This window comes from Sciurus vulgaris (assembly GCF_902686455.1).
Source record: "Sciurus vulgaris genome assembly, chromosome: 2".
Taxonomy (NCBI): Eukaryota; Metazoa; Chordata; class Mammalia; order Rodentia; family Sciuridae; genus Sciurus; species Sciurus vulgaris.
The window spans coordinates 14,193,488-14,701,701 of NC_136462.1; the positions used below are offsets into that span (position 1 = coordinate 14,193,488).

General features: G+C 47.7%; 5 protein-coding genes, 1 long non-coding RNA gene and 1 pseudogene across 29 annotated transcripts; 4 read left to right on the forward strand and 3 right to left on the reverse strand.

The window, feature by feature from the left end:
- Window positions 1-1,778: 1,778 nt before the first annotated feature.
- CATSPERB (cation channel sperm associated auxiliary subunit beta) lies at window positions 1,779-115,323 on the forward strand. The gene is given in 31 exon segments (XM_079127649.1): window positions 1,779-2,310; window positions 7,263-7,331; window positions 10,139-10,217; window positions 13,871-13,959; window positions 16,958-17,098; window positions 21,758-21,818; window positions 32,554-32,649; window positions 44,622-44,771; window positions 49,831-49,926; window positions 50,064-50,182; window positions 51,469-51,501; window positions 56,650-56,716; window positions 57,048-57,094; window positions 57,504-57,515; window positions 57,517-57,657; window positions 58,953-59,114; window positions 69,995-70,139; window positions 81,043-81,197; window positions 85,884-86,038; window positions 91,269-91,351; window positions 91,354-91,392; window positions 91,395-91,457; window positions 97,569-97,901; window positions 101,171-101,310; window positions 104,105-104,302; window positions 106,998-107,108; window positions 110,898-111,008; window positions 112,299-112,434; window positions 113,831-113,931; window positions 114,679-114,753; window positions 115,046-115,323. Coding segments are annotated over 29 exon segments (3,327 nt in total). The 5' UTR covers window positions 1,779-2,310; window positions 7,263-7,331; the 3' UTR covers window positions 115,235-115,323.
- Window positions 65,350-68,095, reverse strand: LOC306654262 (RNA-binding protein 39-like; annotated as a pseudogene). Its single transcript, XR_013766978.1, has 2 exons — window positions 67,917-68,095; window positions 65,350-66,922 (listed from the first exon to the last, which is right to left on the reverse strand). The product of XR_013766978.1 is annotated as an RNA-binding protein 39-like (transcript).
- A 33,378-nt stretch (window positions 115,324-148,701) lies between the features above and the next one.
- Window positions 148,702-191,690, forward strand: PPP4R3A (protein phosphatase 4 regulatory subunit 3A). Of its 2 annotated transcripts, none has more exons than XM_079127625.1 (15): window positions 148,702-149,755; window positions 164,767-164,822; window positions 168,755-168,853; window positions 173,049-173,666; window positions 176,374-176,451; window positions 176,535-176,651; window positions 177,230-177,385; window positions 179,774-179,905; window positions 180,009-180,111; window positions 181,032-181,190; window positions 186,407-186,576; window positions 187,700-187,842; window positions 188,559-188,749; window positions 189,195-189,421; window positions 190,963-191,690. In XM_079127625.1, exons 1-15 carry the CDS (start codon window positions 149,614-149,616, stop codon window positions 191,071-191,073), a joined length of 2,502 nt encoding a protein of 833 aa, XP_078983751.1. In that variant the 5' UTR covers window positions 148,702-149,613; the 3' UTR covers window positions 191,074-191,690. The 2 variants fall into 2 exon arrangements, with proteins under 2 accessions (XP_078983751.1, XP_078983752.1); XM_079127626.1 differs by having other exon boundaries at window positions 148,704-149,755; window positions 177,230-177,346.
- On the reverse strand, window positions 151,489-156,655 carry LOC306654275. Its single transcript, XR_013761918.1, has 2 exons — window positions 153,913-156,655; window positions 151,489-153,530 (listed from the first exon to the last, which is right to left on the reverse strand). It is a non-coding gene; the product is annotated as an uncharacterized lncRNA (long non-coding RNA).
- Window positions 191,691-207,239: 15,549 nt separating the features above from the next.
- Window positions 207,240-360,496, forward strand: CCDC88C (coiled-coil domain containing 88C). 10 transcript variants are annotated; one of them, XM_079129536.1, is made up of 21 exons: window positions 277,535-277,638; window positions 316,764-316,910; window positions 317,450-317,594; window positions 320,351-320,535; window positions 324,128-324,265; window positions 325,236-326,306; window positions 328,789-328,916; window positions 329,574-329,715; window positions 330,475-330,660; window positions 331,693-331,854; window positions 332,747-333,024; window positions 336,347-336,490; window positions 337,941-338,127; window positions 340,748-340,893; window positions 343,056-343,145; window positions 344,422-344,660; window positions 349,761-349,949; window positions 351,333-351,401; window positions 354,241-354,309; window positions 355,423-355,715; window positions 359,165-360,496. In XM_079129536.1, the coding sequence occupies exons 2-21, from the start codon at window positions 316,806-316,808 to the stop codon at window positions 360,161-360,163; spliced, it is 4,965 nt and encodes a 1,654-aa protein (XP_078985662.1). In that variant the 5' UTR covers window positions 277,535-277,638; window positions 316,764-316,805; the 3' UTR covers window positions 360,164-360,496. The 10 variants fall into 10 exon arrangements, 6 of the variants coding, with proteins under 6 accessions (XP_078985666.1, XP_078985662.1, XP_078985661.1 ...); XM_079129535.1 differs by lacking the exon at window positions 277,535-277,638 and adding an exon at window positions 312,325-314,206; XM_079129538.1 differs by lacking the exons at window positions 277,535-277,638; window positions 349,761-349,949; window positions 351,333-351,401; ... (1 more) ...; window positions 355,423-355,715; window positions 359,165-360,496 and adding exons at window positions 312,325-314,206; window positions 347,755-348,139.
- A 12,374-nt stretch (window positions 360,497-372,870) lies between these two features.
- Window positions 372,871-390,939, forward strand: GPR68 (G protein-coupled receptor 68). 8 transcript variants are annotated; one of them, XM_079128974.1, is made up of 3 exons: window positions 372,871-373,141; window positions 386,558-386,648; window positions 389,361-390,939. In XM_079128974.1, exon 3 carries the CDS (start codon window positions 389,460-389,462, stop codon window positions 390,585-390,587), a length of 1,128 nt encoding a protein of 375 aa, XP_078985100.1. In that variant the 5' UTR covers window positions 372,871-373,141; window positions 386,558-386,648; window positions 389,361-389,459; the 3' UTR covers window positions 390,588-390,939. The 8 variants fall into 8 exon arrangements, 7 of the variants coding, with proteins under 7 accessions (XP_078985100.1, XP_078985099.1, XP_078985104.1 ...); XR_013762133.1 differs by lacking the exons at window positions 372,871-373,141; window positions 389,361-390,939 and adding exons at window positions 383,963-386,029; window positions 386,964-387,036; XM_079128972.1 differs by lacking the exon at window positions 372,871-373,141 and adding an exon at window positions 383,972-386,029.
- Window positions 388,732-434,193, reverse strand: DGLUCY (D-glutamate cyclase). Of its 6 annotated transcripts, none has more exons than XM_079128969.1 (13): window positions 434,067-434,193; window positions 430,581-430,779; window positions 427,927-428,077; window positions 426,700-426,822; window positions 423,992-424,195; window positions 419,215-419,475; window positions 414,191-414,290; window positions 411,568-411,716; window positions 408,081-408,200; window positions 404,056-404,207; window positions 395,244-397,862; window positions 395,065-395,139; window positions 388,732-388,907 (listed from the first exon to the last, which is right to left on the reverse strand). In XM_079128969.1, the coding sequence occupies exons 1-11, from the start codon at window positions 434,099-434,101 to the stop codon at window positions 397,713-397,715; spliced, it is 1,644 nt and encodes a 547-aa protein (XP_078985095.1). In that variant the 5' UTR covers window positions 434,102-434,193; the 3' UTR covers window positions 388,732-388,907; window positions 395,065-395,139; window positions 395,244-397,712. The 6 variants fall into 6 exon arrangements, with proteins under 6 accessions (XP_078985095.1, XP_078985093.1, XP_078985096.1 ...); XM_079128967.1 differs by lacking the exon at window positions 388,732-388,907 and adding an exon at window positions 389,667-389,789; XM_079128970.1 differs by lacking the exon at window positions 388,732-388,907 and having other exon boundaries at window positions 391,078-395,139; window positions 395,244-395,323; window positions 397,594-397,862.
- Window positions 434,194-508,214: the final 74,021 nt, after the last annotated feature.

Genomic DNA, 508,214 nt, shown 5'->3' on the forward strand with positions numbered 1-508,214 from the left:
GGAGAGAGTACAGGCAGCACCTGACTTACACTGGTTTCACTTAAGATTTTTCAACTTTATAATGGTGTAAAAATGATATACATTCCATAGAAACTGTACTTTGAATTCTGAATTTTGCTCTTTTTCCAGGCTAGTGATAGACCCTGTGATACCCTTGCATTGCTTCAACCATGAAGATAAATAACTGGATACTCCACACTGTACTGTGCTTACTCTTGTTGGGTTACATGCTTGCCACTTGGCTCTAGAAAAGCAGGGAACCTTGATTAGAAGATCCACCAGAATATAGGGGATGGAAAGGGCCCTAAAATAAAACACACGTCAGTGGTGGAAATGATGTTGAGCAGCCGAAATGCAACATGTGTTCATTATACTTTACTTGGGTAGAAGTGTCTTTATTTTGCTTTCATACTGGATCTTGTTTGGTTTGTTATAGAATTCTACACAGAAAGTAGCTTTTTTTTTTTCTTTTTTCTTTAGAACCCTGAAAGCATTGCTTCATCTTCTACCCTTATTCTGCATTTATTGCGGATTCATGCTGGTCAGGGCCTCAGCCTCACGCGTGCTAGGCCCACACTCTACCTCTGAGCTACATCCCCAGACCTTTTTATTTTATTTTGAGATAGGATCTCACTAAGTTCCACACATTGGCCTGGAACTTGGGATCCTCCTGCCTCAGCCTTCCAAGTAGCTGGTATTTCAGGTGTGCACCACCACACCCAGCTCTCTGCAAGTTTTTAAGAAGCTTTAGTCTTGGTATGAAATTTCTTAAGGTGTGACCAAGTATGAACATTTTCCACTTTTTATGTTGTCATTCTATGAATCTTTTTCATCTGTATATATGGGTTTTTCTTTTGCTCTAGGAAGATGCTGGGTATTCTTTGTCTGTTGTCTATATTACTTTTTCTCCAATACTTTCTTCTCTTTCTTTATTTCATTTTGTTCTCATGATGGTTTTCATTCTTCTCCTCTATGCCCCTTATGTTCTTGGTCAAAACTATTTTCCCTTGGGCACCTTGAAATTTAAGCTTTCATTCTGAAATTATGTTGTGTTTTTTTCTATTTTCTGAGCTTAGTCAACTCTTATTTCACATCTTCCTGTTTTTTTTTTTTTTTTCTATTTCTATTGTGAGTTATTTTGAATTTTTTATTCAAGGTGAATTTTTAATGTGCAAATTCTTATTTTAACATATTTAATTCAGGTTGAAGTCATAATTTTTTCTCTGCTTCATGGATTTTGGAGTGTGTGTGTGTGTGTGTGAAGAATATTTTCATCTACTGACATTTTGATTCCCATTTCCTGTCTTTTAATAGCTTTATATGATGTTGCCTGCCATTTCAAAGTGTTCATTTTCAAATGTCTTTGGCATTTTCGTTTTTCTGCTTGTTTGGTTTTTCATGTTTGTTTTGGTTTTGTTTTACTTCTAAGCCTATAGGTGAAGGACAGAATTTAACTTGGATCTGGGTCTCTTAACTCAAAAGCATCCTATTTCATTGTTACAGCGAAGTTCAATTTTTAAGTAGATGGAATATTTGGAGGTTGGGTTGGTAATTTTCCAACTTTATGGTTCTTTATTGTTTCTATAAATCCTTTAATTTCCACTGTTGGCTTTCTTTGTTTTCTCTTCACCATCAGACATCTGAGAGGCTCTTCCTTTTTGAAGGCAGCAACCTCCTCTTTAGAATGGGCCTCCTGAACTGGTGGTGCTCTGATCTCCAGATGGCAGCCCCATTCTCTGTGTTTCCCCTGTCCAGTCCTGCTGGAAAGGACTTTGTATCCCATCACAGTTGTACTCCAGTTGTCCTCTGCTCTTCTCCACACAGTCTCTACCTGCCTTCTCTCTGCTACTGGGGACTCTGGAGTTGGTCCTTTGGTTTTATTTATTTAATTTTTGGTCCTTCAGTTTTAGATGCTTATGCTTTTTTCCTACTTTTATGTAAATTTAAATTGTTAGTAATCTCTATCTTCCAGTTATGCTATGGGTTAAGTTACTTTTTAGAATATATGGAGGAATTCAGTTTTAGGTAGCCACCATTTGTTTCCCATACGGTTTTATGTGTTTATTAAAGAAAAAAAAAAAAAAAAAAGACTATCCTAACTTCCAAAATCATGGCTTCTTATGCTATTTCCCAGAAAAAGGAATCGAAATTACATACAGAAATAACCAAGTCCATGTCTGGTGCAGGAAGTGTATAAAGTGAGCCTGGAGTATCTTGTTCTGCAGGAAAGAAGGAAGCTATGGAAACTGCAGGGGCCTGTCAAAGGGACAGGAGAGCCTGCAGGAGAGGAATAAGCCTGTCAAAATTCAGGTGCTTTGAGCATTGAAAAAGATAATAACTGTAATGACAGAAACACATGGATGATGCACTGAAATGTATGCATTTATACTGATAATAAAAGCTGAACCTTATTGTTTGCTTTTATGAAGAAGGTAGGGAACCAATTCTTTATTTTCAAAATTGGTAAATGAAGGAAAAGAATTAAATATTTCTTTTGTTTTTCCTGAAGTTTCACACCTCTGGGTAACCAAATTATTGATGAAGGAAATTGTTTCTTCTAGAAATAATCCTGCTAACAAATGACAAAATATCACCATCTTGCAACCTCTGATGAATTTAAGCCATCTAGATCATAAGTGATGGCTACTACATCATGAAACGATAGCCACCCAAATATGTGCATGCTGACAGAAGTACCCAACACCAAAAAGGTAAGCCTGAATCTGATCAAGCTTCTAAATCTACTTAACAATTTATAGACCAAATGTAACAGACTTATGGTATAAAAAGATGCAATCAGCAAAATCCAAACTGCAGTCAACAAAATCCAGACTGTGAGAAACACATTAGCACTAACTGCTTCTTTGACAGATCAGTTGCAAGGGGAAAAAGAAGAGAGAAGAATGATCAAAGGGTGGAAAAAGAGTTACTCACATTTTTAAAACTTCAGGGATACACACAGATGCCACAGAACTTTTTGGTCAACAGCAAACCACATATATGACCATGCTCTCATAAGATTATAATGGAGCTGAAAAATTCCTCTGGCCTAAGAATGTCACAGGTGTCATAATGTTGTAACAACATATTTGTATGTTTGTGATGATGCTGGTGTAAACAAACCTGCCAGTCATATAAAAGTATAATGCATGCAATAATGTATAGTACTTAATACTTAATGATGATGGATGACTATCTTAATGGTTTATGAATTTACTACACTATAATTTTTATCATTCTATTAGTGTGCTTCTTCAACTTATAAAAGAAACTTGATTATGGTTAATCATGAAACAGTATGCTGTATTATACTGGCAGTGACCCCATACATCTCATTTTTACCACATATCTCAATGACATCTATACCATCCAGTTTTGTGTACATGTACTCTATAATGTTTGCACAATGATGAAATCACCTAAGGACACATTTCCAGAACATTTGTATTGTTCAGTGACGCATGAATGTATATCAACCAATGGCAAAATATGGGCCTTATTGGATTCTGATTCTTATTTTCTGATAAAACTAGAAAAGATATTAAGAATGAAGTAGCTGAGGAAAAGTAAACAGTTGCCAGGCAGAAATCCAGGAATCCTTAGTATTTGCAGGCATGAAATGTAATTGCGGTTTTCTTTCATTTTTATAAAGTCATTTTCTCTTAGAAATGCAGACTGAAATATATGCAGAGGTCTAGGATATCTTCAAAATAATCCTGGAGAAGAATGATTGGGTGGAATATAGAGGAAGCAAGACTAAAGATCTGAAGAAAGTGTACAGTTCTCTCTACTTTTTTCAATATTTGAAACATCCCATAATAAAAAGTTTTGTTTTTCTTAAACTGGGAATGATGTTAATCTGGAATGATTAAAGTACCCTTATTATTTTATTCTTTAAATTTTTGAGTCTTTAGAAATTGTAACATAAAAAGGATGAGAAAAATATATCTCTGGATAGGGACAAACTTTGAAATCATAAAGCAACAGAAATAACCAGAAAGGAAGATACTTGGGGTCGGGGATGTAGCTCAGTTGTACAGCCCTTGCCAAGCATGTGCAAGGCCCTCAGTTTTATCCTCCACACCAAAAAAGAAAAGAAAGAAGGAAAAATACTTAATAAATTTGATGACATCAGATGGGAATTTTTGTATCTCCGAAACCATTATAAAACAATCTAGCTAAATGACAAATTGGGTTAAATATTTACAATAAATATGACAAGAGCTATTTCACAAGCAAAACACCAAATTTTCAGTAGAAAATGGTCAGAAACATGTCTAGGTAATTTGCAGGAAAAAAATAGGTCAACAGACATATTTTTAAATGTTTAATATTGAGTAAAGTGAAGTACTTTATGTATCAAATTATTAGAGTATATGCTTCATTGCTGGATTTCTGGAAAGCAATTTGCCAATATGTATCACAAGTCTTAAACATGTTCATATCCTAAAGAAATGTTTTTAAATGCAGGGAGAGATTTTTGCTCAGGATCACTTGTTACCATATTATCCATAATTTGAAAACAGCAGAATATCTTATGTTTAAATTGTATACAGTTACTTTAGATGTGTAACTATGGAAACTTTTGAAAAAATACTTGAGTTACATGAGAAAATGACCAAAATAACAATGACTGAAAGAATTATGTGATGCTATAAATCGAATGCTCCCACATGGAATACATAAGTGCATAGGGAACAGACACAAGAAATGTGTCAAGATGTTACTGACACCAGAGACTCAATGACACTGCTCCATGCTCCATAACTATTTGGAGTTAAATTGGTAGAAATTAGGTTTTATTCAAAGTCAGCTTTGAAGGAAGCTAGAAGAAACATTTTGTTTCAAAAATTTCTCTCTGTGAGGGAATACGAGTTGATAGGGGCAAGGGAAACTTAGAAGAGGCAACGTGGGACAGAAGTCAGGAAGTGTCCATATGCAGATTCAGGTAGCCTGTGTTAGAGAGGCCAGGATAGGGCCTCTCCCCCTTGACTCTCAGCATGAGGAAATTGCTCTCAATTTTAAAGGGTAACCCAACTTCAGTCTGTTTCATTATCAGTTATTAGAAGTGGTTGATGATTTATGTATAATTAATTTGTCTATACTTGTATATTTTTCAAGTTTTGGATAATGAGAACTTTTACAGTCAGGACAAAATTATTTTTTTATTTTTTATTTTTATAGACTGCATTTTGAGTCATTATACACAAATGGGGTACAACTTTTCATTTCTATGGTTGTACACAATGTAGATTCACTCCATTTGTGTAATTATACATTTACATAGGATAATGATGCCTGTCTCAGTCTACCATCTTTTATACCCCCACCCCCTTCCCCCTCTCATTTTCCTCTCCATAATCCAAAGTTCCTCCATTCTGCTCTTACCCCTCCACCCCCAACCCCCATGATGTATCATCATCTACTTGTCAGAGAAAACATTCGGCCTTTGGTTTTATTGGTTTGGCTTATTTCACTTAGCATGATACTCTCCAATTCCATCCATTTACCTGCAGATGCCATAATTTTATTCTTCTGTATGGCGGAATAATATTCCATTGTGTATATATACACCACAGTTTTTTTTATCCATTCACCTATTGAAGGGCATTTAGGTTGGTTCCACAATCTAGCTATTGTGAATTGAGCTGCTATAAACATTAATGTGGCAGAACAAAATTATTTTAAAAAGAAATAGTCATTCTTCTTTCAGTCAAACCCTCTTTTTGTCCCCGAACCTCCTGACTAGATTCCCAAAGCCTGATGTGTTTGTCGAAGGGACGAAGGGACGGCTTCATTCATCTCTTATTCACTGTTACAGATAAATTACCTACTGTGGGAGACCCTGGGTGCTCATTCACATCAAAGTGTAATTCATCAGTAATAGCCTGAAACCAGATCCTTTCCTCTTAGAAGGGAGGAAACATCCTGTCAGGGCAAACCAGAAAGGACAAACAAATGAAAGGTTGCTGGGCAAAACAGCCCAACGCCACCTGCTTCCTAGTTTTCTTTAGGTCCATCGATCTGCCTTCAGCCTTGCTGAGATGGTTCTATTCTGACAGGGCGTAGGGAGATGGCTACACTGTATTGCCATAGTGATGGACTTGCTGCCATGCAAACCCTTTATCACCTTCTCTAGCAGAAAACAGTCAAGAAAAGACAGTCCAAGTTTCCAGGAACAGAGCCTTTATTAGGAGAGGGATTTTGTTGTCTTCTGCACATTATTATCAGGTTCAGGAGGAACTTTCTGTAGGTCAAGATCACCAGAAAAGGGTTGGGCATGTAGTTCAGTGTAGAGCACTTGCCTAGTGTGTTTGAGGCCCTGGGTCTATCCCCAGTGCCAGGGGGCAGGGGGTTGGGTGGGAGAGGACCAGCAGAAAAGGTGACAAAGTACTTCTTACACAGGCTCTTGCAAGAGTACATTAAACCCAGACAGCTGTTACCTTTGGTGGCATGAGTGTGATGGCAGCTCATGTGGCCACGTGAAGGGACTTCTGATGTAGATCATGGGTATAAAACAGACTTTTAAGATCATTTTTATCAAGATGGTTTGTCAACCTCTATGACTATTCATGACTAGTCCAGGCACTTAGGAAGTAAAAAAACTTCCATCTCAGCACTCTGTCATGGGCAGCCCGAGTGGGTACAGCATATACACCCACATAAAGGATACCCACACAACCAGGAATAAGGAGGGCACCCTGGCCTCTCATTGGTCTTACTGTTTCCCATGCCGCCACAGGTCTTCCCTGTCTTTGTGATGGATGTATTTACATGTGTCATTTACCTGTCAGTAAGTCATCTCTCCCTCTCTCTCCTGCTCTCTCTCCCTCTTTGAAGTCCCACTTTTCCTTCAAGATTCAGTATGAAGCTCTCTGTGGCGGGTTGCCCTCTTTTAAGTCTCTTATGTGTGGTTGGCACCGCCGTTCTGCTGTTATGTGTCCCCCAGGCACTTGATAATCACCCAGTGGTTGAAATATCCTGTAGATAACCACATGTCAGTTTCTGAGCCTTCTCAGGTGGATGTTATATCAGAGATAATAGGTTTGGAAAAACTCCACTTCCCATATATTGTTAAACAAAATCACCTTTGACACTCTGGAGGAGCCAGTGAGTTGGATATTCTAACTGCCTTTCTTTTAGATTTTCTAAGCATGCTTTTGTACTTGATAGCTTCTGATTGGCTGTTACCAGAGTAAAGTGGACTGTTAAACTGGTCAACTGTGAAAACTTAACTTTTGATATTGCATTTTCTTTCTCAGTCTACACAGAAGAAAACTTGAGCAAAATATAAAAACAAAAAAGGCCACTACTTGGACATCCCATTAGAGGTAATTATAGTAATAAATATTAAAATAAGAACCCTATAATATAGGTTTACACGGGAATGTGATGAGGATTAAGAAGTTGCTGCAGCATATAAAGGTATGAATTCAGAGGTGATATTCATCAGGTTATCCTGTGTAAATGAACTGTAAAGAGATTTTCATCAATTCTCATACCACCACTATGAAGTGGCTATTATACCCATTTTACCCAATAGGAAGTGAATTCAAAGACATAACTTACTAAAGATCAGACATTTCAATGGATAGAACTCATCTCAGGCTAAAGTCTGTGTGCTTTCCTAACCATGAGGTGACTATTGAAAGAACGTAGTACCAAGTTGTGAAAATGTATAATGTTGAAGGAAAAACGAGAAGACCGAGACTGATAAATGTACAGAGCAGATTAATGTTAGACAAATTTAGCAGCTTTTGTGATAGGTTAAATTTAATCATATACTCAGTATCTTTTAGTTTTTAAATATTTATTTTGTGGCAAGTTTGTATGCTGACTCCATCTCTTGAATCCAGAAATTTTGCTTCTCAGCCCATCTCTGTCACTAGCTACTGATGAACTTTGATTGTGTTTACTTAACCTGCCACAGAGCAACCCTAAAATGCATTCCATCTCTAAATTAAAAGTATAAATAAATACAGGCTTACTCCTATAATAAAGGCATATTGAGCTAATAGCTCAGCCACAGAGAGCCCAGAGCTCACTTCTGCTCTCTTTCCCTTGAATTAACTCTCAGATTTCCTTCTCTTTATGAAATTTGAGTCTTTCAAAGTAAGATTTCAGACCTTTGATCAAAGGCAGAACCACCATATCCAACCAAATGAAATTTAGAGATCCTATATGTAGTTGAGAAAACAGAAATAGAGCAATTTTGATGATAACTTAATAATACACCATTCAAACTAGAAACCTGGAGCATAATACATTTTAGTCAAAGGGATGAGAAAAATTCACAAGTTCTAATAATGGTGATGTATCATTCAAATTTGAATGTTTGGGGAGGTAATGCGAGGTTTTTCTGGTAAGGGCACATTATTTTCAAAGTTTGACTCTGATAAGATCTTCATTTAATGTTCATTCTTACACCAAAAATGTAATTGAGCATAATACCATGCTGATAGAGTTTTAATGTACTGTTTCTGCTTCCATTATGGTGACAAGTGTTTTCTCAGATGACTGAAAAGTACACTTTTAAAAAAGTTGTCAGTTGACAATGTGGTAAGGGTGATAAGTTCAAAAATCTGATGTCTGAGCTTTCTGTCATCAATTAAATGTATTTAGTCAAGCAAGACAATTTTGAAGGAGGGAAAAAAACAATAAGATTTACTTTATTCATCTGTTATCAGGAACTGCACAGGGTCTGAAGTTTCACTATACTTTAAGCTGGCAAGTTAGTCTGTGCCTGTTTTCTTGGATGCTGGCAAAAGACAAAAGACTCCTCAGTCAAAGACTCTAGGTGCAGTGGCACGTGCCTGTAATCCCAATGACCCCAAATCCTAAATTCAAATCCAGTCTAGTGAGTAACCTACTGAGACCCTAAGCAAATTAGCAAGGCTCTGTCTCAAAATAAAAAATAAAAAGGACTGGGGATGTGGCTTAGGGTTAAGCACCCCTGGGTTCAACTTCTGGTACCAAAAAATAAAGAAGATTTAAAAAAAAAAAAAAAAAACTTTATTACTCATAGCAAGAGCAGTAGCCAATATCAGCCTGAAGCTCATTCCAGATCCCCAGCCCTCCTAACTCCCATAGAGGTAAGTGATATCCGACATGGATGCTGTGTCATTTATGGTAGCTAAGGCTACCATAACAAGATCATATACTAGGTGGCTTAAACAACAGAAATATTGTTTTTCACAGTTACAGATGTTAAAAGTCTGAGATCAAGGTGTTGGCACGGTTGGTTTCTTCTAAGGGCCAGGATGGAAGGTTCTATTCCATGCCTCTCTCCTTGGCTTGATCTTCTCCCTGTCTTTGCTTCTTCTTCCCTCTGTGTCTACATCCAAATGTCCTTTTCTTATAGGGACACCAGTCACATTAGATTAGAGGTTCCCCTAAGGACCTCATTTCAACTTAATCACCTCTTTAAAGACTTTGTTTCCAAACGTGATCACATTCTGAGACGCTAGAGGTGAGGACTTCAACATAGGAATTTTGAGGGTGAAGGATCAGCCCACAGTAGAAGCTCACATGTGTGGTGAGGTGCACTGCAGGAAAGGAACACTGGCATTAGGAGAGTCACCATGGAGACAGCCTGCTGTGGTCCAGGGGTGCCGCACCCCACCCCTCAAGTCTGTTTGCTGCAAATATAACCCTGAGGAAAGACTTGGATAAAGAGCAGTCAGGGCCTTGAATTCTTAGTATACTCAGCAAGATTGTACAGTGATACTTGGGACCATGTGGACTGTCTCTCCCAAAAGCAACATAGTCTATTAAGTGACAGCTGCTTCATTCCAGTTATCTACATAGAAGAAGAACCTGGGCCATAGCTCTTTTTCTAGTTTGCAGTATCTTTAATACCAGTTAGGGGATAAATTTAGAGTTCAGTTAACTGTTAAACTGTCTGTTGTTTTGTTTTGTCTGAAGTCCTGAGGGTCCAACCCAGGAGCTGGGTACATGGTAGACAAGTTCTCTACCACCACACTACACTCCAGGCTCTGCTTGCTGTTGTCACATTGCGGGAAATATTTTTAACTTGAGGAGATTATTTCTTTACTACTTTGGAGTTCTTTATTTCAAAAAGAACTCAAAAATATTTTCAGAGGAACTGAATGAAAAATAATTATTATTTTTCCAACAGATGGAATTGTCCTTTATATATGTTATAATTTTACTTCTGAACATATTTGAATTTTCATCAGGAACAGTATACAATAAAGGTAAGTGACAGAGTCTATTATTCTCTCTCTCTCCTCCTGAGAAGTTCTCATTTATATCCCTTCCCTATTTGTTATTAAAATGTTTTTTTCTTTTAGTATTCTTCTTTATTTGATCTTCCAGTCATTTCCAGGCATTATCTATTTTACTGTGGTCTAGATGTTTCTGATGACATCATTGTGAATCTATTGTTTCTAAGTTGTGTATCTGAAGACTCTTTTCTTACTATAGTATTTCATCATTTATAAGTCACAGGATATTTAACATTTAAAGAGAATTTTATATGTGTGAAATTTTAGCTACTCAAACAGATAATTTAAAATTCTTTCGTCCATGAATGGTTGTAGGTAATATGAATTGCACACTGAGTTATCGGGCTAATAGATTGATATTGAGGAGAAGTTTTTCTGAAGGTAATACACAGATTGACTTAATTAACAGGACTTTTATGGCAGAAAAACTTTTTAAAGGATCAAGAAGAAATAAGATAAATCTACTTTAATTTGTACAATTTTTTAAATCCTGCAACATTCTGTAATAGGTCCTGGAACATCAGAGATGCTCCATCAGCAATTGTTGACTAAATGGGTGGCTAGAAGGATTTAGATTTTCTCCTGTTCACAGATGTGATGCACAACTGGATCAGTTCTGGGATACCCCAGTTTGAATTCCCATATTGTGCTAGAGAATATGCCCCATACAGGGATGTGATCCAGGAGGGAAGAGCCACAGAGAGACCTAGGAGACTTCTGAGAAGGAAGTGGTCACTCCCAGGCATGGGAAGGGGGGTCAAAGAAGACTGTGTGCAAAAGAGGAAGATCTATTTAGGTCCTTAAAATGGGTATTATTTGGATATAAACCTATGGGGAAGAGTATTCTACAAAGACATCAGAGTATGAGATAAACAATATTATAGAGGTAGGAAATCACAGAATATGTGGAAGGAGCAATAAATAGTTCAGTTTGACTAGAAAGAGGGATAGAAGTAAACTATTCTGGGAAGAAGATAAGGGGCTGGCACACATCATAGAGGTGCTTGACACCAGGTTAAGGAATCAGGGCTTTAATCTACAATCATTGTGAAGCCATTTAAGATGACTGGGTGTGGCCGGGTGCAGTGGCACCTGCCTGTGATTCCAGTGGTGCAGGAGGCTCAGGGAGGAGGATCACAAGTTCAAAGCCAGCTAAGCAAAAGCAAGGCACTAAGCAACTCATTGAGACCCTGTCTCCAAATAAAATATAAATTAGGGCCGGGGATGTGGCTCAGAGGTCCAGTGCCCCTGAGTTCAATCCCTGGTACCCCCTACACCGCCCAGAAAAAGATTACTGGGTAAGAGAGTGGCATATCATAGCTGTAGTCTAGATTAATATGGCAGCATAGGAGAGGAAAGACTTTCTCTACCCTGTAAGGTTTTGTGGCTGGGACCTATGAATTGAACTAGCAAAAGACAGATTAACAGGAGAAAAAGCACCCAAATTTGGTGTTAATCTTCTTTACATGGTATGGAGAGCTTCATAGAAAGAACCTACAGAGTGATTATACCCAGGAGCCTAGATACAAGTTCAACAAAGAGCAATAAATTAGGGAGTTGGACAAGACAAAGGAAAAAAAAAGGTTTGGGCTGGGGTGGTAAATTGTGGGAAGTTACTGGGAAATATAGGGGGAAATAATAGAAGATAATGATTTTTGTTGAGTTTGTTTACATAGACTCATCTCAGTGTCAGCTGTCCATCTCTGGTGATAGGAAAGGGGAAGGGAGCATTTCTCCTGGAAAATTTATGTACTGCTTTTAGGTAGAAAGTAGGGCTCACTATGCTTTTGTACCTGTTTCTCAATTATCTTCAGCCTGAAATAATCAATATGCCAAAATGGTGTATTTTGGAGGAAGGCATGTTCTGATCCTCTGCAGCAGCATTATGTAAAATGGATTGGTGGAGAGAGAGATGGAAGGCATTTTGCTGCTTCTGGCTTTAATTTGGTTGCTATAAATTTAACTGTGAATAGAGCAATGAATTGATTTCTTCAAATTTGTCCCAGAGTGGTTTGCTTATTCTATACAGAGCGGATACCCCTCAGTGATTGCACTTAAATGGTTTCCTTTAGAGTCCTGATTCATGTCATGTCACTTCACTGACACATCTCTCCTTTAGAAGCTCACACAATATGATTATTTCTTGCATTTCATTATTAAAACAGAATCTAGCAAACTTTATAATCTGAGAATTCTAGGCAAAGGGATCCATACAGCAAAGGTACAGAATTTGGGAATTGCTTCTTTCTCTCACCACCATCTCTCCTATGGTTTTCCTACCTCCTCCTTTACCACCCAGACTCAAAGGAGCCTTTTGATCCAACCACACAATTCACAAAATAATACGAAAGTACAGAGGAACAGTTGGTTAGTTTCACTGAGACAAGTGTTGGAGAAACCTCTGTTTGCACCAGATCTTAAAATGAGTTCAAATTTGAGGCAGAGACTGGATGTGGAGAGAACCCCAGGAGCATTTAAGAGGGACTCAAGGATAGGTTTTTGTACAGGAGAGTCGGAAAAGGGGCTTGGCTGTTGAGAGATTGTCCAGCAGAATAGAGGGTGACCCTTAGAGGCAGAAGTGCCTTGCTTCCAGTCTGACTTGCTATTGTTAGAGAGGTGAGCTTTGAAATCATCCTTCAAGTTCCCCTTTGCCAAAGAGGAGACAGTGAAATGTAGGGGCAAATACAGATGCTACAAGAATTGAGGGAATGTTGTACATGACAAGTAACCCTGGTGGCTGGCTCAAAGTATGTAACTCAAAGAGTTTGGTTTCCTTCTGCCTATCTTCTGTCCACATAGGAGTTTATACATTAGGTAATAGAGAATTCGTGAAGATTTTAAATCAAAGGAGTGATTTAGATTATAGAAATCAAATTATAGCTTTAAAAAATGGGTCCGGTAGCACTGTCAAGGATGGGCAAAGCGGAGGAATGTATGAGCTGAAAGCATTTTGAAACTGTTTAACATTATAACCCCCAGATGAACTTTAAGCCATATTTGTGACACTGTGTCACAAGTGGCCAATAGGAAACATTCGCGGATCTTTTGTACCAATCAATTGTGGTTGTGTGAAACTCCCAACTAACCATTTCTTTCTCACCAAATTCTCTGTCCTCTCCGCCAAATTATCTCTTGTCCTTTTTCTAAGCAGGAGTCTGAGTTTGTGTCCCATACTGCGGGGCTACATCTTAATTTTTTAGTGTATCTGTTAAGGCATCTTTCCCGACTCAAGGGAAGGAGAAGGATCCTCCACCCAACCTTCATGTGGTCGTTCTCTGTCACAGCACGCTGTCTCTCCAGGCTCCAGTTCCTGACCCTTTCATATCCTCACCAAGGATAAGGAGCCAAAGAGTTAAGAACTAGCTTTTGTCTGCCTCCAAAAATTTTCCACCATGGTATAGCTTGTGACATCTTCTATCTTAGCATTTCAGCCAAACCTTCCACTTTAGTGCCCTGATCTGATATCTTTGGGAAAAAAAAAAAAAAAAAAGGTGGAAGAATTGAGTTTATATAAAGTAAATTTATAATTCTTATTAAGAAAAATAATAAGCTTGAAAAATATTACACTTTTCATGGAAATTCCTCTGTGACCTAAAATGCGTGTTTTTTTTTCTTTTACTTAGGTGATAAAGAGAGACGCTTTGCTTGTTCCAGCCAAGGATACCCCAAAGAGAATGAAATAATCAAGTTGTTTCTTTCCTTAGAAAACTTGGTAAAGTCCACTAATAGCCTGTATTACAACCCTTCGCATCCCTTTTAAGTCCATGTGTAAAACCAATAGCACTACTCTTTTCAAATGCCCTCTGCTTGAGAAACAGAAATTCTATATAAATGTTGCAATCCTTTAAATTCCATGTCCACTTGGATCAGGTAAAATTTTCACTCAGCCATTGGGCATCCTGGGTGGTTTTGCTTGGTGGTGGTGGTTGTTATTTTTAAAAAATGCTCTCCCTTCTCTTCTTAATTTAATTTTATTTTAAGATCAGCTATAACAATCTTCATTTTTTATGGAGCTGATTTATTCTTTTGAAGTTTGACAAATGTAGCCTGTTAGAGAAAGAAAATTTCCTCACATGACCCTGAAAAAGAGTCTTTTTCTTGTATAACAAATACCACATTGCAGTTGTCATTCTGGGTAAGGGAAAAGATGATCCTTTGACTCAAATAATGGGGACTTAAAAAAAAAAACACACACACAACAAAACAAAATAAAATAATATTAAGAAAGCCATGCAGCCAAGAAATACTAACAGAAACAAATTAATTAAAAAGTGCATGGATTGTCTAAAAATGTATGATAAATACAATAAAGATGAAGAAAAGTGTTCTATAAACACAAATACATTTATCCCCTAAGTCTGCTTTGAATTAGACAACAGTTCCTTCTTGACATGCCAAATTTATATTTTTTATACTTAAGACTCTTGTGAAGTGCCTTTCTTATTTGTGATTATATATTATGGAAAAGGTCTGAGCATTAGAGGAAGACAGATTCACAAAGCTGGGTTGGAATCCTGGGCCTACCACCTATGGTCTGTGTGCCCTGGGACAGGTTACCTAACCCTTCTGGCCTTTTTTTTTTTTTCCTGACAGCTGTCTTTTTTCTTAAAAAGGGAAATACAACATACTTTATGAATAGTTGTGCATAGTAGTTCTACTAATGGCATTATTAGAAATGATAGCTAACATTTATAAAGTGTTTATATGTATCAGACACTCTTCAAAGTGTTTAATGTTCATTATGAAATTGGTCTTTATCTTCCTTGAGGTAAGAAATGCTACCATCCCTTGCCCGGTGACGGTGTTAAAAAAAAAAAAAATCACACTTACCTCCAAACTCCTGCCCTCCCCAGCTCTCTTCCCTACTTCCTTCTGATAATTAGTTCCTAATTTCACTTCTCTTTTTCACTGCATCCATGCAGTTTGTCTCCTTGCTAATATCCTTTAAAATGTGAGTTCCATGATAACAGGAATTTTCGTAGTTTGGGCTTTGTTGTGTTGTTTTGTTTTGTTTCACTTCTATAGTCCCAGGACCAACAACACTGCCCTCATAGTAAGGGCTTAGTAGATGATTTTGGAATAAATAGGTTCCCCATTCTTTAGATTGGGAAACTGAAATTCAAATAGGGAACTTGCCTAGAGTGCTCTCAACTGCTAGGGGGCTGAGAGATAAAGCTCTTAGTGTCTGTCTCATGTACATTTTTGGTAAAATCCACCATTCATAATTGCTACATTTTCACATTCCCTTATAAAACTGGGAAATAGTCAATAAAAATGCTATAAGACGAGCTTTGCTTTATATATTTGCTTCCTCTTTAATTTTGATGCAAAATAACTTTAATAAAACCATAATTACTACAGTGATGGCAAAACCAGCCCTGGTTGTAAAGTGAAATTTTAAGAACAGTATAGTGGAAACTTGGTACCTGCGGAAAGCGTTAGTTCCCCTCTTCTTTTGTCAGCCTTCCTTCAATAGGTCTACTTGACCATAGGCCCCTACCTTTTGGATTGTAAATAACTAATCCTAGGAGTCTGACTACTCCCCTCTGGGTATAAACACCCCAATATGAGGCTCCAGAAAAAAATAAGGCTTTTATGTTGGCCAAGTGCAGTGGTTGCACACACACCTGAAATCCCAGCAACTTGGGAGGCTGAGGCAGGAGGATTGCAAGTTCAAAGCCAGCCTTGGCAACTTCACAGGTCCTAACCAACTTAGTGAGACCCTGTCTCAAAATACAAAATAAAAAGGACTGGGGAGGTAGTTCAGTGGTAGAGTGTCCCTGGGTTCAATCCCCAGTACCAAAAAGGTAAAAGTAAAAACAAGGCTTTAGCTAACTGATATTTGGGTTACATTTGTTGGACAAATAGAGAGAGAGAGAGAGAGAGGAGAAAGAGGAGAGAGAGAGGAGAGAGAGGAGAGAGAGGAGAGAGAGAGAGAGAGAGAGAGAGAGAGAAGAAAGAAAGAGAAAGAAAGAAAGAAGAAAGAGAGAGGAGAGAGAAAAGAAGAGAGAGGAGAGAGAGAAAGAAAAGAGAGAGAAAGAAAAGAAAGAGAGAGAGAGAAAGAAGAGGGAGGGAGGGAGGAAAAGGGAGGGGACGGGAGGGGAGGGGAGGAGGGAAAACAGGCTAGACGCTTTATGGGAGTGGCCATGAGAAGAGCCCATTGTCCCCTCTGGCCACTCTACTTTCTGTAAACACGGGACAACCACCACCAGACCCCCGCGCATGTCGCATGGGGCCTTCTATCACGTAGCCTAGACATTCTTGGCACAAGATAACCTGGAAAATGCCTGTGGAGAAACTGTTTATGGGACTCGGAATCTGGAGTGTGAGCACCCCTGTGCCGGCCAGGGTTGCTCCCTTTCTTGCGAGGATCCCCTTTTCCGCCACACTACATGTGAGCACATGCAGTTTTGATTTTATGTTTATTAAATGTAAAAATTTTCTTACCATTTTTATGACAGAAAAGATTATAGTAAGGATGAATTGACACTTTATGGCACATACTAAGATTACTGAATTCTAAAAATAATTTTTTAAAATACATGTTTAAAAATTTATTTTTCAGCTAAAAATGAGAACTACTAAACATAGAAATCTTTAGTAGCCTTTACTTTTCACAGATTTCTCCTCACTTTTAAATTGATGTAATGTGTTTCTCTCCATCAGATTGTCATTACTGTTTGTTTGTTTGTTTGTTTGTTTCCCTAAAGATAATCCAGTGTTTCTTCCAAGCTGAAAATGAGATTATTTCAAGGGAAATGCTGAGTATATTCACATCAGGAGGACTTGCTCCCAGCTTGGGAATCAGAAATAGTACCTACCACGGCATCTTCCACTTCAATTTAACTTTGGTAATTATGTTTTATTTTTATTTTATTCTGTGCTTTATATTTTTGCTTTAGTGATAAACATTTACAGAAATTAGAAGAAAAATACTTTTTTTTTTTTTTTTTTTACTATTTACCTACATATTTTCATTTATTTTGCTCTTCCTTTTCTGTGGATACAAATTGCTGTCTGATATCATTTTCCTTCAGCTTGAAGAACTTCTTTTAGAATTTTTACAGTATAGACCTACTGACAATGAACTCATGCTCTGGGGTTTTTTACCCCATGAAAATGTCTTTATTTTACCTTCATTTTAGAAACAACTTTATTGAGATAGAATTCACATGCCATACAATTCACCTAAAGTATATAATTAATTGGTTTTTAGAATAATAATAGAGTTGTACAACCACTGTCCCTACACAATCCCAAAACATTTTCATCTCCAAAAAGACAACTCAGTCACCAGCAGTCCCTCCCCATTCTCCCTCCTCTCCCCAGGACTAAGAAATCACTGTTCTACTTTGTCTGTATAGATAAGCTTATTCTGAACATTTCATGCAAATGAAATTGCCACAACCAGCGACCAGTGTGACCTAACTCTTGAGTCCAGTGAGGGGCGAAGGGGGATTGGAAAATAAAGATTCATAAACGCAGATTTTGAAGATTTAGCCGGGATCGGGTGGAGCTCTGCTCTCTGATGGAGATGCAGATCTAAAGAGTTAGGCCAGCAATCTTAATTCACATATGTCTCATTATCAGGTTAAAGACTATGCAACCATTATTCTTCGTATTCAGGAAAGTTACAGAAACTAGGACATCTACATAGCTTTTCCACAGTTGCAATCCACAGTTCCAAAGTGCAGTGTTAGGAGCTTTGTGCAGCTCTCAGGAAAGTCCATTGTTTAAAGTTACTGTAAGGCGGGCAGAAACAGGAGAAGCACAGCTGGTGACACATCGTGGTTATCTAGCATAAGAATTCCTTCCTTCCCGGGAGCTGTGTGCCTGAGGTCAAGGTCAGAGCTGGTAGGACTCTCGCACAGAGCTTCCTCATGCAGGGCTATGCCACAGCAGCTGAGCATCCTGTGCCCTTGCATGGAAACATTCCCAGGCACTGGGCCTGCCACAGCCATGAGATCATCAGAGACACCCAATCTCAGTCACTAGTCTCCCATCCTCTGTCACTGCTCTCCACATGAAATGTACTATGTAGTGCTTGTGACTGCATCTTTCAGTTTGCATAATGTGTTTGCGGTCTGTGTATGTTGAGGCATATATCAGTACTTCATTCTTTTTTTATGGGCTAGTGATATTTTATTGTATAGATACCACATTTTATCTATCCACTTAACAGTTGATGAACTTCAGGTTGCTTCTGGTTTGGAGTTATTGTGAATAATGCTGCTGTGAACATTCATGTGTAAGTTTCTGTGAGGAAATACATTTTCATTTCTCTTGGATCCAGAAGTACGAATGGAATTGCTGAGTCATATGGTAACTTTGTACTTAACTTTTTTGAGAAACTGCTAAATTATTTCCAAATTACTGTTTTACATTTCTACTTCTGCTTATTAGGGTTCCAACTCTTCCACATGCTTACCAACTTGTTATAACTTGTCTTTTTTGTTATAGCCATCCTAGTAAGTGTAAAGTGCTATCTCATGGTTTTGATTTGTATTTCCCTAATGACTACTGATGTTGTGTATCATTTCATATGCTTATTAACCATTTGAGTATCTTCTGAGAGGAAGTAGCTACTCATATTCTTTGCCCATATTTAATTGGGTTATCATCTTTTTATTGTTGGGTTGCAAATGTTCTTTGTATATAGATACAGGACCCTCATCAGACAAGATTTACAAATATTTTCTTTCAACCCATGGATTGTCTTTTTTTTTTTCTTTTTTCATGGATTGTCTTTTGATACATGAAAATTTCTTTCCTTTTCTCTTTTTATCAAATCTATTGTATCTGCTTTTTCTATTGTTGCTTAGGTATTTTGAGTCATAGGTAGAAAAACATTGTCTGATTCAAGGTCCTAAAGATTTACCCCTATATTTTCTTCTAGGAGTTTTATAGTCGTAAGTTTTAGCTTTGGGTCTTTAATTCATTTTGAGTCATTTTGTATACAGTGTGAGGAAGGAGTCTGTGTTCATTCTCTTGCATGTAGATGTCTAGCTTTCCTAGCTCTATTTGTTAAAAAAGGCTTTTATAGAGCTGGGTTTGTGGCTCAGTTGTAGAACACTTGCCTGGCATGTGCGAGGCACTGGGTTTAATTCTGGGCACCACATATAAATAAATAAAATAGAGGTCTATAAACAACTAAAAATCTTTTTTAAAAGGCTACTATATTTTCCCATTGAATTGTTTTGGCAACTTTGTTGAAAATCAGTTGGCCAAAAATAAGGAAATTTATTTAGGGATTCTCAATTCTGTTGCATTGATCTATATGACTATCTATGCTAGTACTATGCTGTCTTGTTATTGTCGCTTTGTATTGAGTTTTGAAATCAGGAAGCATGAGTTCTCTGATTTTGTCCTTCTTTTTCAAGATTGTTTTTGCTAGTCTGGGTCTCCTTTGAGTTTCCATATGAACTTTAGGATAAACTTGTCAATTTCTACAAAATAGCCTGCCAGGATCCTAAAAGAGATTGCATTTAATCTGTAGATAAATTAATAACATTATCTTCCAAAACATGAACATAGGATCTTTTTCCATTTGTATCTTATTTCTTTCAACAATATTTTATAATTGTGGAGTATATGTTTTATACCTCTATCCAATTTACTCCTAGTAGTTCATTCTTTTTGTATATTTATCTTGTATTTTGCAATCTTATTGAACTTATTTTGAGTTCAAATTGATTTTTAGTGGTCACCTGAATTTTTGGAGCATAGTTTTGTCATATATACAACTTTGGTTGGCCTTACTTTTCTTTCAACATTCTGAATGTCATTTTAATGCTGCCTGACATATTGTTTCTGAATGAGAAATTATCCGTTGATTTTATTATAGTCTCTGGTTCTAATGTATCATTTTTCTCCGGACACCTTTAAGATTTTCTCTTTTTATTTACCCAGCTGGGGCTCTCTTTGTTCTGATATTCTTGGATTTCAAGTTTACAAAATTTCAAAATCTTCCAACCCTTATTTCTCCAAAAGACATCTCTGTCCTTTTCCATCCTTCTTCCTGCTAGGACTTCAGTTAAGTACATTTTCAAACACATGCTGTTGTCCCACAAGTCTCCAAAACTGTTTATTTCTTTACTCATTTCCCTCTCTTCCTTTTTCAAATTTTAACTGATATTTTAGACATAAATATCATAGCTATTAATGGAGTTGTATATGCCATGATGAATTTCAAATACATGTATGTATTATGTAATGTTTAGATCAGATTAAACATGCTATCTCCTCAAACATTTATGATTTCCTTATAGTGAAGACATTAAGAATCATTTTCTTTAACTTTTGGAAATATACAGTACATTACTGTTATCTGTAGTGACCCTACTGTGTCCCTTTTTAAAAATATTGGGTAGTTTCAATTGCTGTATCACCAAGTTCATTTATTCTTTCCTTTTCCACTTCCAGTCTGCTATTGAATCTGTTTAGTAAATATTTTATATTGGTTATGTTTTTAATTTATTTTTATTTTTATTTGTTCTGATTACTTATACATGACAGCAAAATGCATTTCAATTCATTGTATGCAAAAGAGCACAAATTTTTATTTCTCTGGTTGTACATGATATAGAGTCATACCATTCATGAAATCATACATATACCTAGGGTAATGATATTCATCTCATTCCACCATCTTTCGCACCCCCACACCCTCTTCCCTCCTCTCACTCCCTTCTGCCCAATCCAAAGTTCCTCCAGTCTTCCCTTGCTCCTGCCTCAACCTCCATTATAAACATCCACATATCAGAGAAAACATTTGGCCTTCAGTTTGGGGCGATTGGCTTATTTTACTTAGCATGATGTTCTCCAATTCCAAACGTTTACCTGTAAATGCCCTAATATTCCATTGTGTGTATATGCCACAATTTCTTTATCCATTCATTTATTTTTTTAACCTTATTTTTCCATTTGATTTTATGTACATATATTTTTACTTCTGTGTTACAATTCTCTATCCATCCATCATGAAAATAACATTTTCCTCTTAAATTTCCAAATGCTCTGTAACCCTATCTCTGTCTGCTTTATCAAGACAATATGCTTCAACTTTGTCAGTGCTCTATGATATTCCAATATGTGACTATATTATCATATATGACATTAATTTCCAATCTTAAAACAACAATGATGTAAAAATATTCTTGAATGCATGTGATTTCACTCATGTGTGAACATAATGTAGGAAAATTTCCTACAGGAAATTGATAAAGAGTATATGTATTTGGATGTTTTTCCTTAATTTTCTTTTTAAAAAATGGTGTAGACCAGGCATAGTAGTAAGTGATGGTAGTCCCATCTGGAAGTGGGAGGAACTGAGGCAGGAGGACTTCAAGTTCAAGGCCAGCCTTAGCAATTTAGTGAGACCCTGTCTAACTAAAAAAAGGGCTGGGGTAGAGCACCCCTGTGTTTTATTTCCAGTAACCCCCCAAAAAGGTAGAATATGCCAAAATACGTTTTATTATTAACATTGTAAAATATTGTCTTCTTCATTTAAGTTCAGTGATCGGGTTTTCTGGCTAATTGATATTCCCAGAGAAAACATCACAGAAAATAAAGGTAAGAGTGATCTGAATTAATTCTTTTACTCATGGATTTGGGTTACCAAAGTAAGCAAATAAAAACACTTGATTTTTTTTATTAAAAATATTAATTATCCTATGTAGTAACTGCCCCATTAGCATGTGGGACATTCTAAAAATTCCCTTTTATCTAAAATTCAAATTTAACTGTGCTTCTGTATTTTATGTGGCAATCTTATTATAGGTTGATTGTTCCAACGTATATAACATTTATATTAGTGATAAAGTAAACTCATTTTCTAGAAGTTAGAAATTATAATATTGGGAAATTCTGAGCTTTAATAATTTTATCAAAATTAAAACAATCTGGGGCTGGGGTTGTAGCTCAGTAGTAGAGCTCTTGCCTAGCATATGTGAGGCACCACATAAAAATCAGCACCACATAAAAATAAATAAATAAAATAGAGGTATTGAGTATCTATAACTAAAAAATTAAGTCAATCTTAAAATATTATAGGTTATAATATATAATGTATTGTTTTATTATGTAATCTACTAGTAAGCATTATGTAAGAGTGTGACATTATATACTACTATATATACCTAGAAGGAAAGAATAAGAAAGTCAAATTCTGAGAGTTAGGAATATTGAACACTAGTGGACTAAGTTAGTAGAACTTTCGGCATAAGACATATTCCTAGAGGTTAAAAATGGTGGAAGGTTTATTGTTTTAGTATAGTAGATACAAGAAGTATAAACTGACTGAACTTCATGTAAGGAAAAAAGAAGGAATTTATTTTAGTCATAGAACCCAAAGACCAAACTGCCATCACTAAATGATCAACAGAGGGAAGGGAACAGAGGGAGGGAGAGGGAAGAGTAAGGAGAGGCGCTGGGGTCTGAATTAGAACTAGATAGTTTTATAATTACATCAAAATGGATTCTATGGTCATGTATAACTAAAAATAACCAATACAAAGCAAAAATAAATAAGTAATTTGAAGCCACACTATTGGAAGGAAATAAGAAATGGAAAATCATCAAGCACTCAGGGAATACTTTTGCCCTGTCTCTCTTATATATTTTTTCTGTAAATCTACATGTTATTTCTTTGCAGACTGGCTTTCTAAAGCTAACTCACTGCTCTTCAATTTTTATATATTTTTTCCTAGAGACCAGCCCAATTCTAAATTCTCAGGAGAATACATTCTGTTGGTTCACTGTTCTTCTAGTTTCTACTTGTGTGCCAATTAAATATGGGAGGCCAGTCCCTGGGGTATGGGAGTAGACTGCTGTCATGGTTTGGCTATGAGGTATCCCCAGAAGCTCCTGTGTGGATGTTTGGAGGTGAGATGATGGGCCTGTGAGAGCTGTAACCTAATTAGTTTGTCCTGGTCTGAATCTGTAGATAGGTGAGGCACGGCTGGAGGAGGGGCTGCTGAGGGTGTACCCTGGGAAGATGCACCTGCCCTGTGGCTTGCTCCCCACCACACACACACACACACACACACACACACACACACACACACACTGCTCCTCCACCACATTCTTCTACCATGATGTGCTGCCTCACGTTGGGCCCAGAGCAAAGGAGTTGGCCCACCATGGACTAAACCTCTGAACCACAAGCCAAAATGAACTTTTCTTCCTCTAAGTTGTTCTTGTCGGGTATTTTGATCACAGTGGTGGTAACTGAACTAACACAACTGTGCCCTACACAATGAAGGTGAGGGAAGATGAGAGTACAGCAGAGAAGATAGAAAAGAGTCTATCGATAAGGAAGTGTTAAGGATAAAGTCCACAGCAGAAGCTCAATGCTGCTAAATTCCGATATGGATCTTATCACTATCTTTACTCTTTATTCATCTCATTTTTTAAAAACTAATTGCATTATTGAACTTTCTATGATTTTGTAACAAGACATTCACATTGAAAATTGTACCTTTTTTAAAGATGTAGTAGTTCTCAGTATAAAGAGAGAATTATTCTAAGTGCTTGGCACTTAGAATATCGACATTGACAGTTAAAGCAGTGGAGATCACATGTTCGTTTTACTTCTGTGGTTTATTTACAAACTTTGACTTCAAAATGCAGTGATTCTAAAGCCACTCAGACAAAAACAGAGGTGATCTGAGAATATAAGAATTTGTAGAAAAAGACCAAATAAACTGCACATGGCAGTGCATGCCTGTAACCCTAGCCACTTCAGATCTGGAAGCAGGAAGACTATAAGTTTAGAGATCAGCCTCAGCAACTTAGAAAGACACCGACCAATCCAAAAATCATAAAAAGTCCGTGTATAGGTCAGGAGAACAGCATTTGCCTGGCATATGCAAGGCCCTGGGTTGGAGCCCCAGAACTGAAAACAAAAAAACTGATGGGAGTGGGGAGAAAAGATCAAACACGTCTGCCCTTGCCTCTCCTGACACAACTCCCTGAACTGAGTTTTTTTTTTTTTTTTAATGTTTCTGCTAGTAATATAGGAAGGGCAGAGGGCGAGGTGCCTATAATAATGTACAAAAAGTCTGAAAAAAATGCTTAGAGGAAAGAAGACCATATGTGCTCTCATTGTTCTTCTGTAATCGTGCCTTATTTACCACTGTGCCTTGAATTTTGAGTATTGTCTACTGATACTCCTCAGTTCACGAGGGGTTTACATACAGATAAACCCATTGTAAACTGAAAATGCACTTAATTTACCTAAGCTACTGAGCATCATCTCCGGGCAACTCAGCTGTTCCCTTCATGATACATAGCTGATTGGGATGTGCAGGCAGCATCAAAAGAGAGGACACTAGCCCAGACACTAGTTCCATCACCTGATAAAATTACTCCACAAGGAAGATGATAGGTTGATTACAGGTGAAGTGATTTTATTGCATGAAGAAACTGTCCTATATCCTGATGGTAGTGATTACATACTTGTATGCATTTATGAAAATCAGTCTTCCAGGTCCCAGCAACTACCCAACAGTTTTCTGTTCTTATTGTTGTGCTTATTCCAAGGTCATAAAAATGGAATGATAGAATATATAATCTTTGAGTCTTGTTTCTTTCACTTGGCATAATTCACTGGAGATTCATGTATGTTGTAGTTTCTTTCATTTTCTTACTAGGTAGTATTCCATTATATGGATGCACCATAGTTAATTTTGTTGACAGGTATTAGGTTTTCCCAGTTTGGGGAATTTATAAATAAAGTTGCTATAAGCAGTCTCATGCAGGTTTTGTGTGAACATGAATATAACATTTTATTTTTTTAGTTGCTTGCCTCCACAAGAGCACTGAGTATATATAAAAGCATGTGTATGTTCATATATATGTATGTATGCATTTATTTATGTGAGGACATGTGCATATTTACATATTTTTGAAAATTTTAGCCACTCAAATAGGAGTGTACTAGAACTTGTGATTTTAATTTGTATTTCTCTATTAACTAATGACATTGGTCTCTTTTTTTAAATGTATGCTTATTTGCCATTTGGTGAAGTATCTGTTCAAATTTTTTGGAAGTTCATGATATTTTTTGGATACAAGTCTGTTATCAGATACGTGATTCACAAGTATTTTCTCCCAGTCTCTGAATCTGTCTTTTCATTTCTTAAGAATGTCTTTTGAAGAACAGGGTTCTTAATTTTAATGAAGCTTAATTTATCAGATTTTTATTTTATGGCTTGTACTTTTGGCATCACAGCTAAGAAATTCTTACCTAACCCACATTCACCAAGATGTTCCCCTTTACTTGCTTCCAAAAGTTTACAGTTCTAGATTCTGTACGTAGGCCTATGACTCATTTTGAGTAAATTTTTGTAAGTTTATGGACTAACATTAAGTTTTTGGAATATAGATAACCAATATTCTAGCACCTCTGTTGTAAAAACTAGTTTGTTTCCATTGAATTGCTATTTCCTGGCTGCCTCTTCACTAATATCAAGCTCCCTTTGTTATTTTTAGCCTCCTAATAGGTCTTCTAAGTAATGTTAGTCTTTTGCCTTTGATGTTTTTCAAAATTATTTGTTGTTATAGTTATTTTGCCTTTGTATGTGAATTTTAGAATCACCTTGTTTAGTTCTACAAAAAAAATCTGGCTGTGATTTTTTAAAATTTGGATTTCATCAAATCAACAGATTAGGGAGAATTGTTGTATTAACAGCATTAGCTCTTCCAACCCACAGATACAGTATGTCTCTCCATTTGTTTACAAATGTTCTTCTTAAATGTGCCCTTAGTCTCAGCCTCAGCCTTGGCCCATAGGTACAGCTACTACAGCAGTTCTCAGGATAAAGCCACTGGTGATGGCTTCTCCAATCCCTACCCATTCTTTTATTTTAACCCATCTGTGCTTTTATATTTAAAGTAGATTTCATCTGGGCAAGGTGGCGCACATCTGTAATCCCAGCAACTTGGGAAGCTGAGGCAGGAGGATTGCAAGCTCAAAGCCAGCCTCAGCAAATTAGTGTACCCTAAGCAACTTAGCTAGACCCTGTCTCAAAATAAAATATAAAAAGGGTTGAGGATGTGACTCAGTGCTTGAGTGACCCTGAGTTCAATCCCTGGTTCCCCTCCCCCCCAAAAAAGTAGATTTCCTTATACACAGCATTTAGTTTAGTCTTTTTATTTATTTATTTATTTTGATTCATTGTACACAAATGGAATACAACTGTTGTTTCTCTGGTCGTATATGAAGTAGAGTCACAGCATTTGTGTAATCATACATATACATAGGGTAATGATGTTTGTCTCATTCTGTTATTTTTCCTTCCCCTCACCCCCTCCCCACCCCTCGTTTTCCTCTATCCAATTCATCCTTCCTCCATTCTTGCCTCCTCCCACTCCCCATTATGTATCATCATCCACTTATCAGAGAGATCATTCAGCCTTTGTTTTTTTGGGATTGGCTTATCTCACTTAGCAAGATATTTTCCAACTGCATCCATTTGCCTGCAAATGCCATAATTTTATTCTTATTTATAGCTAAGTAATATTCCATTGTGTATATATACCACAGTTTCTTCATCTATTCATCAATTAAGGGGCATCTAGGTTGGTTCCACAATCTAGCTATTGTGAATTGAGCACCTATGAACATTGATGTGGCTGCATCACTGTAGTATGCTGATTTTAAGTCCTTTGGGTATAGGCCAAGGAGTAGGATAGCTGGGTCAAATGGTGGTTCCATTCCAAGTTTTCTAAGAATCTCCACACCACTTTCCAGAGTGGCTGCACTAATTTGCAACCCCACCAGCAATGTATGAGTGTACCTTTTTCCCCACATTCTCACCAACACCTATTGTTGCTTGTATTCTTGATAATCGCCATTCTAATTGGGGTGAGATGGAATCTTAGTGTAGTTTTGATTTGCATTTCTCTTATTACTAGAGATGTTGAACATTTTTTCATATATCTGTTGATTGCTTGTAGATCTTCTTCTGTGAAGCATTTGCTCGTTTCCTTCGTCCATTTGTTGATTGGGTTATCTGTATTCTTGGTGTAAAGTTTTTTGAGTTCTTTATAGATTCTGGAGATTAGTGCTCTATCTGAAGTGTGTGGCAAAGATTTTCTCCCACTCTGAAGAGTTGTGAAGAGAACTCTCTTCACATTGTTGTTTCTTTTTCTGAGAGAAAACTTTTTAGTTTGAATCTATCCCAATTATTGATTCAAATTTTTATTTCTTGTGCTTTGGGAGTCAAGTTAAGGAAGTCTGGTCCTAAGTCAACATGATGAAGATTTGGGCCTACTTTTTCTTCTATTAGGTGCAGGGTCTCCGGTCTAATTCCAAGGTCCTTGATCCATTTTGAGTTGAATTTTGTGCAGGGGGAGATATAGGGGTTTAGTTTCATTTTGCTGCATATGGATTTCCAGTTTTCCCAGCACCATTTGTTGAAGAGGCTATCTTTTCTCCATTGTATGTTTTTGGCACCTTTGTCTAGTATGAGAAAATTGTATTTATGTGGGTTTGTCTCTGTGTCCTCTATTCTGTACCATTGATCTGTCTATTTTGGTGCCAATTCCATGCTGTTTTTGTTACTATTGCTCTGTATTATAGTTGAATGTCTGGTATTTTGATACCCCCTGCCTCACTCTTCCTGCTAAGGATTGCTTTAGCTATTCTGGGTCTCTTATTTCTTCCAAATGAATTTCACAATTGCTTGCTCTATTTCTGTGAGGTACATCATTGGGATTTTAATTGGAATTGCATTGAATTTGTATAGCACTTTTGGTAGTATGGCCATTTTGACAATATTAATTCTGCCTATCCCAGAACATGGGACTTCTTTCCATCTTGTAAGGTTTTCTTTAATGTCTTTCTTTAGTGTTCTGTAGTTCTCATTGTAGAGGTCTTTCACCTCTTTTGTTAGATTGATTCCCAAGTATTCCATTTTTGTTGAGGCTATTGTGAATGGGGTAGTTGTCCTAATTTCTCTTTAAGTGGATTTGTCACTTAGGAATAAAAATGCATTAGATCTATGAGCAATGATTTTATATCCTGCTACATTACTAAATTCATGAGTTCTAGATGTTTTCTGGTAGAATTTTTCGGCTCTTCTAAATATAGAATCATGTCATTGACAAATAAGGATAGTTTGAGTTATTTTCCTGTTTGTATCTCTTTAATTTCTTTGGTCTGTCTAATTGCCCTGGCTAGAGTTTCAAGGACGATGTTGAATAGAAGTAGTGAAAGAGGGCATCCCTGCCTTGTTCCAGCTTTTAGGCGGAATGCTTTCAGTTTTTCTCCATTTAGAATGATGTTGGCCATGGGCTTAGCATAGATAGCCTTTACAATGTTAAGAAATGTTCCTACTATTCCTACCTTTTCTAGTGTTTTGAGCATGAAGGGGTGCTGTATTTTATCAAATGCTTTTTCTGTGTCTATTGAAATAATCATGTGATTCTTAACTTTAAGTCTGTTAATGTGGTGAATTACATTTATTGATTTCTGGATGTTGAACCAACCTTGCATCCCTGGGATGAAACCCTCTTGATCATGGTGCACTATCTTTTTAATATGTTTTTGTAAGTGATTTGCTAAATTTTTATTAAGAATTTTTGCATCTATGTTCACTAGGGATATTGGTCTGAAATTTTCTTTCCTTGATGTGTCTTTGGTTTTGGTATCAGGGCCATAAAATGAATTTGGAAGGGTCCCCTCCTCTTCTATTTCATGGAATACTTTGAGGAGTATTGGAACGAGTTGTTCTTTGAAGGTCTTTTAGAAGTCGGCTGAGAATCCATCTGGTCCTAGACTTTTCTTTGTTGGTAGGTTTTTGATGACTTCTTCTATTTTGTTGCTTGAAATTGATCTATTTAAATTGTGTATGTCCTCCTGGTTCAGTTTGGGTGGGTCATATGACTAGAAATCTGTTGATGTCTCTGAGATTTTCTATTTTGTTGGAGTACAGATTTTCAAAATGGCTTCTAATTATGTTTTGTATTTCAATAGTGTCTGTAGTGATATTTCCTTTTTCATTCCAAATTTTAGTAATTTGAGTTTTAGCTCTCCTTCTTTTTGTTAGCGTGGCTAAGGGTTTATCAATTTTGTTTATTTTTTCAAAGAACCAACTTTTTATTTTGTCAATTCTTTCGATTATTTCTTTTGTTTTAATTTCATTGATTTCAGCTCTGGTTTTAATTATTTCCTGTCTTCTACTACTTTTGGTGTTGATCTGTTCTTCTTTTCTAGAGCTTTGAGCTGTAATGTTAGGTCATTTATTTGTTGACTTTTCCTTCTTTTACTGAATGCGCTCCATTCAATGAATTTTCCTCTTAGTACTGCTTTCATAGTGTCCCAGAGATTTTGTTCAATTATTAGCTACAGCTTAGCCAATAGGTTTGCAATGAGGACCACAATTTCTAATGGTGGACAAAGAGGATGGGGAGGGGTGTAGAATATAACAGTAATGAGATAAGAAGTGTGTTTATAGAGGTACTATGACACAGGAGTAGTGAAAGCAGAATTAAAAGAAATTGGTTGTTAGCATGAGGAAAGGGAGAAAGAGTCTCCAAGGAGACAGATATATATGAGGAAAATGGAGAGGGTGAGAAAATATTAATAAAAGAAAAGAAAAGTAGGTTGGAATGGACCCACCATTTGACCCAGCTATCCCACTCCTCAGTTTATACCCAAAAGACTTAAAATCAGCCTACTATAGTGATACAGCCACATCAATGTTCATAGTTGCCCAATTCACAATAGCTATATTGTGGAACTAACCGAGATGCCCTTCTATTGATGAATGGATAAAGAAACTGTGGTATATATACACAATGGAATATTACTCAGTCATAAAAAAGAATAAAATTATGGCATTTGTTGGTAAATGGATGAAGCTGGAAAATATCATGCTAAGTGAAATAGGTCGAGCCCAAAAAGCCAAATGCTGAATGTTTTCTCTGATAAGTGAATGATGATACAAAATGAGGGGGGGTTGGTGGGGGGAGAAAAGAATGAAGGAAATTTGGATGGTGTAGAGGAAAATAGGATGAGAGCGGGTGGGGGTAGGGAAGATAGTAGAATGAAACAGACAATATTACCCTATGTATATGTATGATTACATGAATGGTATGAATCTACATTGTGTAAAAAAAAAAAAAGTAGGAATAGTAGTAGGTATATTCGGAATAATTATAATGTTACTACTAATTTTAAAAATCTACAATAAAACTATACAGTACTGTTCAAACCTCCTAGTCTTTAGAAGTCTGATGCCTGGGAGGAACTTGATAATGCAGTAACCCAAGAAGGGTTCTGCCCCTCTAAAGATGGTGGCCTCCAGTGGGGTATAATCCCTACTAGTGGGCAGAGGTGCCCCCACGTGTTAACAGGTGGTCAGCTGCAGCATGGGCACTAGACTGAGGGCTGGGCCTGGCTGGGCTTGGTTCTCTGGGCAGAGCCTCCCTGGTGCAGGAGTATTGCGCAGTGGTGCTGGGCTGGGCCTGGGTCTCTGCAGGAGTATTGCGCAGTGGTGCTGGGCTGGGCCTGGGTCTCTGCAGGGTATTGCGCAGTGGTGCTGGGCTGGGCCTGGGTCTCTGCATGAGTATTGCGCAGTGGTGCTGGGCTGGGCCTGGGTCTCTGCTAGTTTAGTCTTTATTTTTATATCTAATCTGGAAATCTAACTAATTGATATTTTAGACCATTTACATTTAATGTAATTGTTGACACATGAATAAAAACAGAAAAAAGGGGAAAAAATAAAACAGAAGAGATGAAACAAATAGAAAACAACCTGTAAGATGGTAGATTTCAATTCATGTGAATTACTTTATATGATTATATTTTATCTCTACTATTGGCTTATTACTTATACCTTTAATTTTTTTTCATATTTGCTCTAGGGTTTGTTACATACATTTTAATTAATCATCAACCACTTTATTGAGATGTAATTCACATATCATATATGGCCCCAGCCCAAATTACACATCTTTGACCAACATTTTCCCATCTTTCCCTACCCTCTAACCACCCTAGTTTCGGATAACCACTATTCTATTCTGTACTTCTATGAGATCACCTCCTTTAGATTCCACATATGAGTAGATCATGCAGAATTTGTTTTTCTGTGCCTGGCTTATTTCACTTAACATAATGTTCTCCAGGCTTTTGCATGTTGCACAAATGACAAGATTTCATTTGTTCTACCTGAAGAATATTCTGTTGTGTACATGTGCCACATTTTCTTTTCTTTCATTCACTGATGGACATTTAGGTTGATTCTATCCTGGTTATTGTGAATAGTGCTGCAATAAACATGGGAATGTAGATGTCTCAACATACCAATTTTGTTTCCTTTGGACATACACCCAGTAGTGGGATTTCTGGACCATATAGTAGTTCTATTTTTAATATTTTGAGAAACTTCCATCCTGTTTTCTATAAAGCTATATTGATTTACATTCCCATAAGAGTATTTAAGTTTTCCCATTCCTCCACATTCTTGCCAACACTTGCTATCTTTTGTCTTTTTGTTAATTGCCATTCTAACAGGTGTGAGGTGATTTCTCGTTGTGATTTTGATTTGCATTTCTCTGATAACTAGTGCTATTGGTCATCTTTTCATACCTTCCATCCATTTGTATGTCTTTTTTTGAGAAATGTCTGTTCAGTTTCTTTGCCCATTTTTAAAATGGGTTGTTTTCTTACTTTTTAATCATAATCCTTGTATCCCTAGAATGAATCCCACTTGAAATGGTGAATGATCTTTATGATGCGCTTTTGGATTTAGTTTTCTAGTATTTTGTTGAGGATTTTTACATTGGTGTTCATCAAGGATGTTAGCCTGAAGTTTTCTCTTTTTGTTGTATCCTTCTGTGGTTTTGAGATAAGAGAAAGCTGGCCTTGTAGAATGAGTTTTGAAGCATTTTCTTCTCTTAAATTTTTTTTAGAAGAGCTACTATTAGTTCTTCCTTAAATGTTTGGTAGAGTTCAGTCACAAAGCTGTCAGGACATGGACTTTTTTCTCTGATGGCTACTTTTAAGTAATATGCCACTTCACAAGAAGGTCATAATTTGTTTACCAAGCTACAACAACTCTAGGAAAAAACTTATGATTGAAAATATTAGTAACAGATTCGTTGCTGTGATGGTAAGATCACTGCATAATCCTTTTTCATTATTTCATCAGCAAAATGTTTGTAGGAAAAATTGGGAAACTTGACAAATACAAAGTGGTTGGAAGAGGAAAAGTCATCATTATTTGTAATGTTCATATATCCTTAAATTTCATCAACATGACATAACAGTAGTTGAATTTTGTCTTTTTATTTTCAGATATCGCAGCTGTAGAAGAATGGTTAGTAAGGATAACTTTACATAAAGGATTAAATATTTATGCTACTGAGGGAACCTTACTGGATAGTGTTCGAGGTAAGTGCCAACTGATAAAAGTAGAATGGAATTTACATATTCCTTCAGCCAACTTTGTTATCTACTATATGCCAGACTCTGCTAGGTTCTAGATGATTATGACCCTTGAGGGGCTCACAACCTGATAGGGCAGAAAAACAAACGAATGTGTATGGGTACCTGTTTATTAACAGATCTGCGTAGAGTGCTTTATAAATGTGGAAATACAGGGCTGGGGTGTGGCTCGTGGTAGAGCACTTGCCTAGGATATGTGAGGCTCTGGGTTTGATTCTCACCACCACATATAAATAAAATAAAGGTCCACTGACAACTAAAAGACATACTAAAAAATAAACAAATATGGAAATGCATCTTTTACCGTAGCCATCTCAGAGGTCACTTTAAAGAATGGCTCTTAAAGTCAGCCTTGACATCTTAGGTGTCACTTGTTGCATCATGGTCTTCTTTGGGAAGGTCACTGGTTAAAAAAATCTTGCTCAGTCTTAGTAAGAATAGTTGGTTTTATTAATTAAAAATAGTTGTTTCAAGCTCATGAACACTGAGTGATATAACTTAATAGGCTTTTCTTTTTCAGTTGTCGGATAGGAAATTGATAGCCCAATTTTTGAATCACCTGTACCACGGTAGCATAAGTTTTAAAAGAAAAATTCAGTCCTGCATCTTGTCTTTCCCCACCTTTTTTGCTTTTATTATTTTAGTCCCAATTTGATATGATGCCATGAAGACTGAAGAGTTAAAATAACTAAACATTATGTTTTATGCAAAGAGTCACCTGGGGACTTTTAAAAAAAAGATGTCTCAACTCTGTCATACACAAATTAAAATTTGCTGTCTATAGATAGAGTCAAGCATCTGTGGTTTTAGGAAATCCTCCAACATTATTCTGATGTACAGTGAGGACTGAAAATGATCCTAGAAGAATATGAGTTGCATAGGTGCCCAAGAAGTACCTACAGGCCTCCTTACTATAGAATTATTTGTAACAAGAAAAAAAAAAAAAGAACAGAAGCCACCTAAATGCCCATAAATGAGGGAAAAAAAAACAATACATGTTGGAATATTCTGTTAAAATTATATATAGACCCATAAATATCATCCAGTACTAAACTCAAAAGCATTGAGTGAAAATCAAGTTGCATAATAGAGCAGGAGAATATTTATCAAAAACGGAAAACAAAGCCATGCTAGATAGTCTTCATGCACATGTATATATCGAATAAAACATAAACACATGGATCAGGAATATATACAGTAATTCTGTACGCATTTGGGGATAACTTGAGAGTGGGACTGTGGAGCAGACAGAGATGTCTTCAGTCTTATCTGTATTGTTTTATTTCTTTAACCAAATGAAATCATCTAGGACTGGGGGTGCAACTTAGTGGTAGAGCATGTGTCTAGCATGTTCAAAGCCATGGGATTGATCCCAGCAGCCCCCCTACACACAGACAGGAATTAAAATATCTGGAACAATAATGGCAAAATGTTTTACTTTTTCAGTTTTCTTTCCCACAATTTCCAAAATTAAAAAAATAGTGAGCCAATTAATTATTCAATAGTAATTATAATCCTGGCTTCAGGGCTCTGATACTTGGCTATCTCATACTACTTTTAGGTATTAAATACCAATCTAAAATTATTTCAATTTAAAAGAAATCATCGGAACAAATGTAAAATAAAACAATTATTCTACTGCCATGTATAACTAATTAGAAAAAATTTAAAAAGTAAATTTCTATCATAAAAAAATTATTTCAATTTAGAAAGAAAAATCTGAAATCCGAATCACTTACATATCGAGATTCACTGCATTAACATTTTAACTCATATTTGTTTTGAATGTACAGAAGTACTATGGCATCAAAAAATTCACAAATTAGATCTTAACAGATTAGATCTTAATAGATTCGAGATGCAGAAATGAGATTGATTTGCGTAAGGATTTAAAGTCCAGTGTTGCAGAAGCCCGGAAACTAAGAAAGTGGTCAGTGCCTGATGAGTTTGGAGACTGGCCAGGATCACAGTAAAAAGTGTGGACTTTGTTCTAATTGCAGCGAAAAGCCGTTAGAATGAGTTAAGCAGGGAAGTGATACAACCTGACTTGTGCCTTAGGAAGGTTTCTTTGGCTCACTGTGTCGAAAGTTGACTCTTGAGGAAGAGAGGCAAGAACAGGACAAAGGCAAGGTTAGCATCTGTTGGAACAAGCCACTCAGGAGGTGGTCAGGGAGCATGGGCCTTGTAGGAGCAGCGCAGACGGAGAGGCGTGAAAGCCCTCGGATACGCTCTGGAAGCAGAGCCGAATGGCTTCCTGGCAGGCAGTGCGAGAAGCATGATGAACCCTCCATTTCCTGCTGAGCCAACGAGCAGAGGACGGTATCATTTACTGAATTGGTGAAGACATGGGGACACACTCGGAAGTAGGATCAAGGGGAAAGGCAGGGTAAGGTTAGAAATCTTTACTCACTCTTAAACACGAAAGGGATGTTGAGGGGCTGGGGTTGTGGCTCAGTGGTGGAGAGCTTGCCCAGCATGTGTGAGGCCCTGGGTTCGATCCTCAACACTGTACATAAACAAACAAACAATCAAATAAATAAAGGTACTGTGTCCATCTACAACTAAAAAAATATTTTTAAAAAGAGACATTAAAATTCTTGTGTCTATGGCTTCATATTTAATGCAAACCCCAAACCATTCATCTTGCTTCCTGTCTTCTGTACTCACACTGCTCTGAATCTCTATCCCCTGTGACCTTCACATAGATCACTTTTCTGTCTCTTCTTTAGTTTCTCAGCGGCAGTCAAAACTTTCAATCACTCCCTGGTTCTTATATTGCTTAAAATACAGTATCTGACCTTAAAGAGTTTGTTTGTAAGTACAGAAGCATTGTCAACTAAGCCCAGTCTTGTTCCAGATGTGAGCTTAAACCTCTCGGTCCTCTTAAGATTTGGGTGTGAATGACCTGAAAACATGCCCTGCTACACCCCAAATGCCAGCTGCCTTAGCCTAATTTCTTTGAATTCCTGAGTGCCTTACTACTGAGTGAGTTAACTTATACTTCATGTTTCTTTCCCTTTTCTGATGTACCTGAGCTACACACTAAGTCAACCTAGATGGAAACCTAGCTTTGCTTCTTGCTTTGCACAAAGTGAAAAAATACCTCACAGTCTTTGAGTTTGCAGCAGATTTTGTTTAAAATTTGGGCAGACAGAGATTTACACTATAGAATATAAACAGCTAAAGAATTAATTATTAGATGTCTCTGTTCTTCAAAGTCCTTTGACTATTTTTGAAACTCAAACAGCAGTATTCTTTCAAGTTGCCTCGGCTTACTTTCTGTATGCTCTTTTCTCATTTTTTTCTTTCTCAGAAGTAAAAACTCTTTTCTTCTGTAAATTTCTTCCTTATTTTTTTACTTAATCTAAATATTTATTTTTTAATTTGTTCTAATTAATTATACATGACATTAGAATGCATTTTGACACATCATACATAAATGAAGTTTAACTTCTCTTGTGTCTGGTTGAACATGATGTATAGCTAGCTACACAGGTCATGTAATCATATATGCACATAGGGTAATAATGTCTGATTCATTCTACCATCCTTCCTATCCCCGTAATCTCTCTCCTCCCTTTGCTCCTTCTGTCTAATTCAAAGTACTTCTATTTTTCCCTAGCCCCACCCCACTATCAAGAATTAGCATCTACATATCAGAGAAAACATTCTGCCTTTGGGGCATTGGTTTATTTCACTTAGCATGAAATTTTCCAGCTCCATTCATTTACTGGCAAATGCCATCATCTCATTCTTTAGGGCTGAGTAATATTCCATTGTGTATATATACCACATTTTATTTATCCATTCATCTGTTGAAGGGCACCTAGATTGTTTCCATGGTTTAGCTATTGTGAATTGAACTGCTATAAACATTGATGTGACTGTGTCACTGTAGTATGCTGATTTTAAGTCCCTGGGGTATAAACTGAGGAGTGGGATTGCTGGGTCAAATGGTGGTTCCATTCCAAGTTTTCTGAGGAATCTCCATACTGCTTTCCACAATGATTGCACCAATCTGCAGTCCCACCAACAACGGAAGAGTGTACCTTTATCCCTACATACTTTCCAACATTTATTGTTGCTTGTATTCTTGATAATTGCCGTTCTGACTTGGGTGAGATGAAATCTTAGAGTAGTTGTGATGCATTTCTCTAATTGCTAGAGATGTTGAACATTTTTTCATATATTTGTTAATCAATTATATTTCTTCTTTTGTGAAGTGTCTGTTCAGTTCCTTTGCCCATTTATTGATTGGGTTATTTGGAGGGTTTTTTGGTGTTAAGATTTTTGGGTTCTTTATATATCCTGGAGATTAATGCTCTATCTGAGGTGCATGTGATAAAGATTTTCTCCCATTCTGTAGACTCTTTCTTCACATTCTTGATTGTTTCCTTTACTGTGAAGAAGCTTTTTAGTTTAATACTGTCCCATTTATTGAATCTTGTTTTGACTTCTTATGCTTTAGGAGTCTTAATGAGGAATTCAGTTCCTAAACTGACATGAAGGAGAGTTGGACCTACTTTTTCTTCTAGTAGGTACAGGGTCTCTGGTATAATGCCTAGGTCCTTGATCCACTTTGAATTAAGTTTTGTGCAGAGGGAGAGATGGGAATCTAATTTTATTTTGCTTCATATGGATTTACAGTTTCCCAGCATCATTTGTTGAAGAGGCTATCTTTTCTCCAATGTATTTTTTGGTACCTTTGTCTAGTATGAGATAATTGTATTTGTGTGGGTTTGTCTTTGTGTCTTCTATTCTGTACCATTGGTCTACGTCTCTGTTTTGGTGCAATGCCAGGCCATTTTTGTTACTGTGACTCTGTAGTATAGTTTAACGTCTGGTATTGTGATGCCTCCTGCTTCACTCTTCTTGCTGAGAATTGCTTTGGTTATTCTGGGTCTCTTATTTTTCCAAATGAATTTCATGATTGCTTTTTCTAATTCTATGAAGAATGTCATTGGGATTTTAATAGGGATTGCATTAAATCTGTACAACACTTTTGGTAGTATGGCCATTTTGTTGTTGTTGTTACTGGGGAATGTACCCAGGGATCCTTAACCACTGAGCCCCAGTCCCAGTCCTTTTTATATTTTATTTAGAGACAGGGTCTCGCTGAGTTGCTTAGAGCCTCACTAAGTTGCTGAGACAAACTTCGAACTCAAAACCCTCCTTCCTCAGCCTCCTGAGTCGTTAGGATTACAGGCGTGCACCACTGCACCCAACAAGTAGGATGGCCATTTTGACAATATTCTGCCTATCCAAGGACATGGGATATCTTTCCATCTTCTAAGGTCTTCCTCAATTTCTTCCTTTAGAGTTCTGTAGTTTTCATTGTAGAGGTCTTTCACCTCTTTTGTTAGATTGATTCCTAAGTATTTTATTTTTTGAGGCTATTATGAATGGGGTAGTTGTCCTAATTTCTTTTTCAGTGGATTCATCACTGATGTATGGGAATGTGTTTGATTTATTGGTATTGATTTTATATCCTGCTTCTTTGCTGAATTCATTTGTTAGTTCTAGAAGTTTTCTGGTGGAATTTCTTGGAACTTCTAAATATAGAATCAGGTCATCGGCAAATAATGATTGTTTGAGTTCTTCTTTTCCTATTCATATCCCTTTAATTTCTTTCCTCTAATTGCTCTGGCTAGAGTTTCAAGGACAATGTTGAATAGAAGTAGTGAAAGAGGGCATCTTTGTCTTATTCCAGTTTTTAGAGGGAATGCTTTCAATTTTTCTCCATTTAGAATGATGTTGGCCTTGGGTATAGCATAGATAGCTTTTACAATGCTGAGGTCTGCTCCTACTGTCCCTAGTATTTCTAGTGTTTTGAACAAGAAGAGGTGCTGTATTTTATCAAATGCTTTTTCTGCATCTATTGAGATCATCATATGATTCTTGTCTTTAAGTCTATTGATGTGATGTATTACATTTATTGATTTCCATATGTTGAACCAACCTTACATCCCTAGGATGAACCCCACTTGATCATAGTGCACTATCTTTTTAATATGTTTTGGTATGTGACTCACCAGAATTTTATTGAGAATTTTTGCATCTATGTTCATGAGGGATATTAATGTGAAGTTTTCTTTCCTTGATGTGTCTTTGTCTGGTTTTGGTATTAGGGTGATACTAGTTTTATAGAATGAGTTTGAAAGTGTGCCCTCCTTTTCTATTTCATGGAATAGTTTGAGGAGTATTGGTGTTAATTCTTCTTTGAAGGTCTTGTAGAACTCGGCTGAGAATCCCTCTGGTCCTGGGCTTTTCTTGTTTGGTAGGCTTTTGATGGCTTCTTCTATTTCATTGCTTAAAATTGATCTGTTTAAATTGTCCTGATTCAGTTTGGGTAGGTTTATGTCTCTAGAACTTTGTCACTATCTTTAAAATTTTCTCTCTTATTGGAGTACAAATTTTCAATATAGTTTCTGATTATCTTCTGTATTTCAATAGTGTCCATTGTGTTATTTACTTTCTCATCACAAATTTTAGTAATTTGGGTTTTCTCTCTCTCTATTAGCATGGGTAAGGGTTTATCAATTTTATTTGTTTTTTCAAAGAACCAGCTTTTTGTTTTGTCAATTGTTTGAATTTTTTTTGTTTCAATTTCCTTGATTTCAGCTCTGATTTTAATTATTTCCTGTCTTCTGCTGCTTTTGGTGTTGATTTTTTTCTTCTTTTTCTAGGACTTTAAGATGTAATGTTAAGTCTTTTATTTGTTGATGTTCTATACTTTTAATGAATGAGCTCAATGCAGTGAACTTTCCTCTACGCACTGCCTTCATAGTGTCCCAGAGATTTTGACATGTTGTATCAGTGTTCTCATTTACCTCTAAGTATTTTTATTTCCTCCCTTATTTCTTCGTTTATCCAGTCATCATTCAGTAGCATGGTATTTAGTCTGCACATGTTAGAAAAGCTTCTATTTTTATTTTATTGTTGACTTCTAATTTTATTCCATTATGATCTGATAGAATGCAGGTTATTGTCTCTATTTTTTGTATTTGCTAAGAGTTGCTTTGTGCTATAAGATATGGCGTATTTTAGGGATGGATTGCGTGCTGCTGAGAAAAAATGTATTTGCTTGTTGGATGAAATATTCTATGTATGTCTGTTAAGTCTAAATTATTGATTATATTATTTAACTCTGTAGTTTCTTTGTTTAGTCTTTGTTTGGAGGATCTATCCAGTAGCAAGAGCGTAGTATGTAAAAGTCAGCCAGTATTATTGTGCTTTGGTCTGTTTGATTCTTGAAATTGAGAAGGGTTTGTTTGATGTAGATAGTTGCTTCATTATGTGGGGCATAAATCTTTACAATTGATATGTCTTGCTGATGTATAATTCCCTTAAGCAGTATGAAATGTCCTTCTTTGTCCCTTCTGATTAACTTTGGCTTGAAGTCCACTTTTTCTGATATGAGATGGAAACCCCTGTTTTTTTACAAGATACATGTGAGTAGTATGTTTTTTCCCATTCTTTTACCTTCAGTCTGTGGATGTCTTTGCCTATGAGGTGTGTCTTTTGGAGATAGCACATTGTCGGCTCTTGTTTTTTTAATCCTGTCAGCCACTGTATGTCTTTTGATTGATGAGTTCAGATTGTTAACATTCAGAGTTATTATTGAGACATGTTTTGTATTCCTGATCATTTTGGTTTATTTCTGATTTTTAATTTGACTTAGTTTCTCTTTTGATTGACTATTCCTTTGGTGTAGTTCCTCCCTTTACTGGTTTTCACTTTTTTTTTTTTTTTTCATTTCATTCTCATAGATTATTTTTTTTTTATAATGTTCTGTAGTGCAGGCTTTCTAGTTGTGAATTCTTTTAACTTTTATCATGAAAGGGTTTTTTTCAATTTTGTTGATAATGTTCTTTAGTGCTAGCTTTCTAGTTGTGAATTCTTTTAACTTTTATCATGAAAAGTTTTTATTTCATCTTCAAATCTGAAGCTTAATTTTGCTGGATATAAAATTCTTGGTTGGCATCCATTTTCTTTCAGAGCTTGGTATATGTTGTTCTAGGACCTCCTCACTGAGGAGTTGAATCTGAGTTGAGAAATCAGTTGAGATCAGAATTAGTTTCCCCCTATATATAATCTGATATTTTTCTCCCACAGTCTTTAAAATTCTATCCTTATTCTGTATGCTAGGCATTTTCATTATAATGTGCTGTTATGGTTTGGATGTGAATTGTCCCCCAAAAGCTCACATGAGACAATGTAGGAAGGTTCAGAGGAGAAATGATTGGGTTGTAAGAATCTTAACCCAATCAGTGAGTTAATCCTTGATGGGATTAATTGAAGTGGTAGAGTGTGACTGGAGGAGGTTGGAATTGGTGTGACTTTGGGTATATATTTTGTATCTGGAGAGTGGAGCCTCTCTTTATGCTTCCTGATGATGCGAGCTACTTCCCTCTGCCATGATGCTGTGCCTGGCCTCCAGCCCCAAGGAATGGAGCTGGCCTTCTATGACTAAGACCTCTGAAACTGTGAGCCCACAAATAAACCTTTCTTCCTCTATAATTGTGCTGCTCAGATCATTTAGCGAAGCAGTGAAAAAGTTGACTGAAACATGTACATTTGGGGTCCTGTAAGCCTCTTCTATTTGATTTTCCATTTCATTCTTTAGGTTTGGGGAATTTTCTGATATTATTTTATTGAAAAGATTTTACATTCATTTGGTTTGTATCTCCATGCCTTCAGCTGTCCGGATAAATCTTAAATTTGGTCTTTTCATGTTATCCCATTCTTGGAAGTTCTGTTCACAGTTTCTTACCATCTTCTCTATGTAGTCAACTTTATTTTGATGATTATATATTTTTGCCTTCATTGCCTGAGGTTCTGTCTTCCAAGCAGTCTAGTCTGTCGGTGATGCTTTCCATTGAATTTTTAATTTGGTTTATTGATTCCTTCATTTCAAGGATTTCTGCTTGATTTTTTTCAGAATCTCTATCTCTTTATTGAAGTGATCTTTCCCCTCCTGAAATTTATCTCTGATTTCACTACTCACATCGTCCTTTAAGTTGTGTATCAGTTTAACTATGTATGTTCTAAACTCCTTTGTTGACATTCTTCTACTATGTTGTCAATGAATTCTATTATTGGAGCATCTTGGTTTGTTTGGGGTGCTTTGTTCCCTTGTTTTTTCATGTTGTCTGTATGTCTTCTCATCTAGAAGTGTGGATCTGCAGCAGTACAGTTTCTACCCTTTAGACTTAGAGTGTCCCTGAAGGTTTCCAGTACCTCATCTTTAAGAGGGATAACAATATTAATAGCAGGCAATACAAACAATATTTAGCCTTAACCTATATAGCTCCTATTAAGATGCCTACAGTTTTATCACAATAAACAAAAAATGATGTGTTCAATTATTATCTACAATATAAACAGTAAGTTTAAAAAAGGGTTTACACTTTTACATGGTGGACAAAGAGAGAACAGAAGTGGTGTAGAATGTGATGTTTATGAGGAAGGAGGTGAGAAGACAGAAGTAAAAAAATTATAGGAAGAGTAAAAGAGGAATAACAGAGGTTGGTTATTAGCAGGAGAAAAGAGAAAGAAAATCCAGGGAAACAGATAAATGAGAGGATAGATAGATAAATAGATAGATAGATATTAAAAGTAAAGGAATACACAACAAAACTGTAATGTACTATTCTTACATCCCAGTCTTCAATAAACTGATGCATGAAAAATACTTGGTTTTAAAAATGGTAGAGCTATGGGTGTGGGGAGGAGCTTGATGGAAAAGTGAACAATTGTTTCCACTGGAGTTCAAGAGTTTCTCAGCGTCCCTTCCAGCCAGTAGGTGGGGTTGTCTGGAGTTTGTGATAGCTCCACCTTCAGGATGGTGGGAGAGTTAGTCCTGGAGGCTGAACTCCTGGAGGCCAGGTATAGGCCAAGGGCACTCAATTTCGTTTCTGTGTGCCAGTTGGTCTGGAGATTTTATATCAGTGTGCCTCCGTGGCACAGCAATTATCAGTCCATGTTGGAAGACGGCACTCCAGGAATCTCCTTCAGGTTTCACTCATGTGTAGCCTGTTCTGAGCTCCTTATATTGCCTGTAGACCCCACAATTCCTGATCTCTGATTTAGTCTCCAAACTCCAGCTCTCCTGTCCCAGCGCTTTCAAATTCTCTCCCAGACGGTCCTGAGGGTTGGGCACAGGGACCTGTGCAATGGTCATGGAGAGCTGTTCTGTGTTCCCCCAGGTGAAATGCTCCCAGTTTTTTACTTTCCACTGGATTGCTAGGCTCAGACAGACCAACGAAGACTTAGCTGCAAACTCATGGATCTGGGTTTCAGATTCCTTTCCTCAATGTTTTCAGATGATTTTTTTCAGGAAGATAAGTCCTTCTGTTGTTTTGTTGATGGTGATGAGACTCAATCAGGGTTGAGTTCCATTTCCTCAGATGTGAAGATTGAACACCCAAAAAATGCTGAGGCAAGCATAGAGAGCAAGTTTTATTTAAAGGATAGAACAGAGAGAGACTTCTCCGCAGAGAAAGGGGCCCAGCGCTGGGTGTCCAAGGCAGTGGGAGTGCCCTGCCCCTTTAATACATTCTAGTTCCTTTGTTCTCATGCCCTCCTTCTCCCTTTATCTTGCCTAGTGACTAGTGACCAAAAGGTGGGAAAGAAGGCTTCCAGGGGTGCCTCTCCGTGTCTGCCCAAAGTGCAGGAAAGGAGCCACCCAGGAGGTGCCTCATTAACAACTCCTATAACTCCCTGCAGGGAGGAGCAATTCCCTGGAGGCAGGTAGCCTTGGCAACAGATCAGAGGGGTTGGGAGGGCTTTGGAGACATTCACATTTGATTTCCTTTCCTTTCCAATGAGCCTGCATCTTCCTGATCTGACCCAATCATTTGTTACCTATATTGACTATCTTTTTGTCCCCCAGCCTCAAGTTTTATGCATGATAATTTGACTTTAGCTCCAACCTGTTGCATATCCATGAATAAGTTTTAAAATGTGTAAAGCCTTGTCTGATTAAGTTCTTCCAAAAGAATCGTGACCTACCCTACTCTGGTGAAGAAGAGTGCCATTTCATTCTTCTAGTTCCACTGACGTTCAAGGCTCTCCTGGAGCATGAGGGATGGGGGGAGTTACTGTTGGGGTTCATGGAAGGCTTCACAGAGAGGGTGATATCCAAAAAGAGACTGGAAAAATGAGAGAAAAATAAATATACAAAGGTCCATGACCTATAATCTATCCAGCAAAACTTAAAGGTGAGAATCTAAATACTCCAGGTCTTGGAAGTCCTTGTGGGTCATGTGAAAGACCTTCTTTGCCACTTGTTTTGCTATTCAGACCATGCCGGGTTGAAGAAGTCTCACTGCTAATTGGTTTTTCCTGTTAGTCCACTCCTAACTTTTCTATTTTCCAGAAACCCTTCTAAGTCTCTTGGTTACTAATGACAATTTCCCTTGTTTTCCACTACTACTCTGAATTTATTCTAATTTTTATTTATCTACTGCTGTTTGATGGAATTGGGGAAGATAAGGAAAGGTAGATGTGGACTCTTGAGGCAGAAGCTATTCTCTAAATTATAACCATGCATATCCTGTGTTGGAGTGATTCCATTCCTAGGCATAGATCCTATTATGTTTTTTATCCAAATATGGCCCGAGTAAAGTCTCCCCTCCCATATATTCTTCAGTAATGTGATCTTGTGAGGCTCACGCCAAGAGAATTAGAATTCATTCCTTCTACTCTGGAAAATAAAAACAGACCTACTTTCAACCAATGAAGAGTGAGATCCAACTGTACCCATTTTTTTAACTATAGAATAGTTCCTTTATAGTTTGTCTAAAACTTTTAAAGGAAAGTAGCAAGGTACTGCCACAGTTTAAACACCTAAATTTTATTTCCACAGAACCTATTCTCTTTTAAAAATTTTTATTTTATTTATTTATTTTTCTTAGAACCTATTCTTCAGTGGATTCTTGGAAGGGCGATGATACAAAATGAGATCAGTACATTGTTTCCACATGTGACAGATGTCAAAGTGACAAAGTGCCCCTGTGCCAATGATGTAGCTTTAATTGGCTTCATTTTGAACACAACATATAATGGTAAGTTTACAATTTTATTGAATGTTGGAAGGAAGTAGTGGTTGCATTTGTTAAAGATGTTGTTTAACTGGCAGTAAAACTAAATGTATAGGTGAACTGGAGTGAAAATGTTTTCTAAAAACACTCATGAATTTACCCTTTGCCACTCTACCTTAGCTAATTACAAGTATGACATAGTGTGGATATTTTTTCTCAGGATTTTTTACCATGTCAATAGTGGCTTAAGTATCTCTCCTAATTTAATTTATGCTCTGCCCTCTACTAGTATGTTACTTCTTCACAAAGATTATGCATTGTTTTTAATCTGCTTGATATTTCTTCCATATGAAAGTAGCTATTATTGTTCCTAAGGTATCACATTATTTTATTTTTTATGTGTATATTTTTTCGCTGCTACTATAATATCTAATAGCATGTGCACAGGGAAAAATAACCTTTTCTTCTTTATTCTCCTTTACAACATTTGAGACACCAATCATATAGACTTTCCACACCAAGCATTTCTTCAGTTCCTTGCTGACATCAAGTGGATGGCCTATGATTTAATTCACTTCTGGCTTTGGTTACCTGGCATTAGCACAGACCCCCCACAGGTTGGAGTCCTAGCCCCATCAGGTTACCTCCCACTTTCAGTGCCAGGTTGTAACCTGTACTTCTAACCAGCTACTTCTAACCAACCCTATCAGAGGGTTTCCATGACCCCTTCCTGATTGATAATTGCTAGAACAGCTCACAGAACTCAGAGGAACATTCTCACATATTTACGAGTTTCTTATAAAGGACATTAAAAGGGATACAGATAAAGAGTTGGATAAAGAGGTACATAGAGCAAATTCAGAAAGGTCCCAAACACAGCAAGTTCCATCCTCATGAAGTTACTTATGCTGCCTCCCCTGTACCTGGATATATTTATCAATCCAGAAGTTCTCCAAAACCTCTACCTTAGAGATTTTTATGGAGGCTCCATCACATTGGCTAGATCCGTCATGAACTCGGTCTCCAACTTCTCTTGTCTTCCTGGAAGAGGGCTACGGGGCTCAAAGTTTCACGCTTGTCATGGTTCAGTTCTGATGACCAGCCCATCAAGAGTCACCTCTTCAAAACAAAAGATGCTTCTGTCACACAGGAAATTCCAAGACTCTTAGGAGCTCTGGGTATGAAGACTAAATATTATTTCATAATATCACATTATCATTACACATTTTGACTATTAACAGCATTACTCTAGTTGTTTTTCCTCAATCATTGCTTACCTACTAGTTAGTACTCAGTTCAAATTAATATAAAAGGCAAATAAGAAACAAACATTAAAAACTAAGAAATGTTTATTACTCAGGTAATAAATATATCTACATAAAAGCAAAAAAGTAAACAATCTGAACAAATATGAGAGAGCTATCAGGTTATAAGATCTAATAACAATATGTAAAAACCAACCCCCAAAGACTAATTCAAAACTATAATTTTATCTTTTTTTTTTCCTTTTTCTCAGTGCCAAGGATTATACCTAGGGCCTCATGTGTGCTGGGCAACATGGTGTACCACTGAGCTACATCCCCAGTCCTGAGGTTATAATTATGAAAACCCTGTTTATAAGGCAAGAAATCCCAAACAATACCTAGGAATTAAAAAAAAAAAAAAAGTTGCAAGACCTGTTGTATAGATATTATGAAACCTGAGAGAGTCCATAAAAAAGCAAAATAAAATAATTCACGTTCATCAGTAGGAACTTAGAGTATTGTAAGATGTTAATTGTTTCCAAATATGTCAATCAATTCAATACAGTTTGAAGAAAAATTATGGCATTATTTTTTGTTTTGTTTTATTCCATTTGGCAAAGGGTACATTTCCCCTCTTTTTTTTTTTCTTTTTTGGCATGAAAATTAACAAATCAATTCCAGAATTCACTTGAAAGAGTAATATACCATGAATAGCAAATATAATCTTAGAAAATAATAAAAGAACAAAAACTTGCCCTACCATGACTTTATAATAAAGCAATAGACTAAAACAGTGTGCATTGGTTTGGAATAGACACAGCCTTGACTTCCTAATAGTCTACAGTCTGTTAATTTTCTCCAGTTTTGAATGCCTGCTTCTGCTGAAATAGTTGGTCATAAGTCATGTGTCCATCCCCTCTCTGCTGTCCCTCTACCAGGCTATGACAGCCCCGATGTAAACAGCCTGTTTTTCCTCTTTGGCTTCATGGACACCCGGCTAGATCTCCTTCTCCTTCTCTTTATTCAAACACCAATACCTGCCTGCCTTCCATGAGCCACAGTAGAGCAGCCTTTCTCCATTCCTCAAGCTCCATCCTAGCATTCAGACAAAAGTCATGGAGGAGGGAAGGGGCAGCTTAATGGCTGGGATCCACATTCACAGACCACCTCAGACTTTCAGCAAAGAATTGATTTCAGCGACCTGTTTGTTAGATGAAGCCCCCTTTCCCCCAACTGACTGCCACTGTCCAGGGGCAGAAACAGAAGCTGCCACAGTGTTGGGTTGCCACTGCCTTAACCAGCATTTCCTTTGCAAGACTCTTGTTCATCCTCCCAGCCTTCATTTCACACGAGGTTAATGGTGAGAAGAGTAATTCAGTGGCCCCATGTGCTCCATTTTGAACCCACAATCCTCCTCTAGGACACTCATGACATATCCCATCAGGTCTCCTCTCAGGTAGCACCTCCCTGTCATTGGTCCACCTTGATTTCTGTCGCTGTTTTCAGTACCTTCACGATCCAGGTGGATAACCACGTTATGGGTTACCCAGTTCCAAGGCCTCCTCTCCTTCAGTGACCTTGCCTTCCTCTCACTTCTCTGGCCATAGGCCTGACCTCATAATCTCTAATAGTGTCATTATCTCCAAATCTCCACTACAAGACTCTCACACTCTGTACTGCCCTCTAGTCTACCTTTTCCAGAATTCATATTCCAGCATTCCTTTGATCTCATTGGGACTTTGAGCCATTGTTACTACCACTTTTTTCACCATCCAGCATCCTTATTTTCCTCTTCTCTCACCAGGATCTCCAGGTTCCATCCTTGTAAATACTCTGTAGCTCTCTCACCCTTCTCTTTCTTCCTTGTGTGATCCCAACTCTAGTTAAGGCCACCTGTGCTCCTGGAAGAGCAGGAGCACATTGTTCCTAGAAAATAATTGCTCACTAATCTCATTTTAGAATTCCACAGACTGGTCTCCCTTTAAATTCATGATGGTAGATCTCAATAGGGCACGTGGCACTGCCTTGACACCCTGTCCCTCCTCCCTATCATATTTATTTTCCCACTCTGCAGTATGACCTTGGCCTATCTCTTCCTACTCCTCACACACTCAACATCACCTTCTTGCCCTCTCACTCTCAGCTGTCTAATACTTCACAGAGAAAATAAAGATTTATCACAAGGAGCCTGCCAGCCTGCGCTCCCACTCACTCATGCTTGTATCCATTGTCTCAGCTGCCATCAGAGACCAGCCCTCACCCCTGCTGTCCTGAATCCTATTCCTTCCCACCATCTGAAGAACTTTACTCCTGCATCTGCCTACACTCCTCCTTTCCCTCCTGGTCCATCATGGTCTCCCTCCTCTTTGATCTTATCCATCCACACACCATCAAGCCCCAGTGTCCCCATCTTAAACAAGCCTTCATTCATCTCACTTTACTCCCATTCTCCATTTCTCTGTTCTTCAAAGCAAATTTTATGGAAAGATTTTATCATAAATGGTGCTGCTCTTTTCACTTCACATTTTATCTTCGTTCTACTGCAAATCAGACTTTTTTCCTACAACTCTATCCAAACAGTTCTTCTCGAGATCACCCACAATCTCCACATTGCCCAATTCCAACAGTCCATTCTTTATCCTTATTCTACTTTCCCTCCCATAACTTTAAGGCAGTTGACAACTCTCTCCTCAAAATACTTTCTCCTCTTAACTTTCTTGGCACCACCTTCAGTTGCTTTTATTGCAGCTCATTGGTCACTCCTTAGTTTTCTAGGCTGACTCCTTTTTGATGTGACCTCTCAATGTTGATGAACCTGGGTCTTTGTCCTTGACTCTTCTTCCTTCTGTGGCCACATTTTCTCTCTGGAAGACTCAATCCAGTCTCTTGCAGTAATTCCATCTGAAGGCTGATGAATCCCAAATCTATATTGCTGGTGCTGACTGCTCCTCTAAGACCAGACACCTCCTCTGTTCAATTGTCAATTTTACATTTCCTCTTGATGTCTAATAGACATCTCAAACACAACAAGTCTAACCCAGAACTATCTTTACTCATCACCTTCTAAAATTTGTTCCAGTATTCCTTATCCCAATTAGCATTCAGTTAGTCAAACTAAAATGTGGGACACCTTGACTGTTCTTACACTCACAACATCCAGAACGATGCTGCCTCCATGGTCTGTCCCCAGTGTGACCACTTCTCTCCTCTGTTAAAATCCTATGTCAACTCAACAGTGTCTGCTAGAATAACCCAGTCTCTTAAGTGGTCTCCCTGTTTCTGTTCCTGCCCCAGTACAACCAAAGTGCTTAAACTTGGAGCTTATACACCATTTTCACAAAGAAAATGGGGGTGGGGTTTCAAGGGACAGTAAGTTGTGAAGAAGTAGCTAGGAAATATCAGAAAACTCATGGAGGGTAGGGCTTTTAGGTAATGTCTGTTTATGCAAACTTGTCTTGGTGTTAAGTGGCATATTTTGGCGTGGAGTATTATGATCCCTTCAATATGAACAAAATACTTAATAATTAGCTACAGCTTGGGAGATATTTTTAGGATAAAACAATACATTAAGAGGGCTTAAGGACAGAACATTCCCAGAGGTAACTATTCTAGGAGTCAATGAGATGGTTGGCTAAAATTCTGCAGTGTAACCTGCAGTTAATTCATCTTTCCAGTGCTTGGGGAAATGAGATTCAAACTGCAGAGAGGAGAGTTGAGGTAGGGCAGGAGACTGGACTGGAACATGGCTAGATTCAGCTCCTGCCCTGGAAGTCTAGCACCATAGAAGTAACTAGTTCTGTAAAGTTGTTGAGTTTTAATTTTCTTTTCTTTCATCATAGGTGTTTTCATCGGCCTAACCTTTTCCGGATTTTGGGATTATGGTTCTACTGTGTGGTATGACCTGACAGATAGCATCTATGTCTCGCTTCATGAAGGTAATTCCTCTAACTGCGTTTATCTTCAGTCTTTCACTTACCTTAACACTTGATCAGTATTTATGAAATGTCTTTGCTTTGCAAAAGAGCTCACTTTTTTCTTGCTTTTTAACCCACTATATGTTTTCTTCCTTTAGAACATTCAGGGCTTTCATTGATAGATATGGTTTTAACAAATCATATTTTAGTTATCCTCACATCTCTGGGTCTTTTTGTAAGTGAAGATCTTCGCTATCCTTCAGGTCAAATCTTAAAGGTATGTAAATCACTTTGTAACTAATCATTAACCTTAAATATCTTCTGAGACAATAAAAGAAATATTTGGCATTTGAGTTATGTGTGGTATATCTTAGAATTAAAATGCTTTTTCCTTTAAAAAATGTAAAAACATAATACGGCAACTCTTGGCTTTGCCTTACAATATTGAATATATAATTGGAAATGGTGCCAGTTTTATTGATGTATGTTTATAATAAGTTTTAAATATATACATATAGAAAAGATATTATGTACCTATTTATTTGCAGCTGTATGTTATGATTTGGATGTGAGGTACCCCCCAATGCAAGAAGGTTGAGAGGTGAAATGATTGGGTTATGAAAGTCTTAACCCAATTAGTGAATTAATCCCCTGATGGGGATTAACTGAGTGGTAACTGAAATGTGGTAGAGTATGGCTGGAGGAGGTGGGTCCCTGGAGGTGTGTCTTTGGGGTATATATTTGGTGAGCTAAGCTTAGGCTCTCTCTGCTTCCTGATCATCATGTAAGCTGCCTTCCTCTGCCACACTCTTCTGCCATGATGTTTTACCTCACCTCAAGTCCCAAGGAATGGAACCAGCTGTCTGTGGACTGAGACCTCTGAAACTGTGAACCCCCTAATAAACTTTTCCTCCTCTAATTGTTCTTTTCAGGCCTTTTAGTCACAGCAGCAAAAAAACTGACTAAAACATTGTATTAGTTTCCAAAATACTATAAAGTAATTGGTAAAGCTAAATATAGTTTTAAAAGTAACATAAATTGGGCTGGGGGGATAGCTCAGTTGGTAGAGTGCTTGCCTTGCAAGCCCAAGACCCTGGGTTTGATCATCCCCAGCACCGTAAAAAAAAAAAAAAAAAAAAAAAAAAGGAATATAAATTAAAAGCAGGGGGAGAAAAGATAAGAGAAGGAAAATAAAAGCAACTGCTTGAGAAGCAAATATTTCTTATACCTGGTAGGTATACCTTGCCTGCTCGAGGCCCCAGGTTCAATCCTGTGGGTAGGGGAGCAGTTATAATCTTCATCTCAAATCCTTTCTGGAATTTCATTAAGGTGTAAGTAAATTAATAAAATGATCAAACAAAGCAAAGACTAAAGGGAAAATCTTCAGGATATTATATAAACTATGTCAGAGGCAGGTTTAGTGTTTGACCATCCTAACTGCTAGAATAAATAAATAAATATATATATATATATAAATTTCCTTTGGTGTACTTTAAATTACTGTTTTGTCATAACTCTGATATGCAAACAAAAGTTAAAATTTCTTTTTTTTTCTTCTTCCAGCTTATAAGGGCAGACTTCTGTGGTTTTGAAAGGGTAAGCTTAACATTTCTAAGGGTTAGTTTACTTGGTGACTGAAGAGATGAGATGCAAAACAACAATTCCCATTCTAGATCATTCTAGATCATTCACCATAATGGTGATTAGTTTGAACTTTAAATATGTACCTTTCAGCAACCCCTAGGCAGTTCCGTTTCAGAGGCCAGCCTCATCCCTGCTCCTGTGCTCTGTACTGCCTTTCTGTTTTTATTCAGCTGTCCTGTGTATTCTCCACAAAGACAGTCGGGGCTAGAATTTGGATAATACTGTACTCCCCAGTCTACCTACCATGGTGTCCGTCTGGGTCCACCTGAAGAAAGGAGTGCTTTTTAAAGTTTGCTCCAAAATGCCATATAATCTAGCCACCTTTCTGCTTCTGGCCTGTTGGGGGATTTTGTTCCATCTGTCATTTCCCTTCTCTGTTAAAAGTTCTGTACTTCACCTAGATCATTCCAGTTGACACATATGCATGCATCAGTGTGAAAATCATAATCAAAATTATGAGTATTCCTAGCCTTAATCATGTGCTTCCCCATTCTGTCCTGTGTGCACATGTGAACATGTGCACTTATACCCTCGCTCATACTGCTAGGAGGAAGGAGCATTTATTTCCCAGGAAGCAATTAGAACCAACTTATTGCCATACAAATAGAATGGAAAGTGGAACAGAGGACTGAGAAAACCAGATAGGCAAAACTGATTACATTTGAAAGAACAGAGGGAAGTACAGTCAACCCTCCTATCTGCAGGTTCACATCTACATATTCAGTCAGCTATAAGTTTAAAATATTAGGGGTGGGAATTGCATCTGTATTGAACAAGTAGACTCTTTTTCTTGTCATTATTCCATAAACAATATAGTATAACTATTTACATAACATTCACATAGCATTAAGTAATCTAGAGATAATTTAGAGTAGACAGGAAGATATGCATATGTTAGTTATATAGAAATACTATGCCATTTTATGTAAGGGTCTTATGTGTTTTCTGTCTGTGTAAGTCAAAATGGAGTAGTAGACAAGGATTCTTGAAACAGATGTCTTAGTCAGTTTGGGCAGCTGTAACAAAAATACCATAGAGGATGGCTTATAAAGAACAGAGATTCAATGAGGGTCATTTCCTGGTCTGTCTTCTTGCTGTAGCCTCCCATGGCAGAGTTGCAAGGCGATATGGCTCTGGGTTCTCTTCCGTAAGGGCACTAATCACATGTATCTAACCATCCTTAGAGCAGATAAGGGGACCTTAGTCTCAACCACCTAATCACCTCCCAAAGGCTTCACTGCCAAATGCTGTCACACTAGAGATTAATTTGAACGTATGAATTGGGGAGGAAGGAAAAAAAACATTCAGTCTATAGAAAGAAATGTCATATTGCAAGGGAAATGAGAATTCTTGATGTCTAAAAATTATTTTAATAGATGTTACATTCATATAATTAAAAACCAAAAAAGTTATCTAAAGATATATACTGAGAAGTCTCCCTCCTGCCTCTCTGTATATTCACCCTGCATTCCCTGCCCTTACAAGTAAATGTTTCATATCTTTTTAGTGTTCTTAATGTAAATTCAAATAATTATGCATATATTTCTCTTAGTTTCTTATACTATATATTAAGCAGACTACAGACAAATTGCTTTTTTATTTATTAATATAGCACAGGAAAAAATCCATATTGGTACATAAAAAATGACCTCTTTTCTTTCTTTTTCTTCTCTTTCTTTTGTTTTCCTTGTTTCTTTTTTGTAGCTATAAGTATTCCAACTTACTAGATTTATTTAACCTGTCTCCTGTTAGTGAAGAAGGCTTGTGTAATTTCACACTGCTTTGCTGGTACAATGTGCCATTAATAGTTTTGTTCCTAGCAGTTTATGTTCTAGAACTAGAACTGGCAGATCAAGGCAGAAATACTTATGAAATATTTTTTAAATTTTTAGATTGCCATTGATAGAGGTTTTACCGTTTGCAAGAATTTTATAATAAATCCTATTGAAACAAAATATCTCAACAAATCTGTGTCAGTAGTGGTAGTGATTAAGAGGAGGGAAATTCAAATGTTCTGAAAGAAGGGAGGTGCTGGGGCTAGGGAGGGAGGAAGGGGAGAATGTGAAATTATTCTTAAAGGTATAGGAATTTGCCTTTGAATAAGACCTTTTGTGTAAAGATTGAATGAAGGGGGAGAGATGTTAGGCAAGGGATATCTGAGGCTGTTTAGGCAGTAGTTGAGGAATTCAGATTGGTGATTTCTTCATTCAATATATATTCTTTGATCACTTACTATAATCTATCCTTGTTCAAACATGTGGGACTTCACAGTGACTAAGGCAAAGTCCTTGTTCTTATGTAGTTTAGCATTCTACTGAGGGATCTAGACCATAAACTAGTACACAAACAAATATATAATGTGATTTTCGATAATTGGAAGTGCTGAAACTAAAGCAGAGTAGGAGAAACAGACACTCAAGGGACGACAATCTTCTGTTTAAAAGAGGGGAATTAAACCAGGTGCAGTGACACATGCCTGTAAACCCAGGGCTCAGGAGGCTGAGGAAGAAGGATCATGAGTTCAAAGCCAGCCTCAGCAACAACGAGATGCTAAGCAACTCAGTGAGACCCTGTCTCTAAGTAAAATACAAAACAAGTTTGGGGTTGTGGCTCAGTGGTCGTGTGCCCTGAGTTCAATCCCTGGTACCCCCCAAAAAAGAGGGGGAATTAGAGCCGCTTTCCATGGAGGTGAACTTCAGCAGCAGCTTGAATGACTTCAAGGAATAACTGACGCAGCTCATCCATACCCAGGTGTAAAGTCCTAAACTGGGAAGTTGGCGTGAGGCAAAGTCTGTTACTTATCTACCAAAACATGTTTTAAGTGGAACTAGCATGGACTTTGGGCCACTTCTTTAAGGATGAAATTCCAAGTCCTGTGAGACAGATCCTCCATGATCAGAGCCTTCCTGCCTGGGCCTGCTCACCTCCTGGAGCCATGTCTCCCTCCATGGCCAGCTACTTGCCTTCCCTAAATGTGCCACACTTCTCACACATCACATCTCTTGCAGGACATGTATTTTCTTCTTAGCATGCACTCCCTCTCACTCTTTCTGTTTTAGAAAATTTCTCCTCATTCTCCAGGAATCCCTGGCTGGCCACCAGGCAGCCCCTCCTGTGCACCTGGAGAGCTCTCAGCACTAATTCCTATTGTTTGACTCCCTGTTTTGTCTGAGGAGACACCTGACTAATACCAACATTTTAGGCTCCAGGTCAAGGGCTATCCTGTTACTACTGTATCCTAATCAGTAGCCACACTGCCTTGTACATGGACAGTTTCAATAAATATTTGTTGAATCCATGAGTGAAAAAGTGATAGACTGAATTTGAATTTTGGGCTAACTTATTAGCCATGTAGCATGTAATTTTTTGAACAAGTTATATAACTCTGCATCTCAATTTCTTTGTTGTAAAATAGGCATAGGCATAACAATATCTATCTCTTAGAAGTAAGGAAGTTAAATAACATTACATATGAAAAACCTTAGCATAGTACATAGTACAATGTAGCTGCTTTTTAAAATAAAATAGCCCACTATAGTAACCATTTTACTATCTATATGTATTCCATAACATCATTTTGTAAGACTCAAGAACAAATAATAAAATTTGTTTTTTTTTTTAAAGTAGTTGGATTCTGGGGCTCTGGAGATAGCTGAGTTGGTAGAGTGCTTGCCTTGCAAGCACGAGGCCCTGGGTTCAATCCCCAGCACACACAAAAAAAAAGTAGTTGGATTCTATTCCTATGCAGATAGCCACGAACTTTTTGAGGATAAATGATAGAAACCGAACTAAAACTAATTTTATCAAAGGGGAGGAAGTTATTGACTCATGTAATATGGAGTTTAAGGGATGAAGCTGGCTTCCAGACATGACTGGATTCACTGCCTACCAGATAACTGGAGGACTCTGTCCTTTCAACTTATGGTTCTGCTTTCCCTTATATTAGCCATGAGGTTTGCAGATACCAAGTTAGCAATCCCAACAGGAATAAAGTCATTCTAGCATCTTAAGGCTTATTTTCATGATTCACATGACTCAGATTATATGTTCATTCCTAACCAATCCCATGACTCTAGGTCAGACCTGGCTCATGAGTTCATCTTTGGAATGAGGTCAGCCTGATCTGAACAGAGTTATTCCTAAGGTTAATCACAGGACTGTTACCAGTTTGATTCCACGTTTAAAAAAAAAAAATCCCAGAAGAATCTAAAGAGGCAGAAGAGGAATATTTCAAGACCCAATAAAGATTTTCTATTAAGTGCCTAGATATTGTAATGATAATTACTATATCCTGTAAGCAGGATATATATATATATCCTTGAATGGCAGTAGAAAATCAAATAAATTGTTGTCTGTTCCATCTTGTAAGCCCTTTTTTGATTGTTTCTTAGCATTTTTTTATTGAGGCATATTTCACATACCATAAACTTGATCCTTTTAAATTGTATAATTCCATCTTGTGTTATATATTCAGAGTTGTCTAACCATCACCACAATTTTAAAACGTTTAAGACTTTTATGCACAGATGATATAGATGTTATTACTGTCTATAAAAGTGTAAGAAAGCCTCCCAATGTCTCAACAATAATTTCAAAGTCAGAATCTTCCTGTAACAAAATCATCTGAAATTGCATATAATAGCCAGTGCATATAGTCTCACTTTCTTTGACGAGTCTCTCATGACCAATTTGCAATACCTTTTTGTTGCTGCTACTTGCTGCCCTTAGGCATCTGTGAAGGCTCCTTAAGCCCAGCTGCAGCTAATGAGGAATAAAAGATAAACCCTTTATGAAAGACTAAGGACATCTGCTAACTTCAGAAAGATGGGTCACAGACATTAGCATCTTCAATAACGTATACTAAGTCATACAGTTTCTCTTCTTTGTGTTCCTTTTGGTTGTATTGTTCAAAACCTGCATTCTAGCTTCTCATCCTCATTCTACAATCTTTTATTTTATTCGCATGTGGTTTTCCTCTCTATCTGCTTCCCACCCCTGAACTACCAAACCTTGGAATTTTTTGGAAGTTTTTTTTTTTCTGTTTTATAGCTTAAGTCTACATATTACCTAAATGATGTTTTCATGTATCTATTTATGTAGGTTGATTACATCAAAGGAAAATTATGGTATAATGAAAGATGTTTTGCAAACAAAGAACATTTTGAAGGTAAATTTTAGTTAACTATATATTAACAGGTTTTATCAATGTAGATGATACATAGAGATTAAAAATGGTATACATCAAAATAAAATAAAATGTATACATAAATTTGGTGTATACCCATTAATGGCCTGAAGCAGAGGGAAAAAAAACTAATTTAAATTTGAGACAATAAGCACAACTGCATAAGTGTAAGAAAACTGAGTATATATTAATGAGTATATATTAATTGATAACACACCTATTATTTTTGTGAAGACTGTTTCATTAACACTAACCCTTCTAGTTCTAGAAATACTGGTGCTATTTGTAATTTCTTTACCTTTGTATTTTACAGTTGATTATGTTACTATCACCTTTGACAGAAACAGGACTCTAAGTGAGGTATGATATTAAATAGTTTAAAAGGTAAGAATTTTTGTTATGCATGACTTACTTCATGGGTAGTTATTAGTCCAAAAAGAAGTGGAATTCTACATGGTGAAAGGCTTAGGAATCACTCTGCACTCCCAGTGGTGTGCCTGCCTAGCTTTAACAGCAGGTAGCTAACCGTGTTAAATCTAGACCTACACAGTGATTCTAGACAAATAATCTGTACCAGAAAGAGATGCTTTGCAGAGTTTCCTGGACTCATCTCCCTTGGAAGAGAGGCATAAACTTTGAAGATTCACACATTGGATTTGTGGTCAGTTAGGACAAAACAAAGGGTTCACTAGTTTGTTTTACTATGATGACCAAATAGGACTTGCATTAACTTTTCCCTTCTCTTTTTTTTCCCTTCTCTTTTTTATAGTCGAACTCTTGTTTTTTTTAGTAGCGAACCATTTTCCCGATGGCTTCCTTGCTTACCTGATGAAAATAAAGTAGAGAGTGATTTGTCCTCACGTGTGATAACATTTCTCGTGGACCAGGAGCACAATACTGGAATCTACCTCTTATTTGACAAGGTAGGTTTTATGGGCCAGGTGATTGCTCTCGACACTCCCACAATGCAAATTTACCTTATCAAATGCTATCTCCAAATTCTTGTTATCTTTAGTCATAGAACATGATAGAATTGGCTACAGCCAAACTATTTACAATAAATAATATAGTGGGACACTAGAGATTTGTCACCTCTAGTTGTTCCATTTGATGACAATGGAAACCATGATGCTAATGGCAGAATAATGGTTCTCTGCTAGTCCTCCAGGAAAATGTAAGCTGATATGTTTTTCCATATAAATTTAAGTTTCCATGAAGTGGTTAATTGAGATGTGCAAACAATGGGACCCATTGCCACACATCTGTGCTTTCTATTCCAAAGGTCCTTAATCCTTATGAGATTAACAGGAGGAAAAAAAAAACCATTAACTTACACATACATTTTGAAAATATGTAAGAGAAACTCAGTGATGAGTAATTCCAAGGGTGGTTAGAATTGGAGGATGATATCTTAACAGGTGAAGGTGAGTAGAAAAATAACACCCCAAAATATGCTACTTTGATATCAAGATAATTTTAAGCTGAATGATTTTAAGATTCAACTGATACATTTGGGGAAAACAAATGACTTTTTTTTGACAAATAAATTGATTTTCAGGAGAATAAACAGAAGAAGGTTAGATAATGTTTGTTCATCTAGGTATCTCCCTCAGGGCTACCACACCACCCAGGAGAAAGGATTCAGGGTAGGTTTTATTTTCATTCTCTTTTCTGGGAGTAGATCTGCTCTGAAGATAAATTTGAGAGTCATTTTCCAGAAGTTACTGCTTGTAGTCAGAAAAGGAAACTCCGAGAAAGCTTTTTTTACTGCATTAGTTGAATTCTAAAAGTCTCTTCAGTTTGAAATTATTCCAAAGTGGTATTTTGGGGTGTCATTGTCTGATCCCCTCAAGATTGTGATCTGATAAAGTTGGGCTATGACCCAGGCACCCACACTTTTGGCATGAGAATTACAAGCACCATCACTGGATTCTGTCTGCCGAGTTCAGTAGAAATACTATACACTCTCTGTGCCCTTGATTATAGAACTTTGAACAAATTATTTTGCCTCCTAAACTTAATTGCAACATCTGTAAACGGGGCATGGAGGGGAGTTGAGTAAAGAAATATCAGTGTTCGCTAATCCTCCCAGTTCTATGCTGTGTTGAGAGGTATGACCCTATCTTACTCAAAATCTAAGAAACAGACCTAAAATTTGCAATGTGGACTAGTAATAATGATCAAATTCTTACAAATTCCTGATGTTTTATTTATTTAGCTCAACAAAACTACCATTGCCTCCGTGAATGTCCTAACCGGCAATAAGCACCCAAATTCCAAACCAAAGTTCCCACCTTTCCTGTTTCCTTCCTCGTTTTCTTCTCCTGTTGGAATGGTATTTCATCCACGAAGCCACTTTTTGTATGCCTATGGTAATCAGGTATGTGCACGTGACATTCCATCCTCTGGTAGAGGGGTCAGTTGTGTATTACTCTATGCTGAGTGGTTGTACCTGAGGTCACTCCTGATCGGGGAGGTGGGAGGGAAAGGAAAGAGGATGGATTGTTCCATCCCCAGTCAAAGCAAAAAAAAGGCTAAAAAGCGTCATAGGTAGATCAAGTTTCTTCTGAATTTTTGCAGTTATAATACATTTCTTCCCAACTCTTTGGCCATTAACTAACTAAAAGTCTATTTATATCTGGTGTTTCCAGCATTTGACATGGACCTTTTTCATTGGACTCTGTCTAGGCATGAGTTTCTGACTCTGATGTTCTTTAAGCTCCTGAGAGCATGTTGCATCTTCAGGCCTCCCATCAGTTAGTTTTGCACTAATAACTTGAAAACTTGGTGAAGGCGCCTTTAGAACACCTGTGGGGCATCAGGCAGTTTAAAAGTAAGGAATACAGTCACGTTAAGTAAAAGTCAGAACCAAGAAAACGCGGCAGTGGCAACAACGGATTTCATCTCTTTCTTTCTTTTTTTTTTTTTTTTAATCTTAATGAATTTTGTGAAGTTTATTTGGGGGGAGTTTTTTGTGATTTTATTTTTTATTTGTTCTTTTTAGTTATACATGACAGTAGAATATACTTTGGCAGTTTATACAAACATGGAGTGCAGCTTATTCTAATTAGCATCCCAGTTCAAAGTTGGTTTCTTAGTGAAGTTTCTCAAACATCCTGTGGAAATGAAAATTATGATGACTGCAGTTTGGTCAAGAGAGAGAAGCAAGTTTCTCTGTGACTCAGGAACTGCATTTGAAGGTCGCAGTTACACCTCACAGACACAAATTCCTCAGTCTTTAACTTCCAAATATAAACTGCTGTTTAAATAGAATGTGAGTTTGGAGGCAAGTAGGTCTCTAAAACAAAATCTAAGGCAATGCGTTCGTGGGGCAGCTCAGAAGCATGCTGGCATGCCACATGGTGGGCTCACGTCTCTAGTCTATAACTCAGTGTTCACCCCGGATTTTTACCAACAGTTCAGGTATTGGCAAAGTACAAGATCAGTAGGAGTCTTATCAGTTACGTACAGGGCTTTGAAAATGATGTACAAGAGCCAGATTACGGTATAGGAGAGAACCATGGATATGGAACCTATCTATTGAAACGTACCAAAAGATTTTTTAGTATAGCAGGTAAACCCCCTTTAATTATGACCTTTCGGATGCTGTCATGGTCTCTGGCAGACGATTTTAAATATAAGCACCTAACAAAGTCCTGAGGAATTCTTTGTTGACATGGAAAATGGCTTTTTCAGTAGAGTGATGCTTGTGATTGCTCATGGCCATCGGGGCGTACACATGAAAGTTCACACTCTAGTAAGGGTGTAAATCGTCCACTTCTTTTATGCCGATGTGGTTACTATTAGTTAAAGAATGGAGTCACTCTGAGGTTCAGGGAGGTAGACAGCCTACTGGAAAGAGAATGACAGGACAAGAATCAGACACAGTGATACAAACCAACCCTTGACAAAGTTTTGCTAAACAGTGAAGTTGTGAAATGGGGCAATGTTTTAAAGAGAACAGGGAGTTTGAGAGAATAAGTTTTTAAAAAATGTATAGGAATAGGGAGGATCATCCTTTAAAAATGGTGGTTCAGTGCTGAGGAGAGGGACAATGTGCCCAGAGTTTTTAGCATGTCACTTGCTGTGGGAAACAGAGGATCAGGAGGAGCACAGATATCTTTGGTTTCAAGTTCAAGTGAGCCCTAACCCTGCTATCACTGAGACCCAACAAGCCAGAGAAATACGCCTGCATGGTGTCCATAGCAGTTGGGCTTGTGTTTGCCTGCATCCTGTGGGGGTTCTCTTAATCATGATCAACAAGTATAGTTTGATGGGTCTAGCGTTGGAATGACGAATCCCTGGCTATCACCAGTGGTGAAGGGGACTCAGCAGCCTTCTGCACCATAGCAACCATAGCATCACCACACCCTGATCCCTGGATCCCGGGCCCAACACAATGGTCTTTTGGCATGACCTGCATTCCAATTATAAGAACCCCTAGTTTTTAGAGACTCAACAACCACAAGCCAGACATACATTTCAGAGAAATCATGTTTAATCCAATAAGCCTTCATAGATATTGCAAGACTCTTAACCATGTCATCTATGTTGAGGATGTGAATGTTTATTTCAGCAAAGTATGTCATGGCTTTTAAAAACTCCTTTTAAGCCTTCCAGTTTGAATGTCACCTTAGTAGGCTGGGCTCTCTGTGTGGTTGAAAGCTCTAGGCATTGTTCTTTGGATCCAGGAATGCAAAATAGAAACTGCAGGAGCCCCTAGTGCCCCTACACACTGTAAAGCCACTGAGATGGGCTGATGGGAAAACCCCCATCAGCCACTGGCAGGGTTCCTGTCCTCCAATCTCTCTTTCTCTCTCTCTCTCTCTCTCTCTCTCTCTCTCTCTCTCTCTCTCTCTCTCTCTCTCTTCTCTCTCTTTTGTTCTCTCTCTCTCTCTCTCTCTCTCTCTTTCTCTCTTTCTTTCTTTTTTTCCCAGCCTATGAGGCAGCTCCTACCACCATCTTTAGAGCCAATAAAGAGAATTTTAAAACTATGTGCCAGGGACCATCTTTTTAACACAACTAGCTATTCTCTTGCATTACTAAAACAACCCAATGCCACAGGAAAGCCTGATACAGTCCAGCTGTGCTGCCCCTCACTTTCCCCCTTGGAAGTATGGGGTCTCCCTGGTTCTTCAACATACTGTCCTCTTAGAACCTCATTACCCTGTAATCCAATGGAGAAGCGTCACAGACAGCACCTAAGCAAAAGTAGAGATAGCACAGTAAGAAGAGGGGGAGCCAGCCCCAAGTGTTGGCAACGGCTTGGGTCTTAGAGGGAACAATGGAAACCAATCTCTTTTTTGTTTGTTTTTGGAGGAGAAAAATCACATCCTTTTTATGGGCACACTTACCTCCTCCTTCCTCTTCTCTCTGAAATGGCTCACAGTGAGTGTGACAGTAGAAAATTCCTTGGAAAGGGTGTTTCTCCAGGCTCCTCTTTGGCCCCTAGAGCAGCAGTTCTAACAAACTTTGTCTGTAGGAGGTCTTGCCTATTAACTGGCCATCCTATTAGGACTACAAGGGACCAAGGGAATCAGGGGATAAAATCCTTTCTGTTAGTCCATTGTTATAGTTTAGAAATGAGGTGTCCCCAAAAAGCTCCTGTTAATGCAGGAATGTTCAGAAGTAAATGATTGGACTGTGAAAGCTGTAACATAATCAGTCCAACCTAGTCTCAGTGACTGGGGATGACAGTAGGCAGGAGGGGCGTGGCTGGAGGAAATGGGCCCCTGGGGATGTGCCCAGGAAGGGTGCATCTTCCTGTGCGCCCTTCCCCTGCTGCTTCCTTGCCACAAGGGAAGCCACTTCCCATCACTGCACCTTGCACCATGATGTGCTGCCCCACGTTAGACCCAGAGCAGTGAGCCCCAAATAAACTTTCCCTCCTGTAAGTTGTTCTTGTCAGTATTTTGGTCACAGTGATGAAAAGCATCCATGATCCTGGGATTGCTCTTTTTTCCCACTTCCACTTATTCTTGACTCAGAGAACTTTTAGAACCCAGTGGAATCACCATTTCAAGAACAAGATGAGCTAAAGGAGAAGTGAAGTAAAAATTGGCCTCGTCCAGCCCCTGTCTTGGTGCCAGAGGACGTGTCACCTGTTCTCTGGTCAATCTCTGTGTTTATTTTGCTCATTAACTCTTGCCTAACTCCAGAGCCACCATCTCCCAGTAAGGGCAGGTGCTTACCCTATGTTTAATTTGATTTGCTGAGGAGATCAGAAAGGATGACTGTCCTTGCTTGATAGGAAAGGTACATTTGTGGGGCCTGAGACTCCCCCAGATATGCTTACACATTGGCTGAGTGGACTTCTGGCTTGGTCCAGCTCTTCCTATACCCACTGGGGTCCCCAATGCATGAAAGCAGGTTAGGTTGTCACTTGATGGCGATGAGCAAGGAACAGGGAGCAACCCATGGAGAGTACTTGGAAAAATATAGTAGTTTACATAGCCCAAGTTTTGGGGAGAGTGTTGTACAGCAATAGAAAAGAGATTCTATGTCTTTGGCAAATTTACCTGGAAGTTAAGAATCTTACTTAGGAGTTTATTCCCTGTGAAGGATCTTCATGTCAGGTCCATGTCAGGTGCCCAGCCTAATTCTGTAGATGCCCCACGGAGTTTAAACACTTTAAGCTTTCCAAGTTCTTGCCCAGTGTCCAGGGTTGCCTCCCCAGCACCAGGTTCCAGAGTTTCACCTGGGGTTGCAGGTTTTCTCCAGGGCCTCACGGTTTGCTTATGTAGCCCCTTCCAACTCCTCTCTTCTGGTCCCCATTGCTCCATGTCAGGTTCTTCCCCATCATGCCTGCTGGCCCCTTAGGTACAGGGCCTTCTTCCAAGTGTAGCTTTAGGGAGTAAGCTTGAGGATGATGTTCTTTAATTATGGTAAACCGTTACCTCATTTCCAGCCTCCCAGACTCTATCCATTCCCACATCTTTCACTCTGCCATTTTCCTCACCTTGTGCCATGACAGTGTGGTATTGTGCTTCCAGAGGGAATTATGGGAGCTTTCGGTATATAGTTTCTTATAAACATTTTATTGTCTAATGAAATGCTATGTGCTGATGGGAATCCTTCAGCAGAGGGGAAAATCAGCTAGGGAGAGAGAAAAGGAGAGGCAGAATTGTTGGAGTGATGATTTTAAATACATAAGACAAAGTGGTGTCCGTGCACTAGAAGAAAACCTTGCCTCAGGTGGTAGTTCAGACATTATTCTACCATAACAGGAAGGAGAGTTTGGGGGCTCACAAGCTGGTAGGTGGGTAACATATTGTAATATTCAGAAGGTTGTAGGAACATATTTTCTATTTACTCAACAAAAATCAAAATTATTTTAGAGTGAAGATGGAGGAGGAATATTGAGAATTTGGAAAAGAAAACAATAAAATATCACAGAAAAAAATGGTAATGAATTGACTAAGGGAACGCAGTGTGATTGCTTGTACCTTTTACTCATTAATTTAAAATATGACCACTTCAGCATTACTGATATTCTTCTCCATGGTCAATTATGGGGGTACACACATAGTGGAGAAAACATGGAGTTGTATTTAATCATGATTGAACTTTATCAAGAAATTAAGAAGTAAAAGGGAGTATATAAGGGAATAAAATAAGCAAAGAAAAAAGAAAGTAAAGGCATGAATTTTGGAAAGTAGTGACTAAAACTTTCTTTGAAAAAGATATGATTGTTTACATAGAAAACCTAAAAGATACATACAAATTACTAGAACAAACAAAAGAGTTAAGCACTATGGAAACAAAATTCATTTGATTTCTACACACGACCAACAAATCTGAAAATATCATTTTCTTTTTTTTTTTTTTCCTTTATAAGAGAATTTTATTTGAGTGGTTCTTACAAAGATTGTTGCAATATGAAAGTCATTTGTTTGATAGAAATATCAAGCTGTCTTGTCAAACACACTGAAGTAACCCAAAAATATATTTCAGAGCTCACAGAGCTTAAAAAGAGCAAAGATTATATGCAACCAGACAAAACCTATTTCTGCATTTCCTATTTCTTGCTGAGACTTCTTTGCCTTACCAGACTCTTAACTAAACATCTTCAGGAAATGCAGTGATCCTTTTTTTTGGAATCTTAAGACACACCAGAACACATAATATTTACAAAGAAACTTTTACAGATACATTAATTGAAAAGTTACCATCAAGAAATATAATTTTGAAATCTCCCTTTCTTGCCAAATGATCAAAATGCAAGATGAGATGCTAGCCAAACAGCCCTTTACCTGGCTTGAATTCCCATACACTAAATGTGTATTCCAGAAACCTCTGCTAAACCATGAGTCAAATATCAACATTAGTGAAATGTGAAATGTAACCTGTGTAAAAAGTTAGGCTTCTGAAACATTAAAAACATCATTACATACCTGTCTGCCTTTGTACAGAAAGCACATTTGTTCCCCTAGAGCTATTCCTATAGATCCTTAATATAATTTTCTACATGAACATTTTAAAAGGCAGAACGAGAACAGCTTTGTATACAGTGGGATTTGCTAGTTAGGGAGAATGAGCACACTGCATTCCTGTTAACATTTTTATTTTTTCAAGGTAACAGGAATTGTATACAAATGACAGTAGACTCTTGCCTCTTTATTTTTATCTAAATAAAAGATAACTCAAGATGAATTCTCAAGAAAAAAAAAAAAAAAGCTATGTACATAAGGGACTATATCTTCCTTCATCGTCTACTTGGAACCAGTAGTTGTGTTGCTGTCATAGAATCAGGGAAGAGGTTGTGGTAAGTTGGAAGAGGTACATAGGCTGCTGTTATCATTTTACCAGCAAACCACCTGCCATGCAATGCATTGACGGCAGCAATAGCTGCAGCAATTGACGGGCACTTCACATACACATTGCCCTGAGCGGAATTCTTGTCAACATAAATATGGATGACTCCACCATGTTTATTACATTCTTCAATCACATCATCCTTAATCTCTGTATCCCATCCAACTTCTTCTTCTGTTTGAGGGTTAAACCTGTTAGAAAGTTGGAAACACTGTGTTGCAAGTGGTTGAACAGAGGCAGCTGCAGCTAAAGCTGAAGCTTCAGTCTGTTGGGAAAGTCGTGTTTGCAAATCTGCCACAGCACCAAATGCCAAAGAGCCACTCATTTGTAAAGCCTGCTGGGCTGCTGGTGGAATCTGCAAACCTGTACCCTCAGCAAGTCTTGCCATTAATTGGAGACGACCAGTAGTTCCCAGGTCAATTCCAGTCCTTTCCAGTTCGTCACCGTCCAAAAATGAACTAGCACTGGACGCATCAGTACGTTCAGTAACATGACCAACTTTCATTGGCCTTCCTGCTAGTTCAAATCCATTAAGTTGTTCCAAAGCCTTTTTGGCACATTCTGAGTCAGAAAATGTAATAAATCCATAACCCTTAGAACGACCTGTTTCACTATCCATCATAAGCTGGATACTTTCAATTCTTCCAAAAGGCTCAAAAATCCCCCGAAGCATATCTTCAGTTATGTTAAAGTGTAATGAGCCCACATAAAGTCTCATAGGTCCTGCACTTCCCTTTTGTAAATTGTTTGCCATTGCTGCAGCTCAATTTTTTTCTGCCTGTGATGCCTGTACTATGATCGGCACTCCTAAAACTCGCTGGCCAGTTAATCCTATTGCTAGAGGCACTGAGCTAACGTCAACAAACTCCACATAAGCAATTCCTTTGGAACGTCTTGAATTTCTATCAGAGATCATCCTCACATCTTGAACCTTTCCTACTGTGGAGAAAAACTCTTCCAAATCTCTTGGTCGAATTCTTGCTGCCAACTGCATGCAGAAAACTGTTCTTGCATCTCTTTCTTCAGGAGTTAGATTATCAATAGGTTCCCTCACAGGGCTCTTGTCTTTTCTGAATGGACTTTTGCTTCGGGAACGTCGCCTGCTTAATTTGATGCTATGAGGCAACCCAGTCTTTCCTCGGATGGCACTGTTAAATTTTGGTCCGGAGTAGGGACTTCTGTAGCGTCCTCGGAATCTTCGATCTCGACTTCTTGAGCGGCTTTGTCTCCTTTCTTTGCTTCTACTTCGCTTCTGTTCCCGACTTTTGCTCTTTTTCCTTTCTCTATCTCTACTTCGCTTTCGTTCCTTACTTTTGCTTCGTTTTCGTTCATGACTGCGACTTCTGCTCTTGCTTTTTTTCCTCCTTCTGGAATCTTGAAACCCACACTCCAATCACAAGGAGATGTAGAGCTTTCCAAGGAGGCAGAAACTTTGTCTAAAATTTCAAGATAATCCACCTGACTGTCAGAAATGTATATGCTAGGCAGCACATGACAGAAAATTCGGCTACACTTATTATTTATATAGAAGTCAAAGCAATGCCCAGAAGGGCAACAGATAACATTCCATTTTGCCTCAAAAACCTGACACTATCTCTCACAAAATTCTGTGAGATAGTTAAAACCAAAAGTAAAAGTGTGTGTGTGTGTGTGTGTGTGTGTGTATACACAAAATTCAAATTAGGGGACAAGGTAAAAGCCATTTTATCCCCCACAAAGAAAAGAACATTAATAAAGTTTTTGCTCTCCTCACAGATGGCCTGTAGCAGAGAGGTAAGTCAACCTCCGTATTTACCTCTCACAGACCCCAAAACATTTTGCCAGAAGAAAAGACTTAAAAAATCAGAGGGCTAATTTGAATTAACTTAAGGCCTTCCTAGGACTTTTTGTAAATGAGTTCCCGCCCACATCTGAAGGCAACCCCAGACAGGTAAAAAGACAGCAATGTACTAAGACATTCACAAAAGAACAATCTTCTACATACAAGCCCAGACAAAAACTTAAGGTTATAAGAAACCAGTATACTTCTCTGTAACAAATTCCAGCTTCAAAGAACATGTATTAAGTTAACTAAATAACGTATCAAAATCCATTCTAATAGTCAAATCCTGTTACAACTTAAAATGGGACTTTCCAAAGTCTTTAGTGGCAGTGGAATTTTGTACTGAACATCATTGAAGTAAATGGTCCACTGGTCTGGGCCTTTGGACTTTTTGGTTATATGGCCTCTGCTGTAAAGGTGTTTTGCTATAACTGGATTTGACCTCTTCCATGTAAGAAGATCTGAATTTTAAATGCAGAGTATTCTAACAAAGCTGTTGTGAGGATGACTGAGGTAGTTATGAAGCACTTTGAGCTTTTTTGCTACGTTCTTCATGGCCGTTAGCACTGCTCAACTTGTTCTCATCCTTCTTGTAAGGAGCCTCAAGCATTGCTTCAATATCAATATCGTCTGCCATTTTCTCTAAACGCGCGGGCTTTGGGGCGCCTGTAGTACTTGTCCCGAGTCCGCTGCGCTGCTACTGCTGCTGCTGCTGCTGCTGCTGCTGCTGCTACTGTTCGAAAATATCATTTTCAAGATACTATTTACATTAGCAAAGACAAAACACAGGACTGGGTTTGTAACTCAGTGGTAGGTAGAGTGCAATATGATGTCATTTTCAGCTATTTATTTGGGAAAGCTCATTCTGATGATACCACATATTTAAGAGAATGTGGATCCACCCGAACTCTTATTTACTACAGGTGGGAGAATAAATTTCAACTATTTTGCAAAGCAATATGATGTTATTATCCTGTAAGTTCGAACATAAATATTCTTATGCACTACTGGTAGGAACATAAACTAGTTCAGCAAAATTGAGAATCATTTTGTTAGTATATATTAAAATTATAGAAATATGTCTAGCATCTGACTCATCAACTCAATTTTTTAGTATTGATCTATATATATAAAAGACAATACAAGGAGGCAAATAAATGAACGTCCACTGCAATATTGTTTATAACAGTGAAAATTTTGGCCCAACCTTTAGATGTATACAGTATATCTGCAAATTGGATACTAGTCATAGTATGGAAGACGACAGAGGTCTACATGGACTAACAAAATTAGATCTATCATCAAGTGGCAAATGTAACTTCTAGAATATCAGGCATAGACACAGCAAACCACTTTCAACAAATTATTCAAAACACCCTCTCCCACGCACTCCTCCCCACTACCCTGCTCACTAGTGAAGTGCAGGGTCCAAAGAGTGGGAAATGGAAGCCCACATATCACGTTTAGGATTGTGGACTGTGCTGCACCAGCAAGATGCACCAAATCCTGAAAGATAGGAGTGTGTGCATTTGTAATGTTCAGACCCACTCAGCATGCAGGATACCTTGTGCTCAAGTTGAAAGGTGAACTGCATCCAGGTACTCCTTCCCCCGCCATCATAAAATGAAATCAGGACTGTACACTTCTACTGCTATACACATAGCTATGTGAATGACCTCATAGAATTTCCAAATTGGTAACAGAGGCAGCTCTGAAAAGGGAGAGAGGAGACCAATGTCATATATGTTAGAGGAGACCAAGAGGTAAAAGGAGAACTATTTGTGTGGTGGTCTAAGAGAGTTCAGCCACATTATAAAGTTTTAAATTCAAAACAAGTCCACCTTTGGTCATAGCTTGTTACTAAAATTAATGTTAAAAAAGAGATTCAAACACCAGAAATCTTCACTTGAATGAAACTTAGGCTATTAAAAGAGGTAGTAAGGGGCTGGGATTGTGGCTCAGTGGTAGACTGCTTGCCTAGCATGTGTGAGGCACTGGGCTTGATTTTCAGCACCACATATAAATAAATAAAAAATAAAGGTCCATCAACAACTTTTTAAAAATCCATTAAAAAAAAGTAGCAAGCAGGTTTCATCCTATACACAACCTGATTTATCCTCAAACTACTCATCCCTAAGGATTAGGAAATAGAAACTCTAGAGGATACAGTGGAATTAGAGATTTGGGGATCTTCTTGGGCCCCAGGATCTACTCCTTTAAATAACAAGAGGCTCTTCCACACAAAATATAGTTGCATATGTATTTGTCAAGTACCGAGAACCTGAACTTTCATTTCAATATGGGATAAACGCCTTCCCCATAGCTGAACACACCCAGCATCTATCCTTTTATGAACAAAGGAATTCCATGTGGGAAATGATGGGAGTAACTAGTTCTTTCACATGTCCACCATCCACGCTGTGCAGACCTGAGACTGCCACAGACTCTGTCACAGACTCTAGGGTGAAAACAGGTAGACCAATGGGTAAGGAGTCTGTACACTCGTGCATGTGCCTGTGGACAGCTGGGGGCCTGGGGAAAATCACAGGGCTTGCTTACCTAGCGAGATCCGGCGTACACAATGACAGCTCTTTGCTGAGGTTACTATGTCTTTGTTCCCACAGGTGTGGCTTTCAGTGGATGGTGGCAACACTTTTGAGTTATTAGCTGACTTTCATAATGATATCGCAAAGAACTCTTACCACAGTTATTATACTTCAGATATTACTTTTGCTTGCCAAAGTGGAAAAGTTTACTTGACAAAAGCAGGTGAGAAATTTGCTTCTATTGGAGTAAGCACTGCGTGTGGGCCAGAGATTAAAAGACACATGCAAATCATGCTTTATTAGTCAACGAATCCTAAACTCTCAACCCTGCTAGCATGTTAGATTCGGAGGACCTGAAGGGGTTGGATCCTGTGAGCAGCTCTGAAGAAGAGGAGTGCAGGGTCAGCATGCAGTGTACTCATTTGCATTTTCCCAAAAGTTAAATAACAATAGATGCCACTTACCAAGCCACAATTGTGCTCAGCAAGCTGCAGCAGTATCTCATTTATATTCACAACAACCTCACCAAACTAGGTAATGTTGGCTTACTTTTTGCTGCTTAAATGGATAACTAACATCAAGAAGGTTAAGAGATGGAGTTCTGTGAAAGACATTTTGCAATCTGTCTTCTCAATTTGATAATCTTGTGATTTCCCTGATTAAGTCTACATACCTCCTCTCAGTTTGCTTACACAATGAAAGAAAGAGCTAATATTAATTGACCTAACAATTACCCACTCCTTTTCAACTAAGTAGAATTTTGCTATCCAGTCCAGGAGTCTAGAACAATAATGGGACATGGTTCTCAATTTTATTTCTGTAGCTCTGTGACCTACATTCCCATTTTATTTTGTCATTCTGTTATTGAATCTTCTTTGAGATTTTGGATTGAATTTATTAATTTATTGAAGTAATTTATTAAAGTTCTTTATGGACGATATAGAGGAGATTTTACCTCCTACCTTGGGATATGCTTCATCTCAACTAAATTCTTTGTATCTTTTACATGCTGTGAGTTCTTTCCCTCCCTTCTTCCCCTCCCCTATTCTATCACCTCCTTTTTATCCCTTTTCTTCGCTCAGCTGTTCTGTCCCTCCTCCTCTCCTTCTCTTCTTTTCGTCTAGTTCAGAACTGAAGTGGACAGCGCTGCTCAGGTCTTCCATTTGCTCTGACCTCATGCAGGTGAACTACTCTTCAGACCCTTTTGCTTCACCTCCTTTGGGTAGGACCTGCACTCATTTCCTCAATTCAGTACGGTGCGGGGTCTCTACTCCGGCCTCAGATTGGAAATTGGAGGTCCTAAGAAATTTTTCTCCTAGCAAACTCTCAGTTACAGTCAAAAAGTACATGCTCCCCACTGTTTTTATAAAACCAATGGCTGTCATTGTGATCAAGTACAGTAGCCCTGTTGATCACCTCAAGCGTGGCTGTTAGGGTTTCAATATTAAATGTCCCATAAAAGCTCCTGTATTAAAGGCTTTGTCCCCCAGTTTATGGTGCTATTGGGAGGTGATGGAAGCTTTAGGAAGTGGGCCTAAGTGGAGGACATGGCTCATTGGGGGCCTATTGGGATCCAAGGGCATATTGAGATCCCTGTCCCTTCTCTTCCATTCATATTCATGCATTCATTCTCTCTCTCTCTCTCTCTCTCTCTCTCTCTCTCTCTCTCTCTCTCCCCCCCCTTCCCGCTTTCAACTTTCCTCCACCATTCACTTCCTGCCATAATGTTCAGTATTATCATACCACAGGCCCAAAACAGAGCCAAGTGACATGGACTAAAATCTCTGCTTCCTTTAAGTTGATTGATCTCAGGTATTTTGTCATAGCAGTGGAAAACTAACAAAGTTGTCCTCCACAGACACTCTACCCAATACTCCCACCAGTAAAATCTGCATTATTGTGAAGCCCTTGCTTGCTGTGGATTACTGGTAAGATGATATCTACAGGCACAAGAGGTCATCTGTGCATTCATTAATTATGTGAGCAACTCAGTTCCAGAATCCCATTTCTATATTCTATTTCCTAGAAACATTTCTGAATATATATATACACACACATATATAATACATGTATATGAAATATACATGTATTATATATATTATTAATACACACACACACACACACACACACACACACACACACACACACTCTATCAATTTTGGACCAGGCAGGAAATACACTTTCACTCAATTATTTTATTTGAAGAATCTTTTGGAAGAGAAATCATTTGAAAATGGGGAGAGAGAATTAATGGAGCTAACAATGATATTATCACTGAAAGAAAACATTAATCCCTTTACTTAAAGGAGTGAGATGATAGATAGAGAGGGAGGGAGGCAGACAGACTGACTAACTGACCTAAGCCCCACCAAATCTGAAATGGAAGAGGATCAACATTTTAAGAAGCAAAAATTTTAGGAAGCTCACAGTCACTGCTGGACTGTATCACTAAACCAAGGAGAAAGAGGGAAAAATGACCTCATCTTCGCTCTCCTCCATTCTTATCTCCTGCTAGTCCTACCATTCACCAAACCCAGTCATGAGAATGGATCTGGAGGAATGAGCGAAGAGAAAATAAACATCACGTCTTGAAATCAAAATCAGTTTAGCAAGGTTACTTTGAAAACTTTGAAAGTAATTAACATGTAAGAAAACTAAGTTGACAATATGTTATAAACTATTTCAGTTTATAAATATAAACCATAGAAGCATAGTCAGATATAGAATAAGTAAACATTCTAAACAATCTAACGTGAAAAATGTAGATGCTGAAGATTATGGAACTGCAGATCTAGAAATTTCCAGTGATAAATGGAAACATTGGCTGTGTTTTCATCTACAGTTTCTGGCACATTGTAGTCATCTGATATGAATGGATGGAAGAATGAATACTAAAAATAGGAAAAGGAAATCAGAATCAATAACAAGACATTGATTTTTTCAAACTGAAAGCACACCAACAATACAAGCAAAAACACTTTTATGTATTATTTGAAACAGAAAGTGTAGATTGTGTTAGTCAGCTTTGGTTACTATAACAAATACCTGAGATCATTAGCTAAAGAAAACAAAAGGTTGCCTCAGAGTTTTTGAGGTTTCAGACCATGATTGGCTGTTGCTTCTGAGCCTGTGGTGAGTCAGCATATGAGAGTGGCCACACATGGCATAATTGCATGACCAGGTTGCAAAATAGAGGGGGGGGAGGGGGAGGTCCCAGGATCCCCTTCAAGACCATGGCCCACAATGACCTTCAGACCTCCCACTAGGCCCCACCTCTCTTTTTGTTGTTGTTCTTTTTAGACATCCATGACAGTAAAGTGTACTTTGACATATTATACATAGATGCAGTATAACTCATTCTAATTAGGATCCCATTCTTGTGATTGTGCATGATGTGGAATTGCACTTGTCATGTATTCATATATGAACATAGGAAGTTATGTCTGATTCATTCTACTGTTTTTCCTATTCTCCCTACTCCCTTCCCTTCATTCCCCTTTATCTAATACAATGAACTTCTCCTTTGTTGTGGGTTAGTATCCGCATATCAGAGAGAACATTTGACCTTTGGTTTTTTTGGGCTTGGCCTATTTCACTTAGCATGATATTCTGCAGTTCATACATTTACTGGCAAATGCCATAACTCCATTCTTTTTCATGGCTGAGTAATATTCCATTGTATATATTTACCACATTTTCTTTATCCATTCATCTGTTGTAGGGCACCTAGGCTGGTTCCATAACTTGGCTATTGTGAACTGAGCTCCTATAAACATTGATGTGGCTGCATCACTATAGTATGTTGATTTTAAGTCCTTTGGGTATAAACTGAAGACTAGGATAACTGTGTCAAATGGTGGTTCCATTCCAAGTTTTCTAGGAATCTCCATTCTGCTTTCCATAGTAGTTGCACCAATTTGCAGTCCCACCAGCAGTGCATGAGTGTACCTTTTTCCTCACATCCTCACCAATATTTATCATTGCTCGTATTTTTTATAATTGCCATTCTGACTGGAGTGAGATAAAATCTCAGTGTAGTTTGAATTTGCATTTCTCTAATTGCTCAAGATGTTGAACATTTTTTCATACATTCATTGACCATTTGTATTTCTTCTGTGAAGTGCTTTTTCAGTTCCTTTGCCCATTTATAGATTGGGCTATTTGGTTTCTTTTGGTGTTAAGATTTTTGAGTTCTTTGTATATCCTGGAGATTAATGCTCTAACTGAGGTGCAGGTGGCAAAGATTTTCTCCCATTCTATAGGCTCTCTGTTGTCGTTCTTGATTGTTTCCTTTGCTGTGAAGAAGCTTTTTAGTTTGATACCATCCCATTTATTGATTCTTGATTTTACTACTTGTGCTTTAGGAGTCTTATTGAGGAGTTGGTTCCTAAGCCGACATGAGGGAGAGCTGGGCTGGCTTTTTCTTCTAGTAGGTACAGGGTCTCTGCTGTAATGCCCAGGTCCTTGATCCACGTCGAGTTTTGTGCAGGGGGAGAGATAGGGGTTCAATTTCATTCTACTGCATATGGATTTCCCATTGTCACAGCACCATTTATTGAAGAGGCTATGTTTTCTCCAATGTATGTTTGTGGTGCCTTTGTCCAGAATGAGATAACTATATTTATATGGGTATGTCTCTGTGTCTTCCATTCCATTGGTCTTCATGTCTATTTTTATGCCAATACCATGCTCCTTTTTTACTATAGCTTAGTATAATTTAAGGTCTGAGACTGTGATGGCTTCTGCCTCCCTTTTCTCACTAAGGATTGCTTTGGCTGTTCTGGCAGACCCCACCTCTTAAAAGGTTCCACTACCTTCCAATAGCACCATAGATTGGGCCCAAGTCTTTAATGCATGGCATGATACTTTAGGGGACATTCCAGATCAAAACCATAGCATAGGTCAATTTAAAAGGAACAAAACCAAGCCAACCTTGAATTCTGCTGCAACAATGAATACCAAATATTCTCTTATAGAATCTTGGAAGAAAAATAGTATTGCCTAAGAATTTAGAACCAACACATTATTCATATGCAAAGCCAACAGAATTAGGTTGTAAACACTCTATTTCTATCAAATTTAAAACTCCATAGATTGTAAATTGCTCTGTGTCCAATTAACAGAAAGAAAAGTCTTCTGGTTAATCTTTAGCACAGGGCCTGGGATATAGCTCAGTTGGTAGAGTGCTTGCCTTACAAGCACAAGGCCCTGGGTTCAATCCCCAGTAGTGCAAAAAAGAAAAAAAAAAATGTTTAGCACAATATTTTCAGAGTCCTAAGTGATGCAGAATTGCTCTGGCATTGTTTCCCCTGACCCTTGTTTGGTATAAGGCAATCATTTTGTGTGTGTCTAGGTAGTAAAACATAATGCAATTTTCTTCTACTTGTCGGTTTCTTCCTTTAGCAGATCCTGTAAAGTAGTTGCTGGTTATTCTATAAGAAAATGTGCAATTGTGGTAGTTCCTTCGGTAATATTGGCTTTATTCATAAATAAGTGCCTTACTGCTTTGTTTTCTTCTCTTGCTACACCCACAATAACTGTTCCAATGCCAAATTATAATGTAATATTTTTCAAAGACATTTTAAATAGCAGTAAACTCAGTATGCACCAATGATTCAAGAAACTCAGAGATGACAGTATAAACAATTGGGACAAAGTCAGCCAGCCCTACAGATCTGTGGGTTCTGCATTTGTGGTTTCAACCAACTGAGGATCAGAAATATTTGGAAAAATTTCACATCTGTACTGAACAAGTACAGATTTTTTTCTTGTCATTATTCCCTAAACAACACAATTATAATAAATACTTACATAGCATTTACATTGTATTAAGTATTATAAGTCATCTAAAGATTACTTAAAGTATACATGAGGATATACATAGGTTATATGCAGATATTTGCCATTTTATATAACAGACTTGAGCATCTTTCTCTCTGGGTTATCTGATGGGTTCCTGGAACCAGTACCGTGCAGATACCAATGGACCACCATGGTATGAGTGCCACCTGGTGGACAGTGGTTATTAAGATACATCAATTCTAGGATGTCTCAATTGCCTAGATCTTAAAACATGAAATGAGGGTAATAATAGATGCAATGTGGCATTTTGAACCTAATCAATTATATTAGCAAAGTTTTACTATAGGAAAGTCCACTGGACAGTATGAAAAAGCCCTGATAATGTATGTTTTGAGGAAACAATTATGAGTATTAGTACTGCAAGAAATAAAAATGTGAATTCTCAAAATCTCACAATCAAATAATCAAGAACTTGAAAGATTAGAAATGAAACAAAAGGTTAAAGCCAAAACTCCCAGATTTTGACATCCCTAGAAGGCAGTCCAAAATACTATTTTCTTATCCACGTATAAATAAAACATGGAATTAGGAATTTTTTTGAATCCTTTATTATGATCATCAATAGATTTTTAATGTATTTACATTTAAATTTTCAAATAATTTCAGTTTTAAATTTTAAAAATAAAAATGTATTATATACACTTAAAAAGCAAAGGGGAACAGAATAACCCATGTAGAATAGATGTGAAAAAGAGGAAAGAAAAGAAAGCAGGGATGTTACAAAGTGTAAACCAGTAACCCCGAGGGAGCCGGTCTGTCCCCTGATTGAGGAGCGTTCATTGAGGGCCTCCCGCACCTCAGCACTCCTCTGCTGGGCAGGGAGGTCGCAGCCCCTTTCTCATGGAGGTTACCTGCGTACTGACCAGGGGAGACTGACAATTAACAAATTCGCAAAAAAATGTAAGACAGATGTTACAGGAGAAAAACAGGACCCGCCGGGAGGTGCTGAGCTGTGGGGCGTGGGGCTTGGGGCGTGCTGTGGCCACACTGCCTTTATAATAAAGCAGTGTGAACGGGCCTGAAGGACAGAAGGGAGCCAGCCCTGCCTATCTCCAAGGATAATCTGTATTTCTCCATTAAAGGCAGTCTTGCTTTGATTTTAAAATCGCAAAATATGTTGCCAAGAGAGAAAAACCTGAAAGCAAAAAAATGGCAAAAAGGAATAAACATCGAGGCTTGATAAAACATGCCAATTAAATTGGGAAGAAAAACATAACTAGTAATGTTAGCATTCACACAAAGCAACATTTATAGACCAAAAATATTGAATAAACTTAGTACTTCTTTGTGTGATAAAATATCAATGGTAAAAATACATCATCATTGAATCAATGTACTAAAATAACATGATACAAGCTTGAACTGTAAGGAATACCAGAAAATTAAATGAAGTGCTATCATAGAAGAAATCTTAAATTAATAATGGCCAATCTTTAATACCTGAAGGTCAAGGTGAGAGTATAAGGGAACATTCCATGTAGAAGAATTAAGAGGTACTACTGAAATAGATGGAGCATGCTGGGGGCTCAGCTCAGCAGCAGAGCACTTGGAGGGCACACACAAGGCCCTGAGTTTGCTCCCCAGCACCACAAAATAAAAAAAAAAAAAAGAGAGAGAGAGAGAGAAAGGGGGGAAATAACTATGTGATACAGGCGGCGTGTCACAGCCGGGTATGTATGTTTCTCAGAGACCACCCACTGACAGTAAGACCACAAGGTCATCCGAAACCGGTCTTCCATTTTGAGTCAAGCCAACGAATTTCACTGTGCCATGAGAAGATCATTAGCCTGATAACATATGTGTTTTAGAAAGATAATGTGGAGGGCTGGGGAGATAGCTCAGTTGGTAAAGTGCTTGTCTTGCAAGCATGAGGTCCTGGGTTCAATCCCCAGCCCCACACACACAAAAAAAAAGGGATAACCGAGGAAAATGTGAGGTTTTAGGCACAATAATGTGTTTAGGGTCTGTTTTGAAAGTTTAAGAGAAATGATGAGGATCTGCCTTCGGGAAGTGGCCCTGGGTGAGGCGAGAACAGCGGCCAACGGAAGGAAACCATAGAAATGAGCTTCGGATGCGGCGAGGTCAAGAGACAGACACGAAGCAACTGGGTGAGGTTCCCACACCACAGTGTCCTGATCTTGCTGCTGAGAATAATTAAAATAGATAAATTATTTTAAAGTAAATATCTGAATATAAAATAGCAAAGTCTCAGAGAGGTAGACAAGGCACTCGAATGCCAAATTCTTTTTTCTCTGAAGGAACTGACAAATTTCTGCAAACTCGGGTTTCCAATTGATCGGACGGTGAAGGATTATGGCCCAGAGTCGACTCAAGGTGGTGAGAATAATAGATGGCCTCACTGGGCCAGGACGCTGACAGCCTCTACTCAGAATAAGGATCTAAAAGCACGCTCACGTGCCTCCCCAAGAGATCCAGCAAGGTTGTCCTGTTGCTAAGCAGGTAGGGGAAAAGGAAGGAAAACGCCCGCGTGAGAAGTTGTCACCTTCGGAAGGTCTCTGTAAGACCTGAGGCCACAGATTGCATGGTTAGGGTGCTCCAGCAAAAGCTGAGGTTTTTGTTTCTGCCACCACCCCAAGCGCCTGGGCAAAGCAGCCCAAGTCCTCACGGGGGAGACATCACTTAACCTCCACGGTTTTGTCAAAGATAGCGACCAGTAGAGACAGCCAAAAGCAACCACTATGAAAGGAAACACTACCACGAGTGACACAGGACAGAAAAATAGAAAAAACAGGCAAAAAAATACTGCTGGTATTATTAGAGGTTTTTAAAAGATGTAGTTACTATGTCTCACAAAATAAAAGGCAATGCGAGAACATCTGCACAGAATAGAAAACTATAAAAAGTGGTCTACTAACTTAAAAATGTGAAATGCATCATTTGGTAATGAAAAATACAATTCCAAAGCCAAATCATGAATTAATAATTTTAACAACTTTTAGAACATTGATGCCAAAATCCTGAAGAAACTGTTAACCAATGAAACTCAGCAATATATAAAAATAATTTTACATAATGACCTTGATCAACTCAATAGATGCAGAAAAATATTTGATGAAACTTAAAATTTGATTTAAATGATCGATTTTAATTATTTATGATAATTAAACCAAAATATGGGGCCGCTGTTGTAGCTCAGTGGTAGAGCACTTGCCTAGCATGTGTGACATACTGGGTTTGATCCTTAGCACCACATGAAAATTAATAAATAAAATCAAAGTATTTTGTCCCTCTATGACTAAAAAAATTAAAAACAAAACCAAAATATGTTGGCAGCCCAAAAATAGAAAGAAAATAACTTCTTCATTAAGAGTATCTGGCGGGGAGGGGAGAACATAGCAATTATATAATCAGATTTCATTGAAACACATGAAAAACTTTTAGCTTATAATCAGCAACTAAATAAGGAACGATTCTGCCACCACTTACATCCATCATTGTTCTGGAGGGACAGATTAACCTGGAAAGTTGAGGACAATATATAAAAAGTATAAGATTGGAGAGGAAGAAACAAAGCTGCCCATGTGACAGACACATTTGTGGTCATCAATAACCTGAAGCTAGTCTGGCTGGTCCAGAGGAAGCAGCCCAGAAAATCCTAGAAGATAAGGCCAGAGGGGTCACCAGAATCCAGATCGCGGTGGCCCTTGGAGGGCATTGTAAAGACGTTAGCTTTTCCTCAGAGAGAGACCGAAGCCTTTGGGAGTTTTGATTAGGAAAGTAGTTGAAGTGCTAGCATTTTTTAAGTGATATTTTAGTTGCCTTTTTGAGAATAATCTGAAGGGTGCTACCGGCAGAATCGTGGAGACCAGTTAGGAGGAACAAGAGAGATGGTGGGGGCTGATTCAGGGCGATTGACGACAGTAGCCATGGTGGGAAGTGTTTGGGTTCTACATACAGATGGTCCTTGATTTATGATGGTTCCAGTTATACTTTTTCAACTTTACAGATTGTGAGAAAGTGGTGCGCATTCAGTAGTACCCATTCTTTGGAATTTGAATTTTGATCTTTTCCTGGCCTAGCAATACTCAGTAGGAAGTACTCTACTGCAATATTAGGCAACTGCCAGGAGCCACCACTTGCAGTCAGCCTGGAGATTACACGAGGAAGCAACTAATACTCTACAGTGTTCTCTGGGGCTACGCTAGGATGGTCGGAAGCTTTGGTGTATAAAATGCATTTTTTACTTACGGTATTTTCAACTTATGATGGGTTTCTTTCCTGAGAAAGCAATTGTCTATATAAGGCTATAGTCAATAGATTTGCTCATATATTAGATATGTGCAGGGTCTGAGAGAAAGAGAAGAATTCAAAATAACGCCAAGGTTTTTGGATTGATGGACAGTAATAATGCAGTTGCAGAAGGAAACCTGAGGATGGAGGAGGCTGAGGATGGGGGAGGTTTGTGTGAGGATTAGGAATTCTGTTTGGAATGAGTTCAGTTTAAGATGCCCAACCAGTATTGATCTGGAGCTCTTGGTAAGCAGTTAGATATTAGCAGCCTGGACTTAAGAGAACTAGATGTAAGACATATTTGAGGAATCATCCTCATGAAGAAGGATTTAAAAAGTCCTAAAACTAGGTATCATCCCCAAGATGACATCTTCCTAGTCTAAGAAGAAATCTAGGAATGAGTCCTGGGGTGCTCCAGAGTTGAAGAGTCGGGGACATGAAAAGGAGCCAGTAGGACCCCAGTCAAGAATGGTGTGCAGAAATCAGCCTTTCTCAGCGGAGGTGTAAACTTTTATTCTAGCTCCACCCAGGAAAAGGACTGTCTTCCTCTAGACCAGTGTCTCTTTGGCTAAGTGAATGCTGCTTACAACCAGGTTTCTGACATGGTGCCTCAGGAATGAGAGAAGCCCGCAACACCCAGTTGGGTCTACATGACGACCCGTGGTGTCTATCGATAATCCCCGCTGCCATACTGAGGGTTGGTTTCTCACCACTTCTACCTGCTCAGGAATCTGATTTGCTGGTTTCAGGAAGAGAGACCAGGACAGGGGGAACTAAACTCCTTTTCTCTAGGTTCCTTAATTAAACATCCCCTTCTCGGTGAACAGCTTCTACAGTGACATGGAGCTGAGAAAAAGACTTTCTGGGACCTAACACAGACTAACAAACTTAAGCATCTCAGAGTCCTACAACACCCCTTAATCTAAGTGAAGAAGTTTTTACTAGGTCTGATATTAATATTTTTCTAGATGTATTATATCAATATCAAGAGACTTCTGTTTGTTTCCTACCAGGATTAAGAGTTTATAGTGAAATTGGAAGCATTGACAATAAAATCTCCGCATTATACTATGATCACTTGGGATTCATACATAAACTGACTCCAGATCACTTTGAAGATGGTGGGGTATTTGCAGGCTTTGGAAATTCTAGAAGTATTTTTGGACTGGTGAGTGATATAATGTATTGAAATGGTTTGTCTTATTTTAAGAATAGATTTCACATTCTATACACAGCATAGTGGGAAAGTGGGGACATATTTTCCTTAGGACAAACTCTTATAAATGTACTTTGCTCTTTTTAACTAAAGGAAAAACCTTCATATCCCCACAGAACATCTCCAAACCTCCTCCAAGTCCCACACAGGGCTTTAATAGCTTTGGCTCCACCCAAGATACCTGCATGCAATTGTCTTCACAGCAGAAAACACCAGATCTTCTAAACTAGATTGGTTATTCTCAAACCAGGCCCATGTGAGGTTGATTCTCCACCTCTCGAGGTTATATTTGAGGAAACAAATTCTGGCTTGTCTCTCTTCTTCCATATTAACCCCTTGTCCTCTAGTTTATATTCCTAATGCCAACAAAGAAAGGCACTTGTATCCTCTCTACAGATTGCATGATGTAAAGATTTTTAAAATAACTCTAATGTGTAATGTGCTATCTGGGAAAGTACATACTCCGAAGTACTCGTCATTGGGCACACTGTTATAAAAATGTCCTTCTAGCCTCTCTATGTCTCTCTCAGTAGATGCTTAAAATTCACTCATCAGTATGTCAGCAAAGAATCAAACATTTTTGACAGGTTTAATAAAAACTGCCCTTTGGCTCAAAGGGAATAAAACAAAGAACAAATCTAGTTTTAATAGATTATTCCAGCCAGGCGTGGTGGTGCACACCTGTAATCCCAGAAGCTTGGGAGGTTGAGGCAGGAGGAATGTGAATTCAAAGCTGGCCTCAGCAAAAGTGAGGCCCCAAGCAACTCAGTGAGCCCTGTCTCTAAATAAAATACAAAATAGGGCTGGGAATGTGGCTCAGTGGTCCAGTGCCCCTGAGTTCCATCCTGGGTACCAAAAAAAAAAGATTATTTCAATTACCAGCAAAGACTAAGGATGAAAGGATAGTGTTCTTACATCCCCGTCTAAGATATGCATCAAAGTGAAGGAGGATGCTGCTTGGTAAGAGTGACATGCCACCACATGCCTCCATGCACACTTGCCTGAGTTGGGGTGTAGATTCTGCATTTTTACAAAGTGAAGAATGTAACAAGAGGGGAGAACTAACCAAAAGAGCAGTTTCTTCAATGTTTTACTGACTTCACGATTTTTCAGAAAGTGGTTTAGCTCCTATATATATAAAAGTTTAAATTATTAAAATGAAAAATCTATAAGGATTTTTATATTCAGGATAAGTTTGAGGAACTTATATTTAACAACATCACCCCTGTCTCTGCACAAATTATGCATGTGTACTGGAAAAAAAACAATTACTAGCTCTTACTATTATAAGCTCCCCTTTTTCCCTATTTTTACTGTTGCATTATAATTATATGTAATGGTGGGATTTGTTGTTACATATTTGTACACAATCTCCTGTGAATCTTGTTCCAGACTTAGCTGGATCTGCATAGGGTCTAGATTCTCCACTTTGAGTAAGGGTGCACAGTCTCCTGCACCACTGTGGAACTTCTCCAGTCTTCTTTTTCTTATTAGAATTTCATAGTTATACTTAGTAGTTGGGTTCATCCATCAGTTCATGATCCCCCCCCCTTTTCCCTCCTCTCTTCTGTCCTCCCCACTCCTCTGTTCTCCTTCCTCTACTTCACTAGACTTCCTTTTGTTGTCTATTTGTTTATATTTGATTGGTTCTTTTTACTTACATACAGGCAAAACTCCCTGTGGTATATTTATATATGCACATAACATGATTTTTAAACAAATCGTTCTGCATTGCCTCCCCTTTCCCATCCCTACATGCTGCCTCTTGATCTCCTTCTTCTATGTTACTGATCTTCCCTATATCTTTATTATATCCTATCCTTCCCTCCCCCTTTCCTTTATTTTATTCTAGCTTCCACATATGATAGAAGAAAACACAGAGATATAAGCTAAAGGCGTTAAGAACATTTTCAATGAGATAATTACAGAAAACTTCTCCCATATTAGAAATGAGATAGACTGGAGACATACAGGATCCCAAATAGACATATTCAAATGAGAAGCTCTCTAAGACATATCATAATCAAAATGCCTAACATAAAATAAGGAAAGAATATTAAAAGCTATAAGAGAGAAACATCAGGTCACATTTAGAGACAAACCACTTCTGATGTCTCAATCCAGACCTTAAAAATCAAGGACGATCTCAAATGAGATATTCCAAGTTCTAAAAGAAAACAACTCCCAGCCAAGGTTACTGTACCCAGCAAAGATCAGTTTCAAATTCAAAGGGAAAATAAAAACTTTGCATGATAAGAATAAACTAAAAGAATAAAGAACTAAAAGAATAAATAACTAAAAGAATAAACTAAAAGCACCAAGCCAGGACTCCAGAGGTTACTCAAGGATGAACCACACACAGAGGAACTAAAAAACAAATCCCAAAGCTCCCCAACAGAAGAGGATCAATAGAAGAGTAATCCATTAAATGAGAATCAAAACTGAATTAAATATAGCAAAAAATCAAAATGGCATGAAACCCCAAGCTCCTGTCCACACTAACACTGAATGTTAGTGGTTTCAACTCCCCAATTAAAAGACATAGATTAGCAGAATGGATCAAAAAACAAGATCCAACTATATGCTGTTCATAAGAGACTCATTCTGACAGGTGAAGACACACCCACAGGCTGATGGTAAAAGGATGAAAAAATATTCTATACATACATGCCCTGAAAGCAAGCAAGAATAGTTATTCTCATATCTGAAAAAGCAGACATCAAGCAAAAATTAATCAGAAGAGACAAAGAAGACCACTACATCCTAGTAAAGGGAACAGTCCAATAAGATGTAATGATAGTAAACCTTTATGCCCCAAATGACAGCATACCCAATTACATTTTAAAAAATCCATGACATTAAATCTCAGACAGCCCCAACATAATAATATGGGGTGATTTCAACACACCCATATCACCAATAGACAGGTCATCAAAACATAAAATCAATAAAGATATCTCCAAACTAAATAATACTATAAATCAAATGGGCCTAACAGACATCTGTAGAATATTTCACCCCAAAACAGCTGAATTTACCTTCTTATCAGCAGTGCATGCAACTTTTTCCAAAATAGACCATATTTTAGGTCACAAAACAAAAGACAAAAAATACAAAAAAAAATAGCAAATACAAAAAAATTGATACAATCTCTTGAATCCTAGAAGATCACAATGGAATGAAACTAGAACTCAACAGCAAGAAAAATAATATAAAATACTTAAACACATGGAGTTAAATAGTACTTTCTTAAATGAAGAATGAATCAAAGAAGAAATAAAAGTAAAAAATCAAGAAATTCTTAGAAATGAAAGAAAAGAAATACAATATATCAAAATCTCTGGGACAGTATGAAAGCAGTTCTAAAAGGAAAATTTATAGCACTGACTGCCTGTATTAAAAACTAATGCCCCCATTTTAATTATGAAGAAAGTGAGGCACAGAGAGGATACATAAGTACCCCGAATTGCACAGCTGATTAGTTATTGGAATTGGATTTCTATGCCAGGCAACTGGCTGTCTTCATGTCCTTTTAGCCACTCTATTTCTCACTCTCTCTCCTTCTTGGTGGGTCCTCAAAATTCAGAAACTGGGCCAGGCACAATGGTGCATGCCTGCAATCCCAGCAGCTTGAAAGGCTGAGGCAGGAGGATCAAGAGTTCAAAGCCAGCCTCAGCAAAAATGAGGCTCTAAGCAACTCAGTGAGACCCTGTCTCTAAATAAAATACAAAATAGGGCTGGGAATGTGGCTCAGTGGTCCAGTGCCGCTGAGTTCCATCCTGGGTACCAAATATATATATATATACTTCAGAAACTGAGGAAAAAGTATAACATAAAATAAATCTTGGAGATGCTGTCTGGGAGGCGTGCCCCCAAACAGTCTGTACTATCTACCACCCACTCCTTGTCTCCTAGCAACAAGGACAACTCTAACATCATCTTTGAGGCTGGTACCCATGTCTCCTCTCACCCCAAAAAGTTCTCAAGCTAAAGAAGGATGTGTTGAAAAGAAGAACTGCAGGGCAGAAAAGTAGTGTGTTTGGTGACTGCCAGGAGAATCTGTGACTGAGAGCTAGCAAGCAGGGGAGATGCCCTCCTCATCCAGAGTCAGGAGTCATGCAGTCTCTGGCATGATGCTGGGGATGTAGCTCAGTGGTAAAACACTTGCTTAGCATGTATGAGGCCCTAGGTTCAATCCCCAGCACCACAAATAAAAACTTGCTACAGAGTCTCTGGCATGAGACTGGGAGCAGCAGCCTTCTAGGGAAGAGAGGCACTTCACAGATCCTTTCCTAAATAAAACCCCAAATTGAAATTCTAAAACCCGCATCTCCTGACTCCTCACACACCCAATGAAAAACACATGTCTGTGTTCCCCTCCACTACAACACTTTGCAAAGGGCACAGGAATCTTAAACTGTGTCTTAGTCATAGGAATTCCTTTTCCTCCTCAAGAGAAAAATACATGTTCCCTTACACATACCTGGATGTCTAAACAGATCACATTGGAATATTACTCCAACTGATGAGTAAAACAATATCGTTTTGATGTAAAGTGGAAACAAATGTTATTTGAATTTTGTCATCACTGAAGTATAAAATAGTCAAAGTGCAATATTTTCTTTTCTCCAATTCCAGCCTCCTGATATGGGATTTGAGACCGCGCTGGCACCACAGTTTCTCACCATCAGTGACGTGATCTTTTTTGCCTATGTACCTCTGAATGAACCTCAGGAAACTATATACACCAAGAAATTCAGTAGTATTCACTATGGAAAAGTGATACACTCCGGGTACCTCACATTTATTTAGATCAGTTATTAGACTCTAAATTTTGAGGCTACTTTCTTTGAGTAATTTTCTTGGTCCAACAGAATAAGTTTTTCTTGATATGCTACAAGGCCAAATACATTGATATACTCCAGGTTATCTTGCATGATTCCCTTGTTTTAGAAACAATCCCATTTACATCAGCACCATTAAGCTTAGCTACATAAATGTGTGTTCCTTGAGTATCAAAAATGCCCTGGATACTTCTCCACAGGGTGCACTTCCATGACAATTGGGTTATGTCCTGTGCACATCTACCGTGATGGAGGCTGACTTTCATAAAACATTACATGATAGGTTATACAGAATTCTTAGGAATTCCTACTTCTAAATTATTGTCAAGAGTCAGTGACTTTTTTTTTGGTGGGGGGGCTTTAAGTTTATTTATTTATTTATTTTTACTGATGACAGAATTTTTATCTGCAAAATAAAAAGTATTAACAATAAAATAAATCTGTTGTTGTGTACCATATAATCAATGGAGAATGACCAATTGCAACAAAAGCATTCCAACAGTCTTCTCTCTGAGCCTGACAGCAGGACTGTTCAACCTGTTCCCCAGAAATATTTCATCATCGAACTTATCATTTACCCAATTTTCCACTGACATTCATGTCAGGTGTTTTTTTTTTTTTTTTTTAACAGTATGAATAATTAATTTAAATATAAATGAACTAGATATTGTAATTAAAAGGTATAAATATTCAACATGTGTAAAAAGCAAGCAATAACTATATGCTCTATACCTATACCACACATTAAATATCAATACATCAACAGGTTAAAAGCAAAAGATGGAGAAAATAAGCATGAGAAATCTGAAGTAGAGATATTAATATAAAATTTCAAGAAAAAGTATTTTCAGAGATAAAGGGGAACATTTCATAGTCATAATAGGATAACTTCTTCAAGAAACTATAACAATTCTAAATGTGTATGTACCTAATCACAAAATTTCAAAATACATGAAGTAAAAATTAATAAAATTGAAAAGACAAATCCACAATCATATTTGAAGATTTTAAGGCCCCCCACATTGCTGGGAGGAGTAATGATATAGAAGGCTTAACAACATTAACAGCCACCTGGACCTGTTTGTTATTTATAGAGAACTATGCCCAAAAATGACAAGTAGAAAATTAATAAGGATAGACTACATTCTGCCATAAAATAAGCCTTGAGAAATTTAAAAATATTGAAATCATACAGACTGTATTTCCTGCACAATTCATTAGAAATCAGTCACCTTAAGATATGTAGAACCCCACCCCCACATCTCAGTTACTTCAAAATTAAAAAGCACACTTGTAAATATCTCACAGGTCAAAGAAGAAAGCACTAGAAAACTAAATAAAAAGTCCTTTGAACTAAGTGATAATAAATGCTTAAAACATCAGAATCTCTTGGATGAAACAGTACTCTGATGAACACTTATAACTTAAAGTACTTGTATCAGAAAGAAGTTAGATTAGCAATCAAAATATTTTCAAATTAGGTAGTAGGAAGGAAAAAATAAGGGTATGGGCAGAAATATATGAAATAGAAAAGAAATAATACAGTTAAAGTTGATAAAAATCTAATAAAGAAAAAAAGCAAGAACACAAAAATTAATATCAATGCAAAGGGAGCTATCAAAACAACCCTACAGGTGCTAAAAATATATTAAGGTACTATTACAATAGTATGCCCAACATATATGATAGCTTACATAACATGGTCTGTTTTATAGATGGATCTGTGTGCTACTGAGAAGAAAGTTTATTCAGTCTTTGATGGATGAAATATTCTGTATATGTCTGTTAAGTCTAAATTAGCAATTGTATATTTTAGTTCTATATCTTTATTTAGTTTTTGTTTGGAGGATCTAGCCAATGGTGAGAGAGGTGTGTTAAAGTCATCCAGTATTATTGTGTTTTGGTCTGTTTGATTCTTGAAATTGAGAAGGGTTTGTTTGATAAATGTAGATGCTCCATTGTTCGGGGGCATAAATACTTAGGATTGTTATGTCTTGTTGGTGTGTGATTCTCTTGAGCAGTATGAAATGGCCTTCTTTGTCCCTTCTGATTAACTTTGGCTTGAAGTCCACTTTATGTGATATCAAGATAGAAACCCCTGCTTGTTTATGAGATCCATGTGAATGACATGTTTTTTCCCTTCCTTTTACCTGCAGTCTGTGGTTGTCTTTTCCTATGGGGTCTCTTGGAGACACCATATTATTGGGTCCTGTTTTTTAATCCAATCTGCTAGTCTATGTTTTGACTGATGAGTTTAGGCCATTTCCATTGTATATTATTATTGAGAAATTATTTTTATTCCCTGTCATTTTGTCTTATTTCTGGTTTTTAATTTGACATAGTTTCTCTTTTATTCTCCTAGTGTAGTTCTTACACTTACTATAAAACCCAGACTCCTTCTGTAACGGGGGTTGGGGGTGGGCGGGGGGAACCACCTCCATACCCAGAAAATGGGCCCTCCCATGCCTGACAGATGGACTTCGCTGCAGAATAAAGGAAAGCTTGCTGATCCCAGGTTTGCTTCCCGTCTCCTGCCTCTGTCATTTGTGGGCCATGAGCTTACCGGGTCTATGGACAGAATGTTATGGTTTGGATGTGAGGTGTCCCCCAAAAGATCACGTGTGAGACAATGCCAGAAGGTTCAAAGGAGAAATGATTGGGTTGTGAGAGTCTTCATGCAATAAGTGAGTTAATCCCCTGGAAGGCATTAATTGAATGGTAACTGAAGTGGTGGGGGCTGGAAGAGGTGGGAATTGGGGCGTGGCTCTGGGTATGTTTTGTATCTGGAGCGTGGAGACGCGCTCTCTCTGATTCCTGATCTCATTGTGAGCTGCTTCCCTCTGCCACACTCTTCCATCGCTCTTTGCCTCACCTCAAACCCCAGGGAAAGGAGCAGGCTCTTCTGTGGACCAAGACCTCTGGGACCGTGAGCCCCCAATATACCTTTCCTCCTCCCTCTACCCTTGTTCTGATCTGATGCTCTGGTCACAGCAGCGAAATAGCTAAGACGGTGTATAATCGCTTTAATGTGCTGGTGAATTTAATCTCTGAATATTTTCGAGGTTTTTACATCCGTGTTCCTCAGGGGTATTGATCAATAGTTTTTTATTGTGTCCTTGTCACGTTTTGGTAGCAGGGTAATAATGTTGGCTTCACAGAATGAGTCTGGAAAGGTTTCCTCCCTTTGAATTTTGTGAAATAGTTTGAGAAGCCTTGGTGTTAGTCCTTTAAAAGTTTGGTAAAATTTGGTAATAAAGCCATCTTGGTCTCAAGTTTTTCTTTCTTGGGAGGCTTTTAATCATTGATTTAATTTCATTACTTGTTATTAGTCTGTTTAAGCCTTTTTTATCCTCTTGGTTCAATCTTGGTAAGTCGTATGTATCCAGAAATTTGTTCATTTCTTCTAAATTTTCCAATTTTTTGGCTTATAGGTTTTCAAAATACTCCCTAATGGTCTTTTGAATTTCTGTGGCATTGATTTTAATTCCTCCTTTTACATTTATTTATTTGGAGTTTCTCCCAGAGGCACAGAGAAAAATCCACATAATAAACCTTACTGAAATAATTCATGTCTTCCATTAGTTTCCCCATTTATTTACCTTCCCATTGTTGGCTGATTCTAAAAATTTCAACCCTTTTTCCTTTTTAAAAAGAAGGTTTTTTTTTTGGGGGGGGGGGGGTTGGTTTGGTGTTTTTTTTGTTTGTTTGTTTTGTTTTTTTAATAAATAAAATACCAGGCTACAGGTATCTCTGTCCTTTCCTTACCTACTTCCTCTACAACTTCCCTAGTGATTAAGAAGGAAGATGGGTCTGGCAAAACCCTTTCCACAGATTTTTCTCTCCACTCCTTGCCTGCCTCTTTATTATTTCCAGGCTCATTTTAAGGTTGCATTTAAAATACTTCCCTCACAAAAGCTTCATATATTTGACAATATTTGTATTCAGTCTAACCCCTTTTTGCCAGGAACAAACCCTCATTTGAAAGAAAATATAATGAACTCTAATGACATATAATTTTTAAAGTCTTCCAAATTAATTTCATATATATAAAAGGATATATCTGAAAACTAATATATATGAAAATTGAAATCATGGTATATATGAAAATGAATATATATGTAAAAATTGAAATCATGAGTGTTAACACTTTGATGAATTGTCTGTCAGTTAAATTATCTATCAATCAGTCCCCCAGGCATTTTAACATTTTTCACTTTGCTCATTTCGTTTGAATATTACGATATGACCATTTTCCTCATGTAATTAAAAACTGTAAACATCATTTTCATAATTGCATTTTCTCTAAGTAAAGCATGTAGTATCACTTACTTAATTTCCTTATTGTTAGTATTTCCTGTTTCTAAATTTTACCGGAACACTATGATGAATGTCTTTGTATAGGAAGTTTTCCCCTCTCTTCAACTATTTCCTTAGGTTGAATCCATGTTAGTAGACAAGTGGAAAGGCAGGGTGGGGTAATATTAGTGCGCAGTTCATAATGTTGGATTGCTTCTATAGTAGTGTTTGAATATTCAGTAGCGATTGAGTTCTCACCACTACGAAACTCTGCCATTAAAAATACTTGTTGGAAATAAAATAATATTTTAGAAATAAAAAATCCTCATTGATTGGGAGTGTGACTCAATGGTAGAGTGCTTGCTTAGTATATATAAGGCCCTGGGTTTGATCCCCAACGCTGCAAAAATAAATAAATAAACAAACAAAAATTAAAATCTTTGATAATTTTAGAGATGGAAAATCATATCCCATTGTCGTAGATGCCAAAAAACGAATGAGTTTTTATTGGTGGTGGTTCTGGGGTTGTTGTTGTTGTTGTTGTTGTTTGGTACTGAGGATTGAACCCAGGGCTTTGTGCTTGCCTAGCATGCTGCTCCCACTGCTCTATATCCCCAGCCTTCTTTATTTTATTTGGAGACAGCTTCTCACTGAATTGCCCAGGCTGGCCTCAAACTTGTAATCCTCCTGCCTCCCAAGTATTTGTAATTACAGAAATGTACCATCTAACAACTAATGAGTTCAAACAAATGTTAATCGAATGTTTATTTGTTAGCCAAGGGTGGTATATTTTATTTGTAAATTAAATAGAATAAATTAAATTATGCTTGTTTAAGCCACCATGATATCCAAATTACTTAATGTTTCTTTTTTTCTTTTTTAGTAAAACTGGAAAAGCTTACATAAAACAGATAATGCAACATGAGATTCCCAAAGGATTTATGTCCTCAGTTATTGCAGAAACAATAAACCCTTTGGATTAGAAGATGAAAAAGAAAGCTCTTGTTTGTCAGTTCTCTTTCCATTGAAAAAACTACGAGTTTTGCATATAAACTTACTCTTGACTTACAAAGTAAGTATAAAAAATATAATACATCTCTAATGGTTAGAAAAAAATGAAAAAAAAATCTTTCAAATTTTCAAATTCAAATTTTAGTCTAACAACCTACCAAAGTTCACATACACTTAGGTTCCTAAAGTATTGTTTGTTCCTAATATAATAAACCTACATATAGCTTCATTAATATTTATCAATAATAGTGCCTATTTTTTAATCCCCTGAGGTTATTTTGTCATAAACAGAGCCTAGAAAAAGTGAGAGAAGATAGGAATTATATGTCAATTTAAAATGTGAAAAAATTAAGAAAATAAGTTTATGTAGTTTTTTCCTACATAATAAATAATTTTAACCACTTTTAAAGAATATTTCTCTTTCAAAGGATTATATGATATATACATAGCAAAAGTTAGTATTGCTCATTATAAGGATTTGGGTTTTACTCTAAACAAATGCAAAATCATTGGAGACTTCTATTAAGCTGTTGGTTAAGTCTGACTGGAATGGTTCAAGAAGTTATAGAAAGGAACAGACCTGAAGCCAGCATACAAAGGTGACTCTTTCAGGGAGTTGTCCTACAAAGGCAAGGGGAGAGGTGATGTGGCCTTTCGAAGGAATGTTGGAAAGGATTTGGGCTTTGTTTAAATGGAAGACAGAGTGCATGCATAATAAAGGTAATTAATTATGAGGCTCTCTTAGGACTCTTTTTACTTTTCGAGAGTGAGGAGAGTCTTGCTGATGTGTTTCTTGACCTATCAAAGGCATGCCCTAATAATGGGGTCTTCTTGAAAGAGCTTTGCTGGGCTTTATTAGTGTCTTCTCTGATGGATTTCTTCAATTGTTTCTTCTTTGTATTTTTTTTTTAATGGGATCTTTTCCCCTTTCCATTTCTTAGATGATAGTGTTCCTTAAAGTTCTGCCCTATGACTTCTTTTCTTCTAAATCCTCATGCTGTCCCTGAACAACCAATTATTCATCCATTCAACAAATTGACCACTTTCTGTAGTAGGCACACAGTGAAGTACTGGGGGAACACTGACTATATTACCATTCTCTTTAGAATCACAGTTATAAACCTCTTAGCAATTCCACAGTAAAGGAACCAGCGTTCTTTGTTGAAATTTCTCATTTACCTTATTTCTTTAAGGTTTAGAGCTCTGATCTTTTCTTTTGGGGATTTCAAACGGAATTCCAGGGCTTAGACTCAAGAATGTTACAAGGAGGGGGTTCTCATTCGTCATGGCCACAGAGAATAAATACATTTTCACAAAAATGTAGTACATAAATGGGTAAAATTACAAAAAAAAAAAAAAAAAATCACTGAAACGTAAGTTCCTCTCCTTTGCAGGGTAGAGAATTTTTTGGCTAGTTTTTTCTGTTTCGTGTTATCTGGACTTGGAAGATTATGCTAAATTTTATGGGACAAACCCTGGGAACAAGGAGAAATATTCAGATATGATCATTTGTTACTAAATGATTGACTATCATGGAAATTAATGACATCTCCGTTGCCGAAGGAGATAGGCACATGTCCTAATAAGAATACCAATGCCATCGTGAAGGCTCCTTCACGATCGTCCAACCCCAGTTACCACCCAGAACTGTCACCTTCCAATGCCATCCCATCAGGAGTAAGGATTTCAACATTCCATCCATAACACTTCCTAACAATGTTCTGTACAATATCTTGACTATTCTTAAACATCTTGGCTGTTCTTAGACGTTTGTCTTGTATTTCTGTTTTTAGTAGTGGTTTTTCTCAAGTTCATCAACAAAGAAAGCCAAACCTGTTTGTGAATTTAGCGTAATTTAAAAAAACACTACAGCTATTCGGGAAGCTTCTATTACAGTGATGTTCTGTCTTCTTTTAAGCACATCTGTCATCTTCCCAATTTCTTCATTATACTTAGATGTCTTCAGTGTATACTTTTTCTATTTTAATAAATTTGTATCCTTTATTAGACATATTTTAGACCTTGAAAAACTCTATCTTACTAGTCTATGTTAGCTTGTAAAGAATTACTTTCAACAACTTGTTGCTAGCAATTTAAAATGTACATTAAGTTTGCATTCTGGAAACTTAATTTCAAGTATTACATATGCAGATAATAGGGAAACAGTCACAGTCAACTGAGATACTGTAAAGGAAACATCCACTTAATGATGTGAGAAATAGAAAGTCCAGTGGTCCATTTTCAAAATACAGTATTTAGCTTTAAATATAAAATCACTTGGATAAAAGAAAGGCAGCTGGATGGGACAGCAGAATGAAAAGTTGCAAGCAGGCAACCCCAGAGTTGACAAACAGGCAGTCAATCCAAGGGGACTTTCCAGCCACAGGAACAAAGAGAGGTGGGGAGAACTAAAGGTACATTTCTTTAAATAACCCAATATGAGACAGTAAAACCTAGGCAGAGTTTAGGAAGACTGTGCACCCCACAGTACTCAGCCAATGAGGAACTGGGAGAGAGACCTTGCACCCTAGGGGATAAAATACTGGTTGTACCCAGTCTGTGTGTCCCTGACCACCAGGCACCCAATCTTGCAAGACTGTCATTAAAGTAAAGCCTCTCTTTTTGTGGTACCTAGCATCTCTTAGTCCATTCTTTGGGCTTGGATAGGTGATGGAGTTTCTCACAATGACAACCCAGACTTGGAAAAAGCCTGCCCACAACATCTCACAGTTGAAATGATTCCTGAAGACTACTTTATTCCAATTCTCTGCAGATGGAGCCAGTATTGTGGATTATAAGTCAATTTCCGTGCTTTACTTCATAGCTTTATGGCCTGCGTGTACATCCCTGTGTTAATAATATTCTGGGTTTATGTTGTTAAATGAAAATGGTATCATTCTGAATTAATATTGTTTCATTTTGTTGTTATAGATCCTCTAGTGAATGGTATTTATTCACTCTTTTATTTAGTAGACCTTAATTTTCAGAGAAGTTTTAGGTTTACAGAAAAATTGAGTAGGCGGTACACGATTTGAAGAAATTTAATTTTCATTGGCTGTATTTGTACCCCTTTTCCTCAACTCAGTTTCCCTTTTTTTTTTTTTTTTTTTTTTTTTTTTTTTGCAGTAATGGGGATTGAACCCAGGGCCTTGTGCTTGCAAGGCAAGCACTCTACCAACTGAGCTATCTCCCCAGTCCCAGTTTCCACAAAAACCTCTAGTATTTGTGTAGTATATTTGTTACAATTCATAAGCCAGTACATTACACTTGATGATGATAATCAATGAAGCCGTACATTATTAGTAACTAAAGTCCTTAGTTTGCACTACCGTTCACTCTTTTGTACAGTGTAGTTGTGTGGTTTTGACAAATACCTGTATCCTGTATCTACCATGACAGTATCACACAGAAGAATTTTGCTGTCCCAAAACCCTCTGTGCTTTATCTATTCATCACTCCTCCCCTTTATCTATTCCATTTCTTCCTCTAAAATCCTGGAACCCATAGAATTCTTCGAATCTCTATAGTTTACCTTTTCCAGAATGTTGTTTACTTGGAATCATATTGTACAAGGCCATTTCAGATTAGCTTGTTTCATGAGTAAAGTTCCATGGTATGGATATACTGCAGTCTACCCATTCAGCTTTAGAAAGGCACATCTTGCTTCTAGTTTAAGGCAGTTCTGAATAAGTCTACCAGAAATGTCCTTGTGAAGAGTTTTGTGTGGACATCTGTCCACAACTCATCTGGAGAAAAGCTTAGCAGTGTGATTGCTGAATCTTATGACTTATCTTTTTTTTTTTTTAATTGTTGATGGACCTTTACTTTATTCATTTATCTATATGTGGTGCTGAGAATCAAACCCAGTGCCTCACACATGCTAGGCAAGTTCTTTACCACTGAGCTACAACCCCAGGCTTTATGGCTTATCTTTGTAGAATATTGCAAACTGTCTTCCAAAATGACTATTCTATTTTCCATTCATGCCAAGAATGAATGCTTCTCATTTTCATCAGCATTTGGTAGTATCTGTGTCTTTGGTTTTAGCTGCTCTGCTAGGTTTATAGTGATGCATTGATATTGTTTGAATTTGCATATCCCTAAAGGCATAGCATGCCAAGTATCTTGTCATATGCCTTTTTGCTATCAGTATATCCAGGTGAGATGTCTTTCCAGATATTTTCCCCATTTTTAAATTGGTTGTTTATTTTCTTAATGAGTGTGAAGAGTTCTTTATATATTTTAGATACCAGTCTATTATTAAAGGTTTCCAATATTTTGTCCCCATCTGTGCCTTGTCTTTGCCTTCAATTAATAGTGTCTTTCATAAAACAGAAACCTAATTCCTAATTCCAATAAAGTTCAATTTATCAATTTTCTCATTCATAGACCCTGCTTTTGGTTTTGTATCTACAACCTTATTGCCAAACCCAAAGTCATCTAGACTTTCTCCTATGTTATCCTTTTTTATGTTGATGGACCTTTATTTTACTCATTTATTTAGGTGTGGTGCTAACCCAGTGTGGATCGAACCCAGTGCCTCACACATGCTAGGCAAGTGCTCTACCACTGAGCCATAACCCCAGCCCCATTGTTGCTCCTATTCTTGATAATTCCATTCTGACTGGAGTGAGATGAAATCTTAGAGTAGTTTTGATTTGCATTTCTCTAATTGCTAGAGATGTTGAACAATTTTTCATATATTTGTTGATCAATTGTATATCTTCTTCTGTGAAGAGTCTGTTCAGTTTCCTTATTTGATTTTTTGATTGGGTTATATTTTTGTGTGTGTATTTTGAGTTCTTTATATATCCTGGAGATTAATGCTCTATCCAAGGTGCATGTGGTGAAGATTTTCTCCCATTCTGTAGGTTCTCTCTTCGCATTATTATTTCCTTTGCTGTGAAGAAGCTTTTTAGTTTGATACCATCCCATTTATTGATTCTTGCTTTTACTTCTTAAGCTTTGGGAGTCTTGTTCAGGAAGTCAGATCCTAGGCCAACATGGTGAACGACATTCTTCATAAAACTAGGATAAGCAATCATGAAATCCATTTGAAAAATAAGAGACCCAGAATAGCAAAGCAATCCTTAATAAGAAGAGTGAATCAGGAGGCATCACAATATCAGACTTTAAACTATACTACAGAGCCACAGTAACAAAAATGGCATGGTATTGCCACTGAAACAGACATGTAGACCAATGGAACAGAATAGAAGACACAGAGACAAACTCACATAAATACAGTTTTCTCATACTAGGCAAAGGTGCCAAAAACATTCACTGGAGGAAAGATAGCCTATTCAACAAATGGTGCTGGGAAAATTGGAAATCCACAGTAATGAAATGAAATTAAACCTCTATCTCTCACCCTGCACAAAACTCAACTCAAAGTGGATCAAAGATTTAGGCAGTAGAACACAGACCCTGCACCTAATAGAAGAAGAAGTAGGCCCAAATCTCCTTTAATTTTTGAATTCAAAATTTGTAGGTTTTTGTCATTTAGATTTTGTCAGTTTGATATGTTTTTTCTTTCTTTTTTTCTTGATGCTACATAAGTAAAGATGCATTTTTAATTTTAAGTCCTGTTTATTGCAGGCATATCAGAATTGATTAGCTTATATATTAAGCTCATACTCCTCAAGTTTGCTACAATCTCATAAATTCCAGATTTTTGTTGGTTCTTTGGGATCTTCTACATAGGCTATCATGTAATCTGTGAATAAAATCTGTTTTATTGCTGGGGATATAATTCAGTGGTAGAGTGCCTGCTTATGGTACCTGTAGTCCCAGATACTTAGAAAACTGAGATAGAAGAATTACTACAGCCCTGGATTTCATGCCTGGGCAATATAGCAAGAACTTGTCAGGAAAAAGAGAGAGAAAAAGAGGAGGAATCAATTTTATTTAGTTCTACATTTTATTTTTCCTGCTGTGAGTCTATAGAGTTATTTCATAGTAAACATTAAGGAGTAGCTTTGTGTGTATCAAATTCATGATAAACTTTCTATAACATATATTTGAATTATAACCTGAAATCTGGTAAACATTCTCTTCTGTTAAGATCATAGTTTAAAACTCAAATGGTGTACTTGTTAGATAAGTCCACCAATTTGCTTGCTTAACGTTACCTGTTTGCTGGTACATCAAATCATTTCTGTTTTATCTCCAGCTGCTGATTCCTCATTTAAAACTTCAGATATAGAAAAGACTGTCGTGATTCCTGGTTACAGCAGCTTCCTGATCACAGAAATTTTGGATAATAAGAATGCTCTGGCTCTTGCTACCATGCCTGAAAATGTCCCCTTTAATATGGTCTTTTCAAAAGACTCTTGGTTCTTATACAACTTTGGGTCTGTGCATGGAAGAAAATGGGCTATATTTTTAAAGCCATGTAATTACTGGGTTCAACAACCTGATGATTCACTATCCCTCAACATTGTGAAGTACATCGATCTGGGAAACTCTCAGGTTTTCAAAATTAAGGTCATACCTAATTCAAAATGTAAGTTGTTATTGTTGTTGGAGGGGGGATCAAAAGGAGTTGTTGTTGTTGTTGTTCCTTGAAATACTCTTCTTTTTCACAAAAATATTCTGAGCCAGGCACAGTGGGACACGCCTGTAATCCCAGCAGCTGGGGAGGCTGAGGCAAGAAGATCACAGTTCAAAACCAGCCTTAGCAAATTAGTGAGGCCCTAACCAACTCAGTGAGACCCTGTTTCTAAATAAAATACAAAAATGGGCTGGGGATGTAACTCAGTGGTTGAGTGCCCCTGAGTTCAAACCCCAGTACCAAAAAAATAAATAAGTAAATATTCTGATGTTTACTTTAACTTTGGTTTCTCCCTCCACCCCCAACCCTAGTACTGGGAATGGAACCCAGGGACCCTCTTCCACAAAGCTATATCCCCAGCGCTTTTTATTTTTTATTTAGAGATAGGGCTCACTGAATTTCTGAGGCTAACCTCAAACTTGGCATTGTCCTGCTTCAGCCTCCTGAGTTGCTGGGATTACAGGTATGTACCACCACACTTGACTCTGCTATTATTGTTATGAACAGAATGCCAGCCATTATGGAATTCAAAGTTGCAGACACCATGGTGCAGGCCTGTGATCCCAGCTACATGGGAGACTGAGGCAGGAGGATCACAAGCGTGAGGCCAGCCTGGGAAACTCTCTTTCAAAATAAAATTTTAAAAAGCCTTTTGATGTAGCTCAGTGGTAAAGTACCCCTGAGTTCAATCCCCAGTACTGCAAAAAATAAATAGATAAATAAAGCTTCTAATTATCAGGCACTCATGGTGGGCAAGACTCTGTATTAGATGATTGTTTAGACATTACTTAATTTAATTTCTATAATGGCCCTAAAAATCTAGATTGCAATCCTCATGTTAAAAATGAAAATTAAATTAAATGACCATCCCAAGTTTACACCGGATTGTAGTTTAGATTTTTTTTGCTGCCCTCTGAAATGAAAATCTTTGTAATCACTTTGGTTTTGTTATATTCATTTTAGGTATTTAATTTAAACCAAAAATAGCTTTTACTGAGAATTCTATACTTTTCCTCATTTAACTATGTTAAACCAAAACTCTTGAGACTGAAAAATCTCTGAAAAAAAAAAAACAAGGTCTATTATGCCATTATAGATGCTAACCAGAGAAGGACCAAGTCCTGAGATATCTTCCCACAACCATGAGCAGCAGGGCTGAGTAGGAGTTGTAAAAATGTTGGCTGGACCTAAGAGTCAGTAACTCTTTTAAAATTGAAAAAAAAATTAGAAAAAGAAAGTATAAATGATTTATATTGGCTGTAGCTAAGAGGGGTGGAATAACTCAAAGTGCGGAAAGGTTTTGTGATAGATGGCCAATCCATAAGAAGTGCTTGCTACTTGAAGTTAATTGTCTCCTTCATTGGTTGATGTTAATAGTCTAGAAATTTTATATGTAACCAGGTGGCACAGTGTATGGTTTATCTTTTTTTGTTTGTTTGTTTTTTGGGGGGTTGTACCAGGGATTGAACTCAGGGGCACTTGACCACTGAGCCACTTCCCCAGCCCTATTTTTGCATTTTATTTAGAGACAGGTTCTCACTGAGTTGCTTAGCACCTTGCTTTTGCTGAGGCTGGCTTTGAACTCGAGATCCTCCTGCCTCAGCCTCCCAAGCTGCTGGGATTACAGGTGTGCGCCACCATTTGTTGGTTTTGGGCTAACTTCTTTGTCTTCTGCCTTCCACCTTCTGCCTGTGTAATTAAATTAGGACACCTCAATTTTGCTATCAAGTAATACTAAACTTATTAAGGATTGCTAAACAAAAATGATAGGAAGCCATTGTTTGACACTAAGCTCCTGCAGTGCACCCCAACAGACAAAACTAAAAATCAAAATAGCATCATTCATGCTAAAATGTTACCAGACCAAAACTAAGTTATTTGACTTTCCCAGAAATCAGGAAGATGAAAGATAGTCAGATTTCCCCAAAATAGAGCAGTGGCCTCATTTTGCCTATTTCTAAGCAATAACCTAGCCCAAGCTATTCAAAGTGTGGTCCCTGGACAAGCCACGTGAATGTTATGTGGGCCCTTGTTAGAAATGCAGAATCTCAGACCTCACGCCTGACCTAGTTAATCCACACTTAATCCAAATCCCCCGTTAAAGATTAGGAAGCACTTATTACCATATTTCTTTGGTTTGAGGGAAACAGCTTCTGATAGGGACCATCAGCAAATGATTTATTACTCCTCAACTCTAGTTTACTGATAAATAAAGATGACAGTTAGACCATATTGTATGTCAAATATCTTTTTCCAATAAAGTTCTTAGTCTGGCAAGGTTGCCAATGGGTGACCTATAGGCAGAAAGTGGTCTGATGACATACAGTACTTTGCTTGAAATGCCTAAGAGTTTTCTCTTGGCCACAATTGACTGGCAGCCCCTTAAACTGAGTATCTATTCTCTAGTTTTTCTGCAAAATTAACCAATTCAGTGTAACCGTAACCAAATACATTAGTTTTGCCTCTTGGTGAGTACAAAGCCAATATGCAGAATCAGCAACTGTGAGTGAAAAAGGTTTATTACTTGCAGCAAGTAGGGAGAGCACCGGGATAATTCCCAAAGCACTACCTCCCCAGACAAAGAAAGCAAGGGACTCTAATTGGGGAAACTTTTGTACATTTTTCTATAGGAAAGATTCATCATCACATGTGGAAGCTGTCATATTCCTGAGCATGCTCAGTTCAAGATCATACATCACATGTCCAAAAATGGCAGACAGAAATGCCCCTGGGCAGAGAATTTAGTATTGTAATGAGCAAAGTTTACTCTTGTGAGTCAGAGTGTATCTACAGTTTTGGCTGGTTCCCTGTAAGGGTCTCCATAGGACCTTATCTCAGACAAAAACCCAACTTGGAAGGAAGATTAACAGTCATTCAAAGGGGCACAGCTCCTCCACTACCCCACAAGCATAGGTGATAGTCCTTAAAAGTACCTACCTACCAACTAACATAGCCCATATTATCCAAGTGACCAGTACGTATATTTGAGAACCTGACGGGAATGATGAGTAGAGGAGAGTGACATTTCTTGAATAAAATATTTATGAAGAAAACATTTTTCTAAGAATTATTAAAGTTACCTGTATATAAATTGCTAACTATATTTGCTACCTTTCATAGAAGTTTCTGTAGATGTTCCGAATTCTTGATTAACCAGTCATTATTAAATTGTGTTTACAATTTTTATTATGTGCTATTCACTGTTGACATTGTTTCCATAGATTTTCAAATAATTGACTACCCACTAGTGGAAGTAATAGTTGGAAACCCAATGTTATTGGAAGTTAATGTGGAAGGTTTCTTCGATGATACTCATAGTTATCTAGTGGAAATTTCTGTAGCTAGCAGATCTTTGCGTCAAGTAAGATTTTTTTTAATTACAAAAATCAAGTAAGATTCTTTTTAATTACAAAAAGGTCTAAATTATAGAAAATTTAGAATGTAAGCTAAGAAAGAGATTTTAAAAGTACACTGAACCTGCCTATCGAGGATGATTGTAATTTTTTCTTTTCTTTTTTTTTTTTTTTTTTAAGGTGGGGGTCTCATATGTTGCCCAGGCGGAGCTCAAGCTTAGGATCCTCTAGCCTCAGTATCCCAAGTAGCTGGGATCACAGGCACATGCCACCATGCCAAGCTTGACTAAGCACTTCTTACATGTAGAGTATTGAAAAGGGCAAAGTAGAGTTTCAAAACAGAGGTTAACAGTGTGATCTCTGGGGAAGACAACCTAGGTTAGGTCTCACTCTGGTGCTATGTGACCTTGGAAAAGTTACTTTAGAATGGCTGTTTTCTCATCTCTAAAATGGAATAATAGTAATTTTACCTATTTCATGTTTTGAGAATTAAATGTGATAATACGTGTAGGGCATCTAAAACAATGTCTGACCTGGAGTGTAGCTCCATGGTAGAGTGCTGACTCAGCATACACGAGATCCTGGGGTCCATTCCCAGCACTGTAAAAATAAATACAATAAATCAATAAGTGTTGGGGTCGTGGCTCAGTGGTAGAGAACTTGCCTAGCACATATGAGGTACTGGGTTCGATCCTCAGCACCAAAACAAGTAAATAAAATAAAGGTATTCTATTCATCCACAACTAAAAATATTTAATAAATAAATAAGTAACAATGTCTGGAACCTAGAAAATGCTCAGTCAGTATTAATTTACAATATCTTCTAATTATTTCCATAAAAGTGTATATATATGCTTTTTGAAATGTGCTCATTTCACTTAACCATATGTTTTCATCATTTCAAAACCAATAAATCTTTTTTTTTTTCAATAAATCTTTTTCTACATATTCTAAAACTTTTTCTCAGAAAAGTTTTCAGAAATAGACAAAAGTAGATCTTCTGTGTACCCATTACCCAGATAAAACAATAGTCAAGATTGTGCTACTTTTATCATTGCTATTTAAATTTGTATTTATATTCTGATACATATATTTTGTGGACAAGAAGGGACTGCTGATCGAGCCCACAGATGCTTGACCACTGAGTCACATCCCCAGCCCTTTTGGGGGACAGGATTTTGCTAAGATGCTTAGGGCCTTACAAAACTACTGAGGCTAGCTTTGAACTTGCAATTCTCTTGCTTCAGCCCCCTGAGCTGCTGGGATTACAGGTGTGTGCCACTGTGCCTGGCCTGATTTATTTTTAAAGGAACTGCCAACATCATGTCATTTCACATCACATACTTCCCTTCTCTCACATAACACACTGCCACATCATCACTAAATTTTTAAAACTAATATTTGGGTATTATATAAAACCCAGTTTACAATCATATTTCCCCAATTCCCCCCCCCAAAAAATATTTACAGTTGGTTGGTTTGAACTGAAATACAAATAAGATTCACAAATTATATAGTTGTTTTATCTCTTTAGTTTTAATCAAGGACCCGTACAGTCCATTTCTTCCCCTGACATCTAATTGTAGAAACTGTGTCAATTGTACTATGGAATGTCCAACATTCTGTATTTTTCTGTTTATTTCCTTGTATCTTACTTAACTTGTGTCTTTTTAAAAAAATAGTTGTCAATGGACCTTTTATTTTATTTATTTATATGTGGTGCTAAGAATGGAACCCAGGGCCTCACACATGCTAGGCAAGCACTCTAACCACTGAGCCACAACCCCAGCCCTTAGCTTGTGTCTTTAACCCCCTGTATTTTCTTTTATATTGGAACTCTGCTTAAATTCAGGCACAATGTGTTTGGTAAAAGTATGTAAAAAATATATCATTTGTAGTGACTACTGTGTCTGAACCAGAGAAGAAACTACACCTCCAGAGTCTCCAACATCACTACAGTAGTTACTAGTATTTCTACATTTTTTTAAAGTTCCAAAAATACTTAAAGTTTTCAAATAGTCTTTATTATACTTTATTAACAATTTAATTTTGATCAAGGTTCAAATATGTTTACTGTGCCTTAATTCCTACCAAAAACCTGTCTTTATGAAATATAATAATTGCTAAGTGGATAATTTTTTTCCAAAGAATAGATCAACTGAAGTTATTTTATTCATATTATCAAAGCAAATATTAAGGTGCCCATCAGTGAATGAGGGAAGCCTTATGGATCTGAGTTTGATGTAAGTCCTTCTTGATCCTTGGTCATTTCCAAATATGTTCCAAAACCAATGAGCTTGGAATATATTTCTTCATGTAAAAGAATATGTTTTCTGATATGATTTAGTCTAAAACAGATTATCATGGTCAAATTTATATCATTATATTATCATTCTTTTCCTATTTATTTTCTTTTTTCTATATTCTTTACTTGGTTACTATACTAGTCTGAGAGCGTTGCCACAACAAAATAATTGAGACTGGGTAACTTAAAAAGCAGAAATTTACTTTTTGCACAGTCCATTATCAGGCTGTTGGCATGTTCTGAGGCTCAATGACGACTGTCTTCTTATGACTTCACATGGCTGCCCCTAGTTCTGTGTGCTATGTCTCAATATCACCAGTTATATTGAATTAGGGCATGCCCAAATAACTTTGTTTTACCTCAATTACCTCTTTAAAGGCCCTATCTCAAAATACAATCATATCCTGAAGTACTAGAGGATTGGGGGATTTTGCATAGACACGATTCAACCCATAACAGTCACTTTAAATAAACTTCATCTGTTTGAATATTTTCAGGGCTCAACTTCACTAGCATTGATTGTCTGGGCAGCACCAACGGAGTGCTTTGTTACAACAATGGTGCCAACATTGAAGAGTAGCTGTAGCTATCTCAGATCTATGCATCATATTTCTAGCATATATATCCCATTGGAAGACTGGATTAGAGGAGTTCACAAAGACAGTCAGGGTTTTAATATGATCAAAACTTTGCCGGTAAGAATCTAAGTATATTGGGGACTGGGGATATAGTTCAGTAGTAAAGCACTTGCTTAGCATGAGCAAGGCCCTGGGTTTGGTCCCCAGCACCACCATTTAGTTAGTGACCAAAATAACCAAAAATAACAACTTAAAGGAGGAAAAGTTTATTTTGGCTTATGGTTTCAGAAGTTCAGACCATGGTCAGCTGGCTCCATTACTCTGGGCCTAAGGTAAGACAAAACATCAGGGCTGAAGGGCAGGATGGAGGAAAATCATTCAGCTCATGGCTCATGGTAACCAGGAAACAGAGAGAAAGAGGGAAGAATCAGATACAAAATGTAAAATTCTCAAGCCACATCCCCAGTGACCTACCTCCTCTATCTGCCTTCAGTTACCACCCAGTAAAGTAGTAATTTCAAATTTGTAATCCAGCAAATAGATTAATACACTGATTAAGTTATAGTTTTAATAGTCTAATCATTTCAATTCCTGTATTAACATAGGAGTTTGGGGAATAGCCCATCCAAACCACAACATTCCACCTCTGGGCCCCCAAAACTCATGTCCATTTATAGTGCAAAATGCATTTAGTTCATTTTCAAGAGTCCTCATAGTCTTAACAGCTCCAGTTGTGCCCCAAAGTCTAAGTCCAAAGTCTCATCTGAGGCTCAAGGCAAATTTTTGACTGAGCCCCTGTAAAGATCAAAAGCATGTGGCATAGAGTGATATATAATGGTACAGAGTAAGCATGCCCATTGCAAAAGGAAGAGATACGGGACATAGAAAAAAGTGATGGGACCAAAGCAAGACCAAAATCCACCTGGGCAAACAAGTCCTGTAGTTCCATGTTCCAGTACTCAGCACATATAATGGTAAGATGTGATCTTCAAAGTGCTTGTCTCCATTCCTGTGATCTTGCCAATTGCAGTCCACATGGCCTTTCTCTTAGGCTGACTCTGGCCACAACCAGCATCTGTCCTCAGCAGATGTTCCATGTTGTTGGCATCTCTTAATCCAGAGAGTCTCCATTCCATCTTCAGCTTCCTTCTCATAGCTTCATGCGTTGACCTTTTTTGTGCTGCCTGCAGGGATTCTGACCCTGCTACACTTTGCCTGGCCTCCCAGGCCTTTCTCTGAAATCTCAGTGTAAGCCTCCATTACCCCTTAATTCCAGCATCCCGCATCCATGCAGAACTAGCACCATGTGAATGATGCTGAGATGTGAAGTCAGCTGAAGCTGTAGCTTGGCCCCCTTGGACCACGGCTGCAGTGACTTCTGGATGCCTGGACAACTGGACACAATGAAACGAATCCTGAGGAAACTGCTTTCCAGGCAACCAGGGTGGCTTCAAGGTCTCTTAAACAAGTTTTCACTTCTACATCCTTGAGCTACAGTGGGTGTGGTTTTGCTAATTCCTGAGATGCCCTCAGGACATCTTTCCTTTTTCACTGCAAATAACTTAACTTCTCTTTATTGATTACAATCTTTTCAGCAACTTCCTTGGCCCCAATTTTACATGTGCTTCTTCTCTGACCAAACTGAAAGTTTTTCAGATCTTGCCTCTCTGCTCTCGCCTTCCAGTTCTCACAACAAACCTAGCTAAAACCTGCCAGCAGCACTCATGCCACTGCCTGAATACCTTTAAATTTACCCTCACAGAAAGTCTCAGGACATGGGCAAAATGTAAACAATTTATTTGCCAGAATGTAACATGAATGTCTCTAGTCCAATTCCCAATAAAGTCCCCATGCCCCTTTGAAAACTCATGAGCACAGTCTTTACTGTCCACATTTCTAACCACCTTCTGTTCTTCTGAGCTCCCACCAGAATTGCCCATTAAGTTCTGCTTACAACATTCTATGGCTTCTCCAGCCCATACCTCCAACTCTTCCAAACTCCTCCCACAAGCCAAAGGCTTCTGAATAACATGGTCAGGTTACTCATAGCAATGACCCCACTTCTCAGTACCAATTTCTGTGCTAGTCAGTTTTTCATCAGTGTGACCAAAGAGAACAACTTAGAGAAGGAAAAGTTTATTTTGGCTCATGGTTTCAGAGGTTCAGCCCATGATCAACTAACTCCATAGCTCTGGGCCTGAGACAAGGCAGAACATCATGGCAGAAGGACATAGTAGAGGAAATTCACTCAGCTCATGGCAGCCAGGAAGCAGAAAGAGAAGGAGGAACCAGGGACAAAAATATGTAATCCTCAAACCACAACTTTTGCCCTGCCCTTAAATTGACTTATCCTAAGTTAATGTATCTGACTGGACCCATTTCAGTGTAATAATTTTAACTCTTGCCTTGTCAGAATCTGGGACTCTTTTTTAAATAAAAATTTACTAAATTACTACTTAAAATTTTCTTTGGGACAACAGTAAATAACTAAACTTGAAGAATTATTTACTGACAAAAATCACTAAATCTTTTTTATAAAAATCCTTAACCATCATTACACTGACTTTATAGCAACTATTTTAGATACTGAAAGTATTTTTCACTTACAAGTTCCAAATAATATTACCATAGGTTGGGGTGGTTGAAATTCCAGCAAATGACTGTTAGGAGTGTTGGGGGATGGGAAATTTACTTTAATGCCTGGAGCTAAAAATGAAATACTTGAATTGATTACTTTTCTATAAAGTAAAGATATTTTCAGACTTAGTAACTAAAAATAAATTTTACATTTTCTTTGTCTAATCACTTATAGGCAAACTACAGGCCTCCATCTAATATGGGAATTGCCATTCCACTCACAGATAATTTTTATAATGCAGATCCTAGCAAACCTATACCAAGAAATCTATTTCGCAAGTCCAAGGTAAACATTTTTTTTATAAACAGACTAGTAGAGTACTTATTTGTATTCAAGGAATCATTCAGCAAAATTACAGATGAACCCAGCTGTGTAGATTAAATGAAAAGATTATTATTATCATTATTACTACTACTACTACTATCACCACTACTGTAACCCCTGTTCTCCTCCCACTGCTTTATCCCCTCTTCCTTAATTGCCACTCTCAAATACAGAGTTGGAGCCAAGAAATCCAAATGAACTCTTGACCTCTCCCTGGCTCCTAGTCAGATTTCAAAGATGATCCATGAGGCAAGAGACCTCAGACCCACATCGAGTCTCCAGCCCTGTGAAAGTAATGGTGTCCAAAAGGAAAGAAGATGGTTTGCTTCAATACAGGCACATTTAAACTACTGCTAAGATTCTGTCTAGAAAATAACCACCAACAGCACCTTGCTTCCTTGGAGAGAGAATAAGCCAAGTAGCAAGAATAGAGGGAGCCATCAGGTCCAGAGCAAAAGGACATTATGGGGTAACATCTTGAGGACACCTCATAGATGCTCATGCAGTCTTCAGAAAATGCACCCACCTTCATATATACATATCTGCTTGAACTCACACAGAGACATAGGCATTTCTGTGGTTCAAAAGTCTCCACTGTCTTCCCATCTCAGTCAGAGGGAAAACTGCATTCTTACAATGGTTTAAAGCCCTCCTGGTTTGGCCCTGGCATTACACCTGACCTGATGTTCAGCAATCTGCTCCAGCCACACTGTCCTCTTTGCTGTTTCTCAAGTATGCCAGACATGTTTCACCTCAGGGCCTTTGCAGTTTCAGGAAATCCCTCCATCTGGAATGACCTTTTCCACATATCACAGGGCTCAATCACTGCCTTCTTCAGATTTTTCTTAAATGTCACTATCATAGTGAGGCTTTCCCTGCCTACACACTATTTGGAATCATAATCCCCACTGTCCCCTTCCCCCTCCTCTTCCTAAAGTAAAATACTTTATGTATTTTACTCATTTATTTATTATATTTCAGGTCCCATAAGAAGGTAGACTCATAAGGCAAGCTTTTGAGCTGTTTTTTACTGTATCCCCAGTACCCAGAAGAGTGTCAGATAAGTTAATAATACACATTTATATGGTATATCAATCAGCTTTTCATCACTATGAGAAGATACCTGAGACAATCAACTTATAAGGAGCAAAGATCTATTTTGGCTCATGGTTTCAGAGATTTCAGTCCCTGGTCCCTTGGCCCTTTTGCTTTGGACCTGTGGTGAGGCAGAATGTCGTAGTAGGAGCACATGGGAGCAAAGCTGCTCGTGTCATAGTGGCTGGGAAGCCAAGACAGAGAGAGTGTGTAGGGGACCAATATTCCCCTGCAGGGCAGCCATCCAACAACCTAACTTCCTTCATTAGGCTGCATCTCTGAAAGATTCCATCTGGAGGTTCCACCATCTAGGCCCCCTTGGCTGTGACCAAGCCTTCAACATGTGACCTTTGGGGGACATTTAAGATGTAAACTACAGAGCTGGGGGTGTAGATCACTGGTAGAGTGCTTGCCTAGCATGTGCCAGGCCCTGGGTTCCATCCCTAGTACTACTAAAGAAATAAATAAGTAAAAGCCATATATCAGCATATTAATACACACACACACACACACACACACACACAGAGTTAACATACTTATTATCAAATCTTGGATTTAAGGGTAAGAAATTTTGCTCCAGGTAGTGAGCAACTATGATACTGAGTTCTTCCTCAATTCCATTTTCTACCAAACGCAAACCCTGTTTGTCTGTAGAACCACCTGTGTTGGAACGTGACTCTACTATTTTTACATGGAAATCCTTAGATTTCTGGAGTTTCCCCCCCAGAATTCCCTTGGGAGCTAAATAGGAAATGTACCTAATTTATGCCTAAGTAAATAAGAGGGGTTTTTTAAATGCACGATGTATGCATCCAACAAATGTTACTTTCAGCATTCCCAGTGCCGTCGGGCACTAACCACACATTCTCTAAGGATACCACACTGAGCAAGATAAGCCAGATATCTTCCTGGCTTTTAGCCTGACAGAGAATAGGTATGAAACAAAAAGCTGTACAAATGAAATACTGTCACCTAGTGCAGAGTTTCTGAACAGTGTGGCCCTGTATAACCCAAAGCAGAATTCGGCAGAAATATTTTTATAATGTAGTTTTCTCGACCTCACCTCATGCTACTGAATCAGAAACTATGGTGTGAGGTCCTGAAATCTGCCTCCTAAAACATTTCTGCAGTTTCAGACAGACCAACAGGAGAGCCAGACCCGTGACAAGCAGTGTGGCTGTGGGCCAGGATTCGCGAGTCTAGGAGATCACCCACAAGGAAAGGCATCCCGGTGGAGACCAGCAGATGAGCTGGGGGCTGACCAGCAAGGGGAGGAGGAGGTGGTGGCATATAAAGGGGGAAGTGCAGATCAGGAATATTCCAGGCAGAGCGAGCACTGTGCACAAAGGGTGGAGACAGGAGAAGGGCTCAGGGACTTTGAAAAACTCAGGGAAAACCATTCAGCCTGCAGCATAATGAGCAAGAGAGAGAACAACAGGCCCTAAAGCTGCCAGGCCTCCAAGGCCAACCAGGGGATTTTGAATTTGATCCTAAAAGAGATGAAGAGCCCAAGAGTTTTAAGCAAGAGGGTGATGCTATGTTCGTGTTTTTAAAAATACCATTGTTCCAGGGCCGGGGATGTAGTTCCGTGTTTGAGCACACGCTTAGCATGTACAGGGCCCTTGGTTCAATCCTCAACACACCCCAAAATAAATATATGATTTTACCAGTTTTATAATACATATGTGTACTTATGTATATATTCTCCATGAAACATCAGTAAACATTTTCAAATGGAATGTATCTGTTAGATGTATCGATATGGGTAATAAATAAATGGATGATAGGAAGATACATGCAGGATAGAGGAGAGAGATTCTATTAAGAGGACGGAACATTTTTTTTTTTTTTTTTTTTTTTTGGTACTGGGGATCGAACACAGGGCCTTGTGCTTGCGAGGCGAGCACTGTACCAACTGAGCTATATCCCCAGCCCCAAGAGAACATTTGAGGAACATTTGAGGAAATTTTCAAGCAGAGTCAGACTCTCGAGAAATACAACGGGTAGAGATCACAAGCATAGTGCCTTTAAGGCTGTTTTGGGGCTGTTTTGGTGCCTCAGAGCAGGGAGTTTGATGGTCCTGATATGCCACGCTCCATATGACACAGAATTTACAGATCCTGGGCAACTGCACTGAGCTCAACTGACAAATTAACATTCAAGGAGATAAAGAAAATTCAGAAATGAACAGGGTGAGCTTGGTGATGTACGCCCATAATCCCAGCTGCGCAGGAGGCTGAGGCAGGAGGATTTCAAGTTCGAGGCCAGCCTTAGCAACTTAACAAGAGGCTATCTCAAAACCAAACAAAATAAAGGACTGGGGATGTAGCTTAGTGGTAGAGCACACCTGGTTCAATCCCCAGTACCACAAAAATAAATAAATAAAATTTTAAAATGTTATACTTTTCTTTCATTCATTCATTCATTCACTCATTGTGGTGCTATGGATCAAACCCAAGGCCTTGCACATGCTAGGCAAACACTCTACCACTGAGCCATATCCGTAGTCCCTCTTATTTTATTATTAATGGATTCCTTGTAATTTCTCAGGAATTTTATTCATTCGAGGAGTAAATATTTATTGAAAATTTACTCGGTTCACAGAAATTCTGCAACACAAAAAAGTAAGTCAACCTGTGTTGCTTCTGTTCACAGGAAACTGGTAAATACAAACAGTGTGCTCGTGTTTCTACTCGAGAGGAATGTAATTGTACATGGGATCAGAAGTTTTCACATGCTGTCGCTTTCTCGGATTGCAAAGAAAAAGTAAGAAAGTTTTTAATCACCTAAAGACAGAGTACTTTCATATTAATAAGATTTGGAAATGCGTCTTTTGGTTAAACATGAAAACTCAAGACATAGAGATAATGTCTTTTATGACATGGGACTAAATATAATACAAAATTTAAAAGATTTGGTTAAATGTACCTAAACTCATCTGTAAAATAAAATAAAAATGTCTGCACTGCCCTGTCTGTTTCATGGGATACACACACACACACACACACACACACACATACACACACACACCCACACACACACACACACATACTCTATGAAAACGATTTGTTACCTATAAAACACTATACCAGATGACAGTGAATAATGATTCATTCAAAAAATTTTGAGGCCCTAATATATATCAGATACTTGCATATAGAAGTCCAAGTACTTCTAAACAAGGAGCTCAGTCTGGTGGTATGTACATTGGTTAAGAGATGGGTTCTGTGTCAAATAATATTTCATTCTGTTAGTACTAAAGCATCCAAAAGCATATCAAATTAATGTTGGTGTTTGCATTAGCAGTCACATGTGCAGTTGGTTTAATTTTTAAGCAGATCCATTTCAAAGGCCTTGTAAGACATCATAGAGATTATGAATTTTATATAGACGATATAACTATTAGACATGATAAGATATGTAGTCAGAGAGACTGTTTATGAAGTGATTTCATATGTATAATATGGGATTGGACATTCAGTAAAAACATTATGAGGGCTGTTATTGTATACCACTTGCTGAACTAAAATAATATTTCTTGAGTATTATCTCCTGAACTCTGCTTTAAGCCTTCTTTGCGATTTATCTCAATTAGAGTTGCAGAGAACCAGGCAACTTGCTGAAGATCAAACTGTTAACAGGCGTTGGAGATGGATTTGGATGCTGAATCCACAGCCTGAGTTATGAACTGGCAGGGGTGGAGGGGGCGGTGGAAGGAGAAGGAGAATGCTTGGGACCCAATTCTTGCAGAGCCTCATGGGACATGGTTTAGCCAAAAAAAAAAAAAAAAGTTTGAATGACATCATAGTAAATGTCTGTGAAAATGACCGGTAGAAACTTATGAATCTCATTACTGCCATGTTTGCATATTGCCTTGGGGGTTCACATGGATTCCGTACTGACATTTTTCATGCCTGGAAAGGCAGAAACCCTAAAAAGCACATTTCATTTAGAATAACCAAACTATTGGCAATGTACCTATTCATTTTTGACCAGGAAATTAAATGACTATTGAATTTTCCAAATTTACAATCATTCTTGGAATTTGCATTTTAGGTTCCTCGTTTCAAATTTCCAGTTACACAATATCCAATTACCTTGGACATTTTCAGTGAAAATGAACATACCCCAGTGAAATCTCCATATTTGGTTACTGTGACTGAAGTGAACTTGAGGAAAAACTGGAAACTCAGTAGGGTTTGCTGTCTTCTATGATTATTGTATCTTATAAGTTATGTTATTATTATTGCTTTACAAAGATCAGTGGTCTACAAAGAGGTGGCCAGAGTTGTTTGGAAAAGGATTTCAATCCTTTGGCATGTTGCAGTTTGCTTCTATTGTCCCCCACTTAAGTCCTCATCATGTTCAGTGACATGGATTCTATGGCATAAAAGCATTTTTGAAGAATTTCAACTTCCAAAACATTGAGAGTCATTACGGAGATTAGTAACAACCATGACTGAACATGCTGATCTAGTGTCTCACCTCTTATTCAGTGAGGCAAAGGAGATATAAAGGGTGTTGCCAGATTATCTATGGACTCTGTCTTCTAATCATAAGAGTAAATTTTTTTAGAGATTGGGTGGTAGAGGCTGGGGATACGGCTCAGAGGCAGAGTGCTTACCTAGCACAAGAAGGGCCCTGGTTTTGATCACCAACACCTAAACCAAACCACAACAACTACAAAAAATTATGAAAAAAGAATAATAGAAAAGATGCAAAAATATTTTTAAATACAAAAAAGGAAATTTACCCGGATTCAAATTTACCTTGAATCTACAGCTTTTTGTGGCATATTTTGTGTTTGTATGAGTACTTTGGAGGAAAGATTAACTAACCAGATAGAATCGACCAAATATAAATTGTAATGTCATTAATGTCCTACTAAACATACAACATTTGGTTTTCAGTGAGTCCTGCTTCACCCAATACATATGCATTTTTTAAATTAAAAATATCAAATATTTTGCTTTAATTAATATCCCCATTTTCTATGGTGTGTTGGAGTCCTGATTGTTCAATATTGAAGCATTTTACAAGCCAATTGTTCAAATATTGGTAGCATGAGTACCGCCATGGTGAGAGTATTCACACCATGGAAATCGGCTCCTGCTCAATCAGAGTGTATTTTCCCTTGAGATCCCGCATATCATTATACCACTACTATCTAACCCTACACTATCTAAAGAGAATGACAAGAATAGCTGACCACTTCCTTTGGAAAAGACTCAAGTGATCCTTTTATGAAACTTCACTGCCACCCTATTGAAAATCATTCACCAACCACTCAGGAGGTCCCAAGATGATCTCACTGTCAAAAACACAAAGAATGTTCAGATAAAGATCAGTCATGAATCAAAAGATGGGAGGAAAGGTCAGTCTGCGGTAAGGTGGTCAGAGAAACTTGTCCTTCTCAAGGGTGCCAAGGTCCCCTAAAGCTATCTTCTACAAAGTCAGCAGATCTAAAAAGATATAACTGAATCATGTCATGGAGTGGACGCTTTCACTATACCTTAATATATGTAACATATTTTACACAAATTGAGAAAATGATATGTGCACTTCAAATATATTTCTTGTATTTTTAGAACACTCTGTACCAGAAAATGTTAAAAAACTTAAAAATCATTTAGAAACAATCCTCCATACTTCAGTGTATAATCCATCAGGTCTCAACTTAAGTATAAAGGTAAGTTGACAGCATTTTTGTTTTCACTGTGCTGAGTTTAAAAGAAACATGTATCTAAAGATTGATTTTAGTCTCCAAGTATAGGTATCTGGGAACAGTTGCCAACTTTAAACTATATGGAGAGGGCTGGGGGTGTGGCTCAGTGGTAGAGCATACACAGGACTCTGGTTTCAGTCCCCAGTACCTACAAATAAAGTATATGGACAGTGTTTCCTTTTCCTCCATTTCCCTTGATGTTATTATTTCCTAAGGGTTCTTAAAGTTGCATTTAACATTAACTTACTATTTTTTAAGCTGATGGACAAGATGGATTATCTAAAGTGGAACAGAAATGATATTTCCAAAATTTAGAAAGAAATGGGTTGAGTGCTTTCTTTTCGGGAGACACCCAGGCATATATCTTCTAGTTCCAGCTACCCGTAAGAATGGGTGGTGTTGATACAACCCTCAAGCTCTGTAAGATCAATTAGGGGTATACCAAAACTTCAAATTTTGAGGGTTAGTCCAAAGTACTCATCTAAACCAAGGTAGATTTTGGTTTTGTTTCGTTTTAAAAAGAAATATGCCAGTTATTAAATTTCTGTATTTCCATCCCTCCTTTTATTTTGATACATGATAACCGTGTGTCCTCGGGAAGGGGATTGGAACCCTTCCATGCAACGCTGCAGAGAAAGCCACCTCGATGTATTCTTACTTAAAGGAGCACACATGTTGGTGCCACTAATGATCAGACCTTTTTTCCCACAGGGTTCTGAGCTTTTTCACTTTAGAGTGACCGTGGTTCCAGGGGTCACTTTTTGTAACTTAGTTGAAGAATTTCAGGTATAGTGAATGTACGAGGTACCAAAGGGGGTGATGGCTGGGGAAGGGACATGAAGAGTATCAATCTAAGGGTCACGAAAGAGAAAATATGGGCAGAATTCGTGTGATGGTCCAGGCTGGGCGACGGGGGCTCCTGGAGGAGAGAGGGGGTGTGGAGGTTTGGTGGAGGTCGGACGTCTGCATAACTCTGGACAAAATTTTGATAAGTGATTAATCGCGGGAAGCATGCAGTGTTCAGTATTTTGCATGACTAAATTCAGAAAGCTTAATGCCCTTGCTCTTTCTGTTGCAGATTTATGTTGATGAAGTACCATTGCCATTTCCAGGACACACGCTCATTGCTGTGGCAGCAGCTGTGGTGCTGGGGGGGTTGATTTTTACTGCATTTATGTTTCAACTGCGTAACATCCACCCATGGAGGGCATTCCGAAGATGGATCCAAAGAAATACCCTCAACCTATCCAATACCAATGTCCCTTAACTGGCTCACAGGTGAAAGTCTGAATGACAAACTCACGATAATCCTAAACCCACTTTATTTTCTAGTGTCACTAAAGGAGCCCTAGAACAATATATTGGAACATCGAATAGGCAAACTAGATAAAATACTAAAGAATCACCATTATAATTCGCATTGTTGTCCATAGGTTTTCCATTCCATTTTCTTGTAAATACATATTTCAGTGCTTCTAGAGAAGATGCTCCTTGATGCTTTTTGAAAAATATAAAGTGACAACCAACCTAGTGCAGAATGGTTTTTCTGTATTTTTTAGCATTATTGGCTGAGCTATTCTGTGTAGTCAGAACTCGAGCCCTGCTGACTCCTATGGGAACAGGACCAGATGAGGCAGACAGTGATGGAGGTCCATCAGACACTGTGCCCTCAGAGCCTGCTGGGAGTGAGAGGAAGCCATCTGAGTTTCTGCAAAACTCAAAGAGATGGAAATGTGACCCTGTCCAGGAGTGCGGGAAGAACCTGGTGTCTGGGCGAGGTATTAGTTTAGAAATCTACATATGGCATATAGGACCCAAAAAAATCTCTCTCTGTGGGCTCTCGGTATACCTGTTTCCAAGGAGCCAGAGGATGACTGATACTCAGGGACCTGAGAGGCACACTCTCCTGGGAAAGCTCTCCTGAGACACTAAGAGAAGGAAAGAACGGGGCTGGCACATACAGAGGGTTACATGTGGGGACAGTGTTGAGGGGTTTAGTTGGAGGTGAAGGAGGAACAGAGGAAGCATAAGGGGTCCAAGATCAGAGACATTTTCTTATTTTATAGTCTTCTCTGACCAAGAAAAATAAGCTGATTATTGATGAGGAGAGATCCAAGGGCCCCAAGATTCTAGGGCCTCTACCCACTGGACAAATCTAAGGAGATCTTAAATACCCCAAAAGAACAAAGGCAACTCTCCCAAAGGAGTTCTAAATTTCCTTTAGTGAAAGCCTGCCATTTTTACAGTAACTGAACTTCTGCTGAAGTCACAAAGCACATAACCCGCAGAGGTTCCTGAAGGGAATCGGGAAGCAGATTGAGAATTTCGCGTAGGGCGAGGTTAAACCAAAGCCAGCAACGAAAAACCAAAAGGGCGTTCACACCAACCGTCAAAATCAAACACTCATCAAAATTAAAATCAACATCAGCGCACAGACATCAGGGGCTGGACTCACCCTGGGATCCTGGCTTTCTGTCAGGGAAGGAGCAGAAGAGGCTCAGGAAGCCTCAGCTCCTGGACAGACACGGGCGGGAGAGAGCTCTATTCTGCGGTCCTCCCTGCACCCCGCCACCCGTGCTCGCCGTGCCTCCGCCATCAGATGGTGGCGGCGCCATCTGGCCTTACTTTTTGTGGAGTTCTGTCATTCCCCTTGCTAGCAATCCTGCTTACTTTGGGCAATTTCCTTCTCAGTGTTTTGTTAGAACCACCCTACCACAGGGTACGGACCATCCCTGGGGGTCTTCCTAAGATCCTAATCAATGAGCTTAGCTTATTCTCCATTATCCAATTTTAGGTTCTGGTCCCCATGACTAAGTAACCTTAGAATGTAATCCCATCGCTACTCTCTTGGCTTCTGCCAGTATATGCCGACATACTCATTGCAGAACATGTATCTGATAAAGAACTTATATCCAAAATGTGTTCAGCAAAGTAGCAGGATAGAAAATTAAAACCCATAAATCAATTGCATTCCGCTATATCAGAGATGAATCAACTGAAAGAAAACTTAGGAAAACTATCCCATTCACAATAGCCTCAAAAAAATAAAATATTGGGGAATCCATCTAACAAAAGAGGTGAAAGACCTCTACAATGAAAACTACAGATCTCTAAAGAAAGAAATTGAAGACCTTAGAAGAAGGAAAGATCTCCATGTTCTTGGACAGGCAGAATTAATAGTGTCAAAACAATCATTAAATCTACCAAATTGCATAGATTTAATGCAATTCCTATTGGGTTCTGATGATGTTCTTTATAGAAAAAGAAAAAGCAGTCATGAAATTCATGGTAAAAATAAGAGGCCCAGAATAGCCAAAGCAATCCTCAGGGAGAAAAGTGAAGGAGGAGGCATCACAATACCAGACCTCAAATTATACTATAGAGCTATAGTAACAAAAATGGTATGGTATTGGCACCAAAACAGACATGAAGACCAATGATACATAATAGAAACACAGAGACAACCCACATAAAAACAGTTATCTCATAGACAAAGGCACCATAAACATACATTGGAGAAAAGATAGCCTCTTCAACAAGAGGTGATGGGAAAACTGGAAATCCATATGTAACACAATGAAATTAGACACCTATCTCTTCCCCTGCACAAAATTCAACTCAAGGTGGATCAAGGACCTAGGCATTAGACCAGAGACCCTATGCTACTAGGAGAAAAAGTAGGTCCAAGTCCCCATCATATCATTTAAAGAACCGACTTCCTCAACAAGACTCCTAAAGCACGAGAAGTAAAATCGGAATTAATAAATGGGATGGTCCCAAACTAAAAAGCTTCTTCACAGCAAAGGAAATAATCAAGAACATCAAGAGAGAGCCTACAGAATGGGAGAAAATTTTTGCCACCTAGACCATTAATCTCCAGAATATACAAGGAACTCAAAAAACTTAACACTAAAAAAAAAAAACCAATCAATAAATGGGCAAAAGAACTGAACAGACACTTCACAGAAGAAGAAATACGATCAGTCAAGAAATATATAAAAAAATATATTCAACATCAATAGCAATTAGAGGAATGCAAATTAAAATTACCCTGAGATTTCATCTTGCTCCAGTCAGAATGGCAGTTATCAAGAATACAAATAGCAATAAATGTTGGCAAGGATGTGGGGGGAAAGGTAAACTCATACACTGCTGGTGAGACTGGGAATTGGTGCAACCATTATGGAAAGCAGTATGGAGATTCTTAGACAACTTGGAATGGAATCACCATTTGACCCAGTTATTCCATCCTCGGTTTAGACCCAGAGGACTTAAAATCAGCATACTGTAGTGACATGGCCACATCAATGTTTGTAAGAGCTCAATTCACAATAGCCAAGCTATGGAACCAACCTAGGTGCCCTACAACGAATGAGTGGATCAAGAAAATGTGGTACACATACACCATGGAATATTACTGCGCCATAAAGAAGAATGAAATTATGGCATTTGCCAGTAAATGGATGAAAGTGGAGACTATCATGCTAAGCAAAATAAGCCAATCCCAAAAAACAGATGTCAGCAGATGGGCTCACAATAGATGGGGCGGGCAGTGGAGAGTGGAGGTTCACCTGAAGATTGGGCAGGGGGCGTGGGGGGAAAGAAGGGAGGATTTAAATGGGAAAGATAGTGGAATGAATCAGACATAACTTTCCTATGTTCATATATAAATACACAATGAGTGTAACTCCACATCATGTACAACCACAAAAATGGGAAGCTACACTCTATATATGTATGATCTGTCAAAAAATATTCTACTTGAAAGGAACAAGGCGGTAGCCATTTCTGCCCCCTTCCTACCCCCCATTTCTCAATCTACATTGTTAACTTCCCCGTTAATCATTGGTCCAATTAGCCCATGGGCTTCCCCTACTTAAGGGTAGTTCCCCTGCTGCTAGAGCTTTCTCTCTCTTTTGTCCTTAAGGGCAGACACTCTTTGTCTGCTGATTAAAATCTCTTGGGTGAGTCCCACCCCCAGACTGGTTTTCTGGGTGCTTTCACTACCGTCATGTATAACTAAAAAGAACAAATAAAAATGTTCTAAAAAAAGAAAAGTAGGGCTGGGGTTGTGGCTCAGTGGTAGAGCACTTGTCTGGCATGCGTGAGTCACTGGGTTCGATTCTCAGCACCACATATAAATAAACAAAATAAAGGTCCATCGACAACTAAAAATTAAAAAAAAAAAAAAAAGATTCAAGTGTATCTCATACTTTTTAAGTTCAGCAATCAAATTTCAAATTTAGGTGACTTGGAGAGAATCCTAAGCAATGGAGTCAAATTTGTAACATAATGATCCTCAGATTTTAGTATGTTAGAAGGAAGAGATTTGTTGTCTTGTTTTTGTTAGTTATAGTCACTAAATCCTAATGTGTGACCTTGGTTAAGTCACTTTATGTGGGGGGATCTTCCATTTCCCACTAACAAGGAGTAGTTGTAGTTTCTATGCTATTCTAAAGTCTATCAAGGAAATTAAAGTAGAAAGTCATTTTAACAGTAAAAAAAAATATATATATATATATATATATCCAGAAAATCTGTTTTTAAAAATTCTCAAAAATCCATAATAAGAAAATAAACAATCCAGTTTTCAACCAGGCAAATGATTTGAACACAGATGTCAATGAGAAGAGAGAAGCATGGTGCTACAGTTTGGGTCTTGATTGGCAATGCCAGACACAAAGGTCCGTGTGTTGTGTTGAAGGCTTTGTCCCCAGGGGAACTATTCAGAAATGACAGCACCTTTAAGAGACAGTGCCCAGTGGTGGGTCCTTAGGTCCCTGAGGACCTGTCTTTGAAGGGGACTGTGGGAACTTGGCCCCTGCCTCTCGCTGCCTCCTGGACACAAAGGGAGCAGGATTGCCCGGGAACATGCACCCTGCAGTGACCACCCAGCGCCATGCCCACCAGAGGCCTATGCCCAGTCATGGACTGGAACCCCTAAAACCGTGAGCCAAATTAATCTTTTCTCCTTATAAGTTAATCACCTTAAGTATTTCGTTATAGCAACAGAATACTGACAAACATGGCAAATAAACAAAAGACAACCAGTCTATGGAGAACAGCTCAGTGACTGGCAAGAGGCTGGGGAGGGTCAGGGGGTGGGGTGGCTTTGTGAGTGGGAAAGGGGTTACCAAGGGCAGGAGGAAATTCGGGGAGCGATGGGTATTTCCGTCCTCTTTACTCTGGTGACATTTTACTGGTGTAGGCACTTGTGAAAATACGGAATTCAGCATTCTATCTATGCACAGTTTGTTATATTTCAGTGAAACTTCCATAAAACTCTAAGAAACACATGAAAGGCGATGTAATGATGGATACTAGTAAGATCATAAAAAATGGAAGAGACTTCCGTGTATAAGTTGGTGGAAAAAACAAATGTTAAAAGTGCATGCTTTCTTGACAAATTTTAAATTATTGAAATGAACCTAAGAAGAAATAGGACCTTTGGGGGCTGGGGTTGTGGCTCAGTGGTAGAGCGCTTGCCTAGCATGTGTGAGGCACTGGGTTTGATCCTCAGCACCACACATAAAACTAAATAAAATTCAAAAAGAAAAAAGCTGAACTTCTTTAAAAACAATGGTCTTAAAAAGAAGAAAAGGAGGAGGAGGAAGAAGAAATAGGACCTTGGAATAAGTCAATTATCATAAAAGAGATTGGAAAGAGTGTTAAATACCATGGAAATAAGACTGGACACAGGAGTTGACAGCTGAAATTTGCTTACTTTCTAAGGAATAAATAATTTCAAGGTTAATTAATGCTAATATATCTTAGGAAAAGGTAGAAACCTTTTCACCATTTTTTTTATAAAGCCAATATAACTTTAATAACAAAATTGAGCCGTTTCACTTTTGAAAATAGATACAAAAATTCCAAATAAAAGATTAGTGGCCGATTGCTCACTGTCAGGCGTCTATCATCCACCATTTGCCTGCCTCTCGCCTGTCCATCGCCTGCCTTACACCTATCCATCACCCAGCACATGAGGTTCACCTCCCCATCATCTGACAACAGTCAGCAAACTGATCGCCAACCGCCAGTGGAGCACCAGCTGCCTGCTGTTGCCTGGACAGTACTGTGACAGTACCTGCAGGTTTGATTACACGTGGCTCACACCATTTTGAGACAACAGCCAGGCCCTGTAGGACCCCTGGCCGGACTGACTGAGCCCCGTCTCTAGGATCCCTCAGCCCGACCGATCACTCCCTGCCTCTGGGGCCCTCACATCAACTGACTGCTCCCTGCCACCAGGACCCCCAGACCAACTGACTGCGCCCTATCACCGGGACCCCAGACAGATTGATTGCACCTGGCCTCCAGGATCCCACAACCACACCAAACACACCAGACTTCCAGGACCCCTGCCAGATCGGCCACATCCTGTCTCCAGGACCTCCAGCTGACCATGTCCACCCCTGAGCTGCAGCTCCCCATTTGCCAACACATTTGGAAGCCAGAGCAGCCATCTTGGATAATCCTGAAAGCCGGAGCTCCTATCTTTGGGTGGGGCAAATCCCAACCTGAGACGCCTGCTGGTGTCTTGAAGCTCATTGTCCAGTACCTCTCATGCATCAGGCTACTGAACACTGGGAGGTTTCATTAGTATATGACTGTTATACTGTAGATTTTCTTTTTTCTCCTTTTTAAAAAATTTAAGTTTTTATTTATTTTTCTTGCTTTCTTTTCCTTTTGTTTACCTGTTCCCTCAGAGTCTCTTTCTCCCTTTTTTGCATGCTAATATCCAATTACTTTTGATTACACTCTCGCCCTTTCTATTTTCTAAAACTTCTATATATTCTTTTCTTATCCCATTAACAGCCACATTCTACATCCCTCTGCATCCTCTTTGTCCTCCATTAGAAACTGCAGACCTTATTGCAAACCTGTTTGTTTTACCGAAGATAATATTTGATCTCATTCTATTTACTATGACAATTTTGTTATTGTCCCCATAGGGACTATTTGGTCTAGGATTGCATAGTGTCTGATTTGGGCACTGCTAATATTTATCTCCCCTTAAAGAAAGGGTTTTGGAAACCTATAGGGCCACTATAAGCCTATAGGGGGAAATCTGCAATACCCCAGATCTGCACTACTAGAGGGGAAGATACATGAACAACATGAAAAAACAAGGGAAGAAAATGATCCAAACAAATCTAGATTCTATATTAATAGAATCCAATGACAGTATGTTAGAAGAGATGTCAGAAAAGGACTTCAGATTATACATGATTAAGATGATTCGCAAAGCAAAGGATGAGATAAGAGAGCAAATGCAGGCAATGAATGATAATACCAATAGGCTGAAAGAGCACCTGCAGGAAGCAAAAAAAAAAAAAAAAAAAAAAGAACAGAAATCCTTGAAATGAAGGAAACAATAAACCAAATAAAAAACTCAATGGAAAGCATCACCAACAGACTAGACCACTTGGAAGACAGAACCTCAGACAATGAAGTCAAAATATTTAATCTTGAAAATAAAGTTGCCCAAACAGAGAAGATGGTAAGAAATCATGAACAGAATCTCCAAGAACTATGGGACATCATGAAAAGACCAAATTTAAGAATTATTGGGATTGAGGAAGGCACAGAGAAACAAACCAAAGGAATGAACAACCTATTCAATGAAATAATATCAGAAAATTTCCCAAACCTGAAGAATGAAATGGAAAATCAAATACAAGAGGCTTACAGAACACCAAATGCACAGAATTACAACAGATCCACACCAAGGTACATTATAATGAAAATGCCTAACATTCAAAATAAAGATAGGATTTTGAAGGCCGCGAGAGAAAAGCATCAGATTACATATAGGGGGAGACCAATACAGATAGCAACCGGCTTCTCAACCCAGACTCTAAAAGCTAGAAGGGCCTGGACCAACATATTTCAAGCTCTGAAAGAACATGGTTGGCAACCAAGAATCCTATACCCAGCAAAACTAACCTTCAGATTTGAAGATGAAATAAAATCCTTCCATAATAAACAAAAGTTAAAAGAATTTACAAATAGAAAGCCTGCACTACAGAATGTTCTCAACAAAATATTCCAAATAAAAGATTAGTAACTAGAATCAAGCAGTGCAAAAAAAAACAAAAAATGAATAATGCAACATGATCAAGTAGTATATTCTAGGAATTTGAGACTCATTCAACATCAGGAAGCCCATCAACATATTTCATTACGGATGCATCAACAAAAGAAACACATTAGATGATCATATCATTTAGGAAGCACTAGATAAGATTTGATGGCTATTCCTTTTACAAATAGGAATATTTATTCTAAAATCAGAAGCAAAAACATTTTTTTTTTCCCTATGCTGGGGTTTAACCAGGGCCTCACACATACTAGGCCAGTGCTCTACCACTGTAGCCCACAAATGACATCTTTAAATGGTAGAACACTAAAGTCACTGGAAGAGCACCAAAACTCTCTGCCCAGCATCCCTTTAGGACGAGAGAACGTGGCACATGGGAACTCTGTCTTTCACAGGGTGTTCTCAGGCCCTAGAGCACTGCCTAATTCTCATTAAGCAATATTTCCCCCATAACCGAAACTCTCAGTATTGCCTGCTTCTGTTGTAATATACAATATTATTTGGGAAATGATAATAAGAACAGTGAAACAAGAAACAAGGTCACTTATTATACTGGAAAAGCAAAGATAAAAACTATCTATTTGCTGTTGATATTATTTTATACCCTGGAAGTCCAAAATAGTCTAACAAGAAAAATTCATTGGAATTAATAAACTTCATAAGGTGATGTAAATTCAATGCACATAATCCTCCTGTTTTTAATAATAATTTCCTAGAAAAAATAGTGAATATTGTTCTCATTCATAATAGCAACACAGTCTCAAATGTAATAATGTTCTGCTTAACAACAGGGCTGTGTTCTGAGAAATGCATCCTTAGAGGATTTCCTCTGGGCAAACCACATGGGCTGTGCATCCATGAACCTGGATAAGAGAACCTGCTACACAGCCAGGTTGCGTGGTATGGCCTATGACTCCTGGCTGTAAAACCTGTTCAGCATGTTTCTGTGCTGAACACCAGAGGCCATTATAACACAATGATAAGCATTTCTGTACGTAAACATATGTAAACAGAGAAAAGGACAGTAAAAATGAGGTATAAAAGATGAAAACAAAATGGTACACCTAGGTAGGGCACTTACCATGAATGGAGCTCACAGGTCTAGAAGTTGCTCTGGGTGAGTTAGGGAATGTGAAGGCCGAGGACGTTACTGTTCACAATTGTAGACTTTATAAACACTGGGTCTTTAGGTTCCACAAGTTCATTCTAAATTTGTTCTTTCTTCAATAATAAGTAAACTTTGGCTTACTAAAGATTTTCCTCTTTATAAACTTTGTATTCTTTTAACTTTTTGATTTTTTTGTTATAATACTTAGCTTAAAATAAACACATCATAAGTGATAGAAATTTTCAGCTCCCTTATAATCTTATGGGACTTAGAAATCAATGTAACAAGACTAGGGCCAGGGTTGTAACTTAGAGGTAGAAAGTTTGCCTAGCATGCTAAGGCTCCCAGTTTAACCCCCAGGACTTCCATGGGGCCAAGGTGGCGGAGAGGTATAGGACCTACAAACCCACATAAAAGAAACTACAGAAACTTTTCAAGAGTCATAAGATTTGAACAAACAGAAAGATACATCATTTTTTTGCCTGGGAAAACAAAATATAAAAATGTCAATTCTCCAGCACAAATATTAGATTTTTAATCAAAATCTGCAAAGGGTTTAGGGCCTGAATTATTTTGCTTTGTTGTGAATCTTGATTTCTGGAATGGAGATCATCTTCAAGTTTTTGTTGAAGAACAGACGCCTGTCATAGTGGTGTGTACATCTAGTCCCAACTGCTCCAGACTCTGGAGGTTGAGGCAGGAGGATCATTTGAGCCCAGGAGAATGAGGCCAGCCTGGACCATCATAGCAAGACCATGTCTCAAAAATAAGTAAGTCCATTGTAATCAATTGAATGTAATGTAAAGATAAACAAATTGATTGGTGAAATGGACTTGTCTGAAATATAAATATCATAGGATTCATGTCGACAAAGGCATTTTTTTCGGACAGGTGAGAAGTAGTAGATTATTAATGGTGTTAACACATCTGGCTCGTCCTTTGGAAGTTAATAAAACTGAATTTCTATCTTAGCACCATATAGAAAAATTAATTTTATATTGATTAAAAACATAAGCATTTCTAGGAAAATATAAAATACCACATATCTAATCTAAGGGTAGGACAGATTATTAAAAAAAAAAAAAAAAAAGTTAAGAACATCCTTTAAGTGATGAACATTAGGACTCTAAAGAAAATCATTTGGGGGAAAAATACCATAATCAAAATCTCTACATATAAATCCAGGCAGAGTGATACACACCTGTAAACCCAACTACTCCAGAGGCTGAGGCAGGAGGAGGAAAAAAGCTGGAGGCCAGCCTGGGCAACTTAGCAGGACCCTGTCTCAATATAAATAGGGCCGGGAATATAGTTCAGTGAATAAGGCCTGGGTGAGACCCCCCCAAAAAAGTATGTAATAATAAATTTGGAAAAACATGTTCAAATCAGAGCAAAGAGCTCTAATGTAGAGCTAGAGGTATAGTTCAGTGGTGGAGCATTTGCCTAAGCAAGCTCAAGGTCCTAGTTTGGATCACCTGCACTGCAAACAACACAAAACAAAACACCAATATCTCTAACATACGAAGAACTAGTATATTTCAACAAAAAGATTAGATAGCCCAATGGAAAACTGGGTTGTTCTCAGTTAAGCAGATTTGAATTAAAGCAAGCAAACTGCTCATATTCACTGGTAGAGAAATGCAAAGTAAAATAACGATTTAAGGTGACCCTTTTACTAGAAGGTAAAAATAAGAAGATATTTAATGTCTATTCCTTATAAGTCTGTTGATAAGAATAATTACTGCAGATAGATATGTCAGCTATAAGAGCCTTTTCTGAAAATAATTTAGCAATAGCCATCAACCTTTTCTGGATATATGTGCTATGAAGTTTATTATAGCATTGTTTGAACCAGCAAAAATAAAACAATTACACCACGAATGTTTAGCAATAGGAAAATAGTTGAAAAAAAATCATGGTGTACCCCCCAACTATGAAATATGACACAAACATTGGAAAGATGAATCAGAAGATAACCTGTTCACTTGGATGAATTTCCATGCGTTATTGTTGAATAAGAAAAGTAAGAGAGGAGGGTTTAATACGATTCTAGTTTTTAAAAGCAATGTATGCATACATGTATATGTTTAATTTTTATATGGCTAAGTAAGCACAGGAACAGAGGGAATCGTACAAACAAAACTGTCCACATAAATTAGCCTGGGAGGTAGAAGTGGAGGAGGCTGTAGTAGAGGAGACCAAGGAGAAAGAGGAGGGAAAGCAACCAAAGAGAAAAGAGAAAAAACTACATTAAAAAAGCAAGTTATTTTTGTAAATTTGTGTGTTTTTGCCATTTTATAGTCATCCACCCCTCATTGTTTGTTGATTCTGTATTTGCAAATTCGCCTATTCACTAAAATGTGTTTGTCATCCCAAAATGGATACTTGGCAGTGGTTTTCTGGTAGTTCTGGGACATACGCGCCTCAGAGTGAAGCTTTGAGTTGGCCGCTGCGCATGTTCCCAGCAAGGTGAACCAGGGCGCCGCGCCGCTCTCTCGCTTCGGCTCTCATACTGAGAAAACACGTCCTTCTCGTGGCCGACTGAGTGTCCTGGTGTTTGCGTGGCTGTGTTTTTCTTGGTGATTTCACCATTTAAAATGATCCCCAGCATAGTGCCAAAGTGCTATGACACGCCATGATGTGCCTTAGGGGAAAGTCATGTGTTAAATAAGCTTCATTCAATCATAACTTACATAGTACTGTTGACCAAGAGTTCATCGTTAATGGATTAACAATACATATTAAATGAGGTGACTTTAAACAGAAACACACAAAAGGTTATGTATCTATCAGTTTACAAAAAATAATTTGACCCGAAAATTATTTCTCCTCGGAGAATGAATCAATACTTACTCAGCGTTTACAGTGATTTTATAAAATAGGACTAATAAACATGATGAGGAAACTATTTAGAGCACAGTTTTTAAAAGATGAGCTGAGAAATTATTGTTTCCATGCTGAAATGCTTGAGCATTATTCACATTCTTACAGGTATTTAGTTCACAGTAGTATTACTAAATCTTCTTTTGTTTTTTTTTCCCCAGCTTTATTGAATTATAAATTTTAAACAAAACTTTATATTAAAGATATACAATGTGCTGATTAGATCTATGTATATTTTGTGAAATGATTACCACAATCAAGTTAGTTAATATATCTATCACCTCACCTAGTTGACAAGGTTAACTACTACTAAAATCTCCCTATTTTTTCTAAAAGTTGACTAATTTATTTGAATTTTATACCCATACAATGATGATCTCATTTTCAACAGCTGCTTCTTGTATTTTTTTTTAATGCTTTGATGTATTATCGATACTTTGAAAACATTGGGGGAGGAGGGGAAATGGGACTCCTTGTAATATTTCTGAGTTGGAAAAGAAGACCAGGGGCACTGGTCACAAAGTCAAATGCCTGAGGCCCAGGAATTATTATTTAACTCAGCTATGGGATCTGGAGCCCCCTGCTGGAAGCAATTGTCATTGTAGCTGACAGTGAATGTTGAGGTACAGTGTACGCCAGACAAGGTAGGGCTGCCAATTTACTGCCTCTATTGTCAATTTTGCCAATAAGTGTAACGTTGACTTTTTAAAAAAAAATTTATCTCACCAGGTGATGCTAATAGTTGTTCATGGTTCCCCAGAAGCTGCTGGTGTGTCTCACGCATCCTTTTTCCAGGGCTTATTGGAAATCCAAATGTGCCTGAAGTAAAAAAAATAAATTTTTAAAAATTACTGAGTGATACCAACAGTCACAGTAGAAGCAACAGCTACCAACAGTCATAGTAGAAGCAACAGCTGCTAGTAAATTCTACCATCATGAAACATGCCTGCGTGGGTCAAAAACAAAATCATTTTTAGAAAGAAATCATGTTTAGAAAGAAAAATTGACCTTGATACAGATTTTAGACTACATTGGTTTAATTCTTCATTTTAGGGAAATTTTCCAATGTTTTTAGCAAAAAAAAAAAAATAAGCAAATTAAACAAAAACATGGATAAATGGGTGAATTAATAGAAGAATTAAGAAATTTCAAAGTAATATAGATTATCCAAACCTATAGCAATTTCCATCTCTTATTTTTTCTTTCTATATATACATGACAGTACAGTGTATTTTGACATATGATACATAGAATAAGGGTAACTTGTTCCATTTAGGATCCCATTATTGTGGTTGTACATGATGTGGTGTTACATTTGTTGTATATTCATATATAAGGATAGGAAAGATATGCCCAGTTCATTCTACTGTCTTTTCTATTCCCATTCCCTCTCCCTTCCCCTCATTCCCCTTTGTCTAGTCCAATAAACCTCTAATCTTCCCCTCCCTTGTTGTGGATTAGCATCCACATATCAGAGAAAGCATTCCACCTTTGGCTTTGGGGACTGACTTATTTCACTTAGCATGATAGTCTCCAGTTGCATCCATTTACTGGAAAATGCCATAATTTCATTCCTTGTGTGGCTGAGTAATATTCCGTCGTGTGTATATGCCACATCTTCTTTATCCAGTCATCTGTGGTAGGGCACCTAGTTTGGTTCCATAGCTTGGCCATTGTGAATTGAGTTGCTATAAACATTGAAGTGGCTGTGTCACTATAATATGCTGATTTAAGTCCTTTGTGTATAAATCAAGGAGTGGGATAAGTGGGTCAAATGCTGGTTCCATAATTTTTATCTTTTTTAAGTCTGCTGAATTTTTGGAACCTACAGGGAAAAATTCAAACTCTACTCCAAAGGCACCTACAGCTCACCTGTGTCATAACCAGTAGGAAGGCACTTACGGATTCCTCTGAGAACAGGCAGACACCCAGGGCCTGCAGGGCCATACATCAATAATGGAGCAAAACGAGTGGAAGGTGACAGGCAGGGTAAACAGTGCAAACCGGGGCAATTCCCACTGCACATCAGCCGCTCTTGTTCTTTGCAGTGGGACTGGATTTCTCAGTATCTCTAGGAAAGTAAAACATCCTGATTTTTATTTAAAGTTTCCCAGGTTTTAAACTAAGCATGCAAGGTGAACTGGATTTGATCCTCAGGTTGGTGGTTTGCCAATCTGATCAGAAGATAAATTTTTTGTTTCTTCTGGTAAGACACCTAAAAAGTTAAGCATGCAGAAATCAGAAGTATGTTGATTAAATTTCAAATGATAGTGGTCTAAAGGTGCGTCGGATCTTAACTCTGCTCATAATTCTTCCTTCTCTTCTGGAAATTTAATGATATACTCTATTTCAATTTCAAATGTCTTTTTTAAATACAGGTCTCTGTCAAGCCTTCTCACAGATAGTTTATCAAACGAGCTAACCCTCTTTAAATGTGGCTCATATGCTGCCCCCCCCCCCCCCCTTGGTGGTCCTAGGAATGAACTCAGGGGCCAGCTACCACTGAGCTACATCCCCAGCCTATTTTTTATTTTTCAAGACAGGGTCTCACTAGTTGCCCAGGCTGGGCTCGAACTTGCGATCCTCCGGCGTCAACCATCCGAATCGTATATTTAATGTTTTAAAACTCAAGAAGGAATGCCATTTTTGAAAGTCCAAGTGACTGAGTTCCTGACTTTTAAAAAAAAAGGTACTAAATTTCTGGGTCGAAGCTGGAGCAGGGTGTGGTATGAGGATGACTATTACGGTGGGAAACATCCCCACCTCCCGGCTCACGTAGGAAGTGCAACAGGAAACGGTGCAGACACATTCAAGTTCAAGGATCCTTTTGAAAGGAGTATTAACTTGGAACTTCATTCAGTAGGGAAACTTTTAACTAACTGAGCAAATAAAGGTTCTGAAATTAGAGCCGGATGGTGTGGTTCACGCCTGCAATCCCAGTAACTCCGGAGACTGAGGCTGGAGGATCGCGAGTTCAAAGCCAGCCTTAGCAATTGAGCGAGGCTCTAAGCAGTTTAGCGAGACCCAGTCTCTAAATAAAATAGTAAAAAGGGCTGGGGATGTGGCTCAGTGCTTAATCACCTCTGGGTTCAAATTAACAATTTTTTTAAAAAAATTAAAAGGGCTGAAAGCAAAGCACGGTGGGTGGCGCACTCCTGTAATCCCAGCGACTCAGGAGACTGAGGCAGAAGATTGGCCAACTTCAGACCAGCCGCAACAATTTAGCGAGGTCCTAAGCAATTTAGCAAGACCCTGCCTCAAAAAGGACTGGTGACGGTGGGAACTGAGTGGCAGAGCGCCCCTGGGTTCAATCCTGAGACTAGGCACTGATAGGTGAGTCACTCCAGCAATCGGTAAGAGTCCTCCATGTGCTTCAAATGGCTTAACCAATTACCCCAGCAACGGTCCTTTGGTGGTTGCTAACATTTCAGAGATAATGTGCCAGTTTCCATGCAGGTTTACTTATTATTTAATGGAAGATATAGTGCACATATAATCACTATTTTGTTTGGTAATGCATGTGAGAGTAGAATATATCAGAATTTTAAAAACAGACAATGAGAAAGGAAATGGAAGAATTGAAAAGAAAAGAAAAAAGTAGCTTAGTGGTAGAGCACTTGCCTAGCATGCACAAGGTTGGATCCCTAGCAGCAAAGGAAGGAAGGAAGGAAGGAAGAGTAACTTGAAACACTTTACAATTTGGTCTAGAGCAGCCACCACCATACCATGCAGATGATTAATGTGTGAATTTTTTAAAACTATGTTCCATTAGTTGCCACTCTGTTACCAAGTCAGTAATTATACCCTTTCCCATAGGGAAGACCTGAATTGGGAGGGAAAAAAGGTAATTAATAGGTGTAAATGGGTAACTTTAAATGTACTAAAAATGGGTGGGGTTTTAAGTAGGCAGACCACACATGTATTATCAATAGGATAGTTTGGTCAAATTAATATCAGATAAAATTGACTTTAATATAAAAAGCGATATCAGAGATAATGAGAAACATTACAATTCCAGGAAGTGTAATTGATGGGTCACATTTAGCTCTAGTTGTTTTCCACCAATATCTGAGTGGTTATATGCTGCATCCTCCAGCATTTTGTGTTGTCTATGCTTTTTATTTTTAGCCATTGTTAGGTGCATAATGATATCTCATTGTGGGTTTAATCTGTATTTTCCTAATGGCTAATGATGCTGACCACCTTTTCATACAAATATTTACCATCTGTATATCCTCTTTGGTGAAATGTCTCTTTATGTCTTTGACCATTTTCTAACTGAATTTTCTGTTTTTTCACTGTTGAATTTTGAGCATTCTTTCATATTCTAGGAAAAACTCCTTTGTCAACTTGTGGTTTCCAAACATTCTTTAGCGTGTAGCTTATCCTTTCATTCTATTAACAGGATCTGCCACAGAGGAACTTTTTAATTTTGATGAGGTCCAGTTTATCTGTTTTTCCTCTTATGGATTATGCTGTTAGTGTCAAGTTCAAAAATGCTCGAAATAGGGCTGGGGTTATGGCTCAGTGATAGAGCACTTGTCTAGCATGTGTGAGGCACTGGGTTTTATCCTCAGCACCACATAAAAGTAAATAAAATAAAGGTATTGTGTCCATCTACAACTAAAGAATATTTTTTTAAATGCTAGAAATAAGTGCACTGGCCATTATTTCTCTTCTAGTTTATCTTGAGAGTCTGAATATTTCTTAGCAGGTCAAATGCTCTACTTATCCCATTAGTTCCCTCATCTTAGATCATAGGGGCTGTCTCATGCTTCCCCTATCTCTGCCAGGCTTTCTGGTGGCCCAGGGGAAAGCCACACTTTGCTCCACATCCTAAGCTCTGTGCACTAAAAGCCAGGAAAACCAAAGTGGCCATTTGGACTGTGCCAATTCCCATCAATACGAGCAAAGTCTAAAACCTGGTGAGTGGGGAACAAGATGATTTGCGGAGATGCTACGGCACACCTGCAACTAGCGAGAGGAGGGAGCAGGAGGAGCCACCGTCTTCAGGGCGTGTCGGGGAAGACCTGGTGCACTGGCCCTTACCCTTGCCAGAAAACTCCACTCCAAGGCCAGATTTAGTGTTTTCCTCTCTCTGGGTTGACAGGGTCCTTTCCCTGATTCCTCTGCTTGGCTTCTGCTCTCGCCTAGAGCTCTGGGCACTCTTGCTCAGCTCTGGCGTTTCTTCATCGCCTCCCCGGATGAGACTTGGCTGAGAACCTGCCTCTTGGACCAGGAACTCTCCTTTCCCACACCAATCTAGCAAGACCCTGCTCTCAACTTGACTCAGCCCTGCGCACAGCCTGAGAAAATAATGCTGACCTTTAGCTGCTGCTCAGAGCAAGCATGGCGTTCCCATTTTGTCAGGAATTGGAAGAAGGTCCTGTACTCATTCTTGGTCATCTTCCCCCTTCATTTTTCCTTTGATCCTACTTCAAATAGAAATAATATCATAAGTAGAAGTTAAGTTCAACTGAATGTAAATTTCAAAGCCACTTATGTGTTTTTTTTTAAAGAAAAAGCAGCCACAGCTTTTCAGTCCAACAAAATACATGTGCAATTCCCATGAGATTGGTGTAAGATCCAATTGCTATTTGCCAAATCAAATTTTATAACCAGAGATTTAGACCATACTACCATCACTGTATCTATTCAGAAAAGAATTTTATAAGACATAAAAACAAACAAATACAGGAAGTTTTTTGTTTTGTTTTCAGTATAAGTGATTCAAATATCCATTCCAACCTTGGAAAATGTACTAACTCCCTCTTTGAGACTGGAATTAATTACCCAAGCAAAAATACGTTCTGGTCACTACAGCTATGTAATAAATTACCTCTAAACTTCATGATCTAAAGCAGGTATTTTATTTATCCAAATGTTATGGTCAAGAATTAGGAAAGGGTTCAGCTTGGCAGACTCATCTGAGGTCTCCCAGGCAGTTGCGGTCACGTGTCAGCTGCACGCTGTCCTCTGCAGGCCTAGCTGGGCTTTAAGACTCTCTAAGATGAAACAGTCACATGGCCGACAGTTGTAACTGACTGTTGGCTGGGAGCTCAGCCAGGGCTCCACCAGGACAGCCACATGTAGCCCTCCTAGCGGGGCACTGAACTCACACGGCAGCTGGTTTCCCCACAGAGAGCCTTCCTAGAGAACCAGGCAGGAGTTGCCTGCTTCTTCAGACGTAGGTTCTGATGTCACCTAAGTGTGATGCTATGCGCTGTACAAATGCTGGGTACAAACACGTCACTGAGTCCAGCCCAGACTTTAGAAAAAGGGGGCAGAGATTTCATTTTTGAAGTGAGTAATGTCAGAGAATTTGAGAACAGCTTTTTAAATCGCCTGAGATGTTTACCCATAACTAGGAAAGAGATGGCATGTGCAACCAATAATACAAGATAAATTTCAGAGAAGCGAGGTAGGGTATAGATAGAAAGAACCAGTTCATCTCACTTCTTAACAGACCCCAGGAAGGAACGGTCTGGTATGGGAGATAACTGGACTTCCTACAGAATGTCCTACTTTGCTGTCTCTGAGGCGGTCTATTTGCCCACACTGGGGGGTGAGTCACTGGCAGCCCTATACCACACCCTTCTAACTGTGCCATTCAGGAGTTAAGAATATTTCTCACCCAGTGTTTTGGTCAACTTTTGGCTGCTATGACGAAAAGACTTAACACAAACAGCATAGAGGAGAAAAAGTTTATTTTGGTTCATGGTTCCAAAAGTTCAGTACATGGCTGGCCAACTCCAGATCTCTGAGCCCTAAATGGAAGGGCATTTAGGGAAAGCAGCTAGGGACATGGAAACCAGGAATCAGAGAAAAAGCTCAGCTCACCAGGGACAAAATATAAGCTCCAAGACATCAGTGACCTACTTCCTCCAGCCATACCCTATCTGCCTACAGTTACTGCCCAGCTAATATATATCAGTGAATTCATCCACTGATTAAGTTACAGCTATCTTAATCTAATCATTTCACCTCTGAACATTCTTGCATTGTCTCACACATGAGCTTTTGGGGAACACCTTATATCTAAACCAAAACTCCTAGTGAAAATCTGGAAAATATATTTGATTGGCCTGGTTTGTCTCAAGTACTGTCTCAAACACTGTGGCCAGAGGTTGTGATGGGCTAACAGATCTGACTCCATGAGAATGTTCTAGGCCAGACTCTAAGGGAAATGACTAAATAGACTCCATTTTGCTCTGAGACTCCATGTTATGTAGGAAATAAGCTTCTCCCATGGGAACACCCCGCCTCTGTGCCCATCATCAGTTACTTGGTGTGACATGTTTAATAATATACAATGGCAACTCCTATGTAGTAAAGAATTGCTCTCTTTTGATTCCTATTGCTCCTAAACAATGTACCATGTGAACAGTAATTGTGTGGATGTTAGCAACCATTCTTTAGTTTGAATATAGGTAAAGGTCATTTTGACCCACTTCCCCCTCTGTCGATGATCTCATGATGTTAATATGTAATTTCGAATCCTAGCAACAGACACTTATGATTAATGTGATTTTTGGTATAAGAACCCCTACAACCCTGTGGTCGGGGCTGTCTTCCAATAGCCATTTTTTGGGGCATTGTGTGAGACAGTCAGCTGGCCGGCTTAATAAAGACTCTCAAATTTGGACTTCCCAGTGGTGATCGATCTGGTCTTAAATTGTGCCCCATAACAAGGTTAAGGTACAAGATTTTGGCATCATTTAAAAATAACCATATTCTTCTCAAATACAAAATTAGAAAGACTATTTGGAATGACAAAACCCAAGACACAAACATTTGATTTGATTTTAAAATAGCTAAATAAAATTTTTCAACACTTTCCTATTCATCATCTTTTTATGTTGCCAAATTTGAGTATTAGACAGAAATCAAAATTCTTAAGGAAAAGAAATTATTCTTCTCATTTTATAGAAGAGTTCCAGCAAAGATTTGGCAAAGCAGGTAAGGGAGTCCTTGAGCCCATGTCAGCTTAAAAAGGAAATCATGTCTCCAGGAACTTGTCTGCCTTAGTGTCCTGCTGCCCAGACCCCAGCAGGGAGCAGTCGTGGAAGGAAGGCATGCACAAGCACATGACTAACTTCAGAGCCTGGCAGCTTTGTTGTGTGTGTGCGTGCGTGTGTGTGTGGCGGGGGGGGACACTGAGGATCGAACCCAGGGGTGCTCTACCACGGAGCCACATCCCCAGTCCTTTTTATTTTTTATTTTGAGAAAAGATCTCACTGAGTTGCCCAGACTGGCCTCGAACTTGGGATCCTCCTATCTCGGTCTCCCAAGTAACTGAAATAACAGGCGTGTGCCACCATGCCCAGCAGTCTTTCAGCTTTCTTGGTGAATTACATCCCAAGGAAGGGTTCTGCAAGGCATGTTCTCACAATCACCATATCTGCCAGCACATGAGTAATGTACAGAGTTAGAGCTACTCAAACAACTAGCAAGAAGCAGCAGAAAAGGACTGATCATTTGGAAGTGCATAGCCCTGAGTGACATGCCCTCCACTGAGAAGCCATGTGTATGTTGCAGTTCCCCATGGGTAATTCCCGTGCTTGCCCCATCCTTCTGTCCCAGCCTTCGGAATCCCATCCTTTTCAATTGAATCTTGGGGCCCCTAAGAAGGTTTCCCCCTTCCTAGGCAGGCAATTGGCAGACTCTTTTAGGCAGAATCTGATTATAAAGGAAAGAGGCTTTAACAATGCTAACTCACTGGGTTTCTCAACAAATGGGCCCAGCCAGATCACTCTATGGGGCGTCCCCAGCTGACAGATTCAACCATTCACAGAGTTTCCAAACAGCGTTTCAGTCCCATTCTGAAGCCTGAGCGAACAGCCAGGGATCACAGACAGTTGAGAGAAGCCCATAACATGTAAAACAAAGCAACTAGGAGGCAACACGGTCTAGTCTTGGGAAAGACAATGCCTAAAAACCTATCAATATCCTCAGAGATAGAAGATGTGGCACCCATGAAACAAAAATGGAATACTTTCAGAAGCAACACTCAGAGAACAGAAGAGAGGGCTTGTTGAATAAAAGCCCAACAAAACTGAAAAAATGCAATTGTGGGTAGGAAAGAAAAGTTGAGAATACCCCCTGAAGGCAGAAAAGATAGAGCAGCCACTCCCCCGCCCCCTGGGTCGGGAGTCGGTGCCTGTCCCATGCGAGGCCCTGCCAGAGGCCCCAAACGGGAAACCCATTTAGTTTTCCAGGACTCCCTTATGAAGCCTTGCCTACTGTCCATTTTGAACTCTCAGGAAAGCTGAATCCAGACATGACCCAGACTATAACTGTCTGCGTGCCCTCTGGCTGTTATAGCAAAGTAACACGTATGCTGGAAGGCTTAAACAGCGAACATTTATTGCTCAGTTACAGAGGTTGGGAAGTCCAAGATCAAGGTGCTGGTGCATCTGGTGTCTGGTGAGGATTCACCTCCTGGTTGGTGGATGATTGCGTTCTTGTGTCCTCAGATGATGGAGGACAGAACAGAGGGGGGACACAATTTTCCTCTTTAATATTTTTAGTTGTAGATGGACACAATACCTTTAGTTTGTTTTTTTTCTGTTTTTTAACATGGTGCTGGGGAATCAAACCCAGTGCCTCACGCATTCTAGATAAGCGCTCTACCACTGAGCCAAAGCCCCAGCCCAATCCTTCTCCCTTGTAAAGGCACTATTGCAATATTGTAGGCTTCACGCTCATGACCTAATTACCTCCTGAGACTCCATGTCCACATCCCAACAGATTGGCATTACAGTTTCAGCATATGATACTGGGGAGACACAGACATTAAGTCCCTAGCAACGACTAAGTCACTTTTAATAGCAGCACTGGCTTCTTTCTTTACACAGCTAACTTTGTGATTGCCATTTAATTTTCAAATATAAATAGCAAATTATTTAGAAATTCATACTTTGGAGGTAAAAAGAAGAGCAAAGAAATAAAAATTCTCCTGAGGAAGATAGAGGAATGAGCCTCAGGGTATTTCTAAGATACTTGTAGATACCATTTCAGATGGCAATTCACAGTTGCTCATTTTATTGATATTATTTATTATTCAATGAACTGTACAATAGGTTGGTATGCTTTGTTTATGTATGGCATATTTCATAATTTAAAACTTTAGACTTTAGTCTCATCTGATAAACTTATCTCTTGTACCTTGGATGTCAAGAGGCTTAAGGATAGAAATAACAAAACATGGAAAAATGCAGTCTGAACCCAGAACTTCGCTCTTTGACCCACTAATGAACTCTGGTACTGCAAACACTCCCGAACAGAAGGAGCTGACTGTACTGCACCTAGATAAAAAGACAAATGATTGCTTCATGTTCCCTTAATTAAAACTGATTTCTTTTTTTAAATTTTTTAGATCACACACATTCCTACCAAATCATCTCCTGTGATCCCTTTCCCTGTCTCTTCCTGTTCTGTCTGTTCTGTGACCTAGAAAGCTCATCTTCCATGAGGCCTCACCACCTTGATGTCTAGTGTCAATTCCTCCTTTTTTTTTTTTTTTTTTTTTTTTTTGGTGTTGGGGGTTGAACCCAGGAGCACTTTACTACTGAGCCACATCTCCAGTTCTTTTAACTTTTTATTTTGAGACAAAGCCTCGCTAAGGTGCTGGATTGACCTGGAATTTGCAATCCTCCTGCCTCAGCCTCCCGAGTCATTGTGATGACAGGTGTGCACCACTGTGCCCAGCAATTTCTCTTGATGTACATCTAGAATAGCTTTTTACCACCCCTTCTCTATCCAAACCTCTGCCCTGGTTCCTCCAACAATCTCTACTTGGCTATTTCACAATCTCCAAACAGGTCTTCCAGATGCCAGTCTTTATCTTCTCCAATCCACCATTAGTATTGCCACCAGGATTCAACTTCTAAAATTTAGAATTTACTGTTGTGATAACATATGTAAAATAAATTAACCTTTTTAATCATATCTTGGATGTATAGTGGACTTTATTTTTATTTTTCCCACATTTTTTATTGTTGCATTATAGTTGTACATACTGATGGGATTTGTTGTTACACAATCATACATACACATAATATACAATGTAACCACATAATTTGGCCAGTATCATTCCCCAGTATGTTTTTATTTTTACTGCAGACTTTTAAAATAAATTTGTGGTGTATGCTCAAGGTGTTCAATAGTTACCATGGTGAAAAAAGGAACATGTCCTTTATCTCACATAGCTACCCATTTCCCCCTCGCTGCAACAGCAGCATAAAGTACTCATTTAGGGAAAATCCTGAACACAATACATGATCGTTAGTTGTTGTTCTCATGCTGTAGCTTAGATCTTTCGAGGTGCGCATCCCACATACATTTTAATCATTTTAAGTGGCATTAAGTACGTTTACATTGTGATGATGTCACCACCCTTCACCTCCAGAACTTTTTCCTCATCACAAACTAAAATTCTGCACTTGTTACAACAGTAACTCCTCAACCCTCCTGCCCCGGCCTCCAGGTGACCACTGTACTGGTTTTTGCTTCTGTGAATGTGACTCTGCTAGATACCTCAAGGAAGTGCAGTCGTACAATACAGGTCCTTTGGTGTCTGGTTTTTATATTTAGCATAATGTAGCTTGTTTCAGAATTTTATTCCTTCTTAAGGCTGAATAATATTCAGCTGTGTGCGCGCGTGTGCGTGTGCGTGCGCGTACGTGTGTAAATATTCCAGTGTGTACAATAGTTTGTTTATCCATTCCTCTGTCCACGAACCTTCGGTTGTTTTCCCTTTTGGCGATTGTGAATATGCTCCTATGAACATGGAGGTACAAACAGCTGTTTAAGTCCTTGGTTTCAATTCATTTGGGGATATACCTAGGAGAAGCTTTGCTGGATCATACGACAGTCCTATGCTTTATATATTTCAAGAACTGTCACTCTGTTGTCCATGCTGGCTGAACGATTTTGATGTTTCTCCTGGCACTGTACAGGGATTCAGAATTTTCCAGACCCTGGCAAACACAGTGGTATCTCACTGGGATTTGATCTGAGTTTCCCAAAAGATTAGTAATGTTGAGCATCTTTTCATGTCACTGTTGACTATTGGTACATCTTCTTTAGAGATATCTATTTGAGTTCTTTGTCTATTTTTATATTGGTTTGCTTGGTTTTTTTTTTTTTGTTATTGAGCTAAATTTTTTTTAGCTGATATATTCTCTTCCTAGATGTGTGATTTGCAAAGATTTCCTTCCACCCTCTGGGTTGCCTTTTCACTCTATTAATAGCATGCCTTGATGAATGAAAGTTTTTAATTTTAATGAAGTCTAATATATCTTTTTCATCATTGTCTATACTTTTTGTGTTGTATCCAAGAAATTCTTGCCAAGTTCAATGTCATGAAGCATTTCCCTGTTTTATAGAGTTATAGAGCTTTAGCTCTTGCATTTAGGTATTTTGATCAATTTTGAGTTAAGTTTTGTTAATGGTATAACATAAAGGTCTAATTTCATTATTTTTTGCATGTGGACATTCAGTTTCCCTAGCACTATTTGTTACAAAGACTGCCCTATCTCATACTGAATGGTCGGACACGATTGTTAAAACTTACTTGATCCTAAGTGTGAGGTTTATTTCTAGGATCTTTGTTCCACTCCATTGGTCCAGATGTCTCTGTTCCTGCCAGCACCACCCTGTTTTGATTACTGTTGCTTTGTAATAAGTTTTGAAATAAGGATCTGGGACTTCTCTAGCTTTGCTTTTTTCGACGCTTATCATGACTGTTTGAAATCCCTGGAGTTCCCATATAAGTTTAAGAAGAGTTTTTAAATTTCTGATTAAAAATAAAAACAGGATTAGGATTCCTATAGGAATTGCATTGACTCTGTAGATTCATTTGGGTAGTACAGGTGGAAAGTTCCTAATCAGAAAATCTGAAGTTCAAAATGCTCCAAAATCCAAAACATTTTGACCACCAACATGATGCTGCAGGAGGAATATTCTACATCTGACCTCCTACGATGTGTCACAGTCAAAATGCAGGTGCACTAAAAGTACTCTATAAAATTTCCTTTAATTTATGTGTATAAGCGTACATAAAACATAAACGAATTTTGCATTTAGACTTGATATCTTAGATACCTAAGATATCTCATTATGTATATGCAAACATTCCAGAAAAATCCAGAAAACATTTCTGTTCCCAAGCATTTCAGATAAGGGTTATTCAAACAGCATTGCCACCTTAACAATATTAAGTCTTCCAATCCCAGAATACATGTGTCTTTGCGTTTATGTTTACCTTATTTTCTTTCAACAGCATTTTATAGTTTTCAGAATGCAAGTCTTTCTGTTCCTTGGTTAAGTTTATTTCTAAGTATTTGATTCCTTTTGAACAATTGTGAATGGATATCTTTTCTTAAAGTATAGATTTCTATTGTGCCCATTTTTCTGCCCAGAAAGCTTATATGTCTCTCCATTCACTTTCAGAAAAATACCCACATATTTCAGAATAGAATTTCAGGTTTTTACAATCTGGCTCCAAACTCCGTTTTCTGCATAATTTCCTGCTTTTTCTCAGTTTGCACTCCCCAGCCATGCTGATCCGCTCACGGTTTCCTAAGTTTCCATACATGTTCATATCTCCTTGGTGGTTTTTTTCCTCCTGCAACCTCAAATGCTCCACACCCATTCTTCGACATCACACCCTTCGGGTGTCACTCCAATGCTGCCTCTTCCACAAAACTCTTCTCTGATCCCTCCACTCACTGTTTTTATCACAACCTCTGGTGGCATATGACTTTTAAAATCTATTCTTGCTAGAGCTGATCTAAGATAAATTACTAAGTCACCACCTCGACAAAAACAGTTCAGCATTCAGTTCAGATTAACACTAACCAAACTCCAGGCAACGTACTTGACATGGAGGTGCAAGAGAATATAAGAACATACTGCCTTGGAGAAGCATGGCAAGCTAGCAGCAGAAGCAGACGTGGAAACACCCCCCAGTGCACAGGTGGTGGTTTAGGTATTGAAGTGTGCAGATGTGAGGGTGCATGCCAGTAACCCCAGAGCCGGGGGGCCTGGGCAATTTAGGGAGGCCCCTTATTATTATTTTTTTTTTTTTCAATAAAAAGGGCTGAGTTCAAAAACAACAACAACAACAAAAAGGATGGAAAGGGCACAAGGAACAGGCATGTCGTGGCAGAGGGAAGGATGAACATTGTCTAGGATGAGAGCTGCCAGGGAAAGCCCAACAGCGTAGGTGATGCCTGTGCAGGAGCTTCCAGAAAACAAGATGAATAGAACATTCTAGACAAAGCCACAAGACTTGGAGACATAAAACTGGTGGTCGTGAAACAAGAAGCAGTCAATTCCTCGGTGTACAAAATCCAAAATCAGGAAGGGAGATGATTCAGGGCCTAGTAGAATCTGTGGAGGAGCTTCTAGCATAGGCTGTATACTGCTATATCGAAGGATGCATGCTTCAAAAATACATAATTCTGAGTGCAGAGCATTCCCTGGATTGAAGAGGAGGCACTTAAGTAAATATTAACCAAATATTTAAGCTAGCCATCTGCTTCTCTTAATGCATATCATAGTAAAATGATGATTTTCAATTGTGCTCATATTATTAGTCACCATAAATGGCTATTTCTAAGTTAAGATGATCATATTAATCATGACAGTTGAACGTGAAGAAAGCTGTTGCTTAGTGAACAAAAAATTAAACGTCACAGACTTTTTCTCCTTTTGTTATAGATCTATGTCAACGAAGAACCAACCGGGTCCCCAACACCCATGCTTATCACTCCTGCAGCAGCTGTTCTTTGAGGAGGGCTTTTGTTTGTCACATTTATGATGAAAATGAAGATTGGGGCTGGGGTTGTGCCTCGGTGGTAGAGCACTTGCCTAGCATGTGTGAGGCACTGGGTTCGAATCTCGGCACCACATATAAATAAATGAAAATAAAGGTCCATCAACAACTAACAAATATTTTTTTTTCCCCATCCCGCTGTGCTGGGGATTGGATCCCCCGTCCTTCTGCATGTGAGGCAAGTACCTTACCCTACGAGATGGGCTATATCGTCAGCACTAATAAATATTTTTTTTTAAAAAAGAAAGAAAATGAATGATAAACACACATATGAAAGATTTTCAAGAGAAAGGCAAACTATTTTCCTCTTTCTTCTAAGAATTTTAAAATGAAAACCTGCACGATGAATAGACCATAGTCTTTCCACTTAGGCTGTTCACTCCTTGGAAGTCTCTTAAATAATGTCCGAGTGTGCTACCCAAATGCTAGCCTTATGCAGCATCTTCTTAGTTCAACTTGTTCTTTCTGAATATATTTGTCATGTGTTTTGCTTGTTGTTAACACAGAAAGAGTTGCTCGTCAGCACTTTTGTGAGCTAGACTTACTGTTTCAAGAAATGAGTTGTGGGTGGCCATCAATTCTGAGCTGGGTCCGTTTGTTGCTGTTCTAGCTTTTATCTAAAATTGTCTTCATTTTCTGATTTGCTCATGACAGTGTTAAGAGAGGGATGAGAGGACTGGGGTGGTGGCTCAGTGGAAGAACGCTTGCCTAGCATGTGTGAGGCACTGGGTTCGATTCTTAGCACTGCATGTAGATAAATAAATTAAACAAAGGACCAAACAAATAAAAAAAGCTAACAAAAATATAAAAGGGAGGGGGGGGGATAAGAGAAGCTGTAACATTAGCCAAGCCTCTCCTTTGACCAAAACTTTATCCTGCTCCTCTGAGCCACCTACTTGACTCTGTCCAAATGGGCTTTTCTCCTTGCCCTCACTGAGGCCATTTTAAGATTCTAAGCAAGGACCCTGCTAAGTTAGTTTATCAAGTCTCCTACCCTGGATGTCTGACCACCTTAGTATCTTAGCACTCTGGCCTGCCTTCAGCAAGAATCCTTCAAAATCAGTTTAGACAGAACCCTTTCCTTGATGTCTTCTCAAAAATTGTCCATCTCCTGACCCCCACCCACTCCTTGGTCTAAGTCCCAGCTTGTCCTTAGTGGAGTCGCAGTTGAGTCCAGTTTCTCCTCCGGCTGAAGTCTCCATTGCAGTGGTCCCTACACCTATCACCATGGCTCCTTGGATAAAACCTGCCTTACCACTGATGAGAAAAAAAAAAACAACTCCGTGATGGCCCAAGTTTAATCACAGGACCAGGGTTGGAGTGGAGTTGACATTAATCAGCTAACAGCTTTGAGCCAAATCAACAAAAGCCTATTTCATATTTCTGGATGATATTTTGAAACCTTGACCTAAACTTTCTGGACTTGCCCAACTGATCCAGAAGCAGCATGTGCTTCTTAGAGACAGTCCTCCTCTCCCGAACTCCACACTTTGCACGGCATGTCACTCTTACCTATAGCCAAGGTAGGTTCAATGTCCACCCTCTACGCTTTCCTGCCCCAAACTTCCATTATAAAATACTCTTGGGAGCTGAGAGCGTAGTTCCATGGAAGAGTGATTGCCGAGCATACCCAGGGCCCTGGGTTCAAGCCCCAGAACCACAAAACAAAACGAAACACACGAATCTTAGCTCTAGGTCTACCAGACCTATTTTCGACTGCTGTCTAGCCTGGCTGCTGGCTGCCATGGAAACCTATACCAGGACTTAGTCCTTTCTTTTTCTGACTAGCCTGTCTAATGATTCAACAAACCCTTTTATTTTAGAGAACTCTTGTTCTAAAGAGTTTTGGTTTAACACCATCTTTAACAAATAGCATAATTGATTTTTCTTTAATAATTCTATCACAAATACTACATGACATTAAATATTTGCATAACATGAAAATTGAACAAAAACATGATTCCTGGAATGCTCTTTCTGCTGAATACTTTTTCCGTTATCTTCCCCTCTTTATGTGTTTCTTGCTGCTTTGTAATAAGATGTTTGAGAGCGCCGTGAAATGTTCTTGTGGTGGCATCTGCCTTGTGGAGAAAATTGAGGGGCTTTTATTGTTCTAACCCTCATCGTTGCACACAATGGAATTTGAAAGCTGGAAATGTCTTTAAAAATCATCTTGTTAAGATTAGAAAACTGGGACTGGGGCCGTGGCACAGTGGTGGAGTGCTTGAGGCACAGGGTTCAATTCTCAGCACCGCATATAAACAAAAATAAAGTCCATCAACAACAACAACAAAAAAAATTAGAAAACTGAGACCCAAAGAAGTCAAAGGTCTCATCCTGGACACCAGCCGAGTGGCTTAAAGGAGAACTTGGCTCTTCTCACATACACAGAGCCGCCCTCACCTTCACTGTCAAATACCCCGGTCATTGGTGCAGAAGGCACATTCTGGAGCAAGACGGCCCACAACTTAGTGCCCTGTCCCTATTCTTCCCAGGGTTTTGGTTTAACAGTCACTACCACATAACGATGAAAGCAGAGAGGACAAGGCAGGTGTTATAGGGCAGGTACGAATACCACCCAATAAACAGGCGTTGGTACATATTTTATAAGTTGGTGTTAACTTGTAGGTCAAAGTACAAAGGCACAGTGGAAAAACACTACTGCATGGAAGGAATCACTACCTCAATCCCTAACATGCCCTACAAGTTATCATTTCTATCTTCCAGAAGAGGAAACTAAGGCACAGAGAGGTGAGGAAACTTGCAAATGTCACACAGCTACTAAGAAGCAGGACTAGAGTCACTATCCAACACTCACACCCTTGATCACTATTGGCCCAGGAGAAGAGAGGTCTCTGGAGGAGGGTCCTGAGAAGTTCTCAGAAAGGGATCTCAAGACCAGCAAGGTCTTTACTTGCATGATGCCAGAGATGTAGACAGGTGTATTTAGGAAAGCAGGTACACATTCAAGAGAGAATGTGGGCCATCTCAAGGGAGAGCACGCTTGAGGGATTTGCAGCCATTCCTTTAAAGGAAACTTGGTGAGGGGTGGGTAAGAGAAGGCATATAGGAAGGACATGCATCTGGTGATCTCAAAACAGTTTACAGTGGTCTGGTCATTCTTGAGATCCTTAGGCTGACATGGTCTGCATTGCCAGATTAGTAGATAATGCTGGAAATTACAGGTTTCTCAAATATCATCTCTCTCTTTGCTTCATCTATATATTGGTGGACTCATTTATGGGAGTGAATTTATGGGTAAGATTTACAGATTTTCCGGGATGAGGAGTGATGGACCTGAGAGACTGGCTTAGGGGGTGACAGGCCTAGGAAAGTATGCTGACCTTCTGAGTTAAAATTGTACCTCCTTGTCCTTCTTTGTATCCTCTATTTCTTCTGTCCTATCTCACTCTGCCAATGCATCTCGACTTCCATTAATTTGCAACTCTCGTCATTGAATTCCACTGGGAATTTCCTTCACTCTGTCACCATTAATGCATGGCATATGATTGAGAATAAGTTAAAGTAGTTATTATTGTAATTGTTACAGTGAGGCTGTGGTACCCAGTTATTCAATTAAATATTAATCTAACTGTGGGGGTATTTGTAGCAATGCAATCAGCTGATAAAAAGGAAATAATCCTTGATAATCTGGATAAGGTCTCATCTAATCAGTTAGACCTGAGAAACTTAACTCTTCCCCTAAGGAAGAAGCAGTTTCTGTCTGTGGACTGTGGACTCTCACGTCAGCTCTTCCCCAAGAGTGTGCAGCCCTCTGGGGACCCTGCCCTATATAATTCAGATTTTCCTCCCCAGACCCCACTATTACATAAATTCCTTGAGGTGTGTGTGTGTGTGTGTGTAGATGTATCCTGCTAGTCATTTCTTGGTGGAACTCTGACTGATGCAAGGCTATTTAAGATTGTGCTTAAAATTTATTTATAACTGGTGTGGTGGCACACACCTGTAATCACAGTGACTTGGGAAGCTGAAGCAGGAGGATCACAATTTGAGGCCAGCCTCAGTAATTTAGGGAGGCCCTAAGCAATTTAGTGAGACCATGTCTCAAAAATAAAAAATAAAAAAGGCTGAGGACGTAGCTCAGTGGTAAAAACTCCATTGCGTTCAATCCTCAGCACCAAAATATTAAATTAAAATTCATTTAAGTTGGGCATGGAGGTGCCCATCTATTATCCCAGCTACTCAAGAGGCTGAGGCAGGTGGACTGCAAGTTCAAGGACTTAGCAGGAACCTGTCTCAAAAAAAATTTTATTTTTAAAGCTGGAGGGTGTAGTGGTAAAACACTTGCCTAACATGCAGAGGCCCTGAGTTCAATTCTTAGGAGGAAAAAAAAGCTCATTTAAATCTAATCCTAAGCATTATTTATAACATAACATACGATTTTTAACCTTGTCCTATTTAATAAGTAATCCACACTGTTTATGTTGCCAAATACTTGGTCCTTGTCCCTGATGCCAATCCAATAAAGAGAACAGTTTTGAGAAAAAGGAAAAAGAAGGCTTATTGCTTTGCTAGAAAAGGATAAACATAAGGGACTTCTTTTGTCCCAGAGGCTGTGATTCTGCCAAAAGAGGTGATTCAAAAGCTACATTCTGTTGGAGTTGTAATTCACTTGTGAATTTGGGAGACAGTTATTTCTGAGGTCTTCTGGTGCCATCCCCCAAATCTGGATTACTTTGTTCCTATGGTTAGGGTTAGGTGTGTGTGTTCAAGGACAGATAAATCTGCCTAAAATGGGGAAGAAAGGTAATCCTGTTTCCCCTGGGATTAGGGAGGGGGAGAGATTAGGGAGGAGCAGAGAGGAAGAAAAAGAAACATACCATTTTAAAACTAATTTGCAGTGGCAGAGCAAGGGCTATATTCAAACTATAAAGTGGACCACTGTTACATTTAATTTTACCCTAAATGATTGTACGACAAATTATTTCATGTTTATTTTGGACATCAGTTCAAACTGTCCCTCTGAAGGTTCAGAAACTCAGTCCTCCACTAAAATCAATGGACAATAGAAAAACAGGAGAAAAGCCATTGCAAGTTTATTAACATTGCGAAAGGACAAAATTACAATTGAAATATCTTAATTGATTTTCCATTCTAAAATCAAGCAACACTTAATTCTATAAAACAGAATAAATGGGCTGGGGTTGTGGCTCAGTGGTAGTGCTCTCCTAGCATGTGTGAGGCCCTGGGTTCGATCCTCAGCACCTCATAAACATAAAATAAAGGTATTGTGTTTACTTACAACTAAAACAAAAAACAAAAACAAACAAAATTAAAAACCAGAATAAATGTTCCAAGAACTAAGAAGAGATTGGTTTTACAAACAAAGGCTAAAGAAAGCAGAAACAAAGACCAAATATTGAATTGCTCATTTCCAACTTTCCTTATAAAGCAGGGACAGCGAGCCAGAACAAGAGAAAATTAACTATTGGTTAACATTGGGTTACTTCAGGTCACTTCTTTTTGTGTAAGAGTTTAAAGCAGAAGGAGCTTCATTAATCATGTGGATGGAAACTATCCTCTATGGGAAGTTTGGCTATTGTCTCTGGCTTATCCTGGTCTCTTATCTCCTGGTGACTTGGACCTTTGTTTGATTTTTAGTTCCATTTTTGAGTATTAATCCATGAGCTTAGTCCAAAACAATAGCCTACAACTTCTATTTAACATGCAACATATTTGCATGTTTTGTATTTCATACAGAATATGAAACTTGGAAGAAGAGCAGATGGTTGGGGTTTGAATACCCTCTTGATATGAAGTCAGGGAAATGGAGAGTGTAGGCAATTTGGAATAATAAATGATTTTAGGTGAGAAGAATGGGCCCAGAAGACAAATTAGTTTGTCAACGGTTTCTTTTGGAATTTGAATGAGTCGTTTTGACAATGCCTACGGAGGTGTGGTTTCATCCCCCTCTTCTTTCCTGCGATATTGGAGTGGGGTGGGGGTGAAGCAAATGGCGTTTGTGGGAACAGAATTCAGGCAGAAGAGGGACTATCAGTGTAGCCTCTTCCAGCATCTGCCGATGTCCAAGGCCCTTTAACTTAAATAATCAGCGTACCATGGTACCACATTCGGGGGCGACTTTCCCCGGACTTCGCCACGCCCAGCTAAAGGACTGAGTTTGCTTTTCAGGAAAAAAATGAACTACTTTTGTTTTCATAATTTTCCAGTTTTGTTGACAAGTGTTGAGTTTCGGACTTGTCTCTGCAGTTGTGGGGGATGAAGGCCCCAACGCTGAGAATTACTTACCCTGATTATTACGGTACCAATTGGGGCCTTCGAGGTCTTTTTGCAACAAGGAGGGCTAGGAAACATCAGTTCTAATAACGGATAGAGGAACGCAGGCAGCAGCTGCACTGCACTGAGCTTTTAGAACTGGCCCTCGCGGCTCAGTCCCAGGTCCAGAAAACGAAAGCCGTCACAAGTTTCTAGGCTCGCCACGCCAGTGCGCGCTGCACGGCACCTCCCCAGGCCTGCGCGAACCTCGCTGCACAAGTCTGACCTATCCCGGAAGCTCATCGCGTCCATCCTAAAGGAGACCGCTGGCGGCTCGGGACCCCGCGCTCCGGGCAGGTCCCGAGTGCCGAATCCCGCCCACGGCGGCCGGAGAACATTGTCCGAGGCGCGCACACCGCGCACGGAAGCCCCAGGCCCAAGCTACCCGCGCCCGCCGGGCAGGGGCAGAGGTGGCGTGCGGCCTCCAAGCCCGTACGCCGGCCAACGCGCCGAGGCCCGAGGCGGATTCCACGCCCCTTCCGAACCCCGGAGCGGAGCTGATGACGAACACAGGGCGCGACGGACGCACACGCCGCCCTGCGCACACACGACGGTGCGTGCAGGGAAACGCGAGGGAGTCCCGGGCCGTCACCGGCGCGACCAGCGTCCCGCCTCCTCCGCTCCCGGCGCTCCCGCCACCTCGGCAACTCCGCGTCCGCCTTCCGCCTCCGTGCGAAGCCTCCGCCGCAGCGAGGCTGCTGGCCTCGCTCCTGTCTCTTTAAATGGTGGGGCCGACTGGCGGCCCCTGCAGCTGCTGCCTGGGTGGCCCCGCGCGCCGCTTTTGAGGGGCGAGCCAAGATGGCGGCGGCTTTGGCTCGGTGAGGAAGACGGAAGAGGCGGTGGCAGTGAAGAAGGGAAAGCGACTTTCAGCAGCCAGGGGCGCTGCGGCGGCCGGGGGCGTTCGGAGTCTCTCGGGCGGTGTTAGCAGTTGCAGCAAGAGCAGGCGCCCGTCGGCTTCGGACATTTGAAGCAGGGGGAGCGGAGTGGGGCTACTGGGCGCGGAGGCAAGGCCAGGTACAAGGAAGGAAAAAATGGCGGCGGCGGCGGCCTGAGGAGGCGGTGGCGGCGCGGGAAGCGGCTTGGCTGAGATCATGGCGGAGGCGGGAGCCGGGCAGTGACCGGAGCCCCGCGTTCCTACCGCGGCGGGGCGGGAGGCTCCGCAGCCCCGCGTGCCCCTCTCGGGGCTGCCGTGCGGCCGGGCCTGGACAATAGCGCCGCGGAGCCGGAGGCGAGAGAAGTCGGCGGCCCAGAGCTCGGGCCCGGGAACTGGCCATGCGGGCGGCGGCGAGGCCCCGCGGCGGTCACCGGCAGCAGTGAGGCCCGGGAGTCCTCCGCTTGCGGGCGCCCGCCTCTCCCGGACCCCGTTCCTGGGCGACTGTGGCCGGGCTCCCGCCCCGGCCTCCGGTCGGCACGATGACCGACACCCGGCGGCGGGTGAAGGTTTACACGCTCAACGAGGACCGGCAGTGGGACGACCGGGGCACCGGGCATGTGTCGTCCGGCTACGTGGAGCGGCTGAAGGGCATGTCCCTGCTTGTCAGGGCCGAGAGCGACGGTGAGTGCAGCCTCTCGCGGCGGGATCCTCGCCACCCCACGGCGCGGGGCCACCTCCCTGGTGGTTGGGTGCAGTGGCGCTCGCCCCGCGAGAACCGAGGGGCGGTGTACCGGGGGCTCCGCGGAGCGCGCGCGAGGTGTCTGCTCTCTCCCAGTGCCTGGTGGCTTTTAGGGTTCGAGGACAGCCAAGTACTTTGAGTTGTGCGGCCCGTGAGCGTGGAGAGGTCGGGGACCTGGGATCGGAGGCCGAGCGCACTCTTCTTTTGCACTAGAGTGACCTTGAGAAAGGCACTGATGAGTCCGGCCAGCCTTAGTTCACCCATCTGTAAAGCAGGCGGGCAACTTTGGTTTGAGCAAAGAAAGTTCTTAGCTGCCGCACGCTTTGAGGAACATTTCCCTGAGTGCGTGTCTCTTTCGTTTTCTTTTGTAACATTTCGACTGCATCTTTCTGATCCTGTTGCTGAGTGGCCACACTGATTCGTGGGTCTGGTAACTCCACGCTTAGCCAACAAAATGGTGTTTTGCTTTGTGAGGATAGGTTTGTGTTCACCAGCGTTGTCTGTCTTTTTTGTTGGAATGCAGGATTTTTTTTTTCTTTCTTAATGTGTGTAAGGTTCCTGCAATCTTGGAATCATCTTATTGCGAGCTTTTTTGGTTGCTCGAATGTGTGTTCATGATTTGATTTGGTTAACAGGTGGGGAGAAGTTGATAGCTACTTCTAAAACCTTTTGAATCTGCACTAGGTCCTTGTTGCAGGTACTTTGAAACAACCCTCAAGGTCCAAAGAACAAGTAGTTCGAAAATAACAGGGTTTCGCATTTTAAAAGACTTAACTCCCTTTTAGAGTTAAGAGATGGTCACTAACCTCAATGGCATTCTGTGAATTTCATGTTAAAGGAAATGTTCACAATTGGGTAAAACTAACTTCAGATTTTTTTTCTTCCAAATGTGAAAGTAGTTATTGTCCATCTCCACCTGTCTTGTTACATTAGTCTATGATTTTATTGTAGCTAATTATATCAGTTTATTATGATTGTAGTTCTGTATCTGAATTAGTTACAAATTATTTGAAGAAATTTCTTCGTTGGATTTACCCAGAACTTTTAATTTCATAAAAAAACTAGAGTCTTCTGTTATAGAAGAGCCTAGGATCATTGGTATTTGATCAAATTTGAGAAAGGTAATTTGGGTTATATGACTCACGGTTTATCTTTTATAGAGTTATTTAAAATAACTTAAAACCTGGGAAAATTTATTTCCTTTTAGGGGCATTTAAAGTTTTTAATGTAATGGATATACTTTTCAGAGAACTGACTTATTTTTTGCCTCCTTAGAATACAACTTGAATGTCAGAAGTTACTCTGCCTCTACATCTGTGTACAGGTGGAAAACTTTTTACATAGTTGAAGTATGGGCTTTTAGGTTTGGTTAGCTTTTTTGGAGTGGTGGGGGGTACTGGGAAAAGAGCCCGGTGCCTGGAGTGGGGTAGGGGCTCTGCTACTGCACCACACCTCCAGCACCCAGTTAGCTACCTTTGAGATGAAAGTATGTATATTTTAGACCAATTTTTTGAAATTTCATGTTAGAGTTTATGTATATAGCTTCACATCATGTGTCTTATTTGGTTCTTGAAAAGAGGCCTTTAAAGGTATTTATGAGCATTAGAATAATGTCATAGTACTTATTACAGGGAACCGAACTCTACTAATAAGACATTATAAAGAACTGGTAGGGTTTTTTTTTTTTCTCCCCATTTGTTTTTACTACTTAGAAAATAACTTGTAATTCCTTCCATTTGGAAGTTTGGGGGTTCTGCAGTAAAGCAGGTTGAATGGCTAACACAAAGTATCTTTAATTTTTATCTCATAGGAAAAGAAAGCTGAACTTGCAATTTTTTTTTTCTCCCATTTACTGGGAATTGAACCCAGGGGCACTCTACCACTGATTTACATCCCTAGTCCTTTTAATTTTTATTTTGAAACAGGGTCTGGCTTAGTTGCTGAAGCTGGCCTCAAATTGCAGCTCTCCTGCCTCAGCCTCCCAAGTTGCTGGGATTCCAGCCTAGGGCCAACATGCCAGGACACACTCTCCCCACCCTTTTTTTTGTTGTTGTTTTGTTTTTTCCCCTTCCAAGACAGGGTTTCACAAGTTGCCAAGCCTGGCCTCCAACACATGATCCTCCTGAGTCACTGGGATTGCAGACATGCGCCACTGCACCCAGCTACTCTTGTATATTTGTGGATTTAGAAAAGTTCCGGGATACTTGTGAAGTAATCTTTAGCTTGATGATTAACTTTTGTTTTCCTAACATGAAAATTTCAAGCAGTTATAATAATAGTGAAATTTGATCCAGTGCCCACTATGTGCCTGGTATTCTTTAAGCAGTTTACTTGTATTGACTTAATTACATAATTCATAAGCAATTCTTAAAACAATTCTTATGTAGGTACTATAATTAGTCATATTTTGCAGATAGGAAAGCTGAGGCTCAGAGATGGTAAGTAATTTACTTAACCGAATTGGTGCAAGGTCAACATTCAGTTTAGGGGTGATGGTCTAAATTTGAGTGAGAAATCTAGCCTATGGTGGAAGTCAGTTTCATTAACTACAGTAAATTTAAAGCATTTGATGTTTTTTTCTTGATCTCAAGGTTTATTTCAAAGGAAATGAAAATAACTTTTAGTCCAAACATTCAAAGTTATAGTTTATTTTATTTATTTATTTATTTAGCGGTACTGGGGATTGAACCCAGGGCCTTGTGCTTGCGAGGCAAACATTCTACCAACTGAGCTATATCCCCAGCCCATAATTTAATATTTTTGAGCTACATCTGAAAGTTAACTGTGTTAATTGCTAGTTTGGGTCACCCATTATCATGTGCTTCCCCTGTCCTCCACTAGAGGATATGTGATAATTTTTTTTATTGTGATAAACAAAATGGGAGTATTTCTGATTTTCCATAAATGAGTCATTTACACAATAGAAACTTAAAATTATTGAGTTTTTCCATGCTTGGGCTAGACCTACTAATTGTATTTTAAAATTTTTTTTTATTTGTAAGTGGACACAATGCCTTTATTTTGTTTATTTATATTTATGTAGTGCTGAGGATCGAACCCAGTGCCTCACACGTGCTAGGCAAGTGCTCAACTTCTGAGCTACAACCCCAGCCCCTACTAATTTTAAGAGTTTTTTTTTTTTTCTGAATTTTTTTTACAAAATACACATCAAAGGGATTGACTATTTCCCACAATTCTGTAGGTTTTTAGTCTGTTTCTCTAAACACAGTAAATGTTTAAGCTGGGAGTGGCGGCACATGCCTGTAATCACGGTGACTTGGGAGGCTGAGGGGAAGAGGTTCAAAAGTTTGAGGCCAGACTGAGCAATTTAACATGACCCTGTCTCAAAATAAAAAGTGAAAACAAACAACAGGTTGGGGATGTGACTCAGTGCCCCTGAGTTTAATCTGGGGAATAAACCACCATATAAACAAATAAATGTTTTATTCCTAGCAGGTTTTTTTTGGGGGGGGGGTGTTGGTACTGGGGATTATACCCAGGGTCTTGCTAAATTGCAGAGTTGCGGAGGCTGACCTTCAACTTATGATCCTCCTGCCTCAGCCTCCTGAGTTGCTGGAATTTCAGACCTGCACCACCATGCCCACCTGAAGGATATCTTTGTGTATGAGTGGTGCTCGGGGTTGAATCCACAGCCTAGCACATGCTAAGCAGGCACTCTAACAATGGGCAATGATTCCCCCAACTCCTTAAGGTTGTCTTTTTTTTGGGGGGGAGTGCTTGGGATCGAACCCAGGGCCTTGTGCTTACAAGGCAAGCACTCTAACGACTGAGCTATCTCCCCAGCCCCGGATGTCTTTTGACATAAAATCACATCCGTGCTTTTTATTCTGGATTACCCGCTTAAAATCAAGAAAAATCCTTTTTAATTTGTTGTGATTTTTGAGATAAGGTATTGCTTTTTTGCCTAGGCCAAGTGAGCCTCCCACCTCTGTCTCCAAGTAACTGTGACTACAGGCACATGCCACCATGCCCAACTTTGAGAACAGTGTTTCATATTTGATTTTTACCTTAAGTTTTGTAAACTGTTAAAATTTCAAAATAATTTTGTCTGTGATCTGACTTGCCTCAATAGTTAAACAGATTAAATTCTCACTGTTCCAGACAAGAAGAAAGTGAGACATGGGGGAAATAGTCAAAGTAGAAATGCTTGCTAACGATAAAACTAGAAGCCTGTGCTGCTGTCTCTTGATAGAAAGTTACAGAACTCTATCTTGATTGTAGGTGGGTCTGCCTCTACCCCTAAGAACAGGAGGTCACAAAACCTTTGATGGAGAAGTCTTTATTTTTTGCTGCTATGGTGAGAGAAATGAACAGGTAGCATCAGCATGTTTTATTGCTGTTCTTCTGAGTAAGGGCAGTACAGTATCTTGCATACAGTAAGCATTCCAAATGTATACTTAGTTACTAAGAAGAGCTGGGTGTCACTACTGGGGAAGGAAGGTATTTCACTTTGAAATGATTACTTAAACATTTTTTCCTTGTGTACATCAGCTTTATTGATTGTCCTCAGATAACCAAAACATTACTTTTCTGTTGCTTGTGACTGATGGGGTTTGTGTTGTGGCAGCTTAATCCAGAGGCTCTGCTACTGAACTACATCCCCAGCTCTTTTTGCCTTATTTTGAATCAGGACCTCACTAAGTTGTTGAGACTGGCCTCAAATTGGGGTCCTCCTGCCTCAGCCTCCTGAGTCCCTGGGTTAAAGGCATGTACCACCACGCCCAGCCTCTTCAGTTTTTAAATGCCATTATGTAAATTATGAGCCAAAAAATAAAAAAGGGAGCTTGTAACATAGAGCAGAACCAAAATAGGTTTAAAGCATACATTAGTCTCCAACCCAGATGATAGTTTTAGGTTCTGTTTTTTGTTTGTTTTTTGTTTCTTTTTGCATTGCTGGAAATGGAACTCAGAGTCCTGCAAATACTAGGCAAGCTCTCTACTACTGAGCTATCCGCCACCCCAATAACTCTTTTTTGATGGCTAGTACTTTCTTCCCACTATTGAAGCATAGTACCTAATCCTTGCCCTTTGCTTTGTCTATCGATGAGGTCAGTATTCTGGAGAAATTGACAGGTTGAACTGCTTACTTAGGAGTGACAGTTGGAGTTATTTGTTGGAATCCTTCAGTATTTATCCAAATTAAAACTAATGCCAGGACCAAAGTTTTTCAACCCCAGATACTCCCAGACTACCTGAATCTGATTCACTATTGATTGAGAACCATAAAAATTGTAGGCATTTTCTATACCAACTCATTTTTCTAGTGAAAGGATGTCAGATCTATACAAATGAGTTTTCCAGCTAAATAAAACTGCATACTGGAAATTTTTAAATGTCAACAATTTTTATGAAATGTTTACTAAATAAATTATTTTTCTAAACAGTATAATGAACCTATGTTGATTATCTTTCACTTGTAATATGTTTCTGGATCACTATTATTAGCGCTCATTTTTCTGCTGTACAACAGTTTAGTGATAGTATATGCGCTGAAACTCCCAAATATTGAGGACTGGTTATTACTAGATAGTGGGATAGTTGCTTCAGTATAAATTTTCAGTTAATACTCATTATAACACTCTGAGGTGGGTATCATTATTACTAACCATAAATCTTGCCATATTGATTCTTTGAATAGTTTACTTTAGTGGTCTGTTTTTCTACACTCAACCCAAAATTCAGATTATTTATTTATTCTGTTTATGAGATTGAACCCACGGATTTACCACTGAGCTTTGTCCCCTGTCTGTCCGTCTTTTCTCCCTTCCCATCCTCTCCCCTTCCTTCCCTTTTCCCAGGATCTAAGTAGCTTAGGGCCTCAGTAAGTTGCTGAGGCTGCCCTCGAACTTGTCTCCTCCTGTCTCCAATCTCATGAGTAGTGGGATTATAGGTATGCACCACCATGCCCAGCTAGATTTTTTTTTTTTTTTTTAATGTAAAGTCTTTCCATTGTAAAATAGTTGCTGTGGCCACTACTTTTGAATTCTCTGAGACTTTGTAAATTATACCTTACTGTGCACTACAAGCTACCAATCCACAGAAGTGTTTTGTTTTACTGGTGGTTGGCAACAGGTTACAGGAAAGGCCCTCACATTTCATTTTATAGAACCAAGATGTTATGAAGCAGGGGGGGACATTTTTAGACCTAATTATTGATACTCATAGTTGTACAGTTTGTTTTAGTATCACTTTTTCTTGCTAACAGTATAATACACCTCCTACCTGCAGTTGTCTTAGTAACATTCTGAGTATATAGACCTCCATTATCAGTATATTTTGGGCATTTGTTTAAGTCAGGATATACAGATTTGTCTCATTTAAAAGAAGCATATGCTGGGTGCAGTGGTGCACACCTTTTCTCCTAGCTACTTAGTTGACTGAGGCAGAAGGATCACAAGTTCAAGACCATTGTGGGCAATTTTTTGACAGCCTGACTCAAAAAAAAAAAAAAAAAAAAAAAAAAGTTAAAAGGACTGAGGATATAGTTCAGTGGTGGAGCATTTGCCTATCACGTGCAAGCTCTGGGTTAAATCCCCAGTGTCCCCCCAAAAAGTGGGGGGAGGTAGCATAGTATTCCACATGTATTTAACTCATGTAGTACCCTGTTGATAGTATTTCTCAAATTTTTCCCCGTAGGGTGCATTTATACTTTTAAATTCAGGATCCCCAGACGCTCTTTCATTTAGGTTGTATCTATTGATACCAGCCATTTAGAAATTAAACCTGAGACTTCACTGGAAACATTAATTTACTTAAACAGTTTTTTTTTTAATATTACATTTTGAAAAATAGTATTTTTAAAGAAAAATAATTTTCTAAAACAATTTAGTGAGTTTTTTTTTTTTTTTTTTTTTTTGCAAATCTCCTTGACATGTGGATGAATTTTTTAAAAAAACCAATGTTCTTATCTGCTTCGGCATTTCATATATTCTGTAGGCTTTGTGAGAGAATTGAGTGAAAAAGGCAAATAACCTTTTAGTGCCATTATGACTTTCCAGACCCCACCTAGTGTCTCCAGATCAGGCTTTGAGAACTGATGGTATAGAGAATTTGGTTTTTTTGCCGTTACAGCCGGTGCTAATGAAATCTATTTATCTTCTTTGGTGCCTATTTGAAGGTGTAGGGTAATTGTTTAGAAGACTTGTTGGAAGTGTGTTTGGCAGGTAAATAAAATGTCTAAAGATTGTGCTAATTTTCAGTCATGGAAATAGTGAATGTGAATTAAGGACACCTGCCTGATCATTTTCTTGAGTTTGCTTTATCTCTCTTTCCTTCCTGATCTTTCTCCGGTCTTGGTATTTGAGTTTGTGTGTTGGTTTTCGTAGTGCTAGAGATTGAATCCAACGATGTTCTACCACTGGCTACATTCCCAGCCCCACCCATGCCTTCCTCCTGTCCCCTAAATTTAGAGACAGGGTCCCACTAAGTTGTCAAGGCTGGCCTCAAACTTGTAATCCTCCTGTCCCAGCCTCCTGAGTCATCAAGATTGTAGATTTACACCACCATGCCTGGCAGTATTGGAATTTCTGTAGAGGAATCTTTCTCTGGTCTTTGTGACTCTCAGATGTGTAGGAGGAGTGGAGGTTGTTTGTGTGTGTTGGGGGGGTGTCTCTTGGGAGATGGGGCATGAACTTCCTTGGAGATAATAGATGTGTTTCACGAATTAGTTGGGTGGGGAACGCGGCAGGTCTTGATTGTGTTCAGTTATTAAGTTACTTCGGGCATACCCCTTATCAGAAGCATCCATTTGCTGCTCTTGGTGAGAACCTTCTGTTTTCTACTAAGGGTCATACTGCTGATTTTCCCCCTATTGGAGTGGTAAATACCTCTGACCTAAAGTTGAACTCTGTATTCCCGTCCATAGCCATACTACTAGGATAGAATTACTGTTCCTAGTATTGTAGCTATAATAATTGATAGGAAAAAAAAAAAAAAAAAACTTAAGGGAGGAAGGATTGTTAATACATAGTAAAACTTTTTCAGTTCATTAGAGAGGTGTTCGTAACTTGACCCTATAGGGACTAGTAGATGGCAGAGGAATACCTACTAGATTGACTCTGAATAAAACCAGTAATGTGTCTTAATAGCTGACTTAGCTCCCAAATTGAAAGACTGTTTTCCTTGCTTCCCCCTCCTTATCTCTTAGAGCAGGTATGGTATTGGAAACAAAACTGGACTTCCTGAAATGTCTTAGCCCAAAGCTATGTAAGATGGCCGAAATGGGTTTCATGAGAGGTATTTTCCTCTAACATCCTGAATTATCCAGAAAAAAACATTAACACTGCCAGAAGTTTCTTGTATACTCTTGTGTTAGCCAGGACTTTGGGAGGGAACTTGTAATGTTTTCCTTTCTAATTATGTGAACTCTGTGTCACTACTGAGAAAGTTTTTTGAAGAAAATGAAAAAAGGACCTGGTACTTAAAATAATTCTAATGGGGATTAGGTAGCTGACAATGTCATCCCATTGCTGGGGTTTTGCTTTTAGTAGCTGTAAAGTCAGGTGTGTGTTTCTTTTCTCTTTTTTCCTTTCAGATTTATTACTAGTGCTTCAAATTACAACATTTTGTAATGAGCAGTGACAGGTCTTTGGGTGTTCTTTAAATACAGTGCCAGTCTTTTCTGGTAAATATTGATTTGTACCCAGAAAAAAATAACCAAATATAACATAGTTTTAGTGATACACCATCAATGTAATTTACCCAAATTGTAAATGTAGCAGTTGTTAAAATCAACTTGTTTCACTATTTAATAAATCGTCTTAACCGTCTTTTGTCTACAAACTTTCCCACAGTATAAAAAGACTCTTTAAAAGCTGCATGACAACTTTTTGAACTACAAAGATCATGTTGGAAAAATGAGGAATTATTTTTCTAGTTTGGATTTATGTTTTTTAAATGTGTCATTCATATATAAATATGTTGAGAAGTGGAGAAAAAGAAGCTTCCTGTTGATGGATTTACCATGTCCGAAAATATAAATTATAAAGGATATATTACAAATAAGAGTCTTTTCAGCAAAATGAATAGATGAGCAATTATTGCATCAATTATTGTACCAATGGGAGAGGTCCTCTTGAAGAAAGCATTTTCATAGAATCTTCTGTAAAGGATAATTAGCCACCTCTAATGATTCATCTTTTACTAAATATCGTAAAAGTCCCTGTGCTTTTCTATAAGCTCTACATGTGTTCTTATGTAGGTATCCAGTGTTCAGGTGTTCAACATTGACTCTTCCATCTATCATTCTTAAATCTCCTTGGAAGTCTCCCAGCACAATTATGTTGCTATCATCTAATATTCTCTCTCTCTCTCTCTCTCTTTTTTCCCCGGTGCTGGGGATCGAACCCAGGGCCTTGTGCAATGCAAGGCAAGCACTCTACCAACTGAGCTATCTCCCCAGCCCTTGACTAAAATATTCTATATTCTTCAAGGTACCACCATGTTTGTTAAATGCTTAGATTATTTCTATTAATCCTTCGAGTACCCCACTTTCATCAAAGTCTATGAAGTTGGCTATCACTTTGACATTTGGATGGTAAATACCTGCTTGACTATAACTTCCTCTGGTACATCACTGGTACCAGCTGAAAATATGAACACAGGGATGCCGTGTTGGAACTTGTCAAATAAATTCTCATCCTTCCTTGACTGTAACTTCAGGTTCTGCCACAACTTCTTTTCTTTTTCTTTTTATTCTGAGACAGGGTCTCACTAAGTTGCTTAGGCTGGTCTCAAACTTGAGATCCTCCTGCCTTGGCCTCCCAAGTAGCTGAGAGATGGCTATTAGCATGTTCCACAGCACCCAACTCTGCCACCATTTGTTTACCTTTTGGTAAAAGTTGCTCAGCAAGCCGAACCAAAGGATTTAGTGTGCCATTCTCCCATGTCAGGGCACCTATCTTCTACAGTAAGAACAGGAACGTCAGTAGCATTGTGTTTTTTCTTTAGTTGTAATTGTTTCAACATTAATCTGTAGCTTTCTGAGAATTGTCAACAATACTGTGACATATTGGACATCTTTCCCTTTGTAGGAAAATCTACGTAGTCGTAACAAAGTATCTTTCATCTGAAGTTTGGTAGTTCCTCATTTGATAAGACTTTAGAAAATTTCTTCCACTTTTGTAGGGTTCTTGGTGTAAAATAAACTTTTTGGTGTAAAATGAACTTTTTGGGAATGCTGACATCATTTTCATACATGTAATAAGACTCTAGAGTCATTTCTTAAGTTTTGCAATCTTTATCTCAGTGGTCTTGGGCCTCTTTGGGGTGAATTTTGGCACCACACGTGCCAATGCTCCAATTCCCAAATGTCCTTACCAAGGTTATTCCATCCCTGGACAGGATCCTGGCATCTTCCGACTGGAATACAAGAGGTCATCCATGGTGGCTGTAAACTTTACAAGTGCAGAGAAGCCCGTGGTGCCCTGCCCCATGCATGCATTTCTTGAAAGCACAGCTCAAGATGATAACTCCACTCCTCTGTGCCATGTGTTGTTGACCTTTTATCTTAAACCTTAAAACTTTTAAAAGTACGCCAAAAGGTTTGCAAATTATGTGTTCAACATGATGAACGTGCCCAAAATAACCAACACACGTGAAATAACAGAACATAACCAGCATTCTAGAATCCTGCTTCCTCAGTTTTTAAAAGTTTTTATGTACTTAATAATTTAAACATTCAAAGTTTATGGTTCTTTTTTGTTGTTTTTGTATATCCATTAGTTTGTGTGCATCACTGTAATCTAATTTTAGAGCATTTTCTCCCCTCTAGAAGAAATCATGTTCCCATTAGCCATCATTTTCATTTCCCTTTAGCCCTAAACAACCACTAATCTCTCTTCTATCTGTATGAATTTACCTATTCTGGACATTTCATATAAACACATTCATAGAATTTGTGATCTTTTGTGACGCTTCTTTCAGTTAGCATGTTTTCAATGTTCATTTAAGGTGTGTCAGAATTTCATGACTTTGTATAGTTAGCTGAGAGCTATTTCATTGGGTGGACGTAACACATTTTATTTTTCCACTTATTTTCAGTTGATGGACATTTGAATTGCTTCCACTATTTACTATTATAAAAAATTCTGCTATATACATTGTATGTTTTTGTGTGGGCGTGTTCTTGAGTGTATAATTAGGAGTGGAGTAGCAGGGTAACTGATAAACTTTTTTGGTTTGGGGAAGGAGTGCTAGGGATTGAATCCATGGTATGGTCCTCATGATCTAGCACTCTGAACACATGTTCTACCACTGAATTGCACCCCCAATCCCTCTACATAACTTTTTGAGGAGCTACCTAATCGCTTCATTTTATCTTCCAGCAAGTATGAGCATTCTAATTTCTTTACATTGTTGTGAAAGCTTGTTACTATCTTTTCTTCCGTTATAGAGTCCCAGTGAGGTTGAAATGGTACCTCATTTGTGGTTTTGATTTGTGTTTTCTTAATGCCTGTGCTATTGACCATCTTTTCGTATGCTTTTTGATTTTCCTTTTTTGGAGAAATATCTATCCAAGTGCATTTTTTGTTTTATCTTTATTATTGAATTTGAAGAATTCATATGTATTCCGGATGTGAATGCTTTATCAGATAATGATTTCCAAATATTTTTTCCCATTCTCTGCATTGGCTTTTCGCTTGATGGCATTGTTTGCAGTGTGAACAATTAAAAGTTTTACATTCTAGTGATGTACAATTTATCATCATTTATCAGTGGATGTCCAAATTTTTCTTTTGTATACGTGTAATTTTGTGTAGTTTTAATACTTATAAAGAGGCATTTACTCACTCAGTTTGCTTCTATGCCATTGAGCCTCTTCTGTCTTCTAAAATAAAATTTTATAAAATAACCTAGTTCTTTTATGCACTGTATTTTTACTTATGTGGTTTTCTAGAGATGGATTGTTTTGGGGGATGTGAGGTTTTACTATAATACTTTTTTTTAAGAAAGTTATGTTTAAAGTATAATTGCATGTGTTCCCTGACTAATCTTTGAAAAGTTTGTTTGATCTGCAAGTCCCTAGTATGATTTTTGTTTGTTTGTTTATTTGTTTGTGGTACTGAGGATTGAACCCAGGCGCACTTTATTACTGATCTACATCCCCAGTCCTTTTTATTTATTTATTTTTTGAGATAGGGTCTTGCTAAGTTACCCATCTGGCATTGAACTTGGACAGCCTCCTCCCTCAGCCTACCAGGTAGCTGGGATTACACACTTGACTATGGTTGATTATAATGGATAACAGTACAACGTAGTTTTTGTTTTAATAGTTCAAACAATACTTCACAAAGGTAGTGGAAGGCTTTTAGTTTTGTGTTTTCTTTTGTGGTGTGTGGTGCTGGGGATTGAACCCAGGGCCTCTTATAGGCTAATAAGTGTGTGTTTTATTTACCACTGACTTATACCCTCACCCTGTACACGTTCTGTTAATTTACCTCCTGCTTTTTCATGTTATGGATGTTATCATAGCACAGTTGTTAAATCATCACAAAGCTAAAAACCTGATTATTGTATGTAAAGAGAATTGTAAAAGCAATCGAAATTTTGTTGTAATTAATCTGGCAAAATTTGGAAAAGGGCATATTAAACGTTTCCTAAAATGTAGAAATTCTTGTCTGAACTTTAGTAAGCCAAAAATAGTTGTGGGGCAGGAGCAGAAGAAGAAAAAAATTTTTAAGTAAGGGGAACTTTGAGGGTACCTGTGGGGGGGAAATTACTTAGAACATTCAGTTATCTTAAGTACAGACAGGATAAGACAGATTTGGGGTTAATCAGGTCACCTGTGCCAGACTCTGTGGGAGGAATTGTGGAAAGTGGGAAGATGTTTATGTGCACAGGACACTCACAAATTGAGTCATCGCAATTTGGTAAATGCTGGTGTTTTATTGTTCTCAGTATCTAACAGCACTGTTCTGAACAATTCTGAACAATTAGTGAATAGTAGTTCGCTGATAGGCAGCATTATAAAATTAATAAGTTAGTTTTAGCCTAAAGGCAAGGTAAGTTTGGAAATGTTAAGGCAACTGACTCTTCTCAATTATCTAGCTGCTATTTGGAGTGGGTAAAGCAGCTGTAATATGAGAAGAAACAAAAGCACTGTACGAGACAGCTGCAGAGGAAGCTGCTGCTGCTTAAGCATTTTGGGCCAGAACTTGTCTTCAGGTTGTGTGTCCCGAGTAGAACTGGTTGATGAGAAAGAAGGTAGGTATAATTCATGTCTCAAAATTTGCTCTTTCTCAGAAAGTGTGGTTATTTTCTAGATATTATGAGCCTTCCACTGCCAGGGTAAAAAGAGAAATGTGTGAATTAGCTTATTGTGAGGAATTAAATTGATTATTTGAAGATGGAGAAGTATGGCAGTTCCTTGTTGTTGTTTCTTTTTGTTGTTTTGTTTTTGTTAGTCCTTTATTAAGAAAAAGAAATATTGAGTTAGGTTCAGTGGTGCACATCTGTACTCCCAGCTACTTGGGAAGCTGAGGCAGGAGGATTGCAAGTTCCAGGCCAGCCTCAGCAACTTAGCCAGACCCTGTCTCAAAATTAAAAATAACAAGGGCTGGGGATATACCCCGGTGGTGGAGCATCCTTGGGTTTGATCCCCAGTACCATTAAAAAGAATAGAAAAGAATAGTAATATTCGTCAGATGTGGTAGCACATGCCTGTAATCCCAGCTATTTGGGAGACTGATGCAGGAGGCTGGTTTGAGCCTGTGAGTTCCAGACCATCCTGGGCAACATAGTGAGGCCCTGTATCCCAAAAAAAAAGAGAGGAAAAAAAAAAAAAAGAATAAAAAATGAGTTGGGTGCAGTGGCATACACCTACCTGTACAGTGACTCAGGAGGCTGAGGCAGGAGGATTGCGAGTTCAAAGCCAGTCTCAGCAAAAGCGAGGTGCCAGGCAACTCAGTGAGACCCTGTCTCTACATAAAATACAAAATAGGTGTGGGGATGTGGCCCAGTGGTTGTGTGCCCTGAGTTTAATCCTCGGTACCCACCCCCCAATAATAATTTTTAAAAAATGAAAGAAACATGAGACTTTCTAAAGGTGATATATAATTTGGGTATAACCTTGGGTAGTGGCTTATGTTTTATGTTGTCAAATTTTGCAAATTAATTCTTATTTCATTCTTAGTATGAGGTCATGGATCAGATGCTGTTACAGTCTTTATTTGCATATTTTAACGTGTTTCTCCAAATCACACAGTATGTCACAGACTTACACCCAGACCAACTGAAAAGAGCTCAAAGGCTCAAAACATAAAGCAATGATAAGGAGATGGAAATGTTATTGATTTTATCAATAAACATTGTATGCACACATTGTAATATCACACTATATTCCATAAATATGTACAGTTATTATCAAAAAATTTAAGTTGACAATAGGAAAGCTAACTGCCTGATTTGATCATGTACATTATATGCATATATGGAATTATTACACTGCCCCATAAATGTGTACAATTGTTAGAATAATAATTTAGAAAATTAATTTTATTAAAAATAAGCCTAGATCATTTGACTTTGTGCAGTTTTCTGTACCCTTGTGCTGCATATAAATTTTTAGATTTTTATTACCATCCAGTTTGCTCTTCAGATTGTCATATCTGTCTTGTTAAAAGTAAGCATATGGGAGCTGAGAGTGTAGTTCAGTGGTGGAACACCTGTCTGCCATGAACAAGGCCCTGGACTCAGTCCCCAGCACTGCAAAACAAAAAAACAAAGTAAGCATGTATAAAATACATTTCTTAAGTTACAAGTTATTATGTTTACACTTACATTGCTTTAAATTTTTTTCTTTAACTGAAGTTGTGTGTAAATTGCATCTGATGTTCAAAAAAGAAATATGTATATAAGGGAATATAATTTTGCTGTTTTGCAATAACATAATGGAATGTCTTGTTTTGTTTTGTTTTGTTTTTCTTTTTCATAGGTTCTCTGCTTTTAGAGTCCAAAATAAATCCTAATACTGCATACCAGAAACAACAGGTAAAATTTGAAGATGTTGTGTTTTATCTTGTATATTATCCTCTCAGTTTGGTGATAAAATAAAAATTTACTGTTTTCTTACAATAAGAAACTCAGCAGTTTACAGCACATTTTGCCAGTCTAGTTATAAAATTTCTGCCAATTTCTTTAGTGTTCAAAGCAGTTTTTTTTCAATGCTGGAGATTGAACCCAGGGCCTCTGTAGGCTGAAGCATATGCTCACTACTGCGCTATACCCCCAACCACACTTAATTTTAAAATTTATTTTGAAAAACTTGTCTTAAGATGAATTCATGTTCCTGATATCCTAGCAACTGAGTCTTGATTCTCTGAAGTTAAAACTAAAGTTATAGTTTCCATGTTTTTACCCGAAGAAAAAGGTGACCACTGACTTGACAAACCAGCTACTAACAACTAAATGGTGAAGATTCCTTCTTATGATGTTGTAGATACTTGTGCAGATGGACACTAGTATCTCCCTATAGAGCAGCACTGTGTAGATAGCCTCAGGAGGGCCTTAGAGTGTTGATACCATTTTGACAGTTAACTTCTGTTGAGTACATCTTTATGCCCTTCTAAAGTGTAAGCAGTGTCTGAAAGTAAATATTTTACACTGTCATCAAATGATGTTTATTCTGCATACACACTTACAATATACTGGATGCTTTTACAAAACTAGTGAAATCAAACTGTTCCTTTGCTGCCTTGAAGGTGCAGAGAGAAAATAATTAAGTTGGAGCATGGAGGTGCATGCTTGTAATCCTGTCTTAGCGATTTGGTAGGGTGAGACAAAGAGGATCTCAAGTTTGAATCCAGCCTCAGCAATTAGCGAGGTCCTTAGCAATCTATTGAGATTTCTGTCTCAAAATAAAAAGCACTGGGGATATATCTCAGTGATAAAGTGCCCCTGGGTTAAATCCCCAGTACCAGTAATAACAATAATTACTTTAGAAGAATGTTAACAGCCTGTTAATAAGTAAAATGTTTTGCTTCATCATTGACCATTAAAATACTACTAGAAGGGGGATTGAGCACAGTGGCACATGCTGGTAATCCCAGTGGCTTGGGAGGCTGAGGCAGGAGTATCTTGAGTTCAGAGCCAGCCCCAAAAAAAAAGCATGGTGCTAAATAGCAACTCAATGAGACCCTGTCTCTACATGAAATAGAAAAATAGGGCTGGGGATGTGACTCAGTGATTAAGTGTCCCTGAGTTCAATCCCTGGTTAACACACACACATCCCACAAAAACAAAATACTACTAGAAGGAAGTTAGTTTTATTTTGTCTATTAGATAGGCCTAAAAATTGTTACTTGCTAGACATCAAGGTAGTAGATAGAAAAACTGATAATTAACTCATAAATTTATTGAGTGGTGATTTATTTCCTCAGCAAACATTGGTATAATAGAAAACATATTGATAGTTTGCTGATCTATTAACATTTTGTTGTATTTACTGTTCTTAAAATGTTTAGGTTTAATTGAAATAGCTGAAGGCTGAATATTGGACTTTAAGGTTCCATAATTCATGGATTTCGAGGAATTTATCAGTTTAAGAGTAAAAGTACATTTACAAAATAGGAAAGATATAACCTCTTGAGAATGAGTGTCTCACTCAGCCTGTAGGTTGTTTGGTAAATAAAATGAACATTCAGCTCTTCAAGGAAACCTAAGAGAACTAAAAAATAAAATTTTTTTTAATTTTAATTTTTATTTTTTGGTATTAAACCCTGGAGTGCTTAACCACTGAGCCACAACCCTGGCCTTTTTTATTTATTATTTTGAGACAGGGTCTCTCTAAGTTGCTTGGGCCTCAGCCTCCTGAGTTGCTGCTGGGATTATAGGCTTGTGCCACCGTGTCCAGCTCAGAACTATTTCTAAGTTGTTAAAACCTACTAAATTTGACAAGTGGATAATTATGAACATAGAACATGTGTCTGTCTCCACCATGATTTTAAGCATCAGTCTCTAAATGATTCTGAATATGTTATAACAAAGCAGTTATATTCAGTTATACTAGTCTGTCTTAATACTAATACGATACTGGGTTTAACCTTATTCTAATGGCCCTTATTGAACTGATATGTATAAATATTAACCAGAATTTTGGGAGCCATCTGCTTTGGGCAAGTTGTCTCCCCATTGCCCAAATAATTGTTTCTTACCAACATTATTCCCACCACCAAGAAATGATACCTAATTTTACCATGAATTTTCATAACAGTTATGTGTTATTTTACTTTAAAATGAGGAAATTGAAGTCAGATCACCCACTAGGTATGTGGGGATATTAGAATTTATACCTTGATCTCTTTGCCTCTTAAAACTTCTTAGTATTTTCATCCCATAGTATTTTTGAAGGAAAGTACCAGTTTTAATTTTATTTTACATGGAGCCTTATACATAAGTGCTCAATAAATATGCTGGACAGATAACCTTGTCAATTATTTAGGCTACCAGGATTACAGATTAACTACAGATTCTTTATAGTAATGATTAGCATTGATTGTTAAATGAGTGGGAGTTATTTCCACTGGGTTATTTCCAGATGTGCACAGACTGTGCACCCTGTCAAACTGAAAATTCCTCTCCAGGCAGTTGTCATAGATTTGTAAATTTTTTTTGATACTAGGGTTTGAACCCAGGGGCACTTTACTGCTAGTCTATCCCCCAGTCCTTTTTATTTTGTTTGCTAAGTGCCCAGGCTGGCCTTGAACTTGTGATCCTCCTGCCTCAGCCTCCCAAGTTCCTAGGATTACGGGCTTGTGCCGTGGCACTTGCCAGATTTAATATTTTTCTTTATATTATACTCAGATACATCTAACTCATATTCACATTCTCCTCTTTTGAGCATTTGAAAAAAATGCTTATTGACAGTCCCTCCAGAGCTTGAAGATCGCTATTACATATCTTTTTAGGTTTCTTTATTTTAAAATGACTCTCCTTAGTGCCGCTGTTTCTTAAATGAGGTGATTCATAAACCTCTCTTCATGAAATGACCCTTTTAAAAAATGGCGATTGCTAATATATTTATTTACTACTGATAAACTTGAAAGAATATCTTAAACTATATATATTTTTTTATTATACCATGCATATGGTAGAGTATAGATGTTTTGCACTATGGGGAATATAAGATGGTCTCAGTATTATACATGCAGTGTCTTGCTGCGATTATATTGAAGCCTCTTGAACTGTTTATTATATTCTCTATTAAAAAAAATTCTCAGCTGGTCATAGTGGCATGTGCCTGTAGTCACTCCCAGCTACTTGGGATGCTGAGGCAGTAGGATTGCTTAGGCCTAGAAGTCAACACCACATAGTAAAACCCTGTCTCAAAATAAAGTGGTCCAAGAATAGAAGCTAAGGTGTGGTAGGTTCTGTCAGCGTGCTGCTTCGTGAACCCTAGCACTTTTGTGAAATTTTAAAAATACTGTTCAGATAAATGCTCACATATTACAAATGTAGGCTGTTTATTTCAAGGCCTTTATGGACCTCACATGCCCCAGGTAAAGAACACTTGTTGAGGGAAAAGAAAAGTTGTTTTGTTTATTAATCCCAGTCTTCTGACATGCCTCTAGTAATAGTATATTCAGGCTTACTCTTTGGCCATTTTAGTGAGAGCATAAAACGTGACTTAAAGTGCAAGGACAATATTAGTGAAATGATTTATTTGTATGTTTTTACTAGTACAAAATTATGTACTCATTTTAAATTCATATATTGGTCAAACTTTGTTCTTAGATAACATCTTTTTTAGATTTGGTAAAAATGAAGCATAAAAGACATTGATAATGTATTGGTAATTACCAGTGTTGCAAAAAGTAAAAATGAGTGATGTTCTGAATTCCTGTTGCTTTGTTCATTTGCCTTTTACTTTGTAATAATGTGTGTTAATCATTCAGACTCTTTTTTTCCCCCCCGCTAATCCAAAGGATACTCTGATTGTGTGGTCTGAAGCAGAAAATTATGACTTGGCACTTAGCTTTCAAGAAAAAGCTGGATGTGATGAAATTTGGGAGAAAATATGTCAGGTAATTTTAAAAATAGAAAATCACTATGCTTTTTTAAAAGGTTTTTTTTTTTTTTTAATAAATTTCAAATAGTTCTTTTAAATCTCTGTGAAAAGCTTGGTTTAAAGGAAGGTGTAATTTATTGACACCATACTACCCTGACCAGACTTTAGCTGAACTTAAGTTTTATATCTTACTGCCTTCTTGAGAACTCCTTTGAGTGTTCACTAGCACCTCCAACTTGATAATCCAAAATCAAGCACAATCTTCTCACCTAGATCTTTTTATCTGCCTGTCCCCCTCCTCTCAGTAAATGCCATGTAGTTGTGGAAACAGACTCATGGGACCTCTCATTCTTCCCTCAGCCCCAGCGTCCATTCTGTTCCTTATAATCAGCCTTGGATCCGTTCACTTTTCTTCCTTTTCTGCACTATTAGGCTACCATCATTTCTTCCCTGGTTTATTAGTTTCATCTTGACTGATCTTCCCACATTCACTTTACAACTAGAATGATCTTTTTTAAAAAATACAAGTGTGATCATGACACACTGTTCTTTTTTCTTTTTTCTTCTAATGTGCTCAAGTGACTCAACCACTGGTTCTTGTTCATTTGCTCATTTCCTCCTAGAAAGGTTTTCTCTACCTCCACATTTATTTCATCTGGAGAATAATCATCAGGTTTTTTCTTTCTTTCTTTCTCTCTCTCTTTCTTTTTTTTTTCCCCCCCTTTTTTAAATTGAGTCTCAAAAATGTGGCCCTCAGCAGCAGCAGGAGTATGACCTAGAAACCGTGATCCCCAGGCCAGACCTACTACATCAGAAGCTAGGGTATTATGATGTTGTATTAACAAGCGCTGTAGGTCAGTGTGTAAAGGGCAAGGCAGTAAATATTTTAAACTTTATAGGCTATAAGCAACTTAGTGAGACCCTGTCTCAAAATAAAAACTGACTAGAGATGTACAGTGTTTTAGCACCCTTGGGTTCACTCTCTGGTATCCAGAAAAAGCCATGGAGGCTGAGATTGTGGCTCAGCGGTAGAGCACTTGCCTCACATGAGTGAGGCACTGGGTTGGATTCTCAGCACTGCATATAAACAAATAAAATAAAAGATCCATCAATAACTAAAAATAAATAGCCATAAATTGCAGGCAAATGGAGAATTTGGCTAGTTTTGTCAACCCTCCTTTAGGTGATTCTGGTACACCCTGAAGTTTGAGAGCCACTAATAGAAATTATTAGCTTTAATAGAAATTACAGTGCCCTTGAGGCACAGTTTTTTCTTAACTTTTTCTTACGTTGTACATTTTATTTATTCAGATAGTAGTGGGTCTGGCCTGGAGATTATGGTTTCTAGGTCATACTCCTGCTGCTGATGAGGAACACATTTTTGAGACTCAATTAAAAAAAAAAAAAAAAACTGACGATTATTCTCCAGATGAAATAAATGTGAAGGTAGAGAAAACCTTTCTAGGAGGAAATGCACAAATGAGTCTGTAAGGAGAACCAGTGGGTTGAGTCACTTGAGCACATTAAAAAAAAAAAAAAAAGCTGAGTATTGAACTGAGCTGCGTTTTTTTAAAATCGATTAACCTGCCTATTGATGCTGTCCTTTTCCTTCTCTAGAATGTGAAGGACTCAATTTATATCCAAATGCCTTCTTTCTTTTTTCCTTTTCCTTTCCTTTGTTCTGTGGTACTGGGGATTTTTTTCTATTGAGCCAATATGTAAATCAAACCCGGCCTCATTCTGTAACTGTCGTGCCTGACTCTCTTTTAATATTGTTTGATCTTTACCTTTTCTTAGTCTTTTTTTTTTCTATCTGGTTGTCGGCGAACCTTTATTTTATTTATTTACTTATTTATTTATATGCAGTGCTGAGAATTGAGCCCAATGCCTCACACATGGCAGGCAAGTGCTTTACCACTGAGCCAGAGCCCTAGCCCCCGTCTTTTTTTTGTTTTGAGGTGCAGTCTCAGTTTTTTCACTTGGTACACAGGTGAATATTTGTGTTCTTTCTCTGCAGTAACTTACCTAAGAACCACTGTGTGTTTTATGTTGTTCTCACCTGGTCTTTCCCTCTTTTATTATATATAATTGATCTTCAAAGTGTTGTTTCTCAATTACCCTTGTTTTTTGATTCGGTTTTGGTCCTAGAGATTGAACCCAGGGACTCTCTGCCACTGAGCTATGCCCCCAGCCCTTTTTATTATTATTATTTTTTTATTTTGGGGCCTTGAACTTATGATCCTCCTGCCTCAGTTGGCCGAGGCACTGAGACTACAGGTGTGTGCCATTGTTCTCAGCTCTCAGTCACTTTTTTAAATGAATTCTGTCTGTATTCATTAATCATTTTCTGGATCCTGGCTCATTCCAGGGAAGACATTATATTTTCCCTGTGTTTATTTCTTGACCCTATTCATCACTCCTTTTTTGTATATCAAAATAGCTAAAAATCTTCCGTATTTTCATTTACCCTCCTAGTTAATAATTACCAGGTCTAAACTCAAGAAGTCTTTCTCATTATTCTTGTCCCTTTTAGATTGGTTTATTAATTAGAATCTATCAGCTGGGCACAGTGGTGTAAGCCTGCGTTCCCAGCAACTAAAGAGACTGAGGCAGAAGTATTGCAAGTTCAAGGACAGCCTGGGCAAGAACTGGAGATATAGTTTAGCCGCAAAGTGTCCCTGGGTTCAATCCCCAGTACAACCCAAAACAAACGAAAGAACAAACATTTTTCTGTGGGTAAATCATAGCTTTGGTACTAGAACCTAAAACTATAGCTTGAAACTGCCAGATATAAACCATGAATGTGTCTGGCCTCCTTTCATTGGTGCTGCCTACGGAGTTAAAAGTCCAAACCATATCACCTTGCATGTGTTTCAAGACAAATATTTCAGGTCTTCCTCCCTTCAGGTATCCATCAACAGGTACCTCTTAACCATGCTGAGCAATTTAAATTTGGCTATTTCATAAAAGCCTACATTTTATCTGTTTTATAAATAAAACTTTCACAGTAACTTAAAGTTGGGATTTATAGCAGCTTTTAGGATTCTGGGGGGTTAGAAAGGCCACAGGTTTGATTCCTTAACTTTCAGCAGATATTCTTGGGGGATAGCTCTGCTACTTCAGGTTGGGCTTACTTTATATGTGGCTTCATTTCTGTGTAGGTGTACTTGTAGCCTACTCAGCTTTTCCTACTCATGTCTTTGGGCTACCATCTAGCATTTGTAGGGATTATTGACCTACTTTGGTCCAAAGCCAGTTTGTTCACACTCTTTGACCCTTTCCTAGGATCAATGGACGTGTTTTCCTTGTTGCTTTACAGTTATATACTTTTACTATGATCACAGCACTCTGTATGATATTTGATATTGAAAATAATATTGAAAAGCCTGGCCGTTCTAGGAATGTTTCTGAGACCTGGTCTTTTGGAAAATATATTATAAATGGAAGATCATGAATAGGTGTTTTGGCATTGGGCCTCTGTGTTGTGGGTCTCCAAGAGATTCTTGGGCAGTCTTGGTTGGTTTAGCCTATCCTAGAAAACTACTCTTGTCTATAGATCTTGTACTTTAAGAGAAAGTTCATTTTATCTCTGAACTTTGAATAAACTTGTTTAAAATTAAAAGTATATGTTATTTGAAGAAATGTGTTTCAGTTGGTGTTTTCATTGCTGTGACCCAAACACCAAACCAGAACAACTTAGAGGAAGTATCAAAGGTCTCAGCCCATGGTTGGTAGACTCCAGTGGGCCCAAAGTGAGGCAGCACATCATGGGGGAAGGATGTGAAAGAAGGAATCTGCTTCCCTCAGGGCATTCAGGAATCAAAGGAGGGATGGGAATCAGAGGAAGGAGAGAGATGCATCCTTCCAGGGAACCTTCCCCCAGTGATCCACCTCCTCTAGCCATGACCCGCTTATCCACAGCTACCACCAGCTAAGCCATTCAGACTAGGATGGACTGATCATGTCACAGCTCTCATAATCTAATCATTTCACCTCTGAATATTTCTGCATTGATCGCTTACTGGGATACCCCATATCCAAATCATAATAGCAGCTTAGAAAAAGCAGGCAGTTGTGTCAAGTTTGAAATAAGATTCTAAAACTTGAAAATTATTTTTATGGTTTTCTTATAATATCTCTGTATTTGTTGAAGGATATTGTTTAGGTTTGCTGGTTTATGTTTTGTCAGCTACACAAATTCTTCTTCATAGGTTCAAGGAAAGGACCCTTCAGTGGACATCACTCAGGACCTTGTAGATGAATCTGAAGAGGAGCGATTTGATGATATGTCATCGCCAGGTTTAGAATTGCCATCTTGTGAATTAAGTCGCCTCGAGGAAATTGCAGAACTTGTGGCATCATCTTTACCTTCCCCCCTCCGCCGTGAGAAACTTGCACTAGCACTGGAAAATGAGGGTTATATTAAGAAGCTCTTAGAGCTTTTTCATGTATGTGAGGATTTGGAAAATATTGAAGGACTGCACCACTTGTATGAAATTATCAAAGGCATCTTCCTCTTGAATCGAACTGCTCTTTTTGAGGTTATGTTCTCTGAGGAATGTATAATGGACGTCATTGGATGTTTAGAATATGACCCTGCTCTATCACAACCACGTAAACACAGGGAATTTCTAACCAAAACAGCCAAATTTAAAGAAGTGATTCCCATATCAGATCCTGAGCTGAAACAAAAAATTCATCAGACATACAGAGTTCAGTATATACAAGATATGGTTCTCCCTACCCCTTCGGTCTTTGAAGAAAATATGTTATCAACACTTCACTCCTTTATCTTTTTCAATAAGGTAGAAATTGTTGGTATGTTACAGGTAAGTTAGATAATTTTCCTCCTACTTAAAGGTACCTGCTTGATTAATACCATTTAAACTCATAGTTGCCTTAAGCAAAAATTAATTCGCTCTTTTTAAAGCCTTAAATTGAGTTTGATTTTGTTAAAGTCTAAAGGTAAGTATTTTGATGATACTGTAAGAGATTTTGGTAAATAATAATACTCTTGAGACCAGAGGTGGTGGGTTGGGTACGGAAGGTAAGTGATAAAGTAGTCTAGCTTGGGCTAGGGGTTTAGCTCAGTGGTAGGTTGCTTGCTTAGCATGCCTGAGGCTGTGAGTTTACATCACCCCTATTTCCCACCCCCCATCAATAAAGGGTGGGGGGGACCTAGTTTGAAGAAATTACAAGGGAGCTGGCCTTACTGGCACATGCCTGTCATCCCAGCTACTCTGGAGGCTGAGGGCAGTTGAGCATTCCTAATCTAAAGTTAAAAATCTGAAATGCTCCTAAGTTTAAAACTTTTGACATGTCAGCATCAAAAAGTTTTGAATTTCAGATTTTCAGATTAGGGGTGCTCAAGCTGCAACTGTTTTCCTAGAACTAGAAATAATTCCATTTCATATTGACCAGTTTAATGTGTTTTCCATTGATTTCAGACGTGAACATATAATGTGGACAGTACAATCTGTTAAGTATAATAGTAATCCTCTGTGGAGAGTATTGTAGTAGATAACAATGGAGTTAGGATTCTGGTACCAGTTTCCATTTTACATTTGTTCTTTGATGAGGTGCTAGTTTTTGCTGGCTAGCAGAACCACATTCTCTATTTCAATTTTGGCTCCTGATTTCTGCAGATAATCCTGAGTTCTATTCATCTTTTTGTGTGTTTCTGTTTTTGTTTTGAAGGGATCTGTCACTTCTCTATGTTCTTGGTCTTCATATGGGTAAAATACTAGTTTTAATCATTAAGTGCAAATAATTTCAAGTTGTTAAGTCTTTGCTTCCCTACAATATGCAGTATTCTCTAAAACACTGGCTGCCAATGTTACTGATCTGTTTTTCTTAATGCTAGGCCCTTGTTTCCAAACACAGGACCCAGTGCATGCTAGGCAAGCACTGTGCCACTGAACTACACCCTTAGCTCAGGCAAGAGCTTTCTTTTCCTTTTCCTTTTCCTTTTCCTTTTCCTTTTCCTTTTCCTTTCCTATACCAGGATTTAAACCCAGGAGTACTTAGACACATCCTGAGCCTTTTTGTTTTAATTGAGATAGTCTCACTAAGTTGCTTAGAACCTTGCTAAGTCACTGAGGCTGGCTTTGAATTTGCAGTCCTGCCTCAACCTCCCAAGCCACGGGGATTGTAGGCACACACTTCTGCTCCTGGCACAAGAGCATGTTTGAGGAGCAGTTTGAAGCAGGTACCTGCCACCCTTTTGTGAGCACACACAGTCACACCTCTTCTTATGATTGACTATTTCCTCTTGTACAGTTAGTCATTCTTGTACTATTTGGGGTGTGTTTTGAAATTAGATGCCATTTCGCAACAAACATGGCCCAAAAAAACACATAATGAGGCCATGAACTGTTTGTATTTTTTTTTTTTTTTTTTTTTTTAGAAAAAATAAAAGTAGGAATGACCAACTAGTGTAGTGTATAAGCATGTTTTCTGAGTACCTACAGTAGTGAATATGAAGCTTCTAATGTAATAGGAAGTTGCATGTGTGTGTGTGTGTAAGTGTGTTTAGACTTAGGCATATGTAGGGCTGGAGAGTTATTGAGTTATATGTAGGATTAAAATGTTTTTTCTAAATCTTGATGAAAAATAGTGCACAGGAAAATTTGATAGTTCACCAGGGAGGCTCTAGGACCTTATTAATTGATTAGACTTGGGTAATCTTTGTTTCAGTTATAAAATGACATAAGGTAACATCCAAAGTTCTTTGCAAGTTCTATACTTCTCTAACTTAGTTACCTAGATAAATATCCTTTGTTGGGTATCCTTTGAGTCCTTTTTAAAGTAATTTAACATATATTAAATTACTATGTGTATGTAATGCATACTTTTGAATATTAGATATTTGTTTAAAAGCTCTGAATTTAGCTTTTTAAATACTGAATCACTTTCTGTATCTATAAAACCTCAAGAAAGCTTTTATCTTCATCCTCATTTGAGAGGTTGTGGAACCTTAACTTCTAAGGTCAGTTAGTAAGAACCTATATAAATGAGGGGTTAGCAGACTGTGGCCATGCTTTGTATTTTGTAAACAGAGTTTTATTGGAACACAGCTTTTCTCATTCATTTACATATTGTCTTACTGTTTCTGTACTACAACAGAATTGTTGGTGTAAAAACTTAGGAGACTGAGCAGCCTGGATTACTTAGTGAGACCCCGCCTCAAAATTTTAAAAGCTGGAGAGCTGGGGATGTAACTCAGTGTTGGGTACCCCTGTGTTCAGTCCCCAGTGGGGGAATAGGAGAGAATGTCCACAGAGCCTAAAGTAGATATTCTCTGACCCTTAAATAGATTTAGGGAACAGAGCCTTGCCAAAATATAAGAATAATCTTTCTGATAAGAACCTCCAATTTATCTTTCTAACAATTTGTTTTTTCTTCCTTACTTTTGAAGAACAGTATTGCTTTTACCAGTTATTAAAATATGTATCTTCCATATATCTTACAGCATACTGAAATTTTTGTATACTCTTATTATCTCTAATAAAATTAATTTTTTCTCTTATTTCACAGGAAGATGAAAAATTTCTGACAGATTTGTTTGCACAACTAACAGATGAAGCAACAGATGAGGAAAAAAGACAGGAATTGGTAAGAAATTAGATATTAAGAAAGGCATAAAATAGAACAACAAACCTTTTTTTATATTCACTTACCCTTTGTCCTGATTTCAGGTTAACTTTTTAAAAGAATTTTGTGCGTTTTCCCAAACGCTACAACCTCAAAACAGAGATGCTTTTTTCAAGACTTTGTCAAACATGGGCATATTACCAGCTTTAGAAGTCATCCTCGTAAGTTTGTTTCTCCTCATTTTAAATGACCATTATATTTTTAAACCACAAAAGCCATGTTATGTAACACACAAGTATTTTAGTATAGCCAGTGTTAGAGGCTTGAGCTATGTAGCTCAGTGATAGAATGCCTACCTAATATGAGTGAGGCCCTGGGTTCTATCAGTCCTGGAGGGAAAAGTGTACGTGTGCATGCGCTTGCACACACACACACACACACACACATAGATGTTCCAGTATTTAATATTAGCTGCATATTACATAAAGAAATAAATTCTAGTACTGAAATTCTTACACTGTATTGAAAGAAAGCTCATGTAAAGTCATTTTCCATAGCTTTAGTAATGATTTCTTAACTTTGCTGTCACTAGGTGAAATGTTGAAATGGGCAAATACGAGTGGGTGATTTAGAAGGTATGATTTATCCATAGAACAAGAGGTTTTAGTGCAACAGAATTTGACCTTTTTTTTTTATTGCACTGTTTTGTTATAATTTGTTTTGTTAGGTTTTAGACACTTACATAATGATAAGTTCCATGTTTTTATAATTTTAGTAGAATAAGTTTTTTTCTCTGTAGGGCATGGATGATACACAGGTGCGAAGTGCTGCTACTGATATATTCTCATACTTGGTTGAATATAATCCATCCATGGTACGAGAGTTTGTCATGCAGGAGGCACAACAGAATGATGATGTAAGTAAGAAGTTAACAGAGCAAAAAATAACCAGCAAGGTAAATATTATTTACGCTAATAGTAAGTATTTGTACATTAGGAGGCTATAGCTGTGTTTATTACCATTTTTACAAGTTAAATTATTGCTCTTTGGGGGGGAAGTATAGTTGTAATATCAGATGGCTTTATTCTTTCCCTAAATTAGCTCCTATCCTAGTTTATAAATTTATTGTCTTTCAACCATTTGTTTGTTAGTTTAAGTTTCTTTAAAATTTTTGGACATTGAGTTTTTTTTTTTTTTTTTTTTTTTTTAATTCTGAAGTTAACTTCTATATTATTTTATTTAAATTGTTTAATCACTTAATTATTTTTCTATAGGAAGAATTATGAGTAACCCCTAGGAAACATTGACTGCTAGGGGTAGATTCTGAGAATCATTAAGAACAGACAAAACACAGTCCCTTGAAAAGTATTTAGGGATGGGCTGGGATTGTGGCTCAGTGGTAGAACAATTGCCTTGCATGTGTGAGGCACTGGGTTCGATTCTCAGCACTGCATATTGATAAATAAAGGTTCATCAAAAACTAATGAAAATATTTTTTTAAAAAAAGTATTAAGGGAACTAATTTTTTACTGCCTAATCAAACAACAAGCTGTATCTTGTTCAGACACTCACACAAACTAGGATTTGTGAAAAATTACAGTAAATAACCACCAATTTTAAAATAGCTGAGAGAGAATATTCTAGTAATTTGAAGGGCATTTACAGATTTTATGGTTCACTATGTTTATGGCTCCCAAACATAAATGTGGGAGCCATAAATGTGTGTGCTCTTTTTGATTTTCAGATAACTGGTGATTCTGATATTTCCTCCTTACCCCCTAAAATTTTGTAGATAGCTCTTTCCTTAAGAAAAGACTAAGCTGAACTGAGTGTGGTAGCACACACCTTGGGAGACTGAGGCAGGAGGATCCCAAGTTCAAGGCCAGCCTCAGCAATTTAGCAAGACCCTAAGCAGCTTAGTGAAATAATAAAAATAATAAAAACAAAAAGCACCTTGGGTTTGGTCCCTGGTACCAGAAAAAAAGAATAGACTAAGCTGGTCTGTCCTCCTTGCCTTCTTGAAGGAGGGAAGAAGATGCCATCCCCTTAAAAAATAAATCTCTGCATAATTCTAGCCTGTTGTGTTTCTTGAAATATGAGAAGATAGCCCTTGTTACCATTTGGAAAGAGCCTGCTTAATGTGTATAGTGTCAAAATGAAGTGGAATGCCTAGTAACATCTATATTTAAGGTTTATTTTTAAATTGTACCAGGGTAGGTACAGAAAAGTGCCAGTTTGAAGTATTGAATGTTAAGTCTCATTTTTCTTTATGAAATAGTCCTGAGAACGAGTATGTCTGTATAATTAAAAATGGGGGCTCTTCTTGTTGACCATGTAACCTGCCAGTTGAATAAGCATTGTAATACTGCACTCCCATGCACTACACCTCTTGCTTTTTTTTTCCTTGTCTTCAGGACTGGGGATTGAAACCAGGAGTACTTTACCACTTACCTACGCCCCCAGCCCTTTATTTTTGTAGCCAGAGTCTCACTAGGTTTTCCATGCTAGCCTCAGACCTTGTCAGTCCTTCTGCATCAGCTACCCAAGTAGCTGGGATTATAGACATGAGCCACCATGCCCATTTGGTTTTGATGATCATTTCCATATATTCTCTGTGTTTTTCTGTCCTCGTTCACCCTACTATTGCATATATAGGCAGGAGTAGGGAATTTTCTCACTGAATGCCTCTCAAATTTATTTACTCCATGGCCAGGATTACCAGTCAAAATTGGGCATTAGGAAAGCCAGCAGTCTTATTTTGTTTGACATTTGGAATCTGTATAATCCACTTGTTGTTTTGTGTACAGTTATTACTCTTAATTTCATTTCCCTCAATTTCAGGCATTTGGGTGCTACCTATTTTCTTACATTTATTTTAAAAGGAAACTTTTTAAAGATTTCCATAAATGGAAAAGAGGTATCATTTACCAAAAATAGAAAGTCTATATTAAAATAAATGTAGTAAAAGTAGAATGATATCATCAATTCTACCTAAGTATTTCCATTGTTAAAGTTATGAATATAAATCTCATGAGTTTGCTGCAGAAGGTGGTAGAGAGGCATACAGATCTACTGACACCAAACTGAAACTTTGTTTTTGCTTGAATCAGAGTTACTTAAAGATAATAGAAAAAGACAGACTTTCTTTTCATTACATTCAATGTTTCTTCATCACACTTTGGGGAAGCACTGTAGTATATCCTATTAAAGAAGTGAGGTAGTTGCTGCATTTTGTTTGCATTAGCATGATAGCTAGAACTCACTGATGCTGTAGTGTCTTAGTATGTGCTTTTCCTATTCTCTCTTGTAATAAGTGATCCTTAATGTGTATTTTTCTCATCAGGATATTTTGCTCATCAACCTCATTATAGAACATATGATTTGTGACACAGATCCGGAACTCGGAGGAGCAGTCCAACTTATGGGCCTGCTTCGAACTTTAGTTGACCCAGAGAACATGCTAGCCACTGCCAATGTAAGCCATGGGCATTTTTACTCTTTTTCATAGCTAGCATTTTGTTTATTGCTGGTAGGAATCAGTGCAGTTAAAGTTCATGAAAGTGTTTTTGATTCTTCAGAAAACAGAAAAGACTGAATTTCTGGGTTTCTTCTACAAGCACTGTATGCATGTTCTCACTGCTCCCTTACTAGCAAATACAACAGAAGACAAGCCTAGTAAAGGTAAGATAATGCAGGTTGGTGGTTAAGTTCTCTGTTCTTGAATTCTGCAGCTCAAAGTTAGTGTTAAGTAACAGTCTTTATTTTGAGATAGTGGAAGAGGAATGAAAGCAAGAGCAGCAGGCACATCTCGGAAGAAAAGTAATAGCCTTTAAAAGTTCAAACCATTAGGTTAACATAGAGGTCTAATAATATATTTTCAAAAGAGATGTTCAAGAAAATTGTTTTAAGAGTGCTATAAAAATATAACAAGTATCTAGAAAAAGAAATGAGATTTACTTTCAGAATTTTAAAATAAATTCATTAAATCATATTTGTGTTTAATTTGCATCGGCACAGGTGAAATATGAAGAAGGAAATAGCTATGAACAATCTGTTATTTATTCCTTTACATTTATTTCTTAGGGCTTTAGCTTACATGTGTATGTGTTTAAAAGTAGTCTCAGGGTCTTCACTGAAAAAACACAACCCAGGGAAAAATACATGTAAAATTTGCTTTTTTGTATGACTCTAGATTCAGGTCTTGGAAATGAGAATATTCATTTTTCCTATTTTATTCATACTGGGTAAAACTTGAGGCCTCTTTCCAAACTCATACACTCAGTTTATCCAGCATTTATTAAAACCTTTTGTTGAAGGCACTTTGCTAATATCTATGGGGCTAAACAGGAGGAATGAAAACAGTGAGTAAAATGTTCTCAGAGGCTTCCCACTTGGTGAGTAATAAAGATAAGCCAATAATTACAAGTCATTGTGGATGTACTATATGTAGGAAAGGAAGCACAAAGCGCACTGAAATATTGGGAGCAAGAAAGAATGATTACTCCGAAGATGAGAGGGTATCTAACAGAGCCTCCTATGCTGTGTATGCATCTTTGAGGGGGGGCATGTGTGTAAATAAAATTGTATTTTGTTTATTTTAGATGATTTTCAAACTGCACAGTTGTTGGCACTTGTATTGGAATTGTTAACGTTTTGTGTGGAGCACCATACCTACCACATAAAGAACTACATCATCAACAAAGACATCCTCCGCAGAGTGTTAGTGCTTATGGCCTCCAAACACGCTTTTCTGGCATTATGTAAGTGTTGCTTCTCATAGTCTTAACTTATTATCTTTGCATATTATTATGTGGACCTAAGCTCTATAGACTATCTGTGTACACTGATTATATAGTTTTGCCACATCGAGCAGGGGATTCTCTTCTTTCTCATTCATATATAGCAAATGGGATAGAGTACACATTACATTATACCGATCTGTATTAAAACAGTCTCTTTGATCATTTTACCTCAGGTATTTTAGAGCCTGAGTGATAAACTACAGCTTTTGGCCAAATCTAGCCCATGGCCTGTTTTTGTACAGCCTGTGAACTAAAAAAATGACTTTGACGATTCTAAAGAGTGGTTAGAAAAAGAAAATAAATATGCCACAGAGGCCATATGTAGCCCACAGTGCCTGTCATATGTACCATCTGACCTTCACTAAAACATTTGCAGACGCTTTCAGCGCAACAGATAGTGTGTCTTTCCCTGCCTATGCTGGAGCTAAGGGTTCTGCACAGAGCTACACCCTGTCCTAAACAACAGAGAGTCTTTTAACAAGATTATTCTTATTATGTTATTTGACCCTAGTTTGTTGCAGTAAAACATTTCTGAATTGGAAACAGGTTGGTCCAGAGTGTTCTTGTCATGAAGCAGCCATATTTCTTAGGTAATGAGTTTCCATTTTAAACTGTTCTTATAGAAGTGGGCAGACCAAGTTTAGGGGGGTCCTGGAAGCTCAGTAAAAGATTCCTGCTGGTAACTAACTTTTGCCTTTTAGTTTTTGAAGGTAAGTTGGGGTGTTTTGTGTATATATATATATATATATATATATATATATATATATATGGTATCATTTAAAAGTTCCTTAAAAATTCTATCAGGGTGACAGTTGTCATTTTTATTGACTTAAAATTTTCACATTAGTCTGCATGTACTGAAAATCCATGTGGTCAGAGCATATTTTCTTTGTTCAAGTTGTGACTGTTAGGTTCAGTTATTTTCTGCTAAATATTTAGGATCTTTAAAATTACTTTAGTGACCTTTTTCAGCCAGAAGTAATGAGTAGCATCTGTGGCATTAACTTAAGGTTTTTTCTTCTTCTTTTGTTTTTTGTTTTTTGGGGTTTTTTTTTGTTTGTTTGTTTGTTTATAAGGGGGTACTTAACCAATGAGCCACAATCCCAACCCTTTTTTATATTTTATCTAGAGCCAAGGTCTCACTGAGTTGCTTATCAAGGCCTCGCTAAGTTTCTGAGACTGGCTTCAAACTCAAAATCCTCATGCCTCCGCCTCACACACCACGGGTATTATAGGCATTGCCTCCATGCTGCCTTAATTTAGACTTTCTAAGTACAGCAAAAATAGTCATTATTTCTGTTCTGCCTTACTATTGCTTATATCTGTGAGCTGAGCACATATGGAATCAGACTAATTTTCACAATACCCTTGTTAATAGAAAAAGGAGAGTACCAAGGTTAAAGAGACTCATAACTCTGAATTGTTCTTTGTGTCAACAGATAAGAGGGTTTTATTCGGGTGTGGGAAAGGGAGTTTGAACAGATGGGACAGAGTGGAAAACATGAATAAATGAGTAAGTTTAAGTAGTTGTATTTCAACAAATATATTAAATACCTATGGCTATATTTCATTGATTCTAAGATGTATATTTTTACACAGTTGTCTGTGAATCAAGGTGAGTCTTAAAATTAATGACATGGCGATTATAATTGGTAGTTCTCTGTTTCCTTAGCTTTGGGGAAAAAAAGTTTTTTGCAATCAGTGGCATCTTAGATTTGATTCAATACTGTATTTACACACCTAGTACAAATAAAGGAAGATAATTTAAGTACTGGACTAAGCTGTCAATGTAATGTATTCATTAGGAGAAAATCCTGTGAAAATCAAAATACCACTTAATAAGCACTATATTGAGGTGCCTTTGGAAAGCTTGAATAATAATTGAAAATAAGTGCAAACAGTTTATTTGAAATTAGTGAAACAGATCAGAAGATTTTACAAAGGAGGTGACTTGCATTTCCCTTGGCCGTGAGAGCGTGTGACATTCTTGGTTGAATACATAGTTAAGATGTTAAATGTAGAAGTATGTTGTATTGTTGCCATAGGCAGGACGTGCAGGTCCCCTGGAGAGTGGCAGCACATGCAGCTGAAAAGAAAGGCCTTTTAAAAGTTCCATCTTGTTATTTTGCTTGCATTTTTGTAAAGGAGACTTCTCATAATTTGTTGATCTTTGGAGAGAATCATTACAAGTAAACGAATGTTTATATTATTGGAAACTATGTGACAAAAATCTCATGTTCAGTTGCTGTTGATATTTGATAAACTGAGTCAGGTCATCATTAAACCTAATTTTTCCTCAAATGATTTCTCAGTGGACCTTTTCCCAGGGTTGAGAATATGAATTTCTTCTTAGGAAGACACCAGTGCTTAGGAACAGCCCTTGGGAAGAACTGGGTTTATGATCTTTTTACCAAAGATTTCTTAAGAACTAAATATAAATTTGGGGAAATAATTGCTTCTGATAAAATGTACATTCACATAAACATTAGGTACACTATTTTTTAAGGGAGAATTTTATAAATTAAGTTTACACATATTTAAGTATAATACATAATAAGCAGTTTAATGTTCACAGTTTAGGGACTTCAGGAACTTTTTTTTATCTGTTGCTTCTCAATATTCTTTGTCATTTAAATCAACTAAGCATAAGTGAGACCAGCACTTTTTCTAAACTCAGTCTTTATAGACTAGATACTGACTCTCTTGGTCTATTTCCTTGGCCTTTTCAAGACTCTTGGATCTTACATTATAACCCTGAAGCTCATAATTTATGTTGTCTGACTTTTTTGTTGTTTCCATTTAAAATATGAAAATGTACAAGGAATGAAATTTTTAAAAGCTTTTGATTATAGAGGCTATTATTAGTTATATATGAGGTAAAAAGTCTCAAATACAAAATCTCACCTTGTGTAAGATAAAGACAGTTGTCTTAAAAGAGATGATTGAAACTGAGCATATTGAGTACAAGAGGTTCCTGGCAGATGTGAGTGGAAGCAGAGTGAGTGCACTTGATACTTAAAATGCTGTCTATGTTATGTCGACTTGGCCTACCCCAAAAACTTCACCTCCTTTGTCTCCTTTGAGTGACTTGACTTCATAGAACTCACTCAATTCTTTTCTTTTTTTTTTTTTTGAACCATACTAGGGATTCTACCCAGGGGTGCTCTACCACTTAGCTGTATTCCCAACCCTTTTTAATTTTTATTTTGAGACAGAATCTTGCTAAATTTCACAGGCTGGCCTTGAACTTGGGATCCTCCTTCCTCAGCATCCTGAGTCACTGGGATTACAGGCATGCAACACTGTCTGACCTTTTCACTAATAACATTTTAAAAGGAACTTTTTATTCAATATCATAGAATAGTGGTTGGATATTTTTTAATATAGATTTCCTCTGGGGGATGGCTTTGATTGGACAGTTACTGATTTAAGTGAGGACAAATGGAAATGAGGACCAAAACAAAAAGACCACCAGACCCACATTGTATCCACACCTATAATATCTGGATAGAAGTGCTTGAAGAGTGTCCGCATGCCCTGGTCCTAGTGAATTCCAGGAAGGGAGGAGTTTCTTTTCACCCATGTAGGAACTGCATGCAGACCAAAGGTGTCAGTGAGTGTGTGTTTTGGTAGGACACAAGTCTCCACAAAGCCTGTGAAGTTGGAGTACCAATACTTAGGATAATAGCTCTTGCCTTCATTACTAAAAACTTAAAATTTGGCCAATTAGCATGAGCTCTAAGTATTGATTTTTATTATCAAAAGTGGAACTGCCTCACTAAGTTCCCCTTATTGGTTAACATTTAGAAAAAGAAAAAAAATAAAAAGAAAAAAAAATACCAAACCTGAAGTCCCTATTTTGGAAAATAAACCCTTGTTAAGTTTGACTTATCACACAGAAAGATGCCTCTTATTGTTTAAAAATGTTTTCACCTTGCTTATGTTTTAAAAAATATTTAGTAGTTTAAAAAATAAAATGCAGTTATTCTATAAACTATTTGAAACTCCCTGCCCAGAGTGTTTCTTTAGAAAGATACACTCTTAAGTTGAAATGTTAAGGCAGTTTATAATCAACTGTACCTAATTGGGCATTCACTTGTGGACCTCTTTTCTGCCAACTAAAGAAAAATTGAGCTGCTTTACTCCTCTGCCTTCCCACCCAGAAACCGTGTCAGCATGGTTGCCTGGCTACCTGCTCATGAAGGACTTGATTAATAACAAATTGGCAATTTAACGAGCCACTTCCATGATCTCCAAAGAAACCAAAATACAAACACAATATTTAATCTTGCCAACCGAAGACGATGTGACTGCATGAAGTGAGTATGCTTTTTTGAACTGTTTACAATAACCGGGGCATTAACTTACTGATAATTCCACATAGGTAAAGAGGGCTTTGTTGAAGTCTAGCTGTCTGAGTATATTTGGATCTTGACGAATGGCGACCTAAGTAACTCCCCATACCTCAAGATGCAAATATACCTTTTCATCTGTAAGTTAAAGCCTACTTAATTGTAAAAAGGAAAACTAGGAAAAAAAAAAGTTAAAAAGCATACTCGCTGCAATAAGCCTAGAGGACCACATTTTAAACATCCTCTAAATTTATTTATAAACTATGGGAAGGCAAATTCTGGGTCATGCAGATTTTTGTGGGTTTATAGCCATTCTACAACCACATCCACAACTAAACCAATGTAAATCCATGAACTTGATGCAAAATAATAAAAGAGTGTCCAAAGTTATTGAAGATCAAATTATCATACAGTGGATTGCCCTAATAAAACAATTGTTTTTCTGTTGTCTTAAAATTTTATATAAAAGGATGTCTTGAGAACTTTTTAATCCTAAGTGTATGGTAGGTTAAATCGTTTGTCTTAGCTGTTATTTCAGATGTAAATTACATTTTGGTCATTAGTAACAGGTTTATTTCCAGAATTTTTCTGGCTTTCTAAGACTTGTGTTCTATGATGACATACACTACTTTTAGAATACATTTTCTGATAACACCTTTAAAAAATCCTTATCTTTAGGTTCACGTTTCTGGAAGCGCTAACATATCAGTGTGCACGAAGAATTACTGATATTTGTTAAGCAGGTTTTGTTGTGTTGTTTTGGTAAGTCTTAAATATGGAAGTGTAGTATGTGATTTAAACAGTAATACCTCTGTGTTTCAGGTGCCCTTCGTTTTAAGAGAAAGATTATTGGATTAAAAGATGAGTTTTATAACCGCTACATAATGAAAAGTTTTTTGTTTGAACCTGTAGTCAAAGCATTTCTCAACAATGGATCCCGCTACAATCTGATGAATTCTGCCATAATAGAAATGTTTGAATTTATTAGAGTGGTAGGTTTTGTATTTTTTATCAGCATTTTGGTTTTAATTGTATAAGAAAATTGAATATGCATTACTAATATTTTGGTTTGAGATTATTATTATACTTGGAAGGAAGTTTTAAAAAGAAAAGCCAATGAAAGAGTCACTTCAGACCAGTAAAATCTAATGTTATCTCTTGGCAGTTATGGGATGGTTGGAAACTGTTGCAGCAGTGTCATGATGATCGTTTAAGAAAACAAATAAGCATTCAAATGTTTTATTGACTTTCATATGTATTTGAAGGACAATATCATAACAAAGTTCTTGATTTTTAATCTAGTGATGCTCAGAATATCAGTGTGCAGAATTATCTGTGCCGTGTTCTTAGAATGTTCAAATCGTAAAACTTATTTTAACTATTTTTAAATGTATAATGTGTTGGCATTAGGAATTAAGTACAGGACTGGGGACATAGCTCATTTGGCAGAGTGCTTGTCTCACATGCATAAGACCCTGGATTCAATCCCCAGCACCACCAAAAAAAAAAAAAATATTAAGTAATTACATTTGTACTGGGGCTGCAGCTCAATGACAGAGTGCTTGCCTAGCACATGTGAGGCCCTGGGTTCAATCCTCAGCACCACATGAAAATAAATAGGATAAAGATATTGTGAAAAAAATTATTTTTAAAAAAAGGGATTAAAGTACATTCATGTTATCCTACAACCATCACCACCAGTCATCCAGAACTTTTCTGTGGTATGTTTTTAAAATACACTTGCTGTGGGCTGAGGGTACAGCTCAATGTGGAGTGCTCACCTAGCATGCACCAGGTCCCTGGGTTCTGTCCCCAGCACAAAAAAAGTCGTAGTGAAGTACATATTCCCAGACTTAACAGCATCAAAAGTATCTCAGGTGGGACTTGGGCATGTGATTTGGAAAGTCTCATGGATAATTCTGAGGCAAACTAAGAACCAGGGACTGCTGAAGTAGCTGGGATACATTATTCCCATTTTCATTGATTATCTCTAGGGTTGTGTAATAATTTATGAATTAAACTCTTGTTGAGTTTTATGAATTTACTACAGTAAAACCTCATCTTGGTAAAATGATATTTTCCTATCATTTATTTCATTATAATTCTTTTCTGTAGGAAGATATAAAATCATTAACTGCTCATGTAATTGAAAATTATTGGAAAGCACTGGAAGATGTAGATTATGTACAGACATTTAAAGGATTAAAACTGAGATTTGAACAACAAAGAGAAAGGCAAGACAACCCTAAACTTGACAGGTAAATCACCATATATTTTTACCTTCTCTTTATTCATGAATAAGTTGTGTGGCAGTGGCTTTTGTTTATTTGATCTTATTTTGCTGAAGGCATAGGTAGTTACTAGTGTGATTCAAAAACACCAGCACACACTAATGGGGCAGTAAGGCTTCAGGTGCTCAAAATTAAATCAAAATATTATTTGCTTTAAATTACAAATTATTTTTAATTACATTTTTTTCTAAGTCCCTACATTCATATTTTTAGCTTATTTTATAACCTTTAAATTATTACTTGTCAAGTTCTAATGTTAATAAGTTTAATATTCTGCAACAAGGCTTTTTTTTTTTTATTTATTTAGTGCTGGGAATTGAACTTGTGACACTTTGCCACTGAGCTACATCTCCTGCCCTTTGTATTTTTTTAGTCTGGCCTTGAATTTAGGATCCTCCTTCCTCAACCTCCCGGGTCACTGGGATTAAATGCATGTGCCCAGCTTGCAACAGTGAAGTTTTGATAGTATGAAATTTGATGCCATTTGTTAAGACTAGATATGGTAGCTGTTTTTAATCTTAGGTTTGGTAAAATCTGATTTTCATCAGACGCCTCCATGTCTGTTTCTCCCCATTAACCTATTCGAGCTGTACCTAATTTTGAAGTACTCGAAGACCATCCATCTTAAAAAAAAAATAATAATAATCCTATGAGTGCATTTACTTTTTTCTCTTTATTCACAGTATGCGCTCCATTTTGAGAAATCATAGATACCGACGAGATGCCCGAACACTAGAAGATGAGGAAGAGATGTGGTTCAACACAGATGAAGACGACATAGAAGATGGAGAAGCTGTGGTGTCTCCGTCTGACAAAGCTAAAAATGACGATGACATTATGGATCCAATTAGTAAATTCATGGAAAGGAAGAAATGTATGTTGAACAAATGGGCAAGGAAAAATAAAGGCTTTCTCACTCTAGGTCTAGTCTTTATTTCTTGACAAAATAATGAGTATTATGTTCAATGTGCGTTGACAGATTTTAAAGACTTGCTTTAGAGGGTGTAGCTGAATTCTTAGCATTGTTGTGAAGGTATAGACTTAAGTTTGCTTGATTTGAATCAAATGAATAAGGGAGGAATATATTTCAGGAATGGTGGAAATAATAAATGTGATACTAAAAACTTTCATTCCTTCTTTGTAAAACTCAATGGATAATGGTGTTTAGTACTTTGGTAAGTGTCATTTTTAAACTGAACTTGAGAGTTGCTTCTCAGCAAAGAAGTGAACTGGTTAATTATGTTTTAGTGTCATCTCTTATGGGGAAATAAAAACAGAATAAGTGTGACTGACAACCCTGACCATATTCTCATTTTTAGTAAAAGAAAGTGAGGAAAAGGAGGTGCTTCTGAAAACAAATCTTTCTGGACGGCAGAGCCCAAGTTTCAAGCTTTCCTTGTCCAGTGGAACAAAGACTAACCTCACCAGCCAGTCATCTGCAACAAATCTGCCTGGTTCTCCAGGATCACCTGGATCCCCAGGATCTCCAGGCTCTCCTGGATCCGTCCCTAAGAATACATCTCAGACGGCAGCTATTACTACAAAGGTACACTTTGGACTCCCAGACTCCCATTTTCCCCTTTCCTGCCTAGGCACAGTATTGAACTGGGCACAATAATTGTTGAGACTCCCTTTGGTTGCCTCTTCCAGAACCAGTTGATCATTTGTGACTTAGAAGATGAGTCCTACTACCACCTGGAGTGTGTGTGTGTGCGTGCGTGGACAGAGTACTGGAGATTGAATCCAGGGGTGCTTTTACCCCACAACTGCCTTTTTCTTTTTTTGGAGACGGGGTCTCACTAAATTGCCAAGACTGACCTCTGTCTTGGCAATCCTCAGCCTCCTGAGTGGTTATTATCGATTAGAAATTTCTGAAAGTTTTCTTAAAACCAATGCAGAAGTCTGAATGTATTCTTATTTTGGTATTTTTCATGTTAGAACTATAGGTTCAGATTTGTTTATCAAAACATTTTGAGAAGCTTTGAATTTTTAAATCATTATTTACTTGATCAGCTTTCCCATCATACCCAGGTAAAGATGGTGAGGGGAAGATAATGCAATAAAGTTCATTTAAAATTTTTAACACCAAAAAATGTAGAAAAGCCATAATCTCACAGAATCTAATCAATTCTTCTGTTTTGGTTGGGTTGATTTGTTTTGTTTTGTTACCAGGGATTAAACCCAGAGGTGCCTAGCCACTGAGCCACATCCCCATCCCTTTTTATTTAAATATTTAAATTTTGAGACAGGGTCTTGCTAAGTTGTTTAGGGCCTTGCTAAATTACTGAGACTGACCTTGAGTTTGGTGGTCTTTCTGCCTTGCCTCCTGAGCTGCTGGAATTATAGACATGTGCCACCTCACCTGGCCAGCCAGTTCTTTTGCCCAATTTTACTACCTTTTTTCTTTCAAGGTGTAAAATATGTTTCTTGGACTAGGAGTTAGCAGACTGCCAGTTCAGAATCATTGATCTAAATGAGGAATATAATGCCCATCCCCAGTCTCTTCCTGCAAATGAGCAGAGCCCCCTTAAGTTCTGAGAAATGAATCCAAGACATTCTGAAGTGACAGGGGTGGCTATGGGCAGAGCAGTGTAGTCTCCATGACTGTGTCAATAAAGTGAGCCGCATGTGGGTCCGCTTCTGATGAAGGGGACCTCAAAGGAAGCCTGCTTGAAACAATGAGAAGAGGCTTTACTAACTGCAGTGGCCTGTCTGTCCTCAGTTCAGGTAGTTTACCTTCTGCGAGTTTGCATTTTGGTCCCATTTTAGACTTCATGTTTTAAAGTAAATATAATGTATTGTTAGGTCTTGAGACATTTTTAATTCAGTAATGTTTTTCTCTCCTGGGTGATTTGCTAGAGTAACAAACTATTTATTAAAATAAGTTGTCTCTTGTTTTAGAGAAAAATTATGGGAAATACAGGAAATATATAAAATAAAAATAATGAATTTCAGTTGCACACAATCACACCAACCAGAAATAGCCGCAGTTAATATGTTGGGGTAGGATGGATACTTTCTTCAAACAGATATTTTTAAATGTAGTGTTAGTTTTTTGTTCTTCAAATAATCCTTGTTTCTGAACAGGGAGGCCTCGTGGGTCTGGTAGATTATCCAGATGATGATGAAGATGATGAGGAGGATGAAGACAAGGAAGATACCCTACCACTGTCAAAGAAAGCAAAATTTGAGTCATAATAATGGCAACTGCCTGTGATCAGTACCTGTTGACAAACTGGGTCTCTACCCCTCCCCCCTACAAAGCCCACAACAAAGCGCAGTGGTCTCTTGTGAATGACTGACACGATCAGCCTTGCACACTTGACTTCTGCTTATCAAGTGCCAATTCAATGGAGCCGGAGGAGGGGTAACCACACTTTTAGGGGAAAGACTTAAGCCTTTGCGCTCTCCAGCTTGGACCACACATTGCCCTTTTCTCAGGGAAGGAAATGGAAACAAAAAGCCAACAGGGCGGGGGTTTTGTAAGTGGAACTCTGGATTGACTGGTCAGTTGCTACAATCAGAACATGCTTTCTTGGACCATGTTTGAAACTCAGAAGAATGGGCCTTTCTGCCATCGTTCTTCACTAGTAAGAATGCCAGCAGTTTCTTTGTATAAAGAGACCTGCCTTTAAAATCGTACATTCTGAACATTTTAGTCAAGCTACAACAGGTTTGGAAAACCTCTGTGGGGGAGGGGCAAGTATAAAGTTTCCTCTTTTTTATCTGTTCCCTTTGCCCTTCAAACTGCAGATTTTTTTCCCCCCTACAGTGGGGATTTGTCCCTACTTGATTAAAGATTGAGTGGAATTCTAGATGTGGTCATTTGTGTCATAATTTTTTTTTTGTTTCATTTTATTTTTGACTTTTTTTTCTTCCCCCGAGTGTATGCTTAGTTGTTGAATATATATATTTGGGACCATTAAACCTTTTTTTGATGTAATATAACCTGACGTTGTGCTGGTACCTGTTTTACCATGTGTAATTTTTGTTCTACATCACAGTTCTTAATTTGTTTAGAGTTTTATGAAAGATGGTATAGTTTTTATTGACAAAAGCAAAGTAATCTTACAACTATGTGCATACAAAAGCAATACTATTTTGTGACTAAATATTTTATATTAAAATTTACATCAGCAACTGTCTTGAGATTTCAGGGAAATAGAGTGGAATTTAAAACTTCAACAGTTTTGTTAAACCTAGAGACATGAAATTAGTATTCCAAAGAGATTCTGAAATTTCATATCTTGGGGAAATGACGGTACATTAAATCAAAATTGAGGATGGATGATTTAAAAATAACATTTGACTTTTGAATAATAAAAAGAAAAGTAAAGAGTAAGAGAAATTGTATTAGTTGTATGTTTCTTTTTTCTTTTTCCTTTATTTATTTATTTATTTATTTATTCATTTATTTTTTTTAAGTACTCCCTTTGGAATACCAGCTTAAGTTGTAAGAGGTGGTTCCTAAATAAATATCTGAGGACCATCAGATAGCACCTTGCTAAAACAGTGTTGCGGGGCTGGGCATATAGCTTAGTGTAGAACACTTGCCGAGCATTCATGAGACCCTGGATTTATCCCAGCATCCTCTGAGGACAGCTGCCTTCTGAATAAGGAGACGCTGAAAGCCTGGCAGTCTCCAGACTGCAGGGTGTGTGAGAAGGAATAGCAAACTCAAGAAAATTGGAATCTCAGTTCTACCTGCCCTTCTTTATTTAAAATGAAGAGCATAGAAGGTATCATTTGCTTTAATTTGTTATCTAACAAAGCACTGTGTGCTTCTAGCTTAACTTTTCTTTGGCTTATTCCTCAGTAAATAACATGTTGAAAGCATAATTGACAGTAAGAGAAGTTTACTTCACTGAAGTATAAAGCTACTCTAAAGTCACATATTTTGGTTGTTACAATTAAAGTTCGTCAACTTGGGAATAAAAAAAAAAAAAACAGTTAAGTGAATTGTTTTCCACATTACCTAGAAAGAAAGTTCCATATCAAGTATGGATTAATTTAAACTGACCTTTCTGACTCTTTTAAACACTTGCTTTGGTATTCTGAGGATTCTTGAAGAGTGAAGTGTCCACTTGCCTCCATGAATTGTGGTCTATCAAAAATAGATGCTAACTCTTGGCCTCCTCAGTTAAGAGATGCCTATAACAGTCCTGGTGGACTATTATATTTCCTTTGTCATTAGCAATTACGTCTATGTAAACAAAAATGACACAAATGCTGTAATTAGAGAAGCGAGGTCTGAAATAGCTTGTCATCTCGAGGAGGTGTGCCATTAGCAAGAAATTAACTTTTGTCTTCACACAGTTCCATCTGACTCAAAGTCCATACCATTTTTTTCTTTCTTATTTTTTTGGGGGGTGGGATTGAACCTTGCATCTCATGCTCGACCACCAAGTATACCTCCAGACCAGGTGTTCATAGTCTTGTCAATCATGGTGGTGCTCACCTATAATCCCAGCCAAGGCAGGGATCACAACTTCCCAGCCAACCTCAGCAACTTCGTGAGGCCCTGCCTCAAAATAAAAAGGACTGAGATGTATCTCATTGGTAGAGCACTAAAGCTAGCATATCCTGGGCTTGGATTCAGTCCCCAGCACGAAAGAGAAAGTCCACATGTAATCATAAATAACATTTTGGACATGAACATTGTTATTTATATGTTATTTTTCACCTTAGTGATACTAGTTAGTTCTTTTTCTCATTTTGCAATGTTTAAATCGGAAGAAGAAAAAAAAGACCTCTCAGAGTGACCAACAGTTAAAAAAGATTTGTAATTGCTGCGGGAAACACCTTTGTCCTCTCGTCCAAAAACGCTTTCCTGGCATTTTTTAGTAGGAATGATGTCTGATTTTTTTTTTCCATACTCAGTTTACCCAGACCTGCATGTAATTTTCTCCAGAATTCTAATTTGCAATTCAATCTTAGTAAATTTGGAAATTAAAAGGCAAAGAGCAGGGAAGAATGTTGCCACTGTTTTTATTCTTGACTGATTTAAGCTGTAGTCTTTGTAAAGGTTACAAGATCAAACAGTAACAAGTTTAAGCTGGAAGGGCTAAGTGGAAAACTTGAGGTCATCAACAGATTTATAGGATTCCCTCCTCACCCCTGAAGTGCTGGAGGGCAGAGCCCAGGGCCTCACACATGCTAAGCAAGCCTACCACTGCCCTACATCCCCAGCCCAGAGAGGTTTTAAAAGCATTGTCAAAAATCCCTTATCAGGGGACAAGTTAGGACCTCAGAATTTTTATATATGGATTACATTAACCTTTACTGCTGTAATACTATGTTTTTCAAGCAAAAGGATTATAGAATTTTTCATGGGATGGATTATTGTCACCTACAGAGACATGGTAAAAGGGTAGTCATCAGTATGTTTTAATTCCTGGTAATCACATTGATTTTTCTCATTGGCCTTAATATCTCCTCTTGGGTCTTCAAGTGATAAATCTGAAAGAAAACTGTAGAGATACTTTTCAGATACTAAATGTCTTAATGACTAGATCAGATGTCTGGTTTCTTAAAATAGCTCTGCTGGAAACAACTTTCTTTGACCTTTTCCATCTCCCAGATAAATTCTAAGGTGGACTTAAAGGAAATAGTGGTACTTAGACATGATGCTAGATGTGTTTATGTTCACTTATTTAATTTCATTCTACACCTGAAACTCCACACCGCCATTCCAGAGGAACTACTCTGGTGTAGGTCACATCCTCCCTGCAAATCCAATGACCCCTTGTTTCACATTATTTGACACTTAGGCAGCATGGCTCCCACCCACTCTTGGGACCGTCTCCTGGTTTCTATAATAGCACTGTGCTTTAACGTCCTGCTTTGCCTTCTGATAGCTCTTCTTACTTCTTAAATGCTGAGAGTCATCAGGCACTCCTCCTTCCTAGGCTCTAGCCAGGCCACATTTCTTGTGTCCCTGACAATCATGCTGTGTTCTAAAGGACTCTGCCATAATGTGTGAACTCCTACCCGCCCCTTCTTTTTTTCCCCTGGTACTGGTTATTGAACCCAGGGGGATATAAAGGGAGGACTCAAGATCTCTGTCCTTTGTATTTTTGATAATTCTGTGTAACTAAGGTAGGGGGTATGTAACCACCAGGGAGTGGTTGGTGTTACGAACATGTCTTGAATAATTTCAACAGTACTTAAAATCACGATTCTTCAAGCTTTTCCTGGTCTGTTCATCCCTGGTTCCAGTACCTCTAACTCCTTAACTGTCCTAGGCATGAGTTATAGATTTCAGAGACCACTCATCAATTGGTATGATAATTATTAAATCTTGGGCTCTTAAACTTTTACGCCTTGGTAGATTTACAGCAATAGGAGTCCCTAAAAGGCAGATCCTCCCACACCACAGATGGTGACTAGGTGCATAGATGCAGCAGTAGATGGGTTGGCTTTGTGGATTCCCTGTGTAGATGCAGTAGGCACTTTGCCATAGTAATAATAACAGGGATATGTTTATTTCTGAAAAGAACACACATATTTTAAAAGCCCCCCAAAAAGCGATCACTGAAAGCAAAAATGTCCGAAACGGCTACACTCCTTGACGGATCAGCAATGCCTTTTATTAAGCAGTGGAATCATGCTGTCAGGCATCGGAGGGGCACCACGAGGGTCCAGGTTTTATGGAGCCTTAGCAGAGCCAGGTCATGGGAGGAGTTTTGGTGGTGGGCTCATTTAAGGCAGGGCAGGAAGGAGAACAGTAAGGGAAGTTGCCCAGCATGGTCTCAAACTCCTGGCTGAAGCCATCCTCCTGCCTCAGCCTGTTAGAAATACCGAGGAGTCAGGCTGGGGAGATAGCTCAGTCGGAAGAGTGCTTGCCTTGTAAGCACAAGGCTGTGGGTTCGATCCCAGCACTAAAAAAAAAAAAAAAAAGAAATACCGAGGAGTGGTAACAAATCAAACAAGTGGTCAGAGCAGGTCTGCAGAGCAAACTACTGCCAGAAGGGCGTGCCTTTGGCCCTGGCTAGCGAGCACACTTGGGCAGGCAGTCTGCCTGCTTCCATCCAAGAGGAGGAATCGAGTTGCAGCCTATGTGGTTAGCTAATTTCAAAATGGGGGCGGCAGAGAGAAGGGCCACAGTTAAAATGGCTATAATTGGATCCTAACTTCCCAATTCAGGCTAGATACTATACTGTGAAAATGGACCTCTGAACTTCACATTTCTCACAGCCTCCCAGGTAGCTGGCCCTGCAGATTCGTGTCCTTGTGCCCATCTTATACAGATCAACATTTTACTTTGATACTACTTTAAGTCATGAAGAACTTGCTGCTTTAGATTTTCTTATCACTTCTAAAGCACTACCCTAGAGGAAGGTGATGAGATAACAACTAAACTAACCTATGGTTTTGATTTGGTCTCACTGAGAGAGGAATCTCCAAACCAGGAGCCCAGGGAACTTATTTGTTTGGGCAAAAGATGTGTTTATGTATACAAAGCAAAGAACAACAGTGACTCCTGGTGACAAACCAAACAGCCAGAGTAGCCTGGGAAGAGGTAACTCTCATGCCCATGGACACAGTGGCGTGGCTTGTGCCAAGTTCTGAAGCAGCCTTCCTGCTAAGGCCCCTGGACACAGAATCTGTGTGCTGCTGTACTCTTCGAAGAATGAAAGGAATGCAAAGTAAATAAAAATGGGAAAATACTTAGAAACAGATTTAACAAAAGAAGTGCAATGTTTATATCCAGAAAACTATATATTTTTGGAAGAAACTGAAAAAGATTTGAGTAAATGGACTATCTCCAATGCTTATGGATTGAAGATTTGGTATTGTTAAGGTGGCAATACTCCCCCATTAATCCACGGGCTCATCGCAATCCCTGTCAGAATCCCAGTTGGCTTCTATGGAGATGTTGAAAAAACTGCTTCTAAAATTCATATGGGTTGAAGACAGCTCTGTGGTTGGTCTTGATGCCCAGCACCAAAAAACAAACAAACACTAGACTAACAAAAAACAAGAAACATGGGCTGGAAGTATAGCTCAGGGGTGGAGTACATGCTTGGCCTGTGCACAGACCTGGGTTCATCCCCAGGACTTGCATTTTCAGATTTCAAAACTTAGGGCTGGAGATGGAGCTCAGTGGTGGCATACCTGTCCTCCGTGCTCAGGCCCTCTGTTCCATACCCAGCACTACAACACAGAAACAACAACTCTAGAAAGCAGTGTCAGACAGTGGGTACTGGCATGTAGACAGAGATCAACTGGAGTAGAACTGAATTTTTAAAAGGAAAATCTTGAGTCCACAGTCAGCCAATTTTCAACAGATACTATTATGTGCTGAATTGTATGTACCCAAAATTCATACATGAAAGCCCTAATCCTCACTCCTCAGAACATGACTGCCTTTGTACATAGGATCTTTAAAGACCCTGGTGATTTAGCCCAGGGACATTGTACCAGTGAATTACATCCCCAGCCCTTTTTATTTTTGAGACAGGCTCTCCCTAAGTTGCTTAGGGCCTTGGTAAATTGCTGAGGCTGACTTCAAACTTGTGATCCTCCTGCGTCAGTCTTCCAAGTTGTTGGGGTTACAGGTGTGCGCCACCAACTAAAATGAGCCATTGGAGTAGCATTCAGTTCAACATAAAATGTTCTTATAAGAAGAAGAAATTGGTACACAGACACAGAAGGAAGATCACGTGAAGATGCAGGGAAAAGACACCATCTAAAGCCAAGGAGAAATGTCTCAGAAGAAACCAAGCCTGCTGGACTTTGAGCCTCCAGAATCGTGGGGAAAAAAATTTTTTTTCTGTTGCTTAAGCTACCCAATGTGTGATATTTTATTATTTTAGCTCTAGCAAACTCACAGATTTTAGGACCAAGACTGGTTCTAGAGAACGGAATCTTAATTTTAAGGGATTTCTGGAATTGATTTTTCTAATACGATTAAATTTAAAGGCACTAATGACTTTGAATGAGTTTAATGATTTAAGCAATTTATTTAAATTATTTTAATGATTTCCCAGTAGCAGAGAAAGCATGGATAGTCCATGGCATAATGCAAAGTGAAGATATTGGAATATGACCATTGGCTACTCCTAATCAGATCCTTCTAAGAAGCAAGGTTCTGATATTTGAACATTTTCACCAAACTAACAATAAGAAGATTGACTGACTGAACCTAAGCTCATTGAGCAAAGTGGAACTAGAAAAGATGGACTCTGGCATTTCAATTTCCAGACAAATGCTACATAAATGAATGGAAAGCTTCTCGTTTTGTCCTGAGACCCTGATCTGTAGCTGCTGCAGCTGCGATTGCTAACACCCGGATCTCTAGCATCATCCTGTGAGTGACTGAATTAAAATGCAGGTGGAGCTCTCAACCCTGCAGTGTGTCAACCCAAGGGCATTGATGGGTGCTGCAGACAGAACTGCGTCCACCCCGATCCATATGTTGGTGGCAACCCTCAACGGGACTACTCTTTGGAGAAGGAACCTTTAGGAGATAGTTAAGGTTAAACGAGTCATACTCCAGTAAGTCTGGTGCTCTTACAAGAAGAGGAAGAGACCCTGGTACTCTTGCGTATCCTTGTATATTCAAAGGAAAGGCCATGCAAGCACAGGGCCAGAAGGTGGCCATCTGCAAGCCTGTTGCTAACTTGGTCTTCAACTTCTGGCCCCAGAACTGTGAGAAGTACATTTCTGTTGCTTAAACACCCCCATCTGTGGCCTTTTGTGTCTGAGGTGTCTGAGGAGATGAACCCCGCTTTGGGTAGTTCCATACCAGATACTCCGATTCTCTTCAGGACCCACCCCCACGTCCACCTTTGCTTTTAACCCCATCACTAGACTCGTTCCAGCAAACCTGTAAAGGTGAGGCACAAGGATGGCCCCTTAGAAGGTGGGCTGCACTCCAACAGACAACCCTAGTCCCCTCTGCGTGGGGATGCCTTCCAAGACCACCAGTGGATGCCTGGAACCTTGGCTGGTACCATGTTCTATTATTTAACGCTTTTCCATCTTGACTAAGCACTGGTCACAGTGTAACTGCCACAGTGCGGGATGTGACAGCAAAACCAGCACGAATTGTTCTCCCATGTCACAGACAGAAGCAGTCTCAGCCTACATTTTTTTTTTTTTTCCTTACTGAGAACTTTTACCTTTTCTTTGAAAGGAAGCACTTTATGGCTTCCTTTGACACCTCTGAATTGCCAGCATCCCAACTTTTGACTTTGAAGTCATTATTAAGCCCAAAAAAGGATCACTTGGGACACAAGCACTGAAGTACCACAACAGTAAATCTGATAACTGAGGTGCCTACCCAGTGCCTTCTGGGTGGGTAGCGTATACTGTGTGGATACACTGGACGAGGGACCACTCACGCTCTGGATGAGAACGGGTGGCGCAGAGTTTACTGCACTACTCAGAACATCAGGAAATTTAAACTTCCAAAAATTTTATTTCTGAAATTTTCCATGTTTTCAGAGCATGGATGACCAAAACCACAGAAGTGAACCATAGAGGTACTGTGTATTGTGTGTATGTGTGTGTGCTGTTCCTCTGGACAACCTTAATATAGTTGTGAAGGTCATTCCATAAGGAAGCAATAATCTTTTCCATAAATGGAGCTAAAACAATAGTCAATGCAAAAGAATGATGTTGTGCTTTTGCCTCACGCATATTAGCTCACAATGGATGAAAGACCAAATCCATGTAAGATCAAATCCATGAAATTATTACAAGAAAGCTAAGAGGCAAATGTTTATCATCTTGGAGTTGGAAATGGATTATTAGGTATGACACATAATCAAAACATGAGGGCAGGGGAGGTGGGTGGCAGAACACTTGCCTAGTGTGCACAAGGCCTGGGTTTGATCCCCAGCACTACAAAAAAAATGGAAGGAGGAAAAGGAAATTAAATCCAAACCAGCAGAAAGAATAAAATAAAGAGTAGAAATCAATGACATTAACGTAAGAAAAATAAAAGCAATATTTTTTCTTTGGAAAAAAAATCAAGTTGATAAAACATCTAGCAAACTGACCACAGGGGAAAAGGAGAGAAAACACAATTAAAAAGAGCAAAAGTGAAAGAGGAACGGAACACCAGCAGTCACTATGGATGTTACAAGGACAATACGGGAGTAGTGGGAACAGGTCTATGACCACACAGTTCACAGCTAAGATCAGATAGAGACATTCTTTAAAGGGTACCAGCTACCAAAGCTTCATCAAGAAGAAACAGGTAATCTGATTGGTTTGTCTCTGTTAGAGAAATTGAATTTGTAAACCGGACCTGGTGGCCTGCACCAATAATACCAGCTACTCAGGAGGCTGAGACAGGAAGATTGTGAGTTCAAGGCCAGCCTGGAAAATTAAGTCAGACCCTTTCTCAAAATAAACTATAAAAAGAGCTGGGGTCACAGCCCAGGACTAGAGCACCCCTGGGTTCAATCCCCAGTACTGCAAAAAAACAAAATTTTAATCATGCCTTCATATAAGTCCTTTATCTCAGCTCAATTGCAGTTAAAAAACCATCCAGCATGGGGCGTGGTGGCACATACCCATAAATTCAGCTCTGGAGGCTGATGCAGGAGGATGGCAAGTTTGAGGCCAGCCTCAGCAATTTAGTGAGGCCCTAAGCAACTTAGCAAAACCTGTCTCAAAAAATAAAAAGGACTGAGAATGTGGTTTAAGGGTTAAGTGCCCCTAGGTTCAATCCCTAGTACAAAAAAAAAAAAAAAAAAAAAATTCCAGCAACTAAAGCAACTAACACTTTAGGTCCAGATGTCTTTACTGAAAAATCAAATAAATCAAATTCTACCAAATATTCAAGAGAAAATAATGGCAACTGTACCAAAGTCTTCTAGGATACCAAGAGGAAGGAATTGTACAAGGCCCTGGGTTCAACCCCAGCACTGAGAGGGATCACTTCCCAATTTATTTTACGAAGGTCAGCATTACTTGACCCCCCCCCACAAAAGACATTACAAAAAGAGAAAACTATAGACCAACACCCCTCATGAATATACATGTGAAAATTCTCAATGAATCTCAACTAATTCCTAGCAAATTGAATCTAAGGATGCATAAAAGTAATAAATCCTGATGGTAACCAAGGTTCATCCCAGGAATGCAAGGCTGGTTCAACATCTGAAAGTTAATTAATGTAATTCACTACAATGATAAATGTGACTATATAACAATATGTAAATTTTTGTACAAACACAAACACCAAAAGCAAACTAGGAAGACAAATCATAAACTGGGCAGAAAATATGGCAACATATGGCATGAAAGGGCAAACCCCCTAATCTCTAAGAAGAACCCTTAAAAATGTTTAGGTTGTCCAAAAATCCTACAGAAAAATGGACAAAAGGCATTGGAACACTCAGTTCTCAAATAGAAATATTGAAAAGTGGCTTATAACCATGATGCCGAAATTCCCTCACAATTAGGGAACAGCAAATTACAACTGCAGGAGTCTCCACTTCTCCTTGATGGGATCACAGAGTCGTGGAAGCCCAAGGGTGCCCTCTACTGGTGAAGTGCGGCTGCCCTCTACTGTTGATGCTTCAATCAGATCCTCTGCTCCAGCATAAAAGGTGTTTTCAGAACCCCATAGTTAGGATCCCGGTTCAGAGCCTGCACCAGAACCTGAAAATGCTTGGTCCTGTTCAGTACTGGCTGTGAGCAGAGAGTCTGAGGTCGCTGTTTTGAGGGCAAGGACTTGGAGTCCACTCTCTGGAGTTTTTAAAATCCCCTTTTAAAGCTCTGTTGAACATGTGCCCTTGCTTTGGTGTTCCACAAAACTCTTCAGCCTCACCTATTGATGTCACACGTGGAAACACAGCACAGGTTTGGAGTTCTGGAAGGAACCACCCTCTTTCCTTTTCCTTGCTTCTTCCTGTCATTTACTAACTCACCCAGGGCCACCTGGGTGTTTCCGCCATTGCAAACCTGTTTCCCTTCCATTCCCTGCAGATGTCTGATGCCAGGCACCATGAACATGTTCAAGTTTGGATGTGTCCTCTAGCCCCGTGCATTTACAGCAAGTGTTACCAAACTGAGGCTCATGCTGGAGGCTGGCTGGCAAAGAAAGGGTGAATAGGAGCAAGTTTTCTGGAGTTTTCTTAAAGTGTCCAGGAATCAACAAGAGATCCTGTTAAAATGCAGATTCTGATTCAAACAGGGCTTGAGGGATCTCCATCTTGTGGGTGGCCACTAGAGAAATATGAGTGGTGGCGTGGTAGAGGACGCCATGAACCCAGCTGCTTAGGAGGCTGGGGCAGGAGGATCACAGAGTTCAAAGCCAGCCTCAGCAACTTAGTGAGGCCCTAAGCAACTCAGTGAGACCCTGTCTCTAAATAAAATATTCAAAAGGGCTGGGGATGTGGCTCAGTGGCTAAGGTCCCTGGGTTCAATCTCCGGTATCAAAGAGAGAGAGAGAGAGAGAGAGAGAGACAGAGACAGAGACAGAGACAGAGAGAAATATGGGTGGGCTCCCCAGGGCTGGTGGCAACTCATTCTTCCTCTCCCATCCCCACCCCCCTTAGAGCAGTGCCTAGCCCTCTTCCCCGCCCACAGCTCCAAGCGGGCTCTGCTCGTCCCTCACAGGGATCACTGCTGAAGTCTCCTGATTTATCTCTGCACCTTTCCCCCTTTAATGCATTTCTCGAGGTTGTACAGAGATGAGTTTCCTGAAACACAAACCCACTTAAGGTCTAGTTCAGTCTCAGCACTTCCGTTGACTCCCCTTCTTAGGATAAAGCCCAAACTCTTGCCTGGGCCCAAGAGGCCCCTTGCAAGAGGTTCCGGCCTGCCCCACCAGCATCCCCTCCCTCTGCATCTTATCACCTGGGGTTCCCTTCATACATATTCGCCCATGGGTGCCCTCTGTTTGGAATATTGTGCTCAACTCTGCAAGGAATATTCTTACTTATCCTTCTATGTCCTGGGAAAATATCGCCTCAAAGCCTCTCCAGAATCCCTAAAAGAAGCACGAGTCAAACACACCCTCCTTTACACTATTTCTGGACCTTATCAAGCTTCCCAAGATGCTTTCTAGCGGGGTGTACCCTGAGTTAGCTCTTCGGGAGGCTGAGGCGCAAGGATTACTTGGGCCCAGGCCAGCCTGGGTAACATAGTAAGACCCTATGTCAAAAAAACCCAGCACCACCATAATGATAATTTAGAAGCATGACGTCGTGCTATGCATCCCAAGCCTCTTCAAGTCGGGGCCACCTGGTCTTCACTACGTTCTCAGAGAACACAGTTCTGAGCCAACACACAGCTTCACCACACAGCCTGTGTCTCAGAATGTGTAGTCAGCAAGAGAGAGTCTGGACCTGCTCAGAATGGCTGGCTCAACCCAGTCCCAAATTGGCTGAGAAAATTTAGGTAGGTCACCTGCCTCTTCCATTGAAATGCTATGATAACCAGCAATATTATTTACACGAGGATGCTTTGAAAAAATGTCAAGTGCTATGGGAATTTTAATGATTTAGTAGCTTTAACAATCATTTAGGACATGCCAGGCACTTCACCTAGATGGTTCCGAGTCCTCACTACAGTCCTGGGAGATTGACAGTAATAGCCAAATTGTGCTGACAGGAAACCAGGGCTGAGAAGCCAAGAAATTTGTTTTGAGTTACACTGTCAATGGGGCAGAGTCCGGACTCAGCCCCAGAGGTCTGCTGGCTCCAAACTGATGCATGTAAACCTTCCTCATGCGAAATTATATTGTCTCATCTACTAATCCAGCTTAATAATAAATTGTTTCATTTTTTCTTTTTTCACTATTGGGATTGAAGCCAGGGCTTCACACATGCAAGGTGAGCTCTCCACCACTGAACGGCATCCCCAGCCCCGAATTTTAATCATTTTTATCAGTAGGTAGGTAGGTATTAAAAATGCTGAAATTTAACTTTGTGTTCATTTCTTACTCCTTTTTGAGAATAGGTTGGTGTCAGTTGACTTTGCATTGCTGTGACCCAAACACCTGAAAAGAACAACTTATAGGAGGGTAAGTTTATTTCAGGCTTAAAGTTTGAGAGGTTCAGTCCATGGTCAGCTGATTCCATTGTTCTGGGGCTGAGATGACAGAGAATATCATGGCAGAAGGCATGGCAGAGGGAAGCTGCTCAGCTAATGGCAGCCAGGAAGGAGGCGGGAGGGAGACACCCAACACATGAACTTTTCAGGGGACAGCTCATGCCCAAACCATAACAAGATTTGTGTTGTGTCTGTGTGTGAGTGCAGTGCCAGGGATAGAAGCCAGGGCCTCTTACACAGTTCATGTCTTGTTCAAGGTGCTTAACACAGTGTCTAGCTAATAATAATGAATCCATTAGTAGTACAGTCCTAACTCTAAAATAGGAATAATGATAGCACCTATCACATGGGATTGTTGTGATTATTAAATGAGTAAAATGCTTAGAATACTGACTAAAAGAATAAATACTCCATTAGTATTCGCTGTAAGTTATTGTTAGCCTTTAAGTTGAACCATTTGAAATGGTGATTTTTTATAGGCCAAAGTTTGACAAATAGCAGCAATTTCACATGGCTCAACCTGTATCTTTCAGAGAAAGTAAGAGGCAGAAGAAAATGGTTAAAATGTTTACTTGAGCATATTGTCTTTCAATATCACATTTATTTACTTTTTTTAAAAAATTTTTTTAGTTGTTGATGGGCCTTATTTATTTTTATTTTATTTTATTTTTTGGGGTGCTGGGGATCAAACCCAGGGCCTTGTGCTTACAAGGCAAGCACTCTACCGACTGAGCTAACTCCCCAGGCCCCCTTATTTATTTTTATGTGTTGCTGAGGATCAAACCCAGTGCCTCACACATGCTAGGCAAGCACTCCACCACTGAGCGACAACCCCAGCCCTCCATATTATATTTAAACTTCCATATTTCCATGTTTTAGTGTATTATTGCCTATTCTTTGAAAAAAAGCCTTTAAAGCAGTTGGCTGGAACATAGATGTTCTCTTAATGCATCCATCCCCAAAGTCTCCAAATCCTTGATTTTGTTCCTGAATTTCACAATATTAACTTTTTTCAATATTTTAAGAATTTTCTAAAATGTCAAATCTGTGACAGAATATAAAACCATCATAGAATATTATATTTGTCATAGGTTTGTTTCATTATTTTATACTGATTTATGCAGGAATGTATTCTTATAAAGCCTTACTTAAATCTCATAGTTAAATGACAAAGTTAAATGAATCCAACTGAGAACTGACCATTTAGAGAATAAGGACATTTGTGACTAACTTGAAATACCTATTCAACTTTTCCTCCTTCTCTTTCTGTATGGGGTGAGGTGGGGGATGGAACCCAGGGGTGCTGAACCACTGATCCACATCCCCAGTCCTTTTAATCTTTTTATTTTGAGACAGGGTCTTGCTAAGTTGCTTGGGCCTTGCTAAGTTGCTGAGGCTGCTCTCAAATTTGTGATCCTCCTGCCTCAGCCTCCTGAGCTGCTGGGATTATAGGCGTGTGCCACCATGCCCGGTGTCTGCACCCCTTCTTATGCATCACCTTGAACTTCAAATTTACCTTGTGAAGCCCTAGTACAGGAAAAAATGTTCTTATTCTGATTTCACAGATTAAAGACTTGTAAGAAATAGCTGGCCCAGGTCACCCTGTCCTTTGAAGCCTTTCAACACCTAACCTGGGTACCATCCAGTTCACCTGCCTGGTTGCCTCACAGGGAACAAGGGAGCAGATTAAATCCTTTGATGGGGTGAAGCAGCCCAGCCAGGGAATGGTGGTGGGTGGACACATCTATGATCATGAACCACACAGCGAACTGACCCAGAAGAGAAATTCCTGAGGTGGCTGCGGCCCAGGACTGTCAATATCCCCAGGGAGAAATTTCCACACCACGATGGGAAATGTCTTACAATTGTCACAAAGCATTTGTCCAAAGCATTTCTTAGGCTTATTAGATAAATAACCTTTACAAATTGAGATTAGTATGAGAAAAACCCTGGCCACCCAGCACTGCTTACTTCTCAGTACAGGGACTGACAAGAAAGATGGATGTGGACACACGTAATATTTGTTTTCTAACCGAGTTGCTTTGTGGACAATTAAGGAACTCTTCTAATGAATTTCTGATGCACGCCCGCCCCCCAAACAAGTAGTCCCCAAACTTCAGTGCCTCGGCAGTCTCTGTCTTTTCTGTTACCTTGACTTGCACACTTCAGAGACTCCCAAGTGCGCCCTAGGCCTCCGGGGAAATCTCACATTCACACCCTCACCGCCAGAAGTAGGCTGTAATGCCACAGGTCACCAGCAGATGTCGCAGCCTCAACACTTGACGGGGCCAACTTACAAAATGACTAAGGAGCTAACCGGCAGCGATTGAGTGCCTTCTGTATACTTGCTAAGCCTTACGCTAGGCGCTTCAAGTCAACCTCTCACCAGTTGACTCATCTGAGAAACGGTTTACAGTCAGGATTAAATTCGTCAAGTCGCATATTGTGCTTCTAACAACGACTGGATAGTGGTGTGAACATTATTACAGGTGGAGGTCTAGTGGCAGAGATTGGCCTGGAATCAGGGCTCTGGGGCCTCGATCTTCGCTCTGCATCGTCCCGCAAAGCACTTGTCTTAGCATGGGGGTCCTGAGGGCTTGCCTTCCATCCAGCCAGGGATCCTTGCCCTTTTCCTGTCTCCTGCCAACTAAACTGTTATGCAGGTGGTTTGTGGGGTGAAAGGTGGGTAGAGTCACAGGCAGGGGTGTGTCCAGGTTTGTGCGGCCACATCCTGGGCTTCCTGCAGGAGCTTCCGGAAGACAGGTAGCCCGGAAGGTGGCACAGGTGGGGTTCAAAGGCAGCACTCTTACAGCCTAAACTCAACCTAAACTTTCCTCTTTGCTCTCTGGGCCCGAGCCCCGCCCCGCCTGCCCTTGGGTCAACCCCAGCACTTTTCCCGCGCCTGGCACAGCCGTGGGGCGCGCGGCTTCGGCTCTCTAGCCACAAGCCTGGGCGGGGCCTCTTGGCAGCCATCTAGGGGCCGCACCTGCCGGGACCCTGCGCCGGGTGCGTGCGGGCGGCGGCCGGGGGCGGCCTCGCAGGGCAGGCGTCCAGCTCCGGGCGCGCACCGGTGCCCACGCACCCCAGCCAGCACGTGGCGTTCGGGGCCAGCCGCAGGCGCACGCGCGCAGGGAGGCGCCACGTGCTGGGGCCCCACGCGCGGGACGGCTGCGTTCGGCGGGGCCCACGTGCGGGACGCCGGGCCGGGACTCCCACGTCCGCGCGCCTGCCGGCCGCCCGCGGCCCGCGCAGCCTCCCCACACCGGGGCTCGGGCGCAGGCACCGCGAGGCGGCGCGCCGGTCGCCCAGGGCCGCCGAGGGGCGGGGCCGCCCGCATTGTTCCTCCCCGAGCGGCGGGCCCTCCCCTTCCCCCAGCCCCGGGCGGGGCGCGGGGCCGCCGGAGCCGCGGAACGTGGGCTCGCGCGCCCCGCCTTTGTCTCCCGGGCGCGAGCCGCCGCAGCCCCCGCCGGCCGCTCGCTGCCGGAGCCGCTTTGTGCCGCGGCGCGGGGGACGCGGGCGCGGGGCGCGGAGCCGGTGGGCGCAGCCTCAGCATGGACGTGACCGTCTCGGAGCTCATGGAGCTCTTCCTACAAAGCCCCCTGGTGACCTGGGTGAGTGCGCCGCCTCCCCGCCCCTTTGTTGGTGCACCCGCGCCTCTCCCGCCGGGCTGGGGTGCCCACCCGGACGCAGCGGACACAGCAAGTGGCTGCCGGCCGGGGTCGGGCGGGTGTCTTGCAGTCCGGGGGCGCTGGACTGCGCGCTCGCGGCTGGGCCGGGGCCCAGCGGGTACACCTGTTTCCGCTGGGTGCTGGGCTGGCGGCCCCGGGACCGACGGGGTCCGAGTGGTCCCTTCCGGAAAGGACCCTACTCTCCGCAAAATACCCTCGTGGGTTTCTGAACCCCTAGACCAGCCGGTGGGTGGCGGTGACGGGTGGGGAATGGGGGACGCCAAGTGGGAACGTGAACAGGCTGGGGTGGGCACACTGCTTTCCAATGGATCTGAGACGTGAGAAATTTATTGAAAAGTCCCCCCTTTTCCCCCGCGCTCTCGGACGCTGGAGAAAAGTGACTGGGAAGTTTTGCTCCTCCTGCCTTGCGTCCGTTGCCCGGAGCCGGGAGGGGACAGAGGCCTGGGAGAAGGGTAGGCTTGGTGCGTGCTGAAGTGTGCGGGTGACCCGCTTGTGTCCACACTGCCCTAGCCCACCTTTGCCCACGGAACTTTCGATGGTTTGTGCCTGTGGGTGACTGCCTGCCTTTCTCTGCTCTTCCACCTCCCCGCAGGTGAAAACTTTTGGCTCGTTTGGAAGCGGCGACCAGGACGACTTGACTTTGTATATGGATTTAGTGGATGGCATCTTTTTGAACCAAATCATGTTGCAAATGTAAGTTGGGGGAACGATGCTGTAGAACGTTTTAAGACTGTAGACATGGAATGCAGGGTGGCAAGGGAGGGGCTCTGTGTTGGAGGGACACCCATATCTCCGTGGTACACGTACTTTTGGCTTTCTTGGCAGCTTGTTGGATGAAGGAAATTTGGAGTGGGCTGTCATTCATGAGGTGTAGATAGTGCAATTGACTTCAGACTCAAGGACTTCACTGTGGTTTGAGCAATGAAATGAAAAAAGCCCCCTTTCTTTTGGGGGGCCCTGAACCGTAGCGGAGAGTGTCTTGTTACAGGAAGTGTCAGGGGTGGGCTGGGAGCATCTGAGGGTGACTATAAGGTTTCGCTTTAGGTTAGGACTCTGCCTGAGTTCCCTTAGGTTTCCTTTATCAGTTGTTTCCAGGAGCAAGTGCATTTTATTAGGTCCCTTTGCATGAACTGGATTTAGAGTCACCATGTTCGGAGGTGCACAGGAGAGTCAGATCTGGGGTACTCTTTGTGTGGAAGCATGTTACTTAAGCAGCGTCTTGGTAGCAGTTAGACTTGCTAATGTGTATGTTTGACCACATCCTATGCCTGTTGCTGAGTTCTTCAGCGCCTGTCTGCATCTGATTGACAGCCTGTCACGATGTAGGTGTTGGCTCCTACAGCTGCATTCTGTTTTTAACTCAGAAACTGCAAGGAACATATTGGAACTGAGTGTCAGTGTGATTCACAGGCTCTTAAGCAGAGTGAAACATCCCATGTTCCCTGTGGATCAGCCCCTTGGCTCACCTACTTGCCTACGACCAAGCAAGTTGTCATACTTGAGCATAAACCCATTAACTGCTCAATTTGTGGCCTGTGAAGGAGATTGAGCAGTTCTCTCTGGCATATCCAGAAGGTATAAATGAAAGCTAGGTGATAGATCCTGCCTAAAAAGGTCTGTTCACAACATTTTCCTGTTGCATTGTTTCTTTTGTTTTCCTGTCATTTGGTGTCATGCTGTGGGAGAGACCCTGCCATCTTAAGATTTTTTTTAAGGTGCTTCTAATCTCACTGATCGTCAGTATTTAGTAGATTCTAAAAAGACAAATCTGCCGTCAGCTTCGACTGCGTTTCTCAGAACGTTGATGAAAACGAGTGTTCCTGGGGCCGAAGAGCTCTGGCAGTTCTCCCCACATTCTGCTAGACTCCCCAAATTGCTGGGTTCCGTTGGTGTAATGACCAAACTTCAACCTGTCCTTACCCAAGCGAGCCTGAGACTGTTTAATTAAAAAAGCAGCAGTGTCCCCTTGCCTTTTCATTCAGCTTTTACACCCAGGCAGCCTGAGAACAAAGGCCCCAGGACCGCTTCTCTCTTCTTCCCTGACCTTTGGAATTCCTGAAGCGTTTACCACTGGCTTGTAAATCAGGGAAGCCTGTTGGGCCATTCCTTTGAGAAATGCCAGCTCATCACTTGTTCACATTTGGCCTGCGGCTACATTGAGTTGAAGGGCTGCGTCCCTCTCCTGGCAGTTTTAAAGGATATTTTCTCCTCTGTGATCAGCCAAGGTGATCATTCTGCAAGTGGGAACCCGGCATGCTTGTAGCTCTCCTGGGTCCCTCCAGGTGAGTCGGCATGAGGAAGGTGAGGAGTGGCTTTCCAGAAGGAGGAGAGAGGGGAGAGTGGGTGGGCACAGGACCACCGCAGCACCAGGTTGCCTACAGGGGGATCAGAAAAACCCAGTTCCAGGCAGTGGGTCAGAGTTGTGTCTGGAAGTGGTTGTAGATTGGGGCATTTTGTGGGGGTTGGGGGGGTCGTGTTTGAAATGGTCTATAGAATATGTTTTACTTTCCTAAACTCCTCAAGCTGTGACTTAAGACAACAGCTGCAGGACCTGGTGGCACATGCCTGTAATCCCAGCTCTGGAGGCTGAAGCAGGAGAATCACAAGTTTGAGACCAGCCCTAGCAACTTAGCAAGGCCCTGTATCAATATAAAAAATAAAAGGGGCTAGCTAGGGATGTGGCTCAGTGGTTAAGTGTCCTTTGTTTCCATCCCCGTTACCAAAAAAACAACAAATAAACAAAAACAACCCCCCACAATTTCACTCTGTAGAAGTTACTGTGATTTATAAAGAAATAGGGGCTGGGACTCAGACTCAGTGGTAGAGCACTTGCTTAGCATGGCCAGGCCCTGGGTTCAATCCCTGGTACCATAGAAGTTAAGTAAATAAAAGAACTCCTGCCCCACTGTTGGCCAGCCTGGGTGGCCAGCCTGGGTTTGAACCCTAGGTCTCCCTCCTGCTAGTACTGTGACATTGGACATGCCACGTGGTCTCTCCATTTCCCATCTGTAGCATGGGACATGCAGCTCTTCTCTAGCCTGGAGTGCTGGTTGTTGGCTTGGGTGAGATGACGTGCCAGCCCTGGGCCCAGGGCTCCTGCTCAGTTACTCACCTACTGTCCAGAAAAGACGAGAGGCTCCCCATTGGAGTTTGCTTTTCAGTCTCCTGTTCCCCACGTGCTCAGTCCCTAAATGACTATGATTTGCAGCCCCAGCTGTCCTGACGAGGTCTGTAGGGAAGCTGGGCCCTGGGCACAAGGCCTGGCCCACGGCCGATTCCGTACGTCAGCAGGGCCTCAGTTTTCCCTTCAGGCCAAGGAGCAGGTAAGCCTTATATCCCTTGCTGGAGGCCGAGACTGTGCTGGGCCACTCTGGTCAATGCTCCCCAAGGTGGTAGGCCCCAGGAAATGGCGAGCAGTTTTGCTGGCTGGGTTGCACAGGGGGTGGCAGATAAGAGGCTGTTACTTAACACTCCAGAGCCATCTGGAGGCTGGCTGGGGGTGGGGGTCATGTGACTGCACCTGGCCATTGTCTCTGGCAACCCTAGAAGGCTGTGGTAGTAGTCTCTTGGCCCTGGCCTCCTGGTGACATCAGTGTCACCTGGAAGCAGGAAAACCCTGTGGGCTCAGCTTTCAGGGGAGGCCCAGGTACAGGAAAGTTCCTGAGTGAGAGTGACATTCAGTGGCCTCTCAGGGGATGCCCCGGACGGCCTTGAGTTCTCAGTGAGCACCCTTCTCTGGGCATCCCCATCCCCAAGGATGGATTCACTTTGCGGTTTGGATTCTCTTGTAGGAAATTGCTTTAGAGTCTTGACCTTAGTGTCAGACAGACAAATGTGTAGCCTCACTCTACCACTTACTAGTTCTGTTAGGTCGGACAAATGACTCTAGCCCTCTGAGCCCGTTCCCTGATGTGTAGTGAGGGCTAGAAGATCAGAGATGGGAGAGTAGTGGGTGAGATGATGTGTACGTGAAATGCACCACAGATGTCAGTCGTGGTCCTTGGGAGCTCGCAGCTGTCCGGGCATGTGGGCTTACCTGTGCCTGTGCATCTGCTGGGGCTCAGGGGGAGGTACTGCTGGTTTTGATGTGGTCACTATTCAGTGCAGTGGGAAAGTTGGGGCTCAGGTGGGGAGCTTGTGCCCTTGTGCGGGTGGCAGTGAAGTCAACTCTTTGTTCAAGCTCCTTCCCGTTTCCTGGTGCTGGCTGCAAAATCAGGGTAATTTATTAACTTTTCAGAGGTTGGAAGCACCCTCAGGCCAGTGATGAATTTCTTCAGCTTCTAAAAGGCATTTGAAGGCTTATCCCCTGGCCCCTGCTCCAATATTCCCATTTTGCAGATGCAGAAGCTGAGGATAAAAGGGCAAATACTTGTTGATTGAATGAGTTGTGTTGTGCAAAAATGTTGGAGCAAAAAGATATTTCCTTAGGATCGAAAGCAGCCCCACCCCAACCCCTTTTATTTCCACGGTGCTGGGGATGGAGCCCAGGGCCTCCGCAAGTGCTCTACCACTGAGTTACATCCCTGGCCCAGTAATTTCCTTTTTTGGTTGTAGCCTATAAATAACAATCTTCAAGAGGGCTTTGAGTCCTTAAAAATTACACAAAAAATTTATGTTCATTGTAGGAGAATAGTAGCATGCAGAGGAGCAAAATAAAAATTGCCTGTAATTTTGTGATGTGTAGTGGTAGCAGTGCTAATATTCTGGTGCCTCCCAAATGTGTGTAAGGTGTACATTGATACGTCTTTGATATATTTTTATATGCATATGGGCCCATGCTGTTGTCATCTAGCATCTTTTTTTTAACCTGTAATATTCTGCAGACCTCTCTCTATTGGCAATTCATAGTTGCTTCTTTTGTTTTTTTTTTAAACAATTTGATTTTTTCATACCTTTATTTTATTTATATATATGCAGTGCTGAGACTTGAACCCAGTGCCTCACACATGCTAGGCAAGCATTCTACCGCTGAGCCACCACCCCAGCCCCAGTAGTTTTTTGACTTGGTCTTAAAATTTGGGAAGTCTTTCAAACATGACCAGAAGTTAGAAGCAGCCTTTCCCAAAGGAGGGGACAAGGTTGCTGTAATCCTAAATTCTAATCCTCTTTAGAGTCTAGCAAGAGTTGACTTCCTTTTTTTCCAGTTAGAAGTTTTTATGCAAAGGAAGCCCTGGGGGCCCCACACCTTGAACTTGGAACTCCCCAACTGTCTGCCCCACAGGCACATGTCTTTTTCCTGTCCTCTGAGGTCCTGATGCAGGACTAGGGCTTTTGTGTCTGGGGCTGTGGTGTAAAGATCTGTGGCTTTGGGGAAATGCAGTAGTTATGATCCAGTCTTCCTGGCATCAAAGCCAAGTGCAGGCCACCCAGCCTTGGGCTTCATGGAATGATGGCCTTCAGGGCTGGAAGGACCCTGTGGTCATTTTGCAGATGAGCACACTGAGGCCCCGAGAATTTTGGCTGGCCTGGGAGCCTGGATAGAAATCTGTCTATGCCTCTGACTCCCATTTTGTGCAGCCCAGATACACGGGGTCGCGGGGGCACTGGGCGGTGGTGCCTGAGACACGCTTTCCTTCACCAGGGGTGAGCCTTTGTTTTTCATTTGTTTCCTAATAACCTTTCTGTACCCAGGGAGCTTTGGTTAAATGAGGGAGTACTAATGATCACAATAATTAGTCTAATTAGTCATATAGCAAATGTCAGGGTTTCCTCGGATGGTGTTTCAATTAGTTCTTTCTTCCCAGAATTGGGGAGAATGGAAGCAGGGATGGTCTGAGGCAAACACCATGTGCTATGAGGACCGCCCGGGTCCCTGGCCCTGGGCGTGCACAGTGCCTTGCTAGGCGTGCAGGATATGCGTAGTGTATGCCGAGCTTTGGGCTCCTGGCACGCTGGCACTGGCCCGTCGGACCTACCTGGAATCTGGGACTGTAATAGCGTTCGGCAAAGAAAGCCCCACACGCTCTCCAGGTGCTGCTATGTTAAGCAGCACGTTTGTCACTGTGGAATTGCCTCTCAACTCTTCAAGGTGGCTACTACAGTCAGGGGAGGGGAGTTGCACCTATAAGAAAAATTATTTTGGAATGCTAGAACCCTCTGTAGCTAACATGCCTTTATGTTGAAATTCTGAATGCCACCTCTTCCTAAATTAATTTCAAGGGAACTGTAAACCTTTATTTTCTCAATAGCGAATGGCTTCAGGAGGAACGTGGGACATGTAAACGACTTGGCCAGACTCTGTCACTGTGTGGGGACAGTGACAATTGGACGGAGGTCCTCTGGGTGCCCAGTGTGGCAGATGTGGGATGACCGCATAAGTCCATGGCTGGTTATTGTGTGCAAGGGGTCTGTGCGCTCAAGACGCTGTGTCGTGTATACGTCAAATATTTACTTAAAGGTTAAACTTTAAACAGCTTGTGTTACAAAAAAGCATTGTACTGCCAACAGCTTTTGACATGATTTTGATGTATAGGATTTTTTCCTTCTGTTTCTCAATTTTGGATTAATTGCTGATTTTTTAAGGAGTCAGTCAATTTGAGACGCGCTTCCTTGACGCCCACGCCAGCCCCAGGAGGCTCTGCCCTTTTATCATGGGGAGGATGACAGATGAAACCCCATAGGTGGGCCTTCAAGTTAGATGTCAGGCTTTGGAGGTGTCTTGGGACAGGGACTGGAGGGGAGACCTTTGTCATGACAAGCAGTGCAGCTGAGGAAGGTGGGAGCTGCCTCTGGCTTCTGAGCCACTTCTCCCAGGAGCCCTTGGCCAACACGGAGGCCCTGCGAGTAGAGGAGAGAAGTTCCAGATCACTTCTAGCTCCATCCGGCCAGACCTCTCCTCTGCCTGAGGTTGGAAAACAGATGACTCTTGGGAGTCCCCACGCCAACATAGGTGACTTGTCTCCTAGTGTTTCTCACGGGTGCATTGTACAACATGCAGTGTCATAAACAGCTTTTGTCACTTTCTAGATATAATTGTTTCTTATTTTTCTTGATGTCACATACTCAGTTTTTTTTTTTTTTTTTCCTTTTCTTTTCTTTCTTTTGTGGTGCTGGGGATCGAACCCAGGGCCTTGTGCATGCGAGGCAAGCAGTCTACCAACTGAGCTGTATCTCCAGCCCACTTTGCTGTTTTTTATTTTTATTTTTTATTTACTTATTTTTGGCACTGGAGATGGAACCTAGGGGCACTTTACCTCCGAGCTGTATCCCCAGCCCTTTTTATATTTTGTTTTGAAGCAGGGTCTTGCTAAGTTGCTGAGGGTCTCCCTAGGTTGGCGAGGCTGGCCTTAAACTTATGGCCTTCCTGCCCGCGGCCTCTGGTATTGTTGGGATTACAGGTGTGCGCCGCTGTACCCAGTTTAGGTTTCTGATTTTCATACGGTGTAACGGTGGGTCTGGTCTGCACTGACGTGGGCCGTCCTGTATGGGTGCTGTTAACAGTAGGAACGGAAGCAGCCTTGATAAGGGCCGTGGTGGCCCAGGGCCTGGGTGGGCCGGGCAGGGGTGGGCTCTCCCAGAGTCCTGCAGGGCAGTGGCAGTTAGGATTTGACTTGAACCACACTGTCACAACCTCATGGTCACTGGGGGCCTAACAGGCTCAGGGGACTATAGGACTGGGAAGGCAGTGCGGTGCATGCTGGGAAGTGCAATTTCCACTGTCCTGTTTCTTCCCGCAGAGACCCCCGGCCCACCAATCAGCGCATCAACAGGCACGTCAACAATGATGTGAACCTTCGCATTCAGAACCTGACCATCCTAGTGAGAAGCATCAAGACCTACTACCAGGTAAGCAGCCGTCCTTTCCCCCGCGGGAAGCCCAGGGCAGCGGTGAGGGTGCTGCCTGCCGAGCCCTGCTGCGGGCGTGGTGTGAGGGTGCGCTGCCGTCCTGCTTCACCTGGCCCAGCGAGCGTTCTCTGAGCCCTGGACAGGTTCGTGCCACTTTCTGCACAGGCTGGGAGCCTGGGTTTGCAGCTTTGGCCCCACGTGTCATTGGGGGCTTGCTGGAAGGGGGTTGCGTTCACGCCCCTGGCTCTGTGACTCTTATAGAAGCCACTCAAGGGTCGGACGGGTGAAGGGGCCGCGTACAGGGCCAGTGTGCCTCCAGGTTGCCCGCTGGAGCAGCGGGCCTGCAGGGGAGAATCCGCTTTCTGGTTCCTGTGTCTGGTCAGTGTGTGCTCGAGGGGTGAGGTCAGTGACTGCGGATCTGCCCCAGCCTTAGGAAGGTCGACTGAGAATCTGTGCCTCGTGAGCATCGAGGGGAAGCATGGCAGCTGTGACCTTGGAACCCTGGTCTTCATGCCTTTTTTTTTTTTTTTTTTTTTAAGCAATGAAACTCTTCCCTGTATGATTTTTCTTGAGGCCCCAGGGGAGGCTGTAGTCACTCTGATTGTCTTGGGGTTGGGGGACCCAAGTGCTTTCTGCTCAGTCTCCTTTCCCTCTAGGACCCCAGGGAACACAGTTTGGGAACCTCTGTTCCTTGCAGATTCGTACCAGGGTTTCTCCACACCCGTGGCCAGGCTGGACCGCGTCTTGCTGCTGGAATTTGGGGCATCCTCAGCTGTTGTGAGGTCTCTGCTGGCTTGAGGAGCCCTGGTCCTCTGTGCTTGGGCTGCTGGCTCTGGGGTCAGCTCAGGGCCCGGGCGGGCTGCTAGGCAAGGTTGCCGTGGCGAGGGCTTGTGCTGGCCCAGCTGTCGTTGAGGGCTGCGGTTGCTGCAGGGCCCCTTGCTTCTCTTTCAACCCAGATTTGAAGCAGGATGGGAGGGGGAGGGGGATCAGGGTTCCCTGTGTTCTGTGAAGGTTGTTCCATCTTCCTCCCAGTGAGGTGGCGAGCCACCGTATGTGTCCGTGGCTGTGGAGTGTGGCCCTGTGGCTCTCTGAGCATCACCTCGGGAGGCATGGAACCATTCCACCCTTACCGATGACTGAGGAGGAGATGGGCTTAGGCAGAGGCCCCGGAGAGTTGGTTCTGGGCACCAGAGTGGGATCGTTGCCTTGTGTGTGGGAGCTGCGCTCTGGCTAGGCATGCCATAGGCAGGGGCATTGCAGCTAAGGCCTCCCTTGTGCCCAGTGGGCATAAGCGATTGTGTTGCCTGTAACTTGGCATCTGTGCTGCAGGCTCTGGGGGCTGCACTGGCTTCCAGCTGGTGGTCAGGGCGTGTCCCTGTGCGTGAGTGCCATTTGTGGCAAGCAGGCACTCCCACTGCTGTGCCAAGTGCCCAGGAGAGCAGCTGGTGCTGAGGTTCAAGAGATGAGACCCTGACCATTCTGTGTGTCGGGGGGTCTGGAGTGCTTCTTGGAGGAGGTAACACCTGAGTGGGATTTTGTGGGTGACTGAGTTTCTGAGTTCACAGTGTCAGGAGAAGGAGAGAGGGGGACGTTGCGTCTGGGTAGGAGCCAGGAGGTGCAGGAGGGTCTCTTCCTGGTGCTGTCAGCATCTTCCGACTACTTGGATGAAGGCTGCTTATCAAATGTCAGATGCATCAAAACTGGGCAGGATGTGGACATGAGAGAGATGAAGTCAGGGTTCAGAGGGGCTACATGGCTAGACAGGTGCATCTCTGGCCCAGGTGTACCTGGTAGGTGGAAACCTCTTTCCTTCTGCAGCTTTGCCAGGCTCAGGTGGAGGTGAGGATGCTGCAGCCCTCCCTGAACCGTGCGGAGCGTCCAGTTCTTGTGCAGTCTTGGGCCATGTCGGTGCTGTGCAGGCTCATGCTGTTGGTGGTCAGCCGCTCTGAGGTCCAGGTCTGGGCTGGACCCAGCAAGACAGTGTCAGTTTGAGAGGCAGTTTGCTGCTCTTGAGCTGCAGAAGATGGGAAATGATCACAGGAAGGAAGCAAAAGCCAGTCCAGGCTCGGGCCCGGAGGGTCTGAGAAGTGAGAGACAGGACCCTGCACCCTGGTCCTCCCTCTGCCCCTTTAAGGGCAGGGCTTGTGTGTGTGTTGGTGAAGGGGATCCCAAGTGGTCACCCCCTCCCTGCTGGCCTAGAGCAACCAGCAGGATGTGTGCGTTCAGAGACCTCTGCCCTCGGAATAGACAGTGGTCTGCTGTGTATTTATGGCAAAATAAAGTTCAGTTCTCGTGATGGAAGTAGCAGGTCCTCTTTATGAACAGCTTGGAAAATAAGTAGTGAGAAATCCAAAACCCCCCAGCCCCCCTCCTCTTTGAGCGCTTCCTCTCCAATCTCCAGTGAATGGTTTTTGTTTTATGCCATTGTGGCCCTGCCTTGCGTACAGTTGCACACCCTGCTGTTTCCTGTCCACCTGACCTGGTGTGAGTGTGCAGGGGATACCACAGACACTTCCCAGAGGACTACCCCCATTGGAGGGCGGAATGAAGTGACATGTCATTCCTTGCGCTGCCTGGTGTGGGCAGGTGGGGAAGAGGTTGCCCGTGGGTAGGACTCTCCCCGCAGGCTTTTTGGCAGACATGTCCTGCCACCAACCAGCCTTGGGTCTTGTCCTCCAGGAGGCTGTTCTGATCCCTGCTCTTCCCTCCTTTTCTGTGGCCCAGGGGGGGCAGGGACCTTTGGAAGGTGGGGTCTCTCCTAAAGAACATGGCCTTCTTTTGCAACAAAGCTGAACTTAACCTCTGACAGTTCGCTGAGACGAAGGGCTCCTGACCCTTCTCTTGGGTTCAGGGCAGCGTGGCTGGGACCCCGAGTGCCATCCTCACTCCTCCTCCTGTTCTGCTGCCCTGGGCTCTGCCGGGGTCAGGGCTCTGGAATCTGCATTTTTGAACGCTCCCCAGCTGCTTGGACAGGACTGAGGCTCTGCAGATAATGACGGTGGTTCTCAAAGTCTGGTCCCTGGATGGTCAGCACGGGCAAGCTGGCCCTGGTTAGCAGTGCAGGTCTGTAGGCCCCACATCTGCCACGCAAGCCCAGGAGTGTGTTTCTGTCCAGCCCCAGGTGATCGGCGTCCTCCTCTGGAAACCTGGGGGTCAGCATCTCTAAGAGGTCTCAGTCACTTCAGCCCGACCTCCTGTGGCGAGGGAGCTGGGTTCCCCCAGGGACTCTTCTCCACCTACCCATTCGTGCTCCCTGGATGGGAAAGCTGGGTCCCAGCAGTATCCAAGGAGGGGAAGGAGGGAACTGGGGGAGCCGGGCGTGCCATCAAGGGAGCTGCTGCGGGAAGGGGTGGAGAAGGTCCGGTTGGATCTGGTCTTGGAGAGTGGGCAGGGCTGCCGCTGCTTTCTGACAGGGAAGCTGGCCAGTCAGGCGGGGCAGCAGGTCCAGGACAAGCGTCGGGGCAGGACTTGATCCAAGCGGCCCAAGGGAGAGTGAGCTGGCCGGACACGGCTGCCCCTGCAAGGTGGCCGGATGCGGCTGCCCCTGCTGGCTTGTTCCCTCGATGCCCAGCCACGTTTTCATCCGACTTTTCTTTTTTTAACTTACATTGTTCCACTCAGAGCCTCAGGTAGTCACCTTGAACGTGGGTCCATCTGAGAGCAGAACCCCCCCCTCGCAGCAAGCCGCAGGCTCGCTTTCATCTTTGGGGGTGGCGCCCGGCGTCGCCCTGCGTCCTCCTGTCACTAACATGGTTACATCTGGGTCACGTTTTTGTGCTGTTGCTCTGTGTCCCTGTGTGTGCACACGTTTTCACATGCACACGGACAGTGCTTGGCTTTGCGTGACTTCATTTTTCTGGGGTTCTGGGGAGGGAACCCAGGGCTGGGCTGTGTAGGCAGGCTGTGCACCCCGGCTTCACCCCAGCCCTGCTGTGTGTGACCGATGGACCTCACATCTGTCAGCGGCGGTGGGCTGCGCATCGCTCCCTTGAGCAAGCTCAGCCTTGGTTTTGGGGATGGCCGGCCCCCCGTGGGGGTCTAATGGATAGGCCTGGGTGGCTGCCGCAGATGAGAATTACTTTGAGAAACGTGTGCGCTCAGTTTGGAGAATGGCAGCCCTTTGTCCAAAGGACAGACGGCAGCGTGCCCTGGACATTACTGGTGGAACAGCGATCAGAGTGCTCAGCTGTCCCTGGACAGTGTTCTGGGGTCTCTGTAGCAGCGCTGCTGGAGGGTGGAGATCACCGTGGTCAGGACCTGCCTGGGCTGGGCAGTCCAGTCCCTGGCCTGGGCTCTGTCCCATGTGGGCAGTGCGGGCCCCTTGTCTCCCCATGGACATGACAGATGGACTCTTCTGTGGCTTCCCCGCAGTCTCATGTAAGTTTGTAAAGCGAGCGGTGGGGAAGTGGCCTGGGGAGGGCTGGGTCTGCAGGGCCCCTCCCCTCACTTGTGTGTGCAGAGTAGTAAAATGCAGGTGCGGACTTGGGGGGTGTGACTGGCTGGGCCACCTGGTTCTTTCCTTTCTGTTCCTCCTGGTTCCGAAGGCTCTTCTCCAGGCCTGAGATGCTCCGTCGTGTAAGGCTGGAGACAGGCCAGGCACCCTGACAGCTGTAAGTCTTGTGCGTGGCATCCCCCCGGACGGAGGCAGGGGCAGAAGAGGCGAGGCCCTTCTCCACGCTCCTCCATCTTCTCCCTGCCTGAGACCCTAGTGCTTGTTTCTTTCTTTCTTTTTTTTTTTTTGGTATTGGGAATGAAACTCGGGGGCACTTTCACCATTGTGCTACATCTCCAGCCTTTTAAAATTAATTATTTTAATTTTGAGACAGGGTCTTGCTAAGCTGCTAAGGCTAGCCTCAAACTTGCGATCCTCCTGCCTCGGCCTCCCAAGTCACTGGGATTACAGGCGTGTGTCACAGTACCCAGCATCCTAGTATTATTTTATGAGTTCAGTGGTCCAGCTGTTGGCCAGGGGTATGCAAAAGGGGCCAAGGACCCTTAGTGGCTTGCTGCATTCCCAGACCTTCTGGGAGGCAGGATTTGTTTCTGCAAGATGTGACACTGCCAGTCGCACTTGGTTTCCTCTCTTTTCTCCTTTTTGTTGTCAGAATAAATGCCCTCAAGGCACGTGAATTGCCTGTGAAGGCTGGGAGGAGGTGAGCAGGTCGCAGGCCTTGGAGTGCTGCCTGCAGGTCAGGTGCCACCAGGCCGTGTCCTTGCTCGTCCCCACTTCTCCCCACCTCCTTGGGTGGAAGTTGCTGACCCCATTTTACAGCTTAGGAAACTGAGACTTGTGGCTTTGGATAGGCGGCCCCAGAAGGCTGCACATTGGCTTGGTTGTTGTCTGCTTAGAGAAACTTCTAAACGCCAAGCCTCTAGAGTAGGTGATGGCTCACCATGGGTGGGACCCACTGTCCTGTGAAGGCTGGGGACCCTCATCACAGGGGGCCGGGCTGGATCTGGAGCCAGAAGCCACCTGTGTTAGGCCGGCCTGGGTGGGCCCTCTGTTCGGGCTCCCCCTCGGCTGAAGTTCTCAACAGCCTGGAGCCTCAGGAAGGGTCTGGGTTGCTACAGGCACCCCTGAAACCAGCACTTCCGGGGTTGGAGTTGGGCGGAGGGACGGGAGGGAGCTGCAGGCCTCAGGCCTCAGCCTCAGAGCAGCAGGAAGCTGAGAGTCGGGCTAATTGCAGCAGGTGGGGGGGTGAAAGGTGGGTCTGGTGCAATTAGCAGAGCTGGCTTCCTGCCAGGGCCCCGCTTCAAGGCGAGGAGCTGGAGAGCGTGTGAGATTGCGTGCACTGTGTGAGCGCAGACCGTCTGCCTGGCCCCTGGGGCTCCGTTTCTCCCTGGGAGCTGCCCTTGCCATCAGGGTAGGAAGGAGCCCTTGGCATGGGTGTCCTGCCTTTTGTGTTTGGCCCGTGGCGGCTGCTCACTCCAGCGCTCTGCGCAGACAGCACCGAGCTCTTGACCCAGAAGTCCACCTGCAGCCTTGGGCCCAAGGCCCTGCTTGCCCTGTGTTGCAGCCCTGGCTGTCCTCTGGGTCCTCTGAAGCGCTTTCCTTTCAGGATCATGCTCTGATACATGTTCTCTCACCACGTAAAGCGCTGGCTTCCCGCCGCGTGCTCAGGCGTTCTCTTCATTTGCCTGTTCTCCGGCCGTCACGGGAGGTGCTGTGCCCGGAGGGAGCGGAGGTCACCCCATCGCAGGGCGAGAGCTCCGGGCATGGGCTGCCAGCGGAATCATGGCTAAAACCACGAGGGTCCGCCCTCCAACGCCGGCAGTGCGCCAGGCGTCCGGTCCCTGGGGCTCCCTGTCCAGCTCATGGTGAGGACGGTGCCTGAGTGGTCAGCCACTTGAGGGTCAAGACATGTTGGGCCGAGTGACAGAAGTGACTTACTCGGTGGATAGCGGGGCCCTAAGAACCAGAGGAAGTGGTGAGAGGTACTAGTTCCTTTTGTGACACAACAGAGACATGGATTTCTCAAGGTTTTAAAATGAAAACGGAAAAGAAGGTTCTCTCCCGTGATTCCCGCCTCAGTCCGGGTGTTCGGTGCCAGGAGCAGCTGTTTGATGTTCTGACTGGCTCGTCGGAGGGAGCCTCGGGAGCTTGCCCGGGCAAGCTGGGCTGCGCGCAGAGCCGGCTGCGTGGCGCGTGTCCAGGGCTAATAACAGTTTTTGTTATTCAACTGTTCTTTTTGGAAAGGCGGAGATTTTTTCCCCTTTGCCATGGCATCCAGGGCTGGGTCCTTCCCAAGATCATTTCAGATTTATTTCTCTAGTAATGAGGATGGGAAGTTGTCCTCTTAAATTGGTGGTGTTACCAGGACTGTGGAGAGGTTGAGTTGGCCACACCCTGAACCCCAGTCTGAGTGTGTTGGGGAGTTTTGGGGAACTTGGGCCACCAGGTATACACAGCAGGGGGTCTTTTGGTGTGCACTTGGGTTTCAGCAGGTTTAGGGTGAGGCTGGTGGTGTGTGCGTTGGGTGCATTCTGAAGGCAGGTGGGGTGGCTGCAGCTTTGGAGAGAATCCCTCCTGGGTTCCACCAGCTGCGCTGGCCTCGGCTGCAGGGGAGATGCAGTCCCTTCTCAGTGGAGGGTTTAAAGTTAGCTGTGTGCTGGCCTGGCGGGGGGGTGGCCTCTCTGGTCACTGGAAGGACAGGGAGGTGAAGCCGGAGGGTGAAGGAAGATGGGAGGTGGGCGGGCAGCAATGAGGCATCACCGTGGGGCATTTCACTCACTCATGCGAGTGAGAAACGCGTGTGTCACTGTTGGTAGCAGTGTGACTTAGGTACATTGTTGGCTTCACCTATACGTGAGTAATAATTACCTGTGGCTTCTGAGGCTCAAATGAAGTAGCAGAAGTTTCTGGAGCCAGCAAACCATAACAGTGATAACTCACATCCCAGGCCAACCGAGTCCAGGGGCTCTTGCTGACTGTACCCTGCAGGTGGAGGATGTGGGAGGCAGGAGACACAGATCCAAATAAAAGGCCGAGTAAGAAGAGTAGCTGCAAGTCCCTGTCTGCAGAGTCCAAGGTCGAGCCCTGGTTCCTCTGAGCTCACCCTGGAGCTGGTGGCCTTGGCCAGCCCTCGTCTCTGAGAGTCCAGCGCCCAGGGGAGGGTGCTTGGAGGTTAAATAAGGCCATGTGCTGCCTGCAGGCCACGGTGCCTGCACGTCTGGCCAGGGGTGGAGGGCAGGCTGGCTTCGGTCGAGCTTCGCTCATTTATTACTGAGCGGGTGGGTGATCAAAGGGCCCTTCCGAGGATAGAGGATAGCGCTCTCGATTCCCTGGGCTTAGTTGGCTGGGTGCACACACGTGCTTGCGCCTCGCCCTGCGGGATTTTTTCTCTTGTGCTGGCCATGTGCGGGGCGGCCTGACCTTCTGTTTTGTGGAAGGAAACAGTGCAGTTTTGTTTCCCACCAGCAATGGAACTGCCCCCGAAACAGGCCCCCTGTCTACTTTTGTTTGTGTCTCCCTCCAGCAGTGTGGAACACCTGCCTTCAGCCTGCGTTAGTGACGTGGGAATCGACAAAGTGACGTGGGAATCAACAATGTGAGCCTCCACTGGTGGAGCAGATGGTTCAGAGCAGGTCTTCCGTTCTGGGAGCACTGTACTGGCCTGGCTGCTCCGGGAGCCTCGCTGTAGGCTGCCGTGACCCTGCCCAGGGCCCTACTGGAATGTGGGCGACGGGGCCTGTTTTCTTCACCCTGTCCTGGCCCAGGGCAGGTGCAGGCTCTGTGGGGGCGACTGGGGACAAATTGGGTGGAGGTGCAGAGGGGCCTGGAGCCTCTGAGTCCCACCCTTTGGGCTTGCTGGCTTTCACACCGACCTGACCTGGGGCTTTTCATGTGCTGCTTGCTTTGTTGATGGAAATGCCATATGTCAGGTATGGGGAGGGGAGGCCTGATTCCTGGGGGAGGAAATTAAATTGATTGTTTTCAACTTTGTCTAGCCAGCTCGGCTCCCCTGAGCTTTCTAAGGTTTGGGCTTAATGACCTTAGAATTAAACAAAAAGAAAGGAAAAAGCTGTGCCTCCTTTCCCACCCCTGGTAATGAGACGGGCTCATCTGTCTGCATCAGGTCAGGTAGGGTAGCGCCCTGCAAGGGGGGAACGTGGCCGTGCTGTTGTGGGCACGTGGGGTGCTTCTTGTGCATGCTCAGTTGGTCGTACGGCTCCTGTTTTGGGGGGCTGAGAATTTGTGGCATTTGACTTTTACAGGTAGAGTCCACAGGATTGAGGTTTTCAGCTGGAAGTGGGCCCTGTTGCTGATGTGGTGTCCTAAGCTTGAGATCCTGAGGAGGAAGGAAGAGTCGTGGCTTCTGGTGACTCTGGGGAGTTGATACAAGACCAGCCGTCCTCGCCTTTCCAGGGGGCCAGCTGGGGCCGAGGTGGCAGTCACCAGAGCTGCTTGGATCTGCCCCTTCTTTCCTGTCAAGCCTCCTTTCTTCTTGGGGAGGTGAGATTTGCTCAGGCTGCCTCTACCTCTTCTGCCCTGTGGGCCTCAGGAAGTGGCTTTCCCTGCTACTGTGGCAGAACAGCAGCCCCTGGGTCCGCCTGCTCAGCCTTGCTTGCTCCTCATGTCCTCTGCAGCAGTGGGATTCACGCAGGGCACAGGTGGGCTGGCACCCCCTCGGGGCTGTCTGCCCTTTGTCCTCTGGTGGTAGCTGGACTCAGTTCCCTGGGCTTTGACAGTTCAGGGAGAGGTGCTCAGTGGGGCTGGTGGTGGCCGTGAGTGGAGCTGGCTTTGGCTCCTGCCTGTGCGGGCCTCCGGCCCCGCCCCTTCCTCTGCCCACTCCCTGAAGCCCACGCAGGCTCTCTGCACTGGAGCGGTGGCCTCCGTAATCAGCTCATCACTCCTCCCTGCCCACTTGCTCCCTCCATGTCCCAAGGGCAGGAACTCTGGTGCAGGCTGAAGGGCCACCCTCCCCCTCCTCGCTGGCATTCCTAAAAGTGGCCCAGCTGGCCCAGAAGTCCCCCGCCAGGGTGATGCGTCAGAGCTGGAGTGAACTCTGAAGTGGTTGTGACTTGTGCAGCAGCCTCTCTGTCCACCCCAGGTTTCTCAAGGCAAAGCCCTGCCTCAGGCCTTTTGAACTTGTCAAAACTCAGTGTTCTTCAACAGAAAGTACCTGGAAATGTGGCCAGCGAAGCCCCTCCCCGCTTCTCTCTGGTTCTGACTGACTAATGGAGGGACCCGGCTGCACCCCTGCCCCTGGAGGTGGAAGGCAGGACAGCCCACCCGCCTCGGGATTTACTGGGTTGGGATTAGTGAGAGGCACCTGGTGGCAAGGGCTGGTGGTCCTGTCTGTTTGAAATCCTCCCAGGTGCATCGCAGGTAGGGCGAGCTCAAGCCACCAGGCACAGCCAGGAGGCAGGCAAGAGGGTCAACTGGGAACCGCTTTTTGGTGGCTGGGTGGGTGGCTGCCAACCTGCAGGGCCCCAGAAGGTGAGAAGCAGTCAGAAGTTAGGAGGCCAAGTCCCGATGTGATGTTGAAACCCGAGTGTGTTCAGATTTGGTTGGAAAAGTGCAGAGTGTGATGGTGGCTGGTCTTTAAACCCCAGAGTAGAGCCAGAATTTAAAAATACGAAAAAAGAATTTAGTATGCTCAGAAAAATTTAACTTTTGATCTTTTAGGAGGCTGCCTGATTTTAGAAATCATCTCATTTTTAAGAAGCAAGGACCCAGAGTGTTTTTGTTTGAGATGTTTCAGTTTTATGACATGAAAAGATTCCTGGAGCAGGGTGGGGATGGCTGCCCCAGCAGTGTGCATATGCAGAATGCCACCAAGTGCCACCGAGCTGTGCGCTCAGCAGAGGTCAGGAGGGGCGTCTGTTGTGTCTGAAGACCGTGGGGCTCAGTGGGCTGCTGCTGGGGCTGCTGCACCTTCCTCTTCGGTCTCACCTTCAGAAGGGTGGCGTTTAGTCCCATCTCAAAAGCGAGAGGGAAGCTCAGAGAACAGGCATCCCCAGAACCTTGTCACACAGCCTAGGAGCTAAAGCAGTAAGTGGCTGAGCCCGTTCCTTCTGGAGGCCCCGTTCTTCCCACTCCCTGCCTCCCATTGTGCTGGACCAGGCAAAGGAAGCCAGGTGTTTCCCCTGGTTCTTTGGACTGTGGAAATTTGACTTTTTTGGTGTTCTTTGCAGTGCTGGGGATTGAACCCAGGGACACTTTACCACTGAGCTGCACTCCAGCCTCATTTTATGTGTATTTGAGACAGGGTCTTGCTAAGTTGCTTAGGGCCTCGCTGAGTTGCTCAGGCTGGCCTCAAACTTGTGATCCTTCTGTCTCAGCCTCCTGAGTTACTGGGATTCTAGGCATGTGCCACCATGCCCAGGTTTTTTTTTTTTTTTTTTTTTTTAAACTTCACTGAACCTTTGAGAAACTTCCTTTTTTTTTTTTTTTGTACTGGGAATTGAACCAACTGTGGGTACTCAACCACTGAACCCCATCCCCAGCCCTTTTAAAAATATTTTATTTAGAGACAGGGTCTCGCGGAGTTGCTTAGGGCCTTGCTAAGTTGCTGAGGCTGGTTTTGAACTGGTGATCCCCCTGCCCTGTCAGCCTTCTGAGCTGCTGGCGTCACCGGCATACACCACTACGCTCAGCCAAGACTCTTGTGATAGAATGAGACCAGCTGTCCTCTGGCACAGTACCTGGCTGGTGACATGTGTGCCACCATCAGGAGGACATGTGGGTTCATGTGGACTTTGCCTCCTGGGGTCCAGCAGCGCTGATGTGGAACTGTTGGTTAGGAGATCCCATGGTTGGGTGGGGACCACCCTCCACCTTCTCAGTTTCTTAGTCTGTCCTGTGATGCTACCAAAGAGTACCGTAGACCAGGCTATTTATTAGCAATACAAGTCTGTCTGGCTCCTGGTTCTGGAGGCTGGGGGCACATCTGGTGAGCACCTTCTTCTGGCATAGCCTGGCAGGAGGCATCACAGGCAAGGGGAGAGGGGAAGGGGCCTGAGTACATCCATTTGTCAGGCACCTGCCCTGGCTGGACCACTCCCCTGACAACAGCCTTCATCTCGGAGGGACAGCAGAGCCCTCCCAGACTCAGCTGCTCCTGCATCCCCACCTCTCAGCACTGGGCACTGGGCACTAAGCTACCAAAGCGTGAGCTCTGGGGGAGCCCTTCCAGGCCGGCTGAGGCTTCTGCAGAGGGAGGTTCTAATGAGGGCGGGGCCGAGAGGGCGCATTCCCTCCGTTTATCAGGGAGCATGTGGCTCATTGTGGGTGTCACACCGAGGAAGCTGGTCCCCGCCTTCTCAGGTTGATGACGAGGTGGAGAAGCCAGAAGCATAAATAAAGAGAATACAGTTTTGTGGCACATTTGACTGTGTGCCAGGGGCTGCGTTCACATCGTTTCTGAAGTGAAGTGGCATCTGATAGGGACACACATGGTGCTGCCCATGCAGGACAGGAAGCCCCTGCTCCCCTTGCGGGGGGGGGGGGGGGGGCCCTGAGGGGGCTGAGGACACCTGCTGGTTGAGCAGAATTTGCCCGCATTTCTTTTATTTCTTTTTTTTTAAAGAAAAACCTTTTCATGTGGAGTCAGCATGGGGATTTTTCCACGTTGAAGCCATTCATCTTAAGTCCCAGAAGCCAGCGGGTTCCTGTTGATGATGGATAGGCTTAGGATACAGGGTTTTTTTTTTAGAAGTTCATGTTTAAATCAAACCAGGATTAACCTGTCGGACGCAGAAGCCTCCCTTTCCGCTCGAAACCTCTTGGGTCTGGGTCAGTGACCTTGGCCTTGAACTTGGCATCACAGCTATTGGAGTAGATGGGAACTTTCTCCTGGAGCCCTTGTGGCTAGGAGGAAGGTGGAGCAGGGGTGGTGGCCCTTCACTCCCGGTTTAGAGACCAGACTGGGAGGGAAGGTGGAGGGGACATGCTTGCTTCCCCACCGCCCCTGCCTGGCTCATTGAGGCCTCACTGCACGAGGCCTGAGCTGCTGAGGCCCTGGGGGCCCCGTCAGGCCTTAAAGTGAAGGAATGTTACCCTGGTCGAGGTGGAGGACGGGCGTGTGCCCTGTGTACCTCAGCTGTACCTGGGCTGCATGCTGGTCTGGCAGCCAGACCAACGTCCTGCCTTGCTTGGGCTGAGCAGAGCCAGGAGCCTGGTGCTTCATTTCCCGCCTTCTGTGTTTATCACCTAAATGTTCAGTGTGTGACTAAAGCCGTGCATGACAAGAGATGACAGAGGTGCGCTGACCGTCCTGCCACCTCAGCACGTTAAAGTGGCTCACAGTTCACTGTCCTCTGAGCTGGTGGCCCTTGCCTGGGAAGGGAATCTGTGGCTTTTGTGGGACAGCTGAGGGCTATTAATACCCGGGGAAGTCCTTTTGCCTGGTCCCACAGGGGAGGAGCCAACAGCTCTCCCTGGTGTGCTTCTGAGTCAGGGCCAGATCGCTGTCTGGAGGCACCTCATATGTTCCAGCGTTTCGCTCCTTTTTTAGTAATTTTCCGTGTTCTGCGTGGAGCTGACAGCTTGCCATGTGTATTTCTTGTTTACACATCAGTTTGGGGTTTGCTGGGAGCAGCTGAGTTAAGCCCTGGGCAGCAGAAACAGTCACCCCGATCTTCTGGTGGCTGAAGCTTACCTCGCCCAGGAGCATGGGGTGTCACCAGGATCGAGGGCCTTGGTGGTGGACACCTTAGCCACCGGGGCTTCCAGAGCAGGCGCTGCCTGGTCTCAGAGTGCGTGAGGCCCAGAGGTCAGGGTCAGCTGCAAGGGCCAGCACAGCCCAGAACATCAAGGCCCAGCCCGTCACAGGTGGTGGGGGGTCAGCTGAGGCCACAGAGTTGATAGATAGCAGTGCCTGGCTGGGGTGTAGCCCAGTGGTGGAGCCTTGCTGGGCACCAACGCCCAGCACCCCAAAACAAATATGTCAAAAAAATGTTCGTGGCAGAGCCGGACCCTGATCCTGCGGGACAGGGAGGGTGGAGTCTGGCCCTGCGTTGGTTAGGGATCGCTTGACACCCCATTCTCTCCCTCTTGCCGGCGCCCCTGAGGCTTGGTGAGTGTCCCGGCGTGTTTCCAAGACCCCAGCGTCCCCCGTGGGGTGTTCAGGAAACAAGGCCTGATGGCACGTGGCTGTGCTGTCCTGACGGCTCAAGTGTCCAAGCTCCAAGGAGCTCGTGTTGCCCAGCGACCCCGGAGGATCTGCCGGGACGCCTCCCCCCAGAGCAAGCTTGGCTGGGAAGGCTGGTCCCAGCGGTGCAGGGTGTCAGTGTCGTCAATGCTCCTCCCCCTTTAGATGACCGTGCGCAGCCAGGCTGAGAGCGGCCCCGTCCAGCCCGCTCCTCACGCAGCACCAGGAGAGCAGAACCAGGGGCAGGACTAGCTTTCCTCCGCCCTGTCAGCGGTTCCAAGGCAGCTGGTGGCCCCGCAGGTGCTTCCCTCCTCCTTGCTGCATCTCCTGAGCTCACAGAGCCCTGTGGACAGATACTTGCTGCTGACTTCCGGGGGATGGGGGACGGGGGACGGGGGAGAACCTGCTTCTCAGTGCCCTGTTCGGGGCCCTGTCCGTCTGCACCTGGCTGGAGATCTGGGGACGGGGAGCTCACAGGCGCTGCAGCTGCCAGCACCTTCCTGGGTTCAGCTTTGCCCGGAGCCCACGGGTTTCCTAGTGGAGGTGGCCTGGCCCGGGCTGGCCTTTGGAGGAAGACGCTGTGGAGCGTGGCCATCGTCTGAGCACTTGGCCAGACTTGTGCGGCCTGGCCACCTGCTTCCTCTGCCTGCATCCTGTCAGTGCATCCAGGGGAGCATGGAGGTGTGGGAGCTGAGGTGCAGGCCTGGCCTTGGGCACACCCCGGCAGCCAGCAGACTGGCCTGTCAGGGGGCCCGGGTGGTGGGGTTCCTGGAGTCTGCTGAGTGATCCTCTCCTCTAGGGTGGAGCGCCTTCTGTTCGTAGCTTCCATCATCCAGAGACAGTGTGGGGTGCTGGTCCTGTGGGGAGGTGCCTGTCGGTGCCCATCACTCCTCTCCTCTGGCTCTTCTCAGAAGGTCCTCCCTACCTCAAGTGCCTGCCGTGGGCCTGGCCACTCCACAGGAGAGTGAGAGGTCCTGGGAGTTGGATCTGAGCCAAGGGGTCCGGAAATATAACTCACCCAAGGAAACACGGCCACCTACTCAAGTTGAAGCTGTCCCACAGCAGGTTCCATGAAGGAGTCCGTCACGTCGGTGGTCTGTGTGAACGTGTTGTGTTTAGAACCTGTGACTCGTCTTCAGCCCGGGTCCTCGTTGTGTTAGGGGCTGTGTGTCTTGGATGTGTCCACTGGGCCACTCACTTCATATCTTTGTGCCAGTTCCCCTGTTTGTAAAATGGGAATCACAACAGACTGGGCTCGGGATAAACAAGTGGCGTGTTTAAAACACTTAGGACAGGGCCCGACCTTGCGAGTACCAGCAGTCTCGGGTGCAGCGTTTGATCTAGAGGGAACTCGGCCTGGCCTGTTGTGGCCGCTGGCCGCCGCCTCTGACAGCGCTGCCGTCGTTGGCTCCAGGCCCCTGAGATGGGTCTAGACTGGCTCACACCCATGACAGCAGAGCACCAGGCGCAGGGAGGAAGTTGCCAGCCCCCCGGGGCTGGGCGAGGCCTCCCTCCCATTTGAACAGTCACGTCCCAGTCTCCTTGCGGGCATCGTGGAAAACCTGCCATGTGGGCTGCAGGGCTGGAGGACACGTAGTTAGATCCCGTACAGGGACAGTGTTGGTCGGCCACCAGAGCAGGGCCACAAATCAAGGCGGCGAAGCCCCGTGAGCCCCCTGAGGGTGCGAGCCCTGGGTGTTTGCACAGCTCTGCATTTTCTTTTCTTTTCTCTCGCTCTCTTTTTTATTAGAGCATTATAGTTACCCCTCGTTGGGTTCATTTTGACAAAATCACACATGCGTGGAATCTGATTTCAGGCCTGGCCCCTGTCCCCCCTCCTCCTCCCCTGTTCTTCCTCTCCTCTGCAGATCTTCCTTTGGCTCGTTTATTTATTTTTGATTGGTACTTTCTACACATACATAGAAATGACATTCCATGTGCAGTATTCATACATGCATATACTGGGATTCTGTTAAGTTCTTTCTCTCTTTCCTCCCCCCTTCCTCCCTCTCGAGCATTTACATTTTTAATCATAGGTTTGTCATAGGAGAGAGGAGGGTGCCCGCGGTCATCAGAGAATCTATAAAAAGTGTGAGGTGGATGGCTCATGAATTAGCGTCCCCATTTTATAGATGACAGATGAGGCCCTGGGATAGTCCTTGCTTCTGGTCATACACTAATGGTGTCAGACCTGAAATCCCATCTCAGGCCTTTGTGCCCCCCACACAGTGTTTCCTCTGTGCTGTGTGGCCTCTGAAGCAAAAATGACATGGAAACTTCTAGAAAGTGAAGCTGTACCCCGTTCAGAGCACACAGAGCCCTGTTGGGACTACTCCGGAGGGGCCCAACTGCAGCTTCACAGCGTGGTCCTGCCTCCTGCCACCTTGTGACCTGCAGCTCATCTCCAAGCCCAGGTCTTCTGTGGGCCAAGTGGGCATGGCAGCCCCCACCCCTGGGCCGGAAAGGCTGGATGGTGGTGCTGTGCGCTTCCCGCCTGCCTGAGGCTGCTGGAGCCTTTGTGCTGCTCTCCAGGTGGCTTTGACGGTGGGGGCGGGTGGAGTGCAGCCACAGGGACATTGCTTCTGCTCGTTTTTTCTGTGGGACAGGAGAACTGTGGCCATGCTGGGACCCAGAAGACCCTGGGGGGCCTCTGGAGAATGGCCTATTCTTTCCACCTGGGCTTTTGTTGCTCTGAGGTTCTGCAGTCCTGCGAATCTGAACCTCACATCAAACTCGCCCAGGGAGCCCTGCTCCCAGCCCACCTCCTGGTCTTAGGAAGCGGAGGGTTGGTGGTCTGAGGGCTCACATTCCGTCTCCTTGTGGGGAGAAGCTGCTGTGAAAGAAAACAAGGAAGGCGTTTGTCATCTTCAGAGGACAGGCATTGTCCTTTGATGCTGGGCGTCTGGGACCTGAGAGCTGCCCCTTTGCCCGGTGCCTTGGATTTGAGAGGCAGGGCTTCGGACATCAGGAGATGCAGCTGTGCGACCTCCCCTGGGCTTCTTGGGTGACCAGGGGTGCACCAGTGGGCCTGGGTCCACTCTGCGGGCTGGGGGTGACCAGACAGGGAAGTGAGGGCTCCAGGATTCGGCATCCAGCCTGTGGCTTGTCCGCCCCACCCTGCCAAACCCAGCTCCCCCCGGAGTAGCCGCCAGCACAGGAGACCTTGGCAGGGGTGGGCGGGCCACCCCTTCCTCCCTTTGCCAGTTTGTGGGTCTCAGTCTTAGCTCTTGGGCATCCGGTTGACTCTTGAGCCTTGGACTTCGGTAGACGACTCTCCCACTTCAGTTTTGCTGGATGCACTGTCCCCTTGGTACCCAGGGAGGTGCCCTCATGCTGTCTTTGGTGCCTTTGTGCCAGGCGGTGCTCCGCAGGCTCTCCCCTCCTGCAGGGTGCAGTTGTGGCCTTCACCCCGGAGGCAGGGAGGTGCCTTTGCAGGTCCCCCACATCACCTGTTCCTGGAGAAGTTGCACACAGATGAACTCGATTGTCTCACTGTGGGAAAAACAGGCCTCCTCTCTCCTGCAACTGTTGGATTGGGTGCGTGTCCTCCACGGGAGGCTCGGCTCCCGGTCCCTGCCCTTGTTCCCAAGCAGAGCTGACAATAAAATGGTTTATAATCTGCGGGAGCACAGTGTCTTTTCCCAGCGCTTCATTTCCCCAAGAACAGAGGCGCTCCCAGGGGTGTCTGGTTTCCCACCGGCCACTCACCAAGCCATTCTTAAAAGGGAAGGAACTGGTTCTGCAAGGTAAACCGATAGCCGCGTGGAAGATCCTCAGCCAGCGCAGAAGGGGCAGCTTAATCAGTTACTTTCCAGGAGGTGGATGCCCCGGGTTCTGGCCGCCCGGGCGCACCCTCGGACTCCTAGCACTCCAGCACCCGAGCAGAATGAGGGAGGAACCCTCCCCTCCCTGGCGCTGGCGGGAGGCTTGATCAAAGTGGGGCAGTTGGGCAGGAACAAAGCCGGCCATGCCTGGCAGTTTTCAGCCCCCTGAGTTCCTGGCTGGACCCCCCCCACTGGAGTGCGGCCAACCTTGGAGACAGCTGCTCCCTGTGCTCTGGGCTGGGCAGCCTCCAGGGGAGTAGCTTCACCCGCGAGGAGCAGCTTCCCCGGCCCCATCTGCAGATGGGAGGAGGCCCTGGGCTGGAGGTGCTGAGGAGCGGCTGGACCACAGGACTCGGAGCCCTGTCCTTCCAGAGGAGTCTTGACCTGGTCTGAGAGGAGGCTGCCAGACAGGGCACAGCAGCTCTGGCCTTGAGGGCAGCTCCTGGAGGCTAGAGTCCCTGATTTCAGGGCAGAGGTCCTGAAAGGGAAGGGTAGTGACTCACAGCTCTGGGGCAGTGGTGGCCTTAGTGCCTGGGACGGAGGTTGCGGCCAATGTGGCTGCATGTGAGATGGTGCTGTGCCCTGAGAAGAGGTGAGGAAGAGGGTTTGAAAGCTGGGGCAGGAGGGCCGGGGCGTGGCTCGGCGCTCGAGCGCGTGCCCGGCATTCCCAAGGCCTGTGGTTGGATCCCCAGCACCACAGAGAAAGCATACTGCTGGACGTGGCGGCGCACACCTGGAACCCCAGCAACTCAGGAGGCTGAGGCAGGAGGACCACGAGTTTAAAACAGCCTCAGCAACTTAGTGAGGTTCTAAGCAACTTAATTGAGACCCTGTCTCTAAATAAAGAGGGCTGGTAATGTGACTCAGTGGTTAAGGGTCCCTGGGTTCAATCCCCGGTACCAAAAATAAATAAATAAATGAAATAAACAAATATATCAACTTAAAAGAAAATGTGCTAACACACACACACACACACAATGGATGCACAGAAAATGTTTGGAGGGTATGATTGTTTTCCCCTAGTACCGAGGATTGAACCCAGGAGTACTCTACCACCCAGCTACACCCCCAGCCCTTTTTATTTTTATTTTTTTTATTTTGAGTCAGGGTCTCACTGGCCCTGACTGGCCTTGAATTTGTAGTCCTCCCGAGTCGCCAGGATTACAGGTGTGTGCCACCATGCCTGGCTTGGAGGGCATGGTCGAGTTTGTGCCTCCGATCCAGGAAGGCTGTGATCTCCCTCGACCTTGCTAAAGGCGGCCAGATAGACCACAGGACAGGAGCAGCGTCTCCTCACGCTTGTGCTCGCTTCTGAGCCTGCAGTCAGGTGTGATTTATCCCGGACCCTGGTGGTCACGATTTCCCTCGTCACTGGGTCCTTCCTCCCTGCCCACCATGGACCTGGTCCAGCCTTGGCCCCCGAGGAGGGATGCCAAGGCACACATCCATCCTCCTCACTCGGGCGGTGCCCTGGAGGCAGAGGAACGGAGGCTGAGCTGGGAGGGAACAGCCCGTGAGGCCCTCATTTGCAGATCCTGGCAGAGTCTGCAGATCCCTTACGGACGGCCAGCTAGAGTCTGGTTGTCTGTGCAGGGCTGATGGTGGTGTTCCTGCTCTTTTTTTTTGGTCCTGGGGATTGAACCCAGGGGCACTTAGCCACTGAGTCACATCCCTGCATCTTTTCTTAAATGTTTTATTTTGAACCAGGGTCTTGCCAAGTCCTCAGGGCCTCACTAAGTTGCCGAGTTCGGTCTCAAACTTGCTGTCCTCTTGCCTCAGCCTCCCGAGTCTCTGGGATTGCAGGCATGTGCCACCTGCAATATCCTGCTGTGTTCCCACATCTCGCAGACTTCTGCATGCTGTGTTGTGGGGTGCACCAGATTTACAGGGTCCTTGGAGACTACCTAGTCCAGGGAGTGGCAGGTAGGTTTAATCCTGGGTGCAGATGGCACTGTTTTAGCTGGCTTCTGAGGCTTCGAGCTGCATCTGTGGGGAAGAGTGCTTGATCAGTTAGTGGTGTCTGCCGTGCAGCAGGGGAGGAGGGGAGTGTAGTGTTCCATGCACAGTGTGTGTCTCACACTTTACAGAAGAAAAACAGGTCTGGAGAAATCCTGCCCCTGCTGTTTTTGTTCTGATCATCATACACAGATGGAGTACAACTTTCCACTTCTCTGTGTAATGGTAGATCTGGAACTAAGAACTAAGGCTGCTGAATCTCAAGCCAGTGTTCTTCCTGCTGGTATCGAAGAACCCATCCTAGCTAGAGAGAAGGCCACGTGCTCTATGGTTAGGGCGAAATTTCAGACTGGCCCTGGTGAAACGGGCTGTTGAGCAAGTGCACCATAGGAGGAGTCAGGAAGGAGGCCAGAGACCCAGAAGGACTGCAGAGAGACCCGTCTTGCAGGAGAGGCCTGCTTGGGTAGAGGACAGTTATGCCTTTCGCTCCAGGTCCTGCGGCCAGCCCGGCTGCCTGGGGCAGAAGATGTGATCAGCCGCTGCCCACCTCCCCCGAGGTGCCAGGTTTTGAAGCGTTTTCTTCAGTAGCAGCAAAAGTGTCCAGCCTCACAGGCCCTGTTCACCCCTCCCACTCCTGGGCTGGCCTCCAGACACATACAGAGGCCTTCATTTTTTGAAGCATGCTGGGGGAATAAAAATTGAAAGCATGTAATTTTGGTCACATAAGAAATGCCAGTGTTCTTGGGAGATTAATTCTGATGGAGGACTGGCAAGGCACGGTGTTCCAATTTGCTTTAAAATTTCTTGTTGTATAGCAAAGGGAAAAATCCTGAACCCAAAAGATCCTTCCAGATCTTGCAGTGTGTGCTGGCTGGCTGATCATACCTGCTGTGACCCTGGGTAGTGGCGACTTGGCGTTGGTGCCCACCATTTTTTTGGTACCAGGGATTGGACCCAGGGCTCCTCAACCACTGAGCCACATCCTCAGCCCTTTTTATTTTTTGTTTAGAGACAGGGTCTCACTAAGTCGCTGAGGGCTTGGCGAAATTGCGGAGGCTGTCTTTGAACTTGGGATCCTCCTGCCTCAGCCTCCTGAGTCGCTGGGACTACAGGCATGCTCCACCGCACCTGGCTTTGTACCCACCTTTGGAACACGTGAGACGGGTCCAGTGGGCCTTAGTCCCCCCTTCACGTCCAGCCAGGGGACAGGGCTGCACCTTCAACTCTGCCCACCCAGGTGCTTCTCTGGAGCCAGAGGGCGGTGCAGTGGGACCTGGCCCAGGCGGAAGCAGCAGCTCCCGGGGTTGAGCTGAGGGTGCGGGTCCGGGCTCTCCTTCTTCCCACCCCGGCTGGTAGTTCTGCTCTCAGGAAAGGGAGCTCGTTCGGTGTGTGCTCGAGTTGTTGGCTTTTCCACTAGCAGTCTCCTGCAGGATTGGCGGCCTCATGGTTGGCCCTCCAGCCTTAGGCCGGGCAGGTGGTTGGCGGGTGTGGTTACAGAAGGGAGGAGACAGACCTGTGTGGAGCCGGCCGTTCCTAGCCTCCCGGAGACGCAGCTCTCACCCCCTGAATTCTGTGGAGCTCTCTCGGGCTCCTGGCTGGCTGGCCTCCAGACACACTCAGGCCTTCATTTTAGGAAGCACGTAGGGCAAACAGCTTTAAAGCTTGTAATTGTGGTCGTGTAAGAAAACACTGGTATTCTTCAGAGGTGGAATGACACAATCTATAATGTGCTTTAAAATTCTTTGTGTTACAGCCAAGGGACAGCCCTTGCTCATTGTTGAATTGGAGGGGTGAACTTTTGGGGGCTAGTTGTGTGGTTTTCTCTCCCTGGATTTGCGTTTGCTGTTTTTCACAGTAACAAAAGTGTCTGTGAAGCCCGTGGTGTTCTCTGAAATGTTTTTGGTACATGTGTAAATTTTGTTGCTCTTCTGTCCAGCCGCTTCCCTGTTCAGAGATGCACGGCCAGCTCCTCTGTCCTTGGTCTTTGCCTGCCTCCTTTGGTGGACCCTGAGGGTCTCTAGTAACTGATGTTTCCTGAAAAGTCACTGCTCATCCAGCCACCCCAAGATGACTGGAATCCTGTCCAACAGCTTACAGAGGTTATTTGTACCCTTGTATAAATAATAATGTGAGTTTTGTTTTTATTGGAAAAACATTTATTGAGCATCTATGTGTGAAGACCAAACAAATAGGAGAAAATGAGTGAGGTGACGGTGGCCCTGACTGTCCCAGGATCCCTCACTGGGGGCTGGGAGGTGAGGAGCTGGAGAAGGGTCCCCGTAGGCCCCTGTCCTCCAGGTGAAGACGCCCCAGCCCTCAGCCACAGCTGAAGCATTCCGATCCTGTTCTCAGGGTGGACCCCCTCCACTGACTGAGCTTCTGGGGGACAGGAAGGCCAGCTTTTCCATTTGGCAGACCCACTGGGGTGGGAACGAGTGAGGTGCTCCCGTGGGAGGACCCTCGAGGGCAGTAGGCATCAGGCCTGCTGTGCCAGGCATGGCTGTCAGCTGCTGGGCAGTGTTGGACTGGCGTGGAGGAAGGTGCGCTCCCCTGGGGCTGTGCTCCCCTGGAGTCTGTCCTTTGTGGGCTCCGGCAGCCTCCTCCTGTGGAGCTTGCTGTGAGAGGCCATGGCCGAGGCATTGTGTGGAGGGGTGGGAAATGCTGGCCGCAGGAGACCCTCAGGTCTTGCACACCGGGCCCATTCCCTGGTTGCCCCGAGGCCACGGCTGGTCCTGTACAGGCTGATGGGCAGGCACTTGTATTGCACCCCTTGACCCTGAACTCAACCCGCGGAGGTGTCCACCTTGACGTAACCCTCCGACTGGCTGCGTGTGTCTCCCTTCGGAGCTGCTGCCTCTGGCAAGAGCTGCTAGGACTTCTTGCCCCATTGGGCGGGAGGCGTGGGTGGCAGGAGCACAGGTCTTAGCCAGCCCGGTCGGGTCGTGATGGGCTCCTCCACACATGGCGAGGCAGGTCGTAACGGCCTGACTGCTCCTTCAGGAGGGACATTAACTTAAGCTAGGCAGTCGGCAAGGACCCATGCCTTGCAGTGCGCGCAAGTGTTCCAGCCGTTTCTGGTGGGAGTGCAAATCCGTGTGGTCCCTGTGGAAAAGTCCAGCGCCTGAAGTTCAGCCCCTGGACCCTGCAGCCCTGCACTCCCTGGTGTGTGCCCGAGAGCAACTTACTGGGCTGTGGGGGACATGCACAAGTGTCCACTGTCCTTCTGTGCACAATAACAAAAGCCTGAGCAGGCCCCGATGCTCCTGGAGGGGGGGTGGATAAACTCGCGGAGACGTGATCGCACAATGGGACATTATCCAGCTGTCCAAACAGATTAAGTGCAGCCGCACACGGTGCCGAGGGCAGACTGGAGGTGACTCCAGACAGCACAGGCAGCCCCAGGTGGAAAGCGGCTGAATGGGCGCACCATGCCAGGAGTGTCCTCTGCCACCCAGCCATGCAGGGAGCAGGGGCTGTGCCCTTGCTCTTGGGGTCAAGTCCGGGTGTCTTGGGTGGGAGGAGGTGCAGGGCAGCAGCCATCTGGTTAGCTGGAGGTCACTGTCAAGGTCCTGGCCTTGGGTTTGCAAGTGATTATTACTTCCAAAAAGTGGCTAAAGGAAGACGGGCCCTGTGTGCATCGAAGATGAGTGTCACGAGCCCAGTGCCACGATGCCCGGTGATTAACCCAGTCTGTACCTGCCAGGCCCAGCACTGCCTGTGCCCCTTCGTCTAGCAAGGACCGAGCTGGCCGGTGCTGCTGGGGTCGGTTTCCATGGTTGCCCTTCCCCATTCTGCACGGCCACCCCCGTCCCTCTGCTCTGGTCCCCCTGCTCCACCTGCCTGCTGGCTGTTGTGACCTGTGGCCATATGAGGTGTGTGGTGTGCTCCCCAAGGAGCCTTCCTGAGGAGGTGGCACCTGCCTTTCTTCCTCCTCCTCCTCCTGCCCAAGGTGCCTTGCAGTGGTCGAGGCTCCAGCCTCCACAGAAGGCCACCTCAGCATGTGGGTCTGGGGGACTCTTGGAGCAACTTTGGTCTGACTTCTTATAAACTGGAATCTCATGGAAGTTGCTGTTCTTCAGGTCTTTGTTGCGCACAGCTGAACTTGAGCTCGGTGGAAGAGCACAAAGCCCCCGCAGTGGTCTTAGCGCTGCTGATCTGTGAGGACCATGCCGTGAGCCCCGGGGACTTGAAAAAGCCAGCAGAGGCTGGGCCTGGTGGTGCATGCCTGTAACTCCAGTGACTTGGGAGGCTGAGGCAGGAGAACTGCCAGTTCCAGGCCACCCTCAGCAACTTAGTGAGGCACTACCTCAAAATAAAAAAATAGAAAAGGCCTGGGGATGTGGCGTGGTGGGACAGTGTCCCTGGGTTTAGTCCCCAGTACCAAAAAGCAAAGTCCCCAGAATCTCGAGTTGGCTTCCAGACTCTTTGGCACCGTCTATGTTTAGCGAGAGACCTGGACTCCCAGGTGACTCCGCTCACCCTTAGTGACCCTGCGTGTCTCTCAACCCTCTGACTCCACCTGCCCACCAGTTCAGTGACTCAGCAGCTGCGCCTGCTGCCCCCGGAGTTGGGTGGCCTAGGTTGTCGCCCTTCGTGTGCCCTGGCGCTGGTTTCTGAGGACGCTGGTTTCCAGTAACCGTGTCCTGGGGCCACCCGGGCCTGGCATCACCGCCCAGGAGTGGACCGCAGGCTCCCACTCTGCCCACCTGTTAACTTGCCCGCTGCCAGCCTGATGCCGCCACCCCTGTGGCCACTGCCCCTCCCCAGAGGAGGCTCAGGGCCACCGTTGGAGGTGGGGGAGCGTGTTGGTGAGGCGGGTGCCTTATCATCGCTTTGCTTTCTCTTCATTCTCCCTCCTCTTAGAGACCAGGGGGACCAGGGGACACCGGGTGAGGGCAGCCCTGTGGAGAGGGGTGGGCCTGGCCAGGTGGGTGTGGAGCTGCTGCCCAGGGCGGTCCTGTGTGAGGCCCGGTATGCGGTCTCACCTCTGGAGCCTGTGTGACTGGGCAGCTGTGGTCACTTTGGAAGGCTCACCCCAGGGGATTGGCAGCGGGCGCCTCTGCAGTGTGACTGTTGGACAGAAAGTCCGTTCGCACCTTGGCAGGCCTGAGGCATCTGTGGGCGGCCAGCTGGGGACCGAGCCAGTGCTGCGGCTTACCCTGCTGTGGCCAGCCTGGTGGGAGGGCAGGGCCCGGCTCTGCCTCGTCTGCCTGCCTCCTGGGTGGAGGTGGGTTGGGGGCGACCTCTGCCTTCCTGCTCTGCGCTGCCTCCTGAGGGTGGGTGAACACGGTGAGCTCCATCCCAGTCCCCGGAGGCGGGTCTGCTTCCCTTGCCATCCCCTCCCGTCCCTCCCAGCCCCTGAGTGCGCTGCCAGAGCACTCCTGCAGTGAGCACAGGCGCCAGGGACAGGAAAGCCAGGCGGTGCACGGTGCACGGGGGGGGGGGGGGGGGGGGGGGGGGGGGGGGGGGGACTGGGGCCAGCCAGGAGCCCACCCACGCCCGAGCACGCGTGCCCTGAGGGAGGCACTCGGGCTCCGGGAGCAGGGGACACAGCCGCTCCGGGGAAGAAGCTGGTGTGTGCCTCCTCTGACTCCTGGAGACCCATCCTCCGCATCTCCGGTCCCGTGCTGGGTCCTTACTCTGCACTTCAGTTGTCCCTCCGTGCAGTGGGCACAGGGACAGCGCTGTGCTCCGAAACACAGGACAGAATGTGCAGACTGGACCAGAGGGAGCCACCTCTGCTGGCCCTGGCAGGCGCTTGGTCAGCGTGCCCAGCTGACTCTCCCGCGTCCTTTAGCCGGGGCCAGAGGGCGTACCTGCCACCTGGTGGAGGTGGCCGGACAGCGCTCTGCTCGGTTTGGGCTCAGGAACAGTGGGGCTGGTGTCTTTGTTTGCCTAAGTAGTTAGAGGCAAATAATTAGCTGCCGTTAGGTGTCATTTTCCCATTTTTCTTCCGAGTGCTACGTGATGCTTTCTGAAAGCCCAGCCATCTGTTTCGGCCGCTAGTGCTTGTGCGCCCTGGGAACGGGAAGCCCTCATTCGCTGCTGCCCCAGCACCTGGAAACACAGGCTCTTATTCAATACTTCACATGTGACTTTGGCCCCTCATCAGCTCATTTGACACATGGGGACAGACCCTCCTACCTGCCTGGCCCTGGGAAGCTGGGGTTGCTGCTCAGAGGCTGTCTGGGAGACTTGGAAGGTGAGGCTTGTTTGGAAGCTCAGTTCCCAGCTCTGCAGCCAGTGAGAGTTACTGTCCCCTGCTTGTGTAGCCTGCGTGTCTGATACCACATCCATGTTGTGACGCCTGTCACATTTGGTCGCATAGTGAGTGCCACGGCACCTTGATTCCTGGCTCCCACAGGCATCCCTGACCAGCCATGGCACTCTGGCTCTGCGCTCAGACTGGCCTCAGTCCCTCTCAACACAGCTCACCAGCATTGCCGACCTCCTGTGCCTGGAGCCCAGACCCAACCTGCTTCAGAACCCCTGCCCCGTGTGAGGGCTCCCTGGCCTCCAAGGCTCCGGGAAGGCACGTCTGACTTTGGTGTCTGACTTCGGCATCTTGGCAGGCACTGTGGGACTTCTGGAAACAGCCTCAGAGGTGGGCTGGGTCACACCAGCCAGGTGCTCGCAGGACAGCACTGCATGTTCTGGCCACTGGCCGTTCCACCGGCTGTTCCCCCACCTGAACCTCCGATTCCGTATCTGGCTCACGCCCTTGCTGCACTAGGATCTTGCTCCGCTCTGGATTCCTCTAGGGCCCTGGGACCCATATCTGCAGCAGCCTTGTTCCTGGTCACTCTCGAATGTCCTGCCTTGCTTTATTTCCTTCTGAGCACGAGATGTCTCCTAGCACATACCCACAACAGGTATTTATTTATCTCTTTTTTTCTCCCCCATTTACTAGAGTGTCCTGAGTGAGGGAAATAACTGGATTGAAAGGATCTTGCATCAGCAGGTAGCTGGTGACCTACCTCAGGTTGTACCTGCCAGGCTCAGGACTAAAGCTGTAATATAGCTGGGTTTGGTGGCACACACCTGTAATCCCAAATCCCAGTGGTTCTGGAGGCTGAGGCAGGAGAATCGCAAGTTCAAGGCCAGCCTCAGAACTTAGTGAGCCCATAAGTGACTTAGAGAAACTCTGTCTCAAAATAAAAAATAAAAAGGGCTGGGGATGTGGCTCAGTGGTTAAGTGCCCCTCCCACGGGTTCAATCCCTGGTACCAGGGGGGAAAAAAAAGCACCTCTAATATGCCCAAAGTATGTGGCCCAACCTCTGGTTTATTATGCCCGCTGATTTTTATTGTTGTAAGCCGTGTCCTCCGCACTGTAGATGGGCAGGTGTGTTTACTGTGGGGTCCTGAGGCCTCTGTCTTCACAGACCTTCCTCTCCATGGCCATTTCCATTCAGTGGGTAGTTGGTGGGCATCTGCTGGGGACAGGCAGCTAACCCTGAAGTTCCTGACAACCTGGAAGGCTGGGTGCGCTGTGCTGGCACCTGGGCAGGGATGAAGAGGGGATTGGGGGCTCAGCAACCAGGAGGCAGCTGGTGTCTCTCGGGGGGAGTGGGGGACTTCGGGTAGGGCCAGGCATTGCCAGGGAGCTCTGTAGGGCAGAGAGGATTGCATCAGATGGGGGTGGCCAGAGGACAGGCTGGGCCACTGAGCCACCACCAGCCTGAACAGCAGCCCTGAGGGTGATAACGTGTTGAGATTTTCACTTCCTGTTGAGATATTACTCATGAAACCTGTCATTTCTTAACCTTCCTCCTCTCTGGTCTCTCAGCTATGTCCTGAGCCCTCCTTAGGTTTCTTGCTAGACAGTAAATTCTTGCTCGAGAGTAAATGGAGCAGTTTCTTGCTCTCTAGAAGCAGCCTGGTCTCTTGCTGCAAACCCTGGCTGCTTTGTGAAGTGGCTAGCAGGAAAGGTGTGCCTGCTTGATGGCCCCTGTTTTGGAGAATCAATCGGTCTTGCTTGCTGGTCCACTGTGGAGAGCCAGCTGCCCCCACTGTTCCCATGGAGCTTTCCCATGTCCCCTGCCTTCCCACTCATCTACCCAGGTCTGCGTCCTGTGCTGTGCTGAGCAGGAATTGCTAGTCAACCACAGCACAGTCTCCCAGGAACCCAGAGTGGCCCCCACGGCCCCCCAGCCCTCAGTGCATGTCCACCAGCCACAGGAGGTTGGAGCCACTCTGGGAGTGCAGGCAGTGGTTTCCTGTTCCTCCCCTCTGCAGTGGGCCTCCTCGTGCACAAGTGCCCAGGTCCTGTCCTCGGCTTCACTTTCGGGGCCGTGGCCCTGCCTCTGCCCAAGCAGGGCTGCTCTGGGTTGACGCAGGTGAGCATGGCTCCTGAGCACGTCAAGGTCAGTGCCCAGCAAGGCCTTGGAGTCCAGGATGGGCCTCGGCTTCTGCCAGCACCTGCTGGGCCTGATTAGTTCTGGGCACAGTGCTTGGCTGCCCGTGGAGGAGGTGTGGCCCTGGCAGGGTAGAAGCTGAGGCCAGCAGTGCCAGCCTGGTGTGGTGGAGCTGGCGCGGTGGACTGCAGGGCTGCCTCTGTTTGGATAAGCATGGGCGGGCACTCCCTGTGCAGAGGCTTATGCTTATCTGGTTGTCCTGGTTACCTGGGACTGCAGTGGGGGGTGTCACACCAGCCCTGTGCTGGGAGACACAGGTGGGGGTGCCTTCTGCTTCTTACAGAGTGTCCAGCCCCCATCCCCAGCCCAGTCCAGGTACCTGCACATCTACTTTCAGGACACCTTCTCCACGTTCTTTCCCATGCCAATGTGGGGGCACCTCCTTTTTGAACTCCAGTTTAGTCCGTTTTCTTTCATTGTAACAAAATACTTGAGGCTGGGCACTTTAAAGAAAAGAGGTTTGTTTAGCTGACAGTTTAGAGACTGAGAGTCCAAAATCAGGTGGCCTCTTGAGGCCTCATGGTGGATGATGTCACAGTGACAGAAGCACATCCTCCTGGATAACATGACATGAGGAATTCAGGGGCCACGCTCTCTTGTCTGAGGTGGTGCCCCAGGGGCCTCGTCACCTCTCACTCGGCTCCTCATCTGGCAGGTTCTGCACCTCTGAATGCTGCTGTCTCTGGGATCAAGCCTCCAGCCACTACCTGGGGGACACACCCACACCCCAGCTGTGGGGACCGTGTCTGGCTTCCCCCTTCCGTTGTGTGTCAGTGCCCCCAGCTTAGGCGCCTCCCAGCGGCTCCTTGAGGACCGTCCCCTGAGGCGGGAGGCCGTGCAGCAGGCCAGCGCAGGCGCACACTCTGGCTGCCCTCACAGCTGCCTGCGGGTTTCATCATTCTCTTCTGCATCCACAGTCCCCAAACAGGCACACTAGGACACCCGGCAAGCGCCCAGGGACCCTGGCGGCAGGAGAGCAGTCGTGGCTGCAGCCCGCAGGGCGAGCTTGCTGGAGCGCTGGCCCTTGCTCCGCAGTGCTCACGCAGTGAGGCCTGTGTTGGGGCGGGGGCCTGGGGTGCCATGCTGGCGGCCTTTCCTGTCCTCACAGGTCACGGCAGGCTGGAGGCCGCCAGGTGCTCGCTGCCACGCCTGCCCTGACGTGCACCCTGGGAGCAGGGATCTGATGGCAGTGGCTGCAGGCAGTGGTGCCCGCGTGTGGGGCTTCAGCCCTGCCCTGGGTGGGGAGCGGTGGCGTGGGACCCGGCGGGCAGGCACCACACTCCCCCAGCCCAGCGGCTTTTGGGGATGGGAAAGGCAGCTCAGGTGGGCATGCCCGGGCAGAAGATGCTGGCGGAAATGGCCCGCCTGCCTGGAGCCCGCCCCCGCCCAGAGGGAAGCCCCGGTGTCCGGCTGGGGAGTGGCCTGCTAGTCCTACCTCACCGTGCAAGCCGCAGTGCCCTGGCCACACCTCCTGCCTTCCTTCGCCCTCCTGTCAGCAGAAGTCCCAGGAAGCGCGGAGGGAGGGGCTCTGCCAGCCCAGCCTCACAGTCGCCAGAGCGTCGGCCGGGCTCCCTGTCCTGTTAGCTGGGAAGGGTAACGGGTGGGTGCAGGGGACACAGCCCTGAAGCACGACCTCCCACTACCTGTGGCCCCGTCCGCTAGGTCCTTTCTGTCCCTCCCCAAACCCTCTCTGGGTTCTTCCTGGACAGTGGGCACTTGCAGAGCTGGCCCCTGTTGGGTTCATAACACATGAAAATGTGCTTTGCTCCTCTTGCCTGAAGTGTGTCCCCTGTCCAGCCTTTCCCTCCACCTTCTGAAGGAGCCCAGGTCCCCTGGAGACTGTGGAGTCCTAGTCCTGTTAACAGGTGAGGGACTGACTTGCCCCTGGTCACACAGCAATTAAAGGAAGAGGCAGAAGTTAGTGGATTTACCCTCACCAGACAGTGTTGGGGCTTCCAGGTGCTCCTTCCCATAGTGCCCCACAGTCCTCCTCATCCGTCAGTCCAGAGGAAATATTTGTCTTTCTGTGAACAAAGAATGGGCTTATGTTTGTTTCTCTGCACCCAGCCAGGAGGACAGGCACGGTGCCGTGCTCTGGGCAGGGGTGGCTGGTGGTTCTGTAGCCTCAGGCAGGCCTTTTTTTTTGGGGTGCTGGGGATCGAACCCAGGGCCTTGTGCAGCACTCTACCGATTGAGCTATCTCCCCAGCCCTCAGGCAGGCCTTTTTAAACTGCGGGGTACTACACACAGCGTGGCCTAATTAGGGAGTTGGTGCCCCTGGCTTGTGCAGATGGAGCTGGTTTCAGGCCCTAGGGACCCTGGATTAATTGAAATGAGGCGGAACAGATGGATTGAGTCTATCGGCAGCTTCATGTGAGAGGCTCTTAACATGGAAGCACGCTTTTTACCCCCTCACTGGTGTTGCCAGGGCTGCCTGCCCCCGTCAGGGTCCTCGCAGAGCCGGGAGCCCCTGGCCAGATGGAATTACAGGCAGGGCCCCGAGGGCCGGGCTCTGAGCAGACCTCAGGTAGATCGTTGATCACTTTTCCACCCCGTGGCTGTTAGAAAGTAGAGCTCCTGGCTGTGCCGTTTCCAGAAAGCAGGCTCTGGCAGCTTGGTTTGGGGATCAATTCTCGCTTGGAAGGGGTGGCTGGGCTGGGGCAGGCTGTGAGTGTCATGGGTCAGTCCTGAAGGTGTGCGGCAGGCGTCACCTGCAGAGGTGCCAGGTTCGGGCCAAGGGGGAGACAGCCTGCAGACCGGGTTCCCCTCGCTCTGCATCCTGCTGTGAGACCTGGGGACCCCCATGTGCCCCAGGTCCCTCAGATGGGGAGTGCTGGTGATTTCTGCCCTGGTGGCCGCGCAGGAATGTCGGGAGAGGGAGGGAGACGGGACCTCTCTCTGGTTGGGGAGGGCGAGGGTGGCTGGTCCCCAGCGCCATTGCAGGTGGCTTCTCTTTGGACCAGCAGACTGTCAAAGCACCTTTGGGGCATCCTCTGGGCCAGGTCAGGTGAGAGGCTTTGTGAGATGTGTCCCAGTGTGCGCAGAGGGAGCTGTCCTGGCTGTCGGTGTGTCTGTGGGGCTCCCCGCGCCTGCCTCGCCTGCCTGCGCCTGGCTGGCCTGTGCAGCTTCTGGGGCAGGCGTCCTGCGGGGTCCACTCAGCGCCGCCCCTTTCCTGGAGCCCCTGTCACATTCACGCACGGCAGGACCTTCCTGTCAGGAGTCACTTCTGTAGTCTGGGAATTTAGAAATTCACCTGTTTTGCTGAGTTTGCTTTTAAGTGATGGCACTTGGTCCTGGGGGGGTGTTGGGGCAGTGCTGGGGACGCAGCCCAGCGCCCTGCCTGTGAGCTGCCTCTCCAGCCCTCGTGTGGGGCTCTGCGATCGGAAAGCCCGGTGTACTCAGGCCAGTGTTGCCTGTTCACCTCGAAGGGTCTCTTACATTAGTATCAGTATTCCACACACACGAGCCGTGGGAGATCACAAGACGGATTCTGAACTGTCCCTGCTCCGCCTCCCGCTTTGAAGCCTTCTGAACTCCTCCTGTGAGTCCTGAGGAGTAGGGTGTCAGGTTTGCCATGTTTGGAGGCAGAGGAGCTGACTGAACCGAGGAAGCCACCTCGTCTCCATGGCAGAGCAGAGCAGCTGCTTTTCAGGACTGATCTTCTTGGGTGGCAGAGAGGACACCTCCCACACAGGAGGCTTTTAAAACCTTGCTCAAGACAAAATTTGAGGAATGTTTTCCCATCTAATCTTCCCAACTGTCACTATTAGCAGCTTTTTGCTGCCCCAGCGGGGATCTGATTGACAGGCAAACTGTGGCCCACGCAGGCAGCAGATGAAGCCTTGGGAGTCAGAGGGAGCGCCTGCCCGTGCTGCCTGGAGGAGGTGACCTTTCAGCCAAGCCTCGGGGGACAAGTGGGGTCTGGCTGGGGGACCAGGTGGCGGGATATGTGAGGAAGAGCGTCCTGGTGGGCAGTGGTAGGCAGTGGGGTGCTCCAGGGACCAAGGGCGGAATCCACTGTCTACGCTGGAAAGGTGGGACACTTGCTGGCACCGTCCTTGGCCTTCGGAAGCCTGTGGCTGCTGTCCCCGTGCTGCGCATGGCTGAACCCTGCCTGACCCAGCACCCTCAGCTCACAGGAGGCACCGAGCGTGGGTCCTTTGAGTGTTGGAACCCACGAGGTCTGAGGGCGCGCTGGTCTTTCTGCTTCCCAGTTTCCACCCAGCGTGGGCAGGTCAACAGCTGCATTGCGTAGGTTGACCCCAAGGGTGCTTAACCACCGAGCCACACCCCCAGCCCTTTTTATTTTGAAACTGGGTCTCGTCAGGTTGCTGAGGCAGGCCTTGAACTTGGGATCCTCCTGCCTCAGCCTCCCAACTCCCCAGGATTACAGGCCTGCGCCACCTTGCTCGGCCCCCTTAGGGTTTTAATGTCCATTGTGGAAGCTCATTTCCCTGCGTGGATCATCCCCGTCTCCTAGGCAGCCATCACCATCACTTCCTGGCTCCTCTGCTGGGGGTGTGTCTTAACTTTCCTGGGGTTTCCCTGGTGGACTCTGTGTTGACAGCTCCCACGCCAGCCCCCCTCAGAGACTCCTTCTGAGGAGCTGCTGCCCTTGGGCAGCATGGATCGTGCCTTCCCGACATGTGATCAAACAGTGACATTCAATTTCATTTGGGGGAGAAAAAGGTATTTCCTCATTTTTCATGACGTTGTTGTTCTTGATCCAGCCGTCCCTGGTTTCCAGTGGAAACCAAAGGTGACCTCCGCCGTGTGCGCACGTGCTCTTACTGAGGCTCACCAGGGCTCTGCGTTTCTCCCACCTGTGGACAGGATGGCCCTCGTCTTAGCGGGTCGGAGGACAGGTGGCCTGGCTGCAGGTAGGGCCCCTACCCGCTCGGGTAGTGGGCGGACCTCCTGGGACACCTGAGTCTGTGTTTTAAGGGGTGTGGGCCCTGAACCCTGGGACGCTCCTGGCCAGCATGTTCTCCCTTCTTGGTTCCTGGTGAGGGTGCGGGGGGTGCCATTTGTGTTTTTGAGGGGGCCTTTTAAAATGGCAGTGCGTTTCACAGGTGGAGTCCTGTGAATCATCTCAGGAAGGGGTAACTGCCTTGTCTTCTGTTGGGTCTGTCCTCTTCAGAGCTCAAAATACCCGGTAGGTAGCTTCTCTAACTGCATTTCTCTGCTGGAAACTGCCACAAGATTAGAGTATCTTCATTCATGGTGATAGAACCATATTGCAGAGTCTTTAGAAAATGCGGGGGAGGCTTGGTGGAGCCCTGTTGGCTCTAACAGGGAACGTGCTATCTGTCATTTGGGTCGGTGTCCTTGGGGGTCTCTCCTCCTGTAAACTGCCTGCGCTCTGCTCGCTCTGTGCTGCTGTGCTTCCAGCTCTGCTCTGCAGCGACCCCGGGAGCCAGCCTCGAGACCGGCCACTGTGGGTCAGGGTCAGGAAGCTGATTCCAGCCTCCTGGGCTCCTTGACCCTGAGTGCCTTTTAAGAAGTAAATAAAGCAGGGGCCCCGCTATCAGCCGGGCGACAGAAGCTTCCTGGTCGGCCCCGGCCTCCCCCGTTCAACTTGGTCTTGGGTGACCGAGGTCAAGGTGTGGGTTTGTGGCCTGGTGGCGTCAGGTGGGCTCTGCTCTTCTGCCAGAAAGTGCTTTCCAGCCCGCGCCTCCCCGGGCCTCAAGTTGCCCCTGCAGGATCCAAACACCGCCCTCACCCCCCTCTGGGTTTTCTTTTAGTTTTCTTTCTTTTTTGGTCCCTGTTGGGGGCAGATGTTTGCAGTAGTTAACCCCCAGTGGGTCACCCAGGATGCAGTTAGTCCCCGCTCATTTATGAAAAGGAAATTCCGGGGTTTCCCCAGCATCTCGTGTGAGGATCTGAAAGCCCACCGCTGAGGGGGACCTGGGAAGGGGCACAAGGTCCAGCCTGACTGTGGTCTTCACACCCCACCCCGACTGCTTGCTCCGTGGGGGATCTCTGGGAGGGCCAGCTGAGGCCTGAGCTGCATGGCGGCCTGCCCTGCCGCCGGCCAGGGAGGGACCAGGTGCCCGGCAGACCCGCGTCGCCTGCGGCCTCTACAGTGCCCTTCTGTTCCCAGTGCCAGCAGGGAGGGTCCTCTCGTCAGCACCCTCCTCACGTCCCTGCGAGACTGAGGCCTGGTCTGTCACCCGGAGGCCCGACCACTGCAGGTCTTCCTAGGGAGAACAATGGCCCCGCGGTCATCAGTGCTGGGTGGTCTCCAGCTACCTGCGACCGTGTCAGGCCCTTAAGATGTGACTGGTGTGTCTGAGGAACTGGATTTATCATGTTAACTTCAAGTTAAAAACAGATTCTCAGTGCAGTCACGGAAACACGAGCGTGGTGTTTGGAACAGCCCAGCTCAGGAATAGAAATGGGTTTTCCACTGTAAATTTCGTGACATTTGTATGCAGTGCAGGTGTTTCCAGTGAAAATTCAGCATTCAAATCGAGGCGTGCTCTAAGTACAAAATACACACCTGGATAATAAAAGTTTTAAAAATTCGCACTGGTTTTCAAAGACAGTGAAAAAAAGAATGCAAAATATCTCAATGAATTTTATATTATCTGTTGAAATGATTTTAGGTATGTGGGCTTTATTCAAGTATATTCTCAGAATAATTTTGCCTGCTTTATTTACTTCTTAAAAGGTAGCTACTAGAAAATTTGAAATTAATGTCTCGAGTTATGCATTAGTGGAGAGCCCTGGCCTCAGTCCGCTTTTCTGGAAATGTGGTTGATGGTCTTTTACGAATTAGTTGATGTTTGGGGGCATTTTTGGCCATAAGGTCAGGTCTTGGGAGACCTGTGGTGTTTTTTTTTTTGTTGTTGTTGTTGTTTGTTTGAGTGAAAGGAGTAGGATTTATTCAAGTGTGAAGAATAGAATCAGAAGTCTTGCAGAGACAAGAGGGGACCTCTGTTAGGGTTTGGCCCCCTCCCTGTGGTGTTTTGAAAGACACAAAAATTTAAAAAAAAATTTTTTTTTCTTCTAGAATTTATTGATTTTTGCGGTGCTGGGAATTGAACAAACATTTCTTAATTGCAAATATGTTTCTTAGGGGGGAAAATTAGAAAGTATGGATTAAATTAAATGGGAGGTGAATACACAGGTTTTCTACCAATACTTTCTAGCAGTATTTTGCTTAGATTATCATTAGCATAAAATTCAGCATTGCTTTGCCCAGATCTTCAACATTATTTCAAAAACAAAACAAAACAGATTATTTCCCATGTAGTCTCATTTGTAAACCCTGCACCCGGATGGCGGACAGAGTGGTCCCAAGACTTGGACGGTAGTGGCAGGACAGCAGCCAGGAGTTGGAAAGGGAGGGCAGATGGTGGGCGAAGATGACCTTGGTTCTCTCCCAAGGTGGCCCTGGACCTAGCCCTTTGTCTTGTGCAACACTGGTTTCTGTCCTCTGATGGTGAAAAGCGGCACCCTGGGAGGGAAGGAGCTGGCCTGGCCTGAGAAGTGCCCTGGGAGGTGCCGCAGAGGGCTGGTGCACAGGCCGCGTGGCCTCTGGCCTGTCCTGGCCTTCCCTCACAGGCCCTTGGTCCAGGGCCAGGAGCAGCTCCTGTCCCCTGTGCCACCTCTACCCAGAGTAGCCCTGATGTCTCCCTGTCCCAGGATGTAGCTGCCGTCGGTGGGAGTCACCTAGAACTTGTACCATAGACCAGCCCAAGGCCTGGCTCCCGAGTCCCGACGTCGTGAAGTCTGGGGACTTCGCAATTCCTGATCTCTGTAGGGAGCAGCCCTAGTTCCTGTTCTCTATTTGGTTTTCATTGCCTAAGATACAACAAAAATAATGAAGGATCTCTTCAAAAACAAACAGACGACATTTTTGATAATGGTCGTGACAGAAGTACCCTCAGACTTTGACTTTTTTTGTAGGTTTTTATCTTAAACGGCCCTTCCTACTACGTGGTGTCTTCGTGTCACTCAGTGAGTGCACATTCACCCAGCGATTTGGTCAACTGTAATTTACGTGTTGGTCTTTATTTTTGCTTCCCGTTCTTAACGGTGTCTTTCCCCCTTTGTCTCTGTAGGAAGTGCTCCAGCAGCTGATCGTCATGAATTTGCCCAATGTTTTGATGATTGGCAAAGACCCGCTGTCTGGTGAGTGAAAGCCCCCCTCGCCCCCTGGAGTGCCCTGGCAGTGCCATTGGCTTTGGACAGCTGTTGGCCACAGAGCGCTGGCTGCCAGCTTGGAGCCAGCACGGTGGAAACACGTGATTATTTTGGTGAGATTTAAAGAGCGGGTCTGCTGCCCCAAGGCTTGTAGCCAGGAGCATATTTCTTCCTTAAGAGTGAATCCTTCCTGGACCCGGGCTGTGCACGCGAGGCCACTGCTTTGTGTCGCTTGAGAGGATGGGTCTGGGCCTCGGGGTCTGAGTTATGGGCAGAGTCTGGGGTCTCACCGCCTCGGTAGAGCAGAATCAGATTCCATGTGCTGGGTGCAGCACCTTAGGTGAGCGTCTTTCTAGGGTGCTCATGTCTGTCCTGGGCTGGGTCCTGTGAGGCTTTGCTCTTGCTGCTCTGAGGTAGAGCTCACCAGGGTGTATGGTCATTCATCTGTCTTGCGTCCCCCACTGGACTCAGAGCAGCAGTGGTAAAGAGTGTAAGCCCTCCTGCCTCTGATGCTCAGTGTCAGCTCGAAGGACCAGGTGAATGTCTTCCTGGCATCTTCCAGAAAGTTAGGGCTTAATTCACACCTGTCAGGTAGCACCTGGGTGACCTAAAGAGGGTGACAGATCCCTTCATTCACATTGTTTGCTGCCCTCTGGCTTATAGGCCTCAGGGGTGCCTTACTCCCTGGCTGGGACGCTGTTCAGATGGTGTTTGGAACCCTGGGCCGAGGCCTCCTGGAGTGGGTGAGGTGTCAGGAAGGCAGGAAAACCCAGACCTGTAGGATGCAAGAGGCAAGGATTCTGGATGGTAGAGGCTTTTACAGAGCCTCCGTTGCTGGCCTCTTCTTGCCCTGGTCTCACTGGACTCTGGCTGTCCTTTCTGCTGTCTGTGACAGAAGTTCAGTTGCCTTGTGCCCAGAGGGAAAGCACACCAGGAGCCCAGTCAAGAACATGAATCAGCGGCACGGCTCTCACGTGGAGCCTGTCCCTGCCGGCGCAGCAGTGGCCTCCTGGTGCAGTGGGGGTGGGGCACTCTCTCTGGACCCCAGCTAGCCACCTGTCACCTTTTCTCCGTGAGCCAAAGGAAGAAGTGTCCTTGGTCTCCTGCTGTCTTCACTCACTGCCTGGCACAGTGACCTGGGAGTCTGCCGGGCTACCTGGTGGCTCCGGGCAGGGCGCAACCTCCCGTTCTGTGCGTCACAACAGGGAACTCCGGTTCTCCTTGGCCCTGGCTCTGCTTTGGGGCCATGTGCTTTCTGCTTTTATTTCATGCCCGCCCTCCTTCCAAAGAAAGTTGGATGATGCCAACTCCTCCCACCCCAGCCATGGCCCGGGCTCTAGAGGCAGCGGGGACCCTGATAACTTCAGGGAAGAGGGGTCTGCTTTGCCAAGCAGGACGCACTGCCTTCCTGGCTCATTTGTGGGCTGGGTGGTACCTGGTGGGGCTGGTGGTTTGCACTCGGGTCTGCTCTGGAGGAGCAGGAGAGAAGGTTGCCCCTGAGCCAGTGTGAACTGCCTGTGGGAACCGCACGTGCCGTTGGGAAGAGGCTGTGCCGCCACTGCTGGATGAGGGATTTATTTAGGGACAGAGGCTCTACGGACTTCTGACCCGACCTTGGTCATCGGCTCATAAGCAGAGAGCTCACTGGCAGCTGCTCCAGTGCTGGGCCGAGCTCGTGCATTGGCCTCGCCTGCGGTCATCTCGGCGTTGGCTGCTCTGGGGGCTGTGGCCACATTGGACCTATAAAAATGGCAGAGGTGGGTGGACCAGTCTGGTGTGTCCGACCCCGTCACCTGTGCAGCTTGCTGGTCTTTCTGTTGGTCACCGCCCTCCCCACCTGAGGCCCGCCCTCTCTCTGCCTCCACCAGGCCCCCCCATGCCAAAGGTGGAGAAGTGGAGTGCAGAGAACTCGGGGCCCACTTCGGGCTTGACCCTGAGCAGGGGAACCTACAGAGGAGTGGTCACGGATTTTTTTTTTTTTTTTTTTGACAGCTTGATTGAGGTATGATTTGCTGACCATAAAGTTCACTCATTTTAAATGTATACTTTAGCAACTTTATTTCATAAGAGTACACAGTTGTGCAACCTTCACCCCAGTCTAGTTTCAGGATTTTACAAAGAAGCTGATTTTTAACCCATGACAGAGAGTTGAAGGGGCCCGGGACCCTGCCTGGTGTATGATCCATGCAAGGTTCTGGTCCCAGCTGGGAAGCAGAAGCGGAGGCGAGATGGAGCCCTGGCAAGCTGAGGAGCGGAGCAGCACCCTCCCTGGGCTCAGTCGTGGGCAGGACTGACTGACAGGTAGACAGTGGCCCCAGCAGGAGGCATTCGAGGGCAGAGGTGGCCCTGCCAGGCACAGTGCATGGATGGGTGGGTTTGACAAGCCTCTCGGTGGCTCTGAGAGCAGAGGAGAATGGCAGGGGACATCCACCAGCAGAAGATGCAAACAGATGCCAAAGGCAGAGACCTATTTATAGAACAGTGTTTTCAGTTTTGCATTTTAAAAATAGAGGTGTGAAGTATTTTGTGCTTCTTTGGTTTCTCTTCTTTCTTCTTTGTGTGGGTGCCTGGGGCGAGGGGGTGCCGTTTCTCTCCTGGCTGTGAAGTAGCAGCCAGCTTGTGCTGTCCCGGAGCTGCTGATGCTGCACTGCTGATTGTGACGTTTCACAGTGGGGGTTCTTCTGTTTGGGGCAAACACACCCCAAGGGAACCAGGGCCCAGATTCCAGCAGGGGGTCTCATCACCCGACACCCTCTGCCTGGCACTGAAAGGTCCTGAGAGGCCAAACATTCGTCTCTCTTCTTCTGACCTAAAACAGGAGGTGTCACAGCTCATGGGAGGTTTTCTGTGACGTTGGCTTTGCTTCCACACCTGTCAGAGGGAGCATCTCTCTCCTCCACTGTGCTGGGTGGAATTCGGGGCAGTGCAGGCAGCGCGAGGAGGCGCGCCGTCTGAGACCTCAGCTTGCCTTGGGGTCTTGCCTCAGCCCTCGCTCTCCTCCGCTGGGTCCTGTGCCTTGTCTCTCCTCTGTCTCTGAGATTGTGCTGTGGTTTTGCACTGTCTCCAGATGCGTCCTGGTCCCTGGGGATGCGTCTGTCAGTTGTCTCATTACTGTGGGCCCTGCTTCTTGGAGCGTGGCCTGGAGTCTGGCAGGACCCTTTTGGGACCATCCTCAGCTTTGATACGATGACACTTTGCAGAGAAGTCTTCTGGGGGCCAGGCGGTGTGCAGGCCTCTCAGGACGGTGCTGTCCTGCGTCCCGTGGGTCTCCCTGGCCACATCTTCAGTGCCTCTTGTCCAGGGCCATTCCTTCAGCTGCGTGCCTTGGTGCCGCCTTTAGGACGTGCCCAGAAGCTGAGCCCTGCCCTGCTCCTCTGCTGCCGCGTCCTTCAGGCCACCGCCACCTTCCCCTGGCTGCTCACCAGGGTGGCCTCTGCAGGTGCCTGTGGTCTGCTTTGGTGTGGCTGCCCCAGCACCAGGGCCCTTGCTCCCTCTGCCCGCTACGCTGGTCCCTGGGGCACTCACAGGAGCAGCTCTGGCAAGGCCCTCTGACTGCCACCCCTTGGCGTGGCCGCCTCTGCCCAGCGCCCGCACTGCCTTCCTGGGCTCACAGCCTGCCTCCCCTGCGTGCAGACACCTGACTGGCTTATATCACACAAGTGTCCCATTGCTCATTCCCCCGGGGCAGGGACTCTCTTGGGCTTGTGCTGTCCTTGGCCAGTGTCCTGAGTGCCTGGGCCGTGGCAGGTGCGCCAAGCTCGCCCGTGCGCCGGGTCTGCTAGTCCCCTGCCTCCTCCCTTCAGGCTGAGCTCCTGGCACTCTTCACCCCACGCTCACAGAGAACTACACCTCAGTGGTCAAAGTGAGTGCAGTTCAGTCCCCGCCCAGAGCCAGCTGTGTGTCCCTCTAGGCCACAGATGTCCCACGGAGGGCTGTCCCCTCCCACCAGCTGCACATCCACTTAACGTGTTCATGTGGCTTCTTGCTGAGTGTAGTCATAGGATGTCTTAGGAAGATCAGGAGCTCAAGTCCGCTCCATCTGTAAGGGAGGGGAGAGTGTCAGGTAGAATCCCCCCAGCTCCCACCTCTCCTCACCTTCCTCAGGAGCCAGGCCTGTCCCTGTGCCACACATGCGGAAAGGGCAGGTCTGTCTGATAGGAAGCCAGGGCATTAGCACATTGATTTCTGTGATGGATCGTAGAACGGCTGTGCTGGAGGAGAGCGTTGCTCCCTCTTCCGAGGTCTGTGTCCAACCCAGACAGTAGTGGTTCAGATTCGGAGACTGCTGATCTCACCTAAGCCGTCCTGAACAGAAGGGAAAGAGACACCAGCCCAGGGAGAGGAGGAGCTTGTTCGGAGGTACAGGGCACAGAGGTCCCGCAGGTAAACATGAATTTGTTACCATAAATTGCGGGGATGGTTGGATTCGTGGACCATCACCTAGTGGTCCCACGCAGAAGGACTGGTCTCCACCATTGTTCTGCCCTGGCATTTCTTGTATTCTAAATGCCACACAAGATTTCCAGGAGCCTGTGGAGGGGCTGTGACCCCATATGCCTTCTGTGCGGGGCCTTGCCGTGAATGCAGCCAGAACCTTAGGGAACAGTCTTGGGGTTTCAGTCACTGCTTTCAGTGTCTGGTGGTTGGTCCTAAGCTTTCTTCCCAAGGTGGTTCCAGGAGGGGCTTCCAGCAGCAGGGAAAAGCCTTTGTGGGCTCAAGAGTGTTCTGTGCATGTCCTTCCTGCTCGGCTGAGTGCAGGACCTGCTATATATACTGGTCTGGCTGAGGAAGCAGTTTATGACTCTGGCCCAGTTTCTGACCCTCCCACACCTTGACTGGCTACCCATGCCCAGAGGCTCACAGAAGGAGCTCAGCCCAAGCCTGTGCCTCAGCCAGAGTTCCTTGGATCCAGGGGCCTTGGAGAAATAGACAGCCTCTGCTTGGGAGCCCCCATCTGCACTGGGGCAGGAAGGGGAGGGAGACGTGGTCCATAATGACAGCTCTTCTGGGGTGTGGGATGGCGTGGGTGTGTGCTTCACCGAGTGGGAAGGGAGAGTGCGGTTGGGAAGACTTCCTGGAGGAGGCCATGCTTGGGCAGGGCTTTGGAGAACTCTAAGCAGAGAAGGTGGGCGTGTCATTCACCTGTCCATCACTGTAACAAGTACCAGAGATAACTGACTTAGATGAGTTTATTCCAGATCATGGTGTTGGAGGTTCCAGTCCACGATCAGTTGCCCCTGAAGCTTTAGGCCTCAGAGTGTGTGGTGGAGCAGAACCGCTCGCCTGAGGGCACAGCTCACCTGAGGTGGGGAAGGGAAAAGAGGAAAGAGAAGGGACCTTGTTTCATAGTCCCTTTTGTGGGCACGCCCCCCCCCCCAAGTGACCTGAAGGCCTCCCATTAGGCCCCTCCTCTTAAAGGCTCTGCCGCCTCCCAACAGCACCACTGTGGGACTGAGCCCTTAACATACAGGCCTTCCGGGTCATGCCAGATCCAGACTGCATTGAGGAGAGGTGGCCGAGGTGGAAGCGGGAGATGTGCTGGCATCTCCTGGGGGACAGCAGGCCAGGGCAGGAGGACTGCCCAAGAGTGGGCCTCCAAGCCCGAGGCGAGCAGAGCCCCTGAGACTCCAGGTGTTTCCTGCTTGACCGCCCAGTCTGTACTGCTCTCTGTCCTTGAAGTGCCCTGGATCCCGTGGAAACCCCCCTCCCAGCTGCAGCCGAGGGCCACTGGACTCCCCTGGCAACCGAGGGCAGGCTCAAGCTCAGGCTCCGGTCAGCCGGGAGCCACCCTGTTGCCTCCCACATTGCTCTTTTGAAAACCAAAGGGTCTCCTCCATTCCCCTGCCACTGCCCGGGCATGAGCACCGGGGCCCAGGCAGCTGCAGCACACAGGCCAAGGTCTGCCGGGGGCTGGATGAGCGATCCCGGTCTTCCCCAGCCCTGCGCGTTATTTTTACTTCACTTCTCCTGGCCTTGACTCTCTAATCCTGCTTATTTGTTTTTCAGTTATTTTGTATTTGCAAAAACCTTAGGTCCTTTGAATAAGAAGGAAAGAATTTTTTTTTTTTTAAAGTAATCTTGCAGGCATTTTGATCCTTCTAATATTTCCTGTTTGGCCTTCAGAGAGCAGGTTCACAAAAGCCCCGGACTCTACTTGGGACCACGCAGTGCCCACCTGCTCCTGCGTTCCGTGCTGCTCTCTGGGTTCAGAAGTGAGGCTCTTGGTCCGCCTGCTGTGCTGGGCTGGCCGGCCCCGGAGCTGGAGGCCAACGCTGTGCTTCCAGGGAGCCGGCAGAGCCCTGCTCCCATGAGCAGAGGCGAGCGCCCAGCACACTGGAGGCCGGCCCTCTGACCAGCCCTCGCTCTGCCTGGATACCAGACTTTGTTTAGTAAACTTCCCAGCCATGGCCTGTGCCCAGAGGGAGCACTCTGCTGGCTGCAGTGACCTCGCCATGGCTTCCAGCAGGCCTGCTCTCTGCGGCCACGGCCGTCCGAGGAGACGGAGGGAAGAGATGATGTTTGCCGAAGGTCTTGTGTCCCCCACAGGGTTTGGGCTTGGAGTTTTCTGCCGGGCGCTGGGAGGGACCCTTGCTCTGACTGTCAGCTGTGGGCTGATACCTCGCCTCCTCCCGGGGGCAAACTGGGTCTCAAGCTCAGTCTGCGGCTGATGCTTCTGTTCTCTCCTCTTGGGTTCGGTGCTAGGACACGTGTCTGCTCTCAACTCCTGCAGCCCTGCAGGCTGGGGGGCAGGGGAGTCATCTTCTGGTGTTAGTGGTGTGGCTTCAGATTTTCTACCTAAGCAGGGGCAACTGTCCTCTGTCATGGGAGAGGTTCTGGGGGACCCAAAGGGGTGGGACAGACTTGATATGGGTGACAGACACTGGGATGGGGGTCTCTGGTCAGGGTGCACAGGGGAGATCCCAGCACCATGTCAGACAGACAGGTGTCTCCACACTGCGAAAGTCCACAGTTGATAACATGTTTGTTGAATGACTCAAAACAACAAGTGGGGGGCGGCTGGCTACAGTACTGCCTGGCCAGGGCCACGTGTGTGACATTCTGGGCGTAAGATGGGTGAGGGTTTCTCATGTTCCTCCTGCCTACGTGTCGGGAGGCCCATCTCCCACCCCACGGCTGGGGCACAGGTGGAAGGTCCCGCCTGCCCCACGTGAGGACTCTGCACTGTTCCCTGGCAGTTGCTGTGGGAGGGTCCCTGACTACTGAGACCGTGGTAAACTGCCATTCCGTGGCCAGCAGAGCCCCCAGGAGGACCTGCAGAGCTGCACCATGGCGACTGTGGGGACATGCTGCTCTTCGGGAAGACATGGAGCCGTGTTCAGACTTGGAAAGGCTTGGTTTTTAAATAGAAAACCAGGGAAAGCAGAGTTGGGGGTCCGCCCGAGGGTGTAGTCAGAGGAGAGTGGATGCATGGTACTGGGAAGCACGCCTGTGTCTGAATCTGCCTCCCAACAAGAGAGGAGAAGGACCCTGTTCTCTCTTGATCTCCCAGGGCCTGGAGGTCAGGCAGGTGGGCAGCAAACACTGGTGGAGTACCTGCTGCTTCCTGCGCCACCTCGGCAAGGCAAAGCGTGCCCTGTGGGCCAGGGAGGGAGGTGCCCTCTTGGGAGGGGGTGCTTGCCCGCCTCTGCCTAAATCCTTGGCTTCATGCCTCAGGCAGCATTTATAGGTGGCAGGATTTATTTTCTGTATCCAGAAACCAGAAAGTGTGTTCTGAACATTTAAATGGCTCTGACCAAGAGAACCAAAGCGGAGAGCCAGAAGGGACCCTAGAAATCACACACCAGTCATGGAGGAAAGGTTTTGTCACGTGCTGATTCTCTTTAGCAGTCTGAGGCCGAGTCCACGCTGAGTGGTGACCAAGCACTGGCTGCCAGGACTCGGGACCAGGTGGTCCAGCTTGTCAGTTCCTACCTGATCTGACCCAGCCTCCCATTTTAGAGGATAGTGGTCTGCACTTCTGTCCCCACAGCCACTGTACTCCGTGTGCAGGATCAGACAGTCTCCTTTCTGTGTCACTTTGCAAAAAAAAAAGCTTAGATCAGTTTGCTGCGTTCCGAGCATGCTGAGAGGTCTTGGGGTTCATTTCTCTGCCCAGGCTTCCGGGCAGGTAGTAGGTAAGTAAAATTTTTCTTAGACTCAGCCACTGACTCAGGCTGCCTGGGATCCCCCTGGGACTCCCCCACATTCAACAGAGTGCGTCCATGGGCTGAGGAAGGGTGTCTGATGTTTCTGGGCGCCGCCCCGGGGTTGCCTGTGACTCACCAGCATGGAAATCTGCGGGGCTTTGCGTCCCGCCCCCTTCTCACTCTGAAAGCCACCTCCAGGAAGCTAACCCTGAGGCGTTATCATTCCTGAAACACTGTGGTCCTCAGCCCGGGCCCCTGCCCAAGCTGCCCCTGTGCCCCCAGCTCTCCTCGAAGTCCCATTTGTCCTCCTGGGGCTCAGCTCACAGTCATTTCCTTCAGGAAGCCTTGCCTGACCCCACCACACACTGGAAGTCCTTTTTTCATTTTGAAGTTGCTGGTTTGCTTGTCAGTCCCCACATCTGCCTGTGCTCAGAGGACTGTTGCTGGCTGTGTGGACAGAGCTAGCACATAGTAGGTGCTTGGCAGGGAGCTTCTGGTTCTTGGCCTGCCTGACTGGTCTTGTTGGCAGGGACCTGGGAGAGTCTTCTGGCGTGTTTTGAATTAACCCACATTCAGGTTAATTTATGAAAAAAGCCATTCTTACTACCGGATTCTTGAAAAAAGTCAGGCCTGAGCTTCTCATGAGAAAGGAGGGGACTTCCGCTTCCTCCTCCCCACTCTTCCCTTGTGGGGTGAAATCGAGGATGCATCTGTCAGATGTTCCCCTTGCTTGGTCTGGAGGGAGCCTGGGAGGCCCTGCATCATCCAGTGAGGCCCCGTGGAGTTCTTGGTGCCCGTTCATCACCAACGGGTTGAAATTCTTTCCCGTGAAAAATTTTCTAAACTCAGTTCTCTACCTTTGAAACCACCTTCCCCTGTTTGAAAGCGTAGCAGACAGGAATCTGTAGTTTGTGCTAGAGCTCTGGATGGGATTTTGTTTTCTTGAGGCATAGTGGCTGGACGAAGAGTGACAGGGTGTCACCGTGGGCTGGCGGTGCTGCGTGGGCGCAGGTTCTGGTCTCTTCTGTGCTCTCCCAATACTGGCACCTGTTCCCCCCTTTTTTTTGTTTCCTTTTCTTTCCCCTCCCCTCCCCCTTCACCTCCCTCTCCCCGTCCTCCCCTCCCCCTCCCCCTCTTTTTAAAATTGATTTTTATTATACACAAATGGGATACATACTGTTTCTCTGCTTGCACATGGAGTGAAGGCGTACCATTTGTGTAGTCACACTTCTACATGGGATAATAGTGTTTGATTCATTCCGTTATTTTCCCTCCCCCCACCCCTCCCACCCCTCTTTTCCCTCTACACAGTTCCTCTTTCCTCTATTTTTACCTCCTTCCCACCCACCTCTCTCTCTTTTTTAATGGCCAGGTGGCGGAGGCACATCCTTGTGGGGTTCAGTGCTGCGCGTTGGTACGTTTGTACATCGCACATCCATCTGCTCAGGACCCTTAGGTCACCGTTGTCCCAGCCCTCACCGTTTCTCCACCATGAGAACGTGAGGACGCTGTCCTGGAGTGCTCCTGAGGGCGTGACGCGCTGCTGGTCCCTGCAGTCGCCCCCATGTGAGCGGAGGCCAGCACCCACTCCGGCAGGCTCCCTCCCCTGGGTTTGCTCTCCACCTGCTGTGGCCCAGGCAGGACCTCTGGAGCTGTCTGACTTGTTCTGAAGGGCGGTGCCCGGGTCCCCGTGACCCTTCCTGTGCTGGAGAAGGTGGAGGTTTTCTGCACGAACTCCCACTCGTGCCTGGGCAGCTCTGCGGCCCTGACGGTGCTTTCCCTCGCGCCTCCACGCTGCGGTCCCGGCCCCAGGGAGTGGCCGGTGGGAGGATGAGCCGTGAGGGTCGGGAAGGACCCGCGCTTTGTCCACCCGGGCACGAGGGGACACTTGCCAGTGACCTGCAGCCTGATGGGCAGCCTGTGGTGCGCCAGGGCCAGGAGGGCAGCGAACCTTTGCTTGTCAGCAAAGCCGAGAAGCGGCAGCCAGTCATCACCGGTGTTGACGGAGAAGGGAGCCAGCGTGGCGAAGGTGGTCCGTGGAGCGGAGCCTCTTGGGCCACGTACAACACCGCATGTAAAAAAAGAAAGAACCAAAACCTAGGACTTGGCGAGTTTCCCGTTTCAAGTGTGTGTGCTCTTCTGTGCTCACCAGCAGAGACACGGGTTTGGCCATCGTAGACGGATCTGCAGTGCTGCATCTTGACCTGGGATGTCCCCAGAGCAGGAAGGTGGCCTGAGACCCCGCCGCCCTGGGTGGCTGTTTGCATGAACTCTCAGCTCCCAGTCCTGGGACGAGGACGGCACCAGTGTGAGGGAGAGCGGTTGATAGCTGGGTCTCCATGAGGGGAACTGGGCGAGGGTCACCGCTGGCTCTGCTCCTTGTAGCCACGGACCTGAAGCGAACCCACAGCACTAGCTCTTTTTTTTTTTTTTTTTTTTTTGCTGTTTTAAATAATTACTTGGTGTAGTTTTTTGTTTGTTTGGAGGGTTTTTTTTTCATGGTGCTGGGGATCGAACCAGGGCCCTGTGCTTGTAAGGCAAGCACCTTACCAACTGAGCTCTCTCCCCAGCCCAGCATTTGCTCTTGGGGCAGGTACTTGGTCTTCCTCCCCAGCAGTCTCTAGTTGGTACTTGGGGCCATTGTGGCACCGTGTGAGTGGGTGTTGTGGGTCTTTCGAGAGGACACTGCTTTTGGCAGGCCCCTCTTCCCCACACACAGCGGGATGTGATGAAAGACAGAAAAATGCCTTATTATTATTTTTTTTAACCTGAAAGGGAACCCCGTCTGTCACCAGGCCTGCTGCCTCCTTGTTAGAGATGTGGCAGCAGAGGCTCAGAAACAGACGCAGCGAGGCCAGGTCACACCACTCCTGAGTGACTGAGGTGTTGGGAGCCAGCCCTTCTGATTAGGAATGGGGACGGATGAGCAGATGTGGTCACGGTCAGCCTCGAGCACAAAGTGACAGTGTGAAACAGTGGCGGGTTCGTGCCATGGATTGGCAAATCTAGGCAGAGTGTTGACAGGAGTTGGTCAAGGGCAGGACAGTGGGAACTGCTGCATGTCTGCAGAGCGGGGTGACCACAGAAAAGCAGGAGGTAGGTGAGGGCGGCGTGAAGTCAGCCCCTCAGACGTTCTTCTCAGCAGCCTCTGAAGCGTCGAGGAAAGGCATCTCTGGAAGGAGTTGGTTGGGGGTGTTGGTGGCCTTTGTCCAGTCTGCAGCCTTTTATGAAAAATGACACGTGCATGCTGTCCCATGCACTTTAGACCTCCAGCCCAACGGTGACACTCCTGGACAGACGGGCCGGGGGTGGGAGTGGAATTGGCTGTGCGGCGGCGGATCACGGTTCAGTGACCAGCAGGGAGAGGGTGTGGTGTATGGGAGTGGAGAGGGTGTCAAATGTTACGCACAGGATTCTCATCTGGCGAAGTGTAAATTCATATGTAGAAAAGAGACGGAGTGAGTGCAGCTACGTGGCTGTCACTCGGTACCCCTGGGGGATTTTGTGGAGTCCATCTGAATTGAATGTGTCGTTCTCTCGAGCAGGGAAGAGCATGGAGGAGATGAAGAAGGTGCTGCTGCTGGTGCTGGGCTGTGCCGTCCAGGTAGGGTGTCACCGGGCAGGGGAGGGGCGCCCTCAGCCATCGGGGTTTGGATTTGTGGTGACAAGGGTCGCCCTGGGGTCAGGAGGGAGTGGCACTGCCTTTAGTCCAGCATGACAGAGGCCTCTGGGTTCCCAGCAGAGAGTGACCAGCCACATCTTAGGTGGCAGCTGTTTCTTATACCAGGTACCTTGGGCAGGAGGTTTAGTGAGGACCCCTCAGGCCAAGGTGCCACTAGCAAGTTGTCCCCAGTAAAGGAACGTCTAGAGCAGGGAGTTGCAGACTACACAGCCGTGGGCCAGGTTTGAGCCACTTCCTGTTTTTGTGAATAAAGTTTTATTGGAACACAAGCATGGCCTGTTCAGTACTGTTATCTCTGGCTGCTTTTGTGCGGTAATGGCAGAACTAAGCAGCCTTGGCAGAGACCAAGTATCAAGTCTGAAACTGCTACCGCGTGGCCCTTTACAGAGAGGACGTGCCTCTGGGCCAGGCCAGGTGTTCTCCACTTCTTGGGCGTGCCTCTGGGTGTGGAGGTCTTGTTTGAAGCATGGATTTGTGTGTCTCACCCCAGTGTTTTCCGTCTGGGAGGGGGTTTGGTATGGGATTCTGCAAACAAGCTCTTGAACCACTTTCAGAGAAACCTCAGTCTCGGGCGGCCTTCTAAAGGAGACAGCTAGGCTGGGGTGGGCAGTTTACTCAAAACTGACCGTGGCTGTGGATGGAGCATTGGGTGTGGCCACACTCACAAAATGCTTCTTTTAACATCCCCAACCCTTCACAGTGTGAGAGGAAGGAGGAGTTCATTGAGCGGATCAAACAGCTGGACATCGAGACCCAGGCGGGCATCGTGGCCCACATTCAGGAGGTAGGAGTGTCGCTTCTCTGCTCGGTGGAAGTGTTTAAGGTTGCACCACCCGTGGATAATTCTGCTAATTTTAGGTTTCAGGCGCCATAGTCAAATTGATTCTATTTGAAAAGGTAGCCATCAGCAAGCCCAAATAAAATAGGAGTAAAAATAAAAATTAAAAAAAAAAAGCTACCTCCATCAAGTCTCCTGCCTCCTTCTTCTCTCCTTATATGGATTCAGACTATTTTTAAGAGCTGTCAAGTGGTTTAGGCTTAGAATTTGATTTACAGGCCCTGAAAATGTATTCTGGCAAATGTCACCCTGCTCCGAACAGTTGATCTTCATAGATTCTCCGCTGCAGTCAATGACACACAGAGAATCAGGCGGCTGCCGGGTGGGTCGGGGGTCCCACCAGGGCTGCCTCAGGAAACTCGGCCCCAGCCCAGGCCCCGGTGGGGTCCAGAGAGCTCCGCACCACAGGTCACCATCGCAGGGCACAGGCCAGTCCCCCCGCTGTCCCTCTGCTCTTCTCTTGGCAGAGCTGGCATCAGTGAAGAGGTGGCTTCTTTGTGAGGCAAGAGTCCACCTGAAAAGTGACTTTTCCCTTAGGATTAGTCCTTCCCTTAGGGCTTAGTGCTCAGGCTACTGAGACAGCGGAGATAAAGGAGCTGGGTGTGCTGGTCCCGGAGGAGCTGGAGGTGGCTGAGCCTGAGCTGCTGGGGTGGACGGAGGCGGTGCAGTCAGGGCGCTGCTGGGTATTGAGTTCTGAACTGGTTTGAAGCAGGGGATAGGCGCGGCTCGTGGTGGACGGGGGTCCAGCAGTGCCAGAGGAAAGTCAGTACTTCCGTCAACATTGGCTACCCTTGCTGGCTGCCTGTTAGCCCGTGAACCTTCTCCCTTTAATTTCCCCTCATGTGCTTTGAAACCATATCTGCCTAGGAACCAGGTCCTTGAGGTTAGTCAGTTCTTTACCATGTGCCGTCTTCCCTGCCCAGACAGCAGGATATTAACACACTCACATCCAGGAGAGGCGGCGTGATTATCAGATTTAATGGCTCGTCCTGAGCACTGGCTTCACAATTTATTGGTACTTTAAGAAAATTCAGGACTGCAGACATAGCTCAGTTGGTAGAGTGCTTGCCTAGCATGCAGAAGTCCCTGGGTTCAACCCCCAGCAGCACACAAAAAAAGAAAAGAAAAAGAGAAGAAAAAATTCAGGTGCCCTAACAATCTCTGCTTGTTAGGAACAGGAGAAAGGAGCCTTTAATTAAAAGCTCTGCAGGTGACCCTGTGCCTGCCACTGGCTTTGAGTCCCTGAAACCCAGCCTCAAAACCCCTGAGCCTGAGGGTTTTCCCAGCCCTGGGAATGGAGCAGCCCAGAACCTGGCCTCCGAATCCCAGAGCCCGCCTACGTGATGGGGTGAGATTTCTAATTCAGAGATCATCTCTGTCCAGGCTTGTCCTTTGTGAGTTGGGGAGAGAGGAGAGCAGGCGTTGTTCTTGGAGAAACTGAAGGGCCCTAGACAGGGCCTTGTTTTGACTGTGTATTTGATTGTTACTGCTCTGAATCACTTAAGAACCTTCCTGTAGCGAGTCTGAGAGCGTGCCTGATCTCATTGGTTTTGTTTCCCTTTTCTGAGGTCTGAGCGTTATAATGTTTTCTTCCAAAAACGAGAGGACAGGGATCGGACCAGATCCCAGCTCCCTGCTGATGGAGAGGGATGAAGCACTGGCCTTCTGTGGCTGTGGGCTGAGATACAGACTTCTCAGAATCCCTTTAGATTTTGGACAGAGTAACCCACGATGGCCTGGGCCCCACGTGCGGGCAGAGGAGGCTTAATGTCTGCCCTGTTGCATCAGAGTTTACTTCAGGAAAGAACTAAAGTCCCCTTCCTCGTCCTCCCACCCAGGGGCCTGCCCTCATTGTTGGTAAAGATATTTGCTTCACCACCAATATCTTCTTATCCCGGGATCTTCTAGGGGAACAACTGTGAGAGGTTCTCTCTGGTATTTCAAGTCTTGAAAGCAGAGTGGCTTGCCAGGTGGGGCCCCTCTGACATCGGGGATTGATAATGCGGGGGGGGGGTGACGCGGCCTCTGTTGTCCCCTGTGCCGTCTGCCCCATGGCCGTGAGCAGCAGGTACTCAGGAACCCGGGGCTACCTGCGCTGGCCTCTGCAGCCCTGGACGTGTGTGCCTGCAGGTGACCCACAACCAGGAGAACGTGTTCGACCTGCAGTGGCTGGAGCTGCCGGACGTGGCCCCGGAGGAGCTGGAGGCGCTGTCCAGGAGCATGGTGCTCCACCTCCGCAGGCTCATCGATGAGCGGGACGAGTGCACCGAGGTGCGGCTGCCTCGGGACGGCTCAGCGGCGAGGGGCTCGGGACTGGCCCTTCCCCTTACCTTGGGCCTGGGCACCTCCCTGTCCTGCTGGCAGGGTCTGCTGCAGGGGGGACGTGGGTGATGCCCCTGCGTGAGTGGCGAGAAGGACGGAGGGGGGCAGAAGCTGATCAGGAGGCCCAGCTTGTGGTCGCTGGTCCACTCAGACCCTCCTTCACTCCTCTCGGTCCCACTAAGTACTTGAGCTCGTTTTGGAGCCTGGCTCCGTCCTCTCGGTGCCTACCTCCTGGTTTTGCGGCAGAGGCTTCTCTCTTCTCAGGTGGTTTTTCCACCCACCTGGAGCCCGGGCAGTGTGCTGGGCCCAGGGGTGCACTGTGGCTCATCCTCCGCTGCCCACCTCTCCCCTGCAGCTGATCGTGGACCTGACGCAGGAGCGGGACTACCTCCAGGCGCAGCACCCGCCCAGCCCCGCCAAGTCCTCCAGCGCCGACTCCACGCCCAGCCCCACCAGCAGCCTCTCCAGCGAGGACAAGCAGCACCTGGCTGTGGAGCTGGCGGACACCAAGGCCAGGCTGCGGCGAGTCAGACAGGAGCTGTGAGTGGGAGCACTGGCCTGGCCTGGGCTGCGGGGCGCGGGGCTGCTCTGCGTTGGCGCTGACTCCCAGGCCCAGCTCGCCCCCCGGGGCTTCACAGGGAGCAGGACCTCTTCCAGGTCTGTCAGTTCCTCTCAGCCCCAGGGTGCTGATCATCGGAGGTAGACTGCTGTCCTTGGGCCTCGCTGGGGCCAGGTGACTACATAGGTGTTTTCTCGGAGAGTGACACTGTGGAGAGCTTCGCATGGTGGCCTCTTAGGGCCTCTGGAGAGCCTGCTGTCCCCGGGGCCTGCACCCGATGAATGTCATTCACCCGTCGTCCAGGGCTGCCGGTCCTCACCTTCCTCACCAGGAGTCGTGGGCTCCTGCGGCTGTGGCTGGGGTCTCCTCACCTGTCCTGCGTGTTCACAGGGGAGCCCTGTGGCAGATGGATCTGATTTGAGGGTTAGAAACTTAACTGGAGAAAGTGAATTTGAGTCAGGGACACTTGCAGGCAAGATTGATAGGCATCCATAGGCAGCTAGATCCCCTCCCCACCCCCGAAGCCCGTGTCCCCTCCCACGCCTGCATGATCTGGGGAGGTGGCAGCCTGTTCCCAGGGCCTGCCCAGGACCCCCCTCCCCACACTCCTCCCCTTCCTGCCCCTTCAGCGAGGAGAAGACAGAGCAGCTCGTGGACACCAGACACGAGGTGGATCAGCTGGCGCTGGAGCTGCAGAAGGTCAAGCAGGAGGTGAGCAGAAGGCCTGGGTCCAGGGCAGGACAGGGCTGGGGTACCGCAGCAGGGCCTGGAGGGTCCTGGGGATACCAGGCGCTAGGGAATTGGCCCTTCACTGTCCAGAGGGGACCTGAGCTGGCTCCCCACCTATGCCCACCTTGCAGAATGCCCAGCTGGCTGCTGACGCCCGCTCCGCCCGCACCTACCGGGACGAGCTGGACTCCCTGCGGGAGAAGGCGAACCGCGTGGAGCGGCTGGAGATGGAGCTGGTCCGCTGCAAGGAGAAGCTGCACGACGTGGACTTCTACAGGGCCCGCATGGAGGTAGGCGGCGGCCCCGGCTTCCAGGCTGCCACTGAACAGGCCCTCAGAAGCACGGTCAGCCTGGGCTGGCCTGAGGGGACTTGGGAGGGGAGCCAGAGACCACATGGGGGACACCGCCCTGCACCCCAGCCTCCCTGGACTCCTTTGAAGGGCCTCCTTGCGTCCCTCCTGACACTCACACGGGCGTAGGAAGGGAGATGGCTAGTTGACAAGGACACCGGTCCCTTTAGGGGGTTTCCCTTCTCCCATTTCATGCCACGATGATGACCTTCTATTTGTGTGTCCCCCTGCCTCGCTGCCAAGACTTGGCAGTCTCTGGGGTACTTTGCTGGGACTCGGTTTCCTCACCTGTAGAACAGGAGTGACGAGACCACTGAGGTGGGAAGGCTGAGCGGGGAGATCCCTGCGCGGTGACTGGTGGTACAGGTGCCCCGTCCTCCCTCAGTGGGTAGAAGCTGTGCCAGGCCTTCTTTGTTCAATTTAATATGATTTTATATTTCTGACTTTATGTCCATGGCATTGGCCAGGCCAGCGATCCTCCCCTCTCAGCCTCCCAAGTGTTGGGCTACAGGTATTTGCCACTGTGCCAGTCTCAAGTCCTTGCTTTAAATCCTGTGGAGGCTGTGGGGAAAGACAGATGAAGAAGTCAAGGCTGAACAGGGACCTGGACCAGACCCACGCAGGTCCCTGATGGCCCCGTGTTGACAGTGGCTTCCAGGACCTTTTCCGAGGTGGGGGTGTTTTGCTGCTGGTCCCAGCCTCAAAGGTGGTGCCGGATGCGTGGGTGAGCTCGTGCCGCTGAGGAAACCTGAGCCAGGAGAGACCAGGGTGTGGGCACGCGGTTGAGGGGCTCCACGCCCCTCTGAGGCCAGGGCCTTCTGCAGTGGCTGAGCATGGTTCTGAGAGCATCCCTCTCCCGCTGGGCCGTGGGCTTGCTTGGACCCTGGGGCCCTGGGCTGGCAAGGTGGACTGGAGAAGGCTGAGCGCTGTTTGTTCCTCAGTGTCCCCTGAAGGATGAGGGTGAAGGGGTGACTCTCCGTGGTCCTGCTGACAAGGCCTCCTGGATGCTGTTCAGAGGCAGACTGGGCAGGAGCAAGGGGCCAGAGGACAGGCCAGTGCCCGGCCTCTGGAAACGTTGACTGTGCTCCTTCTGAGGCACGACCCCACTGGGGCTTAGGTGTACCTACTGAGAACTCCGTGCCGGGGAGGGTTGGGCAGTGTGATGCCTCAGCTTCCAGACACCTGCCTGCCTCAGCAGCAGGGACCTCGCGTAGCCCCCAGACAGGGCGGGAGTGCAGTGTGGCACCAGGGCTCATGACCTTGCTCTGTCCCGTGAATGTGGTGGGTCCTAGGATGTAGTCTCCATGTTCCTTCCTGGCCTGGTCCAAGCACCCTCGCTCCCCTGAGCCTGCCCTGCCCGCCCCGGGTGCAGAGCATCTCTCCAGATGCTCTGGAGACCCTTCACCCGGAGCCTCTGGACTTCCGGGGGATTTATGTGGGGACCCCTTTCCATTTTCTCAAACTTCCTGCTTCTGTGACAGTAATAGCAGTTTTTTCATACTGATTAATCATTTTCACGATGTAAAGTTACTGTGAGTCGTGTAGCGCTTTTATCATTTTATCATTCGCCGGAGAAGACAGCTTCCAGGGAGACCTTGCTCCCAGGGAGGGGGCGGCACGTGTGGGTTTACGGACACCTGGTGGCCATCCCCAGCTGGTGGACTGGGCCTGGTTGGTGGAGGTCCCTGGAGGGAGTTCTCTTCTCAGATGCCTGTTGTGGCCTTGCCACTCAGGTGGCGGTGAGGACAGCAGCACCGGCTGGCCCTCCTCGAGTACTGTCCTCAGCCCTGGCTCAGGCGGCTTGGAACAGTTCCTGGTCCATCCCGGGCCCTCCTGGGCTTGAAACCTCCGTGTGGGGGAGGCTGGCCTCCTCCTTGCAGTGAAGCTGACTGAGCAGAGTGCACAGTTCTGGAGACGTCAGGCTCCCTGCCCGGGCCAGGGGACCCACAGCCAGGACAGTGTCTGAGTGCTGCACAGAGGAGGCACCTCTGTGACCCAGGGCCCAGAAGGCTTTCCTGGGAAGGCAATGGGGGAAGGGAGGCCTGAGCTGGAGGAATAGCTGGGGACAGCCATGCAGAGGGAGAAGTGGAGCAGCGTGCAGGGAGACACTGGCGTGAGGTCAGTCACGTGGCGCTGGTGTGCTGGGAACACGGTGGGAGATGAGGCAGGAGTGGGTCGTAGCCATGCGGAGCTTGTGCTGCGCCAGCCTTACCAAGTGTCTTGGCACAGAGGGGGGCACGGGAGCCGTCTCAGAAGCCCACTCAGACTGTGTGTGCCCAAGACTACCTGACCCTCCTCCTCTCCTCCCACCACCAGCTCCCCTGGGACAGGCTTCCTGGCTCGTGGGTCGGTCAAATGCTGACGAGTTCTCGGCATTTGGAGCAGCCCCGACCTGCAGGAGGGGTTGGAGAAACGCTGCGGGAGGAGTTCTGTCAGCATTCACTTTGCAGAGCTGGTGGTGGCTGTCCTGCTGTGGAGCCCCGGGCCACAGAGGCCAAGCACAGGAGCACAGACCTCCTTGGGAGCCCCGAGCATTCCGCTCTGTGCTGGACTGGAGCTCACAGACCCCGAGGAAGGTTGTTTTGCCATGAGATCCTGGTGCCATCTGGGCCCATGGAGACTGAGGTGACCCTCTCTGCCCAGCCAGTCTCTCTAGTGCTGAGAAGGCTGGGAGAGAAGGGGCCAGCACTGCCTTAGTGCACAGTGACTTTAACGGGTCTGTGCTTGCATTTCAAGCATATCCAGCTGTATTTAAAAATCCAGATTTTTTTCAGAGTACAATGGTGCACATATCTGAAGAATTCACTCTGAGATTCCTTAAGAATGATTTCTAAGCAAGGTAAAACACAGCACCCTGCAGAAATGTGTCTAGGAATTGAGGCCGACCTGCAGGTATTATAACCATGGATTAGAGAAGGTCCAGGTACAAAGTGTTTTCACGCAGAAAATAAGAGTAAGTGGGTAGAGCGTGGGTGGAGCTATGGTGGTAACAGGCTCAGCAAAGGCAGCCGAACGGTGGTCTTGAAGTCTCGTGTGCACAGAGGTGTATGCGATAGTCATCAGACTTCAGCAGGTTTACATTTTTCATGATAAAACATTGGTGGCCATAGTATGATCCAAGTAAAAGGACAGAAGGGAGGACATTTACCATTTTGGATAAGCTCCTACCTCACCTCAATTTAAGTGGGGAGCATTAAAAACATCAGTCAGTTTAAACCTTCTCTAAGATTTGGCTCTTGATTTCTCAACATGTACGTCAAGATCGACCTTTTCAAAATACCTCTTAGCAAGACCTTGTCTCAGAATAAAAATTCAAAGGGCTGGGGGTGCAGCCCAGTGGTTGGAGTGCTTGCCTGGCATGCACGAGGTCCTGAGTTCAATCTCCAGTAACACACACACACACACACACACATCCACACAAGTTTTATAGTCGGGGTTAGGGGGTAGGAAGGACAGTAGAGTGAAGCAGACAGTATTACCTCATGTACATATATGGGTGACCGATGTGATTCTCCAACATGTACAGTCAGAAAAAATGAGAGATCGCACTCCATTTATATATGACCTATCAAAATGTCTGCATGCATTCTATTGTCATGTACAGCTAATTAGAACAATAATAAAGTCTTTCAGTCTGGGGGGAAGCGAGAGGTTTTGTCTCCAGGATTAGAGCCTGGGTAGGGGAGCAGGACCAGGAGCCTGGTTGTGCATCTCACGTGGCTTTCCACGTGTGTGACACTTCTAGGTACAGTGGGTGACAGGTGGCCCTGGTGGAGCCTGACCCCGAGATCCCCAAAGGGAGGACACGGTGGTGGTACCGGGAGGAGATGAAGGACTGGGCTTGGCCAGGGGTGAGGTTCATTTTGGTTAGAGCAACGTGCAACTCGGATCTGCGTGGTTTGTTTTTAGACTCCTGGCTGCTTTCTTGTGGCCGCCGGTGTAGTTTACGTAGGGTTGAAACTGCACGGGAGGAACAGCGGAGGGCTCCCTGCGGACGGAGGAAGTGTGGGATGTGTACTAGGTGGCCCTAGGCCTCCTTTTGTAAACAGTAATCTGCTCAGGGCCTCCAGGGCCAGGGGGTCACCTCAGAGGGCCACGTGGGAGGAGGGCAGAGGAGAGAGACTTTGCCTGGAAGGCTTTTTTTCTGTATTTTGTGATTGGCTGCACATTTCCACTAAAAGCAAAGGACAAATGCTCAGGTGCCGTGGCGTGACCCAGGCAGAGTGGACTGGGCTTTCCCAGCTCCTGTGTGAACAGACAGGCAGAGCTGGCTTCAAGTAAACAGCCTGAGAGGCAGAGAACCCCCTGGTCACAGTTCTGGCTGCAAACAGCAACTTGCTGGGTGTGGGCAAGTCTCACCACATCTGTGAAAGGGGTGGGTGTGGTCTGGGTGAGTGGAGACACTCCTGCCCTGGCATCCTGGGCACAGAGCAGGTTTGCGATGAGCTTATCCTAGCCAGCCCTCTCTGCAGGGAGCCCCCAAGAGGAGATAAGCAGTGAGGAGGCAGCCGGAAGGATGGGCGGGGCATTGACAAGGCCCAGCAGTTGGAAGCTGAGTTCAGATCCACCCCACAGTGATCACACACGTGCTCCCCACAACCCGAAGCCACACCTCTAAGATATCAGTGGCCCTGCTCAGGATCAGGTGGGCTGGCGAGATCTGCTGTGGGTGTGTCCTCCTGCCCGTCTGGGCCTGGAGATGCGGCCAGCTCTGCCCACTTGCTCCAGGCCTGCCCTGACCCAGGCAACTTGCTCGTCCTGGCCGTGAGGTTCCCACGGCCCTCATAGATGTCTCAGTCCCTTTTAGTGGGAGAAGTCACTCAGGAAATCTCGGCTGGGTGGAGTCTTTCGGCTGGGTCCCTCCCCTGCACCCCAGGACTCACGTCGGGTCGGCCCTGGGAGCCAGAGCTTGGCACGCCCCAGCTCCTTGCCCTTCCCTTCCTGCCGTGTTCTCTCTGGCACTCAGACGCTGTCCAGCACGGGCAGCCCACTCTGCCTCTTCCCACCCGCCTTGGCCCCCAGTGCTCCCCATCCTCTGAGCCCGTATTCCCACCTCCCAGCAAATCCAAACTGGCCAGGCACGTCCCGCTGACCTGCTGCCAGAGTGGCTTTAAGGGCAGCTCAGCAGCACCTCTCCCTGCTCCTGAGAAGGTCCACACGCGCCTCGCCCCACACTCACCTGCTGCTCCAGACAAGTGGGCCCTGGGGTAGCCGGGGCTTTGCATGGAGCCTCCTAGGCCTGCCCACCCTCTCCCTGCTCACTCTTCCAAACTCACAGGGCTCAGGAGTCATAGTCTGGGGCTGACCAGGCGGGTGGGCAAGCTCTGCAGCCTCCTCCACGGTTCCTTTGGAGACCCCCTTCTTAGCTGGCGGCGCTTGTCACCTGGCGTTGTCCTGATATATTTCTTGTCTGACGGCCAACCAGACGTGAGCTCTGGGAAGACAGGGTTGTGCCTTCCTGGCTTTGATTCCTCTGTGCCCAGCATGTTGTCTATTTGGGGGTCACCAAACTAGAGTCCTTAGGCCAATCCAGCTTATACTGCCCTTAAAGCCACTCTACCATCTGATTTTACAAATACAGTTTTATTGGACCCAGCCATACCTATTTGTTGAGTCTGGCTGCTCTCAGTCTCCCCCTGCAGGGTGGAGCAGTTGTGATAGGCTTACTTCTTGCAGACCAGACAGTATCTACTCTCTGGTCCTTTGCAGACCCAGGGTCTGGCCCAGCAGGTGCACAGAAGACTTTCAGAGGAACAGTAATGACCGCACTAGTGGAGCCAGAAGCCGTGGGAAGCCCGCTGTAGCATTGCACGTAGGCCTCACGGTGGCCCCGCAAGATGCAGCAGCCATGATCGGCTCCTCTCCATTTTCTCAGATGAGAAAAAAGCAGCTTAATTAATAACTTGCCCAGCGTCGCAGTTGCTAAGCAGGTGGACTGGGGATCGGAATGTGACCGGCTGCCTCCAGGGCCTTGACCGCTTGCCAGGGAAAGAGCGTGAGCCTCCCGCCTTCACGAGAAGGGGGAGAGAGAGGGTAGGAAAGGGGGCGTAGAGAGCTGCGCACCAGAGGCACCGGGATGAGGGCGCCGGGCTGCCTCTGTAGTCCAGCAGATGGTCCAGCAAGGGCCCAGCCTCACACTGTTCATGTGGGACAGAGGCCTCGTGTCATAAGCAGGGACCCTCCCAGTCCAGGGAACTCACTGAGGACACTGCAGATGCAAGAAGATGCTCCTTTCCAGCTCGGGACTTGCCTCTGTCTCTCCTGGGGAGTTCTGATGAGATCAGCTTGCAGAGGAGCTAAGCAGGATGGACCTGACCTTCAGGTGAAGGGCCAGGCCCGCCACGTGCCTAGGTCCCACCACATTTAAAGCGGGCATGTCCCTGGGAGGGAAGGAAATTTCTGTGGAGGCCAGCTGAGTGGTGACCGGGGCTGTCTCCCTATTCGGGATTCCCACTGGCTTTCTGTTGCCGTGGATACCAGGGGACCCGCACAGCATTGGGGACCCCCATGTTTGCTGGAGGGAAACTGTTTGTCTCTGTGACTCTGCGTCCCCTCTGGTGTTTGGTGTTTGTGATGGGTCAGGAAACCGCCCCCCCCCAGAAAGCTTCTTTCCTTCTGTGGTGCTGGGGGGGAACCCAGGGTGTCACACACGCCAGGCAGGTGCCATTCCACTGAGCTGCACCCCAGCCCTGGAAACAATTTTTGCTTGTTGATGTGGTGGCTGCTCTGTGGGCGATTGCCGGGTTGTGGAGTGACTGACATGGCAGCTGGTGAGAGGTCCCCTGGCCAGAGTGCTGTGCCTGATTGCTGCTCCAAGTCACCACGGCAGATTAGAAGTTGGACTCAAGCCACTTGGGGACAGGCCCTCAGGTCTGGCCTGTGATCTCATAAATACGGCCCCTCAGCTGCTGGCGGGCAGGGTCAGGCCTCTAAACAGCCTCCTGGTTTGGTTATGGTCAGAACCACGGCGGGGTGTGCTGGCTTTGGGGTTGTGTGGGGTCTTCTTGCTCCTTCTTGCTCCTGTGCAGCAGCCCCCGAGAGCCCCCGGCTTGTGGGAACCCGGCAGTGTCTGTCAGACCTGCTCTGAGGTGTGGGAGGGGGCGGGTGGGTCTCTCCGTTGCCTGGTGCTTCGGGGTTGAAACCACCAGGAAGTCATGGCGTGGGAGCAGTGGTTGGGGATCGTTCTGTGTGGTGTGTGCACTGGGTCACCTTCGTCCATCCCGGCTGTTGGAAGTATCCAGGTCCTTCAAAGCCCCACCACGTGCCACCTCCAGTTCCCCTCACTGCATGTGGCGGGCAGGAGGTTTGCAAGCTCACACGAGGCTTGGAGAGCAGAATTCTGCTTGCCCCAGGAGTGCCCAGTCTGGGGAGGAGGACAGGCCAGCCCTGGTGGTTGAGAGCAAGCCCTGGAAACAAGGGGGCTCAGCCCCTGACTCTGCAGGTGGCCAGAGTGCATGCCACAGTGCACTTGGAGGGGCAGCTCCGGCCGGTCCTGCAGCTTCCTCGGGGCCACGGGGCAGCCTGTTCTGTGGCCACTGGGCCCTGAGAGCTGGTGCTGGGGCGTGCCAGGGGGAGACACTGCTGGAACACCGGCCAAGAGGTGGGCAGCAGCCCTCTGGAACTCCTTTGTGCTGGCTCTCGTCCTCCCTATGTCTGGGCCTCTCTTTTCCTCCTGAGCCCCTGAGGTGGAGGCTTGAGCAGTGGAGGAAACAAGGTCTGCAGCCTCTGGGCCAAGGGCAAGCCTCAGCTTCGGTCCTTAGCAGGTTCGTGACTTTGGGCCTGTTCCTTGATTAACCAGTCAGTCCTTCGTCTGTAGGGAAGGACTGTCCCTTGCTCCCTCCCAGTGCTGCTGTGAGGAGCGTGAGGCAGGGCGGTGGCCCTCTGTGGGGGTCGGGCAGAGACGGGTGCTCAGGTGAGTCCAGAGTCTTAACCAACAAGCTTTCCCCGGCTGCTGGGCTTTGATCAAAACCGTGTCGGCTGACCGAAAAGCCAGTGGCTTCTCTCCACCAGGAATATTGGATTCTGGCTCACAAAGGAAAATGAGCGTGTGCTGGAGAAGCCGCGCTCCCAGCCTGCGCCCCTGTTATAATGTACGGAGACCCTGCCCAGCAAGAAGAGCGGACGATCCCAGTGTCGCTGTCTAAGCCGTGGGGCCCTGGGGGGAAATGCAGCCCCCCAGGTTATCAGATGGTGCCAGGAAGGGCCCAGGGGACACGAGAACCCAAGCAGGCAGAGACGAGGTGCAGAATGGCTCCCTCGGGCAGCAGTAGAGAGCCTGGGTCGTGTAGGGCTGCGGGCTCGCAGCCCCTTGGTTTTCTGTGCTGTGACTTAACTCCATTGAAGACCCCCCAGTTCCAGGAAACTGCCAGCCACTTCTGTTTTGCCAAGGGTACGTGTGCAAAATACCCAAATAGCAACTGTGGCTGAATGGAAGCTTGTCTGAAAGGCCATTCTTCCAGGACCCTGATCACAAGGGTGAATGTTGAATTGAGAGGAACCCAGCCCCAAGGAACCCTCTCCCCGTAGACTCTGAGCATCACCCCCCAGAGAGGTCCCAGGTCTGTCAGCAGAGGTTGTCACTGTCCAGGCTCTTAGACCACCCCCGGCCTGAGCTGGACCTTGAGGAAGTGTTGTCAAATTTAAATATTTTCTTTTAACTCCTTGATTTTTTTTTTTCTTAGTGGAGAAGGGCCACTTGTCCTTGCCTCGTGGGAGAGGCGAGGGTGATACACAGAGAAGCCCAGGCTTCCTGCTGCAGGCTGGTCTCTGAGTTGGATGACGGGGTTCAGGGCCCCAGGAGCTTGAGTTAGAGTCCCATGGCCACAACCTGGCGCCCCTGTTTGATGGCGGTGTCTGTGTGTGCTTTTGGTCACCAGGAGCTGCGGGAAGACAACATCATTCTGATTGAAACCAAGGCCATGCTGGAGGAGCAGCTGACGGCTGCCCGGGCCCGCAGCGATAAAGTCCACGAGCTGGAGAAAGAGAACTTGCAGCTAAAGTCCAAACTGCACGACCTGGAGCTGGTATTGCGCCGTGCCCTTTGCTGCTGATTTCGCCACCAGGTTCCCTGCTCCTGCTGTCCCTAGCAACTTAGAACCAGGGAAAGTAGCTTGCTGCGCTCAGTGGGCTCAAGGGGACACTTGGCACCCTTGAGACCGCGGGGACTTGACTTCTGGGTTGCCTTTCATGAGGGTGGATGTGCCTGTGTGTCTTTTGCAGACAGGGCCTTTGCTGGAGTTTCTGCTGTGGCTCTAGCAGTGGCATGTTGGCCTGTCACAGCCTCAGATCTGCTCTAGCGCCACCAGGCTTCCCGTGGCAGCCCCGTGCAGTTCCTCCCTCTGTTCCAGAGCTTTCAATCAGGGACCCTGGGCTCTCTCCACAACCTAGGTAGCAGCTTCAGCTGCTGTTGGGCGGCTGTCACCAGCATAGTGCAGCGTTTGTAGGCAGCTTCGTCATAGAGAGCAAGTGCATGCTGTCCCTGCGCCCCTCGTGCCCAGAGAGAACGGTGGCAGATGGTGTGCCCAGGGAACCTGTCCCCATTCCTCCCTCTTCCTGACCTAGGACCGGGACACAGATAAGAAGCGAATCGAGGAGCTGCTGGAAGAGAACATGGTCCTCGAGATCGCGCAGAAGCAGAGCATGAATGAATCGGCTCACTTGGGGGGAGCTGGAGCAGCTGTCCAAGAACGCAGACTTGTCGGACGGTAGGTGGCGCTGTGGCCTTGGAGCTGGCCCCTGGCTTTGAGTCAGCCGTGGCAGCCCATTCATCCCCCCAAGTAAATATGAGTTCCTTCAAGTGCCATTTGGAGCTGTTTCATTACGGTTCTCCCCAGGGAAAACATGAGGGGTCGGCCGCCAGGATGTCAGGACGTGAAAGACAAATTAAGTGTTGCCAGGTTCTCGGTTTCCCATATGGACACTTGGGAGCTTCCAGATTACAGCACGCTGATACCCTGAGGACATTTTAGGCCTGTCTGCCATGGCTGAACGCCTGGATGGCAGAAGTGTCCCGGTGGTTGCTAATCTGGCTATAAATGTACGCTGGGCATTATTTCCTCTGTTCATTTGCATAATTGGGCAAGATGGATGCAGTCTGTTCTCTGTCTCCCCGGTGGGGATGCTAAGTGGCTGCTGCTCCTGAGACCCAGGTTCTCTGCTGTCTGCCTGGCCACCTCCTCCCCCTGGGCCAGCATGCTGCCCTCTGCTGGCCCCTGGAGACGAGGTGGCTGTGGTGGGAAGGGCGGGGCCCCAGTCAGCACTGGAGCAGGAAGCTTCAGCGCCCAGCAAACAATAAGCCAGTTCCTGTGTTCAAAAATAGCACACATTCACCGTTCCTGTGCACCTGATATCAAAAGTTAATATTTACTTAGCACTTCGCAGAGCGAGGTAGGGCTTTTGACTTCTTTTGTGGGGGCCTTTTAAAATTCTGATAAACATTCGTAAGAATACCGGTAAGGGTAGTGAAAGCAGCCGAATGTTTCTTTGCTGCTTTGAGGGCTCCTGTCACTTCCAAACTTGAAATCAGCTAGTTAAACTGTTCCCATGAGCATTTAGTTCTGGGAGATGCCCTGGGCGGGAGCTGCAGAAGCCCTGCCTCTGAGTCCAAATCGACCTGGAGGATTTGCTGCCCCCTGGTGGAGCTGAGAGGTGGTGCAAGCTGCCTGGAATGGTCTCTGGGTGTATTTCTCCTCCGCCTCCTCTTCCTTCTCTTTTTTTTCTTTTTTTTCTTTTTAAGAGCATTATAGTTATACACATAGTAGTTGAGTTCATGTAATCGAACATTCATGGAATTTATTCCTCTTACTCTCTGCAACCAGGGTGGCTGGCGGGGTCTGAGGCCTTCACCAATAGACTACTCAGTATAGTTTTTGAGTCCTTTAAGGTCGATGACTGATTTATTCTTAGTGACAGTGTTGGCCTGAATGATGGAGTGATGTCAACAAAACCCTGAGTATACCTTTAACTGTGACTTTTGAAACTTTTTTTTTTTTTTAAGGAGACCAGGTCTTGGCCAGGTACAGTAGTGGATGACTGTAATCCCAGCAACTTGGGAGGCTGAGACAGGAGCATCACAAGTTCAAGGCCAGCCTCAGTAACTTAGTGAGATCCTCAGCAACTTAGCAAGACTCTTAGCAAGTCTCAGAAACTGTAAAGGGCTAGGGACATAGCTCAGTGGTAAAGTACCCTGGATTCAATCCCTTCTACCACACAAAAAAAAAGAGAGAGAGAGATAGATATCAGATCTTGCTATGTTGCCCAGGCTGGCCCCAAGCTCTTAGGCTCAAGTGACCCTCCTGCCTCAGCCTCCTGAGTAGTTGGGACTATAGGCACGTGGCACCATGCCTGGCTCAAAATATTTAAGTTTTTTTCTTTTTCCTTTTCCTGATGCTGGGGATTGAGCCTAGGGCCTTGTGCCACTGTGCTGGGGCATGCCCCCCACCCGCCCACTGCAGGCTATTGCTGGTTTGGGTCTTAAGGACATTCTTGCTCTGTCCTTTAGCCTTGGAGAGGATGGCAGTGCACAGAGGGAAACAGACACCTTTTAGTCCTTACAGTTGCCTAAGGGACCCAAACACGCACATCCTGGTGCAGATTGTGAAAGTCCCCACAGCTTCTGGGGCGATGGATAAGGAGCAGGGGCTTGGGGTGGAGATGGCCTTGTTAGCCAGACAGCGCACTAAGACACCACGGGACAGGCAGGGCAGATGAGGGTCAGCAGCCTTGGTCCCTTCCTCGGGGGCGCTCTGCCTGCTGTTTCCCCCCATAAAGCCCTCTGCCTTACCAAAAGTCCTGCACCTGCTCACAGCAGAAGCGGGCCAAGAACTCCCATTCCTGAGTTTTGGAATGGTGTTCCCGTCTACAGCTTGCTTCCCAGATGCTCAAAGGCAGAGTAGACACATAATCTCAGATCTCAGAGCAGTCTGCATAAACTGCTTCACTTTCACTCAGTGCTAGTATGAAATCACTGACCAGGCTCTCAGTGGGCTGGCCAGTGCTGGCTGGCTGCAGGGCACGGCCTTCCACCGTCCTGCCCAGACCGACTGGCTCACCTGGCGCCCTCCTGCTGAGCGGCCCACACCTGCTTCCCTGGGTGCTGTTGTGAGCACGTTGCCGTGGGCTGTCTCCGTGGGCCTGCGGCCTTTGAGTTAGGCAGCCTGGTAAAAGAGCGATTTCTGTAAGTTAGAGTCTTGGTCTGTTTCTTGCCGTCCTGGGGATTGAACCCAGGGCATGCGCGTGCTGGGCGAGCGCTCTGCCACTGGCTCTGCCCCAGCCCAAGTCACGCAGCCTTGAACTTGTGCCTCGGCTCCTCTGCTGCCGGCTGCTTTCTCTCTGAGCCCTGGGTGGCCCCCACGCAGAGCCAGTCGCTCCAGCAGAGGTCCCTAGGTGCCCGGCGGGTGTGGAGGGGCAGGAGGCGGGCCCCTGGCTGGGCCCTGACCCCGCGCCTCAGCCTCCAGGAAGTCGTTCGTGTCGAGCTGAACGAGTGTGCCTCCAGCCGCGTCCTGAAGCTGGAGAAGGAGAACCAGGGCCTGCAGAGCACCATCCAGGGGCTGCGCGACGGTCCCTGGCGCTGGAGGAGAGCAGCCTCAAGTGCGGGGAGCTGGAGAAGGAGAACCACCAACTGGGCAAGAAGGTGAGCTCGCCGGGGACGGGCACAGGGGCCTGGGGCCGGTCGTTACCAAACATCTGACTTGCACTGCAGCCAGTAGCTGGGTGAGCTGCCAGTGGCCTGGGTGAGCACACCAGCTGCTGGCCAGGAGCACTCTTGCTGGTGGCCCCTCTCAGGACCAGTGCCTCTCGGGTCTGGGTACCTCCTGGCCTGCGCCCACTTACCGCAGTGATTTGTCAAGGCTGCAGGGGCCCTGGGAGGGGCTGCCAGCAGGAGAGGCGTCCTGCCCGTGCTGGTTCTTCACCCCCGGGGGGGCAGTTGGCACACTGCTGTGAGAGGGACCCTCCTGGGCCCTGGCTGCAGGCCCCTCCTGTTCTTGGAGGCAGGGCATCTCATCCCCACCGCGTTGCTGCTGCAAGCAGCGTGCCCGCCTCGTAGGAGAGAAGCTGCCTTCCCGTCTCCTGCTGTGTCCTCTGGTGCCGAGTGGAGTGGGGAAGGTGACTGGAGATCCAGGCGGCTGGTGGCTTCTGAGATCCAGCTGGGCCTGGCGCAGGCAGTGTCTCCAGAAGTGGCAGTTCAGAGTTGGCCAGGACAAAAAGGGACCGACCCATGGGCGGATGGCGGCCTCCACTTCAGAAAGCCTGGGGTGTCCTCTGGTCGGCCCTGCGTTGGGGGCGTCACCTCCCCACTGGTCCCAAGGTAGCCCGGGCTCAATTGCTGTTGCGGCCCCTCCTCTCACAGACGAGGGGCAGGGGTATGCCTCCCAGCGTGGCCCCGTCTGCCCGTCTCCTGGGGTGGTTCCCAGGCCTGTCTGTAGCTCCTGGGAGCCACATCTTGGCAGAGTCCCTGGGGTCACCAGGTCCTAGAAGGGAGGACTGGTGTTCCCAGGGGAGAGCTGTCCTTGTCCGTGCCAGAACCCCTCTCCAGTGCCGCTCGGCACCCTGGCCTGGCCAGAGTCTGCTTGCCCAGCGGAGATGGGGGTCTCTGCAGGTGTCTCGCTGACCAGCTTTTGGCCATTGTGCCTGGCCTCAGGCGCTGTGCCTGGGTTTGAGTGCTTCTGCACCAGCAGGAGGTCAGCCCGGCCTGTCACCCTCAACCTGCTCAGTTCCCCGAGTTTCCTTTCTCCAGCCTCACCCAAGCCTCCCTCCTCGCCGTGTGGTAGGTCTCGGCCCTGCTGGCACGTGCCAGCAGGGTCAGTGAGTAGCCCTCAGAGTGAAGCCGAGGCAGCCCAGCCCTCTTGCCCCACCCTGAGCATAGCCAGGCTGCTGGCCCAGGAGGCGACATCGCGGGAACCAGAGTTCCCTGCAGTCACACCTACCTGTACCTCCCGCACCTCTGCGGGTCCTGGGGAAGCTGCCGTCCTGCTCTGCATCTGTCACTTTAGTCCTTGAGCCGAGGAGGGCGAATCCTGGTTCCCTCTGGGGCAGTCACAGGAAGGCAGGGGCCACCCAGCCAGAGGTCTGCAGGGAGGACAGAAGCCCTCGGGGTCCAGGGATGCAGCTGGCTCACACCCCAGCCCGCAGGCTTGTTGGGCGGCTCTGACGTCCTTCAGGACGGACAGGAGTGTGGGGTGCGGCACAGATGGGCGGCCATGGGGGCTGCATGTGCGCAGCAGCCGAGGCAGCGGTGGAAAGGTGACGGCGGGCCTGGCGTTCTTTGGGAGAGAAGGCTCAGCAGGGCGAAGGGTCTGCAGTCACCATGGGCGGGGGCTTGGGGGAGAGTGGCAGGGAGACCTGAACCAGCAGGTGGTGGCACTCAGGGTAGCTCGGGGCAGGGGTGATGGTGTCACCCCAGGCAGTGAGGTCCCAGCCCTGCTTCCTGCTCCCTGGAAGGCCGTGGACTAGTCACTGATCCTTCTGGGCCAGTTTCCTCCTCTGTGAGATAGTGAGTCCTCCTGCCGCCCCCTCAGCCCAGTGGGTGCCAGGCCTTGTGCTGAGTAGGGCAGGCTAGGAAGGGGTGAGGAAAGCGCCCTTGCTTCGGGAAAGGCCCCCAGTGGCGCCACACAGGGCCCGTTTCTGGTTGGCCCTGGCGGGCCCTGGCTGCCCTTGCTGGCCCTGCTGGCCTGGCTGGGGAAGCACACCCACCTGAGGGCCCCAGGTTGGGGGCAGGCCTTGGTGCCCTGATGACTGTGGCGCATGTGCCTCTGCTGGCCCACCTCTCCCTCCCTCTGGGGGACCCATGGCCTGCTTCTTCTGTGGAGGCTGAGATTGTGCACAGGACTAGGAGGCAGAGAGGCCAGGTCACCCCTCACTGAAGAGAAGGGGGACAGACCTGCTTTAGATGGGATCCTGGAGACACCTGGAAGATTGTGCTCCTGTCCACAGAGACCCCAGACTGGACAAGCCCTGTGAGAGCAGCGGCTCTGTCCCTGCTGTCCATGGGTCAGCTAGCGTCCCTGGGCCCTGCCCGCAAGGTTCAGGTTGGACTGTGGCCTGAAGCTCCAGGGTCTCCAAGTCCCCAGGTGGGTCCTCGTGAGGACTGTTGTTTGGGGCCGCGGTCCCCGGCCACAGCATCGCTGAGTCCTGTTGAACACAGGTTCCTCAGGTGCCTCCCAGACGTGCCGAGTCAGAACTGGGGGTAGGCCCAAGGTGGTCCCAACCCCAGCGACCTCCGGGGGTTCAGCCACCATGCACCACACGCCGCGCTTGAGCCTGGGGTACCGCTGCCCAGCTGTCAGCTGCAGGACTTGCCCGTGGCCTCGCGGCAGGGAGGGACTGACCGGCGTCATCCCCGTGGCTGCGGGGTCCACGTCGGCGCCTGTTCCCCAGCACAGGCTTAGCCCAGTCAGACAGGACTTGGCGGGCACTGGTGTCGTGTGCTGTGGAGCGAGGCTCGTCTGGTCGCCATCTAGGAGGTGTGGGCACGCCAGAGTTCCAGCCTGGTGCTGGGGGTGATCAGGTAGTGGGCCAGGCAGGGTGACGTGCGCCAGTCTGGCCTGGGGCAGAGGCAGTGGGACAGGGGAGTGGGCTGAGTGGAAGGTGGACCTGGAGGTGGAGGACCCCTCTGAGCAGCTGGGCACTGTCACCACCAAAGATGGTTGTAGCTCGGGGAGATGGGGGAGGGGAAGTCTGCAGGGTGAAGGGCGGGAGCCCAGGGAGAGCGGACGAAGCCTCGGAAGGAGCAGGAGACCGGGGAGGTTGACAGGTGGTCTCACGGGTGAGGTGGCAGAGCCTGGGAGGTGGACAAGGGCAGGCTCTTGCCTAGTGGCCTTTCTCTGGTGTCCAGGCAGGAGGTGCAGGTTGTGGGCCGAGGTCGGTGGTTGAGGATATACAAGGAGGTTGCTGCAGAGAGATGCCCGGACCTTTCTTTCCCCTTGAGGCCCGTTCAAGTACTCTGTGGGCCAAGATTTAGCCGGGTGCCATGGCGCACACCTGTAATCCCAGAGATTCAGGAGGCTGAGGCAGGAGGAGCGCAGCTTCCAGGCCAGCCTCAGCCACTTAGGCCCTAAGCAACTTAGTGAGACCCAGTCTCAAAATGAAAGGACATGGCTCAGATAGAGCCCCCCTGGATTCAACCCCTTGTGTCTGGGGGTGGGGGAGCTGGGTAAAGCTGACCTTTGCACCGCGTCTTTTGGCCCTGCAGATTGAGAAGTTACAAACTCAGCTGGAGAGAGAAAAACAGAGCAACCAAGACTTGGAGACCCTCAGTGAGGAGCTGATCCGCGAGAAGGAGCAGCTGCAGAGCGACATGGAGGCCCTGAAGGCTGACAAGGCCCGGCAGGTAGGCACTGCGCCATCCTGGCCTCTCCCTCCTGGGCTGCCTACCTGCAAGAGGGCGCCGAGGCCTGGGGTGTTGCTGCAGCGCTCACAGATCCGTGGCTGCTAGTAACTTGGCTTAGCAGAGCTTAAACCAGGGAGTCTCTTCTGCTGGTGGGGGACTGGGGAGGGTTTGGCCTCCCAGGGGACCACCTCTGAAGACGGTTCTGAATGACCTACAGTTGGGGAAGAGGGCTGCTGCTCCTAGCATGCCCTGGGTGGAGGCCAAGGCACCTCCCCAGGACAAAGGATGGCCCAGCTCCAGTGTCCATGTCACGGCCGAGGACTGTGTACAGGGCGCCGCGGTTGTTCTGCGATGCCATCAGCACCGGCCTCTCTTCCGCCTTCACAGCCTTAGCAGTGGCAGCAGAACGTCCTCAGGTCCTTGCCGTAGGAAAGGCACTGTGGCCTTGGGTGTGGGCTGCCTAGGGAACACGTGGGGCATGGGCCACTTCAGAGCCATCGTGCAAGGTTTCTCTGGGTTCTGACCCTGAGGATGAGAAGGACCCAGAAGGCTGAAGACTTGGGGAAAGCACCCAAGAGGGAGGGAACAGCACAGGCGAGGGAGGAAGGAGCTGGGAGCAGAGGAAGGCCTGTGGAGACGCCCAGGGGGGCAAAGCCTGGTCCTGGGGTCCTGCTGGCCATGGCGGAAAGGACGAAGGGAAGTTGCTGAAGCTTCCAGTAAGGGGCAGAGGTGTTGTTGAGGTTTGAAAGCCTCCCTGGCTGCACAGAGTGTATTTCGACTTGAACTTCAGCATTGGTGTCTCTGCCACTTGCCTGGGTCCCTGTTGGGCTTCAGGATTGCTGGGATGGGTCTGGGTGCTCAGTGGAATGGTCACCAAAGGCCTTTGTTTCCTAGGCCCCTGCCCTGAGCCCTCATCCCTGGCATAGATTCAGGCAGCAGCCTGGGACATGTCTCCGTTTTTCCCATAGATTAAGGATCTGGAGCAGGAGAAGGACCACCTCCACCGAACAGTGTGGTCGCTGCGGGAGAGGTCGCAGGTCAGCAGCGAGGCCCGTGGGAAGGAGTGGAGAAGGAGAACAGGGCCCTCCACCAGGCTGTGGCGGAGGCCAGCAGCAAACTCAGCCAGCTAGGGGAGAAGCAGCAGCTGCACAAGGCCCTGGAGCAGACCAAGGAGAAGGGGGAGCGGACGGAGACTCTGGAGAAGGAGCTGCACCGGCTGGAGAAAGAGAATGAGCAGCTGGCCAAGAAGGTGACCTCCCTGCAGACGGCCACCGAGAAGGTCAAGGCCCTGGAGCACCAGAGCCAGGGCCTGGAGCTGGAGAACCGAACGCTGAGGAAGTCTCTGGACACCCTGCAGAATGTATCCGTGCAGCTCGAGGGCCTGGAGCGGGACAACAAGCAGCTGGACGAGGAGAACCTAGAGCTGCGTAAGATGGTGGAGACCATGCGTTTCACCAGCACCAAGATGGCGCAGATCGAGGAGAACCAGCAGCTGGAGCGGGAAAAGGAGGAGCTACGGAAGAACGTGGAGCTTCTCGCTTGGAAGGGGTGGCTGGGCTGGGGCAGGCTGTGAGTGTCATGGGTCAGTCCTGAAGGTGTGCGGCAGGCGTCACCTGCAGAGGTGCCAGGTTCGGGCCAAGGGGGAGACAGCCTGCAGACCGGGTTCCCCTCGCTCTGCATCCTGCTGTGAGACCTGGGGACCCCCATGTGCCCCAGGTCCCTCAGATGGGGAGTGCTGGTGATTTCTGCCCTGGTGGCCGCGCAGGAATGTCGGGAGAGGGAGGGAGACGGGACCTCTCTCTGGTTGGGGAGGGCGAGGGTGGCTGGTCCCCAGCGCCATTGCAGGTGGCTTCTCTTTGGACCAGCAGACTGTCAAAGCACCTTTGGGGCATCCTCTGGGCCAGGTCAGGTGACAGGCTTTGTGAGATGTGTCCCAGTGTGCGCAGAGGGAGCTGTCCTGGCTGTCGGTGTGTCTGTGGGGCTCCCCGCGCCTGCCTCGCCTGCCTGCGCCTGGCTGGCCTGTGCAGCTTCTGGGGCAGGCGTCCTGCGGGGTCCACTCAGCGCCGCCCCTTTCCTGGAGCCCCTGTCACATTCACGCACGGCAGGACCTTCCTGTCAGGAGTCACTTCTGTAGTCTGGGAATTTAGAAATTCACCTGTTTTGCTGAGTTTGCTTTTAAGTGATGGCACTTGGTCCTGGGGGGGTGTTGGGGCAGTGCTGGGGACGCAGCCCAGCGCCCTGCCTGTGAGCTGCCTCTCCAGCCCTCGTGTGGGGCTCTGCGATCGGAAAGCCCGGTGTACTCAGGCCAGTGTTGCCTGTTCACCTCGAAGGGTCTCTTACATTAGTATCAGTATTCCACACACACGAGCCGTGGGAGATCACAAGACGGATTCTGAACTGTCCCTGCTCCGCCTCCCGCTTTGAAGCCTTCTGAACTCCTCCTGTGAGTCCTGAGGAGTAGGGTGTCAGGTTTGCCATGTTTGGAGGCAGAGGAGCTGACTGAACCGAGGAAGCCACCTCGTCTCCATGGCAGAGCAGAGCAGGCTTTTCAGGACTGATCTTCTTGGGTGGCAGAGAGGACACCTCCCACACAGGAGGCTTTTAAAACCTTGCTCAAGACAAAATTTGAGGAATGTTTTCCCATCTAATCTTCCCAACTGTCACTATTAGCAGCTTTTTGCTGCCCCAGCGGGGATCTGATTGACAGGCAAACTGTGGCCCACGCAGGCAGCAGATGAAGCCTTGGGAGTCAGAGGGAGCGCCTGCCCGTGCTGCCTGGAGGAGGTGACCTTTCAGCCAAGCCTCGGGGGACAAGTGGGGTCTGGCTGGGGGACCAGGTGGCGGGATATGTGAGGAAGAGCGTCCTGGTGGGCAGTGGTAGGCAGTGGGGCTCCAGGGACCAAGGGCGGAATCCACTGTCTACGCTGGAAAGGTGGGACACTTGCTGGCACCGTCCTTGGCCTTCGGAAGCCTGTGGCTGCTGTCCCCGTGCTGCGCATGGCTGAACCCTGCCTGCCCAGCACCCTCAGCTCACAGGAGGCACCGAGCGTGGGTCCTTTGAGTGTTGGAACCCACGAGGTCTGAGGGCGCGCTGGTCTTTCTGCTTCCCAGTTTCCACCCAGCGTGGGCAGGTCAACAGCTGCATTGCGTAGGTTGACCCCAAGGGTGCTTAACCACCGAGCCACACCCCCAGCCCTTTTTATTTTGAAACTGGGTCTCGTCAGGTTGCTGAGGCAGGCCTTGAACTTGGGATCCTCCTGCCTCAGCCTCCCAACTCCCAGATTACAGGCCTGCGCCACCTTGCTCGGCCCCCTTAGGGTTTTAATGTCCATTGTGGAAGCTCATTTCCCTGCGTGGATCATCCCCGTCTCCTAGGCAGCCATCACCATCACTTCCTGGCTCCTCTGTTGGGGGTGTGTCTTAACTTTCCTGGGGTTTCCCTGGTGGACTCTGCGTTGACAGCTCCCACGCCAGCCCCCCTCAGAGACTCCTTCTGAGGAGCTGCTGCCCTTGGGCAGCATGGATCGTGCCTTCCCGACATGTGATCAAACAGTGACATTCAATTTCATTTGGGGGAGAAAAAGGTATTTCCTCATTTTTCATGACGTTGTTGTTCTTGATCCAGCCATCCCTGGTTTCCAGTGGAAACCAAAGGTGACCTCCGCCGTGTGCGCACGTGCTCTTACTGAGGCTCACCAGGGCTCTGCGTTTCTCCCACCTGTGGACAGGATGGCCCTCGTCTTAGGGGTTGGAGGACAGGTGGCCTGGCTGCAGGTAGGGCCCCTACGCTCGGGTAGTGGGCGGACCTCCTGGGACACCTGAGTCTATGTTTTAAGGGGTGTGGGCCCTGAACCCTGGGACGCTCCTGGCCAGCATGTTCTCCCTTCTTGGTTCCTGGTGAGGGTGCGGGGGGTGCCATTTGTGTTTTTGAGGGGGGCCTTTTAAAATGGCAGTGCGTTTCACAGGTGGAGTCCTGTGAATCGTCTCAGGAAGGGGTAACTGCCTTGTCTTCTGTTGGGTCTGTCCTCTTCAGAGCTCAAAATACCCGGTAGGTAGCTTCTCTAACTGCATTTCTCTGCTGGAAACTGCCACAAGGTTAGAGTATCTTCATTCATGGTGATAGAACCATATTGCAGAGTCTTTAGAAAATGCGGGGGAGGCTTGGTGGAGCCCTGTTGGCTCTAACAGGGAACGTGCTATCTGTCATTTGGGTCGGTGTCCTTGGGGGTCTCTCCTCCTGTAAACTGCCTGCACTCTGCTCGCTCTGTGCTGCTGTGCTTCCAGCTCTGCTCTGCAGCGACCCCGGGAGCCAGCCTCGAGACCGGCCACTGTGGGTCAGGGTCAGGAAGCTGATTCCAGCCTCCTGGGCTCCTTGACCCTGAGTGCCTTTTAAGAAGTAAATAAAGCAGGGGCCCCGCTATCAGCCGGGCGACAGAAGCTTCCTGGTCGGCCCCGGCCTCCCCCGTTCAACTTGGTCTTGGGTGACCGAGGTCAAGGTGTGGGTTTGTGGCCTGGTGGCGTCAGGTGGGCTCTGCTCTTCTGCCAGAAAGTGCTTTCCAGCCCGCGCCTCCCCGGGCCTCAAGTTGCCCCTGCAGGATCCAAACACCGCCCTCACCCCCCTCTGGGTTTTCTTTTAGTTTTCTTTCTTTTTTGGTCCCTGTTGGGGGCAGATGTTTGCAGTAGTTAACCCCAGTGGGTCACCCAGGATGCAGTTAGTCCCCGCTCATTTATGAAAAGGAAATTCCGGGGTTTCCCCAGCATCTCGTGTGAGAATCTGAAAGCCCACCGCTGAGGGGGACCTGGGAAGGGGCACAAGGTCCAGCCTGACTGTGGTCTTCACACCCCACCCCGACTGCTTGCTCTGTGGGGGATCTCTGGGAGGGCCAGCTGAGGCCTGAGCTGCATGGCGGCCTGCCCTGCCGCCGGCCAGGGGGGACCAGGTGCCCGGCAGACCCGCGTCGCCTGCGGCCTCTACAGTGCCCTTCTGTTCCCAGTGCCAGCAGGGAGGGTCCTCTCGTCAGCACCCTCCTCACGTCCCTGCGAGACTGAGGCCTGGTCTGTCACCCGGAGGCCCGACCACTGCAGGTCTTCCTAGGGAGAACAATGGCCCCGCGGTCATCAGTGCTGGGTGGTCTCCAGCTACCTGCGACCGTGTCAGGCCCTTAAGATGTGACTGGCGTGTCTGAGGAAGTGGATTTATCATGTTAACTTCAAGTTAAAAATAGATTCTCAGTGCAGTCACGGAAACACGAGCGTGGTGTTTGGAACAGCCCAGCTCAGGAATAGAAATGGGTTTTCCACTGTAAATTTCGTGACATTTGTATGCAGTGCAGGTGTTTCCAGTGAAAATTCAGCATTCAAATCGAGGCGTGCTCTAAGTACAAAATACACACCTGGATAATAAAAGTTTTAAAAATTCGCACTGGTTTTCAAAGACAGTGAAAAAAAGAATGCAAAATATCTCAATGAATTTTATATTATCTGTTGAAATGATTTTAGGTATGTGGGCTTTATTCAAGTATATTCTCAGAATAATTTTGCCTGCTTTATTTACTTCTTAAAAGGTAGCTACTAGAAAATTTGAAATTAATGTCTCGAGTTATGCATTAGTGGAGAGCCCTGGCCTCAGTCCGCTTTTCTGGAAATGTGGTTGATGGTCTTTACGAATTAGTTGATGTTTGGGGGCATTTTTGCCTTAAGGTCAGGTCTTGGGAGACCTGTGGTGTTTTTTGTTGTTGTTGTTGTTTGTTTGAGTGAAAGGAGTAGGATTTATTCAAGTGTGAAAATAGAATCAGAAGTCTTGCAGAGACAAGAGGGGACCTCTGTTAGGGTTTGGCCCCCTCCCTGTGGTGTTTTGAAAGACACAAAAATTTAAAAAAAAATTTTTTTTTCTTCTAGAATTTATTGATTTTTGCGGTGCTGGGAATTGAACAAACATTTCTTAATTGCAAAATATGTTTCTTAGGGGGAAAATTAGAAAGTATGGATTAAATTAAATGGGAGGTGAATACACAGGTTTTCTACCAATACTTTCTAGCAGTATTTTGCTTAGATTATCATTAGCATAAAATTCAGCATTGCTTTGCCCAGATCTTCAACATTATTTCAAAAACAAAACAAAACAGATTATTTCCCATGTAGTCTCATTTGTAAACCCTGCACCCGGATGGCGGACAGAGTGGTCCCAAGACTTGGACGGTAGTGGCAGGACAGCAGCCAGGAGTTGGAAAGGGAGGGCAGATGGTGGGCGAAGATGACCTTGGTTCTCCCCAAGGTGGCCCTGGACCTAGCCCTTTGTCTTGTGCAACACTGGTTTCTGTCCTCTGATGGTGAAAAGCGGCACCCTGGGAGGGAAGGAGCTGGCCTGGCCTGAGAAGTGCCCTGGGAGGTGCCGCAGAGGGCTGGTGCACAGGCCGCGTGGCCTCTGGCCTGTCCTGGCCTTCCCTCACAGGCCCTTGGTCCAGGGCCAGGAGCAGCTCCTGTCCCCTGTGCCACCTCTACCCAGAGTAGCCCTGATGTCTCCCTGTCCCAGGATGTAGCTGCCGTCAGCGGGAGTCACCTAGAACTTGTACCATAGACCAGCCCAAGGCCTGGCTCCCGAGTCCCGACGTCGTGAAGTCTGGGGACTTCGCAATTCCTGATCTCTGTAGGGAGCAGCCCTAGTTCCTGTTCTCTATTTGGTTTTCATTGCCTAAGATACAACAAAAATAATGAAGGATCTCTTCAAAAACAAACAGACGACATTTTTGATAATGGTCATGACAGAAGTACCCTCAGACTTTGACTTTTTTTGTAGGTTTTTATCTTAAACGGCCCTTCCTACTACGTGGTGTCTTCGTGTCACTCAGTGAGTGCACATTCACCCAGCGATTTGGTCAACTGTAATTTACGTGTTGGTCTTTATTTTTGCTTCCCGTTCTTAATGGTGTCTTTCCCCCTTTGTCTCTGTAGGAAGTGCTCCAGCAGCTGATCGTCATGAATTTGCCCAATGTTTTGATGATTGGCAAAGACCCGCTGTCTGGTGAGTGAAAGCCCCCCTCGCCCCCTGGAGTGCCCTGGCAGTGCCATTGGCTTTGGACAGCTGTTGGCCACAGAGCGCTGGCTGCCAGCTTGGAGCCAGCACGGTGGAAACACGTGATTATTTTGGTGAGATTTAAAGAGCGGGTCTGCTGCCCCAAGGCTTGTAGCCAGGAGCATATTTCTTCCTTAAGAGTGAATCCTTCCTGGACCCGGGCTGTGCACGCGAGGCCACTGCTTTGTGTCGCTTGAGAGGATGGGTCTGGGCCTCGGGGTCTGAGTTATGGGCAGAGTCTGGGGTCTCACCGCCTCGGTAGAGCAGAATCAGATTCCATGTGCTGGGTGCAGCACCTTAGGTGAGCGTCTTTCTAGGGTGCTCATGTCTGTCCTGGGCTGGGTCCTGTGAGGCTTTGCTCTTGCTGCTCTGAGGTAGAGCTCACCAGGGTGTATGGTCATTCATCTGTCTTGCGTCCCCCACTGGACTCAGAGCAGCAATGGTAAAGAGTGTAAGCCCTCCTGCCTCTGATGCTCAGTGTCAGCTTGAAGGACCAGGTGAATGTCTTCCTGGCATCTTCCAGAAAGTTAGGGCTTAATTCACACCTGTCAGGTAGCACCTGGGTGACCTAAAGAGGGTGACAGATCCCTTCATTCACATTGTTTGCTGCCCGCTGGCTATAGGCCTCAGGGGTGCCTTACTCCCTGGCTGGGGCGCTGTTCAGATGGTGTTTGGAACCCTGGGCCGAGGCCTCCTGGAGTGGGTGAGGTGTCAGGAAGGCAGGAAAACCCAGACCTGTAGGATGCAAGAGGCAAGGATTCTGGATGGTAGAGGCTTTTACAGAGCCTCCGTTGCTGGCCTCTTCTTGCCCTGGTCTCACTGGACTCTGGCTGCCCTTCTGCTGTCTGTGACAGAAGTTCAGTTGCCTTGTGCCCAGAGGGAAAGCACACCAGGAGCCCAGTCAAGAACATGAATCAGCGGCGCGGCTCTCACGTGGAGCCTGTCCCTGCCGGCGCAGCAGTGGCCTCCTGGTGCAGTGGGGGTGGGGCACTCTCTCTGGACCCCAGCTAGCCACCTGTCACCTTTTCTCCGTGAGCCAAAGGAAGAAGTGTCCTTGGTCTCCTGCTGTCTTCACTCACTGCCTGGCACAGTGACCTGGGAGTCTGCCGGGCTACCTGGTGGCTCCGGGCAGGGCGCAACCTCCCGTTCTGTGCGTCACAACAGGGAACTCCGGTTCTCCGGCCCTGGCTCTGCTTTGGGGCCATGTGCTTTCTGCTTTTATTTCATGCCCGCCCTCCTTCCAAAGAAAGTTGGATGATGCCAACTCCTCCCACCCAGCCATGGCCCGGGCTCTAGAGGCAGCGGGGACCCTGATAACTTCAGGGAAGAGGGGTCTGCTTTGCCAAGCAGGACGCACTGCCTTCCTGGCTCATTTGTGGGCTGGGTGGTACCTGGCGGGGCTGGTGGTTTGCACTCGGGTCTGCTCTGGAGGAGCAGGAGAGAAGGTGCCCCTGAGCCAGTGTGAACTGCCTGTGGGAACCGCACGTGCCGTTGGGAAGAGGCTGTGCCGCCACTGCTGGATGAGGGATTTATTTAGGGACAGAGGCTCTACGGACTTCTGACCCGACCTTGGTCATCGGCTCATAAGCAGAGAGCTCACTGGCAGCTGCTCCAGTGCTGGGCCGAGCTCCTGCATTGGCCTCGCCTGCGGTCATCTCGGCGTTGGCTGCTCTGGGGGCTGTGGCCACATTGGACCTAAAAATGGCAGAGGTGGGTGGACCAGTCTGGTGTGTCCGACCCCGTCACCTGTGCAGCTTGCTGGTCTTTCTGTTGGTCACCGCCCTCCCCACCTGAGGCCCGCCCTCTCTCTGCCTCCACCAGGCCCCCCATGCCGAAGGTGAAGTGGAGTGCAGAGAACTCGGGGCCCACTTCGGGCTTGACCCTGAGCAGGGGAACCTACAGAGGAGGGGCACGGATTTTTTTTTTTTTTTTTTTTTAACAGCTTGATTGAGGTATGATTTGCTGACCATAAAGTTCACTCATTTTAAATGTATACTTTAGCAACTTTATTTCATAAGAGTACACAGTTGTGCAACCTTCACCCCAGTCTAGTTTCAGGATTTTACAAAGAAGCTGATTTTTAACCCATGACAGAGAGTTGAAGGGGCCCGGGACCCTGCCTGGTGTATGATCCATGCAAGGTTCTGGTCCCAGCTGGGAAGCAGAAGCGGAGGCGAGATGGAGCCCTGGCAAGCTGAGGAGCGGAGCAGCACCCTCCCTGGGCTCAGTCGTGGGCAGGACTGACTGACAGGTAGACAGTGGCCCCAGCAGGAGGCATTCGAGGGCAGAGGTGGCCCTGCCAGGCACAGTGCATGGATGGGTGGGTTTGACAAGCCTCTCGGTGGCTCTGAGAGCAGAGGAGAATGGCAGGGGACATCCACCAGCAGAAGATGCAAACAGATGCCAAAGGCAGAGACCTATTTATAGAACAGTGTTTTCAGTTTTGCATTTTAAAAATAGAGGTGTGAAGTATTTTGTGCTTCTTTGGTTTCTCTTCTTTCTTCTTTGTGTGGGTGCCTGGGGCAGGGGGTGCCGTTTCTCTCCTGGCTGTGAAGTAGCAGCCAGCTTGTGCTGTCCCGGAGCTGCTGATGCTGCACTGCTGATTGTGACGTTTCACAGTGGGGGTTCTTCTGTTTGGGGCAAACACACCCCAAGGGAACCAGGGCCCAGATTCCAGCAGGGGGTCTCATCACCCGACACCCTCTGCCTGGCACTGAAAGGTCCTGAGAGGCCAAACATTCGTCTCTCTTCTTCTGACCTAAAACAGGAGGTGTCACAGCTCATGGGAGGTTTTCTGTGACGTTGGCTTTGCTTCCACACCTGTCAGAGGGAGCATCTCTCTCCTACTGTGCTGGGTGGAATTCGGGGCAGTGCAGGCAGCGCGAGGAGGCGCGCCGTCTGAGACCTCAGCTTGCCTTGGGGTCTTGCCTCAGCCCTCGCTCTCCTCCGCTGGGTCCTGTGCCTTGTCTCTCCTCTGTCTCTGAGATTGTGCTGTGGTTTTGCACTGTCTCCAGATGCGTCCTGGTCCCTGGGGATGCGTCTGTCAGTTGTCTCATTACTGTGGGCCCTGCTTCTTGGAGCGTGGCCTGGAGTCTGGCAGGACCCTTTTGGGACCATCCTCAGCTTTGATACGATGACACTTTGCAGAGAAGTCTTCTGGGGGCCAGGCGGTGTGCAGGCCTCTCAGGACGGTGCTGTCCTGCGTCCCGTGGGTCTCCCTGGCCACATCTTCAGTGCCTCTTGTCCAGGGCCATTCCTTCAGCTGCGTGCCTTGGTGCCGCCTTTAGGACGTGCCCAGAAGCTGAGCCCTGCCCTGCTCCTCTGCTGCCGCGTCCTTCAGGCCACCGCCACCTTCCCTGGCTGCTCACCAGGGTGGCCTCTGCAGGTGCCTGTGGTCTGCTTTGGTGTGGCTGCCCCAGCACCAGGGCCCTTGCTCCCTCTGCCCGCTACGCTGGTCCCTGGGGCACTCACAGGAGCAGCTCTGGCAAGGCCCTCTGACTGCCACCCCTTGGCGTGGCCGCCTCTGCCCAGCGCCCGCACTGCCTTCCTGGGCTCACAGCCTGCCTCCCCTGCGTGCAGACACCTGACTGGCTTATATCACACAAGTGTCCCATTGCTCATTCCCCCGGGGCAGGGACTCTCTTGGGCTTGTGCTGTCCTTGGCCAGTGTCCTGAGTGCCTGGGCCGTGGCAGGTGCGCCAAGCTCGCCCGTGCGCCGGGTCTGCTAGTCCCCTGCCTCCTCCCTTCAGGCTGAGCTCCTGGCACTCTTCACCCCACGCTCACAGAGAACTACGCCTCAGTGGTCAAAGTGAGTGCAGTGCAGTTCAGTCCCCGCCCAGAGCCAGCTGTGTGTCCCTCTAGGCCACAGATGTCCCACGGAGGGCTGTCCCCTCCCACCAGCTGCACATCCACTTAACGTGTTCATGTGGCTTCTTGCTGAGTGTAGTCATAGGATGTTAGGAAGATCAGGAGCTCAAGTCCGCTCCATCTGTAAGGGAGGGGAGAGTGTCAGGTAGAATCCCCCCAGCTCCCACCTCTCCTCACCTTCCTCAGGAGCCAGGCCTGTCCCTGTGCCACACATGCGGAAAGGGCAGGTCTGTCTGATAGGAAGCCAGGGCATTAGCACATTGATTTCTGTGATGGATCGTAGAACGGCTGTGCTGGAGGAGAGCGTTGCTCCTCTTCCGAGGTCTGTGTCCAACCCAGACAGTGGTTCAGATTCGGAGACTGCTGATCTCACCTAAGCCGTCCTGAACAGAAGGGAAAGAGACACCAGCCCAGGGAGAGGAGGAGCTTGTTCGGAGGTACAGGGCACAGAGGTCCCGCAGGTAAACATGAATTTGTTACCATAAATTGCGGGGATGGTTGATTCGTGGACCATCACCTAGTGGTCCCACGCAGAAGGACTGGTCTCCACCATTGTTCTGCCCTGGCATTTCTTGTATTCTAAATGCCACACAAGATTTCCAGGAGCCTGTGGAGGGGCTGTGACCACCATATGCCTTCTGTGCGGGGCCTTGCCGTGAATGCAGCCAAACCTTAGGGAACAGTCTTGGGGTTTCAGTCACTGCTTTCAGTGTCTGGTGGTTGGTCCTAAGCTTTCTTCCCAAGGTGGTTCCAGGAGGGGCTTCCAGCAGCAGGGAAAAGCCTTTGTGGGCTCAAGAGTGTTCTGTGCATGTCCTTCCTGCTCGGCTGAGTGCAGGACCTGCTATATATACTGGTCTGGGAGGAAGCAGTTTATGACTCTGGCCCAGTTTCTGACCCTCCCACACCTTGACTGGCTACCCATGCCCAGAGGCTCACAGAAGGAGCTCAGCCCAAGCCTGTGCCTCAGCCAGAGTTCCTTGGATCCAGGGGCCTTGGAGAAATAGACAGCCTCTGCTTGGGAGCCCCCATCTGCACTGGGGCAGGAAGGGGAGGGAGACGTGGTCCATAATGACAGCTCTTCTGGGGTGGGATGGCGTGGGTGTGTGCTTCACCGAGTGGGAAGGGAGAGTGCGGTTGGGAAGACTTCCTGGAGGAGGCCATGCTTGGGCAGGGCTTTGGAGAACTCTAAGCAGAGAAGGTGGGCGTGTCATTCACCTGTCCATCACTGTAACAAGTACCAGAGATAACTGACTTAGATGAGTTTATTCCAGATCATGGTGTTGGAGGTTCCAGTCCACGATCAGTTGCCCCTGAAGCTTTAGGCCTCAGAGTGTGTGGTGGAGCAGAAACCGCTCGCCTGAGGGCACAGCTCACCTGAGGTGGGGAAGGGAAAAGAGGAAAGAGAAGGGATCTTGTTTCATAGTCCCTTTTGTGGGCACGCCCCCCCCCAAGTGACCTGAAGGCCTCCCATTAGGCCCCTCCTCTTAAAGGCTCTGCCGCCTCCCAACAGCACCACTGTGGGACTGAGCCCTTAACATACAGGCCTTCCGGGTCACGCCAGATCCAGACTGCATTGAGGAGAGGTGGCCGAGGTGGAAGCGGGAGATGTGCTGGCATCTCCTAGGGACAGCAGGCCAGGGCAGGAGGACTGCCCAAGAGTGGGCCTCCAAGCCCGAGGCGAGCAGAGCCCCTGAGACTCCAGGTGTTTCCTGCTTGACCGCCCAGTCTGTACTGCTCTCTGTCCTTGAAGTGCCCTGGATCCCGTGGAAACCCCCCTCCCAGCTGCAGCCGAGGGCCACTGGACTCCCCTGGCAACCGAGGGCAGGCTCAAGCTCAGGCTCCGGTCAGCCGGGAGCCACCCTGTTGCCTCCCACATTGCTCTTTTGAAAACCAAAGGGTCTCCTCCATTCCCCTGCCACTGCCCGGGCATGAGCACCGGGGCCCAGGCAGCTGCAGCACACAGGCCAAGGTCTGCCGGGGGCTGGATGAGCGATCCCGGTCTTCCCCAGCCCTGCGCGTTATTTTTACTTCACTTCTCCTGGCCTTGACTCTCTAATCCTGCTTATTTGTTTTTCAGTTATTTTTGTATTTGCAAAAACCTTAGGTCCTTTGAATAAGAAGGAAAGAATTTTTTTTTTTTTTAAAGTAATCTTGCAGGCATTTTGATCCTTCTAATATTTCCTGTTTGGCCTTCAGAGAGCAGGTTCACAAAAGCCCCGGACTCTACTTGGGACCACGCAGTGCCCACCTGCTCCTGCGTTCCGTGCTGCTCTCTGGGTTCAGAAGTGAGGCTCTTGGTCCGCCTGCTGTGCTGGGCTGGCCGGCCCCGGAGCTGGAGGCCAACGCTGTGCTTCCAGGGAGCCGGCAGAGCCCTGCTCCCATGAGCAGAGGCGAGCGCCCAGCACACTGGAGGCCGGCCCTCTGACCAGCCCTCGCTCTGCCTGGATACCAGACTTTGTTTAGTAAACTTCCCAGCCATGGCCTGTGCCCAGAGGGAGCACTCTGCTGGCTGCAGTGACCTCGCCATGGCTTCCAGCAGGCCTGCTCTCTGCGGCCACGGCCGTCCGAGGAGACGGAGGGAAGAGATGATGTTTGCCGAAGGTCTTGTGTCCCCCACAGGGTTTGGGCTTGGAGTTTTCTGCCGGGCGCTGGGAGGGACCCTTGCTCTGACTGTCAGCTGTGGGCTGATACCTCGCCTCCCCCGGGGGCAAACTGGGTCTCAAGCTCAGTCTGCGGCTGATGCTTCTGTTCTCTCCTCTTGGGTTCGGTGCTAGGACACGTGTCTGCTCTCAACTCCTGCAGCCCTGCAGGCTGGGGGGCAGGGGAGTCATCTTCTGGTGTTAGTGGTGTGGCTTCAGATTTCTACCTAAGCAGGGGCAACTGTCCTCTGTCATGGGAGAGGTTCTGGGGGACCCAAAGGGGTGGGACAGACTTGATATGGGTGACAGACACTGGGATGGGGGTCTCTGGTCAGGGTGCACAGGGGAGATCCCAGCACCATGTCAGACAGACAGGTGTCTCCACACTGCGGAAAGTCCACAGTTGATAACATGTTTGTTGAATGACTCAAAACAACAAGTGGGGGGCGGCTGGCTACAGTACTGCCTGGCCAGGGCCACGTGTGTGACATTCTGGGCGTAAGATGGGTGAGGGTTTCTCATGTTCCTCCTGCCTACGTGTCGGGAGGCCCATCTCCCACCCCACGGCTGGGGCACAGGTGGAAGGTCCCGCCTGCCCCACGTGAGGACTCTGCACTGTTCCCTGGCAGTTGCTGTGGGAGGGTCCCTGACTACTGAGACCGTGGTAAACTGCCATTCCGTGGCCAGCAGAGCCCCCAGGAGGACCTGCAGAGCTGCACCATGGCGACTGTGGGGACATGTGCTCTTCGGGAAGACATGGAGCCGTGTTCAGACTTGGAAAGGCTTGATTTTTAAATAGAAAACCAGGGAAAGCAGAGTTGGGGGTCCGCCCGAGGGTGTAATCAGAGGAGAGTGGATGCATGGTACTGGGAAGCACGCCTGTGTCTGAATCTGCCTCCCAACAAGAGAGGAGAAGGACCCTGTTCTCTCTTGATCTCCCAGGGCCTGGAGGTCAGGCAGGTGGGCAGCAAACACTGGTGGAGTACCTGCTGCTTCCTGCGCCACCTCGGCAAGGCAAAGCGTGCCCTGTGGGCCAGGGAGGGAGGTGCCCTCTTGGGAGGGGGTGCTTGCCCGCCTCTGCCTAAATCCTTGGCTTCATGCCTCAGGCAGCATTTATAGGTGGCAGGATTTATTTTCTGTATCCAGAAACCAGAAAGTGTGTTCTGAACATTTAAATGGCTCTGACCAAGAGAACCAAAGCGGAGAGCCAGAAGGGACCCTAGAAATCACACACCAGTCATGGAGGAAAGGTTTTGTCACGTGCTGATTCTCTTTAGCAGTCTGAGGCCGAGTCCACGCTGAGTGGTGACCAAGCACTGGCTGCCAGGACTCGGGACCAGGTGGTCCAGCTTGTCAGTTCCTACCTGATCTGACCCAGCCTCCCATTTTAGAGGATAGTGGTCTGCACTTCTGTCCCCACAGCCACTGTACTCCGTGTGCAGGATCAGACAGTCTCCTTTCTGTGTCACTTTGCAAAAAAAAAAGCTTAGATCAGTTTGCTGCGTTCCGAGCATGCTGAGAGGTCTTGGGGTTCATTTCTCTGCCCAGGCTTCCGGGCAGGTAGTAGGTAAGTAAAATTTTTCTTAGACTCAGCCACTGACTCAGGCTGCCTGGGATCCCCCTGGGACTCCCCCACATTCAACAGAGTGCGTCCATGGGCTGAGGAAGGGTGTCTGATGTTTCTGGGCGCCGCCCCGGGGTTGCCTGTGACTCACCAGCATGGAAATCTGCGGGGCTTTGCGTCCCGCCCCCTTCTCACTCTGAAAGCCACCTCCAGGAAGCTAACCCTGAGGCGTTATCATTCCTGAAACACTGTGGTCCTCAGCCCGGGCCCCTGCCCAAGCTGCCCCTGTGCCCCCAGCTCTCCTCGAAGTCCCATTTGTCCTCCTGGGGCTCAGCTCACAGTCATTTCCTTCAGGAAGCCTTGCCTGACCCCACCACACACTGGAAGTCCTTTTTTCATTTTGAAGTTGCTGGTTTGCTTGTCAGTCCCCACATCTGCCTGTGCTCAGAGGACTGTTGCTGGCTGTGTGGACAGAGCTAGCACATAGTAGGTGCTTGGCAGGGAGCTTCTGGTTCTTGGCCTGCCTGACTGGTCTTGTTGGCAGGGACCTGGGAGAGTCTTCTGGCGTGTTTTGAATTAACCCACATTCAGGTTAATTTATGAAAAAGCCATTCTTACTACCGGATTCTTGAAAAAAGTCAGGCCGAGCTTCTCATGAGAAAGGAGGGGACTTCCGCTTCCTCCTCCCCACTCTTCCCTTGTGGGGTGAAATCGAGGATGCATCTGTCAGATGTTCCCCTTGCTTGGTCTGGAGGGAGCCTGGGAGGCCCTGCATCATCCAGTGAGGCCCCGTGGAGTTCTTGGTGCCCGTTCATCACCAACGGGTTGAAATCTTTCCCGTGAAAAATTTTCTAAACTCAGTTCTCTATTTGAAACCACCTTCCCCTGTTTGAAAGCGTAGCAGACAGGAATCTGTAGTTTGTGCTAGAGCTCTGGATGGGATTTTGTTTTCTTGAGGCATAGTGGCTGGACGAAGAGTGACAGGGTGTCACCGTGGGCTGGCGGTGCTGCGTGGGCGCAGGTTCTGGTCTCTTCTGTGCTCTCCCAATACTGGCACCTGTTCCCCCCTTTTTTTTTGTTTCCTTTTCTTTCCCCTCCCCTCCCCCTTCACCTCCCTCTCCCCGTCCTCCCCTCCCCCTCCCCCTCTTTTTTAAAATTGATTTTTATTATACACAAATGGGATACATACTGTTTCTCTGCTTGCACATGGAGTGAAGGCGTACCATTTGTGTAGTCACACTTCTACATGGGATAATAGGTTTGATTCATTCCGTTATTTTCCCTCCCCCCACCCCTCCCACCCCTCTTTTCCCTCTACACAGTTCCTCTTTCCTCTATTTTTACCTCCTTCCCACCCACCTCTCTCTTTTTTAATGGCCAGGTGGCGGAGGCACATCCTTGTGGGGTTCAGTGCTGCGCGTTGGTACGTTTGTACATCGCACATCCATCTGCTCAGGACCCTTAGGTCACCGTTGTCCCAGCCCTCACCGTTTCTCCACCATGAGAACGTGAGGACGCTGTCCTGGAGTGCTCCTGAGGGCGTGACGCGCTGCTGGTCCCTGCAGTCGCCCCCATGTGAGCGGAGGCCAGCACCCACTCCGGCAGGCTCCCTCCCCTGGGTTTGCTCTCCACCTGCTGTGGCCCAGGCAGGACCTCTGGAGCTGTCTGACTTGTTCTGAAGGGCGGTGCCCGGGTCCCCGTGACCCTTCCTGTGCTGGAGAAGGTGGAGGTTTTCTGCACGAACTCCCACTCGTGCCTGGGCAGCTCTGCGGCCCTGACGGTGCTTTCCCTCGCGCCTCCACGCTGTGGTCCCGGCCCCAGGGAGTGGCCGGTGGGAGGATGAGCCGTGAGGGTCGGGAAGGACCCGCGCTTTGTCCACCCGGGCACGAGGGGACACTTGCCAGTGACCTGCAGCCTGATGGGCAGCCTGTGGTGCGCCAGGGCCAGGAGGGCAGCGAACCTTTGCTTGTCAGCAAAGCCGAGAAGCGGCAGCCAGTCATCACCGGTGTTGACGGAGAAGGGAGCCAGCGTGGCGAAGGTGGTCCGTGGAGCGGAGCCTCTTGGGCCACGTACAACACCGCATGTAAAAAAAGAAAGAACCAAAACCTAGGACTTGGCGAGTTTCCCGTTTCAAGTGTGTGTGCTCTTCTGTGCTCACCAGCAGAGACACGGGTTTGGCCATCGTAGACGGATCTGCAGTGCTGCATCTTGACCTGGGATGTCCCCAGAGCAGGAAGGTGGCCTGAGACCCCGCCGCCCTGGGTGGCTGTTTGCATGAACTCTCAGCTCCCAGTCCTGGGACGAGGACGGCACCAGTGTGAGGGAGAGCGGTTGATAGCTGGGTCTCCATGAGGGGAACTGGGCGAGGGTCACGCTGGCTCTGCTCCTTGTAGCCACGGACCTGAAGCGAACCCACAGCACTAGCTCTTTTTTTTTTTTTTTTGCTGTTTTAAATAATTACTTGGTGTAGTTTTTTGTTTGTTTGGAGGGTTTTTTTTTCATGGTGCTGGGGATCGAACCAGGGCCCTGTGCTTGTAAGGCAAGCACCTTACCAACTGAGCTCTCTCCCCAGCCCAGCATTTGCTCTTGGGGCAGGTACTTGGTCTTCCTCCCCAGCAGTCTCTAGTTGGTACTTGGGGCCATTGTGGCACCGTGTGAGTGGGTGTTGTGGGTCTTTCGAGAGGACACTGCTTTTGGCAGGCCCCTCTTCCCCACACACAGCGGGATGTGATGAAAGACAGAAAAATGCCTTATTATTATTTTTTTAACCTGAAAGGGAACCCCGTCTGTCACCAGGCCTGCTGCCTCCTTGTTAGAGATGTGGCAGCAGAGGCTCAGAAACAGACGCAGCGAGGCCAGGTCACACCACTCCTGAGTGACTGAGGTGTTGGGAGCCAGCCCTTCTGATTAGGAATGGGGACGGATGAGCAGATGTGGTCACGGTCAGCCTCGAGCACAAAGTGACAGTGTGAAACAGTGGCGGGTTCGTGCCATGGATTGGCAAATCTAGGCAGAGTGTTGACAGGAGTTGGTCAAGGGCAGGACAGTGGGAACTGCTGCATGTCTGCAGAGCGGGGTGACCACAGAAAAGCAGGAGGTAGGTGAGGGCGGCGTGAAGTCAGCCCCTCAGACGTTCTTCTCAGCAGCCTCTGAAGCGTCGAGGAAAGGCATCTCTGGAAGGAGTGGTGGGTTGTGGGGGTTGGTGGCCTTTGTCCAGTCTGCAGCCTTTTATGAAAAATGACACGTGCATGCTGTCCCATGCACTTTAGACCTCCAGCCCAACGGTGACACTCCTGGACAGACGGGCCGGGGGTGGGAGTGGAATTGGCTGTGCGGCGGCGGATCACGGTTCAGTGACCAGCAGGGAGAGGGTGTGGTGTATGGGAGTGGAGAGGGTGTCAAATGTTACGCACAGGATTCTCATCTGGCGAAGTGTAAATTCATATGTAGAAAAGAGACGGAGTGAGTGCAGCTACGTGGCTGTCACTCGGTACCCCTGGGGGATTTTGTGGAGTCCATCTGAATTGAATGTGTCGTTCTCTCGAGCAGGGAAGAGCATGGAGGAGATGAAGAAGGTGCTGCTGGTGCTGGGCTGTGCCGTCCAGGTAGGGTGTCACCGGGCAGGGGAGGGGCGCCCTCAGCCATCGGGGTTTGGATTTGTGGTGACAAGGGTCGCCCTGGGGTCAGGAGGGAGTGGCACTGCCTTTAGTCCAGCATGACAGAGGCCTCTGGGTTCCCAGCAGAGAGTGACCAGCCACATCTTAGGTGGCAGCTGTTTCTTATACCAGGTACCTTGGGCAGGAGGTTTAGTGAGGACCCCTCAGGCCAAGGTGCCACTAGCAAGTTGTCCCCAGTAAAGGAACGTCTAGAGCAGGGAGTTGCAGACTACACAGCCGTGGGCCAGGTTTGAGCCACTTCCTGTTTTTGTGAATAAAGTTTTATTGGAACACAAGCATGGCCTGTTCAGTACTGTTATCTCTGGCTGCTTTTGTGCGGTAATGGCAGAACTAAGCAGCCTTGGCAGAGACCAAGTATCAAGTCTGAAACTGCTACCGCGTGGCCCTTTACAGAGAGGACGTGCCTCTGGGCCAGGCCAGGTGTTCTCCACTTCTTGGGCGTGCCTCTGGGTGTGGAGGTCTTGTTTGAAGCATGGATTTGTGTGTCTCACCCCAGTGTTTTCCGTCTGGGAGGGGGTTTGGTATGGGATTCTGCAAACAAGCTCTTGAACCACTTTCAGAGAAACCTCAGTCTCGGGTGGCCTTCTAAAGGAGACAGCTAGGCTGGGGTGGGCAGTTTACTCAAAACTGACCGTGGCTGTGGATGGAGCATTGGGTGTGGCCACACTCACAAAATGCTTCTTTTAACATCCCCAACCCTTCACAGTGTGAGAGGAAGGAGGAGTTCATTGAGCGGATCAAACAGCTGGACATCGAGACCCAGGCGGGCATCGTGGCCCACATTCAGGAGGTAGGAGTGTCGCTTCTCTGCTCGGTGGAAGTGTTTAAGGTTGCACCACCCGTGGATAATTCTGCTAATTTTAGGTTCAGGCGCCATAGTCAAATGATTCTATTTGAAAAGGTAGCCATCAGCAAGCCCAAATAAAATAGGAGTAAAATAAAAATTAAAAAAAAAAAGCTACCTCCATCAAGTCCTCCTGCCTCCTTCTTCTCTCCTTATATGGATTCAGACTATTTTTAAGAGCTGTCAAGTGGTTTAGGCTTAGAATTTGATTACAGGCCCTGAAAATGTATTCTGGCAAATGTCCCTGCTCCGAACAGTTGATCTTCATAGATTCGCCGCTGCAGTCATGACACACAGAGAATCAGCGGCTGCCGGGTGGGTCGGGGGTCCCACCAGGGCTGCCTCAGGAAACTCGGCCCCAGCCCCGGCCCGGTGGGGTCCAGAGAGCTCCGCACCACAGGTCACCATCGCAGGGCACAGGCCAGTCCCCCCCGCTGTCCCTCTGCTCTTCTCTTGGCAGAGCTGGCATCAGTGAAGAGGTGGCTTCTTTGTGAGGCAAGAGTCCACCTGAAAAGTGACTTTTCCCTTAGGATTAGTCCTTCCCTTAGGGCTTAGTGCTCAGGCTACTGAGACAGCGGAGATAAAGGGAGCTGGGTGTGCTGGTCCCGGAGGAGCTGGAGGTGGCTGAGCCTGAGCTGCTGGGGTGGACGGAGGCGGTGCAGTCAGGGCGCTGCTGGGGTATTGAGTTCTGAACTGGTTTGAAGCAGGGGATAGGCGCGGCTCGTGGTGGACGGGGGTCCAGCAGTGCCAGAGGAAAGTCAGTACTTCCGTCAACATTGGCTACCCTTGCTGGCTGCCTGTTAGCCCGTGAACCTTCTCCCTTTAATTTCCCCTCATGTGCTTTGAAACCATATCTGCCTAGGAACCAGGTTCCTTGAGGTTAGTCAGTTCTTTACCATGTGCCGTCTTCCCTGCCCAGACAGCAGGATATTAACACACTCACATCCAGGAGAGGCGGCGTGATTATCAGATTAATGGCTCGTCCTGAGCACTGGCTTCACAATTTATTGGTACTTTAAGAAAATTCAGGACTGCAGACATAGCTCAGTTTGGTAGAGTGCTTGCCTAGCATGCAGAAGTCCCTGGGTTCAACCCCCAGCAGCACACAAAAAAAGAAAAGAAAAAGAGAAGAAAAAATTCAAGGTGCCCTAAACAATCTCTGCTTGTTAGGAACCGGAGAAAGGAGCCTTTAATTAAAAGCTCTGCAGGTGACCCTGTGCCTGCCACTGGCTTTGAGTCCCTGAAACCCAGCCTCAAAACCCCTGAGCCTGAGGGGTTTTCCCAGCCCTGGGATGGAGCAGCCCAGAACCTGGCCTCCGAATCCCAGAGCCCCGCCTACGTGATGGGGTGAGATTTCTAATTCAGAGATCATCTCTGTCCAGGCTTGTCCTTTGTGAGTTGGGGGAGAGAGGAGAGCAGGCGTTGTTCTTGGAGAAACTGAAGGGCCCTAGACAGGGCCTTGTTTTGACTGTGTATTTGATTGTTACTGCTCTGAATCACTTAAGAACCTTCCTGTAGCGAGTCTGAGAGCGTGCCTGATCTCATTGGTTTTGTTTCCCTTTTCTGAGGTCTGAGCGTTATAATGTTTTCTTCCAAAAACGAGAGGACAGGGATCGGACCAGATCCCAGCTCCCTGCTGATGGAGAGGGATGAAGCACTGGCCTTCTGTGGCTGTGGGCTGAGATACAGACTTCTCAGAATCCCTTTAGATTTTGGACAGAGTAACCCACGATGGCCTGGGCCCCACGTGCGGGCAGAGGAGCTTAATGTCTGCCCTGTTGCATCAGAGTTTACTTCAGGAAAGAACTAAAGTCCCCTTCCTCGTCCTCCCACCCAGGGGCCTGCCCTCATTGTTGGTAAAGATATTTGCTTCACCACCAATATCTTCTTATCCCGGGATCTTCTAGGGGAACAACTGTAGAGGTTCTCTCTGGTATTTCAGTCTTGAAAGCAGAGTGGCTTGCCAGGTGGGGGCCCCTCTGACATCGGGGATTGATAATGCGGGGGGGGGGTGACGCGGCCTCTGTTGTCCCCTGTGCCGTCTGCCCCATGGCCGTGAGCAGCAGGTACTCAGGAACCCGGGGCTACCTGCGCTGGCCTCTGCAGCCCTGGACGTGTGTGCCTGCAGGTGACCCACAACCAGGAGAACGTGTTCGACCTGCAGTGGCTGGAGCTTGCCGGACGTGGCCCCGGAGGAGCTGGAGGCGCTGTCCAGGAGCATGTGCTCCACCTCCGCAGGCTCATCGATGAGCGGGACGAGTGAACCGATGTGCGGCTGCCTCGGGAGCGGCTCAGCGGCGAGGGGCTCGGGACTGGCCCTTCCCCTTACCTTGGGCCTGGGCACCTCCCTGTCCTGCTGGCAGGGTCTGCTGCAGGGGGGACGTGGGTGATGCCCCTGCGTGAGTGGCGAGAAGGACGGAGGGGGGCAGAAGCTGATCAGGAGGCCCAGCTTGTGGTCGCTGGTCCACTCAGACCCTCCTTCACTCCTCTCGGTCCCACTAAGTACTTGAGCTCGTTTTGGAGCCTGGCTCCGTCCTCTCGGTGCCTACCTCCTGGTTTTGGCGGCAGAGGCTTCTCTCTTCTCAGGTGGTTTTTCCACCCACCTGGAGCCCGGGCAGTGTGCTGGGCCCAGGGTGCACTGTGGCTCATCCTCCGCTGCCCACCTCTCCCCTGCAGCTGATCGTGGACCTGACGCAGGAGCGGGGACTACCTCCAGGCGCAGCACCCGCCCAGCCCCGCCAAGTCCTCCAGCGCCGACTCCACGCCCAGCCCCACCAGCAGCCTCTCCAGCGAGGACAAGCAGCACCTGGCTGTGGAGCTGGCGGACACCAAGGCCAGGCTGCGGCGAGTCAGACAGGAGCTGTGAGTGGGAGCACTGGCCTGGCCTGGGCTGCGGGGCGCGGGGCTGCTCTGCGTTGGCGCTGACTCCCAGGCCCAGCTCGCCCCCCGGGGCTTCACAGGAGCAGGACCTCTTCCAGGTCTGTCAGTTCCTCTCAGCCCCAGGGTGCTGATCATCGGAGTAGACTGCTGTCCTTGGGCCTCGCTGGGGGCCAGGTGACTACATAGGTGTTTTCTCGGAGAGTGACACTGTGGAGAGCTTCGCATGGTGCCTCTTAGGGCCTCTGGAGAGCCTGCTGTCCCCGGGCCCTGCACCCGATGAATGTCATTCACCCGTCGTCCAGGGCTGCCGGTCCTCACCTTCCTCACCAGGATTCGTGGGCTCCTGCGGCTGTGGCTGGGGTCTCCTCACCTGTCCTGCGTGTTCACAGGGGAGCCCTGTGGCAGATGGATCTGATTTGAGGGTTAGAAACTTAACTGGAGAAAGTGAATTTGAGTCAGGGACACTTGCAGGCAAGATTGATAGGCATCCATAGGCAGCTAGATCCCCTCCCCACCCCCGAAGCCCGTGTCCCCTCCCACGCCTGCATGATCTGGGGAGGTGGCAGCCTGTTCCCAGGGCCTGCCAGGACCCCCCTCCCCACACTCCTCCCCTTCCTGCCCCTTCAAGCGAGGAGAAGACAGAGCAGCTCGTGGACACCAGACACGAGGTGGATCAGCTGGCGCTGGAGCTGCAGAAGGTCAAGCAGGAGGTGAGCAGAAGGCCTGGGTCCAGGGCAGGACAGGGCTGGGGTACCGCAGCAGGGCCTGGAGGGTCCTGGGGATACCAGGCGCTAGGGAATTGGCCCTTCACTGTCCAGAGGGGACCTGAGCTGGCTCCCCACCTATGCCCACCTTGCAGAATGCCCAGCTGGCTGCTGACGCCCGCTCCGCCCGCACCTACCGGGGACGAGCTGGACTCCCTGCGGGAGAGGCGAACCGCGTGGAGCGGCTGGAGATGGAGCTGGTCCGCTGCAAGGAGAAGCTGCACGACGTGGACTTCTACAGGGCCCGCATGGAGGTAGGCGGCGGCCCCGGCTTCCAGGCTGCCACTGAACAGGCCCTCAGAAGCACGGTCAGCCTGGGCTGGCCTGAGGGGACTTGGGAGGGGAGCCAGAGACCACATGGGGGACACCGCCCTGCACCCAGCCTCCCTGGACTCCTTTGAAGGGCCTCCTTGCGTCCCTCCTGACACTCACACGGGCGTAGGAAGGGAGATGGCTAGTTGACAAGGACAACCGGTCCCTTTAGGGGTTTCCTTCTCCCATTTCATGCCACGATGATGACCTTCTATTTGTGTGTCCCCCTGCCTCGCTGCCAAGACTTGGCAGTCTCTGGGGTACTTTGCTGGGACTTCGGTTCCTCACCTGTAGAACAGGAGTGACGAGACCACTGAGGTGGGAAGGCTGAGCGGGGAGATCCCTGCGCGGTGACTGGTGGTACAGGTGCCCCGTCCTCCCTCAGTGGGTAGAAGCTGTGCCAGGCCTTCTTTGTTCAATTTAATATGATTTTATATTTCTGACTTTATGTCCATGGCATTGGCCAGGCCAGCGATCCTCCCCTCTCAGCCTCCCAAGTGTTGGGCTACAGGTATTTGCCACTGTGCCAGTCTCAAGTCCTTGCTTTAAATCCTGTGGAGGCTGTGGGGAAAGACAGATGAAGAAGTCAAGGCTGAACAGGGACCTGGACCAGACCCACGCAGGTCCCTGATGGCCCCGTGTTGACAGTGGCTTCCAGGACCTTTTCCGAGGTGGGGGTGTTTTGCTGCTGGTCCCAGCCTCAAAGGTGGTGCCGGATGCGTGGGTGAGCTCGTGCCGCTGAGGAAACCTGAGCCAGGAGAGACCAGGTGTTGGGCACGCGGTTGAGGGGGCTCCACGCCCCTCTGAGGCCAGGGCCTTCTGCAGTGGCTGAGCATGGTTCTGAGAGCATCCCTCTCCCGCTGGGCCGTGGGCTTGCTTGGGACCCTGGGGCCCTGGGCTGGCAAGGTGGACTGGAGAAGGCTGAGCGCTGTTTGTTCCTCAGTGTCCCCTGAAGGATGAGGGTGAAGGGGTGACTCTCCGTGGTCCTGCTGACAAGGCCTCCTGGATGCTGTTCAGAGGCAGACTGGGCAGGAGCAAGGGGCCAGAGGACAGGCCAGTGCCCGGCCTCTGGAAACGTTGACTGTGCTCCTTCTGAGGCACGACCCCACTGGGGCTTAGGTGTACCTACTGAGAACTCCGTGCCGGGGAGGGTTGGGCAGTGTGATGCCTCAGCTTCCAGACACCTGCCTGCCTCAGCAGCAGGGACCTCGGCGTAGCCCCCAGACAGGGCGGGAGTGCAGTGTGGCACCAGGTCTCTGACCTTGCTCTGTCCCGTGAATGTGGTGGGTCCTAGGATGTAGTCCTCCATGTTCCTTCCTGGCCTGGTCCAAGCACCCTCGCTCCCCTGAGCCTGCCCTGCCCGCCCCGGGTGCAGAGCATCTCTCCAGATGCTCTGGAGACCCTTCACCCGGAGCCTCTGGACTTCCGGGGGATTTATGTGGGGACCCCTTTCCATTTTCTCAAACTTCCTGCTTCTGTGACAGTAATAGCAGTTTTTCATACTGATTAATCATTTTCACGATGTAAAGTTACTGTGAGTCGTGTAGCGCTTTTATCATTTTATCATTCGCCGGAGAAGACAGCTTCCAGGGAGACCTTGCTCCCAGGGAGGGGGCGGCACGTGTGGGTTTACGGACACCTGGTGGCATCCCCAGCTGGTGGACTGGGCCTGGTTGGTGGAGGTCCCTGGAGGGAGTTCTCTTCTCAGATGCCTGTTGTGGCCTTGCCACTCAGGTGGCGGTGAGGACAGCAGCACCGGCTGGCCCTCCTCGAGTACTGTCCTCAGCCCTGGCTCAGGCGGCTTGGAACAGTTCCTGGTCCATCCCGGGCCCTCCTGGGCTTGAAACCTCCGTGTGGGGGAGGCGGCCTCCTCCTTGCAGTGAAGCTGACTGAGCAGAGTGCACAGTTCTGAGACGTCAGGCTCCCTGCCCGGGCCAGGGACCCACAGCCAGGACAGTGTCTGAGTGCTGCACAGAGGAGGCACCTCTGTGACCCAGGGCCCAGAAGGCTTTCCTGGGAAGGCAATGGGGGAAGGGAGGCCTGAGCTGGAGGAATAGCTGGGGACAGCCATGCAGAGGGAGAAGTGGAGCAGCGTGCAGGGAGACACTGGCGTGAGGTCAGTCACGTGGCGCTGGTGTGCTGGGAACACGGTGGGGAGATGAGGCAGGAGTGGGTCGTAGCCATGCGGAGCTTGTGCTGCCCAGCCTTACCAAGTGTCTTGGCACAGAGGGGGGCACGGGAGCCGTCTCAGAAGCCCACTCAGACTGTGTGTGCCCAAGACTACCTGACCCTCCTCCTCTCCTCCCACCACCAGCTCCCCTGGGACAGGCTTCCTGGCTCGTGGGTCGGTCAAATGCTGACGAGTTCTCGGCATTTGGAGCAGCCCCGACCTGCAGGAGGGGTTGGAGAAACGCTGCGGGAGGAGTTCTGTCAGCATTCACTTTGCAGAGCTGGTGGTGGCTGTCCTGCTGTGGAGCCCCCGGGCCACAGAGGCCAAGCACAGGAGCACAGACCTCCTTGGGAGCCCCGAGCATTCCGCTCTGTGCTGGACTGGAGCTCACAGACCCCGAGGAAGGTTGTTTTGCCATGAGATCCTGGTGCCATCTGGGCCCATGGAGACTGAGGTGACCCTCTCTGCCCAGCCAGTCTCTCTAGTGCTGAGAAGGCTGGGAGAGAAGGGGCCAGCACTGCCTTAGTGCACAGTGACTTTAACGGGTCTGTGCTTGCATTTCAAGCATATCCAGCTGTATTTAAAAATCCAGATTTTTTTCAGAGTACAATGGTGCACATATCTGAAGAATTCACTCTGAGATTCCTTAAGAATGATTTCTAAGCAAGTAAAACACAGCACCCTGCAGAAATGTGTCTAGGAATTGAGGCCGACCTGCAGGTATTATAACCATGGATTAGAGAAGGTCCAGGTACAAAGTGTTTTCACGCAGAAAATAAGAGTAAGTGGGTAGAGCGTGGGTGGAGCTATGGTGGTAACAGGCTCAGCAAAGGCAGCCGAACGGTGGTCTTGAAGTCTCGTGTGCACAGAGGTGTATGCGATAGTCATCAGACTTCAGCAGGTTTTACATTTTTCATGATAAAACATTGGTGGCCATAGTATGATCCAAGTAAAAGGACAGAAGGGAGGGACATTTACCATTTTGGATAAGCTCCTACCTCACCTCAATTTAAGTGGGAGCATTAAAAACATCAGTCAGTTTAAACCTTCTCTAAGATTTGGCTCTTGATTTCTCAACATGTACGTCAAGATCGACCTTTTCAAAATACCTCTTAGCAAGACCTTGTCTCAGAATAAAAATTCAAAGGGCTGGGGGTGCAGCCCAGTGGTTGGAGTGCTTGCCTGGCATGCACGAGGTCCTGAGTTCAATCTCCAGTAACACACACACACACACACACACATCCACACAAAGTTTTATAGTCGGGGTTAGGGGGTAGGAAGGACAGTAGAGTGAAGCAGACAGTATTACCTCATGTACATATATGGGTGACCGATGTGATTCTCCAACATGTACAGTCAGAAAAAATGAGAGATCGCACTCCATTTATATATGACCTATCAAAATGTCTGCATGCATTCTATTGTCATGTACAGCTAATTAGAACAAATAATAAAGTCTTTCAGTCTGGGGGGAAGCGAGAGGTTTTGTCTCCAGGATTAGAGCCTGGGTAGGGGAGCAGGACCAGGAGCCTGGTTGTGCATCTCACGTGGCTTTCCACGTGTGTGACACTTCTAGGTACAGTGGTGACAGGTGGCCCTGGTGGAGCCTGACCCCGAGATCCCCAAAGGGAGGACACGGTGGTGGTACCGGGAGGAGATGAAGGACTGGGCTTGGCCAGGGGTGAGGTTCATTTTGGTTAGAGCAACGTGCAACTCGGATCTGCGTGGTTTGTTTTTAGACTCCTGGCTGCTTTCTTGTGGCCGCCGGTGTAGTTTACGTAGGGTTGAAACTGCACGGGAGGAACAGCGGAGGGCTCCCTGCGGACGGAGGAAGTGTGGGATGTGTACTAGGTGGCCCTAGGCCTCCTTTTGTAAACAGTAATCTGCTCAGGGCCTCCAGGGCCAGGGGGTCACCTCAGAGGGCCACGTGGGAGGAGGGCAGAGGAGAGAGACTTTGCCTGGAAGGCTTTTTTTCTGTATTTTGTGATTGGCTGCACATTTCCACTAAAAGCAAAGGACAAATGCTCAGGTGCCGTGGCGTGACCCAGGCAGAGTGGACTGGGCTTTCCCAGCTCCTGTGTGAACAGACAGGCAGAGCTGGCTTCAAAGTAAACAGCCTGAGAGGCAGAGAACCCCCTGGTCACAGTTCTGGCTGCAAACAGCAACTTGCTGGGTGTGGGCAAGTCTCACCACATCTGTGAAAGGGGTGGGTGTGGTCTGGGTGAGTGGAGACACTCTGCCCTGGCATCCTGGGCACAGAGCAGGTTTGCGATGAGCTTATCCTAGCCAGCCCTCTCTGCAGGGAGCCCCCAAGAGGAGATAAGCAGTGAGGAGGCAGCCGGAAGGATGGGCGGGGCATTGACAAGGCCCAGCAGTTGGAAGCTGAGTTCAGATCCACCCCACAGTGATCACACACGTGCTCCCCACAACCCGAAGCCACACCTCTAAGATATCAGTGGCCCTGCTCAGGATCAGGTGGGCTGGCGAGATCTGCTGTGGGTGTGTCCTCCTGCCCGTCTGGGCCTGGAGATGCGGCCAGCTCTGCCCACTTGCTCCAGGCCTGCCCTGACCCAGGCAACTTGCTCGTCCTGGCCGTGAGGTTCCCACGGCCCTCATAGATGTCTCAGTCCCTTTTAGTGGGAGAAGTCACTCAGGAAATCTCGGCTGGGTGGAGTCTTTCGGCTGGGTCCCTCCCCTGCACCCCAGGACTCACGTCGGGTCGGCCCTGGGAGCCAGAGCTTGGCACGCCCCAGCTCCTTGCCCTTCCCTTCCTGCCGTGTTCTCTCTGGCACTCAGACGCTGTCCAGCACGGGCAGCCCACTCTGCCTCTTCCCACCCGCCTTGGCCCCCAGTGCTCCCCATCCTCTGAGCCCGTATTCCCACCTCCCAGCAAATCCAAACTGGCCAGGCACGTCCCGCTGACCTGCTGCCAGAGTGGCTTTAAGGGCAGCTCAGCAGGCACCTCTTCCCTGCTCCTGAGAAGGTCCACACGCGCCTCGCCCCACACTCACCTGCTGCTCCAGACAAGTGGGCCCTGGGGTAGCCGGGGCTTTGCATGGAGCCTCCTAGGCCTGCCCACCCTCTCCCTGCTCACTCTTCCAAACTCACAGGGCTCAGGAGTCATAGTCTGGGGCTGACCAGGCGGGTGGGCAAGCTCTGCAGCCTCCTCCACGGTTCCTTTGGAGACCCCCTTCTTAGCTGGCGGCGCTTGTCACCTGGCGTTGTCCTGATATATTTTCTTGTCTGACGGCCAACCAGACCGTGAGCTCTGGGAAGACAGGGTTGTGCCTTCCTGGCTTTGATTCCTCTGTGCCCAGCATGTTGTCTATTTGGGGGTCACCAAACTAGAGTCCTTAGGCCAAATCCAGCTTATACTGCCCTTAAAGCCACTCTACCATCTGATTTTACAAATACAGTTTTATTGGACCCAGCCATACCTATTTGTTGAGTCTGGCTGCTCTCAGTCTCCCCCTGCAGGGTGGAGCAGTTGTGATAGGCTTACTTCTTGCAGACCAGACAGTATCTACTCTCTGGTCCTTTGCAGACCCAGGGTCTGGCCCAGCAGGTGCACAGGAAGACTTTCAGAGGAACAGTAATGACCGCACTAGTGGAGCCAGAAGCCGTGGGAAGCCCGCTGTAGCATTGCACGTAGGCCTCACGGTGGCCCCGCAAGATGCAGCAGCCATGATCGGCTCCTCTCCATTTTCTCAGATGAGAAAAAAGCAGCTTAATTAATAACTTGCCCAGCGTCGCAGTTGCTAAGCAGGTGGACTGGGGATCGGAATGTGACCGGCTGCCTCCAGGGCCTTGACCGCTTGCCAGGGAAAGAGCGTGAGCCTCCGCCTTCACGAGAAGGGGGAGAGAGAGGGTAGGAAAGGGGGCGTAGAGAGCTGCGCACCAGAGGCACCGGGAGAGGGCGCCGGGCTGCCTCTGTAGTCCAGCAGATGGTCCAGCAAGGGCCCAGCCTCACACTGTTCATGTGGGACAGAGGCCTCGTGTCATAAGCAGGGACCCTCCCAGTCCAGGGAACTCACTGAGGACACTGCAGATGCAAGAAGATGCTCCTTTCCAGCTCGGGACTTGCCTCTGTCTCTCCTGGGGAGTTCTGATGAGATCAGCTTGCAGAGGAGCTAAGCAGGATGGACCTGACCTTCAGGTGAAGGGCCAGGCCCGCCACGTGCCTAGGTCCCACCACATTTAAAGCGGGCATGTCCCCTGGGAGGGAAAGGCATTTCTGTGGAGCCAGCTGAGTGGTGACCGGGCTGTCTCCCTATTCGGGATTCCCACTGGCTTTCTGTTGCCGTGGATACCAGGGGACCGCACAGCATTGGGACCCCCAGTTTGCTGGGAGGGAACTGTTTGTCTCTGTGACTCTGCGTCCCCTCTGGTGTTTGGTGTTTGTGATGGGTCAGGAAACCGCCCCCCCCAGAAAGCTTCTTTCCTTCTGTGGTGCTGGGGGGGAACCCAGGGTGTCACACACGCCAGGCAGGTGCCATTCCACTGAGCTGCACCCCAGCCCTGGAAAACAATTTTTGCTTGTTGATGTGGTGGCTGCTCTGTGGGCGATGCCGGGTTGTGGAGTGACTGACATGGCAGCTGGTGAGAGGTCCCCTGGCCAGAGTGCTGTGCCTGATTGCTGCTCCAAGTCACCACGGCAGATTAGAAGTGGACTCAAGCCACTTGGGGACAGGCCCTCAGGTCTGGCCTGTGATTTCATAAATACGGCCCCTCAGCTGCTGGCGGGCAGGGTCAGGCCTCTAAACAGCCTCCTGGTTTGGTTATGGTCAGAACCACGGCGGGGTGTGCTGGCTTTGGGGTTGTGTGGGGTCTTCTTGCTCCTTCTTGCTCCTGTGCAGCAGCCCCCGAGAGCCCCGGCTTGTGGGAACCCGGCAGTGTCTGTCAGACCTGCTCTGAGGTGTGGGAGGCGGGCGGGTGGGTCTCTCCGTTGCCTGGTGCTTCGGGGTTGAAACCACCAGGAAGTCATGGCGTGGGAGCAGTGGTTGGGGATCGTTCTGTGTGGTGTGTGCACTGGGTCACCTTCGTCCATCCCGGCTGTTGGAAGTATCCAGGTCCTTCAAAGCCCCACCACGTGCCACCTCCAGTTCCCCTCACTGCATGTGGCGGGCAGGAGGTTTGCAAGCTCACACGAGGCTTGGAGAGCAGAATTCTGCTTGCCCCAGGAGTGCCCAGTCTGGGGAGGAGGACAGGCCAGCCCTGGTGGTTGAGAGCAAGCCCTGGAAACAAGGGGGCTCAGCCCCTGACTCTGCAGGTGGCCAGAGTGCATGCCACAGTGCACTTGGAGGGGCAGCTCCGGCCGGGTCCTGCAGCTTCCTCGGGGCCACGGGGCAGCCTGTTCTGTGGCCACTGGGCCCTGAGAGCTGGTGCTGGGGCGTGCCAGGGGGAGACACTGCTGGAACACCGGCCAGAAGAGGTGGGCAGCAGCCCTCTGGAACTCCTTTGTGCTCTGGCTCTCGTCCTCCCTATGTCTGGGCCTCTCTTTTCCTCCTGAGCCCCTGAGGTGGAGGCTTGAGCAGTGGAGGAAACAAGGTCTGCAGCCTCTGGGCCAAGGGCAAGCCTCAGCTTCGGTCCTTAGCAGGTTCGTGACTTTGGGCCTGTTCCTTGATTAACCAGTCAGTCCTTCGTCTGTAGGGAAGGACTGTCCCTTGCTCCCTCCCAGTGCTGCTGTGAGGAGCGTGAGGCAGGGCGGTGGCCCTCTGTGGGGGTCGGGCAGAGACGGGTGCTCAGGTGAGTCCAGAGTCTTAACCAACAAGCTTTCCCCGGCTGCTGGGCTTTGATCAAAACCGTGTCGGCTGACCGAAAAGCCAGTGGCTTCTCTCCACCAGGAATATTGGATTCTGGCTCACAAAGGAAAATGAGCGTGTGCTGGAGAAGCCGCGGCTCCCAGCCTGCGCCCCTGTTATAATGTGCGGAGACCCTGCCCAGCAAGAAGAGCGGACGATCCCAGTGTCGCTGTCTAAGCCGTGGGGCCCTGGGGGGAAATGCAGCCCCCCAGGTTATCAGATGGTGCCAGGAAGGGCCCAGGGGACACGAGAACCCAAGCAGGCAGAGACGAGGTGCAGAATGGCTCCCTCGGGCAGCAGTAGAGAGCCTGGGTCGTGTAGGGCTGCGGGCTCGCAGCCCCTTGGTTTTCTGTGCTGTGACTTAACTCCATTGAAGACCCCCCAGTTCCAGGAAACTGCCAGCCACTTCTGTTTTGCCAAGGGTACGTGTGCAAAATACCCAAATAGCAACTGTGGCTGAATGGAAGCTTGTCTGAAAGGCCATTCTTCCAGGACCCTGATCACAAGGGTGAATGTTGAATTGAGAGGAACCCAGCCCCAAGGAACCCTCTCCCCGTAGACTCTGAGCATCACCCCCCAGAGAGGTCCCAGGTCTGTCAGCAGAGGTTGTCACTGTCCAGGCTCTTAGACCACCCCCGGCCTGAGCTGGACCTTGAGGAAGTGTTGTCTTTCCAAATTTAAATATTTTCTTTTAACTCCTTGATTTTTTTTTTTTCTTAGTGGAGAAGGGCCACTTGTCCTTGCCTCGTGGGAGAGGCGAGGGTGATACACAGAGAAGCCCAGGCTTCCTGCTGCAGGCTGGTCTCTGAGTTGGATGACGGGGTTCAGGGCCCCAGGAGCTTGAGTTAGAGTCCCATGGCCACAACCTGGCGCCCCTGTTTGATGGCGTGTCTGTGTGCTTTTGGTCACCAGGAGCTGCGGGAAGACAACATCATTCTGATTGAAACCAAGGCCATGCTGGAGGAGCAGCTGACGGCTGCCCGGGCCCGCAGCGATAAAGTCCACGAGCTGGAGAAAGAGAACTTGCAGCTAAAGTCCAAACTGCACGACCTGGAGCTGGTATTGCGCCGTGCCCTTTGCTGCTGATTTCGCCACCAGGTTCCCTGCTCCTGCTGTCCCTAGCAACTTAGAACCAGGGAAAGTAGCTTGCTGCGCTCAGTGGGCTCAAGGGGACACTTGGCACCCTTGAGACCGCGGGGACTTGACTTCTGGGTTGCCTTTCATGAGGGTGGATGTGCCTGTGTGTCTTTTGCAGACAGGGCCTTTGCTGGAGTTTCTGCTGTGGCTCTAGCAGTGGCATGTTGGCCTGTCACAGCCTCAGATCTGCTCTAGCGCCACCAGGCTTCCCGTGGCAGCCCCGTGCAGTTCCTCCCTCTGTTCCAGAGCTTTCAATCAGGGACCCTGGGCTCTCTCCACAACCTAGGTAGCAGCTTCAGCTGCTGTTGGGCGGCTGTCACCAGCATAGTGCAGCGTTTGTAGGCAGCTTCGTCATAGAGAGCAAGTGCATGCTGTCCCTGCGCCCCTCGTGCCCAGAGAGAACGGTGGCAGATGGTGTGCCCAGGGAACCTGTCCCCATTCCTCCCCTCTTCCTGACCTAGGACCGGGACACAGATAAGAAGCGAATCGAGGAGCTGCTGGAAGAGAACATGGTCCTCGAGATCGCGCAGAAGCAGAGCATGAATGAATCGGCTCACTTGGGCTGGGAGCTGGAGCAGCTGTCCAAGAACGCAGACTTGTCGGACGGTAGGTGGCGCTGTGGCCTTGGAGCTGGCCCCTGGCTTTGAGTCAGCCGTGGCAGCCCATTCATCCCCCCAAGTAAATATGAGTTCCTTCAAGTGCCATTTGGAGCTGTTTCATTACGGTTCTCCCCAGGGAAAACATGAGGGGTCCGGCCGCCAGGATGTCAGGACGTGAAAGACAAATTAAGTGTTGCCAGGTTTCTCGGTTTCCCATATGGACACTTGGGAGCTTCCAGATTACAGCACGCTGATACCCTGAGGACATTTTAGGCCTGTCTGCCATGGCTGAACGCCCTGGATGGCAGAAGTGTCCCGGTGGTTGCTAATCCTGGCTATAAATGTACGCTGGGCATTATTTCCTCTGTTCATTTGCATAATTGGGCAAGATGGATGCAGTCTGTTCTCTGTCTCCCCGGTGGGGATGCTAAGTGGCTGCTGCTCCTGAGACCCAGGTTCTCTGCTGTCTGCCTGGCCACCTCCTCCCCCTGGGCCAGCACTGCTGCCCTCTGCTGGCCCCCTGGAGACGAGGTGGCTGTGGTGGGAAGGGCGGGGCCCCAGTCAGCACTGGAGCAGGAAGCTTCAGCGCCCAGCAAACAATAAGCCAGTTCCTGTGTTCAAAAATAGCACACATTCACCGTTCCTGTGCACCTGATATCAAAAGTTAATATTTACTTAGCACTTCGCAGAGCGAGGTAGGGCTTTTGACTTCTTTTGGTGGGGGCCTTTTAAAATTCTGATAAACATTCGTAAGAATACCGGTAAGGGTAGTGAAAGCAGCCGAATGTTTCTTTGCTGCTTTGAGGGCTCCTGTCACTTCCAAACTTGAAATCAGCTAGTTAAACTGTTCCCATGAGCATTTAGTTCTGGGAGATGCCCTGGGCGGGAGCTGCAGAAGCCCTGCCTCTGAGTCCAAATCGACCTGGAGGATTTGCTGCCCCCTGGTGGAGCTGAGAGGTGGTGCAAGCTGCCTGGAATGGTCTCTGGGTGTATTTCTCCTCCGCCTCCTCTTCCTTCTCTTTTCCTTTTCTTTTTTTTTCTTTTTAAGAGCATTATAGTTATACACATAGTAGTTGAGTTCATGTAATCGAACATTCATGGAATTTATTCCTCTTACTCTCTGCAACCAGGGTGGCTGGCGGGGTCTGAGGCCTTCACCAATAGACTACTCAGTATAGTTTTTGAGTCCTTTAAGGTCGATGACTGATTTATTCTTAGTGACAGTGTTGGCCTGAATGATGGAGTGATGTCAACAAAACCCTGAGTATACCTTTAACTGTGACTTTTGAAACTTTTTTTTTTTTTTAAGGAGACCAGGTCTTGGCCAGGTACAGTAGTGGATGACTGTAATCCCAGCAACTTGGGAGGCTGAGACAGGAGCATCACAAGTTCAAGGCCAGCCTCAGTAACTTAGTGAGATCCTCAGCAACTTAGCAAGACTCTTAGCAAGTCTCAGAAACTGTAAAGGGCTAGGGACATAGCTCAGTGGTAAAGTACCCCTGGATTCAATCCCTTCTACCACACAAAAAAAAAAGAGAGAGAGAGATAGATATCAGATCTTGCTATGTTGCCCAGGCTGGCCCCAAGCTCTTAGGCTCAAGTGACCCTCCTGCCTCAGCCTCCTGAGTAGTTGGGACTATAGGCACGTGGCACCATGCCTGGCTCAAAATATTTAAGTTTTTTTCTTTTTCCTTTTCCTGATGCTGGGGATTGAGCCTAGGGCCTTGTGCCACTGTGCTGGGGCATGCCCCCCACCCGCCCACTGCAGGCTATTGCTGGTTTGGGTCTTAAGGACATTCTTGCTCTGTCCTTTAGCCTTGGAGAGGATGGCAGTGCACAGAGGGAAACAGACACCTTTTAGTCCTTACAGTTGCCTAAGGGACCCAAACACGCACATCCTGGTGCAGATTGTGAAAGTCCCCACAGCTTCTGGGGCGATGGATAAGGAGCAGGGGCTTGGGGTGGAGATGGCCTTGTTAGCCAGACAGCGCACTAAGACACCACGGGACAGGCAGGGCAGATGAGGGTCAGCAGCCTTGGTCCCTTCCTCGGGGGCGCTCTGCCTGCTGTTTCCCCCCATAAAGCCCTCTGCCTTACCAAAAGTCCTGCACCTGCTCACAGCAGAAGCGGGCCAAGAACTCCCATTCCTGAGTTTTGGAATGGTGTTCCCGTCTACAGCTTGCTTCCCAGATGCTCAAAGGCAGAGTAGACACATAATCTCAGATCTCAGAGCAGTCTGCATAAACTGCTTCACTTTCACTCAGTGCTAGTATGAAATCACTGACCAGGCTCTCAGTGGGCTGGCCAGTGCTGGCTGGCTGCAGGGCACGGCCTTCCACCGTCCTGCCCAGACCGACTGGCTCACCTGGCGCCCTCCTGCTGAGCGGCCCACACCTGCTTCCCTGGGTGCTGTTGTGAGCACGTTGCCGTGGGCTGTCTCCGTGGGCCTGCGGCCTTTGAGTTAGGCAGCCTGGTAAAAGAGCGATTTCTGTAAGTTAGAGTCTTGGTCTGTTTCTTGCCGTCCTGGGGATTGAACCCAGGGCATGCGCGTGCTGGGCGAGCGCTCTGCCACTGGCTCTGCCCCAGCCCAAGTCACGCAGCCTTGAACTTGTGCCTCGGCTCCTCTGCTGCCGGCTGCTTTCTCTCTGAGCCCTGGGTGGCCCCCACGCAGAGCCAGTCGCTCCAGCAGAGGTCCCTAGGTGCCCGGCGGGTGTGGAGGGGCAGGAGGCGGGCCCCTGGCTGGGCCCTGACCCCGCGCCTCAGCCTCCAGGAAGTCGTTCGTGTTCGAGCTGAACGAGTGTGCCTCCAGCCGCGTCCTGAAGCTGGAGAAGGAGAACCAGGGCCTGCAGAGCACCATCCAGGGGCTGCGCGACGCGTCCCTGGCGCTGGAGGAGAGCAGCCTCAAGTGCGGGGAGCTGGAGAAGGAGAACCACCAACTGGGCAAGAAGGTGAGCTCGCCGGGGACGGGCACAGGGGCCTGGGGCCGGTCGTTACCAAACATCTGACTTGCACTGCAGCCAGTAGCTGGGTGAGCTGCCAGTGGCCTGGGTGAGCACACCAGCTGCTGGCCAGGAGCACTCTTGCTGGTGGCCCCTCTCAGGACCAGTGCCTCTCGGGTCTGGGTACCTCCTGGCCTGCGCCCACTTACCGCAGTGATTTGTCAAGGCTGCAGGGGCCCTGGGAGGGGCTGCCAGCAGGAGAGGCGTCCTGCCCGTGCTGGTTCTTCACCCCCGGGGGGGCAGTTGGCACACTGCTGTGAGAGGGACCCTCCTGGGCCCTGGCTGCAGGCCCCTCCTGTTCTTGGAGGCACCGGGCATCTCATCCCCACCGCGTTGCTGCTGCAAGCAGCGTGCCCCGCCTCGTAGGAGAGAAGCTGCCTTCCCGTCTCCTGCTGTGTCCTCTGGTGCCGAGTGGAGTGGGGAAGGTGACTGGAGATCCAGGCGGCTGGTGGCTTCTGAGATCCAGCTGGGCCTGGCGCAGGCAGTGTCTCCAGAAGTGGCAGTTCAGAGTTGGCCAGGACAAAAAGGGACCGACCCATGGGCGGATGGCGGCCTCCACTTCAGAAAGCCTGGGGTGTCCTCTGGTCGGCCCTGCGTTGGGGGCGTCACCTCCCCACTGGTCCCAAGGTAGCCCGGGCTCAATTGCTGTTGCGGCCCCTCCTCTCACAGACGAGGGGCAGGGGTATGCCTCCCAGCGTGGCCCCGTCTGCCCGTCTCCTGCTGGGATTGGTTCCCAGGCCTGTCTGCTGTAGCTCCTGGGAGCCACATCTTGGCAGAGTCCCTGGGGTCACCAGGTCCTAGAAGGGAGGACTGGTGTTCCCAGGGGAGAGCTGTCCTTGTCCAGTGCCCAGAACCCCTCTCCAGTGCCGCTCGGCCACCCTGGCCTGGCCAGAGTCTGCTTGCCCAGCGGAGATGGCGGGTCTCTGCAGGTGTCTCGCTGACCAGCTTTTGGCCATTGTGCCTGGCCTCAGGCGCTGTGCCTGGGTTTGAGTGCTTCTGCACCAGCAGGAGGTCATGCCCGGCCTGTCACCCTCAACCTGCTCAGTTCACCCGAGTTCCTTTCTCCAGCCTCACCCAAGCCTCCCTCCTCGCCGTGTGGTAGGTCTCGGCCCCTGCTGGCACGTGCCAGCAGGGTCAGTGAGTAGCCCTCAGAGTGCCGCAGGGCAGCCCAGCCCTCTTGCCCCACCCTGAGCATAGCCAGGCTGCCGCTGGCCCAGGAGGCGACATCGCGGGAACCAGAGTTCCCTGCAGTCACACCCTACCTGTACCTCCCGCACCTCTGCGGGTCCTGGGGAAGCTGCCGTCCTGCTCTGCATCTGTCACTTTAGTCCTTGAGCCGAGGAGGGCGAATCCTGGTTCCCTCTGGGGCAGTCACAGGAAGGCAGGGGCCACCCAGCCAGAGGTCTGCAGGGAGGACAGAAGCCCTCTGGGGTCCAGGGATGCAGCTGGCTCACACCCCAGCCCGCAGGCTTGTTGGGCGGCTCTGACGTCCTTCAGGGACGGACAGGAGTGTGGGGTGCGGCACAGATGGGCGGCCATGGGGGCTGCATGTGCGCAGCAGCCGAGGCAGCGGTGGAAAGGTGACGGCGGGCCTGGCGTTCTTTGGGAGAGAAGGCTCAGCAGGGCGAAGGGTCTGCAGTCACCATGGGCGGGGGCTTGGGGGAGAGTGGCAGGGAGACCTGAACCAGCAGGTGGTGGCACTCAGGGTAGCTCGGGGCAGGGGTGATGGTGTCACCCCCAGGCAGTGAGGTCCCAGCCCTGCTTCCTGCTCCCTGGAAGGCCGTGGACTAGTCACTGATCCTTCTGGGCCAGTTTCCTCCTCTGTGAGATAGTGAGTCCTCCTGCCGCCCCCTCAGCCCAGTGGGTGCCAGGCCTTGTGCTGAGTAGGGCAGGCTAGGAAGGGGTGAGGAAAGCGCCCTTGCTTCTGGGAAAGGCCCCCACGTGGCGCCACACAGGGCCCGTTTCTGGTTGGCCCTGGCGGGCCCTGGCTGACCCTTGCTGGCCCTTGCTGGCCTTGGCTGGGGGAAGCACACCCACCCTGAGGGCCCCAGGTTGGGGCAGGCGGCCTTGGTGCCCTGATGACTGTGGCGCATGTGCCTCTGCTGGCCCACCTCTCCCTCCCTCTGGGGGACCCATGGCCTGCTTCTTCTGTGGAGGCTGAGATTGTGCACAGGACTAGGAGGCAGAGAGGCCAGGTCACCCCTCACTGAAGAGAAGGGGGACAGACCTGCTTTAGATGGGATCCTGGAGACACCTGGAAGATTGTGCTCCTGTCCACACGAGACCCCAGACTGGACAAGCCCTGTGAGAGCAGCGGCTCTGTCCCTGCTGTCCATGGGTCAGCTAGCGTCCCTGGGCCCTGCCCGCAAGGTTCAGGTTGGACTGTGGCCTGAAGCTCCAGGGTCTCCAAGTCCCCAGGTGGGTCCTCGTGAGGACTGTTGTTTGGGGCCGCGGTCCCCGGCCACAGCATCGCTGAGTCCTGTTGAACACAGGTTCCTCAGGTGCCTCCCAGACGTGCCGAGTCAGAACTGGGGGTAGGCCCAAGGTGGTCCCAACCCCAGCGACCTCCGGGGGTTCAGCCACCATGCACCACACGCCGCGCTTGAGCCTGGGGTACCGCTGCCCAGCTGTCAGCTGCAGGACTTGCCCGTGGCCTCGCGGCAGGGAGGGACTGACCGGCGTCATCCCCGTGGCTGCGGGGTCCACGTCGGCGCCTGTTCCCCAGCACAGGCTTAGCCCAGTCAGACAGGACTTGGCGGGCACTGGTGTCGTGTGCTGTGGAGCGAGGCTCGTCTGGTCGCCATCTAGGAGGTGTGGGCACGCCAGAGTTCCAGCCTGGTGCTGGGGGTGATCAGGTAGTGGGCCAGGCAGGGTGACGTGCGCCAGTCTGGCCTGGGGCAGAGGCAGTGGGACAGGGGAGTGGGCTGAGTGGAAGGTGGACCTGGAGGTGGAGGACCCCTCTGAGCAGCTGGGCACTGTCACCACCAAAGATGGTTGTAGCTCGGGGAGATGGGGGAGGGGAAGTCTGCAGGGTGAAGGGCGGGAGCCCAGGGAGAGCGGACGAAGCCTCGGAAGGAGCAGGAGACCGGGGAGGTTGACAGGTGGTCTCACGGGTGAGGTGGCAGAGCCTGGGAGGTGGACAAGGGCAGGCTCTTGCCTAGTGGCCTTTCTCTGGTGTCCAGGCAGGAGGTGCAGGTTGTGGGCCGAGGTCGGTGGTTGAGGATATACAAGGAGGTTGCTGCAGAGAGATGCCCGGACCTTTCTTTCCCCTTGAGGCCCGTTCAAGTACTCTGTGGGCCAAGAGATTTAGCCGGGTGCCATGGCGCACACCTGTAATCCCAGAGATTCAGGAGGCTGAGGCAGGAGGAGCGCAGCTTCCAGGCCAGCCTCAGCCACTTAGGCCCTAAGCAACTTAGTGAGACCCAGTCTCAAAATGAAAGGACATGGCTCAGATAGAGCCCCCCTGGATTCAACCCCTTGTGTCTGGGGGTGGGGGAGCTGGGTAAAGCTGACCTTTGCACCGCGTCTTTTGGCCCTGCAGATTGAGAAGTTACAAACTCAGCTGGAGAGAGAAAAACAGAGCAACCAAGACTTGGAGACCCTCAGTGAGGAGCTGATCCGCGAGAAGGAGCAGCTGCAGAGCGACATGGAGGCCCTGAAGGCTGACAAGGCCCGGCAGGTAGGCACTGCGCCATCCTGGCCTCTCCCTCCTGGGCTGCCTACCTGCAAGAGGGCGCCGAGGCCTGGGGTGTTGCTGCAGCGCTCACAGATCCGTGGCTGCTAGTAACTTGGCTTAGCAGAGCTTAAACCAGGGAGTCTCTTCTGCTGGTGGGGGACTGGGGAGGGTTTGGCCTCCCAGGGGACCACCTCTGAAGACGGTTCTGAATGACCTACAGTTGGGGAGAAGAGGGCTGCTGCTCCTAGCATGCCCTGGGTGGAGGCCAAGGCACCTCCCCAGGACAAAGGATGGCCCAGCTCCAGTGTCCATGTCACGGCCGAGGACTGTGTACAGGGCGCCGCGGTTGTTCTGCGATGCCATCAGCACCGGCCTCTCTTCCGCCTTCACAGCCTTAGCAGTGGCAGCAGAACGTCCTCAGGTCCTTGCCGTAGGAAAGGCACTGTGGCCTTGGGTGTGGGCTGCCTAGGGAACACGTGGGGCATGGGCCACTTCAGAGCCATCGTGCAAGGTTTCTCTGGGTTCTGACCCTGAGGATGAGAAGGACCCAGAAGGCTGAAGACTTGGGGAAAGCACCCAAGAGGGAGGGAACAGCACAGGCGAGGGAGGAAGGAGCTGGGAGCAGAGGAAGGCCTGTGGAGACGCCCAGGGGGGCAAAGCCTGGTCCTGGGGTCCTGCTGGCCATGGCGGAAAGGACGAAGGGAAGTTGCTGAAGCTTCCAGTAAGGGGCAGAGGTGTTGTTGAGGTTTGAAAGCCTCCCTGGCTGCACAGAGTGTATTTCGACTTGAACTTCAGCATTGGTGTCTCTGCCACTTGCCTGGGTCCCTGTTGGGCTTCAGGATTGCTGGGATGGGTCTGGGTGCTCAGTGGAATGGTCACCAAAGGCCTTTGTTTCCTAGGCCCCTGCCCTGAGCCCTCATCCCTGGCATAGATTCAGGCAGCAGCCTGGGACATGTCTCCGTTTTTCCCATAGATTAAGGATCTGGAGCAGGAGAAGGACCACCTCCACCGAACAGTGTGGTCGCTGCGGGAGAGGTCGCAGGTCAGCAGCGAGGCCCGTGGGAAGGAGGTGGAGAAGGAGAACAGGGCCCTCCACCAGGCTGTGGCGGAGGCCAGCAGCAAACTCAGCCAGCTGGAGGTGGAGAAGCAGCAGCTGCACAAGGCCCTGGAGCAGACCAAGGAGAAGGGGGAGCGGACGGAGACTCTGGAGAAGGAGCTGCACCGGCTGGAGAAAGAGAATGAGCAGCTGGCCAAGAAGGTGACCTCCCTGCAGACGGCCACCGAGAAGGTCAAGGCCCTGGAGCACCAGAGCCAGGGCCTGGAGCTGGAGAACCGAACGCTGAGGAAGTCTCTGGACACCCTGCAGAATGTGTCCGTGCAGCTCGAGGGCCTGGAGCGGGACAACAAGCAGCTGGACGAGGAGAACCTAGAGCTGCGTAAGATGGTGGAGACCATGCGTTTCACCAGCACCAAGATGGCGCAGATCGAGAAGGAGAACCAGCAGCTGGAGCGGGAAAAGGAGGAGCTACGGAAGAACGTGGAGCTGCTGAAGGCCCTGAGCAAAAAGTCGGAGCGCCTGGAGCTCAGCTACCAGAGCGTGAGCGCAGAGAACCTGCGGCTGCAGCAGAGCCTGGAGAGCAGTGGCCACAAGTCGCAGGCCCTGGAGCGCCAGCTGTCCGAGCTGGAGGCCGAACACCAGGCCCTGCGGCGAGACCTGGAAACCCTGCGGCTCACCAACAAGCAGCTGGAGAGGTCCGAGAAGGACAGGAAGGCCCTGGAGCAGGAGGTGGCCCAGCTTGAGAAGGACAAGAAGCTGCTGGAGAAGGAGGCCAGGCGCCTGTGGCAGCAGGTGGAGCTCAAGGATGCTGTCCTGGATGACAGCACGGCCAAGCTGTCGGCGGCCGAGAAGGAGAGTCGCGCGCTGGACAAGGAGCTGGCCCGCTGCAGGGACGCCACCAGCAAGCTGAAGGAGCTGGAGAAGGACAACAGGGACCTCACCAAGCAGGTCACCATGCACATGAGGACGCTGACCACCCTGAGAGAGGTGAGCCCGCGCTAGGGGCCCGGTGGTGGGGTGCGTGGCTCCAGACAGGGAGTTCCGTCCTCCTCAAGGGTTTTCTCTGACTCCAGACTGAGGTACCCTAGGGTCCGAAGGGCCTGGGAAAGTCACGCGTTGTGATCTCACTACCTAGGGGAGACCCCTTGCCCATCCCCACAGACCCGTCACAGGTTGGAGACACCTGGAGTGGAAAGTGCATTGGACAGACTGAACTGGCCACACACCCTGGCTCAGCAGCACAGCACACTGGAGCCTCTGGTGTCCCCTCCCAGTTGGGTGACTGGGAGCTGCGGCCAGTTGTCCCCAGCCCCTGTCAAGAGATAGGGTCCGAGAGCGTTGCTGGCCTGGGAAGAGACCACAGTTCACAGTGTGATTTGTCAGGTCAGAAAATCCAGCCATTGCTCTCCAGGAGACAGTCGAGGTGTCTTTAATTATCATTAATCGTGTCGCATCTGTTCTCTTAAGTACGCTTTGCAGGCATGCTTTCTCAGTGGGTGCAGGTTAGGTAGGTTTACCATGATCATTTTGGGGGCCATTTAGGTTATTTCCAGTGTTTCCCCAGTTGTGGTTTCTTGGTTTCCCCCAATTTCAGCAACCCCATGCGTGCTTGCTGAACTGCACCCGGCACCCCCACCCCCACCCCTGAAGTAGCACTGGACACCCAGGGACACGTGGCCTTCATGAATATGACATTGTTTTCCTGGGCTGTGCCCCTAGACATGCAGTGATGGGCAACATGTGTCTCGATGTATGTAAAATTCTCCAGAGCTACACGTCCTGCTCCTTCCTGGTGTCAGTCACCTGGGCCACCTGAGCGTTTGTTCATTCAGTCCATTACGGTGAACAGCTGCCCTGGTGACAGCTTCGGCCTCTCGAGAGACCTCACACCCACTCTTGTCTCCCTCACCTTGGGGTCAGTGTGCATGTTCCCAGGTGCCCTCAGTTCGATGACTCTGGTACTTGACTTCTTCCAGCTGGTGGCTCAGCTGTCCCTTTGGAGCCCTCTGCCAGCTCCCCTAGAATGAGGGAGAAAGATCACAGTCCATGGGTGCAGCTCAGCCACATGGCCACAGGCAGCTGCAGGGCACTGTGTGTCCAGAAAGGGAGGGACATGAAGTTCAGGGGACACAGAGCAGTGTCTGCGTTCAAAATGGGACTGTTGGTGAGGGCGTTAGGGCGCTGCAGGGGAGCTGCAGGCTGTGCGTGCATGCCACCCACTGTCCCATCTCCGACCGCACCGGGCAGGTCCTGCCTCAGCCACCAGCCACCACGTCCCACTGCTTGTCCCAGCAGAAGTGCTTCCTTCACCAGAGTTCCCAGAGGTCTGTCCTCTGTGCTGGGACTCAGCAGCTAGGCTGCTCTGATCACACAGCTCCACCCTCAGCACCAGGCCTGGGCAGTGTCCGGGGCAGGAGAGGACAGCTGGAAGGTCACACCCAACTGAAGCAGAGGCTTCAGCTGTAAGCCATTTAGTCAGCTCCTTCGCTGCTGGTAAGGATAAGGAATCCGACCAGAACGATTGTAGAGGAGGAGTTTATTTGAGGGCTCACGGTTTCAGAGGTCTTAGTCCACAGAAGGCTGGCTCCATTCCTCGGGGCTTGAGGTGAGGGTGAACATCTTGGCGGGAGAGTGTGGCAGAGGGAAGCAGCTCACTTGGTGATCAGGAAGCAGAGAGACCACTCGCCAGATGCAAATATACGCCCAAAGCCACGCCCCCATCCCCACCTCCAGCCACACCCACCACCTCAGTCCACTCGGTTAATCCCTATCCAGATTGAATCACTGGTTGGGTTAAGACTCATTTCTCCTCTGAACTTCTTGCACTGATTCACACATGAGCTTCTGGGGGACACTCACATCCAGACTGTAACAGTTACCCGTGTCACTCCCACGCACAGCCAGCTGCCCAGAATTGGTCACCTGGCTTCAGCTAGCACAGGGCAGCAGGGACATTGGAGGCAACAGATGCTTGGGATTTGGTAGGAGGGATAAATGTGCACGCAGGTAGCTGTGGCACCCGGCAGGACATGGCGGCTGCTTCCAGAGTGCCAGAGTGGGATGGGGGACAGGGGCGGCCACCTGTGAACGCCCACGTCCTGCAACTTTAACCAGAGCCGGGGCTCGAAGTGCAACCCGCCCATCTCTATGCCTTTTCCTCTCTGTTCCAAAACGTCTGCAGTGCGTGTTTAATGGCGTGGTGCTCGATAAAAGCCCGTCAGCATCAGCAGGGTGGTGTTTGCGGTGCTTCTGAGGAGCGTGCGAGGCTCCTCCTCGCTGTGGGGCCACCTGTTCTGGTTGTTCCCAGTGCCTGAGAGCTGGAGAGGTGTACTCGTCCCCTCCCTCCTAGCAGCGCATCCCTCGGTTGACTTCTGGCCCCAGCCTTCCCCACCCAGCCGCTCCTACCGGGAGGAGGCCCCTGCTGGGCTCCCCGGGGCCCCGCCCCACCCTGTGCCTCCCACTTGCACAGGACCTGGTGCTGGAGAAGTTGAAGAGCCAGCAGCTGACCAGCGAGCTGGACAAACTGAGCCAGGAGCTGGAGAAGGTGGGCCTCAGCAAGGAGCCGCTGCTGCAGGACAAGGACAGCCACGGTGACACGTGAGGACGCTCCCCGCGCCTGGCGCTTCCTGCCCATCGGCCTCTGGCCGAGGCCCCTGTGTATTATTCTCGACTGTCCCTGCGTGACTGAGCCCACGTCCTTACCATCCAGGTCCTCCTTGTCCCCGGAGGTCTTCAGGGTAAAGAGATGGTTTCACGGCTCGCTGTGCTGGGTGTGCCGCGTGCCCCCGCCCAGGGCACCCACAATCTCAATTTGACAGTTGCAGCTTCTCCCGGTCATGCTTTCTGGAATGATCTCATTTTCTAAGGACATCTTCTTGGGCTGTCCTGGATGTGTAGCCTGGGAGGCCCCTGAGCCTGCTGGTGGGATGCCCCTGTGGTGGAGAGGCTGCACCTCACCACGTACCCAGCACTGTGACCTTAGACCGATTGCTTAACCTCTCTGAGACTCAGTATCTTTGTCTGTAAAATGACCATGATAACACCTCCCCAAGACAGTGGCTAGTCCGTGATGTGGCCGTGTGCCATGTGTGAGGGTTCGCAGGTGTCTGCCTGGGGCCCCGTGGGGCTGTGGATGGTGGTTTTGCTCCCGGGTGGAGCAGGAGAGCTGAGCAGGAAGAGCGTGCCTGGGAACAAGGAGAATGGCGTCCGGTGAAGAGCAGGCCGCTGAGTCGCTCCTGTCCTTGTATTTTTCAGAAAACACAGGATTTTGGAGGGCAGAAGTGAATCCGCCTTGGAAACAGCACTGGCCATGAAAGAAGAGAAGATCGCGTCCCTGGAAGCCCAGGTGGAAGAAAAGGCAAGCCTGAGCCAGCAGTTACAGAGCGAGCTGCAGAGGGTGAGGCTCTGCCCCGGCCCCCCGCCCCTCGCCCGGGTAGCGAGGGCCTCCCGGATGCCCATGTCCCGGGCAGGTGCGGGTGAACTGTCAGAATCACATGCAGGGGGATGGTCAGCCAGAGGCATGCGAGCAGCACCGTCCACCTGACAGGGTGTGGGACAGGCCACTGAACCCTGGGCATGGAGCAGAGGCCCTCGGGGTCTCCCAGGCGCCCTGAGGTGGGCATGTAGTGCCTATTCCCCGCGCGCGCACGCGCGCACACACACACACACACACACACACACAGATGTGCTTCCCCCATGTCGCACATGCTTTCCATGCGTGTGGACAGAGGTTCTCTCCACACATGCACATGCTCCGTGTGCGTGCACAGGTCCCTGTTGGAACACGGGGACGTTTCTCGACCACATGGTTGAATCTGCAGCCCGGCGGTTCTTGTGCTGGCGGGGTGTGTGCTACGCGAGGTGCCTGGTATCTGACCCGCAGCCTGTGGTGCTGGCCTAGATGAGGCTCAGGGAAGCTGGGAAACCACGGTCACATGCCGAGGTGGGGCCGGAGGCCAGCATGAGCCTCAGGGCCCTGCCTGTCCCTTCCTCTCTGGGCAGGAGGGGAGACATGCAGGGCCCACAGGCGCAGGAGGGCATGTGGGGCTTGTCCCACCCTGGGGGTGAGTGGGTGCTGCTGGGACTCTGGGGTGAGGCCGCCCTCCAGCCGCTAAAGGGCCTTAAGCAGGGCTACTCCCTGCCGCTGTGCCCACAGGTGAAGGAGGAGCGTGAGAGGCTCAGGCAGACCCAGGAGGATGGCACGCACGCGCAGAACGCTCCCTGGCACCCTGTGGGCAAGGCGGCCAGTCACCAGGAGAAGGAGGCCTGGGGACCCAGCCAGCAGGAGGCCACCATGGAGCTGCTCCGCGTGAAGGACCGGGCCATCGAGCTGGAGCGGAACGTGAGTGAGCTGCCCTGGCCACCGCCGTGCAGAGAACGGGACATATAATAGTCACACTGATGACATGTCATTGTCACCGAGAACATAGGACATTGGAGTCTGTGGAGGTTCCCTGGGTCCAGCTGAGCATTTCTCAAGTTGTGCTGGCAGGTCTGATGGGCACCCACTCATTTGTGGGTTTCTAGCCTGAAGGACCCATTGCCACTGCTTCTGATGGGACCCTGTCTGTGACTTGCTCGACAGCCGCGTGGTGGTGTCTTATAGGGCTGGGTCCCAGCACCGCCTGCCGAGGCCCCTACCGTGCCTGTCAATAAAGTTTTATTGGAATGCAGCCACACCTTTTTAACAGGTTGTCTGAGCTGCTTTCCACTGTGATGGCTGCGTTCAGTGGTTGAGTTGGGGACGGTGTGGCAGACAGACCCAAGAGCATTTGCTGCTGGCCCTCTGCAGGACAAGTGGGCCGACGCACGTCTGTGCCTCTGGTTGATTCCCAACAATGAACTTGTGAAGGGACAATTTTCATTAGTTGGCAGATAGAAAAGCCAAAGCTGAAGTTTGAGACTCTCCCTGAGTCCTGAGCTAACAAGGGACAGCAGGAGGCTGCATGTGGCTCCTGCATCCGGCTCCTGCATCCCGGCCTGAGCCCCGTTGTGGCACAGCCAGTGTGGCCTGCAGTAGTCTCCATTGTTCCCCTGCTGCTCCCTGTCCTAGAGGGACTCGAGTCGACCCAGCTCACAGGAAATCACTCCCAGGGCGTTCCACGGAGCGCAGAGGGAAAGGCCAAGGTGGCTCTACCACCAGGTGCCCTGGCCTCCTGCTCAGCTTGGGTCCCATGCAGTGCACCATGCTGTGCAGTCTGTTTTCCAAAAATCCTGTTTGTCCTTTCCAAAGAGGGAAGCGTACCTCCCGCACCTGGTGGACCCTGGCTCTGGCCTGTGTCCCCTCTTGAGGGGTCCTCGCCACCCAGGTCCCCGTGGCTGGTTGGTGCTCACCCCACCAGGGTTTGATTGGCGCCGTGTATCCTGTCCCCAGAATGCAGCTCTGCAGGCAGAGAAGCGGCTGCTGAGGGAGCAGCTGCAGCACTTGGAGACACAGAACGTGGCCTTTAGCAGCCAGATCCTGACGCTGCAGAAGCAGAGCGCCTTCCTGCAGGAGCGTACCACCGCGCTGCAGACCCAGACCGCCACGCTGCAGGTGACGGGCTGGCCACGCCTGGGAAGCAGCAGGGAGGCGCCCCGCGGGGGGGGCTCAGGGCTCCCTGTAGTCGGGGTCATTTGAGGGCAATTGGGCTGAAGCCCGTGTGGGTGAAAACATCACTTTCTGCTTTAACTGGGCTTCTCGTCCATGCTTCCAAAGTCTGCTCCTTGAGGTTTTATTAGGAATGACTTAGGAAAGAGATTTGGAGGGGGAATAAGTTTGGTTAAACAGAGTGGACCAGACTTCCGTGCAGTAGACCCGGCAGAGCCTTCGATAAGCCTGTGAAGGAAAACGAATGATCATTAATGTCGTTTCTGAGAAAAGTCTGAAAACAGGTTCCTAATGGGACAAGGGCAGGAAACTATTTGGCAGAGAGGTTGAGATTTGTTCTGTTAAAACAAGAAAACAGGGAATTGGCTTGTTTTGTCCTGTAAACCTCCTTTGTATGGCTTTAGATTCAGGGTGGTTCTGGCTCCTGTCCAGTTTCCTAATGATTTTGGACCACATTGTTGGAATGTTCTATAAATATCTATGATGTGAAGTCAGTTGGTAGTGTTGTTCAGGTGTTCCATGTTCTTACAGATGTTCTGTGTACTCACTTTTGGAAAATAGTCTCTTAAAAAGAGGGTGAGCCCCAGGCAGAGGTGCACCCCATAGTCCCAGGAATCCAGCCTGAGGCAGGAGGACGGCAAATTGGTGCAGCTTGAGTCCCTGTCTGAAAATATGACGGGACTGGGGGTGCAGCTCGGTGGCCACCCCCACCCCCGGTTCCAGCCCGCACCAGGGAGAGAAGAGCAGTGAGGGCCCGTCCCAGGCCGGTCCTGGGGTCTGGGGCAGCCTCCTCCCGGTGGGCCTGCTCACCGCCGCCGGCCCTTGGTTCTCGTGGCAGGTGGAGAACTCCACGCTGAGCTCTCAGAGCGCCTCGCTCACCGCGCAGTACGCGCTGCTCCAGAGCCAGCAGGCGGCCAAGGAGACGGAGCTCGAGGCCCTGCAGAGGCAGCACGAGCAGCTGGCGGCCACCCACGAGGCCCTGCTGCAGGACCACCAGCACCTGGGCTCCCTGCACGAGCGCCAGTCCTCCGAGTACGAGGCCCTCATCCGCCAGCACAGCTGCCTGAAGGCGCTGCACCGGCACCTCGAGCTGGAGCACCAGGAGCTGGGCGAGAGGTGGGCCTGGGGCAGGGCTGCAGCCGGAGGGGACCCGGGGACACCAGGAGCTGGGCGAGAGGTGGGCCTGGGGCAGGGCTGCAGGCGGAGGGGACCCGGGGACACCAGGAGCTGGGCGAGAGGTGGGCCTGGGGCAGGGCTGCAGGCGGAGGGGACCCGGGGACACCAGGAGCTGGGCGAGAGGTGGGCCTGGGGCAGGGCTGCAGGCGGAGGGGACCCGGGGACACCAGGAGCTGGGCGAGAGGTGGGCCTGGGGCAGGGCTGCAGGCGGAGGGGACCCTGGGGGCACCAGGAGCTGGAGAGAGGTGGGCCTGGGGCAGGGCTGCAGGCGGAGGGGACCCTGGGGGCACCAGGAGCTGGAGAGAGGTGGGCCTGGGGCAGGGCTGCAGGCGGAGGGGACCCTGGGGGCACCAGGAGCTGGAGAGAGGTGGGCCTGGGGCAGGGCTGCAGGCGGAGGGGACCCTGGGGGCACCAGGAGCTGGAGAGAGGTGGGCCTGGGGCAGGGCTGCAGGCGGAGGGGACCCTGGGGGCACCAGGAGCTGGGCGAGAGGTGGGCCTGGGGCAGGGCTGCAGGCGGAGGGGACCCTGCGGGGTAAGGAGGAGGCTTGGAGGCAGAGTGGGCCTGTGCAGGGGGAGGCACAGGTGTTGTGAGTGTCCAGCTGCCCCAGGGGACAGGCCTGCCTCAGGCCAGCGCTCTGCCTGGGTCCTCCCCTGCGCCTCCCCTCCCACCCCGCCTCCCCTCCCGCCTCCCGTCCTGTGTGTGGGTTGCAGGGATGGATCCCAGGCCTCCGCATACGCCTAGCACCGTGTTACGCCCGTTTCCTCTTGGCCAGCTGCTTCCCATTGTTGGGGCGCCTGCACTTTCCCAGAGGGAAGGAAGTAAAATGTCACCTTCAGCAATTAGAAGTTTGTGCAGCTGAGGACCAAGTGGCAGGGAGAGCTCTCAGGGGAGAAGTGGTGTCAGCGCGGGCGCCGGGCAGCCCAGCATGGGTGTGGGAGGCCATTTCTCCTGGGTTGTCGCCTCGGCCCCTCTCCTCTCCCAGCCACCGTCAGGGAATTGTCCACAGCCGCCAGCGTGCAGGGTGCGCCCTGGCTTCTCAGGCCTTCCTTCATACCAGGGTCTGGCGTGCTTGCTTTTTTGAAAACTAACCTGTGAACCTCTGAAAGCGTGGACGGTCGGGGTGGGGAGTCCCCAGGCACCATCTTCTGCGTCACACATGTGCTGCCCCTCGTTCCTCTGTGCCCCCAGCCCTCCGCCCCCTGCTTATAGTGGTTTTTATCATGGTTTTGGGGTCTTTTTTTTTTTTTTTTTGTAAGATGCCTATACATGGAAACGCGCAGATCTTAACTCTGCGCTGCTGGTGGTGGCGGGTCCCGGGTTCTGTGCTTGTTCAGTCGGCCGCCCTCGGCTGACCTGTGCAAGCCACGAGGTGCCGGGCCTGGGCAGGCATGGAGGATCAGAAGGGGCCGCCTCAGAGGCCGGGCGTGATGCAGAGGGCGGCTCACCTAGAGGGGTCAGCGTTGCCTCTGAGGCAGTGGGCAGTGGCTGGACCGGTGGGCGCTGGCTCTCCAGGTGGGGGTGGCTGACCTGCAGAGGTCCATCCTAGGGACCCAGAAAACCGGTGGGGTGCTGGCAAAGCCATGGGCTCGCGGGTGGTGAGGATGCGGGTCGGTTCACCCACGAGTGCACCCTTCCTGCCTCCGTCCACCTCTGCCCTTGTCAGACTGCCCAGCTGGACAGTGAGTCCTCTGCCCCTCCACACCTTTGTCTCCCCTCCCACACCGCCCCGTACCGTGCCACGTTCATGGGACGCCTGCCACGCGTGCGGGGCATTCTCGACGTGGACGGGGCTCGTGACAGGCCCACAGTGGAACGCCGGCTCCGCTCAGCTCCGAGGCGGCCGAGGGCCCTCTCTCCAGGCCTCAGCAGGGGTCGCGTCCCTCTCTCTGTTGTCTGCCTGTGGCAGCGGCTTCTGGTGGTGGCGTTTGCTTGGCGGATAGCTCTTTGTGATGGAGCTTGCACTGGCCCTGAGGCAGAGTCCAGGTCGCTGCCTGCAGTTTGCTTGGTGCTGCATCTGGTTGCTGCCTGCATTGTGTTGCTTGGACAGGTGGCGGGTGCTGCCTCTGGGCTGTCACTGCTGTGATGCGCGTTTTTGAGTAGGTGTCTGCCCCACGGGGATGGTGGTTCTGCGTTCTTTGCGTTGACACATTGGACAAGTCCTCGGTTGTTCTGGGGACTCAGCAGCGAGCGGGACCCCTGAAGTCCCCCTGCAGTTGGGGAGTTACTGATGGCTCCTGGCGTGCTTCTTCAGCGAGCTTTGCTGAGGCACAGGGAGCAGGCCCGGGAGCCCTGGTGGTCAGTGAGGCCCTTGTTTGTCCAACTTGATTTCTCCTGGCATCCTGGGCCTGGTTGAGCAAGGGCCCCACCCCCACCCTGAAAGCCAGGCAGAGCAGGTGACAGCTCTGTCCTTGGCCACATTGGGGCCTCCCAAACGTGTCTGGATCAGGCTGGGCTGGCCGGTGACTCCATCCTTGTGATCTGCTGTCCCCTAGAAATGACAGTGCAGCCCACGAGGGTTGAGTGTGGAGAAAACCAGGTCCCGAGGAGAGGGTCGAGGGTCGAGGGTCGAGGGTTGAGGGCCAAGGGCCGAGGGCCGAGGGCTGGCTGGGCTGGAGGGGCACAGTGGTGGCTGTGCCTGTGTTTGACGTGAGGGGTGACAGCTGGCCGGCAGCTCTTGGAAACCTCACTCCTCCAGGAGACCGGAGTGGGGACAAGCAGACGCAGCTGCACGGGGTGTGGGGAGGCCAGAGAGCAGGCCAGGCGGCCGGGGCGGTGGAGGTGGCTGTTGGTTCTGTGGTTTTCTCTGCACCCGTCCAGGCCTGAGCCCCCGAAACTGAGGCCTCGTTCCTGAAGGAGGGCGTGGAGTGCAGGGGGGTCTCCTGGTGCTCCCAGGAGCCTAGAGGAGCGAGCGCCTTGACAGGAAGCGAGGGACCGTGCCGTGGGCTGTGGGAGAGCTTTCGGGGCAAAGCTGGGCTCTGGCTGGTCCTCTGCCCTGAGGCCTGCACCTGCTCCGTCCCCCTGCCCTGCCCCTGCCCTGCCCCTGCTCCGTCCCCCTGCCCTGCCCCTGCCCTGCCCCTGCTCTGTCCCCCTGCCCTGCCCTGTCCTGCCTCTGCTCTGTCCCCCTATCCTGTCCCCCTGCCCTGCTCTGCTCTGTCCCCGTGTCCTGCACAGAAGCCTCTGGAGGACCCTGTTTTCTAGAGGGCAAGTCTCCCAGGCGAGCTGCCTGCAGGCGGCCGGCTGGACTCCCAGTGTCCCCGACAGGCATGGGGACTTGCTGAAGCAGAAGGCGGAGCTGGATGAGCTGCAGGGCGTGCTGACGGCTGAGCGGGAGGCACTGCAGCAGGAGCAGCGGACGCACGCGGTCACCTCGGGCGAGAACCAGAAGCTGCGGGGAGAACTGGACAGGTGGGCGCGCTGAATCCCCACCCCGCGCTGGATCTCTGCTCTAGCGAGTTGGGTGTGGCGTCCGGAGCCCACTGGAGTCACCAGGCCCGTGGGTCCCGGCTGTCCGCACAGGTGGCACCCTGCCCTCTGGCGCCCTCCCCCTGCCAACAGAGTCCGTCCCCAGGCCGTTCAGTGCCATGGACTTGCACTGTGCTCAGGGCTGTGGGCAGCGATTTCACACGCCCCCAGGGACGGGCTGAAGTGTGGTCTGCTGTGCTGAGCAGAAAAGGCCACGGGAGCCCAAGAGGCGCGCGGGTGTTGGTGAGCGTGTGCCCTGAGGGGCCCTGGGACAGACGCCCACAGGAGTCCTCAGGAGTCCGCTGGGTCTGTCCCCGCCCTGGCCCAGTGTTCAGCCACCGTGCTGGAACCCTAGGCCTTCTATGAACAGAGGAGGAAACAGCTTCCGGGAGATTTGGTGACGTTCAGGGCCAGTGCTCCTGGTTTTCAGGAGTCGGGACCGCGTCTCTGTCATCCCGAGGTCTTGGCCACGTGAAGCTCCGCCTCCTCCGGTGTCCATGTTCACATGTGCTGGGGTCACGAGCTCAGGTGGCGTGGACGGGCACAGCGCCTGGAAACTGGAGGACACCATCTAATAGGGCAGCCGCCAGCCCACCGCCCAGCGGCTGCCTGGGAGCGGCCGGGTCCCGCCCGGGCCTGCTCTGTGTTCTGTCAGAGGCGCCGCCATCGGGTGCTGATGTGCAGCCTGCACATTTTAAATGTCGGTGACTGCGTGTTTCCCAAAGAGCAGAACCGTGCAGGCCAGGCGGCGCAGCGTGTGCATGTGCCCTGACCGTCCCGGTCTAAGTCCCAGAAACCTGAGTTGACGGACTCTTAGGATCATGGTGATTTCAGTGGGCTTAGATAATAACTATTTTTTATATTTATAATTGTTTATAAGAATATGAATTATTTACATAATTTATATCTTGCCATCTCATCATATTTTATACAAGTTAAAATCAGGGGCTGGGAATTGGGAATGGGTTTCGAGTACAGAAGTGAAGTTTTAGAGCAAAATTGTCACGGTTCATTGTTTAATTTTTTTATTTTTAAATGGCAGGATCCCTTTTCCTAAGTGTGGGGAGATTAAAGTTGTAGTATAGAAGGGGTAGCAGCAGAGATGCTCAGTTGAAGCCGACATCTGAGCCTGCCTGTTGAGTCTCCTCCCAGGTCTGGTGTGGTAGCCTCGGGGTGTTTTCATAGAACCCCAAAGAGCACAGTTTGAAAACCAGAAATTTTGTTCAGCGCTCTCATTTTACATGTGAAAAGAACCTAGGACCAGAGAGGTTGTGGCTTTGTCTGAGGTTGCACAGCATGTTGCTGTCAGATCTGGGACGGAAACCCGGCTCTGGGCCAGTCTCTCTCTGGAACATTCTTCAGCCAGTTTGCTCTATGGCTGTCCACTCTGCAGGGTCACTTTCCTGCATCACCAGCTGAAGGGGGAGTATGAGGAGCTACATGCCCACACCAAGGAGCTGAAAACGGCGCTGAACAACTCGCAGCTGGAGCTGAACCGCTGGCAGGCGCGCTTCGACGAGCTGAAGGAGCAGCACCAGAGCATGGACCTCTCGCTGACCAAGCTGGACAACCACTGCGAGGTGAGGCCCACTGGGAGGCGCTGGGTCCCGGGGCCACGCGGGGCGGGAAGGTGCCAGGAGAACCTCCGGCCGGGCCTTTGCTCCCGCGTCTGGACAGGGCCACAGAGGCAGGCAAGGTGTCCTGCCGCCTGGCCGCGTCCCTGCCGCTTCTCGTGCCCTTCGCTTCAGCCCTCCTGCCGTCACAGACGGTGCCGTGAGGCGGCCCCACGGGGGCCCACCGAGGCCCAGCGTGCTGGGGAGGCCAGGACTCGCTCGGGAGGCCCCGGCTTGCCGAGGGCAGAGCTGCCGCGCCCTCTGGTACGCCAGGTGGAGCTGGTCATCGTCAGTGCACGACCTTCTCTTCAGGTGGGTCTTCAGCAGACCCCGGACCAGAGGCACCTCTGGGGCAGCCCTGGGGCAGCGACCTCCGGAAGGGTTTCCTCCTGCCCTTCTTGGCTGAGAGGCAACCAGAGGCTTCTCCTCTGGCCCCGGGGTAGCCCGGGGGACCTCACAGTCAGGAAACCGAGGCCTGCGGTCCCCCAGCCAGGGTGTGGGCTGCCCCTGAGGCCCCTGGGTGAGGAGTGGGGCCGGTGGCGGTGGGTCCACCCACCCCAGGCCCCTTGAGGGAAGCGCGCCCAGCGGGACTGCACTGTGGCGGGTACACGGGGTCCTTGCGGGTCTCAGGTCAGCAGCTGGGGTAGAGGCCGCGTGGAGCAGGTCAGTTTGTGCCAGCGTTGAGGGACCGGCAGGCATGGGCAGTGTTGTTGGGGATGTGGACGTCTGGCCAGGTGGTGAGCAGGGCCAAGTGAGGGGCCACTGCAGGGACGAGTGGTGGGCACACCCTGGTCTTGCTGACCTGTGCCCAGATGGAATCCGCATCAGCCAGCTGGCCGACCTCAAGGACCACAGGCTGGGCGGCCAGTGACACGCTCGTTTCTCACGGCTCTGCAGCCCGGGAGAGCCCAAGCAGGGAGCTGACACGCGGGCCACCCCGACTCGCGGGCTGTGCGTGTGTCTGTGTCCACATCCCCTCTCCTCACAAGGCCACCAGCCCTGTGGTCAGGGCCACCCTCACGCCAGCCTTTTAACTTCATCCCCATTGAAGGCCCATCTCCAGGCAGTTAGGTTCCGTGTGACCGGGACCAGCGAGGGCATTTGGGGGTGGGACTCGGCTCTCGCAGCAGAGCAGGGTGCAGTGGGTGTGGTGGCCGCGGCCCTGCGCCCTGGGTCGCCCCAGGGTGACCAGGTGGAGGAGCAGCTGAGCCGTGGTCGTTGGCCGCAGGTCCCCAGGCTCAGGCTGTAGGAAGGCCCGGCGGCTCTGGGCTCCTGGCCCTGTAGCCACACCCAGGTCTTCAGGGGGCCGAGGCAGTGTCCAGGGACGGACGTCAGTCCCCAGCTGGTTCATCACGTTGGTAACGTGCTTCACTGCCAGACCCACTGCAGGTCTCCGCTGCAGAACGCCAGGTTTTCCTACGTTTGTTTGTCCTTACCTCAGCCAGCAACTTAGATCCTGCCTCAGTACAAAAGTGTTTTAAAGGGCCGAGTGTGTAGTTCAGTGGCAGAGCCCCGGGGTCAATCCCCAGTACTGCCCCATCCCCAAAAACATCCAGGATGAGAGGAATTTTATTTGTGATCCACAGTGAAGTCGTGGTCGTGATTGCCCTGGGCCTGTCCGGGGCGTCTCGTTTAATCTTTATGGTGACCTTAGGAGCCAGGGTCCCCACCCGTGTCCCTCGTAGTGGTGGATTGGAACCGGTCCCTGCCTCCTGCACTGTGGCCTTCCTTGTGGTGGTCTAGCACAGAAGCCGGTGGGCTTCCACCCCGGCCAAATCCCACTCACCACCGTTTCTGCTCAGCCACGAACTAGGGCTGGTTCTTCACCGTTTTGTAGTGGTTGGGAGAAGACACCAACTGAACGGTGCTGTATCCTGGCAGGTGAAAATGAAATTCAGACCTCGGCGCCTGTGAGTAGCCTTGTCGAAGGGCCTTGCTGTGGCTTGACGTGTGGCCGATGGGGCTTCCCCGTCGCCGGGCCGAGTCGGGCCGGGTAGCAGCAAGGGATGCTGGATGACTGGGAGAAAACGTGTGCCGCCTCCCCAGAGTGAAGCTGTCCGGTAGAGAGAGGATGCAAGCTGCTCACGCAGTTTAGTTTTCTAGCAGCCACATTTTTAAAACGTGTTTTGAGTTTTTTAATGAAAGTAATTTTTTACGTGGGTCCTGCTGTGTTGCCCAGGCTGGCCTTGAATGCCCAGCAATCTTTCTGCCTCAGTCTCTGGAGTAGCTGGGACTACAGGCATGTGCCACCATGCCCAGCTGAAATCCGTTTTGATAATAAGTCTGATTTAAACAGTACATCCAAAATATCATTTCAACATATAATCAAAACAATTACCAAATGAGGCGTTTCTCTTCTGTTTTTCCAGATTCAGCCTTAGACATCTGCGGTGCACCCTGCACGTAGACCATGTGTCAGGTGCCCGGCAGCCATGGCACTGGCTCGGGTCCTTCCCGAGTTCCGTGGTGTGGTCACAGAGGCACGTGGCCTTGTGCCCTTGGACTTCCTCTTCTTTGGGAAGCTGCATGCCCAGCAGCGGGATCTTGGGGTCCCCTGGTGGACGAGCTGCTGTCTCTTGTGTTCCAGCTGCTTTCCCGTCTCAAGGGGAACTTGGAGGAGGAGAATCACCACCTCCTGAGCCAGATCCAGCTGTTGAGCCAGCAGAACCAGATGCTGCTGGAGCAGAACATGGAGAGCCAGGAGCAGTACCACGAGGAGCAGAAGCAGTACATGTAAGGGGGCCGGGGCGGGGCACGTCAGCGAGCAGTCCTGTCCCCGCGGGTCCTGATACGCCTGGCCTGCGGGGTCTCCAGGGCAGGGTCGGGCCAGCTCTCCAACTCGCTGGAGTGCTCTAGGTTTCTGCAGGCGATGGTTGGCTTTCATTTGCTATTTCAAAGTCACCGCCTACCCCGGAAACTTCCTCCTCTGCTTTTGGAATTGGAGTTCACTTCTAGAAATACACCAGCACCAAAGACAAGTATCTCAGGGAGAGAATGCTGATCAAAGTCTGAGCGTGATCTCCAGGCCTGTGCGTCTTCCCCAGCCGGTGATCGGGAAGTGCCAGGCTTGGGCCGGCCCTGGGCGCTGGCCCGCCAGTAGGGTGGAGAGGTGTGAACAGCACTGTGTCCCTGCCAGCCGTTCCACGGGAGCCACACGGGCAGACCCAGACTGAAGGGGGTGGGGCTGGTTGCAGCCCCTGAGTGAGGGTGCGGGCCAAGGGGAGGGGTGTGGCAGGAGGTCTGGGGCCAGGAGCAGGCAGAGGCCTCAGCAGAGCAGGCTGGGCGGGGCGCACAGCGTGGGAGGCTCCCAGGCCCAGCCGAAGGCCTGGGGTGCAGTGGGAGGTTCTGAGGGATGCCAGCCCGGGAAGCCCAGGAGGGGGCCAGAGGGAGAGGCAAGAGCAAGGCCATCGGCGTGGGAGGCCCCATGGTCCCCGAGCTGAGTAGTCCAGCTTGCCTCTCAAGAACCAAGGTGGTTTCACGCTGCATGCTGTGATGACCTGCCTGTCCCCCACATGATCACCACCCAGGCAGTTCCTGCTGTGCTGGTGCCAGTGTGGGGAGGGCAGGAAGAGACGTGCCTGGGGAGGGACGTGGTCACCAAGCTCTGGGTGGCCCCCACTCTGCCCGGCGTGACGACACTTCTCCCCGTTCTCCTTGCTTCATCTGCCGCCACCTACTGAAAGGTGGTTCGTAGGTGACCCACACTGTAATTTGGGGGCAGAAGTGACAGTGGCTTGAAGTTGGTCCCCTGTAATCCATGTGACCAAACTGCCAGCAGAGGTTGGGTGGGTGCTAACGGGAGGCGAGGAGCCTGGCCCCTGGGGGCTCTTGGGTGAAGTCTTCACATCCGAGCGCGTCCGCCTCGGGCTCCCTTCCAGGGGCGGCACACTTCCTGGAGCCTCTCCAGGCCCCTGTGTCCCGGTGGGGCCAGACGCAGCAGAGAAGGCAGCACAGCGCGGGCCAGGTGGCACGCTGAGGACTGGCCGCCCAGAGCCAGAGGAGCTGGGCCCAGAGGTTCCTCTTCCCCTGGTGTGGCCTCACAGCGATCCCTTGGGAAGTCCCGAGGCTCGGGGACCCGGCAGCTCAGAGAAGGAAGAACCTCTTGTCTAAGGCCTCATTTTCCCAAATGAGGAAACCAGGAGTCTGGACTGTCCACACAGGAGGCGTCTAGACTAAACGGAAGCCCGCCAGGCTCCCGTGAGCAGAGGTGCCTGCTGGCGGCTGGCATTCAGGACACGTCTCTGGTCCCTTGCTTTGATTTTGAAAATGTGGACTGGTTTCTGACACACGGAAATCAGGTGATTCTTCTCCATCACCTGGGTTTCTGGCTCAGGTCATCCCGCCAGGCCTGGGCTTGTGCCCGGTGGCAGTGATTTGCAGGAGCCCACTACAGGGGCCCTCAGGCCTGCCGTAGGTCCCGCCATCCCCTCCGCCTTCGCAGCTCTGCCCAGCTCCTGTCTTCCTTGTCTGGCCCCTGAAAGCTCCCATGTGTGCTGCCAGGGGGGTCAGCAGGCACCCTCTGAGTGGCCCTGGCCAGAGGTCTGACTTTGCTGACCTGACGTTCTGCACCTCAGTGCCCTGGTCTTGTAGATGTGCCCTGCTCCAGGGGTGCCCGTCACCCGCCTGGCCTGCCCAGGAGCCCTTGGGCTTCTGAGCACGAGTGTGCAGATGGGGGGGTTGGTTCCCTGGAGCTCACTCATCGCTGAACCTGGTGGCCTCGGTGTGCCAGGGCTCCCTGAGCCCTTGGCAGGTGCCTCCATTCCCTGAGCCATGCTCAGCGTGGTGCTGAGCACCTCTACGTCTGAATCTCAGACAGACGGCCTCTGCCCAGCCTGGCCTGAGAGCACTTCACTCATTTTACGAATCGACAGCTTTTCTTTCCTTTCTGTTCACAGAGACAAATTAAATGCCTTACGGAGACATAAGGAAAAACTGGAAGAAAAAATCATGGACCAGTACAAGTTTTATGACCCTGCTCCAAAGAAGTGAGTTGGCCTGAGATTTGGCAGCACAGCTGAGTCGGGGCAACTGGGAGCTGCGGAGACCCCAGGGTTGGCAGGCCCCAGCCAACCCCGCAGCAGGCCTCCGCCTGCCGAGCTCCCCCCGTCTCAAGGAAGTTAGAATTCTTTCAACCCCAGTTTGTCCTGTGGGGGCGGCTGCCACCAGCTGGCCCCGAGGAGACGTAAGCTTATTTAGCCACAAGCCCTTTTAGGGGTCAGAGTCCACGGGCTCAACTTTTAACCTGCCATGGACAACACCGGTGTTGGAAGGAAGCGAGGGCAGCCACTGGCCGCACTCCACAGCATGCAAACACGGCCCCTGTTAGCCTTATGCAGACCCTCTGCAGACACCGTCTCTTCTCCCGTGAGCGGCAGCTCCTGGTGGGGGGCCTGGCCCAGTCCCAGGAGCTGCCAGCCTCTGTCCAGCGGTGCTTCGGAGTCACAGGCCCTCGCCTCGGGAGCCCTTCCTTTGGATTGTCCTGGTCCAGCCCCACCTTGAAGTTGAAGTCACCACTATTCCCTCCAGGGGTCTCTGTTGACATCTCCGAATTTCAGAACCTCTCAATCTTTTATCTAGCAGACGTGGAACTTGAAGCAGGCGAGGTGTGGGGTCACTTGAGCCGGTGGGAACACGGGCGTTGTTCTCGGTGTGACCCAGCTTGCTTTGACTTCTCAGCTGCAGTGTCACCCTTACCCTGTGAAGGCACTGCTTCTGACTCGGACGGCCCTCTGCCTCAGTCCTGGGCCGGCTTGCTCTGTGCCGGGCGGGGTCAGTGGATGCAGCTTACTTCCTTCACCAACTTGAGCAGAAAATATTCCTGGAGGTGGCTTTTGACAGAGAGGGTGCCAGCTAGCTTAGCATGGCCCCGTCTTCCTCCACGTTGCTCAGGAAAGGAAGAGCCGGTTGCTTCGTGTGACATTCTCTTTTCCTGGGAGACTAGCAGGGATTTCTTCTGATGTCACCCAGTTTCCAAGTCCCAAAAGTGAGAGTGGCAATGGTCATGAGCACCATATTCTTGTTGGGGCTGGTTTTTGGCATGGTGCTGGGGATGGAACCCAGGGCCTCGCCTGTGTGAGGCAGGTGCCCTGCCACTGAGCCACACCCCCTGCCATCCCCAGTGCCATCGCCCTGAACCCCAAATTAATAGCCCAGTTTCTTAGGCTGATGATGGAAATCCCTGCTCACGTCGGGACCTGGTGACCAGCCGGGGCGGGGGGTGTGGAGAATGATCGTGCCTTCTAAAAATCATCTTCTACTCAGGAAGAACCACTGGATTGGAGCCAGAGCCTTAGTCAAACTCATCAAACCAAAGAAAGAAGGTTCCAGAGAACGGTTAAAGTCAACCGCAGACAGCCCTCCCTTGCAGCTGGAGTCCTCAGACCCTGCCTCGCCACCCGCCTCTCAGCCTCTCAGGTCACAGCCAGAGAACCCCGACACACCCCCATTCAGCCCCAACTGTGCAGAAGAGCGCGATGCCCACAACGGGCCTGTGGGCAAAGGTAGGGCGGCCCAGCCGGCTGCGGTGGGGCACGAAGGGGATATCCTGCCAGGGTCGTCCACCAGGTGGGCGGGCCTCGCCTGTGGCCAGTGGGAGCGGGGTGTCCACGCGTGTGCCTCCTCCATGGCTCTGTCATAACCCGAGTAGGCAGTAGACATCCGGGGCCCCCTGCAGCGACAGTGTCCAGTGGTGCGGCCCAAGTGACATTCACCACACAGGCCGTGGTAGGTGTCTGAATCCAGAGTTGATAGGTGCCATAGCGACGGACGGGAGGGTCTTCACGTGTGCGGAAGGCCTTCCTGGGTGTGGCGCGTGCCCCTCGTGACTGGGAGCTTCAGAAAGCCCTCAGATAGTGACTCTCGTCTTTTATCCTTTTAGGCAGGCCAGGGTCTCTTCTGCAGCCTGATCTGTCCTCCGTCCTCCCAGCCAGGGGCAGTGTGCACCTTCCCTCGGGTTGTCATTTAGAGGTCAGACGCAGCACTCCTGGTTGTTCGTCCCGTGTCTTTTCATACTCAGGCCAGATACGCTGCGCGGCTACTTACACTGCTGGGGAGATGACGGGCGATCAGTGGCCAGTGCTTTCCCACTTAGGAGTTTTATTATATTCTTGTGTAATAAAAAAAAAAAAGTCATCTAAAAGATTTTTGTGTGTGCACATAAAAGGAAAATAATAAAATGCACATAAAAGGAAAATATGAGCAAGATAAACGGGTTATGGCAGTGACGATGTTGTCACTGCCTGGCCTGGGGTGACTGCAAGACACTGTCGAAGTCCTGACTTCGTAGGGAGAAGTATGTCTTAGACTCTGCTAAATACAGAAGTCACCTGACACACTGAAAATTTCAGATTTACTTTTAAGTATTTGTTGGATTATTTTTGGCCGGCCTGTGCCCTAGTATTCTCGCTCTCGCTCTCTCTTTGTTTCTTTCTTTTCTTGCCTCTCCTCTTCTCTGCCCTTCCCTTTTCTTTTCTTTGTACTTGGGATTGAACACAGGTCTACCACTGAGCCATGTCCTCATCCATTTTTATTTTGAGACAGCGTCTCACTAAGTAGCCCAGGCTGGCCCTAAACCTGGGAGCCTGCTGAGATCTGGGATCTGGGGCGCGCGCCTCTGCCCGGCTCACCCTGAGCAGTTCATGTTTATGGACGCTATCAGGACTTTCCGAAGGTCATATTGGGAACCCAGTGCTCTTAGGACTGACAGCCGAGTACTGAGGACCAGCAGGAAGGGCCCTGGGAGTGACTTGTGCACAAGCTTTTCAGAAGACACATTCTCCACTACAGGGACACCTTATTGTGTTGCTTTCAAATGCAGAAGATAAATGTGTGCCTGTGAGGATGGCAGGTTTCCATTGTTGTTTTTTGTTGTTGTTTTGGTATCAGGGATTGAGCCCAGGGGTGCTTAGCCACTGAGCCACATCCCCCCCTTTTTATATTTTATTTATAGACAGTGTCTTGCTGAGTTGCTTAGAGCCTCACTAAGTTGCTGAGGCTGTCCTTAAACTTGCCATCCTCCTGCCTCAGCCTCCCAAGCTGCTGGGGTTAAGGTGTGTGCCACCCGGCCCGGCCATCCATTCTTCACAGGGATCAGAGTAGAAAAGGCTCATCCTGCTAGTAAGCGATACAGAACTCAGCATTTCTGATAGCCAGTGAGCGTCTTGTTTCAGGTTTTCATATGGGCTTTTTAATGTCGGGTCCCTGTCATCTCAACTTATATTATTCTGTAAGTTGAATTAACTATAATCAGAAAAATTTTCAGAGAAAAAACTGCTTGGCGGACTGGGGATACGGCTCAGTTGGTAAAGTGCTTGCCTCACATACACAGACCCTGGGTTTGATTCCCAGCACCACCAAAAAATAAATAAATAACTCAAACAAACAAAAAAACCCTGCTCGGTCCAAACAGTTGAACCAACCTGGGAATGAGCCATCAGAGATGGTTACCAGCAGGAGCCTTGTGACTTGAGTCTGTCTCGGAGCTCCCCACTCTTTTCCCCACTCTGCAGGCTGTCTTTGACCCTAACACCTCGTGAGGCGGGCGCTGTTACTACCCATCTCCAGAGCCCAGTGAGGCTGGCCCAGGTTCAGCCCTTGCTGATGTAGTAGCAGGGGTCCAAACAGGCCTGTCATTGGCAAGCTCATGCTCCAGTTAAAGCTGCTTTGATCCCAAAAGGTGCTAAGTAAAGATGTTGGGGAGCTACCCTGGGAGCCCAGCCCTGAGCTGGGCCCCAGGGATACATACCCAGGGGCCACCAATGTAGAATCAGTTGGTCCCTTCTGCTGTCGTGTGGGCTGTGGCCACCAGGTGGTGCTGTGGGGAAAGAAATGGTGGCAATCCTGGTTCAGCTTCAATCCTAGGTCAGGGATCGGTTAAGTTGGTTCATTTAACTTATGATGTGTTCAGGTTGGAGCAGTTTTCTGGTTTGTGAAGACTCTGCAATCTAAAGGTCAGGGAGTAGAGGAGGTAGAGGAGGCCTAAAAAGAAAAAATGATTCTCCTTGCCTTGAAGCAGCTTGGGTATGCAGAAGAGGTTGTTTTATTATTTCTAAACTCCTTCTGCCCCAAGAGGTGATTTTAGAGGTGCAGCTACTATCTGTGAGTACCTCAGGTAGACTGCGTCATGACAGCAGCTGAGAAGCTTGTCATTACGGGTTTCCAAGGTCTTAGGGAACAGGAGCCGTAGGTGAGCTGAGTAGTCAGGGACCCTGTCATTAAAAGGCATGCGTAAAGGCGGCTGCTCCCACGTTCACGCGCATCCTCATTTAATAATTAAACGTGCTGGAATCGAAACCCCATCTAGATTGCCGGCACCTTTGGCAGTGTGTCGTTCTCCTCATGTGCTGAGTGAGTCCGTGGTTGGATCGGGATGCCCCTAATTTAATTAAATCGAGTCAGAGCGTAAATGATTCCCTGGGCCCCAGTTCTGGTCTAAGCATTAGGCATCCGTTCCACCTTCTCTAGGTTGGACAGGATTCTGATATCTTAGTTTCATTTTGCTAATTTAGATTCATTTGTAATTACTGTTCATTTCATTTGTTCTTTTTTTTTTTTCCCTTCCTCCTCTGGGTTATCCGGGTGATGACAATTTAGCAGCTCAGCGCAAAAAGAGTCCCTTTTTGAGAAGCAAAAGCAAGGACAAAGACAAGTCTCCATCGGCCCAGCCAGCTCTCTCTAAACGCCTGCGGTTCTGGTCCTCCTCCGACATCCCGTCCTCTCCTAACGAGCCTCTCTCTTTCTCAGACATTGGAGATTTCTAATCCCTTCCTTTACCATGTGTCCGCATCGCATCTCCTTCATTTCTGAAACTCAAACAACAAAAAGCCAGTACCCAAGGGCCACGTGGCCTCTGAGTGGACCCTGCTCCTGACCCCTGTTCCAAAGTAGCCAGCACGGATTCTGATTTCAGAGTAGAAGACGAGTTGCCCTTCTCCCTGGACCGTTTCTTCAGAGCAGCCCAGTTTTAGGGGACCCTGGGGGCATGCTGCACGTGCCCTTGGGCCGGATGTCCATGCCGAGTAAGTCGAGGGGCCGTGTGCTTCCGCCCTCCGCGCCCACAGGCCAGTGCGGCGCTGTGTGTGAAGCAGAGGTGGCCCGCTTGTCGCTGTGCTTCCTGAACTGCGCAGCCTGCGCTCGAGTCTTCTCGGGCTTATTTTTAAGCCACTAAACCAGAAGCTGCTGCCTTTCCGTCCTCTTCCTTTGGCAGAACACGAGTTGTCGGCTTTGCCGACGGGGCCCTTTTGGACTGTGTTCTGTGCTTTGAAGGGTCAGTGGCTCCGTTCAGGCAGCTCGGACCACTGCATTGCTTCTGCCCTGCCAGGCTTCAGCCCAGAGTGAAGTTTTGTGGCCGTGCTGCCACGTCTTGGGGGCGGAAATTAAAACCTCAGTGGACAGAATGTCAGCCTGAGACTCTCAGACAGGCCTGACCGCAGCGCCTCCGCTCCTCAGCCGAGGCGGCGCCGTCTTCACGGTGCCCCGATGCCCCTGCATGGCTACCTGCGTGTTTCCCCTTAAGTTGATCCAGTTTCCAAGGTTAAATTGACCTTGAAATGGCCTTGTCAGTTCTGTCTGTAAAGGGAAAGCGAGTGTCACCATGAAAACAAGGTAACCCTAAAGATCCCACAGCTGCTGGAAGGCGCTGGGCCTCCTGGCCCTCGCAGTGGGAGCCCCGGCCACCCGTCTTCCTTGCACGCTGCGGAACCCGCTGTCTCTGTGTCGCTCACTCTGTCTGTCCACCTCCACCTCCGCTTGGATCCTCATTCTCGCCTCACCCGCGGGATGACCTCTCCCGCTCCATCCCACCAGACTTGAATCTTGCTTCTCATCAAGGTCATCTTTCAAAGCCCAAATTCTCCCAGTTCCACAGATCTGGGTGTTCAGAGCTGCACAGTGAGCCCAGGCGTGGCTGGGCGCTGACCCTCCACACAACTCAGGGCCCTGGGAGACGGAGGACGCCCCCCATGATAATGTCTCTCCTCAACCTGGAGAGCCCATCCCCCTCCCACTTGGTTTCTTGTTTTGAGTGTTTTTGTTTTTTGGGTTGTTTTTTTGTTTTGTTTTTTTTTTTTTCCATTCTGACGTATGGTTCTATTTGATTTTGACAAGAGCACACGTTCATGATGGAAAGATCAATGCTGGTGAAAGACCTAAGACACCAGGCGAGAGCCGCCTCGTGTCTGTCTCACTGTGCGGAGCTCAAGGCTGCTTTTTTCAGAAGAAAAATGATGTGAGGTTGGCAGTGGTCTTCTTTGTGAAATCCCCAGGCAGGCCTGCTGGCAGCGTTCCTGTGCTTCAGCTGCAGGTCCGAGTGGTCCCCAGCAGGCCACTGCTAGGCTGGCTCGCTGGGAGTTGGGGGTGCGGGAAGTTGCCCCGAGCTCGCGCCTTGGACGTCGCCAGCATCTCCTATGAGTGCGCCCTGTTTTCCCCCAGAGCCAGTGCTAGCCTTGTGGTGTCTCCCGCAGACCCAGAGCGTCCCGGGGGTGGTGCCCAGCTGTGTCTCCGTGGTCCTCGTGTCCTGCCGCACCTGCTTCGGCCTCAGTGTGCTTGCCCAGCCTCGGCATAGGCCCCGTGGTCTCATTTCTCAATGTCCTCTTCTGCCCAAGGCCCTGGGGATCTAAAACCAAAGCGAGGGTCCCCACACGGAAGCAGCCTTGACCGCGCAGAAGCCCCTGCTGACCCGGCTACGAAGTCCTGGCCTTCGGCACTGGGCTCCCGGACCTGCTCAGCCTCGGCCATCATGGCAGCCCCTTCTGGCTCCGCCCCTGTCCCCCGGCACCCTGGCCACACCAAAGGTGAGTGCGGGCCTCTCCCGAGGGCCTTCACAACCTGATGGGCAGGAGGGGCAGCGAGAGGTGTGACCAGAGAGGCTCTGCCCCACCGACAGCCGAGTGACTTAGGGCAAGCAGCTCAACCATCAGGAGGCCCGAGGGTCGTGGGAAAAGCCTCAGAACACGCTGCCGCCAGTGTCCAGGCACAGGTGGCAGGGAGCAGCTCCAGAAGAGATGAAGTGGAGCTAAGCAGGTTTGGACTGCAGCCGGGCAGCTACCCCTGAAGCATGGTGGGATGAATGAGAGGTGCTGTGACCTGAGAGTCTCTTGACACAGTGGAGGGCAAGTGCCCCGTACTGAAAGCATGGGCCAGCACAGGGCTCACCGATGTGTTCTCTCCCAGGAGGCCATTGGCTGTGTGTGTTCTTACCCTCAGGCACGAGACTAAAATACTCTTAATCTCACTAGCTAGCAAGATTCCCAGCCAGATGGCTCAGCCAGATCTTGCCAGGTGAAGCTCATGGGAGCTCAGGGATGCCCTGAACAGCTGAGGAGAGCCTGTCACTCCAAACAGCAAAACCAACACCAAAGGCAACTGGAGTGCCGTGAAGCAGAGATAACAACTTTAAAATGCCCAGTATCAGTAGAGTCAGAGATAGGAGAAGTTACTATTCCATGAAACAAGAACAGGATGCTGTAAAAAAAGAGCAGTCAGTGGGGGGAAAGCAGCTGAAAAAGACATCCCCCTATAAGAGGTGAAAATATCCAGAGACAGCTGAAGGAGTGTAATACCTCTGGGGAATTGGAAGTCTGAGAGCAAGAGGGTTATTTTTCATAATAATAACAGTCACACAACTCTTGAGGCCTTGGGCACGCACACCCAAGGGGACCCTCACGCTCTGGGCACTGGATGTCAGTGGGCATGGAGACCCTCTCATCATTTTGGAGGGGGCCTAGACGCTGTTCTTGGACAGAAACTAGCAGGCTTGAAGCATAGGGCATTTCACTGTCCTTGGGGACAAGCTGTTGGTTGCTGGCTGGTGGGTTCCTGGGTCTGGATCTGGTTAGAAGCTGTGGGTGCAGGTCTTACTGTCCAGGGGAACCAGCCTCCTTCGGCCAGAGCTCACCTTCGTCTTTGGGTCCCCGTCATTTCATAGAGAGGTTTGATTTAATACTGGATAGGAGTCAGGAGCCTTAGAGTCTCTTCTTCCTGGCTAGAGAAATAAGGGGGGGGCTAGACGAGGCTGTCCCCAGGCACACTGCACACTCCCACCCTTACCCCACCTGCTGGACATAGCCCCGACTCAGTTGCGGGACAGAGGTCAGAGCTGACCCTCTAGCAGAGGCTGGGGCTTCCCTGCGGCCAGTCGGCGTTCTGAACCCCAACTCACCAGCTGTGTTCCTTAGGCTGTAATTCGGAAGACAACCTCTGCGACCCACCCCTGGAACTCCAGTGCACCCACCCCAGGCAGCATGGTAAGTGACCCGCACGGGGGCCTGTCAGTGTGGGTTCTGCGCAGGTCTTTATCAGCAGCACTCCTCCCGCAAGCTAAGCCAGGTGGCGCCCGCGCGTAGAGGAGGCGACTGTGGAGCAGTGCCGGGGCTTGCTGTCCAGGGAACCCGCCGTTCTCCACGCCGTGTGGTCATCTGTTACCGTGTCCTCCCAGGCTCCCGTCCTCTGCCCTGCCAGGGGCCTGAGCAGAAGGCTCCTGCTTCCACGTGTCCGGCCGTGGGGAGTTCACTGCTCCCCAGGCGTCCCAGCTCTGACAGCTGTGTCACCCCTTGCTCTGAGGTGCCCTGCAGGTGTGGCAGGAAGTCCTGGTGGCGGTGCCCGGAGCATCCATTCAGGAAGGCCTGCTGTCCTGGCTCGGGCTCTCCGTGCCCGTGGGGCTCCGAGCCGTGCTAAGCCTTAGAGGTGTTGGAAGCATTTGTCCTGTGGTTTAGGACAGTGTACGTTTCTGAGGAAGGAGAAGCAGAAATGATCCCAGGCTTCTCTGAGGTGACAAGATGCTTTGGCTTGTTTCTGGTTTTATTTATTGGTCTGTTTTTCCCGCAGTGCTGGGGATGGAACCCAGGGCCTCGTGCATGCCAGGCAAGCACCGCACACCAAGCCCTCAACTTTTTCATTTAACACCGACTCTTTATTTAGGGATTTCCTTCCTTCTTTTTTCTATTTTTTATTGGTGCATTATAATCATACATAATAGATTCATTATGCCAAATTTGTACATGCTCGTAGTGTGATAGTCTCCTTCCCCAGGGCCCTCCCTCTCCTTCCCTCCCTGCTCCCTCCTGCGCCACCTTGCTCTGAGCTCCCCTCTCGTTATTAGTGCATTGTCATCACTCAGCGGGATTCGTGTGGTATGTTCCCGTGGACGTGGAACGATCCTGTAGACCTCTTTCCTCAGTACCTCCCTCTTGGTCCCCTTCAGAGGTTCTACTGGTCTCCCTTCTGTTTTTGGAGATCCCTTGTGTTTTTATTCTTTCTCCCTCTAGCTTTCGGATGTGAGAGAAGCATTTCCCTTGGCTTTCTGAGTCTGGCTTATTTCACTTAGCACAGTGCTCTCACGGCCTGTCTCTTCACCTGCAAATGGCAGTCTCATTCTCCCCTGTGGCCGAGCGGAACTCTGCCGTGTGTGCACACCATGTTTTCTGTATCCATCCGTCTGTTGACGGGCACCCGGGCTGGTCCCAGAACTTGGCTGTTCTGAGCTGCGCTGCTGCAAACATTGGTACGCACGCAGTGCTCGAGCGGGCTGCTCTGAGTTCTTTTGAATACACACCGAGGAGTGGGACAGCTGGGTCATCTGGTGGCTCCACTCCGAGCCCTCGAGGAACCTGCATGGTACTCTCCACGGTGCCTGCCTGTCCCACTGGCAGCACAGTAGGGTGGTTCCCCCATCCCCCCGCAGTGGTTCTCCACGATTGCCATGGCCCTCAGTTTTGAAAAGCAGCTTTGCAAGAGCGGGGAAATAATCCTTAAGAAAAACGCTCAGCAGGCTCACAGGCAGTCGGCTTGCCTGGCACGTCATCCCCACGCCCCTCCATCCAGCCCTGCGGTGCTGCTGCGGCGCCCCAAGGAGACCTTCGTGGTCTCTGAGCAGACAGGCTCAGTAAGGCGGCCTGGCCCCGGGAGCCCTCTGCCTCCTCACCACGTGGGGACCGTAGAGCAGGACATCTCACTCGAGCCCCCAGAATTGGGGCTGGTAACTGAGCACAGGGGTCTCCCCACAGGTGTCCCGGCTCCTGTCTTCAGGACGGGAGGGATTTGCAGCAGCTTGGGTGACCTGAGGGGTGTACCTGCTGGTTGGTTGTTTCCTCCTCGTGGCAAAGGGTCCCACCTTTTGACGAGATGGCGTTTATTTATTTCTGATTTCCCTCGTCAGCGGGGCTGACCTCACGTTCGCTGTCCCGAGCACCAGTCTTCCTGGCCTTCCCCACGGTCTGCCGGCCTGTCAGGACTTGGGAACTGGGAGCCCTGTAGATCCATAGTCCCAAGCAGATTCCCTGTGGGGACCACAGGCACAGGGCCTCCTGCACAGGTCAGCCAGCACCTGCTGTGTGCCCAGGGGTTGCAGAGGTGACCGAAACACTGTCCCTGTCCCCTCAGGGTTTAGAGTCCTTTGGGAGAAGTGTTTTCTCCCGAGATCCTCCAACACGGGGGCTGCTGGGAGAGCTGAGCACCCCGCTGAGGGGTGGCCCGGCTTCCGCAGGGGATGGTGGCAGCCTTCCTGCAGGTCTGCCGTCGGCAGCGCCACAGCCCCCAGGGGCCAGCTCCCTCCACCGTTGTCACCGTCAGCCTCGGTTTCCCCTCTGGGCAGATGTGAAGTGTGGTCTCCACACTAAGGAATAGCCCCCAACCAGGAGGACAGATGGCTCCTGTTCATCCTGAAGTCCAGGTCCCTCTCCCTGCGGTCACCTGCATTGACACACTGCCACACACGTGCGCACGACATCTTGGAGAGCAGCTCATCCCTGTTCCGGGGGCTGTTGCCCGGCTTCTGGAGAGAGCCTGTGTCGTGCGGCGGCCCCGCTCCCTTGCTTGGTCTCCGCTGGGGCCCTGTGTGAAGCCACCGTCATCACTTGTCTCAGACTGAGCCCTCGATGTGGTAAAAGCGGGTCGTCCAAGTTGTCGGCTGTCGGTGGCCGCGCGGCACCTCGCTCTCCGCCTGCGGAGCCCCCGGTTCTCCTTCCTGAGGCCCCGGCCGAGCTTGGCTGAGAATTGCTATGGCTGCACATTCTTCTCAGCTGCGACGCTTGTCCCTGGGTCCCCTGGGCGGTGGCCCTTCATGCTGAGCACTCTCTTTTCCCTCAGCGTCCCAGCCGAGCAGCTTGGAGAGCAGCGGAAACCCATCAAGCAACAGCTCGCCTCCGAGCCGCCAAGGTGAGGCCCTCCCTGCCCAGCACGGTCAGACCTCGTGCAGACGGTCCCCGGGCTCGTGCTGTCCAAACCCATGTGGCTAGCAGGGCTTTCAGACGCCCTTACGGTCCGCGGCCTCTCAGCGTGGTCCGCACACAGGCTGCAGTTTGAGCAGGTTTGGACTCAGGCCCTTCTCTGCTCCACCCTGTTCCACGGACGTGGGCAAGTCCCGGGTCTCGAGTCTGAGCTGCCTCCCCCGTGGGACGCCATGGGTGCACCTCTTTCCCCAGGCCGTACCTCTCACAAAGATCTTTTTCTTCTGGGCTTCCACACGCTCAGCCCTGGAGCACCCACACCCAGGTGCCAAGTGAACTTCTAACGTGAAAGGCTGAGAGCAAGCTGGCGTGGTGGTTAATAATAATTCAGGCTGCTACGGCTGCTTCTACCAGGAGATGTGCGTGGCCCCGTACAAGGACGACGTGCAAATTTGTGAAGTGTTCCATATTTTTGCAATGGGAGCCCTGTAGACCCAGGAAACTGTACTACAGGGTACAGTTGACACCTCAGTGACAGACACTTTGCACCTGTAGTTTTTATCTTCTGTGGTGAAAGGGAAGCTGGCAGTAGTCCCAGGAGATGAAATTTATATATATACACACGCACATATAATTATTATTTTTATTTATAAATATAATTAACTTTTATTTGAATTTCAGTGGAAACTTTACTTTTATCTCATGTCAGTTTGTCTTTAAAGCCAAAGTAAAGCACTAAAGGATTCCAGAAGGTCCTTGTAGCAGGGCGGGACTGAGTCCTGGGCAGGGTTTTCTGGGTTTTTTGGTTTTTTGGTTTTTTCCTTCATGGTACTGGGGATCAAACCCAGCAGTGGTCGCCTGCTGAGCCACATCGCCAGCCCTTCCTTAGGTGTTTATTCTGAGACAGTCTTGCCGAGTCGCTCAGGGCCTCGGAAAGCTGCTGAGGCTGGCTCTGAACTCGCAGTCTTCCTGCTTCACCCACCACCACGCCTGGCTGGGCAGAGTTTTCTCAGTGGGATTGAAGTGAGCCAGAGGGAGCACCGTGCCTGCTGGCAGAGAGAGCCAGCTGGGACTGACACACGTCCCTCTGTCCCCTGCCCAGGTTCCTCCGACCAGCTCCATGGCCGGTCTGAGAGCTTCAGCAGCGAGGACCTGATCCCCAGCAGGGACCCTGCCACGCTGCCCCGGGATGCTGCCAGCACTCCAGGACGCAGTGCCCTTGGCCGCCACGAGACCCCTCCACCCCGGAACGGGCCTCTCTCCCAGGAAGGTGCCCAGAAGAGGGGCACAGCCCCCACACACACGGGAACACGGCCCTGCTCAGCCTCCCCGAGCAGCGAGATGGTCACCTTGGAGGAATTCCTGGAGGAGAGCAACCGTAGCTCCCCGGGCCTCGTGAGTGCGGGCAGGGTGGACGTCGGGTCCCGCCCCTCACCCTGCTCGCTTGCTCGGGACTGGAGTCGTGGAGAGTCGGGGTGGGCGTGCTAAGGCTTTGTGCTGCACTAGCCTGGCTGTGGCAGGAGCCCGCGGGTCACTGGGCACTCTTTCCTCCAGGCCTGAAGTGAGCTCGCAGCCCGTGGCCAGCACCCCACTTGCTGGTTAGGATGTCCTGCTAGGGGTCGCTGCAGAGCTCCGAGCCCCCGCTGACCCTGTGCCTTCCCAGCAGTAGGTGGCAAACTTGGCAGGGCCTTTAAAGGGTCAAAGGGCAAATATTTTCGACTTTCTAGGTCCCGTAGTTCTGTTCAACCACTCCACTCTGTCACTGGAGAGAAAGCAGACGTCGTCCTGCGTCAGTGAACAGGCCTGGCCACTGTCCAGCAGAACTGGTCTTACGGGCCCTGGATTTGGAATTTTATATGAGTTTTTAAAAATTTGCTCTCATCAGTTACACATGACAGTAGAGGGCATTTTGACACATTGCACACAAATGGAGGTCATGTCATTTTCATGTGTCATAAAATAACTTCTTTTTTTTTTTTTTTTAGCACGGTACTGGGTGCTTGACTGTGGAGCTTCATCCCTAGCTGTTTTAATCTGTTTTTGAGACAGGGCTTCACTAAATGGCTGAGGTTGGCCACGAACTTGCAATCCTCCCGCCTCAGCCTCCCAAGTCACTGGGATCGCAGGTGTGCGCCACCACGCCCAGCTAACTCTCTTCTTAATATTTTTGTTCAGTCATTCAGAAATGTAGAAACTATTCTCAGCTCGCTGGCTGCGTGAGAACGGGTAGCAGGCTGAACTAGGCCGCTGCTCGGGCGCCCACCCACACAGGGGCTCTCCACTCCCAAACACTGCTTGCTGACAGACCCTCCTCTGCCACCCTCCCTGTCTCTCTGCATACAGCTTTTGCGTGTTGGATGTGCTCTGTCTGAACTGGTGACATGAGCCACTGGTCACTGAAGTGTGCTGTCTTGTCACTGAGACCTGCTGAAGATGCAGTATTTCAGTCTTTCTAGTTGGATTGTGTCTAGCTGTGAGCGTTCTGGTCGGTGCCTGTAGGGCCCAGTAGCACCGAGAACGTAAATGTTTGCTTGGCAGGTCTGTTGAGCACCTGCTGTGCGCTGGGCAGTGTGCCGGGGCCTGCCCCTGAAGCAGATCCGGCCAGCTCCCAGCAGCTCTGCAGCGCTGCCTGCTCTGTGCCTCTCCTTGCAGGCGGCAGAGTGGACATGGAAGGACAGTCTGCGTCCTCCCTTTGCATTTCTGTCCACCAAGTGCTTGGTCTGCAAGGAGCCGGAGACCAAGCTGAGGAAGACAGTGTCCCTGCCCTTGGAACCCACGGTCTGTGGGGTGATCCTCGGGCGGGAGGTGCCTCAGAACTGCCCGGTGGGCTTGCTAGCCACCTAGGTTCCCGCCAGTCTGAAGATGTATATTTTGGTGATCGTTGATGATGCTCTTGCTGCTGCCCGGGTGCCCGTGTGAGATCTGCAGCCTAGGGGGCTGAAGGGGAGCAGCAGAGAGCCCGCGTCGGAGCCTGCTTGCTCGGTTTCGTCCAGTCAGGCTGCTTTTCCCTTTGCAGATCTCTGGGGTCTGAGCAAGGGCAAGGACCCCTCCCTGGTCAGCTTGAACCAGTCCCCATACTCTGTGGTAGGGCCTGTCCCTTTTCAGCTTAGAGGAGACGACACAGTGGCCCGGGCAAGCCTCCAGCACCTGCCACCCTCTACAGCAGGGCCCTGGCACAGACAGCAGCCTCCCCACCTGGAGAAGTCACTGGAGGGGAGCCCACGCCGGCCTCAGCTCCCCAAGTGTCTGTGATGCTCAGAGCAGGCGCCTCCGGACGCGCCCCCTGGGCGGCTGGTGGGCGTGGCCTCCTGAGGGTGGGTTGGAGGCGGGACACAGGCGCGTTCCGCACTCCCCCTGGTTTGTGGAAGCCACCGAGGCTGATAGAGAAGCGGGTAGAGAAGCAGTGGGCACCCAGATCCCGGGGGATGGGAGGATAGGGCCTCGTGCTCCTGGCACAGAGGACGACCAAACGGTGTTCCGTGAAGACCAGGAAAGGAGCGTGATGGCTCCAAGCGCAGCCGCGTCAGGCGGTGAAAGTGTCACTGCCCCGAGTTGAGTGTCCTACACCGGATGCATGTCCTGAACTACCACGCTGTCCCCACGAGCATGCAGTTACCATGAGGAGCAGAGGAGCAGCCGCTGTGGGACATGGCCGGAGCCGGGCAGCCGGGGCTCTCCCCTGGACGGCCACTCTCCAGCTGTGTGGTCCTGACCTCGGCCACAGGCGGCTCCGCACCCAGCACATGGCCTTGCCAGGCTGCTTGGGATGGAGAGGCGCTCCTTGGCAGATCCGTGTACAGCTCCTAGAACGGAGCCTGGCAGCACGGCTGGTCAGTGGCATTGAGGACACTCACGATCGGGGTTCGCTGACCGCCCCCTGGGGCCATGGCATAGTGTAGGGAGCACGTCGCTGTCGGGCTGTTCTCCTGGGGCAGGGGTTGGCAGGTGCTCCTGAGCTACTGACCTGTCCTCCAGGTTGACACCTCCCCAGCAGCCACAGCAGGCCAAGCCTGCTCCAGAGGCAGCCTCTGATCCTCGTGTCCTGCAGGAAGTCCCTCCCCTTCCTCCTCTCCCTGTGGCTGCCAGCCTCAGGACAAATCTCGCTTGGCTGCTCTTGTCGGGCTGAGAGGAGCTGGCCACAGGCTGCAGTGATCCAGGGTCACAGGCCTCTGCCTCCAGTGGCTCTGCCTGCTAAGTGGTGGCAAGGGACACCTGCTCCCTGGACTGGGGAGGCAGAGCCTGGGTGCAGCTGCTGTGCCAGGGCAGCGGGTAACAGGCAGCCTTCAGAGTGGACTGTCCTGGGCACTTTCCTGCTGGGGCAGCCTCACCAGCCCGTCCGGGCTCCTGACCTCTCTGGCCTCCTGCTGTCCCTTGGTCTTCCTTTCTCAGCCCAGGGGAACCATCTGGGTGGCAGTGGGGGCTCTGACTTTTCAGGCTCTCGTCTTGTTTCTTTCCATGACCATGACATTCCTGGGCCTGTTGGAGTGACAGGGAATTTTGCACGCCTCCCCACCCCCGGCGCCTCTTCTGCAGGGCAGGGAGAGGAGACAGGTTGGAACACGGGCTCTCGGCACAACAAAGTGGCCTGGCTTGGTGCGGAAGTCATCTTGCCCTCTGGCTCAGTTTTCTATCTGTAAGGTTGAGGGCTGCCTGAAGCCCCGCTGGGGTTCTTTGCCCACTGATTTCCCCCGTTGCCCGACCCTCCTGGGCCCTCTGGGAGTCTGTCCTAAAGAAGCCCAGCCTGAGTGGGAACCTCATTCCTGCTGAGTGGACTCCAGAGCACATCCTGGCTCTGAGGACCCAGATGCCCTCATCTCACCTCTCCATTCCTTTCTTCTCTGCAGGACACTCCCAGTTGCCCGGATGATGTCCTGCTGAGTGACTACTTCCGGACAGCCAATAATTTCATGGCCATCAGAGGCCTGCCGGGACCACCTGCCAGGAAGGAAGGAGCCAAGATGCCCATCAGCCTTGTGGCCCCTATCAAGATGGCCATCAGCACCCCTGAGGGGAAGCAGCTGAAGCCTGGGCATTATACGAAGCCAAATTTGAGACCAGCTGAGGCGGAAGCCCCAGCCAGTACCCCCAGCAGGCAGGTCCAGCCTCCCCAGAGCCTGTCCCTGGGCAGATCCCGGCAAGCCACGGTGCCCTCCACCTCAGCTGCCAGCCGGAGCGCGTCCCTGAGCCGGGCCTTCAGTTTGGCCTCCGCTGACCTTCTTCGGGCCAGTGGGCCAGAGGCTTGCAAGCAAGAGTCCCATCAGAAGCCAGGGGGTCTCGAGGCCTCAGGGGGCAGAGAGACAGGCAGCCACAGCCTGCATGGCCCTGCACCCCCCAGCTCCCACAGCCTGGCCCGGGAGCGGACCCCAATGCTTGGAAGGGGCGATGGCCCCTGTCAGGTCTCAGGCTCCCGCAGCCGGCCACTGGACATGAGGCGCTTCTCTCTGGCTCCCCAAAAGGAGGAGAGGCTGGCGCCCCTGCAGCAGTCCGCCACAGTGCCAGCCATTGCCACAGGCAGTGGCAGCAGCTCCCAGCCTCAGCACTTCTCACCTGTTGCCACCCCAGCTGCCAGGACCAAGCCCAAAATGTCCCCACACTCAGGGGAGGTGGCTGCCATCGCTCCTGTCCGGGCAGGGCTCAGCGGCGCAGAGGGAGACGGGGTTCCAGGGCAGGGCTACAATGAGGGGCTCCCCGCCAAGAGCCCTGGGAGGTCCCCCGACCCGGCTCCCCACGCCTGCCGGGGCCCCGAGGACCTCAGCCGAGGGGGCAGCCCCAGGAGCACACCGGTGTCCCCCGAGCCGGGCGGGGACCAGCAGACGGTGTGGTATGAGTATGGCTGTGTGTGACGCGTCTTGGGGTCGGGGGCTCCCGAGCTTTGGACTGCCGAGGCGCCGTCTGACTCCGCAGCCTCTTCTCCCCTCTGCCTGCGGTGCTGGGGGAGGGTTCCCAGGCCATTCCAAACACTGTGCCAAGCCCCGAGGGGAGGACCGCAGGCATGTGATGCGTCTTCTGTCTCCACAGCCTCCAACTGCTGGTGGCTCTAACAGACCGGCTTAGGAGGGGGACCACTTGGAAAGCAGTGACAGAACCGACTGGCCCAGAGCAGACACTACTCGAGTGGACCCTGGTGGAACACTCACGTGCAAACCTTCAACTTCCGTTAAAAAATATATGCGCACGTGCGCGTACACACGCGTGCGCGCACACACACACCCAGAGCAGGCTCTCAGGCCTGGGGGTCTGGAAGCTCCACTCCCTCCTTAAAGCCATTGGATCCTGGGAGAAGCCCAGACTGGCCAAATGCAAAGACCCAGAGGGCTTCAGGCAGAACTCAGGGGGAGTGCTGTTAACAGCTGGAGGGAGCGTTGCCATCCCACCCTGGGGTGCAAGCACTTCCTTTTACCCCAGGGCCAGGGGGCCCTCAGGGCCGGGGGTGCAGGGCTGGGCATTTGCTCCCTCCTCCACCTGGCTTCTGGACCCCTCAGGCCCCTGGGGACCAGCCTTCCTAGCTCAGTTTTCTATAAACACTGGATCTGCTGGACCTGGGCCATGGGCACAGGTGCCCCAGCCCCGTCCCAGGAGTGAGCGTAGCGGCGGGAAGGTCCGCGCGCGGTGAGCTGGGTGCTTGGCTTGTGCCATGGCTGAGTGCCCAGCGTCCCTGTCGCGGATGAAATGCTGATTTCTGAATAATTTTGGGGAGGGGGTAAAAACCAAATTTCTCTTAATATATATGTACACGCCCGTGAAATATCTATACTTTAGGGATCTATTTATGTTCTGTTGGGAGTCTGTCTTTCAGGAATCGTACCTGCTGCTTTGTGTATTGGTCGGGTTCCTGGCACGTTTAGTTTTCCTGTTGTAAAGGTGCTTTTCCTGGGATGGGCTAAACCTATGGACTTTTTCTTTTTTTCTTTTCTTTTTTTTTTTTAAGATTTCCCCCCCTTTTGATTTAATGTGCTGAGAAAGAAATGAGGAGACTTTTGAATGTTAACAGGATCCACTGTGGGAATGTCTCGGGTGGCGTGTTAAAGAGCCATCACCTGGAACGCAGGACAGGGTTGTAATAAAGCAGAATGGAGCAGAAGCGAGTCCTGGCTTCTTCATCACGTGGCGTCGGCCCCATCCCAGCTGGCTGTGAGAGGTCGGGCTCCCTGCTCGGGCCTGGGGCTGCCCTGGACATTGGAATTAGAGCTCGCGGTGGGACACCACAGACCAGAGACGGGGGGAGCGCACAGTTGTACAGTCAGGGCCTCCCCGTGTCAGCGAAGGCCAGAGCCAGCTGGACGCGGTGCCTGTGGCCTTCCCGAGGCTGCTCAGCTCCTAGGTCCTGGGTCTGGAATAAGACCTTGAGGGCCTCGGGTGAGCTGGGTGGACAGAAAGGGGAAGGCGGAGGTGGGAGGAAAAAGGCACCAGAAATGTCCACAGGTGACCAGATGCTTTTACTCTTTTTCTGGCCCACTGGAGTCTCATGGTCCTTTCCTGCTTCGCCAGCCTGGCCTTGGGAAGGATCCCTTGCCTCCTACCTGCCGGCCTGCCCACCCATCCGCTGCCCCAGGGCTCTGCCATCTGTCCCTTATCTGGCCACTCGGAGGGGACTGCCATCTGTACTGCTTCAAGCAGGCCAAGCCTCAGCCACTTCGCGGTCTTCATCCTGGGTGGCCTTGGCAGGATTTGCTACTGGCCAGTCTGCTTGACGCAGTCACGGCCCATCCCTTCCGGATGGCTTTCCCCTGCTCACCACTTGGGGCCCTCATCTGCTCACTCTTTCCTCCTGCCACTCGGTCCACGGCTTGTGCCGGGCCTGGGTCCTCCTCCCGCTGCTTCCCTTCCCTCCACACACCCCCACAGGCCACCAATAGGTGTTGGCCTCCAGCTGGCCTCTCCTGAACCTCGGGCCTGAAGTCGCTACCCACCTGACTACTGGCTTCCTCAGCCACCCCCCCACCTTCTCCCTCATTCTTTGAATCAGTCTGTCATGCCTGCAGGTCTCATTCTGGACCCAGGAATGTGTCTGGAACCTGCCAACCGCTTTCTTCCCAGGTCACAACCTCCAGTGACTGATCTGAACCTGTCAGCCTAGCTTCCTTGGCAGGGGATGGGAATCAGCAAGGAAAGGGACGCCCTAGTCCAGATTTCCCTGGGGTCCCCCAACCCGCGTCAGTCCTACATCAAGTAGGAAGCGACCCCCCTGGGCTCCCTGCCTCAGCTTCCATCTTCCGTTCTTGTGCACCAGTGAGAGGGCTCCTGCTAAGGTCACCAGTGGCCCCGTCACTAGTCCCAAGGTATTCCTCAGGGCCGTTCGCCTCCGGTGACCTTTCTGGATCAGTGTGCCCTTCCTCAGCAGCCACACCCAGGCCTCTGCAGCTCACCTCGGGCACACCCAGCCCGCTCATCACGCCTTGTCCCCATGAGCTCCTGCATACCCACACTTCTGATGACCAGCTCTTCCCAGAGGCTGTAAATGGGCACCTCCAGCCCCATCTCCTTTGAAACTCTCAACCCGTGTGTGTCCAGTGTCCCAAACGCACCTCAAAAATGTCCAGCCCCAACTCATCCACTCCCACCTCACACCTGCCCCAATAAACTCCCAGAGGATGTTTGACAGCCTGCTTGCTTCTGAGTTCTGTCTGTGACCATCAACCCTGGTCCCCACAGGCAGCACCCTGGGGTCCAGGGGCTGAGGGCAGTGTCCCAGATCATGAATTTTGCCATGTATGTTTGTAGTGAACCTCCACACGCATCTGACGTGACTGTAGCTCCAACGTGAATGAAGAGGACACACCAGAGACCGTGTCAGCCTTCATTTGTTGATGACATGCATGACATTGCTGAATTTGTTTATGGATGTGGAATGAATATTTCCTCAATTTTTTGTGCTATTCACACTGCGATGGCCTTGCATGTAGATGCTTTATCTCAGATTAAAATAGAACTCAGCATAATGTTCACCCAACACACTTTTGAATTTAACTTTTTCTCCATCACTGTCTGAAGTCTGGAGACAAAAGCATTAACCAAGCCCTGGATATAACATCTGCCCATTTCTGTGGTGTGAATATTCTCACCATGGCTGATTCCAAACTGCCATTACAAAGTCACTAAACACAACCTGGGAAGGGGTGTGCAGCTACGCCCCATTGTACGACCTCACCTCCACGCAAATACAAGTATAAACAATCTCAAAGGCGAGGCGTAGGTACTAGTAAAATAATTAGGAAGTAGTGAATTTTGAGTATTATCTTTGTTTCTAATATTTAATTGCAGGTTAACCTAAGTCCATTTTCAGTCATGGCCATGTTTAACAACTGGCTTGCAGAATTCCTGGAATTCATCAGTCTGCTCTCACAAGCCAGAATAGGACAGCTCTGGCCCACCATGAGGGACACCACCTCTAAGAGGTGGACCAAAGAGGGAGGATCAGATAAGTGGAGGAACATGCAGAGAAGCCAGACTGGGTGCTGGGGACCCTACCCGACATGGGGAGGGTCCGTGTGCAGGCTGCAGCTGTTCGCTGGCTTCCTCATTTCTCCAGACCCTGGACTGACCTAGGGTGGCAGCAGGTAGGGATGGAACAAAGGGACCATATTTGAAGTGCCTGGTGATGCAGGCCCTGCAGGGGCACAGAGCAGAACAGCTGGCCGCCTCCAAGCGCAGCCACCTCAAGCAGCCCTGGGAGAGCCCTGAATGAGAGGCGTAGACTTCTTCCTACACGGGGCACACAGAATGGCCACTTGGGCCCGTCTGGGTCTGGACACTGTCTCCCTCTGCCCTCCCTCCTTGCCCTTCCCCAGGAAGCAGTGTGGCGTGAGGAGGAAGCCTGTCACCTCTCACTCTGTAGTGGGCGATGGTCTCCACAGCCGGAAGTCGGCCAGCGTCTGGTGGAGGGGTGTCCTGTCAGGACTGGCTGGGTGCCTGGGGAGGGAGGGGTCCTGGCAGGGCTCACGGACTTTGGGCCTAGCCAGTCTGAGAGCTGGCAGAAGCAGCCACCTGTTCCTGATCTCTACCCTCAGAGACCGCAAAAGGACAGGGGATGGACTTCCCAGTCTTAGAACCCTCTGGGCCTGTCCAAGCTCCCAACACCAGGACAGTGATCCTCATGAACCCTCTAGAGGCCACACAGTCCCCAGGCCATTGCAGGGCGGGGAATGCTTTCCTGGAAGTCTGGACGGCCTCTACCAGTGGAGCCTCAGCCTCCTGCAGCACAGGCCTGACCACCCCCAGCCAAAAGCCAGGCGCTTAGGTCGCTGGAACAGCATTCAGACAGCAACCCGCACTGCCTGGGTGAGGTGAGCCTGCCTGGCGGTTCCCAGAGGGCCACCTCAGCAGGAAGGGACGCGGGAGGCTGGTGCAAGGGGACACCTGACCTTGGGCAGGATGCCCGACCTTGGACATCGCTGGCTCCTTCACCTCTGCAGCTGAAAATTCCAAAACCCAGTCTCAGGAATAAAGAAAGGCCTTTGGGAGGACGAGGAGGAGAGGGCTGAGAGGTCGGCCCCTGTCATTCTCGGATCCAAGTCGATGGGACCTGTCACACAGAGGTGTGGCGAGAGGGTCTTGGTTTGGGGCACAGTAGGTCAGAGGGCACCCAGGCCCAGGCCTCCTGGGTGGGGGTAGGTCTCAGAAGTCCCACACTGTCCAGCCCTCGGGACATGTCCTCACCCTCCTAGCTCCAGCTGAAGTCCTGCGCTGGGGAGCAGCCCATGGCACCCGGGACAGCTGGGGAAGTGCCACCCTGCTCTGGCCCAGGGACTGGGGAGGCGGGTGGCGGGAGCGTTGCTGAGTGCCTGGGTGCTGGTGCTTCCAGTGCAGTCTTGCATTTAATGGTCTCAAGTTATCCCTCATCAATCTTCTATTTTATTATTTCATTATTTATTTATTTATTTTAATTTTTTGGTTCATTCATTCAAATCTGCCCTCTGCTGGGTTTTGTCCTGGGTGGGTTGTGGGGTAGCTTGCGGGAACTGGTCCCTGCCAGTTGACACTCTGCAGGGGTGACAAGCTGCTCTTCTTCCTGCCCCCCCAATGATCCCAATCAAACAGGGACACCCTGCAGTACATCCCCGAACCAAAGAGAAAACCCAGCCCTCCGCTGCGCCCCCATGATACAAGGGCTCCTCTGTACACACAGCTCAGTGTACTCTAGTCACTGCAAGGACTCCAGGGCCACCTCCTAGTCTCCTGTGGGTTTCAGTTTAGAATTGCTTCTTCCAAGAAGGCCGCCTTGACTGCCCTTCCAGAGCCCTGCCTTTGTACTCTGGGCTCTTGTGGCGGGGCCCCTCCCTGCCTCTTACCCTCCAGTCAGTGGTTATCAGAACCTTGTCACTGCTGTCCTAATCCTGGCTTTTCCTTCTAAATCACGTTCTAAAACCTCAGTCACTCAAGTTCCATTTCTGTTATGTACCTAATGTTTTCCTTGGAATATTTCACTTTGGAAACTGGATCATCATAGGACATCTATTCTGGGAAGAGAAACTTGCACTTGGGACTGGCCCTCACTATTTTTAGATTCCCCTGCTCCTCAAGGACTGGGTGGGCAGAGTGCATCCCTCCCCCGCACCCTTGGTGCATCCCAGATGGACCCCAGGGGTCCCCACCTGAGGACACAGAGGAGCTGGGGCCTCACATTCTAAAGACAGCCGCCCACTCCAGGTCTGTGTACCCGTCTGCCGGGGAACATCACCCCTCAGCCGCTGTCCCTCTGATCCAGGACTGAGATGTGGGTGGCTGGGGGGTGGAAGCTAAGGAGGGGTGGTCCCCACCACCCAGGAGGACTTGTGCCTCTTCATTTCCAACAGGACCTCAGGTCCAATCAGGACAAGGAAAGAAAACAATAAAACAAACGCTCTTCTTCCTATTACACTCATTATTTTTAAAAGGAAATTGAATTCCACTCCAAAATGAGTACCCGTTCACCAAAGGAAGGTAGTTAGACCCAGACCAGGAGAGCCAAGCAGTGCTGCTGAATGTCAGGCCCGTCGCCTGCAGAACACGCCCAGGCCCGCTCGAGTCACAAAGGGAGGCCGCAAGAATGCCCGCGGGGCTCAAGACGGGCGGGGGCGTCGTGGAGACCTTCTCCCTGGGGTCACAGGATGTGTAAGACAGACTGGGACGGGAATCACTCCCCAGGCGGCACCTGCTGCGTGCAGAGCCAGGCAGAGCCGTGCAGCGCCGCCTGTGGCAGCAGCGGGCCAGCTGCGTGTGCCCCTTAGGAGCTGAGCCTCAGACCTCCACCCACAGGGCTGAGCACAGGTGTTAGGAGGACAGAGGGTGACCATCTGGGCGAGCCTCCTCGGCCCTGACCTCCCTGCCCTCCCTTGCTTCCCTTTGCCCCCCTCCGCCCCTCGTCCAGTCCCCACGCCTTCCATCCTTCAAGGTCCAGGGCTTCTCCAGGAGGTCTTTTGAAACGGCCTGGCCCACCTGAGCTCTCCTGTCCCTGAACCATCCAGCCCTGGCAGTGCCCAAGCCTGGGGCACCCAGTCCCCATAGTCTGGGGTCCCTATGTCTCCAGAGGGCAAAGACACCAGGCAGCATGTAAACTACAGGTGCTGAATGAATACGGGGGACTTGGCGGGGCTCACTAGCTTCCTCCTGCAGAGATGCAGCTGAGGGTGCAGCTCAGGGGTTGGGCACTTGCCCAGCATGTGAGGCCCTGGGTTCCAGCCCCAGCCCCGTGAAAGAAACGCAGCAGCGGAGTGGGGGCCAAAAGACAGTGTTCGCTTCCTGTCACCGTTACAGCCAATTACCACAAACGCACCACCTTTAAAAAAAAATATTTTTAGCTATAGATGGACATGGTATCTTAATCTTGTTTCTTTTCCTGTGGTGCTGAGGTTGGAACCCAGGGCCTAGTGCTCTGCCCCTGAGCCCCAGCCCAGCCCCATGAAGCGTCTTAAACAACACAGATTTCTTCCTTGAGACGTCTAGAGGCAGAAACAGCTCCCACAGGGCTGAACTCAGAGCGGCAGGGCTGGGGTCCCTTGTGGGGCTCTAGGGGAGACTCCTCTGCTGGCTGGCTCGTGGCCTCCGCCCACCTTTGACACCAACAGCCACTGGTCCGACTTTCCCACCCATCGCCCTGAAATGCTTCCTCTTCCGCCGCCTCCTTTCACTCATTTACCTTGGGTCCCCCAGGATAATCCAGGATGACCCTCGCCCTCAGAACCCCTAAGTCACCACGCTTGCCACGTCCCTTTTGCCCAGTAAAGGACGTAGCCACAGGTTCCGGGCATTAGGACATGGACGTCTTTGGGGGTCGTTGCTCTGCCTGTGACAGCCATCCGGCAGCACTTGGGCCGGGGTCAGCTGCTGACATGGACTGAGCCTTCCTGTGGGTCAGGATCGTCCCAAGCACAGCACACGCCCTGGGAGGAAGGAGCCTTGGCACTTCCCAGGGGGGTCACTGAGAGGAGTGGCAAGAGCTGCAAGTGGCAGCAGAGCTGGGATCTGGGCCCTGCAACTTGGCTCCAGGGAGCGCCTTCCCGGCCTCCAGGTGACACGGCCACCCTGGCACCATGAAGGCTCCCAAGTCATCAGCCAACATCCTGGGCACAGGCCAAGCAAGGGCTGAGGCCCCACCCCAGGGGGGAATTCACCAAGCTTCCAGGTCAGGGTCCTGTCCAGGTTACAACTGCTCTGCCAGCCCGCCCCCGTTTCCGCCCTCTCTCCCTGTCCTAGCACGCACCCTGATGGGGCAGCTAAGCCCTTATCCTGGAAGGCTGGAGGCTCTGTGGTTCTCTGTGAAGACTCCTGGCCCTAAAGTTCCTCTTTGCCAAATACCCCCCAGTCCATCCCTGTCCCCTCCGGCCTCCACAAGCCAAAGTCGGGAGCCCTGCGGAGGCTCATCTACATAGCAGATTGAAGAAAATCCATCACCATTTCCTCAGCTGTCAAGAAGCCTGGCACATTTGAACCAAGCAGAACTCACACGCCTCCCAGGTGCCTGATGAGGAAGCAAGGGCTTAACAGTGTGGAACCCGTGCTGGGGCAGGTGTAGCACTACGAGTTTTGGACTTATGAACTCAACTAGTACAACAGTCCTATGAGGTACTGTTGTTACCCCCATTTTACAAGTAAGAAAACAGAGGCACAGAAAGGTCATGTAATGTGCCCAAGGTCACACAGCCAATAGTGGAGGAGCCAGGATTTCATCCATTCTCTATAAGCAGAGAATCAAGGTAGAGGCTGGCCAAAGCTGGTTGAACAGCCTCAGACGGGCCCAGCCTACTTCAGCCAGCAGAGCCCCCTTATGGCCTTTCCTACCTAACCTGCCCTTTCTGTACCTGTTAGGGGGAGCTCCTGGTTTCCAAGTAACCAAATTTAGTGAGAGTACTTTACACTTGATTCTTACACTGATCTTTATATTAAACCCATTTCACAGAAGAAGAAACTGAGACCCAGGGAAGTTACAAACTTTCACAGTCAGGAAGCAATAGATTGGGGATCTGAACCCAGGTGTTCAGATGCTAAACTTCCCTGCACTTACCTCATCCCAAGCCAACAGCTTGAGAAAACTCAGCCTGAAGGCTTCCTTCAGAGTGCCAAGTCCAGCCAGGATGGGACACTGGCTCCCCAGCCCTCCAGATGTGCCTGCTCATGCTTCACCTGGGCCTGAGCCATCGTCCCCACAGACTGTGGAGTTTGCCTGCCTTCGGGTGTCCCCATTAGTCACAGTCTGTCTGAGAGCCCTCAGATTACCTGAGTGAGAACAGAAACAACTTGTGGTGTTGGCCAGGTCGTCCGATTAATCAGCTCAGGCCAGAGCCTGCTGGAGTGCGGTTAATGCCAGAAATGATTATTCTCAGAACAGCCAGCCTCCTGCTGCCTGAAACTGTCCCGGAAGGGACCTGACTCAGCAAGGCTGATTCTCAGAAGGAAAGCTGTCCCCTCCCCCCGTGTGAGCAGTGGGGTGCTCTATCCTAGGAAGCTCACAGTGACCAGGGGTGACCAGCAAGAGGAGGCCTGGGCTGAGCAGGGACACATGAGCTGGTGCTGGAGGCCGGGAGGAAGTAGGGACTCATTCTAGTGTTTGGAGGATAAAGAAGAGATTTCCTCTGAGGCGGGCCAGCTGTGCTAATTGGAAGAACGGACTGGAAAAACAGTCATTTTTTAAGGTAGAGAATCTGTGCACGTTCTCAAGTCCTCACTCGTTCCTGCAGGATGTGGGTTTGTGCACAGGGGCATCTAATGCACGCTTCTGTGTCTGTCAGTCGTGGCAGCGTGTCTGTCAGTCGTGGCAGGAAGCAGGGGCTTTACGCATGAACAGGGCCAACGTGGAGGGCCAGCCCCCCAGGTCTGCAGAAGGAAGGGAGAGAGGTGTAGGGGAGAGGGACTCAGAGGGAGCTGACACCTTCGCAAAGGGCGGCAGCCAACCCAAAGTCACCCTGGCAGAGGGGCTTACTCCTCTTGGGTCCCTGCTCTCCTCCCATCTGAGCTCCGGCGAGTGCCACTACTGACCCATGTCAGCCAGAGCGCAGGGAGCCTAGCGGATGTTGGGCGAATAAAAAGTAGACAGCACAATCCTGGCCTGGGGCAAAAGCCTCTTTCAAACATTCCTGTGGCTGCCATTTTCTGGACTCTGCAGGGTGTCACGGAGTTGACACCCGGAACATGCAGTGAGGGAGCTGTCCCCAGGTTCCACCTTTAGTAAAATGCCAAGACAAAAACCCCACAGGAGACGGGAAACAAAATGGATGTGAACGTCATTCATGCCAGGAGTGGAGAATTTCTGACCATGTCTCTGGAATCCGGCCCAGAGTCCAGGAGGATTTCTGTGGGCGAGAAAGATGGTTATTAGTGCAGCATTTCAAATCAGCATTCCAAGAGCCTGGGCCGTAATTTTCCTTTCTCTAGGCCCAGGAAGGTTCTGGAGTACATGCTTCCTTCTGACTCAGTGAGCCGTTTGTTGTTTATAAAGACCATGGGTGCCAGGTTTCATTTACAAAGCAATGACTTCTGCTGCTCCTGTCAAGGACCCGTGGATGTCTTGACACCAAGAACCAGAGCGAAGCCCAGCCAAAAGAAGGACGATGTATTTCCTCGCCCTTCCAAATCTATCATTTTCATAGGGACAGCCTGGTCAGAAGTGCCGAGCGTGTTTCCAGTAGCCAGTTCCATATCTTTAAGTAACTGGAAATAAGGGTCATGCTGTTCTGTCTCTGCAAGTGAAGCATGGATCAGAAGGGAGCTTGTATTAAGAGTCCTTAGGCAGTGTAAGGTGCTGGTTGCATTTGGGCCTCTGTAAACAGAGATCTTAGAGTAGAGAAAGGGAGGCAGGGAAACAGGCCACCAAGTACCACCACACTGCGCCATCTCGAGGGGCCGCCATCCTGTAGATTTTGGCAAGCACGGAACCCCAGGAACCGTGCAGTGTGGTAGATCTGCAAGGTTTACTTTGTCGTTTCCACAGTTTGGGACCCCTGAGAGTCAGAACCCTGAATCTGACAGCTGACAATGGGCTTTAAACACCCCTCTTTCTCCTAGAGGGACAGGACCAGGCAGAACATAAAAAGTGCAAGAAGCAGCTTCAGGGTCAGAATCCATTATGAGTCCTGGCTCTGTCACTTGGGAACTGAGTGACCTTAGGGAATTCACAGAACCTCAGTGTCCTGATCTGTGAAATGGGGAGAATAAAACTGCTCGTGGCTGGGATGCAAGGAGGTCACGCATAAACACCAAGGCCACAGTAAGTGTTCAAGACCTCCAAGATGGTTATTAGTGCAGCATTTCAAGTCAGCATTCCAAGAGCCTGGGCCGTAATTTCCCTTCTCTAGGCCCAGGAAGGGGTATATAAGAAGAAAAATAACAATAGCAATAGCAGCTAGCACCCACTGAACCCTAGTGTGTGCCGGGCATTGAGCTAAGGACTTTACCTAATTTAACTCACACAATCGCCTGAGCCCCCTTTTCAAGTAGTGTCTCCATTTCACCGACAAGGAAATGGGCACTTAGAGGCTAAGGGGCTGGTCCCAAGGTCTTCCTTCCAGTCAGTAGCGGAGCTGGGGTTCAAATTCAGACACCGATTTTCCAAGCCAAGCTGTTAACTACAGTCAGTGTGGCACTTTTTTAAAAAAGCAGATGGATATTTTCAGGCATGAATAGTTACTCCAAAAAAACTCCACTTGTGACAATTCTGTAAGAAGGAGATTTTGAAATGGGGATCAGAAGAGAAGGTCGATCCAACTTCTGAAAGTCCCTGTTTGGGAGCTGGCTGGCTGGCGCCCAGCAGGAAAAGCAAAACCTCCTTTCCTCTCTGTTGTTCTGCCTCCCCTGCCCGCTCCTGCTCCCTCTAGCTCCCTCTGCTTCACCCTGCCAGGGGACTTTCTGCCCTCTGGTGCATGGGTACCAGCTCTACCCAGAGACTCACCTAGAGGATAAGTCAACCGCCCTGCGCCACCAGAGGGGCTGCTTGGTCCAGCTCTCTCCCTCTGAACTTTCGTTCACCCAACCTCTCCGCCCCAGCCATCTGTCCTGAGACCAACCCCACAGGCTTCTGCAGCCTCCTACAGTGACCAGATCTAGACATTCATTTCACAAACAGGAATGGGGTGCCTGCTATGTGCAGGGCACTGGGCCCGGAGCAAGGGCCATGCAGATAGACAGCTGCGTGCCAACAATCCCAGCAGGCAATGCAGGCAATGGGAGGGCACCGTGGGAGTACAGTGGGGCTCAGCTCACATAGCCAGCCATGACCAACAGGGCTGCCTAGGTCAGGTGGCTTCTGCGTCTTCAAACTGGGGCTGGAGTTCAGGTGATGGTGGAGAGGAGGTCTTTTGAGGGGAGAGACACAGGAGCCAGGACATGAGTTCTCAACGAGCAACAGGCGCTGAGGGAACAGAGAAGGGTGGGATGGGGTAGGATGCAGGTAGAGACGAGGGCTCTGGATCCAGCTGCCTGGGTGTGAATCCCAACCCTCCATTTCATACCTGTGTGACTGTGGGCAAATTATTTGACTCCTCTGTCTCAGTTCTCCACATGCAAAATGGCAGTAATAGTCTTATAGATTTGGAGCATTTAAGTGCTTAGAACAGGTCTGGGCACACAGTAGATGCTCAATAAATGCTAGCTGTAACTCTTGTTATTACTATTACTCGTGAGGCAGGGGCACTCAAGCCTCCTTGAATTCTCAATCAAACTGGTTAGAAGTTCCTCTGTGAGATCCCTGGACTCCCTCAGGATCCGGGAAGGACCCGGGGCAGAAGCCCAAGAAGCTGTGGCAGAGCCCCAGGTCCTGGTAGCCTCAGACTGAGCTGGGGCAGGAGGAGAAAGGCCCAGAGAACAACACTGAACTGCATTTATTGAGTGGCTACTGGTGTGCCTGCGCTGGTGACACCCAAGTGAACAATGAAAGGCCACTCTTCTCCCAGCTTCTCCGTGGGTTCTCTCCGTGGTTTCCCAGGAGAGGCCGATGACAGCCAAGACCCTGGGAGTGCATGTGGCTGCGTGTAGCCAGGCCCACGCTGAGGCCCACGCAGCGCTTCAGAGCCTGAGGCCAGGTCAGGATGGAAGTGGTGCTGGTGGGGGACGCTCTACCTCCAGGACAGGCTGCGCGAGCCCCAGCCACCTTGGCCCACGTCTTGGCAGGCGCCTGGCCTGTGGCCTGCGGTCTGTCGGTGTGACAGGCAGGGCGTGGACTGGCAGGTCTGGGTGTGCCCGCGGGTGGTGGGAGAGGGAGGAATCGGGCACGACGTGGCCCGGGCTTCCCGAGGAGGAAGGGACCCGCCGGCGTCTCTGGGCCACTCCTGCTGGCCGCGTGCGCGCTGGCAGTAAGGGGGCGCGGGCGCCGCGCAGGGTAACGGCAGCCGGCGTTCCAGACTGTCGCCGCGCAGGTACGTGTCCCCGGGAGCCAAGCCCCTTCCCCTCGCTAAGGTCGTGGGTCCCCGGCGCGCCAGGCCCTGGAAACCGTTCGGGGGGTCGCGGTCTGGCCTGGAGCGGTGGCGACCAGCTGGGCGCCCTCCCCAGCGAGGTCCTGAAGCGCGGCCGCCGCGGACGCGCGGGGCGCGGGACAGGTGCGGAGCAGCCGCGTGCGCGCGTGCGTGTGCGTGCCCGGGGGCGGAGACGCGGCTGCGACCACCCGGGGTCTGTGCCCGAGCAAGCGCCGGCGCGTCCGGATCCGTCCCTGGGTGGGGTGTCTCTGCCTGTGGTCGCCGCCGGGTTTAGCAGCCACCCCCTCGGCTGGCTCCGTGGCCACCCGGTAATTACTTCCCCCAGAAAAAGTGTCCGACCGCTAACCCTTCATTTCCCTGAGCTCCGAGCCACCTAGAGCCCAAAATTCCCTTCGGGCTTTTCCATTCCTCCCTGCAAATCTGCGAAGGGCGCTGAGATCAGACAGGGCCCCCGCCACCGAGGGAGGGGAGAGCTCGCCGGGTTAGCCGGCAGGAGCAGGGACCCTGGTCGCTGGTCGGCGGGGGACCCCACTCTGGCGATCAAATCCCCAAGTGAGAGCACAGCGGCGCTCTTAGCCCTTCAGTGGCCCAACAGTGACCCGTGGCCAGATGCACCGGCCAGGGCGCAAGAGAAGTGAGCCGTTAGGGATTTAGCAGCGGGCAGAGGAGAGCACTGACTAGGAAAGAACCCGAGGCGGGTGGCTTTGGGCCCGTGACTAACCATGGCTGTGAAAAGGAGATAAGAAATACTAACCATGGCCACCTGGCAGAGAGGAGAAAGAGAGGTTGGGGAGGGGGCGGGGTTTGAAAGGACACAAGTGTGAGATGCGAGAGTCATGCTTCGCCTCCCCCCACCAGCACAGATCGGCATCCCAGAGCGGGGGAAATCCTGAGCTTAAGAGTAGATGCAGTGGACTGTGCCATGCTATAGACTGTAGGGACTAGGCTGCCGTCCAGAGCCCAGTTCCAGAACCAGATGGCCTGCCTTCAGCCCACCTAAGTGCATGCCAAGCAGGTGCTCTACCACTGGAGCACCACGCCCAGCCCACATCCCCTCTTTTGAAGCCTTGGTGTCTCCTTCTGAGAAAAGGGTAAAAAAGTAGAGTTACTTCCCAGGATGGTCATGAGCTCATGCAGGTAGAGTTCTTACCTCAAAAAGCTTGCCATGCACCTAAATGTCAGCTCTGAGAATTCTTGTTTTAACTAGGATCTTGCACCCTTCTGGGTAAACCTCACCGTGGGGAGAGAAGACTCATCTAACAGGAAGTAGAGTGGAAAGAAACCAGCCTTCTGTGTTGGCCCAGTGAGGAAGATGATGTGGTGGAGGAGGGACATGGGCCTCAGCTTCAGAATTCCTGTTTCAGCCTTGCCAGCTGGCTGGCCTCTAGTGAGATTCTTTACCTTTCTGAGCCTTCATAGCTCATGGGGGAAGTGGAGATAATAATACTTCACAGAATTGTATAAAAATTCAAGTCAAGTAACCCTGTGGATGAATCTAGCACGTGACTGGCCTGAAGTGGTTTGAGGTAAAAGTGATATTTATGTTCCAGCTATCTACTGCTACATAAAAATCACTTTAGAAGATATTAACTTAGCCAGGAGCTGTGGCAGTGGAGTCCCAGCAGCTTGGGAGGCTGAGGCAGGAGAATCTGGAGTTCAAAGCCAGCCTCAGCAAAAGCGGGGCGCTAAGCAACTCAGAGACCCTGTCTCTAAATCAAATACAAAATAGAACTGAGGATGTGGCTCAGTGACTGAGTGCCCCTGAGTTCAATCCCTGGTACCCCCGCACCCCAAGAAAAAAGAAAAAAAGAAAAAGATATTAACTTAAAAGAATGCCCATTTATTTTGCTCACAAGCCTGTGATTGGGGCAGGGCTTGGTGGGGACTGATCTCGGCTCCTTTGCAGCCTCAGCTGAGACGGTCTACCGGGGGCTAGAGGACGCTCTTCCATGGTCACACATACGCCTGCGTGGCAGACAGGTGGATCCTGTCGGTCAGTTGGGAGTGTGTAGCTGAAGCTGTCAGCCAGGATCTCTTCTGAGTTTTCTCACTGTGTGGTGCTTGGGTTTCTAGAGCCGTGGTCTCTTGAGGCCTGGGCCCAAGCTGGGACAGAGTTGCTTCCACCTTATTCTGCTGGCCAAGTTGTCACAGAGCCTACCTAGATACAAGAGGAGGGGACCTAGACCCCCACCTCTCCACGAAAGGAATAGCAAATGGTCTGCCACCTTTCTGGATCTACCACAACTTTTTTTTTTTTTAAGTCTTCCCTTTGTTATTTTTATTTTTTCCCTGGGTGCCATGATTTAATTCATATTTTGCAAAGGTGAAGGGCTTCTTCTGGAGAGGACCAGCAGAGATCCGATGTCCTGATCATCCAGTCAGCATCTCTTGTCCCAATTCAGGACTGAGGGGGCGGGTGTCCTATATGGTGGCTTCCCTAGCATCCGTTTCTCAGGAACTTCTCAGCCTTCAGTCCCTGTCTCGGCCAACACCATGCCTTTAAAACAAGGAGAAACCAGGGAGACAGTCATTTGGATTCGGGGACATAGATTTTAGCAGGTGGCCTGGGGTCGAGCGTCATGGGCGCCTCTGCGGTTCTCAGTTCCCTGGACGAGGCTGCGTGTTTTCAGGAGGGCTGCCGCCTGGGTGTTTGCCGTGACTGTTGTCGTACATTATTAGGTTATTAATTGGTGGGGTGGAGCCGTCAGGGTAGGAAGACAGGAGGTGGTGGGGGCGGCAGGCCCGGGTTGCCATGGCAACCCCAAGGCCTGTGCCGTGCTGCAGGCTGCAGGCAGGGAGGATGCCTGGGCAGCTCCAGCCCCCCCAGACCACAGGCTCTCTTGGCTGGAAGTCTCTCTGGGGCAGCAGACCGCCATGGTGATGCGTTTCCACCCAGGGCCGACCACCCACACCCTTCCTCTTCCTGTTACCTCATCCATCTCCTGTCTGTCTCCCCCAGTTCATTAGCTTCTAACTTCAGTTTCATCCACACTGGCCTTTCAGGCAGGCTGCGGGAAAAAAGGAAATTTAGTCTCACATATTCATTAAAGGCTAGACACGGTTGGTGTGTGTTTTCCCCGGCAGAGGACAAAACAGACCCAGCAACTCCTTCCCCAGAACACTTGCTACCTGCGGGAGATGGGCACTCACCGTCGTCCACGCTCCCATGAATCCCATTCACCTTTATCGAAATACATTAAACTCAGACCTCGACCTGCCCCTCACCAGCACATGACCCTAGCCTGTCTTCGGGGGGAAAGCTGGGATGGTGACACTTGCCTGCCTGCAGTGAGGTAGCCTGTGGGAAGCACCATGCCTGGCGTATGATGGTCTCTGAAGTCACAGAAGTACCCACATGCCGACCCCTCCTCAGTGCCTACCTGTCCTTTGGAACTCCCGGCAGCCGCCTCCTTTGTGAGGAGCCCTGACCCAGATCTCCCAGCCACAGTGAGAAAACACTTTTAGAAGTCTCAACCAGCCAGGGAAGGATGGCAGTAACCCAGAGCAGGATGGGGTCTGGGCAGAGGGCATGGAGGGGAGAGAGGTTCACTCTCTGGGTGTCAGGGAGCGCTGTGTGCAGGAGGTGGTGTTGGATCGGGTGGGAATGCAGCCTCCCACACCGCAGCCCTGAGAGATTCTGTTTCGGTGAGTGCGGGCAGGACCTGGAAATCTGCATTCAATAGCGCCCCAGCCAGGGGATCCTAATACAGGATCGAGGTTCAACGGAAAAGCAGTGCTTTGAAGAAGCTGGGGGTGGGATTTGACTTTGAAGATTGGCAAGAACACGGAGGTAGTGGGTGAGTGACACTTTGGGAAGAGGAACCCCGGCTGGGAAGCAGGTGAGCTCCAGGTAGGACCAGGGGAGCAGAGGGTGTTGAGGCTGAGGGGTCCCTCCTTCCTCCCCATCAGCCTTCTGCTGTCCACCTCCCCTCTCAGGGCACAGCTCAAAGCCCACCCCACCCCGCGGCTCCATGGCAGCTGCCCCTGCTACACATGGCTGATTGGTCCCTGTGGCTTTGGCTTCTTTGCCCTAGACTTTGTCTCAGCTGGGGGGAGGTGGAGGGCAACATCCAGATCCCTCTTTCCTTCCTTCCTTCTTTCCCTCCCACCCCCTTTCTTTCGGTTATTAAGTATTTATTCAGTACCAAACTTGTGCTGCATAGTTTCATCACTCTCTTTCTCAAGAGAGAAATTGGGCCTCAGCTTATGGACCAGGGAGCTTGTGAGCAGTGCAGATCTCGGGCACTGACCCCGACCTACTGAACCGGAAACTGTTCTCCAACAAGATTCCTGGAGACTGATGTCCACACTGATGGTAGAGATGCACAGGGTTTTAACATGGCATGTGGAAAGCAGAATAAAGCCCCCAGCCCACGATGCTCCCTCTGGGTTGCCTTATACAGCAAAGTGGCGTAAGGTAGCAGGTGGAATTAAAGTTGCTGATCAGATGGCCTAAGGAGATGGCCCTGGGTTCCTGGGTGGGCCCCAAATTATCACAAGGGTTCTTACGAGTGAAAGAGGTGGCAGGAGGGTCAGAGGAGGAGTCGTGCCAAGGTGGGCAGCAGACATGGTGCAGTGTGAGAGGACTCAGACCACCACTGCAGGCTCCCAACACGCAGGATGTCCCAGCCACGCAACTTGGAAGCCTCTGGCAGCTGGTGAAGGCAAGGAAACGGACTCCCCCGGCTCCTAAGAAGGAGCACAACCCGGCTGATGCTTTGGTTCTAGCCCAGTAAGACCACGTCAGACTTTTGACTTCCAGAACTATAATTTAAGACATTTGTGTTTTTTTAGGCCGCTAAGTTTGCCGTGATTTGCTGTAGTAACCATGGAACACAAGTGCAGTGTTTAGAGACTGTCTTTGGAGCCAGACAGCCCTGGGTTCAAATCATAGCTGTTCTTCTTACCAACCGGGTGACCTTGGGCAAATTGCTTGTGACCTCTAGTTTCATTTGCTCCATCTATAAAACAGGGACAGTCCTGCCACATAGAGTTGATGAGAAGATTAAACTGGGGAGTATTCAGAAGGCACTCAGCACAGTGCCTGACCACGGCACATGCTCAGAAGTGGCACACTGAGTTGCTCTAGGCCCTTCTCTAACACCAGGAGGGCCTTGGTAAGTTCTCTGCTCCTCCTCCTCTTGGCCCCTGGCCCTTCTGGCAGAACCAGACTTAATTCAGACCTGTCCCCTTCAACAATGCAGCACCACTGGGTGTCCAGGTGACATTGGCAGCGGCTCCTGGGTGTAAGTGTGCTACAGTGAGGCTGCTGCAGCTGGTCGTGGACCTGGTTTGTGTTCGTCAGAGCCCCTGGAGAGCCTCTCAGGCCTCCACCCTGACTAACCCCAGTCAGCAAGTAGTTTGGGTAACTCGCAGCCCAGGAGGGATGACCTGGTGCGCCGTACCTGCTGCCTCACCAAAGGGGCCTGCCTGCTCTGCACCCTTTCCAGGGGAGTCAGCCGGTGGGGCAGGAACTTCCGGCCAGAGGGATACCATCACCACCACCACATCCCCACTTACTCTCTTTGAGGACCTACTAAGTGCAGGCCCTGTGGGGCCTCATCTCCCTTGATTCTCACAGAACCCACTGACAAGTGACTCTCAAGGTCTCAGAGCCAGGAAGTCGCAGCCTTGGTATTTTACCTCCAGGTCTGGGTCAGAACCTCTCTCATGTGACACGAAGTTGCCATCACTTGCTGGAGGCCTCGCATGGTGCCACTAGGTTGGGGCAGACCCCAGGATCCTCTCTACGTGGACTCCTAGGCTGCCCAGAAGGGGAGCCAGGAGGTGTCCGAAGGCCTTGTGGCCTCATCCTGTGGCCCTGAAAGCAGCACCAGCACAGCCGAGCAAAGCCCACAGCTCCAGAGCCAGGTCCCAGGAGCACAGCTCATGCTGAGCACCATAGGGCATCCAGGGTGCAGGCTGACCTTCTGGGGCTGCCACCCGAGTGGGAGTCCACGGTGCTTCATGGCTGCCTGACCGTCATCGCTGGGGTGGGGGAGGGAGGAAGGGAGGGAGGGAGAATATGACTGAGAGGCTGAGAAGTGGCATATCTGGTCCAGTCCAGGCCCTTCTGCCTTCCTGGGATGGAAGCTTGGCTGGGACCCAGGACTCCGGCTTCTCGCCCCTCACGGAATCCCCACCTCTGCTTGGGGGCCCCTTCTTTGATTCTGCCATGTTGGGCTGAAGGACAGAAGCTTGGAAGTTGGGCAGTTTCTCTTGAAACTGCAGTTTTATGATAGGCCCGCTGTTATAAAAATTTTTTTTTAGTTGTTGATGGACCTGTATTTTATTTACGTATTTATACGCGGTGCCGAGGATCCAACCCAGTGCCTCACACATGCTAGGCAAGCGCTCCACCACTGAGCCACAACCCCAGCCCCCACTGTTTTTCTTGGAGAAGGTTGGGGCAGGGTGGGGGCCTCTAGGACCCCTGGGACCCCTGCACCATGTCACTACTACTTCTAATCCTCCCTTCTGGTTTTAAGTTAAAGACAGAAACCTCGCACCCAAGAATATGGCGTGGGCGCTGTGGGCATTTGCTGATTCAAGTAAAGCTGAGGTCAGCAGCACCCCTCCGTCTGCATCCCGAGGCCCAGCGGGGAAGGCAGGTGGGGTCCTCGGCCTGGAGAGAGGAAGGGCTGCTACTCAAGGGAGGCTCAGTGCCTCTCCTGGGAGGGTCCCTGGGGTGCTGAGGGGAGGAGGGGACTCGGGGCCATCAGTGTTCCCACAGGTGTAGACAGCGATGGTGTAGATGACCCAGGTCTGTGTGTCACGTTAGGCTGGGCTGCCCCATGAAGAGAGCCAGGCGGTCACCCTCAGTCCTGCCTCCTATCCCCCGTCCTCCCGTGCAACCTCAGGGAACGCCAACCACACCCCATCACTCAGGAATCGCATCTGTGTCCAAGTGCAGACGACTGAACAAGCCTTGCTTGTCACTTGAGGAACTGATACGGAGGACAGTTGACAAAGTCCTGCTATGTGGCAGCATTTACTTGGAGTCCCCTGGCTTTGGAGAAGACAAGTCCTGCAGATCACCTGATGGAACAGGGAGAACCAACGTCCCCTGTGAGCCCCACGCACATGGCGTGCATGGTTTTCCGGGCTCAGGAGGAACTTCCCTGGAGCCTACCTTGGAGGGAGGGGCCTAAGCCGAAAGGGCAAAACACCTGAAGCCAGCAGAGACCTTCTGCCATGGCTCTGCCATCTTTAGTGGCCAGGTCCTGGCCCAGAGCCTCTGCCCCTCCTATAAGTTGAAGGCTGGGCAACCTGCAGTGGGCTTTGCACCAGCTGTGCCACCAGAGATGAGGAAGGTTTAGTGAGTGCTCCGGAGAGCCCAGCCCTGTGCTGGGTCCCTGCTTAGGCCCACAGTGGGAAACACCAAGCTCCTCTATTCCTGCAGGAGCGTAACCCCGTTGCCCTGTTGGCTGAGACAGATCTCAGCCTTCCCTCTCGCCCCACCCCCACCCTCCCCGTGGCACTAGAGCCATCCAGGGAGCTTTGGAAAACTGATGCCCGCACACTTCAGTTAGCCTGGGGTGGGGCCTAGGCAAGCCTACTTTTATAGGCTCTGGGCTGTTTTCTAATGCATGTGGCTAGAGCTGAGACCCACTGACCCAGATGTTGTCTGCTGGTGGAGCAGTGGTAACAGCTTGAGGGCCCCAGTGAGAACAATCAGCTTCCTGGGTCCTTTCCTGCTGCCCCTTTGTCCTTGCTGGGGTCCACAATGCAGCAGTGACCATGATGTGTGCTAGTTACCTGGGTGTGGGCCTGAGTGGCTTCCGTGAGGATCCCGGGGCAGGGGCTCGATGTCCCTTCTCTCCTGGTGTCCAGCAGGGGCCCAGGAATGGCTTCATGGCTAGAATGAGTGCACCCAGTCCTCCTGCGTCCTCCCACTCCCCAGAGGCACCTGCCCCAGTTGGGTCTGAGCATTCCCAGCTGCGCTGCTCGCTGCCTTTGGTGCGCGGACCGTGCTGGAGGATGGAGGTGCGTGGAGGGATCCGCTCTGCCACCCTCATCCTTCTGCTGGCGTGTGGTTCCTCGGCAACCGCCCAGCCTGACTCCAGATTGGAGTTCACATGATTCTGCTCGGCTCAGGAATGGGCAGCCTCCAGCTGGGGATTCTCTAGACAGAGCTGGGAGGTTGGGAGAGCCTGTCCTGGCTGCAGGGTCGCCCAGTCTCTGCGGAGCCACTGCAGGAGCCCGGCTGTGGGAGGTTTGAGGGCAGAGCCCAGCTGGGCGGGCAGAATCAGCGCAGCCTCGTCCCAGACTCCCCACCCCCTGGAGGACTCCCTCCCTTCTGATCCAGGAGTAGCCAAGGCCAGGACTTTGCTGCCTGCTTCTCTCCTGACTACAGAAACCTCGCTGCCTTCCTGGGGCCCCGGAGACTCCAGAGAAGCTGGGTGGTGCAGGACAGAACCATTGGTGGGTCAGGAAATCAATCTAGTAGCTCATGACCTGTATTTAAAAAAATGAAATAGAATATCAGAATGCATGGAAAGTAGCGGGGTAAGTGTCGCTTGGGGGAAATTTGCTTCTCTGTATGTATGCATGTGTCCACGGCTCGGTGTGCTGGATCAAAATGCAGAGTGGCTTTCCTGCTGTGGTTTGTGGTCAAAAAAACTTAAGGCAGCAAGCCAGTGCATGGGCTCCTGGGTTCTGGGTTCAGAGCCACCCTGACTTACTGTGTGAACTTGGGGTGCTTCTGTGCCTAACCTCTGTGGGCTTCAGGTTCTGGGAAATGGGTTCACAAGACTCATAGGGACTTTGTGAGCCCTGAAGGGACTGAACTTTGAAGCCATTCTGAGGGCTTTAGAAATGAGACCCTTTTGTCCTCGTGGAGTGAGGCTATGTGGGGGAAAGAATGAGAACTGAGGAAAAAGGCAGCCCGATTCCTGCACTTTCCTTGGGGGGAAATACCTTCCGAAATGAACTCTTTTAGGAAAGAAAATGGTGAGCCCCAGGGAGCGGAAGCTGGGCCTGCAGGAAATTCCCCAGCTCTGTGGCAGGGGCCCCATGAGCCATCCCTGGCTCCGTGAGTAGCAGCTGTCTGTGTGTCTGAGTGCACCACATGGAAGAGTGGGGTGAGGCATTAGGGTGCTGCTCATGGACCCCCTGAGGCCCAGTGCCTAGGCTCCTCTGCCCCGACTTGGACCTTGCAAGAGACCCCAGGCCCATGTCACGGAGGTGTTTCCTTCCTGCTGGGGGCCTAGTTTCTCTGGGTCCTTGAAGTCTTTGGGGACCTCTGCGCATTTGTCTAAGGATGTGCCTCCAGGCACTGAGTCACTTCGAGTGTAGTTTCTGTTTCTGAGCTGGATGATAAAGTGTCCTTTTGATTGTTTTCCACAACCTCCTCCAGGGTGGGAGACCAGGGACTAGGTGCATGCTGGGCTTTCTTTCCTCTGTGGTTGCAGAGATCGTTGGCCTGGTGGTACATCCTGCAGGTTCAGGGGCCTAGCCCAGGACCACGCTTGCTGGCCCTTGTCATGACTTCCTGGGGCCTGGAGCTTGAGCCTGGGGTGGGGGTGGTTGCTCAGTGGCCATCCTGTTAAATTGTCAGAGAGCCAGGTACAGAGGAGAGTGTGGCCCAGTCAGAGCTCAAGACCCAGTCTGCCTTGGCAGCTCGGTTCCTCCCGTGAGCCTGTGTTTCATCTGCAGAGTGGGGGCTGCTGAGTGTGGTGCCGGGACAGGACAAACGCAGGAGGGGTCCGAGCTTCTGTGAGCCCGTTCACGCAGCTTCTCCCCGAGTCCAATGTGATCTTTTTGCTTTTTAGGGTTCAGAGTTCTTCAGGAGACCAGGGAGGGAAGGGACACTTCTAAAAGGCATACTTTCCACCCGGGGGTGCCTGTCCTTGGGGAGTGGTAGGAGGGAGAGCTGGATGTGAGAAGGCTGAGTGAAAAAGCAGGACCCTCTGTCCAGCTCAGGGAGCCCAAGCAGAGAGGCCAGGAGATTCTGCCTTTCACTGTCCTGCTTTAATTAATGTCATCTCTGCTCCAGCCTCAAACCCCCTACCCATCTACTTATGGATTCACCCATCCTCCACCCACCCATCTACCCACTCACCCATCCCCCACTCATCTGCCTATCCACTCCCCATCCCCCACCCACCTACCTATCCGCTCACTCATTACCCATCTACTTACCCACTTACCCATCCCCCGCTCCTCCACCTGCCCATCCATCCATCTATCCACCCACTAACTCATTCATCCATCCATACACTCTGGCTCTACCTACCCATCCATCTACCCATCCATGCATCCACCCGGCACCCACCCACTCACCTGCCCTTCCTCCATTTAGCCATCTGTCCGCCCACTCACTCATCCATCTATGCGCCTACCCCTCGCCATCAACACACCCACCCAGCCACCTACCCTTCTAACAAAATAATTTCCGAGCGCCTGAAGGACCAGGTACTGAGGAGCTTCTCAGATTTGCCCCCACTATTCCCCACTCTCCTTCTAACCAGCCGTCTGTTGCTCCAACTTCTCCTTGCCTCCTCTCTGGCCTCGCCTGCCTCATCCCTAAATCCCGTCATGCCAAGCTACTTTCAGTTCCCCAGAGCACTCATTCTCTCCTCCTCACACTGGATGGGTTGCTCACGTTTTCCACAGACAGAAACCCCCCTCCGCTTGGGCAGCCCTCCCCGCTTTTCTTGGTCATAGCATAACTGCCATTGCTCAGAGCACTTTCCTGACTGGATGAGGCCAGGGAACTCCCATCAGGTCAATACTCTTCTTACGGCCTTGTTTCTTTATCTTCTCCCCTGCCTCATGGGGCTAAAAGCAATGACTCTAGGGACAGTATGGAGTGGAATGCCTTCCGTATAATAGATGTTCAATGAGTTATTTGTTATATGAATGGATATGTGACTGGATGGGTGGTTGGATGGATGGATGGATGATTGGGTGGGCAGGTGGATGGGTGGATAGGTGAGTGCATGGGTGGATAGGTACATGAGTGGATGGATTGGTGGGTGGTTGAGTGGGCTAATGGAGGATTGTAGCATCCCCAAAGCTGGGTATGACTTGGTTAGATTTGTGTCTTTTTGAAGTGGTGAGACGGAGACAGGAAGCCCAATAAGAGGCTGTTGCCCTGACATTGGGAGGAAGTCTTGACCAAACCAATCAAGGGTGCTGGTGAAGAGGAGATGGATGTGGCAAATACTTAGGAGAGGAAAATGGTAGAACTCATGATTAACTTAATGCTGTGGCTGAGGATGAGGGCCGAGGCTGAAGGCCAACTATCCAACATGAACGATTGGGCAGGTGGGGGCATCCCTTCCAACAACAGACAAGTGGAGAAAATGATGCACCCAGCACGGACCTCATTTCCTGGGTCCATCGCTTTCTCCGCAAATCTGTTTTGTGAGGGCCGCAGCTACCTGTGCGAACTTCAGCCTGGGGAGAGGCCTGGGAGTCATCCGAGCACAATGGGGTTAGGATTGCAAGAGATGCCGTCCCACAGAGTAAGCCGGGCAGAAAGAGCGAATCAAGGTGACTGTTGGGGGTTCCCTGCAGCACCCCTAATGGACACCGTTGTGCGTGGCAGTGACTGGTGTGTACGGCACATCACTCCTGTTTTCCAAGATTGGAGGTGTCCCAAGGCTGGGAGCCTGTTTTTGTTTGCCTCTAAGTCCCTCATGTCTAGCTTGCTGTCGTGAATGTTTTACCTGCTCCACCAATTCTTGTCCCAGTCTGAAAGTACTGGACTGTCTGGCAAGCTGCTTTATCTCTCTGGACCTCAGTTTCCTTGTCCCTAAAATGGGGACAGTAACAGTGAAGTGAAAATGGGATAAGAGGACAAATGCTCTGTAAATTGTAAAAGATTTTGCAAATAAGAGGGTAGGCACTTGACAGTTTCAGTCACTGGTTCTTGAGCGCCCGAATCAGTCTGGAGATGCCCAGGCCCTGTTCCAGTTCTGCTCACAGATTCTGCTGGCTTCCACCACCTCGGCTGCCCTTCCCTGGGAACGCATATAGGACATGTGAATCTTCTAGACTCTCCTAGTGCCTTGCTATCCAAAGTGTGGTCCAGGGCTCAACAACCCAGCTGCAACCGCATCACCTGGGAGCTTGTCTGAAATATCAAACCTCAGATCCACAGAGTCCAGAAACTCTGGAGGCTGAGGCTCTACAACCTGTCTTAACAAACTTCTGGGGGATTGATTCTGAGGCAGCCAAGTTCAAGAACTGCTCTTCTTTTTGCTCCAAAATGAACAGAGGAAGGTTTAATCTCCATGTAGTAAATGCTTCTGCTTGACTCTGAAGACTTGAATTATTTCTGACTTTGGTTACCAGAGTTAACTAACTGCTGGCCTAAAAAGAGGAAGCTGGAAACCGTCACCCGCCCCGCCCGGCCCACACGTCCACACGCTCACCACTAGTAAACAGCAGACTTCAGACCTGGTGACTCTCCGGGAATTTCCCAGACCTGACAGGACATGCTTTCATGGTGGCTTCGTCTTCCCTGTGTTATTGGAGCTGGGAACCTGTGCTTACGAATGGATGGTATCTTCCTGCGCTCCCTTCCTCTGGGCACCAGAATACAGAAGTGAAAGCAGACAGACACACCCAAAAGCACGCGCGCTGGGGTTCGGGATGTGAGACGGTACAGCAGCCAGGGACACAGTGGGATGGGCCCGCAAATAGTGAGCACAGAACTCCCAAATGATCCAGCAGCTCCAACCCTGGGCATGTGCCCTAAAGAACTTGGAGTGGGAACTTGAAGAGACCTGTGCACATCCGTTCATAGCAGCACTGTCTGGAATAGCCAAAGGTGGAAACAACCCAGATGTCCCTTGACGAATGGACACATGGACAAAGGTGGTACGTGTATATACGAGCATTTGAGCCAGCCCTAACAAGGCACATGCTACAACACGAACACGGATCTCAAAGACATTATACTAAATGATAAAAAGCCAGACAGAGGACAAAGACTAGCTGGGTCCACTTCCTCAAGGTCCCTAGACAGTCAGGTCATAGAGTCAGAGAATGGAATGGTGGTGGCCAGGGCTGGGGAGTTGGTACGTAATGGGCGAGAGCTTTGCTCCTGTAAGATGGACAGTCCTGGGATGGGGGGTGACAAGGGTGGTGGACGCAAAGTCACCGAATCCCTCCCAGCTGTTCTCACATGGTGAGGATGATAAGTGCATGCTGTGTGTGTTTTGCCACAATTAAACCAACAAGAAGCGCCCTCTCTGCCACAGCCTCAGAGGTCCTAGGCTGTGTCCTGGAGAGGAGAGGGGTTGAGTCTGACCTGAGTCCAGGTGGGGGCTCAGGTGGGCTCAGGCGAGTCCTCAGGTGAGTCCTCAGGCGAGCCTGGGGCAAGTCACTTCCTCTTTTGAACCTCAGGTTCCTCACCTGGAAAGTGGGAACTGGCATTCACTGATTTCTTCTAGAAGAAGCTACACAATTCAAGCTGGGGGGAGACCGCAGCAAACAGGTGGGCGAGGCCGCTAGTGGAAGAGAAGGACCAACGACCCTGATAAATAAAAGACCGCAGAGCAGCAGAGCTGAGCACCCACAGGGTGATGGGGTGGGGTGGGGTGGGCCGTCAGAGGCTGCGCTCTGGCGGAAAAGAGCAAGGCGGTGGCGGGGTGGGTAGGAGGACCTCAGGAAGAGGCTCAGCGCATGCAGTGGCCAGGCACAGGCAGCCGGCCGGCGTGCCTGTAGCGTGTGGGTGGCAGGCCAGGTGGGGACACTGGAGCCAGGTGGTGTGGGCCTTGGAGACCTCGTGAGGGTTTGAGTTTTATTCCAGGTGTGGCTGGAGCTGTCGCGGAGGGATCTGGCCTGTGTTTTGAACGCTTCCTGTGGCCGCCCTGAGGAGGCTGTCTGAGGCATGAGTGGGGGCTGCTGTGGGGCAAGGTAGGGGGCAAGGTAGTGCTGGGGGAGGGGGCATTGCTGGGGGAGGGGGGAACTACAGGGAAAGAGCTAGTGGGGGGGCAATGTGGGAGAACTGGGGAGGAGGAGGAGGGGGAGACACAGGAATTGGGTCCAGGTAGGAGAGGGTGTGGCTTTGGACCAGACCTTTTTCTTGCTCATTTTATGGACACTTATGAAAAGCTACTGTCCCTTTACCCAGGAACAAGGAATATACCTTATCCACAGGGGGTAGTTCCAAGGCCCCCGAGGGATGCCTAAAGTCACAGATAGCACCTAACCATGGATAAGCCGTGTGTTTTCCCATGCATACACAAGTATCTTAAAGTTTAATTTATACATGAGGCACAGGAAGCAATGAACAGCAATGATAAAATAGAACAGTAATAACCCTACTGCAGTCAAAGTTATGGGAATAGGATCTTTCTAACTATCTGGCCATGCTGTGCGCCCATTTTCTTAGCCGCAGCTAACTGTGGGTAAGAGAAAGCGTGGATATGGAAGCCACAGGTAAACGGGCACGGTGCTTAGATGCTGACTAGATTGAGTGTGATCGCAGAGAAACTCCTCCCTTTCCGGTTATCCTCCACAGCCTCCAAGTCCTTACAGGTCTCCAGCCCCTTCCTTCCCAGCAGAGCCCCCTGCAGAGCCCCCTGCAGAGGGAGGCTGGGGAGGGAGGCTGTGGAGGGAGGCTGGGGCTGGGTGCAGCAGGGCTTGGCTCTGGCGAGAGCTACCTGGAAAATGGAGTCTGGTGGTCTGAGACTTGATGGTGACTCTGAGGGCTTTCCCTTCAGGGCCTGAGAGTCCCAGCTTCACTGTGAAGCGTGGAAGCGCAGCGTTGGTATCTGAGAGTTGCTTAGTTCAGACCTCACCTGTTGACAATCTCCAGCCCTGTAGGGGGGACCTTCTCAGTTGGGGTGATCATCAATTATTGACTGAGGGTGGATTGAAAAAAGTCTTTGCCACCCTCCAAAGGAGCGCAGTGAACCCAGAGAATCACAGGAGACCTGTGCTATTGAGGTTTCATGGGAGGCGGGGTTAGAAAATAAAATGTCAAAAGACTCTTTCAAGGAGTGATATGGAAAAAAGGTTGAAAAATGTTGATTGAGACCCAGTGAGATTTTTCAGCTGAGAGAAGTATTCAATCAATAGAGGTATCCAGACCTTTATCATTTCCATATGTTAATTGATAGAGTAGGCTTACAACAAAACATTTTATTCTATTGTGTTCCAATTTATTTGTGAAAGTCTCCAAGATAGCAGCTTCCCGCTGATTCTAGTAGGTTCGCCCCCTCGACTCCCCTCTTAACACCTCCCCCCGAGTGCTCTGCATTTCCCTCCCATCACTCAATGTTGTCCTGACACCAACCTCTGGGGCAGGTGTCTATACCTTCATTTTCCAGATGAGGAAACTGAGGGTCAGAGAAGGTGCCTGGCACAACCTGGCAGTGGCTGGCCTGGCCTGGTACTCATGTCTCTTAGTCCCTGCTCCAGAACCTTCCTCAAGCTCCATGGAGGAGAGGATAGTCAGCGCTTGCTGAGAAGCACCCAGGAATTCAGCAGTGCCCTGGGGGATGCTCCACTTCTGTTTCTTTCCAAAGCAGACGAGGATGTGGACGTTGAGCCTCTTCTGATGCTGTCTGGAGAGGATCCGGGGTCTGTAACCTCAGAGTCAATGGAGGACCTAATTAATACACTCCAAGATTGGCAGTTATTGCTGTAGACAGGACCCTCACTTTTGCATGTGGGTTGTAATTGATCTTTGGAGAGCTGGACTCAGGATAGGCTCATCTCCTAGCATCTCCTGACATCACTTGCTGCACTGAGGGACCAGGAAAATAAACAAGGGACAGAAATAAGGGAAGATAGAGAAGAGGATGGGGAGCCACAAGCCCTGTGACCCATTCAGATATTCTAGTTGCATTGGAGTTGGCTGGTTACCTCCTCCTCTTCTTCTTTTGGTACCAGGGATTGAACCCAGGGGTACTTAACCACTGAGCCACATCCCCAGCCCTTTTTACTTTTTATTTTGAGACAGGGTCTTGCTAAGTTACTTAGGACCTTGTTAAGTTGCTGAGGCTGGCCTCAAACTTGTGATCATCCTGCCTTAGCCTCCCAAGTTGCTAGGATTACAGGAATGTGCCCCCACGCCTGGCAGGTGGTACGTCTTCTAAATGAACCAGATCGGCATGTTGAACACTGCCCGACATACAGTAGGCACTATACAAGTGTTAGCTACTATTATTCTAAGCCTTTTTCAACCTTTGACTTGTAGGGGCTCACCGGCCACCAGTGACGCCCAATCCTTGATGTAAATTGAACCACCTTCTCTAAACAAGATGGCGGTGGGGAAACCAGCCCAACCCTTGAGCCCATGAGGGGAGAGGCCCCTTCTGGCCCAAAGATGAGAAACATCACTACAGATAACTCCTCGCTGAGCTGCACCATTGACCACACCATCCACCAGACGCTGGCCCCGGTGGTCTATGTCGCCGTGCTAGTGGTGGGCTTCCCAGCCAACTGCCTGTCGCTCTACTTCGGCTACCTGCAGATCAAGGCCCGGAATGAGCTGGGCGTGTACCTGTGCAACCTGACGGTGGCGGACCTCTTCTACATCTGCTCGCTCCCCTTCTGGCTGCAGTACGTGCTGCAGCATGACAACTGGTCCCATGGGGACCTGTCCTGCCAGGTGTGCGGCATCCTCCTGTACGAGAACATCTACATCAGCGTGGGCTTCCTCTGCTGCATCTCCATTGACCGCTACCTGGCCGTGGCCCACCCCTTCCGCTTCCACCAGTTTCGCACGCTGAAGGCGGCCGTGGGCGTCAGTGTGGTCATCTGGGCTAAGGAGCTGCTGACCAGCATCTACTTTCTCATGCACAAGGAGGTCATCGAGGACAAGGACCGGCACCGCGTCTGCTTTGAGCACTACCCTATCCAGGCCTGGCAGCGCAGCATCAACTACTACCGCTTCCTGGTGGGCTTCCTCTTCCCCATCTGCCTGCTGCTGGCCTCTTACCAGGGCATCCTGCGGGCTGTGCGCCGGAGCCACGGCACCCAGAAGAGCCGCAAGGACCAGATCCAGCGGCTGGTGCTCAGCACCGTGGTCATCTTCCTGGCCTGCTTCCTGCCCTACCACGTGCTGCTGCTGGTGCGCAGCCTCTGGGAGGCCAGCTGCGAGTTTGCCAAGAGCATCTTCAACGCCTACCACTTCTCCCTCCTCCTCACCAGCTTCAACTGCGTGGCAGACCCCGTGCTGTACTGCTTCGTCAGTGAGACCACCCACAGGGACCTGGCCCGCCTCCGAGGAGCCTGCCTGGCCTTCCTCACCTGCTCCAGGAACAGCCGGGCCAGGGAGGCCTACCCGCTGGGCGCCCCGGAGGCCTCTGGGAAAAGCGGGGCCCAGGGTGAGGAGCCCGAGTTGTTAACCAAGCTCCACTCAGCCTTTCAGACCCATAACTTGCCTAGGGTGGGAGGGTCCCCCACCAGTGGGCTGGCCTAGCCTGGGTCACCCACGTGCGGGCTACGTGAGGCCTGAGCCCTTAGCCCACGGACCTTGTGGTCCTGAGCTTGCTCGCCGGCTGCCTCCACTCCCATATGCAGGTGCCTCTTCCTGCTGGAGGGAACAGTGGGCCTGGGCCGCAGCCCAGAAGCCTGTCTAGCTTGCCAGGCCCGGCGGCCCTGTGGAGTGTGGGAATAAGCCCCCTCTGCTCCTGGCTGGAGCTGCTGGTGGGAGGAAAACAGGGTCACTTCCAGGTTTGCCAAAGCAGTTGGCATGGGGGTGTGGAGTGTGAGGACCTGGGAGTGGCCAGTGGGGACCTGTGTGTTTACCTGCGAGGGTCTTTCAGGGCCACCGTTTTCACAGATGATACCTGTCCAAATGTACCACTGTCACCTAACGACATCGCACACAAAGCTGTATTGTCACCATTAACACTTAAGCCCCACTCCACAGTGGAGTGAGAAGGGGAGACTGGATGGGGAGAAGGAAGGTGGAGAGACACAGTAGGTGAGGGATGGGGCGGGGGAGGGGAGAAACCCCAGCTCTGGCCACCCCACAACCCACAACCAGAAGAGTTGAGCAGATTGCTCAGGCCTGCAGGCTGATGGCAGACCCACTCCAGGGCTCCCCGGAGAGATGCCCGGGGCCTCCGAATAGTCAGAACTGAAGCTCTGCTGGAACTGGGGCCTGAAGCCAGAGCGTCCTCAACCAAGATCCTGACCCATGTTCCTCCTAATTAACTTCTGTCTCCATCTACCCACACGTGCCAGGTCCAGGAGTCTGGGGCGCAGAGAGGAGAGTTAAAATGCCAGGGTCTTAGTGACAGTCATATGCCAAGACACACAGCTGAGGTCGGACTCATGTGACTGCTGGCACTGTCCCCTTCCCTGCCACACATACTCTAGAGTGTCCAGCAGTCTCAGAGAGGTGGCAACATTCTCCCAGAGTTCTCAGATACCACAGCCAAACACACACGCAACACACGCCCCTCTCAGCCACAGCCTGGGGCAAAGCTCCACTCTGGTCTAAAGAGCTCCTTTGGCCAGGAAGAGGGGTGGTCTGGAGCTCACCTTGCCTGTTCCCCATCCCTGCTCCTCCACCAGGTGTCCCATCTCGTCTACCTGGAGTTGATAGTGGGCCCTCGGGCCATGTGCAGCCCAGGGCACTGTTCTGTGCTGAAGCACTGGGTATAGGGCGCATCTCTCCTGCAGCTTTGCACTGGCCTTGTTGGGGTACCCCTTCCACCCTCAGCCTTTATGTCCTGAGCTTGCAGATTTCATCTGTTCAGTTTTGTAGCGAAGTTTCTGCTCCCTGAGGGCCACCCCGCGTCAAAGGTCTTTGGAGAGCAGCTGGGAGGAGTCCGTGGCATCCTTCAGCCTCACCCCCAGGGAGCTGGCTTCTGCAACGTGCCAACACAGCCCTGCCCAGGTGAACAAACCAAGGGCCAGAAGAGCCACTTGCTGCTCCAGGAGACCTGCCACCCTTGCAGAAATGCGAGTCCTTCAGTCTGCTGGTTGGGGGTTCAGGGCCAGCTCTAATTTCCCAGGGCATGGGATTTGAATTCCTTGAAACCTAGAGGCTCAGTAGGCTTAATCCTGGACTGGAACCAGGGCAGGAAGTAGGAAGAAGTTGCCATCAGTAGATTATTTCTGGAATCTTCTAAGGGGTGGGGAGTGGGGGTGACAGGCAAAATGTCATCCTCAATCTTTCTCCCCCTACCCCCCAGGTTCCAAGAGGCTGATCCTTTACCCTGTGTTTTCTGACCCTCTGTGTTAGTCAGCTTTTCGTGTCTGTGACTAGAATACGCAACAAGAGCAACTTAGAGGAGGAAACATTTATCTGGGGCTTGCAGTTTCCAAGGTCTCAGTCCATAGACGGTGACTCCTTTGCTCTGGGCTAAGGCAGGGCAGCACATCATGGGGGAAGGACTCAGCAGAGGAAAGCTGCTCCCTTTTGGTGGGGTCATGAAGCAGGGACAGAGAGCAAGGAGGAAGGAGTCTCAAGGAAGATGCCTCCTTCCAGGACTTGTTCCCAGTGACCCACCTCCTGCAGCCACTCCCTACCTGCCCATAGTTAGCAGTCAGACTAGGATGGACTGATTTGATTCTAGCCCTCATAGTCCAATCAGTTTCCCTCTGAATACTCCTGCATTAACAGGAGGCTTTGGGGAACACCTTGTATTCAAACCATAACACCTTCTACCAGAGGTGCCCAGAGGCAGATAGATAGCCCAAGATGGATGTGCCCCAGGGAAAGGTGGTTACTGCGGTCCCAGGGCTGCACTTGGCTTTGACTGGGCAGCCCCTCCAATGACTTGGGAGGTCCTCTTCCCTTCCTGAAGAAGGAAGTGACCAGGTTTGATGGTGGCAGAAATAGCTGCACAGTCAGGAAGAGCCCAGCCCAGGATCCTGCTGGGGCAATGGCATCAGCTAATCTCTCTGCCCCCTCATTCTGTAGTATTTCTCCATTCTTGACCTAAATCACTGGTATTCCCACTGGAATGGACTGGGATGAACCGAGGGCTGTTGGCTGTTCCATTTACCATCAAGAGTATTTTTGTATTGTCCTCTCTTATGCCAATTATATATGTGTGGGACGGTGTGATGGATTTATGTAGCATTCAGTTTACAAATAAAGTAACCAGCCATGGGAAGAGTGTGCAGCAGTCCTTACGGGGAGGGGGGTCTTCCAACCCTAGGGGAACCTAGAGAATTTTTGAAATACCCAAGCAATCAGAAGTTCCAGGGATTGAGCTCCTCAGAGAAAGGCTAGAACAATTGGAGGACTTGCTCTTGACCACCCAACAAGTGGCCAAGAAGGACAGAGCCCACAAGTGAAGTGGGGTCTTCTCTGCCTCCTCATGGTAAGGGTCACCAGCTGCTCAGCATGTTGTTGCAGATCCCCTCTAGGATTCCACTTGGCCTCCCTCAGAGGGAAGAACTCAGTCCTATGGTTTAGAGAACTCCACTCCCTGTCTTTGGCCCCATAACTCTTTGTACCTGCTGGGTAGCTGCTGCCCACGGTGAGGGAGGGCTCCATCAGACTACCCCCTCCTCTCCAGAGAAGAGTTCCAAAGCAGAACTCTTTGGCCACTCTTGGGGACTTCCTCAATGGTGGTGTTGGGGAGGCCCACAGTTGACTGGCCTCTTCAGACTGGAGCATCCTCTGGACAGTGGTGGACTCCATGTTTACCACTAAGGATTAACTGCAATCTTTGGAAACATACATTTGATTTTGGTCACTCAATTCCTCTCTGGATCAGGCTCCTGGAGTCCTGGAGTGTTCCGGAAGAGTGGATCCTTCTTCCAAACAAACTTAAGTAAGGACCTTCTTGGGGATTAAGATTCCTTTCTCTCCAAAGAAGGGGTGGGAGAAAAAGTCCATCTGGTTTGGACTTAAGGTGGCAGAAGCCATTAAAATTCTTTTCTTATTCACTAGTATTGCTTAGTAAGACAAGGGCTCATCTTCCTGTTTATACAATCGGTCTGTGGGTTGGCCAGAGAAGAGTGGGAGAAATCTTCAGCACAGAATACACCCCCATCTGCTGCTTTCCTCCTGCTGATACAACCAAAAGTGAGCCAAAATCTGACCCTCTTGGCTCCACGCTTTTCTGAAAAACCCATTTCTGGCAGCTGGTGATTCTGCAGCCTCCATTCCTGGCAAGACAGTGACCTGTGATGGCATACATCCTGGGGTCACAATGGTGCCCAGCACTCTGGAGAAATGGTGGGATTTCAATTCCATTTGCTTCAATCCAACAACCATCAGAATATTGCTAGAGAAGACATCAGATGCCAGTACTGCAGTGTAACAAAGGTCATGATATCCGACTCGTTCATTGCTAAGTATCCCCTCCACATCTCTCAAAAACGATGGTCCAGTCTCTCCACAAGCACCACCAGTGACAACTCACTACAATCCAAGACAAGTCATTCCAGGGTTTGGCAGAAATATTAGTTCCTAATGAGCCAGAGTAGAGCCACTTTTCCCTCAGGCCTTAATTGCGGCTGTTGGCGTCATGTGTCCTTTCCGGTACTGAGATCTGAAGACAATTCTCATATGCTACTTCTCAGTGTTAAACCTTCCAAGCTTGTATTAGGCAAGGCTGGAATATATTGCATCAATAAATCATCTACCCCAATCACAGTGCCTCAAAAAAATGGGGCCCTATGATGTGGGTGTAGCTCAGTGTTGGAGGGTGTGCTTCGCAGGCCCAAGGCCCTGAGTTCAGCACAAGGCCCAGTTTCAAAATAAACAAACAATCAATGTTTATCTCTTGTTCATGCAAAGAGAAATGAGAGGCTGCTCCCTGGAAAGTCTTTTCCCAAGCAATCGCAGTGATTCAGGATCCTTCCCTGAAGTTGTTTCACCTTCTTGGGCTTTTCCCTTCCCACCCACACAGGAGAAGCAGCACAAAGAGAATCCCTCACACAGGTTCATGGCCAAGTCTGGAAGAGCTGATATCCCAGTTACTCACATTCCCTTGGTCAGATCCCAGTCACATGGCCCCAAATGAACTAAACTGCAAGGGAGCCTGGGACATGTAGTTTTCCTGTGCATTGTAGGAAGAGAAGGCGGAATTGGTGAGTATCTAGCCAGTCTTTGATGGACAGCACTCTTGAAGTCACTGCTACTTAACAGGTTCTGAGCTCTTACCTTTCTGTTCCTTCATTTGAACAATATCCACTTCTTCAAATGTGATCTCCAGATCTGAAGAGAGACCAGGTGAGTCTGACCTGCCCAGAGGAGGAAAGGACCATATTCTGGTTTCTTTACTTCTGACAATATACCACATTGCTGAGTTTATTGAGTTCATGCAAACAACAATGTTCTCCACGCTGCCTAGAGAGCAGTGAATGTTACTGCGGAGCCAGCGGAAGCCAGCAGGAAGTAGCAAATGCGACGAGCTGGACCAAGTTGGGACTGGCAGTGAGAAGGACCCATGCAAGGAGGCAAGAAGTGACCACAGAGGAACGCCTTTCCCAGCTGAGCACAGGGGCATCATTTGGTCAGAAGGGGACCAAAGAGCCCGAACCCCCTTAAAGGGCTCACGTGCCTTCAGGTTCCACTTCCTGCAGGGCCTGTGTAGAATGCACTACTTCAATGTCCCCAAGGTTGACTTTGAACAGCCAGAGCGTTCTGAGTACTGTTTATCAGGATTCCCTCCCCACGACACTCCTGGAAATGCCCAGCAATGCTCAGATGTCCCACAGATCCATTCTGGTCGGCACCACCTCTTACCCCAAATGACCATACCCTGTAGGTCACTTCTTGTCCCTGTCACAGACATGGATACTAGCCCTCCCCCCAAGCACAGCCAAGGCTAGGAAAAATTTGAGCAAAACTTTACTAAACGGTCTGAGCAGGAATCATATTGTGGGATGGGAAAGTTTTCAAACTGGATCTTGGAAAGCAGAGCTCCGGTGGTCCTTGGGCTGACCCTGCTAAGCGGTTTCCTCCTGACACTCTTCACATCTCAGCCCCTGCCGCAGAGCCATGGGCTTGCCTCTCCCTGCAGGGGACCTTGGAATGTCCCACCCAGGATCTAGGACCCCTCAGCCTTCTCTTCACTCAGCCAGGTCTCAGCCTCTTTTCTAAATTTCTGCCCACAGTGAGGATCAACTAATACATGGTCCAGCCTCAGCCTGCTCCACGTTGGGACAGAATTCATGACTACTGCAAAAGCAAAGGCTCATGAGAGTCTTTCCCCCAGAATATGATTCAGAAGAACATGGGCATCTTTTCCTCTTGTAGCCATCAAGATTTAAAAAATGTCAGGGTACCATCTTCATCGGAGGCCCCCCCATGACATGGAACTCTATGTCCCAAATTAGGGACAAAATTTGCAACTGGAGGAAACTTGGCCAGTGCATCTGCCGAGCCCAGGTAGGTTCACAGAGCTGTGAGGTCAGTGGAGGACTGAGTGCCTGTTCTGGGTGCATTGCCTGATGCCACACCACTGAGAACTAAGACCCTGTAGGCGGCACCCCTCCCAGAATGACACAGGAGGTCACGCTGTGCAGAGAGAACTGGAAGTTACCCCAACCTGCTCCGCTAGTTACTTATATTTTCCAGGAGTGTCGAATATAGAGTTAGTTCCTTCTTCACAGTGAATGCCCATTAAAGGTTCAAACCAGCCACGTTTAAGAAAATGAAATTAAACTAAGCAAGCCCAACAAATGCTGGGAGGCCTCACCGGTGGCCTTATGCCCCCCACCCCACCCCATCTGGATGAGTCAGTGTCACTCAGCAGGGTCCCACACAAGAAGCTGTCCTGGTTCAAGAAGGGAGAGCGTAATGGGATATGGCTGGTGAGTCAGTTTCTGACTTTGTTGGAAAACGTGCCGCTGAGGCAGTTGGGAGAGGGACAGGCTGGGCTGGACAGAGCTGTCCAGGAGGACTCCAGCAGGCCCAAGCCCTGGGGGCCTGAACCACCCTTGGGCTCCTGGGGTACAACTACCCCACTGTGTAGGGAGGCCCAGGGGCCTGGCTCAGGGGTGGGGGTGAGGAGACAGGGAAGAGGTGGCAGCGTCAGGGGTGAAGGGGACAAGACAACCCCGGTGGAGATGGCTGGAGAAATCTTCTGCCTGAGTAGACAAAATGCTGTTTGAAAAAGAGCATTTCGAAGGTCTAAATATTTTGGTGGGTGGTGAGTAATCCTTCCCTAAAGCCCCAACGCTTTGTGGCTCCGCACGTGGTGCGTCTTAGCCTTTCTCAGTTAGCTGGGGATGACTCCTGGCCTTGACGATGCCCAGGACCATGCTTGCTAGCCTAGCAGTCGATTATTCGCTGGGATCCTCCTAAATGATGGGCAGGAAGACTCTCTGAGTAGACCTGGCACGGGTGCCTGAGGCAGCCGGTGAGGAGGAGGGTTGAGAGAATGTGCGAGAGTACTAGGAACCAAAGCAGGGACTGGAAGCCCCAGAGAAACGTCCCTAACCCACACTATTGGCACCATCCCCGCCTGGGAGGCAGGCGGCAGGCCCGTGGCGAGTCTGTGGTTCACCCGGGACCCGTGTCAACCTGCACGCCTGCTGTGGGAAGAAGCTGGGGGTCTCGGGGAACTCTGCCTGGATGCAGGCCTGGACATTGGGCAGGAACTTCCCATGCATGTGACGTTAAGGGTCACACATGCACTGTGGTGATGTCCACCAGCTTCTGGATCATCTCGGTGTGGACACTGTGGAAGGGGAGCCCATCCACCTCCATGCCCAGGACACCCGAGCCTCCACTCCGGACTCTGTGCTGCACCAGGATATTCAACATTTTTTCTTCCTGGAAAAAGAGAAAAATGAGGTACAGGTAATAATTAGCGGAGGGGCCTGGGCAGGGAGAAGAAGAAGTGCATAGATCTCAGTGGAGAGGGGCCTTCGACTTGAGGTGCCTTTTTCTAAATGATACAGTTTTGGTTAAAAACTGTATCAATGCCACTGGAAATCTCACCATGAAGCAGCATGTCCAACATCACACCTCACTGGTCCCCAAACCCAGTCCCCAGAAGCCACCGCTTGGTTACTTGCCTGTAACCAAAGCTGTCGCTCTTGCGTAAGCCTGCGTTTTCCACTTTCATTCCTTCTGCCCTCTCCCAGCCTGGTCCTGGAGGGTGAACCCAGGGATGCTGTACAACTGGGCTACGCCCCTGGCCATTTCTATTTTTTATTTTGAGACAGGATCTCTCTAGACTGCCCAGGCTGGCCTCGAACCACCGTCTTCCCGCCTCAGGTTCCGAGTCCCTGGGATCACAGGTGTGTGTGCATCTTAACAAACACCGAAGATGCTCTCCTCCGACAGGCGCAGGCTGGGCTACTTGCTGCCGGCCCAGCCGGTGGCCTGCGTGTGCCAGCAGGCCCCGTTCTTCCTGAGACCCCACTGCTGGCCTCCTGGGTAGCTACTGCCACTGCCTTCTAGGTGTTACCCAGTGTGCACGTGGGGGCATCTGGAGAGAGCAGGACGCAGGAGAATGCAGCCCAGGGCCCAGCGCCTGGCGCTGGAATCAGGGGGATTCGACATGGGGCTTTCCTGAGAGGAGGTCAAAGCTCTTTGTGCCTCGGGGTTCTCATCTATGAAGTGGGGCTGCTGCTGCTGATGGTGGTAAAGACGCCTGCTTTGGAGGCTGCTGTGAGCAATCGGCGAGCTAGTGGAAGGACAGCTCCTAGCACAGCCTGGCGCAGATAGGTGCTCACGAAACGAGGCTGATGATTGGTGGGAGCCACAGGCCTTCAGCACACAGGTTTCTTCTTGGACTCACTTGCTGGTTAAGGTTTGAGCTCCCTCCTTCTCTCCCCCTCCAAAAATAAGGTCCCGAAGAAGCAGTGGTCTAAGCCACTAACACGCCTGCCTGTGGTTGAACAGGTCAGGTCCCTCTGGGAAGGTGGGTCTCAGGCCAGGGCATCAGGCAGGACACGTCCTCCCACTGCAACCTCCTCAAAGGCAGCAGCAGGCAAGAGGAGGCGCCACGGGAGCTGAGCAGAGGAGGTGCAGGCAGATGTGAGCAGGCGCTCCCTTCCCGTGCCGGCTGTGGCTCATTCACCCACCATCCACCCGCTGGAGTGAGCCTCAAGGATATGGGGTGAATGGTGACAGGCAGTCACAGTATGCAGGGGTCACAGCACAGAGCAGGATCACCCAACCCAGTTTTGGGGGTGACTTAGGGAAGATTTTATGGAGAAGCATTATGAACTGAGTGTTTGGGTTCCCCCAAATCCATGTGTTGAATCCCCAGTGCTCCATGCATTGGTATTTGAAATTGGGGCTTTGGGAGGTAATAGGTTGAGATGAGGTCATGAGGGTGGGGCCCCCAAGATGGGATTAGTGGCCCCCTAAAATGAAGAGGGACCAGCATTCTCTCTCCACGACATGAGGACACAGGGAGGAGGCAGCCAGGAAGAGAGCCCCACCCGGGAACCGAATCTGTGGCACCTGGAAGCTGGACAGCTCGGCCGAGAGCCATGAGAGCTGACCGTCTGCTGCTGCAGCTACCGGTCACCGCGTTCTGCTTTAGCCACTCCAGCTGACCAGGTATGGTGCAACGAAGGTCAGAGGTCATGGCAGAGTAGGAACCCGCCCGGCAAGGGTCCTTGAGGACTTCAGAACAATGGGGGCGTGGGCCAATGTCACTGGGAACTGTCTTCCTGCTGGCCTGCGGGCCCGTATTTCCCTTCTGCCCGGGGCCAAAGCAGCTGTCTCCTGGGGAGGAGGCCCAGGTCCTTTCCACATTTCCGCCTTCTCAGCAGCCCTTTGTCCACAGGCCGCCCAGGGGCTGCCCAGCCCTTTGTTTGGGCTTTCCTCATTCTGCCACTTCTCCCCATTGCTCATATCCTCTCTTTGTGGGGAATACATAAGGGACCCTGGGGCCACTTCCTCCCAGCCCTCTGCTGCACATCTCCACTCTCACCCTCTGGGACCCAGGGAGGGCCTTGGGGTCCTCAGGGTGGCTGGTGCTCAGCTTCTGAGAACCACAGGGACTAGCTGGGCCAATAGCTACTCCCTGCGAGTTTCGAGGAATCACTCGGCACCCATACCATCTTGTAGGAGGCCCAGTGGAGGCAGTGGCTATGGGGAGCTGGAGACAGAGTCCCTGGAGGCTGCTGCAATACCCAGATTGACAGTGGGCAGCAGAGAAGGAAGAGGACCAATGTGCGGCCAGGTGGACAGGACTTGGGGCTTCACTTTACGGGGATGGGGAAACAGTCCCAGGTGTCTTCTGGGAGTAGAGGCGGAGTGTGGCACCTGCTGTGAATTCATACTGGAGCTGGCGGACTGACACTTATGGGAAATGATGCTGCTCGTGAAGTGGGGCAGGAGCCCAGATGCACACCCAGAGTCCCAGCTACTTGGGAGTCTGAGGTAGGACAGTTCTTAAGCCCGGGAGTTAGACAGCCTGGGCGATGCAGCGAGACCCCATCTCAATAAAACAAAACAGATGGGTGGTTTGAAAGTCCTGGAAAAGGACAGGAGCCCAGGATGAGGTCAGATGCCATGTTCCTGTCTCTCTGCACCATCTGTCCATCCATCCATCCACCTGTCTGTCCTTTCTCCTCTAGACAACTGTGCAGACAAGAAAGTGGTCCTGATCCAGACCAGCACCCGGGCAGAGCTGGCTCCTGTCTGAGGCCCTCAAGGCTGAGGGTGGGGGATGGCTCATCCAGGGCCTTCTCCAGGTCTCACCTTGGAGGCCTTCAGTCCCTCCCAGGCCCACCCCTGCCCAGAACTGTCACTTAGCCACCCCACGGCACCCTGGCCTGGCTCCCAAGATGAATGCCTAGCCCTCTAGTGCCCAGGCTCTGGGTCCTTGTGTCCCTGACCTTAGTCCCTCTTGTGAGGTGTCATCAGTTGGCTCTGACTCTGGCAGCATGGGAATGTTCTCCAGTGTCTTATCTGCCCTCCAGGAAAACCCAAGGCACCACCTGCCCTCATTTGGAGGGGCCCCTGGGCCGAGGGCCAGAGTGGACAAGGAGTGCTCTGAAAGGGGTGGCCCCTCTGGGCCCTCAGCATAGCACCACCCTGCCACAGTCGCCAGACCCCTGGGAACTCCTGTCCCTGAATAAGGAGACCCTACTTACAAGCAGCTCAGAGCAGAGGTAAGGACATTTCTCTGCCCCACCCATCAAGCTTTGCCACCAGCCCAGGATACTGCTTTACCTGGCACCTCAGGTTGGCCAGGGAGCCCCACGGAGGGAACTGCAGACCCCTAGTTACTGATGCTGCACCTCAGTTTATGTGGGTCCTGCTGCCTGGAAGGCCCTTCCCACCCTTCTTTCCATGGCCACTTACATCCTCCTTAGCCCCAAGCCCCTGCGCAAGGCCACCACCTCCAGGCAGCCTTCCCGGAACCCTCTGAAGGCACTAAGTGCTCTCTGAGCACCCATAGCTAAGCACGCTGCCGTCCTGGCTCCTGAAGTTCCATGCCAAGCGTCACTCCCCTGTGGTCCCGGAGTCCCCCATTCCCCCAGGGCCATGCCTGACTCCTCATTTTCCCTCAGAACAAGCCTGGGCCAGGCGCCCAGGAGGAGCTCACCAAATGCTTCTGCTTTTGCTCTAAAAACATGCCCTTTATTTCCTTTGAAAAAGTGGTGCATTGTTTATATATTTATGAAGGTCTGGGCAGAAATGCAAAAATAATTTTCCATCCCTGGAGGGTGATTGCAGACTGTGAATGTGTCGGGCGGGGTTCATGCTATTGTGTTTGTCATCAGGAACCGTGTGGCAGGCAGCCCCTGAGTGGTCGTGTGTGTGTGTGTGTGTGTGTGTGTGTGTGTGTGTGTGTGTGTGTGTGCGCGCGTGTTTGGTTTGGTTCTTGCTTTCTTCCAGTTCAGACCAGGAAGTGTAAGTAAGCCACAGAAGGTTCCCTGGGCCCCCTGTGGAAGACATCCTCCCTCCAATGTTGCTACAGCTGCCCGAGCTCCGCACCCACCCCTCCCCTAGCCCCTGGCATTCCCAGGAGCTGGGAAATGTCTGAGCCCCTCCAAAACAAGTCCAGAATCTGAAGTCAGAGAGACCTGGCCTCTAATCTCACCTCTGTCTTTTCACTGGGTGGTCTTGGGAAGCCACCTCACCTCTCGGGGCCCTGGGTACTTCCTCTGTAAAAATGGGCACCCCAACACCAATCCAAGGAGATGTCCGAATTAAACAGGCAGGAGAAAGAGACAGAGAACCAGGGAGGGACGCACAGGCAGAAGGTAACAGGGAACAGAAAGGGTGTACTACAGAGAAAAGAGGCAACAGCCATCTCTGGGTGAGGGGGCTGGTCAGAAGCGAGGGCTTTGGAACCTCAGGCCCTGGCGGGCTGGAGGACTGTCACAGTTGCCTGTCCCATCTCAGCTGTTCCCCAGGCTGGACACTCCAGAAGCACCTTTCCCCTCTGCAAACCGGTCCTCTCCCACAGCCTGGAAGACAGCCCTCCACTCCAGTGGGTCCCCAGGAAGGGCCGAAGGAGCAGCATCGACGTCACCTGGGAGCTTGGGCATGCAAGTCCTCCGTCCCGTCCCAGGACTCCTGGATGCAAAAGCCCAGGGGCAGGCCCAGTGTTCACAGCTGCTGGTTCTAGAGTTCGAAAACCCAGCTCTTACGAAGGCCTTCTCCCACTCACTGAATCAGCAAGCGTTTCCCCGGCGGTCATTGGGAAAGCGGATAGGACACCTGGTTGGTGACTTTCAGGATTTTTTGGACATTTACTAATCTACCTTTTGGGAGTCAAGCCTGGAACAGTGAAGCCATGTTCAGGAGACAGGTGTGCTCCACCGGCAGCGCAGCCTGGCCCAGCCCAGGGAAGCATCCCCATGCCCCTGACGGGGACCCTGTGTCACAGGACTCCTCGTTGGCAGGCATGTCTTCCTGCTGACCTGGCCTCCACTCTCAGGACCTTGGCCTCTTGCTTCTGCTTCTGTCTCTCAGGAGGCAGAGTCGTTGCCTGTCCTCCGCCCCCAGGAAGTTTGTGGATACGTGAGGCGCCCCAGAGTCGACTGTCTTTCAGGTCAAACACCCAGTGCCCCCCACTGCTTCTCAGGGTTTCCAGCCCTCCCACCTGCCATGGGCTCCCAGGCGAAGTCACATCTGACCCAGGCTTTGCCCCTGATTTCCCACAGTCCAAATTCCCTTTGCACATTCCCCAAGGAGGTGCCCCACTAGCCACGGACACATGGTCTGCGTCCTGTAAGTCACGTCCCTCAGTGTCACCTCCAGGTGGGGCGGGACGCCCTCCCTGCGAGGATGGCCATGTAAGGATGGGGTTCCAGACTGGAATCAACGTCAGGCACAGGACCTGCTCAGGAGGAACTGAGGACCAAGGAAGGGCTGGCCGGCCCAGCTGCCACCTTGCTGCCCAGGCCCAGACCTGGGGCAGCACCGCCAGCACCACCTTTGGGGCTGGCTCCGCTCTCGTTTTCCCACCTGCATACGTGAGTCCACGTGAGTCAGCTGTGCCTGGGCCTCTGCCCTGGACTACAGGACGCACTGAGAACCACACCCGGGGCTTCGGGTGATTGACTCTAGGAGCGCAGACAAAGCCACCCTGGGCCTCAATTCTCCTGCTCAAAGCCCTGCAGAGGGTCCCTATTCCCTGCCAGGTAGAGCCCTCAGTGAGGACGCTGTGGTTCTCTTGGACCTGCCGAACATGGTGTCCCTCTTCCAGGACTTCTCCATGGTCCCAGTCTACTTAGGGAACTGGGCAATTTGGATCCCTGAGTGAAAAAATGCATGGACAGGAACAATATTCAAACCTGGGCTGGGGGCTCAGGACCACCTCCTTGTGGGTCTGGGCTCGGATGCCCTCCTGCCCCCCATCGCATCCCACGGCCCACAGCCCTCCGCCCAAACCAGCACTAAGCTCTTCCTGGCCCCCCAGCCTCTGTGCCCTGTTCTTCCCTCCTAAGGCCCTCCGTCTTCCAGCCCCACCCTCGGGATTCTTTCCCACCTTCCCTGCCCCCACACTGAGCACTCATCTCACCCAGAGGCCTGCTGGGTTCGTTACCTTGGCGACAGATGGCAGGGCCTGAGTCCAGCTCTGCTCCCCAGGTGCTTGGGAGGGTCCAGTTGCCTTCCTCAGGTAGCGCCCATGGACTTCACAGGTGTTCAGGACGTATAGTGCGCAGGCCAAGGCGTAGCCTCCCCAGTTAGAAACACCTGCAGCCACCATAGATTCCCTCACGGACCTGGCACGGTCCTGTGGTCCTGCAGACCATCAGCCTTCCCCCAGGCAGCAGAACTCACCCTGGGCACAGTCGCCGGGCCAGAGGCTGGAGGAGCACCTGGGAACTCGTTATAAGACAGATTCTTGGGCCCAGTCACCCTGACACATCAGAAACCCAGCAGGTCAGGAGGGCAGCAATGGAGGTCTAATGAGCCCTCCAGGTGAGTCTGATTCAAGCTAAAATTTGAGAACGGTTGCTCTAAACCATTTGGGTTACATACTGTTCACGATCATCAAGAAGAAGATTCAGGTACTAAGCCTAGGAGCCCATTCCAGAACTCTCCACATTAAGAGACTCTCCAGTGGCTGGTGTGGCTCCCACAGGGCTCCTGCCCTGGCTTCCTTGGAGTCTGTAGGGGAACAGCCCTGTCACCTGTCGTGGGCTTGAAGAGCATCCGTCATCCTCAGACCTTCCTTCTGTTCCATCAGCCAGCGCTGAAGGGCTTATTGCCCAGTATGGGGACCATCTAATTGGCTTATGTCTGAAATAACATTGAGTTCTCCATTCCGTTGAAAAAGGACTCAAGAGAGCCTGCTAAGCTCTGGGTGCTGGAACATCAAAAGAGAAAGAGGCTGTCTGGGTGCCAGTGCCTCAGGGGGCTGAGACAGGAGCATCACAAGTTCCAAGCCAACCTGGAAAACTTAGTGAGACCCCGGCTCAAAATAAAAAATGGAAAGGTCTGAGGATGTATCTCAGTGGTAAAGTGCCTCTGGGCCTAACCCTAACCCCCGGTAGCAAAAAAAAAAAAAAAGAAAAGAAAAGAAAAAGAAAAAAGAAAGAAAGAGATGCTTCTGTTCCAGAGAGACAGATGAGAGGGCACAGGTAGACCATCTGTCAACAAGAGGTTTGCAAAGGATTATGGGAGCACTGAGGAGGGGCTGCCAATTCCGACTCATGCAGCAATGATTCACAGAAAGTGGTCATTTAACGTGGGCCTTACAGGCTGGGCAGAGTCTGCGAGAGGAGGACACCAGCTGGGTGTACTCTAATTCAAGTTGGCTCTGATGCTACCCACCTGGAAACAGCATCAGACTCTGCAGGTTGAGGGTTCACCTGTGCGCCTGTCCCTGCCCCTTCAGATGCCTGTCACAGACCCAGGCTGTCTGACTGACAGGCTGTAGATCTGGGTTCCCACAGCCCCGCATGGGGCTTCATTAATTTGCTCCAGTGGCCTACAGAACTCAGGCAAACACATCTGCTGTCCACGTGAAGGATATTACAAAGCACGCAGGTGAAGGCACGCCAGGGCGAGGGGGCATGAGGGAAGGATGCAGGTTTCTGTGCCTCCTGGGTGCGCCAGCTTCCAGGACCTGGCCCTTGCCACGTGTTCAGCCATTGTCCTCGATTCTCTGAAGTATAAATGTTATGCCTAGGTGGAGGGATTTGGGGGCATTTATCCTGCTTGGTGCTTTGGTGCTGACTGAGCTTCTGGATCTGTATCAAACATTATTTTGCTTCAAATATTGCTTTTGTTTCTTTCTTCTCCTTATGGTGTCCCAATCAGCGTGACTTACACCGTTGGCAGTTGAACCATTGTTCTTATATATTCTGTTCTGTTTACGTTTTTCAGTCTTTGTTTTGTTTTTCAGTTTGGGAAGTTTATATTGCCATATTTTCAAGCTCAGAGATTCTTTCCTCAGTCTACTAAAGAGCCCCTCAAAGGCTCTCTCCATCTCTATTACAGGTTATTCATTTCTCTCATTTTAAAATTCTTAGAATTTCCACCTCTCTGCTTACATTTTTCATCTGTTCTTTTTTCTCCACGTTTTTAATTGGTGCATTATAGTGAACATAATGGTGGGATTTTTTTGTTACATATTTGTATATTCACAAATACAACAATATAATTTGGCAACATCTTTCCCCAGTATTTCCATTTCCTTTCCTATCCGTTTTTGCATGCTATCTACTTTTTCTATTAAATCCTTTAGCCTATTAACCACATTTGCAAACAACAACAACACAACAAAACAAATCTCCTGGTTTGCTAATTCCAACATTCCTGACATACCCAACTCTGTCTCTGATGCTTGTTCAAACTCTTTAAACTGTTTTTATGTGCCTTATAATTGTTGAAAAGTATATGTTATGTACTTGGTAAAAAGAATAGTGGACTGGGTATGGTGGCACACACCTGTAATCCCGATGAACTGGGACACTGAGGCAGGAGGATTGCTAGTTTGAAGCCAGCCTCAGCAACTTAATGAGACCCTAAGCAACTTAGTGAGACCCTGCCCCAAAATAAAAAAATAAAAAGGACTGGGGATGTGACTCAGTGGTTAATCACCCCTGTGTTCAATCCCTGGTACTAAAAAAACAAACAAAATAAAAAAGAAAGAACTGCAGTCTGTAGATGTAAGATGTGGGAAGAGGGAAAGTATCCTGTAGCCTTATGATTCCATCTCAATATTTCAGTAGCCATTTTTCATTACTATAATGAGATACTCGTGGCAGGCTACTTTATAAAGAAAAAAAGTTTGGCTCCTGGTTGTGGAGGCTCCAGTGAGCACCCCTGCCCCCATCACATCATGACAAGAACATGTGTGTGTGTGTCTCTAAGTCTGTGTGTCTCTCCCTAAAGAGCCACTAGGATTCAATCATGGGGCTCCACCCTAATGGTCTAATGTAATTACTTCCTGAAGGTCCACGCTAAACATTATAGTTGGGTTGTTTCCACCTCTTAATGCAATTAACATAAGAATTGTTTTATGGCCTCGGGTGTTAAACCCCTGCCTGAGTTTGGGCGGACAAACCGTATTCAGACCATAGCCGTGAGTGGTGCCCCTGGACAGGGAGCGTCACCAGGGCTGCTCAGTTTGTCCACCCCTGCTTAAGTGGGGCGGGGTAATCACAGGGCTGGGCTGGGAGTTCCCTTCTCCCAGGTGGTTTGCTGGTTGTGGTGGGATCGTTTCTCTTGAGGCCAGATCTTGTTAAGAAGAACAGAACATTCCGGTGTAGTTCAGAACAATTCCTTTCCTTTTCTCCGCTAGCGGCAGGCAGGGATTCCCCCTGACTTTTAGTGTGAGCAGCTGCTTGAGCTGCTAGAAGTAAACGCCCCAAAGCCTGGGGTCCCCGGGGCCCTAACTCTTGAGCTTGCCTGTGCCGAGCCTCCAGCCACTCACCAACCGGAGTTCAGGTCTTCCTGCCCTGGCGCTGGTTCTTAGCGGGGCTCTGTTCCTGCCCAGGCTAATTTTGATCACGATGTCAGAAAGAGCCTTTCTTAGGGTTCTGTCAATGTCCTGAAACTTGTGAGGGACCTGGCGGGGAAGGAGGCCTTGAAGGACCTGGGCACAGGAGGGGTTGGTCCTAGTGGGAAGAGCAGCAGCCAGGAGGGACCAGGTAGGCGGAGGCAGAAGTCAGCGAAGGAGGTTGGAGTCCTTTTGCATCCTCCCGACATGTTCCAGGTTGTTCTCTTCGCTGGCCCAGAGTGAATGCTGGGAGGCATCTTCTGACCACGGAAGCAAAGCGGCCCTGCCGCTCTCTCCCCTGCCCGTCTCGCGGCCCCCATGCGCTCATCCTGCCCCGTCGGGTGCATTCGTCTGTTGGGGCTCGCTGTCCGCCTCCCTCGTCTAGAACGGGGGTCTGTGGAGCAGGATCGTCGCTGGGGTGCCCAGCATCTGCAGCGATGTCTGGCAGGCGGTCAGTGGTGACCATCCGCATGAGAGGTCAGAGGCTGGGATCCAGGCCTCCCCTGCGCTGGTGCCCTCCAGATCCCCTTGCAGAGGGGCTTATGGCCTGGACAGTCCACTCCAGGTCCCTCACCATGGGCAGCTGGGCTGGGCTGGACAGCCAGCCACGTACTCACCAGCAATGACGGCGAAGTCCGCCCCCACGTCACAGGCGATGACATCCCCGTTGCGGATGTGTCTCCTCACGGCCTCCTTCACTTTGCCCATCCCCAGCTCGTTGCCTCCATCGCCGACGCCTGAGGGGCAGGGGAGCTGGGTCAGGCTCAGGATCAGGGCGGGATGGAGCGCTCCGTGGCCAGGCAGCCCCCAGGCACGTGGCTCTGCTCTCTCTGGAGGGCCCAGTGGTGGGCTCTGGAGAGACTAGATTGTGATTTTTTTCTGGCACTGGGAATGGAATCTGGGGGTGCTTTACCTCAGAGCCACACCCCGGCCTTGTTTCTTTCTTTCCTTTTTTTTTTTTTTTTTTTTTTTTTTTTTTCACAGACAGGATCTCACCAAGTTGCCCAGCCTGGCCTGGAATTTGTGATCCTCCTGCCTCAGACTCCCAGGACGCTGGGATGACCGGCATGGGCCACTGTGCCCATCTGACTCTGGATATACTTTCCAACAACCAGCAGATGTTGCTTTTCCTTCAGGTTTTCTAGAAATTTCTCTTTAGAAATAAGTCCAAATTTGAAACTCCCCAGAGCATGGGCATGTCCCTTCTTGGGTCCCCTTCTCCAGTCACAGGTGCGGTGCCCTCTCTGCAGATGGTGCCAGGCCCACTGGAGACTCACGGAGATAGAGGAGAACTTCTCTAACGGCCTCTGCTTCAGGCATGTGAAAGGGGCCAGGCGCAGTGGTGCACGCCTGTAAGCCCAGCGGCTCAGGAGGCTGAGGCAGGAGGATCTCGAGTTCAAAGCCAGCCTCAGCAACTGAGAGAGGCCCTAAGCAACTCAGTGAGTCCCTGTCTCTAAACTAAACATAAAAAAGGGCCGGGAGTGGCTCAGTAGTTAAGACCCCTGGGTTCAGCCCCCAGTACCAAAAACAACAACAACAAAAAAGAATGTAAGACTGTAATGAGACAAGGAAATAATAGGAACTGCTACCGTTGTGTGTTATGTAGTAATAATAAGCTGTATTTGGTATTTACCTGAACTTGTAAAACTAAAATCATAAAAGGCGCCTGGTGACAAACTTGCCGTGTGGCAAGATGACACTCCTGAACAATGCTGATATGAACCTTGATCTAGGATTTGAGTGGGGGCTCCTGGTGTAGTCATGTTCTGGTCTTTATCAATGAAGACCAGAGCGTGACTGGGCTGAAGATCACGACTTAAACCCCTGGACTTTTGGAGCAAACTGTCAGCAGCACCATGACTGGAGGACTCCACGTCACTCTGTCTCTTGACTGCCCCGGCTGCTGTCCACTCTATCACCGATTGCTGATCGACCCCTGTCACCAAGGCCAGATGACTGACCACCTCTCCTGTGGCAACGACTGCCTCCCAGCCTCTGACTCATTTGACATCCGAGGATATCCAAAGACACCCGAGGAGCTGAGAGAGGCCACAGCTGAGAAGAGTCCCCTCCATCTTGCTGACTGACTTCTTGGCTAAGAGACGTTGCTTTGAGTAAGTCCGTGGGGATTGGACTCTAGGTGAACAGGGAGTGAATCCTCAATGTATTTGTGACTTGCTATCATTAGGAGTGTTGAGTCGAGTGTGCACAGCATGAATAAAATCCACTTGTTGGAACCGAACCTGATTCCTCTCTTACTCACTGCTTGCGACAGAGCCGTATATAGGAGGCCTAGTTGTTATCTGATATACCATGACTGGGAGAGGGACACACACTCCAGGGCGGTTGCTTAACATTTGAAGAGACTGCAGTCCAGAGGCCCATCTGATAATCAGCAGCCAGAGGATTTCTTAATTAGTATGATTAAGGAATGCTAGGATATTTAACTGTTAGAGTAAGTTTTACTCATTGGCGAAATAAGGTGATCAAGATAGGAAGACTGGCTAAAAAGAATTAACGGCACCTCCACCCTTGAAGAAACCAGATTTTTAAAAATCCAGCAAGCCAGTCGGGTGTGGTGGTGCACGCCTATAATCCCAGCCGCTCAGGAGGCTGAGGCAGGAGGATGGCAAGTTCAAAGTCAGCCTCAGCAAAAGTGTGGCGTTAAACAACTCAGTGAGACCCTGTCTCTAAATAAAATACAAAATAGGGCAGGGGATGTGGCTCAGTGGTCGAGTGCCCCTGAGGTCAATCCCCAGGAGCCCCCCGCAAAAAAACATCCAGCAAGCCCTGCAGCCTGTATCCTTTGAGGGCTGCTCCAGTCCTACAGGATGCTGATCCGGTGTCCAGGTGTTTCTGGAGGCTGCTATGGACTAGGTCAGCTAACATGGGCACCATGGCATGTGCCCACAGTCCCAGTGCCAGGTCCTCGGGGGCCGAGGCAGGAGGATCAGGAGTGCAGGAGTTTGCGACATGAGGGAAAATCACGGCACCACCTGCAAGTGTCCACGGGTCTCCTGAGAGCTAGCCAAGCCATGAACTGCCAGGGATCTGGGGGGGCGGGGGGTCCTAGTACAGGTTGGGGTGTATTCCTGGGAAGGGAAGGGGATACCCCAACAGCTGCTCCAGAGCCTGATTGCTGACTGCCCCTTGGGAATGAGAGACCCTGTCCTTCTCCACTTCCCCCAAGCCTGCCCTGCCCAGAGTGACAGGAAGCCTGAGGCCAACCAGGCCAAGCCCCCTGCACGTGCCACACCCACAGCCCCTTCTGGGAAAGGCAGGGAGATTTGCAGAAGCTTTCTAATAGCTCAAAGGCTTTTATTGTCTCGCCAAAACCTCAAAAGTCAAAGGGGACTAATGAAGCCAGGGAACACTGAAGTCTAAGATGGAGCCAACAGTCAGACACAGTTACAGACAAGTCCTGGTTTACTCCAGGGCCCGAAGCGCCTGCCTGCCCCTGTCCACCGCGACCCCAGGGAGGAGAGTTGGTTCTCCTCGGGGTTACAATAAAAATTCCAGAAATCCGTGAATGCAGTGCACTTCCAAAACCGTTTAGGGACCTGAGAGTCTGGAGTCTGGACTCTGCGCCTGACGCGACCAGCGGAAGTAATTAAGGAGGTAACCTCGAAATTCCTTCCCGGCAGGAATTTTAAGAGGTTTAAATAATACAAAGGACGCAGATCCTCTTGGAAAACCATGAAGTTCTGTGCAAACACTAATTATCACAAAATCACATTGTTAACGGTGGTAATACTATACTCATTCATTTGATATACTAAAGGTTGATGTCTTTTATAAAATGATACATGACACATTCCATCCCCTAGGACCAAAATAACGTGCCCTGCCTTGGTTTTATTATTGTTATTATTTTATTATTGTTATTACTGTAGAGCCAGGCGGACAGAATAAGCTCTGTATGTGTGGCTTCCTCTCCCTGCTGAGGACTGTCATGCACATGAACGGCAGGGTCGTTTGTGTGTACACAGACCATAATAAACAAAGAGCATCCTTGGAGTGGAGAACAGTTGACCCACGTAACCCTTTCCCGAACCGTCTTCGCGGTCGGCGGGAGGATGTTCGGTGCTGGCGCCGCCCACTTACCAGTGGAAGAGATTCCAGGAATCTTCTGTGCAGCCAGGAAAAGGTGGTCGATGGCGTCAACCAAGTGCTTGATGTTCATCTTCCTCGCGTTGTAGTAATTGCCGTCAGCAGCCCTTCCCGCGCGTTCTATGGCCACCAGATGGTCAAACCTGCCAGGAAGCAAGGGTGGTGGGTGCTCGGGGGGCGAGCGGCAGCTGGTGAGTCTGGTGAAGGACCCTCGCTGTTCCTTGGACTCCGTTATCCAGGGAACCGCTCTGTGCGGGGCCTCCCCTGGGACCAGACCACGACGTGATCTTAAATGTCACAGGGGGTCTTTAGCAACTCCTCATTGGACTCAGAGGCTTCGAGGGCAGGAGGTCATTGGTCAGGTGTCTGGGATGTCTGGGGGCCACCGACAGAGCGGCCTGACCCCGAGGTGGTGTCGGCTACAATGGGCCCACTGCTGTCCCTTCCAGGATCTGGTTAACGTTCCAGAAATGAAGCAGAAAGCGATTTGAAATAGAAAACCAACGACTCAGGGGCTGAGACTGTGGCTCGGTGGTGGAGCACTTGCCTAGACCGTGGGAGGAATTGCATTCCATCCTCGGCACCAAATACAAAACTAAATAAAATAAAGTCATGATTAAAAAAAAACACTTAAATGTTTTTGTAAAAAAAAGAAAACAAATGAATCAAAGCTAGATGAACTTCTGTGGTGGGAAGAGGAAAATAGGGGCACAGGTGTTATGGCAGGCAGAATCACACCTGGGGCCCTTTCCAGGTCTCCTGACACGGCCTTTCGAGCCTCCAGCATCTGCATCTGCAGGGTGGCCGGGGAGTAGCACCATCTGACACAGCACTGAGAGGGTTACAGGAGGACCGGCACAGGAGAGGCTTGGCACAGAGCCCCACCCTCCTGGGGGGGCGGGTAAGTACCAGCTGCAGTTGCTGTTAGTTGTATTTTTAGCAGGAATATGGTTTTCTTTTTCTTTTTCTTTTTTTGGTATCAGAGACCGAACCCGGGGGGCACTTGATCACTGAGCCACATCCCCAGCCCTTTTTTGTATTTTATTTAGAGACAGGGTCTCTCTGAGTTGCTTAGGGCCTTGCTAAGTTGCTGAGGCTGGCTTTGAACTCGCGATCCTCCTACCTCAGCCTCCTGAGTCCTTAGGATTACGGGTGTGCGCCATCGCGTCTGGCTATAAATGTTCTTTAAAAACAAAACCCCCATGGCTGTCCATGGCCTTTGGTTGTGCTGGAATGTGGAACATCCCTGTGCCTCGAGAGGGCAGGCCACGGGGGAGGTCTTGGAATGCACCCCTCAGCTGCCACTGGGAAGCAGATGTCACGGGAGGAAGGAGCTTGACCCTGCAGCTCCCTGAGACCAGTGCATCAGAGGAGGCGAGAGGCAGGTGGGACAGGAGCCACCAGGGAGACCAGCACGTACGTCCTCCACTCTGGAGGAAGAACTATTTCTGGACACGCTCCCCGGGTAGAGCCCACTTGCATGCTCTGTGGGGAGAACTGGTCTGCTAGCCTAGGAACTTCCACTTCCCCGAGGTGGGCAAGGGAAGCCCACTCCATGGGAAGCAGCTCCTCTTCTCCAAGGGGAGCAACTGTGGCTCCCCTCTCTGCACGCGGGCATGTCCTGCCACGAGCGTCCCGTCAAGAGGACTTCCTAGGTTCTTCCCCCAGAGCCCGAGCTGTGTCCCAACCCTTATAAACGCACCACTCCTTCTTGCAGCTTTAAGTAGCATATTGGAGCCTCAGTCCAACTTTTCCTCGGTCCCTCAGATCCAACCTCATCGTCAACTCCAGGTTCGGCTGTGTGCTGTGACATAGCTAGCCCCCAAGGCTGAGGAACCTGTGCCTTCACGTTCTAAGCAGGCAGTTGTCAGTGGGTCATGAAATTTTTTTTTTCTGGTTCAGATCAGCCCTTTTTTGAAAAGTGGAACAGCACAGACCGGAGCAGAAAGCTCCGGACAAGGCACATCGTTGATTTGAATCTTCAGTGTGGCAGGAGTGCATATTGCTTTTTGAAACCTATTTCAGGTTGTGTGTGTGTGTGTGTGTGTGTGTGTGTGCACGCACTACTTTGCAGCCCTAAATGCATCACTGTGGGTTGTCACAAAGGTGTGCAAGACACGAGTTATGAGACCGGAAGCGCATCTCTGCGGACGGAGGACAGGTGAATTTCAAAATGTTTGACCACAACACACAATAAGAACCCCATGGAAATGCAGTCTCATGAGAGGACACTTAATACTGACATACGAGCTATACAATGCTGCGGTCTATTCATCATCCAAGCTGCCAGTGTCCCCAAACTGAAATTTTTCTATTCGATTGAGTCCTGGCCTGTGCTTTGAAACTGGTGGTCATTTTTTTTTAAATTCCCCGATTTCCCTTCTCTGTCAGGAGGTAAGCCGCTTCTCCCTGCCGCCACGCCCGCTCCTCCAGATGCTCTGCGGGGCCCTGGCGCACCGTGGGCTCCCGCGGGTGTCAGCGTGCCTGGCAGAGCCGCCTTCCTGGGCTCAGGGCTTTGTTCCCACTCGAGGGCTGGGCTGTGCATGAGCTCTGCGGGGAGTTAAGCGTGGGGGTCTTCCCACCATCGTGCACCTGAGCTGGGATGGGACATATGTACCTGGGTGACTTGGGATCCCCATCTTTGCACAGGAAGCCCCGGGCATCTTCCACCGATTCACCTCGGTAGGTTAAAATCGGGATCGGTGTCTTCAGAACACCTGGAAGAGAAAGGCAGAGGGTGGACACGTCAGCCCTGGGGTCGCACTTGGGAGACTCAAGTTCGCTTTCCAAAGGCTCCTTTGGAGGGTCGTCATGAGCACTCTTGAATAAAGTCCCCCCAGAATACCACTGAGTCAGGGTCAGAGCACAGCGTAGGCTCCAGCGCTGGTGGGTACTGGAGGGTGGGGTCAGGCCGGTGCGGACTCACATGCAGTAAGCTGCATGTAAGACGCCCATAACACCACAGGGACCAAGTCCCGCGCTGGCCCCTGCCATCGAGAGTGCTGGACACACAGTTCCATGCCCACGGTGACAGTGTGTGGCCCTCTCCTGAGCACTGGACACGTGCACTCTCATCTAACCTTCACAGTTCGGTTTCATAGAAGCCACTGTTACTCCCATTTGACAGAAGAGGAAAACTGTGGCTCAGAAATAGTGAACAGCCTGAGCAAAGCCAAGTACCGACGTCAGTACCACGACTCCAGTTCTACTGCCAATTCCCCAGCCGCCTCCCAGCTGCGTACCTTCAGGGAATTCAAGAAAGCCCCAGAGACTGAGCCTGGGGTTAGCGACTTATTTGGGAGTAATTTCCAAAATGAATTTGACTTTTATAAAAAAGGACTTGCTCTAATTACAAAAATAATACCTATGATGCTAGAATATGTGGAAAATATGCACAAATCCGGTTTTCATTCACCTCTCGCTTCTGCAGTTCGGGGCAGAATCCGGTTTATGCACGGGCCCAGGGCGAAGGCGCTGGGTGGAAACCGAGCCCGGGCAGGGTGTCTTCCGCGGACACCTCAGGCCCGCGGGTCCCGGGGCTCTGGGTCTGCTCTGCGGCCCTGGACGGGGGCCAGAAGTATTGTGTGGAGATCTAGCCACCTCCACAGTCTCCATCAGCAGCTCTTCGCCTGTCGCAGAGCCACGCCTGCACCCTGCACTCCACATTAAGGCCACTCGCTTGTGTTGCACACACATCGGGGGCGCGGCTCCCCCAGGCTCCCCACCACCCTGCTGCCCGGAGCCCGCTGTCACTGCCACCCCGAGGGCCGGGCGGCAGGCTGGGATGAGGGTCTGAGTCACGACCAGAGACCCCGCTCTGATTCTGCTGTGGCCCTGGTTGTGGCCCGACCCCTCCCCAGGTGCCCCTCTGAGGGGGAAGGCACGTGGGTGGCCGTTGGCCATGGGGACGCTCGCCAGGCACATTTTACCTGCGAAGAGATGAGTGGCCAACTGGGGGACGTGGGACAGGGGACAGGGGGTCTCGCAGGCTGAGAGCCCCAGCCCCTCCCCGTACGGCCAGGGGCTGACCATGGCCGAGGACCCGGGTGGGGCTCTCGCTCCTCTTCCTAGCTGGGTGACCTTGGGTGAGCCGCCCAAGCTCTGCGTGTCCCCCTCTGCCAAATAGCGGCCACCTGCCAGGACCGCGGTGACGGGAGCCCGCCTGGCAGGCGCTAAGCCCAGGCGGCTCTTCCCGACTTCCTCGGAGGCGCGTCAAGGGCATGGATGCCGCTCAGAAGGGTCCCAGGGCCCAACAGAGCAAAGTCTGTCATCCCAAAGAAGGGCGCCCGAGGAGGGACGCTGGGAACCCCCGAAAGGGAGGGTCGGACGGTGGGCTCCGCCCGGCCGCAGGCGGGAGCTTCGCTTCTCCAGGGTGGACTGAGATACCGTCCATCGAAAGGCCAGAGCGCCTTCCTTTCTTCCTTCAATGTGATCAAGGTTCTGCAGAATCAGAAGAGCAACCCGCAGCTCCAGGCGCAGGCAGAGCGCAGAGCCCAGCCCAGCTCCCGGAGAGGCGGCTAAAAAGACCCTCCAGCGGCGCAGGGTCAGATGGGAACCGTGCTGTCCAAGGGCAGCATCTGACACTGGCCAGCCCTGCCCTTGGATGGCCTTCTCTGCCCAGACAACGTCCCCTGGCTTCCTGCTGTCTCCCCAGCGCTCCCGGTCGCCCCTGCTGCCTGCTCCCCGCTCCCCCTTCCCCCGTCCTCCTCTGGGGGGAAGGGGTCCCCGGGTGTAATCCGGGTCCTCGGCTCCAGTCCTCCGCTCCGTCCCTACTTATTCCCTGATCTTCCCCAGTGTCTTCGCTGGGGCCCTCAATGTCAACGGCGCTCCACCGCATCCTGGCAGCTTAGACGGCTCTGGGCTCACCTCCATGAGCGCCTCCCCCTGGTGTCTAGCAGTCATCGCACATGTGACAGCTTCAAGCCTACACTCTATAAAAAAATTAATTGTGGAAAAATAGGCCCGATATAAAATCGATCATTTTAACCATTTTTAATTTGGTGGCACTAAGTGTGCATTCACCTTGTGTGACTGTCATCACCGTCCATCTCCAGGACTCTCATCTTCCCAAACCAAACCTCTGTCCTCATTCAAAACCAACTCCCCCATCCCCTCAACCAAGCTGCTGGCAACACAAATTCCGCTTTCTGTCACTGTGAACTGGACAACTCTAGGTCCCTCCTATAAATGGAATCATACAGTATTTGTCCCCTCATGACTGGCTTATTTTATTTAGCAAAAAACCCTCAAGGTTTGTATATGTTGTGACATGTGTCAGAATTTCCTCCCTTTGCAAGGCTGAGTAATATTCCACCATGTGTCTATACCACATTTTGCTTATCCATCCATTTATCCACAGACAGTTGAGTTGTTTCCATTCTCTGGCAACTATAAATAGTGCTGCTATGTGTGTGGGTGGGCAAACAGCTCTTGAGTTTCTCTTTGTCTCCTTTGGGAAATGAATATCCAGAAGTAGCATTCCTGGATCAAAGGGGAATCCTGTTTTTAATGTTTAAAGCAACTACCACATTGCTTTAAGGAGAACCTGACCATTTTGCACTCCCAGGGACAGGACATTATTGCCAAACATGGATTCTTTTGTTTTTGTTTTTTGTTTGTTTGTTTGTTTTTCCTTTCTTTTATGGTACTGGGGATTAAACCCAGGTTCACCCTACCACTGAACCACACCCCGTTATTTTGTCACAGGGTCTTGCTAAGTTGCCCAGGCTGGCCTTGCACTTGTGCCCCAGGCTCCCACGCAGCTGGGATTACAAGCCTGTGCCTCTGTGCCTGGCAAAGCCAAACTCTTGGTTCACACCCCACACCTGCTCCACCGCGGGTTCCCCTCCTGTCCCGGCTCCTGGCGACTCTATCCTTCCAGTGATCGGGACAAACGCCTTAGAGCGACCAACCCTGATTCTCCTGCCTCACAGCCCCACCCAGTTCACGAGGACTCACGTCCACTCTACCTGCAGGACACAAATAGAATCCAGCTGCTCTCCCTGCTCCCCCTGAACCTGTGCCGCTCGTCTGTCCTGGTTACTCGGAAGGCAGAGCCTGAGCCTGGGGTGCAGATGGCGCCCGGAAGCTGCGGGGAGGGAACGGGGACGGCCAGGTCGGGCGGGTGGGAAGGCAGGAGGGAACGGCTTCAAGCCAAGGGCGCACACCCTCCACTCCCGTCCCTAGTAGGTGGCGGGTCCCTAGCAGGTGGCGGGTCCTGCTTCTGGGCTCTGGCTTGTGTGGGGCGCGCCCCTCCGTGTGATGCAGGCCGGAAGCTGCGCTGTGGGGCCTACCCATTCAAAGCCACCCTCGTCACCCACTCCGGCAACCCGACCCGTCTCCTGTGCCGGCCAGCAGCTACCAACACCCGGGAGAGCGTGCCTGCTCCTCTCGGGGTTCCCAGGGCTCCGGCCTCACCCAGAATACGAGCCCAGATGTCCGCAGGCACCTGAGGCCCTTTCCCTGCCTCCTGTCCGACTTCTCATTCACCCCAGGCCATTCAGAGGCCTGTGCCCTCTCCCGCGCCTGCCAGGGCCCCTCCACTCAGTGACCTCTGCCCAGGCCGTTGCCACACCGGGACACCCTTCCCTCAGCCAGCCGGGGCCTGGCTCCCTCGGCAACCTCGAGTCCGGGCTCAGCTGTCGCCTTCTCCGTGAGGCCCTCCCTGACCTCCGGTCTGGAGGAGCAGTCACTGCCTGCCCCTCCCTCTCCAGTCCCCTCTCCTGCTCCTTTTCTCCGTAGCCTGGTCAACTTCCACCGCGTCCTTTTCTCCTGTGGGGTTTATTTTCCGTCACACTCCAATAGAGCATACGCCCCCTGAGGGCAGGTCTGTTGTTGGTTTTGTCCCCGGGGCCTGGCACATAGTAGGTGCTCAGTACACACGTGCTGCAGGAGACGGAGTCTGCATGCACAGAAACGGCCTTTCTGAAACTTGCGACATGGCGGGGGCGCTTTAGCTTTGGCCTTGTGGGGGTTGAAGTCCTTTTCAAATACTGGAAGGCGAAAGCACTTCCCCTAAGGACGCACGTCGAGGGGCACAGAGAGGGGGTGGGTTAGGGTCAGACTCTCCAGCTTTCCAGCATGTACCAGAGTAACCCTTCCTGCAGATGGAGGAGGCGGGAGGAGCAGGCTTTGCACAGCCCACGACGGTGGCCAGAGCCACCGCCTGCAGCCCGGCTGGCCATCTGGGCATGTCAGGTGCAGCCCTGCCCATGCGCACAGGTTGGGCGTTGCTGCCCGCAGCTTTCAACCACCCTGCCCTCCCCAGCTCGGTGCTCCAGGGCTGAGCGGGGTTGCTGAAGTGCTCGGCAGGCCTCTCCTCATGGCACCGGGACAGGACAGCAGCAGGTGTGCCTCAGAGACCACCGGAGTGCTTTGCAGACTGGCAGGTCTGTGTTCAAATTCCATCTCACCATTCCTGCCTGGGTAAATCCCCTGCCCCTCTTGGAGCCTCGATCTCTTTCTCTACAAAGTGGGACTAATGCTGCTTATGACAAAGAGTCTTTCTGAGCTCTGAGAAAACGCCCTGCGTCCAGGGCACCGCCCGTGCCTGGGTGCCCTGCAGAGTGCCACACACGCCATTCCCTCCAGCCTCTGCTAGGGCCTCTCTGGGGAACCAGACAGGGCCACGCCACTGCTCACCTTGCTCCACGGCATCTTCCACCAGTTTCCTGTGCAAGCTCAAGGCTCTCTGGTCAACCACCATGGAGACCTCCTTCTCCAAGGCCTGCAGGAAGGCGCCCAGGGCGATGGCTCCCGGGGGGCCATCTGTCTCTTCTGGGGGCTCATGGTTGAAATGAGTGGGGAACCCAGTGGTGATCAGCACCGAGCGGGCGTGGGACAGCGACAGCGAGGCCTTCAGCAGCTCATCTGGACAGAGCAGGGACCTGATCCCTCGATTGCCTAAAGTTCAAAAATAAAGCTTTAAAACAAAAGAAAGCAATTGTGCTGAAAGCCAGAACTTCATGCTAAGACTATTTGGTTTGTCATGTTTGCTTGCTTATTTATTTATGTATAAATACTGGGGATTGAGCCCAGGAGTGCTCGACCCCTGAGACACATCCCCAGCCCTTTCTAATATTTTGAGATGGGATCTCACTAAACTGCCCAGACTAGCCTCAAACGTGCAGTCCTCCTGTCTCAGCCTCCCAGATAGCTGGCATCAGAGGCCTGCACCTCCACACCAGGATGCTTTGTGATTTTTCTCTCTTTCTCTTTCTTCTGAGGTGCCTGGGATTCGAACTGCGGGCCTTGGGCTTGCTAGGTGAGCACTCTCCAAAGCGAGCTATTTCTTCAGCTCCCGCTTTGTGATTTTAACGACTCATCCACCAGAAAGCTTTCCTGTCCCCCCACCTCCCCCAGTAGTGAAGGACCACTGGGCAAAAGGGAGGAGCCGTGGCAACGAGACTGGCCCTCTGGGGACATGAGTGGGAACAAGAGGTGCCGCTCCGGCCTGGCCCTGGGCTGCTGTGCGTCTCTCCTAGCTCTTTCCCCTTTCCTGGGGCTGGGATGTTGACAGCTAGAGTCCCCGGCCCTTGATCTCTTGGCAGAGCTGGGGGGTCTGAGTGGCTGGGAGCAGAGCCCCCTCCTGCTGACTCAGGACACACCCAGGAAGACCCGCCCAGGACTGCGAGGCAAGGGACCCTAAGACAAGGACTCGGGTGCAAGCATCTCAGTGGGAGGTGATCCCAGGAAACACGCGGATGACAGAAGGGACACTAAGGAGTGCACAAGTGACCTCCCAATGGGGCTCCACCCTGCTGAGGGCCTCTAAGAATCTGTGGGTACCCCCAGAACTGCCCTGCAAGGCGCCTGAGGCCGCACACTTACCCACCAGCTCCATCCTCTACGGGAAGGCTGCCCGTGGGATACTGACCCTCGAGGCTCCCTGGAGTCCAGAGAAGGCTCTGGAGGGACAGAGACTGTCCTCCGAGAGATCTGAGCCTAAGATGGGAAGCTGTCCTGCTGGGAAGCACCATAGGCACCGCCTGAAACCCAGGCCGAGCAGCAGCAGTGCATGCTGTAATGTCCACCAGCAGGCTCAGCTTCTGACCCTTGTCACACATTGAGGCCCGGGGACAAAAAGACAGTCTGTGTAGGTAATGAATGATCAGTCAGGAAGATGGGGGCTCATTCAGAAGGAAATGAAATGCTAATATCTCCAGAGCTCTTCCCCCTCCTCCTCCTCCACCACCGGTGCTACCTGCCCCCAGGGCTTTGCTCCTCCCTGCAGGGAGCAGAGTTGTCCATGAAGCACCTCCTGTGGGCAGACAAGGAGGGGCAACCCCAAGGCTTTTTTCCCACCTTGGGCCACCAGGCAGAGTGGGGGAGGAGAGGCCCTGAGAACAAGGGAATTCTAAAATGTATAAAGGGGGCAGGACACCCCCACTTCCTTGGACACCCAGCTCTGGGGCTCTTCTCCGTGAAGTCTGTCTCTTCTATTCTTTAAATAAAACTTGCTTTCCACGCTTGCCTCTGTGTTTCTTGGGTGTTCAATCTTCAACATCTGGGGAAACTGGACTCAGCCCTGGTTGATTCTTGTCACCGGTATCATCTACCATGCCCGTCTACACTCGGGTCATCTCAGAGCAAAACAGAGTCCTGTGACTAGACACTTCCACCCTGGCGATGGCTGAAATCACGGGGCCCAGGGGACGTGAAGGAAGATTGGTTTCATCCGCACATGGAAAACATGAGGGATGCAGGCTTGGTGCTTCCTATGGAGAAACAGCCCCAGATTTAGATCTGGAAGCCTAATTCTGCCAAGTCACTTCTGTGTGTCCTTGACCACATCTCTTGACTTCTCTGAGCCTGTTTTCCAAGTGGGAAGAGGAACAGTTCCAGTTCTGCCTGGGAGTGGGTCTGTACCTTACATTTGTACATTCCACAGAGATGGAAACCCACGTCTAGTATGCAGCATGCCTGATAGAGAAATCACGGGTGTGTACACACATTTAGTGATAAGGACGTTCACCGTGGTATTGTTTATGGTGTTACATAATGAGATATGGATCAAAGGTGGAACATTTCTATAAATATATAACATTCCATATAAATAATAATGGAATTCTATGCAAACATGAAAAAGGATGCTGTGGAAGACTCTGACATGGAAAGATGTTCACAATATATTAAAAAGTGAAAAGAGCAAGTCTCAAATGGTGTACTAGAATTCTGGTCCATCTATGCAAACCTAACTGCCCATATTGGCTGATTGCAATGTGGTTCTGATCAATTTTATTGCTTTTTTACTTTCATATTTTTTGATGCTTCTATAATGAACATGAAGTGCTGTTGATAAGAGGGGAGAAGAAAAACAACTTTTTAAAGAAAACAATGGAGATGTGCTGTATTCCATAGGGCATGGTGAGCACTAAGTGAATCTGGTCAACCGAGGATACACTTATGATTTTATTATCAGTGAAAAATCATTATGCTTCCGCTACCCCCAGTATTCCTTCAGATTTTCCAGGGACCTTGCGTGCAAAGCAACGTCCTTTTAAAAAAACACCAAATGATTCTGTTATGCCCGGTGAGTAATGCTTCGTACCCTGGACACTGTCATGAATCTTCTACCAGATTATTTAATATAGTGGCAATCAAAATCATCCATTGTTCTTGAGGATTAAAGAGGGTCCTTAGCAGATGAAATGAGGACATGCAGACAGCCATTAATCTGCCTCCTGAGCCTCCTGCTACCAGCCTGCACGCACAGCCGGCTGGGCAGCGTTGGGCTTGACCTCTCGCATCACCCTTATTAAGAAGGGTGCACCCCATCTGTGGTCAGTTTACTTCCCAGTTCCTTTTTATTTTATTTTTTGGAATTTAAGCAAATGGCTGAGTTCAGAATTCATCTTCCTGTTGAGCCTGTGCTAAGTGGGAGAGCCTACAGCTCGGGTAAGAATGTTTGCAAGGAAGAAAATACGGTGGAAGTTTTACAAAATATCCATCCAGGGGCTGGGGATGTAGCTCAGGGGACCAGCACTGGCTCAGCATGTGGGTTAGACCCTGGGATCCAATCCCAGCAACACACACACACACACACACACACACACACGCACAATGCTTCTAGGATCAGCCGTGTAAGAGACGGTGTGTGCCATCCTGCTGCTTGAGCAGGTCCTCAGGTATGTCTGTGGTGGGCTGAATTTACTGTATGTTTACATGCAAAGGAAACCCTAGCCTCTACAGAAGGAATAAAGGAACGAACTAACCAACCACCAAGCAGGGAGCTGCGCCTGGTGGTTCAGTGGCACGCTTAGTAACTGCAGAGCTCTTCTCAACCAGCTAGGTTATGTGGACTTGGACGAGTTTCCTAACCTCATGTGCCTCAGTTTCCTCATCTGTTAAATTAAGTTAACAGTACCTGGCTCGCAGTCACTGGGAGAATTGAATACAATGGATCCATAGTGCTTTTAGCATGATGCTCAGCACAGAGTGACGCTCAGGAGTCCATAGCTATTATTCTTGTGACTTTTCACAGCCCCAGAGGGAAGCACGATTGCTGGTAGTCCTGTTACACTGACACAAGTCACTCTCTATTGAGAAGAGAGACCCAGAGGAACCCAGTCTACCCAGCTCAGACAGTGGGCGAAACAGCGCCCTCTGCTGGCAGCCTTGGATTTGGCTCCTGCAGGTAGGTGAAGGGGGAAGTTCACAGCCCTCAGCAGCTTCAGCAAACCTCTTCCTACTTGGACTCTGCAGGCCGCCTGGAGGATCCTACTTCCCCATCCCGTGCCCGTGACTCACAAACCGCTTTTCCCTGAGGCACAATACACACTCCACAGGTTGGCTGAGAACTCTTGTGAGGGTCTAGGCCGCCCTGACCCCCCAGGGGAAGCCGTCCAGCCCCCACCTCCACCTTCTGCCCAGTGTAAAAATCTGTTCTATGCCCAACCCCAGGGCAGCAGCGTGAAAGGCGAAAATTGGGCACCTTAATAAATACTTGGGTAGCCTTTCTAAATGTGGCAGTTGCCTGCCTAGAAGCCTCTCTCCCTTTCTTTCTCCCCTACCTGGCCCATTTGGTTCTGGGTACCCAGCTGGCAAACTCACCCCTCTAGCTCCCTTCATGTGTTTAGCGCTGATGTTTATTTAGAACAGCAACAAAAAGTCATAAAGAAAAAAGGGTCACCCATAGCTCACTTCCTAAAGACGGTCAGCGTTTGGATGCATGTACTTCTAGCCTTATTGGGATTCATATACCATATGAGCATTTTTAAAACTCCTGCAATTTGCAGCTTTTTTTTTTTTTTTTTTTTTTTTTTTTTTGCGGTGCAGGGGACGTAACCCAGGCCTCTTGCGTGCTGTGCAAAAGCCCCACCCCAAGCTGCACCCTGCCCGCCCACGTCCTGCCTTGTTCCTGAACATCACAGCACTGAGGAGTCTCTCCAGGTCACTAGGTGTGATTGCTTTGTCTTACCTGGGTCTATGGCGATTGCAGTCTCCAGTTCTCTGATCTTCTGAACAGCGGAAGCTGACGCAATGCTGTAGTGCAGAGGGTCTTGGGAAATGTGGTGGACCTCTGGAATTGTCTCAGGGGTGAGACGGTGGGTCGAAGTCTTTGTATCCTTCAGGTCAGTCATTGCCATGCAGCCTGGAGTGCTGGCGAAAGCCAGTGGAGCCTCTGCAACACACAGCGGGAGGGACTGAGCCCAGCGGGTCTCATCTTGTTGGCTGTGGATGGCCAAGATGGCACCCCTACATCAACTCTGCCTGGGCCGCACCCAGACCAGAGCTCACGACTAAAGTTCCATTTAAACAGCTGCCTCTGAATTTTAGGGAAGCAAACACAGTTAAATGTGGCAAAAAGAAGTGAGGTACAGCCACAGCTGGAGTATGAGCTGCAGCAGGCTCCATCAGCTGAGCCATGGATAGCACCAAGTGTTTACAGAGCTCTTAGCATCCAGAAGATCTCACCCTCTCAGTTTACTTTCCAGGAAATGTTGGATTTGCTGGGAACACTGTCGGCATCGTTTCTATTTTTCTCATAGCGCTTACATTTTGCTTTGGTATATGCTAATTTTGCTCTTTAAGAAAACTTTCCCCTAGTAGACTACAGGCCATGTGAGGTGCTCTATCATAGTTATTAAGGAGTGGCTTCAGCGTGGCAGACACGCTTGACTTTGAGATGCGAATTTATCCTTTCAACACTCATTTCCTCCATTACAAAACAATGAGAATACCTCAGGTGGTCGTTGTCCGTCCTAAATTGGAAAATGCACATAAAAGTGTTTAGCCCAGTGCCTGAGACACAGCCAGCCCGCGCTAAGTGAAGTTTTGCATTGCCGAACCAGACGTGGTATCTCAGCTCCTCTCCTTACTCCCGGCTCCCAGCTGCTTAATCCTTACTATACATAATTTGCCCTTTTTTGCCTTCTGCAGTTATTATTGTCCTTGGGCACTCTGCTTCCACCCAGCTAAATGCTCCTCAGAATGAGGGACCATTGCTCATTCATCCTAGAATTCCATACAGGGCCTGGCGCATAATAGGTGTTCAAAAAGTATAGAGGCGAGTTGCATAAATAACAACGTCTTGTATTCGAGTAACAGTAAAATTTCTTAGATGTAAAAGAAAGCCAGAGTCAGCCAACGCTTCAAAAGGAAAATCTACCGCTAGATACACACCCTCCGGATGTGATGTACGAAGGGAAGGACTGATGGATCTGAAGGATGCCGACATTGTTTCTCCATACTTAAGAGAACATCCATCACCCCAAAGCCATTGCCCATCAGAACGGTCGGCTGAGTGTGACCCAAGGTTTTGCCTGATCACTTGTGTGCTGTGCAGCAATGAATCCGTTGCTAAGCCAAGTTTAAAGATCGAAGTCTAAGGGCGATTCCAGTTTGTCCTCACTGATGGTGTTATTTGCTTTCATTTGCAACAAAATACACAATTACCATCAGAACAAAAGTGCCCCAGTGCTGGGGCGGCCGTGGCAGGGAGAGTTGGCAGGGCGTCCCCGTGGTTGATGGTAGGGGAGCTGAGGCATAAGTACGGCACCGCACGTGCGAGGGTGTGTGCACACCTCCCTCAACACCGCGCCCCACATGATCACAAGCTCCCCAGGACTCCACCTGGTCTCGTGCAACTTTGTGTTTCCAAGCTCTGGGTCATGCCTGGCACGTAGTAGGTGTCCAATGCACATATACTAAATAAGTGAATAAATAGCATCGCACGGGCCTTGGCATAGCTCCTCGCCATATTACAGAGAAGTTTTTCTTGTCACAAGCACTGATAGCTAAACTCTCATGAATGCTTCCAAAATAAATTAAAGTAACACTAAGTTCTATTCATGCTAGAGTAAGTGTGGTTGACCTGGCCAGAATTTTCCAGTGTCTAAGACAATGGGTTGCAGGAATTATTTTTAATGTTTCTGTAAGGTTCCAATCTTACTGTGAACTGGCGAGGGCGCCCTCAAGTGTGCCTTTGTTGTAATAGCACCCGAGCCCTTTGGAAAAATATACAGACCGTGTTTTCAATTATCTGGCAAATAGCAATTGGCCTCGGTATCATACAACTGTGGACTGAAAATGGTCTAAAGAAAAAAATCGTGTCTGTACTGACTATGTACAGACATTTTTTTCTTGTCATTGTTCCCTAAACAATACAATATAACAACTATTTAAGTAGTTACATTGTCTTAGGTATTAGAAGTAATTTAGAGATGACTGCAAGTATACAGGGGTGTGTGTGTAGGTGATATGAAAATCTTATCATTTATAAGGGACTGGAGAATCCATGGATTTTAGTATCCTGCATCGGGGGAGGTGTCCTGGAATCAGTTCCCATGGGTACGGAAGGATGTCTGTACAAGATGCTATGGTTGGTGTGCTCAGGGCCCTACCAACCTCCAAAATGTCTCAAAAAGTCAAGCTAAGGTTCTCCTCCTGTTAGGGCGAGCTGTGAGTCCTTAGCAGATGGGAATGTATTTGGTCCCAATGTGTTTGAGCTCTAAGACAAACGGCTCTTCTGAGGAAACCCAGCCCTGGGATTAAGGCGCCCAGAGAGAGATTCTGTTTCTGGCTTTGGTTTGGAAATCATTGCCCTCTACGCCTGTGCTTTCAAGAACTCAGGCCCACTGGCTCTGTCCTAGGGAAGAAGTAGGTGTCCCCTGTGCCCCAACGTACTGCAGCTGCTCACAGCTTCGAGACTGGTCAGCGGAGAAGGCCAGAACACTGGGATGTCCCCTGGCTGCCACTCCACAGGATCCCCGTAGTCCGGTTTGGAAAGTGCTTTGATTCCCAACAGTTCTGCAGGTGGAGAAAAAAAGGTACCCTGCAAGTTGAGTTGTGCATAGTTCTTTTTCCAAAAGGAGCCCTCGTCTTAGGCTTATCTGAAATAGCATTGGAGGAGGAAGAGGAGGAGACTGGAAAGTGAGGCTTTCCCAATTCAGGACTCTCCATAACTCGTGGCCCATGTTGGCTGATACGGTTCCAGAGACTGGAGACTTGAACTCCCTGATGTGATTTCTGGAAGGAGTCTTGAGTGCGCGATAATGTGCTTTCATTGCAGGTGGCCAACAAAGCCAGCGTTTGTGAGTTTCCCTTTACACAGACTGAGTCACATTGCACAGAATTGGCCTCTACTGCTTACCACCAACAGCACCCCCAACCTTGAGTGGACATCAGAGTGGACAAGGACAGGGAAGATGGACGTGTTGGGCCCAAGCTGTCCTCACTAATGCTAAGTCTGCTCAGCAGACACATTGCTGATTGTGGCCCCGAGACCATCTTTCCATGAGGAAGGCAGCAAGGTGCTGATTGCGCTTCACAGAAAGCCAGCTTTTGCATAGTTTTGTTTGGTACGCAGCCGAGCGAGTTCTGTGCACGGGACTCTGGCTCTCGCCCCGGACCAACACCAAACTCTTATCAGGCTCTCTGCGTACTCTAAGAGGCCTAAACAGCTTCCAAATTAGAGTCCTTCTCCTTGAATCTGTTTACCCTCCCTCAGATTGAATTCATACTCTGAGGATTAGCGGATTTCGGCTCCAGTGGAAATCTGGAACAAAGCCTTCTCCTGCCTACATAGGCCACTGACTAGATTAGAGGTCGACTTGAATCTTGGAACAGAGTCCTTCCACTCTCTGCTCCCCCTCTGGCTCTCCCCGCCAGCCACCACTTCATTTGAAGTTCATAGGAGCTTCACATTTACCAAAGACTCCCCAGGGGGCAAGGTTGGCGAATCTGTGAAGGGTGACCTTTAAACCTGAGGGCATCCGTAAACCCAGCTCTGGGGCTGCTCCTCCACTCCCCACATCTCCCCTCAGACCCTGGGTACAAGGCAAGTTCCTGAGTGCTCCTCAGACCCAAGGCCAAGAGGCGCTGTGAGAACCGTGAATGAGGCTGACCACTGACCTGGGTCACCGATGTGAACGGGCCGTCCTTGGTCACCTCCCATGGAGCAAGTGGCCTGCAGCAGGCTTTCCAGCTTGTCTTTGGGAACAGGCCTCATTGTGACCACCAGAGGGCAGCAGAAGCCAGCCACAGGGGCACAAGGCACTGTTGTCTGTCAAATTAAGTAAAACATGTTATCCAACAGCCTTAGCACAGATTCCTTGAGCACCCAGTGTTCAAGGCAGCTGAATGAAGGACGGGGTCCCAGAAGCTGTTATAAAAATTCACCTTCTACTTCGAGGTGATACAGAGATGGGGATGTTGGCTGGTAACCACTGATTTAAAATAGGGAATTCTAACTTTTAATGTGCCATGGATTCCTTTGGTGGTCTGCTGTAGCTATGGATGCCCCGTCAAAATAATGTTTTTAACCACATAAAAAAATTTGTAGGGCTGGGGTTGTGGCTCAGCGGTAGAGCACTTGCCTAGCATGTGTGAGGCACTGGGTTCGATGCTCAGCACTGCATATAAATAAGTAAAGGTCCTTTGACAACTAAAAAAATACTTTAAAAAATTCATAGATTCCAATTTCCAGTTTTATTGCACATGCAGTTACTAAGTTCTGGAAAAACATGAGGCAGTGGTATGAACCAAATGGCGAGCTCTAACCGTTGTGATTTTGAAGTAGTGAGCAAAGTATATTTAATGCAAAGTATATTTTTGACACTCCAGGAAGGGCTGTGATATGATATAAAGATATCTGTGATTTCTTTTGGCAATCACAAAGCTCCAGGCTTGCTGACAAGATGGCTGTTTGTTGCTGACGTTCATAATTAAAGGAAACCCTGTACTTCAATTTGAGGTTATGAAAATAAAAATGTATTTTTTTCCCATCCAATTTCATGGACCCTCTGAATTTTCTCCATGGATCTCAAGGGGCCCATGGACCGCACACAAGGAACTTCTGAGAGAACCACAGGCAGAGGGACACAAGGGAGCAGAATGTCCCAGGAGGAGCTGGTGTCTGTTCCAACTCCAGATTCTACACTGGACAGAGTGGTCCAGAGCCTCCGGGCCCTGCCTCAGCCCTGTCTCCACAGGAGTTGCATAGGGCGATCTGGGTGACTTTTACTCTGGTGTGTGTGTGTTTTCCCTCCTGAATGGTTTCTGGTCCCTGCAATGGGGCTTATGAAAGATTTAGGATGCAGCCAGGACTGTAATCCACTGGGAAAGCCTTGGCCACCACCTAAAGGGCTTGCTGTTACCACCCTGGTGGCAGCAGGATGAACTTGGGTGTGCCTGCCAGCCCAGTGTCTGCATAATGGCAGCCAGGAGAGGGAGAGGCCTCATGCCAGGGCCACTGGCAGAGCCAGGAGCACTCCCAGCGGCCAAGGAGCCTCTGTCTGGAGGTGACTTCAAATCCTCCAGGCTGACAACAGGATCCAGGATGGCTGCCTGGCCACCTCTCCCAGGACCCAGGGGCAGAGGGGCTGATGTTAGACCTCCGGGACGGTGATGTGTCCTGGAAAGCAACTGGGGCCACGTGATGCACACCATGTGGACACACTTGCACCTCCACGAGGCGTCCTTCAGCATCACACCTGTCTCACTGATATCGTGTAGGTGGGGGACAGGGGTCCCAGTTCCAGCTGGCGTTGGGACTTGAGCAAGCCTTGCTCTCTTTCTTTCTCTCTGCCTCAGTTTCCTCATCTCACATAAGAGCTGTGTGTGGTGAGCCACAGGCCCCCCAGCCCTTACCTACTCCAAGTGCTAGAGTGTTCCCCGGGCGGGACTCTGCTCTGGGTCCCAGCCAGCAGCTGCGGCTCCATCCCACCCTTCCCTAGCTTCAAGGAAACCTCTCGGGCACACGGTTGGTTCACTGTGAAAGGCAGCACAGACTGTGGACGGCCTTGTTTCTGATCAGAGGCAGCTCAGGTCTCGCTGGCAGGAGCCCAAACCAGGACATTTTAATAAACATTGCAGAGCTCAGGATGAAATCTCCAATCCGAGTCCTTCATAAATAAGGAAACCTGGAACCTCTCCATCTGCATTGATCTACCAGAGTGACTGCTCAGACGGTCCTAAAAAATGTCCAGGAAGGGGTCTGTGGAATGACAGGCTAATCCTCTCCCACTGATAGGTGTTGGCTGGAAGAAAAGCCCAGAGGCACAGTGGGGGTTACAACCTCCAACAGAGGCAGCGCCCAGGAGAGGCCAGCTCCAGTGCATCACCTTCAGCCAAGAACAAGACCTGGTTTTCTGGACACAGACATAACATAGTGGCTAGTGGGCTGGCAGAGGCCCTGCCGCAAATCCCTGGGCATTAGCAAAGCCAGCCACATTCTCCCTGAAGAGATGTGCACCTGAACCAGGGAGGTGTCTCAGAAACCTCACTGAGGGGCCCTAAATGAAAAGACCCAGAGAAATTCCAGACAGGTTTGGTTGATGCAGCTACAATGAACCAAAGAAGACGCACTGGGTGTCACGGCAGTATTGGAAGTGGGTGGACAAGAGTTTGGCTCCAAGTGGTTGACAACTTTCCCTGGGTCGCCAAAGTGGCTGAGCTGGGGGTAGAACTCAGATTTACTGCCTTCTGTGCCAATGTTCTCCTCACCACAGGAAAATGCAAGCTGACCCACATTTTTAGGCCTCTGCGCTGGGGGGTTGAGTGCCTACCTTGTATGCTCCTGTGTGGCCGAGACCTTTGGGGTGTCTTCTAGGGAGCCCCACCTTCTCCAGGGCCCTTTCCAGGGAGAAACTGCAGTCCAAGACGAAGGTCACCATGTCCTTCAGCTGCTCCGCGTACTCCTCTAGTGAGATCGGGCAGCCTGTGCAGGTGCCGAATTCATATTTCTTGAACTGGGGACAGACTGTCCTGGGGACACAAGGCAAAGCTCACAGGCCCTAGACTCTCAATATCATCCTGCACAATTAGTTTTTAGAAAGGACTGGGGAGAGGAAGCGGGTACCCAGGGCTGAAGTTTCAGGTCCTGAGGGCAAGGTAAAGAAAGTGGATTTTTTAGCAGGGGCCTTGACTGGCACCCTTGAAACATGACCAGATTGAATGTTATTAAATCAGTATGCATGTTGAGTAGCCCCTGCCACCCCATTATATTTCCTATAATCCCCACCCAAGGCCAGCCAGGCCAGCAAGAAAACACAATGGAGCCCTCTCTGCCAGGGAGGTGGGGCCAGCAGACCACACGGGACAGAGGACAACTTCTCCAGGAAGCTTTCAGAGCTGGCAGGGTGCGAGGACTTTCTCTCTCCTTACAGAGAACCTTCTGTAGGGCCGAGAGCCTTCTGTGGTCACAAGCCTATTCTTCCCTCACTCCAGAATCATGATGCTGTTGCTAGACAGTGCTGGGTGGTGGGCTGTAGAGACGCACAGGACCCCATCCCAGTCCCTGAGCAGCTCCTGATCCCACCCTGAGAGGACCAGGTGAGACTGCACTGGGACAGACCCTAGCAATGCAGAGCAGGGAGCGGCAAGGGGTTAGGCAGAGGAGCGGCGCTGAGAAGGGAGAAATCCATTCTTTCTTATCATGATACTTTGGATCTGGATTGTCCCCCAGAGTCCATGTGTTGAAGACTTGGTTGCCAGCCTGTGTGCTACTGGGAGATGGTGGAACCTTTAGGACGTGTGACCTTGTGTAAGGAAGGGAGGTCATTGGAGGTGTGAGCTTGAAAAGGATATTTGGCTGCGGCCCCTCCCCTCTCTCTCTGCTTCCCAGACACCACGAGGTGAGCAGCTTTGCTCAACACGCTCTTTCAGTGTCCAGGTCAGAGCCGTTGAGCTAGGGCTGGGTCACCATTGGTCCTGAGATGGGGCTAAGGCACAGGCCAAAGGAAGGCACTGAAGAATTTTAAACAGGAAAGTCATGTGATCAGATTTAGATTTAGAAAAAGAGAGAGCAGAAGATGGGATGGCAGGGGAGGAGAAGGCGAGACTAGGGCAAGGAAGGCAATTACCGTGTCTGTTGGTCTAGGTGAGGAAAGATGTGAGCCAGTTAGCCAGGTGGGGGAAATGAGGACCACTGGAGAGGCACTATGGAAGCAGAGCCCCCAGAGCCAGTTAGACATGTTATGCTGTAGACCCCCCTTGTCCATGGGGATACATTCCAAGACTCCGAGTGGATGCCTGAAACTAGCTAGTACCAAGCAATGTGTGTGCTGTGTTTTTTCCTAAATAGATACACCTTGTTAGTCAGCTTTCATTGCCATGACAAAACACCTGAGAGAATCAACTTACAAGGAGAAAATATTTATATTGAGGTTTCAGCTCTTGGTGGTTTGGCCCCACCACTATGGGCCTGTGGTGAAGCAGAACATCATGGCAGTGAGCAGAGCTGCTCACCTCATGGTGGCAAGGAAGCAGAGAGGGTACTTGCCTTTATAACAAAGCCCCTCTCCTCAAATTCAATCCAGTGTGGATTAATCCACCGTTATGGTTTGGATGTGAGGTGTCCCCCAAAAGCTCATGTTTGAGTCAATGCCAGAAGGTTTAGAGGAGAAATGACTGGGTTGTGACAGCCTTAACCCATCAGTCAATTAATCCTCTGATGGAGATTAACTGAGCAGTAACTGAAGGCAGGTGGGTGTGGCTGGAGGAGGTGGGCATCAGGGGCGTGGCTTCGAGGTATATATTTGGTGAGTGAAGTCTTTCTCTGCTTCCTGATCATCATGTGAGCCGCTTCCTCCATGATGTTCTGTCTCACCTCAAGCCCCAAGGAATGGAGCCAGCCTTCTATGGACTGAGACCTCTGAAATCATGAGCCCCCAAATAAACTTCTCCTCCTCTAAAATTGTTTTGGGGCTGGGGTTGTGGCTCAGTGGTAGAGCATTCACCTAGCATGCATGAGGCCCTGGGTTCGATCCTCAGCACCACACAAAAGTAAAATAAAGGTATTGTGTTCATCTACAACTAAAAAATATGTTAAAAAAATAGAATTGTTCTGATCAGATCTTTGAGTCACAGCAGCAAAAAAGCTGACTAGAACATCCACCGCTGGTTTAATCCTTTGATAAAGTCAGGGCCCTTGTCATCCAATCACACCCCAAAGTCCCACTTCTGAATGCTGTCGCATTGGGAAGCAAGCCTTTGGCACATACGCTTTTGGGGGACATTTAGATCCAAACCCTAACACACACCTATGATAAAGTTTTATTTATCAAGTAGGCACGATAAGAGATTAACAATAATAACTAATAATAAAAAAAACAATCATAACGATATGCCATGTTATGGTTTGAATTTGGAATGTTCCTCCAAAAGCTGGTGTGTGAGCACAGCACTGATGTTCAGTGGTGAAAAGATCGGACTATGGGAGCTCTGAATTATCAGTGGATTAATTTGTTGAATGGATTAATAATTTGATGGACTCCTGGGTGGTGCCTGCAGGCAGGTGGGGCATGGACTTGGGGACTATATCTGTCTCTGGCCTCTCCCCACCACCCCTTTCTTTCTGCTTCCTGGCTGCCATGAGGTGACCAGCTCTCCTCCGCCATGTCCTTCCACCATGACATTTCTGCCTTGGTGCCAGCCAACCATGGATTGCACCTCTGTGACTGAGAGCCAAAATGAATCTTTCCTCAAGTTGTTCTTGACAGGTGTTTTGGTCATAGCTATGACAAGCTGAGCAACCCATACTGTTAATAATAGTCACTTAAAATTTGAATTGTTTATTTCTGGAATTTTCCACTCAGTATTTTTAGACCTCAGTGGACTATGGACAACTGAAGCCAGGGAAATTGAAACCACGGGCGAGGGAGGTTTGCTATCGCTGAAAAGTCTGGGCAAAATCACACAATGTCGATGACGTCCGCCTCTGGAGGTTAATGTCGGAAGGGTGTTTCTTTTCTTCTTAACCCTGCGCAGGCAGCTTTCAGGAGTGGGTGACAAAGTGACAGATGGCAGTACCCATGGGATCTCTCCAGGCCTGGACATTCTTAGAAATCCCAAAATGTTACCCTGATGCAGAGGCAAGGGATGGGATCTAGAGATGGGGTGAAGTGGAACAGAAAGGAGGGCAGCTCGGTCATGAGCAATAGTCATGAGGCGGGCTCTGTGCCAGGTACAGCTCTGTCCCCAGGGATGACCAAGATCCAGGCTGTACATGCGGCCACATCCCAAGCTTGAACTCCAGGAAGCCTGGCTTTTACCTGATGTCCGGAACAGCACCAGGGGTGGGCCGCATCCACTTCTCTGGCTCGCTCTGGCCCAGCAGGGGCAGAGGACCACTGTTGGCCTTGCAGAAACTTCTCGAAGGCTGGCACCAGGGACCTGGGCAAGACCCCAAGCTGGCCGTTGGAACCCTGGGGTTGGACGGGAAGAGGGACGGTGCCCCCTCAGTTGTGCCTGGCAGACCCTTTTACATTTCACGGTTTCTTCAGTGCTGGGATGAACCCAGGGCCGTGGGCATGCTGGGCCAGGGCTCTACTCAGCCCTTAGTTTTAGTTCCGATTACAACCCTATCAACGTTGGAAAGGGTGGTCTAAGGGCACAGCTTGGCAAATTTTCACAAAATGAAACATACCTGCGTAACCAGTATCCAGATCAAAGAGACGGAAACTTATTGGCACCCCCGGAACAGCTGCGCCTGCCCTCCCAGCAACTGTCCCCCTTCAAGGTAGCCATCTCCTGACTTCTCTCACACACCCCTTTGGCCTTTCTCGGACTTCATGGTAATGAAACCCCACACCAGGTGTGTTCTGAGTCTACTTATCACTCAACGACACACTTGGGACATTCAGGAATATGTGTTACAACTGTCTGTCCCCCTTACTGATGACTATATTGACGCAGTTCAGGTCTGTGAGGAGTTTGAGGAGTTTCCAGTTGGGGTTATGTGACACTGTGCAGCTGTGAACACTTGAGCATTTGCATTTTGGGGTGCATGTACCCCAAGTACCCCTATGGGGTATAGTTTTTCTTCCCATAGTGGCCGTGGCCATCTGCTGCCCACCGGGTGTGTGGTCCCCGGTATTTGGCATTGCCTACCTTCCACGTTTGCCATTCTGGCAGCTGTGGAGTAGTATCCCCCTGTGGTAACCATGCACGTTGCCCTGGTGCGGCTTGGTCTTTTCACGGGTGGCACTGGCCACTTGGTTGATCTTTTGGGGAAGGAATCTGTTGGGTCTCGTATGGGACAACCAGCAGGAGAAAGGCCAAGGAAGCTGCCAGGCTCTGCCAGGCTGCAAAAATGACCTGGAGCCATGCACAGGGGTGACAGCCAGCTCAGAGTCCTCCCTGCCCTACCCGCTGCTTCTTCCCTCTCCAGCCTATTATGGGGTAAATTGGATTTTTAATACAACAAATCAGGGAGGCTTTAGATGCACAAAGCTCCTTTGTTTCCTTTTTAATTAAGTGTATGGGGGCACTATGTTGAGATCCCCCCCCAACTACTGGAGATGAATAGGAAAGTCCCCAATTGTCCCCTTCGGTAACAAGACATGGAACAGAGGCCTCTCTGTTTGGCGAGGGCTCTTTCCTGCCTGGTGGTACCCCTGCACCCCAGGTCTCTCAGGCTCCCTCTAACTTTCTCTTTGTGGAGAGAAATGAAGTGATTTCTGTGAGTCTTTTCCCTAAAAATCAGTTTTTTTAAACTTCATAAGAGTGACCGAGAGAAAGAAACTCACCTTTCCATCTTAGTCTGATTTAAAGTCCCAGAAAGAAGCCAGGGCTGGACTTTCCAGCTGTTGGCTACAGCGAACTTCTCTGCGCTCTCAGCATTTCCTGACAGCAGGTGACATGGACCGAGTACCCTTCTTTCCTTGGGTCAGGTAGACCTCCTGAAGGTCCCTTAAGGGATTCTATTGCTATCCTCTTTTTGGGAGAGGGGGCTTGGAGAGATCACACATCTCCGCTGCCGGGCATGGCAAGGCTGGGGTTCACGGCTGCCAGGCCAGACCCAGGGTCCAAGGCCCAGCTACTCTGCTCTAGTGCATCCCTGAGGCCCCAGCAAGCCGCCACCACCTGGTTTAAGCTAGTGTTTGCTGATTGTGTAAAGGACTTGTGACTCTCAGTAAATCCTGCTTCCCAGCTCTTTCCCAACAGACTCTGGCCTTGGCCATGTGATTTGCTTTGGTCACCAGGATGAAAGCCAGTGATTGCGAGGGGTTGATGTATGCGTACGTATCAGGGCTCACCCTCATGCAGTACTGTCTGTTGGGGTCCTAAGAGAAGTTGAGCTACTATTATTGAAGACGCTCCCAGAGAAGGATGGGAAGGAAATGTTAGGCACATCTGATCCAGTCACCCCAGTGGACACCAGACACGTGAGAAAAAAGCCATCTTGGCTGATCCATCCCCAGCAGACCCCGAACGGTCAGAGGGATCCTCCCTCTAAGCCAGCCTTGGCCGTAAAGTTGTGGGAATTGTGGTTTTAAGCCTCAAAGCTTTGGGGTGCTTTGTTACACAATAATAGATAACTGTTAGCTCACAAATAGCAACAAAGGCCAAATTTTGATAAAGAAAATGAAGACCGGGGCTGGAACTGGGGCTCAGTGGCCCAGCACTTGCCTAGCAAGCCCAGTGAGGCACCGGGTTCAATCCTTAGCACCATATAAAAATAAATAAAATAAAGGCATGCTGTCCATCTACAACTACAAAAAAAGAAAAAAGAAAAGAAAATGAAGACTGCCTTGTTCTGGTGAGTTCTTTAAGCAACATTGCTACTTCTCTCTTTGGTATTTGCACCATAACCAGAAAAGTCTGCTTCTATTGTGAAACTTTTCTGGGACTTAGGTCAATGACAAATTCAGTATGGGTTCTCTCTTACAGGATCCTTCAGGGTCCCCCCTGGGAGAGGGTGGGGAGATGGGTGCTATCCAGAGAATAAAGCAGTGAGGAGTGCGGAGACTTGGTCTGTATGAAATCAGGTTGGAACGCAGTGTAATCTGGGGGTACTCTTCCCGGGGGGCACAGCCCCTTTTATCATCTGAGCCTGTGGGTGGTTCTCCTTCTGGAGTGAGGTGACCTGAGACCCCTCCCCGAGACATCCTCCCCTCTGGGAAGCTAGGTAGTGACCAGAGCTAATTGCCCTCCGCTCTTACTTTCTGCTCCCATGCAGAAGTTCCAAGTCTGCCCTACCCAGTTGATATTTCCAGAAGTTTTTAAAAGCACCTAGTGCCACTTACCCGCAGCCATGTTGGAAGTGTTTCTGAAGTTTTTTTTCTTTTGTAGAATCAAGCTCCTTGACAGAGGAAGGTTGGGCCTCCGGGGGAGGATGAAGGATGTCATACCATCTGTGAATGGGCCACGGGGACTCTGGGTTGAGGGAAGAGGGGCACAGGTTAGCAAGCACAGCCTCCATCCCAGGAGGTACCCAGGCAGCATCTGTTCCCTCCTCCTGGGCATCTGGGTGACGTTGTCCACAGTAAGTTCTCCCCTGGTCAAGTCTTAGTTTCTGGTGACTCTGCCTGACCTGAGATGTCCTCATTCCCTCTCTGAAGGCCTTTCCCTTCCACAGAAGCAGCTCAGAATCCCTGTCTCCGTGGGGTGGCCAATAGGCTTGCCCAGGGCTCCAGGCTCTCAGGGCCATCTCTGTGCCACTCATTGTGTCCTGGAGTCTCAGTGGCTTTGTAGTCTCTCCTTAGTGCCTGGAAGGCAGGAACACATCTTAGCCCTCCTCCCGAGGTCCCAGAGCCCTGACACACACCGCACACAGCACACATCAAAGACGTTCAAGGAGTGAGCAAGTGAATAGATATCACCTGCAACCAAGAATAAACTAACAGGCTGATGGAGGGTGTGCACCTGACTTCTGCTATTCTGAGTTAGGTTCCTGAAGGTAGGAATTTTGTGTTTTCTTCCTTGTGCTTCCCCACCCCATTTTAGGAGCAGTGATTTGTACATATTTTTGGTAAATAAATAATGTACATTGTATAATTGAATGCATTCTAAAAATCAGTAAAAGTTTAAAAATTATTTTTAAGAGGAGTAGAGATGGTTTCAGAGCTCTGAGAAATTATGCTCAGAAAGGAATCTTCTTATGCTCTAGACAGAGTAAGTCCAATGTGTCAGCAAAATCTAGGCTGCAAGATCTCACTGTGTTGGCCTCTAAGGCATGGCCCTTGTCCTTTTCATCCAAATAGGCCCCATGTCTTGCATAGTAACACAAATGCAGGAGTCAGCAACTGTTTGTTGAATGATTGGCTGACTGCAGAGTGGATAAAATATGATTGAAGTCTGGATTTCATAGTTAGGGTTCTGAGTAAGTCTGATTTCCACAACTCCTTCTACCTAAAGAGAAGTACCCCAATGGGATTCCAAACCACTAATTTATGTTGACAATTCTAATCTCACAGATAGAAAGACATGTACGCCCCAGGTCCATTTTAATGAAGAACTTGAGGTTGCATAAAATTTGCAAGAAACAAAACAACAAGAAGATTGCCCTGGCAGGAGGAGCGATGTATTCAGAACTGACACGAGCGCTTTTATAGCTGCAGGAACAAAGAGGCACAGAGGAGGGGAACAGTTAGTCCTGCCTGCTGGAGTGGGGTGCCGGGAAGGGTCAGGAGAGGTTGCATTCCCCGCCCCAGTGGAAGATGCCAGCACTAAGGTCAAGCCCGTGCTTGCCTGCCGGACCTAGGCAGCCTGCCGAGCCTGGCGGGCCTGACCCCCTGGCCGAGCAGCCCCGTTACCAGCTGAGGTCCTGGATGTCTGCGGTTCCCAGGGTCACGGCAGAGGATTTAGCACCTCAGCCTGGTGTTCAGCAAAGGCCAGAGTGAGAACCGTTCCGTACCACGAGGGGGACAGCAGTCAGAGCTGTAATCGTGCTCACCTGGGACCTGGAGGAGGACATGGAGTTTACCCAAACCCACGGAATGAGGCTCCCACATTAGCCCCTGTCCTGCTAAGACTCTAGAAGGCAGCGGGTGGAGGCACGGAGCTGGTTGGCAAATAAATGATAGCCCGAAGACCAACACTTGAGGTTGTTGCCTTTCCTTTATTTATTTGTTGTTTTAATATAATTGTCAGTGAATTCCAGGTTCATGTCTTGGCGTGAAGATGTAGCTAGAAACCTGCCCTGTGAGATCCATGCACGCAGGGGTAAAAGGCCAAGAAGCCCTGCCTTACAGTCCCCCCTCAACGGAGGGGCCAAGCATAGCACACCGCACGTGCTCACTGGCTCCTGCTCAAGTCTTCACTGTACCACACAGAGAATGCCCACGAAATAAATGACAGCAACTGCCACCATGTATGGGTCGCTGTGGTGTGTTGGACCCAGTGTTGGCCTTTATACACACCACATGCTGGTTCTTTATACGGTCCCACACAAAGTCACTATTAATCCCACCACAGAAAAGAAACTGGGATTCAGGGAAGCTGAAGAAGTTTCCTAAAGTTCCAAAATTAGTAGATACAGCCCAGATCCAAAAGCAGGTTTAAGTTCATGCTCTCTTGCTTGGTGTGTACCTATCTATATCTGTGTATCTACAGATCTGTATTCTTCCATCCATCCATCCATCCCAGCTCCTTCTCATGAATCATCTACTCTTCCTCCCAAGTCACCAAACAGAAAAACGGATGGAGGTGCCTGGACACAGTCTTTCCATTCATTCATCCATCCACCCATCCATCCATGAGAATCAGTGCAGGCTCAGAGGAGACTGTCCGGACTCTAAACCTGGGTCTACACTCAGGCACAGATCATTAACTGCTCTAGGCTTATCTTCTCGTCTGTAGAGTAGGACTAGTAACAGTAGGCACCTCACTGAGTTGTGACTAGGTCTAATCGGTTGGGACACTTCCTGGCCTGTCCTCCCGTGAATAAGGCAGTCACAGCCCATGTGCACAGGGGTTTACCAGTCCAGGAGACAAACATTAAACACACAATTACCATGGTGTCTATCTCCCCAACAAAGAAAAGTAAACAGTGAACCATGTGCTGTGTGTTCCTGGGCCACATGGACTCGGGTGGAGGGAGAGAAGGGGGTCTGAGGGGCAAAGGGAAAGGCCCTCTCGGAGCAGGGACAGCAGGAGCAGTGGCAGGGAGGCACGTGGAGGGTCCAGCTTTGCTGCCGGAGCATGTGATGCCGGTAGGACATGGGAGGAGGCCCCGGGGGGTGAGGCCAGCTCAGCAGGGGTCTGGAGAGAGGAGCCTCTGCAGCCTCCCTCCTGGACAGCAGACTTCGGGGGACAGCCTACCTTAGCCCTTGGTGAGTCCTGCAAGACCAGTCTGTGCTGGGCACACTGGCGGGGTGGGGGCAACCGAGGTTGTTCCTATGAAGCAGAGGCCAAGGGAACTCATGCACATGTGCGCACACACACACACACACACACACACACACACACACACACATGCGCGCGCGTGAATTGTCCTTGTTTCCTTTCAGTTCCTCCAGGGCAGGCCTTTCTAAAGATCGTCTTATTCACTGCTGTATCCCTTATGCACTGGTGTATCTTCAGCCGTCTCGGGCACACGGAAAGCACCTGCTCCATGTCCCCTGCTGGGGAAATGGGCAAATGCACAAAGCTTCCTGAGACGAGGCAGCCAGGGAGGCAGGAGGGGACCACAGGCTCAGAGGCCGAGGGTGGCAGGTGTCTCAGGGAGGAGTTAGTGGTTCTGTGGAGGCGAAGACAGATGCAGAGAGAAAGCCCCAGTGGGCTGTGTAACCCATGCTCTTTCTCCTGTGTTGCCACGGTGGAGCCCCCACGACCCTGTCAGCTCACGAGCACGAGAGACACCTTACACTTATACCTTATATACGGGATTGCATTTGAGACCTGAAGGGCACAAAAAAATAAATAAAATAAAGGAGGCATAGTCCATTTTCTCGAAGCCCAGAGTCCAGCCAGGAAGAGCACGTTATTCACAAGGAGAACAATTTGTGGGCAACTCTCCATTTCTGGTTTCTGTGGTTGTCCCCTGGATCACTTCCCCAGAGTCCTACAACTTGATAACGGAAGAACAGAAGGAGTAGGTGTACAGTCCTTGTCTCTACTCATTAATTTTTGTGGTGGGAGTTGCTCGATGTTTGCCAAGAGAGTTGCTGGTGGTAGCCTAAATACAACTGCAAATTTGCAAAATAAATGTTGCTGTGAGGAAGGAAGCATTTTAGCTATACAAACATTTCATTTAAAAATGTCATTACAATAACAGAGACAAAAGATTGGGGAGGTGCTGGCAGTCATAATTAGTATTTGTTTATTGACTAGGTCGGATACAGTGTGCAAAGGGTTGTTAGCAGATGGCTGTTTGCGATCAAGACGAAGGTGGCCGCTTCTCCTTCCCGCTCATCAACAACTCAGTCCTGACACGATTAGGAGACGCAGAGGGAGGTAGGGGTCCATGGTGGGGGACGGGCGGGAAGCTGTGGTGGCACACAGGAGGGTGTCAGAGCAAGCGGCATGAGGAGGACACCCCAGAAGAGATGTTCTGACCCCTGGTGGCCCATCCTGAGGAGGGTGGGGAGTGTGTCCACATCTAGGGTGATGTTTTACCAGAATAAAAAAAGGTGGAAATTAAAATTTTCCAGATGTAAATTGTGATTAAGATACATTCACTTTAAATGTTTAGTTTCACACTAGAAGAAAATAGGGATAGAAGGAACATATCTCAATATTGTAAAAGCTACATAAAATAAAGCCAAGGCCAATGCCATTCTAAAAGGAGAAAAACTGAAAGCATTCCCTCTAAGAACAGGAATAAGACAGGAATGCCCACTTTCACCACTTCTATTCAACATAGTCCTTGAAGCCAGAGAAATTAGGCAAAAGAAGGAAATTAAAGGGATATGAAGAGGTAAAGAAGTGCTAAAACTATCTCTGTTTGCTGACAACATGGTTCTATCTTTAGAAAACCCAAAAACTCCACCAGAAGACTTCTGGAACTCATAAATGAATTCAGCAAAGCAGCAGAATACAAAATTAACACCCATAAATCAATTGCATTCCTATACTCCAATGATGAATCAGCTGAAAGGTAGATTAAGAAAAACATCCCATTCACAATAACCTTAAAAAAATACATGGAATCAACTTAACAAAAGAGGCAAAGAATTGTACAATGGAAACTACAGAACACTAAAGGGAGAAATTGAGGAAGACCTTAGAAGATGGAAAGACCTCCCATGCTCCTGGATAGGCAGAATTAACATTGTCAAAATGGCCATACTACCCAAAGCTCCATACAGATTCAATGCAATTTCCATCAAATTCCCAATGACATTCTTCATAGAAATAGAAAAAGCAGTCATGAAATTCGTTTGGAAAAATAAGAGGCCCAGAATAGCCAAAGCAATCCTTAGCAATAAAAATGAAGCAGGAGGCATCACAATACCAGACCTTAAACTATACTATGGAGCCACAGTAACAAAAACAGCATGGTATTGGCACCAAAACAGACACGAAGACTAATAGAACAAAATAGAAGGCACAGAGACAAACTCACACACATACAGTTACCTCTGTAGACAAAGGCACTACAAACATACATGGAGAAAAGATAGCCTCTTCAACAAATGGTGCTGGGAAAACTGGAAATCCATATGTAGTAGAATGACATTTAGCCCTATCTTTCATCTTGCACAAAACTCAGCTCAAAGTGGATCAAAGACCTAGGAATTAGACTAGAAACTTTGTACACACTAGAAGAAAGTGTAGGCCCAACACTTTAACTCATCAGTTCATGAATCTACTTCCTTAATTAGACTCCTAAAATACTAGAACTAAACTAAAAAACAATTGACTAAAAAGCTTCTTTACAACAAAGGAAACAAGAGCTCAAAGTAAATCCACAGAATGGGAGAAAATCTTTACCACCTGCACCTCATCAGATGGGGCTTAATTTCCAGGATACACAAAGAACTTGGAACACTTAACACCAAAAAAAAAAAAAAAAAAAAAAAAAAAAAAAAAACCCAAAAAGCAAAAAACAAAAAAACAACAACAAAAGCCAAGGGGCAAAGGAACAGAAGAAGAAAGAAGAAATATGACTAGTCAACAAAAATATGGAAAAAATGTTCAACATCTCTAGCAATTAGAGAAAGGCAAATCAAAACTACTCTAAGATTTCATCTCACTCCAATCAGAATGGCAATCAATAAGAATACAAGCAACAATAATGTTGGGGAGGAGGTGGGGAAAAGGCACACTCATACATTGCTGGTGGGACTGCAAATTTCCTGAGTGGTGGAAAGCAGAATGGAGATTCCTCAAAAAACTAGGAATGGAACCTCCATTTGACCCAGCTATCCCACTCTTCGGTATACATATCCAAAGGATTTAAAATCAGCATACTACAGTGACACAGCCACATCAATGTTTATAGCAGCTCAATTCACAACAGCTAAGCTATGGATCCAGCCTAGGTGCCCTTCAGCAAATCAATGGATAAAGAAAATGTGGTACATATACACAATGGAGATTACTCAGCAATTAAGAATGACTTTATGACATTTCCAGGAAATGGATGGATCTGAAGACTATCATGCTAAGTGAAATAAGCCCATCCCCCAAAACCAAAGGTCAAATGTTTCCATTGATATGTGGAAGCTAACCCACAAAGCTGGGGAAGGGGAAGAATACAAGTTCAGTAGACTAGACAAAGGTGAATAGAGGAGAAGAAGGGACAGGAAAAACAAAGACAGTGGAATGAACCTGACAGAGAGGAAAACACCACAGTGAGTCCCACCATCATGTTCATCCACAAAAAATGAGACCCTAATTAGAATAAGACACATTCTGTGCTTGCATAGTTATATCAAAGCAGATTCTACTGTCATGTAGACAAAAGGACCAAGAAAAAATGTTTAGTTTCAAATCATAGGAGTGGAAAGTGATACCTGACTCAGTGTGTGCCTTGACTGGAACGGCAAATGTGCTCTGATCCCAGGGTTCCTGTTCTGGCTACACCGGGAGCCTGCCTCGGGGAAGGGACGTTGTGTGTACGCTCCGCAGGGCCAAACCTTAACTTTATGACTCTGAAAGTCTGGCAGTTCCTCTGTCTGCCCAGTGCGGCTGTGAGCGTCCATTCTTAGAGAGTTATGGAATATTTGAGAGCCTCATTCTTCAAAGCGAATCTGTGTTTAGTTCCACAGCCAAGTAAAGCAACCCAACCGGGTGGCAAAACTCCAGGCCGTGGCTGCTGTGGGTAGGAGCGGCCGAGCGGCCATGTCGGCGCTGGCTTGGCCTGTGAAATGAACAGCACACGTGTTCGCTTATTTAACACAGAGCCTCTGTCATGCCAGATTCCTGTAGCCATGGAACACGACCCAGGAAGCCACATGGTATTTGAGGGTAGATGCTGTCAGCAATAAATGCTGAGTCACGTGGTTCCCTGTGTTAAGTCCCAGGATCAACCTGGAGGCTGCTTTAATGACATCTAGCCAGTCTCACTCTGCCCAGTGACCTACAAGCCTACTTCAAGGTCACTGTGAGCACCACATCCTGACTGTAGAGCTTGGAAACTCCTGACAGCCCAACTTCTGCAAAAAGGCTTGACCTGGCGATATCACCTGCTGAACTAAGACCAAGTACATGCTGTTATAATTGGGACTTCTGTTTCCTTCCAGGTGAAATGGCACACATGCCAGGATAGATACTTCCTTAAAACCTTCCAGCTCTATGCTTTTCTTAATCTGTTACTACTTAAGAAATTATTTATGAGTTTTTGATATTATTGATTTTTTTTGTTTTTAAAAATTCCTTTTTTAGGGGTGTGTGTTTGTGTGTGTGTGTGTGTGTGTTTAATTGAGAGTAAAACTTACTTAGCTGGTGCACGCCTGTAATCCTAGCAGCTCAGGAGCCTGAGGCAGGAGGATCGCGAGAATCTTGAGCTCAAAATCAGCCTCAGTGACAGTGAGGTGCTAAGCATCTCAGTGAGAACCTGTCTCTAAATAAAACACAAAACAGGACCAGGGGATGTGGCTCAGTGGTTGAATACCCCTGAGTTCAATCCCTGGTAACAAATGAACAAACAAACAAAAAACACTAATTTCAATGGGTCAGTGTTTACAACTATTGGTCTCAGAACCATACATTAGTCCAGAATTGCATTTGCCCTGTCCTGGAAACCATGGCACCTGATAGCATAAATGTATAGAAACACACATATAAAATATGTTCTCCATTACAGAAGCAGATCCTCTGGGACAGACAAAGTAATTACAAGCCCTTAACCTTCATCCTCTCATGTATAGCCAAATGTAAGAAAGTTAGGTTGAAAGGGTATGTGTATGTGTGGATTGCATTTCAGAACACAGACATAATAAATCCAAATAAAAATAAGTAAGCCCAGACCAGGTTCATCAGCAGCCTGGCAGAGGTGTTACGTAAGCACCATGGGACAGCTCCAGCTGCCGTTTCCAAAGGTCTTTCAGTCCAGGAAAGCTGCATCCACAAGGAGTGGAGGCTGGGCCTCACTCGGTACTGCCCAAGTTGTCACAAAGTGAAAACTGCACTGTCAGGCAGGAGGATGCCACCTCGCTCGGTTTACGGTTTCAGATCTTCTGAGATTTCATTTTATGGGTATCCTGGAGCACCAAGTGTTCGGGACTCAGTTGCTGCCCCATAAATTCTTTATTGCTTGTTGCACTGAAAGCGACAGTTCCACATTCAGGCGCCATGGGGCCTGCACACTTCCAGCTGTGGGCACAGGAAGACTGGCAGGGTTAGTCTGAAGGTCACCACAGGCCGGGATGATTGCCGTGCTGGGCAAAAGCAAAATTTTTTGAGCAAGTTCCCTGGGAGGACTCAGAGAGAAGGTGTGAGGAGCCCGAGGAAGGAAGGAAGGTGCTCAGGCACCTTGGACGACCCCAGAGAGACAGTGAGAAGCCTCTAGGGCCTTCTCCAGGGCCTCCGTCCCTGCATGCAGCTGGCAGGAGGAGGAGCAGAGTCCCTGGGCTCTCCCGGGTGCGTTGCCATGGGAACGGCTGGCAGCCCATGCTGGGAGGTGTGCTCCATCTATTTCTATGACTCCTATCACCATGGCACCTACTTGCTCTGAAAAACGCAGCTAAAAACAGAACATGAAGAAGAGGGGGACAATCCACTTCCCTGCAGCCACCTTCTGCAGGGGCTGTCATACCTTGTGATTGCTCACTCAGGCCTTTTCCATCCTGAGGTTCCATGTTTCTGTTGTCTGTGGCCTTAAAAAATAAGAGGTTTACTATTCACATCAGCATCGCCGTGAGGGTGATGTGGCGTAGCTCCAGAACATTCCCATTTGACTGGCTGCAGGTAGACATTCCTCAAAGGAACTCACACAGGAAGTGGCTTGTTCAGGGACTTAATGTCAGGCATTGTGGGGACAGGGAAGAAGTAGGGGGTGAAGGAGAGGGCCTGTGGTGGCCACGTGTACAGATGACTCAAGAAAGGACCTGGGCATATTCCACAATGAGGATCCTGAGACTTCCTGGGAACTCACTGGAAATTCGATCCAGAGAGAGATCCACAAGGCCAAATCACATCCCTGAAAGTTTTCCTTAATTATCCCTTCTGCTTCCTGATAAAGCACTCAGCCCCGTCTCTAAAGTTGGACAGAACTTGACTTCAAATTCTGACTCGGTCACTTGCTGGCCTCGTGAGGAGGTCTGTGGGCCCCTCGAGGAGAGATGAGAGTACACCCTTCCCGGGGCACGCTGCTCCCTGTGACCTCAACCTTCCTGGTCCTCGCTTGGTTTTTTTGTCTATAAAACAGGGGGAATAGTAGCAGCTGTCTCTCGGTGGCTCTGTGGTGGCATCAGAGGAAGACACATGAAGCACCTGCTACATCAGAAATGCTCAGTGACTGCTGGAGATGGGGCGTGAGGAGGAGGACAGCAGGGACAGCTGGGACCACAGGATGTCCAGTGGCTGCCCATCATGTTCTCCCAGGTCTGACTTCCTGTCCTCAGTTCTGGGATGGCAGGTACACAGGGCCCCAGTTCCTGAGTCTTTAGACTCTCATTCTCATCAGTGCCTCTGGGCATAAGGCTTTAAAGTAGGTGACACCATGGGAAGGGTCATCTGCCTAAGCACTTGATGTGACACACAGGACAAAGGAACCCTGATGTCCTAGGGAAAATCCCAACATGGCAACCTGCTTGTGGGCTTCCGAGTCAACAGCTCTGAGGGCTCTGCCCTCCCTCTGCCTACTAGTGAACTGTGTCTGAACAAGTCACTTGGCTTCCCTTTCTTTCCCCACGAAGTGGACTTAATGGCCCCTGTCTCAGAGACTGGTTGGAGCCTTAAGTGGGAAACCGCAAAGAGAGCGCCTAGTACAGTCCGCACGCAGTGGGCCCTCAGCAGCTGCGGACTCCCTCTCTTCTAATCCCCATCACAAGCGGTTGAAGGCAGAGCAAAGGCTCCATGTAAAGAATAAAAGATTAGCCTCACTAACAGGAGGAAACAGGCCCATCTCCTGAACGTGCAAGTAATGCTGGTAAAAACTCCCAGGGTCACACCAAGCCCGAGGCCCAAGGCCAGGACGGACTCTTCCAGGGCCGCCCCCACCCGGCCCTCTCACAGGCTCCATTGCTCACAACTCACTCTCAGGAACAAAGGATGTTCCCTGCCACACGATCAGTGGGCTGCTCTCATCTATTACTTCCTCCTTCCCACCTGTTTATAAAACACCTTCCCTGAGGTGACCATCACGGCTGTCTCCCTGCCTGACCCTGCTCCCACAAGAACTCCAGTTCCACATGGGGATCCCTATGCTCCCAAGGGGCTGACTCTACAGAGATGTTATGACTCAAGCTAAACCAGAGAGCTCTTTCTAGTTCCCTGCGTGCAGGGATTGATTGATGTGACGTAAGGCATTCCAGTCCCAGTGACTCTCAGGATTCTTCCCAATCGTAGGGGATGAAAGATGAGCCTGGGGCTGGTCCGTCCATTTTTACCAGGATAAGCAAAGCCAGCACCATCCACTGGCTGCTCAGATGAGCACCAGCAGGAAGAACTCAGGCCGGAGCCAGGGTGGCATTATGAATGCCTAGACAGGACCACACCCAAAACTTACCCTACCTCTGGTTTTATTAATTCTGTGAAGCAACAGATTCCATTTATGTTTAAACAGATTTAAGTTGGCTTTTCTGTAGGGTCAGGAGGAAAGCAGCCGAAACACTCCCTCCTCTCTGCGGGCTCAGGGTCCTCACCACATTAAAGCTCAATCCCAAGGTCAGTTTGCAATGGGGTCCACTTCCTGCTTTAAGCATGATCCTTGCTTATTTTCAATCCGACATGGTTTTCTCCTTTCCTCCTCTCCTTCTCCCCCTCCACGACAGCAGGGGAAGTAAGAGTAACATTTTCCCATCCAGACCTGGAAACTGGTGCCAAGAGGCTTGAGGACTGAACTATCTCAAGGACACCATCTGGACATGAATGATGTCTCCTGATAGGCACCCCCAGAACATGGTCCCTGAATTTCTCTTTAAAAAGCCCTTCGCTCCCCCTTTAAGTTAGGACAGAAGCCTGGCGACCTTTCTCCACGGCTCTTCTCATTTGCTAGCAAATCCATAAAATCTCTGTGGCAGAAAAAGATGGGCAGGATGCAAACGTCACGAATCAGCTCAGCTCTTTTATTCAGGAATGGAGTTTCGGGCAGGAATGGCGGGTGGGGTGATGTGCCATGGAGGGACCCACTTTCCTGGTGGAAAATGAGCCACTGAACAAAGAGGGGACTGGGTTTATATCGGTCATACTGAGAGGCAAGTCAATGATCGTGTCAGCTTGGGCACTCAGGAATTTGGGTTTGGGGGTGGGGGTCGGTGGCCAGCACCTGGGTTTATCTCGGAAGAGATTAGTTTCCTGGAGACTATCATTCTAGGTTTGATGAAACACTTTCTCCCCGGCAGTGGCCAGCCTCTGAAAAGGATTTATCTTCAAAGAGATGAAAGCTTTTTCACTCCCTTTTTCTCAGGTCGCACTATTTTGGGATCTTTCATTTTCCATATCCAACAATTTCCTTTTCTTTTTTCTTGAAACTCATTATTTGGATTGGTGCCAATGATAAGGACCAGGCTTCCAGGCTTCTGGTATCAAGTTCTTGAAGGGACTTCTGTTCCTTTACTTAATTCTTACTTCCTTACTCCAGAACCTGTATGTGCCATTTATCAAGTACACCTAGTCCTAACAATAAAATCACTGAGATTGGTAGTGTCTCCATGTGTCCAATGGATGCTGAGACACCCCCCCCCCCAAAGATCATTTCCTCTAAGGCTACACATTTACTAACTGATAAGGTCAGAACTAGAAATGGACCCTTCTGACATATAGGGTATTAATAAGCTTCAATTTCATTTTAAGGATTAAGCTATTTCATTTCTCCAGTTGGATTGTAAATCTCTTCAGAATGAGGCTGGTTTTACTTCTTTCTTTTCTTTCCTTTCTTTTTTTTTTTTTTTTTTTTTTTTTTTGGTGGGGCTGGGGATTGAACCCAGGGCCTTGAGCATGCGAGGCAAGTACTATACTACTGAGCCATACCCCCAGGCTCAGGGTAGTTACTTAATAAGCCTTTCTTCTTAAATGGTAAATGGAACTTCCTGCAACCAGAAGCACCCTGTCTCAGGTGCCTGATGCTGCTCAGAGATCTGCTGAGTACTTTAAAAAGCACTAAGCAGGGGCTAAGTACCTGACTTATGTAATCTCTTTTTCAAAAATGGTTTGTTGCATTTACATTGTTCTTGGACCCGAGGTTGCTACCCCCGGAACCTGTGGGGGTTGGAAGAGGGGGCTCTACACAGAGGAGTGAGTGCGAGGGCAGTGTTTGCCTGGGTGGGGAGGGAAGGCCTCGCGGTTTAATTCTTGACTCTATCTCTTACGACATGGTAGTTTGGGGAAAGTTTTTTTGTGTATTTGTATCTCACTTTTGTCAAATAAAGATACAGTCCCTATACCTCCGAGTTGTTAGAAGAGTAAATCGTGTTAGTCAAACAACCCAGAAAACAACCTGGCGCCATCTTGCTCTTTGCCCACTTCATTTCTCTTTTGCTGAGCACAGATGAAGCCTGGCCCTCACAGGTATGTGTCTCTCTGCTCTGCGGATTACAGTCAACCCTTCTCAGGAGCCAAAGTAAGATGCAGAAGTTCAAGAAAACACAGGCCTCCAGATGGGAAGAAGTTTCCATCCCGTTCCTTGCCAAACATAGATCTGCGGCTGGGAAGCTGGAGCATGCCAAGAAATGATTGTAGCCCAGACTGCTTTGTTTCATTGCTAATTCATTGTGTTTAGATTATGACTGAACCTTTTCTCTTTGGTCTCTGCCCAGCAAGTCATGAGCACATCTAGATCTGAAGCCTGCCTGAGCATCAAGTCTTACTTATTTTTACAAAAGGAAAGGGATTTTTCCAGGGGTTCAGTATGCATTTTCAATGAAGACATGAAACCGTTCCTCAGGACAGATTTGGGGTATTGTCATATCACCCGTATGTACTTGCTCAGGGGTTTGTCAGAAAAGGAGAATGACAGATTTGACTGAGTTGTACTTGTCTGGGACTGAGGTGCGGGTAGGGAGGTCTGAGGGACAGAAAGAGATAAGAGATCTTTGTATTTTTATCACCCTCTTCTAATCACTCCTTCTAATCATCTCTGCAAGAAGAAGGGTAAGCCCAGCATTTGGTTCCATCCCAGAGAGAGGCTTCTGTTGTTGACTAGTTTCGTCCTCCTGTGGGAAGCAGCTCAGTTTCTATTTATGAGTGGCAGTGTTCTCAAAGTGTGCCTCTCCAGGACACCTGCATCAGAATCCCAGAGAGCTGGTTTAAAGTGCTCATTTCTGCCTCCCTCCCATTCCTGCTGCATTAGACTACAAATTATTGGGAATCTTAGGTAGCAGTTAAGAACGCAAGTTTAAACCACATATGGTGGCGCATGCCTATAATTTCAGCTACTCCGGAGGCTGAGGCAGGAGGATCGCAAGTTTAAGGGCAGCCTGGGTAACTCAGAGAGATTCTGTCTCAAAATAAAATAAAATGGGCTGGGGATGTAGCTCAGTGGTAGAGCATTTAACGTGGGTCAGGCTCTGGGTCTATGTCCCAGTACCACAAAAAAACTAAAACTAAACCAAACCAAACAAACCCTACAAGTTAAGATAAGTATGGACTGAACTGCAAATTCCAGCTCTGCTACTTTTGCTGTGGACCTTGGACATGTTATTTAACTTCTCAATTTTATCAGCTGTGCAGAGAATGCTGAGCAGTCAAGGGATATGGAGCATAAGTACTTGTTATAAGGAAGAAATGAAATCAGTGTTCAGCAATGCTTGGCACATAGTAAATGTTCAACGTACAGGGAAGGAGGAAACTTGCCCCCCACACTCTGAAGGTTCAGTAAAACAGACAACAGACAGATTAACAGGACAAACGATATGCACATTGATTATGTGCATGTGTTTAGGAGTCCCACAAAATAAGAGAGTCAAAGAGAGGCCAGATGATGGAATCTTATAAATGTGCTGAACTACAATAAGGAAAAGGGGCTTGGGTCTTCTCTGGCAGGTGGCAATACGTTATGCGTGGTTAAAGGAGGAAATGCATGGGAGCACATGTGGTCTTGATAGGAAGACACAGTTTCTCCCAAGTGACAAGCAGCCCTCAGAATAGGTGCTGGCCCACGACCAAGCCTGTGGCATCCACCTTCAGCCTGCTCTTGGGATGCAGTTCATCGTCCCTTGGGAATGAGATTCCTGGGTTCCTTTTGGAGAATCTTCCTTTAGGCAGATAAAGGAACGTCAGAGAAAGTCTCTCCCAGCATGCTGGGGGCAGGTTGTGGGGAAAAGGGACAAGAGACAGTGACAGAGACCAGACAGAAGTGAGCAGTGTGAACCTAAGGTCAAGGGGATATTCTATAAACCGGGCCTACCATGCTGACTCCTACCAGTTTTCTTTTAAAAACACATTTACCTGAGTCCCTGTCTGGCCGCAGTCAATAGATAAGTGACATTCCTCAGCAAACAGCATGTTATCTGCAGGAGAAATACAGTCACTAAAGTCTCCTCCCTGCTGTTAGGACACAAGCTACCCTGAGGAGCAAACTTTGTGACCCTTATACAGACCAGATTCCAGGACTCAGGGAGACAGGATAATTTAGAAGCCAAGCCCACTACCCACAAAATCTGTAAGGACAAGATCCTTCTTAGAACTATCCACTGGTACAGATTTGGACAAATTTACAGACCAGCAACCAGAACTGAGGTTCCATGAGCCATACAAATTCCACCAGGATTCACATCTGATCCTCAGCAGTAGGCCAGCCAGGAGAGGGCAGCAGGAGAGAGCCAGACTCTAACTGCAGCTATTCTCATTACAATGCCCAGGTGTTGTGGGCATTTGCTTCAGTGTGTCCAGTTGTCACTCATTTCAAAAGACATCGAACTTGATGGAGAGAGGTGTGGCCGTGTGGATTACTAATGGGTGGTGGCTGCTTGCCAGACTCATTTTTTTAGCGGGGAGAGTACCAGGGATTGAACCCAGGGTGCTTAACCACTGAGCCACATCCCCAGCCCTACTTCGTATTTTATTTAAAAACAGGGTCTCACTGAGTTGCTTTGCTCCTCGCTTTTGGTGAGGCTGGCTTTGAACTCGTGATCCTCCTCTCTCAGCCTCCCGAGCTGCTGGGATTACAGGTGTGTGCTACCCTGCCGGGTACCTAAGTTACTATTTCTTAACAGAGAGATTTCCATCTCTGTTGTTCAGGCAGACCCCTTCCCCTACCTCCTTTGTCAAGGGGCTCATCAGGGTCATGGACTTTGGATCTGTGACATCCACGGGCTACACGTGAGTTAACTTCTTGTAACTTTCCATTCTGCTCTATTTTCCCTCCGGCTGCCTTTCTTACATTCTATTTTTGCATTTAAGGATAACTACTATATTCTGAAAATGGACCGCTGGATTTTCTATTTTTCACATTTACTTTAGCATACAAGCATCACAGTGAATCAGGGGATAAGAACAGGGACAGATAAACTCTCAGGCCTTAATTGATAATCTGTTGCTAAAAGTCTTCCTACTCCCCCACTCTTACAAAGTATGGAATGTTCCTTTTCTTAACCTCCTATTCTCAAAATAAATAAATAAATCAACAATAAAAAAAAAGTATAGGATGATGCCAATAAAATTATAAGTTCTGAAACTACAATTTATTGCCTGCTAAAAATCTTTCACTCTCAAGCATTAATCCATAAACTTTACCTGCTAAGTCTTCTGACTCCTCCACTCTTAGAATATATAAAATGTGCCTTTTCTTATTCTTAATCAAATCAATCATAAACACCAGGTATAGGATGATGTCAAGAGACACTACAGGAGTCTCTTCCACAAGAAAGAAACTTCCCAAAGAAATTATAAGGACAGTAGATCCACTCCCTAGTCGCTCAATAAAAGGCTGGACCCTTGTCTGGTTTCACCGGCAGTTTTGACTTCTCTCTCAATCAGGGCTGTCTCCTGCATCTGGAGGGGAAACCCCCTCCCCCTTTCTTTTCCCTGATTAAGTTGTTGCCTGTGTATCAGTGCTTACTTAGAGTTTGCTGATATCAACGCTGGGTCAGAAGTTCCCATTTCAGGTATCAACTATATTTTAGAAAACAACTAAGTTTCATTGAGACGTAGATATTGGGACATAATATAAACCAGCAGTTGGCAGATTTTTTTGTATGGCCTGTATAAAGAATAGATTTTACATTTTTAACGAGTTGTGAAGAAGTGTGAGGAGGAGAAGGAGGAGAGGGAAGAGGAGAGGATGGATATATAACATACGTGATGGTTAATTTTTAAAAATCAACTTGATTGGGTCACAGGGTACCCAGATATGTGAGTTGAACATTATTTCTGGGTGTTTCTTCAAGGGTATTTTGGGATGAGATTAGATTAGAATTTGCATCTGAAGATTGAATAAAGTAGATTGTCCTTCCTAGTGTGGGCGGGGCAGAAGAGAGGTTGGGCATAGCTCAGTGGTAGAACCCAAGCTAAGCACGCATCAGGCCCTGGGTTCATATCCAGCACACACAAGGAAAGGTGGACAAGGGAGGAATTTGCTGTTTGTCTGATTGATTGAGCAGGGCATTGGTCTTCTGTGCTTGGCTTAGGATTTATACCACTGGCACTCCTGGTTCTTAAGCCTTGGGACTCAGATTGTAAAACATGTCACCAGCTTTCCTGGGTCTCCAGCTTGTAGATGATAGATTATGCAACTTCTCAGCCTCCACAAATCCTAATGGTATATTTAACTTAAATATACGATAAGTATAAATATACTATAAATATACTTAATAGTATATTTATCCTCTCTGTATATTTATGTTCCATGGGTTCTGCTTCTCTGGAGAGCACTGACTGATATAAACAGAGACATATGTATCCCATATGTATCTTGTCCTTTGCACAAAAGTTTGCTGAGTCCTAGTCCAGACTACTCAGAACTGGCTGCTCACTTAGCACATGGTCTCCAAATCAAACCCAAGCCCTATCAAAGTCTTCATGTGCAAGCCAGGCACTGTGGCATGCACCCACAGTCCCAGTACTCAGGAGGCTGAGGTGCAAGGATTGCTTGAATCCAGGAGTTTGGACAAGATAGTGAGACCCTGTCCCCTTCAAAACACCCACCAACCAGCCAACAAATAAACAAGAAGTTTCTTTTGCCTTTTTGTTACCAGATGGATGGATACCACAGATACACTGCTCTCAGTTTGCCAGCAGAAACTGCCTTAGTTCCAGGAAGTTTCAGTCAATCAAAATAAAAGCCCCAGGAACAAAAGAAAAGGGCAGGAAAAGACAGCAAGATTGAGAGTCCAATCAGTTTCATGGTCGTTGCGGCAAAAATCCCAGAATATTAGCAAACTGAATCCAGCAATGTATATAAAAATTAATATATCAGGAACAAGCTATGATTATCCCAGGAATCAAAGACAGGTTCAATATTAGAAAGGTGATACATGTAATTCAACATATTACCAGACTAAAGGCAAAATGGTATAAATACATGTAAATATATATACATGCACATGTGTACCTTTAGTTCAATAAATGCAGAAAATTAATAGCATTTAACATCTATTAACAAAACTCTTAATTCATTTGAACTAGAATTTGCTAAAGGACATCTATCAAGAAAAAAACAAAAAGAACAAAAATTTACACCATACTTAATGGTGAAATGCTGAAAGTGTTCCCTTTAAGAGCAAGGCCTAAAAATCCTCTGTCACCACTTTATTCCAGCCTGTACAGTTCACCAAGAAAAAGAAAACAAACAAAAATGTGTAAGGAGGGCTGGGGGTTTGGCTCAGTGGTACAGTGCTTGCCTAGGATGCTCGAGGCCCTGAGTCTGACCCCTAGCACTCAAAAAAAAAAAAAAAAAAAAAAAAAAAATATTGTGAAGATTAAAAATGAGGGGAAAACCTTGCGGATCTTATGATTCCATGAAAACCCCACCTGCAAATAAATTATTAAGATTAGTGGTAGGGTTCAGGAAGTTTTCTGAACACAAAATCAATATTTAAAAGTCAATTGAATTTCTACTCACCAGAAACAGAAAAGGTCATTTTAAAAGACACTGTCTATAAAAGCATGAGCAAATATTAAACACCCAGAAGTAGATCTAACAAAACACGTGAAATCCCTTCAGGGAGAACTTTATTGGAAGATGCTAAAGAAGAACTAATAAATGTAGAGACAGTAGTAGGTTCATAACAGAAAGAGTCAGCATCATAGAGATATCAGTTCTCTCCAAATTGATATGTATATTCTAGTTAGTTCCAATAAAAATCCTAACAGGGGTTTTTAAAAATGAAACTCAGCAAGTTGATTTCAGAAATTATATGGAAGAATAAAGGGCCAAGAAATGCCAGATCCCTTTTAAAGAAAAAACGACAGAGAAAGGGTGTGTGCTGGAGGGAGGGGACATATCCTCTGCCAGATATCAAGGCAGAAAGCCATAGAGATTAGGAAGGAGTGGAGCTGAACCCTCGCTAAACACCAGCAACAAGGAAAACATGGGCAGAGGATCCTCCAAAGTAGCCCTGCAAGTGACCCATAAGCATGTGAAACAGTGCTCGACTTTATAAGTCGGAACAGAAAGGCAAGTCATCAAAACCAGAAACGAAATCAGAAAATGAGCATCGGCCAGGATGTGGAGAAGCTGAAGCTTTCGTGTGTCACTGCTATGAACGTAAAATGGTACCGTCCCTGTCAGGACGGAATGGCTCTGCCTTAAAAATCAAACATTGAACAACCAGATGACTCAGCAATGCCACTTCTGGGCATGCGCCCAAAAGAATGGAAAGCAGAGACTTGAACAGATCTGTGTACACAAGCATTCGAGGCAGCATTATTCCAATAGCCAAAAGGTGGAATCAGCCCAGCTGTCCTCTGATGGATGAATAAACAAATTTTGTATACACATACGGTGGAATATTCAGACTTAAAAAGTAATGGAATTTGGGGCTTGGGGTTGTGGCTCAGTGGTAGAGCACTTGCCTAGCACGAGTGAGGCTACTAGGTTCGATCCTTAGTACCACATTAAAAAAAAAAAGTAAATAAATAAAATAAAGGTGTTGTGTCCATCTACAACTTAAAAAAAAAAAGCAATGGATTTCAGCCAGGTGTGGGAATCTGAGGCAGGAGAATCATAAGTTTGAGGCCAGCCTGGATAACTAAGTAGGATTCTATCTCAAAATAAAATGAGAAGGCTGGGAATGTAGCCCAGTCAATCAACCCTGGCTTCAATCCCCAGTCCTGAAAAAAAAAAAAAACTACTGAAATGGTGATCCATGCTGCAGTGTGGATGTACCTTGGAGATGTGAGGAAAGACATTGTAAGTCAAAGAAGCCAGACGCAGAAAGACAAGTACTGTATGACTGCATTCACATGAAGTTCCTGGAATAGTGAGAGTCATAAAGACGGGCGGTAGAATGGCGGTTACCCAGTGCTGGGGATGGGCAGAAAGCTCCATTTTGGATCATGAAAATGTTCCAGTGGTGGGTGGTGGTGGGGCTGTAAATAATCATGAATTCAGTGCCCCTGAACTTCACACCTACAAATGGCTAACATGGTGAGTTTTATGTTCTGCATATTTTACCACAATTAGAGAAAAATATGGAGTGATATTAGATTAGGATAAACAATCTTATCAGCAGAGCAGTATAGATTCATACTACTCAAAGCCCATCATAAGGCTGAGTGCAGTGGCCCATGCCTGTAATCCCAGCGGCTCAGGAGGCTGAGGCAAGAGGATCGAGAGTTCAAAACCAGCCTCAACAATGGTGAGGCACTAAGCAATTCAGGGAGACCCTGTCTCTAACTAAATACAAAATAGGGCTGGGGATGTGGCTCAGTGGTCGAATGCCCCTGAGCCCCCACCCCCGCCCCCCCAAAAAAAGCCCACTGTAAGTATAGCAGTCAAGGGGAAGCTTTTAGAAACTTTGATAGCAACTTGACAGAAAAAGTTGCTGTCTATTCTACTATTATGAATCTAACAAAATATTTCATTTCATTTCTCTAGTAATTTCTGTTGTTTTTACAAAAATTCTGGTCTGCAATGGATTTTGGGAACAGCTAGACATCAGCACAGAAAATTTGAGAGCTCAGAAAAATGTCTCTGAACTAAAACTTGATATCTGATAGAGAACACATTGCAGGTAAGTGAGTGAAAAAGTCAAATTGGAAGCCACTTACAACAGTTGCAAAAATCAAATCCAGGTTGATTAGATACTTAAACATGAAAGATTCAATATTTAAATATGAGGAACAAAATTAGAAACTTTTAGAAGACAATAGAAAAGAATATCTTCATGATATTCTGGGAAGTTCCTTAGATAAGGTCAATTTCAACATCAAAATCCAGAACTTGAGCTCAAAACTCACCATAAGTAAAAGACAAAGGCAATCCCAAACTCCAAATAGCAACTTGTAATAGAATATGTAAAACTGATGGAATTATCATCTACAATATATGAGTTCCTATGAGTCAATCAGATCAAGTCCATTAGAAAATTAGGAAACAGGTGTAAAAAAGCATTTCACAATAGAGAAAAATAGGCAGCAAATAAACCCTAAAAGATTCTCTATTCCAATAGTAATTAAATAAATTAAAATTGTAATCATGATGAAACACAAGCCATACCTATGAGACTGATAAAAACTAAAGTTGATAAGAATAAGATCAACCCAAACACATCATTGACTGCTAGTGTAAGGGTAGTGTTATAACCACTCCAGGGGGCGTGGGAGAATTAACATTATTTCATAGAGAGGAAGTACCTTTAAACCAGACATTCCATTCATAGGTTATGCTCTTAAGAATAGACTGCAGACATGTAATGAGAAATAATCGTATAACTGAACACTACACAGTAGAGAAAAATGAACTGTAGCTATCTTTATAAACACAAATGAATCTCAAAACATGATGTTAAATGAAAGAAGTCACAAAGGAACATGTTGCATATTTTTTTGAATGTGTGTGTGGTACTGGGGATTGAACTCAGGGACTGTCTATCACTGAGCTATATCCCCAACTCTTTTTAGTTTTTATTTTGAGGCAGGGTCTTGCTGATGCTGGCCTCAAATCTGGCAATCCTCCTGCTTCAGCCTCCCAAGTCACTGGGTGTGTGTAACCACCCCAACTATTGCATAAGCCTTAAATACTGCATTAAAAATAGGCTTGTGAGATCTGCAAAACCAAAGGATATGCTACCTGGAGATGAGAGAGGGAGAGAGAAATAGAGAGAGAGGTAAACCATAAAGAAAAGTGTGGAACGATGAACATAAATTTCTGTAGAGTTTCCCTCAGGCAGCAAGAGCAGCAAACATGATTAGAGAGACATGCACAGAAGTTTCTGTGAAACCAACTCTGATCTGTCTCCTCATCTGGGTGGCAGGGGTGTAGACGTCTGTTCTCCCTTGCTTTGAGCTGAGCACATGGATTATAATATAGGCTATGTTTCACAATGTTTAAAAAATTAAAAGAAAAGATAAAAAGCCCCACAGTGAAGGGTGGAGGAAGAGGGTCAGGTGTCCTGAGGCTGAAGGCAAAGGCGAGGCAGATGGTCAGGCTCCAGACCGACAGGAGAACGCAATCGGAGAGCCTGCCCAGCAGCCTAAATCCTCGGCACTTGGTTCTCTCCCCAGCATGTTCTTCCTTTCAGAAACTCTTTCCTCAACTTAGAGGGGCTGTCATTCATGTGACACTTCACATCACATCAATAGGAGGCATGTCACTCAGGCTGGCTAATCAGGTATTGACCACGACCAGCCTCAGTGATAAGTTAATGCAGGGGTGAGCGGAGGACGCATGTGAGTCTAAACAGAAGCATTCCTGTGTCTTCTTTTAAAACAAACAAGAAATAGTTGAATTGCTACACTTAAATGCGTTGGAAACAGAGGACTGTGAAAAGCAGCCTGGAAATGAAGCCAGTATAGAGGAAAGCAGAACGGAGGGCTAGAGAGCCACGGGGAGCACAAAGAGGACACAAAAAAGGGACAAAGTCCGACTCCTGTCATCTGAGGTCTGGATCCAGCCTTTCCTGATTCCCAGTTATATGTGCCAATACAATCCCTTTTCTGAATCTTTACCAAAATTAGCTGCAGTAAAAAATGCCCCAGTTAGTTAGAATTTTGTCTAAGGAGAAGAATTTTGCAAATGACTGTCCCTAATGTGTAGACTTAATCGCCTGCGTTGAGGTGGGGATAGGGCAGAATGGAGACCGCCCTCTCTAACCAGGAAGGAAACCATACCTCTGTCAGGAGCAGCAAAGTAGCTGAACCCTTTCCTGTTGAATCTGGTGAGTCAGCAATGCTGGAAGTGGAGAGAGAGAGAGAGAGAGAGAGAGAGAGAGAGAGAGAGAGAGAGAACAGGATACTAGGGCGCGGGGGCTACTTCTTCAGCCTTCAGTGAGTTTTATGAGAAAAAAGATGCCCTTCAGTCCTGGCTGACATTTCTGAGAGGAGGGAAAGGAAAAACACAGTCCCAGGCTCCCCTCTCTGCCTGTGGCCAGCACTTCAACAGAGCTGAGAGCCACAAAATTATACTTGGGGGTTGCGAAAGTCCAGTTCCCTGCCCCAGGCGAGTGGTGTAAGCAAAGTCTGGGAGAAGACGACATAGTAGAAATAACACAGAAACCCGGAGACCTCTTCCCCAGTCCCGCCCCAGCAGCTCCTGCACAAACAGCTGTCCGCTGGGGAACAGCCTGAGGGCAAGTGGCCAGATCAGCACCCCCTCACCCTTCGGCCCAGTGTGTCCAGGGCAGAGGCCAAATGGCTGCCGTGGAAAGGCAGGCTGGGAGGGCAGAGTGCGGAGCATTGTCAGGAGACGTGGCAAGGGCAGGGTCCAGAGTCCAGAGCACGACTTGACGGGGGTTCCAGCTCTGGTTGGCAGCTCATGCAGTTACCAGAAAACTAACCATCCAGCCACCGTCCAAGAGTCATACTGCCAGAGACACCCAGCCTAGCAAACCACAGGAAGAGGCCACTCACTACCGAGGCCAGCCCCCACCTCTCTACTAGGTCTGCACCTAGAGGCCTGCTAGCAGATACAGCTTCCAGAAGGGACGTTCTGTCTGATGTCCTCCATGGAGGTCAGTGGACACGGGAGAGCAGTCTAGAAAAGCAGGCTAGCTGATGGAGATCCTTCAGGAGACAACAAGTAGCTCCTTGCCAAGCCTCTTCAACAGAAAGCAGGACAAGTGACTGCAATCTGCTCTTTCCCCTGTTTCCATTGCTAAAGGCAAGTGTCCCCCTGCCCCCCAGGGCTAGGGATTGAACCCAGGGGTGCTCTACGGCTGAGCTACATCCCCAGCTGTTTCCATTGCTTCAATTCTGAGGGCCTTACCAAGTCGCCCAGGCTGGCCTCAAACATGCGATCCTCCTGCTCCAGCCTCCCAGAGTTGCCAGGAGGATAGGTGCAAGCCACTGTACCTGGCATGCACGTGATTTTTATTGCAAGGATCCTATTTTTTTTCTCTACCGTGTAATATCGGGGGTGTTCACATTTACCATCTCAATATTGATTGACAGGCAAAATGTGGAAATACATTTCTGTTTTTTTCTTGGGGGGTGGGGTTGTTTGTTGGGACAACCCTAAGAAACCATTACATGCCCAGAAAATTTTAAGACTGTCCCTTTCCTACCTGGTGGGACTGTCAGTCACTATCTCAGACTTAGTGATCAATCAAAATAGGCCCCGCCCCTCACGAGCATGATGCCTTTTGTTCTTGTTCGTTTTTTGCCATTCTGGGGCTGGACCCTGGGGCCTGGCCCACGCTGGGCAAGTGCTGCACCACTGAGCTACACCTCCAGCCCCCAGGAGGATGTTTGGCTGGAGGATGGTCACATGGTAAGGCAGGCATCCTCTGAATTTGTATAGCTGTTGGGAAAGACATATTTCTTGTCTCTGAAATTGCTAGATGCAAAGACAATGTAAGCAGGGCTGCCAGTCATCGTTTCTTTTCTTTTCTTTTTCTTTTTTTTGCAGTACTGGGGATCGAACTCAGGGCCTTGTGCTTGCAAGGCAAGCACTCTACTAGCTGAGCTATCTCCCCAGTCCACCAGTCATCATTTCTGTCACCCACAGAGACAGCTGGCCCAAGACAGAGGCTGACAGCAAGCAAGGGCTAAAAAGGGAAAGACAGGTCCTGATGAGGTCATCGCCGACTCTACAACCAGACCTAAATCCACTTTTCAGCCAGTAATTCCCCTTTCCTACTTAAATCAGTTTGAGACAGAATCTCAGTCATTCCAGAGAGCAGATTCAATAGCAAATGTATTTCAAGTATGGCAGGTTTGTCTCTTCGTAACGATGAAGGCTTCCGTAAAACAGTTCCTGCCAACCCCTCTGCAACTCGACACTGCTTGGCCGGTGCAGGGTGGCCATGTCCTCCTGGCTGAGGAAAGACACGCCATTCGACAGCAAGTCTGATCTGACACGAATTAGCAAGCAGCTGCCACCACCGTGGACCCCCTGCGGACCTGCAGTCTGAAGTCCTACTGAACCGGCACCCCCACAGGCCAAATGAACAAGGAGGAACCCAGAGAAGAGGAGACAGGAGGAGGCTAGTGCAGTTCCCTGAGAGTCAACCATTAAGTGACAGCTGTTTCACCCTAGTGCAACTTCCAGAAAGTCTGATTCTCTCATTTATTTGTTTATTTTGCAGTGCTGGGGATTGAACCAGGAGGCTACAGTCCTGGTATTCCAGGTGTGTGTTGCTGTGTCCAGCCCACCAGTGAGATTCTTAAAGCCAAATGATGCTCTGGGAAAGAGTTGGAAAGATCCAGGTGTGGTGGCTCACGCTTGTAATCCCAGCTACTTGGGAGGCTGAGGCCTGAAGATTCTAAGTTTGAGAACAGCCTGAACAGTTAGAGAGATCCGTCTCAAAATAAAAATTGAAAAGGCCTGGGGATGAGGCTCAGTGGTAGAGCACCCCTGGGTCTAATCCCCATTACCACACACACACACACACACACACACACACACACACACTAAAGACACCTGAAGAATTGCCACAGCGAACCTTATTGTGGTACATCCAGTTCTGTGAGTGAGTGGGAATTACAGTTCCTGAACAAATACGGTTGGTTCTGTCACCTTTCACAGAGCAGCTTCTGCACGTATGCATGGAGACACTGGTGAGGAGAGAGGCGAGTAGAAGTGAGGGACAGTCCCAGGTAGTCATGGCACCTGGGAGGAGGTGAATGTGACAGATAAGTGGAAATGAGTACTAGGAGGGTGGTGGATGAAGGCAGAAACCTGCAGCGTCCTGCGTGGTGGGCGCACCTGGAGCGAAGATGGGGCAGGGCTGGGAAGACGGACAAGATGATCTGGAAGTGTCGCGTGGTGAAACTGAAGTAGTATGAATTTCACCAGAGAGCTTTGGGAACACAGAAAAGTAGGAGGTGACAGCATCAGAGGATGATCCAGCCAGTTCTCAGGTGGAGGGTGAACATGCAGAAAGAGGTCCACTAGGGTCGGGCGTGGTGGCACACGCCTGTCATCCCAGCAGCTCCGGAGGCTGAGGCAGGAGGATCTTGAGTTCCAAGCCAGCCTCAGTAAAAGCAAGGTGCTAAGCAACTCAGTGAGACCCTGTCTCTAAATAAAATACAAAATAGGGCTGGGGATGTGGCTTAGTGGTCCAGTGCCCCTCAGTTCAACCCTCCCCCCTGCAAAAAAAAAAAAAAAAAGAACAAGGAAAGAAAGAAAGAGGTCCATTTGGGGCCCTTACCAGAGCTGCATAAGAAGTAAGCAAGACTTCCCCAACGGCAGGGGAATGAGAAGAAGGGAGGGGCAGGGACTTAGAAGAGGTGGGCTCACCAGGTATGGCGCCTGGCTGAGGCGAGAGGAGCAATAAGATGAAGGAGTCCCTATACTTATTAGATTTCTTTTCCTGGCACAAGCAACTGGCCAGCTGTGATATTCATGAAAACAAAGGACACAAGAAGAAGGGCAAGTCTCGGAAGAGACTGATGAGCCTGGATTTCTCATGCCGAGTAGAAGGAAGCCGCGAGACAGCCACAAGCAGAAGTCCATAAGAGGCTGGCGTTCAGCACTGGACGCCAGGGTGGGATCGGCATGGACGAGGGACAGCTGGAAGCCCCCGACTCTCATCATGTGCTTGAGGACACTAAGAGAAAGGGCAGAGGGTGAGAAGGGCAGTGAGTGGGTCACAGAGACCCAGGGGGCAGTTCAGAGAGTGAATGGAACGGGAGGTCTCCATGAGGGAGATGGACAAAGTGATCAGCAGGATGGGGTGAAACCTAGAGAGTCCTGCCGAGGTGAGAGAGCACCTCAGGGCCTGGGACAAGGCCCAGGAAAGCAAGGTCAGATCAAGGAAGAAAAGCATTGTTATGGTTTGGGTCTGGAAAGTCTCCCAGAAGCTCATGTGTTGAAAGCATGGTGTCCAATGCAGCAGTGTTCAGAGTCTTTCAGGAGACGATTGGATCAAACGGGCCCTGATTTATCAGTGGATTAATCCATAAGTAGCTGGATAGACTACTGGGAGATGGGACCTAGTTAGAGGAAGGAGGTCACTGGGGGTGTGCCCAGCAGGGGGCTAGCTTCTGTCCAGTCCCTTCCTCCATCTCTCTCTGCTTCCTGACTGCTGTGAGCTGAGCAGCTGTCCTCCACCAGGCCCTTCTGTCATGATGATCTCCCTCACTTCAGGCCAGAGAAATGGAGCTGGCTGACCATGGCCTGAGCCTCTGAAATCATGAGCCAAAATAAACTTTTCATCTTCTAAGTGGCTCTTGTCAGGAATTTTGGTCACAGCGACAAGTCTGACTGACACAGCATCAAGTGACCTGCAGCATGACAGTCTTTAATGACTTTAACCTGGGACGTTTGATCAGGGGAACAGAAACCAGATGACAATGGGGCGGGCAGAGAGCTAGATGGGCTTGGAGGCAGTGTAGACAGTTAGCGTAGATGACTCTTTCAAGATGATTAGCTGGGAAGGGAGGGAGAGAGCGAGGGAGAGTGAAGAGAGAAGTTAGAAAAGTGGGACGAGGAGGGGCTTATTTCAGTATGGAGAGACTGAATGCATCAGATAGTGATGAGACTTGTTGGTGGAGAAGAGGATGATGATGTGAGTTAGAGAAAGCAATGGGTGGAAGAAGGTTCCAGAGAATGGGAGGGCATCTGGAACCCAAGGAAGGTCAGACTCAGGCGGGGGCACACCTCTTCCCTGGCATATGCAGGATGGAGAAGAGGAAGAGTAAGCCAGGTGGTTGCCAGGGAGGATCTTGGGGGACCATGTTTCCTGCTGCTTCAGTGTGGTTCACTTTTGTCAATGGGCAGAATGGATTCTCTGTCAACCACAGTGACGAAGTGAGATAATGAAACAGGTTTTAAAAAGGGTTGATGAAATAAGGGCTGTCCGGAGGAGATGCCAAACAGCATGACAGGGAAGTATCTAGGGGCTTCTGGAGGTGTTTCTAGGCAGGTAAGGACCCAGATCTGTTCATGGTCCAACTAAGACATGGTGGGCCAACTTCCTCTGGCAGTAGTCATGCCCCAGGAAGGGGCAGGGCAGAAGAGTTCCAGAAGTGGGGTTCAGCTGAGTCCAAACACAGTGTAAGTATAAGTGTAAGTGTAAGTGGGTGGGAGTGGTTATGGGGGATGTAGGACAGACAGAATAGTGACCAGCATAGCCATGTGAAACCCTGTCCTTAGTCAACCACAGTCGCTGATTCAGATGTTTAGCAGAGGGGTCAAGGTCATGCGGTACATAGACTAAATTTCCTTTTCAATAAAGAGGTAATAATGGACAGAGCTAGGGTTTTAGACAAACATGGGTTCAAATTCAGTCTTCCCATTTTCCTGAGCTTGACTTTTTTGTCTATAAAATATTTAAAAAGATACATGCTTTGTGGGCTTGTAAGTATTAAATGAGGTGACTGATTTTAGGTTGTAAAATCCATTAGATCCCAGCCTTGTTATTTATTGCTTTAACTTCAGCCTCTTGTAAGTACCTGGCTCACATCTCCAGTTTTAGTTGGGCATTTTTAGTTGGCCACCTGGAGATGAGTTTCTCAGCCTCCCTTGTAGTAAAAAGTGTGCCCACATTCTGCCAATTGCATATGAGTGAAGGGATAATACAACCTCTGAATCACATCATCTAGAATGGAGTCCTTCGGGCCACCTCCTTCCCCCCTCTTCCTACAGGCAGGAACAGAAAGCAGAAAGTGAACCAACTTTGACTAAGCAGAAGAGGGAGAAATATGATAGAAGGAACCTGGGTTCCTGAATGACCATGTGGAGCAGAGTTGTTTCCCTGTCCTGACATCTTCCTCTTAGACATTAGATGAAAAAGAAATTAACTTCTATCCTTCTTCAGATCCTTAAGTGGTGTTACAACTTAGCCTGTTCCCAGAAAGAATGCTTCCCAAAAGTACAGATAATAATGTTAGAACTAATGGTAATATTTATCAAAAGTTTACTATCGTGTCAGGCATTGTTGCAAACCCATTATATATATATCTCATTTAGTCCACATGACATTCTGTAGATGAGGGTTATTATCCACATTTGACAGAAAAGGAGGCACAGGGACTCAGTACTTTGCCTGAAGACTCATCTTTATTGGGTGGCCAAACCAGAAGTCTAACTCAAGTATTCTGGAATGAGATCATATTCTTAGCCACTATACTTTCAAAGCATGACTTTTTATAATGCTATTCAATCAAAAAGATATGGTTTAATTTCCCAGAGATCTGTGCCTGAATATTAATCTCAAAATTCTTGGAGGAGAGGGCGAGCCATTTAGCTTCTCTACAAGTCAGTTTCCTCTGAGAGTATAAGAAGGAGAACTGAATTACTGACCTCATGGAGTTTTGGAAGGATAAAATGAATTCATGAATGTTTAAGAAATTCTTTGAAAGCTATGAAGTGTGGCGCAAGTGAAAGATTGGCTTAAGGCAGGTTGGGAAGTCTTTAAAACAAAATAACAAAATGCACTCTTTTTTCTTTTGTTTTGTTTTAAATGCAAATACCATCTAGTAATTTGGCAGGTCGCCTGGGGAGGCTGTGAAATCTGTCAAGGAGAGGGGTACATTTGGTCTTGCATCTGTCATCTTTAACTGGAAAGGGGAGAGAGTAATTGAAATTAATTGAAAGATGCATACCTATGCACTTGGCGTGCACGCACACACGCACACTCACGTGGATGCTCACGGTGTAAGTAAGGAGGGACTTTGGCAAACCAGCAGCTCCAGCTTCAGCCATTCTACTGACATGGGAGCCCAGTGTTGCAGACCTTCCAGATTGTATGAAATCACCCGATTTTCCAAGTGTGCTCACATTTATAAGTAAAACATGTCAGGGGCTGTCAGTTGACCTCCTGGGACCCTGACCTGCAGCCAGAAGTGGCATCTGACTCTTCGAGACCTTTGATCATAATTATGTGGAAGCCCCAGGTTGGTGTTCTTTCATCTAACTCCACCCTGCCCCACTGCGCCCACCTTCCCCTTCCTCCAGCCCCGGTTTCTCTCCGCCCTTGCTTGCCTGTTCCCAGCCTCTCCTTCCCTTCCGTTCAGCTTGCACGGTGCCCAGTTACCTGGGAGGCACAAAGCACCTTTCTCCCCTGCGTGCCAATCACTGCACTTTCTTCCTGCCACCATGCTCTTAGCCTGCCGCCCTCCCCCTGCGGTTGGCAGGAGTCCTCATGGAGTAGGTGGACTGCCACTCGCCCCTGGTCGTCTGCAGTGCAGGAGGGCGGCAGGGAGGCCCAGGCAATCAAGAGGGAAGACTCCTCAAGTCACAGGAGTCTGCCTTTGGCCTTGGGTGGCGCACAGGTCAGAAGCAAGGCCATTGCTGTTGCCTGTGCCACACTGGCACTGGTGTCCCCAGTGCCAGGGGACTGAGGCAAAGCTGGCTTGTGGGCTGGAGAAAGCCTTGGAGAGCTTCCCAGGGCTCTGCTTCCAGTCAGCACGGAGGTGAGCAGCAGGGCCTGGGCCTCACCTCCAGCTTTCATTCCTCAAAGGCACCGAGGCCTCTGGGTCCTGTGGGCATCCAGGAAACTGCCTGGCCAGCTGGCCCGAGTCTGCTGCAGCCTGGAGTCCCTGCCCGCCCACTGCCACCCTCCAGTTTGGGCCGTAAACTCCATTTCCGCACCCCTTGCAGGTGGGACCTGGGGTTGGCAGGCGCCTGTGTCTCAGTTTCCCTTTCTTTGCTTTCACGGGTCTTGGAGTTGTCGGGGGCAGTGACATGGACTGAAAGGCCCCCACAGGAGGAAGGACGGAGGAGGAGAAGCACTACCACACGGAATGGGCCATCCGGTGCCACATCAGCCATCAAGTGCCCCTTGTCACGAGCTGAGCCCCAGCTTTGCAAGCAGACGAACAGACAGGGGCCCCAGTGGAGCAGTTCAGGGGATTTTCTGCCTACTAATGGGTCTTGCCCTGCAGCCCCCTGGGATGGTCTCTTCAAACCCCTGGGCTCCTCAGGTGGGTAGGGTGTGCAGACGTCGCCTAGGGCCAAGAGGGGAGGCCCGCTGCGCTCATTCTCTCCCGACTTACTGTTTGTTTGGGGCGTCTGGGCTAGGGCTACACACAATTCCTCTCTTTGTTTCCGCAGTCTTGCAAAATGTGTGCCTCCCTCCAAATGGCATGAAGGTCCCCTTTCTTCAGCTCCCCGCACCCCCGCAGCTGGATGTTCTGCTGGGCTCAGGTCTAGGAGCAGAGGAGGCCCCGGGCGCTGACTGTCCCAGTTCAGTGTCTGCTGCTGGGTGCTTGCTCACGTGGCCTCCGTGGCAGGCAGCCAGCCCCACTTCTTAAAGCTGCAGAGCTGCTGGCAGCTGGAAGGAACCTGCAAGGCCCTTTTTACCTGCCCGAATTAACCTGCCATGCCCAGGGGACAGGGAAGCATTATGCAAGGACTAGGCTGACATCACCTGGGCTACTGAAAAATCCTGATGCCTGGGGACAGCCCCAGCAATGCTCAGATAACTGGCCTGGAGGCACAAGCTGAGCATGGAGGGTTTCCAAGACTCCCCAGGTTATTCTAAAGTGCAGCCAAACTTGTGAATCCCATCCTGCAGCTCAAAGGCCAAAGGTCAGCATGTCCTGGAGTCACCTGGGGAGAGCGTTAGCATGCAGATTCTCATCTCGAGATTCTAGACTCAGGCACAGATTCTGCGAGATTCTTGACTCAGGCACAGATTCTGCGTTTCCACTGAGCTCTCATGCGATGCGGGGGCTGCTCCCCCGGGGCCACACGGTGTAAAGGTAGGCAGGTCCTCCTTGCTGATGATGCTTCCAGCTTGGCATCCCACCACCCAAACTGACAGGCCTTGGTTCATTGCTTCTAGGTGTCAGTTTCCTCCCCGCTTGTCTGGGCCAGCTGTTCTGAGGATTAACGCAGATAATTAAAACAAAGCACTAGAATGGTACCCAGCATGCAGAAAGTATTGGAAAATATTGGTTGTTGTCATGATTTTCCGAGGAAGGCTCCCTCAGGGTATGAGCAGGTTCTGCTTTCTCCTGCGTTGAAGCCATCGACCCGAGCTCCTTCACCAAGTGACCCCAGCCTGCCCCTGGGGCTTCACCTTCTCGCCTTCTCATGAATGTCTGCACCCCAAACCCTTCACCTAAGCCCACTGCAGATATTTTTGGTTCCAGGTTTTGTCACTTCCCTCCCTGGGTCACTCCTCCTAGGTCTGGCTAACTTCTTCCCTCCCTTCAGGAGTTGACACAGGTGTGACTTTCTCTGGGCAGCCTTTCTGTCTCCAAGACCAGGAGAGGAGCCCCCTCTGTGTTCCCAACAGCAGGCCGTTCTTCTCTTCCCTGAGCTCTTCCCCTTAAGCATCGTCACTGTCAGTTTGTCTGTCTGTCTCTAGTGGCTACAAGTTCAGGGTGGGCGACTCCCCACTGAGTTATCACCTGACTCAAAGTAAGTGTTCGCTGATATTAGAGTGAGTGAGTGAGCGAGTGAGTCAATGAATGGGTTTACCCGGAAGGTCTCTTCTGCTGCAGAGTCAGAAGCTCTTTGTCATGTGGCCTTACACAGTGGTCCTTTCTCCAAGAAGGTGGACCCCAGAGATAACTCTGCAGAGACCCACAATGACCAGTTACCCACCTTCCAGTACCAGTTTGCCCACAGAGCCCCGGTGTCTAAGTTGCTCCGTTTGATGTCATGTTTCCAGAGATGAAATAAAGGTAAATTGGTCTCAGGCCAAAAGGAGCCAGATCCCATCGGTTACGTTAACCTGTTTGGTTATTAGACAATAGCCAGAAGATGGAAATGACTCGAGTGTCCTCAGCAGATGAATGCATAAACAGCACGTGGAATATTCGTGGGGTAGAATATTATTCAGTCGTAAAAAGAACGAGTCTCTGATACCCACTACGACTTGGCTGAACCTTGAAGACTGCCATGATCTGAATGTTTGTGTCCCCCAAGAAGAGTCATGAGTTGAAAACCTAACCACCCGTGGGGTTAGGAGGTGGAGCCTTTGCAAGGTGACTAGTTCATGAAGGAAGTACTGTCCTCATAAAAGAGGCCCCCCAAAGCTGCCTGTCACTTCTACCATGTGAGGACAGTGTGTGAGGACAGTGAGAAGGCAGCCTCTGGAAACCAGAAAGCAGGCCCTCGCCAGGTATCAGAAAGATCTTGACCCACCCAGTCTCCACAGCTGTGAGAAGCAAACCTGCCTTGTTTGTAAGCCACCCAGCTTGTGGCGTTTTGTTACAGCAGCGGGCAGGACGTGATGCTCAGTGAAATAAGCCAGATGTAAAAGGATTATGTGGCTCCCTAGGTGAGGTGCCTAGCAGAGGCAAGTTCACTGAGACAGAAAGTAGAACCGTGGTGAGCGAGGCTGGAGGAGGGAGAATGGGGGCTGCCATTTAATGGGTGCAGAGGTTCAGTTTGGGATGATGAAAAACTTCTGGAAACAGTGGTGATGGTTGTAGGACCTGGTGACAGAATTTAATGTCACTAAATCATACACTTAAAAATGGTTTCATTTTGTTCTGTATATTTTGCTATAATAACGTGCCTCACCTGCACACCTCTGGTTTATAAGGAGCTAAGGGTCAGGGTTGAAACATGCCTGGTCTTTCCTTTCCATTCTTCTGGGGACTTAAAGCTAAGGCGTGGAGCCCCAAAAGGTAGAAGTATGTGGTTGATCGAGGGGCAAGGAATGCCAAATATTTACAGCTGGTTTCTTTAGGAGATAAGATCTAGGCAAAATTGCTGAGGGAGAGAAATGGTAGAGTACTCAGATAGTGTCAGAGCGCGCTCTGGAAGAGAAGCAATTGCTTCAGTCAAGAGAATTAAGAAGTAAAACCGAGCCGTCGTTTGCAATGGCTTAGCTAAAAGAGGCTCCCTCAAAAAAAGAAAATTAAACTCGGGTAACTATTGCATGCTAGGTAATTGTAGTTATTTAAAGTTAAGAAAAAGGAAGGAGATTGAAGGGACTCAGTGGGTGATGGAAATAGGAATTCAAGGTGCTTTTCTCAAAGAGGTTCCTCAACCTGGATATTAAGCTTCTAAAATGGCTCCCTCTGCCAGTGGCCGGGGTGTTCTGAACTGAATGCCTGTTCTCTCCAAGTTCCCGGGTGGAAGCTCTAGTCCCCAATGTGATGGTATTGGAAGATCAGATCCTGGGGGAGTGATTAGGGCAAGACGAAGTCGCAAGGGTGGGGCCCTTGTCTGATGGCATCAGTGCCTTTATAAGAAGAGACACCAGAAAGCTTCCTTCTTCTCTCTCTCTGCCATGTGAACACAGCCAAAGGCAGCCACCTGCAGGCCAGGGAGTGAGCCCTCAGTAAAGTCTGACCATCATTGGCCTCCTGATCTTAGACTCCCAGACTCCAGAACTGTGAGAAAAGACATTTCTGTTATTCAAGTCACCCAGCCTGTGGGATTTTTTTTTTTTTTTTTTTTTTTTTTTTAATAGCAGCCTGAGCTGACTGAGAATTGAAAGTTTGTTCTGCCAACTGTTGAAGAAGATCAAAGTCCACATCTCGATTCAGCTCCATTATGCTGCAAGACTTTTCCTGCAACACCCCAGAGAGGGCATCAGCCCCGTGCTCAGAGTTCTCCTTCTCTTTGTAATCAATGCAAGGGAGCACGGGGGCAGGAACAATGCACGTTCTCATCTGCTGGGTGGACAAAGGTGGCCGGGAAGGCCTTGAATTCTGGCCTCTGCTCTCCATGCCTGGGCCGGGTCTCCGCCTCTGCAAAGTGCATTTGCCTCTCTGATCTCCAGTGTGCTCAAGGGGAAGGAGGGAGGGAGTTTGCTGAGCATTACCCTATGAACAGTTCACCAGGGGCCAGAGGCCTGCAAAATCTAGGGGAGCCCATACGCGAGGACAGCCGCTTCAGAGACGCGCAGGTCCAGAGAGGAACATGGGGACAGACTCAGCCACTCTGGCTCATCTTCAGGTCTCAGGTCAGGGTGTACTTCCTGGAAGTCATCTCCCTGTCTCCCCAGGCCACACTGTACCTCCCGTTAGAGTTCTTATTTTTGGGTGCTGGGGATCGAACCCAGGACCTTGTGCTTGCAAGGCAAGCACTCTACCAACTGAGCTATCTCCCCAGCCCCCCCCCCCTTAGCGTTCTTATGGCTCACGTTTTTTTTTTTCCTTCACAGCACTAATCACTTTCTTCATTTATAAAATGATCAGTCTGCCTCTTTCCCCAGACACTAAGCTTCCCTGGGCAGGAAACATGCCTGGTTTGCTGGTGTCCATGTTCCCTGTGCCTGCCAAGGTGACTGGCCCAGAGCAGGGGCTCAATAAATGCCTGTTGAATTGATGAATCAGGGGAGCCAGATGAGATGAGAAGGAGGCTCTGAAATTTCGTGTGGGTCCTGAGAACGGCCTCACTCCTGTGTTTATTTCACTTTATTCCAAAGTTACGTTAATATTGGTACCATTTCCAATCACACTCTTGTAATGATAGCCAGCATTTCTTGAATGCTTACTGTATGCCAAGTTCATAGTTTCAATAACTCAATGATTTCTCTCCTTTGATCCCAACAACTATGCCATGAGATAGTTACTATTATCATTCCCATGTCAAAGATGGAAAAAAAAAAAAAAAAAAGAGAGAGACTTCGAGAGTTGGGTAAGGGTCTTGCCCAAAGCTACAGACATCGATTGAGAGAGCAGGGATTTGCCCACGGCTGGGTTCTTTATGCATACATGCAACATATGTAGTTGCAATTAATCTTCAATGAACTTCATTAGGAACTGAGGGTTAGAGAGGTTAATCAACCTGAATGAAATTACCCAGGTCGGAAGCCACAGAGTCAAGATTCGAACCAGGGTCTGATTCCAAAAGATCCCTTGAAATGTCATTTTAGAAAATCACTAGAGAAGTCTAGGTGGGTGAAGCCACTGGAAGAATCAGAACGGGCCATTTTGATCTCACTGAACAGAAACCCGGAGTTCCTGTTGAAGGGGCTGGTCCTGCTCACCCCAGCTGGGTGCTCACCGCACATCCTGACCTCCCTCCGTCTCAGGGCTTCCCTGCCTGCAAAAACCACCTCTGGTGAAAATGTTGGCCTAAGCCTAGGGCAGGGGGACATTCTCCTGCCTTCACGTGCCTGGTGGCGCCCACCAGCGGCTCCTCTGTGGTGCCAGGTTCCACCCCACTGGGATGTCTAGAAGGCTAAGCAACGTGTCTCCTGTCCCAGGAGCGCGGCAGCTCTTGAGCCGGTGCTGCTGTTGCCAGAGCAGAGGGAAATCGTGGCCCCTGTTGGAATGGGGCTCGCACACCAGGAGTCTCTGTAACCACAACTGAGCTTCCGTACGAGCGCCCCTGGGTGTGCAGGGTGTGCAAAGGTTCATTCCTCAGCCACAAATAATGCCATCGTCACTGTAGCACTTCCTGTTTTGCACAAATTATTCATGCACTTGCCGCTGCTGCCTGCTCTCTGTTCTCTCCTCTTGCTCCCCATACTCCTTCCACATTAATTGTCTCCAAGTGGCATTTTGGTGACATCATGTATTTGCTCATGATCCTTCAATGGCCTTTCCACTGACCCCAGAGTCCAGTCTAAAGACTCAGCCAGTTCTTGCTCTAGGGACGGAGACCATATCCACAGACTCTGCTGAGACTGGGGCAAAACTAGTACAGAATTTAAGGGGGCACCAAACATCTCAATAACCAAGGTGAGGACTAATTTTAAGCAATATCAAAACTCATGCAGAAAAAGAAAATCTATGGTGAGCAGAACACCAACATTTTAAATAAGAGCAGGGACTGACCCTGCACAGCACTCACGAGCTCACATCCCCTGGTCCCAATGCTCTCCAGAAGGCCTGTGCTCTGTTCCCCTGCTCTCCTGTCTGCTTCTCAGACCCTCCTTGCCTTCTCCTCTCTCCTACGTGCTCGAGTTCTTGTTGTCTTTCAAGGACTTTGGAGCCGCCTTAGAAGTAGAGCCAGATAACAGGGCTGGGCGTGCAGTGCAGTGATCGGACGTGTGCTAGGCCACTGGTTTCTTTTTTCTCTTTTCTTTCCACATTTTATTTTATTGGTGCATTAGCGTTGTACATAATGATAGGATTTATTATTACATATTCATTCACATGCCCAATACAACAGTCTAACTTTGTCAATTATTCTCCCAGCAGGTCCCCTCTCCTCGCCTCCTCCCACCCCCTCTCCCTTTTCTTTACTGATCTCCCTTTGATTTTGGTGAGCGCCCCTCCTCCCTGCCTTTCTTTTCCATTTTCCTCTCTAGCTTCCACATATGAGAGAAAGCTGTATGACCCTTGACCTTCTGAGTTTGGCTTATTTCATTTAACACAATGGTCTCAAGTTCCATCCATTTTCTTGCAAATGGTATAATTTCATTTTTCTTTATGACTAAATAAAACTCCATTGGGGATATAGATGTATATCTCTCATATTTTCTTCATCCATTCATCCATTGATGGACAACTAGGCTTAATCATGTTAGAAGCAGTACTAGGTCCCCAGAGGTGCACGAGGTGTGTCCCCTTACCTCAGCCCCAGCCTTCCTGTGTAAAGTCGCTCCCCGGTCTGTCTGTCTCCCTGAGCCCCAGAGACCCCCGTTGCCCTGCTGCAGCTTATCACCATCCATGTGTCCCTGCAGTTCTTCCTCTTCAGCAGTTGCCTGTCTCCCCGCTAAAAGCGTGACAGAGTCTCATGTCACATGGAATCCCTTCAAGCCAACTTGTGGGTGTGATCTCAAGCTATAAGGCAGATCAATCAAGCTTTTATAGTTAGTGTGAAGTGATTTCATATGTTCAAGTATATACAGTTACTTACAAAGATGGACAGAGGACACAATTTCGTTTGGTTGGACATAAAACTGGGAAAACTGAGGCTGGGGACACTGGGCATCGAGTGCTCCTCCCCTCCCAGCAGCCTCTTCCCTTTCAGTTTGCATTTTCTTCGGCTGCACGGGCTCAAGAGAATTTTGATTCACCCCATATCAAATTGCACCCCAGTTGCAAATTATAACTGTGACAACCCCAAAACTTTCAATGAGCGAAATTATACACTGTAGAAATTATATCTCAACAAAACTGTTAAACAACAACAACGACCCTTGAAACTCTTCTCTGGGTGAATCAAGATTTATTTTTATTACCTAGAACTGGAGGGAGAGATCCTTCATTATGACCCGGACAAAAATCTCCCAATGTGAAGCAAAGCTGAATACACATGCAGCTTACCATATATTCATGGGTGTGTTCCTTCTTTAAAAATATTTTTTAGTTGTAGATGGTCTTTCATTTTACTTATTTTTATGTGGTGCTGAGGATCAAACCCAGCGCCTCACGCATGCTAGGCAAGCGCTCTGCCACTGAGCTACAGCCCCAGCCCCCAAAGGTGTGTTCTTTTCAATACACTTTTAAAATATTTATGATACATGGGAAAATAGGAATTCAGATTTCAAAGTTAGAGGACCTGTGGGGAGCCATCCATGTTCAGCAGAATCAGACTTGGCTGAGCCAAGGGATACAGAGGTCTGACTCCCAGGAACTGGCGGTCACGAGAGACTGTTTCAGACAGCCTGGGGTAGGTGACCCTGTACAGAGTTGGCTCCCTTCTGAGGGAATGCTGGTTCTCTAAGCAAATGTCTTCCCTAACTCCACCCCGTCCTGCTCCTCACAGAAGAAGCCCCTTCAGGTCACTGCCCCTTTATTTACAAGCATAAAGAAAGGGAAGGTGGGCTTCTCCATCTTGTTGGAGGTCAGATCTTGGCATGGCCAAATCTGTCGCACCCACTTCCATTTGAAAGATTATTGGCTCTTGTGTTTATTTGATTACATAAGTTTCTTGGCAATTAATTGATAGCTGGCACCATCCTCTGACAGAAATCCTTTCCCTCATCCACCTGGATGTGGAAAGCGCTCCACAAGGAGTCTTGTTGAAGTGTCTTTTCACAGAACACTGCTTAGAAACTACTGGTCTTTAAAGAATCTGGCACCTATTACAAGTTGCTTCATGTTTCCACGGGTTCCTCTGTGTTTCTCTGCCTTTTATTCTCTTTGGGTAAGTTCTGCCCAGCAGGAATCCTGCCTTGAACCTCACAGGCCCCCAGACTTACTATCAGGCCTGGCACGCAGCTCCACCCAGGCAGTGTGTTCTGTATTTTAAATGAAATTGAACTAAACACCTGTTTCGATTGGATCTAGTGAGTCCTCAGTACTTGTTCTTGAGTTTTAAAGGAGAGAAAGATACTTTTTTCTCCATCCTCATAGATTCGTCGTCAGGATAGATTCAGTAACACAAAGCAGATTAGCAAGAGAGGAACAGGCAGGTTCATCCACGTGTGCTGTACTCATCAAGCAGGAGAAACCTCAGGGGAAAGGCAGTTGCTTAAAACTCTGGATTATATGTAATCTTCAACAACAGCAACAACAAAAAACGATACTTTTCAGGGAAGTGACAAGACAAAGGAAAGCAGACACAGGTGTCCAAAGCCGGGAAGTGAGGTGAGGGGAGACCCGGATGGAGCTTCCTCCGCCTGCCTGTCCATGAGCTGATCAAGGATCCTCTGCAGCTTACCTTGAGGTGGGAAGGGGGAGGATGGAAAGAACTTTTATCTCTGTAAACCTCTGTCCTGCTTTTAGACAGAGAGCTTCCCTGCATCTTAATCCTCCTGAGCACAAACACCTTTCATGTTTTGGGGAGGCTTATTCTGGTTTCCTTCAGTTTTCTGGCGAAAAGTAAAAAGAGACACAATTGTTATATTTATAGAGTCATAAATAAAAATTACAGCTAGCAGAATCAAGCCCATGCTGTGAGCCTTCTTTGATTTCCACACCCAGTTATCACAGTCTCTGTGCATTAAGTGCTATTATACCCCCAATTTACCGAAGAAGAAACTGAGGCTGCTGAGTAACAGAGAAGAAATTCTTGCTATGCATGCATGGCTGGACAGCTAAGAGCTGGGACAGACTGGCTCCTGAGCCAGCTTGGCACTGATACGAAGCCACAGGAGGGACCAGTTAGGAAGGGAGCAAAGGAGTAACGCAAGAAGACAGCCCAGGACTGAGTCAGATAGGGGAGGAATGTGCACAGGCATGTCCAAAGTATCAGAGGGAAATTGACAGTGGGGGAGGGGGAGAGCTGGAAATCGAGAGAAAGGCATGGGGAGTCACCTCTCAGACGCGCGTGCTGGAAGCTCCTGATGATCAGGTCAAGAGCCGTCCACCTGAGGGCTTCCCAGCCATGACATGACATTGACCTTCATGGCCAGGTCATTCTATGTTGTGATATGCTCAGCAGAGTCCCTGGCTCTGCCCACTAGATGCCAGTAGCACCTCTCCCCTGTGAAATAACATGTCCAGACATTGCCAAATGTCCCCAGGGGACAAAAGTGCCCTGGGTCCAGCCCTACTGCTTTGCAGAGTGTTGGGGGGCGGGGTAGAAACTTGATTGGAGTAGGTAGAGGAGGGACTGGGGAGTGAGGCAGAGAAAAACGCCCAAGCAGATGTGCACAGGCATGGGGGGAGCTGGGGGTGGGTGGGCCGAGGGAGATCGTGTTGTTTTAATCCTTGCAACTTGTCGATGAGAGGGCAGAGAAGGTCTGTAGGGTAATGGCAATGACACAGGAGACAGTGGAAGCTGGCAATGTAGGAGAAAGAGATGCAAACAGATGGCGGGCAGGGAAACAGCAGGTGTGAGTCTCTGGGATCCTAACCAGAAGCTGAGCGACCAGCCCGTAGGGAGTGGACTCTTACTCCAGTGCGAGAAGACAGAGGTCTGCTGCAGAAGTAGTGGTGGGAAGGTGAGCTTGTTTGGTAATGGCAGGAAGAGGGAGTCCCCATCTGTTGGTTTCTGTTTTCCCAGCCAGGCATGTGGCTTGGTCATCAGCAGAGCTGGGATGGAGACGGGGGAGGAGGAGGGAGGACAGGCACGGAACACAGCAAAGCGAGCCAGGAGTAGGGGTAGGATCGTGAAGTAGGGCTGCTGGCCCGTTTGCGGCCTGAGGCTGGGAATTTGAAAGGAGGCCAGGCTGTGTGCTGAGAGGATTTTCTCCAGCAACTCTGTCTGCTCTGGGAATGGCATGGAGCCCGTGGACGGCAGCAGCTCCCACAGGCAGCCTGCGAGAGCAGGGCCCTGAGGTTCAGTGGCTCTCCTTCCGCCAGAGGGAAACACGGGGACATCAGGGGGACATCAGGAAGCAAGGGCCATAGCACCGGCTCATCCCCAGGATGGGACATGCAAATCTCCCAGATCCCCAAGCCCACACCAAAGGATCTCCAGTGGAGACCCCTGCTCCCCTGCAAGCCATGCCTACATTCCACTCCCAATGCCAATGTTATAGTATGAACCTAGAATGTCCCCAAAGGCCAGTTCATTAAAGGTTTGGCCCCCAAGTGGCAATATTAGGAGGTGGTGGAAACTTTAAAAGGTGGGGTCTATTGGGAGGTCAGAGGTCACTGGGGACATGCCCATGAATGGGATTGTGGGACCATATCTTCCTCTCTCTCTCCCTCCCTCTCTTTCTCTTTCTCTTTCACGTTCCCACCATGAGGTGAATGGTTTTCTTCTTTCTCCACGTGTGCTGTCTCGCCAAAGTACTTAAAGCATCAGGGCCAACCAACCATGGACCGAACCTCCAAGACTGTGAGCCAAAATAAACCTTTGCACTTTACAAGTCAATTATCTCAGGTGTTCAATACAGTAGAAAGCTGGCTAACTGGCTACCTTCCTTTTGACTCTTGTTCACAGACAGAAGGCAATGCGGTGAGCAATGTTTCAGGTGGGAATCAACATGCAAAAGTCTAAAGTCTGATCTGCTCTTCTTCACACGAGACAAGTCCACTATGGCGCATCCAACAAAAGGAAACTCTATGAGAGGAATCAGACTTGCTTCCAATGTGTTCTTCTGGAATCCACCGATCCTCTCCCTGGGGACTCTAAGAGCATCAGAGAGACCCGGAAACCTGGAAGATGGTTCACTTTAGTAGAGCTGGAAAGCCAAGTCCAAAAGCCATCTCTGATGGTTGATGAACCAATGCTCTGGTTTGTGTGACATTTGGGACATCCCTTAGCAAAGGAGTGGATGGTCCTCAGCATCACTGTGGAAAGTTGTATCGCTGTGAGGGTGTCAGTATGGCTGCCCACCCACTCTGGTCAAGAAGCAGTTCGGCATCCTACAGTGGCTCTCGAGTGAGGCAAAACAAGCCAGACACACAAGATGAATACCACATGACTCCACATGAATAGGGTATCTAAAACAACAGAATTCCTAGAATCAAAGAGAAGAATGGTGGTTTCCAGAGGCTGGGTGGGGCAAATGGGCAGTTACTCATCCATGGGCACAAGTTTCAATTCAGTGAGATGAACACACTCTCAAAATCTCTGCACGCTTGGGCTGGGGGTGTGGCTCAGTGGTAAAGCGCTTGCCTAGCACGCATGAGGCCCTGGGTTTGACCCTCAGCGCCACATAAAAATAAAGGTATTGTGTCCACCTACAACTTAAAAGAAAAAAAAAAAGATCTCTGCACACGCTGTACTTCTAGTCAACAATGCCATGCTGTATGCTTAAAAATTTGTTAAGAGAGTAGATCTCATGATGTTAAGTATTCTTACCACACTTAAAGAAAAGGAAGGGAAGAAGGAAGGGAAGAAGGAAGGAAGAACCCATCTCTCAGAGAGCTTATTAAAACCCAGGTTGCTGGGACTCTCTGAGAGCTATTACCAGGCCTAGGGTTAGGCCCAAGAACCTGCATTTCTCAGGCCCTGGGGGATGCTGATGTTGGCCACAGGATCCAACTATTGGCCCAATGGAAGGAGACCATATGTCAGATCTGAGTCCAAATCCTGGCCCTGTTGAGCTACGCTAACTTGGGCAAGTCTCTTCTCTGCTCACAAATGCATTGGTGACCATTGAACTGCACACCTGGAGAAATTGTTTTGAAAATCATGTCGAGTCCAAAGCCCTGAGCAGGCACTCAGTGAAAGAAAGCAGCCGCTATTCTTGTCGCCATCCTGACACACCTCCGCCACTCACAGCTGTCTGCATTAGGCCTTCAAGAAAAGCATCGCTTTGGCCTCAGGAGCCATGAGGAGGTTACTGAATTGGTTCACTCGCCACCCTCTCTTCTTCCTCTTCTGAACACCCAGGCCCCAAAATAGCCCTCCACACCCACCAAGGCACTGCCAGCGATGACATTTCCAAGCGGAGGAGATAACTGATCACTTTCAAATTTTGTATTATTTTAAGTACATTATCTTTAAAATCTGGGTCAGGATGAAAAAATGAACTTGGGCTCATAGAATGTTAGAGCTGAAAGGAAACTTCAGAAGCTTCTAATTTCTCATTAAAGGTGAGAAAGTTAAAGGTGAGAAAACGGAGAACCAGGGAAGGGCTGCAAAAGTAGCACAGTGCATTAAAAGGCAGGTGCAGACCTGGAGGCCAGGTGGGCTACCTAGAGGCCAAGTGTGCTACCTGGAGGCCAGGTGTGCTACCTGCCAGCTTGGGCTCAGTCTTTCACATCACAGTGCTCAGCCCAACTGGTCAACAATGCTATGTTTTCGTGAATAAAACTGCAGTTTCCCTGGATGCATGGGGATACCCAGAGCTTCTGACTGCAGGTAACTCTCACTTCAAAGTGGTGGTAGTGGGACAGATTGAGAGCAGACTCTCTGAGGAAAGGGGTAGTTGGTTCCCCCACCACCCGTGGGGCAGGAGATACCCAAGGTTTTGCACAGGCTGAGCCCATGTTCCATCACTGAATTACACCCTCAGCCCAGGAGAGACATTTTAGTGCTTATCAGAGAAGGGTGTTTGTTTTAAAAAGTTTGGAAATACTTACCTCACAACATGTCGCCTCTCTCCTTCATTTGTTATTCTCTTTTGGTATGCCTGGGGCTAGACCGGTTTCTGTGCCTCAATGACTTCTGCTTCAGGTAAGCACCTTTCTTCTTGTTTTCTCTCACTTCCCTTTAACACTGTCCCCCAAATGCAGAGAGAGCATCTGTTATTTTATTTAACTAAAGTGAAGTTCAAGACTGATTGGCATCACGTTTTCTCTTATTCCACTCTTCTCTGCTGTCCAACTAGCCAGTATTTATAGGAACCCATTATTGCAGATGCTCATGAACAGATGCTGTGTTCACAAACACAGCACCTGCAGCAAATGTGTTCTGAAGGTACTGAGTGCATGCCAGCCATGGTGCTACATAGGCGACTCAGTGGTCAACAAGATGGACACTGTCCCTGTCCTCGTAGAGTTCCAGACTGCCTCCTAAGAAATGGCCTATTTCTGTCCTGGGACCAGGCATACAGGGGCAGTCAGGATGAGACAGGTAGTCGTAAGGCCTAGCTTATACACACTTTTAGAAGCTGATAGGTTTTAGGGAAGTTTGTGAGCTAGGGGTTAAATATGGCCACTATTAGAAATTAAGTTACATAAACTTATAGTTCAATAAAATATATTCAACAACAAAGGTAAGGCACACTCAAAACCCATTCCTTCCTAATTATCTTCAATACTGTGCTAGCACCTCGGCTCTTGAAGTCATTCACACTGAGGTGGCAGCAACGCTACCTACGGAGCAGAGACCCACCGGCATTTCCCAGATCTGCGGTCAAGGTCATCAAGTCAGTAACTCCACATTGGACACTGGCTGTGGTGGGAGTACTGGGGTCAAGGCTACAGACCCAGTCTCCTTTTATCCCTTTTTCTTCCTGAGAGCTGGGTGTTAAACACTTTCTAGCAAACACTAGATACAAATGACACCCTACCAAGCATCAGGAACCATGTGAGTAATTAAGGACATTTGCAGAGTGTGTCTTTGAATTGGTCCCTGAGTGCTGAGGAGAAAGATGGGCTGATGGTAAAGGTGGGGTCGCACTGTCTGTAAGCCTTTCTGGGGCTGAGGGCGTAGCTCAGTAGCAGAGCACTTACCTTGGGTGCACTAGACCCAAGACTTGGTCCCCAGCCCCGCAAAAACAAGAAAATTATAAGCCTGCCCCTGGGGACTGCCAATGGTGAGTTGTTTTTGAAGAGAAAGATGAGGCTTTAAAAAAACTAATACATTTATTGAGATATAATTCCCAAATATATACAATTCATCTATTTAAAGGGTACACCGTTTTTAAAGTGTATTCACAGAGTTGTGCAACTATCCCCACAGTCAACTTAAGAACATTTTCATCAACCCCAAAAGAACTATTCTACCCATGAGCAATTGCTCCCTGCTTACCCTCCCTGCCCGCTCCCCACTCTGGCCTTAGGCAATCACTAAACTACTTTCTGCCTGGATAGATTTAAGGCTATTTTGGAAAGCAACACAGAAGTCAGAAATTGCATGTGTTAATCTTGGAGAGAGTTTTTTGGGCAGTACGCCCTGGGCCAGCCCTGCCTTTACCCAGTGTTCTTTGGTGAACTCAGGCACGCGGCCTTCTTACCATGGCTGCCCACGCCCACCCTGTGGGCCAACTGGTTCCCCTGGGGAGGATCCAGGAGAGTCCCTGCAGGTAAACTGAGTCGTCTTTGGAGCTAGCCCCAGGCAGGTACAAGCTGCAATCTTGGTGGGTGAAGAATTCAGAGAAGGGAGTCAGGGGGCTGCTCAGGAGAACAGGGGCCTTAGGGTGGTCACCAAGTCTGTCCCAGGAGGAGTCACCTGGTGAGAGGGTCTTACACTGCAGTGTTGAACAAAAAAGGCATGTACTGCTGTTCTTACTCAGCTGACTGCTTCTACCCTGGAGCTTGAGGCCACAACCAAGACCCCCTTATCTCCTGCCACCTGCTTACAACACCATTTGAAATTCCGGCCATTCCTGTTTCTTACACCATCATCCCTAGATGCTACAGGTGACATTCTTGGGATGGTACTTGGGTGGGGGTGGAGGGTCCCAACACCTGCCTCAGGTCAGTAAGTTGTTTTCTTGCAGAGAAGCAAAATGTCTCACGCTGATGTTGCAGAGACGAGGTGTAGACTGAGACTGTGAGCAGTAGTGACAGTTCTAGATTGTTAAGGTAGAGGGTTGGTTTTGGGGAAAGATGGGCCCAGGTGAAAAGCTGGGGAGGAAGGAGTGGACCAGGGGAAGGACCACTGAAGAGATGTTGAGAGGCCTCAATTTGAGGGGAAATGGGGGGAGTTTGCTTCACCCAGGTTCCTTCAACTGATATATTTTCTCCCTCCTGTTCCCATTGTCTTCTTCCCCTCCATCTTTTTCTCTTCCCATCCCACACTAGAAATAATTGCGAGTCTTTGTTCTTTGCCTTGGGAATAGCTTTCCCAGCTGTTGTCACATTTCTGAACTGAATAAAGCATCTCTTGAAATCCACAAAAGAAATTGATTCAATTGTGTGTATTTTTTAAAAGAGGCTTGAGTCTCACAAAAGTGAGAACAGGGAGCGTGCCTAAGAGCCCTTTGCTCTCCTGTGCGCAGAGGCCGTGACAAGCACACCCTTGGCGGCCCCTGTTAGTCACCGTGGTTGCTGTGGCAGAGGTGAGACAAGTAAGCGCAGGTCGCGGGTACAGCTGCAGCCTCTGGCCTCTGACTGCACCAGGCCCATCCCTCCTCCGCCGGCTCCCTTCCTGGGCCTGGGGAAACAGTATCCCAGCCACATGTCTTGGAAACGCTTGGAGCATGGGTGGACTAGTTTCTTAGCAATAATTACTGCTTTCGTGGCATTATGGAAAGCAGTTCTAGAAGGCAGGACTGCCGAGGACTGGCATCTGTTCTGTTGCTTCTGAGGAGAAAAGCAAGCAGTGCAGATGGTCTGTTTTCAGGGCCAAATGTTTTGGAGGGATTTCTCATGGATGCTGACTGAGTTTCTCGTGGTTTCTCATGGTCAGGAGAGGCCGAGAGACCTGCCGGCGCTTAGATCTCAGGCCCATGCTCCCCGTGAGCAGGACTGTTCATCAGGACCCATAGTGGACCCTTTTACACATCCTTGATGTCAATGTGCACGCGGCCAGAGGACGGCCAGCTCAGACAGCCAGGGTCTGACCTCCCACTCCAGGCCACAGGAAACTCAGAGCCCTCCCACCTGCACCACCGGCTCCCAGAGGGCTTCTGTTGGCTGGGTTCCCCCTGCAGGGGGCACCCCTCTGGGGTCCTGGTTTCACACAGCCTGTTGTTGTTATTTTTGTTTTAAATTGTGGTAAAATACACATAATGTGAAATTTACCACTTTTAAAATGCAAATTCAGTGGCATTAAGTATGTGCGCAATGTTTTGCGCACCAGCACTATCTAGTTCCGGAAAATTTCATCGCCCTACCCGGAAACCCTGTGCCTACTAAACCGTCACTCCCCACTCCCCCTGCCCCAGTTGCTGGGACCACCGGTCTGCTGCCTTTCTCTATGGGTTCGTTTATGTGTGACACTTCACACAAATGGAATCGGACCGCACGTGACCTTTCATGGCAGGCTTCTTTTACGTAACATCATGTTTTGAGGTTCTTTCATGCTGTAGCCTGTCTCAGTCCTTCACTTATTTTTATGGCTGAATAATATTCTGTTCCATGGCTCTACCACGTTTTGATGATCCATTGCTATCATTTTGCTCTCTGTCTACCCAGCATGGATCTTGGGTACCAATCCAAGCACTTTGGGGGAATGGAGATATGACTAGGGGAAGGTGGTTTCTGTCCTGCCACTCATACCTGGGAGGGCTGTTCACAGGCCAGTGCAGTAGGGAAGAACATGTCAGCATGGGATCAGCTATTAGTCCTATGGAGAAGAAATGAAGTCATCAGAAAAGGCTTCAAGGAAGAGTCTGGAAGGATAGACAAGACTCGAAAGGGGAAGAGGGCTCCAGGTAAGTAGAAATAGGAATGAACCAGGAGGCTGGGAATGGAAAGATTGGCCTGTCTCAAAATCACAGTCTGATTTGGAAGATGTGGTCAATATCCAGGGACAGGAGGTCGGAAGACCAGCTGGAACTGCAAGGGGGACTGATGGGAAGTCAAAAGCCAGTGGGGTGCCAGAGAAGAAGAGGGTTGAAGAAACCAAGTCCCAGAAAATGCAGCCTGGCTGAGGCAGGAGAGCCTAAATCGAGGACTGGGTATGGGAGATGGTTCCTTCATTTCAGTGGGGTAATTACAGGGACCCCACCAGGAAGGAACAAGGGTCTGTAGTCAGAGTGGCCTCCATGTCAGGACCTAAGTGCCTCTGGCCTCTATGCTAACCATATTGTGCCTCAGACATGCAAATTGGAAATGCCCAGACAGGCTGTGAACCTTGCCCCGCTGCCACGACTTTTTACATTATTACCAGGTGCAGGAAAGGGGTCGACGCTTTGGGAGTGGACAAATGGACCAGGAAATGCCATGGTGGCTCGGTAGATGCCTTCCCACCTGCAACACTCCGTAAAGCAGTAGCCCTTTGCCTGTTGGAGCTCACCCTGGCTGTGCTCCTCCGCCTTTCACTGCAGGCAAAGGGGGGAAGACTAAGAGGCTAGGACGCGTGGAGAGGCCAGAGTCATGGATGGACTTACACCTGAGGAGGTAACCTTGCAAAGTCCACAACAGCTCACTCTAAGTCACCCTGGAGGATGGAGACATCCCCACCCTTGTGTGCATTGCTGGGATTCTGAAAAGGGCAGTGTTCGACAGACAGCCTGGCTCCGTTTAAAGGCCTGAGCTTCCTCCTCCGTGTTTCCTTCCCATCTGCCCTGGAGAGCCGGCCTGAATGATTCCTCAAACAGCACCAAAAGGGGACAGATCCTGCCACACAAGGGCACTGGTGGATGCTCTTTCTTGACATGAACAAGATCCTGCCAGTGACTCTTCATTTGCTAACTATGACAGGACTTCCTCAGAGCAGGGGATGAGGGACTTTCCTGCCCCTCACGACCAACACTGCCCAACGTACAGGAACTTCTTGCCACCCTCAGCTCAGATAAGGAGTGATGGGCACTGTCAGAGTAAGTGGGGAAGGAAAGTTCTCGAAAACATCAGCAGGAGGGTGTGGTTCAGGAGACAGTAGCACCTGAAATAGACAAGCAGAGTGCATGGGGACATTGTCATCACTCAGTAGGTACCATCTTTCCTTCCTTTTCAGATTGAGGAAGCTGAGGTCTAGAGGGAGAGGATTTCAGCCATACAGAGATCTGCAGCTAGGACAGAAACCAGTCCACTTCCCAATATGCTGGATTGCCCGCCCCACGTGTTAGCTTGTCATCATAATGGAGAAAATGCCTCATGTTAATTTACATGAGAAAAGGTTTATTTAGCTCACGATTTCAGGCCATCAGGCAGATCTGTTGCTCTGGGCCTCTGATGGGTGTGCCAGATAGCCATGGGGAGAAAGCATGGTCAGGAAGCCAAAGCGGGAGGAAGGGGCTGGTCCCATAATGCCCTTCAAGGGCTCACCCCAATGACCTAAGGACCTCTCCCCCAGGCCCTGCCTTCTAAAGGTTTTACCAGTAGCCAAAAGTGCCATCCTGGAGGCCAAGGTTTGCACACATGGACCATTTGGGGGACAGTCCATCAAACTATAGCATTTCATTTCTGTACTAGAAAGATTCATGCTTATCTCACAGTACAAAAGATGTCCGATCCATTCCTGAGAGTCCCAAAGTCAACCGTTCCAGCACTGCTCAAAAGTCCAAGTCCAAAATCTCCTCCAAGGCTCAAGGAAAACTCAACTGTAAGCCCCTTTAAAAATTGAAAGGGAAGTTGCCCATTTTCAAGATACAGGGGTGGGACAGGCACTGGGTAAACATTCCTATTCCCAAAGGCAGGAATAGGACATTAGTAAGGCGGGATGGGCCCCACACAAGACCAAAACCCGGCAGGGCCAATGTTAAATCCTCAAGCTCATGTCCAACGTCTGGGGCACACTGAGGTGCAATGTGGGCTCCCAAGGCTTGCCAGCCCCACACTTATGGTCTGCTGTTTGCAGCCTCATGGCCACTCTCTCAGGCTGGATCTGCTCACTGCCTGCAACTTTCCTTGGCAGATGCTGCATGTTGCTGGCACCTCTATCTTCCAGGGGGATTCCACTGCAGCTTTAGCTTTAATTCCACAGCTCCCCACATCGGGAGTTGTCTGCAGAGACATGGACCCTCTCACGAGCTGCCTGACCTTCCAGACTTTCCCTTGAAATTTTGGTGGAAGACACCATGACTCTTGCATTCTGCATGACTGAAAAATCACCACCACATGGATGGCACATGGATGGTCTGCCTCCACTGAGAGTTGTACCCAAGCGCACTTGAACCATGTCTTTAGTGCCCTCAGAACATGCTGATTCAACATGCCAGCAAATCCCAGGGCAGTGCTGCGCATGCAGGGCACCTTAGGACTCTTCTTCCCTAAAGTCTTTGAAATAATTTGTATCTCTACATCTCTGAGTCAGTGATGGGTGGGGTGGCCTTGCAGATTTCTTAGAAGGCCTGCAGGTATCTTTTCTATTGTCCCAGTGCAAAGCACTTGGCTTCTTTTAATAGGTGGTGATCTCTTTAGCAACTGCACCCACTTTGGCCACACCCTTATGTAGAACTTCTTTCTCACCAAGGTCCAAATTTTCCAAATTTTTTGCTCTCCTTTTTGTTCCCAATTCTCACTGTAAATTTGGCTAAAAGTAACCCAAAATACCCATGCCACAGTAAATGCTTAGTTGCTTTGATTTTCTCACCAGATAAACTAGTCTTCTCAGATTTAAACTTGGCCTCTTACAAACTATCAGGGTATGGACAAAACACAGATAATTTTTCCCCCTGAGCTAATAAGGATGACCTCTATTCCAATTCTCAGGAGAATCCTCATCATAGTCTTTACTGTCCACATTTCTGTCAACATTCTAGCATTCTAGCTTCATTTATGGCTTTTTAAACTTTCTTTAGCAATGTACCTTCAATTTTTACCAAACTCCTCCTATAAACTCATTCCAAAGGGCTCCTCCACATCACCAAAAATAGCTAGAATCACCAGACACAGAGGTGTACACCTGTAATACCAGATACTTGGGAGTCTGAAGCAGAAGGATCCCAAGTTCAAGGCTAGCCTTGGCAACTTCTCAAGACCATGTCTTGAAAAAAAAAAAAAAAATTAAAGGACTGGGATGTAGCTCAATGGCAGAATAGTTGCCTAGCATTTGCAATGCCCTGGGTTTATACACACACACACACACACACACACACACACACACACATACACATACACATACATACAAAGAGCTATAGTCAACAACAATCTCACTCTCAGTACCATTATTTTTGTTAGTTTTCCATCTCTAAAATGAAATACCCAAGGTGATTAATATAAATCAAAAAAGCTTTTTTAAACTCATAATTCTGGAGGTTCCTGTCCAAAATTGGGTGAATCCATTGCTTTGGGCTTCTGGGCTCAGGGAGGGGAGGGGGATATTGGATGGCAATGGTGGAGAATGTATTGTGGAGAAATTGGCTCACTTTATGACCAGGAAGCAAAAGCAAGAGGAAGGGACCAGAGTCTCACAGTCCCCTTCAAGGACACATCCCCAGTTACCCCAGTAGGCCACACCTCCTCAAAGTCCTACCACCTCTCAATAGTGGGACCTTTGGGGAACATTGCAGATCCAAACTACTGTACCCCATAAGTACCTGATAGAATTTTGGAGCCTGTTCGGAAAGACACTTTCTTCACCATGGTGGCATTAGTGAGAGCATGATCAGCAGTGAGTGGAGAGGGGAGGCTATGAGGGCACATGTTTCTGTAGCAGTCAGCTAAAATATCTACACAGTCGGGTATTCCCAACATCTTCAATGCCCACTTGTTGCCCCCGACACTGGCCAGACTATCTTCATCCTTGTGTTGGTGGGTGGATAAAGGACTTGCTTTATTCACGACTATCCCAGATTATAGTTACTGTCCAAAGTAATTATTAATAGTGATCCTTTTGTTCTTAAATGTCCTGGTTTGGATAATAAATCACTTGGTCACCCCAGTTTTAAGGAACAGACTTAAATAAAGCACAAAGAGTCGCTTAAACAAAGGGAGAATTTTGTGGCCAGAAACCCAGGGAAGTCAGACATGATGGGAACCAAGGATTCAACCATCAGACACCCTCACTGACCCTTCTGTTTCTCTCTACTCTGTGGATTTGGTCATGGCCTTTCCTCTTTGCTGGTCATCCTTTTCTTCATGACAGAGCTGCCACCAGCCCCTGAGTTGTACATTTGATAGTTTTCATCATCAGAGGGCCATTGAGTTTCTCAGCTGCAGGTTCCAAAGACCCCAGTAAGGAATTTACTGCCCCATTGTGGACAGAAGGGCAAGGTGGATTTTGAGCCTTGCAGCTCTCCAAGGGAAACATGGAGAAGACAGAGAGGAGCAGTTTATAGAACGGGCGAGGGAGGTAGAATGGGCAGTCCCTCCAATGTCCACTCTCACCAGCATCTGATGTTTATTGATGGAGCCCTCTGGCATTTATTTAATTGTTTGTTTGTTATTTACGTACTGGAGTGGAGTCCTATTTCGCCTCAGTCCCCACCAAGAAAAGCTATCACCTGGGGAAGAGACAGAGTTGACTCTGGAGCAGGAGCAGGAGGGCCTTACTTGGGAAGACAGGGTCCCAAGGAAAGATGCTGCTTCCCAGAAGGTACAGGTCTTCAGAGGGCAGTCCCTGCCCCTGGGAGGACTCTGAACGCCCAGGAGCATGTGCGTGCGCACATGCCTGGTTCTTTCACAGGGCCCAAAAGGGCTATCAAACCCCTATCAGAAGAACCGGGCCCAGGAGCTTATCAGCCTCGCCAGGTGTCACCCTCTCACCTGAAACCCATAAAGAAGGAGTGCCACAAGACTGGTTACAGTGGCACACACTGCCATTCAGTGGACTCATCTTGAGCGGAAAGGTGACAGACCTCTGACTCTGTCCCCGGGACTTTAGCTCAGCTTGATCTCTGTGCTTGAAGTGGTCTACTTTAGAAATGGCCTGCCATCTTGACCCTGGCCTAGAATAAGTCCATGTTCTGACAGCTCTGTGCCCTGGGTGGATTCTTTGACTGGATGGTCATCTTAGCTGATCTTATGTGAGTCTTCTGCATTTATATCTGTTTTTGGCCTTTGCTTTCAGTTCAGCCCCCTGAAACACTATGGTTCACTTAAGCCTTCTTAGCCTCTCTGTAACCAAGATTATATACATACATGTGTGTGTGTGTGTGTGTGTGTGTGTGTATAATTGTGTGAAGTATGGTGTGTGACTTGAGTGTTATAGATATTTGTAATTAAGATTGAAATAAAAGCACCTGTGGCTTATGGTTACCATACAAACCATGAATATTCTTTGACTTACAAATGATGAGAGTGATGTAGCTTGTGAACTTGCTGTTATTCAATAAATTCTGACATTGTGGAAAGACACAAAGGTGTCTGGTCTTATGAAATCTGATTTTTTCTGATTTTTTTCTCTCAAGGACAGAGTCACTAACACTGTCCCCGAGGACTTGGAGTTGTGGGACTTATCAAGGAGGACCGAGGTATGCCCAGAAGGGAAGAGGTGAGTGAACAGAACAATGGTCAAACTGTCTTATTGACACCACCCCTGTCCCCAGGGTGAGGCAAAGTCCCTGCTCAAAATGCCCAGTATTTCACTTTTCATGTAACTTTTACTGTAATTTCTTGAGATCAGGGTCCCTGTGTTCTACGTCACTGTAACCCCAGAACTGGCAACAGTGCTTGGCATAAAATCTGAATTCTCAGCAATTACTTGCAATCCCCTGGCTTCTGGCTCCCCTTCTCTGCCTGGAACATCTTCCTCTGGCTCTTCGCCTGCTAATTCCTCCTTATCTTTGGGGACTCTGCTCAGCTGTCACAGCTCCAAGGTGCCTTTTCTTGACACCCCCTGCCAGCTGGGTGAGCAGCCTTCTGTGGCTCTCTCATGGCTGCTTAGAGAGCTGCCTCCCTGCAGACAGGGATTTCTTGGAAGCAACACGGCTCCTGGCACACAGCAGGTTTCCAATAAATATTTTTGAATGGACAAGCAATGTCTGATTCAAGGCACAGATTAGATGAACAAGACAGGTCAAGTCCCTTGAACTTCTCTGAGACTTGACTTTTTTTGTAAAGAGGAGAGCTGATGACAAGACCAGTGTGTATCTATACTTGAGGAAACTGCTAGATCTCTCTGGGCCTCTGCCTTTCAAATGTGGGTCCCATGAACTGCTGACACCTGTAGGCACAGCCCTGATTTGGACTCTTGAATCATTCCCATTTTTTGGAAGGGTGGTACAGGGATTGAACCTGGGAGTGCTTAACCACTGAGCCACATCCCCAGCCCTTCTTATTTTCTATTTTGAGACAGGACCTCACTAAGTTACTGAGGCTGGCTTTGAATTTGTGATCCTCCTGCCTCCGCCTCCCGAGTTGTTGGGACTACAGGTGTGCGCCACCAAGCCCGGCTCATTCCCATTGTTCACGGAGAACTCAGTGAAGTCTAGATTCTTTATTTATTAAAAAGTACTTACCGAGTGTCTTGCCCTCAAAGGCTACCTGATGGATGACCCAAATAAGTACCAAATATTGACCCATCAGAGTTGTGGACACAGAAACCCAGGAAAGTCAGACATGATGGGAAACAAGGACTCAACCCCTCTCTGGGGCATAGAGAGTGCCAGGGAAGGGGGACGACAGAGGAGGGTGGCCCAGGAGTGGCCTTTGAGTTGGCCCTTAAAGAAAGCAGGAGTTTCCCAGGCCTGGGCCAGAAGGGCCAAGGCACCAACCACGAGCTCTCAGGACCTGTTAAAAAGAGGGAGCAACTGATGGATCTCCTAACTTTTAAAACCACTTAACTTTTAAATCCTTAACTTACAAAACTTTCAGAACTCCCTTGATAAGGACAAAATCCCAGATTTCCCTTAATATTTGACACACAGAGAATGAACTATTGTGAGTACAGAACAAGACACAGCAGAGGGAGAGAGCATTGCTTCGCTCTCGGTTTCTGTCCTTGTTCCCATGCTCATGCCAAAGTGCTCCCCTGTGTGTGGGGGGATGCCCCCTCCCCTGCCATTCTGGGAATCAATCTATGGGTTTGAGTGGAGTGTCGTGGAAGATCAGGCTGACGGGGAAGCAGCAAGGTGAGATTCAGGAGGAATACCAGGTGGCAGGATGGGACAGACAGTGGGGCAGAGGAGTCATTATCAAAATTGTCCAAGGGCCTGAACGTTAGTAATAGAGGTTGGGGATGGGGTGGATAAGAGACGGATGGGAGCGTGGGACACTTGATGCTGGGAACTGAATAGATGCAGGTATTCAGGGGTTGGTGCCTTGGCTGGGTAGTGCCCCTCACCCACCCAACAATAGGTACTGGCAGCCATCCTCTGTGCCAGAGAGCATGCTGAGCATGGGAGACAGCCAAGAGCAGCACAGGGGAGCTCCTTATGACTGCGGAACTTGCATTTCAGAAGAGGGAAGATGACAAGCAGCAGATTAGCAGAGATCATTTCAGATAGGGGTCCATGCCATGCACAGTAAGGCAGGGTAATGAGACAGGTAGTCCGGAGATGGTGTGGGCAGAAGGGAGGCTACCCTAGATTTGGGGGTCATGGCAGTAACTCTGAGAAGTGACAGCTGAGCTGAACCCTGAATGATGCTTTAGTGGTGAACCATGGAAAGACCTGGAGGCAGAGCCTCCAAGGACCCAACTCAGGAACACGTGTTTCTTACACACTTTTTTATTTTGTTGAAAGGAAAAACATTGCTGTCATCTCTGCCGTCAAGTTGCCATGAAAGCAGTGGACAGTGGACATCTCCATCCCAGGAAGAAACTCCAACAGATGTATTCTCTTGCTTTTTCTATGCTTGCTTGCCAACAGTAGGACATCTGGGTCAGGGCCTGGAGACTCACTCTTTTCTGGATCTTTCTTTTTTCGTTCTCTAAGTGTGAGGTAAACCACATCCTCTGATGTGGTGCAGATATAAATGTGCTTAGGGCAGGTCCACAAATATGGGTCCCTCCCCTTCTGTTCCTGATGTGTAGATTGTGTCGAAAGTGGGGGTGGAACACGCGATGCCTGAAGATCTTTCTGAACTAATGATGTACAACCTACATGACCAACAAAGTTCACCAACACCTGTGTTAAAGCTGACAATGAGCATCCTGGGCCCTTAGCTCTGCTGTTAATCAGTTTCCGACCCTGAAGGGAAGGGGGTGTAATTAATTGGTACCTGCAGACATCCCAGGGCTGCTCTTGATCTCACGGATCACAGTAAGGGTTGGGAAGTATCTGATTACAGGAATCGCCATGCTCAAAAGATTGGATGGTATTCCTGGTATTGAGGCCTACGAGGCACTTGCCCTCCTGAAGGGTGCAATGCGATAGAATTCGGTCTTAACAATGTCCCTGCAGTAACTACAATGACAAGCTTCATGTGGCTGTGGCTAATACGCTCCCTAAACGAAAGCCCAAGAGCGAAAAAGTAAAAGTGAAGTAATTCAGTTGCAGTGAAGAGTGGGAACACCATATTGCCACACCTGGTTCATGTACTTCTCCCCAGGGAAGAGAGAGATCTAGCTCACGTTTTATCTTGGAATTCCTTCCAAACAAGAAAGTGTGCTTGCCGGCTGATAGTCAAATGGACAAATATTCTCTACATTGTCTTTCTTTTTCAGGGGGGGGGGGTAGGGAGAGTAACGGGAATTGAACTCAGGGGCACTCGACCACTGAGCCACGTCCCCAGCCCTATTTTGTATTTTATTTAGAGACAGGGTCTCACCAAGTTGCTTAGTGCCTCACTGTTGCTGAGGCTGGCTTTGAACTCGAGATCCTCCTGCCTCAACCTCCCCAGCCACTGGAATTATAGGTGTGTGCCACCACACCCGGCTCCACATTGTCTTTCTATCACAATTTCCTTCTCTCCTTTTCCAGATCTTTCCTGGTGGTGGTAGGAAATGTAATGGCCTGCCTAAAGATGTTCATGTCCTAATTCCTATAATCTGTACTTATGTTACATTGCAGGGTTAAAAGGACTTTCGAAATTAAGGATTTTCAGAAAGGGAGAGGATGCTAGAGTTTCTGGGTGAGCCTAATGTCATCTCCAGGGTCCTTATAAGACGAAAGCAGAAGGGTCAGAGAATTGAGAAGTGATGACAGAAGCAGACGATGGGGAAGAGGTCTTTGAGGATGGAGAAAGGTCCCTGAGTCTCCAGAATCTAAAGGGCAAGGGAACAGATTCTCCCTGGACCCTTTACAAAGGAACAGCCTCCTGCTGACATTTTGATTCTAACCTCTAAGACTCACTGCAGAGGTACAACTTCCAGAGGATATGGTAATTTCTTATAACAGCATTAGAAAACCAATACTTAAGCCGAAGTCCCCTAACCTTCAGAAAGTTCATGTGGGCTCAGCCCATGGCCCTCAAGGATTGTTCCGGTCTCTGAATGGAATTACTATCAAGTCATTTGGAAATTAATACTACACAGCTTTGAGATGTGACTCCTAATTCCCCTTGGCTTGGTAAACATGGCACTCATGTATGTAGGGCATGGAACAGGGCCTTATCCACCATGACTCTTTTCTTTCTTTCTTTCTTTCTTTCTTTCTTTCTTTCTTTCTTTCTTTCTTTCTTTCTTTCTTTCTTTCTTTCTTTCTTTTCTCTTTTGTTTTTAATATTTTTTAGTTATAGATGGACACAATACTTTTATTTATTTTTATATGGTGCTGGGGATTGAACCCAGTGTCTCACATGTGCTAGGCAAGTGCCCTACCACTGGGCCACAATTCCAGCCAAACTCTTTCTTAATAAATGTCTTTGAGTAGATAAATGAAAATGGAGCTGTTTCCTATTTCCTCTGTTTCTCAGGACTGAACACTGCACAGTGCACTCGCAGGCCTCCACATAAGCATTGAACAATGTCCTTAGAGCATTTTCAGCAGGACTCCATTTTTGCACTGGTTTCATTTTTATAGTTGAAACCTGGTTGAAGACTGGTTGGTTAACCAAATGTTGGTTAAAATGGAGGAAACATTAAAAATGACAATAAGCACTTATTTTAGATAAAATAAAATAACATTTATTTTAACTTAGAACATTGCTTGTCAATCTTGATGGAGGACCAAGAGTTTTGAAAGCATGTCTACTGATAGGAGTTCCTTTCAGTCATTTTTATGTATCCAAATTTCATCTATACATTTTTATGTGGGCCAGGGACATAGCTTAGTTGGTAGAGTGCTTGCCTCTCAAGCACAAGACCCTGGGTTCAATCCCTAGCACAAAAAAAAAAAAAAAAAAAAAAAAAAGAATACATTTATTTTTTTGTATCCAAATTTCATCTATAATGTCCAGTTTTGGTCTATAGATAATGGTACGAATTTCCTCAAAGAGTTAAACAGAGCTGGGGTCATGGCTCAGTGGTAGAGCATTTGCCTAGAATGTGTGAGGCACTGGGTTCGATCCTCAGCACCGCATATAAATAAGTAATAAAATAAAGGTCCATCAACAACTAAAAAAATTTCTATAAAAATTTAAAAATGTTAAACATAGAACTATCATATGATCCAGCAATTCCACTCCTAGGCAAACATCCACAAGAATAGAAAGCAGAGACTTAAGCAGGAACTTGTAAACGACATTCATTGGAGCATTATTCACAAGTCTAAAGTGGAAACCGCCCAAATAGCCATCAAAAGATGAAGAGAAAAACGGAATGTGTTGAATAACACATACCATCAGATTTTCAGTGACAAAAAGGAATGAAAATTTGATGTATGCTACCGCATGGATGGACCTAGAAGACAATGCGCTAAGTGAAATAAGCCAGAAGCAGAAGGAAGAATATTGTGGTTCTGCTTCTATGAAGTCCCTATGAAGAACAGGCAAATTCTCAATAGAGGATGTGGGGCACGGGGAGGGGAAATGGGAGCTACTGTTCAGAGAATACAGAGTTTATGCTGTAGATGAAATGTTTTGGAAACAGTAGTGATAGTTACGAATGAAGTGATTATTATTAAGTGCTAATGAACTCACCAGTGGTTGAAATATCTATTTATGTGTATCTATATATTTCTATTTACCATCATTTTTTAAAAGTTATAGAAAACCCATTCAAACTTCTCTCAATCTATTCTAGTATAATAATCTGAAATGTGAGCAAAATATATTTTGGCAAGAAGCTCTTCACTTCAGTGTTGTTTGTAATGAGAAAATATTCTAAAGAAAAATAAAAGTTTATTCTTGGTGATTGGAAGGAAATGAGCCTATATCTAAGTTACAGAAATCATTAGAAATTCGTTAAAGCAGTCATTAGAAATCATGTTTACCGAGAGAATTTGCTGACATAGGAAAATGCCTGCAGTATAATGTTAAGCCAAAAAAGGTAGGGTATGATGTTGTGCTTAATGGGATTCCTAGGTATATTAGAAATGATTTTTTTTGAAGAATAAAAATACAGTTGTCCCTCTCTGCAGGTACTCCAGCCTTGGATTCAATCAACTGTGTATTGAAAATATTTGAAAGGAAAAAACTAGTGTCTGTACTGAAGTTGTAGAGTTTGATATCTCTTTACAGAGCATCTACATTATATCAGGCATTATGAATAATCTAGAGATGATTTAATGTGCATGGGGAGGAACGTGCACAGGTTATGTGCAAACACCATACCATTTTACAAGAGGGACTTGAGGATTTGGATTTTGTTCTCCAAAGGGGGTCCTGAAACGTTTCCTGAAGATACAGAGGGGCAAGTGTACTAGAAGAAAATATTTCAAAATATTTCAGGGGGCAGAGGATACCTTTATATGGTTGGATAAAAGGTAATTTCCCCCCATTTATTTATTGCTTCCCTATCGTAAATGCATGTTTTCTTCAGAAAATATATGTGACTTTGAAGATCAAAACCAAAACCCAAAAACTGCAGCAGAGCAAAACTCTTCTTTATTTGGGGCTGCCGCATCCTCCAGGGTACGGGGTTATCTTTTTATCTGAGGACGGTTACTTTAATCTTAGTTGTAGAGATCAAAGTAAAGTTTTTCAAAAAGAGACATATGCTCGTTCACAGGAAGGCCAAGCAACCAGTTGAGTGAATGAAGGAGAGAGAGCACGGAGGCAGGAAAGCACTCCGGACCCAGACCTGCAGCGGGGAGAACACTCTTCATTTTCCACCACTGCAAACTCCCATCAGAAATTAGGTTCCAAAACCACAAGTTTTCATTTTCAGGATAAAAGTGGACATCCAAGCCCCTGACGGCGAATGTAGGACAAGGTTATTAATCCAGTTCTGAAGGGAACTTGATCAAACTGCTCATTAGTGTGCCATTCAAATGACTTCTATTGACATCGGTTCAAAATTGTCAAAAAATATTTAAAAATAATTAAAACAAAAGAGCTCAGTTTTTAAGGCCTGCCAAGTTTTATTGCACCAGAAAGACTTTATAATCAGGGTCTGTTGGAGGCTGGCTTGTGTTATTAAAAACAAAAGCCTTACTTCAGTATGTGATTGGATCTCTCTGAAACAAAGACCTCATCCTGGCATTGCCATGTTTCAAAGCCATCAGCGGGTTCCCCGCTCCTGAGGCTCATCCTGGCACCAAGAACTGGCACACAGGACTCCGTTGTCTCCTAACCCTCCCAGTCTTTTTGCTCAGGGTCCTGGGAATTCGCAGTCCCCAGGAGCCCCAGGGCTATGCCGTATGTTCATGTTCTTGCTCTTGCGGATCCCTCTGCCTGAAATGCTGACTCCATCTCGTGCCCATTCATTTTCAGCCCTTCGCCCCCACATCACCGTCCCTGACCCTCACCTCCAGCAGGTCCGAGGCTGGCTCCTGTAGAACACTGGCAACACTTCTCTGCACACTCTTATGTTCATACCTCCTTCTGCCCAACTACGAGCTGCTGAAGGGCAGGCACGGTTTGTGATTCACCTTTACAACCCCTACGACCCTTGGCAAAGACAGTGGAGTGAAGAGCACACTAATCACCTGGGTTAATGCTATAACTTCCTTGATGGCAAGAACTGAACTGAAAGAAGATAAGATTGGCCAGGTGCAGGGACACACTCCTGTAATCCCCACTCTTTAGGAGGCTGAGGCAGGAGGATAGCAAGTTTGAGGCCAGCCTGGGAAACTCAGTGAAACCCTGTATCAAAAATTTTTATAAAGGGCTGTGGGTGTAGCTCAGTGGTAGAGCCCTCTGGGTTCCCAGACACCCCCTCACCAAAAAAAAAAAGAAACTATTATTCTTACTTAGTGCTTACTGTATACTAAGCACTTTATATATATTAACAACTTTAATTCCCACACAATCCAATTAAATGCATACTATTATTATCTCCTCTTTCAGATGAGGAAACAAGTATGCAGTTTAGGACATTTATCCAGTGTCTTAAAGTTAGTGAGTGGATGTTTTAGGATGTGAACTCAGCCAGTTTGATTGCATCGCCCTGTTTATACTCATAGCCCCTAACAACGTTGCTTACACACATTGGTAGTGTAGCATATGATATATATTAAATAAATATGTACAGATAGGACGTGCATGCCCCAAATTTTTATTGGCAAGAGTATGCAATTTAAAAAATTATACTTCTTGACTTCTTTTCTATCAGATTTTCCAGGGGTAGGCAATGCTTTCCTGTAAAGGACCAGATAGTAAATATTTAGGCTTTGTAGGCCAAAAGGCAAAACCAAGGATATCATACCGATACTTGTTTTAGTTAGCTTTTTCGCTGCTATGACTAAAAGACCCAACAAGAACAACTGTACAGGAGGAAAGGTTAATTTAGGGGTTCACAGTTTCAGAGGTCTTGGTCCATAGAGGGCTGGCTCCATTCCTTGGGGCAACATGGCAGAACGTCATGCAGGAAGAGTGAGGCAGAGGGAATCAGCTCAAGTGGTGGTCAGGAAGCAGAGAGAGACTCCACTCTCCAGATACAAATATATACCCCACAGCCACGTCCAAAGTCCCACCTCCTCCAGTCGCACCCTACCACTTCAGTTAGTCTCGTCGGGGATTAATTCACTGATACAGTTAAGGCTATCACCTAATCATTTCTCCTGTAAACCTTCTTGCATTGTCTTACATGTAAGCTTTTGGGGAACACCACATCCAAACCATAACAATATTTGTGCAACAAGTGAGAAAACAAATTTGCACAAATTTTTATGAATGAAATAAAAATATAATAATAATTGAATATAATGTTTTGCTATGTAATTCTACTAATAAGAATGGAATTCTTTTTTCATGAGATAATAGTTCACTTAAGTGGGGTCCAAAGTTAGAGTCTCCTATCATCAGATTGATTGAATGTTTGCAAATATTCATTTATAAAATCATTCTTAACTCACAGACCAAGACCAGGCAATGGGCAGAGCTGGCTGCAGACTATAGCTTGCAGACCCTGATCATGTCACAAAGACCTCCACAACACAGCCCCAAATATCATTCTGACTCTAAGGTTCCTGCCTTCCTGGTGTGTTTCTTTCTCTGACTGGATCACTGGCCTTCCTTGGGTACTTCTCCTGAAAGGCTTTGCAGCTCAACAGAAGAAGCAGAAGTCAAGAAGATGTGGGTTAGAATCTGAGTCCTGTCACTTAATAGCGCTATAACTTTGGGCAAGTGATTTATTAAAAAATCAGACAAAACAAAGCAAGCAAATGAAACAAAATTCTCTGTGCCTTGGTTTCCCCATCTGCATATAACCTGGATTTCAAGCCTCCTCTTCCTGTAGGCAAAGATGCAGTCATCAGTTTCCCTGGTACATTTTCCCACCTTCTCAAAACCTCCCTCAGTGACTTCTGGGGGGCGGGGGCCATGTCTTTTACCTGTGCAAGACTGCCTGCTGGGGACCACTGCTGTCCAGCCAGACACCAGGGACTCTGCTGGTGCTGCTGAGGTTCCATCAGGTACCCCATCAATGCCCTGGTCTCAGATGGGATCCCTGACACCAGAGATGTGTGGTCAATCACCTGGGATGAACTGGAAAGCTTTTGCCTGCCTGTCCAGCTGTAGTCTACTGCTGGAGGGGCGCCAGCCCAATACTACTTATAGCCCCACATTTAAGAGGGTTTCTGATAAAATAATCTCTCTTTTCTCTCAGGATGGCACAGCTGGCAGAGCAGTATCCCAATGCAGCCCTCCCAGAAAATGTGCACTAGTGTGCATGGATTATGCAGGGTCTGCATCATCTGTTTCCTCCTTTTTTTTTTGCAGGGAGAGGGGTACGGGGGATTGAACCCAGGGGCACTCGAACACTGAGCCACATTCCACACCCTATTTTGTATTTTACTTAGAGACAGGGTCTCACTGAGTTGCTTAGGGTCTTGCTTTTGCTGAGCCTGGCTTTGAACTCGAAATCCTCCTTCCTCAGCCTCCCGAGTCGCTGGGATTACAGACTGTGCTACCACACCCGGCATCTGTTTCCTTTTGAAGGTTGTCAGAGTGTCTGACTGACGTGAGCGACCCCACCTCTGACACCTGAGCATGGGTCCCCGAGGCTCACCAGCAGGCGCCGCTGGGCTGCTTTGTGTGGCATTATTATCTGCCTTACACTGGGCAGTAGCTATTCCCAATCTGCCTTGGTGCAGGCCAGCAGAATGACATCTCCAGTAGTACCAGTTCCCAGGGGTAACGGCTGTGTAAATACAGCATAATGGCTGCATAATCCTTCATCATAAAAATATGATTTATTTAACCAGTCATCTATTGTTGAGCATATATGTCATTTTGAAGTTGTTTGCTCTTATAAGAATTGCTTCTGTGAATCTATTTGTACATGGCTCTGGGGGCCACTGAGTGCGAAACACACATGGTAAGGATGAAATGGAATGACAGAGCAGACATCCCCTGTGTCGCCAACTTTCCCAGCCAAAAGAGTTTTAGAAGTGCCTGCTCTGACAGCTGCATTAAATTAGAATTCCATGTGACCTTGACACCGCAATTCTCTGTCAGTTTCCCAAAAAGATGTGAAGTGCAGACCAGCACCTGAACAAAGTTCCTGAAAACTAAGGAGAATCCATCTTTCTTCTGGAAGGACTCTTCCCATTGCATCATTCAGATAAGGGAAACATGGAGATATTCCACAGACTGATGATGGTCTCACAGCATTTTCTGATATACTTTGCTCTTTCAAGAGCCTTGTTATTTAAATTGGTTTAATTATACAAAATAAAAAAGTGATCTATTGCATCAGACAGAATGACATCAACCCTGAAATGACTGGAAATTTCATCGTGGAATGACCTTGAGATATTTTTTCGTTTTGTTTCCACCCCCAACCTTGTGCAATTCAAACGCATTCCGAATTTCTCCAACACAGGCGATGGCTGATTTGCAATATAACAATACCACCACCTTGCACATTATCTCACTTGATTCTCGGAACAATACTCTGAAGTACAAACAGCTATTTTTATTATCCCAGTTTTATAGATGCAGAAGCTTAGGCTCAATGATGTAAAATGATTTCTGGTCTGTTTCCCAATTTCCAGGCAGGCCTGTGGCTAACAGCTGCGATGTAGTGAGAGTCTCAGACAGTGATGGCGGAGACTGTTTTCCACTCCCAGTCTCCTGCCAAATCCACCCAGAAACATTCTCCTTGTCAATAGAGCTTGCAAACATTGCAAAGCTGCTATGCAAGCACTAGACCACCTCTCGGATTTTCTCATCTTTGGTACCTGTGTAGTCCTCATCAGTGTTTAAGAGGGGGGAGATTTCTTTGAGCAAAATGACTCAAGAGCAAAAAAGGAAGAGATGCTAGCTGGCCAAAGACCCAAGAAAGACAGTGCAGTTGAAAACATTAGGAAGAGTAGGCCATGATCAGCTCCACCTCCTAGCGACGGGGCCTAAGGAAGACTCATTGCTTGGGTTTGTCTTAGCCAGGTTCTGTGCCTGGCTGGGCAGTCCTGAGTGGCTTTCTCTTCCTGTTCCGCCCACAATCTCACTCAGATTTTCTCTCCCACATACAAACTCCAGAGGCAGCAAACTAATAGCTGCAGCGGGCCTATAGCCACAGTTGAACTTGAATTATTTGCCAACATTTTAAATCATTACTTAATAATCTAGGTTTCAGAAAATCAGAAGATCAGCCTACTCTGATTAGGCCAGCATTTCTAGGTGGCAGCAACTGGATGCAGCTGAGCAGCGACTGTCACTTGGACTGAGGCATACCCTTCCCTCAACCCCGCCACCACGCACCAGCCTCTTCACTTTATCTCGCTGGTCTACATAAATATTTAAGTTTGAAATCTTTGAAGGAAAGAAGATGATCCTAAGAGCTGTAAGCACTTAAAGTGAGCAACTCCATGCCCAGCTTTCTTATCAGTCCTGACCCATGCAGTTTTTTGGATGCCTGGTGAGTGGCAGGGACCTCCCCCTTGGGATCAGGGGGTGGTTTGAGTCCAGGCTCTGGTATTCATTAGCTGCGTGGTGCCAGAGAAGTAAAGGCCAGAGTCAGAATGGGTGGTTTCCCAAGTGCGGAACCCCTCAGGGGATACGATAATCCTAGAAAAGGCTGGAGGTTTGGGGACCATTGTCTGGAGCACTCCTGAAGGAGGATGCAGTGTGGGAGGTGGCTGATCTTCCTAACTGAGCCTCAGGAAGCCAGGATGTGACAACGTTCCATGTGGCAGAGGATGTGAGACATAGGGCTGGAAATGGAGATCCGTTAAAAGGCTGCTGAAGCTGGCCACAGTGGCACATGCCTATAATCCCAGCAGCTCAGGAGGCTGAGGCAGGAGGATCGCGAGAATCTCGAGTTCAAAGCCAGCTTCAGCAAAAGCAAGGTGCTAAGCAACTCAGTGAGACCCTATCTCTTAAAAAAAAAAAAAAAAAAATACAAAACAGGGCGGGACTGCGGCTCCCTGGTCTAGCTGAAACAACTCCACATTATCACCCAACCAAGAAGAGATACTGTCAGAGTTTCTACTAAAAAAAAAAAAAAAAATTAGCATCTCCAGAGGGAGGAAAGCAGCCCATTCTAATATTCAGGGCTCCCCACTCCTTGAAGGCTTCCAGTTAACAAGCCTTGCCAGGTGCCGGGAATGCCCCATTTGGGTCTAGCATTTAAATATGACTGGATGATGAAGAATCTCTAAGCATATCAGGAAAAGCCTTCACAATAATAGAGAAAAACAGGGACTGGAGTTGCAGCTCAGTGGCAGAGCACTCGCCTGGCCTGTGTAAGTCCCTGGGTTCGATTCTCAGCACTGCATATAAATAGATAAAATAAGAAGATCCATTGACAACTAAAAAAATATTTTAAAAAAGAGAGAGAGAGAACAGAAACAGAGAGGAAAAAATCAACGATCCTGAAGGAGTTATTTTGAGGAAGAGAACCTAAATCAAAGCAAAGTAAACCAAAAAGCTCTCACTAATAACTTCAGAAAAACTCGTGAAGGTATTTCATCCATAAAAGAAGAAATGGATGCATGACAAGGCACACACAAGAGGAACTCTTAGTAATTAAAAATATGACTTAAATTATAAAAGAATCAGTGGAAAGTTGGAAAGATTTAAATTGCAGTATTCTCCCTGAAAGTTGTACCAAAAGATGGGGATATTTTTTTAAAGGTAAGAAAAAACACAGAAGACAGAGAATAAATATAGGAGGTCCAACACCTAACTAAGAGTTGATTCAGAAAAGGGCAAAGAAAATCCAGGGACGGGACAGAATCATAGAAATACAAGAGAATTACCCACCACGGATGCTGCACACCTGGATGAAGGACCTAAGGAGTGGGAAACACCGAGTTGGGAAAAAAGACCCATTAGTTATGTAACCTGGTTCTTTAGAACATCAAGATAAAGGGAACAATTTTAAAAATTCAATTAATAAAAGATTATGTATAAAGGAGTGAAAATAAAGCAGGTTCTGGACTTATTTCACCAGTAGCGCTGGATTCCAGGAGGCAGTCAATTGTGTAAAGCATTCAGTGTTCTGAGAACATGACTTTCAATCTAGAATTTCACACTCAACCAAAGTATCAGCCGATGGTGAACACAGAATAAAGAAACTTGGGGACAAATAGGTTGCAGAAAATAAACATCTCATGCACCTGTTCTTAGGAAGGTATTTGAAAATGTGTTGCAAAAAAACAAAGGTCTCACCTAAGAAGTGGAAAGACTTGTCCTTGGCAGGCCTGGAACTGACCCAGGACAGCCAGGAGGGTCAATGCCACCAGGACAGCTATGGCACAGGAGGAAATTGGGCCTCAGAGGAGGGGCTTAGAAACAACAGAAAACCCAATAGGCCCAAGGAGCAGGGGTAAAATGAGCTACAATTAAGAAAGAATTCAACAAGACGAAAGAAAGGCAAATAGAAAATCCAAGGGAGGACAACATTATACAGTGAAAGGAAAAGTAATCCTCATAAAGTTTCCCTGTTTGGAGAAGAATACTCACAGTCACAGAGCTATAAATGCTGCTTAAGTAGTTTCTCTATCTTGCTCTCTCTCTCTCTCTCTCTCTCTCTCTCTCTCTCTCTCTCTCTCTCTCAAGGATCAGTCTGTGGAAGAGTTAATTATGGCTGACAGCAGAACGTAAATGTCCTTATTCTGAAAATTCCATGGGACAGAAGTTGAGAGAGGATCTGGAGGAAGAGAAGGATGCTGCCACCTCACCTTCATCTTAAAAAGTAAGGAATCAAGAGATCCTCACCTGAGTTGATAGAATGAGAAATGAAGGTATATGTACATCAGTGTCACAAAGGTAACCTTCAGAGAAACAAAGAAGTCACGTAACTATAAAAAGAGGAGTTGCCAGTGCAAATGAGCTCAATCCTCATTTACCATGGGAGAAGGAATATAGACAAGGCATAAGATTAATCAATAAATAGCAATAGAAGCATATTGTTTAAAGATATAAAGATTGAAGGATATGAAAAATAATGTCCCCGGAGAAAAGGAGGACAGTAAGACACCGGAGGGAGGAGGGGAAGGCCAACAAGGGGCTCTGGGCTCTCGGCTTTCATCCCAGTAACAGGGTTTCAAGTTTTTACAACTGTTTTCCTGAGTTTTTAACCTGCACAACTAGTTTCCTGACTGCCCAACCAGCACATCCTCAGTCTCTAATGATTAAGTCACACCAAACATTCTGCTATGATTAACTCTCATTTAAGTCCTATAAAAAACAGACCCCTCTTGTAACCAGTTGCCATCAGCTTGCTGATTCGTCGAAGTCTGCTCCCATTTCGGTTAGTTTTGCTTACAGTGATAACATAAGAAATATCTAAGAGTTAACCTGACTGCTTCTGAGGAACAGGATGAGGTGCAGCAGGTCTTTCAGTGTCTGTCCACTGGCCTCCAGTGATGGTTATGTTCGTGATGATTCCATTTCTATATGTCTGGTCTGGATAAAAAAGACTTATTATATATTTTAGTTTTCTACTTCTGTGTAACAAATGACCACAACTGAGCATCTTAAAACAACACTCACTTATAATTCCCAGTTCTGTGGTTAGGACTCCTTACCAGCTTAGGCTCTGGCTGAAATCAAGGTGGGTGGCAGGCTTGGCTCTTACCTGAAGGCTCTGGAGGAGAACCCATCCCGGGCGCATTCAGGTGTTTGGGTGAATTCAGGTGCTCGCTGCTGTTGGGCTGAGGTCCTTGTCTTGCTAACTGTTGGCAAGGGGCTCTTGGAGCAGCACTCAGGGCCCTTCTGTGTGGCCCCTTCCATCTTGAATGTTTGTGCTTCAGATCTCTGGGACTTTCGTTTCTGCAATCAACTGGAGACAACTCTTAACCGTCGTGATAAAGTTAAGGCCACTCAGAAAATCTCCCAATCTTCAAGTCAAATAATTAGCAACTTCAATTATGTCCAAAATTATTCTTGCCACACAACGGAAGAATAACACCTGAGGACAAAGCTAATGAGGGCCATCTTATTCTACCACATTACTCAAGAAAAATGACTCTTATTTTTATATAGGGCGCATTTTAATATAAAAGCAGCATAGAAAAGTACAAAAAGGAAGTTGTTTTAACTGACAACGTGGTCAACATCTGAATGGATCCCAGCGCACAGAACAGGGTAGGAGGATCAGTCTAGGACGGTGGGGTTTTATTCTGCAAATTATTTTTAAGAAAAATTAAGTTTAATGGTACATTAAGAAAAAGAAACTGAAGGAAAATGGAATCACTGAATCTTAGTTAAATGAGTCTTATGCCACCAAAAATTCTTAAAATATCTCCTTTAAAGAAAAAATACTATCAAGAAGTTGGAATCATGTTTGCTTTAAAAAGTTGCTTGCCCTTCCTTCCTCCCTTCCTTCCTTTCTCTGTCTTTTTTCAGTACCAGGGATTGAACCCAGGGGCACTTAACCAGAGAGTCACATCCCCAGCCCTTTTTATATTTTATTTAGAGACAGGGTCTTACAACTCACTAAGTTGCTGAGCCTGGTTTTGAACCTGCAATCCTCCTGCCTCAGCCTCCTCAGCTGTTGTGATTCCAGGTGTGCACCACTGAGCCTGGCTTATGCATTTAATTTTTAAGAGTGGACTATTTCCCACCAGTAAAGATGGGTAAATGTATAAGCTTAGAAGTCCTTCTGCTGCCCTTTCTCCTCACTTCTCAATTTTTGTTTGGTATATAATTATTCTTACAGTCTAAGAGCTTTTAATGTGTACATGTTATTTTCTAAACCACAAATCCCATAGCTCTTTAGTCCTCAGTCTATATTTAAAACAAATCAAAACCCACTTTCAGTATTTTCTTGGAATCTTCCTTCCTTCTCATGATTTCTGTATTCTGGTTCATGTCTTGGTTGGCTGATTTCAGATAAAGAACTTTCCCCAGGCACGAGAAACCCTGAGTTCATTCATGCTCACACAGGCCTGTCAACACCCTTTATGCTTCAGGAACGACCGGGCACAACAGTCGTGAGCCACACCTTGCTCACCGGGCACTGCTTTCACCCGCTGCCTCCAGTCTCACTTAGGTCTCACTTAGGTCTCTTCTACTGATCTGTTCTAAGGCTTCTTCAGGAATCCCAATGCAGATGCATATTGGATCACGTTGTTTATCCTCCTTAACTACCGACTTTTGTGATTGTTTTTATTTCTGTGTTTTTTTTCCATACTGTTCCATTGCATTTTCATTTGTGTTTATTCTGGTTTCGGTTGAATCTAAAGTGGTTTCCTCTTTCTTGAGTTCTGACATTTGTTTTTTTTTTTTTTTTTTTTTTTCTCTTTCGTTGTTCTAGAATTCCTTATTTGTACCCCTGAATTTCCTATCTCCTCTTTTTTTTTTTTTTTTAACTTCAGAAAGAGATAGCTCTGTAATTTCTCTAATGCAATGGAGAATTATATGTTAAATAGCACAGGAAAAGTAGAAGGCAATAGCAGCTTTACTTTGGTGTACTTCCAACTGTTTCTCTCCATGAGAGAATGTCTCAGATTCTCAACACTGATGCTGGGGGGTCACCTGAGTCCCTAGCAAAGCTCCAGGCTCTCTGGGTTCTGGTCTAGCAATGGCCTCACCCTGAAATCTCCAGAAGAGCTTGGCTTGGGGACCAAGCCACAGATCACAGAAATAAATAACTGCCAGTCTGGTTTCTTCCTGATTTTGATCTTCCCTGTTATCATATGGGTTCTTTACAGAAACACTACCTATTTCTCTTGTGAAGCCCTTGGAGCTTGTTTTTCAAATCTAAACTAAGTCATTTGAGTATCATGTACACAATTTTTGCCTTATCCACATATCACCCCTATTAAAATCCATATTCTTTATATCAACTTTCAATTTTCATTTATGTGAAAAGGAAGTGCATTCCTATCATAAATGGAAAATCAGTAACACTTGCCATAAATAGCGTTAAAATAAGTGCAATGAATACAAAACAATAGAATGTTCTAGCTAGATATGTTGTCTGCTGGGAGTGAAGTCTGAGGTCTATATTTTTCTTGCTAGAAATATAGATCTGTACAAATTTGAGAAAAGTTAAATGTTATTGGCATCAAACAGACTTTCCTCTTGATAAAATCAAACTGAAGGACTGCTAAACTAAAAGGAATCAGTTTTTTATTGTTACTTAATATAGCTAATCAACTGTCCAGGTACCACCTAGTCTTGTGGCATACAAGCCCCCTTGGGAAACACCACCCCAAACCAAGGATCAATGATTTGGTTCCTTACGACTGTGATACTAACATCTAAGGAGATACATTTCCTGCTCAAGCCTATCAGCAGTGCATGTCAGTTCTTGGCATTTTACTAGTTTTACTGTATCTGGTAGGCATAGTTCATGGTTTGTGGTTTGAGGTTCTGAGAGTTTCCTTGTTTCATTAAAAATGAGGCTTTTCTTTTTTGCTTTGCTTTTTTGTGTTGCTTCTGAAGACTTCAAAGGAGGGAAAAGGAAGGGAGTGAAGCTTTTGCTGCCCCTCCCTGGGTATGGGCATATGCTCCTCTCTTTGGCCTCTTGCAGGTTCACAGAGGTGGAGCCAGTTCTCACACTGGAGTCTCCTGATTCAAACATAGTGCTCACGAACTGCTACCTTTGGAAGGTTTCCAAGGCTTGCAGGTACTCTGGGCACCAGAAGGAAGAGTGAGGGGACTGCTTCCTGGCTGCAGCCTTCACCAGCTTTCCTTCACATCTGTGG

Bases quoted from the DNA above. Each gene is read 5' to 3' on its own strand.
- PPP4R3A (XM_079127625.1), top strand. From the start codon at position 149,614: ATGACCGACACCCGGCGGCGGGTGAAGGTTTACACGCTCAACGAGGAC. The intron at 177,386-179,773 runs GTAAATATTATT...TTTTCTCATCAG, and splicing joins AGCAAAAAATAACCAGCAAG to GATATTTTGCTCATCAACCT. The intron at 179,906-180,008 runs GTAAGCCATGGG...TTGATTCTTCAG, and splicing joins ACATGCTAGCCACTGCCAAT to AAAACAGAAAAGACTGAATT.
- CCDC88C (XM_079129535.1), top strand. From the start codon at position 314,099: ATGCAAGAAGATGCTCCTTTCCAGCTCGGGACTTGCCTCTGTCTCTCC. The intron at 349,950-351,332 runs GTGAGTGCGGGC...TGTGTTCCTTAG, and splicing joins GCACCCTGGCCACACCAAAG to GCTGTAATTCGGAAGACAAC. The intron at 354,310-355,422 runs GTGAGGCCCTCC...TCCCCTGCCCAG, and splicing joins CTCGCCTCCGAGCCGCCAAG to GTTCCTCCGACCAGCTCCAT.
- GPR68 (XM_079128974.1), top strand. From the start codon at position 389,460: ATGAGGGGAGAGGCCCCTTCTGGCCCAAAGATGAGAAACATCACTACA.
- DGLUCY (XM_079128969.1), bottom strand. From the start codon at position 434,101: ATGCGGCCCACCCCTGGTGCTGTTCCGGACATCAG. The intron at 404,208-408,080 runs GTGAGTACGTGG...TGGTGGCTGCAG, and splicing joins GGACTTCGCCGTCATTGCTG to GTGTTTCTAACTGGGGAGGC. The intron at 397,863-404,055 runs GTAACGAACCCA...CTCTTTTTCCAG, and splicing joins CCCTGCCATCTGTCGCCAAG to GAAGAAAAAATGTTGAATAT.